Below are 462,916 nucleotides of genomic sequence, written 5' to 3' on the forward strand. Positions count from 1 at the left end.
ATAGGAACCCAAACAATTTAAATTAAATTTTTTGTTTTCTAAAACACAAAATCCATTATACTATTGTTATCGTTATCAAATATAAGTTTCTGTCAAAATTGGAAACTGTTAAGTCGTCTGGCACAGGGGTTCAATATACTAAAATATTGTTACGAATATTAGCAAAACTAAGGGGTGCTGCTATCTCTAAGCAGTGATATCATGCACATCCATAGATCAATTATTATGTATCTACATAACGAAACAATAATTGCGTCTACACATATGTACCATGTACGTATACGAGCAGCGGAGAATCAATGCACAAACACATGCATATATCTGAGATACTCCTGAAAGTATGCAATGAGAGAAGCTATAAAATCGTGCAATTGTAGTTACAGCTGAGAAGTTTGAGAGCTGATGGCAACTAGTAGATTCTGGAAGCGCCTAGAAGATGCGAACGTTGAAATCAGAGAGTATAAAAGGCAGCAAATGTAGATGCGCTGGAATTCAGTTTAATTTGAGCTATCAAGCAGTTTCGATTAAGACGCTATCTAGCGAGCCATAGCATTATTATTTTGAAATTCAGTTTCATTTAAGCTATCAGTTTGGTTATTAGGCCAGCTAGTTGCAAAGTATAAGTGTTATTGTGAAGTACTTTAATAAAGGCCATTTTTCCATTATTCAATATTGGAGTTATTTATTCAACATTTTAGTGATTCGAACTTAGCAGAAGTGCAAATAAGAGGATTTGCAAGCAAATTCGTTACAATAGATGTCAGAAAAGGAATTGTTGAATAAATTCCGAAGATTGAGAATACAACTTGGGCATGGCAAAGTTGAGTGAATTGACGATCCAGCAGCTGAAGGAGGAGTTGGAAGTCCGTGGATTGGCTACTTCTGGCGATAAATCCCAGCTACAAAAACGACTAAGTGTAGCTACGGTATTTGAAGGAATCTACAATGCTGAGGAGTATGTCTTTCATTATGATAGCGACAAAACAACAACAAAAATGGAAGAAAAAAACGAAACACCGCAGACAGTGACGAGCACAATATCTGTACAAACATCGACAATGGCATCTCAGCTGGAGTCACAGAAGGCACGCATTTCAGAAATGGCGTCGCAAATGTCATCTCAATTGGAAGAACAGAAGACATATATGTCATCTCAACTGGAAGCGCAAGAGGCACGTATATCTGGAATGTCGACAAAAATTTCGGAACAGGTATCATCGCAGCTCTTTGCGAAACTGGAAGAGCAGGATGCAAAAATTTTACAACTCAAAATTGATGCCGAGATAGAAGCGTTGAAAGGTTTTATGCAACAGTTACAAGTAATCGCCCAGCTGTTCCAGCGAGCAATCCGGAGGAAAAACTCCATCTTTTGACGGCTCTGTTCCTTTCGAGGTATTCAAGCTTCAATTTGAGAAGACGTCAGCAGTGAACAACTGGAATGCTGAAGATAAAGTTGCTGCTCTATTCGTAGCATTGAAGGGGCCAGCAGCCGAAATCCTACAGACGATTCCCGAGGGAGAGCGGAACAACTATGAAGCATTGATGGCCGCTGTCGAGAGACATTATGGAAGCGAAGCGTTACCAAAAAGCAAATGAGACATTACAGGAGTTTGCTTCGGATGTTAAAAGATTGGCTCATTTGGCAAATGCGGACGCACCCGTGGAGTACACCGAGAGGGTAAAAATCCAGAGTTTTATAAATGGCATACGGGACGTAGAAACGAAGCGAGCGACATATGCAAACCCAAAACCCACATTTGCAGAAACGGTATCCCATGCACTGACTCAGGAAACAGCGTCACTTTTGAGTAAGCCCGCATACAAAGCTCATCGCGTGGAAGTGGAAAGGCCAGATTGGGTACACACAATTTTGGAAGCACTGAAGGGGTTAGAACAGAAAAATGCAGGAGTTATGAAGTGTTTCAAGTGCGGTAACCCAAGTCACATTGCACGTCATTGCAGCACCGGTTCTGGTAGTACCAACTTGGGTGGCCGTAGACGCAAAACGGGAGGAGATGAGCGACAGCGTGCCAGATGTAAAAATCGAGAGCTAGCTCCAACTGCTGAATGTCCTGTGATATCTGTCTCGCAAATTGGAAGAAAATCGAGTAGTCTTAACGTCAGAGGAAATGTGGATGGCAAAGAACGTGTACTGACTGTCGATACGGGCGCATCTCATTCCGTGATCCGATCTGATTTGGTCAACAGGAGAGTAAAGCCATTACCTGGAGCAATATTGCGTACGATTACTGGCGAAGTGGTATGTGAAGTATTAATTGGAAAGGTCATAGTTCAACACAAATTCATTGTGGCGGAGATTGTTGATGAAGTCATATTGGGAATAGACTTCTTAGTTTACCATGACATCAGGATCGATATGTGGAGGAAAATTATGCGTTATAAGAACCAGGATATACCACTTAACTTTAGTTTGGAGAAAGGGTTCAGCAGTAATCGGGTACTGGTGGAGAAGACTCGACAAAGACCACGAAATTCAAAGGTAAAGGTTGATGGAACAAATGGGCCAAACAAACCAAAACCGAAGGTACCTGCGAGAAAAACACTGGCATTGACAAACCCTAATGGACGCACTAAAACGACTGAAAGAATTTTTCAGAAAGAATGCAAGGGTAGTTTCAAGCCAGCGCGCACTACTGTTGTGAAACGTCAAGACGATACTGATGATGCAAAGTCAATCCGTCAAGATCAAGCTCTGCGAAGTAGTTCTTCATTGGCCAAGCAACAGAGTGTGAGGGAACGGCCCAGGGTAATGAGAAGTAAGATGAAACACATGTATGACAAGAACTTTAATTCGGAAGGTTTCTTGGAGGGAGATTTGGTACTGCTATACAACCCTCACCGGCGGAAAGGTGTTCTATCCAAATATCCGTGCAGCTGGGAAGGCCCGTACAAGGTTGTGAAGAAGATCGGTGATACCATCTACCGCATACAAACCATTGGGAAACCACGGAGTAGAAGAGTGGTACAATTGGAGATACTAGCGGCGTTTAGATCGGGAGATTTGTCTGATCGGGACGATCAGACTTAGGTGGAGGGCAGTGTTACGAATATTAGCAAAACTAAGGGGTGCTGCTATCTCTAAGCCGATGCTAAACAGTGATATCATGCACATCCATAGAACAATCATTATGTATCTATATAAACAAAACAATAATTGCGTCTACACATATGTATCATGTACGAATACGAGCAGCGGAGAATCAATGCACAAACACATGCATATATCTGAGATACTCCTGAAAGTATTCAATGAGAGAAGCTATAAAATCGTGCAATTGTAGTTACAGCTGAGAAGTTTGAGAGCTGATGGCAACTAGTAGATTCTGGAAGCGCCTAGAAGATGCGAACGTTGAAATCAGAGAGTATAAAAGGCAGCAAATATAGAGGCGCTGGAATTCAGTTTAATTTGAGCTATCAAGCAGTTTCGATTAAGACGCTATCTAGCGAGCCATAGCAGTATTATTTTGAAATTCAGTTTCATTTAAGCTATCAGTTTGGTTATTAAGCCAGCTAGTTGCAAAGTATAAGTGTTATTGTGAAGTAATTTAATAAAGGCCATTTTTACATTATTCAATATTGGAGTTATTTATTCAACATTTTAGTGATTCGAACTTAGCAGAAGGGCAAGTAAGAGGATTTGCAAGCAAATTCGTTACAATATGAATTTTAACAGGACCCAAATTTATAAATTATATCTTGCCTACCGGCAGCTGTGGTGTGGTGGTAGCGTACTTTGTCTACCACACCCATGCCGTTCGGAGCCATAAAACATGTAGGTCCCATCCCGACAATTTGTAGGGAAAATTAAAAGAAGCACGACGAAAATTGGAAGAAAAGCTCTGCCTAAATTTCTTCGGAGGTAAATAGCGCCAAGTATTAATTTTTTTATGTTACCTACTATAATAGTATCGATTTTAGGTACCAGAAAGGTGTCAATAGAGACATCTTAATCTTGACTTCTGTGCGACACCACTCAACCTTATCCAGCACTCTAACTTATAGGGGCCAAAACTTGTATGTAAAATTTTTGATCTTTGTATTACCGTTTGAGCGGTGAGACTGGAAAAAAACGGTAATATGATTTATATGGATCACCCTACTGCACATACGGAATAATTTACTAAAATCGTGTGGCCCTAAAAAAACACTGCTATAAACCAATACAAAAATCGATGTTGATCGGTTCGGTTGTTCGAATCTCTTAGATCTTAAAAGTAGTTTCGACAGTAATTTTTGTTTTTTGAGTCGAAAAATGCTTTGCGAAAAATTTTCCTAGGCAAAATTCTTTGAGAATCCTGTTTAAGTTGCTAGTTCTAAAAACGCAAAAGATAAAACGAAGTTACCAGTTCTAAAAAGTAAACGGCCACAAAAAAATGGAAAAACAAATAAATAAATAAATACAAGGCGCGCTATCCGGGAAAATTTAGGCCGAGCTTCTCATCGAATTTGCGTAGTGCTCATTTCTAATTTTCCTACAAATTGCCGGGACATGGCCGATATGTTTTATGCCGATTCCAAACGGCAGCTGCAAGGCAGATGAATTTTTAATGAGGTTTCCATGGCAGAAATACATTTGGAATGTTTGCCAAACCACTGCCAAGGGGCGCCCTCTTAGAAAAACTTTTCTAAATTCTAATGTTGCTTTGCTCGGGACTTGAGTATGGGACCTTCGATGTGGTTGACGGAGGACGCTACGAACGCACCACGGCGGATGCCATGAAATACATTTGCTGTGGATAAATTCGAAACTTCATAAAAAACATTTGATGGGTTAAAGCGGGTGGCAAACTCTGTCGTTTTATGAAAAATTTCAGTCATCAGTTATTTCTGATATTTTTACTACGTCCAAAAGTATTCGGTTCCAAAAAAGTAACCGATTAAAATTATACGTTTACAAAAAGTTACCAGTTCTAAAAAACAAATGAAAAAAATTCAACGACTCTAAGAGAGTAACCGGTTCTAAAAAAGTAAAGGGCTTCAAAACAGGGGACGGTTCATGACGCAATAAAACCAGACAGGTGATATCAGTAGTACAACAACAAAAATTTGATGGCCCCCATAATCCGGTCCTGACTTTTAAAGTAGTAGGAAGGGAAAATATTTGGTACTACTTTTTTTAACACTTTAGCAATGTAACGTGCGGAAAAGAGTGAAACTCGATATATCTCCACATTGGAAACGGGAACATGAAAGAAAAGTGAAGAGACAACAAAGAAAATGGGAAGAAAAAGTAGAGGAAGTTGGAGGGAAGTCGGAACGTAAAAAGAACAAGAGAAAGATGGAGAGTGAGAGTAAAAGTAAGAAAAAGTTTAAGGGTTGGAGACAAAGTACTAAAAAGAGGTTAACAGGAAGGTTAAGAATAAAGATAAGACTAAGGGTAATGGTAAAGAATAGACTTGGATAGGAGCAAGAGTGGGAAGAACAAGAGGAAAAGCGGGAAGATTTACGTAAGAATGAAAGGGGTATGGAAATTGAATGAGCCGAATAAGGTAAGCAAGAAAATGCAGAGGGGAGAGGAAATAGGAGAAGAAGAGGGTAAGGCAGAGATGCAGGTAGATATATGGAGAAATTCAGAACAATATCCGTCGGGTTTGATCATACGGCTGGGAGTATTTCATGTTTGTCTAAATATTTCCAGGGATATCCCGAGCTGTTTAAAACAAAATTCTGATAAGTCGATTTTTTAGCCCATTAGTTAAATCTATAAGCTCTGATTTATTGAAGCATCTTTACTGTAAAGCCTCTGCAGCTTTATATTTTTACACCAGCCACCTCTTTCTGCTCAATGGGCCTACTTCAATGCTTGGATTATATAGATAAATGTTGTGTATTGGAACCGTATACCGTCAATCCCGAGTTTTTGTATTACAAACCTCCCAGATACTTATCCGCAACTTCATGATATTGTTTCAGATCGTCAGTCATCTCATTGACGTCAGTAGTATCTATCCATGTTCCTTAGTTGAGGAAAATGTGATACTCTGAAGATTCAGCAATTCAGCCAGTTGACTAGAAGTTTTTCTTTTCCTCTCAGGAAAAGGAATTTAACCCTGCCACAAAAGGAAATACAGGCCGTAGACGTTATTTTCCTGCACGTTAGTTACTCCATATTTCAGAAAGGCATTAACGTAGTATATTTTATGATACTGGAAAAATCAGTGTTGCAGATAAGTCAAGAAGCAACACTTAAGTTCCAGGGTAAGGAGGGTGGCGGGATGTGGGTGACCAAGAGCTGCCAACCCCCTAATCCAGGGTGTTATGCGGACCGTGCCTATTGGACAATGCGTGGGGAGGAGCAGATACGAACGAGAGAGGCGAATCTCTATTTTGTTACATCCTGCAAACCAATTTGCAGATAGCCAACAGGGGAAATGTCCCTACATACATTGGTCCAACATCCAGCAATGTTCTTGATAATAAATAAATAAATAAATAAATAAATACATTCAGCTCCGAACGTGATAAATCAAGGTATGATTGTATGGTTCTTGATAGACCATCCTTCTCCGACCATGCGTATATCAGCTTCAGCATCCCCTAAAAGAGGGTAGAGAAGGGAGAGACCTTAAGAAACCCTAGGTCAACGAACTGGACTAAATTCCAGAAACAGGTAGAAACAAAACTGAGACAACACAAAGAGGTTGCCAATGTGAAGGAACTGGAGGAGTCTAATGAATTCCTAACAAGGACGGTTATGACTTCGTATAACAAGGCTTGGTCTCTAAGAAGATTCAGAGGAAAAGCAAAGCCGCCTTGGTGGAGCAATGAGCTGAGCCTTCTAAGAAGACAGGTAAAATAAATGTTTAAGCTAGCAAAGACCGCGGAAAGCGAAGCGTGTCGGGATGAGTACAGGGATCTACTGAGGATCTACAAGCCTGAAATATCCAGGGCGAAGAGAATCTCATGGAAAACTTTATGTGCGGACATGGAGTGCTCCAGCTAAACAGCACGATCGAAAAAACTCCTAGCAAGGGGAAAAATAGTCGAGGGACTAATGAAGAAAGAGACCGGGGAATGGTCACGTAATAGTGAGGAATCCCTTGAGGAGCTTTTCGACGCACATTTCCCATGAAGAGACGGTTTAGAAGAGCCAGCAGACATCACTCACACTTCGATGACGGAGCGGGCAGTGCCGGGCTTGGTGACCGATACCAAGATCGAATGGGCAGTGAAGACTTTTTCTAAGTTTAAATCGCCCGGCCCAGATGGTACATTCCCGGCCATGCTACAAGTTTCAAGTAGGGCGGTCGTGGAATGGCTTAAAATAATATTCGATGGGTGCATAAGACTGAATAGTGTACCACACTCTGGGAGAACTGCTCGTGTAGCTTTCCTACCAAAGGCGGTGATTTCTGCTCAAAACCTTTGAGAGGCTGATAGATGTGTACATAAAGTCCAACGTGGATGAAAAGCTGCTCTCCACAACACAACATGCGTACACCAAAGGCAAGTCGGTTGACACCGCATTACATAGGGTGGTAATAAGCATAGAGAAAGCCCTGGAATATAAGGAATGCGCTCTAGGAGTCTTCTTAGACATTGCCGGGGCTTTCAATAATGTTTCTAAATGGGCGATTATGGATGGTCTTAATTACATTGACGTACATCCAGCCTTAACCAGATGGATAGGCTGCATGTTAAATTGAAGGAAGATTACATCTCAATGGGGGTTGTGCGAGGCCACGAAATCAGTGGACAGGGGCACGCCGCAGGGAGGGGTGCTATCACCTCTGCTGTGGACGCTGGTCATCAACCAACTGCTCAGGCGATTCGACCCGTAAAACTTACAGCTTACGCAGATGACGTTGCAATTGTCACAGTGGAAAGTGCCTTCCATCGATTAGCTCTATGATGGATCGGGCGCTTCGGGATATTCATACCTGTGCATCTAATGTCGGGTTGAGAGCCAACGCGGAAAAGACTGATATGGTCTTGTTTACAAAGAGGTACAAGGTCCCAAATTGGACCGGGCCTAAGTTAGGTGGGGTGACCCTACAGGAGAAACCTTGCACAAAATATCTAGGAATCATCCTAGACAGTAAGCTGTCATGGAAGCTCAACGTGGAGGATAGGGTGAAGAAGACTTCAACGGCACTTTATGCATGTAAAAGAATGCTGGCGTGTACGTGGGGCTTATCGCCCTTCCTTCTCATTGGGTTTTTACAGCGATTGTAAGCCCTATTCTATACTATAGAGTTCTTGTTGGAAAGCCACACAAAAAACCACATACCTCAAAAAATTAGACGGGGTATGCAGAATATCGATGCTTAGCATTACGGGAGCCCTGAAAACAACCCCGACGGCTGCATTGTATGCCATTCTGCACATTCCACCTCTAGACCTGGTAGCAAAGAACATAGCGCTAACAACTGCAACTAGGCTCGGTGCCTCGAGGTACCTTGAGTACCGACCATATGGCCATAGTATAGCGTCATCAAACACAAGACGAACAGACTACCTAATTCCCTATCTGCGCTTCGAGGGAGATCTTGAGGCCACAATAGAGGTGGACGGTTGGCGCAAGGATGCTCAAATGACGGACGAAGCGATACATGTATATACAGTTGGTTCCAAAGTAGTGGAAGGAGTAGGGTCTGCGGTATACAGTGCTGATCCGGAAATAAACAGATCCTACAGGCTGCCGGATTACTGTAGCGTTTTCCAAGCGGAAATATTAGCCGTAACCAAAGCAGTAGAAACACTGGAAGAAAATAGCTTAAGCTGCAACCGTGTTAACTTTTATATTGACAGTGAAGCAGCAATTAAGGCAATAATCTCACATAGCACAGCATCTAAATTCGTGTTACGAGTGTAAGCAGTCTCTGGAGAGAATCGGGACAGCGAGAAACATACATCTATATTGGGTCCCAGGGCATATGGGAATAGATGGGAATGAAAAAGCGGACGAACTAGCTAAAAAGGGTGCATCCCTTGAAGCTTGCTCCGTAGACGTCCCAATCAGATTGGGCGAGATTTAGAGAAGGCGAGAGGTGCACATGATGGACGAAGCGGAAAAGGCGTGGGTCCAAGATCGGGGCTGTAAAGTGTCAAAAATTGTGTGTATGTCTTACAATCTTAGACTAACAAATTTGCTTTTTCACTAAAAAGAGTGGACTGTAGACTTATGATTTAAATTAGGCTTGACTAGTGATAGAAGATGTAGGAAGTGCGGGTTGGAGGAGGAAACGATCGAGCACGTTTTGTGCTCGTGCCCTGCGCTTACCAGGCTGAGACTCCAGCTATTAGGAGTGATACAGCTGTCAGATCTAGAAGCAGCAAGTGGCTTAAGTCCTAGTAAAATGTATCGAAGTAGGCACCTTTGAACTATAATGAGCTTGATTTTAAATGTAGTGGTTGACCTCAAAAGCGGTTTGCAGCCCAGCTAACTACCTACTTCTTAAACGTGCATTTTATGCTTTCTTTGTGTTTCACCAGTTTGCAGTTTTTCTGTTTTTATACCCAGCTGTGCATGTGCGTACAGTATTAAAAATCTGTTTTGTTTTGGCAGCAGGGTCATAACACCAAGTAGCATAATTCCAAATGTATATTTTGGAACTATGTCACTCTTTGTATGTGACTTAATCCCTTTGTAGTGGAAATGAGTTAATCTTAAAAATAAAAATTGTAAACAATTTTGTAACTATTCAAGTAAATACGCAATGCAAACTCAGTTTAAGTTAATGCAGAAATAAAATTTTGCTTTGATATGAGTGTAAGTAATTATAATATTAATATTGTAACGAATTTGCTGCAAATTCCTCTTATTTGCCCTTTTGCTAGGTTCGTATCGCTAAACTGTTGAATAAATAACTCCAATATTGAATAATGGAAAAATGGCCTTTATTAAAATACTTCACAATAACACTCAAACTGTGCAACGAATAGCTTAATAACCAAACTGATAGCTCAAATGAAACTCCACTATTCAAAATAATACTGCTATTGCTCGCTAGATATCGTCTTAGTCGTAACTGCTTGACAACTCAAATCAAAAGCAAACTCCTCGCCTTTACTGTCGCGCCTCTTATACTTTTTGGTTTCTAATTGCATACTTCTAGGCTTTTCCATTCCAGAACTTACTAGTTAGTTTCGGCTACAAAATCGCCAGCCACAACTACGTGCACAAATTATTGCCCTCTCTTGTGACAACTCAGATAAGATATATGCATGTGTTTGTGCATTGCCGCTCCGATGCTCGTATACGTACATATGTGTAGACGCAATTATTTATTCGTTTAGGTAGATACATAATGATTGAATTATTGATGTGAATGTTTGTAGTTTACAGTTTCTCGAGTACACATAGGCGTATAAATAAATGCATCTGTGTGTGACATCTCTTTCGGCTGCCTTATATATGTGTATACATGATTTGATTATTGACGTAAATACTGCTTGGCATGGCCTTAGCATCGCCTTAGTGATGGTATAGCTTAGTGATGCTAATATCCGTGACAATATTATTATTAATATTAATAAAGCATGAATTTTTCGATGTGCATATGTATATTATTGGCATTCATACAGAGCCAAATATCGCTTGTAGCCTACCAAGAAAAAAAAGAACAATTTCTTAAACCCCCAGCTGGCTGTATAATGTTCAGTTTTAACTTACCTTGGATTGCCTTATTTACATTTTTTTTATATTCTCTACATAAAGAAGTCTGTGCTGCTATCAACTGTTTTCTCCATGGAGTGTAATCTCTCAAATGGTTAGAAGGTTCGCAGCAGCAACCAGCGCATATTTTGGATATTGTTGGTCTTCGCGATTGGCCTAGCCAGCTATGTATATGGATATGTACAATATGTAATTTTGTTTACAATCGAGCATATTGAAAAACAGTAGCAGCAATACTTAGATGGTTTTAAAGTCATTAGCATAAATTGTTAATGCTCCAGCTACCGATTTTCGTGTTTAAATTAGGGAGGTTGCAAAACAATCAAAATTCCTGGTTCGAAAATGTCGTTTAAATATTTGATATTTACACTTACTGTGATTATGTTAATGACGATAGTTTTTACGGGATAGCTCTATTATACGTGATAAAAACACTTACAAGGTATAACCGTTCTCTCTTCTGGTCGGCCATAATTTTTTTTTTAATTTTTGCGCAATATAATATTTAAAAATCACTCTCAGAAGAAAGGGAAATCAAAAAATGCACAAAGTAAAATATTCAAATTGGTTTTTGTTTGAGAAAAAAAATATTGTTGCGAGTTTTAGTTCTTAATTATTCTGTACTCTCTTTTATAATTCGAATCGCTGAACTGTCACATAAATGATACATATATTAAATGATTTTCTTGATTTGAGTCATTTGCTTTTCTTTTCCAGGTGCTTTTTGCCCTTCTAAGGCGTTTTCGGAAAGCATTTCTTCCGCCTGTCGCAACATGGTCGGACGACAGGACAATCCCAAACTTGGAAAACTTGGATTGAACCAATCGTTCTTGAGGCTATACTTTCATTGAGGCCAGGTACACTTTTATTAACCCTCGAGTTACAGACGCCAAGCACCCAGGGCCGGATTAACCCACAACGGGGCCCTGGGCAACCATCAATTTGGGGGCCCTTTTTCACGTCCGTTTCCTTCTTTTTTCGATTAAAAAATACAAACTTATATCTTTCATAAAAATTTTATTGTCACAATGTAATAATATCAATAAAATTACTATCTACATTTTAAACATGTCGTTTTCTACATTTGTTTACGGCAAATTCATCAATTATATCATCAATATCGATTTTGTTCCATAAATCTGACTCAATTCAAAGTATACCTAACATCTCGAGTCGCTCTTGTCGCGTTGTAGCTCTTTCAGCAGCTTTGATTCTTTCTAATTGAGAGAAGGATCGTTCGGCAGAACAATTTGTGATCATTAATGTTAAAAAAATCCGAAGAACTATTTCTGTGTTAGGAAATACATCGGTTAATTGATCTTCCATTAGAATCTTATACAAATGACTATGAGTTTTTTGTGCATCAGTCTATCTGGAGTTCACGTAACTTTGGAATTGTCTCATTTCAATGAAAAATCCTTCAAACCTCTAGAATAAAAACGAACTAAGTTATTTATAGCTTCGTAGTGGTCTCCATCACTTAGAGAAAAGTTGATGAGAAATGCAAATCTCGCTGTAACTTCCATATACACTTTCGCAACGTCGTTTGATTTCACTGTGAAGGTTGTCGATGATTTCGAGGAAACCCTTTGTCCAAAGATATCTTTGATAATGAATTTTGTGGTAAAAATTTATAAAATGTTTTTCGCAAAGATCGCGATAGTGTAAGTACGGGACTCTCCCGAGGAGGAGGAGTACTGATTGCTGTGAGAAAAGAGCTACAATCCTCCATGGTTGCTCTTGATATTGCTGAAATATCTCTTGATCAGGTCATATAGTCTGTGTAAGAGGCAAAGAGAGTTTAATTGTTAGTGCACCTAATAGTCCAGATAGGGTATACGAAGCTCATGTCGATAATATATTGCATGTTTCTAGGACAAACTTGAGAGTCCAAACTCTGTATATTAGGAGACTATAATCTAAATAAAATTATCTGGAGTCATCTTCCGGGTGAGAATACTCTCATACCTACGAATATAAATCAAGCTAATGAAATGTATGTAGTTGATGGTTTTTATAGCTTACAATTAGTACAAATCAATAATTTTGTGAATTCATTTGATAGAATCCTAGATCTCATATTTGTTAGTAATGATCTTAATTATAATTTGATTTGTGCTTGTTGCCCGTTATCTAATACTGATAAACATCATGTACCATTGATCTTGGAACTTAAATTTTATGAGTTTGGACGTATGGAAAACAATAATGATGTTGGTTTCAATTATAGTCGCTGTGATTTTGGTTTGATTTTTTAAGTTACATATTACTTAATCTTAAATATAGATTGGCAGTATCTTTTCCGTGACTGTGATCTCGCTAGCTGCTTTGATTTATTTAAAAGTGTTATTTTGGAAATAGTTATCAACAATATCCCTCGTTTTCCAGCTAGGGTTTACAAATTGCCATGGTATAATAAAAATCTAAAGAGACTAAAAAATCTCCGCAATAAATATTATAAATTTTTTAAAAATTCGGGATCCCTTCAGTTCAAGCAAGAATACTTGAAGTATGTGAAATAATTTAATTGCCTTGATAAATTTCTATATAATCATACATTCTTAACTTTGAGAATAATATTAAATCGAATCCTAAATCGTTTTGGAACTTTATTCGTTCCAAGCAGTCCGTTTCAGTAATTCCATTGTCTGTGACCTATCAAGATAAGATTTCGTCATCGCCTAGTGAATCTGCTAATTTATTTGCGGAATTTTTTAAAGCAAACTTTGCCACTGATAATTCGTGGACTGACGATGGAGCCATGTTGAATGGGATAATCTCTTCCTTTAACTTGTCTTCGTTAGTTCTTAATATTAACGACATTACGCTAAGTATTCAGACTATCAAAAATTCAAAGGAATGGGATTTTCAACAATTCTCATCGTTCTTTCTAAAGCAATGTGTTGGTTCCATTGCTGAGCCGTTGTTGCATTTATTCAACTTATCGTTAAGGTCGGGAATTTTCTTAGATGAATGGAAAACTACTTTTATCCAACCTATTCATAAGAGTGGTAGTAAAAATGATGTTACCAACTATCATCCAATATCGAAGATTCCGATTATTTCTAAACTTTTTGAGAAAACGGTGATGAGTAAATTATTATTATTGGTTAAGCATTATATCTGCCCATATCAGCATGGTTTCATTCCAGGACGTTCGACAGTTACCAATCTTGTTATTTTTTCAAATTATTGTATCTCGGCTTTCACAGATGGCTGTCAAGTTGACTGCATCTATACAGACATATCTAAAGCTTTAGATAGAGTATCTGTTGTTGTTTTTGTTGTTGTTGTAGCAATAATGTTGCTCCCCGAAGGCTTTGGGGAGTGTTATCGATGTGATGGTCCTTTACCGGATACAGATCCGGTACGCTCCGGTACCACAGCACCATTAAGGTGCTAACCCGACCATCTCGGGAACGATTTATGTGGCCACATTAAACCTTCAGGCCATCCCCTCCCTCCCCACCCCCAAGTTCCATGAGGAGCTTGGGGTCGCCAGAGCCTCGTCTGTTAGTGAAACAGGATTCGCCACGGATAGGTGAGGTTGACAATTAGGTTTGGAGAAGCTATATATTGCGCTGGCAACCTGAAGGGTTGCGCTACACACCCCTTGAATCTGGTATTTTAGTCGCCTCTTACGACAGGCATACCTACCGCGGGTATATTCTTACCCCCTTACCCGCTGTGGGTAGATTGATACAGTATCTCACAGAGCTCTATTGGCAAAATTACAAAAATTGGGTTTTCATTCCGCATTTTTGCAGTGGATATATTCCTATTTATCTAACAGAGTAAATTTTGTTGTCGTTGATAATGTAAGATCATCACCATACGTAGCAACCTCAGTTGTGCCTCAGGGAAGTATCCTAGGTCCTCTTCTTTTTATTCTTTTTATAAATGGCGTGAGTGTTTGTTTCAAGCAATGCAGTTATCTCCTCTACGCTGATGACTTAAAAATCCTTTTCAAAATTAAGAATGAGTCCGATGCTCTCACTCTTCAATCAGAGTTAAATAATTCTAATGGCTAGTGTTGTAAAAATATGCTTGCACTTAATGCCAACAAGTGTTACTGCGTAACGTACTCAAAATTATATAATAAGTTGATTTCAACTTATTACGTCAGTGATACGCCTTTAGTTGGTGAATAAAATCCGAGATCTGGGTATTGTATTCGACTGATCGTTTACATTTACTGAGCATCTAAATTTGATAATCCCCAAGGCATATTACCTATTGGCCTTTATTAAGAGAAATGGATCTGAGTTTAAGGACCCATATACTACAAAGCTATTGTACAATGCCTTTGTACAATCTAGACTTGAATATGGTTCCATAATATGGAGTCCCTATTATGAGGTACATAAGAAAAGGATTGAACGTGTACAAAAGATATTTATGAAATACTGTTTATCTGATATAAGATTTGATTTGCCCCTCCCCTCATATATCTCAAGGTGTAGGCTAATAAATCTGCATACGTTAGAGAGTAGAAGGTTATCTCATCGATAATATTTATCTACGACATTATTAATGGCAATATCGATTGTCCCAGCTTTTGGAGTCTTTGAACTTTTACGTTCCATCACGGAATTTGCGGCAACATAACATGTTTTCTATTGATCAGTTTAAGTCTAATTATGCTCTAAATGGGCCGATCACACGCGCTCTAATTGCCATCAATTCATTAAACAATGATCATTGTATTGATTTTTCCGTATCACGCTTTTGTTTTAAAAATGTGTTATTCTCTATATTATGCTAATTTTTTAACACTTTCTACTTATATATAAGAAATTTTTGTTAATCTAGTCTGTAAGATTATTGTAAATCATGGACTGAATAAATAAATATGAAATGTGAAAATCATCGCGAGGAGAAAATTTTACTTCTGGACTTGTGGAGCATTTCCGTCATTAGGTTGGTTTTTTCTACGACGAGTACGTTTTACGATTTCTCTATAACCCACACCAGCTAATCATTTATTTATTTATTTATTTTGTTTTTCCTCGAAATCGTTGCACTTTTCACGGAATGAAACTAAACTCCCTTCTAACGATCCGTACAAAAAACCACACGTTTGCAAATCTGCTTTTTCACTTTGCAATGACTTACTTCCTGAACGCATATCAGTCAAAATAGAGTTCCATAAAATCAACAAGAAACCAAATTCGAATTTTTGCATTTTATTCGCGATACACGTCGCCTCATAACGAGTATTTTGTGAATCATCATCAGCATGATTTCTAGAGGCTCTAATATGATATCAAATGAATCGCAAACTGGATTCGTCGCATTCGAATGTGCTTCCCAGCGTGTAGTTGACAATGTCTTCAAAGTTTTCTAATTGTTTATTTTATTTTTTAATACTCCCCAACGATAGGTGGAAGCGGAAAAAAATTATATAATGTCTGCATAATAGCGAAAAAATCTACTGCATAAAAACAGCACTTGCACAGCATGCTCTCCAACCAAATTAAGGGAATACGCGAAACAGGGAACATACATAGATCGCATTCTCATTCAAACTCAATATTCTTGCTTGCACACCTTTATACTTTCCGGACATGTTAAATGCGTTGTCATATTATTGTCCTCTATATGTTTATTTATATATAAATTATATATATATATATATTTTTTGAATATCTAAACCACAATCTTCAGTAAGAAACTTTAAAGTTTGATTCGTTAGACTTTCACCAATATGACCTACCAACTGAAGAAAAGTTATAAACCTTTTTTTTATTCAATATACTCTCCTTTCACTTCGATGCACTTCTTTGCACGCTCATACAATTTGTCAAATGAGTGGGAAATGTTCTTTTTAGGAACCTTGTCTAGTTTGTCGGTCGTCGCCTTTTGAATGTGGTCAATTGAGTTTTATTTATTTGAATAAAATTTATTTTCAGTTCTGATTATATTTTTTTCACTCTCTAGAATTTTATGTTTGTAAGAAAATTTTAGAAGTCTTTTTCATTTTTCGGGGACCTCCTAAAATCGGGGGCCCCAGGCAACTGCCTGTTCTGCCTACTTGATCCGGCCCTGCAAGCACCACTTTTATATAATGGCAGAGGTAGCTCTCCTATGTGCATTAAAGTTTTTTTCTTTATTTTTGCACAACATATCCGATACTGGAGCGCGAAAAGGGAAAGGTAATAGTGGATGCAGCAAAATACAATGCATCCAGCCCTAAGGAAAAGAAAATCGGCCGCCACATGTAGTTCCAACAACTAATTTAGTTGGAATTCGGTACTTTCAGCCGATATTTTCTGTTGCTGATTGGAATCACTTGCATTCCGACAGCATTACTACAACAATAAAAGTATATAATGTGTAACGAAAATAAAACCAAACAAACGTTGGAGGGGGTATTGCAAACACGTCCTTTTCAACCACCTATTATATTTTGAGCTGTGCTGATCTGATTCTTCATGCATTCCGACAGAGTCATTACTAAACAAAGTCGTGGGGTGATTGCAAACACGTTATTTTCAACATCCCAATACTTGCTTAGCTGTGTTGATCGCAGACTAATACATTCCGGCAGCCTCCCATAAAACAGTGGCTCCCAGACTCGTCCGTTTGTCACGATAGTAAACATGCTGATCAGAATCACTTGGCATTCCGACAGCATATTGAATACAACTAAGCAATTAATTGTAATAATAAATTGTATTGAGTAGTTTAAGTTTTAGGCCTACATAGCCGTAATAATATATAAGTTAAATTAAGTTAAATTACAAGCGCCTGTACAGTGCAATATTTTTCGTCGGTGTTGTGTAGATTAATGTTATATTAAAGAACTAACCAGATCCCACCCCAAATTTAAGCTTATCTTCAACTGACCATATTTCTATTGTATGGCTTGGTGGTTGTTTCATTTTCATGTATATGTTGTTTTATGTGGCAGGTGTCAGTTCCAGCGCACATCTCGGTCTGCGAGCAATAATGATAGATTACACATAGTAAAGCGGTCCGTCAGAAAGCTTCAAACAGCTTATAATTGAGTAACCTCGCCTGGTTTTAGCCTTAAGCCTGGAACCTTCATTCCTCACTGCATCCACAATCACACGTCATCTTGAAAAGGAGCTCTCGCTGCTCGTCCGAGATAGCGAAAGTGATTTCGGCATAGTAGCTGCCTATTCCACGACTAGCTTACTCTACTATTTAAAATAGTCTACAGCATTAGGGCAGGAGTGTAGTCTTCATTAAGTTGCCTCATACCATCTTCTTGTAATTGATTTTGTCCTTCGGAGCACAAACTAAACGAAACAGGTCTGGTTCTGCTATAAAAAGTATCTGCGAGAGAATTCAGCAGCCTAGCAGATTCAGTTCAGACTTTGCGTAAAACAACATGGTCACTTAAAGATAGATCACCATTCTTCTTTTCTTCCCCTTTCTCTCATCCTTTGTTTAGTATGGCAGTTTTCAAAAGGAGATGTCACTACATAGAACAACTGGCTTTATTACATCCATGGTGGAATAACCAGGTGAAGTAAGCCGTCAATTGTCTCGCTCTAAATTCTTCTTTGTTCTGTCATCCGACTATCTGAAAAATTTTCACCAATGTTGTCCCCGAAAAAGTGTTGCTTTTTGCAATTTCAGGAGTAAAATATTCCACTTTTAGTACTTTTTTCACATAAACTCTATTAGGTGAATATCGATGGACCTTTACCGGATTTAATTACAGAAATTCATCATTTAGGGTATCTTTGGTGTTTGCTTCCATAAGTAATGCCGTACTAAACTAATACTTCCATATTTTTAATATTATCATTATATACATATGTGACCCGGCCTATGAAAAGGTGGCTTATGACTCAAAAAATAAATTACGAGAAACAGCTGTTAACAGCTCTTTTTTTTTTTTTGAGTCATAAGCCACCTTTTCATAGGCCGGGTCACATATGTTTAATTTGTTCTCAAAAAATTGAAACAAACTATTTGCATTCGCGTCGTATTCAACCAACGATCTTCCCCTGTACAGTACTACTGAAGGCTTTCGAAGAATGTTTTTCTCATTCCTTAAGAACCCCAACCTTATTTTGAAAAAACTTCGCCTAAACAAAAAATTGTAACTCACTGTTGCTGTTTGGCCCTAAAAATCAGAACATTAAAATGAGACGAATGTTACACTTAAGGATTGTAATTTAGAATATATTTATTTATTACGACTCTTAGAGCCTAGATCAGCACTTAAAAATATTATTGCATTAATTAACAATATGTACTATGTGTACTATGAATCCATCTCGCTTCGGATTAGCATATTATGGTTCTAGGCCGAATGCCGCTAGGCTAGTCTATCCCCTGATATATTTTGGTAAATAATAACTTGGTAACATTAGAAATGCATCATGATATTCAACTGTCAAGAATTTTTGGGGGATCTTCTGATTAAGTTTGCTATTATATATTAGAAGAGCATATGTTTTAATCCCGACCCTCAATGACAAATCAATAAAGCAGATGAACATGTCAATGCATTTTAAGGGACGGAAGCACATTTAAGACTATCACGATCACTTCCAAGTGTGACTGTAAAACTTTTCATCGAGCCCGAAACCCATTTAAGTTCCGCCAAAGGCAGAATAGTTCAACTAAATAACTGACGTACATATGTACTTTATATTAATAACACATGTTTCTTTTATGTCCGGTTTTTCAATAAAAGTTTCAACTGCAGTTGAAATTGAGGTCAGTTAAAGTGGCCAAATTGATTTTTTTATTTTTATTCGATCCTAAAAGTAATGTTAACTCGCACTGGTCCTTTGTATTCAATTTTGCATTGGCGTTAGGTGGCACTGATACGCTGAAAAAAGCAATTTCTGTAATGGCTTTCGTAGCAAGGTATTTATTTTTCTACTCCTAATTTTTCAAAGCGGTTAAAAATTGTACCCTCTTCTGACCGTCGAAAATACGTCACTACCGTTTCAGATAGCGCACATCTTCTGTCCTGTATTACATCGTGGTATGTGCGTAGTTGGGAAATTTGAAATTTTTCATTAAGGAAATCGTCAATAATGTCAGAAACGGTCTTACCTGGTATGGAGATAAATATATATAAATTTTATTTTTATTTAATAAAATTTAAAATTCACTTAACGATCAGAAAAATAAGAATATCAGTAATATATATAAAAAAAAATTTCATTTCAAATAAAGTATTAAAGTAAACCCCTACGCCTGGTATGTGTTTTTATGATGCTATTATATTTGGATGGTTGAATAAATAGTGAAATAATTAGTCAAGTTTTCTACATTAAAGCCCTAATTGAACCCAATCCTCCATACAAAATACAAATTCTCAATTATCTCATTATTGCTTTATTGAATCCCTAATGGAGTGAAAAATCCAGTCGGTTTTGCTTGGTGCTTCAAATTTCATTGTCAATGTAACAATCAAACATAAATTATTTTCAAAAATTTACGAAAAATAGAAAAACACGAAAAAATTCAAAATTTAATTTTTGCTGCATTTGCTGCAAAAGGTAATATGGATTTTTCGAAAATAGGCACATATTTGGTTAGGTGCAACATCTATGGGTAGTTGCGCCTACATTTTATTTTGATTGTATTTATAGTTAAGAAGGAAACGGCTGCTTTCCATTTTAACTATTTTTTTTGTAAAAACGGTATATTTTTTTGGGGCTGCTGACAGATGTTCGCTTAATGAAGCAAAGGGCCCTGTATGAAAAGGGAAACTTAATTATTTCATTAAACAGAACTGTGATTCGATGTGTGAAAAAGGTATATCTTGGCTGCCCGAACTCAGGATATTTTTCAAAAACACTCAATCCCTGTTTCAAAATCTATCTAAAAAATCGGTTGACAGATAGAGCTAAAAAAAACAAACTCTGAGTAAGGACGTTTCTCAAAACTTTTCTATAATTGGGCGGTTTCGAAACAGTAGACATCAGCCGAAAGAGGGTGATATTCCACTCAACAGTCCATTTATATTTCGTTTTACTTTCGGTGACCATCCGATTAATATTTTATGTGCTGCTCTCATGAACGTGAAATACTTAGTATACTTAGTTTGAGCCGCTGATCGAAAATTGTATGTACTAAAGGGGAAGCAAATAGATAACAGTCCACTAGGCCACATCCGTCTGATAGTTTGTCTGTCTGACCGTGTGAACGTATGTTATCTCTATTTTTCAGATATGTATCTCACTGAATCTTGATACAAGTGAGTAATTTCAAATTCCATTGATCATTTGTCGAAAACAGCCGGATCGTTCATAAAACAAATTTTTAAGATAGCTTTCGCTATTTCTCCTCCACTTTAACACAAGAAACGTGAAATATGTCCTGCAGGGCTTTGTGTAAGTATATAGTAGGAAGGAAGGGCATGGCCATACCTCCATTAAGAAAAATATAAATTCGCTTCCTCCCCGCCATTATTTGAAATAGGAATTTAATATTTGGTATAGAGCTTCCTTATATGGGAGAATGGTAATGGGAGTGGGAAAGGGAATTAGAGCGGGAGTGGAATTGGGAGTGGAGGTGGGAGGAGAGGTGGTAGAGGAAGTGGTGGTGGGAGTGGATGGAGAAAGGGGTTAAGAGTGGGAGGGAGATAAATGGTATAAGGTATGGATTTGGGAGTGGGAGTGGGAGGGAGATAAAAGGAATGAAAAATGAAAAATGAAAGATAAAGTATAAGACAATGGGATAGAGAGTGGTGACTGGAGAGGGAGTAAGAGTTGGAGTTGGATTTGGGAGTGGGAGTGTGAGGGGGTATGGATAAATATAAGAAGAAAACTGAAAGATAAAGGAGAAGAGTATGGGTTAAAGAGTGAATGCTGGAAACGAGGATCCCTTTTTAAATATATTTAAATCAGTTTTCTAGCACAACAAAGTCCGCTGGATACGCTTGTATATAACATTTATCTCATACAGAGGAAAATTCTCATTTCCACCTCATTCTAACAGTTACAAACAAGAAATCACATGAGGTGTGCTCTAACAATGTGTGTTTTAATTTCCAAAAAATACCAAAGATCGGCTATAAATATACGTTATAACAGCCTTTAAAGATATTTATGCATGAACTACTTTATTATCTGAGCAAAAAGAAAAAAATGGAAAAAAAAAACCTAAAAAACTGGAAGCTCCAATATATGTACATATGTAGTCTAGCCATGATTTAAAATTAAAAAGATAAGAAATTTTCAATTTTGACAATAAAAATATGTTTGTTATAATACATGATGTAATAACGACAAGGTGGTCTATGTAGTGACAGCTCATTTTGAAAACTCCCATACAATACGAATGATAAGAGAAAGGGGAAGAATAGAAGAGGCCGTTTTATGAAATAGTATTAAATAAAGTACTTTTTTGTATCAACGTCTAAGTACGTTTTTTACACTTTTCATAATTCTTATATTAAAATACGTTTATGTCAGGCTCTCCTAATATACTTCTGGTTCTGCTATTAAAAGTTTCTGCCGTTCGAAGTTTGCATAAAACAAGCAGGGCCGCCACTTAAAGATAGATTACTATCCTTTCTTCAAAGCCTTTGTGAACCTAATGTTCGTGAATTTTGTTGTAGCATGGCAAACCTGAGATATTTCGCTTATTTTGTGTTCCGAAAGGCAAAATTAATTACAAGAAGAATAAACTGTGAAGGATTGTGGCAACTTAATGAAGACCAAACTCCTCCACTAATGCTTGCGGCTATTCTACATAGTAGTTATTACTATACATACATAAACTTAAACATAAGATGACGCAGTGAGGGAAGGAGGTTCGATGACGTTGCGCTGACGATGGAAATACCAGTGGCCTGCTTTAGTTTGCAATACGCCTGGCGAGAGGTAGGTGATCATTTTACTTGAATCATTTTACTTTGGGTACTCATTTGGAGGGATCCAAAGGTAAATAATTCGGTGCCTTCGGATTACCCATTTAGACTGTGTCCGCCGAATTCAGTGTCAGTCCCTAGTATTTGCGCGGAGGATGTTTTATGGCATCTAGAAAAACTGAAGGTTGCCTATTCTGCCGGACCTGACCAAATTCCATAAATTGTGCTTAAAACATGTGCTCTATATCTTTATCAACCTCTAACTTCTCTGTTTAACGCTTCCCTGAAACAAGGGATGTTTCCCAGGCAGTGGAAGGAGTATTTTAAACTCCTCTCTATAAAAGTGGTAGCAGATCCTGTGTCACAAATTATAGGGGAATTGCCAAAATGAGTGTTGGTTCAAAGCTTTTCGAGTCAATAATCATTAAGCAACTAGAGCATAGTGCATCTTCAGTGATTGACTTGCCGCAACATGGCCTTTATAAGGGGAGATCGACTGTGTCTAATCTGCTCGAGTTCACAACCCTTGTATCCAACAGCTTCAAGTTTAATTGTGAATATGATGTAATTTACACTGATTTTAGCAATGCTTTTGATAAAGTCTCTCATAGCTTACTCTTGTACAAACGTGATCAACTGAGCTTTCCACCTTTGTTTCTTTTTTGGATCTCTTCTTATTTATATGGAAGAAAGCAAACCGTTATACTTAAAAATAGTTGTTCCCATTTTGTTAATGTTACTTCTGTTGTTCCACAAGGTTGGTTCAGTGCTATTACTACATTTCATTAACGACCTACCAAGTGTTTTGAAGCACTGCAAGCCGTTGATGTATGCGGATGACGTCAAACTTATTATGCCTCTCAGGTCACCAGATTGTAGAGCACTTCTTCAGTAAGATCTTAATAACCTAGTAGAATGGTGTAAACATCATGTCACTAAACCTATCTAAATACAACTTCATGTGTTTTACACGTAAGTCCATTCATCCCCATGCTTACGTGCTTGGTGATTACATTATTGACCAAGTCACCAGCTTCTCTGATCTAGGCGTATTAATGGACCCCAGGCTTGATTTTAAATCACACTTTGAATCTTGTGTAAATAGAGCTAAAGGTACCTCGGCGTTTGTTAAACGATGGTCCATACGTTACTAAAATTCTCTTTACATCATTGGTGAGGCCCATATTGGAGTACGCTTCGCGTTATCAGGTTCATTGTGATAAACTGGAATGGGTCCAAAAACAATTTTTGATTTTCGCTTTGAAACATTTACCTTGGAATACGTCACGGAATCTTCCGCCCTAGAGCCGCCGATTGAAACTTTTACATTTGCCTACGCTACAGAGCCGTAGAGAGATGCTTGGTGTCATATTTATAGTAAAACTTATAAGAGGGGTGATTTCTAGCCCTCTATTTGGAGGGTGGGGCCTTGTGTAGAAGTCCACGAAAGTGGGGAAAGCTTCTGAACGCCATTCACCTGGGAATGGCCAGAGCGATTCTTTTGCATGCGGTTCAAGCAGCTCACTACTGCCGGTCGCTTGCGGTCAAGTATCCTCTGGGTAGCCGCTAAACACCCGTTTAGCGGTGAGCTAATGTGAGAAGGCGACAACCTGGCTAGGCCACTCTGACATAATCGGTTTAAGGGCTAGCCAGGGGAGATTTCATCGGCAGCGTCTGTACACCTCTAGGTGCGGCTGCAAGCGGGCGTCTGTCTTGGAGCAAGCGGCTCGCTATATAAACGTGCCAAGTAATATTTTCACCCCCGCTGAGCGGGTTGTGCGCTGGGCTTGGGACCCGCCACGTAAAACCATACTCCAATGAAATATAACAACAAGCCTCGGATAAATACACTCTCTATTGATGACGACCATGGCAAACGTTTGAAGGACAATGAATTGAGGGCATGCACCTGGAACGTCCGCTCCCTGAATGGGATTGGTGCAGATGCCCGGCTGGTTGATGTCCTCGTCAAAGCAAAATCTGACATCACCGCCATCCAAGAAATGCGTTGGACGAAGCAAGGAAGAAAGAAGATCAAAAATTGTGACATATATTGGAGTGGCCATGCGAATAAGCGCAGTTTCGGCGTCGGATTCGTGGTGGGAGAGAGACTTTGTCGCCAAGTGCTGGCGTTCACGCCTGTGGACGAGCGTCTCGCCGCTATTCGAATAAAAGCAAAATTTTTTAATATATCATTCATCTGCGCCCATGCGCCGACAGAGGAGAAAGACGATGAGGTGAAAGACACTTTTTATGAACAATTAGAACGCACATACGAGCGCTGCCCCCGTCATGATATAAAAGTCGTGCTTGGCGACTTTAACGCCAGGGTGGGCAAAGAAGGTGTTTTTGGCCCTACAGTCGGAAAGTTCAGCCTACACAATGAAACTTCTCCTAACGGACTGAGGCTGATTGACTTTGCCGGTGCTCGAAACATGGTCATATCAAGCACGAGGTTCATGCATAAAAAGTTACATCAAGCTACATGGCTGTCTCCTGATCGAAATACTCGCAATCAGATCGATCACGTTGTGATAGACGGACGGCATGCCTCCAGTGTTTTAGATGTGCGAACGATCCGAGGACCTAACATCGATTCGGACCATTATCTCGTTGCAGCCAAAATACGCACCCGCCTCAACGCGGCTAAAAACAAGGAACAAAAAACACAAGGAAAGCTAGACGTCGAAAAGCTTCAATCACAACAGACTGCCAATGATTTCGCAACTCGACTCTCACACCTGCTCTCTGAGGGCGCAATTCATCCTGAAGGAATACACGGGCAGTGGGAGCATATCTCCAAAGCACTTCATACTGCCGCCGAGGAAAAATTGGTTACCGGCGGCCACGAAAAAACAACTGGTATGATGAAGAATGCCGCGTTGCAACCGAAAGAAAAGAAGCTGCCTACAGGGCTACGTTAAAAGCGAGCGCGACAAGAGGAGTGTGTGAACGCTATCGTGAGTTGAAAAGGGAAGCGAGACGCCTTTTCAGGAAGAAAAAAGCTGAAGCAGAAAGGCGTGAGTGCGAGGAGCTTGAGCTGCTAGCCACCAGGAATAACGCCCGAAAATTCTACCAAAAAATACGGCGACAGACGGAAGGTTTTAAGACCGGGGCAAACTCCTGTAGGAATGAAAACGGCGACCTTGTAACTGATGTCCAGAGAGTGCTTAGATTATGGAGGGAACACTTCTCTGCTCTCCTAAATGGAGGCAGCAATTCACCGCGCAGAGATGAAGAACCCGATCCCGCAATCGATGATGATGGAATATATGTCCCCCCGCCCGATTATGACGAAGTTAGAATAGCAATAACCAGATTGAAAAACAACAATGCCGTGGGCGCTGATGGATTGCCTGCGGAGCTATTCAAGTTCGGCGGCGAGGAGTTGGTAAGACGCATGCAGCAGCTTCTTAGCAAAATATGGGCGGACGAAAGCATGCCCGACGGTTGGAATCTAAGTGTTCTTTGCCCAGTCCACAAGAAGGGGGATACTGCAAAATGCACCAACTATCGTGGAATCAGCCTTCTTAATATCGCATATAAGGTCCTTTCAAGTGTATTGTGCGAAAGATTGAAGCCCACCGTGAACCGCCTGATTGGACCTTATCACGGCGGCTTCAGACCTGGTAAATCTACCATCGACCAGATTTTCACAATGCGCCAAATCTTGGAAAAAAACCCGTGAAAAAAGAATCGACACACATCACCTCTTCGTCGACTCTAAAGCCGCCTTCGACAGCACGAAAAGGAGCTGCCTATATGCCGCTATGTCTGAATTTGGTTTCCCCGCAAAACTTATACGGCTGTGCAAAATGACGTTGAGCAACACCATCAGCTCAGTCAGAATTGGGAAGGACCTCTCCGAGCCGTTCGAAACTAAACGAGGTTTCAGACAGGGTGACCCCCTATCGTGCGATTTCTTTAATTTGATGCTGGAGAAAATTATACTAGCTGCAGAACTTAACCGCACTGGAACAATATACTATAAAAGCGTGCAATTACTGGCATATGCTGATGACATTGATATCATCGGCCTAAACACCCGCGCTGTTAGTTCTGCTTACTCCAAGCTGGAAAAAGAAGCGGTAAAGATGGGTTTGATGGTGAATGAGGACAAAACGAAGTACCTGCTGTCATCGAGCAAAGAGTCAGCGCATATGCGCCTTGGCAACCACGCTACTGTTGGCAGCCATAATTTCGAAATAGTAAAAGACTTCGTTTATTTGGGAACCAGCATCAACACTAGCAACAACATCAGCACTGAAATCCAGCGAAGAATCAATCTTGCCAATAAATGCTACTTTGGACTAGGTAGGCAATTGAAAAGTAAAGTCCTCTCTCGGCGAACGAAAATCATACTCTGCAAGTCACTTATCGTACCCGTCCTGCTATATGGGGCAGAAGCATGGACCATGACAACAGCAGATGAAGCGGCTTTGGGAGTGTTCGAGAGAAAAGTTCTTCGAAAGATCTATGGACCTCTACGCGTTGGCGATGACGAGTACCGAAGAAGATTTAATGATGAGCTGTACGAGCTATACGCAGACATCAACATAGTCCAGCGAATTAAAACGCAGCGGCTGCGCTGGCTAGGCCATGTTTTGCGAATGAAAGATGATGCTCCGGCCAAGAAAGTGTTTCTATCGGAACCCGCCTATGGAAGCAGAGGTAGAGGGCGGCCCCCACTCCGTTGGAAGGACCAGGTGGAAAACGATTTAAACTCCCTTGGTGTGACCAATTGGCGCCGGTTGGCGGAGCGAAGGAGCGACTGGCGCGCCTTGTTGGACGGCCATAACCGTTTAGACGGTTAAGCGCCAATTAAGTAAGTAAGTAAGTGATTTCTAGCCCATTCTTCTTCGGCGAAATTCAGTTCAATGTTCCAGTCGAGAGAAAATGGCTCTTGAGAGTGTTGAGAGAAGTTTTCCGGAAGATTTATGGTCGGGCGAGTATCGAAGGATAATCCAGCGCGTTAGGGGGTTAGAATATATCCTCATGGATGTGGGAGGGCAGAATGGCCTAGAACGTCTCATCTGGTCACAACAAATCGTTCCCGAGATGGTCGGGCTTGGTACCGGAACGTACCGGATCTGCATCCGACAAAGGACCATCAACTCGATAACACTCCCCAAGGCCTTCGGGGAGTGTCCTTATCGCTACAACAACATCGAAAGAGGTATAGTGTGTTACGGTCTGCTGTTATGGTCTACGGTTACGTTCCACTTGGGAGCGTGTTCGTGCGAACACACCTAGTGACTGGTGATGGGGCGAAAGTTGCGATACAAAAGTATCGAAAACAAGAAAAAAACAGACCGGCGATCACTAGCGAAAATTGCCATGAGTTTCCGGCATGACAAAGCAAGAAGTCTGAAAAATTGAGAAACCACAACGAGCGAAAATTGCCATGAGTTTCCGGCATTTGTGATTTGCTTGAGCCTAATTTTTGGCGGCCCGGCGATTATACAAAGGATCGTGTAACATCTATTGGCAACTTCAAAGGCGTCAAGCACCTATACTGATTCATTAACATTATTGCTACATCAACTGCACATCCCCACTTATATTCAACTAATCGCAAAACACCCTAGCCGGCTGTGCACGTATTCAAGCGAGTATTGTTGAAGAACCAAACGACTTAAACGAGGAATTGCAGGCCGATTCCTTAACCCAACTACTAGAAGAACAAACAGTTTCTACTCGTCTATTTTGGGTGGTAATAAACTTTACAACGGGTGTGTTGTGTTGAAGTTGAAGTAGGTCGGCGTTTCACGGTCACACCTAGTGAGGAAAGTTCTAGTGATTCCGATTCAGATTCGGGCGGCACTAAACTAATTGTTAATGAGAAACCCTTGGTATCCGAAGATAAATTCCTTTCTCTACGTTTACGAAGTACACTACCACCTTCGGAAAAGCGTCCGACACCAATTCCGCCTCCAGGGCCAGCAATACGCTGCCGCGCAATACAACTAACGCCAAACTTACCAAGTCATCCAGATCGTAAAGGTCAGCACGAAGCTTTATCGCCACCAGGTTCATTCGATTACCTCGGACCAGAGCGCAACAACCACCAACAGTATCAACACAGCGCGCAAAGACCGCGCGCCATAACCGACGACAGCGACACCTTCACCAGCAACAACAACATTACCGGTAACCATGCCGGCAGAGACCCATGGTACGTACTCTGACGGCCATGTAAGTATCAGCAAAGTATAACTTTAGATATAATTACCCTACAAAAATTTGGTCATAAAACTTACCCACGCTCATGCAAATGTGACTATGAATATAACCTATGACTGTAGAGTATCTGGTAAAATGACGTGGAATGACGAGAGCGTTTTTGCAGGGTAGTTAAAGAAACTTCTAAGTGGTACTTAGAGGGTTCTATACAGTCCGGTTGAACTATTTAACAGGGGTCGATTTTTTTTGTCAAATTGTATTATTGAATACTCGAAATTGTTGGCTATACAACAAGGAGCATACATCTCCTTTTCTTCATTTTAATGATATTTTTTCTTGCTTCAAAATGATTGAAGTTAGCTCGATAAGTTTTTAGTCATAAGAAAAGCGGTCTGTAGCATTTGAAAAGTTTTAGCGTTCCATTTTTGGAGCTCAACCATAAATTTAAAGAATTTTTTTTGCGACAGCAGCCATTCGTTGATTATGCACGAATTGGAAAAAGGATTTCAATTTAATTTTTTTCTTATATCATACAAATGCAAGGCAGGGGCGAGCCCCTGGAGACTGCCCCTGCGTTGCGGCTGGGCGTGTTGAGACCAACCCGTGTGTGCCTGGTGTGAACCTAGTGGCCCCAACCAGTCTCGGAGGGGGGCCTTAAGACCCCCTCGCATTGCGGTTGGGAGCACTAGGGACAAGTATGAATGAATTTATGTGATTTTTTTTTTGTAGCCCGAGTGCCTTCGGGAAGGGGATGTCAGCATTCCCATTGATTACACTATATATTTAACTTAACTAACCACTTTTCTTTTTCCAGCTTTTGGAATTTTTTTTTTCCTATTTGCATATAAATATATATATACAAACCTTTTTTTTTGACCCCTAACTGCGTTACGCGGCTAAAGTTTTTTTTCCAAAACTACCACGTAACAAATTACATTTTTTTTTTGTTAATCTCTTTACCTAATGTCACGCGAGCAGTCGTACGGCCAACCGGGCCGAAATACTCCGTTCGGCAGTGCGGGAAGCTTTCGGGGGAGCCAGAACCGGGGCGGTAATAATTGGGGGGCTTTCCCCAAGGCCAGGCGCCCCTTGGTGGTGCACACCCCAGTAGGGGGCAATACGGGAATCCCGCGGGGACACATACCGGCTTGGACCTGAACGACCACCGCGAAAAAATGGACAGACCTGTAAGCACCAGTAATCTTAATGCGCCCCTATTAAACGCGCATGATATCTCGGGGCTAATGACCAATGTGTCGACTTATGCCCCGGTTGGAGCTGGTGCCTTACCATTACACCAAGGAGTTGGAAACCTTAGAGAAGCTGCAGGGTACCAGGCGAATACCCCAGGAATGCAGAACGAAGCTACTCTTTGAGACTCGTGGGTGGAAGTGCTGCACCGACTGTTCCAGGCTTCGCAGGAGGAAATGCGGAGAGAGATGGGGTCAATCAGAAACAATATGGACCAGCTCAACGCCGCTCTCGAATCCGCGCAGCAATCAATTCATCAAAACCGGAACGCAAATAGTATGGACCGTAACCCACTTCCAACAGTAGTACCACCAATGTACCCGGCTCCGAGCAGCATAGTAGTGAAACCGCAGGAGTGGAAAATCTCGTTCGACGACACTGGGAGCGTAGCCGATTTCCTTTTTAAGCTGAACACCTTGTGTGAGCGCACGCAATGCACGGACGAACAAATAATGGCTAGTTTCCACCTGTTTCTTTCCGGGCGGGCCTAACAATGGTACTGGCTGTTCACGAAACAAAACCCAAACGCGACATATGCCTTATTGTGCTACTCATTAAAAAGAGAGTTCGGTACTTTGAAAACTGACCACGAGATCATGATGGAGATCTCCATGCGAAAGCAAAATGCAAGTGAGTGCTATGACGTGTTCCACACGGACATAATCTCCTTGAACGCGCGCTTAAGAGAGCCAATGTCGGAGGTTTTACTGATTGACATTATAAAAAGGAACGTCAACAGTAGCCTTAAGCTGTTGCTTTTCAACGCAGATGTAAGGACCCTTCATGATCTACGCGATGTAGCACGCAGAGATGAACAAGTGCTGAAAGAAAGCAAGCTGTTGGGAGCCACTTACCCAGGACGGCATGTAAACGAAGCACGCGTGACAACCCCGGACATGAGGATGGAAGGCGAGGACGGCGAAATGGATCCGCAGATAGAGGCGCTGGACTATCGACGCAACAGGAGACCGGACTATTCGGGAATCCAATGCTGGAATTGCCAGGCAATGGGCCACTCCTATATATATTGTGAGGAACCCATTAAAAATCCTTTTTGTTTTAAATGTGGGTATAAGGGTGTATTTACTCCTAAATGCCCTAGGGACCATCGCAGGCAGGGAAACCAGTACCCGAGCGAGAAGGCGGGGGAACCTCGTTCGGCTTCATAGCTCCCACACCAGACGGTGCTCGAGGTGTCGTCCCGTGCACCGAACCAGAGGGTGAATCTCTGCATGGAGGTAATGAGCTTCCGAGGTGCAGTAGTACCCTGGCAAAGGAACACCCAAACGTGATAATAACTTACCCTGACAGTACGGACAGTTCTAATAGTTCTGAATCCGAGAGTCAAACGTCCTCATCCGCGATGGGCGAGCCGATCAAGATTCTGCAACGCCAGCATAGGGATGTCGCTTGCCAAACGCAATTTCCACCAAACCTTGAAGAAAGGGAACATAGATATGAACAAATAAGACCTACCATTTTTGAACAATACCCGGTATCGGACGATATTTTGAAGTGCAGGAAGAGATACCACAGGAGGGTACAGGAGCGTAGACTGCTACAAGCCACCACGTTGACGCTTACAGAGGATGAAAGGCCTCTCGTAAAGGTAAGATTAAGGATAGTTTTCTCGTAGGGTTGTTGGACTCGGGAGCTAACGTCTCCATCTTAGGGAAAAATGGATTAGAATTCCTAGAGGATAGCGGCTTCGATTATCAGCCCTTACATGCGTTCGTATATACCCCGGGCGGCAACAAGCAAAAAATTTTAGGCTCAGTATCCCTACCAGTGACCTTCAAAAACATCACAAAGGTTATTCGTTTTTACCTTGTTCCCTCATTGCTCCAAGAAGCGTACTTCGGGGTAGATTTTTGGAGAGCATTTGCGTTAGCTCCCGAAATATTCCCAAGCGTAGAGTGCATAGAGATTAGACCTGAAAAGGAAGAGGAACTTAACCTCAATGAATTGTCACCAGACCGGAAATTAGAATTGCAAAAGGTCATCGAGACGTTTCCTTTGTACGAGAAATTAGGCCTAGGGCAAACTAAATTAGTGGAGCATCACATCGACACCGGTGATGTCGTTCCCATAAAAAGCAAACATTTCCCTCTTTCGCCACCGTGGCAAGCCGAAGCTTTTAGCGAACTAGACAGGTTACTCGAATTAGGAGTTATAGAAGAATCAAACTCCCCGTGGTGTAGTCCCGTAGTACTGGTCCGGAAACCAGGTAAAGTTAGGCTGTGCATAGATTCGAGGAAGGTCAACGCGGTGCATAAGAAGAACTCAAACCGCGTTCTTCCAGATCAAATTGACAGAGTCCTCCAAGGAAAAAACAGCATTCGCAGTTCCGTGGAGGCCTCTGTACCACTTCAAAGTAATGCCATTTGGTATGTGCATTGGACCGCAGACTATGGGTAGGCTGATGGACAAGGCAATCCCTTCGCGTCTGCGAGAGAACGTCTTTGTGTACCTGGACGACCTAATGGTATGCTGCACTAATTTTGAAGACCACCTGAAATTGCTAGCGGACGTGGCCCAATGTTTGAGAGACGCAGGACTGTCAATAAACGTGAAAAAAAGTAAATTTTGTCAGAAGGAAATACGCTACTTAGGGTACTTGATAGGCAGCGGGTGTTTGAAAGTAGATCCGGAAAAAATAGAAGCAATGCAAAACTTCCCGATCCCTAAATCCCCTCGGCAAGTGCGTAGGTTTGTAGGCATGGCGAATTGGTACAGAGCGTTTATTACCAATTTTGCTGACTTGGCAGGTCCCTTGACCGACTGTCTCCGTAAGTCATCAGGCCCGTTCAAGCTTACCCCTGAAGCTATAGAGGCCTTCGAAAAACTAAAAGTAGCCTTGAATTCCGCTCCTGTCTTGGCACAATCCGACTTTTCCAAGGAATTCGTAATACAATGCGACGCTTCCAAAATAGGTGTTGGCGGAGTGTTATTCTTAGTCGATGATGAGGGCGCTGAGCATCCAATCGCGTTCGTGTCGAAAAAGCTGAATAATGCTCAGCGCAATTATACGGTAACAGAGCTGGAATGTCTCGCCGCCATAATCAGCGTGAAGCGCTTCCGACCCTATGTTGAGGGATTACCGTTTCGGATTATCACGGACCACTCCAGTCTCAAGTGGTTAATGACTCAAAAGGACTTGAGCGGGAGGTTGGCGAGGTGGTCGCTCTTACTACAAAGATACGACTTTAAAATGGAACATCGTAAGGGCACCCTGAATGTAGTACCAGATGCGCTGTCGCGGTTTGATGTGGATGAGTTAACTTTCACTACCACACCCGGGGAAATAGATTTAGTCTCTCCCGAATTCAGCAGTAACGAATATTTAGACTTGATTCGGACCGTCACCGAAAATGAGGAATCGCTTCCTCGCTGAGACTAGCACATGACGCTAACCGGAGTTACCATGGCGGGTGGCAGAAAACCTTAGAACGTGTTAGGCAGAAGTACTTCTGGCCGCAGCAGGCTAAGGACGTCAGGGACTACGTCCAGCGTTGTGATACCTGCAAATCAGTAAAACCTACTAATCAGCAGTCGATACCGCCTATAAAAAATACCTTTGCATCCGAGAGGCCATTTCAGCGATTATATTGCGATTTCCTAGGGCCGTATCCGATATCTAAGCGGCGAAATCAATTTCTTTTCATAGTACTAGACCATTTTTCAAAATACGTTTGGCTAAAGCCCATGCAGAGAGCCACCACTGTTAACGTCATAAATTACTTCGCTTCAGAAATTTTTCCGGCTGTAGGGGTCCCTGAGTTTATTCACAGTGACAATGGGTAATCAGTTTATCTCGAAGGAAATGAACCAATTTTTTTCAAATTACGGGGTGACGCACGTGAGGACGGGGTTATATTCTCCCCAAGCAAACACATCCGAGCGCGTTAATAGAGAAATTGTTTCGAAGATTAGGATTTTCCTGACCATACCGATTGGGATAAGCATATACCCGAGATTTTATCTGTTTTGAGAAGTGATTTCCATACGGCGATTCAGTGCTCTCCATACTTTGCATTATATGGCCAAAATATGGTTCAACATGCCTCAACGTACAAAATTTTAGAGAAACTCCTCAGCCTTCGGGAAGACCTGGTTACGATAGTAAGCAGAACTGACAAGTTGACTAATATTCGTGAGCAGATCCGTAGAAATTTAGATCAGGCCAAGGCTCTGGGCAAGTCAACTATAAGGAAGGTCAGGAAGTTTTTCGGAAAAACTTTGCCTTAAGTAACTTCAAACAGGGCATTAACGCCAAATACCTGCCAAAATACCTGAAGTGTCGCGTGCTTCGAAAAATATGCAATGCACTGTATGATCTCGAAGACCTAAACGGAAATTGATAGGTCGCTTTCACGCTTCGGATATTCGTCCGCAATGAACCAGAAAGAACGTTTCTTTGCCAAATTACAATTTGTTTTTTTTATATCTACCTACCAATCGGACCTTTTTTGTCTGGGCGTTTTGGCGGTCGGGGACATCTCGCCCAGTATTCTCCCCGAGCACTGACCTCATAGGATGTTCACACGCGGACTCACCGAGGACCGTGAACACCCTGGCAGTCCACGCTTAGGTCGGACTAGCCTTTCGGAGTTTGGACGAGTTCTCCATATCAAAATGCCTACACTTTTTTGTTTTGCCTTTCTGTGGGGGCGATAACCACTAGAAATCATTTTTCGGAGTTTTGAAGAGTTCTCCATAACAAATGTCTAATTGCCGCATAGCCCTTTTAAACTAGGAAAGAGAATTAATTCCCTACTTGACTTAACCTTTTTTTGATCGACCTATGTTGCCCGGCTAGCTCAGTCGGTAGAGCAAGAGACTCTTATCTCAGGGGTGAGTCGTGCCCCACGTTGATTGGCATCGGAGGCCCCTGGCAGTACCTTCCCACAGAGGATCCGGTTTCCTGTTCGCTTCATCGTCAGGTCTTCAAAGCGAAGCAGGTTTGTTACGGTCTGCTGTTATGGTCTACGGTTACGGTCCACTTGGGAGCATGTTCGTGCGAACACACCTAGTGAATCGTGATGGGGCGAAAGTTGCGATACAAAAGTATCAAAAACAAGAAAAAAACAGACCGGCGATCACTAGCGAAAATTGCCATGAGTTTCCGGCATGACAAAGCAAGAAGAAGTCTGAAAAATTGAGAAACCACAACGAGCGAAAATTGCCATGAGTTTCCGGCATTTGTGATTTGCTTGAGCCTAATTTTTGGCGGCCCGGCGATTATACAAAGAATCGTGTAACATCTATTGGCACAACTTCAACAGCAAAGGGGTCAAGCACCTATACTGCTTCATTAACATTATTGCTACATCAACTGCACATCCCCACTTATATTCAACTAATCGCAAAACACCCTAGCCGGCTGTGCACGTATTCAAGCGAGTATTGTTGAAGAACCAAAAGACTGCAACGAGGAATTGCAGGCCGATTCCTTAACCCAACACTAGAAGAACAAACAGTTTCTACTCGTCTATTTTGGGTGGTAATAAACTTTACAACGGGTGTGTTGTGTTGACACAAGCTCAACGTATAGAATATTAGAATATCCAGTTGAAGTAGGTCGCGTTTCACGGTCACACCTGGTGGGGAAAGTTCTAGTGATTCCGATTCAGATTCGGGCGGCACTAAACTAATTGTTGATGAGAAACCCTTGGTATCCGAAGATAAATTCCTTTCTCTACGTTTACGAAGTACACTACCACCTTCGGAAAAGCGTCCGACACCAATTCCGCCTCCAGGGCCAGCAGTACGCTGCCGCGCAATACAACTAACGCCAAAATTATCAAGTCATCCAGATCGTAAAGGTCAGCACGAAGCTTTATCGCCACCAGGTTCATTCGATTACCTCGGACCAGAGCGCAACAACCACCAACAGTACCAACACAGCGCGCCAAAGACCCCGCGCCATAACCGACGACAGCGACACCTTCACCAGCAACAACAACATCACCGGTAACCACACCGGCAGAGACCCATGGTACGTACTCTGACGGCCATATAAGTATCAGCAAAGTATAACTTTAGATATAATTACCCTACAAAAAATTTGGTCATAAAACTTACCCACGCTCATGCAAATGTGACTATGAATATAACCTATGACTGTAGAGTATCTGGTAAAATGACGTGGAATGACGAGAGCGTTTTTGCAGGTTAGTTATAGAAACTTCTAAGTGGTACTTAGAGGGTTCTATACAGTCCGGTTGAACTATTTAACAGGGGTCGATTTTTTTTTGTCAAATTGTATTATTGAATACTCGAAATTGTTGGCTATACAACAAGGAGCATACATCTCCTTTTCTTCATTTTAATGATATTTTTTCTTGCTTCAAAATGATTGAAGTTAGCTCGATAAGTTTTTAATCATAAGAAAAGCGGTCTGTAGCATTTGAAAAGTTTTAGCGTTCCATTTTTGGAGCTCAACCATAAATTTAAAGAATTTTTTTTTGCGACAGCAGCCATTCGTCGATTATGCACGAATTGGAAAAAGGATTTCAATTAAATTTTTTTCTTATATCATACAAATGCAATATATATATATATATATATATATATATATATATATATATATATATATATACATATGAATCCCTATTGCGGGTAATATCTGTCGAACAACAAGACGAAAGTAATATACGTGCACGTAATACCTATTGCTATCGCAATGTCTTCTTTATTGCTTTTGTAACAAATTTTCTTAGTACATATTACATATTATTATCATTACACTATGCGCATTAGCATTATACCAATTTGATATTTTGTTACACTCAAAAATAAGTTCTACTATAACAACATAATAATTTTTGTAAGAAAAAAAAAAGCAAATAATAGGTGATTATTGTTACAATGTACTTTAAGGCCAAAATGAATAAGGGGCTAAACTATATAACACTAAAATAGTATGTGTATAGAACAAGTATGTATGGATGTAACTTATATACACTCGCAACCAACAACACCAACACCCAACACACCCACCAACCCCTAATGATAGTAACCAAAACAGAACTTTATATATATTTTTGGTTAACAAAATATAAGCAAATTAATTTGAATACCTTTGTTGTTAGAGAGTATAGTTTATATTAGAAATTTAGCTAATAATCCAATGATTGTTCAAAGAAAAGGTTTAACAACCACATATTAATAATGAATTTTGAATAAATTTGTAATTTTAAATGGGAATGCTGACTTCCTTGTTTATTTAGAAGGCACTTAGGGTTACCAGGTAAGGGGCCACCGGAATTTTAGGTGCGACGGTGGCTATGGATTTTGAGGGTGGGAAATGCACCGGGCGTCGCAACAACACCCGCGGCGCCCCCAAGATATATTCGGCCTTGTTTTATTTTAATTTTCAGCATTTTTTTCTTTGACTTTCAGCAGTTAGTAACCGGTCATGTCCGGTTCGGTAAATTTTTTTTTGCGGTTATCTTTTTGGTATTTAAATTTTTTGAATGTTAACGGTCTGTCCGAGGCATCCGGTTCTACCGGATGTCGTTTCGTTTTGAAGTTATAAGCGTTTTGAGTCGGTCTCTGCGCTTCTGTCAGTTTTTTTTTCAATTTGACAGCTTTTAGTTTTGATAGACATGATATGACCATTTTTTCTGTTTATGGCGCAGGAACAGTAAGGTTGGCAAGAACCCGCCCCAGCCGACAATGACTAGCCACTGTGCACCACCACATCATGCCGACCGCCTTCCTTACTGCTCCCATAGAAAATGCGAATCCATAACAAGTGATGACCTGTATGAGCATTAACACTTTTTCATGCAGATCGAGTTTTGAGCAGCATAGGCAACTGCTACATAAAAACACATTTGTATTGAATTAAAGAATTATTAAAAGATGCGATGGAAACAGCATCACGCGATATTTATTGCAGTGTGCATGAAAGAAGTTATTCTGGTAGAGATATTGTGATTCATGGCTCTGTTTGAATATTTCGCAATAATGAGGTGAAATGTGTACATTGTTCTTCAATGTTGTGTTCATCTGTGCCCCCAAACATCAGACATATAAAACAACGCAGCCAGATCGACCAACTCGCGACACGCGGAAGGCACATGCTTTAATTTTTTTTGATATGCGCAGGATTCGAGAATCAATATCAAAACGGTTCACTATCGCGTCATAGCCAGTCAGCCCTTGATATTGAGCTGCGAAACGTGCATCCTGCAACAGCGGTTAAACAGAAACATAAAATAGTTAAAACATGTATTAGAATTATTATTAAAAAACATCTTACCATTATTTTCGATGGGAAATATTAAAATTCAAACAATTTCGTTTAATATAAAATATTTTATATAAAAAATTTTACGCATTTGAGTTATAGAAAAGTCAGCTCAAAATAGAATTGGAGAAAAGTGATGTCTTTGCATACTTTTCAAGGAAAATTGATTTGTGTGGCCTGAATGGGACGCGAGACGCACAAAAGGTCTCCTTCTTGGTAGGGGGACATATCTCTGGTGGTTGGACTTATAACCGGCCACATAGCAATCGGGAGGCATGTAGAACGGCTGGGTGCTCCCTATAATGATTACTGCAGGAGATGCAAAGACGAAGAGGAGATAGAAATAGTCAAACATTTTCTGTGCGATTGTCCCGCGCTTTGGCACTATCTTTGGGATCTGGCTAAGTTGGAACCTAAGAACTCCTGACGTTTGCTGTATCGAGCGGTTTGAGTAGGGGAGAGATCCACGTGATATCACAATGGGACCTTTATGGGCCTAAGTGCACTGAACATTTTTTTTTTTCGAAAAAGTGGATTGTCATTAAAGAAAATTTATTCAAGTTCTTTAACTTTCTGTGCGATCATTGGCTGCTGAGATATTGATAATCAAAGACAATAGAATCGGCGAGAAGTAGCCGTAGAAACAAAATTAAAAAAATGTTACATATTTCTTTTGCTGATTTGGTTTAATCATTAAACTAGACACTTGGAGCTGCAATTTCCATTTTTCTCGATATTACTTAGACCTAGTAACATATACCTGGTTATTTTCATTTCCGTACTTATCTCCTAATCGTTAACTAAATAACTAGATTTCCCATATAAATGTTTCCTTTCTATAACCGTAATTATGAACAAATTTTGGAGATCCCGAATTTTTTCATAGCGTGTTTTCTCCAACTGGAATCAAGCAAGGCGAATCTATACTAGGTGGTGGCAAAGCGAATTCAACCAATTCGCCGTGCTGAAGAATGTCAAGTCAAAAGAAAAATTTCATTGATTTCAATTAACTGACATGTTGTAGTACAAGGCGCTGTATCGAAAATTATCAAGAAGAAGCAATCAGCTGATGGGATAACACCACCTGTAATGAATTCGCCTTGGAATCAAGAAATAAAAGATAAACGTGAAAATTTGGCAAATAATCAAGGCGAATTCAATACCAGGTATTCAAGGCGAATCCATACCAGGTGGTGGCAAAGCGAATTCAACCAATTCGCCGTGCAGAAGAATGTCAAGTCAAAGGAAAATTTTCATAGATTTCGATTAACTGACATTTTGTTGTACAAGGCTTTGTATGGAAAATTATCAAGAAGAAGCAATCAGCTGTTGGGATAACACCACCTCTACTGAATCCGCCTTGCAGGTTGTTATCCAAAAAGCTGATTGCTTCTTCTTGATAATTTTCCATGCAACGCCTTGTACAATAATATGTCAGTTATTCGAAATCAATAAAAATTTGCTTTTGACTTGACCAAGGCGAATCCATACCAGGTGGTATCAAAGCGAATTCAACCAATTCGCCATGCAGAAGAATGTCAAGTCAAAAGAAAATTTTAATTGATTTCGATTAACTGACATATTGTTGTACAAGGCTTTGTATGGAAAATTATCAAGAAGAAGCAATCAGCTGTTGGGATAACACCACTTCTACTGAATTCGCCTTGGACTTGGCATTCTTCTGCACGGCCAATTGGTTGAATTCGCTTTGCCATCACCTTGTATAAATTCGCTTTGGCAGATAATAATCTAGTTCCTAGGGATGGAACAATGTAAACGCGTAGGTTATCTATTGAGGATTTATAGAAGATAATGCTTAATTGACGCTTAACCGTTGAAACGGCGTAACTGCTGTGTTTTAAATCGCTGTACAATGTTGATGTCTGCGTTAAGCTCGTACAATTCATCATATTATATCTTCGTTAGTACTCCCGTTGCCGAAGCGTAGAGTCCATGATTCTCAACCTATAGCAGAGCGGGTACGATAAGTGACTTGTAGGCTTGATTTTCGTTTGCCGAGAGAAGAATTTTACTTTTCAATTACCTACCTAGTCCAAAGCAGCATTTATAGGCAAAAGCGATTCTTCGCTGGATTTCAGAGCTGATGTTGTTTGTGTTGAAGCTCCATATATTCCTTTTGAAAATTGCTGGAACTTTTTTGGATCATTAATCCGCTAGTGTAAGTTATTTCGAGCGAAATAGGTTAAGCAATTTACAGGGTCTCTCATTGTCTTATGGAGTATTTTTTTTTAAATGCGGACTTGGTGAAAACTACAATGAGATGTATGTCGTATTCAAATACATCCCACCTTCTCACCCGAAGCTGAATGGCAAATTATGCTGGACTTTTTTCCATGAGCAGCGATAAAGACACTCCCCGAAGGTTTTGGGGAGTGTTATCGATGTTGATGGTCCGTTATTGGATATAGATCACTCACGTTCCAGTAACAAGCACCATTAAGGTACAATCCCGACCGACTTGCGAACTATTTAATATGACCCCATTGAAGCTTTAGGCCATTCCGCCCCTACCCCCCAGTTCCAGGAGGAACTTGGTGTCGCCAGAGCCTGGGATGCATAAGAAACAGAATTCACCATGGGTAAGTGAGGTTGACAATTGGGTTTGGACAAGCTATAAATTTCGCAGGCAATCCCTTGAAGGTTGCGCTACCCAACCCATTTGGGCATTTTTGTCGCCTCTTACGACAATCATACCTGCGGCGGATATATTCTAAGCCCCCTCTGAATTGCTTCTAATGAAAAAACACGTTTCGGGCGTATCTGGTAGTTTATTTAATAAATTATCCGTTTCTTCTTACATTTACTGACGGAGGGTGTGTTGAAATTATTCAGTACATGCGTTCTTTGGCTTGCAATACAAGTAGGTGGAAAGCTAAGTAGCTTTTTGTCGTGACACAGAATGATAACCGGGTTAACATGAAAATGTCTTGAAAAAGAAAAGTATTTTTTTCAATACTACCCTAATATACATAAGTATATCTATCGTATTATTTCCGTCTTAAGTCATCGCTTGCTTCTACTTAACGTCTCGGGTTAAACACTAATCTCTATTCCTCCACATTCTTTTTTCTTTTACCCACTCTAAATTCTTTTACATTTTACAAACTTAATTAAAACAAGTAAAGGTGTCTCAGTTCGAGTGTAACCGAACATTATATACTCAGCGTGAGCTTCAATTGTACATTTAATTTCAGATAAATTACTTTTCTACATAACACGTAGCACCGCCCGTTTAAGAAAAAATGTCTCCCCATTTCCTCTTACAATAAAACTTGATAAGTGAAATATCATTGATTCAAAATTATTTTTTGCTAAGTTATAGCTTATTATTCTAGTCTAAGACCCCTTTAAACTTATTTTATGTCTAAGTTTCCGTGGTCTTTAACTGATCTCGTCCATTTTTACTAGAAATATTTTCTGCTATAAGGAAATAATGTGTACACAATTTCACTATGATATGTTAATTTTTCTTCGAGTTATAGCTCCCGAAACATAGAAAATTGCTTAGTCATAGAAGGGGCGGTGCCACACCTATTTTCAAAACTTTTAGTGTTTTCTAATTTAATGTTATAATTCAATTTAGAAGGAAAAATTCTATTTATACAAAGGTTTTTTTCGCTAAGATATAGCTTATTATTTTCGTCTACAACCCTTTTAAAAATCTTTTATATAAAAGTGGGCGTGGTCTTTAACCGATCTCCTCCATTTTTTCTATAAATATTTCCTGCTGTAGGGAAAGTTTGTGTACCAAGTTTTATTACGATTCGTTTTTTTTTTTTTACAGACGGACGGACGTGGCTCAATCAAATTTTTTTTTCGATACTGATGATTTTGATATATGGAAGTCTATATCTATCTCGGTTCCTTTATACCTGTACAACCAACCGTTATCCAATCAAAGTTAATATACTCTGTGTGCAAAGCACTCTGAGTATAACATATAAATTGTGTAAATATTTACGAAAGAGCTAAGCAAAAATCGTGGATACATACATACATATGTATGTAGCTTATAAAAAAAAAACCGATACTGATACTGTCATCTGATATATTCTCATTTGATAATTTCATCAGCCATATGACGATTTATAGGTCAGAGAGTGATAAATTAACGAAAATAGGGTTGAACAAACTGTAAGGTTATTAGCCCAAATTTTAAAATCATTATTGCACTGACGTGGTGTTTACAACAGGTGCTCAATGAATATGAATGAATTGACGTGGTTATCTCAAATCGTTCGCAAAATATTGGGCTAGGACATTAATGGTACTAATTTCCGGAACATATGAATCTATATCCGGTAAAATATATATTATCAAAATCAATAGCACTTCAAAACATTCCGAAAGTATCTATTGGCGTTGTTTCCTTTCAAACAAAGAAATAAAGCCCGCGGGCGTTATTTCATTTTCTCAAATTATTCAAGGTTCGAATCGAGCTACGTAGAAAATTTTTCAGACAACCTGCCATAGCTACGCAGATAGATCCATTTCGAAGGGTGCTAAGCCTTCATCATCAGTACGCTTTAGGCATGCTGCGCTAACCATTTAGCTATACAGCGGTGGTTTGTTTGACTGGCAAATTTGCTACTTCTATTCCTTTTTACCAATTATATTTATTCAGTGTTGCGCCATCGGGTGCAAATCACTGATAATGCTGGATTTTTGTTTATTGTCAATTACTTTGTTTGACATTCCCAAGTGCTCATGGTTTATTAACAATTGTTTTTGTTTTTATCGGCCTATTGATAAATCATTCAAGGTTCGAATCGAGCTCAAGGCCAGAACAATAATTTTTTTCTAAATGATAATTATTGTTATTTTTTTAATTTTTCTAAATTTGAAAAATTGTATTTTGTTTTTGGAATAGTAACAAAAATCCAGCATTATCAGTGATTTGCACCAGACGGCGCAACACTGAATAAATATAGTTGGTAAAAAGGAATAGAAGTAGCAAATTTGCCAGTCAAACAAACCACCGCTGTATAGCTAAATGGTTAGCGCAGCATGCCTCGTTAGTACTATTAACAACATTTGTGTTCGCGGGAAGTAAACAAATAACTTATTAAATTATGCAACAATACCTAAATTAAAACAGTGGTTTGTGGATTTATTTATATATATTAACGTATGTAGATATATAAAACTATATTTTGAAAGTGTAAAAAGTGATGTTATTACTGATGTAAAATTAACCGCAAATTACTTTTAAACTGTTTATAACCTCAGATAACATTTATACAAAATATCAGAGGTCAAACCTCTTTAGTTTTCGAATTAAATGAAATGGTCCGTTAATGTCCAGCCAACCCTTCTATTTTACTATATTTTGTTTTTATTTTATTTTAAATTTAATTGTTTGATAAAGATTTATTTCATTTTATTTTTATTTGTCTTATTTTGTATTATTGTAATTTTCTTTGTTTCCATTTTGTTCCAATGTGAGCATGGAATTGTTTGTAGTAAGTTATAAATGGTAATAGGGACTTAGGCGTTATTTCCTATAAAAAGGCAAGAAAAAACAAGTAAGGAAAGCTAAGTTCGGGTGTAACCTAACATTACATACTCAGCTGAGAGCTTTGGAGACAAAATAACGGAAAATCACCATGTAGGAAAATGAACCTAGAGTAACCCTGGAATGTGTTTGTATGACATGGGTATCAAATGGAAGGTATTAAAGAGTATTTTAAAATGGAGTGGTCCTTAGTTCTATAGGTGGTCGCCTTTTCGAGATATCGCTATAAAGGTGGACTGGGGGTGACTCTAGAATGTGTTTGTACGATATGGGCATCAAATGAAAGGTGTTAATGAGTCTTTTAAAAGGGAGTGGGCCTTAGTTCTATAGGTGGTCGCCTTTTCGAGATATCGCTATAAAGGTGGACCGGGGGTGACTCTAGAATGTGTTTGTACGATATGGGTATCAAATAAAAGGTGTTAATGAGTATTTTAAAAGAGAGTGGGCCTTAGGGTATTATGTGTATCAAATGAAAGGTGTAAATGAGTATTTTAAAAGGAAGTGGGCCCTAGTTCTATAGGTGGACGCCTTTTTGAGATATCGCCATAAAGGTGGACCAGGGGTGACTCTAGAATGCGTTTGTACGATATGGGTATCAAATCAAAGATGTTAATGATTATTTAAAATGGAGTGGGCCTTAGTTCTATAGGTGGACGCCCTTTCGAGATATCGCCATAAAGGTCGACCAGGGGTGCCTCTATAAGGTGTCTGTACGATATGGAGATATCGACCAAAATGTGGACTGGGGTGACCCAGAATATCATCTGTCGGGTGCCGCTAAACATTTTCATTTTCTTCTACTTAATATGATAGGTGTCACACCCATTTTATAAAGTTTTTTCTAAAGTTCTATTTTGCGTCAATAAACCAATCCAATCACCATGTTTCCTCCCTTTTTTCGTATTTGGTATAGAATTATGGCATTTTTTTCATTTTTCGTAATTTTCGATATCGAAAAAGTGGGCGTGGTCATAGTCGGATTTCGGCCATTTTTTATACCAAGATAAAGTGAGTTCAGATAAGTACGTGAACAAAGTTTAGTAAAGATATATCGATTTTTGCTCAAGTTATCGTGTTAATGGCCGAGCGGAAGGGCAGACAGTTGACTGTGTATAAAGACTGGGCGTGGCTTCAACCGATTTCGCCCATTTTCACAGAAAATAGTTATCGTTATAGAATCTATGCCCATACCAAATTTCACAAGGATTGATAAATTTTTGCTCGACATATGGCATTAAAAGTATTCTAGACAAATCAAATGAAATGGGTCATGCCCATTTTGAAATTTTCTTTTTTTTTGTATTTTGTTGCATCATATCATTACTGGACTTGAATGTTGACATAATTTACTTATATACTGTAAAGATATACAATTTTTTGTTAAAATTTGACTTAAAAATTTGTTTTTTTTTAAAGTGGGCGTGTTCGTCGTCCGATTTTGCTAATTTTTATTTAGCACACATATAGTGATAGGGGTAACGTTCCTGCCAAATTTCATCATGATATCTTCAACGACTGCCAAATTACACCTTGAAAAACTTTTGAATTACCTTATTTTAAAAGTGGGCGGTACCACCCAAAATTTTACTAATTTTCTATTCTGCGTCATAAGGTCAACCCACCTACCACTTTTTCGGTTTTTCGAAATATTCGATGTCGCCCACTTTGCGTGGTTATAGTCCGATTTCGTTCATTTTAAAAGCGATCTGAGATGAGTGCCCAGGAACCTGCATACCAAATTTCATCAAGATACCTCAAAATTTACTCAATTTCTCGTGTTAACGGATAGACGGACGGACGGACATGGCTAAATGAATTTCTTTTTTCCCCCAGATCATTTTGATACATAGAAGTCTATATCTATCTCGATTAGTTTTGCCGTTACGGATTACCGTTATGCGAACAAAATTAATATACTCTGTGAGCTCTGCTCAGCTGAGTATAAAAAAATAAAGCCCGTGGGCATAATCTCCTTTTGTTTGCGATCGTTGTTTCCAACTTTTAGGAAATAACGCCCGCGGCGTTATTGCACTGGACCAGAAAATACCCCCAATGTTTCATTCATATTACTTTATATATACGTTCATTAATCTCTCTAGCGTTTTGACTAAAAAAGATGTCAAACTAGTAAGCATGTAGTCTTTCGTGTTCAGATGAATGGTGCTTCCCGCCAAAGTTATTATTTGCATTCAATTTTGGTATTTGTCACCGATTCTGGTAATGCTCGCTCCATATGTAGACGTTGTTATACAAATATCCCGCAGCATCTCCCGTTGGGAAGTGTGTGTTAAGTAGCACCTTAAGAGACTTCACTCTGCGTCAGTTCCTGAGTTACTGGACTGTATCTCCCTTAATTTAAGTACCTAAATTATATGAGCGCCTATCAACATCTGACATCTATAATAAAGAAGATATTAAAATAGCACATAAACCTATGAGCACTTAAAAAAGTATGTTTAACCAAACTGAATCGAAAATACCGCAAATGGAAAAGCAACATTATTTATCGAATCCCGTGTAACGGAAACGATAAAGAATTATGCAGCAAAGTATATGTTTGAACAAATAAATCTAAATTAAAGCCTCGATTAGCACAACATAAATCAGATTTTAAATATTGTAATGATATAAATATAAACACACCAACTAACACAAGAATTAACTACAAAACAGATGTAGCAAACACCGCGCTCTCCTATTACTTACTTACTTAATTGGCGCTTAACCGTCTAAACGGTTATGGCCGTCCAACAAGGCGCGCCAGTCGCTCCTTCGCTCCGCCAACCGGCGCCAATTGGTCACACCAAGGGAGTTTAAATCGTTTTCCACCTGGTCCTTCCAACGGAGTGGGGGCCGCCCTCTACCTCTGCTTCCATAGGCGGGTTCCGATAGAAACACTTTCTTGGCCGGAGCATCATCTTTCATTCGCATAACATGGCCTAGCCAGCGCAGCCGCTGCGTTTTAATTCGCTGGACTATGTTGATGTCTGCGTATAGCTCGTACAGCTCATCATTAAATCTTCTTCGGTACTCGCCATCGCCAACGCGTAGAGGTCCATAAATCTTTCGAAGAACTTTTCTCTCGAACACTCCCAAAGCCGCTTCATCTGCTGTTGTCATGGTCCATGCTTCTGCCCCATATAGCAGGACGGGTACGATAAGTGACTTGTAGAGTATGATTTTCGTTCGCCGAGAGAGGACTTTACTTTTCAATTGCCTACCTAGTCCAAAGTAGCATTTATTGGCAAGATTGATTCTTCGCTGGATTTCAGTGCTGATGTTGTTGCTAATGTTGATGCTGGTTCCCAAATAAACGAAGTCTTTTACTATTTCGAAATTATGGCTGCCAACAGTAGCGTGGTTGCCAAGGCGCATATGCGCTGACTCTTTGCTCGATGACAGCAGGTACTTCGTTTTGTCCTCATTCACCATCAAACCCATCCTTACCGCTTCTTTTTCCAGCTTGGAGTAAGCAGAACTAACAGCGCGGGTGTTTAGGCCGATGATATCAATGTCATCAGCATATGCCAGTAATTGCACGCTTTTATAGTATATTGTTCCAGTGCGGTTAAGTTCTGCAGCTAGTATAATTTTCTCCAGCATCAAATTAAAGAAATCGCACGATAGGGGGTCACCCTGTCTGAAACCTCGTTTAGTTTCGAACGGCTCGGAGAGGTCCTTCCCAATTCTGACTGAGCTGATGGTGTTGCTCAACGTCATTTTGCACAGCCGTATAAGTTTTGCGGGGAACCAAATTCAGACATAGCGGCATATAGGCAGCTCCTTTTCGTGCTGTCGAAGGCGGCTTTAAAGTCGACGAAGAGGTGATGTGTGTCGATTCTCTTTTCACGGGTTTTTTCCAAGATTTGGCGCATTGTGAAAATCTGGTCGATGGTAGATTTACCAGGTCTGAAGCCGCACTGATAAGGTCCAATCAGCCGGTTCACGGTGGGCTTCAATATTTCGCACAATACACTTGAAAGGACCTTATATGCGATATTAAGAAGGCTGATTCCACGATAGTTGGTGCATTTTGCAGTATCCCCCTTCTTGTGGACTGGGCAAAGAAGACTTAGATTCCAACCGTCGGGCATGCTTTCGTCCGCCCATATTTTGCTAAGAAGCTGCTGCATGCGCCTTACCAACTCCTCGCCGCCGAACTTGAATAGCTCCGCAGGCAATCCATCAGCGCCCACGGCCTTGTTGTTTTTCAATCTGGTTATTGCTATTCTAACTTCGTCATAATCGGGCGTGGGGACATATATTCCATCATCATCGATTGCGGGATCGGGTTCTTCATCTCTGCGCGGTGAATTGCTGCCTCCATTTAGGAGAGCAGAGAAGTGTTCCCTCCATAATCTAAGCACTCTCTGGACATCAGTTACAAGGTCGCCGTTTTCATTCCTACAGGAGTTTGCCCCGGTCTTAAAACCTTCCGTCTGTCGCCGTATTTTTTGGTAGAATTTTCGGGCGTTATTCCTGGTGGCTAGCAGCTCAAGCTCCTCGCACTCACGCCTTTCTGCTTCAGCTTTTTTCTTCCTGAAAAGGCGTCTCGCTTCCCTTTTCAACTCACGATAGCGTTCACACACTCCTCTTGTCGCGCTCGCTTTTAACGTAGCCCTGTAGGCAGCGTCTTTTCTTTCGGTTGCAACGCGGCATTCTTCATCATACCAGTTGTTTTTTCGTGGCCGCCGGTAACCAATTTTTTCCTCGGCGGCAGTATGAAGTGCTTTGGAGATATGCTCCCACTGCTCCTGTATTCCTTCAGGATGAGTTGTGCCCTCAGAGAGCAGGTGTGAGAGTCGAGTTGCGAAATCATTGGCAGTCTGTTGTGATTGAAGCTTTTCGACGTCTAGCTTTCCTTGTGTTTTTTGTTCATTGTTTTTAGCCGCGTTGAGGAGGGTGCGTATTTTGGCTGCAACGAGATAATGGTCCGAATCGATGTTAGGTCCTCGGATCGTTCGCACATCTAAAACACTGGAGGCATGCCGTCCGTCTATCACAACGTGATCGATCTGATTGCGAGTATTTCGATCAGGAGACATCCATGTAGCTTGATGTATCTTTTTATGCATGAACCTCGTGCTTGATATGACCATGTTTCGAGCACCGGCAAAGTCAATCAGCCTCAGTCCGTTAGGAGAAGTTTCATTGTGTAGGCTGAACTTTCCGACTGTAGGGCCAAAAACACCTTCTTTGCCCACCCTGGCGTTAAAGTCGCCAAGCACGACTTTTATATCATGACGGGGGCAGCGCTCGTATGTGCGTTCTAATCGTTCATAAAAAGTGTCTTTCACCTCATCGTCTTTCTCCTCTGTCGGCGCATGGGCGCAGATGAATGATATATTAAAAAATTTTGCTTTTATTCGAATAGCGGCGAGACGCTCGTCCACAGGCGTGAACGCCAGCACTTGGCGACAAAGTCTCTCTCCCACCACGAATCCGACGCCGAAACTGCGCTTATTCGCATGGCCACTCCAATATATGTCACAATTTTTGATCTTCTTTCTTCCTTGCTTCGTCCAACGCATTTCTTGAATGGCGGTGATGTCAGATTTTGCTTTGACGAGGACATCAACCAGCCGGGCATCTGCACCAATCCCATTCAGGGAGCGGACGTTCCAGGTGCATGCCCTCAATTCATTGTCCTTCAAACGTTTGCCATGGTCGTCATCAATAGAGAGTGTATTTATCCGAGGCTTGTTGTTATATTTCATTGGAGTATGGTTTTACGTGACGGGTCCCAAGCCCAGCGCACAACCCGCTCAGCGGGGGTGAAAATATTAATTGGCACGTTTATATAGCGAGCCGCTTGCTCCAAGACAGACGCCCGCTTGCAGCCGCACCTAGAGGTGTACAGACGCTGCCGATGAAATCTCCCCCGGCTAGCCCTTAAACCGATTATGTCAGAGTGGCCTAGCCAGGTTGTCGCCTTCTCACATTAGCTCACCGCTAAACGGGTGTTTAGCGGCTACCCAGAGGATACTTGGCCGCAAGCGACCGGCAGTAGTGAGCTGCTTGAACCGCATGCAAAAGAATCGCTCTGGCCATTCCCAGGTGAATGGCGGTCAGAAGCTTTCCCCACTTTCGTGGACTTCTACACACGGCCCCACCCTCCCTCGCGCTCTCCTATAGGCATCTAAAAGCAAACAAAAATAGTTAACAACTCCACGTAGAAAGGGAAAGACGTGTCAAAAATGTATGTTTTTAATGTTTAACCCTCCGATGAGTGACAGTTCTGAACTTCACGGCCGTGTGAAAAGGTCCCTACGGACCTTTTTTTGTAAATCATGTTTTTTTCATATAAAGATTTTTTTTTGATTTTTGTTTTTTTGTTTATATAGTTTATAACTAAATTCTACATACAAAAATAATTTTTTAAATTTAAAAAAACGTTTTTTTTTGCTTGTATTTTCTTAAGACTATTATAAAAAAGTTTAAAAATTATTGTTGTTGAGCGTGTACTTCTTATCCCCCGCCCTGTGCGGAAGTGTTGCAGCGATGTAAAAGTATGCTGTGTTCTCCGCAAACAGCGTTGCCGCAGCCGAAGCAGTTTTCGCGTTTTCCGCTGCCGCCCGTACTCAGAACGGCAAAGGCGACATGACGGTCTACTTGACCTAGCCGCAAACGACGGTGCATTGCTTTCCATCGGTCTTGGTAATACCTGAAATGAAAAGAAAAATAAAAAAAAAAATAAATATTTATTCTATTCTTGAATTTGAAGATGTTTTTCTTACCCTGACATCGAATGCTTCCATCGCATTGCGTATAGACGAAAGAACGTGTATTACGGGAGTCCCTGTCGTGAAGACTTACCTCCGGTGTAAAACACAGATCAATGTCCGTTGATCTTCGGCCCAACAAGTTGGTACCAATTCGGTGAGCTGGGGTGTTCAAGTCAACCAGCCTTGGTTTGGCCGAGGAGGACTATCCATCCTCCTCTTCCATTTTCGGGTAATGGCACCCGGTTGCACGGCAACTCCACCGCGAGTTCCGTGCTTGCCTCAGAATCCCTCTTTCATTGATTTCGATATCTCGATATCTGATTAACAAGTTAACCAGATTGAGATATTGTGTTTTTGTCGCAATTTAGGAATGTGACCAACCTTTTCTGTCCTGCAGTGTTACAACAATGTATAAATACATTGTTAACGACGGAGCTTGGTTTTGCTTAGATATTGCTTAAAGGGCCGCACTAGAAAGTGAGCTTGGCATCCAATTATGCTCCGTCTTCAAACACCATCACAATTTAAATCAAGGGATGTGACCAACCTTTTCCGCACACAGACCTGTGAGTGCCGAGTGCCCGCCTCAACAATGCCCCTCGACATCGCTTGAGGCCACACTCGTTGACCTAGCATTGTGTGCCATATTGTCTACTATTGGCTTCCATTTTCGCTACTAATTTCGCACCAATTTCCACTCAATTGCGCAACAATTATGCACCGATTTGCCTCCAAATACACTCCTACCACAATTAAGGGATGTGGCCAACCTTTTCCGCTCACAGACCTGTAAGTACCGAGTACCTGCCCCAGCAACATCTTTGCATTGCAGTCCGCCACACTGCAGTGATTTGACAACGTCAAATCTTGCCACATATAGGATGTGGCCATCCACACAGCGAACGCCTCCTATTCGCTTACGCAGTCTAAAGCAGCCTCAAACATCTCAAAAGACGAGATGAGCACCGGCCCACTCGTACAATTATCGATTGTTTTTCGGCTGACGATAGGCATGCGTTCTTACACCATCTTTCGACAACTTATTTACAGCATTTGTCACAAATTAAGGGATGTGACCAACCTATCATCTGCTCCTCAGGGTCAGCTTCTCAATGAAATTGGGACTGCCGTGGAAAGCATGAGAACGAGTTCCCTTGGGTCTAGGGTCCCCAAGGGAAAACAAGTCTACTCAGAGCGTGTGTCATAAGTGAACTCTATTTGAAACCACAGCCACCGCGATGCTCCCACAAGGGGGCCATCCCAGGACAGGAGGTGAGACCTGAGTATAAAGCATCGTTCGATGCAGTGCACCAGATCACACTGGCTTCTCCTGCTCCCGCGGTAGCAGTTTTTATAAAGACCTTGCCTAGGGTCCCACAGGGTGATACACCGCCTCCACCCTGCTACCTTTCGAGTAAAACACCTTACTCATGGATTGGGTACCCATGGTATTATGGTCGCCTTTTACGACCGGTATACCTACCGTGGGCATATTCTAACCCCTAACCCACAGGGGGACGCATTGCGTATACTTGGATGAGGTTATAGTTGTTCAGGGCATGTTCTTCGATATTTGGTGTGGCCAATTGTTTCGTTAGCAGTAACAAGAACGACCGCCGTCTGTCACTCCTTTTTATAGGCTTCATTTCGTTGTAAATTGTAAAAGCAGCCAATACAGCGACGTCCAGTATATTATAAAACATGGCCAACGGCCATCGTTGTGTTACTCTTTTGCAGCTGTAAGTGCCTAGCATTTGATCCATGGTAATCTAATATGGCATAGGACTTCCGATTCTCGGTTTGCTCGTCAACGCGGCAGGTGTAGTGCATTGTGGAGAGCACGCTCACCACTTTATTTTTTTTCGGCACGAATGAGCATAACGCTATATCCCCTTAGTTGAACCCAAATAATGTACTATTGATGGTGCGCTTCGGGTTCTTCTTGAACTCCTGTGGAATGAATGTTTTGTTGTAGCGCACTGTACCAATATATGCGGTCTTCCTCCTCATCAAAATACACGCCAAGTCAAGAGTGGTAAAGAAATTATCCGCGGCCAGCATCTAAATACTTTTCCACAAGATCCTGCACTACGTTCTGCCCTTGGTTTATCTCTCGTTGTTGGTTTGGCAGTTTTCCAGAATATATCATTCCCTTCACAGGATAATAACTCTGTGAGTCTCATAACTACCATACTTTCAAACCAAACTTAGCTGGCTTTGGCGGAATATATTGTGTGAAGCGGGTGCAGCCTCTGTAAGGGAACAACTGCTCATAAACTGTTAGTGCTTCATGAGGAGTGTAAGCTGCTGCCAAGTTATGTTGCAACATTTGCCAAATATCGTCAATCGCCGCAGTTTCGCTGTTGTCGAGTATTTCCATTGTCGAATCGAATAAATTGCTTTATACACATGAAGCGATCGTACGACAACGCAGCTTTGTATATTGGGCAACGCGTCGCGCCCATAATTCCATAGCTGGTTCATGGTTTGTTCTTGTGAGTCCAGCATACAAAAGAATAGCTACAAAGGCGTCAAACTCTATCACTGTCACTGGCTTCCACTCCTTTTTCTTCGTGGGATTCCATGCAGCTATAACCTCCCTGCTTTACGATTTGCTTCACGTAGCACTAAGTGTATTATTTCCTGTGTCATGATTGAACGCATTATTGTGTAGGGGTCGTGTATATTTCCTGTTGGTCCTGGTTTCTTTCTTGTGAAATCGACCACGTTATGATTACGAGTGCGTGATGTTGGTGTGCTTTTTGCCATTGGGTGCCATCTTTACCAATATAGTAACTTTCATTCGTTTCCTGTCCATCATTTTCTTCCTCTTCATCATCGTCGTCATCAGTATCTTCATTTTGCTCAACGTATGCTTCAGTTTCGGCATCTGACTCTTCAGCAGGTTGGTATGTGCGATCTTCATCATCCTCAACTTCATAATTATCAATTGCAGCAATATCAATTTCTTCATCCATGTCTTCGTCCATAAAATCAGCAAATCTACTATCAACTGCACGCCTTTCATACGCAATCATTTGCTGGTAACGTCTACTACGGCGTACACCATTTCAGCAACTTCCAAATTACTTGCATCTGTCATATTTATATTTTTGTTTCTATCACACACGATTTTACTCTTCGCTGTCTAAACTTTGACTGATTTGGTTTACGAAACTACAACTTCTTTTATACTCTTTCGTACGTCTACCTGAATTCAAAGATATTAGCGATGATGATAAAAACAAAAAATTCTAAGAACTGGTTTATTGCTAGTAGTATAAAATTAGAATATTGTGCCTTCCCTTGAAAGCAATAAAGTTCATGTCTTCGAATTTTTCTTAGAATTTTGTAGTGGCCGAAGTAGGAGTAATTTCAGTTTGAAAAGGCAAAAAGGTCCCTAGGGACCTTCTCACTCATCGGAGGGTTAAGAAGTTTTGTTAATAATTGTAATTTGTTGTTTGATGTAAATTTTATGTTATTTTGTGTTCTGTTTGTTTATAGTTCACCCTGAGGACGGTTATCGTGCATAACCGAAATATTGGTAAAAATTTAAAACATCTGTTTTTTATTTTCCAAATCATCAGGCCTCAAGCCGGCAAATAAATAAAAACTTATTAAATAGAAAGGTCGCCAAACTAATATTAGATATTTTTATACAGTTACTATGCATATATTACTCGAAATGTTCCTTAATTAGTTGCTATAAGGCAGACGAACTTCCCTGTTTGGAACTTTTTATCCATGTTATGAATATTGCCACGAACTTATAGGAACGAGGCTAGAAAATATAGCCGAATCGCATCCCACTGCTTCTCAATGCGTGAGCCAACCGGGTAACAGAGGTGCTAAGCAAGGCCGAAAGCTTGGATAACATTTTGAGATTCTCGGGCCCTCCAAAGCCCGGGCCGGGGATAATGACCTTCTCAGTCCCCCTCCCCCTCTCGTCGGGCCTGGTGCTAAGTATTAGAATGGCTCAACACCACCATAGTCGTGAAATTCCTTGAACTCTTTTTTTAAAACGAGATCGTATACAACAAATTTTAAAAGTGTTACTTTTCGTATGACACTTCTATATACTATTCCTAAACAAACTCTCAATATCGTCGGTATGCTTGAATGCACAGCTTGAACATAAATTCTGTGAGTTACACGTAATGTAAAATCCTTGTTTTCAATTAATTTTTTCGCCGGCCATAGTATTGGGTCCATCAATGGCAATGTTTATAAAACTATCAAATAAATTTTAAATTCAGTGTTGTATCACTTTTATTTAGCTCAACTAGTGACAAAAATCTATGACGAAATTTGTTTGGTAATCGATCGAAATATCTAATCACCAAAACATCTTTCGTTCTGACGTCCGTTGTATTAACGAAAATTGTTTTTTTTTTTTTTTTTGTAAAATCCGTCATTACTCTTTTATGTGTGTCTTTGCCTAAATTATCTGCTCCTGTTGCCTTTGGCCTGCTAAAATTTAATGTTTAAACGATTTTTGAATATGTGCAACACATATGTATGTAGCTAGAAATTGTGGGAAGAAGTCCAGTAAATGGAAGATTGTATGCGGGTTGATGGAAATCGATTGCAATTAACGCCTCGATTCTGAGCGTTACCGGTAAAATAGTTCCCAGAACATTATGTAACCGAATATCGTTACCAGTTCTTTTATCCGCGATTCTGGCCCAAGTGGTAACGCTGTCATCACCGAAAAACTCACCAGTGTCTGTGGAGAAATTTGAAAGGTAGTTTTCTTCGCTTTCACTGTTGCCACTTTGGTCCATTTGGACCAAAAATGGTCCCTTCCATCCCCATTTGGTCCGCTGGTCTCTTTTCTTCAATTTTTTATCCTTTTTAGACAGTAGCCACGATTGGTACTTTTCTTTCTTTTTCACTCAGGTAAAAATTAACCATGTTGCCCAAAAATTCGCCACACTTTCGTTAGCTCCCATATAATTTTGAATTTACTTCAATGGAACTCTCACCATAAAAAATTGCTCAGTCAATAAAATGTACCAGAACAATAACATTTCACCCAGGATATAATTTATGCCAGGCATTAAAAAGAAAAGTGTTGGCAAACACATTGCCGTTAATTTTTGATAAAATAACCGACTAATCAAAAAAACTCTTGTTTCATAATAATATTAATAACGGCTAGATATTTCGATCTTTTATCAAGCACTATGTAAATATATGAAAATAAAAATTGCTTCTCGCCTAGCATAGCCTTTAGCGAGCACTCTGCCGTGAGCCTAACACTTTCAAAACGTATACAAGGAAATTCTATGCATTACTTCTGATTTGGCACGTTGATATTTAAATCTTTCTCACCCAGCTCAATGAGTTCAAGGAATTCCAGGACTATTGTGGTGTTTAGCCACGCAAGGTAATTGAAAACTAAGTATCTTGGCACAAGAAATATTTTAATTCGAAGACAGAAGGAAGCAAATGCAAAGGAGATTTGATTTCGGAAGAAATGTTTTGTATAAAATTATTCCCGTAGGTGCTATCAGAACCCCTGAGACCTGGGATCAAAACTCACACTTACTGAATCTAGGCTCTGATATGAAGTTTAAACGTTAAGGGAAAAAGAAAGCATCTATAAAAATAGCACTAACTAGTTTCATTTATGATTTACTGAGTTTTCCAAATACATAGTTCGGCAATACCAGAACGCAAATTTTGAACCATTTCTTACTAAAACCTAACTGCACTATACATTTTATTGCATTGCAATCAAACATAATGCTAGAACCAAGAGCTTTGTGACCAAAACTTGACAACGTTTGGTTGGTAAAGACATAGACTTATCCTATGTCAAAATATAGTACCATTTTTGGTTGCATCCACATATATTCGTTTGCTCAGCTTGAATTAAAGTAAAGTCTTCACTATGTTCAGTAAAATTTTATATGGAAACATCCTAAAATTTTGTATTTTTATTAATAAAATAAAACAAAAATTTGGTCCTTTTTTCGATGAATTTTGGTCCCAAATGAAAACATAGTGTGGCAACCGTGTTCGTTTTACCGAAAATGTCTCACTTGTGGATACGAGGTTAACGAATAAACGGGACGATGTGTATATGCATATTATGCATGATAAGTTTCTACATAGGTATATTGTAATTTATTCTGTGAAAGTACATAATGTAAACAAATATGTATAGCAAGAGGCAACACTTTTTTACTATTATCTTTACTTATTTGCGCTTACAATTCTTTATTTTTCAGTTCTGCCTTTTTCTAAACAACAGCTGTTGTGTGGTTATTTCGATGTAACCGCCTGCTTTTGTGGGTAAAAAATTATCCGGCTACTTTAGCGGGTAGAATACCAAAAGGGTGTAAAGTTACTATATGGTTTCGTTACCGTGGTGAAGAATGTTGTTACCACACTAGAATCGGGGCTTAAGAAGCTGATTAATCAGGCAAGTTTTGGAACGCATTCTGCATTTTTACCTCTGTGAAACGAAAAAAGATCAAAAGCGACTTGCCTAAAAAGCAAAGGACCATTTTGGGTCCAAATGAACCAAAGTGGCAACCGTTGTTGTGCAGCTCACTATGAGCGCTTAAGGCCGCGGTACAATGACAATTTTCATATAGATGCGTTTAACACAAGCTTATGCATCAATCAAAGTCGAAAAAATGTCAAAAAAAATGATATTTCGCAGGCTCGAAAATTATTTTTTTGGGTATGCGTAGTGGACATTTTTTTCCTGAGCCCAAATACTATCGAAAAACCAATGGCGCGATATCGGTTAACTTTCGTCCATACAAATCGATCCACCCTAAGGTACATAATGTTGTGTTTCTCAATAGGTGAAAATCTTAATAATAATGTTTTGTGAATAATAATCTCTCTCCAAGTAAATTTGTTACAAGCGAACCTAATATAAACGCACGCAAGTCATTTTCTGTCAAAAATGTCTCATGCACATACAACTTGTATGAGAGCAACGCAAATTGAATTTGCTGCGTGAAACCCTAACTCGATTTCCAATTTTTGTTCTGCGTGACATTTAGATTTTACGTTTGCTAGAGTTGTGCTTTTTCGTTCATTTCAGAGATTCGATTCTTTAGTTCTTTTTCTGATGAACGAACAAGTTTTTCTTTTTGTTCATCTGTTCTTTTTTGTTTTCAAGCAAATTTGTTCACTGCTGCTTGCACTCGCGAAAAAAGCCAACAAGTATAGATGAGGGTGTGTATGAGGCAATGCTTTGTGTAGGTATATTTAAATCTGTTATGAATAAATAAGTTAATATATACATATATGTTTAACTAGCCTTTACCCGCGGCCCTGTCCGCAAGGAGACATTTAAATATATGGGCTATTCGCGTTAGCCTGCTTATCAAGTTATCTGTTTAAAATTTTGTTTTCTGTCTAATGCATTTTATTTTTGTAATTGAGTAAAAAAAAGAACTAAATGAGCTGATAACCTGATAGGATCCCATTTGATCCCGAAATTATCCAGAAAAAGCTACGAAATGACCCCCACGCTATCGCGGATGGATCCCGAAAACCATCCAGAAATGCCCCGAAAGGGTCTCCAAAAGTTCCCGGAATAGTCCCAAAAAAAACCCGAAATGACAACGACACGAATCCAGACGTATCCAGAGAACAACACAGAAATGATCCCTGAAGGTGTTCCAAAATGATCCCGAAAAGGTTCCGAAATGACCCTGACGGGCTCCCGGGCGGATATCAAAAACCATCCAGAAAATATTCAGGACGGGTCCCTAAATTATCCCGACATACTCCAGAAAAAGTTCCGAAATGGCTCCGAGGGGATCCACGACGGATCGCGAAAACCATACAGAAATGATTCCGGAAGGGTCCCAAAATGATCCCGAAATAGTCCGGAAATGACCCAGATGGGATCCCGCACAGATCCAGAAATGATCCCGGAAGGGTCCAAAAACTATCCCGGAAAAGTAACAAAAAATCCCGAAATGGCTCCTACGGCATCCCGGACGGATCCAGAAATGATCTCGGAAGGGTCCCGAAATGATCCCAAAATGGTCCCGAAATGACCCTGATGGATCCGGCAAACCATCAAGAAATTATGCCGGAAGGGTCCCCAAATGATCCCGAAATAAAACAGAAAAAGTCACGAAACGACCCCTAGAGGATCCCCAAATGATCCCGTATTAGCCCCGAAAAGGTCCCGAAATAACCCCGACGGGATCCCGAACAAATCCCGAAACAATCAAGAAATCATGCCGGAAGGGATCCCAAATGATTCCGAAAAAGTCCCGCAATGATTCCTACGGGATCCTGAACGGATACCGAACACCATCCAGAAGTGATGCCGGAAAGGTCCTCAAATGATCACCTAATAGTACCGAAATGACCCTTAAGGGATCCTGGACGGATCCCGTAAACCATCCAGAAATGATCCGGATATAGTCCCGAAATGACCCTGACGGGATCTCGAACTCATCCCTAAATGACCCTGACGGGATCCCGGACGAATCCCAAAAACAATCCAGAAATGATACCGGAGGGGACCCCAAATGATCCTGAAAAAGTCCCGCAATTATTCTGACGGGATCCTGAACGGATACCGAAAACCATGCAGAAGTGATGCCGGAAAGGTCCTCAAATGATCACCAATAGTCCCAAAATGACCCTGACGGCATCCCGGACAGATCCCGAAATCCATCCAGAAATGATCTTGGGAGGGTCCCAAAATGATCCCGAAATAGTCTCGGAAAAGTCCAGAAATTACCCTGACGGGATCCCGGACGAATCCTGAAGACCAATCTTAAATGTTGCCGAAAAAGTCCCGAAATGACCCTGATGGGACCCCGAAAGGATCCCGAAAAATATCCAGAAATGATGCCGGAAAGGTCCTCAAATGATCTCCTAATAGTTCCGAAAAGACCCTGACGGGATCCCGAACGGATCCCGACAACTATCCAGAAATGATGCCGGAAGGGTCCGCAAATGATCCCGTATTAGTCGAGAAAAAGTCACGAAAAGACCCCGACGGGATGCCGGACGAATCCCAAAAACCATCCAGAAATGATGCCGGAAGGGACCCCAAATGATCCCGAAAAATATCCAGAAATGATGCCGGAAAGGTCCTCAAATGATCTCCTAATAGTCCCAAAATGACCCTGACGGGATACCGAACGGATCCCGACAACTACCTAGAAATGATGCCGAAAGGGCCCGCAAATGATCGCGTATTAGTCGAGAAAAAGTCCCGAAATGACCCCGACGGGATGCCGGACGAATCCCAAAAACCATCCAGAAATGATGCCGGAAGGTCCCAAAATGATCCCGAAATAGTCTCGGAAAAGTCCAAAAATTACCCTGACGGGTTCCCGGACGAATCCTGAAAGCCATCCTTAAATGACCCCGAAAGCCATCCAGAAATGATACCGGAAGGGATCCCAAATTATTCCGAAAAAGTCTCGCAACGATTCCGACGGGATCCTGAACGGATACCGAAAACCATTCAGAAGTGATGCCGGAAAGGTCCTCAAATGATCACCTAATAGTCCCAAAATGACCCTGACGGCATCCCGGACAGATCCCGAAATCCATCCAGAAATGATCTTGGGAAGGTCCCAAAATTATCCCGAAATAGTCTCGGAAAAGTCCAAAAATTACCCTGACGGATTCCCGGACGAATCCTGAAAGCCATCCTTAAATGATCCCGAAAAAGTCCAGAAATGACCCTGACGGGATCCCGAAAGGATTCCGAAAACTATCCAGAAATGATGCCGGAAAGGTCCTCAAATGATCCCCTAATAGTCCCGAAATGACCGTGACGGGATCCCGAACGGATCCCGACAACTATCCAGAAATGATGCCGAAAGGGTCCGCAAATGATCCCGTATTAGTCGAGAAAAAGTCCCGAAAAGACCCCGACGGGATCCCGGACGAATCCCAAAAACTATCCAGAGACGATGCCGGTAGGTATCCCAAATGATCCCGAAATAGTCCCGAAATTACCTCGTCGGCATCCCGGACGGATCCCGAAAATTATTCAGAAATGATGCCGGAAAGGTCCCCAAATGATCCCCTAATAGTCCCGAAAACCATCCAGAAATTATGCCGAAAGGGTTCCCAAACGATCCCGTATTAGTCGCGAAAAAGTTCTGAAATGACCCCGACGGGATCGCAGACGGATCACGAAAACCAACCATAAATGATGCCGGAAGAGCCCACAAATGATCCCGAAAAGGTTCCCAAATTACCCCGACGAGATCCCGGACGGATCCCGAAAAACATCCAGAAATGATGCCGGAAGAGCCCCCAAATGATTCCGAAAAAGTCCCCAAATGACCCCGATGAGATCCCGGACGGATCCCGAAAACCATCCAGAAATGATGCCGAAAGGGTTCCCAAATGATCAAGTATTAGTCGCGAAAAAGTCCCGAAATGACCCCGACGGGATCCCAGACGGATCCCGAAAACCATCCAGAAATGATCCCGAAAAAGTACCCAAATGACCCCGACGAGATCCCGGACGGATCCCGAAAACCATCCAGAAATGATGCCGAAAGGGTTCCCAAATGATCCCGTATTAGTCGCGAAAAAGTCCCGAAATGACCCCGACGGGATCCCAGACGGATCCCGAAAACCAACCAGAAATGATGCCGGAAGAGCCCCCAAATGATCCCGAAAAAGTCCCCAAATGACCCCGACGAGATCCCGGATGGATCCCGAAAACCATCCAGAAATGATGCCGAAAGGGTTCCCAAATGATCAAGTATTAGCCGCGAAAAAGTCCCGAAATGACCCCGATGGGATCCCGGACGGATCCCGAAGACCATCCAGAAATGATGCCTAAAGGGACCAAAATAACCACGAAAAAGTCCCGTAATGATCGCGGAAACCATCAAGAATTTATCTCTCGAAGGTACGCAAATGATCCCGAAAGTACCCCGACGGGATCCCGGACGGATCGCGAAAACTATACAGAAATGATCGCGGAAGGGTCCCAAAATGATCCCGAAATAGTCCCGAAAAAGTCCCGAAATTACCCCGACGGGATCCCGTACCGATCCCGAAAACCAACCAGAAATGATCCCTGAAGGGTCTCGATATGACCCTTACGGGATTACAAATAAGGTGAAGCTAATTATAAAACCAAGTTAATAAGGCAGCAGGCGCATTGGAGCGAATGAAAAGTTACATTGAAACATACAGGTAAAGCTAATAAAAGCGTGCTAATAAAAACAATTGAAGGAGGGCGGATGGCGGGAGTAGAAGGAGAGGACCACTGATCGTTCCTCCAAAATTGTCTAGATCTCGATCTTTATGTGCCAGATACCAAAAACTATTGATTTAGGAGAAAATTTATATTGATTTATAACAATTTATAGATTTTACACCAGAGGGGTGATAAAGGGGGGGGGGGGGGGGTGGCAGAGGGTGTAATTGCTTACTTTGTAAGCCCTCGACTTATTTGACCCCTTGAGTCTGTGATATTGGTGAAGGCCAGTATACGTAAAGTTATAATGTGTAAAAATTATTAAAAAGTAATTGCTCGAAGGGGTCGTGGGACCCCACCCCTCTTTCCATGTTCGGAAAAAATTTCGCTAGTAGGCTATTGTCTGTGTCCCAAATTTCATCAAAATCCGTGTAGCCATTCTGGCGTGATTCAGTCGCAAAGACGAAAAAATATAATAATTAAATTATAACTGTTCCTAGGGGGCGGCGACCACGCCCCTTTTGAAAAATATATAGCTAGTAGATCCTTCTAGACTATTGGCTATATGTGTGCAAAATTTCATCCAAATCGGTCCAGCCGTTCTTGCGTGATTGAGTCACAAAGACAAACGTCTGGACAAACATCCAAACATCCAAACATCCAAACATCCAAACATCCAAACATCCAAACATCTTAACATCCAAACTTTGCCATTTATAATATATATTAGATTAACTTCAAAAGTTACAAATTTCGGAAGATCCAGGAAATTGAAAGAGTACAGACACAAACTGTAAATATGATCTTTTTAAGTTTAATAAATGTAATTAGTTTCTTACAAAAGATGTTTTTCATAATTAGTCCATACATATATTGTTGTAGCAGTGCCACACACAAAATGACCACACATATCTTTAGTGTAAGTGGCATCATCGACATTCGTGCTCAGAATTTCTGCGTATGTATGTATGAATTTACAGTGTTCGCGAACGAGAAGTGAGAAAGAATAACATTAGATAAAACGAACTAAAGGAACAATTGAACTAAAAGAAGAAATAGAACCGAAATCGAAGATCTAGTTCAGTTGAGAGACCCGGTCAATTGAACAAGTTCAGAACGAAACGACCCAACTCTAACGTTTGCACACATGATTTACCTTGTCGCAACGCATGCTTATTTGGGTTTGGGCAAACACGCCGGTTGTTTGCGTGCGCTATTATGTTGGCTTGTTACATTGTCGCAACGCACGCTTATTTCGGTTAGGGCAAAAAACGCCGGTTGTTTGCGTGCGCTAAAAAAACGCAGTATGGTTTTATTAGGTTGGCTTGTTAAGCATATAAAAGCTGTTGTATAACGCGCTACATACTAGAGCTGCAAAAGTATCAATATAAATATCGATACCAGGTTCGTTGTTGCGATTATCGATGTTTTTTCTAAATATCGAGAACTTTATTCCCATTTCTTACTCCTTTTTCTAGCGGCGGAATTACCAGCGTCTAAAACTTCGGTAAGACAAATAAAACATGAATAAATAAAATTACATACATTATGTCAGATTTGTGTTTATTTTAGATGAATACCTAACAAGTTGGTGGCTCTAAATATTGAAAAATTCTTACAAAAGTTCAATGTGAATGTTACGTTATTATACCTTTCATTACCATGAAATGGTATATTAACTTTGGTCCGATATTTGTAACGTTGAGAAATATAGAAGATAGACTCACCATTAAGTATACCGAATTGATCAGGGCGACGAACTGAGTTGATATAGCCATGTCCGTCTGTCTGTTTGAACGCAAACTAGTCCCTCAAATTTTGAGATATCTCAGTGAAATTTCGCACAAGGATGTATTTTTGTATTATATTAGACATTTGTCGGATCCGGTAGGATCGGACCACTATAACATATACCTCCCATACAACCGATCGTTCAGATAAGACGATTTTGGCCATTCCTGCCGCAATTTAGAAAGTATAAACGTGAAACTCGGTGATATATATTCTAATATATCATAGGAGATATCCTGAAAAAATCACCTTGATCGGAGCTATATATAGTATACATACAACCGATCGTTCAGAAAGAATGATTTTTAACAATTTCTCCCTTAATTTCCAATATAAAAACGTTAAACTTGGTGATATTTATTCTAATATATCATAGAAGATTTCATGAAAAAAATCATTTCGATCGGAGCTATATATAATATATATCCCATACAACCGATCGTTCAGATATAAAGATTTTTAGCCATTTCTCCCTTAATTTCCAATATAAAAACGTTAAATTTGGTGATATTTATTCTAATATATCATAGAAGATTTCCTGAAAAAATCACTTTGATCGGGGCTATGTGTATATAGTATATACCTATCTCATACAACCGATCGTTCAGGTAGAAAGATTTTTGGCCATTTCTCCCTTAGTTTCCAATATAAAAACGTGAAACTTGGTGATATATATTCTAATATATCATAGAAGATTTCCTGTAAAAATTATTTCTATCGGAGCTATATATAATATATATCCCATACAACCGACCGTTCAGATAAGAGGGTTTTTTGCCATTCTTTATTTTATATTTATCTTAAAAATCGTTTAGGTATGTACATCTGTTCACTATATATTTCTTATTTTATACATCCGATTATTTGGAGATTACGAACGGGTTAAGATTATTGTTCAGCCCCATTCATGAAAGGTAGGAAGTATTCGGCACAGCCATTTTGACAAAATCAGTAATACTATTGCAAAACATGTTATACAACTAGTGGTAATACGTCCAATTTGTTTCACCATCTAGAATGATCGCATACAACTGCAAATTTAGATTCACATAGCTCGCCAAATAAGATTAATTTTTATATGAAGATCCATCATCACGTAAAAGGCTTTTGCCAGCACCCTACTGGGGTTTAGCCACCGCAGACGTTCGACCTTTCCCCATAGTGGATGACAAAGGGTGTCGTAACTTTGTATATACCCTCGCTTCGCTGTATAAGCTACCATCGCGGACAACTTTGCAGAATGTGTTTTATGATCGTTTCGAAGATATTAAGACAATATTACATATATATATATTAGGCCGGGTCGATTTGTGGGGAGGCAAAAAAAAGGGAAACTTTGCCGAAGGAACCATACCTCTAAAACGAATTCTATGTATATGTATGTTACACATTCTAATTGAAGCGTATACCCCTACTCGCAAGCACTGCACAAATATACTAAAAAGTGATTTCAATATAAAATATATAGTGCATTTCAAATACGTTTGAATCCTGAAGCTGATAATAATCTACGTCAGGAAACGATAGTATAGACGACAGACGTTGAAAAAACATACACATATGTATGTACCCTTCAAAATGTTTTTTTTTTTTAGTTTTTATTCTTTCGAGAATTGAAAGCACTACGAGGGGAAAGAATTATAACTAGTATCGTCTAAAAATCCGCTAGTCTGGAACTAGTGCGATTTGCTGCAAGTTTGATAAAGGCGGTAAGCCCGTCTTTCTTGATCGGTGGTAGCGCCTAGCGAGTTTTTTTAAATCCTACTTAAGTTAACAGAAAAAATCGGTAGTCTCAACCGAAAAAAAAAGAAGTCAGCATTGCTCATTGATCGGTCTATCATATTGTAATAAAATTACACCGCGACTAAACTCCTGTAAAAAATAAATATTATTTCAAAATGAAATATAATTCTGTGATAATCCAATACTTAACGGGATTTTTCCGTCATTTATAAAGCTACAATGCTAAAATTTTATATGGTCAACTTCGCAAGGTTGTCTTAAAAACTGTATTCAACTATTTTGAAAAAACGGGCGTGGCCTACTAAAGCCGCTCGAAAATATTTGCATCGACATCAAAAAATGAAAAATACAAATACGCATACAAATTCGAGATCGAGATCTGTAGCATCCTCCGCTTTTTCACATGTATTTGGCGATGAAAAAAGTGCACACATTGTTCATAAAAATACATTTACACAGCAATTTCAGATATTCATTAACGGATGTTTTCATATCAAGCTCAAAGTGTAAACATTAAAAGATCCATAAAGCTACATCACTGTCACCCGATCGAAAAATACGGCGCAGAGTAGAGGAAAAATCTAAAATGTAACCCGAAATTCGGCGAAAGACGGAAGGCTTCAAGCCCGGGTCAAATGTCTGTCCGAACCAAATGGGCGACCTGGTAACCAATGTTCAGAGAGAGCTTATATTTTAGTTCACGTCATCTTAAACGGATGCAGCTTAAAAGCACCCAGCGAGGGTGATAATGTTCCACCCGCTCTTTTCAATAACTGCTAAAGGAGCATTCCGCGGTTGGTACGGGGCAATCGTGTATATTTTTTTTTTATTTTTAGACCTTAACTCCCGTTTACTTACATTCACATGCGTATTCCAGGTACCTACAGGCTTCGTCTGTTTTCAGAAATGAACATGCATTTTTTCAGCTAATGAATGTGAAGGAATAAAAAAACAAGGTAGCTAAGGAATTTTTGTGAACTCTTTGATTTTTAAATTGTTTTTTCCGGGTGCCTGAAACAAAGTGGTGTAGCGATGGAGGCGACAATAGCAAAACGTTAGTAAACTTTACATATTGCTTTTTAGGAATTTTGATGCCAATCAATTTCTGCGATTATAATTTGCTCATTAAGTAACAAGCTAAAAACCAAATTCAACGGTAAAACAATGTGAAATTTGTTGGATACTTGAACCATGTATCTAAAATTTCCCCACCGAAATTTTATTTGTAAACATAATTTCCAAAAAAAATGAAAAAAGTTTGCAGATACATTTTCTTTTTAGTTATTTTTTCGCGCTAAATACAATTTTAATAAGATTACCCGTTCACATGCACACGAACGTACCGATATATACATATTTTAAACATTTAACCTTAATAATTACTTTCATTACACAATTTTTATATATCGCACGTTTATTGTAAACAGATGCAAATTAAAATTTTCATATTTCGAGAGTTTATGATTTATGATATCCCTAATTAGCTGGCTGGTGATCACATATTACTTACTTAATTGGCGCTTAGCAGTTTTTTTGTCTTTATTGATTGTGTATACCCACAAAGCTTAACATATACATACATTGGGAGTTTCCATCGTCACGGGTGGGACAATTGTACGCATTATTTCATCCTTGTTGAACCAATAGTTAACTTTTTAGAGCGCTACGTGGACGCTCAAGGTCGGTCAACTTAGCCGAGTAATTAACTTTCTCGAGAGTTAACTTTTTCGCGATTCTACTGTATTATAAAAGCTCTGCGAATGTATGAAAGTAGCTTGTTTTGTTTGAATACTTAAGATATACGAATATTTGGGGAATCAAATGCTGTAAAAAATGTATTTTTCTTGAATGATTTTATTGCTATAATCAAAAATATTTGTATCACGGCTGGGACGTATTCGAAATAAATGCAGTTAGTAACATTGTTTATTGTAAATAAAGTTGTCCACGGCGGCCACCATGGTGTGATGGTAGCGTGCTCCGCCTACCATACCGTATGCCCTGGGTTCACACCCCGAGCAAAGCAACACCAAAATTTTAGAAATAAGGTTTTTCAATTAGAAGAAAATTTTTCTTAGCGGGGTCGCCCCTCGGCAGTGTTTGGCAAGCGCTCCGGGTGTATTTCTGCCATGAAAAGCTAAATCCTTAGATCTCTTCGGAGGTTATCGGGCTAAATAAATTTGATTTTCGGAAAATTCAGATTCAAACGCCATGAAAAAATCTACTTCATAGATTTCGTAATTTGATAAAATTATCTACAGGACGTAATTAGTCCATATCCCTATTAGGATTATAAGACGTATTAGCAATTCCTACTCATTTCTAACAACTGTTTCTGCCTAGTTGTCACGGGTGGGACATACTTCATTGTTGAATAATTCCCTTACAACATCGAAGAAGTCAAAACTGAATTGTTGGATATATTTGAAACGAGTTTCTAACATTGTATAGCAAGTATGAAATAAAAGAGCGACTTGCAAAATTTAGAATAACAACTTCCGATTTTTTTGTCATGGATAATGCCCTATAAATCGAATTTTAAGAGTACTGGGTTTATATAATTTGGTTTATGAATCAGATTCATTAATTAAAGATGAGCTACGGTAGTAATTTTTCTTATTCATCACTCGTGTGGTAAATCAGAAATCGCTTGACAGCTTTGTCAAAATAAGCCATTTCAACCTAATTAAAATAGTTCAATCAGCACTTTACTTCAAGAGTAATAAAATGTATTGCAAATTTATTTAAAGATTAACTTCTTCATAAATTTGGTTTGACTGGTATCCACACTGCCTCCAGCTTTACAAGAAAATTTTTCTCCTCATCAAGGTTCACTTTCTCATGGAACCTCTCATTTGTTTATTCCCAAGAAAAAAGAAAATTTTTGTGGGAGAATGTATCTTGTTGAACTTAAAAATTTTATGCATATAATTGAGTGATTTCAGTGGTGATATTGTTTTAATGAAAAAAAACAGAAAATAAAGTTTAAATAATTGAATGTAAATAAGTCTATTTAAGTTGTTTGTTGTGCATATGAAAAATAATAATAAATAAATATTAATAAAAGTAATAATAAGAATAAAGTGTTCATTACAAAGCTTTTGTGTAAAATAAACTAAAGAAAAAGAAAGAAATAAACCTGTGAATAGCATTTGTCAGAGCAATTTCTTTTTGAACTTAATGTTAAAATCATAGCTTGGAAGTATGTCACAGTATTCCTACAAATTTTTTAAAAGTATCTCATTACGAGACGTTTTGACACTTAGAGGAAGTTTATTGAATAATTTCACACCAAAGTTGCGATAAAATTCGCACTTTTCCCTGAATAATGTAGTTCTACTATTTGCTGTATTTCGTAGTTTATATGCTGAATTATTTATTATATAATTTTATTATATTTTGTGTGCTCGGTCCAGTTAAGGCTGGAGTCAAACCATATTCCTAGGTTAGGTTAGGCTCTCTTTTTAATGATAGAAGCAACTTTGTTAGTCTAAGGTTGTAAGACCTACACATAATCTTCGACACTTTACAGCCCCGCGCTTGAATCCACGCCTTTCCTGCTTGGTCGATCATGTGCACCTCTCGCCTTCGCTTAATTTCGCCCAGTCTAATTGGGCCGTCTACAAAGCAAGCTTCAAGGGATGCGCCCTTTTTAGCTAGTTCATCCGCTTTTTCATTCCCATCTATTCCCATATGCCCTGGGACCCAATATAGATGTATGCTTCTCCCTGTCCCGATTCTCTCCAGGGACTGCTTACACTCTAACACGAATTTAGATGCTGTGCTATGCGAGATTATTGCCTTAATTGCTGCTTGACTTACAATATAAAAGTTAAAAGATTGCAGCTTGGACTATTTTCTTCCAGGGTTTCTACTGCTGTGTTTACGGCTACTATTTCCGCTATGAAAAAAAAACCATATTCCTCTGCTGCGGAAAACTCATTGTTGTCCGGAAGCGGACATAATAGCTCTCTTTGAATCTCATTTTTTTATAATGAAACTGTGTGAAAAAATAAAACTTCGTTTGCGTTTACCCAAAAAAATTATAATTTTAGATTACTTCTGTTTACAATAGAACGTACGATACGGTGTAAATATTTTTCGTTTATCGCAACTTTTTTAAAATTCTAGTTTGGTGTCTATATGAAAGTATCTTAAATATTATGGGTTTTCCTAAAATTGCATTTCTAAAACTATAGCTGTAGTTATAATATTTATATAGTCATAATAATATTTATATTATTCATAATATTTATATGTATGTATGTATATGTGCTTGTTAGACTTCATCAAAGAAAAACTCCGTGGACCGAAAGAAAGCTTGGAACAAAAACGGAAACGAATCTTTTATAACAGTTATTCTAAATCTTAGACATCTCTATGATTAGCATGTTTTACTTTATATACGTACATTGTTCTTACGACGAGAAAGCTTTGATTTGAAAGCCTGAGCACTCCTTCAAGAAGATTTATTGAAAATCTAAAAACCAATTTCTGCCCTTCAAAACACTTCATATTCCGGTGTATACGGCGAAATTTTATTTTGATACGGTCTAACGTATATGCTACAATCGGAATTGCAAAGATTACATATCTTCCGAATCGGACACTTCCAAATCTGAGTCATAAAAGTCAATAATCTGAAAAAAAAAATTTAAAAAGAAGAATACGTTAATCTTGTTGTTCAGTGTCTAACAGAGCTTAAACGTTAAATTACATTTACTTCCGTAGATATAAGAGAATTATGCCCGGTTTTACAGTGCGAGTTTTAACTCAAGTTGAATTGACCAGAGTTTAACCCTGCCACTTCAGCCGCTTAACTGGAGTTAAAGATCGCACTGAAACCCCGGCATTAGGGGCGTTTCCGACTTAATTTTTCAAAAACAGTCTTAAATTTACCGTCGAGATATAGTGAGAAAAATGTACGTGTGCTGTCAATGGAGTAGACTGGATTTTGAGATTTCTATAATTATTTTGCAACAAGTCTAGTGCTAGGAAGTAAGTTTTTCCGACTTGGGTTATTGATTAATTTTCTAAATTTATCGTATTTTTTAAATTTTATGAAAAATTATGATTATTTATAAAACAGGAGTATTTTCTCTTTCTACAAAGTTTTTCATGTTACTGTCAAAATAGAACAGAAAATTTATAAATGTGACAAGAATGTTGAAACTGAATTTAATTTAACAAATATACATACAAGTGAAGCTAATATAAGCGTGTTAACAACAATTTTTTAAACCTTAAAAATACATATGATATTGTGGCGAATGTTAGCAAATTCGATGCGTCACTGTGCTGCTAGTAAATAAATGCAAAACAACAGCAAAGTAAGCAACCACACATGCATACAGACAGTGAATCTAACAGCAAAGAGATCACATTCACATACACACATGTAGTCACCACCTAAGAGCAGAAGTTATTACTCACACATACCCACGCATATAATAAGAGAAATGTAAATATCAGATACGAGTACATAAAAGAGAAAATAAGCAGCTGTTCGTGAAAAATCTAGACCCTAGGACAAGTAGGCGAACAAAGCAACAGAGATTATAAAAAGAGCGCAAGCTGTGGCAGAGTCAATTAGTTCGATTTAAACACGCTTTTAGTGAAGTACGCCATAATTGTAATTGTGAAGTACTACTGCCAAAATAGAGTTGTAAATAAACACCATTTTGCCATACTGAATATTGAAGTTATTTATTCAATAGTCATGCGAAGGTGCATGATAATCAGAAATTCCCAAAATCCGATGTGACAGTTGGGGAATTGTGAAATAAGACTTTAAGAGATCAACAAGGCCATGGCTAAGATGAGTGATTTGAAGATCCAGCAACTAAAAAAGGAATTGGAGAACCGTGGATTGAATACAACCGGCAATAAATCCGAGCTACAGTCAAGACTACGGGAAGCTATGGAATCGGAAAGAATCGCCGTTGATGAACACACTTGTCATCCCGAGGTGGACGAGTAAGGGACTAAAATGGAGGAGAAGATAGAGACTCCGAATCCATGGGCAAGTGTGGACACTAACGCAATACTAGCAAGTCACAAATATCAACCGACATGACATCTCAACTGGAGTTCCAGGAGACACGCATAATACCCAAGATTGAAGTTACTTACTTACTTACTTAATTGGCGCTTAACCATCTAAACGGTTATGGCCGTCCAACAAGGCGCGCCGGTCGCTCCTTCGCTCCGCCAACCGGCGCCAATTGGTCACACCAAGGGAGTTTAAATCGTTTTCCACCTGGTCCTTCCAACGGAGTGGGGGCCGCCCTCTACCTCTGCTTCCATAGGCGGGTTCCGATAGAAACACTTTCTTGGCCGGAGCATCATCTTTCATCCGCATAACATGGCCTAGCCAGCGCAGCCGCTGCGTTTTAATTCGCTGGACTATGTTGATGTCTGCGTATAGCTTGTACAGCTCATCATTAAATCTTCTTCGGTACTCGCCATCGCCAACGCGTAGAGGTCCATAAATCTTTCGAAGAACTTTTCTCTAGAACACTCCCAAAGCCGCTTCATCTGCTGTTGTCATGGTCCATGCTTCTGCCCCATATAGCAGGACGGGTACGATAAGTGACTTGTAGAGTATGATTTTCGTTCGCCGAGAGAGGACTTTACTTTTCAGTGCTGATGTTGTTGCTAGTGTTGATGCTGGTTCCCAAATAAACGAAGTCTTTTACTATTTCGAAATTATGGCTGCCAACAGTAGCGTGGTTGCCAAGACGGGTATGCGCTGACTCTTTGCTGGATGCCAGCAGGTACTTCGTTTTATCCTCATACACCATCAAACCCATCTTTACCGCTTCTTTTTCCAGTTTGGAGTAAGCAGAACTAACAGCGCGGGTGTTTAGGCCGATGATATCAATGTCATCAGCATATGCCAGTAATTGCACGCTTTTATAGTATATTGTTCCAGTGCGGTTAAGTTCTGCAGCTGGTATAATTTTCTCCAGCATAAAATTAAAGAAATCGCACGATAGGGGGTCACCCTGTCTGAAACCTCGTTTAGACCTCGGAGAGGTCCTTCCCAAATCTGACTGAGCTGATGGTGTTGCTCATTTTGCACAGGTGTTGCTGTCATTTTGCACAGCTGTATAATTTGCGGGGAAACCAAATTCAGACATAGCGGCATATAGGCAGCCCCTTTTCGTGCTGTCGAAGGCGGCTTTAAAGTCGACGAAGAGATGATGTGTGTCGATTCTCTTTTCACGGGTTTTTTCCAAGATTTGGCGCATTCTGAAAATCTGGTCGATGGTAGATTAACCAGGCCTGAAGCCGCACTGATAAGGTCCAAGCATCCGGTTCACGGTGGGCCTTATATGCGATATTAAGAAGGCTGATTCCACGATAGTTGGTGAATTTTGCAGTATCCCCCTTCTTGTGGACTGGGCAAAGAACACTTAGATTCCAACCGTTGGGCATGCACTCGTTCGCCCATATTTTGCTAAGAAGCTGCTGCATGCGCCTTACCAACTCCTCGCCGCCGTACTTGAATAGCTCGGCAGGAAATCCATCAGCGCCCACGGGCTTGTTGTTTTTCAATCTGGTTATTGCTATCCTAATTCGTCTTAATCGGGCAGGGGGACATATATTCCATCATCATCGATTGCGGGATCGGGTTCTTCATCTCTGCGCGGTGAATTGATGCCTCCATTTAGGAGAGCAGAGAAGTATACCCTCCATAATCTAAGCACTCTCTGGACATCAGTTACAAGGTCGCTGTTTTCATTCCTACAGGAGTTTGCCCCGGTCTTAAAACCTTCCGTCTGTCGCCGTATTTTTTGGTAGAGTTTTCGGTCGTTATTCCTGGTGGCTAGCAGCTCAAGCTCACGCCTTTCTGCTTCTGCTTTTTTCTGCCTGAAAAGGTGTCTCGCTTCCCTTTTCAACTCACGATAGCGTTCACACACTCCTCTTGTCGCGATCGCTTTTAGCGTAGCCCTGTAGGCAGCGTCTTTTCTTTCGGCTGCAACGCGGCATTCTTCATCGTACCAGTTGTTTTTTCGTGTCCGCCAGTAACCAATTTTTTCCTCGGCGGCAGTACGAAGTGCTTTGGAGATATGCTCCCACTGCTCCTGTATTCCTTCAGGATGAGTTGTGCTCTCAGAGAGCAGGTGTGAGAGTCGAGTTGCGAAATAATTGGCAGTCTGTTGTGATTGAAGCTTTTCGACGTCTAGCTTTCCTTGTGTTTTTTGTTCCTTGGTTTTAGCCGCGTTGAGGCGGGTGCGTATTTTGGCTGCAACGAGATAATGGTCCGATTCGATGTTAGGTCCTCGAATCGTGCGCACATCTAAAACACTGGAGGCATGCCGTCTGTCTATCACAACGTGATGGACCCGATTGCGAGTATTTCGATCAGGAGACAGCCATGTAGCTTGATGTATCTTTTCATGCATGAACCTCGTGCGGGATATGACGATGTTTCGAGCACCGGCAAAGTCAATCAGCCTCAGTCCGTTAGGAGAAGTTTCATTGTGTAGGCTGAACTTTCCGACTGTAGGGCCAAAAACACCTTCTTTGCCCACCCTGGCGTTAAAGTCGCCAAGCACGACTTTTATATCATGACGGGGGCAGCGCTCGTATGTGCGTTCTAATTGTTCATAAAAAGTGTCTTTCTCCTCTGTCGATGCATGGGCGCAGATGAAAGATATATTAAAAAATTTTGCTTTTATTCGGATAGCGGCGAGACGCTCGTCCACAGGCGTGAACGCCAGCACTTGGCGACAAAGTCTCTCTCCCACCACGAATCCGACGGCGAAACTGCGCTTATTCGTATGGCCACTCCAATAGATGTCACAATTTTTAATCTTCTTTCTTCCTTGCTTCGTCCGACGCATTTCTTGGATGGCGGTGATGTCAGATTTTGCTTTGACGAGGACATCAAGCAGCCGGGCATCTGCACCAATCCCATTCAGGGAGCGGACGTTCCAGGTGCATGCCCTCAATTCATTGTCCTTCAAACGTTTGCCAATGTCGTCATCAACAGAGAGTGTATTTATCCGAGGCTTGTTATTATATTTCATTGGAGTATGGTTTTACGTGGCGGGTCCCAAGCCCAGCGCACAACCCGCTCAGCGGGGGTGTAAATAATACTTGCACGTTTATATAGCGAGCCGCTTGTCCAAGGCAGACGCCCGCTTGCAGGCGCACCTAGATGTGTACAGACGCTGCCGATGAGATCTCCCCCGGCTAGCCCTTAGACCGATTATGTCAGAGTCGCCTAGCCAGGATGTCGCCTTCTCACATTAGCTCACCGCTAAACGGATGTTTAGCGGCTACCCAGAGGATACTTGGCCGCAAGCGACCGGTAGTAGTGAGCTGCTTGAACCGCATGCAAAAGAATCGCTCTGGCCATTCCCAGGTGAATGGCGGTCAGTAGCTTTCCCCACTTTCGTGGACTTCCACACACGGCTCCACCCTCCTATTGAAGTTCAGGAAACACAAATTTCATCACAGCTGGAAGAACAAAAACATATATGGCTTTTCAACTGAAGGAACAAGAGACGCGTATAACATTACTACTAAAAGCACAAGAGGCGCGTATATCAATGCAGTATGTCGGAAAAAATCTAGGCCGAGGTGAATGCTTTGAGAGGTCGTATACAGGTTACGCTTAAACTTTATATGGACTGCTAAGCGTCAAATTTTATCTACTCCTCTGAAATTGCTGCGCATTAAATTAGTACTACTAAATTTCAATACGCATTATACTCAGATGCAACTGAAATATGTGTCTACGTTTCACCTCTACACTAATTCTATGTATCACCTCTACAAATGGTGTGTGTCCACTATTCATCGCAACCGATTCAGCTATATGTTATACACTATGGCCACCAGAGGTTTGTGTATGCGCTTTTCGGTACAACATGTGCTGTAGCTGGTTGCCGCTACATGGGTCTCCTAAGCATTATCTAAGTGGGGATAAGCGTTTTTTACGCGGAAGCGTAAAAGTAAATAAGTGTAAGAAAAACACGGCTATTGTTTGTGGTTATTGGAGCTTTTCGGCCGATAATTTCAAGACAAAACACAAGTTTTTTCTTTTTCTCCTACGCGTTTCGATGGGTATTTTCCATCTTCCTCAGGGAGGCTGTATATTTTAACATAAAAATAGAAACATTGTTTATTAAACCATAATTGGAGTGGACTTCTTAATCGACCATAGCATCAAGATCGACATGCAATGCAACACGATGAGATGTAAGAACATGGATGTGCCACTTTTAATTTCGGCTACTAGAAAGGAATTGTGGGTTGTCGAAGCAGCAAACAAATCAACACTGAATTTACTTGTAAGAAAAACCCTGGCTATGGCAAAACAAGATGGACGTATTCCGGTAAGAGTACTCAATGAGTTCAAGTCACCATTCAAACTGACCAAAGTTACTATATTGAGAAGATGCCAAGCGGCTGAAGTAGTAATTAATTGTGAACAGCTCTAGGAAAACATTTCCACTAGCAAGATTGCTCTCAGATGAAATCACTGCATGGACGGAAGGGCTAGATAAAGGCTATCGGAGTAAGGAAAACAACTTCTCCCGAAGTACGCAACAATATTTGACCAGGGTGGTTCCAACCAGGCCGCACCAACGTTGTGAAACATCAAATTGACACTTTTGTGCGAGGTTAATCCGTCAAGCTCCTCGTAGTGTTCCATTAGCCAAGCGGGAACTTGTGAGTCAAATCATACAAGAAATGAGCACCAGCGGCGTAATCGAATCATCAGCTAGTCCATGGAGCTCACCGGTAGTACTAGTGAAAAAGAAGGATGGATGAATGAGGTTTGGCGTGGACCGGAAGTTAAACGCCGTCACCAAAAATGATAGTTACGCATTGCCAAGAATTGACGACACTCTGGACTCGCTATCTGATACGAAATTGTTTTCCACTCTCGACTTGAAAAGTGGCTCCTGGCAATGAGCTTTATTCCAACGCTTTTACTTAATTGTCCGATCAACGCCCTAGATTGATGAGAAGTGTGATGACTAGTACCTAGGACCTACCCTACCTAATTATTTTCTAGCTTTTAGTATTATTATTACTTCATGTAAGTATTGTTTCAATTAATCCGTTTAACTTAGTTTTTTTGTTCAATTATTTTATTTTCAAGTTTTTAGTCTTTATTTAATTGGCTATTATTTCTCATTCTATTTAGTTCATTTAGTGACTCATTATTACAAGGACTCTGTCCTGACAATTTGTTACAATTAAAGTCCTCAATACATAATCCTTCCAAAGACTTTACTCGACTCGGCGCCAAGTATGCTTGCCCCTCCTCGAACTTCAAAATATTTTGATGTCACTTCTACCGAACTGTATGTAATATTTGTTCCAAATATGAGCCAAATCGGACATCATAGGCCGCTTTCTATTCAAATATGGACCAAATCGGACCACAAATACGATTTTTTGAATATCTCGATCCTTGCGTCACCCAGCGGCGATTTTTTTCTTGGGTTGCTTTTTATTCATGTATGTATTATGTGTTCCAAATATGGACCAGATCGGGCCACAAATACGATTTTTTGAAATATTTCGATCCATGCGCTACCTATCGGCGATTTTTTTTATGGGTCGCGCTGTATTCCAAGAAATGTGTAAGGTATTGGGCATTCGAAAAACATGGACAACTGCATTGCATCCTCAGTCCCCTGGTATGGTGGAACGATTCAATAGAACCTTGGAGGAGCACTTAAGGAAAGTAGTGGACAAGTTCCGTAAAGAGTGAAATACACACATATCCCTATTCTTGACGGCTTACCGATCGGCAGTGCATGAACCACGGGCCAAACTCCCGCAAAGGTAATTTTTGGCAATAACCTTCGACTGCCAGCTGATTTTAAGTTTGGGATAAATGCCGATGCGGAAAGAATTACCAGGAAATTCTCTGGTGTCTTGGAGGAAGAAATGAGAGAAATACACAATCAACGAACCAGGATTATAAGTGACAAGATGAAAGCCAGGTAAAGCAATTAATTCGGAAGGTTTCTGGAAGGAGATTGGGTGCTGTTATACAACCCACAACGAAAGAAAAATTTGTCCCCGAACTTTCAGTGTAACTGGGAAGGCCCATACAAGGTTGTGAAACGGATAAACGATGTTGTTTCCCGCATACAAACCATTAACAAACCACGAAATAAATGTCCCTATTACCGTTTACAACTCAATTCTGGTTGGGTTGAAATTTCGCAATTTGGTATTACAGATTACAACTCAACCTGTCAAAAAAAATGTCGGTTGAGTTGTCTAGTTTATCCTCTTTGGTCTAGTCTAACAAATTTTTGTGGCATTACCGTTTACAACCTTGTGTTAGTGTAGTTGTCAAAGACGTCAAAATCTTACAACTGATTACTAGCAGTTGTCTCATACAATTTTGCAGTTGTTTTGAAAAAAATGTAACCTTTTATAAGACGGTTCATCACCTAATTTTTAACAAAAATTTTCAAAGTTGGTATCAAAAGACACGTTTCGACCTGCGATTTAAGAATCCGAAAACAAAAATGTTGAATTTAATTTCTAATAAAATCTAATTTCATTTGGTTGTTGTATTTTGCCAGATTTTTTGTACACACTAATGCAGAAAGGCATTGGACCCACCCAGGGTTATTTTTACAAATCGCGGCCAAAGGCCGCCAACGCAGAGAAATGTTCTGTCCAAAAAAAAAAAACTGTGGAAAAGGCCTCATATTCGGACCCTCTCGGGCCCTTTTGTGGGTTTTTGTGAATATTTTTCGACAGAAATAAAATTTTTTAATTGTTTTTGTTTTTATCGGCCTATTGATAAATCATTCAAGGTTCGAATCGAGCTCAAGGCCAGAACAATAATTTTTTTCTAATGATAATTATTGTTATTTTTTAATTTTTCTAAATTTGAAAAATTGTATTTTGTTTTTGGAATAGTAAGTAGAAAATTTTTCAGACAACCTGCCATAGCTGCGCAGATAGATCCATTTCGAAGGGTGCTAAGCCTTCATCATCAGTACGCTTTAGGCATGCTGCGCTAACCATTTAGCTATACAGCGGTGGTTTGTTTGACTGGCAAATTTGCTACTTCTATTCCTTTTTACCAATTATATTTATTCAGTGTTGCGCCATCGGGTGCAAATCACTGATAATGCTGGATTTTTGTTTATTGTCAATTACTTTGTTTGACATTACCAAGTGCTCATGGTTTATTAACAATTGTTTTTGTTTTTATCGGCCTATTGATAAATCATTCAAGGTTCGAATCGAGCTCAAGGCCAGAACAATAATTTTTTTCTAATGATAATTATTGTTATTTTTTAATTTTTCTAAATTTGAAAAATTGTATTTTGTTTTTGGAATAGTAAGTAGAAAATTATTGTTCTGGCCTTGAGCTCGATTCGAACCTTGGATAAAATTTTTTATTTCCGCTTTCGAATCTTTTGATACCACCTTTGATAAGAGTTAGATGGTGCATGGTCTCATAAACGTTACCGAAAAAAAAAAAACATTGAAAGCCGGTAGTTAAACCTATTTTAATCAAACAATAATCAACAATTTTGTACACATTTATAGAAAAAACAAAAACAACGTTTAAAAGAAGGATTACATTGAATAACTTTTTGACTTTATGGAGCGACATTCCGAAGTTGGACGAGGCTGGCCGCAGTTCGGATGCAGCCAAAATAGGTGAAATTATGCGAACGTGATTCCCATTGATACTAATCACTACTCCTGGGAATCCCGTTTTAGAGTAAAATCAATTTTTGCTGTTTGGGTTTTAGTCCACTTCGAACGCGTTTGCGGAGATGGTCCTTAATTGTGTTTAGTAATGAGCAAAATGCTTCCTTTCAAATCTGCAAAATAACTTCATTTGAAGCTCATCATTTGTCACTTAAACATTTCCTTACTTGGTGCTTGGTAGTTCCAAGGGATAGGAATGATCACGCGAATGTTTTCCGTATTCGCGACATGTCCATCACCAACATTTTCACCATTGTAAAATAGATTTCATATCATATAAGATTTTGAAATAACAAAATCACTTTTGCAAATGTTTAAATTTCCGCCACAAATTGATCAGCTGTTCATTTACCTGTCAAATCATCACTTTCCTAGGTTGGCAACACCAATTCAACTTCAACTGAAATAAGCTGCAATTCGTAATACCAAACAGGAGTTGAGTTGTCTTAAAGTTGAGTTGTTTTAATTACAACCCAACTAAGTTGAGTTGTAAACGGTAAGAGGGGCAAAAATTAAAGCTGTTCATTTGGAAAAGCTGGCAACGTTTAAATCGGGACGATTAGACTTAGGTGAAGAGCAATTTGGCGAATGTTGGCAATTTCGATGCATCACTGTGTTGCTAGTAAATAAATGCACAACAGCAAAGTAAGCAACCACACATATGTGCATGTAAACATCAAAGCAAGCAGCCACACATACATGCAAACAGCAAAGCTAACAGCGAAGAGATTATTTGACACACACACATGTAGTCATCACCTCAGAGCAGAAGTTATTACTCACACATCCACACGCATATAATTAGAAGAGAAATGTAAATACCAGATACATAAAAGAGAAATAAATAAGCAGCTCTTCTAGAAGGCTGTCGTAAAAATTCTAGACCCTAGGAGAAGTAGGGGAACAGGCAACAGAGAGTATAAAAGCAGCGCAAGCTGAGGAAGAGTTAATCAGTTTGATTTAAACACGCTATTAGTATAGTACGCGATAATTGTAATTGTGAAGTACTACTGCCACAGTAGAGTTTTAAATAAAGACCATTTTGCCATACTTCTTTATTTAGACTACTTTCGGAGTAGTCCTTCACAGTTACAATTATCGCGTACTTCACTAAAGCGTGTTAAAATCAGCCTGATTCCTGATACCTCAACTTGCGGTGCTTTTATACTCTCGGTTACCTCGTTCGCCCATTTCTCCTAAGGTCTAGACGTTTCACGAACATGCCTTCTAGAACAGTTGTATCACATGCTTGGTTATTTATCTATATACATGTATATCTGTAGCTTATGTATATGCTTTATTGCCGTCTATGTGTGTGAAATATTCTCTCCACTGTTTGCTGCTGGTTATGTGTGTGAAGTATTCTTCATTGCCTTCTATGTATGTGTGTATATGGCTTATTTATTTACTAACCGCGAAGTGACGCATCGAAATTGCTTACATTCGCCACAATATATTTATTAACTAAGTTTTGTCGCTTAATGCATGATCTGATCGAAAGGACGTTTCTTGTTCTTGGTGCGTTCTATGAGTTGTATATTTGGTCTAGAAAACGTAGAATATTTTCTGAGTTTACTACGCTTCCTAGACAGGGAGAATTGTCCTAATGTTTTCTATATTAAACTGAAAAAAGAAAAAAACGTGAAATTTCAGATTGTTTAAACCTTAGATTTTTGGAATGGGGTGCTCTTTCATAAAATTTGGTGACAACCGTTAGTCCTCTCACAAGAGACTGGGATATCAATTTGCTTCCGCAAGTAGCATTTTCAGAATTTTTATACAAAGTCAAATGAGTGGTAGTACATATTTTGACAACGGAATTCATTTAGCGGCAACACATTCACGTTTCTATCGATTATGGCAAATTTGGGAAAATATGTAAGTTGAGTTCCAATGAGCTATCCAGCTCTGGATTACGATCAAGTCACAATGGAACGATCCAGATCAGTTCCATGAGAGTTGACAGCACTCAACTCATGTGTATACATAATAGGGTACCTTTGGCTTACAAACGTTTCTCCCGAATAGCTCGAAAAAATTTCAGTTTAAAATTCAAAACAAAATATCAAACTACTTTGTAATTAGTATTATTAGTTCTTTAAACTGCGCCATTTTCTGTATAGAATATAAGAAAAAACTAGAATACTATCACTTAACAACCGTATTCGGCATTTAAACACGTCCAAAGATGTGTAAAAGACACGTTTTGAACCCAATAACAACCAGTCGAAGGCTGGTACTAAGTTTACTTCTGTCAGGGGCTATGGGAAAAAGCAATTCGACATTTTTTTTTTGTTGACATACGCATCCATACGAAGAAAAGAATTTTGTACAGAAAACTATAGATCGGGCGCCGATTTTGGATCGGCTCGGAGTTCTTTTCTGGTTTTTATGAAAGTATTTTAACAAATTCAAAATTTTTAATTTTCGCTGCGGATTACTGATACCGAAGTGCGGGGTGTGTAATTTCTCATAAGATTGTACACCGCACTGATGTAAACAGACATTGCCTACCAAAAAATTGGTAGTTCCATATATTTGACATCTTGCTCCCAAATCGAATTGACATCCATTAACTGTGTTGTTTCTTCGGAAATGTAAGAAAAATCTTAGTAGTAGAAATAGGAGGGAAACAATTTACAATTTGCTCGACACGTGCTGAACTGCGTAATTCTTTAGTAATATTTTTTTCGTTCCTAGGGTAAATTAATTAAATAAACCTGGACCTATTCGTGGTTCTGAACAAAGGAAATTTGTAAGAAAACGAAACTTACGAACATACGAAACCTAAATTGAAATTTAAATCCATGGTTAAACCTCAAAAACTGGAAAAGAAAATCGACTCATTTAAAAATAGCATTAGATATATTAGAAATGCCATAACGAAACTCTAGTCAACTTTAACTGGAGTTAAAACTCGCACTGAAAAACCCGGCCAAAGTGTATAAACTTATTCATTACGTATGTTCGGTACATTCGTATTTATTTAGGTTAGGTTGGTGGTAGTTGCCCTGGTAGGGGAAGCTCACTTGGACAGCATGCAGGTCCGTTGTGATACCACATAAAATAAGGGTGAGCTATAGCTGCTTCGGGAATCGTTGCGTACCAACCATATAACTTCCGCTGCCGGTTCGAAATCACTTTATCTCAAAATATTTTCCAACAATTCCCCATTTCAGGATTTGTCTCAAAAGCGCCCCATATCTTTAGGTTGAAGAACGTCAGAATGTTTTTTTCATAAACGACCTATCTTATATCAAAATTTATTGAATTTATAGTCAGTTAGGGAGTTTTTGAAAAAAATTTTGAGATAGTGTATTTCTGAATAAAATCGTGAAGTTTGGCGTTCTTTAAACAAATTCTGAAATGATACTTATTTACTACTAACGATAGTTTTATACTACAATTTGAAATATTCCCCATTTTCAGTACTTCGTAAAAGCAACTTGTCCTGATTTATAAATTTTGGAGTGTCCGATCTCTGCCATTGTTTGAGAATAAACATTCGGTAATTGAATCATGCATTGGTACATAGTTGGAAAATTTTTAGTAATTTCATGGTTTTTTTAATTTTTATGCTGTTATTCTCCGTTAAGTTTTTTGATGCTCAAAAACACATTTTAAAACTACTTATTTTTTATTCAAGGATGGTCAAACTTCCTCAATAATCATTAAACACTTTGGATGTAAGTATTGGAAAAAGTTGCATCCGCCTTGTAGGAAAAAAATCGATCTTACCCTGCTATCCAATTCTTTAAAATCAGATATTCCAGTCAAATCTTCCAAATATTTGGCAGTTTCAAAAGCTTTGAACAAAAATGCGTTACCCTTTTCGCGATATTCTGCAATGATTTTCTGAAAAGAAAACAACAAAGTTTAAATAACTTTTTGTAAAGACATATATTAATGTAAAAATATATACCAAAACACTCACCTCCGAACATGCAATACATTGTGAAAATTTTTGTGTTGCTGGCAAAATATTTTCATAATTGCAAAGTTGTCCACGTATCGAGTGCGGAATTATGCCTAGCAGACCTTCTGGTACTTTGGTGTTCGGTTGGCCGGTGATACAGTAATAGGCTGGCGCTTGTGTCCGCAATGGATGTTGCAGCAGCGAAACAAGCAATTCGACTGCATAACTTGCTGCAATACATGATGCTCCTGGTCGTGTAACGGTGCATTGTTGGTCCAGAGTACGATCTTTGAGGGACTGAAATAATGAATAAACGTAAACGTAAAGTATTAAAATATATATATATTTTTTTTTCGTAAGAAGAAAGTTTTAAACAAAATCAAAATACGTGGAGACATTTACAGCACCGCTTTTGGCGAAAGTAAAAATACAATTTTGATATTAAATTTTTCCTGTTGGGTCACTATTACATATATATTGCATATGTATAAACAACGACGTTTAAAGCTACAAATTGAGCTTAACTAATTATCTTCCAATTGATACGAAAAAGCTGTAGAGAGCTTTTCCCGTGCAAATGCACTCACATTATATATTTAACAACCTAAAATAAATAAAGACAACAGATGATGAACTTCATTATAATTCACATTTATAAATGCGTACGACTGTCGCTCGAAATAAATTTGGAATATTTTCCAATTCAGCTGGGTTAACATGGGTGACATTTACATATGTATGTACATATGTATATCAATAATCATCACCTTGTTTTGAATAAATTGAGAGGCGTGTTTAGATATTGTTTAATTGTGAGAGGTAAATAGCAAATTCACTAAGCGTAGGAAGAGCACATGCGATTTTGTTAGATGTGACGTAATAAAACAAGTTTAAATCAAATAAATGACGTGAACACAAAAGTAAAGTACTTATGTATGCACATACAAGCCAGTAGATAATGTCGGCTAACTTGCGACGCACGCACTTAAAGCCTTAAAGAAATCAAAACAAACTAAGCAAGAAAGTTTATTAAAATAATTTAGTCTAAGCGCCTGTTAAAACTTTATTCATCATGAATTTGATAGCAATCAGAAATCAATGTGGGCAAGTCGTTATAAATAAAAAGTAAAAATAATCTGAACACTGTGAAAAATTACAAAAAAACAAACTTGTGTTTAAACATCTGTTTTGTGAAAACGCATTAAAAACAATAATAATTAACAAACAAACCGAGTAAGCGAGTCTAACTTGGGGCGTAATCGAATATTATATACCCAGCTGTGAGCTTCTATCAAGATCATAATCGATCGATACTATTCACAAAATTTTTATATAGTATGAAATTATTATAGATGCTGGCGGAATGGACGTGATTTCGAGCATCAGAGTACAACTTTCAATTATTTGCGCTGCATGGGAGGTGAGAAAGAACGCGTTTGTAAGGCACCCACCCTAAAAATTGTTTTTAATTATTCAAGGCAGTAAATATATGGTTTTAAATTAGGAAGAGAAAAGCAGAGGTATTAAAATGATTATTATTATTAAAATCTTCGCACTAACAACGGAAAGGTTTATGCAACTCAAATTTTGATCTGCATGTGGTTATGAAGAGGCTGAAGATTTCTCGACGGGCTCAAGAGGACGTTAAACATAATCTTCCCAAGCAAAAATGTGCTATTTACCAACCCTCTAGTAAGTTTTACTACTATACACCAATCTACGACTCTGTAATGACTGCACAATAATGACCACAGGCCCAGGCCCACAGATCGATGGGCTATGCAACAAAATAAACGGCTAACTCACTGATCTCTCCAGTTTCTTCACCTCGCGAAACCTGACATTATCACCGACTAAATCATCGGCGACCTTATTTACAACATGGACGTCCCAAATGTTGACCATTTTGAACGTCCACGTCAATGGTACTACGCTACCGACTGGCTTACACCCCAAAATCTTGGGTGTGACGTTCGATCAGGATCTACATTTTGGTGAGCATGCAGCCGCAATTGTACCGAAAATGCAGAGCCGTAATAAAATCCTCAAATCTCTTACTGGTAGTACTTGGGGAAAAGATAAAGAAACGCTCATTACCACTTACAAAGCAATTGGTCAGCCGATTGCATACTACGCGTCTCCGATATGGTCGCCAAGCCTAAAGATTACCCACTGGAAGAAGCTACAGGCCTGCCAAAATACTGCCCTCAAAACCGCCACGGGTCGTCTCCTTATGTCCCCAGAATACTCCCAATAAGGAAAAGAAATGAAATGCTAACCAAACAGTTTCTGTTGAATACCCAGAAACCTGGGCATCCCAACAGACATCTGATTGATGAGCCAACACCGCCCAGGGGCTTAAGGAGTCACCTCCGTAAGCACTATGAGGAAATACGGCACCTAAAACACAGACGTATGAAGCCAAAAAACATAAACATGTTCTTGGTGAACTCCATAAACAGGCGTCGGACCTCTCTTATGTCAGGAATTGCTAAACTTGCAGAAGAGGAACGCACACTCCCTAGGAAACGCGAGTCACTCTAGCCCAACTTCGATCTGGATACTGTAACAGGTGAAACTCTTACCTATCCAGAATCAACCCCGACATACAAAATGTATGCCCTACTTGCAATGTGTCCCCACATGACACCAACCATCTCTTCAATTGTAATGTGGAACCAACGCCTCTAACACCCCTCTCATTATGGTCCATCCCTGTTGAAACACCATGTTTCCTTGGACTCGCGTTAGAGGATATTGATGACAATTTGTGATCGGTCAGACCTATTGGATGGGACGAAGCACTGCTACAACAACAACAACAACTCTGTAACTAGAGTAATTATATAAGTATTGAGCGGCTGTTGTAGGCAGGAAGATTTTTGTAGCTCTCTCAAGCAAAAGTTGTTTTTGAACAAATTAAAATTTATCGCAATGCATCTTTTACCAACGTTTAACATATGCTAAAAGTCCTTTAGCGCGGTCTACGTAACTTTCAATATGGGACTTAAAATCTATTTTAGGGTCCATTGTAACACCCAAATCAATGAAGCTTATAGTCTGTTCAATTAGGTAGACACCAATGGTGTAGCTATGCACTGGCAAAGCTCGCCTCATGCAGCACATGGGCTTAAATTATTGTATGTTATGTTCCAGGTTGTTCCCATCGCACCACATAACAAAGTTATTCAAATCAGATTTAAGACGCAATCTGTCTTCTTTGGGGCGGATAGGCATATAAGGTTTGACGTAATCGGCAAACATTAAGGAGCTGTAATACGTCAGAACGGTAGGAAGGTCTATACTTATTTACTCCCTACTTAATTAGCGCCTAACCGTATACACGGTTATGACCGTCCAAAAGGCGCGCCAGTCGGTTTTTCGCTCTGCTCTGCGCGAATTGGTCACACCAAGGGAATTTAAATCGCTTTCCACCTGGTCCTTCCAGCTGAGTGGGGCCGCCCTCTTTCTTTGCCACCATAGGCGGGTTCCGATAAAAATACTTTCTTAGCCGGGATTCATCTTTTGTTCGTATAACATGGCATAGCCAGCGTAGCCAATGCGTTTTAATTCGCTGGACTATGTTGGCGTCTGCGTAAAGCTCGTGCAACTCATTATTAAATCTTCTTCGGTACTCGCTATCGCCAACGCGTAGAGGACCGTAAATCTTTCGAAGAACTCGAAACTCCCAAAGCCGCTTCATCCGATGTTGTCATGGTCCATGATTAGCACCATATATCAGCAGAGGTACGATAAGGGACTTGTGAGCAAGATTTTCGTTTGACGAGGGAGGTCTTTACTTTTCAATTGCCTACCTAGTCCAAAGTAGCACTTATTGGCAACAGTGATTTTACGCTGGATTTCAGGGTTGATGTTGTTGTTTGTGTTAATGCTGGTTCCCAAATAAACGAAGTTTTTTTGCTATTTCGAAATTATGGCTGCTAACAGTAGCGCGGTTGCCAAGGCGCAACGGAAGTTTATCAATAAACAATAAAAATCAAATAGGACCAAGATAATTACCTTGCGTCACACCAGACGTAACATTGATAGAACGTAATAAACAATCCTATTGTTCTATCTTTCAGGTAGGAGGATATCCAGCACATAAAAAAAAGTGGAAACCCTATGCGGTCAATTTTAGATAGTAGGATCGAGTGGCAAGCTTTATCAAAAGTCGGTGTTATTGACATCAATAGACAGGCTATTCTTGATTCAGCTAGAGATGCACATAAATAAGCAGTGAATTCTAACAAGTGGATTTCTCACTGAAAACCCATATTGATATGGGTTAATATATGGGGAAATCGAATAAGCCAATTCATTTGTAACAATGGATTGAATATGTATATATTCCTGCGTGTTCCGTTAACAATTTAATGAAAACATGTGTATTAGTGCAGATGGGTATATAAAAGAAAATTGGTTAAAAGATCTTTAGCAACCAATATCACTAAAAAAAGTTAACTGCGCGAGAGAAAGAGAGTGAAAAGTACATAAAACAACAACTAAATTGAATAAATATGTAAAAAGTACGTAGAACGATTAACGATTAGATAAAGCATATTTGCAACAACAGTAATACCAAAGTTTGAGTAATAGTACCGTTCTCAATGTCTTCACTACTCATTCAATGTGATATCAATAATGAAACTGTAACGAAATTGTTAACTTACTTAAATGGATGAACATTTCAAGATTTTCTACTATAATAGAAAAAGTATACACAGATAACAAGTCGCAGTATTCTTTTGTCATTTGCTTTAAGCGGTCTTAGTTTTGATTTAAATCGAAATTATTTTAATAGGCCTCTTTTTTGTTTTTCCAAATTGCATAATTAGCATAAAATTTTTAATTTGTGTAAAACTATGCTAACAGAATATGCTGGCAATTTGGCACACCATTTGGAATTTGGACAAGCTTTGGAAATCGTGGCGAAAACCATTGATAGCGCTGCTCGGTAAGTAATGCTTTAGAATATATTTGCCACATTTTAACCAGTCATTGTGTCTATTTGAGATTGATGACGTATAAAAATAGTAAGTATCAACACGTATACAATAAATAGTACGTAAGCAATGTTTATATTACTAAGTTATTCTTTTTTTTTTTTGATTTGGGAACAAATTTATTTATTTCCATAAACCGGCTATTTTCAATAACATTTTCTTATATTTTATTATTGCTTCAAACACAAACACGTGAAATACAAATTACGTTGGTGGTAGCTCATTACGGTTGCGTACTTGTACGCAAACCATACGCAATGTTTAGTGTACTCGGCTATGTGCGAAAAGCTCAGTACCAATCAACAGTTCACAAACCTTTGGAGGCCGCCTATCTTCAGCGGGTGAAGGAAAGAGACACAGGATGTGACGTCTATGGTTCAGATATGTTGTTGTTGTTGTTGTAGCGATAAGGTTGCTCCCCGAAGGCTTTGGGGAGTGTTATCGATGTGATGGTCCTTTGCCGGATACAGATCCGGTACGCTCCGATACCACAGCACCATTAAGGTGCTAGCCCGACCATCTCGGGAACGATTTATGGGGCCACATTAAACCTTCAGGCCATCCCCTCCCTGCCCACCCCCAAGTTCCATGAGGAGCTTGGGGTCGCCAGAGCCTCGTCTGTTAGTGAAACAGGATTCGCCGCGGATAGGTGAGGTTGACAATTGGGTTTGGAGAAACTATATATTGCGCTGGCAACCTGAAGGGTTGCGCTACACACCCCTTGAATCTGGTATTTTAGTCGCCTCTTACGACAGGCATACCTACCGCGGGTATATTCTGACCCCCTTACCCGCTGGGGTATGATTCAGATATCACACTTATCTACAACGAGTACAGATATGTAAAAAAAATTTGGTCTGGTTCAACGGTTCTAACCGCTTTTGTACTATTGGATTGCTTCTTGGACTTTGAATACGATTTTCCTCCAGCTTAATGGCTGGCGAATATGAAAAGGGCCTCTAGGGTTGAAAAAATTCCAATTCGGGTTAATAGATTCGGACCCAGAAGTAAAGGCGCGATAGCTCCGCTTTTATTTCTTGTGGTCTTTTGTATAATTTATTCAAAGATTTTGTCTAGGAGCACCCCTAGTGCATACAAAGATCTAAAGGAAGCTTAATAAATAAAATATAAAAGTTTTTAAGCAGTCCCATTCTTAAAGCATTATTACTACTTTCGGATATACATATATATATAATAGACAGGTATGTGCTACCACTGGATCAGCTAGAGGTATACCTCTTTTGAAAATGTGGGAAATTTGACTTTAGATCCCACATATGTTGTTGTTGTTGTTGTAGCAGTGCTTCCCCCATCCAATAGGTGCGGCCGAGCACAAGTTGTCATCAATATCCTCTAACGGGAGTCCAAAGAAACTTGCTGTTCCAACAGGGGTGGCCCATAATGAGAGGGGTGTTAGAGGCGAGGGATCCACATTACAATTAATGAGATGTGGGGACACATTGCAAACGGGGCATACATTTTGTATGTCGGGGTTGATTCTGGATAGGTAAGAGTTTAATCTGTTACAGTATCCAGATTGAAGTTGAGCTAGAGTGACTCGCGCTTCCCTGGGGAGTAAGCGTTCCTCTTCCGCAAGTTTTTGGTACTGTTCTTTGCGTACTGGATTCACCGGGCAATTCCCGGCATAAAGGACCGACGCCTGTTTGCCTGTGCTTTTTGGCTTCATACGACTGAGTTCTCAGTTGACGTATTTCCTCATAATGCTTACGGAGATGACTCCTTAAGCCCCTGGGGGGTGTTGGCTCATCAATCAGATGTCTGTTGGGATGCCCAGGTTGCTGACTATTCAACAGGAACTGTTTGGTTAGCATCTCATTTCTCTCCCTGTTTGGGAGTAGTATCGCCTCATTGTGTAGACCCCAGACCCCACATATCACACACGGCTGCTTTAGAAGCGCAGAGGGCGGTTAAAGCCTTCCTGGTTCTGTCCTCGATATGTATGTTCCGGTCGCAGTTCCAGTTCAAGTTTGCTGTCTAAGACAACGCCAATGTATATTACCTCAGGCGAATGCTTAAGCCTCACTCCATTCAAGAGCGGCGGCCTGAAAGGTGGTATCTTTAAGCGTCTGGTGAATTGAGCCCTTTAAGTGTTCGCATAATTGACTTTGAGACCACTTTCACGAGACCAGTATATAACGAGCTTTAATATGTGATGTAGTATCTCGCTTAGAGTTTGAAGATCTTTTTCAGCTGCTGGTGCAGCTATGCAATCATTTTATTACTGAACAACTTGCGCATTGCAAACTAAGTACGGGGTTAACGCAGAAACAGAACGATATGGTTTTTATGGATAATAGGCTTTGTAGTCACTTCAATTCATTGCTGAAATTTCTGCTGAAAGTTATAACCATTACGGTCACTGGTTTATTGGTATGTGCTATATGTTAGAGTATTTTTAAACCCCATTAAGTCCCATTCATTCCTATACTTTGTTCAAATTAGACTCAACGAAAATAAATAAACATTTTAAACTCATCTTATATAACTAATATTCATAAAATAAAAAAGTATGATATAATAGTTCTAATCTTTCATTTTTTTTAGTTTCCACATCAGTCTATCCACCTCAAAATCGGTAATAGACCCAAATGCTGACATCGGCCTTCGTTTTGCCTGTTTCTTTCGCAAGGACATCATTGTGCGTAATGCTCGTATCAATGGCGTATGGGGCGAGGAAGAGATACATGACATTGAAGGTCATTCACTGCAAAATCCAATTGAGTCGGGGGAATTTTTTGTAATTTATATACTCGCATGTGAAGACAAATTTCACATAGCGATCAATAATCGTCCCTTTTGTACATTCAAATATCGATTGCCACTCACAACCTTACGCTCGATAGAAATATGTGAACAAATACAAGTAATCAAGCAAGTTGATCATCGTACCATTTTTCCATATCCTTGGCCCGCCATACAAGCATCAGATTTTGGTAAAGCATTTAGCAATGATTCACCAATAATGTTTAGTCCAGGACATTTAATAGTGATAACAGCACGTTGCTTTGACAATAAAAAAGGACAATTCATAATTAAGTTTTTGGAGAGTGATACAAAAAAGGAGGAGCTGCATTTCAGCATTCGTTTCGATCAGAAAGTTGTTGTGCGCAATTCGATGAATAAAACTTTCGAGTAAGTGGAACTGGAAATATAAATATTTTTATTTATTTTTTCTTACTGTAACAAATTTTATTAAAAAACGATTTTGCTTTTTCAGATTTGGGCAAGAGGAGCGTCATGGCGGTTTTCCATTCGTTTTTAATCAGCAATTTAAGCTGGCTATCGCTTTTACAGAACGTGAATTTCTCACTGCTGTTGATGGTTACAATTTTTGTAGTTACGCCTACCGTACAACGAATGTTTTCGAAAATCTAGTTGGTTTCAAAATAACTTGCATAAATGGTTTAAATATGCATGTGACTGGTGTAGATCATTTGCAAATGGGTGACCCGTCGTGTACTGGTTTTGAAAAATATTCCAAGCACGACTACGAATGCGCCTAGCACGAACATTCCATTAACTTTTTTATTCTATTCTTAGCCATTAGTTTTAGGGAAACATGTTACAATAAAATGAACTGTATTTGTGTAGATGTAAGAACTTTTAAAACTTTTGAAGACAAGAGAGTATGGGGGATATTCGATACAAACAAAATCGGCTGTTCAGTGGAAAATACCCTATGTCAGATGTCGCCTCAAAAACGGCCTATTTCAGCAAACTTTTGAAAAACTCCCAACTCAAAATTAATTTCAAAAACACCCTGTCTCAGAATTGGTTTCAAAATCTCCTTTTCCGAGCATAAATTGAATACATTTTGCCGTTATATAGGGCGTTTATGAAAAAACTCTGAGATAGGGCGTTCTTCGACCGAATTCCGAAACAAACCCTTAAATAGGGTGATTTTGAAAAATGTTTTGAGATAGGATGTTTACGAAGTGAAATTACGACAGGATGAGGGTGAGAGCCGTAAAAGTCGTAATATTAATGTAATAAATTTTAGGTTGGGATATTCACAACTTTCTGTAGTATTAAAGAATTAAGTTTTTAAATTTTTTACCCTGCGCTCAGCATTGCTAAGATCGAAAGCAAATTCAGTACTGCACCGGCCGCCGTAGTGTGTCGCATATGTATGTATGGTCGAACTCGCCTTGGTTAAATTCAACTGTGAGTTCAAATGAATTAGGCTTAGTACTTATTTCCCGTGTTTTTTCGCGCATATATATTTCTCTTAAATGTTGCACGAAGAGATAAATACTATAGTGTTGTGCGCATACCCCTTTATACAAAATGTGAGCGCGAACAAAACCAAGGCCATCCTCAAATATAAAAACTTTGTGCTTATTCTTACATGAAAATGAGTGGAACCACAAAGGTATCTACACGTGTCTTTATCGCTACAACAAAAACAACAGAAAAGTTGTTTGATATATTATGCTCAAAATGTGGTGAGCAATAGCCGATTCTCCCTTTCCCGTTTTACAATTGGTTTTGTAATTAAACAAGTGTAATTAAATAAATGTAATGTCAAATTTTAATAAATTGCTAGATGTTTGTTTTGCTGTGTGTTCAGCACGATATTTGATATTTTTGATTTGCAATTGTTTTTGTTTTTATCGGCCTCTTGATAACTGATTCAAGGTTCGATTCGAGCTCAAAAGGATAGAGCAACAATTTTTTTCTAATGATAATTATTGTTATTTTTTAATTTTTCTATAATTGAAAAATTGTATTTAGAAATTTTTTCAGACAACCTGCCATAGCTGCGCAGATAGTTCCATTTCGAAGGGTGCTAAGCCTTCATCATCAGTACGCTTTAGGCACGCTGCGCTAACCATTTAGCTGTTGTTGTTGTAGCGATAAGGTTGCTCCCCGAAGGCTTTGGGGAGTGCCATCGATGTGATGGTCCTTTACCGGATACAGATCCGGTACGCTCCGGTAACACAGCATCATTAAAGTGCTAGCCCGACCATCTTGGGAACGATTTATGTGGCCACGTTAAACCTTCAGGCCATCCCTCCCTCCCCACCCAAAGTTCCCTGAGGAGCCTGGGGTCGCCAGAGCCTCGTCTGTTAGTGAAACAGGATTCGCCGCGGATAGGTGAGGTTGACAATTGGGTTTGGAGAAGCTATATATTGCGCTGGCAACCTGAAGGGTTGCGCTACACAGCCCCTTGAATCTGGTATTTTAGTCGCCTCTTACGACAGGCATACCTACCGCGGGTATATTCTGACCCCCTAACCCGCTGGGCTAAGCCATTTAGCTATACAGTGGTGGTTTGTTTGACTGATAAATTGCTACTTCTATTCCTTCTTACCAACTATATTTAATCAGCGTTGTGGGATTTGTTTTCGCGGATTCTTTTCGTGACCGTTTCGCGAATATCTCCGCGTTATTTCGTTGTTGTTGTTGTTGTAGCAATGCATTATTTCGATACTGTTTTCAGGCTTATTTCGAGGGATTATATTTAGAATATTTCGATATAATTTTGGAATTATTTCCGGATAATTTCAGGGTATTCTTTGGTGCTTTAGATGCCTTCGGGACCACTTCAAGGATAATGTCGACATTATTCGGTGTGGTAGGCAAGCGCGCTACCACCACACTAAGGTGGCTGCCGTTTTAAGGGATATATCTGGACTACTTCGTTATTATATTTTTACATTTTTCTCAACAAATACTCTCTGTTATTCAATCTTTTCCTTAAAATATGATAATACGAACTTTATAAGAAATAATAATTACTTGTACACTCACATTTCCAGGAGCAGTAACATCGTTACAAAAATAGCAGCCCAAATTGCTTCCATTTATACATTTAAGATCACCAATATCTATGGGTTGCTTAGCATCGCCTCCTGCCATGTCATCGCATTCTGAAGCAGCGCCATGACGCATAACTAAGTAGCTATCAAATCCTAAAGCGGCATTAATCATTATCTGTATGTAAAAAAAAGGAATGTATTAGATTATAAACAAACACATTGTTTCGCTAATTATGCACCTTTTGAAAGGCAGCACCCAATATTGTCGGTAACCATCGACTTTCACGTGAATCGGTTAGTAAAAAAATTACGTCATGCTCCTCTACTAAACTTTTAATTGTATTTAAGTCTGCATCCGTTTGTTGCTCCAACGATGTGCCGATGGTATGTCCAGGCATGGGTATTTGCATAACGTAACCATTAGAAATCTATGTAATTTAAGTAATATGGTTTGAGTATATTATGAAATATATTGTATATTTATGAAAGCTCATACTTACCGCAGTTGGATTAATTTCCTTGACACGCTTTGCAGCAATTTCTGCTTTCATTGCATTCCCCGCAATTGCATCAGCATGAGTATAGAGTGTTTGTCGTAATGGATTGGAATAGCTAACACGACCACTATCTAAAAATGTTATATGTTTAAAACCCCATGCAAGTAAATTTCGGGCGACATTGCATCCAAGTGTGCCGGCACCAAAGAGTAAGCATTTTGTTTTTGATATAACATCCAAATCTAATTCAGGGACCAGACGCCACTTCATCAGTTTCAAATTCAAGTTTATGGCACTTTCAACTAAACTAAAATATAAAAACGATTACTGATTACAAAACATAGCGAAGAACCGACGACTGAGTGATATATAAGCCTATTCTAGAATTTGTTTGAAGTAAGCCCTTTCTCAGATTTGCCAATAGCAAAAAAAAAAAAATAAACAAAAAAAAATACGCGTTGAACTGAAAAGAGGTGTTTATGAAAGAATTCTAAGCTAGCATTCTTCAAACAAAACCTGATCCGGAGAATTTTTGAAAAGTTTTGTAGATAGGGTGATATTCCACTCAGTCAGCTTTCGAAACCTTTTTCTTTTTGTATGCTTACATAGTAGGGTCCATGCTATCACGCATCGAAACCATTCGTGGGCCCATTTTATGATTTCTATTCGGTTCCCAGCCAACGAATTGTGTTTGGTCATCGTAATTGACTTTATCCGTTTGTTGTACAGTATAAACGAGACTGTTGCCATATTCATTTTTGTTATTGAAACGTATACATAAAAATTTTACTGGTTTACCTATCAATAAAGGACTAAATACAATACAATTTGTAATTATTCATCTTTTCTAAATGATTGATAAACTAACATTTTGTAAAATATATATGCTGCATATGTACGCATCAACCATGAAGGATGTTCATATTCACTAGGATCGGCAAAAGCGAAGTAAATATCATCAAGTTGCTCTGCTATTATTGTGCTATCTTTTAAAATATCTTTCAACTCATAAAGTTTGCCTTGTTTGATAACAAAAAAGTTTAGTCGTTTTTCACAGTTTTTAAGTAGATTATTAAAATGCTCCAATTCTGGAATGTTTGATAATTGTTGAGCAGCTGTGTGAATGGTCAGTGTTGGGGTAAGCGGACAAGGAAAAGCAAACCAATAATAGTAATTGTAAGTGGAAAGATCCTGCAAAAAATTGGTAAAAGAAATAAACAATTTATAATTAATTGAGAAATTATTGATCGTTTTTTTTAAGAAAGACTGATTAGTTTAGATGTTAAGGCGGATTCATTAACACTTTGCTCATTTCGAAGCAACGGAACTGAAGCGTTTACGTAAATCCACCTTTACGGCTTTCACATGTAGGACATTTTAGTAGTGTGGATAAGTAAGATTTAAGTCTGTTGTTGTATAAAAAATTATCACCATAAATCTCTAAAGTCCAGGGAACTAACAGTTTCAAAAGTGTTGAATAAATAATATTGTCATTCCACATTACAGATAAAAAGTTGGCTTTCTCCAATTGCATCAAATATGCCAGGGGTTATTCTGGATAAGTCTCGATGGGAGCTCTGAATTTTTGAGGCAGTCTTGCGATAAGTACAGCTTCAATTCAAATTCTGCTGTCACTGAACTTTTTAAAAGGCGCATAGCACTAATCCTCTGCATTTTGAAATTTTGTGGTCAGCTGCCGTCCTGCCTGTTCTATAGGCATGTTGACCTGGACGTTAAGATATATCTCAGTGCAATATCTACATATGTATGTATGTATAACAAATTGTAACAAGACGATGTCTGTGCATTGAACATTTTAAAGGCAATTTTATGGGAGGGGCAATTGTTATACATTTTGAGCTCAAATCAACAGTCTGTCTATATGTTTGTACTCGCATCACTCAGAAACCAATGCATAGAATTTAGTGCAACTTTCACTGCACTAGATCTATTTTACAAATTATGGACCCTTTTAAATACCTATTACGTTGGGGTCTTGAGACCCACTATATTAGATGATGAGGGATTTATCAATAAAGTAAACTATGTGGGGATACCTTTGAACGTCTTTTTACGACTCAGAATAGAATGGTATTTACATATGTATAAACAAAGATTGATCTTTTGGAGATATTGCGCTAAATGTGGACCAGATTGTGTTTCACGAATCAAATGAAAGGTCGTAACAATGCCTTCTTCGTAGGGTTGTTTTTGCTAGATCATTTCGCGTTATATTTCATACCAAAACCTTCGGGGAGTGTCCTTATCGCTACAACAACAACAACATAAATGAGACTATTTTGAAAAAGAAGGTAGGTTTCGTGATGGAACACATCTTAAATTAATATATATTTTTATATGAGTCATAATCATACTACCATATTATTATCCTATTAAACGTAATCTCAAATTCTACGCATAAATAAAAGTTAGGTTACTTTTTTTCAAAATCTACGCATAGTAAGAAGCGGGTAAAAGCAAGTCTTTAATAAATTATTATGAAAAAAATTTTTACAGAATAGATTCGTAAACGAATTAACAGCATAAACTATGCAATAGAAAATATGTATAACATATACTATACTGCAGTTTACAAAATTAAGTGGTTTGTGAATTGTGAAAAAATTAATTGCAGGTAAATTCATATCTTTTCAGCTAAAAAATTTACTTTTTCAGTAACAACCTTTTTAGCCGGCTTCCTGGGATACAGATTTTTACTTTTTGTTTCATGTTTTTAATGATTCCCTGAGATACAACCGTTTTAACAGAATGTGTGAGCTATGCCCTTGTTAGCAAAACTTTTAAGTTACGACTTTCCTATTAGCATAATCTATATATACATGTTTTATCTAAATCGCACGTGCAAATATCAAGATAAGAATTCATATAATACATATGTATATGAATATATAAAGGTGACGTAAGAAAGTTAGTGGGAAATTACCGAAAAGGAAAGTACAAAGAACCGTGCCAGTAGTTTTGGATCATCGAGTATTCGATCATTACGAAAGTCTTCAATTAATTTACAACCCTCTGAACGCAGCAATTTATTTTTGTCAATCGCTTTGAACTCCTCAATAGTATTTTTGTTGTAAAGTGTGCCAGCGGCAGGTTGAAAATGTCGTGGCGCAACAAAATCGCTGAAAATATTAAAATTGTTTATTAGACAATTGGCCTAAAGCTGACATTTTTTTAATAAATATGATTCCGCGGCTTCGTAGATGTTCCTCTATGCTTACCCATTGAATGAAGAGTAATCTGTTTCGAGCAAGCATCCCTTCGCATTGTAATTAGTATAGTAGCCATGTATGGGTTTCGGTGCATCGGATAGTCGATCATGATTCAATTTGATATCAGATAATTTATGCCAAAATGTTGGATTGACAAAAGATTGTAGGGGCGAATATTGTAATACATTATCGTTAGACATATTTATTTTAGTGACTTCCTTAATCTCTTCTGTTGATTTGAATAAGTATTGTATTGCTGAGTTTAAGCTCTTTCGTCTAACCGTCGCCTTTTATGATTTTTTCTCAATAAAGGAACCCTGAACATCTGAAAAGTTCTTTGTTTAGGGAGTTAACTCACGCACACGTATTTTCATTTGTTTACTTCATTCATTAGTTCCATGCAGCTTTTGTTTATCTCTAATCAAAAACTGAAGCCCCACTTTTCAAAGAACAAATTTTAAATATATACAACAGCAATTGCCGCAAAAATAACAATAAAAATATTCCTGCGTAGTAAAAATTTATGTAGTTTGATTTGGTTTGATTTTGTAAATCGATAGACTAATGTCAAAATCGTACAAGCGTCATATCATATTAAAAAAAGTACCAATCAGCTGATCTATAGCGGTCACGGTAAGAATAATATACCTCGACAAGGTGTAAATGTGTTAAAGCCCCGACCCAGAAGCAGTTTTTCATATACATGAGTTTAACACAAGCTTAAGGGCCAGTTAAACTTCCTTAACCCTAACGCCATAGTCGTAACCATACCCATATCCATAACCATCTCAATGTGATCGATTAATGATGCCTTAACCTAAAAATCGTGAAAATTTCATAAAAATGATGAAAACGCCAAAAATTTCAAAGATATTCCACAAAAAATAAGTATCTTAGACATAACGTATCCAAAACAACGAAGAAAATCTAAAACAACTTATTAAATTCACCAACTCAAATATTTTTAGGTTATGGATATGGCGAGAAACCAAAAACCAATTGATTGGATATGGCGTTAGCGTTACGGTATGGCACCATTAATCGATTACATTAATTTCCATAAGGTATGTTCGATCAGCTGCTTTATCTTGTTATGGCTTTATGGTTATAAGTCACCATTAATTCGGCCTTTTAACACAAGCTAAGGGCCAGTTAAACTTCCTTAAACCTAACACCATAGTCGTAACCATATCCATATCCATAACCATCTCCAATGTGATCGATTAATGGTGCCTTAATCTAAAAATCGTGAAAATTTCATAAAAATGAAGAAAACGCTAAAAGTTACAATCATATTCCACAAAAAAGAAGTCTCTTAGTCATAACTTATCCAAAACAATGAATAAAATCTACAAAAACTTATTTAATTCATCAACTGAAATATTTTTATGTTATGGTTATGGCGAGAAACCAAACACCAATTGGTTGGATTTGGCATAGTTATGGCGTTAGCGTTATGGTATGGCACCATTAAGGCCTAATTAAAATTCCCTAACCCTAACGCCATAACCATACGTCATAACCATCTCCAATGAGATCGATTAATGGTGCCTTAACCCAAATATCGTGAAAATTTCATAAAAATGAAGAAAACGCAAAAAATTACAAACATATATTTTTAGGTTATGGATATGGCGAAAAACCAAAAAACAATTGGTTGACTATGGTATGGTTATGGCACTATTAATCGATTACATTGATTTCCATAAGGTTAGTTTCGACCAGTTGTTTTTTGTAAGGCCACATTAGGCTGCACTACGCAGCACTGCAATACACTACAAAATATTCTTTGCATGTATTCTTATGAGGCACCCTAGCGTCAGAAGCACTGCGCGACCCGGCACAGCGCGGCAAATTTGATCAACTAGGCAAAAAAGCCGCTGTTGCCGCTAGGTGTGAATTGCCTCATAGGAATACATGCAAAGAATGTTGCACCATCTTTTTTCAATCTGGGCAAAAGAGTGTGGAACTCTCCTTCCTCATATCTTGAAGATGAGATGTCTTGGACCCATAGCCACATCTTTTTTCTTTTCCTTTCCTCTTCTTCGCACAAAAATGAAATAATTACAGCTTCAGAAACTGTGTCGTCCATTTTGCAAACAAAAATAAACACAAACTTTTGCCGCAATGTGTCGCTCGATTGCCGCTTAATGTGAATTGCCAAAATATGTCGCTCTGTGAGGCGCTGCTGCCGCTACGTGTCGCGCAGCGTAATATGCGCGTATCTTTATGGAGAACGACAGATCGAGCGACACTGGCGCCATCTGATGTTGAAAAGTAGCCAACTCCAAAATTGTGTTGCAAGCAAATCATAAGAAGAATTTCCTCGTGTTCCAAAGGTACACGAACCAGATACGGTTAGAGATTTAATATGCAAATCCAAAAACATTGTGACCATATGGTTCACATTTTTGCATTTGCATGTTAAAGCTGCAGACATTGGTGCGTTATTTGCAACCGTATCGGTGACCTTATAACAGCTGATTCGACACACCTTATGGCGCTTCCCAAGGCAGTCGGTTCTATGTACCGGAGCGACTCGGGATTTTTCCCGACCAAGGACTGTCATTTCAGTGTACCCCCATTTAATTAGTTGCGTCCCTCCCATAAATTGTCATCCTCCCAGCAGCTCCTTGCAGCGGGATTGCTCCATATTCTCTTGCTCCGGGAAGGTATCGAACCCAATCCGGGTCCGTCTCCTGACCCCGGTCCTGAGAAATGGTTTTGCTGCAACTGCCGGAAAAGAATATTTTTAGGACGGTCATACTCTGTTCAGTGTGTCTCGTGTAAGGGATGGTTGCATCGGACAGGTTGTTCTGAGCTTGATCCCAAAACCCGACGTCCACGTAACTTTTATAAATCTTTTGTGGCTCCTTGCTGTTCACGCCCAAGGGCGTCCCGTAGTCAACGCCTTAGCGCCCCCACTACCTTCCAGCAGCTCCGCTGCTCAGCAACAAGTACCCGCTGCTGCTCGCGCCCCACGGCGCCAACAACTCAAACAGCTGCTACCACTCATAACTACTATCTCCGTAGTAGAGTCGGTAGCAGTGCCGAGCATCAGCCCCTGCCCCGTCTTCTTCCCACCTCTTTTCCGGCAGCAATCGTGTAGGTCAGTGAAACAGACTCTTAGTCCCTACCCCCGTTTGCATCTTTTGCCTTGGGCGGTGCCACTTTCCTAGATGTTCTGGTCTCCGCGACGGCAACCCGCCGACGGGTTTCATTGCGCCATGTTGCCAGGTCGCTAACCCAATTACACCGGGTACCCCAATGCTTACCCAAGGACGTCCAGTCCCAGGGCCACAAGAGCAGTTGCGTCCTAGCCTTTCACAACCCAGGCGTAGTCACCCATCTCTTACTCCTAGAGTGACGACGTCTCCCCCGCTGCACTTCAGAGTTCTGCAGTTAAACTATAATGGATTAACTGGGAAGATCACGGTGATAGTCGATTTCATGAAGCGGCACAACATCCGCATCGCCGCGATTCAAGAGACTAAACTCACAGCAAGATCTGCTCTGCAGACCTGTTCTGTGTATAATGTCCACAGAAAAGATCGTGAGAGCGGAAATGGAGGCGGCCTCGCGTTTATCTTACACCACTCAGTGCAATATCATTTATTTGATCCCGACATCGGCCGCAGGGACAGTGTCTTAGAACGTCAAGGCTTATCTGTCCGGCCAGGCGATGCAAACCTAGAAATCATCAAAATCTACATTACTCACTGGCAATAATCGCATTATTTTAGGCGACTTCAATGCCCATCACGATCTATAGCATTCAAACTTGCAGTCAGACAGTAGAGGTGAGATGTTGGCGGATCAAATAGAAGAAACGACGTTCTGCACAATAAACGGAGATGCCCCCACACGTATGATAGGAAGCTGCCACAGTTCGCCGGATATATCTATCGTGAGCGCAGAACTCGTAAACTGCGTCAACTGGCAGCCGATGGAAACATTGGCATCTGACCACCTGCCTATACTTTTTTCGCTCGAGCGTACCGCCGACTTCATTGTCACAGAAATACGCACTTTCATAAACTTTAAAAAAGGAAAATGGGACGAATACAAATCCTTTACAGACAACCGCTTTGCTGACCGCCCAATCCCAACTGATGCTCGCCAAGGGGAGCGTGCTTTCCGCAAGGTCATTGTATTCACTTCGGCTCGCTTCATTCTCGCCGGTAGAATTCCCCAAATTCGGCCTCACTTTCTGGCGGAGGCCGCAAATTTAGCGAGAGAACGTGACCTTATAAGACAGCTGGATCCCGGCGACCCCCAAATAAGGGGTAAAAACCAACGCATCAGAAGGCTTGTGGATGAACACAAGCGGGCGAAATGGAAGGAGCACCTAAGTGGTTGTAACCTCTCTGCCGGTGTAGGTTGACTTTGGTCCCTATCGAATCCGTCTAAGCACAATGACAAAATTTCCATCGCCTTTGGCGATGAAGTGCTGTCGGATGCGAAAAAATGCGCGAGCGCTTTCTGCTGCCAATATATAATGCATTCTAAGGTCGACAAAGATAGACGGATGGCCAAAAGATACGCACATAAGCATGAATTCAGCACGTCTCCGATTACCATCACCGCCAAAGAGGTTGAGGATGCCATCGGTCATGCTAAACCATATAAGCAGTGGGCCCAGACGGCATAGCCATGCCGATGCTTTAAAGCCTAGAGGAAGAGGGTTTCAAATATTTAGCGCATGTCTTCAACCTGTCTCTTTCCACCTTTGTCATTCCCGAAAAATGGAAAATGGCCAAGATGGTCCCGCTAATAAAGCCTGGGAAACCAGCTAACATAGGAGAGTCATATCGCCCGATATCTCTCGTATCGCCAGTAGCCAAGATGCTTGAAGCCATTTTGCTCCCTACTTCAAAGTAAATTTGCAACTAGCCTGTCATCAGCATGGCTTTAGAAAACTCCATAGCACCACCACCGCGCTAAATGCCATTAGCACCTAGATAAATTGTGGTTTAAATCAGAAGCCCCACCATAGAACAGAACTCGTTGCGCTAGACCTATCAAAAGCTTTTGATACGGTCAACCATGGCACGTTACGGCAAGATTTGGAAGGGTCTACCCGTTCCCCATGTCTTAAAAGGTGGACCGGAAATTATCTGGGTGGTCGGCAGGCATCGGTGCAATTCAGAAACGAAACATCAAAGCCAACAAAAATTAAACAAGGGGTGCCACAGGGTGGTGTGCTGTCCCCAATTTTTTTAATTTCTACATATCAAAACTACCTTCGCCACCGGAAGGAGTTACTATCGTTTCTTACGCTGATGACTGCACAATAATGGCCACAAGCCCGGGCCCACAGATCGATGAGCTTTGCAACAGAATAAACGGCTACCTCCCTGATATCTCCAGTTTTTTCGCCTCGCGAAACCTGGCATTATCACCGACTAAATCATCCGCGACCTTGTTTACAACTTGGACGTCCCAAATGTCGACCATTTTGAACATCCACGTCGATGGCACTACGCTACCGACTGTCCTACACCCCAAAATCTTGGGTGTGACGTTTGATCAGGATCTACATTTTGGTGAGCATGCAGGCGCAATTGTACCGAAAATCCAGAGCCGTAATAAAATCCTCAAATCTTTTGCTGGCAGTACTTGGGGAAAAGATAAAGAAACGCTCATTACTACTTACAAAGCAATTGGCCAGCCGATTGCATGCTACGCGTCCCCTATATGGTCGCCAAGCCTTAAAACTACTCACTGGAAGAAGCTACAGGCCTGCCAAAATACTGCTCTCAGAATCGCAACGGGATGTCTTCTTATGTCCCCAGAGCACCATCTACATAATGAGGCGCGAATACTCCCCATCAGGGAGAGAAATGAGATGCTAACCAAACAGTTCCTGTTGAATACCCTGAACCCTGAGCATCCCAACAGACATCTGATTGATGCGCCAACACCGCCTAGGGGCTTAAGGAGTCGTCTCCGCAAGCATTATGAGGAAATACGGCACCTGAGAACTCAGCCGTATGAAGCCAAAAAACACAAGCAGGTCCTCAGTGAAATCCACAAACAGGCGTCGAACCTTTATGCCGGGAATTGCCCGGTGAACCCAGTACTCAAAGAACAGTACCCAAAACTTGCGGAGGAGGAACGCACACTACCCAGGGAAACACGAGTCACTCTAGCTCAACTTCGATCTGGATACTGTAACAGGTTAAACTCTTACCTATCCAGAATCAACCCCGACATACAAAATATATGCCCCGCTTGCAATGTTTCCCCACATAACACCAACCATCTCTTTAATTGTAATGTGGAACCAACGCCTCTAAAACCCCTCTCATTATGGTCCACCCCTGTTGAAACAGCAAAGTTTCCTTGGACTCCCGTTAGAGGATATTGATGACAATTTGTGATCGGCCGCACCTATTGGATGGGGTGAAGCACTGCTATAGCAACAACAACAACCAACCTTATGTGAATCAATGTAATCGATTATTGGTGCCACATCGTAACGCTAAGGTCGTAACCGTATCGTAGCCAACAAATCGGTTTTTGGTTTTCCGCCGTAACGATAAACAGCTGATTACGTTAGGGATACGTCTACAGCGATACGACAAACGGCACCAATGACTCCGCTTTAAAGGCGAATTATGGTGACTTATAACCATAAAGCCATAACCTGCTGCGAGTTAGAGATATGTTATGGCACCATTAATCGATTACATCGATTTCCATAAGGTTGGTTCGATCAGCTGTTTTAACTGGTTATGGCTTTTTTTTTTTTTTTTTTTTGTTTGTGATACTCCTTATTCGGAGTGAAATGGCCAATCGTTTAAGCCTTCTTAAACAGCTAGGTTCTCTTGCAGTTTTAATGTGTGTTGCCAGATTATGTCATGTTTTGTGTTTTGACATTTTAATAAAAAAAAAAAAACAACGTAGAGAATTCAGTACATCAATTTATGTATAAAATACCTCAAAAAATAGGTTTAATATTAAAATTAAATTTTGAAACTGGATATTTTTGCCTTTACCTACATACTATTTTGTCTACATATTATGTACTTACATCCATGTATATATTTGATTTTTTATTTATTTATTTATTTTTATTTTTCTCAATTATTTAAACTACAACATCAGAGGTTTTCGATGAGGAGCGTCTTATCTAAAAAATTGATAAGTTCCTCGTATTCCGTCCAACATTTTGACTTTAACATGTCTTTTAAACATACGTATTTGCTAAAGATATTGTAGTTGACCCTCTCTTGGCTAAACCTTTGGCAGTGGAATATAGCATGTTCAGCGGTGTCAGTGGCATCACAAACCGAACAAACACCTGACATACCTCTGTTAAACTTACTTAGATAGTTTTTACAGTACGTATGATCTAACAGTAATCGATTAATTATTTTAATCTCCTTACAGTCAAATCTGCATTTTTTGTTTTTAAACCATGGAACCTTTTCTAATGTATGCCTAACTTCTGACAAGTGTTTACCCTTTGTTTGACTTATTTCTTTAAATTCCATTGCCCACTTTTCCCATATCGAGTTTTGAATTCTAATTTGCGCCTCAAACGGCGTTAGCTCCATAGAAATATTTTGACCTATCGTCCCAGCAGTGCGAGCCGCCAAATCTGCTTTTTCGTTGAAAGATATTCCAATGTGACTTGGAACCCATATTATCCGTACTCTCTCGATAAAGCCCTTCTCTCTATGTAAAGTGTTAGGTATGTTGGCAACAATGTAATTATTTGTTGCTTCTTTTTCAAGTACATTAAGTGCTGATAAACTGTCAGAAAAGATGGCAATTTTCCTCTTTTTGCATTTTATTGCATATTTAACTGCTTTTTGTATCGCCATCAGCTCCCCTGTAATTGACGTAAACTTTTCTTGTATTTTGAATAAAAGGGAAACATTTTTTTGTATATCATAAACTGCACAGCCTACACTATTATTACTACAAGAGGCATCAGTTGCTAATAGGAAAAAATCTTCATTTGTCAATGTATCTTTTATGGCACTGTAAGTGGCTATTAATTGAATATTTGTGTAATTTTGCTTCGATCTGGTAAGCTTTGATTTCTCAATTGTCAAATTTGGATGTTTACAAAACTTTACCTTCATGTTTATTTGATCAAAAATTGTTTTGTGTTTGTTGTAAGTTACATTGTAACTTGTGTTTATCTTTGGTCCATACTGAATCCTTGACTTTAACGGCCTGTTAATGAACCATTGCTTTTGCATTTGACCATGTTGTGCAACCATACTCAGCCTTGGATCTTACAAACGATTTATATGTATTTAAATACTTTAAAGCTTTAAAGCTATTTTTGGTGTAATACCTCTTTTTACAGTGGTGAGTCTTTTGATTAGGTTTGAAGCTGGTAAAATTTCTTTTTTAATTTTCAGAACTTGATTTTTTAAAATACCACCTGCAGTTATGATTCTTCCAAGAAACTGTAATTGACCAACTTGTCTAATCCTGTCAACGCCTATATTAATATTAAACGAATTTTTGCTACCCCTAGCCATATACATAAACCTGGTTTTTTCAATATTTACGTCAAGATACAATTGTGTGCATTTTGATCTAAAATGTGTTACTTTATTCCTAAGGATATTTAATGCACCTGCAGCAGATTTGTCTCTTGAAACAATTAAAAAATCATCCGCAAATTGGAAAATGTTAGTTTTACTGTCTTCTAAAACGTGCCTGGCTGTATATAAATTGAATAGAACTGGTGATAATACACTTCCCTGTGGTAAGCCATTTTCTATCAGCACTCTGCTGTCTCCTAACATTAAAATTCGTCTGTGTAGAAAGTTATATATCCACACATACATACTAGGTTGAACCTCCAGTTCACGTAGCATCTCAGTCAGTTTTACAATGTCAACGCAGTGTATACATTGGAAAGATCTAGAATACATACAAATACCTTGTCTTTGTTGCTTTTGCTGTTTCAATTGCATGCAAACATTCATTCAGACACATCGGTGCTGACTTATTTTTTCTATATGCAAAACTGTTGGCAGGTATCATTGCCCTGGATTCTAAGTGTTCTGTCAATGTTTCTTTAACGCACATATTGATCGTTTTAACCATAACTGAAATAAGCGAGATAGGTCTAAAGCTTTCAATGTTCTCCAGACTTCCATTCCTTTTGGGAATCGGCACCACTCTAATTTTACGCCATTCATCCAAAAATTGATTTGTTTTAATATGTTGTTCCAAAATTTTTTCAAGATCCGTCCATGTGTCCGAAGGCAACATTTTCAACATTTTGTACGTAATCTAGTCATCACCACCCGCTGTGTCTTGTTTTTTACGTATAAGCTTTTGTAGTTTTTTTCCACTATTTCGTAAGAAGTTTGTTGGGTTTCCTGACATAAATCAAACCTTGTGTACAACTCTTCAACCGTAGGTGAATTCGGTATTGTCACCTGCTGTTTTAGGAAGTCTAAAAAGCCGGAATTGTTTTCAGCATACCATTTTGACTCGGAGCTCTTTTGACAGTTTTTCATATTATTAATGAAGCACCATGCTTTTTTTGTATTTGGAGATTTATTCAAATTTTCGATAGCTTCATTGAAATTATCCCTCTTTGCGTCTTTGACAGATTTTTTCCAATCCTCTTGCAGTGAACATACATATTCCATATCCTCCACCATGTTTGTTCTCTTTGCCTTTCCTCTAGCAGCATTAACAAGTCTATACTTTTTTTCCAGTTCCTTACTCCACCAAGGTTTAGGTGTGTGTTTGAACTCATCCAAATTCATTGAAGCCTTCTTTTTTTCATCTTTAAACGCATAAACCAGGTCATGAATACTGCTTATGTCCTGAATCTCTCCAATTTTTTTACATAAAATATTTTTGGAAACAAATTTAAATGGCTTTTGCATAATGTCTTTAACATCTATCACAATGGGACAGTGATGACTTCCCCCTACAAAAGAATTTTTACACTGCCATGTGATCTGACCCTGAAAGCTGAGAAAGGATAAGTCCAACACACTGGACAGTCCCTCAGTGGCTAGGTTTGTTGTCCTAAAGAAGGTTTTTGAACCATCATTAATACAACTTAAATTGGAATTGTTGATGAGAGAAAAGAGAAATTTCCCTTTAGGTGTGTTTATAGAATCGCCCCAAATCCTCAATCTGGCATTGAAATCACCCAGTAATATGGCATTTGTTTGTCCATTTAAGAAAGATATAAGCCTTGACATTTCATTGCTAAATGTTTCCAGTTTAATGGTTGGTGGAAGATATACTGAACATATTGTAAAGTTTTTGTTTAGATTTATGGTTTTTGCTATAATGATGTCAAACAAGGTCCTGTACTTAATCCTGTTAAACAGGATGTTTTTCTTGAAACCTATGGCAACACCTCCATACCCATCTGATCTGGTTTTTTTAATCATTTTGAAATTTAATAATTTATGTTCTTTTTTTTCCTCATCATGGGAAAAAATTTCCTGTAAGCATATTATATCTATGGAATTTTGATTGTTAAAAAAATCAATGTTTACTTTGTTTGCCTTTGAACTTTGGCAGTTATACTGTAAAATCCTTACCATAAGGCTTGCGAAATCTCTCCACCCTCTCTTTCAAGGGCTCCCCGTGTACATTTTCTTCACACAAGCTGTATAATACTGAAACTAGTGGATCATCTGTTTTAATAGAATATTTTTTTTGAAGTAGCTCTAATATTTTTTCTAGTTCTGATACTCTTGTCCACCCTTGCCTATCATAGCATGGTATGTTCTCCGGCTTCGTCCTTATTTCCCTGATCGGGGACTTCCTTCTCTCTCTTATTGGGCTATTCCTAGCTACCACATTGTACGCTCTAGAAACCAATCTCTTATTTACTTCTGTGTTTGCGTTTATCGTTTTAGGCCCATCGTTACTTAGCGGTGGAAAATCACCTTCATAATTTGCTAATAATTCAAATTTATTTTGTCTGTCAGGACAGTAAAATTGCGTGTATGTATCATATGCCTCCTTTTTGCTAATCTTTTTTATGGTCATCTCTTCAATTATTTTTTTTTCTTTTTGCCACGTTGGGCATATTTTTTTGTTTAACGACACATGATTTAGATCACCGCACAATATGCACTTTTTATTAGTGCAACCCTGATCGCAGTTATCCTCTTTTCCACACAAAATACATCTTGTCTTTCCATACAACTAGCTTTGGTGTGTCCCAATCTTCCACAATTATGGCATTGTTTAGTAGGAGGGAAATAATGTTAAACTTTGCAGTTTGTAAACCATAACTGAACACTTTTCGGTAGCTCATCTCCAGCAAACCCAATTTTAACCGTTTGGGTTGGCCAAAACTTTTCTTTATCATCTCTGTCCCTTCGCTTGATTCTATATACTCCCGTAATCTTTACCTCAGATATTAAGTTGTTGCATATTTCTTCTTCTGTAAATTCTTCTGGAATAAACCTTATGACTCCATAGGTTTCTACAAAGGATCTTGGTATAAAGGACCGAATACCCATTTCTATTAATTTTACATTTTTTACACATTCGTTTGCCGCTATTGCTGATTCAAAAAAATTTTGTATAATGTTTTACCCAACGCTGTTACCTTTTTTATTCCGTCAATGTTTAAATGTCTGATTTTCGACCATAAAACCAGGCCATTAGTCATCCTTTCGTTTTCAAAGTGTTTAGACTTTGACGTGTCTACTAGAACAGCATAAACCCCTTTATATTCCGCATCAAAGAAAATCTGTTCTTCCCCCTTTTCCCTAGTCTCAGCGTCTTTTTTTGATTCTGCATTTTTTTCATTTTCTTCAACTTTATTTTCAGTTTGAGTACTGCTACCTTTCTTTTCAGTTTGTGGAATGCTAACTTCCTCATTTAAACTGAAATCTTCCTCCATAGCAACATTGCCTACCTTTTTAGCTTCTGCAAGAGCCTCAGCATTTGCGTCTTTTTCCTGTACCCCGAACTTTCTGTTATTTGTATTTGTTGTATTTCTACGAATCAAAAGACCTTGCATTGGCGGCATTTCTTTTGGTATTTTACTTGGTGGAGCTTTGAAATTCATATTTGCATCTTTTAATCTACTAGCTTTGGGTCTACGCATCTTAGGTTCCCATTCTTCCCTAGGACCCGGATCTAACAGAGATTTTTTCTTTGAATTGTCCTCTATAACCTTCATGGCGTCTCCTGCCATGCCCGACGCTGAAGCGTCATCCATTTTTTACAAAATGGCCGCGAGTACCACTGCTTTCCACGAAACTCACACACAGGTTAAGTACAAAAAACCACAAAGAGTTAACTACTATATTAGCAAATACTTACCAATATGTAGCAGTTTAAATCAAACAATTTTTTAATTAAAACAAACACCTTCAATCAATGGAACAAAAAAAGTTTTTTTTTTTTCAGTGATTGGCGATTTTCCTTCAATCGATTCTTTTGAATGGCAATCACCTCTGGCAGAATATCGCCAATAGCGATTATAGCGATTGGCGATTTTCCTTCAGCATGAAATTCTAATACTAATATTGATAGCGGGGATGCAATCATCGATATTGAAATATCGTTCATCACTACTCATCTGTGTGCTTTGCTTTCAGACTGAGTAAAAAAGTTTATTGGCGACAAAAAGAAATAATTTTCTCGAAAATTGGAAAAAATATACTTTTACAAAAGTTTGCCAAAAATGGGGATAGTTGTCTTAAGAACTGCACAACGAAAAAAATTTCTCGTCAACAGATAGTGGTAAATAAGGGCGAAAAAAGTATGCCTTTTGTGCAGAGAAATTGTGGAAACGGCGAACGGAACAAAGCAAACTTGTGCAACAACAATTTCGACGACGAAGTGATGTGCAATAATTGCAAAAAATGGTTTTGCAATGGACCTGGAAGCACATCTGGATCCCAAATTGTTAAACTTTCGGTGAGGGCTAAACATAGGGAAGTCACCCTACATTCTGAAGGTCCACTTCGAGAAACAGTACTAAAACTTTACTCGTGTGGCGTACGTAATGTATATGAATTGGGATCAAGAGCAATGTTGTTGTTGTTATTGTTGTAGCGATAAGGTTGCTCCCCGAAGGCTTTGGGGAGTGTTATCGATGTGATGGTCCTTTGCCGGATACAAATCCGGTACGCTCCGGTACCATAGCACCATTAAGGTGCTAGCCCGACCATTTCGGGAACGATTTATGTGGCCACATTAAACCTTCAGGCCATTCCCTCCCTCCCTACCCCCAAGTTCCATAACGAGCTTGGGGTCGCCAGAGCCTCGTCTGTTAATGAAACAGGATTCGCCGCGGATAGGTGAGGTTGACAATTGGGTTTGGAGAAGCTATATATTGCGCTGGCAACCTGAAAGGTTGCGCTACACAGCCCCTTGAATCTGGTATTTTAGTCGCCTCTTACGACAGGCATACCTACCGCGGGTATATTCTGATCCCCTAACCCGCTGGGGTATCAAGAACAATGGAAACCACTTATAACTGATCGTTCGTTTTTGCTGTGGTTGGTTAAGGTGCCTACCGAGCAAGAGCAATAGCGTGCACGACAAATATCAGCAGCACAAATAAACAAATTAGAGGAATTTTGGAAGGAAAATATCGATGCAACATTTCGGGATTTAGAGAAGCCAGGTATAGACACTGAACCATCACAAGTGCTATTGCGTTATGAAGATGGTTATCAATACGACATAGTTTTTGGTCCACTTGTGCGCCTAGAAACAGAATGCGATAAAAATTTAATGCATGTGTTATTCATGAGTTAATACTTCTAGGCTGTAGCCGTTAACAGTTTCATAAAATTTGTGTGTTTTGATGGAAAAATAAAAGAATTATAGAAACATATATCACTCGTCTTATTGTAAACAGATTAACTCAAAATTTAAGTTTTTTGGGAGAATGCAATTCAAGCTTTGTCATATGGTTTGTATATGGTTGAATTCTCCGGCTAATTTCTAGGGCACTGAAGTGGGTGGCTAATTTTCTGCTAAAGATTATTTTTATAATAGTTTGATGAATTTGCTATATTTTTCCTCTATATTTTTCATTAAAAACTGATCCACTTTACTATACAAATATTATGCAGCCAAATACAACTTTCAGAATAAATTCATACGGAGTATTTCTGAATACATCGGTGTTGTTGTTTTTGTAGCGATTAGGTTACTCCCCGAAGGCTTTGGGGAGTGTTATCGATGTGATGGTCCTTTGTCGGATACAGATCTGATACGCTCCGGTAACAGCACCATTAAGGTGCTGGCCCGACCATCTCGGGAACGATTTATATGGCCACATTAAACCTTCAGGCCATCCCTCCCTCCCCACCCCCAAGTTCCCTGAGGAGCTTGGGGTCGCCAGAGCCCCGTCTGTTAGTGAAACGGAATTCGCCGCTCGAAGGTGAGGTTGACAATTGGGTTGGAGAAGCTATATATTGCGCTACACAACCCCTTGAATCCCAATACATCGGTGTAGTATAATATAGTAAATAAATCATGTTTTTATGGTGTTACATATACAGATTTATTTCGGGTTGATTCATCTTACATTTAAAAATCAAAGCATTTTGAATTAGCAAAATTTATAAAACAAAAATGCATAGACATCAATTTCAGCTAGTTTCATCTCATTGAGTGTAATACGAGACTGAACATATTAGAATTTCACATTACATCAGTTTACTATAAAAGGTACATATTTTCGTCTTTTTATTCCAATTTTGGTTCATATATTCTGTACACTAAATTAAATTAATGTATAACATTCAATCTACTCCGGTAAACAAACTTAAACATTCAATATTTATATCCAAGTATACAAATAATTGCAGATTCGCTTATCAAAGATAAATGAAAGCGATCGCCATAGCTTTAAAAAATAGCCATATCTATATTCACTGATAGCTCAAAATCGCTGTACTGCCCATCATATCGTCTGTATAGAATCGCTTCTTAAAATAAAGCGATCGCTATAAAAAATAGCCGTGATTTAAAAATAGCCATATCTATTTTCACTGATAACTCAAAATAGCCATATCGTCCATCACTAGAATGAGGTTATGGCTTTATAGTTATGTTACCATTAATTCTAGGGTTGTGCTTTTTCGTTCATTTCAGAGATTCGATTCTTTAGTTCTTTTTCTGATGAACGAACAAGTTGTTCTTTTTGTTCATCTGTTCTTTTTTGTTTTCAAGCAAATTTGTCCACTGCTGCTTGCACCCGCGAAAAAAGCCAACAAGTACAGATGAGGGTGTGTATGCAGCAATGTTTTGTGTATGTATATTTAAATGTGTTATGAATAAATAAGTTAATATATACATATATGTTTAATTAACTTCAAAAAAGTTACAAATTTCGGAAAATCCAGCAAATTGAAAGAGTAAAGACACAAATTGTAAATATGATATTTTCAAGTTTAATAAATGTAATTAGTTTCTTACAAAAGATGTTTTTCATAATAGTCCATACATATATTGTTGTAGGAGTGCCACACACAAAGATGACCACACATATCTTTAGTGTAAGTGGCATCATCGACATTCGTGCTCAGAATTTCTGCGTATGTATGTATGAATTTACAATGTTCGCGAAAGAGAAGTGAGAATGAATAACATTAGATAAAACGATCTAAAGGAACAAATGAACTAAAAGAACAAATAGAACCGAAATCGAATATCTAGCTCACTTCCCTGCAAAAACGCTCTCGTCATTCCACGTCATTTGACTAGTCATTTTACGGTCATAGGTTATATTCATAGTCACATTTGCATGGGCGTGATTAGGTTTTGTGACCAAATTTTTTGTAGGGTTGTTCAGTTGGGAGACCCGGTCAATTGAACGAGTTCAGAACGAAACGACCCAACTATAATTAATTCGCCCTTTAAAGCCGGAGTCATTGGTGCCGTATGTCGTATCGCTGTATCCGTATCCCTAACGTAATCAGCTGTTTATCGTTACGACGGCAAACCAAAACCCAATTGGTTGGCTACGATACGGTTACGACCTTAGCGGCACCAATAATCGATTGCATTAAATCTCATAAGTTTGGTCGAATCAGCTGTTATAAGGTTACCGATACGGTTACCGATAAAGCACCAATGTCTTCAGCTTTAATCTCTATCCGTATCTGGTTCATGTACCATTGGAACACGTGGTTTGATATTTGTTTTGGCTAAGGGTGCACTTTACAAGTGAAATTATTTTTCCCGCTCGGTAACTTTTCCAAAATTTTTTGCAATTAAAAACTGCAATATAACACTCTAATACGACACAAAATATGTTAGCAAGTATTTTTGTTGTATATATATGCATCGCAAAATTTTGTATGTGAATGGAAAGTCGTAATATACTTCAATTGCTTGATGTGTTAAAATCTGTTAATTCTATAAACTCTTGTGTTGTTCAACACAGTCGACATCTAGAATATATAGGTAAGATTTGATCAATATATAAATGAATAAATAATTAAATGAGGGCAGATTGTTGTAGCAGTTTCGTAGCAGAATCTTCCAGATTCACTGATTCCTCTACTTGAAATATTATTGGAAAACTGCCTCAGGTGGAAACCCACTTTAGTTGATGACATGTAAATAGAAGAGCGTATTGTGTTTGAAACATTTTCCTCAAAATTTCCACCCTACCAAGGCCTGGCTTATGACTGATCTCAAATATATTATAGCTTAGGTGCATTACAGAGTAAAAAAGCACAATCCAGTATATTTCATAATTCTTGAATTAAGCAAGCATCATATATGTAATACTCCATTATATATTACATATATGGCAAGCATTAATGGTTAAAATAACTTAATTTAAAATGTGTAAAATAATTCCAAAGATGGCCCTTAACAATAGACATGTGTGGATTGATAACATATTCATGCTTAAAATAATTACGCATTTATAAGTTACATTGATATAAACTTATTTTTAATTACGACATCCTTGCCATCAAATGTGATTTCGTCCACGAATTGTTTCCTATTGACACGGCATTGAACACCGCAACGCGTAGACCCACAATTTTTGCATTCATACCAGCAACCCGGGCATTTCTCATCCAAGCAGTCACATATATCCATGCCATTATGCCGCATATGTCCATACTCATCGTATACCGTAGAACGCGAATTGGTTAGCTTTCGTTTCAGTTTACGTTTTTCACGATTGGATTTTTCAGGATCGAAATCTTCTAGGAACTTAAGATCCTCGGATCGTTCTCTCAATCGCCGGTCTGACTGTTGTTTGCGTGGTCGTTCTCGAAGTGACATCCGCAGTCCAACGCCTTCGGTAAGATCATTATCTGCATCCATTAAATGATGAATTTTTAAGGTGAATAATATAATAACAATTTGGTTTTCTACGATAACTACTAATAGATATTTTGCACAAACAAATTAACACCAAGCACAGTATATTTTTGGAGAACAAACTTATTGAACAGCTGATAAATGATTTCAGTGCTGCCAAAGTGTTGTTTAATTCAGTGATGGCAAGATTGACATGGTAGATGTTAATACGCGTCCAAATATATCGGAAGATGTGTCAAAAGACGCATTTTGACCCCAGTTTCATTAAGGTTCATCCACATTATACGACGCGACATGTAGCGGCAAAATATTCTTTGCATGGATTGTTATGGAGTCATGCACACCTAGCGACCGTCGTACGACACGACACGACCAAGTTGACCAACTAACTAGGCAAAAATGCCGCGAATATTTTGTCGGGACGTGTCGCTACATGTCGGGTCGAATAATGCGCATGAACCTTTAATCCGAATATGGAAGTTACAAATTCTGCTTCTGTTTAAAGAAATTTCCGAAATTCTGAAATATTACCCGTACCGCTCCGGAACTGGAAAATAAAATCTGTGCAAAACCCCTTTCGACAACAACCCTCCCTCCTCCCTCCTCCCTCAGCGGGTTTGGTGATCAGAATATACCCGCGGTAGGTATGCCTGTCGTAAGAGGCGACTAAAATACCAGATTCAAGGAGCTGTGTAGCGCAACCCTTCAGGTTACCAGCGCAATATATAGTTTCTCCAAACCCAATTGTCAACCTCACCTATCCGCGGCGAATCCTGTTTCACTAACAGACGAGGTTCTGGCGACCCCAAGCTCCTCATGGAACTTGGGGGTGGGGAGGGCGGGAATGGCCTGAAGGTTTAATGTGGCCACATAAATCGTTCCCGAGATGGTCGGGCTAGCGCCTTAATGGTGTTATGGTACCGGATCTGTATCCGGCAAAGGTCCATCACATCGATAACACTCCGCAAAGCATTCGGAGAGCAACCCTATCGCTACAACAACAACAACAAACCCAAGAAAAGTTTAAAATTCTCCTGCTGTTGTTATTAGCAGTGTTTTTTTACACGCGTTTACGTTTACGTTTGCGCGTAAAAACAAACGCTTATCCTTGCTTAGATAATGCTTAGGAGACCCATCTAGCGGCAAATATCTACTTAGGAGACTCATATAGCGGCCAATAGCTACGCAACATGTTGTACCGAAAAGCGGAGACACAAACCTCTGTTGTATGGCTGCGTATAACCTATAGCTGAATCGTTTGCGATGAATAGGGGGCACACACAATTTTTAGAAGTGATACATAGAATTTGTGTAGAGGTGAAACCTAGACACATATTTCAGTTGCATCTGAGTATAATGGGTATTGAAATTTAGTAGTACACATTTTATGTGCAGCAATTTCAGAGGTGTATCTAAAGTTTGACGTTAGCAGTCCATATAAAGTTTAAACGTAAACATCTATAGATTTAAAAAAAAAAACACAGGTATTGTTCCAGCGATAAGAACACTCGCCGGAGGCCTTGGGGAGTGTTATCGATGTTTATGGCCCTTTGCCGGATGCTGATCTGGTACGTTCCGGTAACAAGCACCATAAGTGTTGCCACTTTAGCTTTTTTCAAGCTAGAATTAGCTTCTTTTTTAATTCTCCGTTTAGCTTGAAATGTTGAGATTTAGCTTTATGCTTTTTTTCAGAAATTTTTTAGCTCTTTTAGCTTTTTAACGATTAGCTCTTTGATGGATCGGGCGCTTCGGGATATTCATACCTGGGCATCTAATGTCGGGTTGAAAGTCAATGCGGAGAAAACGGATATGGTCTTGTTTACAAAGAGGTAAATGGTCTCAAATGGGACCAGGCTTAAGTTAGAAGGGGTGAACTTACTGGAGAAACCTTGCACAAAATATCTAGGAATCATCCTAGACAGTAAGCTGTCATGGAAGCTCAACGTGGCGGAGAGGGTTAAGAAGGCCTCAACGGCACTCTATGCATGTAAAAGAATGCTGGGGTGTACGTGGGGCCTATCGCCCTCTCTTTCTCATTGGGTTTTTACATCGATTGTAAGCCTTATTCTATACTATGGAGTTCTTGTTTGGTGGAAAGCCACACAAAAAACAACATACCTCAAAAAATTAGAGGGGGTATGCAGACTATCGATGCTTAGCATTACGGGAGCCCTGAAAACAACCCCGACGGCTGCACTGTATGCAATTCTGCACATTCCACCTGTAGACCTGGTAGCAAAGAACATAGCATTAACAACCGAAACCAGGCTCGGTGCCTCGGGGCAGCTTGAGCGCCAACCATATGGCCATGGTAGTATAGCGTCATCAATCACAAGACGAACAGACTACCTGATTCCCTATCTGCGCTTCGAGGGAGATCTTAAGGCCACAATAGAGGTGGACGGTTGGCGCAAGGGTGCGCAAATTGCGGACGAGGCGATACATGTGTACACCTATGGTTCCAAAGTAGTGGAAGGAGTAAGGTCTGCGGTATACTGCGCTGATCCGGAAATAAGCAGATCCTACAGGCTGCCGGATTACTATAGCGTGTTCCAAGCGAAAATATTAGCCGTAATCAAAGCAGTAGAAACCCTGGAAGAGAATAGCTTAGCTGCAACTGTGTTGACTTTTATATTGACAATCAAGCAGCAATTAAGGCAATAATCTCGCATAGCACAGCATCTAAATGCGTGTTAGAGTGTAAGCAGTCTCTGGAAAGAATCGGGACAGTGAGAAGCATACATCTATATTGGGTCCCAGGGCATATGGGAATAGATGGGAATGAAAAAACGGACGAACTAGCTAAAACGGGCGCATCACTTGAAGCTTGCTCCGTAGACGTATCAATTAGACTGGGCGAGATTAAGCGAAGGCGAGAGGTTCACATGATCGACCAAGCGGGAAAGGCGTGGGTTCTATCGCGGGGCTGTAAAGTGTCGAAGATTATGTGTAGGTCCTACAACCTTAGACTAACAAAGTTGCTTCTATCATTAAAAAGAGAGGACTGTAGACTCATGACGGGTATTCTGACTAGACACTGCCTTCTGGCGTCACATGCCTTGAAAGGCTTGTCACAGATGTAGGAAGTGCTGGTAGGAGGAGGAAACGATCGAGCACGTTCTGTGCTCGTGCCCTGCACTTGCCAGGCTAAGACTCCAGCTATTAGGAGTGATACAGCTGTCAGATCTAGAAGCAGCAAGTGGCTTAAGCTGCTAGTATTTGCCAAGAGGACGGAGTTATTTTATAACATAGGTCCTGTTTTTTGATAGGGTTTTTCAGTTTGGTCGTTAAAACAAACTTCTGGTACCACTACGGACTCAATCAGGCTATGTGAGGTCCTCATGGACCGGCCAGTTCAACCTAACCTACCTAACCTAGCTTTTTTAAAAATTTTAGAAAATATAATATTGGTAGATTCAATTTTAAGAACATTGAATGAAGTAAAAGATATGGTAGGCATAAATCGAGGCGTAGTAAGTTTATTAAAGCAACATCAACATAATATCATTTTCGTTCCGTGTGTTTGCCACTCGATTCGATTGGCTGTTTTATCTGCTTCGAAGCTGCTTTCGAGCGATATTCAATTTGTGATTCAAGAAACATTTAACTGGTTTTCTAAGTCCACATGTAGACAAAAGAGATATGCTGCACTAAAGGACGGACTCCACCCTTTGCAAATCGCATCCACCCGAATGGGAAAACTCCTTATTTTTCTGTACTAATGTCAACAGGCATAAGATTTATTTCAAAGATACCGTTGTGTGTAACGCCCACACAAAATAAAACTAACGTAATTACTATAACGGCCACTGTGGTGTGTTGGTAGCGTGCTCCGCCTACCACACCGTATGCTCTGGGTTCACACCCCGGGCAAAGCAACATAAAATTTTAGAAATAAGGTTTTTCAATTAGAAGAAAATTTTTGTAAGCGGGGTCGCCCCTCGGCAGTGCTACGGGTGTATTTCTGTCATGAAAAGTTCTCAGTGAAAACTCATCTGCCTTGCAGATGCCGTTCGGAGTCGGCATAAAACATGTAGGTCCCGTCCGGCCAGCTTGTAGGGAAAATCAAGAGGAGCACGACGCAAATTGGAAGAGAATCTCGGCCTAAGATCTCTTCGGAGGTTATCGCGCCTTACATTTATTTTTTTATTTTATAATTACTATAAGCCATAAGGTAGAATATAACAACTTTATTATAAGGCTTATGGACCAACAAAAACAAGGCTTACTTACATAAGGCTTATATATAGCCACCCAAAATCAGACTTACATAAGTCGTTATAATAACGAGGTGGAATAAGGATTAGTACATCATAGTATTACCTCATTATAAGTTTTATTGCACACATTAAATTTCTTGGGCTTATAATAAGACAGCATCTGACTTCAAATTCCTTTATTCATATTCTTAATAACCTATTTCAAAACTTTATTTAACCGGAGGTCATACATTGGCAGTGGTTCGGCCAGCCCAGAAAGTGTCATGAAAATATTCCCTCCACAAATATGCCAGATGTCATTTCCCAGATATCGTTTGGAGTCGGTGTAAAACACATACCAAAAACTTGAACAAGAGGTTCTTAGACAGCATGGAATATAGAATTTACATCGTTCATTATTGCTGTTGAATCTAACCTATCGTCTGAGTTGATTTCGCTGGACAATATCTCTCATATCGAATTCATAGCAGTTAGGCTTTCATTCGGTAGCTATAGCGTAATTGTTTGCTGTTCGTATATACCACCTCGTTCGGATATGGATGTTTATGCTAGTCATAGCTCGGCCATCTGTGATTTGCATTCGCAGTTGGGAGATAACGATCGACTTGTTGTTGTTGGTGACTTTAACTTGTCAACAGTTAGTTGGGTTAATATAAGTGATTCAAACTTTTTAACTCCCACTGCTCAACATGAGTTTCTCAATTGCTTGTTAGACTCATCTCTTTTACAGATTAACAATGTTCCAAATAGTGGAAATAAAATGCTGGATTTAGTATTTGTGGATGGCTCGGTGGGTACTGCCCTTACGCAAATAACACCTTTATCCCTTCCAGAAGACCCTCTTCGCCCTACGCTAGAGATATCACTTGATATCAGCCTACCCCGTAGGATTCAAGTACAGTCTCGTCCCCGATCTAGATGCTTCTACAAAGCGAATTTCATTATGCTCAATGATCTGTTGGCTTCCCATGATTGGTCGGATTTATCTCTATGCTTGCACTGATGTCGATTCGGCTATCTCTATATTTTACAGTACGCTTGATAGCTTCTTTGATACCTGCATTCCTACTCGCTATATCCTATGTTCGAATAAGCCCCCTTGGTTTTCAAGGCAACTTATCAGACTTAATAACATCAAATCTAGGCTTTATAAGAGGTTCAAGAAATCTGGAGCATCTGCAGACCTCTCTAAATATCTAATAGCTCGTTCTAAATTTCACCGTCTTAATCAGCTTTGTTATAAAAATTACTTGAGTTGTTGTAAAGCCCAATTTTTTAGAAATCCAAAAAAGTTTTACAGTTTCGTAAATTCAAAGCGGAAAACTTCTGGGTATCCTTCCTCATTAACCTTTGGAGGTAAAAAAGCTTGCACTGATGACGACGTTGCTGAACTATTTTCTGAGTTCTTTAAGTCCACGTATTCATCCAGTGGTTTTCATTCTGGTCAATATCCCTATCGCTTAGATAGCTCGAATTACATTAGGAATCCTGCTATTGATGGTAATATTGTTCTTCAGAGTCTTCAATCTTTGAAGCCCACCTTTTCTCCGGGACCGGACGGTGTTTCTAGTTGCGTGCTTAGGTACTGCGCCGAAAACATGTATGAGCCTATTTTAAAATTATTTGAGCTATCTCTGGGATCTGCGTCATTCCCGGCACTTTGGAAACAGTCTTTTATTATACCCCTGCATAAAAAAGGTAGTAGGTCAAAAGTTGAAAACTACAGGGGTATTGCTAAACTTTCAGTCATTCCTAAAGTCTTTGAACAGATTGTCACCAATCAACTGCAATATCAGTGTTCTAGTCTTTTATCTCCATGTCAACACGGTTTTATTCGTCAAAGGTCTACCACTACAAATTTGCTTGTATTCACCTCTATAGTTATGGAAGGATTTTTAGCGAACAAGCAAACGGATGTCATCTACACGGACTTCAGCAAAGCATTTGATACCGTCAACCACGAGTTGCTTATTCATAAGCTTGATTTACTGGGCTTTCCGTTTCACCTATTAATGTGGCTGAAAAGCTATCTTTCTAACCGGACCCAAAAAGTCCTGTTCAAGTGCAATCTGTCGGAATCGTTCGGAGTTTCCTCCGGCGTACCCCAGGGAAGTCATCTAGGCCCTTTGCTCTTTGCCCTTTTCATTAATGACTTGCCACAGACAATATTATATTCCCATACTATAATGTATGCGGATGATGTAAAACTTTGCTACACTTACTGTCCTACCGATTTGAGTTCCTTGGATCTTCTTCAGGCCGACTTGGACTCGTTCCAATGTTGGTGCACAACAAATTTACTAGCTTTAAATTGCTCTAAATGTAAGCATATGACATTTCACCGAGTGAAGCCAGCATTGAAATCTTATGTAATAGATGGTACGCCTTTGGAGCGTATATCTATTGCAAATGATCTAGGTGTCCTTTTTGATCCGAAATTGAATTTTAACATGCATATTTCATCTATAGCCAACAAAGTGTTGGGTTTACTTGGATTTGTTAAAAGATGGGCTAAAGAGTTCGATGATCCGTACCTCACTAAGGTTCTTTACACATCGCTGGTTCGTCCAATACTCGAGTATTGCTCATGCGTTTGGTCCCCTGTTTCTCAAAAGCATATAAAGCGTCTTGAGTCAGTTCAAAAGCAATTTTTGATATTTGCATTGCTCGGCCTTAATTGGGACTCAAGTCTCCACCTTCCTCCATACAGAAGTAGACTTCTTCTTATTAACTTACCCACTCTGGAAAATCGGAGAATATTACTGGGGGTATTGTTCATCCATAAGCTCATTATTGGAGAAATTGATTCCGCGGACCTCCTCAGCCGCTTGTTTTTTGCGGTTCCCCCTAGAGTATCCAGACACTACGTTCCTTTCTATTTACCCCTTTGCCGACGAAACTTTGCTAAAAATAATCCTCTTCTTATCTGGTGCGCGCACTACAATGACTTGTATAGCTGCATCAGTCTTGAATGTACTTTTGCCACTATACGTAATGCAATACTTTTGCCTATCTAATTTAAGAGATACAAGTTAATTTAATTTGCCGGCATTTTATTCCTTCGATAAAAAACAGGAACTATCTCGCTTAAGGATGGAGGAACATTTATCAACATGTATCATTAAGAAGGAACAAGACAGTACTGTGTTGATTGGAATCTGGTGCATTCCAACAACGTAAAAAACATGCTTTTTCATGAGTCACTGACCGGAATCGTATGCATTCCGGCAGTATAATCTTATGGGTCAGGCATCGAGCTGATTGGAATCCGGTGCATTCCAACAACACAGGTCATGTTACTTTTTTATGCCTTGTGATGGCGTATCCTCATTACACTACTCTTAGCACTGCCGGATTCCCATGACATGCTGATTGGAATCTTGTTGCATTCCAACAGGGAGATTGGAATCCACTGCATTCCGAAATCATGCTGAGCGGAATCTGATGCATTCCGCCAGTATAAGATTTCGGCATAAGATCTTATTTCTGCTCATATTTCTTATTATTATTATATTCTGAAATTAAATAGTAATGTTCATTAATATTTCTTTGTTTGTAATATAACATTGTTGAAAGCTCGATATATCTTAAATTTTATCTTTTGAGTTGTATATTTATATATCTTTTATATTATGCAGTCGACCATAGTTTGTCGTCGACTTTAAATAATAAATAAATAAATAAATAAATAAATAAATAGGTCCTTTGAAAGGAGAGAAAGTGGACTTATTAAAAATAGTTTTATCGGCATTCTTATTTTGCAAATAAAAAAATCAGTTACCTCAAACATATTACGAAAACTTATAGACTATAATGGAGTTTTATTTAGCATGTATCCCTTTTAAGTTAAAACACAAATGGCATATGTAAATTTTGTTTTAATTTTTATGAAATTGGAGTGAAAATTAACTTAAATTTTATATTCTGTTTTGTCTTTTATGAAAAAAATTAATAAAGCGCATAGAAAGTTGCTTTAAACTTTTAGCTTTTTTTCTTAGCCCTAAAAATGTTTATTAAGCATTTTAAGCTTTTTATTTTTTTAAATTTAGCCTGGTTGCGATGCACAGAATAACATAATTCTGGCAAAACTGATGACCACGTGAAACCTTCTAGGCCATACCGCCCTGCCACTCCCTACATCCATCAGGAATCAGGGGCAGTTCCCTTATAAGAAATATAAATAAAATAGTCGATGTTCCATGTGAAACATTTTTCGTACAGGATAAGCATGTCATTCAAGGTGTTGTTCGACTGGATTTACATAGGACACTTTGCCCACTGCTTTACTTTGGCATCTGAGTTCCATGTTCAATAAATATGTTTATTTGTAAAACCCTATAAAGAAAAGAAAACACGAGAACACCCAGGAAAAACACCCCAAATCCCGCAACCTCAATCAAAACACCAGTCTTCTGTCTCTGCTCATTCCAAAAACTGAACTGGGTTGCCAGCTCTCCTTTGTTTATCATTCTCGCAACTCGCAGGTTGCCTCATGTTCAAATACTTAACAGTCCCCCCGAAAACCTATGGTTTTCCAATCCGAGGGGATATTTACATACATAACTCATGTGTTTAGACTTCCATAGGCAGGATGCAAATTTTTTGCACTGGCCTGCGGAGACGGTTCGTCGCAGTCTGAATTGTCACCGACCGCACTAGGTTGTCTGTACTTGGGTGAAGTTCGATGATGCACCCCAAAGCCCACTAGGCAGGAGGAAAATTCTCGCTTTTAATGAGTACCAATTGTCCTAGTTGCACCCGCTCCGAGCTTCTCTTCCATTTTTTGCTCTCTTGAAGTTATGTCAAATACTCATTATGCCATCTTTCCCAGAAGGTCTTCACCATGCGTTCTCTTTCTCTCAATAGAACAACCCCCTTACTTGAAGGTGTATCTGATATATCAAAAGGCGACGGTAGCACTAACGGCTCTCCAATTATAAAATGACCAGGTGTTAGCGCCTGTAGATCTTCTGGGTCGTCATTCAAAGGGTGCAGGGGCCGTGAGTTGAGTATTGCTTCGATTTGTGCAAGCAGCGTCCTTAGTTGTTCGAAAGGTAGCACACGCAGCCCTATGACACGAATAAGGTGATGCTTCATTGACTTGACTGCAGCTTCATATATACCACCTTGGTGTGGATCGGCCGGTGTCATAAATTTCCACTCCGTACCCTTCGTTGACAAATGCTGGAACATGTCGCTTTTATACCAACTCTCTACAGCTCGCTTCATCTCTTTAGCTGCTCCAACAAATGCTGTGCCGTTATCACTATAGATTCTTTCACATCGCCCTCGACTCCCGACAAATCTTTCGTAGCAAGCAATAAATGCCACCGTTGTAAGGTCGCTCACTACGTCCAAGTGTACAGCTCTTGTTTTTAAGCATACAAAAACAGCAATCCATACCTTCTGCCGTATAATTTGGTTACCTTCTCTATCGATCATCTTTATGTCAATAGGCCCTGCATAAACCACTCCGACATGTAGGAATGGTTTCCCTGCTTGCACTCGATCGGCAGGTAAATCTGCCATCAATTGCGACTCGACTCTTTGACTGTGTCTCACGCAAACCATGCATCTATGCAAATATTGCCTCAATAAGCTACGCAGACGAGGAATCCAATAGTTCTGTCTAATGAACTGCATCATTACCTGTACGCCGCCATGTTTGGTTTCCCTATGAGCGTGATCCATGATCAACCATCCCAATCTCGACCCAACTGGAACAATTACCGGGTGACGCATATTCTCATCTAGGTTTGAATTTTTCAAACGACCATGTACTCTGAGAAGACCTTCCTTCAATATTGGCTTCAAAGGCTCAATTTTGCTGTGGTCTGGAATCGGTTTTCCAACCTTCAAGCACGCAATCTCTTTGTCATAAAACTTCTTTTGCTCTTGTCTTAGTAAAAGGTTCAAAGCCTTCGCCCGGTACTCATTGCTCAGTGCTGTGTGAACTATCTCACCTCTCTTCCTTCTGCCAGATATGGCGTGCTTTTTGGCGTTCGAGATGAACTTATACAGGTATGCAACCGTGTTTACCGCTCTGTTCAAGGTGTCGACATATTCTATCAAGGCTACCGTCTCTTTCGTCGTACGTGTTGGTATTTGCAACGTCTCTTTTATACTTAACACCGAAAATACTTTGCACTCCTCCTCAGCCTCCGCCGCCGTGTTTGGCACAAACACACAACTTGGCCAGCACGACGGGTTTTGCCGTAACCACTCCGGGCCATGCATCCACAAACTACTGTTCACAAACTCTGATGGCTTCATGCCGCGACTTAACATATCAGCGGGATTATCTTTCGTGTTCACGTATCTCCACTTCTTTATGTCGGTATTTGTTTGTATTGAAGACACTCGATTTGCTACGAAAGTTTTCAGATTTCTTGGTATCTTACCAATCCAGTGCAGCACCACCTGGGAATCTGTCCACAAGTGGTAGTCAATATTGGAAAACTCCATTGCGCGCGTGACGTCAATCAGCAAGCGTGATAGGACCTCAGCAGCTGCTAGCTCCAACCGTGGCACCGAAATCGTTTTCATAGGGGCCACCCGCGATTTGGAGATGAGAAGTGTAGTTTTTGCCAGTCCACTCATGCTTTCGGCGCGCACGTAAATTACGGCACCATATGCCTCTGTTGACGCATCGGAAAAACCGTGCATTTCAATTTTTTTACCCTCGCTAATGCCGATCCATCTATCCAAGGAGAACTGTTCAAGGTGTATCATGCCTTCCCAATACTCTCTGAAACGATCTTCCATATCATTGCTGGCAGGAGCATCCCATTCTAAGCCAAGCCGCCATAAGTCTTGTATTAAAATTTTTCCCATTATTGTGATTGGTGAAATGTATCCATTTGGATCATACAGCTGGGAAACTGCACTCAATATTTTTCTCTTCGTAATCGCGCCTTCGACCTTTGGAGTTTTCACAACAAAGGAAAAGTGATCTTGTGCAATATTCCATTTTAATCCTAAGACTGTGGCCCTTTCTTCGTCAACAAACATTTTCGCTCCTTCTTCATCCATAGCATATTTCCCATCAGTTTCTTGGAGTTGGACTTCCATTTCCTCATCTCAAACCCTCCACCTAGCAGAATCTTCTGAACCAACTTAGCCATGTGTACGGCTCCAGTAATGCAGTCATCCATATAAACATCATTTTCAATAATTTTTGCAGCTTCAGGATGCTCTTTAGCTGCATCTCGCGCACACTGTATAACCGCGCGGACTGCATTGAAAGCTGAAGATGTCATTCCATAGGTGACTACTTTTAAGTAATAATCTTTAAGAGGCTCACTGCTGCTTTCTCTCCAAAAATACGTTCCACTGTTTTTTATTGATGAACACCTGTCTGAACATCATTTTGATATCGCCTATGAATCCGAATTTATGCCTACGGAAACGCATAACGATTTCGGCTAAATCCCGCTGTAACTTTTCACCCAACATCTGTACATCGTTAAGCGAAATCCCTTTATCCGAAAACCACTCTAAATTTTTTCGTTACGCAGTGGTGGGGTATGTAGTATACTATCTCATCTGTGGCAGCAGGCTCTAGTGCTTGCTCCATATGCCCTAAACTTTCGTATTCCCTCATAAAGTCAACGTATTGTCTTTTCACCTCGGGATCGCGCAGAAATTTTCTTTCTAATGCTATAAACCGCTGGAGTGCAAAACCCCTTGAACACCCTATACTGATGACATCTTCTTTTATGGGAATCGTCACTGTGAACCTTCCGTTTCCGTCTCGCGCATATGTTTCTAAGAACAACCTCTCGACTTTCTTTTCCTCTTCCGTGCGCTTGGAAAATGTGGTAATTTCATCTAATTGCCAGAACCGCTTAACCAGTTCACCAATCTCTTCAACACATGTGCAGTTAAAAATGGAAGTCTATGGATGTGCTTATTCCTCAGTAAGATTTTATTGAGTACCACAGACTACAAGCCCTAAACGCGTTTCGATCAGTAGCGTACCGACTGCCTCCGATACTTGCACTGCTATTAAAACTTTTGCAAATACTCTGACATTGAGGATCACCAGCACTTTCTGTGGTTTCCAATACTCCAGATCAGCTAATGGCATTGACAGTGGCGTATTAACGGTGTGCGCTTTACCTATGACATTTGGGAGCACTGGTTCCCAGTTACTCTCAGTCGGCAATATCCAAAACTCTTCCTCTATATAGCTGCGCCCATCAAACCACGGCCGGACCTTTAAAAACGTCCGACGGCTTACACCGATACTCTTTGCCTCAATCCCAATCATCTTCCGCGTAGCTGGCAAACAGCCGAATTTGTACTCATTATGTAGCGAGGATGAAATCTAGTTCGGTTGCGCTCCACTGTCAAGCAATGCTCGAACAGGACCGAAGCACTGACCTTCAGATTCTAGCCTAACCATCACTGTCGGTATCAGGGCTGGATCTAAATCAAATTCAAAAGGCATGCTGTATTTTTGATTTTCTTTTATTTCAATTGCAGAAGCATTACAATTCCTTTCCTGCTCCAAGACTTCCTTGCGCTTCTTCATTAATTGCTCCTGCTTTTCCAGTAAATTCAACTGTATTGATCTAAACGTAACTGGTATAAATATAGACTATTAAGTTAACTCCAATAGTTTTCTCTCCCATAATATCGAATTATGTCTCCAAATTCACCACAGCTTTACAAATAGTATTCCACCCACAAACCACACAGATTGCGCATTCATGAGTTCAAATTGCTTCGTTCTGCGCATCTACGGCACACTTGACTGCTTCAGCGAATGAAAGAAAGAGAGAGAAAAAAACAAGAGCTAAAGGAAAATGACGTAAAAATTGCCCATAAAAAACAGCTGATCTTTTGTTTACATGCGCAAGGCGCAATCTTATGTGTGATTTGTGTATTCCACCAGTGAAGTTTCAAATCTTAAGTGTTAAAACATGACTGGGGTATTCACAGTCTGCTGCTAAGGTTGCAAACTTTAATTTGGTGTACTTATTGGGTACTCTCTCGCAAATAACTATTTCTGTCGTATCTGTCCATATTTTCTATCGTTTTCTCAAGTGTTCATTGATTTCTGCACTCTATCGACTCTGTTCAGCGATGTACTGAACTCTATCGCATCTCTCGATCATTCCATTCTAGCTTTCTCTAGCTTCGTATGTATGCTCAGCTCTTTCTTGAACTCTTTCGCATCTTTCGACCGCCTGTCCCCGCTGATTTCTATCGAATCTGTACAGCCATTCCCGAAATTGCTCAACCATTTTCTGAGCTCTATCGTAACTCTTCAACCAATAGTTGAAACTCTTTCGAAATATCCGAATTTCGATGGCAAATAAAACTAAACTCTGAAGTTTTTATTAACAGCCATTTATGTTTGGGCTATTCACGCAGGCGTGCTCATCAAGCCATCTGCGTATACACTGAACCGAAATTATTTTCAAACCGATAAGTTGATAATAACGGTGACGTGAATAGACCATTTGATTGTTGCAAGTACATTCGTCTCATGCAATTTAAATTGAGCAATGTCAAAACCTGTTATAAAAACAACAATAAAATGCCTATGTTTAATTGCCTAAAAAGGCTGCAATAATTTTATTTCGCGTTTAAGGTGCAAAGGCAAATGGTAACTTGTGTACTTTAACTATTTTCTAAATTGATATGTGATAAGAGATACCTTATATATACGTGCACTTGCTGAATACGGTAAAGCGGACTGTAAGAACAAACTAAGCGTTTTCTTGACAAAAATAGTCGCTTACTAAAGTATATGTACAAACGGATGCACCGACACATTGTACAGTGTTCAAAGCAATGTCGGCCGATATATTGAATACCTTACCTGTTAGATTTGACAGCTAACATATTCCCCTTTCCCGTGCACTACAATCTCTACACCAAGCTTGTTTTTCGTTATATAAATATTTAATTTCCACTTTCCCTTCTCTTTCTTCGTTAACTTATGTATGTGCACATTCCACTTGTCTAATATAACCACACATACATACATATGTGCATTTCAATGCAGGTGACAACTTGTTGCAAAATAAATCATACCCAGCTCACTCCACCCTTCCCTTCCGGGAATGTCGGATCCGGCTCTACTAGGACCAATGTTTATTTGTAAAACCCTGTAAAGAAAAGAAAACACGAGAACACCCAGGAAAAACAGCCCAAATCCCGAAACCTCAATCAAAACACCAGTCTTCTGTCTCTGCTCATTCCAAAAACTGAACTGGGTTGCCAGCTCTACTTTATTTATCATTCTTGCAACTCGCAGGTTGCCACATGTTCAAATACTTAACAAAATAGCTTCAGAGCTACTCTAACCCAATTGGCTAATACTGGCGGCGAAATGAACTCTTTCTGGGATGAAGTGCTTTAATGATTCTCCACTTGGTTTAAACTGTTTGTGAAAAGAGGAATGCTCAGTTATAAAAGTTGAGTCCGTTATTTATGAGGAGATTTCGAGCTGGTACTCTATAGTAAAAGAGCAGGGCTGTAAAGTGAATGCATAATATGGATGTGATATCGCATTTTGCCGAAGGGAAGAGAAATGACAACGGGTGGTATAAGTTCACTGTAGCTTTTGCATTATAAGTTCGATCACCGTGTGTTAGCTAATGTTTTTGCTCTGGCAGTGTGTGTCATCAGAAAGCTCATAGATGTGAGATCTGGATGATTACGACGCTAATATCCCAGCGAGAACTGTTTGCTTCGGTACTGTTATCACACTTCAATAAGATTAAGTTGAACTGGTTCGTAAAAATCTCCCATAGATTGAATTTTTATTTATACTGCTCCCAGAAGTTTTTCGACAAAAACTTGGAAACCTTATGCAGAACAGGACCTATGTTACATAAAAACTATGTCCGCTTCGAAAATTCTCGAGGATTTTAGGACCCACCATAATGGCTGTTGTAGAGTGGAAAAATGTGTCACTCCTAGTATCCTTAGCCTGGTGAACGCAGGATACGAACACAATATAAGCTTAACCGTCTCACGGTATAGCCCGGCAGAAGTTTGACATCGTAAATGTTAAACAGCACGCCTTTGGAGCGTATATCTGTTGTAAGTGATCTAGGCGTTCTTTTTGATGCAAAACTGACTTTTAATATAAATACATATTTCATCAATTGTGAGCAAAGCAACCGGTATACTCGAATTCTTGAAGCGATGCGCTAAGGAGTTTAATGATCCGTATCTGACTAAGACCCTCTACCCATCGTTGGTACGACCAATCTTATAGTATTGTTCGCTTGTCTGGTGCCCAGGGTATAAAAGCTTTATAAAGCTTATTGAGTCGGTATAGAAGTAATTCATTATATTTTCACTACGTGGTCTTAACTGGGATTCAAGTGTGCATTGGCCACCATATAGAAACAGGCTTATCCTTATTAATCTGCCAACTTTAGCAAATCGAAGAACTTTACTCGGGGTAATGTCCATCCATAAGCTCATTATGGGCGAGATTGACTCCTCTGATCTTGTTAGTCGACTAAATTTTGCTGTTCCTGGTAGAACGTCCAGGCACTTTGTGCCATTTCATTTACCACTTTGTCGGCAAAATTTTGCCAAAAATAATCCATTGCGTAACTGGTGTTCGCACTACAACAACTTATATAACTGCATAAGCTTTGAATGTCCATTTACCGCGTTACGTAATTCAATACTCTCACGTTTAATATATACATTTATATTTAATTATTTGTAATTGTAACATTAATTTATGTGTCGACTTTAATCCAAATAAATAAAATAAAATGCCTTAGGATTATAATAACCCCCCTATGAACGGCTTTTGAACATATGGATTTCAAACAATCGTCGCTTTGGTCATTTTGGACCACCCGCGGCAGCCGATTCTATGCGCTGGAGTGACTCAGGCTGTTTTCCGACCAAGGGCTGGTATATTAGGTATTGACCTCGGTAACAATAATCTGAAGGCGGAAAATAAAAATTTTAACTCGTTCAAAAGAAATTAACGAAAAACCGAAAAATAACCCCGGGTCCCTCCGAAACCGGGGGTGGGGTCCATAGTATTTTTGCGCAGAACGCGTCTCTGCGTTGGCGGCTTTCGGCCGCGCTTATAAAACATTACCCTGGCTACAACCACATGAAAATTGCCAATTTCAACTGCAAATATGTCCGGACAGAGATACAATTTTTCTTTTCTGCGTTCGGATTATTGTTGTCGAGGTCAATACGCGTCTTTTGACAACTCTCTCGATATTTTTGAATGCGCATTAGCAGTCGACCCTTGTTCTAGACGTGTACCGTATATTATTGTAGCGCCGCTTAATTTGTTACTAATTCAAAATATGGTCATCCAGAAGCTCCTTGCCAGGACGTGTCCTTCATTCATTTACTCCACGGAGGTCACAAACCCAATACCGGGGCAAGAGACTGGTACTGCCGCGGCTGCCGGAGAAAAATACATGTATATATGTGCCTAAAACGGCCACTCTATTGCCAGTATGTGTTGTGTAAAGCGTGGTTTCACTGAACAATTGCTTTGGGATAACCCCTTATACTTGTCATCGATGTGAGTTCTTCAACATTTTTGTGGATCCATGCTGTTCACTCCCAAGAATGATGCGTTTAAGCGTACCTTGTTTTTATTAATAGCCGTGACTCTCGTGGCACGGTTGGAACAGGAGCAACCTCCGCACCTCTCCCCTTCTTTTCATGCACACTCATTCGTGTGAGACAAGATCATAAGCTTCTGGTTTCTCACACTGTGGGTCCCCCGAAGAAGAGTTTGAGCAGTTCGATTACTTTAATATCAGAAAACACTTTTTAGCAGTCTTGATCATTGCATTTGTTTAGCTTTGAAACTACCTCCTGCGTTCTATCATCTCCTCTGTTTTGCAGATCCACGCTTAAAGACTTAAAAAATGTTTTTTTTTTGTAAAATATAATATTTGGACTTAAAAAACAGTCGCATTGTCATGTCCGCGCACCTTCATTGTGTATTGCTTCGGTATATGCACTTATGTTGACTGATCCATTGAAATAATTGACTAGATGCAGCATAGCCGCTTTCAAATTGAATGGCGGTAAAGCCAAATTTCAGCTATGCCGACATCTTGCCAACTAATCAACAGGCTCGGAATATTGTCATTTAAACGGGCGGAAAGGAAACCGTTATCCAGTTTGTTGATATTTTTAATATCACAGCTATTTTCTTTTTTAATTTACATAATAATTACATAATAAAAAAGGAATAAAATAAAATATTTTAATTTCAAATTTACAGCTTAAAAAGTTAATCCGTCGTTAGTGGACACTGTTTGGCAACTGATTTGAAAAGACCTACACGACCTCAACACCACACCTTCTTTCCGGCTCCAGAAATCCACTGAAAATATAAAATAAAAAACACACAAATTTATTTATTGAAGAAGTTAAAAATGCTATTGGTGTAGTAAATCGTTTAGTTGCATGTGTGCTTTACATGTGCACATACACATACATACATATATATGACAGTGGTGGGTAACTTCAGCTCTGGTATTTCCTCTTGACTGTCCCTGCCATCATTGTGCAGCTTAACGATTGCGGTTAATGGATTGTAAACTTTGGTAAATGTTACCAGCAATTTACAGTTATCATAAGATAGGGTGGTTGCGCTCAAGAAGGAAAAATGGCACTGAAGATGGCTCAACGGCGAAAGGGGGTTGTCTACCAATTAAATTTTCAAGAGATGATGGAAAACCCTTTCAAAATACATTCAAAATACAGAAATCATGTGCTTGTATCCACGTTCATTCGCACTGTACTCACATTGGATAGCATCCCTGTAGCTCTGCAGGTCAGTCCCTAGACATGAGAATTCTTATAGCGGGCGACTCCCGACGGTACATATTCTATGCGCGCACACTGCAGACATTAAGGTACATTTTTTCTCAACATACCCAACATTGTAAGCTAAAGGCCTCCAGAAATATCCACCGAAGAGGATTTTCTTAAATATATCAGATGATTCTTTGAGATTTGCTTTCCAATGCTTCCAGCGAAAGTGATTCGTTTAGTGACTGCCTACATCTGAACTTTTGTTAAGCAAGACTGTATGTTATTCTGTGCATCGCACCCACAGACCTGCAACGAAACTTAATACCTTGGTGGAGATTCAGCGTAGACCGTATGGTAGATGTAGAAGGAAATCAGCGGAAATTGACGACGCGGTACAAGTGAACATCAATGGTTCCAAACTAATGGATATTGTAGGGTGTGGTAACTATGCTCAACCGAATATAAGTACATCCTGCAAACTGCCAATCACTGTAGTGTCTTTCAGACGAACTTTCAAGCGGAAATGCTTGCTGTGACCGAAGCTGTAGAAATACTTAATGAAACACACATTAAAGCCAGGTTGCAAAGATGCATACAAATTAGAAGAAAGTTTCATCTTTATTGAGCTGGCAGCACTTGAAGCATATTTGGTAGATGTACCAATCAAATTAGTTCAGATAATAAGGAAACAAGAGTTACACATGGCCAACAAAGTAGAAAGGCGTATAATCACGTGCGAGGCTGCGAACTGTCCATGATACGTGCAAGTCTTATGAAATTAGAGTAACAAAGTTGGCCTAATCACTAACAAGAGGGTTCTGCTGGTGCATGGCGGGCTTCCTTATATGACATGTTATTAAATAAGGCCTCGTCTGTGATGGCAGATGAAATGATATGATTGAGCATATTCTGTGTCCACATTTTGAGACTACTTTCTCTTGATCGGGACTCCGAGTGGTTGGAAGCGGTCTGTAGTAGCTCACCTAGACCTTAAATCAGCTTTGTTGAATGCCATTGTCTTATACAACATAACAGTTTTTTGCAGTCTTTAAAACGTTAGATGGTTAACCATAGAGCCACACAAGTTTGCCCACCACTGATCTACGTTCATGTCAGGTATGTGTTAGTATATGCGTGCTTGTGGTTTAGTGTTCGTATGTATGTATGCAAAGTGTGTTTACAATTGTAAATGACGTTCATGTGACAATTACAACTGAATAAGTTTTGAAAGAAAGTGGTAAGAAATAATTTAGTAAAAAGGTTAAAAAATGTTAAATTCCAAGTTAAGAATAACTAAGAGCTACGTTAAAGTATTACGTGGACTTACATGCAAATATGTTTGTATGTTTTACCATAGGGAGCCAAACAAACATTAAAGGCGAATTCAGATAACCGCTTTGGTCGCGTTGCTTCGCTTTGATGGCTTGACAGCGCCATAAAATAACAATGAAACGCTTTGTCGTTTTTTCGCTTTGAAGCTACCAAAGCGTTTTCTGTAAATCTACTTTAAGTTCTACTTATAGGCAGTGGTGATCATAACAATAGCACCATTACATTTTTACTGTGTTCCCACCTGATCTGTGTTACTGATTTGCTAAGAGAATTTTACAGTTGAAATGGCACAAATCGTATAACTCTTTACACTTTTCGTCTGTAATAAAAGGCAAATCATAAGTTTATGAAAATAAAACCGAAGTATGTGAATGACAGTAACATCGCCAAAATCAATTTTGCAACAATTTTGAACAAGCAGAGTAGGCGAAGAAGAAGGCGTTTGTTTATTTGCGCATTTGCGAAAAGATATTTTGCAAACAAACGCTCGTGCGTAGAATGTTTTCATGGTTTAATGTTAACAATTATTTTGTTTAAATTTTTTCGTTAGACTAAAGCAGTAAAATGGTATTTTTACGGCATAATTACGAATTATTTTTTGAGACAATTCAAAAATGTCCCTCCTAGAAAACATTCGGCATCAATTTTTTGATTTCCATCGATGTACTTGCCACCGTAGCAGACTGGGGGCTAGTATAATATTTATCCTCTTTGGACATACCATAACGCCCTAGCGAAAACCATATTATAACCAACCTATAAATATTTGAGTTGGTGAATTTATTAAATTTTTTTGCTTTTTTTACTTCGTGACTTATTATTTGTTTAATTTGATAGTAATTTTTAACATTTTCTTCTTTTTAAACGGTTTTATTTAATTGTAATTGAAATTTAAGTAACTTCCCGATAAGCTACAAGCTTGAAATTGAAAAAAAAACTCCAATAGGTGGTGCATGGATCGAAATATTTCAAAAAATCGTATTTGTGGTCCGATTTGGCTCATATTTGGAACAAATATTACATATAGGCCGGTAGAATGGAATGTGACAAATAGTTAGATACTAAAAACATAAAGGTGGTTATGTAATTTTTCAAATTTTGTTTTGTATTCAATATTTAAACCGAATAAAATTAAAAAAACGCAGAAGGAAATTGAGAGATTTCCAATTTAGTTCAAGAAAGTTCCAAAAAGTGCTTAAGCCGATGAACGGTTTTAAATTTAGGCTTAAACTTCTAACCGTGTATAAAAACTTTCTGGGATGTGCCAGTAAATCTACTTTATGCATTCAAACAAATTTAAAATTGGTTTAAAAGAAGGCGCTAGTGAATTTTAACAAATCGTTTCTCTATAAAAAAAGGAGCCTGGCAAAGTTAATAAATTTTTACAAATTATGAATCGGGGTCATATCAATGCAAGGCGGAAACCATACAATGGTATACGTCGGCTGTGCGCCGGGCCTGAGACCCTCCACGTAAATATACCTACCAATGGAAAAACTAGCTGATGTGCCTCGGATAGGATCACTTTTTTTATTATGACGACCAGGCTGATTGGTGTACGAGGGCAGATATCACGAGTAGGTGCAGCCAGGCTGATTGATGTTCTCGTGAAGGAAAGGGTTGACATCACCACCACGGGGAAAGCACGATGGAAGGGCAAATTAAAACGACGACAGGGATTTGCCCTACTGGAGTGGCCATTTGAAGGGAAGCGAAGACAGAGCCGAGGTCAGGTTTGATGTATGCAGTAGAGTTCATCACCTAGTAATGCCTCAGCATCAAGGTCACAATAAATGTCATAATGGGCTTTCACTCTCCGGGCAACGCAACATCAAAATTTTATAACCGTGTATATTTGTGCCATAAAAAGCTTCTCAATGAAAACTCATCTGCCTTGCTTGCAGATGCCGTTCAGAATCGGCATAAAACATGTGGGTCCCTTCCCGGAAATTTCTAGGAAAAATTAAAAGAAGCACGACGCAAATTGGAAGAGAAGCCCAGCCTAAAATCTCTTCGGAGGTTATCGCGCCTTACATTCATTTCTTTTATATCGCAGTGTGTAAATTTTGTAATTTTTCTCTAATATCAATAACAAAAACAATTGTATAAAGCAATATGTGCCTGTTTCGCTAATTAAATACACACTAGTTATGTATATCAAAGATATTGATACTGAAAATTAATCAGGAAAGCAATTAAAAAACGGGCTGAAATTCATAATTTTCCATGAAATGCTCGAAGAACGAAGTAAAAGCGTGTTATTTTATTGCTCGCCACTGTACAAACAAATGTAAAGCAGGGGTGCTGCTGCAAGAAATACCAATACTCATGCACCATTCAGTTAAACGGAGAGCTCAAACAAATAGCAGAAATCAGGTAATATCACACTTTTGCATAAGTATGCTTGCTGTTGTTCGTGTTTAAGTACGCTTACTTGCGAGTATGTATGCATGTATGTATGTGTCATACGCTGCGATTCAACAATATAGCACCTGAGCTGAATATTAATTAAATTCATTTCAATCCGTGTTTTGAGCGCAAAATTATATAAATTTATGTACATACATACATATCTACATTAAAATGAGTATAGCAAGTGTGGTTCTTGTAATTAAAATAACAACTCATCTACCAACAAAATGTGTAGTGTAAATATAAAAAAAAGTTCAATTGCGGGTGGAAACGAACATTAGCCGTATTTTTTTTACATTTATATACACCTACATTTGCGACTAAAAAAAATGCACTGCGCCAATTACACATAGTATTAGTGTATGGAGAGATAGTGAATACACAAACCATTTAGGCCATAGTGTATAAAGCATATTTTATTTATTTATTTGGACTTATTTGTACAAGAAATACTATGGCCCATAATCATAGTCGCTGACTAAAATACACTTTAGTTAAAATTTTGCCTAAATTAAAAATGGGATTTAAAATTTTAGTCTGTCATAGACATATTAAATACAGTTTTCAGCTAAAATAAGCATGGACACGGTATCCGCATGAAAAAAACGCATTGATTGGAGCTATGAAGAAATTTTTTAGAACTTTTAACTTCACCCTGTTTCTTACAACCGTGGTTTTTTGACTCCACGTATAAAAAATTGTAATTTTTTACTTGACAAAAACTCTTACAATACCACAAAAATTGTCAAAGGAGTACCTGAAAACGCGCTTTGATCATAATCCGGTGGGGGATAATTATCATTCAATTCTATTTAAAAGTTATTAGCAAACGATTTGTAAATATTCGCTGTTTTTATCAGCCGTCAATTTAAAATTGAGTGCACAATCTATTAATTGAACATGAACATACTTATTTAAAGAAAATTTACTTAATTGCATTCTTAAACATAAAATTTATTTAAATCTCGCAACATAAACGAATAGGTAGTTAAAGCGGATTTGGCCTCCTTAAAGCAAAGGAAGCAACAAGGCTATTCACTCATACACTCGTATTCATGTTGAATATCTTATATAGTTTGTGAGAATGTTGTAGAGAAAAGTTGTTTTCATTGAGACAGATGTGACGGCCAAAATGATCCAAACCTTAAATGTTAGGTGGCACTAACCGTTAAAGCCGTTAAATTTAATAGACCCGAAACTGATTAGGAATATCTTTAACCTCGATACTAATAAGTAATAAGTATGCAGGACATTCAATGATAATCAGGTTAAATCAAATTTAGGTTTGTCTTCGCAAAGTCAGCATAAATAAAAGGAGTTTAGTATACTTTTCCATAGGAAAGAAGTGACCTAGAATGTTGAGCCATTATACATGGAACTGCAAAGTGTAAGTCCCTTTTACATTAGAAAATCATTGAACTCAAGTCGATCATGACATAGACTAAGAGGGTGATAAAGGAGGGGAATAGTACAATAGCGCCCGTACCAAGCAGTTCTTAAAATTTTTGTTGCTAATTCTTTTTGTATTCCGTGTTTTATTTCACGCTTTCTTTTAAGAGGAATTGGCAAATATAAAGGGGAATAGAAGACACAAAAGGAAATGCCAGCAGAATTTAATTCAATAATTATGTAATGTAATTCAATAAGTAGAAGTCGAAAATAAGAAATTATTCTTTTATTAATAGATATTCACAAATAACCGAATAATTACCCTCAAACGGCTGCGAAACTTGCTTGTCGGGGAAGCCTTTTTTCACTTCCATTTAAGTTCATCGCGTTTAAAGCAATTTGTTTATAATATATACTTTTTTTACACGGTTTTATTTAGCTTGAGTTAACAGGCCGCATGGCCGCATGCACGGCTGCACGGCCGTTGTGAACGAATCTTGTAATTGAAATTTAAGTAACTTCCCGATAAGCTACAAGCATGAAACTTGGAATATAGTTCAGAACCCGATGACAATGCAATAATAAGAAAAAAATCGTCGCTAGGTGGCGCATGGATCGAGATATTCGCAAAAATCGTATTTGTGACCGATTTGGCTCATATTTGGAACAAATATTGCATACAGTCCGGTAGAAGTGACATCAAAATATTTTGGAGTTGGAGGAGGGACAAGCATACGTGGCGCAGAGTCGAGTAAAGTCTTTGGAAGGATTATGTATTGAGGACTTAGGTTGTAACAAATTGTCAGGAAAGAGTCCTTGTAATAATGAGTCACTAAATGAACAAAATAGAATGAGAAATAATAGGCAATTAAATAAAGACTAAAAACTTGAAAATAAAATAATTAAAAAAAATTTTGTAAGTTAAACGGTTTTATTGAAAACAATACTTACATGAAGTAATAATAATACGAAAAGCTAGAAAATAATCAGGTAGGTCCTAGGGACTAGTCATCATACTCCTTATCAATCTATGTCGTTGATCAGACAATTAAATAAAAGCGTTGGGCGCGTGAAATTTCTAAAAATGTGACTGATTAAGGTTCAGTTAGTTTTACTTATGACCATCAGTAGAAATATGACGCGTCCAACGCTTTTATTTAATTGTCTGATCAACGACATAGATTGATAAGGAGTGTGATGACTAGTACCTAGGACCTACCTAATTATTTTCTAGCTTTTCGTATTATTATTACTTCATGTAAGTATTGTTTTCAATAAAACCGTTTAACTTAAAAAAATTTTTTTTAATTATTTTATTTAGAGATAAAATAGTGTTTAAGTGGACTATAATAGACTTAAAATGATATTTAATTTAGAACCATGTTGAAACCAATAAAACTCTATTTCATTTCGACTATAACTACGGGCCTATGTATTTTAGATAACACATGTAACTACACGTTACATATAAAAAGGAATTTACAAAATTAAAAAGAGGATATAAAAATTAGAAAGAAAATAAGTATCTTAAACTTTTACTTATACATGTTTCGATCATAAGTTGAATAGTCAATGATAGATTTATATACATAATTAAAAGTAAGTTATGAGTTGAGAAAGGATAATACTGCTAGTTTAAAACATATTGCTTTTCGAAAGGCGGAGACGGATTGTGCTGACAAAGAACCTTTTTGGAGGATGTCACGTTTTTAAAGTTAGCGATCAGTAGATTCAGAGGCTTAGTAGACTGACACAAAGTTAGTGTATTAAGTAAGTAAGGCTGATATTGAAAATGTAAAGGTATGTGTAAGAAACTTAGATTTTTCATTTTTAAGAAACTACAAATGTCGCTGCCGGGAAAAAGTTGTATCAAAATCCAATTTCTCTGTACCAGTTTATGCTAGAGCTTGATATGCCGATTCTTTGCTTTTCTTTGATATGAGAAAAGTCGGATATTGATAAAAATTTCAAACTTAAATATTAAAAAAAAATTAAAAAAAAATCATTTTGCCTTTTGCTATCGTTTTTTTTTTTTTTTTATATTAAAAGCAAACCAAAGACTTGTGTTTCTTTAAAATCAATCCAACAATAGATTGTGAATTGCTGAACTAGAATTTGCAAACAAAATGGAATAAACCACATTACAAATTAACCAGAAAATCAAAAGCATTTTTGCTCATATAATTTGCACCTCGACCGATGGCATACACTCCATTGATACTTTTCGTGAAAATTATTGTTTGAACATTCAAATATTTTTTTTTTATATGTTCGAGCTTAGCATCTCAAAATCTGTAGAATATGTAATTTGGAATAAAAAAATGTTTTTTATTTTTATTTTACAATTAAAAAGAACTAAAACTACGCTTTCAAACATAAAATAATTATAATTTTTTGAAACTTTAATTAGCTTTTGCCTGAAAACTATGTGAATTTTAAGAAAATATTTGAAAATTCTTTAGATATAATAGGTAATTTATAAAGATATAAAAATTCGGTCGTATAAATTGTACCACAGACCAATATCGTAAACTTCATGGGTACTTTCATCGAAAATTTTTGTGAGAAGCGATACACCATTTTTACATACTCGAGTTAATCATCTCAAAATCAACAACAACACGCCTTAGCCGTTTTCAATTGGAACCAAATTTATATGTGATAATTTTGATCTAGTAATTACCGTCGGCGGCCGCCGTGGTGTGATGGTAGCGTACCCTGCCTACCACACCGAAGATCCTGGGTTCACGTCCCGGAAAAAGCAACATCAAAAAGTTTATAAACAATTAGAAGACAATTTTTCTAAGCGAGGTCGACCCCCGGCACTGTTTGGCAAGCACTCCGAGTGTATTTCTGCCATGAAAAGCTCTCAGTGAAAACTCATCTGCCTTGCAGACGCCGTTCGGAGTCGCCACAAAACAAGTAGGCCCCGTCCCGCCAATTTGTTAGAAAAAAATAGGAGCACGACGCAAATTGGAAGAGAAGCTCGGCCTTAAATCTCTTCGGTGCCCCCATAAATTCGGAAAGCTAAAACTCAGAAAGACATTTTTTCAGAAAACATTAGTTAGAACCTTTTTTTAGAAAGACACAATTCAGAGGTCAAAACTCAGAAGTCTATATTCAGAAGTCAAATTAAATAAAAAAAAAAAAAAATTGCATAAGTAAAATTTCAGAAGTGAAAATTCAGAAGTCAAATTTCAAAAGGCAAAATTCAGAAAGTAATCAGACGACAGAAAAAACCTTTATTTATTTGGAAGGGATTATGTATAAAGAAAAAGTAGTACAATCTCAAATTTTGAATTGTGTGCAATAGCAAGCATGTAATTAATTAATTTTTTTCGCGTTTATCTTTTTCAAATGAATTTACAATTTTTGTTGTTATATCGGCCTACTGATTTGTAAGATAGCGGGTTCGAATCGGGCTCAACGCCTACCAATAATTATTTTATCATTATTATTGTTAGGATATGTACATTTTTTCTTAATTGAAAAAATTTTAAATTAGAATAGAAGAAGGAAAAAAATTTAGACAACTGCCAAAGCTCGTGGTATAGATCCATTTCGGGAGCTTCTAAATTCCTTCATCGGCAACGTTTAGGCGCCGCTGCTATAACCATTCAGCTATCACAGCGGTTGTTTGTTTGTCTTCATTATTTTTTTATTTCTACCTTTTTTATTGCCAACAGCACTGCGACATCTGTTGCAGAATGGATGTGAAAATTGGACTTGTTTCATGGCAATGATGCCATAGTGTCATATTTATTGACACTTTTTCCCCGTGCTCTGAGATGTATTAACAATTTTTGTTGTTTCAATTAAGAAAAAATGTATCATAACAATAATAATGATAAAATAATTTTGTTAGGCCTTGAGCTCTATTCGAACACGCGATCTTTTGAATTTACAGTATCAAGGAAAACGAAGTCTTTATATTTTTTCTTGCGTTTCTGATATGGCTAGCCTCCAGTTGAAATTGCTGCAGTTTTTTTTCTATTATTGTCTGTTCGTTTTTTATTTTATTTGTGCAATTAAATATGTTAGGCTGTGTCCCAAACGCACTTCGAATGACGTTGTGCCACCTTTCGATGGAATTATTTGTGCGAACTTCACCCAATTTGGTGATATTATACATATTCCATAATTCGATTGAATATAACGCCTTCTTTCGACGTTGCTGTGTTCCAGGCTGAAAAAAATTCAGAAGTAAAATTTCAGAAGTCAAAATTCAGAAAGTAATCAGACAACAAAAAGCATTAAGTTTTGCGCAAAATGTGAGTTCTGAATTTTGACTTCTGAAATTTGATTTCTGAATTTTTGTTTCTGAGTTTTGGCTTCTGAATTTTGGCTTTCTAAAAAAGGGTTATGACTAATGTTTTCTGAAAAAATGTGTTTCTGAATTTTTGTTTTCTGAATTTATGGGGGAACCGATCTCTTCGGAGGTTATCGCGCCTTACTTTTTTTTAATTTTAATTACCGCATGAATGCGTCAGATCGAAAAATATCGTTTATTTGATTTATTAGGCCCACCCTTATTTCAATACGTGTTGAACGTTTTGTCACAAATATTGCTCTGTTATAGGTCTTTCAGCTACACCTAAAATATCAAATAGCTCACCCGAAGTTAACAAAACATCGATCACAAGATTCTCCCTGTACTGTATGAACTTTCTAAATATCCTCAATTATCACTCTATTGTGGCCTTATGCCCATCTAGCAGAATTTTTAATTTCAAAAAATCCCATTCTCATTGGGCTCTAAAGTATGTTCAACGCTGCAGGTCGCTACCTTATCGGGAAGTGACTAAAAACTCGGCCGAAAAATTCCCAAGTTCGAACGATTGTGCTAAATATTGCGATTCAAATGAATCGTTTTCCGTCATATTGCATTGCCATCGATTTGTGAAGTATGCCTCGTCGAGGAAGAAATCGAGAGATACTTTAAAGTGGTTTAATACAAAGGATGTTAAAACAAAATGTAGGTCACATATTCGTGAATATAAATTCTAAATTGGATCTTCAGTTTTACGAAAAAGATCTGTTTTCGGTAGTCTATCGATTTTTTTCTATAGCCGATTAAAGTAAACCGAAAAAAATTGGCACTGCTGATACATTCGCCAGACTATCCGTCCGAGGAGTCATCTTCAAATGTTTTTCGCTATTACTTCCATTCAATGAAATATATCGTGATGAAATTCAACATACTACTTCTTCTAGACGCGACGATAATTCCTGCTTAAAACGGGCACAATAGGTATAAAATCTCTCCCACTTTTTATATTCCAAATATTATTTCAAAATTAAATATATGTATGTGATTATTGAATACCTTTAAGCATATATGACACTACTTTATTTTTGCTTGGATTCCAAGCTAAAAAACTGACGAAACTTTATCGGAACTTGATCAAAACACAAAAACAATTTCTATCATGAAAAAGCGAGACCACTATTCCCCCATAATTAGTGAGTTTGACATGTTTTTGTTTATGTATTACATTTCATTTTTACATTAACATTTTTAACAATAAAAACAATGCAAATAACACGCGAAAATTATTTCGGTCTTTAATGGTTCACTTTTTTCACAAGAAAGTTGATTTTAATTATGTTTTTATGCACCAAATTTTCAAACTAAAAACAAAATTTTCATTTGTCAGAAAAAAATAAAGAAAAAACGGCCGAATGTCAAAAAAACCTATCGAAAAACAAACTGGCTCGTTTGTTTTTAATGAACTAGGTTGTATTTTTCTTGTATTTCGTTAGTTTTTTGAAATATAGTTTGCACACTTACACCAGTACTGAAGCCGCATTAGGAGGGAGTGCGACAAAAAATTGAAGATAAAATACAAGAAAAAATACACGAAAATATAGTAGTGTCATATAGGTATTATGTATTTTTTTAGTAGTCTACATCTGTAGCATATTTAAAAAAAGTCAAATAAAGCAAAAAGTTCCAGAAAAACCAGGCTCCCAGGAGCTTCCTTATTATTTGTTTTAAGTCGATTAATGCATTAAATTATTCGAACTGTCGTTTTTCTGACCCCAAGGCCATACTTGAAAAAAAAAAAAAACCCACCATCTCTCAGCCGGTAGTCTAGACAACTATATAAAATATATAGAAAATGTTGCCATAATGTTGACTTCATTTTGTCGAAACATGATTTTTTCATTTGTTGTTACAAGCTTCCTCGAGGCGTGCACTAAGGTAGGCATTTAGGCGCCTGACTATGTGCCTGAGAGGCTATTGGATGACTTGCAGCCAGAGGAAATATCCGGATTCATTTCAACACAATCTTTCCGATACCTTGTACTGATAACAAGGAGTAGAGAGGGAGAATAGAATCATAAGCGAGAGCAGACAACAACAAGGGATTGATTAGACTCTGGGAGAAAAATTAGTAGAAAATCAATGAGTTCCGTTATGGAACGGCTGGTGAATCCAATAAGGGAAGAAAAGTGGAAAAGGGTATGGATAAGAGGAATTAAGAGAGTCTTCCACAGTACCGTGCAGCATTAAAAATTGTCGCAGTGGTCGAGGAAACAGACCTGTGGAGTGAGCGCTTGGCATGTGCTCGAGAGGCGGTAAAAGTTAACCGAACGCTGTTCAAGGGTTTTGCAGCGAATAACCTTCGGTGCAGCCACAAGTATGAGGAGTGAGTTTCTTCACACCGCAGAATAAAACAAGCACGTGTAACTATCGAAGAGGCACTAAAACGATCCTTTTCTGCGACTTCTGATGTTTGCAACTCGATAACTCGAGGTTATCCCGATCTTTGGGTGATTTTACGAAGATGAAAAGTAAAATTAAAGCTAAATAGACAAAGTGGCAAATTAATCTCACTTCTACCTGTAGTTATTATTATTAGGCCTGGAAGAACTGCGACCTTTGCGCAGATATTTTTAGCATGACCTTTCAGCCTAATTTTGTATGTGAAGGCTTTTGATGTATCTAAGTACCTACCCAGGCTTTTTACTACATATCACATAGGAATTAAGAGTCACACCACCTATATGGGCGAGTGCCTTGCCAGAGCGACGCATTCGCAGAGAATGTGAATCCTATAGTACTCAGTGAGAGCTCTTAAGTCCTCCCTGATTAGATTAATGAGTTAGGCTGTTACTTTCGTTGCCGGAAGTTTGGCCTATCTTTGCCTTGGGCAGTCAATCCAGTGATGTCTGAATTGTTTTGTTTCCCAGTTACTTATGGTTTCCTTGGTGTGTGTTTTGTGAGTCCACAAAAGGGCTCTGGACCCTAGAATGCTGCTATAGTACCCTGTTTTGCTACGTAATACCTGTAGTTTAAACTCACACTGAAAAAACTGGAATTAAATTACCTGCACCCTTGTAGTCTTCCGACAGCCTACGTAAGTTTTATTAAAACTTTGTGACACAAATTTTAACATTTTTTAAGTCACTTGGTTTTTTAATTTCAAACAGCTGGCAGCCTCGTAAAAATAGACTAATTAGTAACGCTTAAGAAAGATGGTTGCCCTTTTAGAGCAAGTAGAGTATACACAACCAGTTTTTCACTATTCGCCTATTCGAAAAAAAATTACACACATCACCTCTTCGTCGATTTTAAAGCCGCTTTCGAAAGCAGAACTTAAACGGCTGCGCAAAATGACGTTGGGCAACACCATTACCACCGAGCCGTTCGAAAATAAACAAGGTTTCAGGCAGAGTGACTCCCTATCGTGGGATTTCATTAGTTTGTTGCTGGAGAAATAAAACAGGCTGCAGAACGATGCTGACGACATTGATATCATCGGCCTGAACACCCCCGTCGTTAATTCTGCTTACCAGAAATTATTTCTCAATACTTAGTAAAATAATTCGTTTATTTGGGAACCAGCCTTAAAACAAACAACAACACTAGCTTTGAAAATTTCTTGGAAAGATGTACGGACCTCTACGGGTTGGCGACGGCGAGCGCCGAAGAAGACTTTAAGATGAACTGTATGAGCCTTACACAAACATCAACATAGTCCACCGAACTTAAACGCAGCAGGCACTGGCTTGCCATGCCCTGTTATGTAGGTGAATGAAGGATGATGCTCCGTTCCCAAGTAAGTAGGTAAGTATGAGTGTACGCAAAGGAATTTATATGAAAAGTTTAGGTGGCAATACTATTTACAAATAATTCTCCAGATACGTCGTAAAATGCCTTCCGAATGATATTCAATTTGACGTAGATGTCCCACTTAATTTTTATTGCGAATCGGAAAAAACATACTTAGCTTCAACTTTTAAGTTAATGTAGCATATTAGATAAATACAAAGGTTAGGTGGTAACCCTGCTGAAAAATATTTTTTTTGGAAATAATTTGCTAAGTCACATTACTATATCTCGTTAAAGAGTAAAAAAAATTTAAATGACTGGTAACCTTGTAAAATGTATACTTAGTGACAGCACCACTACCTATGTGCTGAATTTCGTGCAAATCGGAGGAGCCGTTTCCGATTTAACTGTGTATCAACAAGGGAATATGTACAAACAGGTTAGGTGGCAGCACTGGAGGAAGGTCTACTTAAAAATTTGAATGTTTATATACGGCATAGAATATTTTTGGTTTGGTTTTTTCACATTACCATATCCCATTTAATTACAAAAGGCTAATAGGTGGCAACCTTGTAAAGTGTAACGACGTCCTCAGTGGCAATACCCAGATATTAAGTCGTGGAATATTATACCCAATGTATGCATCTAATTTCAGATAGATGGATAGGAGCGGATATATAACGAAATGAATATTATAGGATAAGGCGGTAATCTTAGTTGGATACTTTAAGGGCGTAATTAATTAGCTATAGTCTGTTATTATAGCACAGGTATGCAAAACTTCATTATTAGTTACAAAAAAAAAAATAATAATAAAGGCCAACTGTGTACTGATGTTTACTTCAACATAAATTGAAAACCAAGACATTTACTGCTGATATATTTTTAGATCATACTTTCGAGTTCCCGTCTCAGTCTATAATCCAACGCTTTGCCTAAAATAAATTGATATTTTTAATAAAATATTTCTTTTGACAATTTCTGCTCTCTTTCGTGGCGGCCGCCGTGGTGTGATGGTAGCGTGCTTCGTCTACCACACCGAAGATCCTGCGTTCGGCCCCGGGCAAAGCAACATTAAAATCTTAGAAACAAGTTTTTTCAAATAGAAGAAAATTTTTCTAAGCGGGGTCGCCCCTCGGCAGTGTTTAAGAAGCACTCGGAGTGTATTTCTGCCATGGAAAGCTCTCGGTGAAAACTCGTCTGCCTTGCAGATGCCGTTCGGAGGCGGCATAAAACAAGTAGGTCTCGTCCCGCCAATTTGTAGGAAACATTAAAAGGATTACGAAGCAAACTGGAGGAGAAGCTCGGCCTAAAATCTCTTCGGAGGTTATCGCGCCTTACATTTATTTTTTATTCGTGGTATTCGCTTCGACAATTGTTGTCTGCTGAAATTTGTCGACAACGAGTTTATTACCATACCCGCATGTCAGCTGATTAACACCCAACTCACGTACCATGAAGTCACGCGTCCCCCTGAAAATATTGCTGAGCATACATACGCTTTGGTGGTAGACCAGCGACAGCAACGTTGCTGACCATTCCTAAGAGTCGCTTAGTCGCGACTTGGTTGAATCGTCAGCAAGTATGTCGAAGGTAGACTTGTGCATGCGTAGCATGGGCTGTGTATTATGGTTGCGACCTGTATTGATACCGTTTCACCACTGACACTCAGCTTGATATCATTCGTTACCTGAGCAGTCGATAATACACGTTGAGTATTTAACAGGGTTCTGGCTGCAACAGTTTTCGTATACCTGCCTTACTCATTTCAAGTCCAATGCTACTCAATATGAAGGCATACGTCTGTCAATATACAAATGCTTTTAACTCCGCAGGTGTATGAATGCTAACAACAACAGTAAACATTAAACGAAGACAGCCCTCCAAAATCCACAATTACATGAAATCAATGCCAAAGCGGGTACAATGAAATTTTGAATTATTTTTATTAATAATTTTTAACTTCATAGTTCTGTGTAGAAATCAATAGCTTCAGATAGAAGTCAGATAATTGAACATATACCAGCTTGCAGTCCAAGCAGCTAAATTTGAATGCCATCCACCACTTCAATGAGCCATATGCTAACCAGTATATTAAAACGTACCACATGAACTACCGTTGGAAAGTGACCCATAGAATCCCTCAATATTTTCGACAAAATGGCTATTATTCATTTTCTGCAAGAAAGATCTAGCTTTACCAAGCTGACTCAAGTCACATCTAGGCAGGAGCAAACCATAGGTGGGCACCGGAACTGCGAGGTTTGTACAGTCATCTAAATCCGGTTCAGCTGTACACCTAGGAAAGCCCGAAAGAAGTTATCTCTTCGTAAAAAGAACTCGTTCACCATATCCCTGCATATCATCTCACAGGGTGTCAAGAAATTTATCCCTGACAAGAATTTACGGTTATCTGTGTGGGAAAACACTCAACAGGTATTGAATTGAGCTCCACCAGAAGCTCTCTACTACCAAAACATTTGTTTTAAGGATTTTAAGATCCTGTTCAACTTCTAACGTATTAGGATTGTTATTCTTGGGACTTCATTTCCCGAGTCGCATGCAAATTTTGCCTGTGTCCCAGGACTTTTGCCAAGCTACTTGTACAATATATCTTTAGCCTGGATTCCCAATGGTCTCAATATCTTCAGCGTACTTGTTTATTCGGAAGATGTATTGCTGAATCCGCGGTGGCTGAAATACAGTAAGTATTTTGCAATCCTACATAGGTAAAATAAATAGATTGAACTTTAAATTGAATGCCATCAATTCACCCCGAGGAATCAAAGGTTGAAACGGGCTTAGTTGGTTTTTCACGCATTGTCTTGAGCCCTTGAGTCCCTTTCTACAGATCTCCAACTTTCAGTAGCCATCTGTGTGAAAGGATTGCTCTGATAAACGAAGTCAATGACTGTTTTGCCACATCACTCATTCCCTCGCGAACAGTCAGAGTCTTAGTGTTACCTCAATTTGACACCTCCGAGAAAGCCGAAATTTTAGCGATATTTCCCTTTTATTTTTCTCCTACTCCCACATTCGTCGTTGGTACATCGCAACTTTTAACGTCCGCTCTCTAACTTGCAGCTTTCGAGGTTGTTGCTTTCGTGGTAGTTACCACCTCGCTATTGGGGCACGTTTGTCCTACAGCTTTAGACCCTCTTGTCTTGTTTATGCGGCTGGCCTGCCTCGATGCTATGGAACTGGGTCCTTTTTGCCTCTTGCGAGCAGGCTTGCTGCCTTCAGCTGAGCGCTGCTTCTTCTCTTGGACGCTCAAATATTTTTCCTCCTCGTACCGGTTGCAGTACGGAGGGGTTTTATAATCTACAATAAAAGTAAATAAAGACTCACCTTTCGCTTCAGTATCCGAGGTACCTAGATGCTTTTTCAATCAGCTAACATGATCGTGACCTACCTACCTCCCTGTACACCAACAGATTATAACCTGCCGTCCTCAACCTAGAAATTTTGTTGCCGCTAACGCTCAGCCACGGCTACGGGATGAGAACCTTATTCACTACATTTCATTTGAGGCACAGTTATTCTTCGCCTACACTCCTACTTGGAGGAAAAAATGCCGTTAAAATATTTTGTATGCTTGTGAAATGAATTTAAATCGTCTTTTTAGCTGCAAAACATATCGAGTTAGGTGCTTCTTGGCGATAGACGATAAAACTATCTGGGAGGCACTTGCCACTTTCGGAAGGAACAACCCGATACCAAATAGGATTATGTATGAAACATTTATTTTGTGACTTGTTATAAAAAAATTTAAATGGACCACAATTTTCAATTATATTTTCGTTTTATTTTATTTCCGTTCGAGTGTGCTTATTTAATTTTATTATTTGTATGCTATTTATGTATCCATTGCCACATTTAGATATCATTGTCGTGATGGCATTGCGTATAGCACCAACCAATAACAAAATAAAGTAAAAATACTAAAATTAAAGAAAATATTTGAAAACAAATATTTTATTTGGGCAAATGACCAAAAATGTTTAATTGTATGGATCGGACAACGATCAAATGTAAGCCTATTGAGCTGAGTAAAATATGCACATTTATATCAGTGGAGGCCATACTGCACTTCAACAATTTTCTTTTGTTAGTCTCGCAAAGAGTTCGAGTGGCAAATTATGTATAACGCAGGAATTAATTTCTTCTCGTGGCAACCAAAATTCGCGTACTTAATATATATTTACTTCAGTGAAAGCAAGTGAACATAAAATCGTATAAAAAATGGGTGAATGTGAAAGTATAACGGCGTCATTAAAAGTCTAGTCCTAATTAGTTCCAATTAATGTCGTTGACAATCTTAAAATTGGGTCATAAGCATGAGAATAGTAAAGTCCATTTTTGATAGTAATCACTCAAAAATTATCTTAGGCCCAGATTGTGACACTTTGCGTCGTAGTCACTGGCATTCACATTTACCACAATATAATACCAAAAATTTCACAAAGCCAATCAGATTTACTGTCACTCACTGAGGAGAATGAATGCTCTTATATGATACGAACTCTGGTTCACACGAGAAAGTATGACTCGTGGCGTTATACATAATATGCCCCTAAAATTTCAAGTGATTGCATCGGAAAAAGCGTTCACTAGTTTTATGCATATGACCCATTATCTCCTATGATTTAGCTACAATAGCTGATCAATGTATAACGAATATCAATGGAAATTGGTTGCTAAAGAACAAAATCGTTAAAGTTATCTATTCGCCAATATATCGATCATGAAAATCATTAAAAAAGTTAGTGAATTCCATTACTGGCGTAGTTAAAATTGCACCTACAAGCATTGTATACAACTTTTCCGATTTTTTCTGAATGCTAGCTATATGGTGTATACCAAACCAGGGACGGAAAATAATTATTATAAAAAAGTTCTGGTCATAAAATTGTCCTAGGTGAAAATGTTTGCGTTCCCAGGTATCCCTATAGCAATATCATGTCGAATCATGCATCCTTTTTATTTTTTGAGTCCGATAGAACTGGTTAACCTCGGACTTTTAAAGTTAAATCCGGACTTTTATTTTTTAAGGCCAAAATAAAAGTCCGGCTTGATAACAAAGAAACGGCTCATCTGAATTAAAAAAAAAAAAAATCGGAATTTTATTTTTAAAATTCCGAGTTTAACTAGTTCTATCGCACTCAGGTAATAAAAATCGGAAACAAATTTTTATCTTGATCCAAATATATTAAAAGTCCAAAATTAATAGATTTGCAAGGAATTTTATATTATAAAAGAAATAACAGTTTCCGCCCCTGTAAAACTGTTCAATCGGAATACCTTTCGCGAAACACCCTTTCAATTAGCTAATCAGTACAAATACAGTTTTGACTTATGTCTATAATTTTTCCGCTTCTTAGACACTGTGCGGCGTTGAGTAATAACACAATCGAATATTTTTTTAAAATAATATATTTGTATGACAATCACACATTGACGACTTGTTTTTTTTTCATTTAGCGGTTTATTGAAATTCAGACTCAAAAGGAAATTTGTCGTTTTGTTTGTAGGTTGCAAGAACCCTAACGTAGTAAGTACGTATGTATGTATGTATGGTGGCACCTATACATACAATTTATGTTCTTTTTTTTTTTTAAAGAAGAGGAAGTACTCACCTTATGCATTGCAGTTATAATTTAATAGATACAATCTAAACACAAACTTTAATCCAACAATAAATATTCAAAATAAATATTTCGTTATGGAAATGTGAATACTTTGCTGGTAATGGAACCGCTATTCATGCCGGAAAAAGCACGCAGAGTTTCTTGATAATTATAATATGTTCACAAGCAAAATAGTTTAAGTTGGCTTAATCAAAATGTGATATGTACAAAACCAAATCCACTAGCTACATCGTCCTGATTGCGTGCACTATTCTAGGTCTCAAAAATGAGTAGAGCCACCCTCTTCTAGTAGCCACGTTGGGCAAGAGGTGTAATAAGTTAAGCTTCCGTGCTCAGGCCCCACCGATACGTGCTAATATTCTAGTCAAAGCAAAGGCTTAGGTGGGTGTCCTCAAAGAGATGGGAACCATGTGTGAAAGCATGAAAAAGGGACTACAGCAAAACTGTTGGATATGCGGTAGAGGAATAAAGACTGTGTTTATCAGAGCTTAGAAAACATACATATATGGTCGATGACTTTACAGCTATAATTACTACATTGGATTGAGGGGCAACTGAAAATTAAAGTCCTCTCGCGACACACAAAAATTCGCGCTATAATAGACTCCGTAGACGGTCAAAGATATAGATTTAAATTTGCGTGCGTTAGTGCAGTCTGGCGACTTCGAGACAACTTATTTGTTATCGACTACACGTATACGTTGATCGATGGAAATCAAAATTTTAAAATTTTTTCATTTGACACTTATTGGATCGTCTACGGATCTTATTGAAACGTTAGATTGTGCTGATATTCAATATGGACTGAAACTGCAAGTATCCTTGGATTCCCATTACAGGGTATTGGTGACAATTCGTGAGTTATCGCACCTATTGGATGGAGCGAAGCACAGCTACAATAACAACACGGACAAGTGCGCGGAAGAAAGCACTTATTTCACAATGTATACCAGAATATAAGAAATAATAAATAAATAAATTACAACTAAAAAGCTTTTCCTTATCACTCATTTTGTTTTTATGTAGTTGCAAGTAACAAAAATGTTTCATTCCAAGACAGTCGGTATTTTAATGCAACTTTTGATTGGTTGGTTTTTATATGAATGACAAGCACCCCGACACGGCCACAACTGCTGAGCAGCATGCTTGCACGTCTACAGAGCCCGCAAGTCTCTTATCATGTCTTGATATATGGCTCGAAATCATGAACCATTTCGAGCGAGTATGGAATGGCTCTGGGGGTATTTAAGAGGAAAGTTCTCGGGAAGATGTATCGTTCTGATAAGATTTGCAGGCATAAGCATAGTATTGCAAATACAAGGCTAAAGCCTTGAATGGCCAGGTCATGTTATGTGAGTCTATAAAAAATACTCCGGCCCAGAACGTAGTCCTATCGACATCCGCATCTGAAAGCACATAGAGAGACAGGTGAAAGACTTGATTGCCTTCGATGCCCTTAATTGACGTAAATTATTGGCAACAGGGATAACTGGCGTGGATTGTTCCCTATCTCGCCTGCCGTTTCAACAACTTCCTATCTCATGAAACGTTCGAATAACGCCCTTTTTCAGAATTTGTTTCAAAAAAGTACTTTCTCAGAATTCCGTTGAAGGATGCCATATCGGAGACTAAATTCAATACATTTTGACATTGGAGGGAACGTTTATGAGAAAATTCTGAGTTATTCAATCGGATTCTGAGACACAGTGTTTTTGAAACAAATTCTTGAAAATATTCTCAGATAGGGCGTTTTCGTGGTGCCATCTGAGATAGGGTGATATTCCACTTAGCCGTCGAAAATATGTTATTATTCTTCAATAACGATACATCAAGCGCTGTTTGTGCCATGGCTACGACATTTGAGCAACATTCGAAAATTTGCCACAGGGTACAAAGGAAAAGAACTGATATATGTTATATATATATAGTTAAGCGTGCAGACACTCAATGTTTCCCAATAAGTTTGTATGGATGTCGATACTCATTTTGGTGTGAAGAAAGCGTTTGGAATGGCCTGCTGTGCATCAATTCATGGTCATTATGTTGAATCTGATTATTTGCTTTAAAGTCGTTTTGCACGAGCCTTTTGTCAGTAGAAAATAAATACAAAATGCGCTGATGTCCTGCAACACCTGCAGTGCCAGTTTGTTTACAACAATTGCACTTGAACAATAATTAACAAATTTGATTTTCCGCAAGCCAAGTAGAAGCATACATACATATGCACATCAATAAAAACTCCCCAGCATCGTATATCCTAGCCCTTATTTTAGGCTTATTGCGCTATAAATAAGCCTTATCCCTAAGGTTAATAAAACTTAAAAATAAACAGATGAGTTTTCGCTGAGAGTTTTTCATGGCAGAAATACACTCGGAGTTCTCGCCAAACACTGCCGAGGGGCGACCCCGCTTAGAAAAATTCTCTTCTAATTGAAAAACTTATTTCTAAAATTTTGATATAGCTTTGCCCGGGGTGCGAACCCAGGGCATACGGTGTGGTAGGCGGAGCACGCTACCATCACACCACGGTGGCCGCCAAACACAGCATAGTGATCAGTGTTGTCACTACTAAAATCTATTTAGTGGTAGATTTTAAAAAAAAGGGTGGTAGATCTCCTAAAAATAGTGGTAGAATTTTCAAAAACATTAAAACCAATTTTTTTCAAATTATTATTATTCAACCATTAAAACGAACATAACAACTTCAAGTGCATTAACAACATACATATAAACATCTGTGTGAAGTGTATGTGTATACTGTATAGGCTTTATACCTTATCAAATAAAAAAATATAATTAAATAATAGTGGTACTCTCACCTAGTTTTTAATTCTGAAGTTAGTAGTCGACAGTTTTTAAGCGTTTTTTTTTTTAATAAACTTTTGAATAAGTATCAAAGAACTAGTCTTAAAAGTTTGAAATTTTTTTTACTACAAAAACCTTAAAAACTGAAATTGATAATCAAATGCGATCTACCGACCAAGAACTTTAACAAACCATGTGTGGATACGATTAAAGTTCATTTACAGTCTCCAAATATTCCATTTTTCATAACACATAGTTCAAACATATAATAATACTACTAAGAAACCTTAAAATAACAAATTACTTCAATGGTATCCAACGAATGCCAATAGCCCGAATCTAATGAAATAGACTTGTGCATTAAAACAATTTATTTTTTAAATCTTACAACTTACATCCGTGACATCGAAGGCATCCATCGGATACTGCAATCGACGGCTGAGTGGAATATCGATCGTATCCCGGCTGCCAGTTCGAGAACGCCCTATCTGTGAATGTTTTCAAAAACACCATATTTCAGTTTTTCTTTTGAAAACGACCTATCTCAGAACTCGATTGAAGAACGCCCAAAATGTTTTTCATAAACGTCCCAGCTTATGTCACAAATTTATTAAATTTAAGCTGAGATAGAGCGTTTTTGAAACAGGTTCTGAAATAGGGCGTTATTCCAAAATTTTCTGGGATAGGGCGTTTTCGAAACGGCGGCAGAGATACGGCGATATTCCACTCAGCAGTCGAAAAATCAGATTATTACAAAGTTTTTGGCACGAATTTCCCATAAATAAAGTTAAATTTTACATAAAATTGTATAAGTACTTTCGAAGGTACGTACATAAAGTATTATAAAAATCACACATTTCTTTGGTGAAAATTTGAAAAACTTATACAGCGTGCTGGGCACCGTGGTGTGATGGTAGCGTGCTCCGCCTACCACACCGTATGCCCTGGATTCGCACCCCGGACAAAGCAACATCAAAAATTTTAGAAATAAGGTTTTTAAATTAGAAGAAAATTTTTCTAAGCGGGGTCGCCCCTCGGCCGTGTTTGGCAAGCGCTCCGGGTGTATTTCTGCCATGAAAAGCTCTCAGTGAAAATGCATCTGCCTTGCAGATACCGTTCGGAGTCGGCATAAAACATGTAGGTCCCGTCCGGCCAATTTGTAGGGAAAATCAAGAGGATCACGACGCAAATTGGAAGAGAAGCTCGGCCTTAGATCTCTTCGGAGGTTATCGCGCCTTACATTTATTTTATTTTATTTTTATACAGCGTGTTTTACGTTTAATTTTCAACATACTTAAAACCCTTAATTTTAGGTCATTGTGAGCAACTTAAAGAATATAGTCAAATGCAGGCAAATAAAAAAGTGGTAGATTTAAAAAAAAAGTGGTAGGAGTGGTAGATCCGGATTTTAGCCTAAATAGTGGTAGATGTACCACTATAGTGGTAGAGTGACAACACTGATAGTGATGCTAATATTCACCACAATATTTTCATGGCTGATATACGGTTCCTGGGCCGGCCGAACTACTGCTGAGGAGTGACCCCGCTTGGAAAAACTTTACAAAAAGTATTTTTATTCTTACTTTTCACGCAACTTGAACGTAGGAACTGAAAATGAATTTTTGATGATAGATTATCAATCTATACTTAAATAATGTTCTGAAATAGGTTATTAATAAAAATATGGCATACTATTTCTTATTCTTCTTGGTCCAATCAGGTTATTGTACTCGAAGTATTATTCAACGCCTGATTCTAAGTGGATTATAAGCCATATATAAAGGATCCTAATAAAGCAGAAGTATCTTATAATATGGCCTTATAAAAGCCTCATTTTATTTGTTCCTTGAGACTCATAATAATGTTGTTTTACCCCACCCAATGGCTTATAATAATTCTTTATGTACGGCAAATTTAAAATGGGCTACAAGCCGTATGCCTTACGTAGTCTTTCAGACAATCTATAAGCTTGATGGCATAAGGACAGAAAAATGAGGAAAATTACATAGAATACGCCATTCAATAATATTCCTTGTAGTATTAAGGTCTAATGCCATAAACTTCCTAAAAGAAGACTTATGTAAGGGTCAAATGTTTTGTTGGCCACAAACAGCATAGAACGACAATGGGTCACACAATTACCGCATACGGTGACAGTATTGTGTCGTAAGGGGATGTATGACATACATTCATATTCGCACGGAAAATAGTAATTTAGATCTGCACAAACCTTATATTGAAAACAAAAGAAATTGGGATGCTTTAGAAATTGGCATAAATTGAAGAAAATTTAATTTAAACCACTTCATGATCGGAAGCAAAGACAAACAACATTTTTAGCCAAAAGTACAATACCAATACACATACTTAAAAAGAAATAATATATGCAACAACAACTGCCCAACCTTTATCCGTTGCAACTACAATGTCTACAGAAGGGATTAAGATGAAAAACCACATAATCCAGTTTCAATGCAAATAATTATGTATGTATGTGCGTCGGTAGTGTGGGCCTCATACAACATTTGACAGGTGGGTTATAAATGCATATGCGTGTTTGTTTTGCTTATATGCATGTATGTGTGGCTGCTATATGCATTTTTGCTGAATTTGCATAGCAATTTTTCCACAAAGTTGCGCGTTTACTCATCCGCGCTGCATCAAAACAACAATGATGTTAAGTCATTTCGTGTTATTGAAATTTGTATGCTCCACTCCGTCACTCTGTCGCAGAAAATTACAGCAACAACTGCTTGGTATATAAACAATTACAACAATGCCACACAATTTATATGCAAAATATTCAAAAACAAGCTTCCACTCTTGGTCGTGGCTTTTTGTTGTTGAATACAATCGCGCATTTATTTATTTACTATATTGAAAAATATTATGTGTGTTTCAAAGAACTTTTTTCAGTTTGATTTTATGCTCATTTCAGTGTTAGAGGGGGGAAGTGGCAAGAAACAATTATGAAGTGTTAATACTCTGCGTTGACAAATAAGTGTTGTAGATAAAAAATTTGAAATTTAGTATTTATGTACAAGAGTGAGGCGATTAGAATAAGAAATTTGAAGCACTCATGATCGATTAGCTATCTACTCGATAAGGACCAAATTTTTTACTGTCGAAATACAAAGATTTTCTATGAGTGACGAAATAGTTTTCAAATCAGCCAGTTTGTGCTTAAAGCTTTTTACTTCCTTTATATTAGCTTCGTTTGGTGTTTTTCCGCCATTTTCCAACCTTAAACATAGCTTCGGGTTTTATTTCGTTGTTAAACTTAGGATAAAAGCGTTTTCTATATGGAACAGAGATCGAAATATATAGAGATATTTAGAAAGTCCATTTACAACATGTGCCATCTTGCGACCGCTATTTGATTAACATCCCGTGGAGCTTTGTTGAAAGAGGTGATATAAGGTTAACGGCCAAACCATCAATTGATCTTATGGCCACTTTAAATGAGCAAAAAGTCGATTGAAGTTATAATCACATGAAATGGTCACAACGTTTAATTTCAAATGGTCACAATTGCAAGGATACTGAAAGTATGACCATCCTCCCTTCGCGATGTGGTCTTTGATTCAATTATTTTGTTTCGTACCTCCATGTAATAAATTGTTAACAACCGTTGAATTACATTAACATACGTTTTATTGTTTTATTTTTTTCTTTTCGTTGCAAATTTTCCGATGCGACGCTCCTTTTCCTATATTTCGGTCGTATCTTAGTGAAAAATCGGAAAAATCTGGCCTCACGGTCCTCTCTGTGATAAGACAAACTTATTCCAAGTAAAAATTAGAGACAATTTTGAATAAAAAATATTTATTTCACTTTTTCCCTGCGGCGCTAGTTCCCTTTTTCTGGTCTCGTCTTTATTATCTTTAAAATAAAGATAATTTATTTAAATTAAGATTAGTTTGCGATACAAAATTACGCGACCTTTTATTCGAAAATATACCCAATGAGGCGGAACTTTTTTGCTTTTGTGCTGATCTTAAATTGGTGTACATAAATTGTCGTTGTCAAACGGAACATTTCTTCGTGACCATATGAAGTGGTTATGAGGTCAATTGATCTTATAGCCATTTGAAGTGGCCTTTGGCCGTTGACCTTATGCCACCCAACCACAACCACTTTTCAATACGGTTCAGTGGTTCATTCAATAAAATTTCGATAGACAAAGTTTTGAATTTTGTTTGCTTACTTAATTGGCCCTGATTACAATGGGCCCATTGGTGGCCTAAGTAGTTAGCTGTTACTATAGTGTCCAGCTCAGCCCTTGCAACCTACTTAATTGGTGCTTAACCGTTTAAACCAGAAACCCAAAATAATAATTTTTTGATTTTCGAGTTTAAAAAAGATAAAAGAAATTTCAATAAATATGGAAACAAATTTTTAAAAATAATTTTGTCCAATAAATATTTTTTTAAGACATCCGAAATTGATTTTAAAATTTTGACTTTGTTTGAGTCTTCAAAAAAAAAAAAACAACTATTTGGGTCTTTTATAAAGTTCTAACGATCGCATTTGGCTTTGGCTATATACATTTCAAATCGGCAGCCCTAACAATTTTTTTGGTAGCATCTTCCGGTTTTCTCGGGGTTCCCAACCGATTTTTCCATCGCTCCATCCACTGATTAAAATCAAACAAAGAAATCGATAGCCTCGACCGAAAGAATTTGAAGGTTAACAATGCTCATCCATTAATTCGCCCATCCGTCCGAAGGTTCATCCTCACATGTATTTTTGCAAAAACTTTAGTGTAAGTGAAGGTATTGTAACAAAATTTGAAATACTACTTCTTCTGACCACAAGTAAGATGTATACTAAAAAAGACATAATCAGTGTGTAACCACGCCCACTTTTTATATATCAAATATTTCCTATTAATTGATTTAATCCATATTCCGATGTCTAATTGAGCTTATGTCTTCAAACTTGGCATGTAGGTTGGCTACAGACAGCTAGCTGAACAAATATAAATATTAAAAAAAAAAAAATGGGCGTGGCAGCTCCTTATTCAAATGGACTTTCATCGGCTTTCACTAGCGATATCTTTAGAAAAGTTAAAGGTAAAATTGCGAAAGTAGGTGTGCCGATTCCTTATTTAAGGTTAATATGTACCAGCGATTTGAAAAGGTATGCATAACATAAGTAAGCGATGCAACAACCATTTTTCAATTTAATATTTATTTTTGGTCTATTAGGAGCTGGGCGCTCTAAAATTATAGCATTGTATCTTTACAAGCTGCAGAAAAACAATCCCGAACACATTTCGATGATATTGTATTAATAACTCTTACTTTTTTGTGATGAACGCTAATCCTAAACAGGTATCTTTATTTGCCTCAGAAATGGCTGCCTAGGGTTCTATCCACCTCTACCCAGAGATTTGCTCACATTCGCCAATTTGAACTTCCCAAATTATTATATCGAAATAGTTACTTTTATATACAAATATATCATCTTCCTTGACACTTTTTGTTTTATCGCTTTAGTAACTTCCATTCCTATAGAAATAGTTTCTAAATACTGAGTTGCTTTCGTATCTAAATGTCGCTTCATTTTGGGAGCACAGTTCTTCCCGAAGGCTGATACAACGGCGATATCTCCGGCAATCATTTCTTCAGATATATTGTAACGAATAAGTGACTTGCGCAATAGGAAATGCTAGCGGGGAATTGTTTCCAATGTGGACCAAAATTTATGAGTGATGTTTTTGACCTTGGTATTACCGTTTGAGAGGGGGAGACTGAGAAAAAATTAACATTTTAATATATAGAGACGTTTTGTATGCAAGTACGTTTCGAACCACTGAACCGAACCGATTACATTATTAATCCGGCGCTCGTCCCTGATAAATAGTACAATAACTGAATAAAAATTGTTATAAACCGCCAAAAAATTTCACTTATATTTTAAAAATTAACGGCATATTTATTTATTTGACTCATCAAATCTTACAGAATAGATCAGTAATCAATCATATGCAAAGATATGCAGTTAACAGCAATTTACAAATGCAAATACATTCTGAACTTATTCCCTAGTTCAATGAAAAAATCAACTGAAACGAAAACATAAAGTAATCCAAAGCAGTCAAGACAAATTTACAAAAATTAATGATGAATGTTGCGGACACATTTTTACGTAATTGGTACTTTTTACAGTTTGGTTAAGTTTGTTTTTTACATATCTATGCGCTATGTGACAGTTGCTCAAAAATAATTAAACATTTTCAAGAGTTAACACAGTTTAACTGTGGCCGAGAAAAGAGTTTCCTTTGTAGTTGCTTCCTGAGTTGTCAATTTCCAATATCACACAAGTTTATTGAAAAATGAAAAGTGAGCGCGAAAATTGTGCCACTTGCAATTTTTTGCCACAATTGGCATAACACCAAAGAGCTGTCATTGGTTCGAACATTTGACATGCTGCGTATGCAAATCCAAAGCCGATGTATGTATATAGAGCAGAGGACAAAGGATCATACTATTTCCAAAAATATAAAAATGAAATAAAATAAAAAGTCAAGGTTTCATTTGTGCAAAATGTTTTAGGGTTGTCTTTAAAAAAGCAAATTATTATGTTTTTTAGTATCACCCTCTTAAGCCGGAATATTACCATTAGAGATATAGCATATAAAGGGTCCAAAATATATAGAAGTAAACAGGCCCGTCGAGAGGGGAGGGGAATGGGAGGATTCCCCCGGTTTCTCAGGGGGCCCGCGATTTAGAGGTACTAAGACATTTTTTTTAATTCAGGAGAGTCTTTAGTTGTTCCATGTGCAAATTTTAAGCCGAATTTCAAAAGCAACGAATATTGATAATAATTTTTTGCCTGGGCTTGAGGAGACAATAAAAACATCAAACAAACGCATAACAAGATTGAGAATTACCTGTGCATATGTGTATGGAACTCAACGAAAAATAAGAGTTAAAAAATAGGATATAAAAAAATTGTTTTAAAAAACTCCAAAGTTTGACGGTGATCGAACCCGCGTCACACGATCGCAACCGCAACATCATAGCCGCTGGGCCATTACAACTGCTTGATAAGTTTAGCCAAATGTTGTATCTAACATTGTAGTACACACGAATTATACCGTTTCTTTTTTCTTGAACTTAATTTAAAAACGTTGTTCTCATTAATAGAACATTTGTTCATATTTTAAGACCAGCCGTTCTCTTTTCAAGAAAATGGTTGTCAGTTCAAGAACAAGGTTGTTGTTTTGAGAACAGGTCGTTCGTTTTTCAAGAACAAAAAAGTAAGAACATGGAAAGCTTGAATTGAGTTCGGTGGTGCTGGATTTTAGAACGGCGTTTTTCTCTGAGTATATCATCAAAAAAATGTAACGAGCTCTCTTCATAGTCTTTCAGCCAAAAGCCAAATTTGACTGCGTAAGCATACGGAGAAGTTACCGGCATTCTCAAGTACATCAACAAGTTCGAATATATCTTGCTGTCCTCAATTTGGTTCAAATTGCTGACTACCATTAATGAAAGAAACGTCTCCTCCAAACTAGATACGCCACCATAGATGTTGAGGTCCGACATCTAGATGCCTTATTAGCTGATTTGAAGTCGATCAGAAACCAATGGGAAACAGTTTTAAACGAATGCAAAACAGTAGCTATTCAATTGAACATCTCGCCAAAGTTTCCGGACATTCGAAAGAGAAAACCCAAAAAACGTTCTGAAGGTAATTTAAATGAGATGATTGCGGATGATTCGGAGGCTGATTTTAAAAACAATACATTCCTGGTGATCGTTAATTCCGTAATCACTGGCATTACAGAACGATTTGCAGCTATGAGAAATTTGAGTGAGACGTTTTCCTTTTTGTGGCAATTTGAAGACATGGATGAATCTACGGTTCGGGCGAGCGCAGCAAAATTTGTCGAAAAATACAAGTTCAACATTTCTCAAAGCTTAGAATGCGAAATAATTCATTTGAAACACATTTACGAAGCAAATTTTGATAAAGGTCTGTCACCATTGGAATTGCTAAATGCCATCTACATATGTTCAAAATCTGTATACGATTTTCCCCAACATTTGTTGCTTTACGTATCTTTTGCACTATAACTGTCACTGTAGCTAGTGCAGAACGCTCCTTCAGCGTCCTTTCAAGAATAAAAAACTTTCACAGACCGTGTTCATCTCAAGAGCGAGTTTCAGGACTTTCCCCGCTTTGTGTTGAGTCCGTTTTGGCAAGACAGTTAAATTTTAATAGTATTATAAAAAACTTTGCAGCGAAAAAAGCAAGAAAAGCCACTCTTTGATATCCGAACTTTCTATATTGAATAATTAAAATTTATAATCATTAAATTTATCAGAAATGTATTAAAATATTACCAAATAACTAGAAAAGATTATTTGAAACAATATATGGCTGTTAAAAGAGAATATTATTTCTACGTTACAATAAAATAGTGTAAATAGTAAATATTCTGTGTTAATTTTATTTTCAGCTCTAAGTCCAAAAATCATAATAGTTGATGTGGCAAACATTTTTTTTTTTTTTGATGTAATCCATCAATAATGATTCATGAATGAGACGTCATTAATTCAAATTAATCAAATGTATTAGTGGATTTTTTATAGGGGCCCGTAAATTGTTTAGTCTCGGGCCCGGATTTTCTCTCTACGACCCTTGAAGTAAACGTTTAAGGCGTTACGGCGTTACGCATAGGGAACGAAACTTACCATACATCTATAGAGGACCAAATTTTACATGTGATAATTTCGACATTAGTTTCACCGATTTTGGGCAAGGCCGGCCTCAGCTGAACTACACAGTCTTTCTGGGACTCCATTGCGCGCAGTGACACAAATAAAGTTTCAGGCCGACCTAATAAAAATGCTTTGCTTCTGCCTAACGCACGAACATAAACGACTTTTTTTTTCCCTGACCGAAATAACCATGCGGTGCGACATTGTAAAACAGGGCCATTCATTTCATAGCACAATTGTGCCCTCTCAATTCACACGCATGTGATTCGCTCTGTCGTCGTTAATTGAGTTAGTCGTCGCTTGGCACCAATGATGACTTGGCACCAATGATGACATGATATGAAACTTCTCGCTCTTGAGAGCGCGTTTCGAGATATCGCCATAAAGGTGGACCGGGGGTGACCCTAGAATTTGTTTGTACAATATGGGCATCAAACGAAAGGTGTTAATGAGTATTTTAAAAGGGAGTGGGCCTTAGTTCTATAGGTGGACGCCTTTTCGAGGTATCGCAATAAAGGTGGACCAGGGGTGACTCTAGACTTTGTTTGTATAATATGGGTATCAAATGAAAGGTGCTAATGAGTATTTTTAAAAGGGAGTGGGCCTTCGTTCTATAGGTGTTCGCCTTTTCGAGATATCGCCATAAAGGTGGCCCAGGGGTGACCCTAGAATTTGTTTGTATAATATGGGTATCAAATGAAAGGTGCTAATGAGTATTTTTAAAAGGGAGTGGGCCTTCGTTCTATAGGTGTTCGCCTTTTCAAGATATCGCCATAAAGGTGGACCAGGGGTGACTTTAGAATATGATTGTACGATATGGGTATCAAATGAAAGGTGTTAATGAGTATTTTAAAAGGGCGTGGGGCTTAGTTCTAGAGGTGGCCGCCTTTTCGAGATATCGCCATAAAGGTGGACCAGGGGTGACTCTAGAATTAATTTGTACGATATGGGTATCAAATTAAAGGTATTAATGAGAGTTTTAAAAGGGAGTGGTGTGAAGGCGTTTTCCAGAAATCGACCAAAATGAGGACCAGGGTGACCCAGAACATCATCTGCTGGATACCGCTAATTTATTTATATATGTAATACCTGCCAAGATTTTAAGGGTTTTTTATTTCGCCCTGCAGAACTTCTTCATTTTCTTCTACTTAATATGGTAGGTGTTACAACCATTTTATAAAGTTTTTTCTAAAGTTATATTTCGCGTCAATAAAACAATCCAGTTACCTTACCATGTTTCATCCCTTTTTTTGTATTTGGTATAGAATTATGGCATTTTTTCATTTTTCGTAATTTTCGATATCGAAAAAGTGGGCGTGGTCATAGTCGGATTTCCTTCGTTTTTCATTCGTTTTTCATACCAAGATAAAGTGAGTTCAAGTAAGCACGTGAACTAAGTTCATTAAAGATATGTCGATTTTTGCTCAAGTTATCGTGTTAACGGCCATGCGGAAGGACAGACGGACGACTTTGTATAAAAACTGGGCGTGGCATCAACCGATTTCGCCCATTTTCACAGAAAACAGTTAACGTCATAAAATCTATGCCCCTACCAAATTTCAAAAGGATTGGTTAATTTTTGTTCGACTTATGGCGTTAAAAGTATCCTAGACAAATTAAATGAAAAAGGGCGGAGCCACGCCCATTTTGAAAATGTCTTTTATTTTTGTATTTTGTTGCACCATATCATTACTGGAGTTGAATGTTGACATAATTTACTTATATACTGTAAAGATTTTAAATTTTTTGTTAAAATTTGACTTTCAAAAAAATTTTTTTTAAAAGTGGGCGTGGTCTTTCTCCGATTTTGCTAATTTTTATTAAGCGTACATATAGTAATAGGTGTAACGTTCCTGCCAAATTTCATCATGATATCTTCAACGACTGCCAAATTACAGCTTGAAGAACTTCTAAATTACCTTCTTGTAAAATTGGGCGGTGCCACGCCCATTGTCCAAAATTTTACTAATTTTCTATTCTGCGTCATAAGTTCAATTCATTTACCAAGTTTCGTCGCTTTAGCTGCCTTTTGTAATGAGTTATCGCACTTTTTCGGTTTTTCGAAATTTTCGATATCGAAAAAGTGGGCGTGGTTATAGTCCGATATCGTTCATTTTAAATATCGATCTGAGATGAGTGCTCAGGAACCTACATACCAAATTTCATCAAGATACCTCAAAATTTACTCAAGTTATCGTGTTAACGGGCGGACGGACGGACATGGCTTAATCAAATTTTTTTTCGATCCTGATTATTTTGATATATGGAAGTCTATATCTATCTCGATTCCTTTATATATGTAAAACCAACCGTTATCCAATCAAACTTAATATACTCTGTGAGCTCTGCTCAACTAAATATAAAAACTAAAAAATACGTAAATATGGTGCCATTTTAGCAAAAAGGATAAATATAATAAGAGACGTCACTCATTACTTTGCGTAATGTTATTCGTTAGGCTACTCGCACGTTTTTTTTTGGACGAGATGTGCATAAATGGCGTCTATACATTTCGTGGGGTATTTGTGTTTATTTTTCCAACTTTATTTAATTAATTAATTAATTCTCTTTCCAAAAATAACATTTGCATAAGGTGCCTACACAGCATGGATAAAGGCGAGACAATTAAAAATGTCCCTCACAGAAAACATTATACTGTTTTCACACAGACGGCTTATTGAATAATAAAGGCAGTTATCTACATTAAGACGCTTATTGAGCTCAATCTTCCCTACAAAATTCGAATCTATTATTATTTCATTAGTAGCTAATCGAATGCCTAATGAAGTCAAAAGCACAATTCAACTCTGTTGGCAGCGTTCCGCTTCCGTTTCCGCTTCTTAGTTTTCAAAGCAAATGTCATTGTCTGCATGGCGGAACGATACAAGGTGGCCGCATCGAACAGCTGATTATAACCTTTTTTATTTGATTTGATACATCAACTACCGGCGCAGTACGATTTTAACATTTGTCCATCGAATTTACAAGTACATGGAATTTTGTTTGTTTGTAGGTATGTCACCATGCTCCCACCTTGTATCGTTCCGCCATGATTGTCTGTCTCATCCTTCATACAAATCGAGCAGTTACTTCTGTGTGAAAGCAAAAAATTTACGATTTCATTAGCAGGTGAAATGAGATCATTAAGTTTCTGTGTGAAAACAGTATTAGACATCAATTTTTTTGATTTCCAGCGAGTTACTCGCCACTCGTAGTAGACTGGTGGCTCTTATTTATTTATCCTCTTTGGTTTTAGTATCTACAATCCATTTGATGGTGAAAGCACCTTGTCTCTGCTATTAAGCACAACTCGTTTTGTAGCGAGTTATTTAACTACTGCCGCGAATCATCAATAATTGCCGCTAGATGGGCCTAACTCTCCTTTGCGCGCCTTGTCGCATGGATAAATAGGAGGCAATTCAAGAATGTCCCTCATAGAAAACTGTCGACATAAATTTTTTGATTTCCAGCGAGTTACAGATGAGTTTAACACATGCTTATGCATTATGAGTAGATTGCATGTATTTTTTATGGAGAGTGGTAGAATGAGCGACACTAGCGCCATCTGATATTGGAAAGTAGCCAACTCCCCAATTTTGTTCCAAGCAAATCATAGGAAGAAGAATTTTACATTTGCTTTGGCTAAGGGTGTTGGCATACTTTGCAAGTGAAATTATTTTTCCTATTGGTTGGTAAATTTGCTAACATTTTTCACAATTAAAAACTGCAATATAACAATCGAATACGACACAAAATATGTTAGCAAGTATTTTTGTTGTATAGGGAGAATGTTTACAACAGTGCTTCGCGAAATTTTGTATGTGAACGGACAAGGCGTAATAAACTTCCATTGCCAAGTCTGAAGTTCCTTCATATTTACAAACGCAACATCTTGGTTGATTGTGGCGATGTTATTGGAATGCACAAGCTTGTGTTAAACGCATCTATATGAAAAATGTCATTGTGTCACCGCCTTTAAAAAAATGGTGAAGTTAATATATGCGTGTTAAAAAGCACGCTGCCTTAGAGCCACACAGCGTACGGGCTCCAAAGCAGCTTGTTTCAGGGCGAAAAGGAGTTGGTTGTAAGCTGCAACGTCTGAATTTAACTTCCCTAGAAGGCTTATAGGGTTTTGCCAAATGACGTTGATCAACACCTACAGCTCCGTAGGGGTTGGAAAGGACGCCTCCGATGAAAAGAGGCTTCATACGAAGCGAACCCCTTTCGTATTATTTGTCTAGCCTAATTCTGGTGAAGATTATTCAAGCAGTAGATCTTAACCGCGATGGTACAACCTATTAAAAAAGCGTACAATTGCTAGCTCATGATGATGCCATTGATATAATTGGCTTTAAAAAACGTGCCGTAAGTTCTGCCCTCTTTGGATTGGATAAAGAGGCACACAAAGTGAGTGTTGCGCTGAATGAGGATATCACGGCCTTGGCAGACAAGTCATTTTTATATGATATATAATCCAGACTGTGGAGAACTTTGCCTGGGAACCAGCATTAACAGCGAAAAAAATGTCAGCACAAAAATCAAACGGAGAGTAACTTTCCAGCAAGTGCAAAAATAAGTTAAAACGTGTGAATTATGATTGTAAAGCGAAGCGAAGGAGTTATCCGGTACTACCTACTAAAAAAATCAATACAACAACAAATTTTAATTCTTGTCCCTGCGCCCGTATCGTGTTATACGATCACGTATGTATCGAAAACCAATTTCACTCAAGCTTTTCGTAAAAATTATAACACATTATGAATCTAGTAAGTACTTGTATTCACTTTTTCAAGTATATCCTCATTCCCAAGTACAATTTCAGTGCTATTGCGATTTAAAATAAAAAGATGATAAAAAATTTTAAGGACTATCTTTATATAAATGGACCAAAAAATAGAAGGCAATTTTTCCTTTAATACAGACATAGTCTTGTTGAATTTTGACTAAAAAACTTTAACAATAGCTCTTGTAAAAGAATTTTTGGATTTAAAATTATAAAGGTGGAACGCAATCTTTCAATTTAAGGCAAACCATGTACTTGGCATTAATATATTGCCATTTTATAATTTTAAACCCCAAAATTCTTTTACAAGAGCTATTGTTGAAGTTTTTTAGTCAAAATTCAACAAGACTATGTCTGTATTAAAGGAAAAATTGCCTTCTATTTTTTGGTCCATTTATATAAAGATAGTCCTTAAAATTTTTTTATCATATTTTTATTTTCAATTTTTTAGTACTGCCTACAAAACGGCAATTGCAACTTTGATTAGTAATTTAAGTAATTCGTAAGTGAAAATTCATATCTTTATTTATTTGTTCAAAATAGCAAGATTTAATAGAATTAGTGGAATTTTCGCTGACAACACTGGCGAAAACAACAGAATTCCACCACGTTTTTCAGCTACTTAATTTTCACAGCTGAAAATCGTGAAATTCGCATACGCCTGAATGTCTAAAAGAATCGTGGTGAAAGTCGCGTACGCGGGCCTTCAACGAGGTGGAATTCTACAACGCCTGCAACACTCAGGAGGCTAGCCATGAAGGTATGGCCTAATCTTCTAAATAGCTCGACTTGTGCGTTACGTAGCTCAAGTTTCATATCTCCAGCTCACCGGGAAGTTACTCAAAAATCGATTGCAAGATTCCCTGCATTTTTCAGGAATTTTCAGTGATTTTCGTTTATCTCGATTCGTCTGCCACCTGGCGGCATTTTGTTTTCCACGAATTTTAGTGCCATCGACTCGTAAACTATGAGCTAAGTTTCAAGTCTCTGCATCACCGACAAGTTAGTTAAAAGTCGATCGCAAAATTTCCATTTTAAAAGTAATTTTCTGTATGTCCCAATCCGTGCGCCACCTACCGAATTTTTTTCACTTGCATTGTAATGTCTCTCAGATCTGAAGTATGTTCTAAGTATCAAGTGTCTAGCTCAACGGAAAGTTACCGAAAAAGAATTTTCCGTGGGTCAAAAATTCGTATGGAAATGAGGAGACAAACATCAAAGCAACTTAATATAAAGGTATACAATTGAGTTCGATCACGGATCGCATAACACGATTCGGGCCCTGGGCAGGAATTAAAATTTAAATTTTTAAGTTCATGTTAAGTAGAGTGTAACCCTTTCACTAAAAGAGAAGAAGCACGCAGGAAGCTCAATCAGGTAATGATACTCACGAAAGATACCCTTAATACGAGTACCAACCAAAGCACTCCTTTGTGAGTATCATGGCATGATTGAGCTTTCGCTCCACATGTGACTGGCACGGCATCCAAATAGGTATCGCTGCTAAACAGGTTGATGACAAACATAGGAGGACCAAAGGCTAAAGTAGCTGATGGGGACGAAGGGTCGAAGAATCGACACATGCCCAATCAAAGTATCGATGAAATCACTGACACACGCTTTAAAAACAAAAAACATGAACCAGACGCAAGAACAAAAAATCCTTTTAAAAATATAACAGTCATTCAGAAGAAATGCAAAATTAAAAGAAAGACAAAGTCGTAACTGCCGACATCTTGCTTTCAATTATGAATTACTTTCTTACAAGTCGCTTCTTCGTTGAAATCGTTGCTGTAATTAAGGGAGTTTGAATCCTGCTTGTCCGTTCAGCGGAGTGCGGGACTTCTTCTTATGCTTCCGTAGGTAAGTGCCGATAACAATTCCCTCTTGGATCTCCTTTTTTCCAGGCATGCTTAACCAACGAAACGATATCATTTCGTTACGATAATCAACGATAATAATCAATGACTTCGTTTCGTTTATTAACGTTGATTATCGTAACGAAATGATATCGTTTCGTTGGTTAAGCATGCCTGCTTTTTTCATTCGCACAACACGGCCTAGCGAAAGTAATTAAAGAAGTGAGGAAATAATGTATCCTTTCCAGGTACATCTCAAGAAATTACACGGGCAATTTAAGTCTTTAAACACCGCATACCAAGTGAGAGAAAACAAAAAATTTCCTTAATAAATGTGACAGAGGATCAGCAGTTTATTGGATTAGCAGCTCATTCATTAAACCCACGTATGACATGGAATGCCCCGTTACCTTATATGTAAAATACCACGCACACTTTTGTACGGCACAAAAAAAAAAAACATTACCCCTTAATCACTTAAACCACAAACGTTGCATAACTCACTGGCTGGTGTCATATTCTGACATTCGCCATGGCCCGAAAGAAATTTTACATTTCAAATTATTTATTTTTAAATTTTTATTAAATATAAGCTGCCGCCATTGCAATTTGCAATGCGTTTGTATGTTGCAACAATATTTTAATACAGGTTTTTGCTTACATTTTTGTTTTTTTTTTACCCTTCATGGCTGCCACTTGCAACTGCCTCGACTTCAGACGACTTGTAATAATTCTGCCTTTGCGTTGTTGTTTTTTTTATACTCAGCGAGCTTTGCACACAGATTATATTAACTCTGATTGGATAACGGTTGCTTGTACAGGTATAAAGGAATCGAGATAGATATAGACTTCCATATGTATATCAAAATCATCAGTATCGAAAAAAAATTTGATTGAGACATGTCCTTCCGTCCGTTAACACGATAACTTGAGTAAATATGGAGATATCTTCACCAAATTTAGTACACGAGCTTATCTGGACCCAGAATAGATTGGTATTGAAAATGAGCGAAATCGGATGATAACCACGCCCACTTTTTATATATATAACATTTTGGAAAACACAAAAAACCTAATTATTTTGTAAATAATATACCTAGAATGCAGAAATTTGGCATGTGGACTGATATTGAGACTCTTGATAAAAATTTGAAAAAAATTTTTAAAATGGGCGTGGCACCGCCCACTTGCGATAAAATCAATTTTCAAAGTTTGGATGAAATTAAAGATCTTGGTGTAATTTTTATACCCTTTTAAAATACTAATTAACACCTTTCGTTTGATAACCATATTATACAAACGTATTCTAGAGTCACCACTGGTCCACCTTTATGGCGATATTTCGAGACGGCGTCCACCTATAGAACTAAGGGCCACTCCCTTTTAAAATACTCATTAACACCTTTCGTTTGATACCCATATCGTACAAACGAATTCTAGAGTCACCCCTGGTCCACCTTTATGGCGATATCTCGAAAAGGCGTCCACCTATAGAACTAAGGCCCACTCCCTTTTAAAATACTCATTAACACCTTTCGTTTGATACCCATATTGTACAACAAATTCTAGGGTCAGCCCTGGTCCACCTTTATGGAGATATCTCGAAACGGCGTCCACCTATAGAACTAAGGATTACTCCCTTTTAGAATACTCATTAACATCTTTCATTTGATACCCATATCGTGCAAACAAATTCTAGAGTCAACCCTGATCCACCTTTATGGCGATATCCCTAAATGGCGTCCACCTATAGGACTATGGCCCACTCCCTCCTAAAATACTCTTTAATACCTTTCATTTGATACACATGTCATACAAACACATTCCAGGGTTTCCCTCGTTTCATTTTCCTAAATGGTTATTTTCCTTATGTTGTCACCATAGCTCTCAACTGAGTATGTAATGTTCGGTTACACCCGAACTTAACCTTCCTTACTTGTTTCTAGTAACTTCTCTTTCAATAGACATATTAGTCACATTATTTCGAAAGTTTATTCGGTATTTGGATTTGTTAGGCGCAATAGTTCAAATTTTTGTGACCCTTATACTCTCAAGTTGTTATACACGGCGTTTGTTCGTTCTAATTTGGAATACGCTGCTTTTAAATGGAGGCCAAGTCACAAAAACTGCGTTAACAGGATTGAACGGGTTCAAAAAGTTTTTCTCAAATATGCTTTACATTCTTTGAATTTTGATGAACCAATTCCATCTTATGAATCTCGCTTGCTTTTGATAAATTTAATAAATTTGGAAGCCAGACGAACGGTTCTCTCGCTTTCTTTTGTTCATAATATTATCAGTGGCGACATTGGCTGCTCTTTTCTTTTGGAGAAAATTAATTTTAACATACCTCAGCGTAATCTTCTTAGCTTTCTACATTTTTATGCCGTTAATTGTAGAACTGATTATTCGCGTAATGCTCCTCTTGTGCGAGCCCTGATTGAATTTAATTTAATCTCGAGTTCTATCCAATTTGATTTTTCATTTTCGAAAAGTCTTTTTTCTAAGATTCTAAATACTATATTCTAGGTTTTTAGTCTTAGTTTTTATTTTTCATTGTTAATTGTTATTAGTCTGTAAGAAACTTTTGTTCATAGACTAACTAAAATAAATAAATAAAAAACTTCAAATTTAAAAAAATTGGTGTTCACCGCCTCTTTTATGACTGAGCAATTTTCTGTTTCGTGAGCCATAACTCGAAGAAAAATTAACATATCATAGTGAAATTGTGTACACATATTTTCCTTATAGCAGGAAATATTTCTAGAAAAAATGGACGAGATAGGTTAAAGACCACGCCCACTTTTATAAAAAAGATTTTTAAAAGTGTTGTAGACGAAAATAATAACCTATATCTTAGCAAACAAGGGCTTTGTATCAATAGAATTTTACTTTCTAAATTGAACTATAAAATTAAATTGGAAAACACTAAAATTTTTGAAAATGGGCGTGGCACCGCCCCTTTTATGACTAAGCAATTTTCTATGTTTCGGGAGCCATAACTCGAAGAAAAATTAACATATCATAGTGAAATTGTGTACACATATTTTCCTTATAGCAGAAAATATTTCTAGTAAAAATGGACGGTATCGGGTAAAGACCACGGCAACTTTGATATAAAACAAGTTTAAAAGGGTCGTAGACTAGAATAATAAGCTATAACTTAGCAAAAAATAGTTTTGAATCAATGATATTTCACTTATCAAGTTTTACTGTAAGAGGAAATGGGGAGACATGTTGCTTTTAAAAGGGCGGTGCCACGTGTTATGTAGAAAAGTAATTTATTTCAGATATAATGTACAATTGAAGCTCACGCTGAGTATATAATGTTCGGTTACAGCCGAACTTAGACACATTTACTTGTTTTTTTTTGTTTTTTTTTTTGGTAAAGGCTGCAGGGATTTGATTTATACGTTCGTACGGAAAACAAGAAAAATTAAAAAGGCTCAACTGTAGTTAGTACATAAAATAATGGTACACACAAGATACATATATAGCCATATAAAAATGTTTTTAACGCAATGCGACTGGCGTGTGGTGCTGCCTGACACTAAATAAAGAACAAACAAATTAACATATATACAACAATATTTGCTGTTTATTAAGTTTGGGTCAACTGAATTATTATTATATTATTTATTTATTAATGCACGTGTTGGTAGTGAGCAGCTATGTTTGTCTGTAGTAGTGCTATCAATAGGAAATCATCATAAATCATGTGCTGTGCCTTTATTTATAAATAAAGCCTAATTGTATGCAGCTAATTTTAATTGTAAGCAAATCTGGATATCGTAGTCTACTTCTAGGAAAACTTGAACATCGGTAAATTGGAAATTGCAGACGTTTTAGTGAGAGCGCGATAATCGCGCACAGCACTTGATGCATCGGTTTGCGTAGTTCATTCGCTTATTAGCAAGCAACAAGACAAAATCGTTTGTTATTATATTTTTAATGCGCACAATGCAAGCAAAAGGTTTATACAATTAACCCTCAAACCGGCAAACTTTAAATAATGATCGGAAACGGTTGGGCATTTTTTTCTAGCTTAATTAGGACATAACAAACTTAATTCCGTCAACAAAAAGTCAATATGTCGTTTCGTTTGTCTGCCAGGTGAGAAATAAGAAACAGTGCCTCCAGGCACTCTTGTCGGTTAGAGCAAACAAATTAACACTTACAATGTTTAGTAACGAACAATGTTTTTATTGAAATAAGTTTTAATAAACAATGAATAATAACACAAATAGATTATTTCTTTGTATGATATTCCCCGAAACAATTTTTCGTGACGGAGCAGCATAAATGTAAATTACGTACTTCGCAGACACATTGAGTTTGGGAGTTTTTACAAAGTTTACACCATTTTTTACCACCTTTTTTCTCAAGCCATTTCGGAAGATGTGTATTACCGTTGAAGCGAACATCACAAACAGGATATGCAGCTTTTCTGCCTACACTCAGAGAATCAGGTAAAGTAGTTGGTTGGCTTGTTGAAGATGGACGACCCGCCGAACGCTTTTGATTGTAGCTCACAAGAGCAGCAGCGATTTGTTCTCTGAATTCAGGCAGCTGTAAAATCTTTTCTCCTTCGTCAGAAATATTACTGGAGTCATTTATCTTCTCTTTATTTATTCGCTTATAAAGAAGGTAAGCGTTCGTTGCAGCCATATCAATAAAATGATAAAAATGGCAAGCCATTACATCACGTGTCTTGGCTCTCACATGATATCGTCCCATCAAACTATCCATTAAGTCGACGCCTCCCACATGGCTGTTGTATTCCCTAATAATTTTGGGCAATCGACTTCAATGTTTTGCTTCTTCTTCCTGTCATATCGTTTGCTCATTCGGATTGCTTCGATCGAATGGCTCAACTCCTACATAAGTCGAAGCCAGCCTGACCGCTTTATTGTCCTTCCACAGAACAGTACTAATATCGATTCCATATGCAGAGCCCACGTACTCTGTTGAAAACCCACGCTCTTCCTTTGCTATAGCACTGTCCGGTGGCAATTTGCAATTTGGGATGCGATTCACTCGAATTGTGCCAAGACCAAATATGCCACGAGCTCGCAAAGAAACCAACAGAGGTAACGACGTATAGAAATTGTCGAAGTAAATTATATGGTACATGAAGTCATTCACAGTTTGGGATAACCGAACTACAACATTTGCTGAGCTGCCTAGATCGGGACAATTTTGTGGAATAATATTGTCTCCTGCGCTATTGTAGACTTCAAACCTATATGCGTAACCATACGAATGGCATACTACGAACAATTTGACACCCCACTTGTGGGGCTTGTTTGGAATATATTGTCTTAGATGGTGTTTCATTTTCGTTGAGCACATTTGCTCATCGACATTAATCAAGAAAAGAAATAAAACCTGATAATTTCTGCGAGTTGACAAATAGCAGCAGCTTACCAAAGTCGACCATGTTTTGGGATTGAGTCGAAGCGTTCGTTGAGAAGATCCGAGAAATTACGTATCCGAAATAACGGGTCATAACTTGGTTGCCCTTTTTTTACCCTTTCTTCCTCATCTCGGAATGATAAGAATCTTTTTATAGCTTCAAATCATTTCAATGGCATTGTTTTGCGAATGGGTTCGAAAGGGTTCTTTCCCCAATAGCTTTCTAAATTCGGGTATCGATATATTGACATATATAAATGAATTCCGATGTATTGACATATTTCATCGGCATTCACATTGAATTTTGAGTTAATGTCCCCACTAAGAGGACACCGGTTAGTCTCCTGAACAATTATATCAATTATTTCTTTAGAAAAAAATAGAGAAATAATTGGCAGGGAGTTGAAAACTCTTTTATGGTGTCAGGTAAACATGTGCATCCACGGAATGCGACCTCATTTACATGAAGTTTAAGAGCTGTATTGCGCCACATCAACTTGCTAAACTCAGCGGAATCTTTGGAAATTGATTTAATGTCTGATAAAATAAATATAAAGCAAGATCGCCACGAGCAAAGATGGGGGAGATATACTTACTTCCAACAAAACCACCATTGGTTGGCACTACGGCTGGACCGGTGCCTTCGGGTCTTGGTAACGGCGAACGAGCTCTCTTTCCTTGAATTGGAATTGACGTCAATGCCGTGTAGGTTGCTGTAATCGCATCTGTTGATGGAATGTCACCTTCATCGGTAGTAGCAGTATCTCTGACTGTAGATGTTGTAAGTGAGTAATTGGCTACCTCGTTGAAAAAATTTGCACTCGTATCATACCTCGAAGGCATTGGATATCAAGTGTTCGTCCTCTGGACTTATTTCCTCTGGCTCGTGGTTCAGAGAACCAGAGTCTATTCCACTGTTTGAATCTTCTTCATGACTTGTCACTACCCATTCCATGATTTCATGGATTTCTTCGTCCGATAACTTCGAAAATTGTACACGCGACATCGTACAGCGGTTTAAAAAGAGTATATTTGTATTCACTTTATGAAAACAAGTTATGAAATAAAAGTAAAACCGACTATATAGAGAACTTTTTAATAAAATCAATGTGTAGAAAAGTTCGCGCTGAACGACAACAGTGCCCTGAGGCACCCTTTAGTTTTTGCACTGCCGGGCAGAAAATTCCACTTATTTTAAAACTTTAGATATTAAATCAGCAAGTTAATGAGCACAGCTTAACGAAAAAAAATTATCAAGCTCCGCGCACTTCTCAAAAATAAAAAGTTTTGATATTGAAAATAATAAATTTCTTTATCCAAAAAAACGATAGTTTTCTCCAACTGTTCGCACAAAACTGAGTATAGAAGACAAACCGTCAACCCGATTTTATTTTAATTTGAGAAAGAAATTTCACTAGAAATATGGGGGGAGAGTTAAGTTCATTTTCTTAAGAAAAAATATTTTTTTCACGCGGAAATCTTGATATTTGTGATGCATGCCCTGAGGCACTCTTACTGGTTAGAGGGTTAAATACATTAGGGGGACTCATTAAAGCATATAAATTTATAAGGTGTAAAATTATATCCATTCACATACGCTGTTATATGAACACACCAAGTAATATTTTTGATAAACTTAATTGTCGATCAGCTGTATTATTGCCAAAAAAAATTTTTTTTCATTGTTGTACAATATAAAAAATGCCAAGATTAAGTGAAAAATCAAAACTAAAACGCCTTTACAAAGATATTCTTGGAAATAACTTGCGGATGTTGGAGATTTCTGATGAAAATGACGGCTGTTGTTTGCAAGGTTGCATTCCTTTGAGTTTACCGCGTTTACACCATGAAATATGCGCGTAAATTTATACAAATTGTGTAAATGATTTTTCATACAAAATTTGACAGTTCACTTAAGGCCGCGGTACAATGACATTTTTCATATAGATGCGTTTAACACAAGTTTTGCATTCCAATAACATCGCCACAATCAACCAAGGTGTTGTGTTTGTAAATATGAATGGACTTCAGACTTGGCAATTGAAATTTATTACGCCTTGCCCATTCACATACAAAATATCGCGAAGCACTGTTATAAACATTCTCCCTATACAACAAAAATACTTGCTAACATATTTTGTGTCGTAATCGATTGTTATATTGCAGTTTTTAATTGCGAAAAATGTTAGAAAATTTACCAACCAGTGGGAAAAATAATTTCACTTGCAAAGTGTGCCAACACCCTTAGCCAAAGCAAATGTCAAATTCTTCTTCTTATGATTTGCTTGGAACAAAAGTGGGGAGTTGCCTACTTTTCAATATCAGATGGCGCCAATGTCGCTCATTCTACCATTCCCCATAAGAATGCGTGCAATCTACTCATAATGCATAAGCATGTGTTAAACTCATCTATATGAAAAACTACTTATGTGGCGGAGCTATTACGCACTAGATAAATTTATACGTTTACACAATTTATAAGGTATTTATAAGATTAAATGAGTGCCCCTATTGTATTTGCGCAAAAGGGCTCGTCAACATTAAATTTTTTCGCTTGTGCGCATAGAAAAAACTAACAAACGATCTTTGCTTGTTGCCTGCTAATAACATTCGTCTACATTGCGAGCGAGGAACACAATCCATGTTACTAGTGATGGAACAATATTTTGCTATTGGTGATTGCATCGCCGCTATTTATAAATCGCTAATAGCTATAGCTATTGCAATCAAAATATATCAGTGATTGGCGATTTTCCTTCATTCGATTCTTTTGAATGGCAATCACCTCTGGCAGAATTTCGCCAATAGCTATTATAGCGATTGGCGATTTTCCTTCGGCATGAAATTCTAATACTAATAGTGATAGCGGCGATGCAATCATCGATAGTGAAATATCGTTTATCAATACTAGAGTTGTGCTTTTTCGTTCATTTCAGAGATTCGGCTCTTTCGTTCTTTTTCTGATGAACGAACAAGTTGTTCTTTTTGTTCATCTGTTCTTTTTTTTCAAGAAAATTTGCAGCAGTGAAGCTCGCACCCGCGAAAAAAGCCAACAAGTATAGATGGGGATGTGTATGCAGCAATGATTTGTGTAGGTATATTTAAATGTGTTATGAATAAATAAGTTAATATATATATGTATAATTAACTTCAAAAAAAGTTACAAATTTCGGAAGATCCAGGAAATTGAAAGAGTACATACACAAATTGTAAATATGAACTTTTCAAATTTAATAAATGTAATAATTAGTTTCTTACAGTACATGTTTTTCATAAATAGTCCATATATATATTGTTGTAGCAGTGCCACACACAAAGATGACCACACATATCTTTAGTGTAAGTGGCATCATCGACATTAGTGCTCACTGTGAATTTCTGCGTATGTATGTATGAATTTACAATGTTCGCGAACGAGAAGAGAGAAAGAATAACATTAGATAAAACGAACTAAAAGAACAAATAGAACCGAAATCGAAGATCTAGTTCACTTGTTCAGTTGAGAGACCCGGTCAATTGAACAAGTTCAGAATGAAACGACCCCACTCTAATCAATACTCATCTGTGTGCTTTACTTTCCGACTGAGTAAAAAAGTTTATTGGATACAAAATGGGATAATTTTCTCGAAAATTGGAAAAAAATATACTTCTACAAAAGTTTTCCAGTTATTATCGAAAAATCGGGATAGTTGTCTTAAGAACTGCACAACGAAAAAAATTTCTCGTCAACAGAGTGGTAAATAAGGGCTGCTTTTTGTGCAGAGAAATTAAGGAATCGGCGAACGGAACAAATCAAACTTGTGCAACAACAATTTCGACGACGAAGTGATGAGCAATAATTGCAAAAAATTGTTTTGCAATGGGCGTGGAAGCACATCTGGATCCCAAATTGTTAATCATTCGGAGAGGGCTAAACATAGGGAAGTCACCCTACATTCTGAAGGTCCACTTGGAGAAACAGTACTAAAATGTTACTCGTGTGGAGTACGTAATGTATTTGTATTAGGATTCATTCCAGCACATGCTTATTCTGTTGTTATGCCGGTAACGAATAAATTGAAATTTTAGTCAACCATGTGCAGCGCAGAACTATTTGAAAGATATGAATTGGGATCAAGAACAATGGAAGCCACTTATAACTGATCGTTCGTTTTTGCCGTGGTTCGTTAAGGTGCCTACCGAGCAAGAGCAGTTGCGTGCATGACAAATAAACAAATTGGAGGAATTATGGAAGGAAAATATTGATGCAACATTTCAGGATTTAGAGAAGCCGGGTATAGATACTGAACCATCACAAGTGCTATTGCGTTATGAAGATGGTTATCAATACGAGAAAGTTTTTGGTCCACTTGTGCGCCTAGAAACAGAATACGATAAAAATTTAAAAGAATCGCAAACACAGGAGGGTATACAAAATAAGAAGGGAGGTTGGCTCAAACAAAAAAACAATAGCATACTTTACGCTTGCTAAAACTGATTCGGATATGAAACTAAGGTAACGTTTTACAAGACGGTGCAGTACCTAATTTTTATCTAAATTTCTCATAGGTGGTATCAAAAGACGCGTCTGAAACTCCGTTTTAAGAATCCGAAAGCGAAAATCAAAAATTTTACTCAGTCAAAAGATATTTACAAAAAACCATAAAACGACCCCGGGAGGGTCCGAAATATGGGGCCCGATCAACAATTTTTTTGCATAGAACACCTTTCTGGCTTATAAAAAATTACCCTAGGTGGATCCGACACCGGTTTGGGGATCAAAAAAAAAAAAAAAAAAATGCGCGCAGAACTCCTTTCTGCATTACTGTGTGTGTGAATACATCAAATGTGTCAAAAAACAACAACCACAAGGAAATTTGAACCGATTTTTTGCTTATATCTTTTGACAGAAACAAAAATTTAATGTTCGCTTTCGGATTCTTAAAACGGAGGTCGAGACGCGTCTTTTGATACGACCTTTGATAAATTTCGATAAAAATTAGGTGGTGCACCGTCTGGTAAAACGTTACCGAAACTAATGCATGTGTTATTCATAAGTTAATACTTCTAGGCTGTAGCCGTTAACAGTTTTATAAAATTTGTGTTTTTGGTGGAAAAATAAAAGAATTATAGAAACATATATCACTCGTCTTATTGAAACAGATTAACTCAAAATTTAAGTTTTTTGGGAGAATGCAATTCAAACTTGGTCATATGGTTGAATTCTCCGGCTAATTTCTAGGGCACTGAAGTGGGTGGCTAATTTTCTGCTAAAGAATATTTTTATAATAGTTTGAAGAATTTGCTATATTTTTCCTCTGTATTTTTCATTAAAAATTGATTCACTTTACTATACAAATATTATGCAGCCAAATACAACTTTCAGAATAAATTCATGCGGAGTATTTCCGAAAACATCGGTGTAGTATAATATAGTAAATAAATCATGTTTTTATTGTGTTACATATACAGATTTTTTTCGGGTTGATACATCTTACATTTAAAAATCAAAGCATTTTCAATTAGCAAAATTTATAAAACATAGACATCTATTTCCGCTAGTTTCATCTCATTGAGTGTAATACGAGTCTGAACATATTGTCGTCAGCCAGTTAATAATATTGTATCATAACATCTCAGAAAATTAGAATTTCACATTACATCAATTTACAATAAAAGGTACATTTTTTTTCTTATTATTCCAATTTTGGTTCATATATTCTGTATACTAAATTAAATTAATGTATAGCATTCAATCTACTCCGGTAAACAAACTTAAACATCATTTTTTATATCCAAGTATACAAATAATAGCAGATTCGCTTATTAAAGATAAATTAAAGCTATCGCCATAGCTGTAAAAAATAGCCATATCCATATTCACTGATAGCTCAAAATCGCTGTATCGCCCATCATATCTTCTGTATAGAATCGGCTTGTTAAAATAAAAAATAGCCGCGATTCAAAAATAGCCATATCTATTTTCACTGATAGCTCAAAATCGCCATATCGTCTATCACTAGATGTTACTGCGCCAAATGCACTGATCAAAGATGACTTGATACGCAACTCTCTCATTTTTTGCGCTCTCACGAGGGATTTATCTCAAATTTGAGCTGGCAACAATCACAGATAAATCCCTCGCGCCAGCTGAAGCGGCTGTCAGAACAAAAAATGTGCCAGCTAAAATGAAACACGGGCCAAAAATTTCGGTAAACTTTAGTTTGACCTACAACTGTAGAAATGCGTTCAAAAATGATGGGAAAAAGGATAAACATATTTGTTTTAGTGTAAGTATTATTAGTTCGAAGGCGGAGGGTAAATATTATTTCCCATTCAAAACTTATCACTAAGAGCAGGTTTTGTAAATATTAAGTCCCGATGCAACCAGTCCATTTTGATCACATAACCTGGAACGTGAGACATGTAGGATAAGCCCTATTCATTAAATGATGTTAACTATTATATTATAGGACCGATTTACTGAAATTTCAAAAGAATATATGGTTTTCACTGCGCGTTAAATGCGTTACAATAATTGACTACTTAATTAATTTGATCAAAATGCAAATTTTACTTAGATTTGTTTATATTTAACTCTAACTAGTCGTATTATTGTAAAACAGGTTTAAAGGAATGAATATTTTACGACTATCATTTTATTAAATGATTGAAACTATAATCGCTGAAATGTATGTCAAAAATCCCCATATTTAGACCTATTCATTTTTGTTTGGAGTGGCATCATTGACAAATGTTATAAAAAATGTGCATTTTGACAGCGCTCTCTCGAAACAAAGAGTTGCAAATCCATTCATCTATGGCACTGATGACCTGATACGAAACTTTTATTCTCTCTCAATTCGTTTCCAGGAATGGGGCTCGAAATCAGCTGTCTGTTCATTCAATTGTGAACAAAAGTTCATTCGTTTCCAAGAATGGGGTCTGAAGTCAGATGGCTATAGAGTTGCCTAAAATACGCAAAAAAAATTCTCCAAGAAATCCGTTCGGTTTCATTATTCTCAAATAAATCAGCAAGTAAGCTGATAAAAACTTATTAAAATTTTTAAAAAAGGTAAATTTTTGTAGAAATATTTTGTGGTAGATAAGTGAAAAAATATGAAATAATATATTTCAATTGCGTTGCTTTGCTTTGTTGCTCTGGCACCGCCATAAGATAACAATAAGCGGCTAGTCCCTTTTTTCACTTTGATGCGACCAAAACGTTTATGTACATACATATGTATATCCACATACAATAAAAAACACAAAAAATGTATAAGAAATTACGAAATTATATCACTTGGTGTCTGCGTTGTCGTCCGCAAAAAGCTATTAATTAAACATGTTGCGTTAACCTATACGTATACCTACAATTTATCTCAGCTGTCAAAAATGGAATGTCGCAACGCTCCACAAAAACATGGCCTTTATGCATCCATTTACATCAATGCGTAGACTAAGAAGCTGACTTTTATATCAATCGGAAGTTGCTACCAAAACCCGTTTCGTGTGCAGCCCTTCAATGAAAGGTGTTGTCACTGATAAATTTTCCACAGGTGAATAAGAGTTATTTTTTTCTTCGGATTTGTAATCCTGACAGAAATTGGAGTTTTTTGATATCCCATTTGACAATCTTGACTAAATTTTCGATGAAAATCATAAATTAAACCTTTACCATGGAAAATACCCCAAAGTTATTCTGAAATGCCCAAATTTGATTTTGAGTATAATGGCATCTATGGCCAATGTTATAAAAAATGCACATTTTCACGCGCTTTCAGAGAGCGAGAAATTTCATATCAGGTCATCAGTGGCCAAATGCTCAGCGACAACTAAACTAAAGAGAATATGAATAAGTGTACATTGAGTGTGCGAAATTGTGCCACTATTTGCTGATATCTGTTTTACACGATTGTTACTAACCCATACTGTACCATTGTTATATAAAATCTACAGTAATTAGTGCTGCTTGGCAATTGTTTAAACTTTTCTTTCGAATTTGAAGGTGAATGTTAGATATTTAAAATTGGTGCCAAGTATTTTTTCCATTCTTGCGTACACATGCCGACATATATTTAGTCCAGAAATGAGTTTATAGGTTTTTAGAAGCCTTCCGTACGTTGAATCTTAATCCGTTGTCACAATTTTTAATTTGGTTCTAGTTTTCTAGACATTTGTACCTAAATGTTCTAAGAGCAGCTTTTTAACGTGCTAGTATCTATATATTAATACGCTAACAAAATTTCCATACAATCAATTGACAGGCTGTTTCGCATAGTCAGCATACGTAAATCATATAAAAGTTATATGAATCGGTTCGTATCGATCAGCCGCAGTGCATAGGCCTATTTTTGTTAACAAATATTACTCTATTTGTTTATAATAATAGAAAAAGTTTTTTGTAAATTCGAACAATCTCTGCAAATATCGAAATTTACTTACGTGCCCAAAGTGTGCCATCTGTAGGACCAGTTATATTAGTGCTCTAAGCCACAAACCTACATATTATGTTGAATTCGAAATTCGAAAAGCTGCGTAGTCGTGTGTCGTGTTGCTCAAATGTTTCACCTACATATATGTATACATATACGCACGCGCCAGACGGTGAAAGAATAGAACATGGTTTCGCATTGTTGCCACTTACCTATATTGGTCTGTAACAAAATCCTAAAATAATTGTTCCAAAATAATTGTTAGCGGGTGGCGTGAAATAGGCTAAATTCCTTTAGCACATTTCTTCGTTTTTAACCAAAAGTTCGTGTTTTCTGAATTATGACACTATTGAAGTAAATGGGCGATATGGGTGATATAGGCCTACTGGGGAACCGAGCCCCCAAATCTAACTTCGGTAGGGCGCCAACGGGGACCTCCCGGGTGGTGTGGAAAAAGAAATTTTTCAATTCAATTTCAAGTAATTTCACTATAATTCTATGTCAATTTCATTTGATTTCACATATTTTTTATATTTTTGTTTAAGGAGCCCCATACCAAAACGTTATAATTACATTTGAAAAGGTTGTTCAGAATTTAGGAAAATACAATCAAAAAGTACAACGTCTTAGATCAAATTCACAATTTTAATTAAAAATTTAAGTAAGTTAGACCAGTTTGCTATATTTCCACTCACTGCTTAACTATTAACGCATTATTGCACTACCCCCAACACTGGATGCATAGACTGAGTTGAAAAAAATACAAGCTGGTCGAATTTCGACCACAGGCGATACTAGTTTTCATTAATACAGCGGGGATCGCCGTAATTTCTTTTAAATGTATGAAAACATTTTGAATAACGTTACATCAGGACAGACAAGGAGACAGGTATTTACATTATACCCTGTAAGTCTCTTCAAAGCCTTTCTCGTGGAAGTGGGACTCGAACCCGCAATCCTGCGGTGGTTGAACAGTTGTAAACATATTCAACCATGCCATGCCTTAGTTGTTGTACAACTTATCCCAGTTGGCCTCTTTGCATAGTTTATTCTTTGCATATTACATAATTTGTATGTTATCATGTGTCAAAGCTAGGCGTTTCGTTGATGGCTGTTTCAAACGATTGGTATTTGCTCTGTTCTATTTAGAGAAATACAAAGAATTAAACACTACTTCTTTCCTTGAAAATGCAATTTTTTCTTTGAAAGCCCCCTTCGCGAATTGAGAAATTGTGCGATATTTTCTCCCTAAACATTTTTTCACAAATTCCAAGTCTGCCTTTAGGCACGTTAGTCACTTAATAACTGCATGTAGGCGTGTTCGGCAAATCAAGCATGTCCGAAATAAAATTTTATTAAACTAATGATTCAAAACATTTAAGCTAAAAGGAATTATATCGACACTACTCCATCTGCTACACAACGCCAAACCCAATAGAGAAAGTCTGCCTGAAAGTACGTTACACATATTGCTTTTGTTCGCAGTGGTGAAGGACGTGGAGTATAAAAACTTATTTATCAGTATAACACAATTATATATTGTTACGAATATTAGCAACACTAAGGGGTACTGTCATCTCTAAGCCGATGCTAAGTAGCGACTTGTATGCACATAACCAAATTAATCATTATGTACGTACACGCAGCGGAGAAGCAACGCACAAACACACGCGCATGAGCTGTGAGAGAAGCTATAAAAATTGTGCATCTGTAGTTATAGCTGAGAAACTTATAGCAGATAATCAGCTAGTAGATTCTAGAGCAGAACGGCCTAGAAATGTCAAAGAGGAAACCAAACACTATAAAAGGCAGCAACAGTAGAGGCGCGAGAATCAGTTTTGTTTAAGCAAGCTATTGGCTGCAAAGTATAAGTGTTATTGTGGAGTACTTTAATAAAGGCCATTTTTGCATTATTCAATATTGGAGTTATTTATTCAACAGTTTAGCGATTCGAAAGTTAGCAGAGAATTTGGAATAAGCGGAATTTCAGTAAATTCGTTACAATATTGAATACAGCCGAAAACATGGTACGAATATTTATGTAAGATAATCTCAAAACAAGAACCCAAATGAAAAATCTGATTCCAAATTCAGGTTTATCGAACGGAAGAGGAAAGTATTAGCTCATATTTGGGTCGGGGTTTTTTTTGCCAAATTTCAAAATTTTCAGCCCATGTTGTTTTTACTCACGTTCTTCCGCTCATTTTGCGGGACAGGAAAAAAATCATCTAACTTTTTATAAATTAAAGTTCTATAGGTTAGTTAGGTTAGGTTATTAAAACATTTTCGGCACCTATGCTTCTTGCTGCTTTTAGATCTGCAACTCCTAACAGCTGAAGTCTTAGCCTGAGGAGAGCAGGGAACGAACACAAACGCGCTTGATCCTGGAAGACGTGCACATGATCTTCGACACTTTCCTGCTTGGTTGAACATGTGCAACTCTCGCTTTCTTTTAATCTCACCCAATCTGTTGGGACGCCGATGGTACAAGTTTCTTTTTTCAACATATATGAATGTCGTAGAAATTGTTCGCAATTGTTTGGAATCCTAGAAGCATTGGTGCTGGAATATTTAAAAATTTTGCAAGGCCTAGAATACTTGAGTGATGAGAGATTTTGAGGAAAGGAATTTGCAAGGCATCACCTCTTCCGCGAGAGAGGATTGCAGGCATTAAATGATATGACCTTTAATTACGCATCTATTCAGTCCGAAAATCTCGCTTATATACATTATATTATGTATGAATGAAGATCGTTTCTAATAGATTTGCAGGTTATTAATGGCCTCGTTGAGCCAGTGCTGAGTTAAAAGCATTGATAAGGGTTAATGGCGCTGGAACTTTCTCCGATCCTTCGACATCATGTGCAGTCTAGCGTCAAACAAGCTACTGACAATCTTGTATATCGTGCTTAATTTTCCTTGAATTAAAGATATGTTCTGTTGACTAGCCCGGTTCATAAGGCACTATCTTAAATGTTTAACCAATCTCAATGCTATCGTTGCTTAACCCAAGAGGTGAAAGAGCCGCCTGCTGCGTATATAGCGAATACTTTGGTTTGAAATCTGCTTAAGTAGCCGAGAGTCGTATGTGAGTGAATTAGTTAGATGCAAACCGTTAATATTTGGAAAAAGGAGTCACTGATGTTGAGAATTACACGCCGTTTATATTGCCATGTCCGCTATGAAGTCTTAACTTTGTTGCCCAGAATAAAAAAAGATCGATTTGTGGAATAGATCCCTTGTACGGCGCAACCTAACGCATTTTTGCATATTATTCTTTTGATTTTGAAATTTTCTTTAAAACCACGAAAAAAATGAATACAAATGTTACGCCATCTTCACCCAAATCAGTTGGATGTGATCCATCGCAGATCGGACATGCTTTATAGTTCCATATAACAGTTGGCAATAACCTTACTTATCTATAGACTCTAACAGTCGATTTAGTGAGTCAATAAGACTCATATGGGTTGAATTGGAAATATTAGCATGGTAGAGGAAGATTCAGTTTCGATAGTTACAGAAAAACCTGCTTTGTGAGCGCGACTTATTTAATCGTAGAAATCCACTCTAAAGCTTAGTATTATTCTATGCATTTGATGGTAACCCTAATAGCGATACTGCATTATCCTGCAAAAATTGTTGGATTACGTGTTCCATTTTCTTCATGTTGGAGTACTCTAACAATACTCCTTTGCAATGCGTTTGCGGACCACCATCAGCCGATCATCAGAGTTGCTAAAAGTAAAATATTGCATACAAATAAGTGATGATAAAATTTTACTATGGCAACTCTGATAAAATGCAACAGCGCACTGGTTTTATGTATACATACCATAGTATAGAGAAATATTAGTTTCTTTATTCACATAAATGCTAAATAACATAAGAATATTCGTAGTATAAAATATAAAAGTTGTATTGCCCCTCTTCATTTACTTTCATTTTAAATTAAATTCACTCCGATAATTCTTTCCGACAACACAATTCCTCTTTAGTACTTTGGCATATGATCCTCTGTGGGTGCTCCATTGAGTGCTAGAGTGAACGTACTTTGGAAAGTACTCTCACGTATGTACTCTATGGAATACTCACAAACAAAGCGAGAGTGGGATCACCTACTCCTCTCCTAGGACATCACAATGTTAATTGGAGCACATTTTTGTATGAATATAGATTAGTTTTGGAACACTTCTATACTCCCAAAGGAGTATTCCTTACACTATTTATGGAGTACTCGCGTTTTTTGAAGGGTAATTGTGAATTTTGTCAGCTCGACAGTGTAGAGATGTCAAACCACCTGCAGGAAAAACAGCAACCTCACATTTCCGCTGGCGAGAGTTATTTTTTTTGGAAGTTGGCGTGATGCAAATCAGTGGTAAAAAAATATCGCGAGTTTGCAAATGTAATAAAGCGGTGATGTAAATATAAAAAGTAATTATTTTAATAGTAAATATAAATTAATACTGTTTTCACTCAGACGGCCTATTGAATAATAAAGGCAGTTTTCTACATTAAGACGCTTATTGAGCTCGATCTTCCCTACAAAATTCGAATCTATAATTATTTCATTAGTAGCTAATCGAATGCCTAATGAAGTCAAAAGCACAATGCAACTCTGTTGGCAGCCTTCCGCTTCTTAGTTTTTGGTGTGTTCAGTGCTTAAAAATGTCATTTGTCAAAGTAAATGTCATTGTCTGCATGGCAGAACGATACAAGGTGGCCGCATCGAACAGCTGATTATAACCTTTTTTATTTGATTTGATACATCAACTAATGACAGCGAATTCAAAATGGATACCATTACCGAATGCTCCGAATGATTGAAAAATTGAAAAAGTCGAGACGATTGGTAGACAAAAATGTTGTCGTTGAGACCAAAAATGCGACTCTAGACCTGAGATTTCCATCAGGTGAGCGAGGCTGTTTGTAGTTTTGACGTTTATCGCTTAGTGAACACACTTGGTATAGGTACACTATGCGAGCAGTTACTTCTGTGTGAAAGCAAAAAATTTACGATTTCATTAAAAGGTGAAATGAGATCATTAAGTTTCTGTGTGAAAACAGTATAAGACTGTATAAACGTGCTAGCGTGCGGCAACAAAAACGCACAGCCGGGTTAGAGCGCCGGTCAACAATTGCAACATCAAGAACTATTTGCATAGAATTGCACATACATTTTCTATAATTTCAACTAAGAATCGTAAAGTTTCTGGGCCTGGCTTCTTTTGGCACCATAATTTTGAGATTTTCCTTTACACGGTACAAATGCCAAAATATCGCACGCAATTTTACTAGTGCAACCTGCTGCGCGTCCTGAGACACACATTTACAGTGACTATGAAAGCGTGAACAAATGCCTGCAGGGCGTATGCAAAATATATGAAGAAACATCTAAAGCGGCGTAATCCTAATACACCAACAATCAGATATGATATTAGTCAACTATTCGATTTCGTGGATCAATTGGCAGATATCCGTTGCTTGGTTTAGCAGAAACCGACAAACACCTACATATGCAACATACAATAAGGAATGGATCAAGGAGGAATTTTAGGTGCTGCTTAGACAGGCAGCAGGTAATTAGAACTAAACTTCTTGTAGAGAAAAAAAAAATCCTTAGAAGGCATATCGTTAGCTTAATGTGAAAATGTGTGTCACTTTTTATAAATTTTTCAGGAGACGAAAAAAAAATGAACAATTTTTGAAATAACCTTTTTTTTCAAAACTGTGAATGAGGGATACCTTAGTTGCAATACTTTTGAATGTAGAAGCTTTGAAAAAGATAAATAAAAATCATGTATGCGAACCCAGCTGGTATTTTATGACTTAGCACAATTTCCGCACTCAAAATAAATTTTTTCTCCCGACTTAGCACTTTTTACTCAATATGTTTCCCCATTACTCTTCCCCTTTAATGATTGAAATATTACACTAAAACTATATACATATTTCACAAAAACTACTATTTATTTGTCAAAATATTTCTAACGGTTCTGATCTGGACTCTTTTGCCGGATGGTGCGCAGACAATAATTTATTTTTAAATTCAAATAAATGCTGTGTTGTGTCTTATTCCAAAAAGACGACTGCCACATACTTTATATACAAACCAAATGCTAAATCTGTTAATCGTTGTCAAGAGAGTAAAGGCTTGGGTGTAATTTTTGACTCCAAACTCTCTTTTTCTAGTCACATTGACTTCGTTGTTTCAAAATTTGTTGCAATGGTTGGGTTCGGTAGACATACCATCAGTGAATTTAAGGACCCTATGACGTTGAAGGCACTTTATATATGCTTGGTGAGAAGTGGTCTTGAATATTGCTCAATAATATGGAATCCTTTCTATGAATCTAAATCCTATAAAATTGAGAAAGTTCAAAAAATATTTACAAAAATTGATTTACGTATGCTTCACTGGCCAGACGGCCTCCCATCATATACCAGCAGGCACAAATTGCTTGGTCTTCAGGATTTGCATGACAGAAGAACTTTTATCTCACTCATGCTTGCCTATAATGTAATAAACGTTAGCACGAATTGCTCTGATTTATCTAATTTGTTCATTCCATATATTCCACTGCGTGATCTTCGGCATAGTAGATTATTTATCGAAATAACTCATAAAACGAATTATGCTATGAATGAACCTATAACTAGGACTATACATCTAACGATTCGATTCAGTAATGTTATTAATTTTAATAACAGCTTATATAAGTTTAACGACATGTAAAAATTGAAGTAGATTGTGGTCAGCGCAAAGCATTTATCAAACACCAAAAGCATGCCTCAACTAGGTGAATCCAATTTCGCAACCCTCTCAAGGGGTTGCCAGCGTATTTATAGCTTGTCCAATCCAATTGTCAACTTCACCTAACCGTAACGAATCCTGTTTCATTAACAGCCGAGGCTCTGGCGACCCCAAGTTCTTCATGGAACTAGGGGGTGGAGAGGGCGGAATGGCCTAGAAGGTTTAATGTGGTCATATAAATCTTTCCCGAGATGGTCGGGCTAGTACCTTAATAGTGCTTTGTTACCGGAACGTACCAGATCTATATCCGGCAAAGGACCATCAACATCGGTAACACTCTCCACAGCCTTCGGGGAGTGTCTCTATCGTTAATACAACAACAAAGGATGTACTTCTAGACTGAATGGATTAAATAAAATGCGCGCACAAAGAAATGACTAGCAATTCAGATTGATATTATTGACAGGTTGCTTTAGCACATTTTTTTTAACAGCTGATGACTTAGCACATTTACACATCATTGCCCACAGCACGTAAAAATTAAAAATTAAAATTTTTTTTTTCTCATCGATGTATTTTGAATTCAGTTTAAAAACCGCATTAAAATAAAATTTTTCAAAAAAAGTGACTTAGCACATTTTCACATTAAGCTAACGATATATATAATACTTCTATATTAATACCTTCCTATCTTCCTAATGTGCAAATTTTCTGTCAATCATTATTTGCTGAAACTGTGCAAATGTATGTTATGCGCATGCGCGGGTTTTGTTAGTGTTAGTGAATTGTAGTAGCGTGTGTAAAAAAAGTATTAAAGGGATAACAACGGGTCACTATACCCTTTACCCAACTTCTGCACACTAATTGTTATAAAATCTGAGTTTAGTCGATTAAACAATGAAAAGGCCAACAAGTACAATACAAGGCTTGATGTATTTATTATCTAAACATGGGCTGCAGCCATACAAAGTACATTATTTACATAAATAGTAAAAAAAAAAAACAAGGCGAAGAATTCGTACTTTTGAAATGAAAAAAAATTCAAACATACGTGCATAAAAATATACTTATACATGCATTTCTTTAAACGTCTTTAAAAATAAAGACGGCTTGTTGCAATATACATATATTTAAGCCCCTTTTTTACAAAAATTTAACGACAGCCTTGAGATTTTGTCTCCTTCTCTCGTTACATATCTGTACTGTAATGTTTGACAGGGTCAGTAGTAGTGATATAGAAGTATTACATATATGTTAGAAGGTGAAAACAGACATTAACCAAATATTCATTGAAACAGGATTTAGTTTGATATCATAAAAACCATTTAAACAATATTTAATTTCATGGTAAGACAAAACCAGATTTTAATGCTGGTAAATTTATCTTAATTGTAATAAAAAAATTTTCAGGCAATTGACACCTAAACTTTAGGCATTAGTGACTTTACAGCTAAGATATGCATTTAATATTGATATTTTTTCCCTATGTAAGCCCTATTCTATACTATGGAGTTCTTCAAAACAACATACCTCAAAAACTTAGAGGGGGTATGCAGACTATCGATGCTTAGCATTACGGGATCCCTGAAAACAACGCCGACGGCTGCACTGTATGCCATTATGCACATTTCTCCTGTAGACCTGGTAGCAAAGAACATAGCATTAACAACCGCAACCAGGCTCGGTGCCTCGGGGCAGCTAGAGCGCCGATCATACGCCCATATTAGTATAGCGTCATCAATCACAAGACGAACAGACTACCTGATTCCCTATCTGCGCTTCGAGGGAGATCTTGAGGCCACAATAGAGGTGGACGGTTGGCGCAAGGGTGCGCAAATGGCGGACGAGGTGATACATGTGTACACAGATGGTTCCAAAGTAGTGGAAGGAGTAGGGTCTGCGGTATACTGTGCTGATCCGGAAATAAACAGATCCTGCAGGCTGCCGGATTACTGGAGCGTTTTCCAAACGGAAATATTAACCGTAACCAAAGCAGTAGAAACCTTGGAAGAGAATAGCTTAAGCTGCAACCGTGTTAACTTTTATATTGACAGTCAAGCAGCAATTAAGGCAATAATCTCGCATAGCACAGCATCTACATATATGCGTCTTAGAGTGTAAGCAGTCTCTGGAGAGAATCGGGACAGGGAGAAGCATACATCTATATTGGGTCCCAGGGCATATGGGAATAGATGGGAATGAAAAAGCGGACGAACTAGCTAAAAAGGGCGCATCCCTTGAAGCTTGCTCCGTAGATGTCCCAATTAGACTGGGCGAGATTAAGCGAAGGCGAGAGGTGTACATGATCGACCAAGCGGGAAAGGTGTGGGTTCAAGCGCGGGGCTGTAAAGTGTCGAAGATTATGTGTAGGTCTTACAACCTTAGACTATCAAAGTTGCTTCTATCATTAAAAAGAGAGGACTGTAGACTCATGACGGGTATTCTGTTGGACACTGCCTTCTGCCGTCCCATGCCTTTAAATTAGGCTTGGTCAGTGATAGCAGATGTAGGAAGTGCGGGTTGGAGGAGGAAACGATCGAGCACGTTCTGTGCTCGTGCCCTGCACTTGCCAGGCTAAGACTCCAGCTATTAGGAGTGATACAGCTGTCAGATCTAGAAGCAGCAAGTGGCTTAAGTCCTAGGAAGCTTCTAGTATTTGCCAAGAGGACGGAGTTATTGTGTAACATAGGTCCTGGTTTTTGATAGGGTATTTTAGTTTGGTCGTTAAAACAAACTTCTGGTAACACTACGGACTCAATCACTCTATGTGAGGTCCTCATGGACCGGCCAGTTCAACCTAACCTAACCTATGTAAAACAGATAAATTATGTATTGCATGTATTTAGTCCTATGCAAGAACCATTAAGGTGCCCTTGTTAAACGTAGGGGACTTTGGGCTGTTGTAGCCATCTACAGTAAATATTAGTCGAAACCCTTTTTCTATTTTGTTGTACCTAACGAGGTCTATTATTTAAATAATTGCTGAGTTTATCCGGAGGTGGTGAACACGCCCTATACAGGTTAGTTCTTTGGACTGCAAACATATTGATGACTGAGTAACCACTCGCCAAATGTTGATTTCGCTATCAATGTAGCGTAAACATAAAAGCTTTAGATATTTGTACATCTTTCCTTTTTACAAATATCCCATTCTTCCCTTTATATATAATTTTCACTACACCAGTGGCGGCGTAAAACCAAACCGGTTTACTGAGTAACATCTAATTGGAATAACGTAAAAATAGTATATGCAAATGTACATCGTATGAGTGGGTTAGAGTGTTTGTTTAGTGAGCCAAACCAAACACAAAAAAATGTACTAATTATTTCACAGCTTAAGATATATATACAATCCTTCGTCTACGACGCTCTCACCAGGCGCCTGCTGATGTCATCGCTCGAGACCAAAAAAAACATGTAAGTTCTTTAATTATTTTGCGCACCATTTTTTTGTTAGTATACATGTTAACATGGCATATGTTAACAATTGCTGCAACAATAAATAATTAGTAAGCAATAATAAATGCAGGTAAAGCGGATATGCAACTCTTGTTGCACAATATTTCATACAAAAGCTCAAGACACAATGTCAGCAAAATGAGCTTAAATTTATGTAGAGCGGAAGTTCAATACTTTCCCACAAAATTGCCAGACGCGATGGCAGCAAATTAAAGCTCCAATTCATTTAGATAGGAAGCCCAACACGCGCAACTAAAGTTGGCTAATTCGGAGAATAGCAAAAGCAGCAGTGACGCCAGCGGAGTCGGCCATTTAATTAAGTTTAGTTATAAGTTAATAATTTTTGTAAAGTTAGTTCTACTTTTGATGTGACTCAATAAAGGTCGTAAAGACCCTAAAAAAATATATTTTTTTGGAACTCTTAATAAAATAATCCTTAACTGGCACCCAACGTGGGGCCTACGGTTGTTCACGGGTTGCAAAAAGTAGTAGTTAATATTCTTTAGATTCTGTTCCGAAAAACACTGAAAAGAAACGTGTAAAATAGCGCGATTAAAAAAGCGTACAATATTCAAGTAGAATACTTTAAGAAAAGGAAAAACGAAAGAAGCAACGAAAGCAGCAACCGAGGCCAGAGAATAGGAGCAGCGTATATCGGCCCCCCAGTAGACCGACCCAGGACAAAAAGGAGACACCCAGTCGTCAGCGGGTACGCGAAGGACCTTCCCCAAAAAAATGGAGAAGCTAGCAATGTAAGTTAAGTTTAGAAATAAGAAAGTGAGAGAAATTTGTGAAATAAAAAGTTTTAAATCTTAAAAGTAAATAAAGAGTAGATCACTAAGGAACTTGTTTGAAAATTGAAGTTGAAAAAAAAATATTTTGAAGTTAAAATAGAAGGAAAAATTAATTTGAGAAATTTTATTAGAGAAACGAAAAAATTGCAAAGCGAAATAAAATATAAATCTGCGAAAAAAGGATTCGCCTTAGAATTAAAATTTTAGGAATAGTAACAAGCCTCCATTGAGAGCTACATTGATAAAAAGTAAAATAAGAGAGTGATGAATTAACCCTTTGTGAATAATTAGTGACAACACTGAGAAAATTTTTAAGATAAAAGTGAATAAATTACCAAAATTTTGAATAACTAAATTTATCACTTCTTGTGAAAAACTTAAATAAAGGTTTTTATACTTTAGACTTTCAATTGGTTCGGTTCATTGAATTTTACTATTAATAGAAGAAATTAATTATAACAAATAATTTTAACAGTCGAAATGAATCCAAACAATCTCATTCGTCCACCAATACTAAACGCACCCCAAGCACTAGCTGCACCTTCTGGTCAGCAAGCTCCTCGTAACTCCAATGCGTTTTCGATGGAAGAACTTACAAACATTGGCTCAGGACTAGTAAGAAATATCCCGAAAACTGAATTTTTCGAACTTTACGGACATTAAAATCGATACAAATTTAACCGGCAATGTTTCCGAACTTGACAAAATTCCGGATGTCGTAAGATGTCTTCGGGAATTCTCTGGAAACCCATCCTGGAGGAAAAGTGTGGACAGAATCATCCAGATAAACGAGCCCCAAAGAGGAACTCCCAAGTACTATGGGATACTTAATGTCATACGGAATAAAATTGTGGGCAACGCCGACGTCGCTCTGGAGTCGTACAACACTCCATTAGACTGCCAGGCCATATCAAAATGCCTGACACTCCATTACGCGGACAAGCGCGACCTTGGTACCCTCGAGTACCAAATGACTTCACTCGTACAGGGTAACCTTACGATCCAAGAGTTTTACCAACGGGTATACTCTCATTTGTCCTTAATATTAAACAAACTAGGCTAAATGGAAGTCGGTACAGAAGCCATGCACCTACTAACCCGCACTTATAGGGATAAAGCACTAGACACTTGTCCGCGGCCTAAAAGGAGACCTACCCACACTCCTAGGAATGAGAGAACCGGCGGACCTCCCTCAGGCACTCCACCTGTGCCTTAAACTAGAAAATCAGAATTTCAGGTCACATTATGCTCTAAGCAATAATGGCCAAGGTAGAAAGCCGCAGGAATTTCGACCACCTTTGCCTCTTAGAAGGCTAAATAATGAATTCTACCCAGAATTGGCATACATGCCCCAACCCAGGTTGTATGCAACCAACCCATACAAACCACCACAGATAAGTGGTCAAGGTCAACGTCCACAACCAGCTAATGATTATGGTCAGCAACCGAACTATCCACCACCGAGGCCCTATGAGAAGCCTCAGCCACGTCCAGAACCCATGGATATAGACCAGTCACTAAGAACACGCAACATAAATTATATGAATAGGCCTCGTCCTAGTGACCCACCTAACAAAAGACCCCCTACCGGAAACCCTCCAGCACCAGTTCCCCCAAACAAAATCCAAAGGAACTTCCAAATAGATGCCGACCAACCTGAGGAATATTCCCCTAACATGACAAATGACGATCACATAAATGCAGATTATTACAACGACGAAACTTATACCACTCCTGACAACTGCGAGGAACAACACAAGGACAATTACTTAGACACAACAGACCTACATTTTTTAGGATGAACCACTCTTCGCTGCCTTACTTCCAGTGCAAATTGAAAAATGGAGAAACTGTAAAATTTTTAATAGATACAGGATCTACAAAATCTATATACAGCCCTCCATTGTTCCCAATCCAATCAGAAACGACAAAATTTGTTTGCAAAATCAATAGCGGGAAACATCAAAATCAAAAAACACACCTATCTCAATCTTTTTAACGCCGATAACAAATTGAAGTTTTACCTTCTCCCCATATTTAGATCCTTCCATGGTATTCTTGGAAACGACAGCCTCAAGAAACTCGAATCTGTCATCCACGTCAAGGATGACTTTATGGAAATAAAAGGAAACACAAGAATTAGGACAAAACAGTTAGTTTCGGGATCAATTAACAAAATTAATCTTAACGAAGACAACATGTCACCAAATCAGCAAAGTAAAATCAATAATTTATTTGAAAACTTTTCTAGTCTCTTCGCGGTGCCCAACGATAAACTTACATACACCACTAAAGTCGTAGGCGAAATCAGAACCAATAGAGATACTCCTGTTTATACGCGATACTATCCCTACCACGTGTCGCTTAAAAGCGAAGTTGAAACCCAAATAAACAAAATGCTAGACGACGGCACTCACCCGTTTGGGTGGTAGCCAAAAAACCTGACTCCAAAGGCAACAAACAGTACCGAGTCGTTATTGACTATCGCAAGCTTAACGCGATTACTGTAGCAGACCGATACCCAATACCTCAGATAAATGAAGTATTGTCTCAGCTCGGGAAAAATAAATTTTTTCCGTGTTAGACCTAAAAAGCAGATTTCATAAAATCCCGCTCAAGGAGTCCGATATTGAGAAAACGGCTTTCTCAATCAATAATGGCAAATACGAGTTCACGAGATTGCCATTCGGACTCAAAAATGCCCCGTCAATATTCCAGCGAGCCCTAGATGACATTCTTCGTCATCACATCGGCAAACTAAGCTACCTCTATATCGAGCACGCTCTTCATTTACAGCAAATTTTAAATACTCTACAAGACTCTAACATGAAGATCCAACAGGGGCCCTATTCAGTAACTGTGAGTTTTAAAATGTACACTTTTTCTTCATATAATTTGTATGAAAAAAAAATGTACATTTCAAAACTCATGTGACTGAATAGGGCCCCTGGACAAATGCCATTTTTTCAAGGACTCTGTAGAGTTCCTAGGATTCATTATTTCCTCAAGAGGAATTACAAAAAACCTCGCAAAGGTTGAAGCAATATCAAAAATATCTTACCCAAAAACCGTTAAGCAACTTCGCTCATTCTTAGGCCTTTCCTACTACTACCGCTTCATTAAAGATTACGCCATGTTGGCTAAGCCGCTAACGATACTCTTAAGAGGGGAAGAAGGGCGTATATCCAAAAGCAAATCAGCTAACATAAATATCAAACTAAATTAAGAAGGAAAAGATGCTTTCAATAAAATAAAAAAATCCCTTATGTCTGACGATGTTATACTCGCATGCCCCGACTTCAGCAAAGATTTCCATTTAACAACCGATGTCTCAAATTATGCGAATGGTGCAATCATTTCTCAGGATAAAATACCCATCGCATTCACTTCAAGAACACTCAAAAAAACAGAAGAAGCCTATGCTACAAACGAGAAAGAGTTTTTAGCTATAATATGGACCCTAAACAATTTCAGGAACTATCTTTATGGCTCAGCAAAAGTAAAAATATTTACAGATCATCAACCCCTTACTCAGGCTCTTAGCAATAAAAACAACAACTCTAAAATGAAACGCTGGAAATCCACTTTAGAGGAATATAATCATGAACTCCACTTCAAACCTGGCACAACTAACGTTGTAGCTGACGCCCTCTCAAGAATGCCACCTGAACCAATTAATTCCTTATCCTTAACTCAACATAGTGACGAGAGTTCATCGGATAATTTAATTCCTCACGTCGACATCCCAATAAATGTTTTCAAAAATCAACTATTTCTGAAAGTCGCTGAAACTTCAACGTACCAATTTAAAATAGTATTTCCCACATACCACAGGCATATTTTAGAGGAACCCGACTATAGCCCAGAAATTTTGATAGACCGCCTTAAAAGATACCTCAACCCCTCCGTAGTTAACTGTATTAAGACAGAAGAACGAATTATTGGAAAAATTCAGGAAATATACCCAATCCACTTTAGCAACTATAAGATCAGGTTTACACAACTTCAAGTCCAGGACGTGACAGACGAACAAGAACAGGAAGAAATCATAATCAAAACACACAAAAGAGCTCACAGAAATTGTCGAGAAAATAAAATTCAAATCCGCGAAAATTTCTACTTCCCATTTATGACTACAAAAATTAAAAGAATAATTCAACAATGTTCAATCTGTAAAGAAAATAAATATGATAGACACCCCAGTAAACCAAAATTAGGAGAAACTCCCATACCTCAATTTCCGGGACAAATTTTGCACATCGACATTTACATGACCGACCGAAACATAGTCCTGACAGCAATAGACAAATTTTCGAAATACGCTCAAACCAAAATACTCAAATCCAGAGCAATAGAACACGTTAAGGAACCTCTCCGTGAAATACTTTTTCAATTTGGCGTACCCGAATATGTCATAATAGATAACGAAACATCCCTGAACGCAGCTTCCATAAGATTTTTAATGGAGGACACTTTAAACCAAAGCCGGCCAAAAGTTGCACATTGTGCAATTTGAGTTCGTATTTTCACACCGACACTAACGATGTGTGATCACGATCGTTTGCTTTCGCTCGTCACTCACTAAAATCAACAGTGAATGCAAAAGGAAAAGTCCATGCTACTTTTTGGGCACATATTAAAAACAATATGCTGCAATGTTAAAGTGACTTTTAATGCGTTTTAGTAAGTATTATTAAGTTCCTTTGAACATACATATTTTTTAAAACTTAATAATGCGAAAATATTTTTTACATTTACATTGTTTTATAGTTCTTTGTATTTTGCTTTCGCTTGCCATCATTCGCTGCATAACGCTTCAGCAAGCAAGACGGCTGCTCAAGCTAAACAAAACCAGAATGAATGCAAAGGAAAACGTCCATGCTACTTTTTGCGCATTAAATCTGTGGCAACAAATCATAACAACTTAAGCCGAGTTAAGAAATTATACCAGTTGAAATTTCCTCCAGCGATTTTTTAAAAGAAAACTGCTTCATAACTTAGCCAAACGTATTAGATTTAATGGTCTAGAAACCAAATAATATAAAACCAATAAATACAAAACTAAGCTTCTTTGTTACTAAAAACCGGCAGAAGAAATTCTGATTGGTCGACTTAAGTTGTTATGATTTGTTGCCACAGAAATAAAAACAATATGCTGCAATTTTTGCTGTGCCAACGAATTTTCACATCAAATAAACTTTTTTCCTTCAAAAGGCATTTTAATAACTGCCCATAAAGACAAGCAGAAAAGCTCAGTCTATTTGATAAAGCCAAAAGGAAACTATTTTCGGATATCGAATCAGATACAGCAAATAGGAACTATGAAATAAAGAAGGCTTCTTTTGTCGTCGCTTTATTTTTAGCAAAGCAATGCCGCCCTTATGAATTTTGCATTGAAGAAACAACACACATACCTCCTTTTATAAAAAAGTTGTATCTGGTTAGCCCGACCTCCGCGTTCTTAGTTATACGTATACATATAAGTAAATATAGTCAGGATTAGCTTGAAATTAAATAACCAAAGTGCTTTTTAATTTCAAACTTCACTGCCCATATTTTCATTTAGCACACTGTGGGGAGTTGTCACCCAATTTTTACACACACTTATTCAATTGTTTAAGTATTTGTGTGGCCGGCTCTGCTTTAAACATACAAGTTTTCAAAACACCGTTCCGTTAACGGTCAAGTGGAACGATTCCACTCGACCGCCACAGAAATAATGCGTTGCTTAAAATCAGAACGCACCTTCACGTCATTCGCCGAACTTCTTGACAACTTTGTCTACGAATATAATTATACAATTCACTCAACAACAAAATAGAAACCAATAGAGGTGTTTTTCGGGAGAAGAGTCTCCACTGACCCAAGCCAATTTGAAAGAGCGGGAGAAGAAAACATCTCTGAACTAAGAAATAAACAGCTTAAAGATCTTTCTTATCATAATAAAACCCGGCATCCCATAAAGATTTATCACCAAGGAGAAACCGTATTTGTGAAAATCAATAAAAGGTTAGGTACGAAAATTTGCCGAAGGAACCATACCTCTAAAACGAATTCTGATGTCCCCCCTTTGGGTCGAACTTTTGGGTAGGGGCAATTTCAATTCTACCTGCTGTGTCTTGTGGTAGCTTAAAAAAAACAACACAAGCAATTCAAAATTCAAGAAAAATTCATTTTTTCATTTACATATGTTTTCACTAAATAAATTTCTAAAGAGAAAAATAAACTCCAAAAAGAAAAAACATAGGCATTTCAAAGTGGGATTTTTCAAAATTTGCCCCTACGACCCAAAGGGGGGGGGGGGGGACATCAGAATTCGTTTTAGAGGTATGGTTCCTTCGGCAAAGTTTCTTATTTTGATCCCTCCCCACAAATCGACCCGGCCTAATATACATTCTTATATCTATAACTAGCATGCAAGTTTGGAAATGCCTATGTAAACCTCCACCATTGTAGATAGGTAAATTTTTTTGATTTAATTCCTACATGCTATACGTGAATTGTTAAAAACAAAAAACAAAACAAGATTTGGTATTGAACTGAAAAAAAAGAAAAAAAAAGAGAAATAATCTATGTGAGCTCAAATTTATTATAATTAAAGTAGATTAACCTGTGTAGCGGGTTTAAGAAAGGCAGGTTTTCACCTTTGATGTACTTAGCGTTAAAAAAATTTTGATTTATTGAATTTACTACGGAATGGTAAAAGTTTACGTTATTTTCCTGAGGTAATGTGGTAAGTCGGGTCAAAGAGTTACGCTAGGGATTTTTTGGATAAAAAAATGGTGCCCCAAAAATCAATGGTAGGGAGGGTTAAGATTTCCCGCCTTGTATCTCCCCAACATCCGGAGATACTCTTCTTTTCAGACTTTTAGATGACAATGCTGTACATTTTGCTTGTTCTTGCCTTAAATTTTGTAGTTACTCGTTTTCTTCGTTCTTGGTTTTATCCCCAACAAAAAGGGTAATTAAGGGACCCTCATAATAAATATTTGTAATGGTTATTGGTAGAAAGAATGTCAAGAATCCCCCCAAGCCGACTGATTGCTAGTTTTGTAAAAGGGTCCCGCCCGACATAAACTTTCCCAAACCAACTTTGAAAACCTTGCTCGGTAAGAGTGAGGAAAAATCATTACAAGACATAAAATTACTTAGATAGTAGTTACTTGATAAGTACTGCAGAAATAACTACCTCTGTCTCGCAGTCGTAGGTGGTTCTTATAGCTCAGACTTATACTCTGTCGGCAGAAGTGTGGCTACCAATTGTCCCACTCTGTATAAGATTAGCACCAGCTCAGAGGAAGTCATTAAACCTGAAAAGGGTGCTTTTCGCTGTAGGGAAGCATATTTCAAAGAAACTAAAGAGATAAAAGTGCGTACTGGTTTATTGAAAGCCAACTTGTAGTTAGGTTCTTTTCCTGCTGAATGGCGATGACCCAAAAAAATCAAAGCTGATTTTCTCTGCATGATTATGAAAGTTTAATGTGTAACCAGTTTAAAGCTGAGTTTTTTTGTAGTTAACCAAGAGTGAGCAATTTTCGGGATTCCCGTAATATAGCCAACCACAAGTTAGCATTTTTTTGGTTTTTTTTTCAGTAAAATTTAATTTTGCATTTTATTTATCGACTTCAGGATTAATGTTTAAGGTTGTGCCAATAAATATTGCGTATCCGCCCTGCAGTTCCGCGGAAAATTTTTTTCCTACTCAAAATCTTTGTGTCAAATGTGTAATTAAATAGTTATTATCTGATTTATCCTGTACAACCCGATTTTCATAGGAAACAATTTCACCTTGAATTTCATTATCAATGAAAGGGAATTGTTTCCCAGTCATTGCATAGGAATATATCCCACGACTAACATCTATTGAATTCTTAAGCTATGAGAACACCGGAAATCTACGTCAAGTGATTATTTTAACGCTGTTTTGGAAACTGTACAGCTTGAATGGCGAAATATTTTGGTTTCCTACAGTGACCTTTCTTTTGCGCATAAGCCCGTATAAATTGTTTTTGTATTTGCAGAGATATGCTTAAGTATGAAACAATGGCTATTGCTTGTTTGACCATTGCATCTTATTATCGAATTTATAAATTTCGGCGAAAAAATGCGTAGTAACCATTGAGGAATCATTGGAGTCAAGCTTAACTTTAGCAGTCTTGGCGGTTTTATATTCATTAAACAGCTGATTCATGCAGACGGTAACAAATGAATGATAGATTAGAGCAAAAGTAAATAAAAAAGCAAAATAAAAAATAAAAATAAGTATCTTAATTAGATGTAAAGGCTTTCGAAAATAAAAAAAAGGAAAAAAAACTACACACATATGTAATTAATTTAAGCAAATTAGTCAAAGCAGAAAAGAAAAATATAAGTTCTAAACTGTCTGCAGTTCTGCCATAGGTTTTATGCCATTCATGAAATTCGGAATGTTCACATACCTAATTTTAGGGTAAGTTGTAATAATGGGACATATTTATAAATTTATAAAAAATTATTACCTTTCTGAATAAGTATTGGACTCAGTATACTTTCTTTCTTTCTATCGAAACAAAATCAATCCTTTTATTGAAACAAAGCCTAAAGAAAATGTTAAGACCATAAAAACGCTGACTGAGGTGGGAAAAAAGAAAAATTAACTTCCTCAGATGACAAACAAGAACAAAAGAGAATAGTTCAGGCCTTATAAATCGACGAATAGTGTCATTACTCGCGTGGTCTTCTGCGACTAGTCCCGGACGTATCCGGATTAATAAAATTTATTACTGTTCGAGCCTAACTTTGGTAACTTTGTACACCCCTACTTTTCTCTAATGTCATCAGCCAGCCTTGACTGCACTGTGCTATCAGCTGTCAGACGTTGTTTACTTCCGCTTTATTAAATCTATTCAATCCTTTTAAATTACTTGACGTGTTTTTATAATCCGCATTAATCGGCAAGTATAAGCATAATTTCAACCCACAACTACTATCCACCGCTCACAAACTGGTCCTTCGTTCCGGATACCGCGTTATCTTCAACAAATAAAAAATAACCCGCTATATTTCGCAAATTAATTAAATAATAACACTGGATCACAAATTCCAATTTTTTTTCTCTACCAGAGACGCCATTATGAAATTCCTACGTAAAATCACCCCCTGATTCCGAAAATCAAAGTTATTTTTAATTCTGTGGTAAAGTTTTTGAGATATTTACGAATTACCCTTTTTTCAAAAAAAAAAAAAAAAAATTTGGTGCACTTAATCATATATATCTAATGAATGATTTCAAGCTTTTAAAAGGTAATAAAATTTGCTATAAACTGCACATACAACACTTTTTGCTAGGCCCTGCAGATTCAAAGATAACGAACAGTCATTACGGATTTTTTCAATATTTCTGTAAAAATATAAAAAAATTAGTATTTTGCGAGGAAGGATCTCGAAAACTTTTTATTTTTTTGGAGATTTTTTTTCTCTCTAAGCTCTGTTTTATTATATTAGTATTCGTATATCAGTTAGTTAGCAGGTAGATTTTCGAAGGGTTATTAGATACAAAAAACTGGTAGTTTCGTTTTCTCAAACCCAGGTACATTTCAAGCTAGAGCATTAAGGCAGGTAGTGCCTTCTTTGTAGAACTAGGGAACCTTTTTGTCTAGGTAGGCTTGAATTTTTACTTGATCTATGTATAAATAATAGTACATGCGCCTTGTTCCTTCATAAATCTGCAAGGCTCGCAGGATACTGTTCAGTTTATAATTGCAGTTTATAACCCGTCATTTACTTAAAAATATAATATGAATAGAAGGGCGCGAGAGTTTAAGTGTACAAATGATCCAGATATGTTCTGTTTCATCTGCGGTCAATTTATCGTTAAAATTTTCAAATCCTTTGAAAGTTACATACTATAAGTATTTTGGAATTGAGCTTAAAAACAATGGTATATTGTGTGCACCACATGTAGAGTCGAATTGATTTTTTCGGAAACCGGAACAAAAAGGTGCGTTGTAAAAATTAGGAATTTGCTCCCTTTTAATATATAGCTAATTTCTGAAACTATCTATTTAGGCGACATACGTAATTTATTACACCAATGAAGTGGAGGGAACCAACTTGCCATTCAAAGGACTGCTATATTTGTACTACAAAAGCACTTGGGGTTGGAAAGTCAAGAAAAGTAACATATGCGAGCGTATCTGCAGTGTCATTACCAGAACTAAATTCAACGGAAGCTACATTGGCAGAATCAAATTTAACTTTAGTTCCGGCTCCACTTTCATTGTGAGCAGCAGTATCTGATTTCGCGGCATCATGTTGTACTGGATTTCAAACGGAAAACGAAAGAAACTCTTTGTCACAAGCACAAATCAATGATTGGATAAGGAATTTGGAATTGTCAAAGGAAAAGGCCGAACTACATACCCCTCGTATGCAACAATTTAAATTAGTTTCATCCGAACAATTTCGTCACGAACAATTTTCCAAGTACTATACGAAGAGGACAGTGTTTGTTACTGCAAAGACATTGCTGGTCTATTCAAACACTTTGGTGAACCATATGATTCAAAAGAGTGGCGATTTTCCATAGACGACAATAAATTAAGTTTAAAGGCCGTATTATTGCATATTGGGAACCAAAAGCCATCTATCCCGATCGCGCATGCAGTAAATACGAAGGAAACTTATGAGATAATGCAAAAATTGCTCAAATTAATCAAATATGAAGAACATGATTGGAAAATATGTGCCGATCTTAAAGTCGTTGGAATGCTATGTGGTCTACAAAGTGGATACACAAAATACTGTTGCTTTCTATGCAAATGGGATAGCCGAGCTCGTCAAGACCACTACATCATAAAGGATTGGCCAGAACGAATCGAGTTTCAAGTTGGGGTGGATAACATAAAATACTCCCCAACTATAAAGCAGGAAAAAATAATTCTACTAATTCTTCTAATAATTCCGCCCCACATCAAGCTCGGCCTTATCAAAAACTTTGTTATGGCTTTGGACAATGAAGGCGAAGCTTTTCATCATTTGAAGACAATCTTTCCAGAGATTTCAGAAACAAAAATAAAGGAAGGGATTTTTGTGGGACCGCAAATAAGGAAAATGATGACCAATAACTATTTCAAAGAACTATTGTCACCAGTGGAGGCAGCAGCGTGGGATTCTTTTGAAAAGGCCGTTACTTCTTTTTTACGCAAACACAAAAGACCTAACTACGAGATGATAGCGAACGACTTAATCAAAAGCTATGCGGAAATGGGTAAATAAAAAAACATATTTAAGACAGTTTTCTTATTTAACTTTAAAACCTGTCTGCCCGATAAACAAAAAATTAGTATGAAAATTTTATAATTTACATGAGAATATATAGCCCTAAATCAGAATTCATCGTCCAGATCCGAACAAACAAGAATGAGAAAAATGTAAACAAAAAATTTGTTTTGAATTGAAAGATAAATCCAGCCTAAGAAAATTATATACTAATGTTTCACTTATGTATTTATCTAATATACTTTTTTATTTTCTTTCAGGAGTAAATATGTCTTTAAAAATTCATTTTCTAAACTCACATTTAAATTTTTTTACGCAAAATCTTGACGACGAAAGTGACGAGCATGGCGAAAGGTTTCACCAGCAAATGAAAATGATTGAAAGTCGGTATCAAGGATTCTGGGATGTCGCTATGATGGGTGACTACTGTTGGTTACTCATAAGAGAAACCGATCCTAATCTAAATAAGCGTCAAAACAAGACACATAGTTTTTTCAATTATAAAATAAGATCATAGAGTTAAGACAAAATCATATGTACATATGCTATTATTTGTAGGGTACTTAAGTTTTATTATATGGATATATTTATTTGAATGCTTATAACTTTTGTATTAGTTCATCGATTTTGTTGAATGAAATCTTATATTTTTTTGTAATAAAACAGAGCTTAGAGAGAAAAAAAAGTGCAAACAAACAAAAAGTTTTCGAAATCCTTCCTCGCAAAATACCAATTTTTTTATATTTTTACAAAAAAAAATTGAAAAAATCCGTAATGTGTTGTATGCATAGTTTATAGCAAATTTTATTACCTTTTAAAAGCTTCAAACCGTTTTGGAATTGCTCAATTCGTTCTTGAGATATATATGATTAAGTGGACCCAATTTATTTTTTTTGATAAAACGGGAATTCGTAAATATCTCAAAAATGTTGCCATAGAATTAAAAATAACCTTAATGGCGTCTCTGGTGCATTTTGGCTGTAAACGAGTGTAACCTATACAACATGTCCACACTTATAGTGCGAGATTCCGCGTTAAATGATATTAAGCGATATTTAAAAACAAGCAATGGTCACGCTTTTGCATAGCGCAACAAGAAGTAGAGCTACAGTGTGGTGACGAAAACGTTGAAGTGGAAGAGCAATCGCGTATTCAAGGCGAAGAGTGGTACGCCACCGCTAAGGCCAATTTCAAACGCTTTATTGCTGCTGCAAGGCAAACGCCTTTGCAAAATACCGTTCAACCAGGATGTGCTATGATACATTCTTCCGTACCACTACCAAAACTGCAATTGCCTTCGTTCAACGGCGACCCTACCGAATGGGTACCACTTCACCACGCGTTTTGCTCACTCGTGAACGCAAATGCTTGATTATCTAATGGGCAGAAACTATACTACCTTAGAAATTGTTTAAAGGGTGAAGCATTAGATTTGGTCAGCAGTTTAGCGGTAAGTGACAGCAACTACGCCGAGGCATGGGACTTGCTGATTGCTAGATTCAAAGTGATCAGAGTTATTGTGGATAGCCACATCAAGGCCTTATAAGCGATCGAAAGGGCATCGAAAGATTCCGCAAAATCCATTAAAAACGTTTTGTGCCTCACGCTGCAACACGTTGGTGCGTTACGCGCACTCAAGCGGCCAGTCGATTTTGGGATGATTGGCTCGTTCATTTAATTGTTTCAAAACTAGCATACGGAACACGCAAGCAATGAGAGTTATCTCTAGTCGTCGACGAGCTTTCATTTATTTATTATTTATTTATTTATTATTACGGTCTTTAAGACCTAGTTTAGGTTAAAATAAGAAATTAAACATAAATACTCATGTCACATTTAGTGACGTACAATATAAAAACAATTTTTCTTTGAACTTACTAATATTTTCACAGTCTTTCAAATCAGAAGGTAACTCATTATACATTTTATACCCTAAATATTCAAGAGACCTTTTGGCGAACTCAGTTCTTATTCTAGGCAGTCTTATATTATTGCAATTTCTTGTTCCATAATTGTGGATTTCATGATTATAATGTATTTTACTACTCAGGTAATTCGGTAACATTCCTAACCTAAGTTGGTGTATAAATTTCAATGTGAAATAACTAACTGAATGTTTAATACTAAGCCAGTTTAATCTATTGAGCATTACAATTTTTGGCGTTCTTGGAGGACATTTTAAAATAAATCGCATTGCCTTGTTTTGCTGTATTTGAAGTTTCTTAATATATATATCATTACTTAATAGCAGAATAGTAGGACAATAAATAAAGTGTGGTTCAATAATTGAACGATATACCAATATTTTATGACTTTGACTGATATGTTTACATGTTCTATACATGAAGCCTATTTTCTGTGCAATTTTCTTTTCCAGATAAGTTACATGCTCTCCAAAATTTAGATTATCATCAATCAAAACTCCTAAATACTTAATTTTGTCTACTCTTTGGATTTCCATGTTTTTTACCTTCAGCGTAATATTATTTAAACTATTGTTACTTATGATATTGGTGTTTTTACAAAATATCATGAACTTAGTTTTTTCGACATTTAATTTCAGTTTTCTAAGGCATAACCATTTGTATAGCGAGTCCAGGTCTTCTTGTACTTTCAGCATGGCACATTCTGCATATTTTTCACTTATGATAAGCAATGCATCATCCGCAAATAGACGTATTTTACAGTATTTTAAGCATCTTTTGATATCATTGATATACAATGTAAACAATATTGGCGCCCAGACCGAGCCTTGTGGTAAACCAATGTTAACATCCACCACTGATGAAACCTCCTTTCCAATTATCGTTCTCTGTTTTCTGTCACCCAAATAACTCCGGAACCATTCCAAAGCCTTTCCTCTTATACCAATTTTAAACATAACGTCCAATAGCTCAGATCTATCGACAGTTTCAAAAGCCCGTTTTAAATCCAAGAAGACAGACACCGTAAATTTTTTGTCCGCCATGTCTTCTTTCCAATCTGCAATTACCATATTCAACGCTGTTTCGCAAGAATGGCTCTTCCTGAATCCCGATTGTTCTGGGATAATCACATTGTGCTTCTCTAAGTATGCCACAAGTTGATCCTTCACCACTGTCTCCATAATTTTTTCATCTGTAGGTAACGTGTTAATTGGACGTAGTTCCTCAGGTTTCATTGTATTTTTTACTTTTTCAAGAGTTATTATTGTTGAAATTTTCCAGTAACTAGGTACAATACCGCTGTTTAAGGATTCGTTAATTATGTCTTTGTAGAAATTAGCAGTATATGTCATGGCATCTTTAACGACACCCTCCGATAAAAGCTTGTCGCCGCCATATTTGTTTTTAAGTGATTTTGTGATAATAATAATATCGTCCACTACAATGTCAGTAAATTTAAATGTTTCAAATGGATTACTATGATTTGCGCTTATTTCATCCCCATTTACAATTTCTTCGATGCTATCATTAATTTCCACAATACTTTGTATAAAAAAGTTATTTAGGGCATTAGCTATATCATATTCATTTTCCAGGCATTCACCGTTAATTACAATTTTAGTGATATGTTTTTTAACATCATTAAGCTCGACGAGGTCTTTTAGACACTTCCACATACGTTTCATATCGCCATTGTTATGATTTACTCTATCTTCCATGTATTTCTTTTTTTTATAAATTATGGTTCTTTTATATATTTTCTTAATGCCGTTATATTCGTCCCAAAATCCAGTATTTCGAGCAGTTTTATAAGATTCTATTTTTCTTTTATGCAGGTTTGTTAATTCTCGGTCGTACCACTTATTTCTTATCTGTATTTGGGTCCTCTTTATATAAGTCAGTGCTTGCATAGCCACAGTTACAACTTCGTTTAGGGCTTTAGTTTTAGTTTCTACTCCGGAAATTGACATAAAGCTGAAATCGCATGTTCGTAGCAAAGTTAAAAGATTTTCAGCACTATAGTACTCCCAACATGTAACAGTAGCATACCTTCTCATTTTACAAAGCTTTGTTGTTGGCACTTCGAAGTGGATTGTCTCATGGTCAGAAATGCGATGTTCACCTATATTTACTGCTTTAACTTTATCATTGTTACTGAATAGCAAATCAATTCTTTAGACGAGTACTCTGTTATCCTTGTGTCGAAGTTTATCCTTTGTATCATTGCCATTTGTGCAAATAAACTTGTTAGCTGGTTTGAGCATGTTGACGATACATTTACATTGATATTAAAATCACCAATTATTAAATTATTATCCGCCTCCTTGAGATGTTCAGTGATGATTTCATTTAGATAAGTAATAAAGGTGGAGTCACTGCTACTTGGTGAGTGATATAGTACACCGATTTTCCATTTTAACGCGCATTTGTTTATTTTTACAATAATGCACCACACATTCATGTTGATAGCTTTATTACAAACTATGCTAAATTGTATATTTTCATTCACATACATGACAACACCGCCAGTGTGCCTACTTTGAGAGTCGCAACGAATGCATTTGTATGTCGGAATACTAAGTTCAGAATCCAAGATATGTTCTGTTGTACACGTTTCCGTACATAACACAATACTTGGTCTTCTTATTTCAATAAGACGTTCCAGCTCGATTTTATTCGCTATGATACTACTAATATTAAGATAAATGCATTCCAAGTTGTATATATTGCTATCTCGATTTAAATAATATTTTGACTTTTGCGCTGCTGTAAGGATTTTCTTTGGTTGCTAATAAACAACTTTCCTTTTCCTTGCATCTAGCTTTTGTTGGTATACGGGAGAAGTTCTATCCAGAGTATCATGGTTTTCGTCAAGTCCTAGATTCAGCTCCTTGTTTGCTCGTATGCAGTTAATGCACTTGTTTACTGCATCCTTTATGCATTGTGTATGTTTATGCTCACCCAAGCATTTTGTGCATACTTCCTTTTCCTTGCAGTCAGCCGCTTTGTGATTGAAGCCTTTGCATTTAAAACAACACAATACCTGCACTGCATTATATACTCGGCAACGTTCCCAACCTACATTAAGCCTCTCTCCAGCTAGTACATTTGTGAACGCTTCAACATTCATTTCTATCACAGCATTATAATAGTTTTTCGCGTTCTTTTTCACTTCATATTGCTTAACAATTTTGATGTCCGTTTCACTTAAACAAATGTTTTGTCGTTTAATTCTTTGCACCAGTTCCTCGTCGCTATATTTAAAATTTATACCAGTCACCATGACTGCTGGTTTCACTTTTTTGGGAATCTTAACCTCATAGTTATTTCCCAGATTGTTCTCAATGGCATTTTTTATTTTGTCACGCTCATGGTCATTTTCGCTTTCAACAATAACAACTCCGCTTTGCCTTGCTACTATATTAGTTATTTGCAGCCCTTTAGGATCAACTTTCGAGTTTAGGTCAGTTTTGGTTATTTCTATATTTTGCTTTTTATTCGGCTTGACAATTAGGGGATGATTCTTTCTAATGTCTGGTAACACTTCTTTTTTTTGTCCATCATTTTTTGTTATCGCTGCGTATGACACTTTGGCTTCAACACTATTAACATTTTTCTTTATTTCATTGCACATTTTTTTATTCTCTTTACTTATTTCTTCAATCATTTTCTTATTGTCATCCTTGTTTGTTTTCAACTCATCACAGACCTGCTCGCTGCTTCGCTTGAAGCCTTCAGCAATTTCCCGTATTTTGTTTACTTCTACAACACTCTTTTCGCATTATTCTTGCGCTTTTTGCATTGCCTTAATTCTGTCGCTAAATGCAACTTCCACTGCTTTTAAAACTTGCTTTATTTCTCTTTCATGTTTCTTGAGAGCATTATCAAATTCATTCCTGTACTCAGATAGTTGTTTGCCATTTTTGCTCACTACCATCTGCATATCTTTTAGAATGTCATCTACGTTATGCACATACTGCACACAATCATTACACATAAATCTAAGCATTTCACATTCGTCTAATTTATTAACACTGTATTGGTCTATGCCAGAGAGCATTTTGGTGCTAAATGATAATATCTCCCACATACCCCTTCGCAACGAATTTTTGACACTTCTCCACGTATTGTACTTTTGCACTTGTCGCATTTACTCTCCATTTTTTATACAGAATGAATATATGTATATATATGTATCAAACTTTGTAAGTGTATGCGTTTTGCTTTCTTTATTTAGAGTCACTTTCTCGCAAATATATTAAATTTAAAAAATCAAACTTTATTTGGTATAATATTCTTGAAACCAACTTCTGCTTCCGCTTTTTGAGTCTCTGTCTCACACATTATTTATTCCAGGGATGCACCTTAACGTTAAGCTAATCGTTTATCAAAAAATTTCCACCGTTTCCGTTGAAACACTTCGAAATATTATCGATAAAGAAATTATCAAGGTAAATTGTATCTCGTTTTTAACCGAAACGAAAAGCTTTCGCTAACGTTAAAAACGCTAACAAAAACGTGATACTTTATGTTTGAATTGTGCTGGCAATGCTATATCCATGGTGAAGCCGTAAGGTGCTAACAACGAGCGCACATACACACACAAACTCCATGTAATTTGTTTGTGTAATTCGTTGGTGGTAATGTCAAAAATACTCTGAGAAATGTTCGTACTGTCAAAATTCATGAGAAAAGTTGCAATCAGCTTGGCTAATGCTTTCACCTTTAATGACTCCGCCATCAATCAGCTTTGCCAGCATAGTTTGAAATTAATAATCAACATAAACGATTTGATTTCGTTTTGATATGGCAGAAAACGAAACGAAATCATTTCGTTAATTTGACGTTCTTAACGTTAATAAACGAAACGAAATGACTTTGTTTCGTTTATTAACGTTAATTATCGTAACGAAATGATATCGGTTCGTTGGTTAAGCATGCCTGATTTATTCTTAAAAAGTATTTGAATATAGTTTTACCATTTTAAAATGTAAAATTCAAGGAGCAGAAATAAACACAACCGTACCGTTTTACCGTTTTCATGCACTTAGAGATTTCCTTGAAACTCGCGCCCGATCTCTAGAAATGTTGCCTATTGCCACCACCGCTACAAAATCTACCGCAAAGAATGTTCTGCACACTACTCGCAAGCAATTGAAAACGCAAAATAACTCGCCGCAAAATACTATACAAAATTTCGCTTGCGCATATTGCAACGCTAATAACAAAATTTACAACTGTGTCAAGTTTAGTCAACTACAGCCGAAAGCCAAGTTAACCGCCATAAAACAACAAGGCTCGTGCCTGAATTGTCTCAGCAAAGGACACATATTCGACAAATGGCGCAGCACATCATCGTGTCGCTTATGCCAGCGACGCCATCACACACCACTACACGCTAGCTTCAACTGCAACCAATCTGCCGTACCCGCTACAATACCTACTGATAAAAACATCAACGTTTCTTCGTATTTTGCTGATGCCGATCGCATCACATTGCTAGCAACAGCTGAAGTCCTACTACAAGACAGCACTGGATTTTAGCAATCCGCTCGTGTACTATTAGACAACGGATCTCAAGCGTCATTCAACACCAAGGCTTGCGTCCAACGCTTACGACTCCCCAGATCTTCGTTAATAACTAGCGTCACAGGTATTGGCTCACTGCAAGGAGGTCGTACTAAAGGTGAAGACCAGGTCTGCATATCTCCACGCTCATTAGAAAGGAAGTTTCAATTGAGTACTTTAATTCTGTCAAAAATTACCAATTATCTCCCCAATTGCGAAGCACCTATACAATTTTGGCCGCATATGCATGGCATTAAATTAGCCGATCCTAATTTCTCAAAACCAGGTTCGGTTGACATTCTCATTGGCATGGACGAGATGGAATAAGTTCTTTTAAATGGTCTTAGAAAGTGCGAATTTGGTACGCCTATGGCTCAAAACACTGCGTTTGGTTGGGTATTATTCGGCAACGCTTCTACTCTGCAACGCAAACCCATTTCCGTCTCGACATTCCTCTGTGAAACTCAACTAACCCAACTTGTCAAACAATTTTGGGAGCTCGAAGAGCTTCAAGCTAGAAAGCACTATACACCTGAACAAATTTTATGCGAAAAACTATTTAACGATACTACGATGGGCGCTACATCGTTCGCTTGCCAATAAAGAATGAGGTCTCACTTGGAGAATCAAGAGATGCCGCAGTGCGGGCATTACTACTCATGGAGAAAAGGTTTCTCTATAACATTCAACTCAAAAATGAGTACAGTAAACTCATGCAAGAATTAATCTATTTGAAACATATGGAGCTGGTCGGTCCAGCTGCAACCCACACTTATTATATGCCCCACCATGCAGTCGTGAAGGATACGAGTCCTACAACCAAACTAAGGGTGGTGTTCAACGCTTCGATGAAAAAATCATCCGGAAAATCGTTAAACGACGCTTTAATCGTAGGTCCACAACTGCAACAAGACTTGTTTTCGATTCTAGTGCGTTTCCGAACGCATTGCTACGGTATCATCGCTGACATCGAAAAGATGTATAGGCAAATCTACGTCGCACCACAGGACGCAGATTACCAACGCATGGTGTAGCGCGAACATTCAACATAGCCAATATTAGATTATCGCCTTCTCCGAGTTACTTACGGAGTAGCTTCCGCATCTCATCTTGCTGTAAAGTAGTTACGCCAAGTACCACTTGATGCCGGCGACACTTACAAAGTCGCGGCTAAGGCAATCATGTCAGATTTCTACATGGACGATTTGCCGAGTAGAGCGGACACCTTTCAAAACCTCTCCAATCTGCAAAGGGACGTCTCCTTCGTGCTCTCTCAAAGCGGCTTCGAACCTCGCAAGTGGGCTACAAACAATCAGCAGGTAGAAGAGAAAATGCCACATATATCTAAGCAAGTGTCGCATCTGTTAGCTGAGGGTAACGAAGTTCGCACTCTGGGGTGCATCTGGCACACAAACAACGACATGCTTTCTATAGCTGTCAATCTAAACGAGTTGCCTCAGAAACTTACAAAACGCGCTTTTTTATCTCACATTAGCAAAATATTCGACCCGCTTGGATTAGTCGCTCCATGTATGATACGATCCAAAATTTGGCTTCAATCAATTTGGCGTCTGAACGTTGACTGGGATGAGTTGGTACCTAACGAAATCGCTGACAATTGGGTTAAACATCGCCTTGAGCTGACGGAGCTCTCATCGCTTAGCTTAGATCGTTGGCTGGGCACCAGCCCCACTTCAGCTAACGAGTTCCATGTATTCACTGATGCCTCAGAGGCCGCGTGCGCAACGGCTCTTTACTGTCGAACTAAGGATCCAGATGGGCAGGCAAAGGTTTTACTAGTCGCAGCAAAAACCCGAGTAGCACCACGCAAAACTATGTCGTTGCCGAGGTTAGAGTAATGTGCAGCTCATCTTGGCGCAAAGTTAGTTCGTCAAGTCCAATCAAGTATCGATTGCAGAATAGAAGGGTTGTTTGCATGGACGGATTCTATGGTTGCATTGGCTTGGCCTGCAAGGAATTCCTAATCGCTGGTCTATATTCGTAGCCAATCGTGTAGCCGACATACAAGAGGTATTAGCGCCAACTACTTGCAGGCATGTATCATCAGACAGAAATTCTGCTGATTGTGCTTAAAGAGGCCTCTACCTCACAACTTCCTTCACATTCGCTATGGTGGCACGGGCCCACCTGTCTTTCAGAACGCGACGGTGACTGGGTGCACCAATCCTCCCTACATACTACTGATTTGGAGTTAAAATCAACCAAAAAAATCACTCATCTTACACAAACCGCTGAGGAATGGGATTTACTGACACGTTACTACTCATACAATAAGCTGAAGCGGGTAACTGCATATTTAATCCGCTTTGCTAACAATTCACGTATCATCACTTCTCGCTCTGGTCTCGAAACACGAACTACAGGCAATCTGACTTGCGCTGAACTTCGCACAGCCCAATTAGCTTTGGTAAGATACTCTCAATCTAATGCGTTCGAACAAGAGTTATATAATTGCAGATTAATGCCAGTACCGGTGCGGATTAGCCTCGTATGTTTCCATCCATTCATAGATCACGAAGGTATTTTACGCGCGGGGGGCCGCATTAAAAACTCCAATTGCGCATATAATGGAAAATACTCTATAATACTACCAAGAAATTCACCACTTGCTAACGTCATCGCTGCTGAGATACACATGATGACAATGCATTCAGGACCGCAAGCTATGCAAGCCGCTTTACAACGCCGATTTTGGATACCAGGTATTCGAAATCTCGTAAGAAACATATATCGTCATTGCGTCCGGTGTAAACGACTTAACCGCAAACCGCTCCGGCAGCGTATGTCAGATCTTCCGCCTAGTCGTGTAACATGCGCACGCAGCTTTTTACATAGCGCCGTCGACTTCGCAGGTCCATACAGTGTCAAGTTCTCGCAAGGCAGAGGCGCCAAGTCCATAAAAGCGTACATTTGCTCATTTATTTGTATGAGTACGGGTGCCATCCACTTGGAATTAGCAAGCGATCTCTCATCCATCTGCTTCATCGTGGCTTTCAACCGATTTACCAACCGTCGAGGGTACTGCCAACATATGTACTCTGATAACGGCACGAATTTTGTGGGTGCCGAAAGGGAACTGCGCGCAGCCTACGAAAGATGCATCCGAGATGAAAAACTTACTTCCTACTCCACTAACACGCAGACGACCTGGCACTTCAATGCCCAAGTGCTCCTCACATGGAACACTTTTCCAACGGTGGCAAATAATCACATCTATCCGACAACAATTTTGGAAACGTTGGCGTGATGAGTATCTTGTCAATCTGCAGCAACGAACTAAATGGTTTCGACGAACGCAAAACTTACGAAGAAACGACATTGTAGTCGTCCACGATAATAAGACTCCCTCGAATAAGTGGAAACTGGGGCGTGTACTCGACACCCACCCTGGGAAGCACGATCATGTTCGTGTGGTTAATTTGAGAACATCAGAAGGGGATTTCCTGCGACCTATCGTATTAAAATCCGATTCCTATGTTTTCTTCTTATACTTCCCAGCATCAAACCCACTTTTATAAAGCACCACGTTTCATATTAAAGTAAACAATGCAAATTCGCTGATTAGCTACACCGATTTGAAAAATTAATATTGCAACTAACTGCTGCTGTTCATTGATTACACGGGTCAACACAAAATTTGACTTTGACTTCATAGGCATTAAATTTAAATTTTTTAGGTCGTAATTTAACGAAAAAAAAAAAAAAATATATGGCATGAAAAAGTTTGCTTTCCTATTTAGGAAGCCGCTTGAACGAAATTTTTCAAAATCTGTGATTTTAATTTTTACCCGAAAATGAAACCATTCAAATAAATATTTTTATTAAGTTTTAATATTGAAATAACTTACAAAAAAATTAATAATGATTTAAAAGTGTACACTTTTACTTTTTCTTTTATGTTAATAGGTACTATTCCTCAATAAACCCTTAATATAGTCTCCCATCATGCTTTCATTATATTGGCCTTGATAACGTTGTTCGGAGAAGAGCCTAAAAGCTCTGCTTTACTTTTTGGTAAATTTAAATCTCTAATAAAATCACTAAAATCTTCTGTAGTGATGAAGTGATGTTTTGGTTGTTCTGGTGCCGGAAAAATTTCTTATCGGCATTGCTTTTATAAGAACTAAGAGATGATCCACTCCTCTGCTGTATTTTTTCGGTGGCTCTGGTACTGGTCGTGTCAGATCGTGTGCGACTGGAGCAGAAGAAGATTCAAGATCAGGATATTCGATAGGTCTTGCATTTTTACCTCTACGTCTTTTACTCGGATTCACAATGCAAAAGTAGCAGTTTTTAACGTGGTCTTTTGTACTTGCCATATTCTTGGTGTTGCAAATATCAAAGATCTTTTTTCACCTCGATACCAACCTAAATAATGGAAAGAGAAATTAATATGTCTACTTTATTTAATTTACTATTTAAATAAAATTTTCTTACCGTCCAAACATCTTTTACAGCCCATGTCTTGTCTTGATTCCAAACTTACTTACTTACTTAATTGGCGCTTAACCGTCTAAACGGTTATGGCCGTCCAACAAGGCGCGCCAGTCGCTCCTTCGCTCCGCCAACCGGCGCCAATTGGTCAAACCAAGGCAGTTTAAATCGTTTTCCACCTGGTCCTTCCAACGGAGTGGGGGCCGCCCTCTACCACTGCTTCCATAGGCGGGTGAAAGGCTTGTTGTTATATTTCATTGGAGTATAGTTTTACGTGGCGGGTCCTAAGCCCAGCGCACAACCCGCTCAGCGGGGGTGTAAATATTACTTGCACGTTTATATAGCGAGCCGCTTGCTCCAAGACAGACGCCCGCTTGCAGCCGCACCTAGAGGTGTACAGACGCTGCCGATGAGATCTCCCCCGGCTAGCCCTTAAACCGATTATGTCAGAGTGGCTTAGCCAGGATGTCGCCTTCTCACATTAGCTCACCGCTAAACATCCGTTTAGCGGCTACCCAGAGGATACTTGGCCGCAAGCGACCGGTAGTAGTGAGCTGCTTGAACCGCATGCAAAAGAATCGCTCTGGCCATTCCCAGGTGAATGGCGGTCAGAAGCTTTCCCTACTTTCGTGGACTTCTACGCACGGCCCCACCCTTCCAAACAGGACAATCAAAATATGCTTCGTAGGCTTCACAGAGGATGAGAGATGTGTTTAATTCATATTTTATATCTCGAACTTTAATAAATTGCCCACATATACAACAAAAAGCATCAGCTTCATATTTACACTTTTGCGACGACATTTTAGGTTGTTCTAGATTTGTACAAAACACCTGATCGTTGTTTATTTATCACTCTAGCGCCATGAGTATTGTTACTATAACTATAACGAAAGCAAACTTTATATCGAAAAAAGGTATTTTCTTTTCGTTTTTGTTTATAATAAAACAGAAAAGCATGAAATAAACTTTAGAACAAAGAGTCGTGTTATCACGATGTTGCCGGTATTGCTGTCAATCGGTGGCTTCTACTCTGTCTACCACATTGACGTTTTTATTTCAGTAAGCGATGTAGTCTACAACCAATTTTGCAAATGAGTTGTTTTATTTTATCATTTCAATTTCAACTGTGCGCGTGAATTTTATCTTTTTGTATCGGATTTTGCGGAAATAATTTTACAATTCGTAATTAATGGTTGCATTTGCTTACAATTGCGCTTTTAAATCAAAATATTTGGTAAATTGTGCTAGGAATGACAGAACAAACTCGATATAATAAAAAAATGAGTGTAAAAAATTAAACGTTGAATAGTGAAATAATTAAAAAGTAATAATCATAATAATCATAATAAGGAAATCCAAGTTCGGGTGAAACAGAATACAGTGTGTACATCATCGATTCTTTTTATTAAAAACGGATTTGCGATAAGTGTGCTCCTGCTGCCGTTTAGAAAATGCCCAACCTCAGAAATTTTTTAAAAGCGGCCTACGTTACAAAGGGTTTTTAAGAACACGCTACCTCTGATTTTTTCCAGAACCGCTATCTCTTAGAATTTTATTGAAAATGTCTCAACTTTGTTCACAGTTTGGTTAAAAAACGCCCGATCTCTGTACGAATTCAATAAGTCTAAAATATCTTGTTAAAAAAATCCGAGATTCGGGGATTTCGGCCAGGTGTCACTCCGCTTAGCATATCCAATTTTTCCTTTTTATCACTCAAGTAGACTAGCGGTACGTTCTAAAATAAAAAGATATTTATATTTCAAAGGCTTACGGAAGAAAATTTCTTTCGGTACAAAAATAAGGACAATATCTCTCTTACTTTTTACAGCCAGCTGAACTTGTTCTTTTAAATTTTACTCTGTTTTCTTAACCTTTTGGCAAAAGTTCATAATTCCGATATTGTTGGTTGCCTATAAAGTTAAATTTGAAAATATCGAATCCCCATTTATCATTGAAGTAAAGAAAAATTCTTTATTTATTTTGCTCATTTGTCAACAAATACTTTTTTGGACATAAGACTGTTTACCTCTCAGTTACAGATATATTATGCACATAAATATTGTGTTTTAAATAAAATACCATAGCTGGTTGTATAATCTTCAGTTCCACCTGATCGTTAATTTTTTATACTCAGCTGAGCAGAGCTCACAGAGTATATTAACTTTGTTCGCATAACGGTAATCCGTAACGGCATAAACTAATCGAGATAGATATAGACTTCTATATATCAAAATGATCTGGGTGAAAAAAGAAATTCATTTAGTCATGTCCGTCCGTCCGTCTGTAAACACGATAACTTGAGTAAATTTTGAATTATCTTGATGAAATTTGGTATGTAGATTCCTGGGCGCTCATCTCAGATCGCTATTTTAAATGAACGAAATCGGACTACAACCATGCCCACTTTTCGATATCGAAAATTTCGAAAAACCGAAAAAGTTCGATAGTTCATTACCAAAGACGGATAAAGCGATGAAACTTGGTTGCGTTGACCTTATGGTGCAAAATAGAAAATTAGAACAATTTTGGAAAACGGGCGTGGCACCGCCTACTTTTAAAAGAAGGTAATTTAAAAGTTTTGCAAGCTGTAATTTGGCAGTTGTTGAAGATATCATGATTAAATTTGGTAGGCACGTTACTCCTATTACTATATGTGTGCTAAATAAAAATTAGCGAAATCGGATGACGAACACGCCCACTTTTAAAAAAATTTTTTAAAGTGAAATTTTAACAAAAAATTTAATATCTTTACAGTATATAAGTAAATTATGTCAACATTCGACTCCAGTAATGATATGGTGCAACAAAATACAAAGATAAAAGAAAATTTCAAAATGGGCGTGGCTCCGCCCTTTTTCATTTAATTTGTCTAGAATACTTTTAATGCCATAAGTCGAACAAAAATTTACCAATCCTTGTGAAAGTTGGTAGGGACATAGATTCTATGACGATAACTGTTTTCTGTGAAAATGGGCGAAATCGGTTGAAGCCACGCCCAGTTTTTATACACAGTCGACCGTCTTTTCCGATATCGAAAATTACGAAAAATGAAAAAAATGCCATAATTCTGTACCAAATATGAAAAAAGCGATGAAACATGGTAATTGGATTGGTTTATTGACGCAAAATATAACTTTGGAAAAACTTTGTAAAATGGGTGTGACACCTACCATATTAAGTAGAAGACAATGAAAAAGTTCTGCAGGGCGAAATCAAAAGCCCTTGGAATCTTGGCAGGAATACTGTTCGTGGTATGACATATATAAATAAATTAGCGGTACCCGACAGAAGATGTTCTGGGTCACCCTGGTCCACATTTTGGTCGATATCTCGAAAACGCCTTCACATATACAACTAAGGGCTACTCCCTTTTAAAACCCTCATTAATACTTTTAATTAGATACACATATCGTACAAACACATTCTAGAGTCACACCTGGTCCACCGTTATTGCGATATCTTGAAAAGGCGTCCACCTATAGAACTAAGGCCCACTACGTTTTAAATAATCATTAACACCTTTCATTTGATACACATGTCATACAAATACATTCCAGGGTTACCCTAGGTTCATTTTGCTAAATGGTGATTTTCCCTTATTTTGTCTCCAAAGCTGTCAGCTGAGTATGTAATGTTCGGTTACACCCGAAATTAGCCTTCCTTACTTGTTAGTTGTTCCTCTTTTTCAACGTACGACGGAGTATATTTTATTTATTCAACCAATTTTTTGAACAAATACAAACATGATTTTTAATGTATAATGCATATAAAAATAGCAACAACTCGTAATTTGTAAGAAAGTTATTTGTTTTTTTGTAATTTATTTATTGAGTGGGCGGAAGCTGTGGAAAACGCCAAAAATAATTTTTTGTTTAAAAGCGACTTTTTCTAACTTCAGTAAGCCGAAATTGGTGCAGACGACACTGATCACCAATCAATAATACACAAATTAAACGTTTTCTAGGTCACAAATATAATCGCAGCCGACGCACACACAAGAGAATATCTGTTTAATCATAAAGTATAACAACAAGTTAAACAAAAAACAATGTTAGAGAACAGGTTGGACCGGTGCCGCATTGCGCTTAACAGGTAAATGTTTTGGGGCATTGTTCCTTGTTATTTTTCAAGGTCAATTGATTTTGAGCACGTCACACCTCAAACAAACAATGGAAGACGAATTTAAAATTAATATCAAGTTAGAAAAAAAAAGTGTAAAAAAAATTATAATTTGATGTGAAAAAAAACGCAAAATCACATACAAACCAACCTTAGTTACTTTAACAACCTGAATATTTAATACTAGCATTAAAAAACTTAGAATATTCATTTCAGGGAATAGTCAAGTACTTATTTTTATACTCTGTGTGCAAAGCACAGGTACAGGTATAAAGGAATCGAGATAGATATAGACTTCCATATATCAAAATCATCAGTATCGAAAAAAAATTTGATTGAGCCATGTCCGTCAGTCCGTCCGTCCGTCTGTCCGTCCGCCCGTTAACACGATAACTTGAGTAAATATTGAGATACCCTTACCAAATTTGGTACACGAGCTTATCTGGACCCAGAATAGATTGGTGTTGAAAATGATCGAAATCGGATGATAACCACGCCCACTTTTTATATATATAACATTTTGGAAACCACAAAAAATCTGATTATTTAGTAAATAATACACCTAGAATGTTGAAATTTGACGTGTGGACTGATATTGAGACTCTTGATAAAAATTTGAAACAAATTTTTAAAATGGGCGTGGCACCGCCCACTTGTGATAAAATAAATTTTACAAATATTATTAATCATAAATCAAAAATCGTTAAACCTATCGTAACAAAATTCAGCAGAGAGGTTGCCTTTACTATAAGGAACGCTTCAAAGAAAAATTAACGAAATCGGTTAAGGACCACGCCCACTTTTATATAAAAGATGTTTAAAAGGGTCGTAGACGAAAATAATAAGCTATAAAATAAAATATAATAAATGTAAGGCACGATAACCTCCGAAGAGATCTAAGGCCGAGCTTCTCTTCCAATTTGCGTCGTGCTCCTCTTGCTTTTCCCTTCAAATTGGCCGGACGGGACCTACATGTTTTATGCCGACTCCAAATGGCATCTGCAAGGCAGACGAGTTCTCACTGAAAGCTTTTCATGGCAGAAATACACCCGGAGCGCTTGCTAAACACTGCCGAGGGGCGACCCCGCTTAGAAAAATTTTCTTTTAATAGAAAAACCTTATTTCTAAAATTTTGATGTTGCTTGCCCGGGGTGTGAACCCAGGGCATACGGTGTGGTAGGCGGAGCACGCTACCACCACACCACGGTGCCCGCCAATATAAGCTATATCTTAGCGAAAAAGAGCTTTGTATCAATAGAATTTTACTTTCTAAATTGAATTATAACATTAAATTGGAAAACACTAAACTTTTTGAAAATAGGTGTGGGACCGCCCCTTTTAGGACTAAGCAATTTTCTATGTTTCGGGAGCCATAACTCGAAGAAAAATTAACGGATCGTAATAAAATTGGGCACACAAATTTTCCCTATAGTAAAAAAAAATATTTCTAGTAAAAATGGACGGGATGGGTTAAAGACCACGGCAAGTTAGATATCAAAAAAATTTAAAAGGGTCGTAGATAAAATATTAAGCTATAACTTAGCAAAAAATAGTTTTGGATCAATTATCAATTTTCATTGTAAGAGGAAATGGGGAGACATTTTTGTTTTTAACGGGCGATGCCACGTGTTATGTAGAAAATTAATTTATCCGAAATGAAATGTACAATTGAAGCTCACGCTGAGTATATGATGTTCGGTTACACCCGAACTTAGACACCTTTACATGTTTTATTATTGCTTTCTGCAAAATTTCACCTGAATCGTTGAAACTTTTTTTTGAACTTTTTACAAAAGCACATATCAATTTTGGTTAAACAGTTGCGCTGTTTCTTATTGTGATCAGGGCAGATCAAATATTTTTTTCTGAGAATAAAGCATGCAACATTTCCTTGCACTGACAAAATAAATTTAACGGTTTGCAAAAATAAAATAAAATAAAAAACTTTACTGAATAAAGAGTTATTCAAATTTTTTTGCAAAGATTGCCACATTACAATATTATAAATTGGATTTGTAAAATCACTTAATGTTATGAACATAATCATAAATACTTTATTTGTAAGAAGTTTGATTGTGAAAATATTTGATTGCAGAATTACGATTAAATACTAGGGTAGGCACTTTGTCGTTGGTGTGAGGGCTTAGCCGAACTCCAGAGCGCAGGACTATGAGGCGGAGGTGTTTAGGACTGGCATCTACGCCGTTTCGCCTCATAGGAGGGTGGCGGGATGTTGGTGACCAAGAACTGCCAACCACCTAATCCAGGGTGTTATGCGGACCGTGCGTATCGGACGATTTGCATCCAGGGAATACATTCGGCTGCATTCGAACGGAGCCTTCCCGATAACGGCCCACCTTGGGAAGTATTGATGGCCTTACCACAGGAAGGGACGCTGCTGTGGCGGACGGTTCTTTCCCCGTTTATAATTCTGGACCGCTGAGCCCGCCTTGTCGCACAGGTGGTCGTGCGACCAAGATGAACGACTCATTACCTAATTGTAATAAGGACGATGACAAGAGGAGGACTGAGTCGCCAGCCAAAGACGGCAAATACGCACTAAGCGATGCGTCAGACTCGGGGAGCGAGAGTAGTGCTGATTCAATGAACTCCGTGTTGGAAAAAGTTACAAATAAAAACGGAGTAGTAGAGTGGAGAAGGGTACGGAACAGAGGAAGTAATAGAGCTCGTTCGCCGTACCGTGTAACACTAAGAATTGTCGAACACCTAGGAGCAGTGGTCGACCCAACAGAAGTGGATATCGAGCGCTTGGAATGGGCTCGTGAGGCGGAAGAAGTATGTCGAAGGCAGTTCAAAAGGTTTGCTGCGAGAAACCCTCGGTTCTGCAACCGGTACGAGGAGGATGAAGCATCGAATGGCAGAATGAAGAGGCAAAGTTCGGTGGAAGGCGGCCAGCCTGCCTTCAAGAGGCAGAAAGGACCCAGTCCCAGAGCCGCGAGGCAGGGCAGTCGCATAGATAAGACAAGTAGGCCCAAAGCTGTAAGACAAATGGGCCCCAATAATATATAATGGTGTGAAGATGATAGCGTGCGACAACATCGCGAGCTTGCGGTGGCTGGAGGAAGTGGTTCCAAACCTCAAAAGGCAAGGCACGAACGCGCTGTTTGATGTAGTGGATAAAGCGCAAATCCCCACGGTACCAAAAGTTAAGGTATGGATACCATGCGTGATGAAGTCGGAGTATGCACTGCGACTTCTGAAGAATCAGAATCCAAACATACCGACACAGGATTGGAAGGAGCTAGAGGCTTACGCCGATCACTTTATCGGCGGCGGCGGAGGCGTTGGCGGCGCGCCGGGGTACGCCGGTGTTCTTACTTTAAAAAGCTTGATTTTTCTATTTAAAAAAATTGTATTGAGGAAAGGCTTTGTTTGTATGTTTTAAGGAAATCAACGTGTTGGCCATTTCGAAAATATGCGGGGGTTTTGCCTCAAGATCTTGCAGACCGTTCAAAAATTTTCAGGAGTAGCTCCCTGCGGAGGGATTGTTGCTCGTTCACTTAATCCAGAGAGGCTTCGAACCTAACCCCGGTCTTTGGAATTGGTACTGCTGCGTCTGCTGAAAGGAAATAGAGATACATAAAATAGCCACACTTTTGTCTGCATATCTCGTGCAAAGCGTAGTTTCACCTAGGGTTAACTTCTAATAATCGTCGCGAACACAATTTCTTTAAATCATTTGTGGCTCCTTGGCGGTCACGCACAAAGGCTACTTACGGTTGCTATTAATGGTGTACTAATACTCATGACTCTCGTGGCATAGGGCGCCTCCAGTTTTTTCGGCTGTTTTTAAGAGCTACAATTCCCGATGTGCGAACAGTAGCAATCCCGACCACCAACCGCTACCACGCCTCCTGACCCACCCTCACCATATGCCAGCACAGAAGCTATAGGACTGCGACTTCGAACTCATACCTTCGTCGACGTCACTTTCCTAGAAGCTCTAGGTGTAGCTTCGAAGACTTTCTAACGGATGCTTTTGTTGCGCTATGCTGCCGAGCTACACCAGAGAAACAAATTGAAACGTTAGGGAGTTCGGCCAAGGATGCCGTCATTGCGTAATGGGTGAAAATTAATTAATTAAAATTTTACAAGGACCCTGGATAAAACTTTTAAAATGTAGACCAAATTTTGTAAACGTTTGTTTTCACATCATTGATTTCAATAGTCTTCGTTAAATCAAAACGATATTTTAGAATGAAAGTCGACCGATTTTAAGTTGAAAGATGTTTACTGCTGTTTTCCGGCCTTATGACTAGTTCGATTGTCCACTACATTAGGGTAGTAGCATACACCGTCAATAGTTTGACTGTCTTGGGAAAGCTTTTGCTTCACCACTTTGAGTGGTCTTGCGAAGGACAAAGCCTCACCTGGTAAATACATAAAAGGAGCCGTAACGTGTAGGTGATATTTAAACTTGGTTGATAGGCTATAATCAATGCAATTCACTCCAAGGGACTAGTTTTGGATAGGTCCGCCAACTTTAGGAAATGTCAAACCGGGAGACTTGGGTGTTGAAGAATGAAGTGTCACAATCAAAATTAACATTTCAGACGCTACAGTATAGTTTCGCAAATAAACAACAGATTTTTGAATGTAATCCCAAGTGATTTTTCAAAACCTTCTCATACGTACATATATCCTCAACTAAAGTATGAGTAAGAATCATTTCAAAGGAGTGTTTATGCCCCTAGGACCTACCAAAGAATTTTGCATCACTGATTTCGATTATTCTTTCAGCCAATCGCAATATACAATTTTTTTAAAAATCGGCATCTTTTTTTGGTATTTTGTTTTTTTTTAACAACTTGAGGACAATTTGAAAACATGTTCGCCTTGGGTCATTTTTTTGAATTCATTGTTCATTATTAATTTTTTGGAAGTAATATGCAAAGTGAGCATATAACTTTTTTTATATAACTTTTTATACTCAGCTGAGCAGAGCTCACAGAGTATATTAACTTTGTTCGTATAACGGTACCCCGTAAGGGCATAAACTAATCGAGATAGATATAGACTTCTATATATCAAAATGATCTGGGCGAAAAAAGAAATTCATTTAGCCATGTCCGTCCGTCCGTCTGTCCGTCTGTCTGTCCGTGAACACGATAACTTGAATAAATTTTTAGGTATCTTGATGAAATTTGGTATGTAGGTTCCTGGGCACACATCTCAGATCGCTATTTAAAATGAACGAAATCGGACTATAACCACGCCCACTTTTTCGATATCGAAAATTTCGAAAAACGGTAAAAGTGCGATAATTCATTACCAAAGATGGATAAAGCGATGAAACTTGGTAGGTGGGTTGACCTTATGACGCAGAATATAACACTATTAAAATTTTGTACAATGGGCGTGGCACCGCCCACTTAGTTTTGCAAGCTGTAATTTCGCTGTCGTTGAAGATATCATGATGAAGTCTGGCAGTAACGTTACTCCTGTTACTATATGTGTGCTAAATAAAAATTTGCAAAATCGGATGACGAACACGCCCACTTTTTAAAAAAAATTTTTTTTAAAGTCAAATTTTAACAAAAAATGTAATATCTTTACAGTATATGAGTAAATTATGTCAAAATTCAACTCCAGTAATGATAAGGTGCAACAAAATACAAAAATTAAATTTCAAAATAGGCGTGGCTCCGCCCTTTTTCATTTAATTTGTCTAGAATACTTTTAATGCCATAAGTCGAACAAAAATTTACCAATCCATGTGAAATTTGGTAGGTGCATTTCTTCTTGATGATAACTGTTTTCTGTTAAAATGGGCGAAATCCGTTGAAGCCACGCCCAGTTTTTATACACAGTCGACCGTCTGCCCTTCCGCTGGGCCGTTAACACGATAACTTGAACAAAAATCGATATATCTTTACTAAACTTAGTTCACGTACTTATCTGAAGTCACTTAATCTTGGTATAAAATATGGTCGAAATCCGACTATGACCACGCCCACTTTTTCGATATCAAAAATTTCGAAAAATGAAAAAAATGCCATAATTCTATACCAAATACGAAAAAAAGGATGAACGATGGTGATTGGTTTGGTTTTTTGACGCAAAGTATACATAACTTTGGAAAAAACTTTTTAAAATGGGTGTGGCACCTACCATATTAATTAGAGGAAATTGTAAAAGTTCTGCAGGGCGAAATCAAAAGCCCTTGGAATCATGGCAGGAATACTGTTCGTGGTATTATATATTTAAATAAATTAGCGGTACCGGACAGATGATGTTGTGGGTCACCCTGGTCCACATTTTGGTCGATATCTCGGAAAAGTTTCCACATATACGACTAGGGACCACTCCTTTTTAAAACCCTCATTAATAATTTTAATATGATACCCACATCGTACAAACACATTCTAGAGTCACCCCTGGTGCACCTTTATGGCGATATCCCTAAATGGCGTCCACCTATAGGACTATGGCCCACTCCCTCTTAAAATACTCTTTAATACCTACCATTTAATACCCATGTCATACAAACACATTGCAGGGTTACCCTAGGTTCATTTTCCTAAATGGTGATTTTCCCTTATTTTGTCTGCAAAGCTCTCAGCTGAGTATGTAAAGTTCGTTTACACCCGGACTTAGCCTTCCTTACTTGTTTTTAGCGTTTTGTTTTAATAAATTGGTGAATTTGGTGATGCAAAGTCCGTGTAAGTTGACATCGAAAGCGCCTGTTTTGTTAAATAACTTTTGATTAGTTAGAAAGAGTTCGATTTCGCAATTAGTTTCTTATAAATGGCAGTGATGCGCATCCGTTGATTCCTCTTTCGACCATATCCGACCAATTTTCGACATAAACAATAAATGTCCTAAACAATCTTAAACGAGTAGAAAATATAGTAAAGCGCCGGATGCCGCCGCCGATATTTTTGCAATTCGGCGGCGTCGTGCAAAAAACGACTCTAATCGGCGGCGGCGCGGCGGCGGCGTTTATCGGCGGCGTATATCTCTAGAAGGTACTTACTTTATCTCGGCCTACGGAGGAAGGTCACTTCTACATCTTCAAAATACACAAGCGGGCGGAGGATGTCTTGTACAGATAAAAATAAATAAAAAAACACGCAGCTTGGAAAAATGTCCTCTGATACATGTAAAATTTACATGCGACCCGGGAAAAGAAGTCCCGAAGGTGTTAGAAGAGTACTAACAGTCAAATTGTGCTACGAGTCGCACAGAAGAACACCCGGCACAGCATTTACGAGAGTCTGAAGGAGCCTCGAATACTCTAAACCCAAAGGGCAAGGGGAGGACGACGACATCACGACAAAGGTGCTGGCGGGGGACAAACAGCCCAATGGTGCTGCGAGTCTTACAGATAAACCTCCAACACAGTAAACTGGCGTCGAGCGAACTCCTCCTAACCCTTGAGGAGGGTTCGTATGGCGTTTACTACGCGCATGGGGAAAGACGGGTGCGAGCTTTAGTAATGGTAAGGAAACAGCTGCATTCATATATGCTGCCTAATTACACTACTGTGGACCTCGTAGTGGTGGCCGTTGAGCAAAAAAATAAGCAAGCATTTATCCTGGCATCCCGCTACATGGCTTATGCTGCGGAGGTTCCACAGATGGAGTGGTGGAGGCTAGTACAGGACGAAGGGAGCAAAGGGCGGTTGGTCATAGGGGCGGATGCAAATGCGCACCAGAATGCGCGGAGAGGAGCAAGTACGGACGAGAGGGCGAATCTCTATTTTGTTACATCCTGCAAACCAATTTGCAGATAGCCAACAGGTGAAATGCCCCTACATATATTGGTCCAACATTCAGCAATGTTCTTGATATTACATTGAGCTCCGAACGTGATATATCAAGGTATGATTGGATGGTTCTTTATAGACCGTCCTTCTCCGACAATGCGTATATCAGCTTCAGCATCCCTCTAAAGAGGGGAGAGAAGGGAGGAACCTTTAGAAACCCTAGGTTAAAGAACTGGACTAAATTCCAGAAACAGGTAGAAACAAAACTGGGACAACGAGGTTGCCAATGTGGAAAACTGGAGGAGTCTAATGAAATCCTAACAAGGACGCTTATGACTGCGAATAACAAAGCTTGCCCTCTAAAAAGATGCAGAGGAAAAGCAAAGCCGCCATGGTGGAGCAATGAGCTGAGTCTTCTAAGAAGACAGATAAAAGAAATGTTTATGCTAGCAAAGACCGTGGAAAGCGAAGCGCGACGAGACGAGTACAGGAAACTACTGAGGATCTACAAGCGTGAAATTTCCAGGGCGAAGAGAATCTCATGGAAACGTTTCTGTACGGACATAGAGTGCTCCAGCGAAACAGCACGGTTGAAAAAAGTCCTAGCAAGGGGAAACATAGTCCAGGGACTAATAAAGAAAGAGAACGGGGAATGGTCGCGTAATAGTGCGGAATCCCTTGAAGTGCTTTTCGATACACATTTCCCATCGGGAGATGGTTTAGAAGAGCCAGCAGACAGCAGTCAAACTTGGATCACGGAGCGGTTAGTGCTGGGCTTGGTGACCGATACCAAGATAGAATGGGCGGAGTAGACGTTTTCTAAGTTTAAATCGCCGAGCCCAGATGGTATATTCTCGGCCATGCTACAAGTTTCAAGTAGAGCGGTCGTGGAATGGATTAAAATAATATTCGATGGGTGCATAAGACTGAATCATGTACCGCACTCTTGGAGAAATGCTCGTGTAGCTTTCCTACCAAAGGCAGGGAAGATCGCTCACATGTATCCCAAAGACTATAGACTCATTAGCTTAACATCATTTCTGCTCAAAACCTTCGGGAGGCTGATAGATGTGTACATAAAGTCCAACGTGGATGAAAAGCTGCTCTCCACAAAACAACATACGTACACCAAAGGCAAGTCGGCAGACACCGCACTACATAGGGTGGTAATAAGCATAGAGAAAGCCCTGGAATATAAGGAGTATGCTCTAGGAGTCTTCTTAGACATTGCCGGGGCTTTCAATAATGTTTCTAAATGTGCGATTAGGGATGGTCTTACGTTAAAGCACATCCAGCCTTAACCAGATGGATCGGCTGCATGTTAAATTGCAGGAAGATTACATCACAATGGGGGTTGTGCGAGACCACGAAATGAGTGGACAGGGGCACGTCGCAGGGAGGAGTGCTATCACCTGCGCTGTGGACGCTGTTCATCAACCAACTGCTCAGGTTATTCGTTTAGGGACCCGTAAAACTTACGGCTTACGCAGATGACGTTGCAATTGTCATAAGTGGAAAAAGCCTTCCAACGATTAGCTCTTTGATGGATCGGGCGCTTCGGGATATTCATACCTGGGCATCTAATGTCGGGTTGAAAGCCAACGCGGAGAAGACGGATATGGTCTTGTTTACAAACAGGTACAGGGTCCCAAATTGAACCAGGCCTAAGTTAGGAGGGGTGACCCTACAGGAGAAACCTTGTACAAAATATCTACGAATCATCCTAGACAGTAAGCTGTCATGGAAGCTCAATGTGGAGGAGAGGGTGAAAAAGGCCTAAACGGCACTTTATGCATGTAAGAGAATGCTGGGGTGTTCGTGGGGCTTATCGCACTCTCTTTATCATTGGGTTTTTATAGCGATTGTAAGCCCTTTTCTATACTATGGAGTTCTTGTTTGGTGGAAAGCCACACAAAAAACAACATACCTCAAAAAATTAGAGGGGATATGCAGACTATCGATGCTTAGCATTACGAGAGCCCTGAAAACAACCCCGACGGCTGCACTGTATACAATTCTGCACATTCCACTTCTAGACCTAGTAGCAAAGAACATAGCGCTAACAACTGCAACTAGGCTCGGTGCCTCGGGTCAGCTTGAGCGCCGATCATACGCCCATATTAGTATAGCGTCATCAATCACAAGACGAACAGACTACCTGATTCCCTATCTGCGCTTCGAGGGAGATCTTAAGGCCACAATAGAGGTGTACGTTTGGCGCAAGGGTGCTCAAATGGCGGACGAGGCGATACATGTGTACACAGATGGTTCCAAAGTAGTGGAAGGAGTAGGGTCTGCGGTATACTGTGCTGATCCGGAAATAAACAGATCCTGCAGGCTGCCGGATTACTGTAGCGTATTCCAAGGGGAAATATTAGCCGTAACAAAAGCAGTAGAAACACTGGAAGAGAAGAGCTTGAGCTGCAGCCGTGTTAACTTTTATATTGACAATCAAGCAGCAATTAAGGCAATAATCTCGCATAGCACAGCATCTAAATGCGTGTTAGAGCGTAAGCAGTCTCTGGAGAGAATCGGGATAGGGAGAAGCATACATCTATATTGGGTCCCAGTGCATATCGGAATAGATGGGAATGAATAAGCAGAGTAACTAGCTTAAAAGGACGCATCCCTTGAAGCTTGATTAAGCGAAGGCGAGAGGTGCACATAATCGACCAAGCGGGAAAGGCGTGGGTTCAAGCGCGGGCCTGTAAAGTGTCGAAGATTATGTGTAGGTCTTACAACCTTAGACTAACAAAGGTGCTTCTTTCATTAAAAAGAGAGGACTGTAGACTCATGACGGGTATTCTGACTGGACACTGCTTTCTGGCGTCACATGCCTTTAAATTAGGCTTTCTTAGTGATAGCTGATGTAGGAAGTGCGGGTTGGAGGAGGAAACGATCGAGCACGTTCTGTGCTCGTGCCCTGCGCTTGCCAGGCTAAGACTCCAGCTATTAGGAGAGATACAGCTGTCAGATCTAGAAGCAGCAAGTGGCTTAACTCCTAGAAAGCTTCTAGTATTTGCCAAGAGGACAGAGTTATTTTATAACATTGGTCCTGGTTTTTGATAGGGGTTTTCAATTTGGTCGTTAAAACAAACTTCTGGTAACACTACGGACTCATCCAGTCTATGTGAGGTCCTCATGGACCGGCCAGTTCAACCTTTCCTACGATTATGGCATCGCCCGGGGTGGAAAATTTGACCAATCCAATTTCTTAGATAAATGATATCAAAAATAAAGCTTTTATGGTGATTTCTATAAATTGGACATACAAATTTCTCTTTATTTGAGATATGCCTTAGTCCCTTTCGCCAATTTTCTACTCCTCTATACAGCGCGGAGATTATATGGAGTAGCTTTAAACTAAATTTCACTAACCAAGCCTTTTTCTCGTATTTCAGCTCCAAAAAAAACTGTTCAGCTTACACAATGATGATGCCATCAATGGCGGATTTGAGGGGCGATTGCCCCCCTCCCTAACCCCTAATCTATTTGCGAGACAGAGTTCGTGATTTCAATGATTTTTTCGAGTAGTGTACTTTCTGTTACACGACCACTAAGCTTATTTTTGCAAACACCGTCAATAGATTTTTTTTTTTTTTTTTTTTTAGTCAATAGATTTGAATCAGGCTTCTGAAGCATTGAGTGACACTTTGCGAACATTAAAAAACCATAGACTTGAAGCAGGAAGTTGTTTTTCGGGACTTTACAAACAAATAGTCGCTTTAGCAGATGAGTTGAAGTTTGATATTGTCCTCCCACGAATTGCTAAAAAGCAAATACTACATCGAGCGAATTACACTTCATCAGACACTGAAGAGTATTATCGAAAAGCAATTTATATACCTCCTCTTGATCATATCGCACTGCAAAACAAGAATTTATCTAAAGAGCTTGTCCAAGATCTTGGTAAACGATACGCAGCTCTTATTGGAGGAAACAAAATTAATCTAGACGGAGAGTACGAAGTGTGGTCAGAACGCTGGTCTGATAAGCAACACAAAAAATCAATTCTACCATCAGCTGAAAAAGTTTTAAATGATGGCAAAGAATATGCGTTTCCATCAATAAATGCTCTTATCAAAATTCTGGCCACGCTTCCAGCTAGCAATGCTTATGCAGAAAGGAGTTTTTCGACACTTCGCCGGGTGAAAACGTGGTTACGGTCCGAGAACAGACTCACTGGTCCTGCACTTTTAAATACCCATTTCGATATTGAGATTGATTTTGATCATATAATTGAAAGATATGTAAAACAAGTAAGAAGGGCCAAGTTCGGGTTTAACCGAACAATACATACTCAGCTGAGAGCTTTGGAGACAAAATGAGGGAAAATCATCATATAGGAAAATTAACCTAGGGTAAACCTCGAATGTGTTTGTATGACATGTGTATCAAATGGAAGGTATTAAAGAGTATATTAAAAGGGAGTATGCCATAGTTCTATAGGTGGACGCCATTTCGGGATATCGCTATAAAGGTGGACCAGGGGTGACTCTAGAATGCGTTTGTTCGATATAGGTGTCAAATGAAAGGTGCTAGTGAGTATTTTAAAAGGGAGTGGGCCTTAGTTCCATTGGTGGACGCCTTTTCGAGATATCGCCATAAAGGTGGACCGGGCGTCACTTTATAATGAGTTTGTACGATATGGGTATCAAACTAAAGGTATTAATGAGGGTTTTAAAAGAGAGTGGCCCTTAGTTGTATGTGTGAAGGCGTTTTTGAGATATTGACCAAAATGTGGACCAGGGTGACCCAGAACATCATCTGTCGGGTACAGCTAATTTATTTATATATGTAATACCACGAACAGTATTCCTGCCAAGATTCCAAGGGCTTTTGATTTCGCCCTGCAGAACTTTTTCATTTTCTTCTACTTAATAAGGTAGGTGTGACACCCATTTTACAAAGTTTTTTCCAAAGTTATATTTTGCGTCAATAGACCAATCCAATTACCATGTTTCATTCCTTTTTTCATATTTCGTATAGAATTATGTTATTTTTTTCATTTTTCGTAATTTTCGATATCGAAAAAGTGGGCGTGGTTATAGTCGGATTTCGGCCATTTTTTATACCAAGATAAGGTGAGTTCAGATAAGTACGTGGACTAAGTTTAGTAAAGCTATATCGATTTTTGCTCAAGTTATCGTGTTAAGGGCCGAGCGGATGGCCAGAGGGCCGACTGTGTATAAAAACTGGGGGTGACTTCGACCGATTTCGCCCATTTTCACAAGGAATGGTAAATTTTTGTTCGATTTATGTCCTTAAAAGTATTCTAGATGAATTAAATGAAAAAGGGCGGAGCCACGCCCATTTTGACATTTTCTTTTATTTTTGTATTTTCTTGCACCATATCATTACTGGAGTTGAATGTTGACATAATTTACTTATATACTGTAAAGATATTAAATTTTTTGTTAAAATTTGACTTTAAAAATTTTTTTATTAAAAGTGGGCGTGTTCGTCATCCGATTTCGCTAGTTTTTATTTAGCACACATATAGTAACAGGAGTAACGTTACTGCCAAACTTCATCATGATATCTTCAACGACTGCCAAATTACAGCTTGCAAAACTTTTAAATTACCTTCTTTTAAAAGTGGGCGGTGCCACGCCCATTGTCCAAAATTTTTCTAATTTTCTATTTTGCGTCATAAGGTCAACGCACCTACCAAGGTTCATCGCTTTATCCGTCTTTGGTAATAAATTATCGCACTTTTTCGGTTTTTCGAAATTTTCGATATCGAAAAAGTGGGCGTAATTGTAATCCGATTTCTTTCATTTTAAATAGCGAGGAACCTACATACCAAATTTCATCAAGATACCTCAAAATGTACTCAAGTTATAGTGTTTACAGGCGGACGGACAGACGGACGGACGGACAAGGCTAAATGAATTTCTTTTTTCACCCAGATCATTTTGATATATAGAAGTCTATATTTATCTTGATTAGTTTATGCCGTTACGGATTACCGTTATGCGAACAAAGTTAATATACTCTGTGAGCTCTGCTCAGCTGAGTATAAAAATGGGCGTGGCACCGCCAGTTTTATGACTAAGCAATTTTCTATGTTTCGGGAGCCATAAATCCAAGAAAAATTAACGGATCTTAATAAAATTGGGTACAGAGATTTTCCATGTAGCAGGAAATATTTCTAGCAAAAATGGACGGGATCGGTTAAAGACCACGGCAACTTAGATATAAAACAAGTTTAAAAGGGTCGTAGACTAGAATAATAAGCTATAACTTAGCAAAAAATAGTTTTGAATCAATGACATTTCACTTATCAAGTTTTACTGTAAGAGGAAATGGGGAGACATTTTTTTTTAAACGGGCGATGTCACGTGTTATGTAGAAAATTAATTTACCTGAAATGAAATGTGCAATTGAAGCTCACGCTGACTATATAATGTTCGGTTACACCCGAACTTAGACACCTTTACATGTTTTAGTTTAACATACTTACAAATATTTGTAGTATGTGGGATGTTGTACACCAGATATACAACATCGAAATCAAACTCGAATGGAAGGTTCACACTTTCTTTTCCACTTCCTCCCCTGATACAATATCAATTATTTACATAATATCAATGTTGTACCACTGCTCTGGTAATACTATCCTCAGAGATATAGAATTTTTCATATATTGCTATATGTATATCAGATGACACGTGGCCTTGCACTGAAGAAACCTATCTTCCAAATACTTCCACTTTTTCTCCCCTGATGTAATATCGATGTTGGGCGCCCGCCATGCCAAGTATAATTTGCCTGGTATTAATGGTAGACATATTTGATTTTTTATATGTTGGTATACATATCAGATGCCATGCCCCCTAAAGACCAAAAATATGTCCTATGCACTGAAGAGTTCTATTTCCTACAAATTGGTGCAAACTTCATCCAAATCGTCCAAACGATGCGTTCAAAAAAGGAGTTGAAAAATTTGTGTGTGGTGTATTTATATATAGATAGATTATAAATCGAATATTATTGTGACGAATATTAGTGACACTAAGTGATAAACGCCGCCGCCGTCGCCGATTAGGGTCCATTTTCGCACGCCGCCGCCGAATGTCAAAAATAGAGGCCGAAGTAGTTATTAACTGTGAACAGCTCCAGGAACACGTTTCGTCTAGTAATACTGATCTTTCAAATGACATCACGGCATGGACGCAGTGGCTAGAGGAAGCCTATCAGAGTAAGGCAAAACAACTGCTCCTAAAGTACGCGAACATATTTGACCAGGATGGTTCCAAACCAGGCCGCACCAATGTTGTGAAACATCAAATTGACACTGGAGGTGCGAGGCCGATCCGTCAAGCTCCACGTAGTGTTCCACTGGCGAAGCGGGAAGTTGTGAGTCAAATCATACAAGAAATTAGCAACAGCGGCGTCATCTAACCATCAGCTAGTCCATGGAGCTCACCGGTAGTACTTGTAAAGAAGAAGGATGGAAAAATGAGGTTTTGTGTGGACTACCGGAAGTTGAATGACGTTACGGAAAAGGATAGCTACCCATTGCCAAGAATTGATGACACTCTGGACTCGCTATCTGGTATGAAATGGTTTTCCACACTGAACTTGAAAAGCGGCTACTGGCAAGTTGAGGTGAAGGAGGAAGATAAAGAGAAAACAGCCTTCAGTGTCGGTGATGGTCTTTGGCAATTTACAGTGACGCCTTTTGGACTTTGTAATGCACCAGCTACTTTTGAGAGACTCATGGACCAGGTACTGATTGGACTACATTGGAAAACATGCCTGGTGTACCTGGACAACATCATCGTATTGGGCAAGAATTTTGATGAACATCTTAAGAACTTGGAGGAAGTTTTTCAGAGAATAGCTGGCGCTGGTCTGAAGTTAAGTCTCAAGAAGTGTGCGCTGTTTAAAAAGGAAGTAAATTATTTGGGTCACAAGGTAACCACAGAGGGCATATGCACTGCGACCGAAAAGATAGAGGCTGTAAAGGATTGGCCAAGACCACAGAACCTACATGAATTGAGAAGTTTCCTTGGGCTGTGCACATATTACCGCCGATTTGTACCAAATTTTCCAGCGTAGCCCATAGCCTCCATAAGCTTACAAGAAAAAATAAAGCTTTTGAATGGAAGAAGGAGCAAGAAGTGGCTTTCCAATCATTGAAGGAGCGTTTGTGCACTGCCTCAATGTTAGCATATCCGATTCAAGGAGCAACATTTATTCTAGATACGGATATTGGGCACAGTGGAACAGTTTAGAATTGATATCCGGTTGCCTTCTTCGAGTATGGGAGAGTGAGGATGGTCAATGCAAGAAGAAACTGATAGTTGTTCCCAGAAAGAGGATTCCTGACGTGCTCAGCGAGCTGCATAATGGTCCAAGTCGAGGTCATCTTGGAATCACAAATACGATCGAGAAAATTAAGCAGAGATTCTATTGGGTTGGTTGCCGTCAGTCGGTCACCGAGTGGATTGCCAACTGCGAGGTATGCAACAAGGCGAAAGGGCCCAAAACACGAAGTCATGGCCAGATGCAGCAGTATATTTCAGGTGCACCATTTGAAAGGATCGCCATGGATGTCGCATGTCCATTTCCTACTAGCAACCGCGGAAACAAATACGTACTGGTGGTTATGGATTATTTCAGTAAATGGCCAGAGGTATACCCAATCCCAAACCAAGAAGCAGAAACAGTAGCAGAAATGGTTACAAACGAATGGGTTGCAAGGTATGGTGTACCAATGGAGTTACATTCTGATCAAGGCAGGAATTTTGAATCAACTGTGTTCCAAGAAATGTGCAAGAGGTTGGGCATTCGGAAAACACGGACAACTGCATTGCATCCTCAGTCCGATGGTATGGTGGAACGTTTCAATAGAACGTTGGAGGAGCATTTAAGGAAAGTAGTAGACAAGTACCATAAGGACTGGGATACACACATAACATTATTCTTGATGGCCTACCGATCGGCAGTACATGAGACAACTGGCCAAACTCCCGCAAAAGTAATTTTTGGCAATAACCTTCGACTGCCAGCTGATTTGAAGTATGGGATAGATGCCGATGCGGAGAGGAATGTCAAGAAATCCACTGGTGTCTTGGAAGAAGAGCTGAGAGAGATACACGATCTGGTAAGGAAACGAGCAAAGATTATGAGTGACAAGATGAAGGCGATGTACGATAAAGCAATTAATTCGGAAGGGTTTCAGGAAGGAGATTTGGTGCTGCTATACAACCCACAACGGGAAAAAGGTTTGTCCCCGAAATTGCAGTGTAACTAGGAAGGCCCATACAAAGTTGTAATACGGATCAACGATGTAGTGTATCGCATACAAACCGTTGGCAAACCACGAACCAAAATGAAAGTGGTTCATTTGGAGAGGCTAGCAGCGTTTAGATCGAGAGATTTGTCTGATCGGGACGATCAGACTTAGGTGGAGGGCAGTGTTACGAATATTAGCAACACTAATAGGGTACTGCCATCTCTAGGCCGATGATAAGCAGTAACGTGAATTCACATCAATAATTCAATCATTATGTATCTACATAAACGAATCAACAATTGCGTCTACACATATGTACGTATACGAGCAGCGGAGAAGCAATGCACAAACTCATGCATATATCTTATCTGAGTTGTCACAAGAGAGGGCAATAATTTGTGCAATTATTACTCAAATGAAAAGTTATAAACGTAGTTGTGGCTGGCGATTTTGTAGCTGATAACTAACTAGTAAGTTCTGGAATGTAAAAGCCTAGAAGTATGCAATGAGAAATCAAAAAGTATAAAAGGTGCAACAGTAGAGGCGAGAAATCAGTTTCATTTGAGCTATCAATCAGTTTGGTTGTTAAGCAAGCTAGTTGCAAAGAATAAGTGTTATTGTGAAGTACTTTAATAAAGGCCATTTTTCCATTATTCAATATTGGAGTTATTTATTCACAGTTTATACACAGTTTAGTGATTCGAACTTAGTAGTTACAATACTATGGCCACTAAAAAGAGTTTACTTTATGGCAATTTTGGATTAGCAGTATGGTCATAATGTCAATATCGTTGACATTTTAACGATTTGACATTTGACCTTGTGACCCATTCATATGGTCATAACTTCAATTTGCTGTGTGGCCATTTGAAGTGGTCACAAGGTCACAAGTTGACGTAATGGCCGTTCATGTTTTGTCACCCCTCCCAAAATAGTTTTTAGATTTTTATAATAGGCTCCGCTGATATTTTATCGGGTTTATTTCAATACGAAAACTTACCTTGATAAAGAGGATACGTACCTTCTATTGGAAAAATAAAAGATTTTACTGACTTTGTAAAATTTGTAATAAAGACCTCATTCAGCTTACAATGTGTCAATAATTTTTCGCAGTGTCTGCTTTTATGACTATAAAAGCTCAACTGTTAAAATAGCGGTCTTGCGGTGTATGTTAGTTGTACATAAAGCTCACTATTTGCGGTTGTTACAAGGTATGTATATACAAACAGCGCGAGTGATCAGGTGTGTGGAACAGTGGATTAGTTCGAAAAAAATGAAGTATAAATAAATAACGATTGTACGTTAAGACTATATAGTCGTTTATTTATTTTGCGCATTCATTGTTTTTATTCGTTTATTATTACACGTTTGTTTGTTGTATCTGCGTGCCTGCTACCTTATTTTGCAAACTTGTTTCAAATGGTTCGAATATTTCGTTGAAGACAGCATTTGTTTGTTCGTTTGTTGTTCCTTCTTCAAAGTTTTTTTCATTTGGAGCATTCCTTTTCTAAAATTCGGTTACGATACGATATGAGCTTCTTGGAACAATTTTATTAATTTGGACATCGTCTATGTAAATCTTTTCACTTTTTGCTACCTATTATAGCAAATACTTAAAATGGTCTTATTAAATATAGTATGCTACTGCATAAAAATAAATTAGATATCATTCGGTACATAAGACTCTATCGTATCAATATTCTGATCCGTAAAAATAATAATCTCCATATTCATGCATCCGCATTTAAGTTAAACATCTTTCTGTCGCCTTTTTCATAGCAGGTTTAGCACAAGAAGATTGATATCGATAGCTTAATTGACAAAGACCCTAACCAACAAATTTAATGTTTTACGGGAGAAGCAAAAAAACTATTTTTCACATTCATTACATGCAGAAATAGCTTTTGAAAGGTGCCGTAACTCTCTTGTTGTTGGTTTTAACATATTTTAAATTTTTCCTAGGGATGTATTACAATATATTATACCAAAATCTGCGAAAAACGCAGTTTCGAAAAATTTGTTGATTAGGGACTTTATGAATAAAGCTTCCGATATGCAAGTTATTTTTATACAGATTAGGGTGTCTCATTTTGTAGAGATAATTAATTATTGACTGTGACAGCTTACAATTTATTTTTTATGAAAAAAAAAACAACACCATTTAAAAAAATCAGATTTTTATGAAGTATCTGAAAAATAGTAGTACTCTTTTTAGCAGAAGTAGACCAGGACTGTTCCGAAAAAAGTGTACACATTCATTATGGGTATATCCCTGTAAGACGGTGCGGTTTACTCCATTTACATTATGAAATTTGTTTGCGGTAGAGTTTTCATAGTTTTTGCTGAAGAACAGCAACTAAATTGTATACAATAACTTAGTAAAAAAAAAATGCGCAACCTGATTTAAGAAAAGGTAAATAATAATTAAAATTTATGATATAGGCTTTACTAATCTAAGTTCTGTGTGTAAATAAAACTAGATTATTTCACTATCTTCCCAACGTTTCGCTAATCTTTGTTAGCATCTTCAGGGGTGTATTTATTTTAAAAAATTCCTGCCACAAACACAAAAATTAAAAATTAATAACAAGTTAACACATTGTTAAATGAGTAAAATTAACCCAAAACCACTTACACTATTGCATTTTTTATTTTTTTTGTATAAAAAGCATAAAACCATTAAAACAACAAAACATTGGTCAACTTAAACATACATATATACACATATGAAAATTATCAATACCATCTAACTATTAAAGCCCCGACACATAAACACTTTTTCATATAGATGAGTTTAACACAAGCTTATGCATTATGAGTAGATTCCACGCATTTTTATGGAGAACGGTAGAAAGAGCGACACTGGCGCCATCTGATATTGAAAAGTAGCCATATCCCAAATTTTGTTACAAGAAAAGCATAAGAAGAAGAATGTGACAATTTTTTTGGTTAAGGGTGTTGACACACTTTGCAAGTGAAATTATTTTTCCCACTGGTTGGTAAATTTTCTAACATTTTTCGCAATTGAAAACTGCAATATAACAAATGAATACGACACAAAATATGTTAGCAAGTATCTCTGTTGTATAGGGATAATGTTTATACCAGTGCCAGGCGAAATAAACTTCAATTACCAAGTCTGAAGTTCTTTCATATTTACAAACGCAACATCTTGGTTGATTGTGGCGATGTTATTGGAATGCATAAGCTTGTGTTAAGCGCATCTTTATGAAAAATGTCATTTTGTCACGGCCTTTATGGTAGTCTTGTCAATACTAAATATACTTATTTTTCTAAACATGCTATGTAAGCGGCAGCAATGTTTTCCGTATCTTCGCGTTTGTTCATTCAGCCCTATTCTGCAGTTCGACTTGGATTGAAATTTTTTCGATTTGGCAATTTTGGTATTCTGTGTTCCAATATCTTTCGATCCAACTTCGAATCGTTCGATTTTGTGTATTCTGCATTTTGATCATAGTTCGGAAAAATATTTTCTTTTTTTTTTTTATTAATTTATAACAGAATTTTAACAAAAATGTAAGTAAAACTTGTTAAGAAACGTAAAAGGCTTGATGATGATTGTTTTTTATATGTTTCCACGTCAAAAACAACATGTCGATGTCGATGTCGAAGTCCTTGGACGTATTTGCCCCGCAAAAGTACCTATCACATACTTGAAAGCATCCTTATTAAGACGAAAGTTTCCTTTGAACCTAAATATGAAAATAAGTCATTAAACTTTACCACTTTTAAGTTCAATTTCTTACAATTCGTCACTCATCTCAAATGGATTACACAAATCTCGCAATATTTGCCTTTCCATTCTCGCCTGTCCATTTTCGTATGCGCTGCTTTCCAACTCCACAAATAATGCCGCGGCTATTGATTCCTTTATAATAGACAGCTATAATTTGTATCTGTTCATTGGGTCCAGTTATATGGAAAAGCAAGCTGCCGGAATAGAGGAAGGTGAAGCGAAAACGTAAACAATCCTTGCGGAAAGAATAAATAAATCTTTATAAAGAACTTTAGGCCAGTGCAATGAAATTAGCATCCATAAAATTCAGAAAATGTCAACTATATTGGTGCAGGAATCCGTTTTAACAAAACATGGTGGCCACGGCAGAGAATTGGCCAAAAGAACGACAAAAACACACTTACAATTATGAAAGCACTTCAATCAAAAAAATATAACACTGCGACAATATATTATATTGCTTTTTTTTTTGTACAAAATGGCGTGGATAATAAAATATAAACGTTTTTCAGCGTTTTTTACAAATTTTCTTTAATTTATTTTGTTCCAATGTTCACACATTCCATACAAACAGCTGATTTCGAAAAATCATTCGCTCTTCCTCTTCTCGTTACGATTCCGTCGCAATGCAGAATACCTAACTTCGATTAAAGCGGAGCGTAGAACGGGAACGTAATCGAAATGCAGAACAGGGGTGATTGTCTTTTCTCGTCTTTCCATTATCCTCAGGCTTTCCAATTTGTATCTTGTTGTTTCTCTCTATTCTTTATCTATGATTTCCGCGTTTTCAAAATCAGCTGTATGTCCACTTGTCACCATATGTTGTGATAAAGCTGTGCTGGTCTTTTGCTTTTTGATGTCAGCTTCATGTTCGCCCAGTCCAACAGCTAAGGTTCGCTTAGTTGTGCCAATATATATTTTGTCACATTTTTCATTCTCTCTTCCTTTGCATTTTATCTCGTATATAACGTTGTTGTGTTGTTGAAGCTGTATAGGGTATTTTGTTCTTGTATATATTGTAGAGACAGTGTGGTTTGATTTGTAAGCAAGTGTTGTGTGTTGTGCTGTTGCTATAAATGATGAATATAATCCGTCAAATTTGGAATATAGATATGTGACGCTGTAGAATTTCTTTTATGTTTGTACTTCTGTATTTGTTTTTTTATTATTGAATTGATTGTTCTTTTTCATGATCTCCTGGTATATACATAAGTTCGCGTATTAAATTTATTGGGTAATTGTTTTTGCTTTCTCCCACCATTGCGGACATTGTCATGGGCGACCTATTGGACAGCACGGTTCAAAATCTAAAGCAAGAACACAACATAGAAATAAAATTTATTTGCAAATATGTGGAAGACATTTTCGCTGTAATCAAACGCAACGATGCGAACATAATTCTGGAAATTTTAAATAAATATCATGACAAATTGAAATTCACTATGGAAATGGAAGTTAACTCCAAAATTCCATTTCTTGACGTATGCATTCACAGGGAAAATCAAAATCTCATACTTGACTGGTATACAAAACCTACTTCTTCTGGACGACTAATAAATTATTTATCATCACAACCCACAAAATATAAGATTAACACAGCCAACAATTTAATACACACGATACTGACCAAAAGCTAAGCAGAAACAATTACCCAATAAATTTAATACGCGAACTTATGTATATACCAGGAGATCATGAAAAAGAACAATCAATTCAATAATAAAAAAACAAATACAGAAGTACAAACATAAAAGAAATTCTACAGCGTCACATATCTATATTCCAAATTTGACGGATTATATTCATCATTTATAGCAACAGCACAACACACAACACTTGCTTACAAATCAAACCACACTGTCTCTACAATATATACAAGAACAAAATACCCTATACAGCTTCAACAACACAACAACGTTATATACGAGATAAAATGCAAAGGAAGAGAGAATGAAAAATGTGACAAAATATATATTGGCACAACTAAGCGAACCTTAGCTGTTGGACTGGGCGAACATGAAGCTGACATCAAAAAGCAAAATACCAGCACAGCTTTATCACAACATATGGTGACAGTGTAACCCCATTTAATTTGTTGCGTCCCTTCCACAAATTGTCAGCCTCCCAGCAGTTCCTTGCAGCGGGACTGCTCCATATTCTCTTGCTCCGGGAAGGTATCGAATCCAATCCGGGTCCGTCTCCTGACCCCGGTCCTGAGAAATGGTTTTGCTGCGTCTGCCGGAAATTAATCTTTTTAGGACGTAATTTCTATAAATCTTTTGTGGCTCCTTGCTGTTCACGCCAAAGGGCATTCCGTAGTCTACGCCTTAGTGTGCCCCGACTACCTTCCAGCAGCCCCGCTGCTCAGCAAGCCACAACAAGTACCCGCTGCTGCTCGCGCCCCACGGCGCCACCAACTCATACGGCTGCTCCCACTCATACCTACAATCTCCGTAGTAGAGTTGGAAGCAATGCCGAGCAGCAGCCCCTGCCCCCATCTTCTCCCCCCCCTCTTTTCCGGAAGCAATCGTGTAGGTCAGGGAAACAGACTCTTATTCTCTACCTCTTTTGCACCGTTTGCCAGCACAGAATATATATTTTTGCGACATCCGCTCAATGCAGCTCCTGCCTTGGACGGTGCCACTTTCCTAGATGTTCTGGTCTCCGCGACGGCAACCCCCCGACGGGTTTCATTGCGCCATGTTGACAGGCCGCATACCCAAATACACCGGGTACCCCAATGCTTACCCAAGGACATCCAGTCCCAGGACCACAACAACAGTTGCGTCCTAGCCTTTCACAACCCAGGCGCAGTCACCTGTCACTTACTCCCAGAGTGATGACGTCTCCCCCGTTGCACTTCAGAATTCTGCAGTTAAACTGTAATGGATTGTGGTATTTAATATATAAATCACTATTTAATAATAAGCACTATTTATTTTTATAAAATATATTTATTTAACCGCTCCTAAAAGTATGTTACAAAACGTTTTTAAATATTTCAACCGAATGAAAATTTTTGAAAGACAATATTTTACAATTGAAAAATAAAAATTAACAAGAACAAAAAAATTCAATTTATTTAAAGTAGGTACATTTAAAGTTGAATATAAATATAACCCTACATGGATTAACTGGGAAGATCACGGAGATAGTCGATTTCATGAAGCGGCACAACATCCGCATTGCTGCGATTCAAGAGACTAAACTCACAGCTAGATCTGCTCTCTTCTGGGTATAAAGTCCACAGAAAAGATCGCGAGAGCGGAAGTGGAGGTGGCCTCACGTTTATCATACACCACTCTGTGCAATATCATATATTTGAACCTGACATCGGTCGCAGGGACAGTGTCTTAGAACGTCAAGGCTTATCTGTCCGGTCAGGCGATGCAAACCTAGAAATCATCAACATCGACATCCCTCCTGCCACCTGTTGCCCCAGTGGATACCGCCCTAATATCAACGCCTTACTCACTGGCAATAATCGTAGTATCTTGGGCGATTTCAATGCCCATCACGATCTATGGCATTCAAACTTGCAGGCAGACAGTAGGGGTGAGATGTTGGCGGATCAAATAGAATAAACGACGTTCTGCACAATAAACGGAGACGCCCTCACACGTATGGTAGGAACCTGTCATAGTTCGCTGGATATATCAATCGTGAGCGCAGAACTCGCAAACTGCGTTAACTGGCAGCCGATGGTAACATTGGCATCTGACCACCTGCCTATACTTATTTCGCTCGAGCGTACCACCGACTTCATCGTCACAGAAAAACGCACTTTCATAGACTTCTAAAAAAGAAAGTGGGACGAATAAAAATCCGTTACAGACAACCGCTGTGCTGCCCTCCCTATCCCGACTGATGCTCGCCAAGGGGAGCGTGATTTCCCGCTAGGTCATTGAATCCGCCTCGGCTCGCTTCATTCCCGCCGGTAGAATACCCGAAATTTGGCCTCATTTTCCGGCGGAGGTCGCAAACTTAGCGAGAGAACGTGACCTTATAAGACAGCTCGATCCCGGCGACCCCCAAATAATGGATATAAACCAACGCATTAGAATGCTTGTGGATGAGCAAAAGCGGGCGAAATGGGAGGAGCACCTAAGCGGTTGTAACCTCTCTGCCGGTGTAGGTAAACTTTGGTCCACCGTAAAGTCCCTATCGAATCCGTCTAAGCACAATGACAAAGTTTCCATCGCCTTTGGCGACAAAGTGCTGTCGGATGCGAAAAAATGCGTGAACGCTTTCTGCCGACAATACATAATGCATTCTACGGTCGACAAAAATAGACGGAGGGCCAACTGACGCGCACGTAAATATAAGTTCAGCGCGACACCAATTACCATCACCGCCAAAGAGGTTGAGGACGCCATCGGTCATGCTAAACCATCCAAAGCAGTGGGCCCAGACGGCATAGCCATGCCGATGCTTAAAAGTTTAGGGAAAGAGGGTTTCAAATATTTAGCACATGTCTTCAACCTGTCTCTTTCCACCTTTGTCATACCCGAAAAATGGAAAATGGCCAAGGTGGTCACGCTAATAAAGCCTGGGAAACCAGCTAATATAGGAGAGTCATATCGCCCGATATCTCTCCTATCGCCAGTAGCCAAGACGCTTGAAGCCATTTTGCTCCCCCACTTCAAAGCAAATTTGCAGCTAGCCTGTCATCAGCATGGCTTTAGAAAACTCCATAGCACCACCACCACGCTAAATGCCATTAGCACCCAGATAAATTGTGGTTTAAATCAGAAGCCCCACCATAGAACAGTACTCGTAGCGCTAGACCTATCAAGAGCTTTTGATACGGTCAACCATGGCACGTTACTGCAAGACTTGGAAGGGTCTACCCTTCCCTCATGTCTTAAAAGGTGGACCGCAAATTATCTGAGTGGTCGGCAGGCATCGGTGCAATTCAGAAACGAAATATCAAAGCCAAGAAGAATTAAGCAAGGGGTGCCTCAGGGTGGTGTCCTATCCCCACTTTTGTTTAATTTTTACATATCAAAACTACCTTCGCCACCAGAAGGAGTTACTATCGTCTCTTACGCCGATAACTGCACAATAATGGCTACAGGCCCGGGACCAAAGATCGATGAGCTTTGCAACAGAATAAACGGCTACCTCCCTGATCTCTCCAGTTTTTTCGCCTCGCGAAACCTGACTTATCACCGACTAAATCATCCGCGACCCCGTTTACAACTTGGATGTCCCAAATGTCGACGATTTTGAACATCCACGTCGATGGCACTACGCTACCGACTGTCCTACACCCCAAAATCTTGGGTGTGACGTTTGATCATGATCTACATTTTGGTGAGCACGCAACCGCAATTGTTCCGAAAATCCAGAGCCGTATTAAAATCCTGGCAGTACTTGGGGAAAAGACAAAGAAACGCTCATTACCACTTACAAAGCAATTGGCCAGCCGTTTGCGTGCTACGCGTCCCCTATATGGTCGCCAAGCCTTAAAACTACCCACTGGAAGAAGCTATAGGCCTGCCAGACCACCATCTACATAATGAGGCGAGAATACTCCCCATCAGGGAGAGAAATCAGATGCTAACCAAACAGTTCCTGTTGAATACCCATAAACCTGGGCATCCCAACAGATATCTGATTGATGAGCCAGCACCGCCTAGGGACTTAAGGAGTCATCTCCGTAAGCATTTTGAGGAAATACGGTACCTGAGAACTCAGCCGTATGAGGCAAAAAAACACAAGCAGGTCCTTGGTGAACTCCACAAACAGGCGTCGGACCTTTATGTCGGGAATTGCCCGGTGAATCCAGTACTCGGGGAACAGTACCCAAAACTTGCGGAAGAGGAACGCATACTCCCCAGGGAAACGCGAGTCACTCTAGCTCAACTTCGATCTGGATACTGTAACAGGTTAAACTCTTACCTATCCGGAATCAACCCCGACATAGAAAATGTATGCCCCGCTTGCAATGTGTCCCCACATTACACCAACCATCTCTTTAACTGTAATGTGGAACCAACGCCTCTAACACCCCTCTCATTATGGTCCACCCCTGTAGAAACTGCAAGTTTCCTTGGACTCCCGTTAGAGGACATTGATGACAATTTGTGATTGGTCGCACCTATTGGATGTGACGAAGCACTGCTACAACAACAACAACAAAAAGTGAACATACAACTGATTTTGAAAACGCGGAAATCATAGATAAAGAAAAGAGAGAAACAACAAGATACACATTAGAAAGACTGAGGATAATGGAAAGAAGAGAAAAGACAATGAACAAACGCGAAGATACGGAAAACATTGCTGCCGCTTACATAGCATGTTTAGAAAAATAAGAATATTTAGTATTGACAAGACTACCATAATAGTTAGATGGTATTGATAATTTTCATATGTGTATATATGTATGTTTAGATTGACCAATATTTTGTTGTTTTAATGGTTTTATGCTTTTTATACAAAAAAAAAAAAAAATGCAATAGTGTAAGTGTTTTTGGGTTAATTGGACTCATTTAACAATGTGTTAATTTGTTGTTAATTTTTAATTTTTCTGTTTGTGGCAGGGATTTTTTTAAAATAAATACTCCCCTGAAGATGCTAACAAATTTTAGCGAAACGTTGGGAAGATAGTGAATAATCTAGTTTTATTTACACACACAATTTAAATTAGTGAATCCTATTATCATAAATTTTAATTATAATGAACTGATCGGAATATACAATTAAGGTAAATAATAATCTATTTTATATAGAAATATTTGCAAGCGTAAGGTTTTTCCAAAAAAAGGAAAGAACAGCTGTTTTGAGGGTTAAGCAATACTGACGTAGTCAGAATTTTAGTTAAAGTTTAATATCCACATCAAAAGAAAAATGAGAAATGTATACCAAAAACGCTCAAGAAAAATTTCATATGTCAAGTTGTATCCAAGTTTTAACAAAACTAGAACGCTTTCTTCTACCTTTTTCTAAAGATTTTTTTTTTAGCAAACATGTAAAGAGGAGCCCTGGTTTCCCTAAGGAATATATGTGTGTTGTTGTTATATTAACGATAAAGACACTCCCCGAAGGCTTTGGGGAGTGTTATCGAATGTTGATGATCCTTTGCCAGATATAGATCCGGTACCTTCCGGTAACAAAGCACCATTAAGGTACTTACCCGACCATCTCGGGAACGATTTATATGGCCACATTAAACCTTCAAGGCAATCCCTCTCTCCCCACCCCCTAGTTCCATGTGTGTCTCATTATTGCTTGGGCAACGATTCTGTAAGAAAACAGTCGGTCAAACACCAGGGATAACAGTGTCTGTATTTATGAGTTTTTTTTAATGAAACTGCAATTGAGCACAAATGTGTCTTTCTTCTTGTTTTGGGTATTCTCTTTTACTTAAGTGCATTTTCAATTCCCATATTTTAGTTTTAATAAATTTTCTTCTGACGGATTGCTGACTCTGATTTTTGTGCCTTGCAGAGAAGTGACGAGAGAGATAAAGGAAGTGTCAAAACTACTTGCTACCGGTAACCTTATAACAGCTGATTCGACCAACGTTATGGGTATCAATGTAATCGATAATTGATGCCGTATCGTAACGCTAAGGTCGTAACCGTATCGTAGCCAACCAATTGGTTTTTGGTTTTTCGCCGAATCCATAACCTATAAATATTTGAGTTGGTGAGTTTAATAACTTTTTGTAGATTTTATTCATTGTTTTGGATACGTTATGACTAGAAGACTTATTTTTTGCAAAATATGTTTGTAATTTTTTGCGTTTTATTCATTTTTATAAAATTTTCACGATTTTTAGGTTAAGGCACCATTAATTGATAACAATGTATCGTATAGAGTTACGTTAGGGATACGACTACAGAGATACGACAAACGGCACCAATGACTCCGCTTTTATGCTGCTACAATCACAAAAATTTTATAGGCTGTCTTGTTTTGCTTTCGAATTCAAAACACATTGCGCGCATTTTCTATTAGCAATAAAGGAGTATTACATATGAAGGGCTTAGAACCAAAAGGATCTAAGTAACATCGACGTTGAATTGAGAAAATTGGGTTAATGTAAATTACTTATTGTAAATTCTGGGTAAATGCGTTTGAAATGATTCCTGTCTAAATGAATGCAGGTTAGTCAACTAATTCAAAAGATGTTTACTGCAGATGGAAAATAACTGTAAATTTCCAAAAAATTATTGCAAATATTTCCAAAAATTATTGCAATAAAATTTCGAACGTTGATTGCTCGGCCAAAAGAACATGTAGAATTTTTTCGAGTATGCAATCTTGTAGCCCGTTTAGTTTTAGTGTAATAAAGTGCTTAAGTTCGTAGGAAGTCTCGCTGATTTTTGGCAATTTTTTTTTTCTTACGAGGATAAGGACTTTTTCCATATAAAAAAAATTACGTTAGAAATTTCCTGTGGGGTATAACTCAAGAAAAAAATTGCCAAAAATTAGGGAAATTTTTTACAAAACTAAGATTAACTCACTCGCTTCAAAACTGCCTACTCAAAGGAGTTCTAAAAATCTTGAGAAAAAAGTTGAAAATTCGGAAAATTTTCGCGAATTTGGCATACATTAGGCATAGTGACATTATATTAAGTATTTACAGAAAATATACAACGGACAGTTGCAGTTCAGCAAAAATTTCGCTATTTTTAACAGTTTTATTTTATTTTATTTTGTCACTGCTATACGATGATGTACTTTCATGTAAGCCTGCTTTTACATTAGTCAAGTATTGAACCCAAGTCTGCGGCACAGACGTGAGAGGGGAGAGGCTTCTTCACCTCTTTCAAATCAGCGAGACTTCCTACGAACTTAAGTTTAGCACTTTATTATACTAAAATTAAACGGGCTACAAGACTGCATACTCGAAAAAATTCTGCATGTTCTTTTGGCCGAGCAATTAAATTTTATTGCTTGGAGGAGCGCACTTAGATCCTTTTGGCTCCAATCATTAGTGCAATAAAATTTAGTACGTTTTTGGCCTGGCAAACATATGGCACTAAAATGTCCAAAATGGCTTGGATCGCATTGTTAACAAATATACACTATATTAATATACAAATATGGATATAAATCAATTTTAGAAAAAATGTCACTTAGATCCTTTTGGTTCTGAGCCCTTCATATATGCTCATAGCAAACACAATAAGCATTTTTTTGTATCAGCTTGATGATGTGAAGTCAATGAGTGTTGGATCTAAAACACTCAATGAAGCGAAGTATTTTTCAAAGCAGAATCAATAGGACGTTAGTAAACAAATGACATTCAAAGATCGAGCTTAAGGTGACTACGGTTTGATCAATGACAGATATTCAGTAAGATCGTTGCCACAACAAAAGCTAGTTCGTTTAGCGGATTGTGCTAGATAATCACTAAATACTGCTAGTTATTTGCTATAATCGCCGGCTGCTCTAATTATGTTGAGATAAGAAAAATATTCGTTGAGTGCCTAAAGATAAAGCACCATAAAGAATATAAATAAATGTGTCAGTCAAAATAAATATAAAATTATAATATTTTTTTATTTGCACCTATCACAAAAAGTGTTGAAGGTAGTGCAGCAATTTGTTACGGCACCAGCTCGTCGATTGAGTAGCGTGTCGATTGTGCATTCGCGCAGACAATAAATCAGTGGGAATTTGCGCGCCAAACTGATTTGAAATTTTAATTTCATTGTCAATTAACGCAGTTAATGCAAACATAAAAAAGTCGTGAAGGGGCATTAAAGTGCGTTGCAGAAAGTGAAAGTATTTAAGATAATATTACTTGCAGAACATTGAGAACTAGTTTTGGTGAGTAGAAAAGTAGTCTGCCGGAAAAGAAAACATTTGTATGATATTTTACTTATACACACAAAAATATTTAGTGCAGTGTTGACACTTTTTCGAGTGCTATGAAAATTAATTTTGGAGTCAACGCTGTTGTATTGAGTAATTGCAGATGTGAACAGCAAGCCGGTGTAGTGTGGTGGTAGCGTGTTCCGTCCTTCACAAAAAACGTTCCAGGTTCAAGTCCCCACTGAAAGAAATTTTTTTTTTATAATAACAAAATCCACAAAGTGCGGTTTTAGCACCGTTTTGTTTTTAGTTTATCCAAGTTAAAATATATAAAATAAATTACGATGGGTCCGTGACTATGTGTTAGTTATGGCTCGCTCCATTCAAAATAGGTTTGATTCCATAGCCAACCGGGTTGCAGCGTTATTCTTATTTTCCAGTTTTACCAAATTCATTTAAATAAACGGTTTATATAAAAATAACGTACTTTATATTATTATTCAATGAGTTCCAATTTTTGCACTCAAAAATATCTACAATTGTAATTTAATCAAACATGAAAATGGACTTTGATCTCATCCAACCAACCAATCACGGGAACCTGTTTAGGATTATTTTTAAATTTGTTTGAATAATGAGTTATTATCAGTTCATATCAAAAATAAATAATAAGCAGAGATCTAAAATAATTATTATCTGTTGCTTGAGCTTGAGTTTTTTTATAAATTAATTTAGGTTTTATAAAAATACATTAAAGCAACACAATCAAACTTCCAACTGCTTCGCAAACCTCGCAAACTTATAAGAACGTTTATGTTCTTTACAATATTTCCATATTTAAGAGAAATTTACGGGTTTGAGTGAAATGCCTAATTATAAAAATCACGGCGCATTGCAAATTCTAATCGTAGTTTAGGATATCAAAGCAATAGAAATATGCGTTTCTCGATTTTTTAGTTGCTACAAAATTTAGGAAGTAATATATTAGTGGATTTTACACATTATTCTACCATTGAATTGATCATGCTACAAGTCCCACTACGCAGTTCGTGTCTACCCTGCAATAAACCGCGCTAGTTGCGGGCTAGCGCAGATCTATCGTAATAAGAGATAGTACTGGTTCTAATTCTGTCCCCCCACAATGTAAGAAAATGCTTATTCAGAAATTTGTGATATCACGCCCACTTTCACACATTTATTTATTTATAATTTTTCTTTTTGTGAATACATTTTAGAAGTAAAAAAAGCACTGATACAAAAATCTTTTTTCGCAATGATACTGCCTCTTATATTTATCTTTTATATAAGAGTGGGCGTGTCTCTATAAAAAAATTCGTTCATCTTTTCAAGACTCTTTACTTGTGACAAGGTTAACTTATTTACCAAGTTTAGGGATGATAATTTAAACCGTTTTTGATTTAAGACTAATAATATTTGAAAATAAGAGTTTGCACTCTTCAGGCAATGCCACGCCCCTTTTCGAAAGTGTAAAAAAAACTGAAATTAGGGGTAAGTACTTTAACTTACACATGAAACTCGACTATTATAGCTGCTTCATGTCTTTATGTTCTAAAGCTTTATATATGTATATACAAAATTGCGCGTGGTTATCGTCCGAACTCGCTGATATAAAACAGCAATTTGGGATAAGTACCAAGGAACCTATCAAATTTTAGAAAGATATCTCGAAATTTATTCAAGATATGGTGTTCACAGAGTGCGGAACTAATGGATAAGGGTAAATGAGTTATTGTTTCACCCCGATCAATTTGTCCATATTTATTTCGATTAGTTTTCTCCGTTAGAATCTTCCGTCACGTCAACAAAGTAAATATACTCTGTGAGCTTTCCTCAGCTGAGTATAAAAATCGCGTATTTTTAGCCCCAAATTTTATTCTACTCAATATGGAGAAAAAAATAGACCTAAACTTCACCCGAAATAGCAGTATTTGATGATGCAGAGCACAGAAAACGAAACAAGGTATCAATTCCGGTGATAACGTCCAAAATTTGATCCTAGTTGGGCTTTAAACCGGTTTTTACGATACTGAAATCTAACGATTAAGTGTAGAAAAGCCTTCACCTTGATACATCAGACATAGTTTGTATATACCCCCCCATTTGTAGGTTAGGTAAGGCTGAACCCGCCGTTCCGTGAGGACCACACAAAGACTGAATAAGTCCATAGTGTTACTGGAAACTGAAAACCCCTATCAAACACCAGGACCTATGTTAACGATTCTTTCCAGGGATTGCTTGCCAGCTAATACAATTTTAGATGTTATGCTATGCGAGATAATTACTACTTGGCTGTTAATATAAAAGTTGATTCGGCTGCAGTTTAGGCTATTTTCTTTTAGTGCTTCTATATGAGTACTAAATCACTTCGATATATAAACCAGTTTGTAGAACATGTGCTAAAATGTAGATCGATATTGGTCCGAAAAAAAAAAAAAAAAAAAACATAGTTGGTCCCACACGGCATTTAGATGATTAAATTTTGAATTTTCCTACATATTAATACAATTTCATTCTTCTTTCTGACTAAATAATGAGTTATCATACAATTGAACAAAAGAAATAATCAAATATGAATACCTTTGATGTTAAAAACTGAAAATCATTTTTCGATCACGTTTTGGAATCATTTTTGAAGTCCTTTGATGATTAAATTTTAATATTTCATAAAAGTCAGCAAAAAGAATAATCAAATATGCTTACCTTTCGATGAACAAAAACTGAATATAGTTTTTCAATCACATTTTGGAATCATATTTGAATCAAATGTGTTTACTTTAGGTGATCAAACATTTATAATCATTTTTAATTCAGCTTTCTGAATCTTTTCTGACTATATTTGTTAACTGAATAATGAGTTTTATACTTGTTAAAGTTTTACTTTTCATTGAAAATCTTATTTTTTTCACATACACACATTTTTTCAATCATGAAGTTCAGAAAAATATGTATATACAATTTTTATTATTAAGACATTCTTCAAGACAATTTAATGCAAATGCTGCTCATGCCCCAAGATTTCCCCAACCATTTCTCCACCTTCGGCTTCCCAGATAATAGATAATAGTTGGACAATACAAAAGGTGTGAGCTATTTGACCAGGTAAGTGAAACTCTCTTGACATATGTACCTGGATATGTCTTCAACATCCCGTACCGTATCGTATTTTAAGATATTGACCATCATAGCTGATGTTGGATGTTGTAGTCGCAGGTGAATATCGGTCAAGTTTGTTTGCGAGTGACCTGTGGTTCAAATAGCTCACTTCCGCATGCTTTCTTCCCCTGATGAAATAAGATTATTATGTAGTATCTTATTTTGAAAGAGATACGAAGAATGAATGCATCATAATCGCATTCAAAAATGAGCCAAAAATCTAAACCAAAACGATTGAAATATATTCACGTATATGATCAGAAAATGACTGTGAAAAGCAGTCAAATATTACTCTAAAACAATTAAAGCTCAATTTTACAATGATATCAAATATGAATAAAAAGCGTTTCGAAATATGAATCATAAATGATTATTCAAGAATAATCACATTTATGGTACATTTTTCTCCCGACGATACGCTAATATTCGAACAGAAAATGCTTTTAAATTTGAACGTTTTTAATCATCTTAGGGTATGATATTTGAATATTTTTTGATCAAAATTTTCAAAAAATGCTGGCTGGGGTACGATCTCCGAAATTTTTAAATGGCTTTTATTTTTAAACAACACATCAACAAAAATCGATGCTAGTTTTTGATCCAAATCGGTCGTAACCCAGCTAAAAGTACCCGTTTGACAAATAACAGGAACCAACGCTGCGTATGAGCAACATTTTTTTAAAGTTCATGAAGGCATAATCGACTGCTGAGTGGATATCACCCTATCTCGGTTGCCGTTTCGAAAACGCCCTATTTCAAAAAACGTTTGAATATCCTATTTCAGAATTTGTTTCAAAAACGCCCGATTTCAGAATTCGGTTGAAGAACGCCCCATCTGAAAATATTTTTCATAAACACTCCAGCTAGTGTGAAAATGTATTGAATTTAAGCTCAGATAGGGATTTCAACGTTTTCAGCAGTCGATTTGTATTACATTTGTTCATTTGAAACTAAATTGCTTATTTTATAGCTCTGTAACGACATAGCACAGGGATTAAAATTATCTAAGATTAGGTGGTCGCAATATGCTCTAACGATTTGGCTAACAAGAGAAAAATTGTTCCTTTGACTTACGTCCATTGACTTACGTCAATGTCACCGTTATTTCCCTAATCTGCTCATATTAATTTTTCTTAGCTATGCTAACATTCATTATGATAAATATTTGATGACAATATAGTCTAATTAACCATTTGACAGCCGATTTCTTAATTATGCTGATTATAATTTCATAAAAACGAACACTTTTGAAATGCCGCAACAGTGCGTTTGACTCATATAGCTTTAAGTAGAAATACTCGTACGAGCGTCATACAAGCATTATACATATGTATGTACATGGTATAAAAAAGAAGGTAGTCCCACTCAAAATTTTTTGACGTATTTGGGGATTTTTGAAGTTTCATAATGTTTGTTGTTTCGCTAGAAGAGTTGCCATACTGTTACTGTTTAAGGCGTGGAAATTTCCCTCAGGATGAAAACGAAATGGCTAATTGAGTAATATGCTTTAGCATGATTTATGTTCATACATGTCTATTCAGAATACAGTAAAACATGCAATTTTATTGAAAAATATTGGATAATGGCTCATACCCTGGTTAATGACTCATATCTTTATGGCAGCTTGAACCCTAGACAGAAAAAAATACACGAAAAATCCTGTTGTTCTAGCATGGCCCTATTATCATGCCTCTACAGTGGATATTTCTCAAGGCATGTTGAGAAAAAGTGTACCTCCAAACTGTGCAGTAAGTTGTAGGTTTTTAATTTGTTACGTTTGTGGGACGCTACATCCACGTCAATGCTAAAAATGCACAGAATGTGTATAGACGGGCTTGCCCCAAGGTGATCCCTGGTACAACGGGAAAAAACCTCTCATAACTAGTGGCTACAAAGAAATGTTCTCCCTAAAATGGTTTAACAATTCCCTCCTCAAGCACTACGCTTGAATTATACAATAAATAAAAAATATGGACTTATAGCCAATTTACCATTCAATTTCATAAAAAATGCGTTTAAGTAACCTAAACTCTTTAGAAATTGCGGTGTCGGTTTATAAGGACCTCCTTTGGGCAATCAATAGACAAACGCGTATGTTTTGTCAACATGTTCTGGGCAAATGTACGGACACTTAGAAGGTTATATTCCCTTGCTTTGTATATTTCAAACCGGGTACCTTCCACCAAAACATATTTCCGGAACTCGAAAAACTTATTAAAAAAATTCTTTTCTAGGCTGAATACGAAATATATTAAAATATTTTCAACGCATGCAGCTCATTTTTCTTTTTTGTTTAAAATAACTATGAAAGTAATTTAGTCGTTTCCGTTAAATGAAGTCCATCAAAATTAGAAAAATTCGTAACACTTTTCAATATGTTAGCTTGTTTTTGGTGAAATTGTCATTGTCCCGGCAAAAGTCAAGTGGCTAACGTCACACTAAATGCAACTACCTCCATGTTTTGTATCATGCATATGTATGATTATACGACGTGTAGGTGATACAAGTGTGACATGTATTGACTTTTTAAAAACAGCACTATAACCAAGAGAGAATACCTAGAATTATTTTGATTAAGTTTTTTATTTGTTTTGCCTACATTTTGCTCCTTCTTTTACCGCAAATTTATTGTGTTTTTGGTACTCACTCAACGCCCTGTGTTGTTGGTGTTGCTGTTGGTTATCATGAGAGTGTACATGCGAACGTTTTTTTTAAGCGTTTAAGTGTGCCGAGAGCAAAAATACAAGACAAAATAATAAAATTCAAACACACTCACACCCATTTTTATGTTGAAATCAGGGATCGTGACAGCTAACAGTTTTTTTTACAAAAATCGTTTTTTATGTACTTCTTTCGGAAACATGTAATGCTTTCAAATATTACTTTAAAGCGAGATAAAAATAAAAAAAATTAAATTTTAAGTGAAATAAAAATCTTAAAAAATAATTATTTTTCTATGAGGGAAATTAATATAATAATAATTGTAAATTTTGGGAATTAGTCTTAGTTTCTGAGCGAAATAAAAAACTAAAAAAATTATTACTTTCTGAGCAAAATAAAACAATCAAAAAACAAAAAAAAAACGAAGTTAAAAGTTATTATTTTTTGTGCAAAAAAAAAAAAATATTTTCTAAGCGAAAAAAACTAAAAAAAAATATATATATATATATATCTGAGAGAAAGGAGAAACTAAAAAAAATATCATTTTCTAAATAAATAAAAAAAAAATGATTACTCTCTGAGCGAAAAAAATATCAAAAAAGAAAAAAAAAAATTCAATTTCTGAAATAAAAACTCAGAAAAAACTATTACTTAATAAGTGTAATTATAATTTCAAAAAAATTTTATTATTATCTGAGCTTAACAAAAAACTTAAAAAATTTATTAATTTATGAGCGAAATTAAAAAACTCAAAGAGTTTGATTAATTTTGAGCAAAAAATAAAAAAATTGAATTAAAATCAATTTTGTGTATTTCTCATGTAGGTGGTATTAGCCCTACGATTTTTTTGATATAAATTTCGACTAACATTTATTTACAGTCCCTGGTTGAAATGTATTCTCTTTTGGTAAGCAGGGGCTGGCGATTTTTTTATTTTTACTTCTGTTGTGTTTTAAATAGACTCGCACACAAACACTTTAGCCGCTTGCGTATTTTGTTTTTCTTTTGTATTTAAGGCTGCTGCTTTTTTTTTTTTTTAAATGCTAATCAAAATTGTTTTCTTAATATTGGTAACAGTATCGGTTTGATTCGAAATCGATTCAGTACGTTTCTGTCTAGCGCGTGAGTTTTGTGCCGGTTTCGAAGCGGTGAGTCTCATATCAAACTTTCCTTTTGTTTTATGATTGAAGGTTGATATGCCAGTGTTTGACAGCTGGCGCTTTTGGCGCTTCATCAGCCGACATATTGCTGTTATGTCATAAAATTCCAAAATAGAATTCTGCCCCAATTATGTATGGCATACAAACATACTCACATATTTTGCCACGAATTTTCTTGTGCCGCATAAATTTTTTATTTGATACAAATAAATTTGTGAGATGAAATGAAAACGAAAATGGGGTCAAAGTATGATGAAAAGCTATTTGTTAATAATCGAATAATAAAGAAAACACTCCTTGCCAATGTTGTTGCCATAAAAAAATTTAAGTAAAAGTGTGAGTACGTACGTTTCTTCGGTAATTTAAAAATTATGTTCCGTTTTTGTATGGGGCGCCATTGACATACTACTGTGGGAGGGCGCTGTTAAAAAAGCTTCAGAAAAGTAAAAAAAAGTTTTCGATATCACTTAGAGATGCGTTTGCCATTAAAAATGCAACAAGTGGCGGGCATCATAATATAATTACATTTTATAGCAGGGGTCGCCAAAATTCAAACTTGCCGTGTGAGTAAAACTAATATCATCTTATTGGTAGTGGTTTAGTTGGTGATGAAAAATCAATGAGGTAGGAAGTATGCACGCATGTTTGTTAACACACAAAAAGTAATTCATAAATATGCCATATAAATACTACTTTATTGCTTCAGTCTAACAAAATAAATTGTTAACATGAAACCATGAAAACATTCTGCGCATGAGCGTTTGTTTGCAAAATATCTTTTCTCAAAAGCGCAAATAAACAATAGCCTCACCCGATGTTGCTACTCTGCTTGTTCCATTGTAAATTTTACCAAGTAGCGCAACTAACAGCTGATCGGTGAACATTCGCACATTCACACGCACAGTTCTCGACTCAGTTTCAAACAAAAATTTTAGATAATCCTTACGAATTTATGTATATAGAATATATAAGGCGTTTTTGTTGTTATTAAAACAATAGTTTTATTTATATTAAAGCTTTATCATTTTTTTTTTTTAACTTTGAAAAAACTCCGCACACCATTCCTTCATTATATGACATTCGACTGCCTAGTCCACTGCCTTCCACTCTATTCGTAACATAATCTCTATTTAAGCTGCCAAACTATATAGTAAACAATGGCTTGTTCAGCGACAACTAAACGCTCCATTACTGACACTTAGCATAGACTTGACTTGACTTGGCGTAAACTTGGCAACTTAGTCACGATTATACTCCACTTAGTGCATACAATCTGGCATCATAATCAATAAATGTCAATTTCTATGACAAAATATCAAAATGAAATGGAAACAAACAAATGGCATCTCAAAATATAAACGTCACTTAGAACTTACATAGAAAATCAAAATTCAACAGACTTCTAAGTCAAGTTAAGTGTTGCTAAATTTTGAGTAATCAGTAACATGCAATGTTCATTTAACAGAACTGTAAGTGACAGTTCTCAAGTCAAGTCAAGTCTATGATAAGTATCAGTAATGGAGCCTTAAATACTGTAACGAATTTGCTGCAAATCCTCTTATTTGCAATCCTCTGCTAAGTTCGAATCACTAAACTGTTGAATAAATAACTCCAATTTGTAATAATGCAAAATGGCCTTTATTAAAGTACTTCACAATAACACTAAAACTGCGCAACGAATAGCTTGCTTAATAACCACACTGATTGATAGCTCAATGAAACTCTACTATTCAAAATAATACTGCTATTGCTCGCTAGATATCGTCTTAATCGCGACTGCTTGACAACTCAAATGAAACTGAATTCTTTTTACTCGCTTGTGCCGCTTTTATAGTTTACGCTGCATACATCTAGGCTCTTCTATTTCCAGAACTTACCAACTATTTCGAGTGTTTATATTTCTCATATAGTTTCTACTTGTTTACAATTTTCTACTTTTCAGCGTCTCTCAGATGTATGTGAGTTTGTAGTTTACAGTCTCTCGCACACACATAGGCGTATAAGTAAATGCATCTGTGTGTGACATCTCTTTCGGCTGCCTTATATATGTGCATACATGATTTGATTATTGACGTAAATACTGCTTGGCATGGCCTTAGCATCGCCTTAGTGATGATGTAGCTTAGTGATGCTAATATCCGTGACAATACGAATAAAGACGAAAGAGAATAATAATACTTGTGAAGGCCCGCAAATAATTATTCAACATAATGGTGACCATTGTTTTATAGATATGTTTGTGTGACAGTGTTTTTGGTCGACACAACGCAACATTGTGTTTACATTATAGCGCCAACTAAAGCTGCCGGGCAACGCACAAAATTTGCTTGATGGTTACGTGTAGTTGTGTGTGTTTCGGGTGAAAACCGAATGAAAATATTACCGAATGAAAATATATTTTTTTGCCAAGGTCTTTTGCGGTAAAAGTAAATTTTCAAGTTCATATTAATAGCCAGCAGAAGCACTTCGATAACGAGGATAACCGGAAATAATTACATAAGTACCTTCCAGTGGCTTAAAAAATCCTAGAATTTTAAGCAATTTTCTTTGTCGCTTTTTCGCCAAATAATTGTAGCAATATAACCTAAGTATAATAGATTAGTGTGCACCAAAAGGTTAATATATATATATATATATATATATATATATGGTGCACACTTATCTATTATACTTATATATATATATATATATATATATACACATATCTAAAGTAAATAAGGAAGCGTAATCCGTCAGTTTAAGTTTCTTATTAGGGGGACTCATGTAACCGTATAAATGCCTTATAAAGTGTGTAAACGTATAAATTTATCTAGTGCGTAAACGAGCTACCAAATTTTGTATGAAAAATCATTTACACAATTTGTATAAATTTAGGCGCACATTTCAATGTGTAAACGCGGTAAACTCAAAGGAATGCAACCTTGCAGACATTACTGCAGGCATTTTCATCAGAAATCTCCAACATCAGCAAGTAAAGGCGTTTTAGTTTTGATTTTTCACTTAATCTTGGCATTTTTTAATTTGTATAACAATCAAAAAAATTTTGTTTGGCAATAATACAGCTGATAAACAATCAAGTTTATCAAGAGTATTACTAGGTGCGTTCATATAACGGCGTGTGTAAATGGATATAATTTTACACCTTATAAATTTATATGCTTTCATGAGTCCCCCTATTTATTATCCCATATCTTTTATTCGCGTCGCTGGAGTGGTGTATTCGTTTTAACACATAGTATACATAGTTGAAAGATATATTTCATCTCTTTCTTCAAATTTTTGTATGTACATACGCTATACGAACTTCTAAAAATGATGGTGCAATAAAAGGCAGCCGTTAGTTAGAATCATAGAAGCCTAGAAGCTCGGTCGTTTAATGTGACAGACTACACAATGCTTTCGAAAAAATATAGCTTAAATCCGAAACGATTTTTGAGCGGCCAAATACCTTCATTTTGTGTGACTAAAATTCTTCGAAGTTATTCTGATTTCCTTAAATACATTATAGAAGTTACAGCAGCGAAAAAAAATCGCAATGGCAATTTTTATCAAATTTCGTCAAATGAATTTTGTTTTTATATTTTCGAAACTGTGAACCAGTATAAAAAACGTTTTCGAAAAAATTCGAAAAGCAAACGAAATTTTCGAACTTTTTATTTAGAATTTGTAGCCCAGTCAATTTTAGTTAAATAAAGTAAGTGCTCTAGGTCTCCCAATATTGCATTAATTTTAATATAATTTTTTTTTCCACATTATGGAGGAAAAAATGTCAATGAATCAATGCGAATGTTGAGAGACTTATAACTTGCTTTATTGAGGGCTGAGTTTAAGATTGCTATATCTTGTTTTGGGGTGGCAAACCGACTTATGTAAACCAATAGTAGCCGTAACCAAAGCAGTAGAAACACTGGAAGAAAATAGCTTAAATTGCAGCCGTGTTTACTTTTATATTGACAGCCAAGCAGCAATTAAGGCAATAATCTTGCATAGCACAGCATCTAAAAGTGTGTTAGAATGTAAGCAATTCCTGGAAAGAAACGGGACGGGGAAAAGCATACATCTATATTAAGTCCAGCGCATATGGGAATAGATGGGAACGAAAAAGCGGATGAACTAGCTAAACAGGGCGCATCCGTAGACGTCCCAATTAGATAAGGCGAGATTAAGAGAGGGCGAGAGGTGCACATGATCGACCAAACGGGAAAGGCGTGGGTCCAAGCGCGGGGCTGTAAAGTGTCGAAGACTTAGACTAGAAAAGTTGCTTCTATAATTAAAAAGAGAGGACTGTAGACTCATGACGCGTCTTCTGACTGGACACTGCCTTCTGACGTAATATGCCTTCAAAATAGGCTTGGTCAGTGATAGCATATGTAGGAAGTGCGGGTTGAAGGAGGAAACGATCGGGCACGTTTTGTGTTCGTGTCCTGCACTGGTCGGGCTAAGACTCCAACTATTAGGATTGATACAGCTGTCAGATCTAGAAACAGCAAGTGGTATAGGTGCTAGAAAGCTTCTAGCATTTGCCAAGAGGACGGAGTTATTTTATAACAAAGGTCCTGGTTTTTGAAAAGGTTTTTCAGTTTGATCGTTAAATAAACTTCTGGTAACACAACGGACACATTCAGTCTGTGTAACCTAACTACTTAAATCAGAGTTCCGTTGAAGAACACCCAGTATCACAGTTTGTCTTAGAAAACCATAAAATAATGGTAACAATGACTGAGGTTTTATTCCGACTTGTGAGCTAAAAGTGATAGAATCTGAAATAAAAACGTTTTCCAAATTAAAGTAATGACACAACATAAATTTGAAAAAAAAATTACTTCAAAGTTAAGAGAAGAATTTAAAATGTTCTTTTTAGTATGGTGAAACGTCATACTCTAATGTGTATATTCAAATATTTTATTTACATATTTAAAATATGATTAAATGCAAGTTTTTTTTTAACAATAAATCATTTGCGTGAACTCATTAGTGTTTTTTTAGTGCTCCCTCTTTTGATTATATTGAGGTTAAAATATTTAGCCCTGATGTCATAAAAATATATACATTTGATGTGCTACGATGACTCAAATATTAGTGAGTTATTAATAAATTTTTTTGAAAACATATGAAAATATCACAATCATCCCAAATATCATTTTTTATACTCAGTGTGCTTTGCACACAGAGTATCTTAACTTTGATTGGATAACGGTTGGTTGTACAGGTATAAAGGAATCGAGACAGATATAGACTTCCATATATCAAAATCATCAGTATAGAAAAAAAGTTTGATTGAGCCATGTCCGTCCGTCCGTCTGCCCGTTAACAGGATAACTTGACTAAATATTGAGATATCTTCACCAAATTTGGTACACGAGCTTATCTGGACCCAGAATAGATTGGTATTGAAAATGAGTGAAATCGGATGATAACCACGCCCACTTTTTATATATATAACATTTTGAAAAACACAAAAAACCTGATTATTTAGTAAATAATACACCTAGAAAATTTTTAAAATGGGCGTGGTACCGCCCACTTGTGATAAAATCAATTTTACAAATATTATTAATCATAAATCAAAAATCGTTAAACCTATCGTAACAAAATTCGGCAAAGAGGTTGCCTTTCCTATAAGGAATGTTTTTAAAAGAAAAATTTACGAAATCGGTTAAGGACCACGCCCACTATTATATGAAAGATTTTTAAAATGGTCGTGGACGAATAAAATAAGCTATATCTTTGCAAAAAAGAGCTTTATATCAATGGTATTTCATTTCCCATGTGGATTTATAACAGTAAATAAGAAAAACTTCAAATTTTAAGAAAAAGGCGTGGCACCGCCCCTTTTATCACTAAACGATTTTCTATGTTTCGGGAGCCATAACTCGAAGAAAAATTAACGGATCATAATAAAATTGGGTTCACAAATTTTCCCTATAGCAGGACATATTTCTAAAATGGACGAGATCGGTTAAAGACCGCGACAACTTAGATATAAAACAAGTTTAAAAAGGTCGTAAACTAGAATAATAAGCTATAACTTAGCAAAAAATGTTTTGAATCTATGATATTTCACTTATCAAGTTTTATTTTAAGCGAAAATGCAGAGACATTTTTTTTAAACGGGCGGTGCCACGTGTTATGTAGAAAATTAATTTATCTGAAATGAAATGTACAATTGAAGCTCACGCTGAGTATATAATGTTCGGTTACACCCGAACTTAGACACCTTTACTTGTTTTTATTGTGATGGTTGGCTCACCTCATCAGCTGATTTAAGTTTTTTCATTTCACTGTAGTAGGAATTGTCAAAGGACTTAATAGGGAACCAGCACATTGGCAATATTTTCTTACGACACATAAAAATTGTAAAGTTTTATGTTTTCATTCCATTCCATTTGCCTAACACCACCATGCAGATTTTGACAATCTGAACAAAGGTATGTTGTTGCTGTAGAGATGAGCTTACCATACAATTGAGCCATGGTTGATTGATTACTTTGCAGCTCGGATATCACTGATCCGAACCAAAGTAGGGCATGGGGCGCCATTTTTATGCAAATTCCCCCTGGAAACAATTGCTGTTAATTTCGTATGGCTAGTCGGTACTTCGTTCGAACCATTTGGAGCGGACGATAAACCTTATCTTTTGCAGTGCACTTAGCTACTTCCTTAAGGTCCGGTAGTATATAACTACTCACAGTTAGCAACCTAGTCTGTGCTAGAGCTCGGCTTTCACACAAGTAGTTTGCGACTGTTTTTTTGTTGCCCTCATCACCGCACCTCCTGAAAATGCTATTAAAAAAGGATCCCAATTCTTTCAGCAAGAAGGCCAAGTGGCCAATGGCCCGTTATTGTGGCAGTGATGTATTTCCTTTACCTATTTAGTAGGTCTTCTTGCCTCATACTGTCGTAATTCGTCCAGGTTTGCTTGGTTTTCTTGCAGGTGTCCGAGGAGTACCTTTTAGATCGAGTAGTTATGCGCCAAATGCACACCTCGCGCCACGCCATCGAGTCCTTTGGTAGTCTCTATGCCCAGAACTTCCAATTGGAAGATACTAGTAAAATTGGTTTGACGGAAAGACGGCGGCATCTTAAGGTGTTCGCAGAAGACACACGCACAACGCACTCCATTTTGGAATCGCCGGTGTAGACTGAAATTGCGTTCTTGCTTTGCACCGTCGCCCCTTCAGCCAGTTGTTGTTGTTGTTGTTGTTGTTGTGTTAACAGTGCTTCGCCCCATTCAATGGGCACGACAACTCACAAACTATCATCTAAGTACTCTAACGGGAGTCCAAGGAAACTGGCAGTTTCAACAGGGGCGGATCATAGCTCCCTATGGTGTTAGAGGCGTAGGTTCCACATTACAATTGAAAAGATGGTTGGTGTCATGTGGGGACCCATCGCATGCAGGACATGCATTATGTATATCGTGGTTGACTCTGGACAACTAATGCGGCAGTTACTCACGAACGTACGTACCAAAAACGTGTCAGCTGACACGACCTATCTTATGAGTGTGCAATGTAAACGAAAACTCACCAACGTGCAACGCCCGTACGTACGTAGCCCGGAACGTAGAAATCAAAACAATTTTGATTTTTTCCGTAAGAACGTGTCAGCTGATCGCTCTCTCACTAGACAGAGTTGCCTAGTAAACTTTTGTGCGCTAATTTTTGACCGTTTGCAATTTTATGCAAAAACACCTAATTAAAGTTTGAAAAATTGTGAAAATAATTCGAAATAATTATGTAAAAGTGCGGATTATAAATATGTAATCTATTTATACTTATTTAATATGTATTCCGGCCTTTTACAATATCAAAAATTAAATTGGAAAAAGTTGATGTTTCCATAAGCATTCATGCAAAATGGTCAATGGCAACAGTGCTTATCTGTAAACAATACACACACACATATGTTATGTACATGTACACAGACGCACACATTGATTCCTACGGGCTTGAGAGTTCGGTCAAACGTGCTTCGTACGACAAACGTCCGTACGTACGGCACACGTCGGTGGGTAACTGCCGCATAAGAGTTTAACCTGTTACAAGAGTAGGATATTGTATATTAGTAACAGGCTTCGCCGGGCGCGTCCTGTCAAACCGTTTACCGATTCCTTGTGGATTTGGCTTAGATCCTGATTATGCTTGTCTGTCTTAAACGGCTGTGTTGGCAGGTGCCGGATCTCCTCATAGTGCTTATGTAGACCCCCCGCCACCTCCTGAGAGAAATTAACTTTATGACGCCTTTCAAAACTTAGTGAGGGCGTAAGATAATCAGATGACGGATTTACACGGGGAAGCATCCTCAGTATACTGCTGTGGCCATAGTGTCCAGTATTATTCACCAATCAAATATATGAACAATGAACATTTTTGTTCTAAAATGAAATAAGTTCTAAATAAGTGTTTAGCTCCTTTTCAAACAGGCAACCGTTGATACCATGGAGTCATGACGTAGGAGCTTATTTAATATTAAATGTGGAATTATTATTTCTACCGGCTCATTTGCTAATCTTTATTCTCCACAAAAAAAGGTCGTGATATTTGTATATTCATAGCTAAGTAAATATATAAATAGGTATGTATGTTAACTATGATATCAGTATGTATAGCCTTGCTTTTTCTTACTTCAAAAAGTCTTAAGAACACCGACAAAGTTGACTTAGTCATAATGCGTAAGTCATAACTATATTTTTACTTAAACATATTATTGGCATCGGTTATTCGTGCATCCATCTAAAAAATGTGATAATTTCATAAAAAGGATGAAAATGTAAATAATTAATAACAAATTGCACAATTAATAAGTCACTAAGTCAATACGTATCCAAAACAAATATATAAGATATTAAAAAATTTACAAATTCACCAACTCAAATATTTACTGGTTAAGGATATGGGATAAACATAAACCAATTGGTTGGCTATGGTATGGTTATAGCTACGGCATTATGGCATGGCTCCATTAACCAATTAAATTGATTTCCATAAGGTTGGTTGAGATAGCTTTTATATTGATATGGCAAGTTTGCCAGGTCATTAAAGCCATACTTAACAGCTTCCGAATGACATTCAATAAAAAAGAAAGAAGAGAAATTGTATCGCATGGTTCAAATATCTACTTTAAACACGTTTGTTATTGCGTCATCGTATCTCGCACTTGTGGAATGCTAGTCAATCAATTTACTAAATATTTCACCATAACTTAAATAATTTCTTGCTTCGCTTGCCGATATGCAACAGTATTCGAATATATATGTTAATAACATTTTTAGCTTAAAGGGCCAATTAATGCTGACTTATAACCATAAAACCATAACCAGATAAAACAGCTGATCGAACCTACGTTATGGAAATCAATGTAATCGATTAATGGTGTCATACCTTAACGCTAACGCCATAACCATACCATAGTTTTTGGTTTCTCGCCATATCCATAACCTAAAAATATTTGAGTTGGAGAATTTATTAACTTTTTGTGTATTTTATTTATTGTTTTGGATGCGATTTGACTAAAAGACTTATTTTTTTTGGAATATGTTTTTAATTTTTTGCGTTTTCTTCATAACGACATATTGAGTTACTATAACGCGTTGAATGGAAAATTTGAAGTTTTCAGCTTAGGCGATAATCAGAAGCATGCAGAATACAAGATTTGGATTTCAACTGAGCGACAATGACGTCACATCATCAAATTTTGAAGAAATATACGAGGCATGCGTTTGATTAGTTCGGATTTTCTTCAGTTTGGATAGGAATCTTGTTTTCATGTGTCGTTAAATACTATTGATGTTGTGACGTAGATGAAAAGATTGATTTTTTGACAGATGCAGTAAAGAATGCATAAAAACTTTATCAAAGAGGATAAATATAATAAGAGCCGTCACTCGTTATTTTTTAGGTAGTGGTAGTGTGAGATAGTCGCTACTTTTTTTTGGGCGAGATGTTTATAAATGTCTTCTATACATTTTCATGGGGTATGTTTATTTTTCCGACTGTATTTAATTAATTATTTAGTTCTCTTTCCAAAAAACACGTTTGCATAAAGTGACAACACCGCATGGATAAATGGAAAACAATTCAAAAATGTCCCTCATAAAACAAAAGTAGCGACTACCTCACAGTTTACATCGAGTAAATGTCTTAAAAATAACGAGTGACGGCTCTTATTATATTTATCCTCTTTGACTTTATGACCCACCAATTTATAGGAACAGCTTAAGTGGACACCACAAATTTTTTGAGTATACATACATATGCCAGTATTTATTGTACATATAAGTTTATTATACTCAGCGTGCTTTGCACACAGAGTATATTAACTTTGATTGGATAACGGTTGGTTGTACAGGTATAAAGGAATCGAGATAGATATAGACTTCCATATATCAAAATCATCAGTAGCGAAAGAAAAGTTTGATTGAGCCATGTCCGTCCGTCCGTCCGTCTGTCCGTTAACACGATAACTTGAGTAAATTTTGAGGTACCTTAATGAAATTTCGTATGTAGGTTTCTGGGCACTCATCTCAGATCGGTATTTAAAATGAACGATATCGGACTATAACCACGCCCACTTTTTCCATATCGAAAATTTCGTAAAACCGAAAAAATGCGATAATTCATTACCAAAGACGGATAAAGCGATGAAACTTGGTAGATGGGTTGGCGTTATGACGCAGAATAGAAAATTAGTAAAATTGTGGACAATGGGCGGGGCACCGCCCACTTTTAAAAGAAGGTAATTTAAAAGTTTTGCAAGTTGTAATTTGGCAGTCGTTGAAGATATCATGATGAAATTTGGCAGGAACGTTATTACCATTATTATATATGTGCCAAATAAAAATTAGCAAATCGGATGAAGAACACGCCCACTTTTAAAATTTTTTTTTCTTAAAGTAAAAAATAAAATAAAATTTCAAAATGGGCGTGGCTCCGCCATTTTTCATGTAATTTGTCTAGAATGCTTTTAATGCCTTAAGTCGAACAAAAATTTACCAATCCTTGTGAAATTTGGTAGGGGCATAGATTCTATGACGATAACTGTTTTCTGCGAAAATGGGCGAAATCAGTTGAAGCCACGCCCAGTTTTTATACACAGTCGGCCGTCTGTCCTTCCGCTCGGCCGTTAACAAGATAACTAGAGCAAAAATCGATATATCTTTACTAAATTTAGTTCACGTACTTATCTGAACTCACTTTATCTTGCTATAAAAAATGGCTGAAATCCGACTATGACCTCGCCCACTTTTTCGATATCGAAAATTACGAAAAATGCCATAATTCTATACCAAATACGAAAAAAGGGAGGAAACATGCTAATTGGATTGGTTAATTGACGCAAAATATAACTTTAGAAAACACTTTGTAAAATGGGTGTGACACCTACCATATTAAGTAGAAGAAAATGGAAAACTTCTGCAGGGCGAAATCAAAAGCCCTTGGAATCTTGGCAGAATACTGTTCGTGGTATTACATATATATATATAAATTAGCGGTATCCGACAGATGATGTTCTGGGTCGCCCTGGTCCACATTTTGGTCGATATCTCGCAGACGCCTTCACATATAAAACTAAGGGCCACTACCTTTTAAAACCCTCATTAATACCTTTAATTTGATGCCCATATCTTACAAACACATTATAGAGTCACCTGTGGTCCACCTTTATGGCGTTATCTCGAAAAGGCGCCAACCTATAGAACTAAGGCCCACTCCCTTTTAAAATACTCACTAACACCTTTCATTTGATTCCCATATCGTACAAACACATTCTAGAATCACCCCTGGTCCACCTGTATGGCGATACCTCGAAAAGGCGTCCAGCTATAGAACCAAGGCCCACTCCCTTTTAAAATACTCACTAACACCTTTCATTTGATTCCCGTATCGTACAAACACATTCTAGAGTGACCCCTGGTGCACCTTTATGACGATGTCCCGAAATGGCGTCCACCTATAGAACTATGGCCCACTCCCTTTTAAAATACTCTTTAATACCTTCCATTTGATACCCATGTCATGTTCATTTTCCACATTTCCCTTATTTTTTCTACAAAGCTCTCAGCTGAGTATGTAATGTTCGGTTACACCAGAACTTAGCCTTCCTTACTTGTTTTTATTTATTTTTGTTTGTTTTGAAATTATAAATATGTGTTGATAGAGTTTAATATCTATATTTATGTACATGAATCTGCTTAACTGAGAAATGTATATAATTTGCCAACAATTTGAACAGGGAGCAAAAATAGGTATTTTAAGTAAGAAGTTTGTTTGGAAAAAGTTTCATAATTGACCGGCCTCATCAAAGTAAAAATTTATGGAATTCGAATAGTCAATGTCGAAATAATTGGGAGGATGTCGCCAAAGGGACCCGGAAAACAATTTCCGAAATTATCCTGAAAACAAACCTGAAGGGATCCGATTTTACTCCAAAAACCATCGGAATAAAACAGCCCCGAATCGACCTTGAAAATAAAGCTTAAACAATCCTGTCCAGAAATAATTTCGAGATGTTCCTAAATTTTACAGAAATTACTTCAAAAATTATTCTCGAAATTAACACAAGAGAGTACCAAAATTAACCCGAAATAATTACGAAATTAATAAAAAAATTATCTAAAAATATGCTCCATTTGTTAATCAACATAATACCGAATTTATCTCGGGTGGATAGAGAAGGACAATGATATCGAAACAGTCACTCATCGATTTTAAAATGGTTCTGGAAATTGAACCTGCATGGCCTCAAAATTACGCGATCTGCGCTCGAAATAGAACTTGACGGTGTTTCAATGGAAGGCGCGTGACACTGTGATTTTTTCCAAAACTTCTTAGATTTCTATCTTCATGTCCTATATACCAAATACTATTGGTCTAAGCCTATATCTATATATGAAAAAAAAAAATTGCGATGACTATAAAGGTCTTTATAATAGTCGGTCGAAGTCAGTTAGTGATTTATACTACCTAAAGAACACTAATGCCTTTTACATATCAAAGTCATAAATAACTAATATAGAAACTTAAATGTGTCTATTGTTTATGGTTTTTTTGTTATAAAAACTTTTAATATTTCTTTTCTGAGGATGTATAATACAAAATGCAATTTTTGCGTTCCCTGAATTTGTTTAAGCCAGAAATTTTCAACGTAAATTATACGTATGTATCTTATTTTTCAAAGTATTCCGATTCTCGATATAACCCCTCAGAAATATTATAATAACCGTAAAATGTGTTTGTGTAAAATTTGAGGCCAACCAAAAAGGTTTGGAGATTGCGCAAGGAGCCTGAAATCGTAAAAAGAGCGAATTTTTACATTACTTTAGTCACTCTAACTCATTTATTGTAAGCGTAATAACCTCTCACCAGTTATAAATAGCATCTACCCAAAAAAAAAAAAAAAAAAATCGGCAAATAATATTAAAGTTGTAAAATGGAAAAGGTGCCAAAATTTCAATCACCTACAAAGTTTTCAACTTTTTATTATGCATTTTTCGAGTAGGTACGCAGTTTTGTAGCTCACTTGCAAGTTCCAAAACGCTATCGACTTTCGTTTAATTTTGAGATTTTGTTTTTTGACGAGGTTGATCTGCTATTAACGAATCGATTTCTAAGATTGTAGTCACTTTAGAAAAGCAAGGAAGTAAAGATATAAAAATTACTTTGAAAAGGAGTAAACGTTTCAAGGATACAGGAATATGGAGACGTGAACTCGTTAAAATTCGTACTTTTTCAGGACTTCAAGTTCCTTGCGCAACCTCTAAATCTTTTTAGATTGCCATAATATTTTGTATATATTCGTTTTTCCGTTATACGATTATTTCGAGGGTTTGAGATTGAAAATTCAAACACTTTTTTCCCCTCTCCATACAACTAAGGTCCACCCTAATGTACATACATCTACAAGCAATTCAAAACCTAATTAGAATTCAACTTTAGATACGGTACATAACTTGAATGTATTTGAATTTAAATTTTATATTAAAAAGCGTGGATAAAATTTACATTTTTGGCATGAAAAGGTTCACATTTATGACCGCACTCTAACATACTGTAACGAATTTACTGAAATTCCGCTTATTCCAAATCTTCTACTAACGTTCGAATCACTAAACTTTTGAATAAATAACTCCACTATTCAATAGTGCAAAATGGCCTTTATTCAAGTACTTCACAATACTACTACTTCTCGACAGATAGCGTGCTTAAAGCAAACTCATTGCTGATTGCTCAGATTGCGCTCTTTTATACTCTCCGATTTCCTCGTTCCATATTTCCAAGCGCTTCTATTTCTAGAATTTACTAGTTAGTTATCAGCTATAAAATTACCAGCTATAACTACGTTTATAACATACATGTTAAATTCCAATTAGAATTAGCAATTGATGCAATTGGTTTATATTCTCTAATTCATTAAACAATTAGAAATAGTTCAGATAATTCCCATTAGATAATTGAAATTTTTTTCTAATGGTAAATCTAATTGCAATTAGTTTCCATTAGCAAAAAAAATTGGTTTACCTTTACAATTAGAAATCTAATTGACTTCTGCTAATGCCATTAGATATTCAATTAGCTCGAATTAGAATCAGGCACGTGCCTGATATTTGTTGCTATGCAATTGAGCAAGTCATGACAGTCATCCCTGTTTCGCAATTGCTGGCGCCATTCAGAGTAATACTTTCTGAGCTGGGGGGTTTTTCATCCATATGCATAACATGAGCTAGCAAGTGAAGCATTCGGATTTTCATTCGCTGCCGGAGGCTCTGCCTACCGGACCGAAGGTCCTGGGTTCAAGTCCCGGGAAAACTAACATCTAAAAAGTTCTTTCAACCAGAAAGAAGTTTTTTAGGCGAGGTCTCTCCTCGGCACTGGTTTGGCAAACACTCAGAGTGTATTGCAGCCAAGAAAAGCATCTCCTTTTGTATGAAAAAAAGGAGCCCCACGCAAATGGGAGGAGAATCTCGTTCTAAATCTCCCCGGAGATAAATCGCGTCAAATATTTATTCACTTTTAATTTTATGTTAATATGTGCGTAAAGCTCATACATCTGGAACTGGAATTTGGAACCACTTATCATACTTAATCAATAATTTCCACACCATGGAAATTATTTCAGTACACTTAGCTTAACTGTGACATAATACAATTGTAACCAAGTGATGGAATAAAGATAGCACTTTTACTTTCAACTTGCAGCTGTTCCACTCTCTAATTTGGGCTAAATATAATTCAATCCTAGCCAGATAAATTGCTGTTAATAAAACAATAATAATTTAGTCGTTCGCACTTTTAGCTTCCATTCACTTCTGTAAAAAACAAAGAAAAATGGTATTAGCTCTAGATAATGTCAGATTTTTTTTATATTTACTTTACACGCTTCAAATTTACTCACTTGACACGTCTGCTGATTATTATCGCATACATTTTTTTTATCTACATGCGGTTTATTGAGTTTTAATTGAGCATTAATTGCATACCTTCTGCTGTTGTCATTCCATTGTTTCCATGTGAAATCGCTTGCGGCAATAAATAATAAATAGTTTTAGGAGTGGCAAAAAATGAATGTCGCAGTATGGTACACAAATTTGATAATGGCTCGTAGTTTTAAGCAAAAAATCATTTCCAGATTTGAATTATTTTTTTGTCTGTAAGAAAGTAGGGATAGTAATGCTTCAAAATTGTCTAGTTTTTCCTCAATTTTCAGTTATGCAGATGTGTCATGTGAGATAATAAAATCAAATCATAAATGACTGAATCGTTGAATTAAATGTCAGCTAACGCACATGTTATGGCATTAAGGCATATTCTTTATGATAATTAATTGAGTTATGGTTTTTACGAATCAGAAGAATTTCCAAATAAATTTAGATCTGTGTTTGTTAATGGACATATTATTTCGGTTTTTTTAACCGGCCTTCTGAGATACGACTTAATTTATGACTTCGCTGATATAAGTCCTTATTAATAGGATATATGATATATGTCGAGGTGTGGCAGGTATCTACTGCTCTAAAAAGTCGCCATTGTGGTGCAATTAGCTTGAAGTTTAGTACATACATACATAGGTAACTTACACACACATTTTTTCGGGAATAGTGTCAGGGACCGACCTCTTCAAAGAGTTCAAAAGTGGAAAGAGCGGAAAATAGTGAGGGAAAAGTGAACAAAAAGCAAGTTGGAAAGGAGAGGGAAAGGGCAGAGACAATCGAAGAAAAGATGGAGAAGAGGAGTTAGCTATGAAACTTCTTGGAATTATTTTACAGTTTTTTTTTTAGAGAGTGTAAACAAGATTTCTCAGGATAATGCAACAGTAAATGCTGCTGCTAACACTCAAGTTGAAATTACTGATGTTAATGATATAATAACCATTAATGACAATGCTGCTTCCATTTCCACCAACACAGGTGGTGATTCTACCTCCGCCGCTGCACGTTTGCCTAATGTTGATAATGCGCAACCGAGGCAGGTGACTTACCGTGCCGCCTCGCAGGACATTTTTTGTATCACGTCTTCATGCTTCGCTTATGGAAAATAATATTATTAAGTATATAGAAGATAAGCTAGACCTTTCACAACCTATTAAAATAGGCGTGTATAAATTTAATTTGAGTTATGATAGGGATATTTCATGATTTAAAATATCAGTTCGAGACGCTTATTTTGATAGAGTTCTTGAATATTCATTCTGGCGAAACATTCAGTTGTGCATTTGTTTATAAAAAAACCCAACGCCGCAAGAACTTCAAAAAACTCAAAAATCTCTGCGGAAACAGTGAAAAAATAACCATCACCTACCAAAATGTTCGCGTCCTAAGATCGAAATTAAGTACCTTTTTATACTCAGCAAGCAGAGCTCACAGAGTATATTAGCTTTGTTCGCATAACGGTAATCCGTAACGGCATAAACTAATCGAGATAGATATAGACTTCTATATATCAAAATGATCTGGGTGAAAAAAGAAATTCATTTAGTCATGTCCGTCCGTCTGTAAACACGATAACTTGAGTAAATTTTGAGGTATCTTGATGAAATTTGGTACGTAGGTTCCTGGGCGCTCATCTCAGATCGCTATTTAAAATGAACGAAATCGGAATATAACCACACCCACTTTTTCGATATCGAAAATTTCGAAAAACCGAAAAAGTGCGATAATTCATTACCAAAGACGGATAAAGCGATGAAACTTGGTAGGTGCGTTGACCTTATGACGCAAAATAGAAAACTAGAAAAATTTTGGACAATGGGCGTGGCACCACCCACTTTTAAAAGAAGGTAATTTAAAAGTTTTGCATGCTGTAATTTGGCAGTCGTTGAAGATATCATGATGAAATTTGGCAGGCACGTTACTCCTATTACTATATGTGTGCTAAATAAAAATTAGCGAAATCGGATGACGAACACGTTCACTTTTAAAACAATTTTTTTTAAGACAAATTTTAACAAAAAATGTAATATATTTACAGTATAAAAGTAAATTATGTCAACATTCGACTCCAGTAATGATGTGGTGCAACAAAATACAAGGATAAAAGAAAATTTCAAAATGGGCGAAACTCCGCCCTTTTTCATTTAATTCGTCTAGAATACTTTTAATGCCATAAGTCGAACAAAAATTTACCAATCCTTGTGAAATTTGGTATATTCCAGGACGATAACTGTTTTCTGTGAAAATGGGCGAAATCGGTTGAAGCCACGCCCAGTTTTTATACACAGTCGACCGTTTGTCCTTCCGCTCGGCCGTTCACACGATAACTTGCGCAAAAAACGATATATCTTAACTAAACTTAGTTCACGTACTTATCTGAAGTCACTTTATCTTGGTATAAAATATGGCCAAAATCCGACTATGACCACGCCCACTTTTCCGATATCGAAAATTACGAAAAATGAAAAAAATGCCATAATTCTGTACCAAATATGAAAAAAGAGATGAAACATGGTAATTGGATTGGTTTATTGAAGCAAAATATAGCTTTAGAAAAAACTTTGTAAAATGAGTGTGACATCTACCATATTAAGTAGAAGAAAATGAAAAAGTTCTGCAGGGCGAAATCAAAAGCCCTTGGAATTTTGGCAGGAATACTGTTCGTGGTATTACATATATAAATAAATTAGCGGTACCCGACAGAAGATGTTCTGGGTCACCCTGGTCGATATCTCGAAAACGCCTTCACATATAAAACTAAGGGCTACTCCATTTTAAAACCCTCATTAATACTTTTAATTTGATACTCATATCGTACAAACACATTCTAGAGTCACCCCTGGTCCACCCTTATTACGATATCTCGAAAAGGCGTCCACCTATAGAACTAAGGCCCACTACGTTTTAAATAATCATTAACACCTTTCATTTGATACACATGTCATACAAACACATTCCAGGGTTACCATAGGTTCATTTTGCTAAATGGTGATTTTCCCTTATTTTGTCTCCAAAGTTCTCAGCTGAGTATGTAATGTTCGGTTACACCCGAACTTAGCCTTCCTTACTTGTTTCTGAATAGTCTTATTTTTACTTCTCAAGTTATAGCTTTTACTGAAACCTGGTTAAAAGCTGATAATTTGAACTCTGAACTCTTCTCACGTAAATATGTAGTTTATCGGCGTGATCGTGAAGCTAGAGCATGTGGTCCTGGACATGCATCCGGCGCTTCCATCTGGGTTGCTGCTATTTGACATCACAACTGACATTGAATTCATAGCTGTAAAGCTTGCATTGCACAATTTTAGTTTATCTGCTGCTCATATATACCGCCACGATCGGATATACATGTTTATACATGTCATAGCACTGCTATTTGTAGTTTGCACTCACAATTGCGAGACAAAGACCGCCTAGTAGTTCTTGGTGATTTCAATTTATCATCAGTAAATTGGATCAATACCATCGACTCAAATTTTATGACACCCACTACTCAGCACGAGGTTTTAAATAGCCTGCTAGATACATACATCTCTTCTCCAAATGAATAATATTTTAAATTCTAAAATTAAAGTCTTAGACTTAGTGTTTAAAGATGACTCTGCGGATATTACTCTAACCCGAACTCCCCCATTCCCTCTACATCCTACGCTTGAGATAGTACTGGATGCTCGATGTTCCATGATGTTTATCCATATTGCTTGGAAAGTTCTAATAATATTTTAAACCCATTTATTGATAAAGATACTGTTCTTCATAGTCTTATTGCACTGAAACCGATATCATCATCGGGTCCAGTGGTGTTCCTAGTTGTGTACTTAAGTACTGTGCTGTCAGCTTATCTGAGCCTATCTTTAAATTATTTAGACTATCTCTGGAATCCGCATAATTCCCATCTATTTGGAAACAATCGTTTATTATACCTTTGCATAAAAAAGGTAGTAGGTCTAATATTGAGAACTCCAGAGGCAGAGCTAAGCTCTCAGCTATCCCCAAAACTTTTGAGCAGATAATTACATACCAGCTTCAATATCTGTGTAGTTCTTTAATATCACCTTGTCAACATGGTTTTGTGCATCGGAGATCAACAACTACCAACTTGCTTAAATTTACGTCTTTTGTTATGGATGGTTTTTTAGATTGCAAATAAACAGATGTAATTTATACCGACTTTAGTAAAGCATTTGACTCTGTTAATCATGAGCTCTTAGTTCACAAACTAGATCTTCTGGGCTTTCCAGCGCCTTTATTAAGTTGGATTTCAAGTTATCTTGAAAATAGGACTCAACGAGTTTTCTTCAACAACAATCTTTCAAAGTCGTTTGATGTAACGTCTGGCGTGCCCCAGGGTAGCCATTTGCGCCCATTACTTTTTACCCTGTTCATTAATGACATACCACAGGTTATCTTACATTTTAGAGTTTTCATGTATGCAGATGATGTAAAACTTTGTTACACATATCTGCCTTCAAACTTTTCTGTTTTGATCAGCTTCAGGCCGATCTTGACTCATTTCAAAGCTGGTGTACTGCAAATTTACTTTTTTTGAATTATTCTAAATGTCATTTACTTTTAACCGGGTGAAGCCGGTCCTGACATCTTATATACTTAACGGCAACCCTTTGGATCGGATATCTGTTGTAACTGATCTAGGTGTTATTTTTGATCCGAAATTAAGTTTTACCATACATATTTCAACCACTATAAACAACGCATCTGGTGTACTAGGATTTATCAAACGTTGGGCTAAAGAGTTTGATGACCCTTATTTCACCAAGATTCTTTATACCTCGCTAGTACTATCGAGCGTAATCGCATCGCGCGTTGCGACGAGAATCGCTGTTATCGATAAATTATATTAGTGCATGTGGAGATGTTTATGACAAAGCGATTTAGCGTAAAGCGAATTGAACGATTACAAGCGACAAAAGCGACGAAAATTTGCAACCAAATTTTTTTGATTCAGTTGAGCGAAATTAGCGAAACAATATGGATGTTTTTATTGAAAAGGTACGTGACAAGCAGTGTTTGTGGAATTTGCGTCATGCATATTACCACAGTCGCGATTGGATGCAGGTGATATATTTTTTTTCTTATGTATATTTTTTAAATATTTTTTTCGTAACAAATAGCTATTTTCTAATAATAATATTTTACTGCCACAACGTGAATAAAGAGATGATGATTTATATTGCTGAGCATTCCATCGCTTGCGATTTCGCTCTACTATGAACACTTAATCGCCAGCGATAACGCTAGCGAAAATGTAACAAGCGATGGAGCGTTTCTCGTCGCATCGCGCGATACGATTACGCTCGATCATAAACTTAGCCTTACTCGGCGTTATGTTCATTCACAAGCTCATCATCGGCGTGATTGACTCCCCTGACCTAATCAGTCAACTAAATTTTGCTATGCCTGCTAGGGCCTCCAGACATTTTGTGCCTTTTCATTTACCTCTATACCGGCAAAATTTTGTCAGAAATAGTCCCTTGCGTCATTGGTGCTCGCGTTACAATGATTTGTATAACTGCATTCGCTGTTCTATTACAATAATTAGTCGACCGCTTTGTGTTTGCGCCGACTTTAAATAAATAAATGAAATAAATAAATAAATAAAAAAAAAGATCAAAGTTCGGCAGTACAACGTTTAGACTGACTTTGTATAGAGAAATAATTGTTTTTCTTAAAATGGACCAAGAGTATATTATTTAAGATTTATTTTCTTTTTTGGCCGTTATTATATACTATTTTTGTTATTTTTGAGCTCAAGCCCAGATTAAATAAAACACTTTATTTTGTTTTTATTTAGTTTAATGTCAATATTTTGACCTCAGCCTGAAGTCATCCTCAGGACTGAAAAAAACAATACGTAACATATCAACATAACTTACATCTTAAGCTGCACTTGCAAGACTAACATTTAACAAAACAATTATAAAATGAAACAACGATTGATAATCTAAATAGAGAGTATAAACAAATGAAAAAACCGTGATTGTAAACAAAAAACTTTCAAAACAACAAAGTATTAGACGGCGAATACATAAATGCGTGGCCAACCCAGCCTTACAGTGTTATTGTAAAACGATGACGAAGCCTTTATATTTGTGTGGGTGGGTAAAAAATGTGTCAGGCATGTTTGTTGTTCCTAATTAGGTTGCGGTAGACATGTGAACAATTTGCGATGTCCATTTTAAAAATCATCCGCTTATCATTAGGGGTGTCCACTATGTGTAGCATTTCCAACATAAAGCGTTTATTGTAATTTCTCTCCTCTTCTAGAATAGTGACATTGTCAAAGTCCGGGTAATGTCCTGTAACTTGGCAGTGTGAAATTAAAGCTGTTTTGTTGTCCGCAAAGTTGTTTCTTAATTTTATGTTTCATTTGTGTGCGGATATCATTGTCTTGAGTTTTGTTTTTGTACTACCTATGTATATATACTTTCTCGCATATGTGGGACCCGCCAGCATTGCAAGGAATATTGTATACAATATCCGATTTGTCCTGTGTTGAAATTTTATCTTTTAGGTTACTGAAAATTTTCCGTAGTATGTTGTCACACGAAGTAAAGGACCAGCCAAATATAACTGACATTATTTTCTTGGCCCCCCGCAATTATGCAATTATTGAATATGTAAATAAACGGGGCATTTTTTACCTGATTTATTTCTACAATAATACAAAATTATTTATTCAAAATACGTTAAAGAAAAACGTCTTAGAACAAAATACATTGGGGTGTTGCAAAAGAGAAAAATGGGCGTTTTGAATAAAAAATTTAAAGTTTTGAAATCAAAAACAAGTAAGAGTGTCGTATGTTCGGATGTACATAAATATTATATACTCAGCTAAGAGTTTCTACAGAAAAGTGATTTTACAGAGTTTTTTTTGGCTATATCAACGCTTACCTTACTAAACTATTATACATATTATTTTTAATTCTAATTTTTGTAATGCGCAATAACAGACTTAGTTTTAATGCACTAATATATCTGTGATCATTAATAATAAATTGAAATAGAAATTGAAAGGAAACTGGTGGTATCAATTTAGCAACATTCTGTTAAAAAGACAGACTCTCAGTTAGTATAACTGATTTTTCTTCCAGTGAATAGCTATCAATATTATGCGAATTCCTTCGCTTATTTTGTTTACTTTGTTCTTGCGACCATGGTGCCACAGTAATCTCTGTCATAACAACAGCCATCACTCTTGTTGTAATATTGAAGCTAATGTGTTGGATTAACAGTTTTCATTGGTATTGTTAGGGTTACTGTAATATATGTTAAGTTAACAGAGCTTTGGCCTACATACATACAAATTTGATCACACAATTTAATATTGTTGATTTGACTGTTGAAAAGGTTCAAAATTCACAATTTGTTCGAAGTTCATTCAACGGCTATTTAGGATGGATGAAAATTGACAGAAATTTTGTCAAAACGTCGAGCCGAAATAGTGGAGTTTAATTTAACTTTGCACTAAGCAAATATTGGTCAAAAAGCCAATTAATACTGCTGTAAGACAGAAATTTTGGTTGAATCGATATGTAGTTCGTTTGGTTTTACCAGCTTTTGCTTTTTGTGTATTATCAAATATGACCGTGTTTGTTAAATGATTTTGCCAACTTTTATGAGAAACATTTTTCTTTACATATAACAAAATAAGTGACATGGCTTACTGAATTTCTTTATTCAATCTGATAATTTTAAAATATGGTCTGTATTTCTCTCGATTAGTTAACGCCGTTACAAGCTACTATTATGCGGATAAAAATACCTGGGATTTTTGCTCAACAGAGTATAAAAATTTTACGATGATAAAGTTATATACGTAAGATATAGGGAAACAGCTTGCGTATTCAGTTTAGAACGTAAAGTAAATAACTCAGATTTGACTTTCGGTTAAATGAAGAGAATGAGGCATTCTAATAGTATCCATTTTTTGACGGTGGCGGTCTAAATGCGTTAGCGCCATAAAATGTTCCATCTAACGTTGATGCCGTTCCGTTCGCCATTGCAAATTTTTTATTTTAACATACTTACAAATATTTGTAGTACGTGGGATGTTGTCAAGTTTCGTTGATTGTTAATTTGTAATTGTTTATTTAGTTTGCGTCAAAAGGCGCGCCGTTACGTGCAACGAATTCATTTTATTTGCATTAATTGTTTAGTGAGTAAGATAGGCTAAGATAATACAACAAACACACAAGATTAGTCGTTTACCAACAAAGGCTAGGTTAGCATAGCACTAACATTACTTATTTGTTAATGGAAACTAGACTGAATGCACATTTTTGTCTGTTGAGAACCACTCGACGGAGTATATGCCCAACAAACAACAACAAAAAAATCTTAATGGTTTGAAAAATCTCAATTCTCACTTTGTTGCCTCCTTCCTCATTTTAATTTTAATGATTATTTTAGATGAAACATATAGATTTGCGAGCAAGGTTGGTACTCAAATGCTTCTTTAATCCAGACACTGCATAGTATGCAGTGGGAGGCAAAAAAATCGCCCATTGCGCTGTGAAAATCATATTCTAGGGATCAAAATAAGAAACTTTGCCGAAGGAACCATACCTCTAAAACGAATTCTGATGTCCCCCCCCCCCCCCCCTTTGGGTCGAACTTGCAAATTTTGAAAAATCCCACTTTGAAATGCCTATGTTTTTTCTGTTTGGAGTTTATTTTTCTCTTTAGAAATTTATTTAGTCAGAACATATGTAAACGAAAAAATGAATTTAACTTAGTAATAGAAAAGAAATTTAAAAAAATTATTAGAAATTAGCGTTTTTACAACCCCCTTTAAAACCAAGGCATCACTGTGATGCATTTGCATGTCGTTAACATAGTTGTGTGGGTTTTTTATTCAACCGTTTTAAAAAATGAAGGAATCACTGTGACACAATTGCAGATCGTAAAATTGCTTGTGTTGTTTTTTTTAAGCCACCACAAGACACAGCAGGTAGAATTGAAATTGCCCCTACCTTTTTAAATCGACCCGCCCTACTGCATACTCATTCAGTCTATGTGAGGTTTTCACGGTTCGTCAAGTATAACCAGATTTAACGAAAATGTTTATTGGATTTATTTTATTTGTTTTATTTATTTAAATATTTTTTCATAAATATACAACTCGCAAAATATATTTTCATTAATATATTTTTTTGAACTAATAGTCAGAAAGAAATATATTTTAAATAACCTACAAAGAGATTTTAGGCCGAGCTTCTCTTCCAACTTGCGTCGTGCTTTTTTTTAAGTTTTCCTACAAATTGACGGGACGGGACCTAATTGTTTTGTAGCGACTCCGAACGGCGTCTGCATGGCAGATGGGTTTTTCACTGAGAGCTTTTCATGGCATAAATACACTCGGAGTACTTGCCAATCATTACCGAGGGGCGACACGGCTTGGAAAAATTTTCTTCTAATTGAAAACAATGTGGATGTTGCTTTGCCCGGGGCATGAACGCAGGATCTTCGGTGTGGTAAGCGGAGCACGCTACCATTCCAATTCTCGTCGTGCTAACCTTTATTTTTGGAGGAGGGATCTAATCAAAAGACCGATGGCTACAAACCGCAGGGTGTCGGGATACATGTAGAGATGTAAATTTTCTTCTAGCACGAGCTCTTAGTGGATGCTGCCTTATTGGTAAACATGTATACATGTAGGAGTGCCTTATAGTAGATGTTGTAAAGATGCCGCAGAGGAGGAAACGGTGGATCACCTGTTGTGCAACTGCTCGACGAAAAGTGGTATCAGATAGCGCTGCTTAGGAACTCCCTTCCTATATAATCTACGCCAGGTCGTGGAGTACGTATATAATAGAGTTCGTACTTTCTGTAACATGAATTCCAATTAAGATCCCTCTGGAGGCATTTTAACAAAATAAATTCCGCTTCACAATTATTAAATTTTTTTTGGGCTTTTCCAAAACGTTTAGAACACAGATTCATACAGGTTTTTAACGAAAATTCTTTTAGTAAAATAAATTATATACATAAGCTCTACAAATTATAAGCACATTTCATCATTATTTTTCTTCTTTTATTTAGTGTCATCCGAAATCTTTGTAAAACGGTTATTAGAAAATTGTTTTTCATGAGTTGAGAAACGAGCTGGAGTGATTTAGATTTCTAATACTACAGCCTAGCGCTTCATATCTTTGTATGCTGCGAAGTTTAGTTTTCGTTAGGTTAGGTTGGACTGGCTGGTTCGTGAGGACCTCACATAGACTGAATGAGTTCAAAGTGTTACCAGAAGTAAATTTTCGTTAGTTTTATGCGTAATTAAATCATTTTCCCATACTGAGATGTTGTTTAAATAAAATTTATAGTCAAGTCATGCCGTATGATCGCATACACACAAATAACAAAACATTTGATCTCACTGTTGTCTACTTAAGCGATTGTATTAGAGTACTTGGCTGCTTGACCTTATTGACAAGCGGCACTTCTATTATGTGGTTTATTTCTTAGTTAATTGAACATAATTACATACAAACATACACCACTTAGGCATAGGTAGCTATAGTATGTAAGTACGTATGTACATAATTTATATTGATAAGCTATACTTAAACGTTAGTTTACATATACTATAGAACATAAATTAAAAATTATACAAATAACATTAGTGCGCTATAACTAAGAGAAATTTTGGGCCAAGCTTCTTCTGCTATGTGCGGCCTGCTAGTTTTTAATTTTTTCTTTTAGTTGGCTGCTCATTTCCAGCTGCAAGTGCTAGAGCACATTAATTTTAGTTGAGAGTATACAAACGCATAATATGCTGTTTACTGCTTTGGTAAAACACCGTTTTGACTTATTTATACTGACTCATTTTCTATTGTTATGTTACCGGCACCTGCACTTGAACCTGATACTATCGGTGTTATAGGCAATTACACTAAGCACTATACGAATGTGACCGCCGTAAGTGCGATTAAAAGTTCAAAAGTGTTACGATGAGCTATTGATGTAAAAGTCATTCTCCAATCAAGCGGTACAAATGTACGTCTGGGCACTTACGTATTTCTACTAAGTTTAGGGATGATAATTAAGATGTATGAAACCATTATACAAAACCAGATGCAAATATAGCATATTTTCATTAAAAAAAAAAAAATAAATAAATTCAAGTCGCCATAAACCTAAAGGGATTTAAGGCCGAGCTGCTCTTACGATTTGCGACGTGATCCTTTTAATTTTTCCTACAAATTGGCGAAACGGGACCTACATGTTTTATGCCGATTCCGACCGGCATCTGTAAGGCAGATGAGTTTTCACTTAGAAGTTTTTCATTGCAGAAATATACTCGGAATGTTTGCCAAATCACTGCTGAGGACAACCCCGCTTAAGAATTTTTTTTCTAATTGAAAAAACTCGTTTCTAAATTTTTTATGTTGCTTTGTTGAACACAGGATCACGTGACATCCACACCACTGCGGTCGTTTTCATTTTTGTAAAACTAAAAAAGAACTCGAGGTTACTGGAGCTTTCCACCGTTGGTACGGGACAAATCCTACGCATTTTGAAATTTTTTCATTTAATCTAAAGCAAACCGTTAAGTATACAAAAAAGTTAGTGCATTTGCATTGTCTAGTACCTGCCCAAACAAAAATAAAAACCCTCTTTTGAAATATTTATGTATGTGGTGAAAAAAAAAAATCTAAATTATCATCTGATTCTTATTCACAGTGAATAAGGTAAAATTTCGGGGAAACTAATAACATTTGAAAATACAAAAAATACATTTGAGAGTATTTATATTAAAGTTTGTTAAAATAAGAAAAAATTTCAAATGAATATGTACAAAAAAAAAAAATTTAAATATAAAAATAAAATAATAAAAAAAACTGTTTAAGTTAAACGGTTTTATTGAAAACAATACCTACATTAAGTAGTAATAATACTAAAAGATAGAAAATAATTAGTTAGGTCCTAGGTACTAGTCATCACACTCCTCATCAATCTAGGGCGTTGATCAGACAAATAAAAGCGTTGGACGCGTCAAATTTCTATTGATAGTCATAAGTAAGACCAACTGAACCTTAATCAGGTTATGCTACGCCTCACATTTTTAGGAATTTTTCTCGCGCCCAACGCTTTTATTTAACTGTCTGATCAACGCCCTAGATTGATGAGGAGTGTGATGACTAGTACATAGGCCCTACCTAATTATTTTCTATCTTTTAGTATTATTACTACTTAATGTAAGTATTATTTTCAATAAAACCGTTTAACTTAAACATTTTATTTTTTTAGTATTATAATGAAATTTCACTAACAAAATTTGAACTTATGTGCTCCAAAGTATTTTGACGGCACTTCTAACGGGACTTGAATTTTAATACTGAAATTTCATTAGCAAAATTTGAATTTATGTGCTCCAAAGTATTCTGACGTCACTTCTTCTTTTACTAAAGCGGTTTCTATTTCTGTATGCCAAATATGATTTCCAAATATGAGCCAAATCGGACCGCAAATACGATTTTTGTGAATATCTTGATCCTTGCGCCACCTAGCGGCGATTTTTTTCTTATTATTGCATTGTCATCGGGTTCTGAACTATATTCCAAGTTACAAGCTTGTAGCTTATCAGGAAGTTACTTAAATTTTAATTACAAAATTCGCGCTGTCAAGTCAACCTAAATAAAACCGTTTAATTAAATTGATTGTACGGGACCTTCGTGTATATACGGGGCACGTAAGGAATTCAGTTTTTGAAATTTTGATTTATTCATTTACTATAACAAAAAAATGGATGCTGTGGTTACCGAATGCGTTGCAAAGTCATGTAACTTTATTCTCCCTTGCTTTTATAACATGAAATTTGCATATTCTAGACTCTGGCTTATTCTTTTCTCAGAAATGAACACTCTGAATTATCTCAGCTATATAATATTCAGCAATTAAGAGAATAGTTTTTGGCGAACCTAAAGTTGGTTGGTACGAGGTTTTCACATTTTTTTCTATCCTATTTTTTTAACACATTTTTTTTTACAGTTTTTTTTATTAAATTTTCTCCTTCCTCTAAAAATTTAGATGTGTTATATTAAAAATACATTGGCATTGAATTTTAATAAGGAGAGCAATTCGAAAATCGGCCAAAATCTATTTCTTTACGATTTTTCATGGAATGCCTGTACTACAGATAATTTGGCCTGAACGGTTTGTTGTGCTATTTTCTTTAGGTTTTAAGCCTAAAGGAAAACTACACGACTATATAAAACCCTTCTAATAAAACCTTCTTCGTTAAAGTTTCTTCTGCAGTCCTCAGATTTTTTTTACAAAATTGTATAAATAATCTAATAAACTACATTTGTGGCATCGTTATCATAACCTAGCCACATATTTAACTACTTCGAATACTCGTAATTGACACTTGATTGCTATTAGATCTTACGATTTCTCGCACTTGTTCGAGAAGATACTTCTCGCGAGTCTCGCCTTCTCCCGAGATTCTCGAATCTCGAATGACTCGTAAGGCTAGTAAGGCTCGCGAGCTTCTCGACATTCGATTAAATCGATTAATCGGCTGTTTTATATAGAGCTTATGATTTTTCTGGAGCATATAAAAAAAAATCTTAAGTATAAGCTTGTATAACACCATGTTCGTAGTAGCGGTATTCCGGTGTGTTTTATTTGTGGTCCAGAAGATCTCGTATTCTATTACAACTGCCAGTGCATCGATTAAATGTCGAGAAGCTCGCGAGCTTACGACTGCTTCGAGATTCGAGAATCTCCCGAGAAGCCGAGGCTGGCGAGAAATTTTTCCTTGAACAAGTCGTAAGCATTAAAGTTAAAAAGAATATGTGCTTTTGAATGCCCAATAAACTGCGATTGTCTCTTTGTGACTCGAGTATGATCTTGCGTTGTTCGAAATGCCGTCCGCTCTGACAACATATTCAACAATCAGTTATAATTAAATTTGAACTAAGAATATGTTGAAACTTAATATGCTAATTTGGTTAACTCGTTGCTGATACATACAGATCTACATGAACATCTGTGTTTCGATCAACTTCACATAATATTGAGCAATGAATCTGTAAGATTTTATCAATCTCTAGGCTAAGTAATAGTTAACTTACTCAATATTTGTTAACCACTGCATAAATTGTTAAGAAAACGAATCTGTGATCACATGGGAGAGGTGATGAGTATGAGTTACTGGCCAAGAAACAGCAAAATAAACACTTTGCACACCAGTACTAGTCAACACGCTGAATATTAAATGGTCTATGTTTGGTATTTTTTGGACTAGTTCTTGGTTAATTGTAGGGTACATACATACATATATTTATAGAAATGCGTAAGTACAATTCAAAATGCATGATATTGTTGATTGATTCAATCAGTGACATAAATAGAAATTTTAACGCAATAAGCACCCCCTGATCTGCTGTCGATCAAGTGATCTCTTTTCGCTGACTAGTTACTAAATTGCGATTGATTTGTTTGCGAAAGAGGATGCATTTTCTAAAGGTTATGATGACTTTGTGAGGTTATTGCCTTCATCCGGACATAAAATTTTATTTACATACATAAAAACGTACAAAGTTTGCTCAATTGAGCTTAGATGGAGTATTTAACTTCATTGTTCTTGCCGGACCAAAGTACAAGTTATTATACTCAGTTGAGAGCTGTGGAGACAAAGTAAGGGAAAATCACCATGTTGTAAACAGAACCTAGGGTAACCCTGGAATGTGTTTGTATGACATGTGTATCAAATGGAAGGTATTAAAGAGTATTTTAAGAGGAAGTGGACCATAGTTCTATAGATGGACGCCATTTAGGGATATCGCCATAAAGGTGGACCAGGCCTGACTCTGGAATTTGTTTGTACGATATGGGTATCAAATGAAATGTGTTAATGATAATTTTAAAAGGGAGTGGGCCTAAGTTCTATAGGTGGACGCCTTTTCGAGATATCGCCATAAAGGTGGACCAGGGGTGACTCTAGAATTTATTTTGTACGATATGGGTATCAAATGAAAGGTATTAATGAGTATTTTAAAAGGGCGTGGGCCAAAGTTCTATAGATGGACGCCGTTTCGAGATATCGCCATAAAGATGGATCAGGGGTGACTCTAGAATTTGTTTGTACGATATGGGTATCAAATGAAAGGTGTTAATGAGTATTTTAAGAGGGCGTGGGCCTTAGTTCTATATGTGGACGCCTTTTCGAGATATCGCCATAAAGGTGGACCTGGGGTGAGTCTAGAATTTGTTTGTACAATATGGGTATCAAACGAAAGGTGTTAATAAGTGTTTTAAAACGGAGTGGGCCTTAGTTCTATAGGTGGACGCCTTTTCAGAATATCGTTATAAAAGTGGACCAGGGGTGACTCTAGAATGCGTTTGTACAATATGGGTATCAAATGAAAGGTGTTAATGTGTATTTTAAAAGGGCGTGGGCCTTAGTTCTATAGGTGGACGCCTTTTCGAGATATCGCCATAAAGGTGGACCAGGGGTGACCTTAGAATTTGTTTGTACGATATGGGTGTCAAATGAAAGATGTTAATGAGTTTTTTAAAAGGGCGTGGTCCTTAGTTCTATAGGTGGACGCCTTTTCGAAATATCGCCATAAAGGTGGACCAGGGGTGACTCTAGAATTTGTTTGTACTATATGGGTATCAAATGAAAGGTGCTAATGAGTATTTTGAAAGGGAGTGGGCCTTAGTTCTATAGGTGGACGCCTTTTCGGAATATCGTTATAAAAGTGGACCAGGGTTGACTTTAGAATGCGTTTGTACAATATGGGTATCAAACGAAAGGTGTTAATAAGTGTTTTAAAACGGAGTGGGCCTTAGTTCTATAGGTGGACGCCTTTTCGGAATATCGTTATAAAAGTGGACCAGGGGTGACTCTAGAATGCGTTTGTACAATATGGGTATCAAACGAAAGGTGTTAATAAGTGTTTTAAAAGGGAGTGGGCCTTAGTTCTATAGGTGGACGCCTTTTCGGAATATCGTTATAAAAGTGGACCAGGGGTGACTCTAGAATGCGTTTGTACAATATGGGTATCAAATGAAAGGTGTTAATGAGTATTTTAAGAGGGCGTGGGCCTTAGTTCTATATGTGGACGCCTTTTCGAGATATCGCCATAAAGGTGGACCAGGGGTGAGTCTAGAATTTGTTTGTACTATATGGGTATCAAATGAAAGGTGTTAATGAGTATTTTGAAAGGGAGTGGGCCTTAGTTCTATAGGTGGACGCCTTTTCGGAATATCGTTATAAAAGTGGACCAGGGTTGACTTTAGAATGCGTTTGTACAATATGGGTATCAAACGAAAGGTGTTAATAAGTGTTTTAAAACGGAGTGGGCCTTAGTTCTATAGGTGGACGCCTTTTCGGAATATCGTTATAAAAGTGGACCAGGGGTGACTCTAGAATGCGTTTGTACAATATGGGTATCAAATGAAAGGTGCTAATGTGTATTTTAAAAGGGCGTGGGCCTTAGTTCTATAGGTGGACGCCTTTTCGAGATATCGCCATAAAGGTGGACCAGGGGTGACTCTAGAATTTGTTTGTACTATATGGGTATCAAATGAAAGGTGTTAATGAGTATTTTGAAAGGGAGTGGGCCTTAGTTCTATAGGTGGACGCCTTTTCGGAATATCGTTATAAAAGTGGACCAGGGGTGACTCTAGAATGCGTTTGTACTATATGGGTATCAAATGAAAGGTGCTAATGAGTATTTTGAAAGGGAGTGGGCCTTAGTTCTATAGGTGGACGCCTTTTCGGAATATCGTTATAAAAGTGGACCAGGGTTGACTTTAGAATGCGTTTGTACAATATGGGTATCAAACGAAAGGTGTTAATAAGTGTTTTAAAACGGAGTGGGCCTTAGTTCTATAGGTGGACGCCTTTTCGGAATATCGTTATAAAAGTGGACCAGGGGTGACTCTAGAATGCGTTTGTACAATATGGGTATCAAATGAAAGGTGCTAATGTGTATTTTAAAAGGGCGTGGGCCTTAGTTCTATAGGTGGACGCCTTTTCGAGATATCGCCATAAAGGTGGACCAGGGGTGACTCTAGAATTTGTTTGTACTATATGGGTATCAAATGAAAGGTGTTAATGAGTATTTTGAAAGGGAGTGGGCCTTAGTTCTATAGGTGGACGCCTTTTCGGAATATCGTTATAAAAGTGGACCAGGGTTGACTTTAGAATGCGTTTGTACAATATGGGTATCAAACGAAAGGTGTTAATAAGTGTTTTAAAAGGGAGTGGGCCTTAGTTCTATAGGTGGACGCCTTTTCGGAATATCGTTATAAAAGTGGACCAGGGGTGACTCTAGAATGCGTTTGTACAATATGGGTATCAAATGAAAGGTGTTAATGAGTATTTTAAGAGGGCGTGGGCCTTAGTTCTATATGTGGACGCCTTTTCGAGATATCGCCATAAAGGTGGACCAGGGGTGAGTCTAGAATTTGTTTGTACTATATGGGTATCAAATGAAAGGTGTTAATGAGTATTTTGAAAGGGGGTGGGCCTTAGTTCTATAGGTGGACGCCTTTTCGGAATATCGTTATAAAAGTGGACCAGGGTTGACTTTAGAATGCGTTTGTACAATATGGGTATCAAACGAAAGGTGTTAGTAAGTGTTTTAAAACGGAGTGGGCCTTAGTTCTATAGGTGGACGCCTTTTCGGAATATCGTTATAAAAGTGGACCAGGGGTGACTCTAGAATGCGTTTGTACAATATGGGTATCAAATGAAAGGTGTTAATGAGTATTTTGAAAGGGAGTGGGCCTTAGTTCCATAGGTGGACGCCTTTTCGGAATATCGTTATAAAGGTGGACCAGGGGTGACTCTAGAATTTGTTTGTACGATATGGGTATCAAATGAAAGGCGTTAATAAGTATTTTAAAAAGGAGTGGGCCTTAGTTCTATATGTGGACACCTTTTCCAGATATCGCCATAAACGTGGACCAGGGGTGACTCTAGAATTTGTTTGTACAATATGGGTATCAAATGAAAGGTGTTAATGAGTATTTTGAAAGGGAGTGGACGCCTTTTCGGAATATCGTTATAAAAGTGGACCAGGATTGACTCTAGAATGCATTTGTACAATATGGGTACCAAATGAAAGGTGTTAATGAGTATTTTAAAAGCTCGTGCGCCTTAGTTCTATAGGTGGACGCCTTTTCGAAATATTGCCATAAAGGTGGACCAGGGGTGACTCTAGAATTTGTTTGTACGATATGGGTATCAAATGAAAGGTGTTAATGAGTATTTTAAAAGGGCGTGTGCCTTAGTTCTATAGGTGGATGCCTTTTCGAGATATCGTCATAAACGTGGACCAGGGGTGACTCTAGAATTTGTTTGTACGATATGGGTATCAAATAAAAGGTGTTAATGAGTATTTTAGAAGGGCGTGGGCCTTAGTTCTTAAGGTGGACACCTTTTCGAAATATCGCCATAAAGGTGGACCAGGGGCGACTCTAGAATTTGTTTGTACGATATGGGTATCAAATGAAAGGTGTTAATGAGTATTTTAAAATGGAGTGGGCCTTAGTTGTATATGTGAAGGCGTTTTCGAGATATCGACCAAAATGTGGACCAGGGTGATCCAGAACATCATCTGTCGGGTACCGCTAATTTATTTATATATGTAATACCACGAACAGTATTCCTTCCAAGATTCCAAGGGCTTTTGATATCGCCCTTCAAAACTTTTTCATTTTCTTCTACTTAATATGGTAGGTGTCACACCCATTTTAGCAAGTTTTTGTCTAAAGTTATATTTTGCGTCAATAGACCAATACAATTACCATGTTTCATCCCTTTTTTCGTTTTTGGTATATAATTATGGCATTTTTTTCATTTTTCGTAATTTTCGATATCGAAAAAGTGGGCGTGGTCATAGTCGGATTTCGGCCATTTTTTACACCAATACAAAGTGAGTTCAGATAAGTACGTCAACTGAGTTTAGTAAAGATATATCGATTTTTGCTCAAGTTATCGTGTTAACGGCCGAGCGGAATTACAGACGGTCGACTGTGTATAAAAACTGGGCGTGGCTTCAACCGATTTCGCCCTTTTTCACAGAAAACAGTTATCGTCCAAGAGTCTAAGCCTCTACCAAATTTCACAAGGATTGGTAAATTTTTGTTCGACTTATGGCATTAAAAGTATCCTAGACAAATTAATTGAAAAAGGGCGGAGCCACGCCCATTTTGAAATTTTCTTTTATTTTTGTATTTTGTTGCACCACATCATTACTGGATTTGAATGTTGACATAATTTACTTATATACTGTAAAGATATTAACTTTTCTTTTAAAATTTGAATTTACAAAAAAATTTTTTAAAAAGTGGGCGTGGTCGTTCTCCGATTTTGCTAATTTTTATTAAACAGGCATATAGTGATAAGTGTAACGTTCCTGCCAAATTTCATCATAATATCTTCAACGACTGCCAAATTACAGCTTGCAAAACTTCTAAATTACCTTCTTTTAAAAGTGGGCGGTGCCACGCCCGTTGTCCAAAATTTTACTAGTTTTATATTCTGCGTCATAAGTTCAACTCACCTACCAAGTTTCATCGCTTTATCCGTATTTGGTAAGAAATTATCGCACTTTTTCGATTTTTCGAAATTTTCGATATCGAAAAAGTGGGCGTGGTTATTGTCCGATATCGTTAATTTTAAATAGCGATCTGAGATGAGTGCCCAGGAACCTACATACCAAATTTCATCAAGATACCTCAAAATTTACTCAAGTTACGTGTTAACGGACAGACGGACGGACGGACGGATGGACGGACGGACATGGCTCAATCGAATTTTTTTTCGATACTGATGATTTTGATATATGGAAGTCTATATCTATCTCGATTCCTTTATACCTGTACAACAAACCGTTATCCAATCAAAGTTAATATACTCTGTGAGCTCTGCTCAACTGAGTATAATAAGAATTGAAAACTTAACAAGAACCACAGGTCAATAAGCCTTTTTTCTTTATCCGGCAGCATATCATACCTGCACGCTGGTTGCCTAAGAATATCATATGCAGTGTGAAGCGCACCCCAAGGAGGTACCTCTCTGAACAATTTTACCTGGGACTAAGCTGTGCCTGAAGCAATTGTGGTTTTATTAGTTGCAATCACTTCCCAACTCTGGCATTGTCATTGTCATTCACACCGAGATTTACGCCATAGATAGCTCATCTAGAATAATCCAGGAATACAGTCTCAGAGGCCAATGAAATTATTATCGTTGACAGCCATGATGCCTTTAGGGCATGAGAATGTGACTTATGAATTGTTGAATCGCCTCAATTCCCTCAGCTATGTGTGAACTTTCCAGTTTGTAGCTCAATGGCTTCTTTTTATTAAACGATTTTATTTAGCTTGACTTGACAAGCCGGCCCCACGCCCGTTCTGAACGAATTTCGTAATTGAAATTTAAGTAACTTCCCGATAAGATACAAGCTCGAAACTTGGAATATAGTTCAGAACTCGATGAAAATGCAATAATAAGAAAGAAAAAACTCCGATAGGTGGCGCATAGATCGAAATATTTCAAAAAATCGTATCCGATTTGGTTCATATTTGGAACACATAATACATACATGAATAGAAAACTAGGTATGGAAAAAATCGCCACTAGGTGAATCAAGGATCGAGATATAAAAAAAATCGTATTTGTGGTCCGATTGGGCTCATATTTGGAACACATAATACATACAAGAAAAGAAAGAGACATATGAAAAAAATCGCCCCTAGGTGGCGCAAGGATCGAGATATTAAAAACGATCCTATTTGTGGTCCGAAAGCGATCTATGATGTCCGATTTGGCTCATATTTGGAACAAATATTACATACAGTCCGGTAGAAGTAACATCAAAATATTTTGGAGTTGGAGGAGGGACAAGTATATGTGGCGCAGAGTCGAGTAAAGTCTTTGGAAGGATTATGTATTGAGGACTGCGATTGCAACAAATTGTCAGGAAAGAGTCCTTGTAATAATGAGTCACTAAATGAATTAAATAGAATGAGAAATAATAGGCAATTAAATGAAGACTAAAAACTTAAACTAGGGCGTTGATCAGACAAATTAAATAAAAGCGTTGGACGCGTCAAATTTCTATTGATAGTCATAAGTAAGACCAACTGAACCTTAATCACGTTATGCTACACCTCACATTTTTAGAAATTTCACGCGCCCAACGCTTTTATTTAATTGTCTGATGAATGCTCTAGATTGATTAGGAGTGTGATGACTAGTACCTAGGACCTACCTAATTATTTTCTATCTTTTAGTATTATTATTACTTCATGTAAGTATTATTTTCAATAAAATCGTTTAACTTCAAATTTTTTTAAATTTTTTATTTAATGATTGATTACAACATGTCTCCCCTTTCGTAAGAGTTTTCTAAATATATCGATCAACATTTTTGATATTTATTCGCCTCTAAAATGTATGTTTTAAAATTTCAAGTATCTAGCTTATGGGGTAGCTACCATGGTTCAATTATATGGTTGGCTCATCTCATCAGCTGATTTTATTTATTTCATTGCATGTTCGATGGGATTGTCAAGAGGAGATGGCAAACTCAAAATGAAACCAACACATTGGCAACATTTTCTTACACATACAAAAACTACTAAGTTTTGTGTTTCAATTCCATACCATTCGCACCAACACCAATACACAGATTTTGACAATTTGAACAGACATATTTTGTTATTGTACAGATGAGCCAACCATATAGTTGAACCATTGTAGCTACCTAAAAAAGATTGTGGGATTTAAAGTCTCGTTTGAATTTTGTAATTCTTTCGACCCGTGCGCAATCTAGCGGGCCTTTTGCTTCGGTTGTTGCATTGCCACGGTGCTCTCAATTAAATGCGAAAGTTTCAATTTCTCAGTGGCAAAATTCTTCGATCCGTGCCCCACATATGCTTTTTTATAGGTATTACAATCCATTTGCCTTTTGCATCTTTTTTAGATTTCCATCCTCCTATTTTCCTGGAAGTTACATAAAAATCTAACGAAATATATCAAACCTAGTATGATTTCTATCTTGGCATGTGCGCAACTTTTCGGATTTCATTTTCCTTTTTTTGCATTATCTTGGTCTTCAGAATTACGTGTGCGAGGTTTAAATTTTGTAGTTCAACGGGAAGTTTCTTAATACTTGGTTACGAAATTTCCTTTTTTTGGTACGAACTTTCTAAATATCTCTCCCCAGGCGCCACTTATCGGAATATTTCACCATACTTAATGCATTGACATTTGGTTTTAAACGAATCATCAGGTATTAAGTTTGTAGCTCAATGGGAAGGGTCTCAAACATGGATGGCATGATTCCATCCGATCCTTACGTTTTTCCGAAATATCTAGATATGCGTGTTAAACTCTGAACCATGTTTTATACGGGAAGCTACTTAAAAATCAATCGCGAAATTCTAAATATACTATGAATTTTCTAATTATATCGACTAGGTCATCGGAAAGTAACTTCAAACTCGAAAACAAAATTTTCAAATTCGGACAATGTTGTTTTAAATAACACGTTCTCAGAGCCACCTGGCAGAGTTTAAGACCGTAGTTCCACGGGAATTGACTCATAAATCGACTGCAAGATTCCTCAATTTGTACTGAAATTTGAGTGGCGTGTGATAGTGTAAATGGAACCAACGTCAATTGACATTAATTTGCTTCTGAAAGAGAACTAATGTCAATGGCATTGATTCCAAATCCGAGAGAATGTTAATGTCAGAATTATGCTGGAAATTCGAATTAATGTCAGAAAAACTTTAGTAAATGTGTCACAAGTTCGGGTGTAACCGATCATTATATACTCAGCGTGACCTTCAATTGTACATTTCATTTCAGATAAATTACTTTTCTACATAGCACGTGGCACCGCCCGTTTAAAAGAAAAATTTCTCCCCATTTCCTCTAACAGTGAAACTTGGTAAGTGAAATATCGTTGATTCAAAACTATTTTTTGCTAAGATATAGCTTATTATTTTCGTCTAGGGCCCCTTTGAAAATCCTTTATATAAAAGTTGGCGTGGTCTTTAACCGATCTCGTCCATTTTTTCTAGAAATATTTCTTGCTATAGGGAAAATTTTGTGTACCAAATTTTATTACGATCCGTTAATTTTTCTTCGAGTTATGGCTCCCGAAACATAGAAAATTGCTTAGTCAAAAAAGGGGCGGTGCCACGCCCATTTTTTAAAATTTGAAGTCGTTTCTATTTATTGTTATAAACACACTTGGGAAATGAAATACCATTGATATAAAGCTCGTTTTTGCAAAGATATAACTTATTTTATTCGTCCACGACCCGTTTAAAACTCTTTTATATAAAAGTGGGCGTGGTCCTTAACCGATTTTGTTAATTTTTGTTCATAGTATTCCCTATAGTAAGGGCAACCTCTCTGCCGAATTTTGTTACGATAGGTCTAACGATTTTTGATTTATGATTAATAATATTTGTAAAATTGATTTTATCACAAGTGGGCGGTGTCACGCCCATTTAAAAATTATTTTTTCAAATTTTTATCAAGAGTCTCAATATCAGTCCACGTGTCAAATTTCTGCATTCTAGGTGTATTATTTACTAAATAATCAGGTTTTTTGTGTTTTCCAAAATGTTATATATATAAAAAGTGGGCGTGGTTATCATCCCATTTCACTCAATACCAATCTATTCTGTGTCCAGATAAGCTCGTGTACCAGATTTGGTGAAGATATCTCAATATTTACTCAAGTTATCGTGTTAACGGACAGACGGACGGACGTACGGACATGGCTCAATCAAATTTCTTTTTCGATACTGATGATTTTGATATATGGAAGTCTATATCTATCTCGATTCCTTTATACTTGTACAACCAACCGTTATCCAATCAAAGTTAATATACTCTGTGTGCAAAGCACGCTGAGTATAAAAATAAAATAAAATAATAATGGCAGATTAGGACAATTGTCCTAGCTCTTTTTGCGTGGGCGGCGTTAAATAAGCCCAAAGCGAACTTAAGTCAATTGAGATTAATTTTCTTTCGGATTCGGAATTAGTAACATTAACAATTGTTCTCTTTCAAAAGCTACTTAATGTCAATTTGGCATTAGTTCCATTGACACTATAACACGTCATCGAAATTTGTGGATAAATATGAAACCGATCTCACATACAGGCAATAAAGGTGGGATTCGTAGAAATATCATTAGATGGCACAATAACCACGTAGATTTGATGTAGGGGAAAGAGTCTAAAATAACAGCTGTTGAATGGAACAGAACTACTCAAAAGTGTGTTCAGAAAGTGATTACTTAACGGTTGCTCAACAGTTGGGTTTTTTTTAAAGGTTCATGTATTGATTTTCAAATAAGCAAATACGTCAGTACATGGTGCTATATATTAGGACCCGCCGCCTCCGGAGTGGTAGTGTGGTATTGTGCTTCGCCTATCACGCGCAGACCGTGGGTTCAAGACCCGGACAAAGCAGCAATAAAAATTTAGAAACAAGTTTTTTTCAAATAGAAAAAACTATTTTCTAAGCAAGGTCGCCTTTCGGCAGTGACTTGGCCTCCGAGTGTATTTCTGGCGTGAAAAGCTTCTCAGGGAAAACTCATCTGCCTTGCAGATGCCGTTCGGAGTCGGTGTAAAACATTTAGGTTGCGTCGCGCCAATTTGTTGGACAAATTGAAAGGAGTACGACGTACATAAATCTCTCTTCGGAGGTGATCGCGACTTGCAGTTTTCTTTATACTAGGATCTAATACAGATGTGACTAAGTGTTTGTATGCTCTGTCGATTACCAATCTATGCTAATCTCCTCGAGACATTTCGTGCTAGTGCTTAGATTATTTCACATAGGGCACTAACCAAAACTGTGAACCAACCGATCTTTTGCGACTGGTTGATAGATGATCTGCTTTTATATATAGATGAATACCTGGCTAAACTCAGAGACCAGCCTTCCTAGATTTTTTCCCGGTTGGGCATTGACGCTGCTGGATACACAATTTTGCACATAAGCTTTGTTCGTTTACTTATTAAAATTATAAATCAAAGGCTTAAACAAAATTTATTGGAGGAATTAAAAATGAAAAATGTGAATAAAATATTCAAATATAATTATACGAAAACTTATTAGATAACTTATCTGAAGAATGTTGCTTATAAAGAACCTGTAATCTGTAACGCGTGGATGCTGTGACTACTTCAATATAGGCACTTTGTCATGTGAATGAGGCGCTGTCGAATTTCAGTTAATCTGATTAGTCAAAGTTGATGAGACGTTTATTTCGAAAGGAAGATTTTGTGCATTGTCGGGTTAATAAAAAATCTGCAGAACCGTGCAGATCAAAGTAGTGAAATTTACACACACCAGCGCACAAGAAGTCGAAAAACTTACAAACTTTGCTTTTTTTTATCTGCTTAATTAGTAAATGTGCAAAGAGTTTCAATAAATAGATAAAATATTAAAGAGTTCATTCTTAATTAAATTCCATTAATGGAATATCTGAATACCTTCTTTATCGTTAGACACTCATGCGAACTTGATTTATTCTTAATTAAAAGCAGGCAATGAAATTCCAAAAATGTCTGTTAAATATGGGCCTCGTATGAAATTGACTAGGCTTTGTATCATTTAAATATTTCATATCTATTACCAATCAGCAATTCGCAGTCCTCACGTTCCTATATAATCTAAGCAAATGGACATCCATACATGGAAGCCAAAAAACTTCTTCAACACGATTAGTTTACTACTCTAATCTCAAAAAGTTTGTTTTGATTGTAGCGTAAATATTTTTTTTTTCGTAATGGTATAAACATTTTTTGTAAAAAGACAAGTCTTAGAGCGCGTATAATAAGATCTGTGCGAGTATAAAAATTGTTTGGTACTTGAGGTTGAAGTGCATTCATTGAAACGTAAAACATTAAACGTGTAGTACGAATAATAAATTACAAAAAAATAAAAATAAAAAATAAAAAAACCCTCAACAAACAACGATGGTTGATAACGATCCAGTAGAAAAATCGAAAGGGTGTGTATTTACATACATATTTACATATTTTAGATAATACGTAAATAATTAAGGCAACGAATACATCTTTTTATAAATTTTAAGTTAGTGTAAAAATAACAGTTAACACGGAAGCTTATATTAAAAAAAGTATTTATAACGAGCGGGCTTCGAATAGCCGCAGTGACAATATAAGGCACCGTTGGAAAATTTACTTTGTAAAAGAAAAGGTAGCATTCTTGCCGTCCACACCGAAGGTACCGGTCCAAGGCTCGGGAGTAACAATATTAAAATTATTTTGACACAATTTTTCTAAGCGGGGTTGCCTCTCGGCAGTAGTGCGATAAAAAACTTCTCTACGATGTCGTTCGGAGTTCACATAAAAAAGGATCTACAAGCCCGCCAATTTTTAGGGTAAAAAAAGGAGAAAAGTTCTATACAAATTTTAGCCAACAATTTATATTAAAAGAAGATTACTCGTGCGAAGTGGCCGCCGTGGTGTGATGGTAGCGTGCTCCGCCATCCACACCGAAGATCCTGGGTTCACGCCCGGGTAAATAATTTTATAAACAAGTATTTTCAATTAGAAGAAATTTTTTCTAAGCGGGGTCGCCCCTCGGCAGTGTTTGGCAAGCACACCGAACGTTTTTCTGCCATGAAAAGCTCTGAGTGAAAACTCATCTGCCTTGCAGATGCCGTTCGGAGTCGGCATAAAACATGTAGGTCCCGTCCCGCCAATTTGTAGGAAAAATCAAGAGGAGCACGACGCAAATTGGAAGAGAAGCTCGGCCTAAGATCTCTTCGGAGGTTATCGCGCCTTACATTTATTTGTTATTTATTTACTTGTGCGAAGTTGGTTGGCTGGTTGTAATGCAGGTTTGTCACAGGAATATTCTTAATTTTCGGAGAAAGCTATTTTATAACAGTTTACCACAATGTCGAAATAAAAGCCAAGGCAACAAATGTCAAAGCATTAAAAGCCCAAGTACTGCTATATTATTACAAGTGTGGATAAAAGAAATTTATAGTAAAATTGTATGAGAAATATAGAATATTTTAATTAACTATTCGTATAAAATGTAATTTACAAATTAGAGCTCACGATTTCTTCTCGAACACAAGCGAGATTTTCGAGGCCCGAGAAATCGTCTTCTCACGGCATTCTCGTATCTCGAAATACTCGTAAATGTCGTGAGATTCTCGACATTGAATTTAGTTGGTGTATCGCTGTATTGACATTATTTATACACTCTGTTTTTTTTTACTTGTGGTTTTTTTGTTAATTATATTGCGTTTCCAATGATACTTCACTCAAAACAAATTTACATAATTTTGTTCATAATATTCGAATTTTTTATCGAGAACTTCTCACGAGCTTCTCGAATCTCGAATGCTCTCGAGCTTTGCGACATTCAGTTAAGTTCCTGCATTGGCAGTATTCTTTGAATTTCGGTTTTTTAAATAGTGGGGTTATGGAAACTTTTGGTTTTGCTCCAAAAGAAATCGTAAGTTTTTTGTGAAATAGCCAGTGTATCGATTAAATTGAATGCAGAGAAGCCTTTAGAGTGTTTCAAGATTCGAGAAGCACGCGATAAGCCAAAGAAATCTCTTCTCGAACAAGTTCGACAAATTGTAAGCACAGTTCCCTCATTTTCATTTGAGACCAAAAGTCGATGAAAGAAAGGACCAAATCTCAAAATACTAGAGTGTCGTATTCGTTGTAAAATGTTAAATTTTAGGATGTTTCCTTAATTTCCTATATACAATTTTAATAAACATAATATGTGTTTTTTGCTGGCTCAAGGTCCAAATTAAAACACAAACGTTTGGTCTTTTTTGTCAATATATTTCGGTTACACTTCGGTAACCATCCAGTGTAACCGAAATATATTGACAAAAAAGACGAAACGTTTGTGTTTTAATTTGGACCTTGAGCCAGCAAAAAACATATATTAGAATATAAAGGTCGCTAAATCATCAATTATTTAATAAACATAGCGAAAAGAAATCATTTGATTTTAATTCAAATTGCACAAAGGCAAATAAAGTGTTCCTTTTTTTCTATGGACGTTGTGACAGCGCAGTGGCCCAATTGAACCAGGCTAATTCTGTGAATTTTTTTTTTGAAATTGTGAAATATTTACATATATTTATAATTGTTAGATTATATATACTATAATGCAACCCGGGTTCACTACTCTCTTCAATTGTTAATTTGCTTTACATGTTCATTCTTTGATCATACGATTCATGGTATGTATAACTATATGGATTATTACATACTTTTAATAAATTGTGAACCGTTCATCTGCAACAACGTGTTTTTTACTTCTACTGCTTAAAAAGGCTAACAGCGTTATGGGCCCAGGCTTTGTCAATTAGAAACTGTAAAATTTTTTTATAAAAAATAAAAAGTTCTTAAACGTTTGTTGCAAAAAAGATTAATAGTGAATTATTTGTGAATCAAAAATGAACGGCATAAATATCGAAAAACTTGACGGAGAAAACTATTCATCCTGGTGTGTCCAGATGAAAAGCTTATTAATAACGCTTGATTGCTGGTATCCTGTTGAGACTACGTGTCTAGAAGAATGGAGTGCCGCTGAAAAGGCTGTTTTCAGTAAGGCTGATAAAAAGGCATTGGCCTTGATTACGTTAAATGTGAAAAGCTCAGAACTCTTGCATATTAAGGGATGTGCATTGTCCAAAACGGCTTGGGAGAAGTTGGACGAAATATATAACGCGCGCGGCCCTGCAAGAAAAGTGTCTTTATTCAAGAGCTTGGTTCGTTTTCAAATTCAACGCAGCGAGAAATTTTCCACGCAAATTAATAAATTTTGTATGATAGTTGAAAGCCTTCGTGAGCTTCAATTATCTATACCTGATGATCTTTTGTCCATATTGTTGCTTTGTGCTTTGCCGGATGAAATGGAAAATTTCGTAGTCGCCATTGAGTCGAGAGATGTTCTTCCGTCTTTAGTGCAGCTGAAATGTAAATTGCTAGAAGAAGAGCATCGCCGAATGTCAAATATCGCTTCTGGAAATAACTTAGAAGCTGAACGTGTGCTGTCTGTAAATTCAACCAGGAGTAAGTCGAATAAAGGTCATGAGAGACGCAGGTGTTACACATGCGGTGTAAAAGGGCATATAAGTACCCAATGCAAAAGCAAGAGGAAGCGAAATGAGCAAGTAAGTAATGCGGTTTTGGGAATAAGCAGTGCGAGCAACAACAAAACAGGTCAATTCATACTGGACAGTGGTGCATCTAGTCACATGTGTTGTGAGAAACATTTATTTACTGAACTAAGTGAATGCGATGATGAGGTTATGTTAGCCACCGGCGACAAAGTAAAAGTTCATGCTATTGGTAATGTAAAATTAAAATCACAATTTTCTGACATTACGTTAATAGATGTATTTTATGTTCCACAATTAAACTCTAATTTTTTGTCTGTTGCAAAAATAGTTGAGAGGGGTAACAAAGTGTTGTTTTTGAATGACAAAGCCATTGTTAAGAATAAAACTAATTATATTTTATTTAATGCACATTTGAAAAATAATATTTATGTAGCATCAGTGTATAAGAAAAATGAAAATGTCGCAATGAATGTAAATAGTGAGAAGTCATGCGAAAAAATTAAGCTATGGCATCAACTCTTTGGTCACTTAAATTGTGGAGACTTAGTTAAACTTTTTAATGAAAATATGCTGAAGAGCGAAGAGAAGCTAGGCAAAGTAGAATGTTTTGATTGTAGTGTTTGTGCCCTGTGTAAAATTAAGAAAAACAGCTTCTCTAGCTACAAGAGAATTTTGTCAAATCAGCCATTAGAAATTGTTCACTCGGACTTATGTGGTCCGATGAGAGTTAGGTCAGAAAGTGGCTCCCTTTATTTTATGTCTTTCATAGACGACTACACTAGATATGCGCATATTTATTTTCTAAAGCAGAAATCTGAATCACTTGAATGTTTGAAAGATTTCGTGGCTAGAGCTGAAAATCAAACCGGTAAACACTTAAAAATTCTAAGAAGTGATAACGGCAGGGAATATGTTAATAAAGAAGTAAAAGCATATTTGAGTATGAAGGGCATTACTCACCAAACAACTATACCGTATACGCCGGAGCAAAACGGCGTAGCAGAACGCTTCAACAGAACTGTCGTTGAGATGGCGCGTTGTCTGTTGGAACAATCACAATTACCGCACAGTTTGTGGTCTGAGGCAATCAATACGGCCACTTATATTCGTAACCGATCGCCGTCTAAGAGTTTAAAGAGTAATACTCCATTTGAGCGATGGGTGGGGCGAAAGCCATATGTTGGTGAAATGAAGGTATTCGGCTGTGACGCCGTTATATTAGACAAAAAGCTTGGGAAATCTAAATTTTAGCGAAGAGGTGACATGGTGAAGTTCGTTGGGTATGCGAGAGAGTCCAAGGCATACAGATTTTATAATTGTCACACTAAGTCTATTAGCGTAGCAAGAGATGCTATATTTTTTGAAAATACAAAAACAAGTGGTAGCGCTCAATCAGACGAAAGTAGCGGGCAAGGGCAAAATGACATTTTACCTTTACTTTGTGAGCAAGATGTAGGTATCTCAGGTGAGAACGATAATATAAGTACTGAAGAAAGTAGGTCGAAAAATCAAAGAAAAGACGTTGGTGAGAATATTGGTAGCGATTCTGAAGCAGAAAAAATCGTGAATGATCAAGGGAGAATCAAAAGGGGAAGGCCAAAAATTCTCAGAAATGATACTGTAGGTAGACCACGTAAAATTTATGCTCTTGATCCGGCTACCAATGTTCTGAATGCAATCGAATGTGTGAAGTGCGACCCAATCACCGTTAAAGAAGCTTTGAGCTGCGAAGAAGCTGTGCATTCGAAAAATGCTATGGAAACAGAAATGTTGACATTAGCTGATAATGGTACATGGGATCTAGTAGATCCACCACAGCAAAATATTATAGGTTGTAAATGGGTGTTTTCTACAAAGAGACGAACTGATGGAAGTGTTGAAAAATACAAGGCTCGACTCGTCGCGCAAGGTTGTTCTCAAAGAGAGAACATCGACTATTTCGATACTTACTCACCCGTTGTAAGACATGCAACTATTCGTCTAATATTGGCACTCTCAGTTAAACATAGGCTTCTGGTACATCATTTCGACGTAGCCGCAGCTTATCTTAACGGAGAGTTGAAGGAAGAAATCTTTATGCGACAACCAGAAATGTTTGAAAATCCCGAAAGACCACAAAGCGTTTGTCGCTTGAAGAAGTCAATATATGGCTTGAAGCAAGCTGGTAGGGATTGGTCCGACAAGATTGATTAAATATTATTGAAAATGGGTTTTAACCGTTCTAAATCCGATTGTTGCGTTTTTTATAAAATAGAATCTAATGAAATCAGCATAATTGGCGTTTATGTTGACGACTTTATAGTCGCATGTAACTCAAAGGATTTAATTGCTGATTTTCTAAATAAGTTGAACGAAAGTATACAAGTAGTTGACAAAGGTCCCATACAGCATTATCTTGGAATGCAGATCGAAAGAGATGGCAGTTTTGGTAACATAAGAGTTCACCAGAAGTCATACATCACAAAGTTACTTGATGAGTGGGGGATGGCTGAGTATAAGCCCGCCTATACACCTATTCCAAGTGGATATTATCCGCAAAAATGTCACGACCCTGAGTGTGTGGGTGAAGCAGCGAAGAAGTTTCAATCCCTAATGGGTGCATTAACATATTTAGCGACGATTTCAAGGCCTGACATATCATTTGCTATTTCTAAGCTCTCGCAATTTTGCAGTCACGCTCATCAAGAACACTTTGCTATGGCCAAGCACATTTTGCGATATTTAAAAGGCATGAGTGATGAATGTTTAATTTACTCTAACGGCAACCAATTTGTATGCTACACAGATTCTGACTGGGCATCTGATGCGTCTGATAGAAAGTCGTATACTGGATTCGTGCTTATGTTTGGCCATGGGCCAATACAATGGGAGTCCAAGAAACAAAATGTAATAGCTCTAAGCTCTACCGAAGCTGAGTACATTTCCATGTCTCAAGCAGCAAAGGAAGTAATGTTTCTTAGAAACTTACTTAATGAAATTGGATTCAAATCATATACCAAATCGCCAACAAATATCTATTGTGATAATCAAGGGGCTGATTTTCTGGCCAAAAATGAGACCACTAAGAAGAGGAGCAAACACATAGATATCAAGTATCACTTTATAAGAGACAAATGTAACTTAAATGAAATAAATATTGAATATGTCTCCACAACAGATAATGTAGCTGATGGCTTTACTAAATTTTTAAGTAAAGTCAAACATAATATGTTTTGTACAAATTTATTTACAAGAAATCATGTACGTTAAATTTAAGAATTATGTGAATCATGGTTGAGGTGGAGTTTGTTAGATTATATACACTATAATGCAACCCTGGTTCACTACTCTCTTCAATTGTTAATTTGCTTTACATGTTCATTCTTTCATCATACGATTCATGGTATGTATAACTATATGGATTATTACATACTTTTAACAAATTGTGAACCGTTCATCTGCAACAACGTGTTTTTTACTTCTACTGCTTAAAAAGGCTAACAATAATTTTTATCTAAACAACTTTTTTTGTATGAGTTATTGCTTTAAATGTATGAAAATATTTATTTTGTCCGTCCTGTTGTTGTTTGTGTTGTAGCAGTGCTTGTCCGTCCTGATGTCACGTTGTTTAAATTTTTCCCAAACTATTAGGTAAATAAAAAATAAATATTAGACACGTACAAATAGATACTACACTAATTATTGAGGTATAACATTTTCACATTTCTAGGATAAATCAAAGCTTTCACGAACCAAACGTTGTGAACCTAGTTTTGCTTGATTGCAATGAAATAAAATGCTTAGCGCAGTTAGGTTTTTGTAAGGAGCGGTTAAGAAAATTGCGTTGAGGCATTTTTCCCTAAGCGTTTAAACTTCATACCGGAGCCTAGAATCAGTAAGTGTGAGTTTTGATTCCAGATTTACTGAATTTTTCAATCGCCATTCGTTGTAGATTTATAAAGTTAACGCTTTCGAAAAGTATTCCTGTCTTACTTCTAGTTAAAGTATTTCTTGTGCTAAGTAACTTAGGGGCATATTCATAGTCAAGTTAAAGTATGCGCTAAAAAGTTAGAGCATATTTCAATAAAAAGTACACTTTATCTTTATCATAGTCGCGAAAAAGCCGGATTCATCGGTTAGAGCCATCGCTAAATTAGAGAGGCGAAAAGCTGCCACTAAAGCTATTACTAAAATCTGTCAAATGAAATGAAATTTCAATTTACCTGTGTATTCGGTAATTTAAGCTGGATTTTTGATTCAAGAAGAGTGAAAATGTCTTACTTTGAGGAAATCGAAAAAGATTTTGAAATTATTGACGATGCGCGATTAATGAGAAAGCCAAAAATATATAAAGAACGATTTGATCCATTTGTTTTAGGGTACAAGGTTTCTTTAAATACTAAAAAACATAATTCGTTTTGCGAGCAAAGCTCATTATTTAATACAATTTGTATTCTTTTTGGTATTAGACAAAAAAATGCACACGGCGATGGTTACTAGAGCATGTTTCTGAATTTCACTTCTTCATAGGATGGCGAGCTTCGAACCCAAGTACCTGCATTTGAAAAACAAGCTGATACTGAAGTGAAATTCAGAATCAAGTCCTTGTAACCATCTCTCTAATATGAATAACAAACGTAATTCAATTTAAATATTTCAAATATACTACATGTTAACACCGTTCTATCATTTGGTGCTAACCACTTCTTATTGTATTTGTATCTGGATTTGTGTATAAAATGAATAATAAAACTAATTACTACAAAATACTTAAATGGAATCATTCTTCCAAGCAGATATGGGTATATATACATATAAAGCAGCGAACAGAAAAATAGCAGTGCAATTTTTTATTAAATTTCGTAAATTTTCTATAACATCTATGTGGCAGTTTATTAGTTCCCGCAAGCAGTCTTTCTCGCGGTTACTCCAGTTTTGTTCTCTTTTATTATTCTATAGTAATAAATACAAATTTTAATTAATTAACGAAGTTAAAATAATTTTTTATTAACAAATTGCTTACTTTTTGCATTTTTAGCAATCAGGCGCAAGAAATGAATAACAACAAGCAAACGTCCAGATGACTGATTTGACAACATTGCGTAATAGATTTTTTTTATGTAATAGAATTTTGCCTAAAGTAGGCTCTCGTTTCAGCATGCCACTAAACTGACTATGATATACTTAGAAATAAGTACCAAGTGAAGCATACTCTAATTCAGGACTATGAGTTTTAGTTTTCAAGTATCTTGCGTGGCTTTACACCTCAATTGTCCTGGAATTCTTTGAATTCATTGAGCTGCATGAGAAAGACTTAAATATCGACGTTACAAACGAAAACTTAGGCTTTCAAAAGTTTTGCATAGAATTTTTTTGTCAAAAATTTGAAAGGTGTTACTTTTTGTTTGGCACGTTGTCTTTTACAAACTCTCAATACCTCTCGTTATGCCTGAACACAAATTAAGTGAGTGGCAAGTACACTTAATATAAAATAACTTAGTTTCATTCTTTTACTTAGTTTTCAGTTCATTTTCATATTTCTTATAGACATACATACGTCTATTTGAGATATATTCTTTTAGCTCGACTAGGGATAAAAATCTATCACAAAAAGCGTTTGTGGCATGTCCACACCAAAATGAGATATTTACATCATAAGCAGTTCCGAGAAAATTGGCAAAGTTTTTTTTTTACCATTGATATTAAACGAAAGTTGATTTTTTTTAAAGTGTTTCTTTAATTAGCATACAATGGAGTGGAGTTGTTTTAAAATTAATATGTCCCATTAGCCATTATAAGCTTTTAGAAAATGTAAATGTTACGTTTTGGTGCGAGCAGCATGTAAATGTGTCATTTTGATATGAATCTTCATCGAAATAGAAAAAACTAAAATTGTTGCAAAAATTATGTATCCTCCAAGTAATCGACTTTGGTAGTTGGGTGATTACTTTAGGTGGACAATAGCGAGATATAGTCCTGCATGCTGGTTCCAAGGCAACGTGACTTGGTGCATTTTTTAAATTCTTCATTCGAAATTTCGATAGAAATCTGAAAGTGGAAGGAATTTGCATTAAACTATCAATTTTTTTTTTTATTTATGTAAATGTTGCATTTTGGTGTGGATTTCCACAACTGAAATGACGGAAAAATGTTTTTTATCTGGCATTTTGTTTTGTGCTTGTTTTTTTGCTACCCAACACTAATGAGGCAAATTTTGTTTGAATAGGTCATGCAGCATAGAGGTTTACGCCGATCACTATATCGGCGGCGGCGGCGTGGGCGGCGCGCCGGTGTACGCCGGTGTTCTTGCTTTAAAACGCTTTTTTATATCTAAAAAATAATATCTAGGAAAGGTTTTGTTTGTATGTATTTAAGGGAATCAACGTATTGGCGATTTCGGAAAGATCCGGGGGTTTTTGCCTCAAAGTCTCGCGGATCGTTCAAAAAATTTCAAGAGCAGCTTCTTGCGGAGGAACTGTCCTTCATTCACTTACTCCAGGGAGGCTTCGAACCTAGCCCCGGTCTAAGGAACTGGTAATGCTGCGTCTGCCGAAAAAAATTGAGGTACTTACAGTCTAGTTTTTTCGGCTCTTTTAAGTGCTATAATTCCCGAAGTGCGAACAGTAGCAATCTTGTCCACCACCAGTCGCTACCACGCATCTTGGCCCTCATACAACATGTCAGTACAAAAGCTATAGAACTGTGACTTCGAACTCATACCTTCGTGAACGTCACTAGAAGCACTATGTATGGCTCCGAAGACTTTCTAACGGATGTTTTTTTTTTCGCGCTATACTGCCGAGCACTACCAGAGAAACACCTTGAAACGTTGGGGAGTGACTATTCGGCCAAGGCTGCCGCCCTCGAAATCGTAAGCAGTCCAAGTGGATATTATTGCATAACTCAAGGGTGAAAATAGTATAATCCTACATAATTTATATTTTACAAGGACCCTGGATACCTTTTTTTTTTAAATGTAGACCAAAATTTGCAGATGTTTGTGTTCGAGATATTGATTTCAATAGTCTTCGCTAAACCAAAACGATATTTTAGAATGAAAGTCGACCGATTTTAAGATGAAAGATGTTAAGGTTATACGCTCAGTTCGAACTGTTGTTTCCGGACTTTTGATACAAGAATTCATTATGAATAACCGCGTAGCTTCAGTTTTCAAACTAGCTCGACTGTCCACTATGTTAGAGTAGTAGCACACCCGGTCATTTGTTCGACTGTATGGGGAAAACTTTTGCTTCACCACTTTGAGTGTTTTTGCCTCACCTTGCAAATATATGTGCCTACGTATTCACATATGTAACAGGAGCCGAAACGTGTAGGTGATATTTAAACTTGGTTGACAGGCTATATTCAATGTGATTCACTCCAAAGGACTAGTTGGGATAGGGCCGCAAACTTTAGGAAATGTCAGAACGGGAGACTGGTGTGTTGAATGATTAAGTTTGAAAATCAAAATTAACACATCGGACGCTATTTTAAAGTTTCGCAAATAAAAAACAGATGTTTGAATATAAGGCCAAGTGAACCCTTCTATCTTCAACTTAAGTATGAGGTGAGAATCACTTCAAAGGGGAGTTTAAACCCCTGGGACCTACTAAAGGATTTTGCATAACTGATTTCGCTTACTATTCCCAATCGGAATATAGAATTTTTAAAAAATCAGCATTTTTTTCGGGTAACTTGCTTTTTTAACAACAGAAGGACAATTTGAAAACATGTTCGACTTGGGTCATTTTATTTGAATTCATTTTTCTTTCTTAATTTTTTTTTAAAAATTATGCAAAGTGTGCATTTTTTCTTTTAGTGTTTTGTTTTAATAACTTGGTGAATTGTGTGATGCAAAATCCGTGTGAAGCTGGCATTGAAAGCGCTTGTTTTTTTTTTAAATTACTTTTGAACGGGTGGAAAGAGTTACACTACGCAATTGGATTCTTATAACTGGCAGTCATGCGCATCCGTTGATACAACTTTCGACCATATCCGTCCAATTTTCGACATGAACAATAAATAGCCTAGACAGTCTTAAATGAGTAGAAAATATTGTACCGCGCCGGACGCCGCCGCCGCGCCGATATTTTTGACATACGGCGGCGGCGTGCAAAAAAGGACGAAAATCGGCGGCGGCTTGCATGCAGCGACACATGTGTTCTGCGTAGTGTAACCCAGTGTGTATAAAATCCCACTGTGCACGAATTCTGCACTTATATTTTGGGCTTCAAAATTTAAATATACAAAGTTTAATTTTCTTAAAAATTTTAAGTGCTTCTAGACTGGGTACAAAAAAATATTTCAAAATACCGCCTAAACATTTCAAACTTGTTTTGAGAGGGTCACCGCAACTTTTTTCTTTTCCCTTGCAAATGCAATCGAAATTGTTTTTTTATAACTTGGGTATTTGACATCCGATAATCATTTAAAGCTCCTTTTAACCCGGAAGTTGTTTTCTTAGGCCCACTTGAAGAACGGCAAGTTATTTTTTACGCTCAAGAAATATGTCAAAGTGTCAAAAACATGTGAAATTAACTCTGAGTTAAAAAGATAACTTGCCATTCTGCCAGTGGGCCTTATAGTTTTCCTGCTAAACGAGTTGAAGCTTCCTGAATTATGCATCTCGTTTCACCAAAATATGAAAAAATTATTGCGTTCAAAAGGACTGCGCGGTTCATATGGATTTTAAAAGGAATTATAAGTAGAGGTCTCTTAAAATATTATCACAACAACTTTAAGAATCAGATGTGAAATAACAATGTTATATTAAAAAAACTAGTATCGCCTGTGGTGTATTTTTTTCAGCTCAGTCTATGCATCAAGTATTGGAAATATAGGAAACTGCCCTGCAGTCAAACCAACTAGTTGTATACTAGAAGAATACTAGTTTGCCAAAAATCTCAACTAGTATGAGTTCTGTCTTTTTTCCATATTACCAACTGGTATTTTTAACACGGCGATGTCCTACGAAATATCAATTGCCAGCCTCTGTATCAGCATCATATCAATTGACAAACTAGTCATTATATACACCAACATCATACCAGATGACATACTAGTCAGCATACCCATCAGACTCATACCAATTAACATACTAGTCAGCCTTTGCGCCAGCATTATACCAGATGGCATACTAGTTCTTATATACACCAATATCATACCAATTGACATACTAGTCAGTAGACTGGGTTGGTCCCCATACAAAAAAAATAAAAGTTGCTAATGTCCGCCCCTAAATTTGAAGATTATGTTGAGAGGGTTTCGGGAAATTTTTTTAATTTTTTTTTTGATCCTTCGAAATACAGCCAAAAAGGTTTTTTCGTTGTAACTTGGTTATTTGACGACCGATTTTTAATATTGATATGTCATTATTTGGCCTTGAGAAGCTCCACATTTCCGTTTAATGCCCTTTTAAGCTATGAAGTCGTTTTCACATGATTAGGTCAGCTAACGAAATTATATAAAAGGTATGTATATATATACATATGTATATAACTTTAAAATTTATCACTTCAATACATTATACTTTGGAATAAATTTTAATAAAAATACGTACATATATATGAAAACAAAAAGTATCGGAATAACACACGAATGTGACGCAATCTCAAGACGCAGGGCTAAGTTTATGGGTTCACCATGGCCAGAACATTCCCAATTTAAATCTCTCAAGCCAAGAGAACTGCTAAGGTTCATCATGGAAGTCGGATGGGATGATGAGGTGCTGACCAAAGGTCGCAGTGCAATCCTCAATAAATTATCTATCTATCTAACGGAGAAGGAACGAACCAGTAGTGGTTGACTGTGTAAAAACAGGCCATGCTGCACTAGCGCCGTCCTGTTATGAGTGTTAATGGAGTTCAGAATGGTGGTAGTGATATGCACTTTACGGAAGTCATGCTTATGTCTGGATAACCGAACAATTTCATTTAATTGAGGGAATCATAACGGCTTTAAACGTTTTCGTTACTGACTAAAGGGATAATATCGGTAGATACTGGCTGGGTTCTGGTCTGGTGTTTGGCATCGGTATATGTCTTCCGTCTGGGACTATTGATATGGAAGGCTTGGCCTTTTCAATAACTTATTTAACCTCTGTTAAGGTAACGGTGAGGGTTGACTCGTCATGCTTGTGTTTATGTGCCCGTTGATTTGGACGATATCTAGCATTGTCAACTGAAGTATGCATTGAAAATTGGCTACAGAAAGCACTCGCGCATTTCCGCGAGCCGACTGACGAAATTCTAGTCAAACGAATTATTTAAATACTACTAGTATTAATAACACCACAAAATTATAGTCAATGAACTAGAATGTTTGCTGACTACTTTGGCTTTTGACTGCAGGGTGGTCTAGCTTACTCAACTTTTTCTTTAAAATTTTGTATTTGATCTAAGACTTTGTACTTTTTGATTGTATTTTCTTAACTTTTCTACAAACTTTTCACATGTAATTATAACGTTTTGGTATGGGGCTCCTTAATCAAAAATATAAAAATTATGTAAAATCAAATGAAATTGACATAGAATTATGGTGAAGTTACTTGAAATTGAATTGAAAAATATGTTTTTCCACACCACCCGTGAGGTCCCCGTTGGCGCGCTACCGAAGTTAGTTTTGGGAGCTCGGTTCCCCAGTAGGCCTATATCACCCATATACATATATCGCCCATTAACTTCAATAGTGTCATAATTCAAAAAACAGGAACTTTTAGTTAAAAACGAAGAAATGTGCTAAAGGAACTTAGCCTATTTCACGCCACCCGTTTAATTTTGTATAAATACATATCTAATATGTAAGTGCGACACAAAACAAAAATTTCGAGTAGAATAGAGGATACCTTCATAAAAAATAAAATAAAAATATAAAAAAATTATGCAATGAGAAAGAAGGTAGAGTTTACTAAAATAATGTTTAATTAAAGAAAAAAAATAAAGTACTTAAATTGCCAAAAAATTAAGTGAAGTGAACAAACAGTTCCATATAAAAACGCAATAAGACTTTTTTCCGGGTTTTAATGTGATCGTTGTGGAGATATGAAGATTCTAATATTCGGATATTTAGTGTTGGGATTCCCATTGTACCCATACGTAATTAATTTGTATTAAATTTGTAAACACTCCATTTCGTGAATATATATGACTATATCTACCATAAAATATCGTCTGTGAACAATATAATACTAAGATATAAGAAAGAAGAATAAAATAGAAAGAAAAGAAAAACCAACAAAAACATTGAAGTTATTCACGCAAACATATTTACTAAAATAAAATTGATTTCATAACTTTAAGCGACATAAACAAATTAGGGTTATGGGATCTAAGCATCCGATTAATGGATACATAATCCAACAAAGTTAGCCGAATAATAAATATAGTGGGTAATATACTGCCTATGCAATACGGCCATATTAAGGCCGGTTGACGCTTTGACCTAAAATCAAAAACGTGTTTGGGACGTTTTTTTTTTTGTTTCGTTTAATATACAACGTGAAACTTTCCGATTCAGTCAAGTTGCATTTAAATAATAATAAACCAATTTGAAATAAGAGAATATATAATAAAATAAAATGAGAAATAAAATAAGAAATAAAATAAATTAGCATAAAAGGCAATATAAAAAATTTAATGTTATATTTTTGTAACTTTTTTTTTTGTTCAGTATAAGACGTATTTTATCTAAAATGAGGATTAAATCTGCAAATGCAAAAACATTTTCGGGCAAATTTGCCATTAATTGTTATAAAAAAATTTAGCTAGTTTCAACAAAAGTTAACTCATAATTTGTGATTTCATGTTTTTTTGAAAACAACTAAAATAAAAAACAAAGAATCTGTTAAATAAAGAGCTATGTATTTACGTGTAAGTGAAATTTGCCACAAAAAATGGGCCGGTCAAAAATTAATTCTATTTAAGATTTTTGGGTACGCTACAAATTATTTTGGAACAATTTTTTAGAATTTTGGTAGAGGCTGTTATAGGTAAGTGGCAACAATGGGAAACCACGTTTTATTCTTTCACCGTGTAGCGCATACGCATATATTGGTTTGTGTCTTAGAGCACTTACATAATTGGTCCAAAGATGGCGCGCTTTTGTGCAAGAAAGTAAATATCGATATTTGGAGAGATTGTTGGATTTACAAAAAACTTTTCTATTAATTATAAACAAATAGAGTAATATTTGTTAACAAAAATACGCCTATGCACTGCGGCTGGTCCATATGAATCGATTCATATCACTTTTATATCATTTTACGTATGCTAACTATGCGAAACCGCCTGTCAATTGCTTGTATGGTAATTTTGTTAGCGTATTAATATATAGATAAATAAATAAATAAACTGATAACCTTTCAAAAGGCAATCTTTACAGCGTTTCATCCGACTCAGCCTAGTGCCAAATATGTTGAATACTTTAATTGGAATACTTTAATTGCTCAAAACCACACAGTATTCGAAAAGTTTTTTTCGTTTAAATAAAACAACATTTTTCGTACGAATAGCCGCTAACCGTTATCATTTCTAATTGTTATCCACAACAGGTGACAATACTTTAGTGATTTGTGCAAATATTTGTATCAGAATCACCCTATTCAAACGAGACAGGTATAGAACTTAGTTTTGTTACGACGCTTTATACTGACACTTTCCGGAAGTGACTTCCGCCATATCTGATAAATGTTAATGAAGGTGTGGCCTGAAGCCTGTTCAGGCCAACGTCTGCCCTGATTGCCGATTGGTGCCCGAAACAACTTTTGGTCTCAGAACAACTCTAACCCTCTCTCTGAAGCTTTATTTGTCGGCAACTGCTTGGTAGACCTTGTGAAGCACACGACCACTTCTACGTCTTAGCTGCTAAACACATTGGCCCGTAATCATAGTCAAGTTAGAATAGAGTTTTATCGATTTAAACATGATTCTAAATTAAATATGATTTCAAGTCTGTTATAGTCCACTTAAACAGTATTTTATCTCTAAAAAGGTATTTTCAATTTAAAATGACATGAGCGCGATTTAAATTTTTTTAAATCGTTTTTCAGTTGGTGGTCTGCTGTCAAAAGTTGCAAGAAATTAAATAGTTTGCTAATTAAACGCGATGAACTTAAATGGAAGTGAAAAAAGGCTTCCCCGACAAGCAAATATACGTCAGGAACTAATTTATTATACCTAGAATGCGTATTAAAATATGTTTGTGACGACAATTACACAATTTTAAAATGTGCCATGGGCTCCACATATGCGAAATCTTTAATTAAGACTATTCCACATTCATAGATACATATTTGTAAGTTTTATTATTTTAGTATCTTTTGAGGAAAAAGTAGCATCCTATACTGATTTTTGCATTAAATTTAGAAATAAATATTCAATGGAACGAATGATTTACCACAGGTGTCAATTTTTAATACATGTCAAAAAAATTCGGGAGAGGTGTCAAATGACGCGTTTTAATTTCTGAAGCAATAATCCGAAGGCGGCAAAGTAATACTTTTACTCTGTCAAGATATTGTGCAACAAAAAAGTTTAAGACTTTCATGTGGTTGATGTCATTTTGGTGATATTGTTGTACACAGAAAAGAATTAACTAAAAAGGCGTTTTGCGCTGATACAATTTTCACCAGTTTCGCAGCCGTTTGAGGGTAATTATTCGGTTTTTTCTATTAATAAAAGAACAATTTCTTATTTCGGACTTTCTTATTTCCGACTTCAGTTACATTACAGAATTCTTGAATTCAATTCTGCTGGCACTTCCTTTTGTGTCTTCTATTCCCCTTTACATTTGCCAATTCCTCTTAAAAGAAAGCGTGAAATAAAACGCGGAATACAACAAGAATTATCAACAAAAATTTTAAGAACTGCTTGGTACGGGCGCTATTGTACTATTCCCCTCCTTTATCACCTTCTTAGTCTATGTCATGATCGACTTGAGTTCAACGATTTTCTAATGTAAAAGGGATTTACACTTTGCAAGTCCATGTACAATGGCTCAACATTCTAGGTCACTTCTTTCCTATGGAAAAGTATACTAAACTCCTTTTATTTATGCTGACTTTGCGAAGACAAACCTAAATTTGATTTAACCTGATTATCATTGAATGTCCTGCATACTTATTACTTATTAGTATCGAGGTTAAAGATATTCCTAATCAGTTTCGGGTCTATTAAATTTAACGGCTTTAACGGTTAGTGCCACCTAACATTTAAGGTTTGGATCATTTTGGCCGTCACATCTGTCTCAATGAAAACAACTTTTCTTTACAACATTCTCACAAACTATATAAACTATTCAACATGAATATGAGTGTATGAGTAATAGCCTTGTTGTTTCCTTTGCTTTAAGGAGCCCAAATCAGCTTTCACTACCTATTCGTTTATGTTGCGAGATTTAGATTATTTTTTAAGAACGAAATTAAGCAAATTTTCTTTAAATATGTACGTTCATGTTCAATTAATAGATTATGCACTCAATTTTAAATTGACGGCTGATAAAAAACAGCGAATTTTATAAAACGTTTGGTAATAACTTTTAAATAGAATTGAATGATAATTATCCGCCACCGGATTATGATCAAAGCGCGTTTTCAGGTACTCCTTTGACAATTTTTGTGGTATTGTAAGAATTTTTGTCAAGAAAAAAATTACCGTTTTTTATACGTGGAGTCAAGTAACCACGGTTGTAAGGAACAGGGTGAACTTTTAAAACTTCTAAAAAATGTCTTCATAGCGTCAATCAATGCCTTTTTTTCATGCGGATACTCTGTCCATGCTTATTTTAGGTGAAAACTGTGTTTAATATGTCTATGACAGACCAAAATTTTAAATCCCATTTTTAATTTAGATAAGATTTTAACTAAAGAGCATTTCAGTCAGCAACTATGATTAGGGGCCATTGTGCTTAATAAATATTCAATTTTTGTCAGTCTCAGTAAATGATCACTTTTAGTGCATAAGAACCATAATTTGCTACTCCTTTTACATTTCTTCTTCAAAATATAAGTCTCATTTCTTTCTCTTTTCAGCTGCGTAGATAAACTAAAAATGAAATCCAGTTCATTGGATAAACTATGCGCCTTTCTTGGCGAACTTATTGGTACTGCTCTGCTGGTCTTTCTTGGTTGCATGGGTTGCGTGAAAAATGCCGCATACGAAAACAATCACCTTCAGATGACATTCAACTTTGGTTTGGTCGTCATGGTCATTATTCAATGTTTCGGTTGTGTCTCTGGTGCACATTTAAATCCGGCCGTCACTTTAGCTGCCTACATCTATAATATGGTATCACTTACACAGGTTGCGCTCTATATAGTGGGACAACTACTGGGCGGTTTTATTGGTTATGGCCTATTGAAGGCTTTGATTCCGAATAATGCGGTTATTTTGGATGGACCGCATAATCTTTGTGTCACCACAGTGCATGCAGATATTTCGCCATGGCAAGGTTGTGCAATTGAATTTATCATCTCTGGTGTTTTGATATTCACCTGCTGTGGTGTATGGGATCCACGTAATGCTAAATTCCATGATTCGGTGCCAATACGTTTTGGTTTGGCCATTTCGTGTTTAGCTATCACAGCGGTAAATAAATGAAAATTAATATTTATAAAGTGAAGACATTAATTCTACTATTTTTTTCAGGGTCAATTCACTGGCGCTAGCATGAATCCAGCCAGATCTTTTGCTCCTGCTTTATGGAATTTTGATTTCCAGGATAATTGGATCTACTGGATTGGTCCAATGGGTGGCTCGGCGGTGTGCGCTGTTGTCTATAAAGCAATTTTCCGACGTGAGGTTGCCGAGGAAAAGGTCAATAATAAACTGCGCGCCATGGAGGAAGTGCCACTGTCATAAGCCAAATATTTGACTCGGATATTCCCAAAAACTCGTTAAACAACCAATCAACACAACAAATCGATCTACTTAAGTTAACAATTTTTAATGACTGTTAAAAAATTTAATTTAATTGAAGCATTTATGTACGTAATTAAGTAGAAAGTCTACAAAGAAGACAAATTGAATTTTGTATGCCGATTTGCATATTTCCATAAGTAGAAGGAGCCTTTTGAGATTTAGGTTATTTTGTTACTCAATTGAAATTGTGTAAATTTTATGAAAATGGTGTATAGAATGTGTGTGAAATTTTTAAAATAGTTAATAAAATTTAATACGATTCTAATATTTTATTACCAATTCATTCCAAAGTGCCATATTTTGAATATCATTAACTGAATGGTTGGCCTACATTCAGGCGCTGTTTTTCAGTGCAAATCTAAACTGGTTTTAAAGCTGGCGTCACTCTAAACCTGCCACTATGGTCGGTTTCATAGGCCAAAAGCGCAGGTTTTAAATCTAACGCACACTGAAGTGAAATAGCAAAGCAACATCAAAATTTTAGAAACAAGTTTTATCAATTAGAAGAAAATTTTTCTACGCGGGGTCCCTCTCTGCAGTGTTTGGCAAGCACTCCGAGTGTATTTCTGCCATGAAAAGATGTCGTTCGGAGTCGGCATTAAACAAGTAGGTCCCGTCCCGCAAATTTGTAGGAAAAAACATACGGAGCACGACGCAAACTGGAAGAGAAGTTCGGCCTAGAATCTCTTCGGAGTTTATCGCTTTATTTATCTTTTTTAAGCTGTAAATTTTTTTCTGTGCCTTTTTGAGCTTTGAATTAGTTTTGATATAGTTTATAGAAATTCAGCCTCTTAAAGTATGCAACGCTTTTCACTAAACTATCAAAAAAGTATTTTGCGAAAACGATTGCAGAGATAAAACGCTTCTCAAGCGCAAAATATTGGTGTTTGAATTCTCAAAATGGAATACCAAACAAATAACCCATTCTTTAATTGACATTTAACCGCCTGGGCTATTTTCGCGTTTCGGTTTGCTGAAAGTCACAACCCTTATCCCTGTTTCTAGATAACTGACGTCAACTGAGATAAAGTCTTCATCCGCCTGCCTCTCACATCTCAGTGCAGGTCTCCCTCTTCCTCTGCGGATAAAATACTTTCTTAGCGGGAGCGTCTTCTTCCGAAAACCTATAATGCCTTTATTTATTGCACTCTCTTCACATCTATCATACACCGTTTTCCTCAACCTTTGCTAGCTGAAATGCGTCCCTACCTTAGTTTCTACACATTTTGGGGGTTTGCTAAAGATTATACATACAAGCATGGTTTGAGAAGGACAGCTTATCACAGAACCTCCAATCATACCTCGACATCAAGTACATTAGTTGAAGTAAGCCCGATATTTGTGGGAGCGCCACCCCAGTCAGATATTTTTAGACTAAAAGCTGTTTGTATCCTCTTCGGTTAGCTTTTCATTTGCCATAAATCCTTCGGGGATCTGCCAAGCACAGTGCCAGTCAGTATTAATTTGAGATGGTGAAAATGGCCCTGAATTGTTAATAACAATATTGTTTTTTCTTCTGATTATTATAAAAGTATTTTTCGACGTGTGAGAAACGGCGGCCGTGGTCTGGTGGTAGCGTGGTTGGCCTACCACACCGAGGTTCCTGGGTTCAACTCACGAGCAAAGTAGCATCGAAAAATTTAGAAAACAGTTTTTTTTAATTAGATGAAAGTTTTTCTAATCAAATCGAATTTTTCATGTGTACTTAACATTTTTTTCCGTTTTTAGTTGGAAGCACGAAATAAGAAATTTGCAAACAAGATGGTCGACCAACAGGTTTGACAGATCTAGTTCTTAGCGATGTGACATACATACATGTGAATGTGTTGATTAACTTTTGTGTATTAACTGGTGTGTAATGATGGTTTGTGCAAAATGTATTTTCGAAACAACTAGAGATGGTAGATCTCGCGAGTTTTGCAGAACAACGGGATTTTTATTTCCTCCCCCTTTGTCGTATCCGTCACTATGACCACGTTTGCTTTGGCTATCCTTGTTGTTGTTGTTGTTGTAGCGATAAGGTTGCTCCCCGAAGGCTTTGGGGAGTGTTATCGATGTGATGGTCCTTTGCCGGATGCATATCCGGTACGCTCCGGTACCACAGCACCAATAAGGTGCTAGCCCGACCATCTCGGGAACGATTTATGTGGACACATTAAACCTTCAGGCCACCCCTCCCTCCCCACCCCAAGATCCATGAGGAGCTTGGGGTCGCCAGAGCCTCGTCTGTTAGTGAAACAGGATTCGCCGCGGATAGGTGAGGTTGACAATTGGATTTGGAGAAGCTATATATTGCGCTGGCAACCTGAAGGGTTGCGCTACACACCCCTTGAATCTGGTATTTTAGTCGCCTCTTACGACAGGCATACCTACCGCGGGTATATTCTGACCCCCTTACCCGCTGGGGTATCCTTCTTCGTGGTTTCTGATTAGTTGCAATTAAATAAAATATAGGTCTGTACTCCTTTACCAATTGTTAATATTTTTCACGATAAATAATAAAGTAATATAGTTAGGAATGCATGTGGTCACGTATGTATATTACGGCGGTTCCTTAAAAAAAAAGAATACCCTATGATTTCCAATCGGGAATAAAATTAACTGTCCATTATAGTATTATCGATTTAAGGTATAAGAAGAGGAATAACATTTGTGTATATTAGGGTCAGGGCCGGCTCTACCATATACGCGAACTACGCGACCGCCTAGGGCACCAAGTTCTAGGGGGCACCAAATTCGATAAACACTTTTGTACTAAAAATCCTTTTTGCAAAAAAAAAAAAGAAGAAAGTTTGTAGGGGCACTATATTTAGTTTCATTAAAAAAAATTTAATTTTCACCTTAGTTATATTTTACAACACAACTTGTCTGATCTCATGCCCAATTTAGTATTTTGTTGACGATACCAATGTCGGTTGCGAGTAGCGAGCGTAGCTTTTCGAATCTGAAATTAATCAAAACGTACTTGCGTTCGTCCGTGACTCAAGAAAGGCTTGTCGGTTTAGCATTGCTATCAATAGAGCAGGAAATTGCGCAAAAATTAGATTTAAGTTAAATTATATCAACTTTGTCTGAGTTGAAGGCGCGGAAAATGAAGTTTTAGTAAACTCTAAGATAATTAAAAATACTTTTTTGTGTTATATTTTCGTTCTTTTGTTGAAAAAAACAAAAATATATTTAATATGCAAAAGAAATATTTTTTTGTTTTATTGACACTAAGTTTGAATTTAATATTTCTGATCTCCAATTTCTTTCTATAAATACGGGAGAAAGGGCCCGCAAATTTTCTTGAGCCGGCCCTGATTAGGGTGTTCCTTAGTACAGTATTACTTGGTCAAGGATGTATCATATAAATTTATGCTTCGATTGGTGACGACTGCGTTTGAAAAATATTTTATATTCTTTATATAGTTTAAAGTTTGGTTGTGTGATTAATGACAGAAAACCTTTTTTGGTATGAATTGACGACGCTAAATAGCGTCCGAATTCAGACTACCCTATGAAGACAAACTTAACATTTTTGATCCATATTAATGCTGTTCGAGGTGGTGAGACTGAAAAGTATCGTTTATTTGATATTTTAGGACTACCCTAACTTATATATATCTTTATCAATAGCTTCCTATTGAAGTATTTTTTTTTACACGTCTGTATCAAATTAAATTACGGTGTAGAGATGGCTGCAAATCCAATTTTCATTGTCGGTTATGTACATTTTTAAATCCTGATCGCGCCTATCTCTATTTCATTTAAGTTTCTCAAAGGGTGAGTAGCAATATCGCGGTTTAAAACAACAAAGCATCTGTAAGTGCCAAATATCCCAGCATGCTTGTGACGAGAGTGCATCATCTCCCTCGCGGTAGCTTCGCAAATAAAAGTCGAGATACTTCACTGGTAGCAGTAAAGGAAAGCGACTGACCCGCAAAGGTGGTGGAGGATGACTGGGGTGTTTTCAATTGGCGCCATTTATCGCGAAGAAAATTGATGCAATAATTTTAATTAATTGCCATGAACGATGTTTCAAGATGCCTATAAGGTATAAGACCGTGTGAGTAACTACTTCGGCTGATGACTACATGTGTGTGCGTGAGATGAGATATTTCACTTCTCGTCGCTTTCCATGTATGTTTGTGTGTAAATAATGATTGAAGTGTGCATACAAGTGTGGTTTTTGTTGTTGTGTGATTATTTACTAACAGCTTAGTGATGTCAACATTCGCTACAATATTAAGGAACTTCAGACTTTGCAAATGAAATTTATTTCACAAAATGTAGCGAATCAGTGTTATAAACACAAGTGTGGTTTTTGTTGTTGCGTGATTATTTATCAACAGCCTAGTGATGACAACATTCGCCACAATATTAAGGAACTTCAGACTTGGCAAATGAAGTTTATTTCACAAAATGTTGCGAATCACTGTTATAAACATTCTCACTGTACAATAAATATATTTGCCAACATATTTTGTGTCCTGTTGATTTGATATATTGCACTGTTTTTAACTGTGAAAAATGTTAGAAAAGTTACCAACGACCATTAGCCAAAGCAAATGTCAAATTCTTCTTATTATGCTTTGCTTGCAACAAAAGTTGGGCGTTGGCTAATTTTTCATGTCAGATGGCGCCAGTGTCGCTGAATCTGCCGTTCTCCATAAAAATACGTGCAACCAACTCATAATGCATAATTAAGAATACGTGTGAATTGACTGTTTTCTCACCATTGGGTTAAGTATTGTAACGAATTCTGGGGAATTCCGATAATTATGCGCCTTCTGCTTACGTTCGAATCACTAAACTGTTGAATAAATCACTCCAATATTAAGTATTGCAAACTGGTCTTTATTTAGTTTACTTTGGGAGTAGTAGTTCGCAATTATACTTCACAACCAATAGCGTGCTTAAATAAAAATTGATTAGTTATTACTCAGCTTGCGCTGCTTTTATACTCTCGGTTTCCTCGTTCACCCATTTTTCCTAAGGTATAGTACGAGTGGTTACCAGCTATATACATGTATATTTGTAGTTTGTAGCCATATGCTTGTGTATGTGTGAGTAACTACTTCGGCTAATGACTACATATTTGTATGGGTGGCTGCTTTATTGTTGTTGCGCATTTAGCAGCTTAGTGATGCTAGAATTCGTCGCAGTATTTAAGTTTATCTGGCGCTATGGTCATAAAACCCTGCCATTAATCCCAAATCTCAAAAAAAAAATAAAATTTAGGTTTATGTATTTAGATTTTGGTTGGTTGTATCATTATTGGGGTGTTTTAGATGAATACATTATTTAAAAAAAATTGTATAAAATAAAATGAAATTAAAAAAATATGTATTTAATTAGCGAGACATGCTCATACTGCTATATACAATTGTTTTTGCTATTGATATTAGAGAAAAATTGCAAAGTTTACAAATGGCGAAACGAAAATCCAATGTTACTAAGCTCTTAAGCGCGCCTAAAAATTTTTTCACACAATTAGGATTAGAAAGCATATAGAACTAGTATATACCTAAATGGTGAATAAAGGAACAGCAACAAAGGAAATACTTAGAGAGCAATTGCAAATGGAGCAGCGGGGCATTCATATGGCTGAGTGGTTAAAGGCATCTGCCTTTTGACTAGTACAAAGTATGAATGTTGGAGATTTTGAGTTCAATACTCAGCTCCCGCAAAGCTAGCTGATGAAGAAGTGAAATTCAGAAACATGTCCTAGTAACCATTGCCCTTTCTAAACCTTGCAATTTTTCTCTAATATTAATAATAAAAAATATAATAAAATAGAAAACAATGAAACAAAAATAGTAAAGTCATAAGGCGAAACGAGAGAAAAGGAAAGGGAAGGTAAAGAAGAGGAAGGGAGAGGGAAGGAAGCGAAATGGTTGGAAAGGAAAGGATAGGCAAGGAAAGGAAAGAAAAGAAAAAGAAAGGAAATAAGAGAAAAAAGAAAATAAAAAGAAAAGCAAGAAAAGAAAAGAAAAGAAAAGTAAGGAAAAGAAAATACAATAAAAGAAAAGAGAAGAAAAGAAAAGAAAAGGAAAGAAATATAATAAAATAAAATAAGATAAAAGAAAAGCAAAGGAAAGAAAATGAAAAAAAGGAAGGGAAAGGGAAGGAAGCGAAATGGAAGGAAAAGAAGGTATTAGCGAGGAAAGGAAATAAAAGAAAAAGAAGGGAAATAAGAGAAAAAAAAAGAAAATAAAAGGAAAAGCAAGGAAATGTAAGGAAAGAAAGGAACAGAAAAGAAAAGAAAAGGAATGGAGAGGAGAGGAAAGAGGGATATAGAAGACGAGCATTTGTTTGTATTATCGATAGTAGTGCTTACGATTTCTTCTCGAACACAAGCGAGATTTTCGAGACCCGAGAAATCGAGAACTCGACTTCTCGCGAGATTCTCGTGTATCGAAGTACTCGTAAATCTCGCGAGCTTCTCGACATTCTTACTTAATCGCTGTATGGACAGTATTTATACACTTGGTTTTTTTTACTTGTGACTTTTGCAGCATTTGCTTCAATGACATTTAGCTCAAAACATATTTATTATACATATAATTTTGTTCACAATATTTAATTTTTCAACACGGCTTCTCGCGAGACTCCCGAATCTCGGATTACTCGTAAGGCTAGCGAGATTATCGAATTTCGAATTACTCGTAAGGCTCGCGATCTTCTCGACTTTCAATTCAGTCGCTGCATTGGCAATATTCTATACATTTGGGGGTTTTTTACTTTTGGTTTTGAGGACATTTTGGCTTGTGCTCCCGAAGAAATCGAAAGCTCTATATAAAACAGCCAATGAATCGGTTAAGTTGAATGTCGAGAAGCTCGCGAGCCTTACGAGTAATTCGAGATTCGAGAATATCGCGAGAAAGCGAGACTCGCGAGAAATCTCTTCTCGAACATGTTCGGGAAATCGTAAGCTCTAAATAAATAATATCTTTGTTGCTCAAAAATAAATTATGACGTTTTTCGGTAATTACTTTCAGAAATTTTCACTCTGTGTCTTTAAACATAACATTTATTTACATTGTTATTATTACATTGTTTTATTAAAATTATATAAGTATGAAATGTAGGCATCCAATGATGATAAAAGTACCAAGTAAAAAATACAAAAAGTATTTAGAAATATACTACATACATACTTTCGAAAATATTTTGAAATCGAAAGCTTACATTTTGGTATTATTAAGCGCTGTACGCAGATCAAAAGCAAACATTCCGGAAAAATTTTGCATGAAAATAGCAGTAGGCACAACATTTTGGCATTTCACGATGCATGGCAATTTATACATGAATACCGCTTTTTTAAAAATAAAACAAAATTTATGAAACTTTTCGATACCATTTCCCATCTCAGTTGGCTGAGCAGTTAAAAGCACAGGAGACCCGCATATCCTCGCAGCTGCAGGCACAGGAGATAAGGGTATCATCAAAGCTGGAGGCCCAGTATACAAACATTTTATTGCTTCAGGAAAAAATGGAGGTAGAGATAGATGCTTTAAAAGGTCGTATACAGGAGCTGCAACTAAATTCGCTAGTTGTTTCAGCAAGCAATACGAAGGTAAAAACTCCATCTTTTGACGACTCTGTTCCTTTCCAGGTATTTAAGCTTCAATTTGAGAAGACGTCAGAAGTGAACAACTGGAATGCGGAAGATAAAGTTCCTGCACTGTTCATGGCATTGAAAGGGCCTGCAGCTGAGATTTTACAAACCATTACATAGGGCGAACGGAACTGTTATGAAGCATTGATGGGCGCTCTAGAGAGACGATACGGAACTGAGCATAGGAGACAGATATACCAAATGGAGTTTCTGAACCGCTTCCAGAGGCCTGGTGAAACATTGTAAGAGTTTGCGTCGGATGTTGAAAGGCTGGCACATTTAGCGAATGCGGACGCACCCGTGGAATACTCCGAAAGGGTAAAAATCCAGAGCTTTGTAAATGGTATAAAGGACGTAAACGAAGCGAGCCACATACGCAAACCCAAAACCTACAGAAACGGTATCACATGCTCTGATTCAGGAAACAGCTTCGCTTCTGTGTAGGCCAGTTTTCAAAGCACGCCGTGTTGAAGCAGAAAGGCCAGAGTGGGTAGACGCAATATTGGAGGCGCTGAAAGGATCGCAAACGCGGAGTGAAAGAGTTATCAAATGGTTCAAATGCGGGAAGCCCGGTCACATTGTACGCCATTGCGATCTTGGTTCTGGTAGTTCCAACTTGTCTGGTCGTAAACGTAAAGCTGGAGGAGGTAAGCATGAACGAGTCAGATGTAAAGAACAAAAACTTGCCACAGCTATTGAATGTCCTGTGATATCCATCTCGCAAACTGGAGGAAACTCGAGCAGTTGTACCGACGAAAGAAATGTGGATGGCAAAGAGCGTGTACTGACTGTAGATACGGGCGCCTCTCATTCCTTAATCCGATCTGATTTGGTTAATAGGAGAGTAAAGCCATTACCTGAGCAAGGTTGCGTACGGTCACTGGCGAGTATAACCAAGTCCAAGGAGAAGTGGTATGTGAAGTCTTAATTGGGAATGTCATGGTTCTACACAAATTCGTTGTGGCGGAGATCGTTGATGAATTCATATTGGGAGTGGACTTCTTAATTGACCATGACATCAGGATTGCTATGCGGAGAAAGATTATGCGCTATAAAAACAAGGATGTGCCACTTAACTTCAGTTTGGAGAAAGGGTTCAGCAGTAAGCGAGTGCTGGTGGAGGAGATTCGACAGAGACCACAAAAGTCAAGGAAAGTAGATCGGGCAAAGGTTGATGGAACGAATGGGCCAAACAAATCAAAACCGAAGGTACCTGCGAGAGAAACACTGTCATTGAAAAACCCTAATGGACGCACTAAAACGAACGAAAGAATTTCACAGAAAGAATGCAAGGGTGGTTTCAAGCCAGGGCGCACTACTCTTGGGAAACGTCAGAACGATACTGAGTATGTGAAGCCAATCCGTCAAGAGCAAGCTCTACAAAGTAGTTCATTGGCCAAACAACAGAGTACGAGGGAATGATCCAGGATAATAAGTAGTAAGATGAAACGCAGGTACGATGAGAACAATAATTCGGAAGGTTCTTGGAGGGAGATTTGGTACTGTTATACAACCCACACTGGCGGAAAGGTGTTCTATCCAAATTTTGGTGCGGTTGGGAAGGCCCGTGCAGAGCTGTGAAGAGGATCAGTGATGTCATCTACCGCATACAAACAATTGGGAAACCACGAAATAGATGAGTGGTTCATTTGGAGATGCTGGCAGCGTTTAGATCGGGAAATTTGTCTGATCGGGACTTTTTACTTTTATGAAAGTTTATGCAACGAATGTGTGTGCATTTCAAAAATAACTTAAAATAATTAAAATCAGTTAGTTTTTACGAATTGAAAAATGCCGAAAATGCGAACGAGAATATCCCGGAAAACACCGCACAATAAGTTAACGGCTACTTTATATCGTGCAGAAGACCGGACTTATTTGTTTTACAATAGATGCGCGTTTAATTACCATGCAAATATAGATTATCCTAATTCAAAAGACCTTCAAATAGGAAGAATGAATGTAGTTTGTGTACATTGCGGTGCGAAAAAATGGAGTAGCGAGGCGCCAGGTCTTTGTTGTGCGGGAGGTAAAGTTATTGTTTCTAATCTTCAGGAGCCACCGGATCCGCTAAAATCCCTAATTCTTGGGAATCATCCATTATAAAAGCATTTTATAAATAATGCAAGAAAGTACAATAGCTTATTTCAAATGACGTCTTTTGGTATACATGAGATAAGAGAAGGCAATTCATGCTGACATACAAACCTTAAGGGCAGGTATGCCACCTCATTGGATCATTATTGCCAGAACCGGATATAAATACTTGCTAAATACTTACAAATTTATTTTATTTCTGAAGGTGACCAAAGATCTATTCGCTCAAACATAAGTCCTTCGTTAAATGTGGAAGTTATTGAAATGCTTCAAAATTTAGTGCACATGTATAATTCATTAATTTAAAGCTTTAAGTACAATATAGAACGTATGTCCACGTCCGAGTCTGTGAATGATTTTCGGTTAGTTATATAAAATAAATAAAAATAAAAAAAAATATATACGTGGACAAATTACCGGCTAATGATCACAGAGGACGATATAATGTCCCTTTAGTAAATGAAGTAGCCGTCCTTTTGATAGACAAGGGCCTAGAGATATTGTATTGCACTGTCGCACAGGGCAACTCCAACGAGCCTCTGAGCTACATCGAACGTATGATTCTCTTTAATATCCGACCATGTTTGTAAGAGGAGAAGACGGATACTGTTTGAACATACCAAATTGTGATCAAACAAAATATATATCTTGCCTGTAGTCCTATGCTCACCGGTTCATGATCTGAGATAATTGCTTAAATCACCTTCACTATTTTAATAATTTATTGAATCAATACTCCGTAAACATGATGGCAAAGATGATTTCCGAAAGATTAAATTTCATACGCAGAAATCAGCAATAACTACGTGCTTAAGAATATAGTACCTGGGCGACCGAGCTTTGCTCGGCAATCTTCGAGTATGCCGCATAACATACTTTGTTCTACATGTCATCATTAATCAAACTCTACTTCTTTTATATGCACATATATTATATATTTTTACTTACCAATATTTGATTTCCTTAAATATAGATATAAAAAACATATCAAACACTAACCGCAAAATGAACTGGAATGAAAAATTTGAAATGGGTAATTCCAGCCTATAGTATAAGGGATTATTATGACTATTAGTGAAATCGAAAACTAAGTTATTTAGGTCGAGTATCTTCATGCGCCGAATTATTAATTTCAAACATTTTTTTAGTTATACACTATGAAAGTCTCACAATTTTATTACATTACAAAAACTTGTAAATTTCACGAATAACAACTATCAGTTAGTTTAATTAAATGTCAACTTACTTCCCTAAGCACCATCTGTTGGTAAGTAGTTAAATGGTAGTGTTCAACGGTAGCAAATTACCATGGTGAGATATCTTTTTGCTATGATGAGGAATCTTTGTAATAGTAATCTCTGAGAAATTGCAACTATTCATTTCATATTTGCCAAAATATGCATTTATATATATTTTGTTAGAATTTGCCACGGTGCCTTGATATTGCGGTGCCTTATTAGCGTGTGTCAAATTAAAAAAATTATGTCGGAGCATGTGTAAGATTTTTTTAAGAGAATTTTTAACTTTAATTTTCTCCTTTAAAGCTTTAATAGAATATGAGTAGGTAGAGTACTTTTTCGTCTAACTACCCCAACCCTAAATAGCAACCCTACTCAAAAGTGTCCCTATTGTAATGCGGAGTGAAATACCTTTCGTTCGATACCCATATCGGCATATCTCATGCAATTTTTTTTTAATTTCGGATAGGTGGCAACCCTAAATGGAAACCCTACTCAAAAATGTCCCTATTGTAATGCGGAGTGAAATACATTTCGTTTGATACCCATGTCGGCATATCTCATGCAATTTTTTTGTTTTCGAATAGGTGGCAACCCTACTCAAAAATTCCCCTATTGTAATGCGGGGTGAAATACCGTTCGTTTGATACCCATATCGGCATATTTCATGCAATTTTTTTTTCATTTCGAATAGGTGGCAACCTTGTGAAACATTCTGAGTGGCAACACCTAGGTAGAAAATATTAGAAGGTGATACATTACCTTTGTGCCAAATTTCATTGAAATCAGTTGAGCCGTTCCCGAGATCATTCGGCTATACAAACATACAAAAGTAATATACAAGAATTGCTCGTTTAAAGTTATAAGATACACTTACGTGATGCTATCAATGAAGATTCTAATATTAATGTTTCTACTATAGGCCAAAAAGTTATACTTCCATCGTCATTTACGGGTTCAGCGCGTTATATGCAGGAAAATACACAAGACGCGATGACATATGTACGTCATTATGGACGCCCTTATTTATTTATAACATTCAAATGTAATCCTGAATGGCCAGAAATAACTCAAGAGCTTTTTGATTCACTAAAGTCATATGATAGACATGATATTGTAGCTAGAATTTTTAATTTAAAAATTAAAAAGCTAATGTTTATTTTAACCAAAAAATGCATATTTTGAGAAGTTAGGTGCCACATGGTCTCAGTATAATGGCAAAAACGTGGGATACCGCATTGTCATATGTGACCCGGCCTATGAAAAGGTGGCTTATGACTCAAAAAAGAAACTAATACTACTAAGAAACTGAAGAAATGCATTGTTTATCTTTAACAGCTGTTTCTCGCAATTTCTTTTTGAGTCATAAGCCACCTTTTATTAGGCCGGGTCACATATATTGCTTTGGCATCAGACGAAAATTCAACCACACGCAATAGCATTATTTGTGCTGAAATACCCAGCCAACGCGATGACCCACTCCTGTACGAAATTGTGTGCAAAAATATGATGCATGTACCATGTGGCCAAAAAAATATAAGTGTGTGAGGAGATTTCCCCGCAATTAAAGCGCTGAGACGCAGTCTGGCGAAGATGGCTACCCAACATACCGTAGCCGGTGTCCTGAAAACGGAGTTAATACTAGCGACCTTAATGTACGTGGAACTATGACCAGGATAGACAAGTTGTTCCTTATTGCCCTGTACTCCTGCGATGTTTTTCGGCACATATTAACGTTGAATACTGTCATTCCGATAAAGCTATTAACCCAGATATGCCCATTCGTTGTACAGGAACTTTTCCATCGTGATTTTGTATTATTCCCCATTGAAATGACAATAAAAAGACGGTTTGATAATGATTTTAAAAATATTAATTTTGAAAGTTGGATTTTAGAGCCGTCCTATATATAGGACATTGGGCATATCTGGGTTAAATACATTTGCAAATATGTTAATAAGGGCACTGATCAAGCTATATTTTCTTTTCAAAAATATCAACGGTTGGTATATAAGCACTTCAGAGCCTTTCTGGCGTTTTTTTGATTTTCCCATCCATGGGCGATATCCAACTTAGCAGTGCATTTAGAAGATGGGCAACGAGTATACTTCTCGGAAGATAATGTACACCGAGTTCTGGAAAACCCCAGTAAAACTACGTTGATGGAATTTTTTGAACTGTGCGCTACCGATTCTTTTGCGAAAACATTTTGCCGTCTTATTATACGTGGAGCAATAATAAATTTTCCAGAAGGAAGAGCGGAATATCTTTTGAAGGTAACCCAGGGATTAAAAAGAATTCGGTAAAGTTTACAATGTACCCCCCCTCAAACGGAATGTTTTTATATACGTTTACTGCTTCACAATATTCGAGGTCCTACCTCTTTTGAAAGCTTGAGGACTATTAATGGTGTGGTTCTCCCAAATTTGCAAGCCGCTTGCAGAAAACTAGAACTTTTGGAAAACGACGATCGTTGGAAAAATGACATATCTGAGGCAGCTCTAAGAGAGTTATTTTCTACTTTAATAGTTTTTTTTTCAGATGTTAAATGCTGAGTTATTATGGAACACGTTCAAGAATGATTTCTGTGAAGACTTCCTTTTCAATGAACGCAGAAGGCGTACGATCCCGATTGTTTAAGTGACTTAAACTATGAACATTTTTCGTTCGTTTGTTTCATTAGCCATTGAGTGTGCTTGTAATTCTCAACTGGTTAGTGAAATATTCTAAAGACATAGTTTAAATTTTTTATCCCAAAGCGGGGTTTTTCAAAGCAAAACAAGGTGGCTCATCCCGCAGCCAATACCTTGGAGCCTCCAGTGCTCGCCCCAATGAATAAATATAAGGTGTAATAGGGGTTTTTCAAAGCAAAACAAGGTGGCTCAACCCGCAGCCAATACCTTGGAGCCCCCCAGTGCTCGCCCCCAATGAATAAATACAAGGTGTAACAGGTGCATAGCAACCTCCCTCTCTAAAATAACACACAGTCCACTTAAATAATATAATAGCAAAAAAACTATTCGCCCACCGAATAGCCAAAGCTTAGATTTTTGAAGATTTAGTAAATCAAGGTTAGAAAAAAATGTATGACTATAATAATACTGATTGAATAAGTAGTTAACATTTCTTTTAAGGTTTGATTGACATCGAGGATAAAGTAATAGGCCTTTGCGAAAAAAATGTATCCGGTTTTGGGTTGCCTTCCCCAAATCGTGATATTCAATGAACGGTGTGCCCTTTTGAGACGCCCATGCGGCGCCCATTTGACTTAACTTATTTAAATGACTATCTTCAAGCTAATATATCGAAAATGGTTTCGGATCAGCAGCTGACATATGACAAAGTCGTTGATAGCATTGAAAACAAAAGAGGTCAAGCATCTTAACGGAACTATAAGTACATTTCCCCAGGATTTATTAGATATTGGAGGTGGTAAATTGTTCACTGAGAACGGCTACTTTGTAGTAGATTAAAAGCTTGGGAATGTGGTACATAACGTGAGCGAATTGATATCAGAAGTTTGCCCAAATATTGAAGAGCTATCCAGCAAGCCATATACTTGGCTATGCGAACGGGCTATCATTTCACCAAGGAATAAGACTATATACGAAAAAAATAACATAATTTTAGATAGAGTTCCTTGCGAAGGTAAAGAGTATATATCAAATTACACTGTTCTTAATAATGAAGATGCCGTACACTATCTAACTGAATTTTTAAATTAGCTTAATCCCTCTGGCATACCGCCCCATAATTTGAAAAAACGATATTCCAATTATTTTGCTGCGTAACCTCAAACCACCAACTCTACGCAATGGAACGAGATTACAAATAAAGCGAATGCATAACAAAATCCTGAAGGCAATGATCCTCACGGGTCCTGCGGCCGGAGAGCAATCTTTCATATGATTCCAACGGATATGCATTTCCAATATAAACGGTTACCATTTCTTGTGAAGGTTTCCTTTGCAGTCATAATCAACAAATCACAAGGCCAAACTTTCCACAATGTTGGTATTGAATTGCGTGCAGAATGTTTTACCCATGGACAGTTGTATGTTGCAAAATCGAGAACTGGGAACCCGCAGAATCAAACTATACTGCTACCTTCAGTTAATAAATTAAAAATGTAGTTTATTCGGAAGTACTTTAAGTTATAGAATTAAATACATACTTCATATGTATATTTTGAGTAATTTTCTCTTTTAATATCAATAACATACATATGTATCTCACATATAATTTGTTATTATTTTGTACAACAATAAACATCCGTTTTGCGAGCAACGTCGCACACGGGCTGCTAGTTTGTCCATATGTCTAAGTTGATCAATTGAGCATTAAATTTAGTTATTCATTTCTGCGCTTGGCGTTAGCAATCTTATATTTTAGAGCGGAAAATTCTAAGATATGAATTAATTTAGTGGGAATGGGTTTGGCAAGTACTTCAACCATACAACCGATTCCGGTGACACGAAGGTGTGTATTGATGTTTTGTGTTAAAATGATGTGAACATCAAGCTTGTTGGTGTAACACTTATTGTAAAGTGATAGAAGGTTTAAAAAATGCACGGAGGTGGTGAGACTTACAGACCGCGAGACATTTTTTCGCATATCAAAAGTGTAAAATTTTTTAGAGTTTCATCAGTGGTGCGCTATAATAATAAAAACATTACAATTTCATCATAACATTTCGAGACATCATCTTTTAAAAAGTTTTTTCCCAAAAAAAAAAAAAACACTTATAATTAAAGCAGGAGAAATCATGCGGGCCAAAGTGTAAAAACGCAGTGTTTGGCTTTTCATAAGAACCAATATCAGCTTTGGCGTGAAAGTACAAACCCTTCGAAATTTTTTATGTGTGGTCTATAGGAACTTTGTGCCCTAATTGTCTTTAAATGCAAATAAAAAAGGCCTCCGAAAACGTGACTGCAAGTTTGTTCCCCAACAATAGTACGCAGAAAATCTCATTTGTAAAAATACTTTACAATATTACTATATTGGAAGAAAGATAGATAAATTCGTGGCAATGTGCAATAAAAAAAATTCAAATAAAATGAGGTTTGAAAAAGAGCAACTTGAAACTCTAGAGCATTCAAAATATTTCCTCTGTGCAGCGCAGAAAGAGCGCGCTATGACATAAGGAAAGTTAACCTTCTCTTGATACTAGATGGCTGCTTATTTTTCCACTCAGATGTAAAACATTTGCTCACCGAGAACAATCTTTAACCTAACGCTGTAGCCGAATAGTGTAACACATTTCTCACTCACCGCGCAGCACTGCTTCCGACGTCCCAGGGCGCCTGTCTGGAAAAACAACTGGTATGATGAGCTTCAAATACTGGCCGATGCGCAAAATTATTTTCAAAAAATCCGGCTTTGGACCGAACATTTTAAGACCGGAGAAAACTCTCTCAGTAACGTTAATGATGATCTGGTAACCGATGTACAGCATGTATTTATGATGTGGACAAAGTATTTCTTCTCTTAGCTTATGTCAGATGATGAACAAAAAAATACGGCATCGGAAAATTCTAGGGTAGGCACCTTGTTGATGGTATTAGGTTTTAGCAGATTTCTTTAGCACCCTACTATGAGGTTGAGTTTAGGGGCTTGCATCTAGGTAATTCTGTTTATTAGGAGGCCGGGTATATTTCGGTGACCGAGAACTGCCAACCCCCTTAATCCAGTTTAATCCAGTGTCATATGCGGACCGGAGCATTTGCAGCCAGATTGTACATTCCGCTGTGATCCTACCACAGTATAAGGCGCTGGTGTGCGAATGAATTTTACTCCCCATATTTTTTATAAGGCCGCTGAGCCCGCGTACAAAACGATTCAGTCTGAACCTTATGTAGATAACGTAGAAGAGAGAAAGGGAATAAAGTCTTATAATAATTCGTCTGAATTGGAGAGATAAGTTAGTGGACACGCAATGAGCTTCGCGAAGGACCGCTAGATGAATCCAAACCGAGAATTGAAAAATACGACGACACAAACCAGATAGAGTAAAAGAGCCACATCAACGTAACATGCAGCGTTAGGAATTGTCCATCGTTAGGGAGCCACCGTCGAACTAAATGATCGCGAGAGCGAGGGCTTGGCATAGACCAATCAGACCGTAGAAGCTGGAAGGTTGTTTGACTACAAAAACATTGAGGAGGAAGAAGCTTCATGCGCAATGTAAAAGCAGGGATCGGGTGAAGGGAGTAAGCCTTATTTCAAGTGGAGCGAAAGAGGAGTAGAAAGAGGACTTATAATCTCCATGCTCAAGATGCAGGGAGAACCGAGTGAGACGCTTGTCATCTTTGATTTGGCGGGGTGGCACATTGATGTCAAGTTGTTGGCGTGAAACAACATCGCGTGCTCCACGTAAACTCCAAAAGCAAAACAAGAGCGCACCAATTGAGGTGGTGGATAGAGCGTTGATAGCCACAGTGTCAAATGTCAGGATATGAACTCAATGTATGATGAAGTTAGAGGAAGGGCCTCTCCTTGATGTCTTTTTTCCTGTTTGGTTGTGTTCAATGAAGTTAGAGGAAGGGCCTCTCCTTCTGCAGTATGATAACCCGAATATACCGGTACAAGATGAGAAGGCACTTCTTATATCTCGCCCTACCGAGCAGGTTTAACACTATATCCTCCTATTAACAAGAGGACATTGAACTTGGGAAAACGTTCTAAGTACAGACTGTTTTTATCTATGCCTCAGGCAAAGAAGTCCTTAGGAAAACAATCATAACACGCTAGAAGCGGGCGTGGTAGAAAGGGCATCCCCTAAGAGCCTTAAGTCAAGGGGCAATGGGAGGCTTTAGATGTAAATTCGAAAATGTTGGGGGATCTAAATTAATGCCGGCCCTAAAATAAACTTTCAAGACACTAAACGCTCCTAACTCTAGTGATGGGTTTGTTTGACATGGCGCTTTTCATTTGATCATTTACAGTAAACGAATTGCCTGAGCGTGACAATCAGAGCAGGAATGTAAGGAACCGGTAGCGATAGTGTTTTTCTTAAAGAAATTTCTTAAGAGTAAAAATTATATTAAGAATATATTTAAATACTAGCAATTTGTATTTTTCAGATTTCTAAGGAAAATCAACGTGGAACACAGCACAATGGATCGAATATGTGAATTCCTTGGCGAAACTATTGGCACGGCTTTGTTGGTATTTCTTGGTTGCACCGGATGCGCTCACGATAAAAACATTGAGAATAGTCCAATTCTATCGCAAATCAATATTGCCCTGGTGGTCATCGCAATGGTGCAATGTTTTGGCTGCGTTTCTGGGGCTCATTTAAATCCGGCAATTACTTTGGCTGTTTACGTTTACGATATGATCTCATTTAAAATGACTATTGCCTATTTCATCGCGCAAATTCTTGGTGCTTATTTGGGTTATGGTCTCATGTTGATGTTGATACCACCTAGTGCTATATCATGGGAGGGTGCTGCTCATAGTGTCTGCATACCGTCACGAAATCCTGATATAACGGTAAATCAGGCGTTTTGTATTGAATTTATTATTACAGCTTTGGTAATATTCACAACATGCAGTGCCGCTGATGCCCGAAATGCTGCATTACAGGACTCAATGCCCATTCGATTTGGTATTGTCATAGTTTGTGCCGGCTTGACAGCGGTAAGTTACAGTAAAGTGTTGGCTAAAAATTTAGTTAATAGTCAAAAATATGGTTGATACATTTCTGTTATGTCTCTTTTAATTTTGTTTAGGGCCCATTGACTGGCGCTAATATAAATCCAGCTAAAGCTCTGGCGGCCGCCACGTGGATGTCGGATTATGAAAATCTCTGGTTATATTGTTCTGCGCCAATGAGTGGTGCGGCAGTTAGCTCTATTTTTTACAAACTAGTTTTCAAACGCGAATTTGTTGACACGAATCAAATGGAAAAAGTTGAGCAAATGAGCAAAAGATGATCCTAATTGAATAACACGAGCGCATTTTACTAATAATCTTGAGATTTATGCCTTATTATTATTGTTGTGAAAATTATTTATTAATTTGTTGTGACATTTGTGCTAATCAAATATGACGTCATTTTACTCGTAATGAGTATAGTAATTTAAGTTAATTAAGCCTTTTATTTTTGTATAATAGTACATAATTAAAAGCATTTATACCGAAATAAGCAAAAACTAGTGATAAATAAATAAAAATCATTGATTAATGAGTCCCATTTTTTCTTTGTCATGTCATCACGCGTGAACGGATGGACCAATTTCGCTAACTCCATTCAATGTGTAAACATGTTTGCTCACGGTATGGGAGAATCCAATTGTACGCGTTGACGTGCAGTGTAATCTGCTAATAATCTGCCTGGAAGTGTTGATATGACCAAAATCAGATATGAAATCAGTTGATGAAGGGGGAATTGGAAACGACAAGGAAAAGTAAATATGAAGAAGATGAATGAGAAGGGATATCGCCATAAAGGTGGATCAAGGTTGACTCTAGAATTTGTTTGTACGATATGGGTATCAAACGAAAGGTGTTAATGAGTATTTTAAAAGGGAGTGATCCTTAGTTCCATAGGTAGGCGCCGTTTCGAGATATCGCCATAAAGGTGGACGAGGGGTGACCCTATAATTTTTTTGTACAATATGGGTATCAAATGTAAGGGCTTAATGAGTATTTTAAAAGGGAGTGGGCCTTAGTTCTATAGCTGGACGCCTTTTCGAGATATCGCCATAAAGGTGGACCAGGGGTGACTCTAGAATGTGTTTGTATGATATGGGTATCAAATTAAAGGTTTTAATGAGGGTTTTAAAAGGGAGTGGTGGTAGTTGTATATGTGAAGGCGTTTTCCAGATATCGACCAAAATGTGGACCAGTGTGACCCAGAACATCATCTGTTGGAAACCGCTAATTTATTTATATATGTAATACCACAAACAGTATTCCTGCCAAGATTTCAAGGGTTTTTTTTTCGCCCTACAGAACTTTTTCATTTTCTTGTACTTAATATGGTAGGTGTCACACCCATTTTACAAAGTTTTTTTCTAAAGTTATATTTTGCGTCAATAAACCAATCCAATTACCATGTTTCATCCCTTTTTCGTATTTGGTATAGAATTATGGCATTTTTTTCATTTTTCGTAATTTTTGATATCGAAAAAGTGGGCTTGGTCATGGTCGGATTTCGGCCATTTTTTATACCAATACAAAGTGAGTTCAGATAAGTACCTGAACTGAGTTTAGTAAAGATATATCGATTTTTGCTTAAGTTATCGTGTTAACGGCCGAGCCGAAGGACAGACGGTCGACTGTGTATAAAAACTGGGCGTGGCTTCAACCGATTTCGCCCTTTTTCACAAAAATAAATTATCATCCTAGAATCTAAAACTCTACCAAATTGGTAAATTTTTGTTCGACTTATGGCATTAAAAGTATCTTAGACAAATTTAATGAAAAAGGGCGCAGCCACGCCCATTTTGAAATTTTCTTTTATTTTTGCAGTTTGTTGCACCATATCATTACTGGAGTTGAATGTTGACATAATTTACTTATATACTGTAAATATATTAAATTTTTTGTTAAAATTTGACTTAAAAAAATTTTTTTTTTTTAAAGTGGACGTGGTCGTTCTCCGATTTTGCTAATTTTAATTAGCATACATATAGTAATAGGAGTAACGTTCCTGCCAAATTCCATCATGATATCTTCAACGACTGCCAAATTACAGCTTGCAAAATTTCAAATTACCTTTTTTTAAAAGTGGGCGGTGCCATGCCCATTGTCCAAAATTTTACTAATTTTCTATTCTGCACCATAAGTTCAACTAACCTACCAAGTTTCATCGCTTCATCCGTCTTTGGTAAGGAATTATCGCCCTTTTTCTGTTTTTCGAAATTTTCGATATCGAAAAAGTGGGCGTGGTTATATTCCGATATCGTCCATTTTAAATAGCGATCTGAAATGAGTGCTCAGGAATCTACGTACCAAATTTCATCAAGATACCTCAACATTTTCTCAAGTTATCGTGTTAACGGACGGACGGACAGACATGGCTCAATCAAATTTTTTTTCGATCCTGATGATTTTGATATATGGAAGTCTACATCTATCTCGATTCCTTTATACCTGTACAACCGACCGTTATCCAATCAAAGTTAATATACTCTGTGAGCTCTGCTCAACTGAGTATAAAAATGGCAAAAAACCCCCTTATCTGAACGATCGGTTATATGGGATATATATTATATATAGCTCCGATCGAAATGATTTTTACTGGAAATCTGCTATGATATATTAGAATATATATCACCAAGTTTCACGTTTTTTATTGGAAACTAAGGTAGAAATGGCCAAAAGTCTTTCTATCTGAACGATCGGTTGTATGGGATATATATTTTATATTGGTCCGATCCAACCGGATCCGATATAATACAAAAATACATCCTTGTGCCAAATTTCATTGAGATATCTCAAAATTTGAGGGACTAGTTTGCGTTTAAACTGACAGACGGATGGACGGACAGACGGACATGGCTATATCGCTCAGTTCGCCGCCCTGATCAATTCGGTATACTTAATGTTGAGTCTATCTTCTATATTTCTCAACGTTACAAACATCGGACCAAAGTTAATATACTATTTCATGTTCATGAAAGGTATAAAAAGTTATTCGAAGCGTGGTCGCTCCTTGGTAGTAGTTTGGCAAACTCTCCGAATGCATTTTTACCATGAAAGGCTTCTCAGGTAAAACTCATTTACCTTTCAGCTGTTGTTCGGCATAGGCATTAATATTTAGTAAAAATTAAATAGGACCAGTTCGTTGAAAAAAATTTTGGTAGCACTATGGACTCAGTCAGTCTATGTGGGATCCTTACGGACCGACTCGTTCAACCTTACCTAACTTAAAGTTCTTATGATAGAACATATTAAGAAAATTGCGGGAAAATCTAGAAAACCTAACAATATATAACCACCATTTGAAATTTTCTAATGGTACCCTAGTACTTATAGGAAACTTATTATCCGACTTTATTAAAAGTTGACAAGCAGGCCTCCATTAGATCTTTTTATGGGGTAATCTTTTCTTTCAAAGAAGTAGGCTAGGGACCAGCATACCCTAAAAAATCGCATTTAAGGCGCAATTGATTTGAAGCTTGTATTTGGAATAGTTTTAATTCGGGTTGTGGAACAGGAACGAAAGAATTTTATTCATGGTTCCATAAGAAGGGAAGGAGAAGCAGATACGAAGAGGAGGAAGGAATAAAAGGAGGACCTGTGAGAGAGAAAAAAAGGTAAAATGAGCACAAAGGAGACAAACACATGTAGAGTTAAAGGGAAAGGGAGCTGAACTGGGATTAGTATACACTGTATACTACTCAGACTGAAAAAGGGTAGAAAGGTAGAGATGGGACCCAATGTACGGATTGAGAGAGAGATGCAGAAGGAGAGAATGAAGGATGAAAGGGAAAGGTTATGGAGGGGCAAGGGAAAGGCTGATGAAGGGCTAGAGGAATATAGAGAGATGTGAATACAGTTAGAAAATGGTAAAAAGAAGATTAAGACAGTATTAAGGATGAGCTACAGCTAAAGAACATCGATTATTCATATAAGTACTGATTTATGAAATAAGTTTTTATTCAATATTCGGCAATGAATACAATAGTTTAGATATGATTACCTCAAATAGTTATACATTTCATATTATTATTTGATAAGAAAAATATATTAAATCTCCGTCGCGTTTCTGAATAAAAGATTGAATATCCAGAATTTTCTGTAAGTTTTATTTAATTACGGTTTACGAATAAAAAAATATACTTACATAAACGTTTTTCTCCCCAAGTAAGACTTTCAAGAAATTATTTAATTAGGGAAACTATTCTTAGTGCCTATAATTGAATTTTTAATTAGAGGACTTAGTATATACATTATGCCTAAAATAGATGTGCAAGTTCTGCGCTTAGATATTTTAAAAATACTGACTGACACTACGCAAAACAAATGTAGCGCTGCATGGCAATGAGGTCTCAGCTTGATCTATTCATTTCTGTGCAAAAATAGCGTAAAACTAAATGAAAAATGGTAAGTATTATTCCATCATTTTGTTGCTGCTTTGTGTGTTGAAAATAGAAAATTTAAATTCAATAAAAATTTTGTATATTTAAAAATTGGTCATCATTAATAACCATTGTGAATTCATAAAAATGAAAAATCTTTCTATTCCTCCATTGCCATACCTACATGTAAAATAATTGCTAATAGGGGAACGGCTGTCGAGAATGGCCAGAGAATGGAAGAAAGGTTTGTTTTTTGATCGCGGTTATTAAATTGAAGTGCCACGAATTGCCCATTTGTGTTTCAAATCAGATTTTCTTTTAAATGTGTATTCAGAATATCAGACTACATATTAATATTCTTTTCTAAAATTTAGTTAATAGATTAAATATGAGCAGCCAGTTAAACAAACATTTCAAAATATGTAAATAATACAATATATCAGTCGTCTACAAAAATGTTTGATAAACACTATTGAGCAAATGTTTTAAGTGATCGAACAACGACTGAAACAGTGATCTAGGCTGTTTACTATTGACAGAGATGGGTAAATTAAATTCAATTACATTACCCATTACATTCCTCAGTAATTGGAAAAAGTAATCAATTCCTTTCCTCTACAGCAAAGGAATTTATTACATTTCAATTCCTCAAAAAACAAAAAAAAAAAACCCCAAAAGTAGTTTCGCCTTTTTTTGAGGCTCGAGTACAAAAAATGTTTTGTTTGGAATTGAAAAAAAAAAAATACTTTGCGCAATTATAATTTCTTTCCCAGTATTTTCGAAAGGAATTGCAAATGTAATTGAAAATTTTCCATTTACATTACAAGGAATGGAAATAGTACTGTCGAATTTCCCATTCCATTCCTCAAAGGAATTGCGAAAATAATTGAAAAACTACAAGTTAGTTTGTGTATAGGAACTTACTCCGGTTGATGTGGGTGACTTTTCGGGTCACACTTTTCATTATTTCATCAGATTTTTCTTGCGAGTGAGTGGTAACTGAAAGCATTTGGAAACACCAGTGAATATAAAACCATTATCCTCTTAAAGTTCCCAGCTAAGTAAGGGGATCTCCTTTCCTTCCTCCGCTATCAAAGGGTGGCTATAGGAAAGCAGCATACTTTTTAATTTTCTTTGATACATTCAGCTGGCATAACGTAAACACCGTCAATGTTCCGGAAAACGTTTTTCTCATATTCTTGATATTTTGATCCATCCATAGTTGTCTGTTCTGAACTATATTGTAATAAATAATATTAGAGCACACAATGACAAGTCGTCCGTATAAAACCTCAGAAGCGTTTGAAGTGAAGTGTAACTAAGGTATAGCGGCACCAGGTGCTACCACATTTGTCAATGCCTAATGCTTTTTTATACTCAGCTGAGCAGAACTCACAGAGTATATTAACTTTGTTCTCATAACGGTAATCCGTAACGGCATAAACTAATCGAGATAGATATAGACTTCTATATATCAAAATGATCTGGATGAAAAAAGAAATTCATTTAGCCATGTCCGTCCGTCCGTCTCTCCGTCCGTCTGTAAACACGATAACTTGAGTAAATTTTGAGGTATCTGGAAGAAATTTGTTAGGAGGTTCCTGGGCGCTCATCTCAGATCGCTATTTAAAATGAACGAAATCGGACTACAACCACGCCCACTTTTTCGATATCAAAGATTTCGAAAAAACGAAAAAGTGTGATAATTCATTACCAAAGAAGGATAAAGCGATGAAACTTGGTAGGTGCGTTGACCTTATGACGCAAAATAGAAAATTAGAAAAATGTTGGACAATGGGCGTGGCACCGCCCACTTTTAAAAGAAGGTAATTTAAAAGTTTTGCAAGCTGTAATTTGGCAGTCGTTGAAGATATCATGATGAAATTTGGCAGGCACGTTACTCCTATTACTATATGTGTGCTAAATAAAAATTAGCGAAATCGGATGACGAACACGCCCACTTTAAAAAAAAAAAATTTAAAGTCAAATTTTAACAAAAAATGTAATATATTTACAGTATAAAAGTAAATTATGTCAACATTCGACTCCAGTAATGATATGGTGCAGCAAAATACAAAGATAAAAGAAAATTTCAAAATGGGCGTAACTCCGCCCTTTTTCATTTAATTCGTCTAGAATACTTTTAATGCCATAAGTCGAACAAAAATTTACCAATCCTTGTGAAATTTGGTAGGGACATAGATTCTGTTTTCTGTGAAAATGGGCGAAATCGGTTGAAGCCACGCCCAGTTTTTATACACAGTCGACCGTCTGTCCTTCCTTAAACTTAGTTCACGTACTTATCTGAAGTCACTTTATCTGGGTATAAAATATGCCCACTTTTACGATATCGGAAATTACGAAAAATGAAAAAAATGCCATAATTCTGTACCAAATATGAAAAAAGAGATGAAACATGGCAATTGGATTGGTTTATTGACGCAAAATATAGCTTTAGAAAAAACTTTGTAAAATGGGTGTGACACCTACCATATTAAGTAGAAGAAAATGAAAAAGTTCTGCAGGGCGAAATCAAAAGCCCTTGGAATCTTGGCAGGAATACCTTTCGTGGAATGACATATAAAAATAAATTAGCGGTACCCGACAGAAGATGTTCTGGGTCACCCTGGTCCACATTTTGGTCGATATCTCGAAAACGCCTTCACATATACAACTAAGGGCTCTCCCTTTTAAAACCCTCATTAATAATTTTAATTTGATACCCACATCGTACAAACACATTCTAGAGTCACCCCTGGTCCACCTTTATGGCGATATCTCGAAAAGGCGTCCACCTATAGAACTAAGGCCCACTACGTTTTAAGTAATCATTAACACCTTTCATTTGATACACATGTCATACAAACACATTCCAGGGTTACCATAGGTTCATTTTGCTAAATGGTGATTTTCCCTTATTTTGTCTCCAAAGCTCTCAGCTGAGTATGTAATGTTCAGTTACACCGAACTTCGTTTCGCTTCCTTGTTTAAAAAGTTTAGTGGTCAGATGTTCTTCTGTGCCTCATTGATTTTAAGTCGAGATATTTGTACGTCCACCTCCTCACAGTACGTTGTTTGTCCTGGTACCAGGTCCAAGGACTATGTTAGGCAGTTTATCACCTCTCTCGCTTTGGCAATGAGGCGTTACGCAAAATTTCCTATCAGACCTACGTTAAAATATATATGTATATCAAACGCACGTGTGTTTATGACTAAACTCCTCCTAAAAACTGGATCCATTTTAATGAATATTTTTTTATATGTTCAAGGAGAATTGTGGATGCTTTAGATTCACAGCTGGGTCCGTTTTCTTTCTTATTTTCCCGGGAAATTAACCAAGGGCCGACATATTTTAAACAAAATTAATTTATGGAGCGATTTCCTTGTTATTTCTTTCCGGCGTTTTCGACGATTTGTGCAGACAGCAATGCTTGCCACATTGTTTAAACAAGTAACAATTGGCGGAAATCCTTTTTCTGAAAAATTTGTTGTATGGGGCACCAAAATATACTCGCTCTCTTAATTTCAAGATATGTCAAAAATTGAGGCAATTGTTTGCGTTCAAACAGACAGACGGATAGCAACAGTTCCTTATCCTGATCATTTCGGTATGCTTATTTGTTTGTTTTTCCCTTCTCCTTTAAGGACTTACAATTTCCTAGAACCAAATCGAACTTAATATACTATTTAATTTTCATGAAAGGTACAAAAAGGAAAAACAAATATTTGGATAGATTTTGCAATATTTCAAAAGGTTTGCTGCGAGAAACTCTCGGCACTGCAACCGGTTCGAGTAGGAAGAAGCGTCGAATGGTAGAATAAAGAGACAACGTTCGGCGGAAGGCGAAAAGTTTGCTTTCAAGAGTCTGAAAGGCCCTAGTCCCAGAGCCATGAGGCAGGGCAGCCGCATAGACAAGATAAGTAGGCCTAAAGCTGTAGAACCGGTGGCCCTAATAGCGAGAGAGCAACTACCTCGAAAGCTGCAAGTCAGAGGAAGGACATCAAAAGTGGTGAGGTGCCAACTAGGGTAGTAGGAGATAAGCCAAAGCGAGATAAAGCTAAGACTCCGGCTTTTTCCGAGAAGATGAATGATGTGGCAAGGCAGTCACTGACTTTGGCGCTGGTTGATAGTAGAAATCCTTCCGGACAGATGACTACTGCTTAAGAGGATACGGGAAGGACCACGTAAGGCCTGGTGTGAAGATGATAGCGTCCGCGAGCTTGCTGTGGCTGGAGCAAGTGGTTCCAAACCTCCAAAGCCAAGACACGAACGCGAAGTTCGAGGTGGTGGATAAAGCGCAAATCCTCACGGTATCAAAAGTTAAAGTATGGATACCATGCGTGATGAAGTCGAGGGATACACTGCGACTTCTACAGAATCAGAATCCTAATATACCGACACAGGATTGGACATTGGGATCTATACATTGATTTCCATTTTGCTGCAATATCACCAGGCTCAGCTCTATGATTCTAAATCACCTGATATATGTTTAAAAATTAATTAAATAATTCTGTAAAGTCCTTATCTAACCCGAAAAACACAATGATAATTTATCCGTCGTCTTTGCAATACAACTCTGGTGACTCTGGAGGACATGCGTGAGAGGCTTTTGCCGGCAATTTTGAATGCTCGGAACTTTTAATTCCCCGGATGAGGCGAACATATACACAAACGCGACGTGTGACCCGTTATCCACCCACAGAGGTTGAAGAAGCCATAAAAAAGCCAAACCTTCTAAATCAATAGGTCCAAATGGAGTAGTCATGCCAATGCTAAAAACCTTGGTTATAACGACCGGAATCGCTCCGTTCGCCAGTAGCGAAGACATTGGAAACCTTCCTGCTCCTTCAGTTTAGTGCGAATCTTCGCCTAGCCACTCATCAGCATGGCTTCCGCAAAATACATAGCACTACGAGCACTCTCAAAAGCTTTTGACACAGTCAACCACGGTACTATACTCCAAGATATAGAAGATTCACCCTTTCCCCTTTGTATAAAAAGATAAACTGCAAATTATCTGAACCTACCCGCGGTAGGTATGCCTGTCGTAAGAGTCGATTAAAATACCAGATTCAAGGGGCTGTGTAGCGCAACCCATTCAGGTTGACAGCGCAATATATAGCTTCTCCAAACCCAATTGTCAACCTCACCTATCCGCGGCGAATCCTGTTTCACTAACAGACGGGGCTCTGACGACCCCAAGCTCCTCTTGGAACTTGGAGGTGGGGAGCGAGAGATGGTCTGATGGTTTAATGTGGTCATATTAATCGTTCCCGAGATGGTCGGGCTAGCACCTTAATGGTGCTGTGTTACCGGAGCGTACCGGACCTGTAACCTTCAAAGGACCATCACATCGATAACACTCCCCAAAGCCTTCGGGGAGAAACCTTATCGCTACAACAACAACAGTAACATTCGGTCACAGTCTCACCTTCAAGACGTATGCCATCGAAGTTGTATCTAAAGTACAAAGCCGCAACAAAATGCTCAAGTCGCTTGCCAGTAGCACTTGGGGAAAAGATGAAGAAACGTTGCTAGCCGTGTACCAAGCAATTGTCCGGCCACTCAACAGCAAATCTAAACTACGATGATACAATCTTACCATAACCTTCCTCAAATATGGCGAGAATTGCAAGTCATTGAAGGCAGTGCTTGTGTTTTAAAAACATTTTCTTATGGTTACTATGGCCTCAAAAGATCACCGATTGAATCGCAAATATATTTTTTACACTAAGAATTTTTCAATTACTTTTGCAATTCCTTTGAGGAATGGGAAATTATCAATTACTTTTATCATTCCTTGCAGTGTAATTGGAAAATTTCAATTACATTTCCAATTCCTTAGGAAAGTACTGGGGTAGAAATTACATTTGAGCAAAGTATTTTTTTTTTCATTTACAAGCAAACAATTTTTTGTACTTGAGCCTCAAAAAAACGAAATTACTTTTAGTATTTTTTTTTTGAGGAATTGAAATGTAATCAATTCCTTTGCTGTGGAGGAAAGGAATTGATTACTTTGATTAGCTAAAGTAATCATTACTACCCAGCTCTGACTATTGTGAACGTTTTTATCAAACATTCGCCACTTGTATGAATTCACAATGTTAATAACCATCACATTGAGTTTAGAACAGAACGTTCAAGATTTGACTTAAGTCGTTACGTTGAGCTGGAAGTAAATATAGCTGTACATCTGCAGCGCTGCATGCAGAACTTAATAATAATACTAACTTCGCGCGATACATTTGCGAGCATGATAAAAATATTACCAGATAAAACCATTTATTCTTCTTGGCGGCCATAATGGTTTTTTGATTTTTAAAAAAATTTTAAAATCACACTCTTAAACTTTGTAGAAAAGAAAACACAAAAAAAATTGTTGCTTTGACATTTTTCACTTTTTTTAAATGCCAAACAAATAAAATGCTTATGAAATAAGTGAAAAAATATTTCGAAAAATTTTGAAATCGGTTTTTATTAGAGCGTACGATTTCTCGAATCTCGAATTAATCGTAAGGCTCGTAAGGCTCGCGAGCTTCTCGACATTCAATTAAATCGATTCATTGGCTGTTTTATATAGAGCTTACGATTTCTTCCGGAGACAAGCGAAAATTTCCACAAAATCACAACTAAAAAACACCGCAATGGAATACTGCCAATGCAGCGACTCAATTGAAAGTCGAGAAGCTCACGAGTATTACTAGTATTTCGAGATTCGAGAATCTCGCGAGAAGTCGAGTTATCGATTTCTCGGGTCTCGAAAATCTCGCTTGTGTTCGAGAAGGAATCGTAAGCTCTAGTTTTTATGTATATGACAAAAAAATGAGTTACCAATATAATGGATGCCTCAACACGTCCTATTTTTGTAAAGGGACAAAAGAAAAGGCCTTACTTCTTAACCTCTTCCAATTAAGAGGCGAATGTTAGAGACCACACCTATTGATTTTTCACTCATCCTTCTTTACTTGGTTGATACGTTTTTAACCCTTAAATATGCTGAAACTTCACTTTATAAGTGACCAGCAGTCCCAAGTGTCCTCGCTACTGCGGAAAAAACGATCTTGGAGGTATTCTTTGGTTTGTTTTGGTCCTTCTCCTCGCGGTTGGAAGATACATTTTTTAAATGGCATTTAACCGTTTAGGAGATGCTGGCCGTTGCGTAACAAGCCACTCCAGCTAACCCTGTTTCGCCATAACTGACGCCAACAGGGGGCACCAAGAAAGATCAAAGTCTTCCCCCACCTGCTTCTCCGAACCCAGTGGATATCTTTGTAGCTCTTCGCAGCTTAGCTAAACATCATCGTCCAGTTGGAGTATGACCGCTTGAACGGTTAAAGTCTGCCGCCGTGGTGCAGAGCTAGTGTGTTGGCCTATCCATCAAAAATATTTAAGAACATTTGTATAAATGGTATTGTATGTCCCTCGGCATTACCTTGGCACCAAAAGTTCGTCCGCCTTAGCAGATAAATTTTTGGGTCGGCACAAGACATGTATTTAGGTGAGCCAGTTCGTAGAAAAACGAATACACGATACGTAGCCCTCGAATTGGATGGAAAGCTAGACCTTAATCTTCTCAGATATATATCACACCAAATTGTTATTATGAGTATATATGTATCTCTTACGTACATTTCTAAACAATTTGTTGAAGAAAATTCCTCAGAAGAGGATCGTGGCCTGATTCTTCCTTTTGCGGGGAACCACAATACAATTCTTGAATTTAAAATCCTGGAATGCGGTTCACCGTTGATATTTCTTTCCCACCAAAAAAACTTATTTCCCCCAATAAAAAATTCGGTTTTGGATAAAATATCATAATATTAATGTTAGAACGCAAAAATATATGGAAATTCTATACGACAGCATGACACTGGTAATACGCGTCCAAAAATACCGAGAGAGTTGTCAAAAGGCTCATATTGACTTCGACAAGGAAGGCGGAAAATAAAAATTTTAGATCGTGCAAAAGATATTAACGAAAAACCGAAAAATGACCCCGGAGTGCTCCGAAACCGAGTATTTTTGCGCAGAGCACCTTTCTGCATTGGTGACCTTTGGCCGCGCTTATAAAAAATTACCTTGGGTGGGTCCAATACCGGCTTGGAAACCAAAACTATATTCGCGCAAAACACTTATATTCACAATTTTTTTTGTGGGTACCACAAAATCATCAAAATTACAACAACCACATGAAAATCTTCAATTTCTTTTGCAAATATCTCTTGAGAGACCCACAATTTTTTACCTCCGCTTTTCGATCCTGGATCCAAAACGCGTCATTTGATACCCCTCTTGATATTTTTGGACGTGTATTAAGAGTGTCATGCTATCGTATAGAATTACCAAATATATTAGAATTTGTTATATTTTTGTTATGAAAACAACACCAAAATAAAAAAATAATAATGTGAGAGCAGTGAGAATTTTAAAATTTTTTTAAACGTCATTTCGGCTCTCACCGGTTTTACCTTGTAATATTTGTATCATGCTTGCGAGGAAATTAAGGCTGTATTCTCTTTCAATTTGTTTGGATAACCTTTAAAGTTTTCCTTAAAATTTGTGGGGACGGTTCCTACAAGCTAAATGATAATAAAGATAAAAGGGCCGTTTCCTGTGGAGGGCCAGAAAGCTACCTCCACACTTGTGCATGCAGAACTACGCTACATAGATTTTCGCCTTGATGAGCTCATGATGCTCCGATTTAAGGCTCCTTTTATATTGCTTTATGACTTCTAATGTTTGCTGGGAATAAACAAAACTAATTCTCAATGCTGTAATTGAGTTCAACGTCATTGTGAAAAAACATTTTTGTTTAATTTTTGTTGTTTTTAAAACGTTTGTTGTACACATTTTTCTTCACAAACTCATCAATCAATTTCTTCCAATTCAATAAAACTGCATTCGTGTTGTAGAGTGTGACCGAAAATCATAAACAATTGTATTTTTTTAAGTTTCACCTCTCCAATCTAATTCTTTTACATCAACATATTCATCATTCACCATTAACCGGCAATTGGCATGAAATTCAATAAATTATTTTTTGTGCAAATTTTTGGTGAATTTTGTTGTTCTTCGATGTGGATGCAGTTGCATTGTTATGGCATGGATCCTCAAATTAACGAATTGGGCGTACTTGGCTTTGGTCTGTGCGATGGTTTGGCCCTCATGATTGTTATGCAAACATTTGGCTGTGTATCTGGTGCATTTATGAATCCTTGTATAACAGTAGCTGGTGTTATCATGGGAAAAATTAAATGGGACATGGCCATAATTTATATTGGTCTACAATTTATTGGGCATATTTTTGGTTTGGTGCTTGCCTATTATACAACACCATGGTCGGGAAGAGATAATCGCTATTGCGTTAGTGATCTACCAGAACAAACAACAGTGATGGGTGGCTGTCTTTGGGAATTTCTAATGACATCGACATGGGTTCTAGCTCAATGTTCGGCTTGGGATAAACGCACTCAACATTTACAAGAATCGATTTATTTACGCATGGGACTCGTATTAGTATCGATAATGACGTGTGGGGTAAGTATGTTGCCTGAGTAATATTGTCTACTATTAAGTTAGTCTTTTCTCAGTACATTAAAAGAAATGGACTAGAAATAGAAATAGGCTCCTCTTCAATCTCATTTTAAAGTAAAGAAAAGATATAGAAAAAGGAAATTAATTTAATATGACAAAAAAAGTGTTTCTGAATTTAAGTTAACAAAATCAGAACAACAAAAGATTTAGAAATATGGGACAGTTAAGATGAACCGCTTAACGTTAATTCCATATATCCATTATTTTGGATAAAACATAACTTGAGTGAAAGCAGACAGCGAATTAAGGCAAGACAAGTAAAGGAAAGGCATGGAAACAAGGTATAGACGGGCTATCGATTTTTTATCAAAGTGCTTAGAAATGATAACGAATTGTTTTCAGAGTCTTACCAATTTGTGATCAGCTTGCTATTGAGATCTTGTTGAAAATTTAACGATATTTTACTGAAAGTTATCGATGTTTTACTAAATATCTCTCAATTTTTTATCGGAAAGCGCTGATTTGTTATCACAATAATCGATTTGTTAACGATTATTTATCGAAACGTAGCGGTAACAATGAATAGAGACGATGCGCTTTCGTAGAGTTACCTATTTGTTATCAATTTGTTAACGGAATTCTGTCGAATTATTATCGATTTATTATCGAAAATGTATCGATTATTTTTCGAAAATCTGTCGATTATTATCGAAAAGTTATCGATATGTTATAAAAAATTATCGTTTTGTTATCAAAAAGTAATAACGATATTTTATCGGAGTGCTACCAATTTGTCGGCGTATTATCGATTTGTTCATAACGTCTCATCGACCTCTTCATTAGTATTTAGTACCATGGCATAAATATTACAAGGTAAAACCGGTGAGAGCCGAAATGACGTTTAAAAAAAATTTAAAATTCTCACTGCTCTCACATTTTAATTTTTATACTCAGTTGAGCAGAGCTCACAGAATATATTAGCTTTGATTGAATAACGGTTGGTTGTACAGGTATAAAGGAATCGAGATAGATATAGACTTCCATATATCAAAATCATCAGGATCGAAAAAAAATTTGATTGAGCCATGTCCGTCCGTCCGTCCGTCCGTTAACACGATAACTTGAGTAAATTTTGAGCTATCTTGATGAAATTTGGTACGTAGATTCCTGAGCACTCATCTCAGATCGCTACTTAAAATGAACAATATCGGACTATAACCACGCCCACTTTTTCGATATCGAAAATTTCGAAAAACAGAAAAAGTGCGATAATTCATTACCAAAGACGGATAAAGCGATGAAACTTAGTAGGTGAGTTGAACTTATGACGCAGAATAGAAAATTTGTAAAATTTTGGACAATGGGCGTTGTTACGGGCAAAGAAGGAGAAATATTTTATGTTTAATAGCAGCTATAACTTTATTTATCAATTCAACACATTAATAAAGTATTTAATAAAAATAGCGGGAGCTCTTTAAAAAATTTTAGTTTCTTCCTTCTTTCTTTTTGTTCCGAATTGAATTGTCAAGTTGCCGGATATGTATGTATGTATGCACAAGCAAGTGCAAAAAATGTACGAACGAACGGATTGTAGCAACAGAAGAAATATTATTGTGCGCGCGGGGGGGCCATCGTGATCGAACGATAAGGCCTGGTTTTGACGGCAACATCCCCCCTTCGTAAATTACCTACGGATTATTTACCACCATATTCAGTGCCGACATCCAGTTTAGCCACCTTCGTCGCTGGTCTTTCCATCACTCCTAGGCTCGTCTTTATGCTTACTCTTCTTACTTGACCGTCTTTCGCCACCACTGTCTTCACTATTCTACCTTTGGGCCACATATTTCTCGGCAGGTTTTCATCTACCGCAATTACGATGTCGTCCACCGCCAACGGCGTGCATTTCTTAAACCATTTAACACGTCTCGTAAGTACAGGTGTATATTCCTTCACCCACCGTTGCCAAAAACGATCTCCGAATAGTTGCACTTGACGCCACCGCTGCCTTATGTTCATGCCATCCATACAAGCAGGCTTGTACCCGTCGGCTGCCCCAATAAGCAAATGATTTGGGGTCAGGGCAATGTCATCAGTCGAATCGAGGCTTACAAAGGTGAGCGGCCGAGAATTAATGATGAACTCAGCTTCCATCAAAGCACAACGAAGACTTTCGTCGTTGAATGAGTAAGATGGACAGATGCTTCGTAACGTGGTTTTCGCTGATCGAACGAGGCGTTCCCATGCACCTCCCATATGTGGGGCGCTTGGCGGGTTAAAGTGCCACTTGATGCGATCATATTTAATAGTAATTTCGTTGAAATTAATTTTGATAATTTGGTCACGAATAAGCCTTTCCGTTGCTCTAAAGTTCGTGCCATTGTCGGAATATATTTCCAACGGAGTGCCGCGCCTTGCCATAAAATTACGTATACTCATGATGCATGAGCTAGTATCCAAACTGTATGCTATCTCAAAATGTACCGCACGAAGTGTCAAGCACGTAAAAAGTACGACCCACCTCTTCTCCTTGTGTCTGCCAACGTTCACGAAAATTGGCCCGAAATAATCTACGCCGGTATAAGTGAATGGCTTGGCGAAGCTGGCCAGTCTCGCAGTGGGTATAGGCGCCATTTGTGGTGGTATAGGTACTGATGCATGAATATTGCATTTTTGACATGATTGGCGTACCGCTTTGTACAACACGCGCAAACGGGGTATATAGTATGAAGATTTGAGGTTATTAATAACCGTTTCGTGAGACATATGGTGACAATTTTCGTGATAAGCTCGTACGATTAGGAATGTTGTATGACTCTCTCGCGGCATTACTATAGCATCCATAAGGCAATCGATGGAATTGGCTCTTCCTTGTATGCGCATTACTTCATTATTGTCCAGGTAAGCGTTTAGCCCAGACAATTGACTTCGTTTGCTTAGTGGTTGCTTAGCACATAATGCACTGATCTCAGGTGAGAATGATTCAAGCTGCAATTGCTTAATGAGAAAATTTTCTGCGCTATGGATCATCTCTGGCGTAGTTGTGTTCGGCTTGACGTAGTTGTGTACAGCAGCTCTTAGCTTGGCAATGTATAAGATAAATGTGCCGACGGCCCTATAAAGCCTGCGCCAGTCGGAAAAATATTTAACGTTTATCGGTATAGATGGAACTTTGCTCACTGCATATACATGTTTCCGCAACTCGCTCATATCGATGTCATCAGTGATGGTGCGCTCGAATTCGGGCCATTCAAAGCTCGCCTTCCGTAGAAAATCGGGACCGTGCAACCACTGTGTAATTGGCACTGGACTGCTGACCTTGGTTGTTGGGTCTGCCACATTAAATTTCGTTGGGACCCATCGCCACTGCCTGACGTCTGAGTTTTCAAGTATCTCGCCAATACGATGCATAACGAATTGTTGAAATTTGCGTGGGTCCATCTTCAACCATTGTAAAACCGTCCTCGAATCTGACCAATATGTGACGTTTTGTATGTTGAGTTTGCGCACATTGAGAATACGTTGAGACAAGCGTAGGCCGATTAACGCAGCTTGCAATTCCATACGAGGAATGGAAAGAGGTTTTAGAGGGGCGAACTTGCTTTTCGCAGCCACTAACGAAAGATCGACAATATCTTCTTGCGCTACTCTTAAGTAGCAAGCCGCTGCGTAAGCGTACTCACTTGCATCAACGAACGTATGCAATTCTACACGCGCCCCATCATGAAATTGTTGTGAGTAGCACCTCGGAATTTCGACTGCTTGTATTAAAGGCAGCGTACGCTTCCAATTTCGCCAACCTTCGGCAAGCTCCTCAGAGAGCTCTTCGTCCCAGCCAATATTAACTCGCCACACGCGCTGTAAAAGTATTTTCAGACCTACTGTGTAACAAGCGACCAGCCCCAACGGGTCGAAGATGGACATGAGGACCTGCAAAACCTCACGTTTTGTTGGAACGGACTGCTCCGCTAAGACATCTCTACGAAGCCGTGCGAACCTGAAAATATACTTAAAAATGTCGTTATACGAGTCCCAATACATACCCAGAACCTTTTCGGCCTCTCCGAATTGTACTGGGACTTGTTCTGCTGGGTCAATATTTGAAAGCTGTCGAAGGACTTTAGACGAGTTCGAAGCCCAGTGTCTAAGATCAAATCCACCAGCGCGATGAACAGTGCGAACTTCGTCTGCCACCGCAAATGCGGCTTCTTCGTTTTCGGTGCTATCTATGTAATCATCAACGTAGTGTGCGTTTCGGATTGCCTCGTACGCTCTGGGATACCTCCGACGTTTCTCTTCGGCATTTTTGTTTCGGACGTAGTGAGCAATGCATGGACCGCAGTTTATGCCGAATGTCATAGCTCTCATGACATATGCGCTTGTTTGACCGCTGATTTGGTCGAACCACAAAAAGCGTTGTGCGTGCATGTCCTCTTCGCGAATATTTATCCTATGGAACATTTCAGCGATGTCAGCGGATATTGCCACCTTCCCCACTCTGAACCTCAGTAGAATTTCGATAAGAGGTTGTAGCAGATCTGGTCCCGTGAGTAAATGATCATTCAATGACGTACCATGCGACTTCGCTGCCGCTTCCCACACTAGTCTGATTTTATTAGGCTTGTTCGGATTTGTTGCTATGAAAATCGGTAGGTACCAGACATGCTTATTGTTGATAGCCATGTCGGCCTCCGAGAGTTGAAACGCGTAATTCTTTTGTATTAAATTGCGGATTTGATTATCGATTTTTTCGTACAGTGACGGCTCGCGTTTAATTTTAGCCTTTAAACAGTTGAGACGCTGAAGTGCGTTGTTGTAGCTCTCGGGCAGGCTGTAGTCCTCGTAGCGCCATAGCAGGCCGACTTCGAAGTGCCCATTTACTTTAGCGCACGTTTGGTCCAGCATCTCAATAGCTCGTTTGTCGTCGCTTGACATTATATTTTGTTGTTTCACGGCGTCCAAGCTGAAGCTTTCTTTAACGACGTCGTGTAATTCTTGCCATTTTCATTCACAATGATGCATGGTTACATATGTTGCTGCGGTCGAAGCGCCTTAGATGCTCCACCCTAACCAACACTTAGATGCGATTGGCTCGTGACGACGACCTTCGCGTATTTTTCGAGGTACAGCGATTTTCCAATTGTCGGCTCATATAAGCAACATTGGTTGAACATCATCGTAAGATGGTAAAGGTATGTCCCTTAAATAAGGGTATGCGCGACGCAGCTCGCTTGCGTTCATCGATTGTTCCGGTAGAGCTAGATTTTTATTGTATGTACGTTATTTAACCAAAGCAGTCTGTTGTTATCTGTTGTGGATATTTGTATTGACGCTCGCACCGATGTGCTTTCGCTGCGCGTAGTTTCACTCGTCCACTGTAGACATATTGGTGCTGGTACGCCGTTCATGCCGAGCCTTTTGAATGTTGACTCATCGATGAGTGTCACAGACGATCCTTCGTCCAGGAACGCGAACACTTCGATTGTCTTACCTGCCGCATGCAGCTTTACTGGCATTATACGAAAGAACTGTCTGCTGTTGCTATCGGCACGATGTGTGCTTACAATGGCCTGGTCGTTTTCTGCCTTAATTGCATTTTCATTGCCGCCACTATGCAGAAGCGGATGATCTTTTTGTGTGCAACCGTTCGTACCGCAACCCTTCTTCGAGAAACAGCCTTTGCGGTGAGTCTTCAAGCAACGATAACATGCCTTTACCCTTCTTACCATAGACCACCTTTCATTTACTGGCAAGTCTTTGAATGTTGAGCAAAGCGCAGCGTAGTTATCAGTAGCATTGCACGCGAAACATTCCGACATATACTGCTTTGACCGACCCTGAGCATGGTTATGGCGTGCGTCGGTTTTTGGTTGTATGTCGTTGTTGCTGCTGTGTGTATTAACTGAGCTTGTTTTGTAAACGACGGCAGGTGATACTACAGTTGATGCTGCTTCGGCAATACGATAAAGCCATTCGCTAAATTGTTGTATGTGTGGTGCACCGTCACGCGGGTGCATTGCGCAAGCCAGCTTGTGATGATTAGGTAATTTGTCAACGAGTTCTTTCACCAGCATCGGATTGTTGAGGTATTCGTCCAGCTTACAAGTTTGCATTGTCGCACATATATTACGGACAGCTAGTGCAAACTCTATGAGTGTCTCAAGTTTGTCTTTTGGAGGAGCTATTTTCCTTGCTTTAGCGATGATTCGTTCCAAAATGTATTCTGGTCTACCGAAAAACTTATTTAGTGTGCTGAGAACATCGGGTACCATAGTTGGAAGGAGCAACTTGTCCTTCACCAACTCGCGTGCTTTACCTTTTAGGCAACGCTGCAAACGCAGCATATTTTCTACGTTTGAAAACCCTGCTATGGACGTACTGTACTCATAGGTGCTGATGAACATCGGCCACTCTTCTGGGTCGCCGCTAAAGGTAGGCAACTCTTTCGGTATGGTCTGCCTGGCTGCTGCTTGCGAGGGTGATGGGGTATTGGTGGCAACAAATGGTAAAGTTGTAACCATGTTTGAAACCATTCTTCACATTCGTCACACTGCACCCAGTTTTCCCCTGCAGATTTGTCCTCCTTTTTTCCGCATACCTTACAAATGCACATTTTTGCACGAGGTAATACTGTGAACTAGGAAAAAACTCGAGTACAATTTGTTGATTTCGGAATTGATGCCGCTGATTTCGCTGGATAAATTCTTGCGAACGCTTTAGCCACTGTCGCCGGTTTTTGCAAGAGCCCTTATTGGCACGTGCAAGTGCTGAACAATGATCGCGATTCCAAGTAATTAATCAAAGCAAAAACTAAAATTTTTTAAAGATTTGTTACGGGCAAAGAAGGAGAAATATTTTATGTTTAATAGCAGCTATAACTTTATTTATCAATTCAACACATTAATAAAGTATTTAATAAAAATAGCAGGAGCGCTTTAAAAAATTTTAGTTTCTTCCTTCTTTCTTTTTGTTCCGAATTGAATTGTCAAGTTGCCGGATATGTATGTATGTATGCACAAGCAAGTGCAAAAAATGTACGAACGAACGGATTGTAGCAACAGAAGAAATATTATTGTGCGCGCGGGAGTGGCCATCGTGATCGAACGATAAGGCCTGGTTTTGACGGCACAGGCGTGGCACCGCCCACTTTTAAAAGAAGGTAATTTAAAAGTTTTCCAAGCTGTAATTTGGCATTCGTTGAAGATATCATGATGAAATTTGGCAGGAACGTTACTCATATTACTATATGTATGCTTAATAAAAATTAATCGGAGAACGATCACGCCCACTTTTAAAAAAAATTTTTTTCTAAAGTCAAATTTTAACAAAAAATTTAATATCTTTACAGTATATAAGTAAATTATGTCAACATTCATCTCCAGTAATGATATGGTGCAACAAAATGCAAAAATAAAAGAAAATTTCAAAATGGGCGTGGCTCCGCCCTTTTTCATTTAATTTGTCTCGGATACTTTTAATGCCATAAGTCGAATAAAAATTTACCAATCCTTGTGAAATTTGGTGGGGGCTTAGATTCTGGGACGGTAACTTATTTCTGTGAAAAAGGGCGAAATCGGTTGAAGCCACGCCTAGTTTTTATACACAGTCGACCATCTGTCATTCCGCTCGACCGTTAACACGATAACTTGAGCAAAAATCGATATATCTTTACTAAACTCAGTTCACGTACTTATCTGAACTCACTTTGTATTGGTATAAAAAACGGCCGAAATCCGACTATGACCACGCCCACTTTTTCGAAATCGAAAATTACCAAAAACGAAAAAAATTCCATAATTCTATACCAAATACGAAAAAAAGGGATGAAATATGTTATTTGGATTAGTTTATTGGCGCAAAATATAACTTTAGAAAAAAACTTTGTAAAATGGGTGGTGACACCTACCATATTAAGTAGAATGAAATGAAAAAGTTCTGCAGGGCGAAATAAAAACCCCTTGAAATCTTGACAGTAATACTGTTCGTGGTATTATATACATATATAAATAAATTAGCGGTATCCAACAGATGATGTTCTGGGTCACCCTGGTCCACATTTTGGTCGATATTTGGAAAACGCCTTCACATATACAACGAATATCGATACAAAATAGTTACTGAATAACGAAATCGTTATAGTTATCGATTCGCAAATAAAGCGATGGCAAATGTCGTTAAAAAAGTTAGTGAATTCCACTACTGGTCCACCTTTATGCCGATATTTCGAAATGCGACCACCTATACAACTACCACCACTCCCTTTTAAAACCCTCATTAATACCTTTAATTTTATACCCATATCGTACAAACACATTATAGAGTCAATCCTGATCCACCTTTATGGCGATATCCCTAAATGGCGTCCACCTACAGAACTATGGCCCACTCCCTCATAAAATACTCTTTCATACCTCTCATTTGATACGCATGTCATACAAACACATTCCAGGGTTACCCTCGGTTGATTTTCCTACATGGTTATTTTCTCTTATGTTGTCACCATAGCTCTCAACTGAGTATTTAATCTTCGGTTACACACGAACTTAACCTTCCTTACTTGTTATACCTTTCATGAAAATGAAATGGTATATTAATTTCGTCACGAAACCCAAAATTGTAAGTCCTTAAAGGAAAATAGATAGACCCAACATTAAGTATACCGAAATAATCAGGTTGAAGAGCTGAGTTGATTTAGCCATGTCCGTCTGTCCGTATCTCAATTTTTGAGATATCTTGATAAAATTTGGTGAGCGGGTGTATTTGGGTGTCCGATTAGACATTTGTCGGAAGCGGCCGGATCGGACCACTATAGCATATATCCTCCATACAACCGATTTTTCAGAAAAAGAGGATTTTTGTCATATCTTACTCAATTTAACAGATTGAAGCTTCAAACTTCACCATATAATTTCGTATATTACACATACTGTTGCCTGAAAAAATTGATGAGATCGGTCGTACATATAGTATATATCCCACACAACCGATTGTTCAGATAAGAAACTTTTCGTAATTACTGCCCTATTTTAAGAGCTAGAGGCTTCAAATTTCAACGAATGCTTACGTATATAGCATATATTGTTGTCTGAAAAAATCATAAAGATCGGTGGTATATATAGTATATATATGGTGGTATATATAGTATATATATGGTGGTATATATAGTATATATATATAGTATATATATATATTTTCGCAATTTTAGCCCCATTTTAACAGCTAGAAGCTTCAAATTTCACCGAATGCTTACGTATATAGTATATATTGCTGTGTCAAAAAATCATAGAGATCGGTGATATATATAATATATATATGATGGTATATATAGTATATATATAGTATATATATTTTTTTTTTGCGATTTCTGCCCCATTTTAACAGCTAGAAGCTTCAAATTTCACCAAATGCTTACGTGTATAGCATATATTGATGTCTGGAAAAATCATAGATATCGGTTGTATATATAGTATATATCTCATTCAACCGATTGTTCAGATAAGAAACTTTTCGCAATTTCTACCCCATTTTAACAGCTATAAGCTTCAAATTTCACCGATTGCTTAGGTATATAGTATATATTGCTGTGTCAAAAAATCATAGAGATCGGCTGTATATATATTATATACCCCATATAAACTGTATTTTTTGGCCCTTTTTTACGGTTAGAAGCTTCAAAAATCATCAAATTTCATCAAATAGTTACGTTTACGTCATATATTGTTGAAATACGTGATTCGTAGTCATAGTTTTTACACACAGACCACAAAAAACCTGAAACTTTGCATCCTCACACAAAGTACCTACCTAATTTTATACTCAGTTGAGCAGAGCTCACAGAGTATATTAACTTTGATTGCATAACGGTTGGTTGTACAGGTATAAAGGAATCGAGATAGATATAGACTTCCATATATCAAAATCATCAGTATCGAAAAAAAATTCGATTGAGCCATGTCCGTCCGTCCGTCCGTTAACACGATAACTTGAGTAAATTTTGAGGTATCTTGATGAAATTTGGTATGTGGATTCCTGGGCACTCATCTCAGATCGCTATTTAAAATGAACGATATCGGACAATAACCACGCCCACTTTTTCGATATCGAAAATTTCGAAAAATCGAAAAAGTGCGATAATTCATTACCAAATACGCATTAAGCGATGAAACTTGGTGGGTGAGTTGAGCTTATGACGCAGAATAGAAAACTAGTAAAATTTTGGGCAATGGGCGTGGCACCGCCCACTTTTAAATGAAGGTAATTTAGAAGTTTTGCAAGCTGTAATTTGGCAGTCGTTGAAGATATCGTGATGAAATTTGGCAGGAACGTTACTCTTATTACTTTATGTCTGTTTAATAAAATCGGAAAACGACCACGCCCACTTTTTAAAAAAAATTTTTTTTAAATTCAAATTTTAAAAGAAAAGTTAATATCTTTACAGCATATAAGTAAATTATGCCAACATTCAACTCCAGTAATGATATGGTGCAACAAAATACAAAAATAAAAGAAAATTTCAAAATGGGCGTGGCTCCGCCCTTTTTCATTTAATTTGTCTAGGATGCTTTTAATGCCATAAGTCGAACAAAAATTAACCAATCCTTGTGAAATTTGGTAGAGGCTTAGCTTATAGAACGATAACTGTTTTCTGTGAAAAAGGGTGAAATCGGTTGAAGCCACGCCCAGTTTTTATACATAGTCGACGGTCTGTCCTTCCGCTCGGCCGTTAACGCGATAACTTGAGCAAGAATCGATATATCTTTACTAAACTCAGTTCAGGTACTTATCTGAACTCACTTTGTATTGGTGTAAAAAATGGCCGAAATCCGACTATGACCACGCCCACTTTTTCGATATCGAAAATTACGAAAAATGAAACAAATGCCATAATTATGTACCAAATACGAAAAAAGGGATGAAACATGGTAATTGTATTGGTCTATTGACGCAAAATATAACTTTAGAAAAAAACTTGGGAAAATGGGTGTGACACCTACCATATTAAGTAGAAGAAAATGAAAAAGTTTTGCAGGGCGATATCAAAAGCCCTTGGAATCTTGGAAGGAATACTGTACGTGGTATTACATATATAAATAAATTAGCGGTACCCGACAGATGATGTTCTGGATCACCCTGGTCCACATTTTGGTAGATATCTCGAAAACGCCTTCACATATACAATTAAGGGCCACTCCCTTTTAAAACCCTCATTAATACCTTTAATTTGATACCCATATCGAACAAACACATTCTAGAGTCACCCCTGGTCCACGTTTATGGCGATATCTCGAAAAGGCATCCACATATAGAACTATGGCCCACTGCTTTTTAAAATACTCATTAACACCTTTCATTTGATACCCATATCGTACAAATAAATTCTAGAGTCACCCCTGGTCCACCTTTATGTCGATATCTCGAAAAGGCGTCCACCTATAGAACTAAGGCCCACGCCTTTTTAAAATACTCATTAACACCTTTCATTTGATACCCATATCGTACAAAAAAATTCTAGAGTCACCCCTGGCCCACCTTTATGGCGATATCTCGAAAAGGTATCCACCTATAGAACTAAGGCCCACACCCTTTCAAAATACTCATTAACACCTTTCATTTGATACCCATATCGTACACAAAAACTCTAGAGTCACCGCTGGCCCACCTTTATGGCGATATTTCGAAAAGGCATCCACCTATAGAACTAAGGCCCACACCCTTTTAAAATACTCATTAACACCTTTCATTTGATACCCATATCGTACAAACAAATTCTAGAGTCACCCCTAGTCTACCTTTATGGAGATATCTCGAAAAGGCGTCCACCTATAGAACTTAGGCTCACTCCCTTTTAAAATACTCATTAATACCTTTCATTTGATACCCATGTCGTACAAAATAAATTCTAGAGTCACCCCTGGTCCACTTTATGGCGATATCTCGAAAAGGCGTCTACCTATAGAACTAAGACCCACGCCCTTTTAAAATACTTATTAACACCTTTCATTTGATACCCATATCGTACAAACAAATTCTTGAGTCAGGCCTGGTCCACCTTTATGACGATATCCCTAAATGGCGTCCATCTATAGATGTATGGCCCATTTCCTCTTAAAATACTCTTTAATACCTTCCATTTGATACACATGTCATACAAACAAATTCCAGGGTTACCCTAGGTTCCTTTTACAACATGGTGATTTCCCTTACTTTGTCTCCACAGCTCTCAACTGAGTATGTAATGTTCGGTTACACCCGAACTTAGCCTTCCTTACTTGTTTATTTTATATTTATCTTAAAAATCGTTTAGGTATGTAGATCTGTTCATTATATATTTCTTATCTTATACATCCGATTAATCGGAGATTACGAACGGCATAAGATTATTGTTCAGCCCCATTCATGAAAGGTATGAAGTCTTCGGCACAGCCGAAGACAGTCCCGTCCTTACTTGTTTTATTTTGGAGTTGTTTTCATAACAATATATGCTATATACGTAAGCATTCGGTGAAATTTGAAGCTTCTAGCTGTTAAAATGGGGCTAAAATTGCGAAAATATATATATAGGTCTAGCTTTCCATCCAAATCGACGGCTATGTATCGTGTATTCGTTTTTCTACGACCTGGCTCACCTAAATACATGTTTTGTGCCGACCCAAAAATTTATCTGCTAAGGCGGACGAACTTTTGGTGCCAAAGTAATGCCGAGGGACATACAATACCATTTATACAAATGTTCTTAAATATTTTTGGTGGATAGGCCAACACACTAGCTCTACACCACGGCGGCAGACTTTGACGATTCTGCCGGTAAATTCAGCCTCCACGAACTATCATACTTCAACTAGACTATGATGTTTAGCTAAGCTGCGAAGAGCTACAGCGTTTTTGCTGACGTGGGCAGGTTATGGGAAGATCTCCACTAGGTTCGGAGAAGCAGGTGGGGGAAGACTTTGATCTCTCTTGGTGCCCCCTGTTGGCGCAGTTATCGAAAAACGAGGTTAGCTGGAGTGACTTGTTACGCAACGACCAGCATCTCCTAAACGTTTAAGCGCCAATTAAAAAATGTATCTTCCAACCGCGAGCAAAAGGACCAAAACAAACCAAATAATACCTCCAAGATCATTTTTCTGCAGTAGCGAGGACCTTGAGACTGGTGATCTCTTATAAAGTGAAGTTTCAGCATATTTAAGGGTTAAAGACGTATCAATCAATTGAAGAAGGATGAACTAAAAATCAATAGGGGTGGTCTCCAACATTCGCTTCTTAATTAGAAGAGGTTAAGAAGTAAGGTCTTTTCTATTGTACCTTTGCAAAAATAGGATGTGTTGAGGCATCCATACATAAAAACCGATATCAAAACTTTTCGAAATATCTTTTCACTTATTTCATAAGCATTTTACTTTTTTTGGCATTTAAAAAAAGTGAAAAATGTCAAACCAACAATTTTTTTTGTGTTTACTTTGGTTTGGCATTTCCACAAAGTTTAAGAGAGTGATTTTAAAAATTTTTTAAAAATCAAAAAACTATTATGGCCGCCAAGGAGAGTAAATGGTTTTACCTTTTTATCATGACTTATACAAGATGCCGTTATAAAATTCACAAATGTATGGTAACGCTGTGGAATAAGAATATCCTCAGCTTCGTGCCGTGATCGTAATTGCTGCTGCATGCACCAGTGCAGGTTTTTTGCCTTATTTTTTGCTGCTGAATTCAAACCATATGACCGAAGAACCATTGTGGCATGTCAGGAATTATGGGTATGTCACTTTCTATAGCTTCATGTTGATAAAGATAACTCTTATTTAAAGGATTCTTCCCTTAATATCTTTGCTTCGGATCTGCATCCAAAATACGCCCTGAACGAGTAAACCCTAATCTTTAATTTAAAGCAAATAAATGTAACTCTAAAGAGTGTTATGAGACAAATTCGGAGCTTTTTATGAGCGTATTAGGAGTCCTATTAGACTTCTATTTAGACTAGCATAATGTAAGGAATAAGGCTCATATCGGAACCATTTAGTGGTAGGTTGAATTAAAAATTTAGCGCACAATGGCCAACTATGCTCTGAGTATTGTCAATTTGGGTTAGGAAAGGTGCAATTTTTCAATATTTTCCACAGTCCTATAAAGGAACACATAGTATTACAACTATTAGCCATAAACACAAACTTGAAATTTAATTAAAGAGTCGGCGCTGTAGTAGCATTTGAATGTGTTGTGAGCGATGTCGAAAAAAGCAGTTCCATATAAATTGGCATAGCCCAATTAACATATATACAGTTTTAGCTAAAAAAAACTCTCTTTCTTCCATTAACAGGCCTACATGAGTGACTTGAGCATGAATCCGGCCAAAAGCTTAGCCGGTGCGCTATTCAATTGGTATTGGAAACATAATTGGATTTATCATGTAAGTCCATTACTAGCAGCCATCTCAATGCCATTCGTTCACAAATATCTACTTAATGAAGGCGAAACGTCATCGGAAGAATAAAACAATAACTACTGTAGAAATCTAATACAATTCTCATGTGTGTAAATTTAGAGAAACTTTATTGATTTTTGATAGAATTTTTTTAATGGAAATTCTTAAGTCAATTTTTTTTTTGATATTTTTTTGTATTGTGATCAACAATTTATGTATATTTATTATCATCACTTTAGTATAAAACTAAACATATCTTTATTTGTGTATTAAACTTTCGTCACAAATTTCGTGTAGAGTTTTTCAAAAATGAAATTTGATAGACATTTATTAATGGTTTGCACGAGTGAGTTTATTGGGACAGCGATTTTGATGTGTCGGTTGTTCGTCGGTCGTTGGCCATGGGTTACCATTTTGGGATCGTAGCTTACCACAAATTGGCATAGCATTTGGTCTGTCCATACACATTTCGATACATACACTCGGTACAATATCCGGCTCACATATCAATCCAAGTGTTACGATTGCTGCCATGATGCTCGGTAATATGAAATGGGATATGGGTTGCTTTTATATGTTGAGTCAAGTGCTGGGAGGAATGGTTGGCTATTCGCTATTATTTGTCTCATTGACAAAAAATGTGCGTGGCGATGCGTTATGCGCTGTTATGCCAAGCGCAACTATTGAACTATGGCAAGGTGTTTTGATCGAATTCTTCATGACTGCCATTCTTCTGTACTTTTGTATGGGGGTTTGGGACAAACGCAATACAAAACTACATGACTCAGCTCCGGTGCGCTTTGGGTTAATGATTTGTGGTTTAGTTTTAACAACGGTAATTTACTTGTTTTTATTTTGCTTCTGTGTATCATTTGAAGCTAATTTTATTTGTTTTTCTTTGATAAAATAGTTACCATATACGGGCACCAGCATGAATTTGGCACGCTCTCTACCGCCGGCCATTCTTAATAGTGCTTGGAGAGGATTTTGGATATATCCCGTCGGGCAAATACCTGCATCAGTTCTAGTACCATTGGCTTGGAAATACTTGCATACAGCCGAGTCGTCTGATGGAGCTGGAGATGGTGCAGAAGCGTAAATCAGAAAACAATATAAATTAACGGAAAATAAAATAAATTAGATTAGATTTAACACTTTAAAATTGAGTAAATGTTTACTTCTTCTAGGTATTATATTAAAATAAAAACAATAAAATTCTTCATCGCGGAAATAAAAAGCGTTTATTTTATACAAGTTCTCGCTAGATAAAAATTAATTAATTTTCAATGGAATGAATCACAATTTTTACTAAACCTATTTCTGATTTGATTCGCTGCTCCAAGCAGCGATAATTTGTTTTATGATTTGGTGTGTCATTCAGATAAGATATACAATTTATTCTAATTCTAGCCATCCTCACCTCAGCAGGGGGTTTCACTTTGTTGTTTATATTTACCTATGGTTCTTTTAAAATACCCATATTAATAGAAACAAAACCAACTCAAAAACTTAACTTTTTATCTTTCGCTCAATTTGCCTGAGTTTAAGATATATTTTATTTCAGGACCTTCCAAAATTTCATTGTAAAGCTGTAGTGTTAGCTTTGTTATCACATATTCTGATTGCCGATAAATGTGAATTAAAATATATGTATAAACCTCTACATACCAATGTCATCTAAAATCGCAACAAAGGGTAAAAGTCTAGAACAGGGGTCGATTGCCAATTCGCGTCCAAGGGAGAGGTGTCAAACGAGGCGTCTTGACATCAGTATTAATAATCCGAAGGCGGAAAATAAAAATTGTAACTCTTTCAAAATACTTATTTTGTTTTATGGATTTTCCAACAGGGTGGATAAATGATGTATATTGGAATGATTTTCAGTCACCACTTGTCAAATTTGGTTTCGAGACACCAGTTTCGGCGTTGTGCCATGAGCAGGTATTGTCAAAATGGATGTTTGTGTATATTTACGTGTATGTGCTGTATGTTCATTCAGATCCGAGGGATTGTTTTTACTTCTCGATTTTCAGTAATTCTAGTCGTTTGACCTTTTTTGTGGGATTGTTGCTTTCATGCGTTTATTGTTTTGTTTTTATTTGTTGTTGTGCGTTTGTCTGTTGTAACTGATTACATCATGATTTCTTGTAAACAAGTTTCAAAGGTTCAAATATTGTGTCGTTTATTACTAACGAAAAAAAAGAAAAATGAACCCGGTCCCTTCCTTCCAACTTCAACTGCAAATATCTCTGGACAGAGATACAACTTTTCTTTTCCGCCTTCAGATTATTGTTTTTGAGGTTAATACACTTATTAGCAGTCCACCCCTGTTCTAGACTTTTACCCAAAAATGTGCCATTCACCTATTCAAGTAAAATACATAAACTGTCGTGGAATGGTGAAATCTACTCCGATCGTAGTAGAACTCAAAGGCAGTTCTGTATGATCATCTACCCTCTAAAATATCGAAAGATTTATGGACCTCTACGCGTTGGCGATGGCGAGTACCGAAGAAGATTTAACGATGAGCTGTACGGGCTCTATGCAGATATCAACATAGTCCAGCGAATTAAAACGCAACGGCTGCGCTGGCTAGGCCATGTTATGCAAAAGATGACGCTCCGGCCAAGAAAGTGTTTCTATCGGAAACCGCCTATGGAAGCAGAGGTAGAGGGCGGCCCCCAATCCGCGGGAAAGACCAAGTGGAAAACGACTTAAACTCCCTTGGTGTGACCAATTGGCGCCGGTTGGCAGAGAGAAGAAGCGACTGGCGCTTTGTTGGACGGCCATAACCATTTAAGCGGTTAAGCGGTAATTAAGTAAGTAAGCAAAAACAAAATAATTTATTAGTCACTCAAATTAAATTTCTTTAAATAAAATAAATTGTCTTTATTTGTGAGAAACCGACTAAGGTCTGTCTTTAATTCGTTATTCGAATAAATTTTACCAAACTCTGGCTTTGTAGTCCGATGATTTCTTACTATTCTCTGAACAATCTATAATTTAATTTTTTTTATAAGACGAATTTCAAAAACACACATCGAAAAAAAAATTGTCAAAAACTACGCACTTTAAAACGTTATCGAAATTCGGAACTTTTAATGAACAAAGCCTTTCGAAATTGGTTTACATAGTTTTCGTGATACAATTCGACAATTTTTCATGATGAAATGAATATTCAGGTGTTCTCATCCCCTTGACGTTTTCCATTATTCTGACAAGTTCGGCATGCATAATTTAGAGGGTTGTCTATCATACAGAACTGCCGTTGAGTTCTACTACGTTCGTATTAGATTTTACTATACGTATAGAAATATTATAACTATATAAGCTGTTATTAGAATTGTATAGCCAAAAAGATTAACTTAACTTTGTATTCCATAACAGAATATAGACAAAATCTTGAAGAAAACTAATTTATTTGAAGAATTTGTACGAAAAATTAAGCAATCCAAATTTATTACTTTTGAAATACACGCAATTACTGGCATTTAGAACTGCCGAAAAAGTGAGGTTATGTTGTTGACATCACCTTTATTATTACATCATGCAATTTTTTAACTACCGAAAAAATTAAAGACATTATTAATTTTTGTTACAATTTTTTTACTCACCATATGCACATATACGTAAAAGTACAGTAGGGAAAAGAAAAACAGCAGTAGTAATTTTTATCAAATTTTGTCAATTAAATTTTTTTTTCGATATTTTAGGAAAAAACTTCTATAAATTTTGTAACTAAAATTATGGAAGCTTAAGCCAGAATTTTGAGACTCGAGAAATCGAAAGCTTAGCTTCTCGCGAGTTGCTCGTAAGCCTAGCGGCTAACTAATCAGTTGTATTCCGGTGTCTTTTATTTATGCTTTTGTCGAAACTTTTACTTGTGCTCCAAAAGAAATCGTAAGCTCTATATAAAACTGCCAGCGCAGCGATTAAATTGAATGTCGAGAAGCTCGCGATCTTTACGAATGTTTCGAGATTCGAGAATCTCGCGAGAAGCCGAGACCCGGGATCTCGAATAAACTCGAGAATTCGTAAGCTCTAATGGAAGCCAATCTCAAAAAAAAAAAAAAAAAAAATCCAAAAAAAATCCAACAAAATTGTACGAAAATTTCCAACTTTTTATTTGGAGCTATTTGAATTTTTTGAAGTATGGTGATTTGTTGCCAAACTAATTTTAATCAGCCAAATTCTCATTGGTTCTTGACAATTTTCTTTCCTTTATACAAAGTGTGAAGCATTTTCTTAATAAGGAGGAAAATTTGGAAATATGGAAACACACTTCGGAAACAAAATATCAAAATTCAATGCGAGTTTGTCGGACTAAAATTGATTGGGTTACAAAACTGCATGCTCAAAAAAGTTCAGAGTTTTTCAAATATAAAATGCGAACTTTTCTGGCGTTATCGAATTTTTCCGAAAATTTATTTGAGATTGGTTTGCTACTTTCAGTTACAAAATAGTGCAGATAGTGCCCTTATTCAATAAATTTTTGAAAATATCTTTAAGGATATAAAAAAGAATATCGCAAAAGTTTTTTAGAACAACTTTTTTTAGAAACTTTGGTAAAATCCTCTAGGACTTATTTCAAATAAATCACACCATAAAAATTGGCCCGCCCTAATATACATACATATATATTTTTAATATGCACAACTTTCTTTTGTTTCTGTTACTAATTGGCAACTTGGCATTTCAAGAGTTGTTAGCTTCAAACTACCTCCGCCTCTCCGCCTCTCCGCATTTTCACAAAAGCCATGTTGTTGTTGTTGCATTGCAGTCAAAGTTGAAAAATACATTTTGGCACAAATTGTGAAAAGTCAAAAAATTAGCAATTTGTAAGAAAAGTTGTAAATGTTTTAGTAACTAAGCGATATAAATTAGGATGACAACAAATTGGAGTATTTAGTGAAACGAAAATATATGGAACCTAAAAATGAATTCATATAAATCATGGATTGCTGATTTGAAGGTTAATTTATAGGTGGAAAACTAAATTAATGATTCAAATCGATTCAATTTTCAAATAACGACCACCATTATTTCGCTTATTTGAAATGAGAATTCGTGTTGAGTTGAATTAGAAAAAACTGAGACAGAAATAAAAAACTTTGACCAAGATCCGCTAGCCATTTTCATTAAAACTAAGCCACCCTAAATCCAGTTTCTTCTTCTTCCTTTCATTTTCAAATGCAACATCCTTTTCGTTAAAAATATGAAAATAATAAATATGTAATAAAATAAACCGTTATGCTAGTTTTCTTCAGTGGTTTTCAATTCAAACCGTCCACACGCTTGACTGATTTCCATGAAATTTTACAATTTCGTGTTTCTTAATTGCTATTTAGACAATAAATTTGGTAAATTTATTTGTAGAAATTATTTTCCATAACGATGCGGTGCATTTGGTATTAATGGTTGGCTTTTACTATGTCTGCGGTACACCGGATGGATGAGTGACATTTAATTAGCCTTTCATTAAAAGTATGAGCTATCATACATACACATACGTATATATCTAATATGTGTATGTATTTTCACAATATACAGACACGTAATGAATTCCGGTTAATGAAAATGCGAATGATTGTACGCTATGTTAAACGTAACTCAGCCAATTCAGAGTCGAATAGAGGTCCAACTTCAAGTACTTATGTAATAGCACTGAAGAAATCGTTTGATTAATAATCTAAAGTGATTGGCCGTATAAAACCTAATTGATCCAAACTAGCCCCTTATACGAATATTTGGCAGTGGCTCGTCTTAAACAAAAAAGATCTAACCGACAGTACCCCTTTAGTCAATAACAGTCTCTCCTTATAGGACAGGCTCAAACCAAATAGGGATAAAATCAGCCAGTATCAAATTTTAGTCGTACGCTCCTTCATGACTCATACGGGATTCGTCCTAGACAAGTTAAGTTAAGCGACGGAATTTAAGTGCATTAGAATCCAGCTGGGAATAGGTTTCACCTATATTGCCATCTGCTATATCCCCCCCCATCTTCTGATCCCTCGCTGTACATGAATCATATTTCGTTGCTGAAAGCTATCAATTCAATGATGAAGCCCATTGATTCTATAATTATCTGGGTGACTTTAATCTTCCGCATGTTTCATGGACCACATCTGACCATGATATTGTACCAGTTTCCACCAAACTGTCCAGGAACGACTTTTTAGCCCAAATAACTGACCTTTGCTTTAGACAGATTAATATAGTTCCATACATGTCCGGGAGGGTTTTTGATTTGGTATTTGTTGATGATACAACAAAACTCACTCTTAGGAGGAGTGAACCTCTTACTGTACCTGAAGACGCTCCTCCCTGCAAATATTCTACGAATTGAAAAAAAGTTCTCGGAGTTGCATTACCTCTGTATACGACTCTAGTTTTAGATATGAATTCGCGAAGGCTAATTTTAATAAACTTAACCAAATTTATTGACAAAAACATTTCGGACTTCAATACCATCATTCACGCTTTTCTGGAAAGACACGTACCTAAGTGCAATCGTGTTTCCACTGAACTAGTCCAAATATGGTTTACCAAAGAGCTGAAATCTTTAAAAAATAAAAAATCCCGTTCCTTCAAGCTGTACAAGAAGACGGGTTCATACTCTGACTGCTTGAAGTACTCTATATTGCGTCATAAATATTTTGAATTAAACAAAAAGTGTTATAATACCTATCTCTGTACGATGAAAAAGAAAATAACTTGCAATCCGAAAACTTTCTATGATTTCGTAAACTCTAAACGTAGGGTTAAAGGGTTTCCTTCTGGTATGAAATACCGTGATGATTTCTCTAGCGACGATCAAGATATTGCCAACTTCTTTGCCAAATTTTTCAATTCCAACTATTCCCCTGAATTAATTTACTTGTCTAATAGATACCCTTATCAACTTAAATCAGTTAACTCAATTAATATTCCAGCAATATCTCCTGAGAAGGCTTTTCACATTTAACGTCTTTGAAGGAATCTTACAAATACGGTCCTGACCTTATTCCCACATGTTTTCTTAATAAATGCACTGAACATATTTATCAGCCCCTAGCTGACTTATTCAAAATGTCCCTAAAACATGGAGTTTTTCCTGCTGCTTGGATGGAAGCTTTTCTTATACCCCTTCATAAAAACGGCAGTAGGTCATGTGTAGAAAATTATAGAGGAATTGCAAAATTTTCTGCCACACCAAAGGTATTTGAAGCTATCGTTACCAATGAGCTAACATTTTCCATTTCTACTATGATTGCAGAACCGCAACACGGATCCTGTAAAGGTAAATCTAACATTACAAATCTACTTGAATTCACAACTCAAGTTTCTAATAGATTTAGAGAAAATCTTCACACCGATGTTATTTATACTGATTTCAGTAAAGCATTTGATAAAGTTTCCCACTCCTTGCTTATCCACAAGCTTGATCGACTTGGCTTCCAACCTGGTCTCACCCAGTGGCTCTCTTCGTATCTCTGCGGTAGAACGCCAAAATATAAAATGTTCACTTATTTAACAATGTAGTATATGTATTATTTCCAACTGTTATGTATAATACTCAGCTGATGATATTTATTTTGTAGCTGAGCAGTTTTAGATATCAACGCTTAACAACCTCCGCCTATTAACAACTCGGCAAAAACAAAATCCGTGCGTCATGCGGATGCGCCCCTCGTGTCGGTTGGGTGGGCTTTGGAGGGTATTTATCCGTTGGGTTTATTATTATTATTAAAAAAGCAAAGTCGATTATGACGTGGATGATAATAACGATGCTTGTGGTTGTTGTCTCGTTTGCTAAGCCAAGGCAAGGCCAGGAAAGGAAAGAAAAAAAGGAAAGAAGGGGACAGGCAAAGAAAGCTAAGAAGTTGGGGTTAAACTTCAACTCATGGCCGTGCTCTAGTTAACTTAAAAACCTTCGTTTTCTTTACGTACATCTCTATGTTTGCATGTGGAACTCTACGAGTACTTGTTAATCAAGTCTTTTTTCTGGGATAAATCGCAGGGCCCAGAAAGAAAAGCCCTATCATGCTACAAATGGCGTATAGAACGATTATCAGAATGACTCAAAATAAAATTTGATAGGTGGGTAGGGCTGAATTATTTTTCGAACTGTTGGGGAACGGCTCGCATTGTGTTCCTTCTATGCTTCGCTTGTGCTCGATATTCTACCAGCCAATTAGACTATCAACTTTCCCATCAAAAACTCTTTTGAGGTGAATATATGTGTTAATAAAGTCAAATATGGGCGGAAAACCATTATCTCTAACATAAAATGCGTACATTTAAGGCAACTAAGTAGACACGATTATATTATGGAGAAAGCCGTGTAACACAAAGAGTATGCCTTGGGCGTATTCCCTGAACGTGCCGGGTATTTGAACAATGTCTCGAAACGAGCAGATGGTTTTAACATCCCGCCTTGGCTAAGTATATTTGGATCTCAGATTGGCTTCGGCAAAAAGTTACCAAAAGTTTCACTTAACGAAACAGGCTGGAAAGGCGTAGACTAACAATGTTGGTCTCATCCCAAAAAGGGAATAATGAAAGCCCTTGTTGAACGTTCTTGCAGGGAAATGCCTCCTATTATGACACGCATATTAATAAGTTCTGGTCTTTGCAACAAATATAGAAAATTCAGGCTGCAGGAAGAAACGCTTGAGTATAAGTTGTGCTCGCCGGATTCTCCAACAAACTTCTAGTAACTCTATGGTCACATGCAGTCTATATTAGACCTTACGGAACATTGCATAGCCTTTATATGCAATATTACATTTTTAAAGTGTACAGACAAGTTCTCGGAGCTTGAATTGTAATGAAACGAATTGCAAGTTTCTGAAATTAAGCTGGAAAGGTTTCGGAGCGAAAACACTCTTACAAAGCAAGTTCAACCACGTTTTAAAAACTATTCAAGAGCTAAGCTGTTTTATGAAAAGAAAACGTAGCGCCTGAAATGTGTTTAGCATATTAACATATTTCTTTTGGAAGTCCGCTTTATCATTTCCTTATATCTGCGTATGTTAATTGCATATTTTAGCCCAATTCAAGAGCATACATATTTTTTCGACGCAATAACTCAAATGCACACCCGACGTTGACAGCTTGACATAACGGTCATAATTACGAGGCACATAGTGATTGGGTTTGTTGCGAATTTTATAATTTTAGATGTTCGCAGAGGCTGATACGAATGCGGATGTTGAGTATCTTAAAGCAACAAATTATGCGGATCAAAAAATATGTATGTACCTGCGATACGATTTGCCCCATGTTCGGCAATAAAGTCGGAATTATATGTCATTATATGGATAAGGATGGTCAAAAATTGGTAATTGAGAAAAGAAAAAACTAAGGTTAAATTTTCTAATGCCTCTTGTTTTTTTTTCTATTATAGCATACTTGCGTAGATTAGTTAGCCTACATTTAAAAAGTGGCCTGACCTCTACTACCCTTTACCCCATCCTCGCCTCCTCTACCTTACATTTCTCCTTCTTATTTTTGTCCTTACCTTCTGCTATCTATCTCCATAAACTTCTTATTCTTTTCTTCCTCTTACTGATTCCCACTCCCTTTCATTCCATTTCTCTCTACCACGCCCACCGCAATTCTCTTTTATTTGGAACCTTGATACAGAATATTGGATACCTGCTTAAAATAATTGGGGAGATATAGCGAATTTTAATTTCTCCTCATAAAGGGCGTGGCACAGACCACTTTTCCAAAATTCTACACAGATGAATATATTGAATACATATTAGGGTGAGCCGATTTGTATGGACGAAAGTTAACCGATATCGCGCCATCGATTTTTCGATAGGATTTGTGCTCAGGAAAAAAAGTTCCACTACTCATCCCCAAAAAAAATAATTTTTTAGCCTGCGAAATTTAATTTTTTTGGCTTTTTTCGACTCTGATTTTTAAGGTTTTTTCATGACCTACAAAAAATATTGATTTGATTGTAAAAATTTCATATATACCCTGTTTTTTTTCAAAAAACTGTTATCGACAACGTTTTTAGCGGAAATTTTTGGGTCGGACAGGGTATACATGAACATTTTACAATCAAATGAAAATTTTTTAGTAGGTCATGAAAAAAATCTTAAAAATCAAAGTCGAAAAAAAAGTAAAAAAAAAAATTAAATTTCGCAGGCTCGAAAATTATTTTTTTGGGTATGCGTAGTGGAACTTTTTTCCTGAGCTCAAATCCTATCGAAAAATCGATGACGCGATATCGGTTAATAACCAGAAAAATATTGAACGAAAATTTCGTCAAGCTGGATTGAGAACTTCGTAAGCCCATAGGATACACACACACACATCAATTTCTATTTATTAAATAATAAATATGAATACGTTGCCATCGTTTTATTTTATTTATTTACATTATGGTGTTTTAATTACGTATCAACAATTTTAGGCACATATTTAATTTTTAAGGTTTTCATTTTAACCTTTGAGCTTTGACTCCCGACTATGAATTGTGAGCATTCATCTTTGATTTTTGAGCTCGAGTGATAAGCATTGGGTTTTGATCTTTGAACTTAAAGCTTTGAACTTTTACCTTTGACTTTGAATGATGACGCTTAAACTTTGAGCTTTGCGATTTGAGCTTTGACCTTTACCGTTTTATTTTGAGCTTTGACTTTTAAGTTTTAGTTAGAAACTTAAAGCGAATTATATAGCAAAAAGGGTATACATTTTTTCACTGTCGCAATCCCTCACGTTCTCCCTTATACCTTATACGGAATTGTCAGATTTTATGAAAACCACTTACTTAAATCCCTAACTTATATATTTCCCTTTTTAAAAAAATGGGGGAAAACGAAATATGTATTTGCGTATAACAGCAGTTTATTGGCGGCCGCCGTGGTGTGATGGTAGCGTGCTCCGCCATCCACGCCGAAGATCCTACGTTCACGCCCCGGGTAAAGCAACATCAAAATTTTAGAAACACATTTTTTTAATTAGAAGAAAATTTTTCTAAGCGCGGTCGCCCCTTGGCTGTGTTTAGCAAGCACTCCGTGTGTGTTTCTGCCATAAAAAGCTTTCAGTGAAAATCCATCTGCCTTGCAGATGCCGTTCGGAGTCGGCATAAAACAAGTAGGTCCCATAGTGACATTTTGTAGAAAAATAGAGAGAAGCACGACACAAATTGGACGAGAAGCTCGGCCTAAAATCTCTTCGGAGGGTATCGCGCCTTACATTAATTTATTTTTTTTTAATGGTGATATTTACAATTCTCATTATAAGAATATTACATTTTCGAAATAACTCGCGTTCAAAATCTCACCTAATACTGGGTTGAAATCTATAATTCGTTGCACTTTCGATTGAATTAATCATTCCAATAAAAAGGAGTGCAACTCCAAAAAAATATCAGGGCATGCGCACAAAATATTTCCCCAGTTCGAAAAGGAAAGTTAATTTTCTCTTGCTTATCTCAGCTGTGCAGCTGAACAGCAAATAAATGTTTAGGTTAATATGTAAGACCATGCCCACACAGTGAAAGAGACGTTGTTTGATGGTATTGTAAACAAGTGTTATTGTTATATGCAACATGTTGTGTTTTGAGTTTGAATTTGGTCTATTGGTACTATAGGACCAATTGGCAAAGCGGATAGGGGATTACCTACGAACCGACGAACAAGTTTGATTACACGAGCGATGCGTTTAATTGTTAGACCGTCGTCGTAGGAAGATCCGAAAATCCTGTTCATCTATTTCAGTTTAATAAAAAACTAGAGGACGCATTCGTATTGCAGCCAGTTTTATATTGAGCGGCAATGTGTTCGCTTGACGGAAAACGGAAATTTGAAAACGGATTGCTTTACAACTAAAACGTGAATACAAAAGTTAAATTTTTTTTTTTTCAAATGAATCGCAATGTGAAATGAAGTAGATTTAGAAAAAAGTGTCTTTGTTTGGTTGGTTATGATTGATGGTCTAAAAAAAGATTAAATTTTTTTTTTTGCAAAAAAGTTACAAGATAAAAAATTGTGACAATAAAAGAGGTGACAACAAAAAAAAAGAAAATTAAGTCATCCGAACATGAATAAAGCCGGAAATCAGTGAATCGTAAAAATTTCATACGTGGCAATAAATACTTCGAAAGCTTTGCTCCGTTTCAATGGACAAGTGTTGACCTAGTCAGCCCTTAGTCGACAGACAAACTGACTGTCTAGTCGACATTAAGTTATTGTCACCCTATTCAAGTTGTATTGATGCTGCGTTGAAACATTCATTTGGCGGTAGGAAAACGGTCAGCCTAGTCGGCCTAATATAATCAAGGAGACACTCGAGTGTCGCATTCAAACGAATTGAACTTTATGCCTATAAATTACAACGTTTGTTAGTAGGCTATCGAGCGTAAGTGTGTGTGTGTGTGCGTGTGTGTTTATGTATGTGTATGCGTATGTGAATGCTGTTAAGTGAAGCCAAACGACCCACTTGGCCAGCTTTTTGCTATATCCGATGGTTGGCGTGCCATATTGTATTACATAAAGCCATACATACATTCATACATGTTAATATATATGAAATTATTTGTATGTTGGTTTGTGGGTAAGGATGTGATGTGTGTTAATAGACGTTGAAGATGCCCTCAAGCAGTTGTGGTGTCAGCGTTTGGCATTGTTTTCACCCTTTTCTTCTTTGGTGTTTGTTACTCAGTTTACTGACTTTTTTGTTGTCTATCTTTAGGCGCAACACTTGTTTATTAAAAGGCCCCACGTTCACATCATATAACATATAACCTGTAAAAGCTCACCAACAAACAGCAACATCTAAAATAATAATTTACATGTAACTATGTGAGCATATTTATGTACAGTTAAATCTAGGTTTATTGAGCACCTTACCGTACGCTTCAAATAAATCCGTTTGACCTAAAAACCTTTTTATTACGCGTAATCGCTTGTAAGCGAATTTTTTGGACATCAAGTTTGAATTATAATTTATGCATACCTAAGATACGGACGAACGTGGGGTGACAAAGTCTCAAGGGCTGAAACGTCCGTTTGAAATGGCCAAAAGATAAATTGGCCCTATGACTACTTCAAATAGCGATATGGTCAATTCACTTTTTGACTTCTCTTACATTGACTTTGTGACCATAACCATATACTGCAATTTAAGACCAGCACAAAAGCAAAAACATTCCGCAGGATTGGTTGGCTGTTTATTTTAATCCTCACCGGCCCAGTTTTTAATCCGATTTGGCACTGTAATGGAACCAGAATTAGGAAAAATAACGCACCAGGCAAAATGTGGGAAATATGGCGGTTGTTTTTATTAAAATTTTTCTTTAAAGTTTTATTGGAACAAGTTTTTCGGAGAGGGTTTTATACTTATAGGGCCAGTCTTTTAAACAAATTTCTTTTCATTCGACTGAACAAAAATGTTGTGAAAACAATAAAATGTTTCTGTAGTTTAATAGTTGTTAATATTTTAATTCGTGTAGGTGTGAAGGGTGGAGCCGTGTGTAGAAGTCCACGAAAGTGGGGAAAGCTTCTGACAGCCATTCACCTGGGAGTGGCTAGATCGATTCTGTTGCATGCGGTTCAAGCAGCTCACTACTTCCGATCGCTTGCGGCCAAGTATCCTCTGGGTAGCCGCTAAACGAATGTTTAGCGGTGAGCTAATGTGAGAAGGCGACAACCTGGCTAGGTCACTCTGACATAATCTGTTTAAGGGCTAGCAGGGGAGATCTCATCGGCAGCGTCTGTACACGTCTAGGTCCGGCTGCAAGCGGGCGTCTCTCTTGGAGCAATCGGCTCGCTATATAAACGTGTAAGTAATATTTTCACCCCCGCTGAGCGGGTTGTGCGCTGGGCTTGGGCCCGCCACGTAAAACCATACTCCAATGAAATATACCAACAAGCCTCGGATAAATACACCCTCTATTGATGACGACCATGGCAAACGTTTGAAGGACAATGAATTGAGGGCATACACCTGGAACGTCCGCGCCCTGAATGGGATTGGTGCAGATGCCCGGCTGGTTGATGTCCTCGTCAAAGCAAAATCTGACATCACCGCCATCCAAGAAATGCATTGGACGAAGCAAGGAAGAAAGAAGATCAAAATTTGTGGCATCTATTGGAGTGGCCATACGAATAAGAGCAGTTTCAGCGTCGGATTCGTGGTGGGAGAGATACTTGTCGCCAAGTTCTGGCGTGCACACATGTGGACGAGCGTCTCGCCGCTATCCGAATAAAAGCAAAATTTTTTAATATATCATTCATCTACGCCCATGCGCCGACAGAGGAGAAAGACGATGAGGTGAAAGACACTTCTTATGAACAATTAGAACGCACATACGAGTGCTTCCCCCATCATGATATAAAAGTCGTGCTTGGCGACTTTAACGCCAGGGTGGGCAAAGGAGGTGTTTTTAGCCCTACAGTCGGAAAGTTCAGCCTACACATGCCTCCAGTGTTTTAGATGTGAGCACGATCCGAGGACCTAACATCGACTCGGACCATTATCTCGTTGCTGCCAAAATAGGCACCCGCCTCAGTGCGGCTAAAACCAAGGAAAAAAAAACACAAGGAAAGCTAGACGTCGAAAAGCTTCAATCATAACAGACTGCCAATGATTTTGCAACTCGACTCTCACACCTGCTCTCTGAGAGCACAACTCAGCCTGAAGGAATACAGGAGCAGTGGGAGCATATCTCCAAAGCACTTCGTACTACCGCCGAGGAAAAAATTGGTTACCGGCGGCCACGAAAAAACAACTGGTACGATGAAGAATGCCGCGTTGCAACCGAAAGAAAAGACGCTGCCTACAGGGCTACGTTAAAAGCGAGCGCAACAAGAGGAGTGTGTGAACGCTATCGTGAGTTGAAAAGGGAAGCGAGACGCCTTTTCAGGAAGAAAAAAGCAGAAGCAGAAAGGCGTGGGTGCGAGGAGCTTGAGCTGCTAGCCACCAGGAATAACGCCCGAAAATTTTAACAAAAAATACGGCGACAGACGGAAGGTTTTAAGACCGGGGCCAACTGCTGTAGGAACGAAAACGCTGACCTTGTAACTGATGTCCAGAGAGTGCTTAGATTATGGAGGGAATACTTCTCTGCTCTTCTAAATGGAGGTAAAAATTCACCGTGCAGAGATGGCGAACCCGATCCCGCAATCGCTGATGACGGAATATATGTCCCCCGCCCGATTATTACGAAGTTAGAATAACAATAACCAGATTGAAAAACAAGAAGGCCGTGGGCGCTGATGGTTTGCCTGCGGAGCTATTTAAGTGCGGTGGCGAGGAGTTGGTAAGGCGCATGCAGCAGCTTCTTCGCAAAATATGGGCGGACGAGTGCATATCCGACGATTGGAATCTAAGTGTTCTTTGCCCAGTCCACAAGAAGGGGGATACTGCAAAATGCACCAACTATCGTGGAATCTGCCTTCTTAATATCGCATATAAGGCCCACCGTGAACCGGCTGCTTGGACCTTATCAGTGCGGCTTCAGGCCTGGTAAATCTACCATCGACCAGATGCGCCAAATATTGGAAAAACCCATGAAAAAAGAATCGACACACATCACCTCTTCGTCGATTTTAAAGCCGCCTTCGACAGCATGAAAAGGAGCTGCTTATATGCCGCTATGTCTGAATTTGGTTTCCCCGCAAAACTTATACGGCCGTACAAAATTACGTTGAGCAACACCACCAGCTCAGTCAAAATTGGGAGGGACCTCTCCGAGCCGTTCGAAAATAAACGAGGTTTCAGACAGGGTGACCCGCTATCGTGCGATTTCTTTAATTTGATGCTGGAAAAAATTATACTAGCTGCAGAACTTAACCGCACTGGTACAATATTCTATAAAAGCGTGCAATTACTGGCGGATGGGTTTGATGGTGAGTGAGGACAAAACGAAGTACCTGCTGTCATCGAGCAAAGAGTCAGCGCATACGGGCCTTGGCAACCACGCTACTGTTGGCAGCCATAATTTCGAAATAGTAAAAGACTTCGTTTATTTGGGAACCAGCACCAACACTAGCAACAACATCAGCACTGAAATCCAGCGAAGAATCAATCTTGCCAATAAATGCTACTTTGGGCTAGGTAGGCAATTGAAATGTAAAGTCCTCTCTCGGTGAACGAAAATCATACTTATCTTACCCGTCCTGCTATATGGGGCAGAAGCATGGACCATGACAACAGCAGATGGACCTCTACGCGTTGGCGATGGCGAGTACCGAAGAAGATTTAATGATGGGCTGTACGAGCTATACGCATACATCCACAAAGTCGAGCGGCGCTGACTAGGCCATGTTATGCGAATGAAAGATTGTTTAGGCCCGAAGCCTAAATTCTTATTAACTTGCGCCACCCTAATAGCACCATATTATCGACAACTAATTCGCCCACATGCATGTATATGTGTACATAGGTAGGGTTATGTTGTCCGTACACATATACATACATGGCGGTACAACTGTGTGGGGAAGCTTCCCCTTAAAACCGAAGACTTTTCGCGCGGTTCCACGGTTGTCCTCGACATGGCAACCGTCTACTTTTCGAGCGATTGTCGAGCGAACCACAGCTACAGCAGCCACCGAGGAGCCCCGCCATCTTTCATTTTTTAAACAAGGTAAATTATTGTGTTCCAATTACTCTTTTCACTTAAATATTTATAACGAGAAATATCTAGCCATTCTTTCTTTTAATTTATTTCACGTTGTCCTAAACACAATTGTGGTGCCTCTACTCCCTTGCCGAGTTGCAACACACCACAATTGTACAAAGATGATGCTCCGGCCAAGAAAGTTTTTCTATCGGAACCCGCCTATGAAAGCAGAGATAGAGGGTGGCCCCCACTCCGTTGGAAAGATCAGGTGGAAAACGATTTAAACTCCCTTGGTGTGACCAATTGCCACCAGTTGGAGGAGCGAAGGAGCGACGGCGCGCCATGTTGGACGGCCATAACCGTTTAGACGGTTAAGCGCCAATTAAGTAAGTGAGTAAGTAGGTATGAAACAAAATAATCGACCTTGAAAAGAAATATGAGGTCATTATTGACATTGAAACCATTTCATACACCAATATCTTCAATACGCTCTGTAGATATATAAAATGGTCATTAGTTCAGTTCATATAATGGACGTTTGACCCTATTCCACCCTTCTAAAGCTGACATATTGTAATCAGTCTGCTACAATGAAAGACTCACACATTTATTTTGTTTGCGCGGAAATTAGCATAGTTCAGTTCAAAGCAAATAATTTGATCCCTTTCTTTCGAGACATGGAAGAGGCGTAGAATAATATCCTACTTGAGACTATCAGGAACGTTCTGGGTAGCTTAGGAAATTAGAGGGCTCTGATTGAATTCAGTAAAAAACTGCTGTGTGGGAGCAAGTGTAGATAAAAGTTGTTTGCAGAGCCATGCCACAGGGGCAGTGAGGTCTCTTCTGCTTAAAGTTGTGATAGTAAACGAGCTTTAGGCGTAAATTTGTTGGCACGGGTAAAACATCGCTCACAGTTAAATCTGAATGGAAAAACGGAACTCGTTTTTTTAAAGAGGCGATACAAGATTTTCGCTTTCATGATTTTCTTGGTTGAAGGAGAACCGCTGATATTTTCTGATAGGGTTGAATAATTGATGTTTATTTTAGACAGTACTGCATGTGTTCGACAGGGCTATGAAGGTAGCGGTTGTTTTTTACTGCTGCAGGTGGTTCATAGGATAGCAGAGGGGATTTGTACCTCAGGGGCGTAGATAGAAGTCAAGCGATTGTGATTAAAGCTGCTTAGGTGGTATTAAAATCAGTGCTGTTAGGGTTAAATATTTAAAATCTTCTACAAAAGCCAAGTGGCTGAATAGTGATTTGGCATGGCTTAACATCAGTTGTGATTGTACCGAACATTTCTAAATTAAGATCACCCTTATCTTAGATAACAATATCCCAGGTAACTGTCACACACATCACTTAGCCCATATGGGCACAATTGAACAGGACGTACATACAGGGCTCTATGCTGGCCAGTTTGATCTGCACCTCCGATTGGATGAGAAAACGTTGGACAATCACTACATCTCACAAGTAACAAGACCTTGTATGAAAAATTAAAAAAGAGCACGAGGCATATTGGAGAAAAGCTCGGCCTAAATTTCCTCTGAGGTTAATCGTTCCAAACATTTTTTTTTTTTTAAGTACCAGCCCGACCATATGGAGACCGATTTGATATCCAACCCCTTCCGCCCGATATGAACTTGGGCCTCTAGAGCTTCGTCTGTTATTATTATTATTATTATTAGCTTCTTTATTTAGCCGTAGCTATTTAAAACTTTCAGGTACAGTTTAGTAATACAAAATCGGTAATCTTAGCAATAGCTAATTGGCTCATTGTGAGCTATAATGTTCTCTAATATGATATATTATCAGTTTTTTAAATACATTAATATTTCTTTCGTTTTTTATATTGCTTGACAATTAATTAAAAAGTTTCAGGCCTTTATACCTTAAACATTTTGTGCCTTATTGGATTTATAAAATTTAATTCTAAAATCATTTTGTTCCTTAAGCCATAGGGTTGCACATCTCCTACATATGCTATTTGGCTCGTTAAGTACTTTGGTAGTAGGTGATATTTCATTTTAAACACAAAAAGAAGTACGTTCAAAATTGTTCTTTGATCGATATTTAACCATTTCAGAGTTTCTGACATATATGTGATTGGTGTCAGCTTATTACATAATAGTATGCACCGCATCGCTTTGTTTTGTAGTTTTTGCAGCCTGTTTTTCATCTGTGTGGATCCCAGGAATAAAATGGTCGAACAGTATTCAAAATGCGGCTTGATCATTACACTAAATATCTATACTGCGCTGTTGATAGCTAAATTTTTTCGAATTCTTCGGAAAAATCCAATTTTTTTCGAGATTTTACTGCAGATATAATCTATATGCTTATCGAAATTAAATTTTTTGTCGATGACAATGCCTAGATATTTAATTTCGTCAACTTTATCTATTATTTCATCATTAACTATAATATTATCTTCCAATTCGCCGTTGATTACAATTGCTTTCGTTTTTTTAACGTTAAGTTTTAGCTTGTTCATACTAATATAGTTATAGATAAATTTTAAGTTATAGTTCAACCTAGCAATACACTCCTGACATGAATTTCCGGTAGTATATAGTAGTGTATCATCTGCAAATTGACAGATTTCAACTCCTTGTAGTATATTTTCCATATCATTAATATATATTAGGAACAGAAGAGTACCAAGCACAGCCTTGTGGTACGCCTAGTGTTATTTGTGCAGGCTCCGAGATGCCTTCTGCGACTTTCGTGCGTTGCCATCTGTTACTCAAGTAGTTTTCGAACCACTGATTTTCGACTCCATCAATTCCATACCTTCTCATTTTCTCTACCAAAATATACCTGTCAATTGTTTCGAATGCTCGCTTGAAGTCCAGAAATACAGCAGCTATGCATTTTCCCTCATTCATTTCTGATTTCCAGTGAGAAATTACTAAATTTAACGCTGTCTCACAGCTCTGTCGCTGCCGGAATCATGATTGGTTTTCGGATATCAGTTGATTCTTCTCCATATAGGCTTCCAATTGCTTGTGTACCACTTTCTCAAGTATTTTACTCTCGGTCATTAACATATTAATTGGCCGAAACTCTTCTGGATTCACCGCGTTTTTTACTTTTTCCACTGGTACCACCATGGACATTTTCCAGTTGCTGGGAAATTCACCACTCTTTAGAGAATTATTAATAATTTTCAGGAGGGTTGGTCCTATTATTTCGAGGGCGCACAGTATAATTTTTGTCGAGACGCGGTTGTAATCTTTTTTATTGTTCATGACTTTAATAACGCTAAAGAGATCGTTTAAGTCCAATGTTTTAAATTTAAATTGCTTTCCATATGGCTTAACATAGTTAGTATATGACACTTGGGGAATATCTCTGTTGAGCTCTTCAACATTTTCAATAAAAAATGTATTAAGCTCCTTAGCTATTTCCACTTTATTTTTTAGTTCATGGCCTTTCACAATTAATTTGCCTATTTCAGTTCTTTCTTCGTTTAATACATTGCTTTTTGGTCTTTTGAAGTATCAATTTTATTAGATATATATTTGTTTCGCGCACTTTGGAGCTCCTTGGTATAGTAGTTTCTATAATCTTTATAATTTTGCCAATCCGCAAACGAATTGTTCCACCTGGCTAACTTGTATAATTGTATTTTAGTACGCTTCATTTTGCGTAGATTGTTCCCAAACCACCCATCAAACTTTTCTTTTTTGTAACCATTTTAGTAGTGATCATTTTATCAATGGACTCTTTTAGTTTATTACTTAAAATACTAGCCATATTGCTTAGACCGCTATTGCTCCTCATAATATATTCAAAATTTGTATCTTGCAGTTGTCTTATCAAAAGATCCTTATCAAATTTGAATTTTTGAACAGTAATTTTTATTTTATCACGGTTAATTTCCGGTTTTTTAGATTTATCTCAATTGATTCGTGATCACTTATTTTATAGTTCATGTTCACCTTAGCTTCAACATCAAGCATATTAGTCACTATATAATCAATCAATGTAGCGCTAGTATTCGTAACTCTTGTTGGTTCTGAAACAACTTGCGTAAACGCATTGCCTGAGATTGCTTGAAAAATTTGCTCCTTGTATGCGCTGTTTACTAGCCAATCTATATTAAAATCACCCATTATTAGCGTTTCACTAGCAACATCACTCAATTGATCTATTTTTTCGTTGAAAAAGTCACAAAATACCCTTTCTGGACAGTTTTGCCTGTCTGGCGATCTATACAGTCCAACCAAAGTCAAATTTGCATTTTTACGTATTACTTTTATAGTCAGACACCATATACTTTTTCCGATTGCAATTTCTTCTATCATTTCAAATTGCCACTGCGTGCTTACATAAAAAAGTACGCCTCCTGTATGATTCGATATACTATCACATCTCACTAATTTATAGTCACTGAGTTCTATTTCATTGTTTTGTACGTTATTTGTAAGATGGGATTCAGTTACGCAAATAAAATCAAATTGCTCTTCAACTGAGATGGCTGCGAGTAGATTGAAATGCGCCCTGATACCGCCAATGTTCAAATACAAACATTTTATATTAGACGTTAATTGCTAATACTGAATCCTTTCAGATTCAATTTTTAATTTTTTTTTTAACGATTGACAACAAGTATCTCTGCAGTCATGATTTATGCACAATCTACTTAGATTAAACCTTTGTTTTGCCTTCACACAATTAACACATCTCAACATATTATTTGTACACTGACGATGCGTATGGCCCTTTTCACCACACTTGGCACATATTTGGTCCTTTTTTTTACACACTGCAGCTTTGTGATTAAAACCCCAGCACTTAAAACATCTTAAAACATGATTACTCTCATACACTTTGCATCTATCCCATTCAAAGTTTATTTTTTTTAAACTCATGACCTTCTCGAACCCCTGTCCATCTATTTCCAGTAATGCATTGTGAACCGCTGGATTTTTGTGGGATTTATATATCTTTAAACACTTCATATAGCTATCCTATTCGCCACGGTTAGATTACGTCAGCAATTGGGTTGGAGATGTTTTAAGTTGAGTATATTTTCAATTAACGGCCTATCGGTAGATCCTTTTATACTAGAAAACCTTTAATTCTGCATTTGCATGGCGTTGAAAGTATTTCGGTTTTTGCTCATTTCGAACTCCCAATGATCTAACTATCTAGTATCGTTGCTACCCAACATTTTCAACTTTATCATTATCTGACGCGGTTTCACAACGGACCTTCATGGCCTGTCTAACAGTGGAGGCGGAAATCACATTGTCCATTAACATCCTGAATACCTTCACACGGAAGCTTTAAAAACCTCTTCTTTGCTCAACTATTTGCTCGCTTTGGCCTACTTTCGCATTCGCTTTATCGATGAGTGGTCAATTTAAGTTTTTTGTGCGTGCCAGCTAGTTAAGGTAAGCCCTCTTAATAGCAATGGGCATTTAAATAGCGACATCACGAAAATAAAAAAGAAACAAACAAATAGACCCATTTATTGTACACCCCTGTAAAAGTGTCTGTGCATTTTTATTTACTGTTATTGAAAGCTCTTTATTGCTGAACTACCTTCGTAGGACCAATGTGTGTATGTGTGTGTTTATCAGAATGTTTTGTAATAAATTTCCTTTATCTTCGGCAAGCATTCAATTTGTAATCACAGCTGGAGTGGTTGGGTTGTATGTTAAAGTAGGGCGTACTGGTTCAATTTTATAGCTAAATTTTTCTTCGTTGTTTCACTTAATTTTTGCAAGCCGAAAACATATTTTAACGAATTTTGGGAATTTTTTTGATTATTGTGCACCTTCTGTTAACATTCGAATCACTGAATTGTCGAACAAACAATTTACTCTGTCTGCATTGATGTGGGAGGGGTTTTCAACAACATGAAAGCTGACGGGTAGCTCTCTGTAAGGCAGGGTTGAAAAAATCAACAAGGAAGTGGCTTTCGTTCTTCCTTCTTAACCGCGAGATATCAGCTGAGCTAGAAGCAGCGAAAATTGGTAAGTAGGTACAGCACACGGTGGGTTGCTCTCACCTCTGTTATGGTTATTATAAAATATAGCGTGAAGATTGTGGCGTACACGGACAATCAGAAACTCCTCGCGGCCTGGCAAGCCTGCAAGTCAATCAAGGTCTTGAACATAACTGGCAAGGTCGCTTTATTTTCTGGTTCAAAGCTGGTAGAGGTATGCTAGCAGCTTACATTCTGCAAGTATCCAATATCAGTGTTGCGGGTTATAGGCGAATCGAAGGAAGTTAGATGGCTGATGAGCTGACACCGACTCCTCTTAGAAGCTTTAGATGTCAATTTGTGAGAAGCAGCAACAAATTCACGTCTAGCTATAGCCTTCCCAGCAATTTTTTTTTTTTTTGTTAATTTTATCTCCTTTCGATAGAATGTAATTATTTATATTCGTTTTGTATTTACTAAGGCGATATAATCTCATTTTACAAATCAAAAAAAGACTTTAACAGAATTTTTTCCGCCAGACGGATATTAAGGCTATAATTAACCTGTTCAGAAATCTTTTTTTTTCTGTTAAATATTTTTTAACTCCTGAACAAAAGTTGAACAAATCCAACATTTGTCTCTAATTTTACTTAATGGGCACAAATTAATCGGATTATTTGGATTACTTGGCTTCCCAAAGGCACTTCCTGTTGATCCAGCTTTGGCAAGGCATTGGCGTACATATCTCTCTTTGCCTTACAAATCGCTTCCGAAATTTCCAATGGAAATAGTTACTTTCCCGATACAAAAGTACTATCTTTCTCGATACTTTTCGTCTTATTGTTTAGAAATAGTTTCTTAATGCTGTGTCGCTTTCGTATCTGAAAACCATTTCGCTTAAAGGCTTTCCGAAAGCTGATAAGAATTCAAAACAATGGCGATATCTCCGGCGATCATTTCTTCAGAAATGTCGTATTAAATAAGTGACTTGCGCCCTGCCAGCGAGTGTTGGCGTACTGGCTAAAATATTTCTAGTATGCTTTTGTAGTACAGAAACCAGAGATCCCTTTTAACATCTTAAAATTTCCTTCTATTCCTGCCTTTTACTGTTCATAAAATCAACCTCCAACTGATTTTTATATTTTTTGTATGACATCGCATCGACAACGGCTTATAAATATTAGCCTTAAGCACAGGCACTTCGTCGATATCTGCTCTCTTCTTTCTACCAGTTAATGGACGTTTTGCCCTCCACGTTTGTTAGCATCTTCGCTGCAAGGAGTTAACTGCTGGTAAAAGTTTAAGTCACTTTTCACTCTTTGATGGCTCAGGGTATTCTTTCAGATGCCATCGGGAATTATTTATGTCTTCGAAGTCTGGTTCCTCAGGGTGATGGATGAGCCTTGGTTTATGACAGTTAGTCCCAGGAAGCACCCATGCCAAGTATCCGCCCGTCATTAGCACTCTCCACGCAATGGCTCTCAAATTAGACTCGCATATTATGAATGGTGAAAAAGAAAACCAATCAAAAAAAAGAGTCCATCAAATCGGTCTTTGCAATTTCAGTGACATGCTTTGAAAAGCTCTTGAGACGTCTTAAATTGATTTTTCGAAAAGGGAAAATAGCAATCAAATGCAAGCATGCTACTAAAATTAGCCTATTTACCAATTCGCCTTACTGTTACGGCACAAAATCCATTTTAACGAGGCACTTCAAATCAATTTGTGGGACATACATACTTCAGAGATTACTAAGTACTGATATACTGCCTTTAAGTTTATATGCAAGTACATTAAAACCAAGCTATGTAAGTGTGTTTATTTGTTAGAATAAACAAAAGACACGAAATAGCTCTGAGTATAAAAAGATTCATGGAAAAAATAACATAAACGAACTAAACTCATCAAAGTCATTTCAAGTAAATAGCAATCAACGCAAATTCATTAGCTAAGTCATGGACTTTATGTCATTTGCCAAAAGGTTTGTAAGCACCGGGGGTGTCGATGGCCACTTTGGTTGACAGATTGTTAACATATCGAAACAAAAAGAGCGCTTTTTCTTGATTGCTGTCCATCTTTCTTCTTTCTGTTTTGTATTCTCTGTAGTAATACGACGCAAAATTTGCCAAAGCGAAAGCGTTCACACTAATAAACCAGCTAAACGAACGCAAGTTGCTATGTATGTATGTACAACACTTTGCTCAAGGCGGGCGCTTAATGGATGCTGTTGCATAATGCTTGGATTTTAATTTACATTGAATAGCCGATTACACCGACAGCTGATGGGTGGAGGAGGCGTCTCCTCAGTCAAACAGCGCGATTAATTTAGAAATAGGTAAACGTGTATATAGTAAATGTATGTGCATATGAGCCGTTTATTTTGAAAGTGGCATAAGTCATTTCATGTCGTTTAGGTTCAGTGATAATTTGTTTGTATCTCTCCTCGCCTCCAGTTTGTTAGAGTCCAATATCCAAAAGATACAATTCTTATTATTATTTTATAATTGTAGAACCATCTATATATACATTCGTTCAAAAATAACAATGCATTTAAGACCATGAGTTGGAAATGACTTATGCCACTTTCAAAATAAACGGCTCATATATAGATGTGTGATGCTATCATCCGCCTACTCGCACGCACATACATACACAACGTGCAAACATTCCAGTACTCCCCACATTTGAGTTTTCGTATGCTTAAATGGCACTGCAACGGCGTATACGTAACCAAAATGTTTTTCAGAGCAAACAAAAGGTGCTTGTAATACAAAACAAGTTTGAATGTAATTGTGAGTGTGTCTGTAAACACCCTGATTTTGTACTTAAAGCTTTTTGTTAGTGTCGAGTGTGGCTTTTTTTGTGTTGTTTGAGTTTTAAGTTGTGCTTGCCTCAAAGCCAACCTACAAGCCTGTGCTTCGGCAATTATTTGGAGATATAATTTCATCCCGAATATGATCTTCTGTTTTTCGAAAACTGTGTGCTGGCAATGTAGGCAATTACACATGTGTAAATGATGCTATGAAAAGTAGAAGATGAATCTCTCGTAATATAAAAACACGTAGTATTACTAGTTTAAGGCTTTTACAAGGAGGTATGGAAGAACAAAGAAGAATGCAGTTAAAAGTCGCAACAAATATTGAACGATTTTAATGTTAATAATTTTGTTCATAGTTTTTGTTGGTATTGTAAATTGAAAAAGTTTAACTTTATCGTTTTGGTTCTGTCAAGCTGTTGCATGTCAAACAGATTATTGTATTTTCTTCAATGAAACTTTGCACTCAATTAAGCCCGCACATATCAAGTGATTTAAACAAAAAAAAAGAAGAAAATATTTAAAATGAGTAACTAAATTACGACACATAATAAGCAGACAGCTAAGAATCAGGACTCTTTTGATGTAGGATAGAAATACTGTATAACCAAGGAAAATTATTATCTTTTCTGGGAAAAATTTTACCCTCATGTTGCTCAAAAAGGCTGAATTTGTAGCTGATGTTGTATCTTTTGCAATTCAGTGGGAAATATCTTGTTAAAGGAACACACAAACTTACGAGAGAGCAGAAAAGAGCCAACAGGGTGACATTATTTACAGAAAGGACAACGCCAATAGGTAGTCACTTTGCATTGAATATAGTCCCTCGTGTAGATTTATTTCATTCACTGCTTTCGTTTTACTATTCAGTCCAATGGCTCGCGCTTAATTAAATTCTCTCCTATAGTTATGAAATATGACTGACGTAGGCAAATTTTTCAAAGCACGACTTTCTAGTATTTATACAAAAAAAAAAAGCCTAACCCTATTTTCAAGTGAAATGCTTGTTAACTACCAATTTCAGTTCAGCGCAACCCTTTCTTGTAATTTTGTACATTGTTCCAATTCAATTAGCAGCAATTTGCTGGATGCACTGCCGTTCTACCAGCGGCGCATTATGTTGGTGTCACTGCTCATTAATTGTGCATACATACACACATACATATATAAATAAGTATGTATATAATACACAAATATGTGTTGCAATAAGTTTTAACGAAAATAAAGGTCAACTGCTTTTTCCTTTTTCTATTGATTGGTTAAGAAAGCAGATTCAGCGAGGCAAACCTTAAAGTTACCTTAATTCGTATGCCTGTCGTCGCCTTTTTTTCATTTATTTAATTTTTTGTTGCTTTTATTTGTTCACCAGGACACGTGCAGCCTTTCGTATAGTAAATTCAATTTTCCACTCAACCAAGTATAAAATGCAACAAACCTGTCAAGAAAAGCTGGAAAATATTATTTATATGTAGGCTTTGTATGTGTGCTAGAGGTTTACGCTGATCACTTTTTCGGCGGCGGCGGCGTAGGCTCTATTATATACCGGCGGCGGCGGCGTAGGCGGCGCTCGGGTGTACGCTGGTGTTCTTACTTTTAAAATCTTGATTTTTCGTTTTAAAAATAATATTTAGGAAAAGTTTTATTTGTATATATTTGATTCAAAAACTCGCACATCATTCAAAAATTTTCAGGAGTAGCTCCTTTCTGAAGGATTGTCCTCATCTCGTTCACTTACTCCAGGGATGCTTCGAAGCTAACCCCGATCTTTGGAATTGGTACTGCTGCGTCTGCTGAAAAGAAATAGGAATACATAAAATGGTCACAATTTTGTCTGTGTATCTCGTCCAAAACATACTTTCACCTGGGGTTAAACCTAATAATCGTCACGAACACAATTTCTTTAAATCATTTGTGACTCCTTGCCGGTCACGCACAAAGTCGACTTAAGGTTGCTACTAATGGTCTATTAATACTCATGACTCTCGTGGGACAGGGCACATCCAGTTTTTTCGAGCTACAATTCCCGCTGATTAAGAGCTACAATTCCGGATGTGCGAACAGTAGCAATCCCGACCACCAGTCGTTACCACGCCTCCTGACCCTCACACCATACGCCAGCACAGACGCTATAGGACTGCGACTTCGAACTCATATGTACCTTCGTCTACGTCACTTTCCTAGAAGCTCTAGGTGTAGTTCTGGAGACCTTCTGACGGATGTTTTTGTCGCGCTATGCTGCCGAGCTACACCAGAGAAACACCTTGAAACGTTAGGGAGTGACTATTCGGCCAAGGATGCCGCCCTCGAAATCATAGGCAGTCCAAGTGGATGTCATTGCGTAATGGGTGAAAATCATATAATCCTCTGCGCATCTACATAATTAAAATTATGGATAAAATTTGTAAAATGTAGACCAAAGTTTGCAGACGTTTGTGTTCACAATAGTGATTTCAATAGCCTTCGTTAAATCAAAACGATATTTTAAAATGGACGACCGCGTAGCTTCAGTTTTCAAACTAGTTCCACTGTCCACTACGTTAGGGTGGTAGCACACATGGCCATTAGTTCGGCTGTCTTGGGAAAGCTTTGGCTTCACCACTTTGAGTGTTCTTGCGAAGGACAAAGCCTCACCTGGTAAATATATGTATGTATGTGCCTACGTATTCAGATTTGTAAAAGGAGCAGTAACGCGTAGGTTATATTTAAACTTGGTTGGTAGGCTATAATCAATGTGATTCACTCCAAGGGACTAGTTTCGGATAGGGCCGCCAACTTTAAGAAATGTCAAACCGAAAGGCTTGGGTGTTGAAGGATGAAGTGTGAAAATCAAAATTAACATTTGAGACGCTATTGTATAGTTTCGCAAATAAACAACAGATGTTTGAATGTAAGCCCAAGTGATTTTGCATACCCTTCTCATACGTACATATATATATCCTCAACTTAAGTATGAGGCAAGAATCATTTCAAAGGATTGTTTATGCCTCTAGATGCCTCTGTTTTTTTACTAACTTATGAACAGTTAGAAAGAGTTAAATTTCGCTATTAGTTTCTTATAATTGGCAGTGATGCGCATCCATCTGTTGATACCACTTTCGTCCATATCCGACCAATTTTCGTCATGAACAATAAATGGCCTAAACAGTCATAAACGAGTAAAAAATATAGTAATGCGCCGGACGCAGCCGCCGCCGCGCCGATATTTTTGACATTCGGTGGCGGCATGCGAAAAACGACTAAAATCGGCGTCGGCGGCGGCGTTTATCGGCGGCGTATATCTCTAATATGTGCATGTTTGAATTTATGTTAATGCGCATATGTGTATGTATGTCAAAGGTCAGTGAAAGTTTGCAAGTTAGTAGGTATTCGACTTTTGTTTTTGCTTTATTGGTTACATGTTATGGTAATATGCATAAATGTAGATATATATGCATGTATGTACATATGTATGTATGCTTGTCGGCATTTATTTTTCTTCATACTTAATTTGCGAATACCCCGTAAGTTTTTTGAGCATGGCGCACTAACCAACACCGCTAATCGCAACCCAACTTAACCGTATCCATAACCCCTTAATTTAATCACTGACAGATGTCTTAATAAAAGTAACTACTATAATTAAGGTTTCCTGGAAGGCTATGGAAGCACTCATCGAATCCAGGGTTATCGTTGTTAAAGCCCGTCCACACGACGCTTAGTTGGGGCTTGAAATAATTCACTACATTTTCGCGAATTGCTTTGTCCATACGCTTTACTTCATTCGTCAGTTGTTTGAGAACAGCACATTACAAATGGACCCAAAAACTTCATTAGTTCATAATCGTTATAACAATGCAACCTCTTGCTTTATTTTGTTTCTTTCCGTTTATTTATTTAGACGACTTTTGCGATTTCGATTAGAGAAGTTATCCGATTAACATAAAAGAAACTTTCTATTTTGGCGGTCGCTGTGGTGTGGTGGTAGCTTGCTCCGTAAGCAGTTCGTTAAATAAAAAGTTTGCTTTGCCGGGCAAAATACAATAATTTATAATTGGAAATTGAATGTTTTTAAAACCATATGCATTCAAGTTGCAACAATTTCAATGAAATAATTGATAAACGTTAATCACTTATTACGTGAAAAAACTCAGAGAAATACATAATGCAGGTAAAAATAAGTAAAGATGTAGTGGGTATAAGATTTGGCGAAATTTTAGACTTTCGAAAAACAAGAAACGTCATTTTCGTAATATTCTAAAAATCTTCAGCTTTTTGCATGGAAGTTCGAAAACTATTTTGACCCTAGTAAAGACCTTCTTCCGCCCTAAAATGCCACCATATAAGGTTTTTCCATGAGAGAAATAGGTACGTTTATGCCGGAAATAGTGCAGAATTTAGATGCGTAAAGTAGTATATTGCAAACCTTTCAACAAAAAGCAAATAGCTAACTTAAGTTTTGATTTAATATTAAAGGTTTATCAATTCCAGCTAATATTTGTTCAAACAATCAAAAAATCGCTTCGAAAATGGCAAAGTTACATCGAATTGGTTAAATGGCATAGCTACTTTATGCATATCGTTTTGGTACAAAACATTAATCGAAAATTTGATACATAAAACCCACACAGCTGTACAATATCGATATACCAAATGAAGCTTTATAACACTACTAAATTCGCTATAAATTTGCTATATCCGACCCAATTTGAAAATGGTTTACGTCAGCGTGATACGAAAGTGATTGAGATTTGCTACTTTACCAAAATCAATACCAATTTATTGTTTTCTATTCATGCATTTTGCAACTTATCAGGATGCGATTCTGAATTGTTCTCTATTTCTCGTATAAGTCAAGAAATAGCTCACTTACTGTTTGTCTGATTGAAACCCCTTCAGAACCGCTACAGACTGTCTTCTTATGTACACAGAACACTACCTACATAATGAGGCGAGAATACTCCCCATTAGGGAGATAAATGAAATGCTAACCAAACAGTTTCTGTTGAATACCCCGAAACCTGGGCTTCCCAACAGCCATCTGATCTATGAGGCTACAACGCCAAGGGGCTTTAGGGATCATCTCCGTAAGCATTATGAGGAAATACGGCACCTGAGAACCCACCGTATAAAGCTAAAAAGCACAAGCAGGTCCTCAGTGAAATCCACAAACAGGCGTCAGACCTCTATGCCGGGAATTGCCCGGTGCATCCAGTACTTAAAGAACAATACCCAAAACTAGCAGAGGAGGAACGCACCCGCCCTAGGCAAACACGCGTCACTCTAGGTGAACTTCGATCTGGATACTGTAACAGGTTAAACTCTTACCTATCCAGAATCAAACCCGACATACAAAATTTATATAAGAAAAAGTTTTCTAAGCGGGGTAGATAAACTCCAAGTGTATCACTACCTTAAAAAACTTAAAAAGCTTCTCAGTGAATTCATCTGCCTTAAAAATTCGGAGTCGACAGTAAGTCGATTGGAATCCAGTGCATTCCGACTTCATACTGAGCGGAATCTGATGCATTCCACCAGTATAAGATCTTATTTTTACTCATATTTCTTATTATTATATTCTGAAATTAAATTGTCATTTTCAATAATATACATCTTTTTTTGTAATATAACATTGTTGAAATTTCAATATATTTAAATTTTAACCTTTGATTTGTATCATATATATTATTTCTAATTGATATTTTTATGTACGGGTCCCTTTTTCGCTCTTATTTGGAATCCAAATCTATAAATAAAGTTTTGGTTGTAAAGATGGAGATTCGGACTATTAGCGAGGTTTGGGCAATTTTGGTCGTAGTGCTTTTGTTTAGCTATATTTTATTAAAATAATTTGTTAAAAATAAACGATTTTGAGCAGACAAAGAAATCTATTTGTACTATGGCACTATTGTGAATATTTGCACTGCATTACCGGCAGTTGCTCCCATACGCCGGATGGCACCGCAAGCAGTGAGGTTTAATTGATTGATAGAACAGCTGATTTCTTTTGATATTTTATAAGAGATTTTAGATTGGTTGCGCAAGATGCGCACGGGTCGGGCTCATATATATATATATATATACATATATATATATATATATATATATATATATATGTCTTTTATATTATGTAGTCGACCAGTTTACGTTTTTTGTCGACCTTAAATATTTAAATATGTAGAATAAGATGGTTCGCTTTCGACGTACTGGATTAAAATTTTGGTTCCGTTACAGCTAAAGGTCGAAAGTTCGTTACAGGAGTTTAGAAATTTATACAAAACCGACCTCAGATCCAAATTTCTCACGTGGAAGTACATATACTGTTAGCGTTGGTCAACCTTGGTGCGAGAAGTGATTTGATTTTGAGTACTCTATAGCCAAAATGTACTTAGCACCCAAACATTTATTATGGGGAGTGGCTATTCGTCAAAAAGTTATGGATGAATAATTTTTTTTTTTGCAATAGAAACGCCAGAAACAATAATATAGAAAAGCGAGCAATAAAAAATTAAAAAAACAGCCAGATAAATAATATTTAAACAAATTTTCGGGAGTGTTCGTCCGAAATTTTTATGCAATGAAATTTTCCGGCTGAATAGATGCTTAGTACTCGTAAGGTACTCAGTATGGAAAAAGTACTTAGCTTTTAAAATTACTCAATGCACAAAGAAGTGAGTAATGAAAGTTATGTTCTTATATTAACTTAAGATCGATACTTAGCACTAAGTTCGGAATATATATATATATGTACATAGCCAAAGGGACTGAGTCTTATAAACGAAATCGCTACAAATACCTTGAATGAATTTAAAGAATTTACTTAATGCGGTTTACAGAATGCAAGCGTAAAATTAGTCACTAAATTGTAATGCAATGTGGTAACAATGTACATGGTAGAGTTCATATGAGCGGAATCAGACAGAAAATCAGTTAATGGATATTAAAAAGCAGAAAAGCAAATTGATAATATATAAAGGAGAAATTGAAACTACAAAGGAAACATCAATAATGATGTGGATGATAATAATATTAATATCACGGTTGCCACAGAAAAACTAGAAAATAGTTGCATTAAAGTCATGAAAAAATGAACAAAAAATTTAAGAAGGTTAAAATTACCAAATCAAGTACAAATTGGTTCATTAATTTTTCTGATGAGGTGATGAATCCTTAAAACCGAAATCAAACAGGAAACAAGCGAGTAGAAAAGGACAATTGAAATATTTATCTTGGAAATAGCAAACGACAAAAACGAAGAGAACATCGACGTGAGATGGACACCAATTGGGGGAATTCAAACAATTATTTTAGCAGTGCTCAGAATAATTGAACTTTGTTCTTGCAGATATTTGGCTAAATACCAAAATGATGATGAGTGTTTACTGAGCTGCAATAAAATTGAATGAATCATAAATAAATAAAAAATAATTTTGTTTATTTTATTGAAATTTTGTCAGCCAAACTTAGTCCAAAATTTCGCGCAATTCAGCTAGACTAAATAAATTTTCAATAATAGCAATATTTTGACCTACTTTTACTTCATTTACATTTTTTTTAAGACAATTTTAATTCTGTTATCAGAGTGTGCTGGATATTTTTGGGCAAAATTACAAGTGAAGCAAATGTTCATGCAACTGACGCATTGCTCATTGATGAAAAGTGATGACAAACTTTTTTCCGTTTTATCTTTACTTCGCCTTCCTTCAACATTAGAACGCAATACGATTGAGTCAAAGTGAAAGAAGCAATGGAAAATAAATGGCATGGGAAAGTTACATAAACAAATTGGAAAACAAATTCATTTCAAATGTGAAACCAAAGCTTAGAGTTGAAGAATTTCAAGTGAAAAAAGATTGCGGGGTGCAGGGGTTCATAAGTAAACAGCCTTAGATTAAGTTTTCCTTTTTCTTAAAATTTCTTTATAAATAAGTTAACTCTTCAGGGAAATTTTATGAAGATAGTTGTGTTTTTGAAAACTATTTATTTAAAAGACCTATACTGAACAACAACCCCTGTGAGAATGAGCTCTTAATGGGGTTTTAGCGCAGGGATTGGGGATTTAAAAATTAAGATGGACAGTAATACAAACTCTTTGTTATTGCAATGGGAACAAATTACACTATAAATAAAAATAATTTTTTGTGCTACTTTTTAGTTTTTCCTCCAAATTGGCTGGACGGGACCTACATGTTCTATGCCGGTTCTGACCGGCAGCTGCAAGACAAATGAATTTTCACTCAGAAGGTCTTATAGAAGAAAAATACTAGGAGTGTTTGCCAAACCACTGCTGATGGGCGACTTTGCTTAGAAAACTTCTTTCTAATTTGAAAATCTAGGATCTTCGGTGCAGTATGGGGGTACACGCTAGCGTCATACCTCGGCGGCCGCCATAATGACGGATAAAGAACGGAGTTCGAAAAATGGCAATACGTGTACCCCAACAATACCAAAACGAAATGGGTTTTCGTTAGTTAGATGGGATCAAATTTAATATTTCTTAACGGTTTTATAGAAAAGGAACGTGAGCTCTCCTCACGCATATCACTTACCTTCCTTACTATTATACCAACATTAGAAGGGCATATTTATCGATGAGATAGGATTATAAATTTTTATTTTATGTAGAATCCATTGATTTCGATGATCTAGCCATAGATTTCGCTCCATGTTAGCATGTCATTTATCAATGATGTTCATTAAAGTGCAGAAAAAATGGCGAAATAAACAAATTCGTTGGTTGGTTAGTTGTATTGCTGCGCACTTTCTTCGGGAACGAATTGTTGTTTCCTATGCCAATAACTGCATGATAATGGCAGCAGTGCTTGGTCGTTCCGTTAATGAGCTATGAGTAAAATTCACAATTATTTCAGTAGCCTTTCCAGCTTTCTCGCCTTGCGAAAATTGCTACTATCACCAACCAATACTTCATCGTCACGACAACGACACAAATTTTAGGAATATTGGACATCCACGTCGATGAAATTCCGGCATCGATCGTCCTACAGGGTGTGACGTTCAATAATGACTAGCAATTGACTAGGCGCTTGTATGTTGAGCGTCTCGGATGTGGTCGCCAAACTTAAAAGAAGAAAACTGCAGGCCTGTCAAAACCGCGCACTGAGGGTTGCCACGAGATGTCTTCTTATGTCACCATAATATTATCTGCACAGTGGGCGAAAATACTACCCATAAGGAAAGAAACGATATGATAAACAAATAGTTCTTGTCAAATAGTCGGAAACTTGGACATCCAAACAGACAGCTGGTCGGCCTCCAAGGCACATATGGGGACATCTCCGTAAGTGCTACTATGTTATCAGGCAAACTGAAATATATAAAGCTCGGCGAACACCGTTATAGATGTTAAATAACCGGAACTCGCCTTTAAGGCAGACTTCTCATCGAGATGTACGTCACTCTGGCACAAATTTGATCCGGATATATGTAGGTTAAACCCTTGCTTACACAAAATCAACCCCACATACAAAATATATGCCCTGCATGTAATGCCTCCACATGACAGCAACCATCTTTTCAATTGCTCAACGTTCAATGTTTACCCAACGCCTCTTACATTCTTGTCTCTTTGACTCAACGCTATTGTGACTGCAAGTTTCTTTGGTTTTCCGTTAGTGGATATCGTTCACAATTTGAGAGTGACTGCACCTATTGGATGGGACGAGGCAGTGTTACAAGAAGAAGGATAATATCCTTCATTGTAAGGGTTCGTCTCCCCACAGTGTGGGTAGTTTCAGCATTAATTGGAGGAATTTGGTAGTTGCGCCAATTTCTTTTCTGCCTCTATATCCAGGAATGCAGCTTGGATGATTTCTTTTTTTTTCAGTGGAACTCTCTTTCTACGAAAATAATGAGCACATGGAGTTTATTTTGATCCGTCCCTCATAACTATATTAGGAATATTAACAAATGTTATGTCCAGTTATTTCTGAGCTTTTTAGCATTAAGGATAAGAGGAACGCCCTCTATAATATAATAAAACACTTCTTATAATTTAATCTGTGGTGTTTATGAAGCTTTAAGAAAGCTTAAATAAAATTAAATAAAATTGTCATCCTCATTCACCGAACATTTTTCAAACGTTAGAGATTTATTTCATGACATTTCGTGAACACCTACAAATTGATGTGATTTTTTATTTGCTGCCCATTTCCATTTTTTTATTTTATTTTCTTAAAAACGCATTTGTTTTGAGAACGTAATGATTCACATCACCCACACCCAAATCATGTGCTTGTTTTTATTGGTCTTAAATTTGATGTTGTTTTGGTCAAATTTCTGTTTAAGCAACATTAATTTAATTTTATTTTCCGCTTTATTTATGTGACAGCTCTTGGTTGTTGGCTGTTATGGTTCAATAAAATTTGATAAATTCGAAATGTCTGCGGTAATGCGAATGATTTTGTTTACCAAACCAATGGCATATGTGCCCACCATCTTTTGGGGTGAATGAATGATAAATGGACAAGCATAACGATGACTAACCATTTTGGGGTCAAAAGATAGTTGAGCGATTTGTTATTGACTGGTGCTTATGATGTACTATGCTGTGTTGTGCTGTGCTGTGAGTGGCAGTGCTATGTGACAACTGAAATGATAGCAGAGTGCTTAAGCATCTTTTATGGCGGTGGTTACTTTTGTGTGAACGACATACAATAAAGTGGAATGATGAAATGTTTTTTGAGTATATTAGAGCTTAAGCTAATATGAGTTTATATTATGACGAATAGACATAGGCTTGAAAGAACACCTCTTAAACAAGAGGAATATAAGAGAGAACTTGAGGTCATATATAATATCTCTGCAAACAACGGATATAAAAAAGCACTAGTAGATAAGCTCAGAAGGACAAATGGAGAACCAAAAATATATAATGAAAAGGAAAATAATACACTCAGAAAAAAATTTCTCCCGATTGAAGAAAAATGGGAATCAAATAGCACTCAAGAAATTTTTTCCTTATTCGCATGGCCAAATTTCTTCAAAATGAGGAAAGATTCTTTAAATTAAAGAATTGTTCCTCATTTTGAGGAAATTTTGGCCATGCGAAGAGGAAAAATTTTCTTAAGTGCCATTTCATTCAAGTTTTTTCTGAGTGCAGCTGGACGACTACGACATATACTGGAAAAACAACATATAAATTGGCAAACTTCTTTAAAAAATACAACATTAACACAGCATTCAAAACATCGAACAATCTAGGGCGAAAACTAAGAACTAACACTAACTCAGAGGACCCGTTTAGCAGCCACGGCGTATACAAGCTTACCTGCGGATGCCAACATAGTTAAATAGGACAAACAGGACGGCAAATAAGAACGAGGTTCAGAGAACATATTAGAGATTATACCCGAGTCTAACTTCGCGAATCACATGGTCGAGAATGAATGTTCCCCAGCAAACATCCATAAAACAATTAGGGTTCTTCACATACAAGCAAAAGGCCGACGTATCAAAGTACTCGAAAACATGGAAATCTACAAACAGAAAATATTCAACAGTAGAATAATAAACGAAGAGATAAACACAATTGCTGACACAATATTCGAGCCTTTAAAACTTGTTAACAAGAAAAAAAGTAATCACACAAGTACAACAGACAAACACATAACAACAAATAAACACAAAACAATTAACACACCAAAACAACAAACCCATAAAGAAGGTCAAACGACTAAAATTACGGATTTTTACCTGCCCCAGTCAGCCACACAAATTGAACAGTAAAAACCACCCTCGGTTCTGAATGAACATACAGCACTTACACATAACTAAATATACACAAGCATCAATTTTGACAATACCTGCTCATGTACCGACGAACTATAAATACAGGACAAACGACGAAAACAGATCAAAACGAAAATCGACACTTATGATGGCATAGCGCCGAAACCTGTTTGTCTCGAAACCAATTTGACAAGCGATGACGTAAAATCGTTCCAATATACGTCATTTATCCACCCTGTCGGAAACTCACCAAAACAAAATAAGTCAATATTAGCATCACTAAGCTGTTACTGAATAAATGCACAAGAACAATAAGCCAACCACTTGTGTACATGAACACTTCAACTATAATTTACACACATACATACATGGAAGCGACGAGAAATGAGATATCTCACCTCACACACACATGTAGTCATCAGCCGAAGTAGTTATTCACACATACACACGCATATAGCTCAATTACCAAGCATGAGGTACAACTGTTCGCGAAATTACTAGAACTTAGTAGAAATGGGTGAACGAGGAACCGAGAATATAAAAGCAGAGTAAGCTGAGTAATAATGAATCAGTTTTGATTTAAACATGCTATTGGTTGAGAAGTACTACACCCAAAGTAATCTAAACAAAGATCAGTTTGCAATAATGAATATTGGAGTGATTTATTCAACAATTTAGAGATTCGAACGTTAGAAGAAGGTTTCAAATAAGCGGAATTCCCAAAAATTTTTTACAATTTGTTCAAGATAGTAAATAAAGCAAAGTCGGGTTATTTACGCAATTTTTAAATCGAAAACTTGTATACCGCGTCTGAGTTTTTAGATATTATATAAGATCGCATATATTTTTCTTATTAAAATTTGAATTTAGCTTAAAGACTAGGCTTTACCCATTTCTTAAGAACTAAGTCACCAGTCCTAGTCGAATAAGCAAGGACGTGTATCGATTTTAAAGAAACCTCTTCCCAAAAGAGAGAGGTGTATTGCCCATATGAGCCTTAAGTTTTCTTTCTTTATGGATATAACTCACTTTGTAAGTGTAATGTCGTAGGATTTTCACATGATCTTAGAAATTATGCAACCCTGCGCATCTGTACACGTCTTTCCTACTTGGTGGATCATATGCAATTCCTGTCTCCTTTTAATTTCTACCAAACGCATTGGGACGTCTACCGCCGTTTTGTTGAGTGCTACACTCTCCTTTGCGATTGCAGCTTAAGCACACTTCTTTTAGAACCTATGCAATCCGACTTAAAAACACTGCAGTGATCTGGAAGCCTGTGGGATCTAGCTATTACTGGATCTACACAGTAAACACCAGACACGACCCCTTCCGTTAATTTAGAACCATCGCTATACACGTGTACAAAATTGTCTGCTATTTCCGCACACTTGCGCCAACCCTCCGGCTTCTTTGTGGTCCCAAGAGCTATGTCGAAGCTGAAGGATCATGTAGTCCCTCCGCCCTATATTAACCGACGCTGTACTGCCATGGACATACAGAGTGTGCTTAAGCTGCCCCGAGGCTTTAAGCCTTAGTGTAGTTTCTAGCGCTATTTATCTGACCATTAGTTCTGCAGATGGGATGTGCAGAATGGTATTGTAGGTCGCAGTTTTCAGAGCTCGCATTAGGTTAATCATTGATAATGTGCATAAGCTCCCTCATCCCAAGTTTTTTGGTATACGTCGCGAATGTTTTTGCTCTCTCCTCCACATGGAGTTTCCACGACAATTTAATATCCAGTTTTATCTTTAGATATTTTGTGCTATACTTTTCTTGTAAAGTTACTACTCTAAGCTTAGGCTTTGTCCCATTAGGGATCTTATAAATAATACTAGATCGGTTTTATTTTCATTGGTTGTTAGCCCGACTCCAGATGTCCAGGCTGATTGTTGGTAGAAATCCACCACGTTTGATGGCCGAAAAATTATATGCATATGCCGTGTGTTTGATTGGTCCTCTGTAGAACTCCTGAGGAATTGGTTGATGACCAGCGTTCACAATATGGGTGATTACACCCCATCCAGCAGCGCTGCCGTGTTCACAGATTTTGTGGCCGCGCATAGACCCTACTGCGATGTGATAATTTTGCCACTTAAAAAGGGGCGGTCGGTGATTGCTCCTGCGTCTTGAGACATTGTTGAAATCCACGGCAATATCCAGAAAAACACCTACGGAATGTTGCTGCTGTTCCAGGGCTTTCTCTGTACATTGGGTGGCCTATGCGATGCAGCACCGACTGGCTTGCCTTTGGTGTAAGTAAATGAGTTTGGAAATAATCTCATATTATATTAAAAAATTGGTCCATTATTCATTGAACCGTGATTATCAGTTTAGTGAGGCCCATTTCTTAAAAACTTTTAGACGTGGAAGAATGACAGGATCGTCTTCCCGCGAGAAAAGTCAAGGACAATAGTGTTTAGAATTTAATCTTAGCGGTGTATTTCCATTTAAAGATTTCCTAAGTTGAATTAAAATTCATAGTTCATTTGCACGTTCAAATTGTCCGTATAAGACAATAGCATCCGTATAAGACAATAGCAAATGCATAAGCACAGCGAAATAAATATAAATATAATAAAATTCCTGGCAATGAAATTTTCATTCGTTGACTCCTTAGACATCCCAAGTTGCTAAGTAAAAATAAAGGGCAATACCAATGATCACTACATTATCAGCCTCTTGGGAATATAACCTGCAGAAAACAAGAGAGACCGTCACGCAGAGTAGGAAATTAACACTATACGAACTGGTACTAATTGGATGCAAATCGGGGCAGTTCCATCAACACCTCCACTTAAGAAAGCGAAAGAAAACAATTGTTATTTCGGACATGATAAGTAAGGAAGGCTAGCTTGGAGTGTAACCGAACATTACATACTCAGCTGAGAGCTTGGGAGACAAAATAAGGGAAAATCACCATGTAGGAAAATGAATCTAGGGTAATCCTGGAATGTGTTTGTATGACATGGGTATCAAATGGAAGGCATTAAAGAGTATTTTAGAAGGGAGTGGGCCATAGTTCTATTCGAGATATCGCCATAAAGGTGGACCAGGGTGACCCAGAATATCATTTGTCGGGCACCGCTAATTTATTTATGTATGTAATACCACAAACAGTATTCCTGCCATGATTCCAAGGGCTTTTGATTTCGCCCTGCAGAACTTTTTCATTTTCTTCTACTTAATATGAAATATGGGTAGCCAAGCGAGATGCATGGCGAAGCTTCTGCGAAAACGTAGAAGGCTGCAATGAATCCGCGAGGCTTAAAAAAATACTCTCTAGGAATCCCGCTACTCTGGGGTATCTGAGAGATGATGGTGGGGACTGGTCGATGAGTAGCGAGGAGTCCCTAAAGCTTTTACTGGACAATCATTTTCCTGATGTCCCAGATGCGCAGGGATCTTCGCGTGCATGGTCGGCGGTCGTTGGTCATGCAGAAGTGCCTGTCGTTCCAATATGGGACAGTCAAATAACCTGGGCTATAGGGTCGTTCAAGCCCTATAAGTCCCCGGGCCCGGATGGAATCATTCCTGCGCAACTTCAAGAGTCTTTGGGGATTTCCTGCCGCTGGTTGGCCATCATCTACACTAACTGCCTCAGGCTTAACTATATCTCGAAGTCTTGGCACACGGTTAGGGTTATTTTCATTCCGAATGCCGGCAGAAGCTCTCATGTATCACCTAAGTTTTCAGGCCAATCAGTCTCTCGTCGTTTCTTCTTAAAACGTTTGAGCGGTTGGTTAACCTGTACCTACGGGAAAGGATACCTCGGGGGTTACTGTCGGCTTCACAGCATACGTACTGCAAGAGCAGATCAACGGAAACGGCTCTCCATTCAATTGTAAAGCAAATAGAGGGGTCCCTAGAACACAAAGAGTATGCTCTGGGCGCCTTTCTAGATATCGAGGGGCTTTTAACAATGCCTTACCGGGGGCAATCGAAGGAGCTCTGGTGGGTTTAGGAGTCGATGTGGCTCTGGTTGAATTTATTAGCAGACTTCTATGCGGCAAAATTGTCGCAGCGGAGTGGGGAGGGGCCATAATTAAGAGGAAGGTGTGCAAGGGCACGCCACAGGGGGTGTCCTATCTCCTCTGCTCTGGGTTGTGGTAGTCAACGAGCTTCTTGTAGAACTGGAAGCCAATGGTTGTCGGGTGGTTGCCTATGCAGATGAACTCGCTATCCTAGTCAGAGGCAAATTTCTGGGCACCCTGCGCGATGTTCTGCAGGGCTACCTTGATACTGTGGCTAGGTGGGCTGAATCATGTGGATTGGCAGTCAACCCGGGAAAAACGGAATTGGTTCCTTTTAAAAGGAGATATAAGATGCCCGATTTCAGAACTCCCTCGATTGGAAGGGTACCGTTGGTACTTTCTAATAGGGTTAAATATTTGGGGATTGTTTTGGACAAGAAACTGTCCTGGAGACCCAATGTGTGAGATCGGGCCAGGAAGGCCGCCATTGCCTTGTACTGCTGCAGAGGGGCTATCGGAAAGAGATGGGGGCTCTCGGCAGGAGTAGTACACTGACTTTATGAGATGGTGGTCAAACTGATTCTGCTATATGGGGTGCTGATCTGGTGGAAAGCACTGGACACGGCGAGCACCTCCAAAATGTTAATGTACGTGCAACGGACGGCGCTGATCGGTATCAGTGGCGCTCTCAGAACAACACCTACCTTGGCACGGAACGTCATGCTGAACATATACCCAGTAGATATTGCGGAAAGGGCGGCCGCGGTAAGGTCGTTGGTCAGGCTTCGTGATATGGGATATCGGCTTTCTGGCTGCGGACACTCTAGCCTTCTTACCAGTTTCGACTTTATCCCGGAAAGAACGGACTATTGTATGCCGATAACTGCTCCCTATACAAACTTCACCCCAGTAATTCCACCGAGAGAGGAGTGGGAAAGAGGAATTTTCTGGGGCATGGGACCGGTTAACTTGTTCACGGATGGGTCGAAGCTGGACGGAAAGGTTGGTGGGGGGTCTTTTGTCAAGAGCTAATTGTAAGCCGCAAGTTTAAGTTGGCTGATCACAGTAGTGTATCCCAAGCGGAAGTTGCTGCGATTAAGGATGCGGTGGATGGAATACTATCCAGTGCTACTACGCTTAGGGACTTTAACATCTACTCTGATAGCCAAGCGGCTATCAAGGCCTTGAGCTCAACTACAGTGCGATCGAGGGTGGTCTGGGAGTGCCTGACCTCACTTGCGATTGCATCGAATTATTTTACAATTGAGATTATCTGGGCCCCGGCCATAGTGATATCCCGGGTAACTGTCAAGCGGATCTCTTAGCCCGCATCAGTACAACTGAACCGGATGAAGATGGCTGTAGGGATTTCGGGATCCCGCTGGCCACCTGTGGATTTCTCCTCAATAGCTGGGCCTCGAGTCAGCTCAGCAAACGTTGGGCGGATACCACGTCTTGCAGGGTAGCAAGATCTTTCTGGCCGAAAGTGGATGGCAGGAGGTCTGCTGAAATAATTGGGTTCATAAGGCTCACCTATCAGTCGTCATTGGGTTTTTGACAGGGCACTGTCCCATGTGTATCCATGCGGTACGTCCTAATATACTGGAAACTTCGTCCTGCTACAGCTGTATGGAGGATGATGAGGTGGAATCACCAAATCACTTTATGCTTGATTGCCCAGCTTTTGCCAGAACTAGGCGAAAGTACTTCAGTCGCGACTCACTTGGATCTGCCGAGGATTTATCCAAAGTTGAGATCGGTATCATTCGGAGCTTTATCGTTGCTACCCAACGATTATCTAAGTAGCTAGATCTAAGTCACCGTTATTTTTGGTGTATGTGGTATCACAACGGACCTTCGTGTTGTCCAAGTGAGCTATCCTTATCAGGGCAGCTACCACCTAATCTAACCTAACTTAATATGGTAGGTGCCACAACCATTTTACAAAGTTTTTCCAAAGTTATATTTTGCGTCAAAAGACCAATCCAATCACCATGTTTCATCCCTTTTTTCGTATTTGGTATAGAATTATGGTATTTTTTTAATTTTTCGAAATTTTCGATATCGAAAAAGTGGGCGTGTCGGATTTCGCCCATTTTTAATACCAAGATAAAGTGAGTTCAGATAAGTACGTGACCTACGTGTAGTAAAGATATATCGATTTTTGCTCAAGTTATCGTGTTAAGGGCCAAGAGGAAGGACAGACGGTCGACTGTGTATAAAAACTGGACGTGGCTTTAGCCGATTTCGTCCGTTTTCACAGGAAACAGTTATCGGCATTGAAGCTATGCCCTTACCAAATTTCCCAAGGATTGGTAAACTTTTGGTCGACTTTTGGCATTAAAAGTATTCTAGACTAATTAAATGAAAAAGGGCGGAGCCACGCCCATTTTGAAATTTTCTTTTATTTTTGTATTTTGTGCAGCCACATCATTACTGGAGTTGAATGTTGACATAATATACTTATATGCTATAAAGATATTCAATTTTTTGTTAAAATTTGACTGAAAAAACAATATTTTTTTGCAAAACCTTTAAATTACGTTCTTTTAAAAGTGGGCGGTGCCACGCCCATTGTCCAAAATTTTACTAATTTTCCACTCTGCGTCATGAGGTCAACCCACCTACCAAGTTTCATTTACATACTAAATTTCACCAAGATATCTCAAAATTTACTCAAGTTATCGTGTTAACGGACAGACGGACGGACGGACGGACGGACATGTCTAAATGAATTTCTTTTTTTTGGATTTCGTGTTTTTTTTTGTTGTAATCTCTAATATGTTTTTTGAACCTCGTTGTTAATTGCCTTCCTGTTTGTCCTATGTAACTATGTCGGCATTCGCAGGTAAGCTTGTATACGTAGTAAAAACCACCCTCGATTCTGAATGAACACACAGCACATACACATAATTATACACAAGCATCAATTTTGACAATACCTGCTCATGTACCTACGAAATATAAATAGACGACAAACGACAACAACAGATCAGAACGAAAATCGACACTAATGATAGCACAACGCCGAAACCGGTTTGTCTCGAAACCAAATTTGACAAGGGATGACGGAAAATCGTTCCAATATACAACATATAAACAAATTTAAATTGCTAAGTCAAGCAAAGTCAAATCAAGTCAATGCTAAATATGAGTAATGGAGTTGTAAGATACTAATGGCAACTCTGCCAAGAATGCAACACTAGGATAAAACCAACGCAGTCAGATCGAAGACAATTAAGGCCGCCGGAGGGTCGGACTCACACTGAAATACTGAAATGTTTATTTTACTAAACTATTTAAAATGTTATAACCTGAATTCTTGAATTAAATAACTATATTTTAAGTTTAAATAACGACGGACGGATTTTATTTACTGCCTACAGTGGCCGCTCGGAACCATTCCTTTCAGAAGCTTTCGTGTAAAAAACAAGCGTCATTAAAAATGTTATCCTTTTTTATTACCTAAGCGTGTAAGGATTTTTGCAAAATTATCATTTTTGGTCAAGTTCGATCAGCTCGTCTGAGTCATATTGTGTTTTATTTAACTGTTCGACAGGTGAACACATATTTTTTGTAGAAAAAAATTATATATTGGAATGACATTATTGTTAATGCTTATTTTTGCATTAAAAGGGCGCAATTTCACAGACTGAAACGTACGACAAGCCTAAAAAGCTTGTGTAATTATTTCGAAAAACGGTTTTAACTATCTTACCTAAAGCCTATTATTTTTTGTGTCTGGTGAAAAATTTACAAATGTGGACACGTGCTCTTTTAATAATAAACGATTCAATTGGTCTCATCATAGGATATGCTCAAGCAAAAGGGATCCCTCCAACTCACATAAGAAGATTAAAACTTTCTAAAGTCGTATACTTCTTTGCGATTCATCCCGGATTCATTTATTGCAGGGCACATACACACGCACATTAAATATTGAGTGATTTATGGAAACCTCAGCAAGTTCTCTTTTTTTTTTTTAAATCTCAAAGAAATCATGAAAACAAGAGATGAGTAATTACTTGTGTATGTTAGCTGAACTCATAGCTAATTATTAACTTTTTAGTTGACAAGTTCGAATCCAAACATCATAAAAATTATCGAAAAATGTACAGTTGGCAGAAGTGGTCCTTTTTAGCTGGCCAAGTGATGAAAAACTGCAGGTTAAATGGTTTTTGTAAAGTACCAGTGCCAAGTCCATAAAACTAGTGAATACAGTAGCCTAGTACTAATTCTATCCACTGCAGATAAAAATTTGACACGAGTATAATAACTCAGAAGAGGTGCGAATATTAAAAAAATTTTGAGATTCGACTTCGCTACTCACAAGGGGTTATTAATAAAAGTATGCAATAAACAGCAATTATAACCTACTTACTATTTGGTGCCTAAGCGTTTAAACGGTTTCAGCCGTCTAACAAGAAACGCCAAACACTTCAAAATATTGCCACGTGGGGATGTTGTCCTACCAACGATTGCTTAGAGAGGAAAACATTCCGCTGTATTTCTATTGTTGTTTGTGTTAATGTGGGTTTCCGTCAACAGCCATAAAGTAAATCAAAATTAAAATGATTTCGCTTTTTCGTACTTTAGTTGCGGCAAACAGATTTTTCTTAAAGCGCCCGTCGATAACAAGAAGAGACCTTTGTTGTATCTTCTAGTTTGTGTTGCTAGGTATGTATTTACTTTAAAATCGCCACTTTTGTACTGAGGTCACCAAAAATATGCCAAAATGTATGCAATGAATGACGATGCGCCCGTCGTGCTTTCATTTTATTAAATAAACATAGCTGCTGTGTTTTTACCTCCCATGGCTCTTTGGTATTAGATATTCGTACAAAAATACACAAATACTGGATATGTCTTTTAAAATTTAATTCCGTGTCTTTTGTTATTCGCTGTTTGTGCTGCTCGGCAACAAAAGCTGAAGCTCATTGTATGTACATATGTATATACATAAATTAAACAATGGCTGTGAGAATCATGCCTAAAATCATGCTTCCGTATACAATACATCGACCGATTGAGCTACGTACTATAATTGCCACACGTAGTTCAAAGGTCAGACGCAATGAAACAAAAAGGGGAAAGTAAAAAGAAAATAGAAAAATTTAAATACTTCCTTTATAAATAAATAAATAAATGTAAGGCGCAATAACCTCCGAAGAGATTTAAGGTCGAGCTTCTCTTCCAGTTTGCGTCATGGTCCTTTTAATTTTTCCCACAAATTGGCGGGACGGGATCTACTTGTTTTATGCCGACTCCGAATGGCATCTGCAAGACAGATGAGTTTTCACTGCTTCCCAAACACTGCCGAGTGGCGACCCCGCTTAGAAAAATTTGCTGCTAATTGAAAAAGCTTGTTTCTAAGATTTTGATGTTGCTTTCCCCGAAGCGTGAACCCAGGATCGTCGGTGAGCACGCTACCATCATGCCACGTCGACCGCGTTCCTTTATATAAACGGATTAAAACGCAGAGGAAATTGTGGCATCCAACACAAACAAAACTTTGATGTATTTTGATTTTTACATTTTACCAACAGCTATTATAAATAATCTAAGGCGTTTCATATGTTAATTTAACAATTTAAAATTATTTTACATTTTGTTTACGATGAAGCTTCTAATCTCTATGGACAAAAAACGCCTATCCTTGCTTAGATAATGCTTAGGAGAGCCATCTAGCGGCAGTGGTTAAATAACTAGCTACAGAACAGGGGGTACCGAAAATCGAAGACACAAACCTCTGGTGGCTAAAATGTATAACATATAGCTGAATCGGTTGCGACGAATAGTGGATACACACAATTTTTAGAGGTGAAACATAGAATTAGTGTTGAGGTGAAATATAGACACATATTTCAGTTACATCTGAGTATAATGGGTATTGAAATTTAGTAGTACTAATTTAATGCGCAGCAATTTCAGAGGTGTATTTAACGTTTTAGGCTTAGCAGTCCATATAAAGTTTAAGCGTAAACATCTATAGATGTAAAAAAAAACACAGCTATTATCAAAGGTGAGAGCCCAACATTGGCTTTATGAGACAGTCTACTGTTCTGATGAAAAATGCTTGTCTGTCATTTTACTTCAATGGTATTTAAACACTTACTTTCCTTTTGTGAAACATGACATTTTGATTTTAGTTATGTTTAGCCTTTTGTGGTCTAACATGTTTACATTTCATGTGCTCAACACGCCCTCTAATAATCTCGATGTGATTGAAAATAATTTTGTGGCATTTTATTCGTAACAAAAAAGTTGCTCATATTAAAGTTGCTATGGAATGGTGTTTTCATGATTGCATATTTGTTTCCTTTTATCATCTTGTATCTGCTATGATCACCAAATTTAAATCATCATCATTTTATGTACTGAATGATCCTCTTTTTGGTTGAATTTGGGGGCCGCCGTGCTGTGGTGGTAGCGTACCCCGCCTACCAAACCGAAGACCCTGAAAATTCTTCTAAGCGGAGTCGCCCCTCGGCAGTTATTTGGCAAACACTCCCATTGTATTTCTGCCATGCAAAGCTTCTCAGTGAACACTCATCTGCCTTGCTGTTTGAAGTCGGCGCAGAACACGTGGGCCTCTTGCAGTCAATTTGTATTTGTTATCGACTGGTAATAAATGTATCGGTAGATGTTTCTTAACAAAAGCAATGAGTAGTCGATAACAAATTGATAATACACGGATACTAAAAGGCAATACTCCGATAATAAGTTGATAACTTTTCTATACCAAATAGATAACTTTTTGAAAAGAAACGGATAACAAAATAATAAATTTTTTAAGGATAAGCTGATAAAAAAGAGATATCACGATAAATTCCCTATAAATAGTCAAAAACTTTTCGATAAAAGATCGAAAGCTTTTAGAAACAAATTGATATTATTTCGTTATGACCGTTATGGCCTAGAAGGTTCAATGTGTTCATTTCAAATCGTTACCGAGTTGGTCGGGCTAGTACCTTAATGGTGCTTGTTATCGGAACGTACCAGATCTATATCTGATAAAGGACCATCAACATCGATAACACTCCCCAAAAACCTTCGGTTACCTTAGATATCGATAGCACTTCGATAACCAATCAATAGCTCGTATATAACTCGCCGATAAAAAATCGATACTAGTCCTTTTCTTTTACTTTCCTCTCCTTGCCGTGGCTTCCGCAACCGTGACGATAATTAAGACCATTAAAAATATTGTAATGGCCGTTGCTGAGATGGCATTTGGAGATAAGAATCGGCCGATATCTCAGCAATATTGCTAAAAGATTAACCTAAATAGTTCACGTCATCACCTAAAATGTTTTTTTCTATACACGGCTTGTGTGAAGCATTTTTGTTTAATATAGTATCACATAAACCACTTTATTCCTTCACAAATTACAGCAAATAACTGCTTTTCGCATAGCTTTTTGTAAATTTTGTTAATAAACCAATAAATTAAGACAAAACGAAGTGATGTTGCAGGTAACTAAAGCAAAAAGTGTATTCATATAAGTGACAATATGAATTAAAATGAACGAACAAGTTGTTGTATTTGATTAAGTGTTAGAGCTTTACAAATGCCTTTTACTATATCTCCGTCTTATGCCATTTATCTGGTAATAGCATAAATTTCTTAGTCATAGCATATCATATTAAGTGTGAAAAATTCCATGAATAAACGCAAGTGCTAACAGCAAGAAATATGAAATACTTCACATAAGCAACACATAACATAGCAGCAAATAACACTTTTACTTACCCAATATATGATTATAACCTAAACAGAGTGGAAGTTAATTCGGATTTTTGCTGCGGTTTCAAGATGTAATAGGGTTTTTGCAAAATCATCGATCCTTACCTATTTCAAATTGGTATTACTTAAACTCGTTATGCCCTGATAAAAAGTACATTTTACTTGCATTAACGATAACCGAAAATAATTTTTGGGATCCCCCAGCGGGTTAGAGGATTAGAATATACTCGCGGTAGGTATGCCTGTCGTAAGAGGCGACTAAAATACCAAATTCAAGGGGCTGTGTTGCGCAACCCTTCAGTTTGCCAGCGCAATATATAGCTTCTCCAAACCCAATTGTCAATCTCACCCATCCGCGGCGAATCCTGTTTCACTAACAGACGAGGCTCTGGCGACCCCAAGCTCCGCATGTAAATTGGGGGTGGGGAGGGAGGGAATGGCCTGAAGGTTTAATGTGGCCACATAAATCGTTCCCGAGATGGTCGGGCTAGCACCTTAATGGTGCTGTAGTACCGGAGCGTACCGGATCTGTATCCGGCAATGGACCATCACATCGATAACACTCCCCAAAGCCTTCGGGGAGCAACCTTATCGTTAAAACGACAACAACAACATACTTTTTAGGAGGCAAGTAATATATTTTAACGTTTTTTATTTCTCCCGACCATTTTGCTAAGTATCATTCTGAATCAAATTTGATTTGTTAATCAGCATTAGTATTACATGTGTGTGTGTGTGTGTGCTCAACTGCATTGCCATGCTGCAATCCTCTGCTTAGTCTGCCACATCGTTGCTCAGTCTTTGCGTCCACATACAACTATTGCAGCTGTACATATTTTTGAGCGTGGTTTTGCTTATTTCTATCTTCACTTAATTTGGCATGCAGCACACCTGCCATCGATTATGTTGTGCAAAAAATAAAAAAAATGTGTGTTACATTTGTGATCGGAAAATTAGCGCAGCAGTTCAAGATTTAATTGTTTCAAGGGGTGATACACATCCGAAGGAATTTTGGCCGAGATTCTCTTCCAATTTGCGTCATCCCCTCATTAATTTTTTCTACAAATTGGCGGGACAGGACCTACCTATTTTACGCCGACTCCGATTAGCATCTGCAAGACAGATGAGTTTTCACTGAGAAGCCGAAATACACTCAGAATGTTTGCCAAATTACTACGACCCCGTGTAGGAAAATTTTTTCTCTAATTGAAAAACTTGTTTCTAAGTTTTGATGCTGTCCGGAAATCGTACTCGGGTTGTTCGGTGTGTAGGCAGAGCACGGAACCACCACAGCGACCGCGAAATTAAATTGTTTATAAACAATTAATCAATTGTATCAAATTTTTCCAGAATATTCAACAAACTAAAACTAAAAATTATTTTCAAAATTGTTTCATACATTGAAAGCAATCGAGTTTCTACCGTTTAAAATAATAACTGACTCATTTTTGTTTAACTAAATATCGAGTTTTATTAATTATCTATTATTATTCCCTTAACTGATTAATTGCATACCCCATTTTATACCCGCTGTACTTGTACACAGGGTATTATAACTATAAGGACAGATATAGACTTCTATATATTAAAATCATCAGTATCGAAAAAAATTTGATTTTGCCATGTCCGTCCGCCCGTCTGTTCGTCTGTCCGTTAACACGATAACTTGAGTAAATATTGAGATATCTTCACCAAATCACCAAAGCTTATCTAGACCCAAAGTAGATTGGTATTGAAAATGAGCGAAAGCGGATGATAACCACGCCCATTTTTTATATATCTAACATTTTGGAAAACACAAAAAACCTGATTATTTAGTAAATAATACACTTAGAATGTTGAAGTTTGACGTGTGGACTGATATTTAAATGGGCGTGGCACCGCCCTCTTGTGATAAAATCAATCTTGCAAATATTATTAATCATAAATCAAAAATCGTTAAACCTTTTCGGCAGAGAGGTTGCCTTTGCTATAAGGAATGCTTTGAACAATAATTAACGAAATCGGTTAAGGACCATGCCCACTTTTATATAAAAGATTCTTAAAAGGGTCGTAGACGAAAATAATAAGCTATATCTTAGCGAAAAAGAGCTTTGTATCAACAGAATTTTACTTTCTAAATTGAATTATAACATTAAATAGGAAAACACTAAAATTTTCAAAATGGGTGCGGCACCGCCACTTTTTTGTCTAAGCAATTTTCTATGTTTCGGGAGCCATAACTCTAAGAAAAATTTGTTCAGAATAGAACCATATGTATTATTGCGCAGCCTTGTAACACTTTTAAATACACCAAACAAACAACAACAGCATTTCAAGTGTACAGCTGGGTATGTAATGTTCGGTTTCACCCGAACTTAGACTTGCTTACTTGTTAGAATAATATTTTGTTTGAAGTTTTGTGTTTTATTCTTAAAATGTTGAGGTTTTGTTTGTTTTCTTAAGCGCTACGCAAGCTTTTGATTTTGTTTGCAGTTTATATTAAAGGTCGAACGACTTTTAAATGAAAATAATTATGAAACGAATAAAAAGTCATAATTTGCTGTGCCATTTTTTAAAAGCCTCTGTATAAACAAAAGGATGTGCTAATTTTGTATAGAAAGCCCTCACGTGATCCCCCACCTAATGTATCACTTGAAATGTTTATTATTATACTTAGTTGAGCAGAGTATATTAAGTTTGATTGGATAACGGTTGGTTGTACATATATAAAGGAATCGAGATATCAAAATAATCAGGATCGAAAAAAAATTTGATTGAGCCATGTCCGTCCGTCCGTCCGTCCATCCGTTAACACGATAACTTGAGTAACTTTTGAGGTATCTTGATGAAATTTGGTACGTAGGTTCCTGGGCACTCATCTCAGATCGCTATTTAAAATGAACGATATCGGACTATAACCACGCCGACTTTTTCGATATCGAAAATTTCGAAAAATCGAAAAAGTCCGATAATTCATTACCAAAGACGGATAAAGCGATGAAACTTGGTAGATGCGTTGAACTTATGACGCAGAATAGAAAATTAGTAAAATTTTGGACAATGGGCGTGGTACCGCCGACTTTTAAAAGAAGGTAATTTAAAAGTTTTGCAAGCTGTAATTTGGCAGTCGTTGAAGATATTATGATGAAATTTGGCGGAACGTTACTCCTATTACTATATGTACGTAAAAAAAAATTTTTTTAAAGTAAAATTTTAACAAAAAATTTAATAACTTTACAGTATATAAGTAAATTATGTCAACATTCAACTGCAGTAATGATATAGTGCAACAAAATACAAAAATTAAAGAAAATTTCAAAATGGGCGTGGCTCCGCCCTTTTTCATTTAATTTGTCTAGGATACTTTTAACGCCAAAGTCGAAATTTGGTAGGGGCATAGATTTTATGACGATAACTCTTTTCTGTGATAATGGGCGAAATCGGTTGATGCCACGCCCAGTTTTTATACACAGTCGTCCGTCTGTCCTTCCGCATGGCCACTAACACGATAACTTGAGCAAAAATCGACATATCTTTAATGAACTTAGTTCACGTGCTTACTTGAACTCACTTCATCTTGGTATGAAAAATGAACGAAATCCGATTATGACCACGCCCACGTTTTCGATATCGAAAATTACGAAAAATGAAAAATATGCCATAATTCTATACCAAATACGTAAAAAGGGATGAAACATGGTAAGGTAATTGGATTGTTTTATTGAAGCGAAATATAACTTTAGAAAAAACTTTATAAAATGGTTGTGACATCTACCATATTAAGTAGAAGAAAATGAAAAAGTTCTGCAGGGCGAAATAAAAAACCCTTAAAATCTTGGCAGGTATTACATATATAAATAAATTAGCGGTATCCAGCAGATGATGTTCTGGGTCAGCCTGGTCCTCATTTTGGTCGATTTCTGGAAAACGCCTTCACACCACTCCCTTTTAAAACTCTCATTAATACCTTTAATTTGATACCCATATCGTACAAACTCATTCTAGAGTCACCCCTGGTCCACCTTTATGGCGATATCTCGAAAAGGCGTCCACCTATAGAACTAAGGCCCACTCTCTTTTAAAATACTCATTAACTCCTTTCGTTTGATACCCATATTGCACAAACGAATTCTAGAGTCACCCCTGGCCCACCTTTATGGCGATATCTCGAAACGGCGTCCACCTATGGAACTAAGGATTACTTCCTTTTAAAATACTCATTAACACCTTTCTTTTGATACCCATATTGTACAAACAAACTCTAGGGTCACCCCTGGTCCACCTTTATGGCGATATCTCGAAAAGGCGTCCTCCTAAAGAACTTAGGCCCACTCCCTTTTAAAGTACTCATTAACACCTTTCATTTGATACCCATATCGTACAAACAAATTCTAGGGTCACCCCTGTTCCACCTTTGTGGCGATATCTCGAAACGGCGTCCACCTATGGAACTAAGGATTACTCCCTTTTAAAATACTCATTAACACCTTTAATTTGATACTCATATCGTACAAACGCATTCTAGAGTCAACCCTGATCCACCTTTATGGATATGTCCCTAAATGGCGTCCACCTATAGAAATATGACCCACTCCCTCATAAAATACTCTTTAATGCCTTTCATTTGATACACATGTCATACAAACACATTCCAGGATTTCCCTCGGTTCATTTTCCTACATGGTTATTTTCCCTTATGTTGTCACCATAGCTCTCAACTGAGTATGTAATGTTCGGTTACACCCGAACTTAACCTTCCTTACTTGTTTTTATTTATTTTTAATATGGTTATAAGAGGCGTCGGAATTAGTATTCCCTTTTCATCCAAGTACTTCAGTTTCAGTGAACTGGAAAATCTGTCTAAAATACAAGTAAATATGTAGGTGTATAGGTGACTAACAAAATACAATATATCGTGTCCATTTAGCGAGTGTATCGTAAAAGCCAAGTTATAGAAGCTTTTTGTGTGTAAACATCTTTGCTCACGGTACGTTGTAGAGTTGATATAAGTGAAATCAGACAGCAAACCAAGGCAGGGAATGGATGGGAAAGAAAAGGAAAGGAAGGGAAATGAAAGGAAAGGAAGGGAAAGGAAAGGAAAGGAAAGGAAAGGAAAGGAAAGGAAAGGAAAGGAAAGGAAAGGAAAGGAAAGGAAAGGAAAGGAAAAAAAGAAAGGAAAGGAAAGAAAAGAAATGAAAGGAACATAAGTGAAAGGAAAGGCAAAAAAAAGGAGGAAAGATGTGAATAGAGTTGACGGTTTTTTATTGACGTATTATTGGGTTTTTAGGTTTTAATATTATTATCGAAAAGTTATTGATTTGTTTTCAAATATGTGTCAACTTGCTATAGAAAAATATATGTTCTCGAAAAGTAATCCATTTGTTATCGATGTGTCATTGGCTTATTATCAGTTTTATGTCAGAAACTTGTTCCTTGTCGATTTGTTATCGACATCTCATCCCTTTGTTAACAAACAGATAGCCATAACACTTCAACACTAAATCGATCACACATACATATGTACATATGTAGCCTGTCAATAACTAACCGAAAAAAAACAATAAGAACGAGATGACTTGGCGATAGTAAGACGATGGATATAATAGATATATAATAGAGCAAATATTGTAGCAGATTCCAAAATATTTTTGTATAAAATTATCTAAAAAAACTTTAACTATCGTGAAATGAAAAGACTACTAAAATAAAAATTCATTTTCCAAGCAAATCGAACGTTTGAACAACGCACTTTTTCAGAATCTTTTCAAAAACGCCATACCTGAGAATGAGATTAGACAGGTCATTTTAATTTGTTTGTCAACACAGGGGATCCACTGTCGCAAAGTATACATTATAATTGCCTTTTATTGTTAAATAGAATGAAAGCATGTCTTGAACAGAGGGTCTTTTCTTACATTATATTAGAGCATATTTGCAAAAACTTACCCAAGAGAGCTTCGAACCCTGTTAACTAAGTAAGGCACACTTTCGAGTATTCCACAGTAGCCATATAAGAATTCTTTCGCTATTAATTCGAAGAAGTAATATTCAAAACTAAAGCCAATTAAGCTTTGGGCACTGTATTATTTTAAAAACAGTTTCTCCCAAATAATTTCCCATTGTGCTTCTCAGTAAATCTTGTTATTATTGAATTTCTGCGCATGTGCGCATTACAAGTTGTACCAAGTTTACAAAGCCACACATACATACATAGTTGGTTGAATGAATGCTTGTTCTTCAGAACTTCCTCCAGCAATAACAAGCACCTGGTGCGCGCCAATGCGACTCAACTACAACTTACACAACATAATCAGTTGCAGATTGGCATACTTAAACTTTTTTTTACTTTGCCTTATGACTGTCTTTTTCTGGATGAAATGCAAATAAGAACGGTCGTCAGCGTTTCTTGAATAGTTTTGCAATGGTCGTCATGCTGCGTCATAAGTTGAAGCTCATCTTTTAAGTTATGCATAGAGTCTCCCCAACTTTGACTTCGCTTCTCTGCTCCTGTCACCGCATATTACTATGTAAATGCCACTGATGTTGATAAATAACTTCATTTGTGGCAACGACACGGTTTTCTTTTGCCAAAGCTGTGATCTCTGTTATATACACTGCCCAAGTAAATCCCTTTCAACGCTGAGCACCTTTTTTCAGTGTTTTTTTTTTTTTTTTTGTATTTTTTTATGAATGTTTTCCTTCTGGTAACTTAAAAATCTGCTTGTGATATTTACCTTTATTCAGATATCCGCTCTCTATACTAGAACCATATGCAGCTCGTTCTTGAAAAGTTCATTCAACAATTTTCTACGCATTAAGGATGTTGCGAATTCGGAGTTGTAGAAATATTTGGTAGGAGATGTCACGTATTTCGTTCGATAATTTTTGTAAGGAACTACTGGTATTGTGCTTATTTATCTTTAGGTTTGGCTACAGTCGTGCTAGGTCTAAATAAATGGACCTAAGCCGTATTACATATTCTGATGACTTTTCATAGTCTCGATTATTCTTTGCCCTCTGTTATCGGTTAGAATAACTGAGCTATCAAATAAATAAACACAAATATTCCGTATATCGAAATGCTCTCTATTCCGCACTACTTTCGTTGTAGATCTTCTTAAATTTATGAATTCGCGTACTTCTCTTATAACGAGTTAAAATCAAACTGATCAATCATTCCTCAGATGGCGATTTTATACGACCATTGTTTTCCCCCAGGCCCTTTGGCGGACAGCTTTCCCGAAGTTGTTTATTTACTTCTCTCTCTTCTGTGTCTCATTCTCGGTAACTACACAAATGTTTGTATGTAATATACCAAACGGCGGCTTAAGCGGGCTGCGCTAGTAGTTGCTGTGTACATAACCGATATTATATATATCTGTACTGTGTGCGGCTGTTGTTCTATCAGCTTAAATTGGGGTTGAGCAGCATTTACTTACTAGTCGCATATTTTTTATGTAGAACTTGCCAATATTCGCCACAATTTGTAGGGCGATAACAGGGCTTTATCTTCATTTTGCATACTCACTTTATTCGAGCTTAAGTCTCCTGTAAAGACCGTTGTAAGAACCGAGCTTACAATTTACATCATGCTACCACTCGAAGATTTTATTTATACTACCCATTAGGCAATGTTATGATAAGCTGCTGCATACTTTTGTCTTACCGCGTATCCCTACTCATGATAAGGAGGCAGAAGGCACCTCCACGTCATTAATTTTTTGGTGTTAGATGAAATGGTTTTCCAGCCGAGCATCGAGCTGCCGGTTTCCGACCTATATGTTTTATGCCGACTCTCTAATTTTGGATAGGATAAGAAGCTATCCTTGAGGTAAAACGTTCAGGAGCATGTGGAAAAGCAACGTTTGCCCTGTACAGATATAGGGGAGCTGTTGCACAAAGAAGGGTACTATCTATGGATATTATGTGTGGCTCTACACTGATGTGATTAGACTAATCCTTTTATATGGGGCATTGGTCTGGTGGACGAGCTTAGATACTAACACAATTAGATACAAACCTACGGATATTCCAGGAAGTACAAAGAAGTGCTATAATCTGTGTTGGGGGCTCTCTGGGCACCACCCCTGTGGAGGTGCTGGACACTCTTCTCGGATAGGGATTATTAGTTGAAGGCTGCAGATATATACTGACGCCTGTAAACTGGATAATTAGGTGGGTAGCTGTGTTTTTACACGTCAATTAGGGTGGAATCTATCCTTTGAACATTGCAGCGTCTTTCGGACGGAGGTGGCTGCTATTAACGAGGCCGTTGATCACCTGAGAAAGGCTGTTCACGCCTATAACCAAATTTGTATTTACTCTGACAGCCAGCCAGGCTGCACTGAAAGCGCTTGGATCGGTCACATGTAAGTCCAGTACAGTAGAGAAGTGCCGCAAACCTGTTAACGATATTGCAGAGCAAATTTCCCTTAGTCTGGTATGGGAGCCTGGACACTCGGATATACCGGGCAATGGAATGGCTGACGAACTTGCCAGAGGGGTCACATCCGTTCCCCTTTCGTCATCCTGGAAGTGATTGAGCATGCCGCTAACTATCTGTAAACTCACTTTGAAAGGGACTTTTATTAGGGAAGCGGGTGTGACATGGAGCAACCTTGAATCCTGCTACCACACCAAGCTCGCGCTGCCTGAGCGAGATGCATGAGAGGTCTGCTTCTTCTTAGAGGAGGGGGCATATCTCTGGTGGTTGGACTTGTTGGAACTGCAAAGACGAAGAGGAGATAGAAACAGTCACACATTTTTGTGGGATTGTGCTGCGCTCTGAGATCTCCCTTCTTTGACGATCTTTGTGATCTGGCAAAGTTGGAACCTAAGAAATTCCTGACGTTTGCTGAATCGACCTGTTGGTTTGAGTAGGGGAGAGATCCACGTGGTATCGCAACGGGACCTTTATGGGCCTAAGTGCACTGGTGCTCGCACCGGTGGCAACTCTAACCTAACCTAACCTACCTGCCTTAACTTACCGCACAAGCTACTGGTCGGTTAAAACTATCCCGTTCTCAAATGTATACGAAAACACTCCTGTAATGCAGGAACCTTCAAAAACGACTGTCAGAAAGGAAACTAAACAAAATAAATCTCAAAGTTCCTCCATCAGCACTAACGGGTGCCATAACAGCATCCCTAATATGTTTTCTTGTAAGTATTTATTTTTGAAGCTTTATTCAGTTCGTTATTGTTTTTGAGTTGCAGAATTTTTGGCAGCAGTGACATTCTAATTAGAAATCTTAATGATCAGGGTTTTCAAATTTCTGCGCAATGAGTGATTATAATTTCAAAGAAGTAAAGTTGGAAGCTCAAGAATACATAAATGCTTTTATGACATTTGCACATTTTTATGAATGTGAAGAATATGGTAGGGAGTTTAGCTCAAAAAATGCCAGTACTACCGCCGATGTCCTTCTGCGTAGTATACCCTTCTGCGTAGGCGGCCTTCGGCCGCACTTTAAAAAAATAACCCTTAGCCGATCCAACACCGGCTACGCCATGCCATGATTGCGGAATTTTGACTTCCAGAATTAAACATGCAGAATTTTGTTCAAGCAGAATTTTTTTGCAATTTACAGAATTTTGTAATACAGAATAATGACACGCTCCCCATTAAATCGTCACACCAAAATATCGATGAGAAAAAAGGGGCCCTGAAGTGATTTGATGACATAAGCATTTGCTGTTTTTTGGGCTTTCAACCTGTAGCATGATAGAACCCGAGCGCTTCAAGCATGTACAGGAATAATTGAGCTTTATTTTGAGCAAGACTAAAAAAACGAAACCGGGCCGTATATAATTCATGCATTTACAAAATTTGCAAAGGTTGCATAAAACTATCGTAATAATTTATCGCGCGTCAACTAGCATACAACACGTTTACGTATATTTCAGCTATATGCCAAATTAATACCTATGCTCTTTATTGAATATGTCCTTGCGTATATCTTCTAGCAAAAACAAATGAATTTTCATGCATTGGGATATACATATTGTGACGAATATTAGTGACACTAAGTGATACTCACATCACTAGTGTGATGCTAAGTAAATGAAGCCACAACAACAATAAATCAAGCAATCACTTGTATCTACATAAACGAATCAATCATTATGTCTACACATATGTACGTACACGCAGCGGAGATAGACGCACAAACACATTCATATATCTGAGATACTCCCGAAAGTATGCCATCATTTGTGGAAGTATCACTCACAAACACATGCGCATATGAGAAGCTATAAACGTAGTTATAGCTGGTAATTTTATAGCTGAAACTAACTAGTAAATTCTAGAAATAGAACCGCCTAGAAATATGTCAACGAACCCAAACAGTATAAAAGCAGCAACAGTTGAGGCACGAAAATGAGTTTGATTTAAGCACGCTATCTGTCGAAAAGTAGTAGTATTGTGAAGTACTTGAATAAAAGCCATTTTGCATTATTGAATAGTGGAGTTATTTATTCAACAGTTTAGTGATTCGAACGTTAGTAGAAGGCTGCAAATAAGAGGAATTGCAGTAAATTTGTTACAATATATATAACGGATAAAAATGTAATAAAATAAACAAATTTTAGCTTTATTTGTAATGTAAATTCATTTACTTTTTGTGTTTCACATCAAGCGAAAATATTAAAATTTTATATCTACATTAGGGCGTTTCAAAAACAAAAAAACTTCTGGGAGACACACTCAAAAGTTTTGTTTAGATGCCGAAAAAGTCCTTAAAGTATGTCACTTCTAAAGATGAAATGTGTTTTTGACGAATACATTTGCAACAATATTTCACTTATTGATATCAAGGATGAAATAGGAAGAGAACAACATATTTCAAACAAATTCGTGTGCCAATTTTAAAATATTCAAAATGTTTGAATTCGAACACGGAGAAAATAAATTTTTTTTTTCATACTTATAAATACGACCAAAATGGTATTTTTCATAGCACTTTTTTATTTGACATCGGATTAGAAAATTTGATATGTCCTCTTTACTTCTGAGATCATTTTCACATAGTTTTCTCTGCAAAACAATTCTCGTTTCACCAAAATATGAACAAAATACAAAAAATACAAAATACACTTCGGCTGTACAATTTTATGAGAAAAAAGCTTTCAAATTTTGAGCGAGCTTTTGCTGGTTTTTATTTTGAATGATTACCAATACAGTCTAATGTAAGTACTTTTTCATAACTCTTTGTTAATATTACGCATATATGATTTAAGTTGTGAAAATCAACTAATAAATTTATATTAAGTTTGACAAAAACATTCTGCACAAAATATTTGCACACATTAACCAAAGTTCGCATTGCAACATTGGACATTTGTTGTTATTGTTTTTAATATAGCCAGCACATTTTATTTTAACCACGAATTCCAATTAATATCATACTTTGTATGAAATTCAAGTGGGGAGTTTACATTGATGTGTAAATTATTTTTGTTAATAATAAATATATCTTTCATTTTGATTGGATGGTTATAAAATCATATGAGTGAGCATATTTTGATGATTTCACTTGCAAAAACAAACACACACACACACCCACAAACCCACTTGCACAGTGCGAAACCGTATGCTGTCATACTGCGAAAGTTGTAAACATTTTGCCTCATTCAGTTTCACAATTTCTTTACGCAATAAGCTCGAATTTCCCACATTACAAGATCCAACTTTTTTTATGGTTAGCCGCAGGTTGTTTTCGAACTATAATGAAAATTAAAATAATAAACTCAGTACACTGAGTATATGTACATCGATATGTATGTATTTACGAGTAAATTTTGTTTCATATAAATATTTTTGTTGTTGTAGCAGTGCTTTTCTCTCCTTATATTATAGGCTTGTATTGTTTTCGATTTACGATTTAAGCAGTGCATATTAGCTTTAATATTTTAATTCGCACTGAAATATATTTACGTACATTAGGATGGATCAAATGATGTTTTGATACCAAACCGATAACGTTTTGAAAGCGTATCGCTAACTCTTCAGTAAATAATTAATAACCTTTGGATAGTAGTAATCATGAATTTTGTATAACATACCGCTAATCGTAGCTAGAAAATAGGTAACTCATTTTCAATAGCAAATTTATAACACTTCAATAGATGGCCTACACCTCATCAATAACATACCTATATAAAACCGTTTAAGTCGGCCTGTAGGCTCCTTGCGATTCGAATTGCATCTTCTAATCCTTTCGTCTTAATTTCATCCTTGGTGGAACAAATAATATTCTTATTTAATTTGTCCCTTAGGTCAGGTCATTTTTTGAACGAATGGAAAGTTAGATCAGTAACTCCAGTTTTTAAATCTGGAAGTAATTTCTAAAATAACTAATACTGCCAAACTGTTAGAAAAGATAATTAGCTCATAGCTGTCGTTTGCTACCAAAACAGAAATATCGCTGTCCCAACGTGGTTTCATACCAGATCGATATACAGTTACCAATTTAGCTTTTTTTTCCAATTACTGCATCTCAGCCTTTGCAGAGGGCTTGCAAGTCGATTCCATCTATCGGATCTATCTAAAGCATTTGATAAAGTATGTCACACCTAATTAATTCACAAACTCCAGTTATATGGGTTTCACTCATCATTTTTAGCCTGGGTGAAATCATATCAAACACACAGAGTTAACTTTGTTGTTGTTTATGGTGTAAAATCTTTTTCATACAGAGCAATTTCCGGTTTAGTAGTCCTACATGATGTCTGAAATGGTGCTATCGACTGTCCATAATTATTACATTGCATAATGATCCAACAAGAAGTCTGCGTCATAATGATTTGTTTGCAGTTGACCTTTGCAAACAAAGTACGCTCAGAACGAACCTAGTATCAGACCATTAAATGAATTCAACTTGTTCTGTAGAGAAATAAATTTAGATATATTTGCTAATCGTTTTGAATTAAAACAAATATTATGCATGTACTATTCATAAATTTTTAAATATTACTTCTTAGTCTGAGAGGTTTTTAAATTATTGACTTAAATAAATAAATAAATTACTATTTGCTTTTCTCAGATATATAGAAAAAGCATTAATTTTTGACGTACGAGAAAATAGTTTTCTGAGAAACTCTTTTTTTTTTCTACTTTTCCATTTAACTTTACTTTTTATATATAAAAGCTTGATATGATTTTGTGATTTTAGAAATCCCTTGCGGAATTATAAATTTTCTGCAATTTATTTTGCTATTAACTACACTTTTGATTTACGATAGTTTTGACATTGCTGCGTGCATTGATGAATCTCAGTCGCTGTGATCAAACGACATTAAAGTGAGGACCGAATATTTTCCTGAATATTTACGAAGCCCTATACGTCCCACTAATGTATTTTTATTTTGAAATTAACCAACTCTGTTATGCGTGAAAATGCCGCGAACCAATGCGAAGAGCCAAGTAAAAACCGACTTCCTGTTGCTGAACTGAAATTTTGAGCACTTAGTATTAATTTCAATCATTAACAAAGGTACATGGGGAAAGCCAACTCAGGTAAAAGAGTGCTGTTGTCTAAAGGGTTTTGCACCCTTTGAGCTATACATAAGGCTAGATGGGGGAGAGTTTAACTCAAGGCTAAGAGACGAGACACGGTTGCCAAGTTAAATTAAAAATTTGATTTAATTACACCACATTTTTTATGGTCGTACATAGATTTTAATAAAAGTTTGTAATTTTCACATTCAGATACCTGAAATGCATGAAGAAGTAAAAGTAAAAAAAGTAGAAGTAAAAAAACCATTCTTGTAAAAGTTTTATTACGCAAGCATAGATGAGGAACGCTGATTCACAACCATGGCTTCAAGAAACTACCAGCGAAATAGGCCTGGTTAATGACCTCGTGAATGTAAATGTTTCCGTCGCCCGCCAAAAAGTGTCAACGCAATAAATCAAACAGGCCTAGTGAAATCTACGAGGGTGTCCAAGGGAAAGCTATGACGTCGATTTCATTTTAAGAGAGTAACCAAGCGCTGATCTGCTCTGCTTTGCTGCTAACTAAAATTTGATCTATGAATACAGTATCACATCAAGTGGTTAACCAAATAACATTTGTCCTAAATGCAGACAATACATCCTTTAATATATAGCATAACTCATGACATATTATTGGTAAAGTATGCCACAGCTCAAGCAGTCTACTCGTCAGCACCAAATATTCACCACGCCTTTGTGCACCGAAAATTACTTTTGCTTATCTAAAACCAAACAAAAGAGAATATGTAATCAAAAGAGCATTCATGGCAGTTTTCGAACAAATGATCGAACGAAATATTCGAGTCTTTAAAACTTGTTTACAGGAAATAACTTAATCACACAGGTACAACAGACAAACACACAACAACAAATAAACACAAAACAATTAACCCACCAAAACAAAAAACCGACAAAGAAGGTCAAACGACTAAAATCACAGATTTCTACCTACCCCAGTCAGCCACACAAATCGATTAGTAAACCACCCTCGGTTCTGAACGAACACACAGCACATACACATAACTAAATATACACAAGCATCAATTTGACAATACCTGCTCATATACCTACGAACGATACGGACAAATGACAACAACAGATCAGAACGAAAATCGACACTGATGATGGCACAACGCCGAAACCGGTTTGTCTCAAAACCAAATTTGACAAGGGATGACGGAAAATCGTTCCAATATACATCATTTATACACCCTGTCGGAAAATCAACCAAACAAGATAAGTCAAACCATAATAATTAACATGAGTCATTCACAACATGTTTGCTCGGCTGACAAATTTTTTGACAATTGGAGCCATTTTGCTCCCAAATCGAATTGAAATTACGAAAAATATTATTCGTAGAAATAGGAAGCAATCAGTTTATAAAATACCCGATAAGTACTGAACTGCATAATTCCTTAGAACATATCTTTAAATTTTATAATGAATTTATTAACTCTGCAATGATCTATTAGTGTGACTGAACATAGGTAATTTTATGAAAAGTACGGACACCAAGGATCGTACCCTTTCGTAAACCTATGAACATACGAAACCAAAACCAATTCAAAATTATTACTTAAATGTCCAAAACTCGACTAGTAAATCGATTCACGTAAAAATGTTATTAGTAAATAATGGAGATGCCATAACGAAATGTACTCAATGAACTTGTTATCTTATTCATTCCGTATGTTCGGGACATTCACCTCCATTTAAGAATTTGTTTGAATCGGTTTAAATTTCGAATATTATTTATATATTTATTTGATATACTCGGACATCCTGAGGTAGTATCAAACGAGCGCGTCCCGAATATTCTAAATTAATGGTTTATCCTGAACACTTTCATGAATACTTAACGTAAAAGAGCTTTCCGAAATTTCAGAATAAAGCGTTGAATACTCCCAGTGTAAGAGGGCAGCACAAAAGCTTCACTCTTCTGTCAAAGTCAAGGGCGGAATATACAGTTGTAAGAAAATAAGCAATTTTCTTTTATTTATTTTTTTGTCAGCTCATTGCGGCTGCTGAGTAGAGTATCACCCCATGTCGGCTGCGGGTTCAAAATCATCCTAACTCAAATTATTTTTCAAAAATTTCCCTATACAGAATTTGTCAAAAAAACTCCCTATATTAGAAGAAGATTGAAGAACGCCTTATCTCAGAATGCTTTTCATTAACTCTTTTGTCAAAATGCATTAACTTATGCTCAGGTAGGGAGTTTTCGAAACAAATTTTCGGAAAGTATATTTTCGAATATAATTCTAACGCGCCTTACATTTATTTTTTTTAATTCTAACGTACGGCATTCTTCAAAGAAATTCTGAAACCAATCTTCATTAATTCATGAAATATTTAGTAGGAAATGAATTATTTCCCCCATAATATGTTGGCATTTACAAATTTATTACCACTACTAATATACTACAAATTTCGTTGAAGGGAATTGATTTATTCCCCGTTTTCCCTAATTTTCCTACTTTTTTTGCTGCTTTTCTATTTTATTTTCCTATATCCTTTCCCGTTCACTTTCTTTTCGTCTTGCTTTCGGTATGTCTCTTTCCCTCCTCTTCTCCTCTCCACTTCCTCTTTTACACCCTTTTTAGTACCTCACTCGCTTTCCCTTCGATTCCTCCTTAACTCGTTCATCTTTCTATTCCTTTGATTTCCCGAAGCACACTATATTGATTTCCTCTAGCCTTCTCCTTTTCACTCCTCCCCGTTTACTATCCCTTCATCCTCCTCTTTCAGTTCCTCTTCTTCTTCCTCTCTGTCTTTCCGCCCCAATCTCTCCCCTTCTGAATACGCAATATTCTTTCCCTATCCATTCTTTCTCTTCTATCGCTTTCCCCCAACCTTTTATTTCCCTTGTCTACTACTAAGTAATATGGATAAAGAGGCTTGCAATACGAAAGTTAACGATCGGCGGTACACAGTCCAGAGATCCTTCATTAAATTATTTAAACGAAGCGTTAAGGCGTAGGTTCATTGTGCAGAAAATGGTGGCTGGCGTAAAAATATATATCGGCAGAGGTTTTACAGCAACAATGCTTCAAAAAATCATAATTTATAGAAATTTATTGATGGATAAAAAAATGTGTGGCTTATCAAAACTTTATTTTGAACAGATCTGGCTGACCTTGGAAACGTTTAGACAAACATGAAATAACCGTATGATCAAACCCGAGAGACATGTTTCACACTTTCTATCTATCCACCTGCCTCTCCTGTGAATTACCCTTTTCATCCTCTCTTGTTTCCTCTACACTATGCATTTTATTCACCTTATTCGGTCCATTCAACTTTGCTGTCCTTTTAATTCTTTCGTAAATCTTTCCGTTTTTCCTTTTTCTCTGCTTATATCCAAGTCCAACTATCACGATTACTATTAGTCTTATTCTTGTATTATTCTTATTTCTTTAAACCTCTTCCTTTTAACTTTATTCACATTTTCTCTTACTCTTCCTCTTCCTCTCGGCCCCTTTACTCCAAATTTTCAGCTGGAGACGAGCCATTTCGAAAGCACAAGAAAAAATATAAAGACTTCGACCTGTTTCGTTTAATATATACAATATTGAAAAAGATAATGATAAAGATAAACGCGAAAACGATTTAATTAATTACATGCTCGCCATTGTACATTCATGAAAATTGTACATAGTACTATTTTTCGTTATACATGATACCTTCCATATAAATAAAGGTTTCTGAATTTTGAAAAAAATTTTATGTTTTTTCTGTCGTCTTATTACTTTCTGGAGTTTGCATTCTAAAATTTTACTTCTGAAATTTTACTTCTGAATATTGACCTCTGAAATCTACCTTTCTAAAAAAAGGGTTCTGCCTAATGTTTTCTGAAAAAAAAAAACAAAAAAATGTGTTTCTGAACTTTTTGTTTTCTGAGTTTATGGGGGGCACCCCTGAGATCGCCTTCCTGGTTTTATGCCGCCATAGTTTTTCTCAAAAAAAAAATAATAATAATAATTGAGAAGAATTATTATTTACCTGTGGTTAGCTCATTAATTTTTAAACAATTTTTTTTTTTATCTTAGGCAAAATTGAACCACATTAAACATACAAACAAATAGGATTAAAGTTTAAATATTTTGGAAATTAAATTTTTCTGAAGGGAGCCTTGCATTAACAAATTCCCTTAAATTTGCAAACTTAAAGATCTGCGTATCAATCCTGCAAAGGCACTGTCTTTCTAATTTATGAAAAAAATTTAAAAATAAATATATCGGAAGCTTTACTTGGTAGCAGGAGAAATTTAGGGACGCTCTGTATTTCGGATATCTGGTCGCCGTTACTATTCCTGCAGGAATCTGGAGATAACTCCTATCAGCCTATATCTTAAGCTCCTCGCACACAGATCTTTGGGTCGCACGTTTCTTTCCTTTTTTGAACTTATATCCAAACCTATATTTATTTTTATAGTTTCATATTCCATCCTACCTAAAACATACATTTACCGATATAGACTCAGATATGGTTTTTAAAATTTGTTGCATTAAAATTTTGGTGCATACAACAAATTTTTAGAAATCGTTTGATTTTAAAATTGAATTTTGATGGAAAATATTTTGGACCTTAATTGATTTCGAGTAAATCCAGCGCAAGTTTTATGTAAGCAAAGCAAGCAATAATATCAAATTTTACCAACACATATTCTAACTTTTAGAACTAGAGAAAGTACGTAAGATAAATCTAAAGATGAATGAGCGAGTGAAAGTGAAAAAGCGAAGAAAAGTTTTAAAAAATTGTAAGCAACCAGATACGTTTGTCACGAAAAGCTTTTAGTTTGGAATCATACATACATACATACTTAGTTAGAAGCGGAAAACAAAAACAACTGCAAAAGAAGCCATCCCCACATTACGCCTAACTAGAGCTGAAATATCAGCAAAGCATAGCAATTAATGAGCAACCGAAAATATCGAAGAAAGAAAATGTCGTCAAGCATATAAATCACATACACTTAAGCACTTAATTATTATTTCCAACATCAATAAAGTGCTCAAGTACTGCTATGACTGTATATGTATGTGTGTCCAACACATGATTATACGGCATTAAATTAAAAGGGATAAGTGGGTTAGTGAGCGAGTTAGTAAGTTAGCTCGTCATTTACTATACTTAAATTGTTGCGTTGCTTAAGTGACCCATTTCCAGCGCATCATTTCGACCAACGTACAATTACAACAACTATTAACAGCAAAACAATTATCTTGCAGACTTAGCAGCAAACATTCTCGACGTCACCGCCCCTTTGTCACTGCTAATCCATCGGCTATCAAAATGATGTGCTACGAATGTTGATGAGTCTGAGGGAACAAAGTTAATGCGCAACCACATTTTAATGCATCAAACAACGTTTAGCTAAATACCGTTAGGATACGCATACACACACAAGCCCAAAACATGTCATAGTTTGTAATTTTTGTTGTCGTTGTGTGGATTGTATTTCGTCATTGTGATTAGCGTCGTATATCCTTCTTTTTGCTTGTCGAGCACGAAATTTTCATAGCGACTGCAGCCAAACGGAATCGTTAGAAACGTCATCATTTTCAATTGTACACACAAAAGCTACCACAAAAATAGCAACAAATATAACAGTAATACGTCCTAAGTAGCGGGACGTGTTTTTATATTATATTTTTTTATGTTTAATTTCATGACATGTCGCGCCAACACATTCGCTTAGTGACATACTAAATTTTAAGTTTAGCACATTCGTATGTATGACGCATACATATGGCGTCTGTGTGTGTGTGGACAAGCGCTTTAAAAAGCGACGGCTGTGGCGTGGCGTATGAGCAACTCAAAGGCACTTAAAAACCCAACCGACTGTGGCTTCATTGTTTGAAATTACTGTGCATTAGGCTGATTCAAGGGTAATTCGCATTAGAGTTCCGACTAAAAACATTTGGATTTGTAGGAAAAAAGGGAGTATAAGGTTCGATAAGAGGCCGCTCATTGTTTTTATCCTGGAAACTTCTGAATTAAGGGGACCTTAGTAAAGAAAGTGTGCTTCCAAAGATTTTCTCACGGTGTATAGAATGGAAATAGATAATGTAAGGTAAGGGAAGGGAAGGGAAGGGAAAGGAAAGGAAAGGAAAGGAAAGGAAAGGAAAGGAAAGGAAAGGAAAGTAAAGGAAAGGAAAAGAAGGGAAAGGAAAGAAAGGAAAGGAAAGGAAAGGATGGGAAAGGAAAGAATAGAATAGAAAAGAAAAGAAAAGAAAAGAAAAGAAAAGAAAAGAAAAGAAAAGAAAAGAAAAGAAAAGAAAAGAAAAGAAAAGAAAAGAAAGAGAAGAAAAGAAAAGAAAAGGAAAGGAAAAGAAAGTAAAGGAAAGGAAAAGAAAAAAAGGAAAGGAAAGGAAGGGAAAGAAAGGGGAAGGAAAGGAAAGGAAAGGAAAGGAAAGGAAAGGAAAGGAAAGGAAAGGAAAGGAAAGAAAGCAAAGGAAAGGAAGGGAGAGGAAATGAAAGGAAAGGAAAAGAAAGGAAAGGAAAGGAAAGGAAAGGAAGGCAAAGGAAAGGAAAAGAAAGGAAAGGAAAGGAATGGAACGGAAAGGAAGGGAAAGGAAAAGAAAGGAAAGGAAAGGAAAGGAAAAGAAAGGAAAGGAAAGGAAAGGAAAGGAAAAGAACGGGGAGGAAAGGGAAGGATATGAAAGGAAAAGAAAGGAAAGGAAAGGAAAGGAAAAGAAAGGAAAAATAACAACAAAGCCAAAGCCAAAACCGGAATTTGTGTTATCAATTTATTTTTGAACTTTCAACGGTTTGTTATCGATCAAATTGTATAAGGTGTGTTATCGGCGAGTTATCTATTTGCTGTCGAAGCTCTATTAATTTGCTTTCGATAACAAATAATTTATTGATTTTTTATCGACGAATTTTGTTTTCGAAAAGCGATTGACTTTTATGTATCGAATTGTATCGATTGATTTTCGAAAGTTTTCGATATTTTATAAAAAGCTTATCGATTTGCAATCGATAAAATGTTGCTCTATTATCGAAAAGTAACGGATTTATTTTCAAAAATTTATCGATTACGCATCGAAAAACTATCGATAGGTCATCAAAAAGTTATGGTCATAAAAAAGTTATCGATTTGGAGCTTATGCGCCTCAAGATCAGATCGTATCAAATACGAAAAATTAGATCAGTGAGTAAAGTCTACACTCGACGAACAATATCCATGACTCCGAGTGATACACTAGGCCATCGTTACTCTTAGGGTAGACTTTGAAAGGTGTAAGAAAAAAGTGTACATTTCAAAACTCACACTTACAGAATCCAAGGCCAGTACAGGGAGTGTCTTATCACACTTTTTCTGATATACCGTTCGGAATCAAGAACGTTGTCAGGAGACGGATGATGACGCTTGGAGTGTTCGAAAGAAAAGACGAAGATCCGAAGAAGTCTACGCAGATATGAACATAATGCAACGATCAAAAGCTCAATGACTTCACTGCCTAAATCATGTTATGCGAATGGACGAAAACGACTCACGGCAGAGAGTGTTACTGAGTTGGTAGGACTTAAGATCTCTTTATACTGATAAGTGGCACCTGACATGATTTGTTACGCATGAAACTTTGCGATAAACGCCAATTATTATGATGATATCCATTGATCTATTTATCCAGTATTTGCTTAGATGAGTCAATTTTTTCTTATTGGTAACACGTTGGTTACTCTTACACGTTGGTTACTCTTACACGTTGAATACTCTTACACATTGATTACTCAACCTTTTTTATATACAGAGGTACGTCGTAAAAATATATAGAGTTCGGCTTCAAAAGAACATTGTTCTTTTTGATGTTTATTGGTGTGAGTGTGCTATACACATTGCCTGGCTATCCTCATTAAAAGTTGATTTAAAACAAAAATCACTTTCATGTCAGACTATTTGTGGGTTTTGTTTTTGTATCCGGCTCAAGTACTTACGACACTTTGGCATAAAAAAATATGTGGTAATTCCCATACTTATTATAACTGTTTTCACATGAACACGTGTGTATTTATGTCTGATGTGTGTAAGCCAGTACAGTCCGTTTATTCAACTCGATGGCCTGCACGTCGGATTTTATTGGCCTCGGTGTTAACAAAGTAAAATTTCATAGTTCATTTTTGCAAAATTGTTTGTGTTAGCTAAGACATATGTAAAAATAATTTTGCGTTAAATTTTTTGGTCAGATTTAGTGCTCAGACACTAACGGTATGTGATAATTTAATTGTCTGCCAGTTTTATTTCGCATTTTCGTTCCTTTATGCTTGAATGAATATTAAATTTATATACAAAGATTTCTTGTGCATTTGTGTATTTTTATTGTATTAGTATTCAAGTGAAAAGTGAGTTTATTTGAATAGAAATCGGAATCGAATTTGTTTTGTCCGAATTAAAATCCTAACTCGAAGTGTAAGAAATCAATCTCTAAAAAAATGTTATCACGAGGTGGCGTTTTAATCAAAATATTTACAAAACGCATTTATGACCTAAAGTAGAAAACGAATAACGGTATCTTATAATAGAATATGGTATTAAATTACCATTTTATTTGTTTGACAATATCCACTGTAGCAATTTATGATCATATAAAAAAAATTTAAAAACTAGCTGCAAATATCGCATTAAAAAGTTTCACTCTTCCTTGTGTCAATATTATTTACGATTTCTCTCCGCTCCTGTCTACATGATGAGCATAACTAAACTGATTTGTTGTCTGTTTAATGTCCATCTGAATTCGCTTTACGCTTGTCTAAATAAGTGGATTCATGACGTATGACTTTAAAAAAACTTACGAATCAGAACTTCTTGAGTGATCGACTGACTGCTTTAATTAATGAATAATTCTGCGTAGTGTTTATATCAATACATACAATATGCACGTCATAAATACATACAAGATTTTATAAAAACTTACATTCAGCTCAGTTTTGCCTTACTAGCGGGACTTTTTAGCACGAACACACGTGAGGATAACAGGACAGAAATGTCAATGCCCTGGCTCCTAACAGATGCACACACAAAAGTTTAGAGGCTCACGTTTGCGTTCGTTTAAATCCTTCTGGCTTGCACACATATTTATTTATTTGGGATGCAACACATCTTCGATTCCCATATGTGAAAGTTTCGGTTCGATTTGGACTGCCAATCCCGATTTCCATTTAATTCAGAAAGCCGAACAATAGAAAGGTTTAGAGGAACAACATAAAGAGCCCCCAAGAGTTTGCATCTGAGTGTCCACTGATGTTATTTTCTTTTTTTTTCAATATGTTTTTTCAGAGATTGAGATCTTACCGATTTTGAGTGTCGTAAATGTAATATAAAACTCATCACATTTATATTGTATTTGCAATTACTTATATATACTTTATATATTAATTTCAGTTCCGATTCGTTTAACTAAATTTGTAAGTTCAGATTCCGGTTTCACTAAAGTCACTTCCGTTACATCCCTAATATATATGCGTGTGTATACAGCCATTATGAAATCGGCGACACGTCGCATTAAAATAATTTTTAAGTTGATATTTCCGTTACTTGGCGTTATCTTTTGTAAGAAGGCGTTGTTTAGCTTGTCCCGCTGTGTGGCGCAAACATTTTAAATCAACACCTCAGATATTTTGAGGTTAATCGCCCCTTTGGAAAAGTAAAAGTAAAAGTAATGCGGGAGTAAATTATAATGCAAGCTTACCCTCAACCACAAATGTAAGTATGCAAGTATTTTTTGTAAGTTTCACAAAGTATTTTTTACAAAAATACTAGCCCTGTACGAGATTTGGTTATAGTTTCAAGAATTTAAAAAAAAATTTGCATTTTTATCATATCCCCAACCTTATCTCTTTTCATTACCTATTTATATCTATCTCTGTATCCTTTGTTAGCTATATATATATATAGCTTGATACCGATATCAGTTTCTATCTACATTTACGTATATCTACGTCTTTATCTTTATGATCATCTCCAGCTCTATCTCCATTTCTATTTTCAATGTCTATCTCCATCTTAATCTCTGTCTATATTACTACATTCACCTCCATCTCCAACTCTATCTCCAACTCCATATTCATCCATATTTCCATTTATATCTGCTTACTCTATCTATATTACTATCTCTACTTCCATCTCTATCTTCATTTCTATATCTATTTCCATCTTCATTCTTATTTCTAGCTTTACCTCTGTCTCTAAGTCTATCATAATCTCCATCTCCAACTCTATCTTTAACGCTACCTCTATTTCCATTTTTATTTATTCCAACTCCATCCCTACTTCTATATCTGCCTCTATATCTATATACATATACCTACACTGAAAGAAATAGACTGGTTAAATCAACCGAAATTTCTGTCAATTTTTATCCATCGCAACAAGATGTTGAATCAACTGCGGAAAAAATCGTTGATTCATAATTGACCGTCTTAGTAGTCAAACGACAAAAAAAAATTGTTGCGACAGCTTTACAGGAAAGTACCTATGTTGCGGCATTTGCAAGGCAGATGAGTTTTCACTGAGATCTTTTTCATGGCAGAAATACACATGGAGTGCTTGCCGAACAGTGTCGAGGGGCAACCCCGCTTAGGAAAATTTTCTTCAAATTGAAAAACCTTATTTCTAAAATTTTTATGTTGCTTTGCCCGGGGTGTGAACCCAGGGTCTTCGGTGTGGTAGGCGGAGCACGTTACCATTACACCACGGCTGCCACCATATACATACGTATATATGTGTATACATATAGTACACAGCAAACATAAGTACAATGTAGAGAGCGCAGTGAGCGTAAATTCTCTTTGAAGTTTGCTCATGTATTGATTGTTGATCGCTGTTGAAATGACTAGTGAGATCAGTTGTGTTAGCAAAAAAGTCAGTTAGATTGATTAGGAATCCGTCAATTTTACAGAATGTTGTTAACTTAAGGGCGACAATTTCTCTTCTGTTGAAATGACTAAACTGATTTGTTCGCTTGACAAAGAACTCGGCCGAATGATCCATAATTCGATCAATTTCGCCGAATCTCCGTTAAGTCCAGAACAACAGAAACGATTTGCTGATTTTACTAGCACCATTTCTTTCAGTGTATATCTTCGCTTATTGTTATCTTTAAAGTAATCTCTATCTTCATTTCTATCTCTTTCCCCATCTAGGAATCAATTCCTATCTCTATCCTATCTTTATCTCCATCTCCAGCACTAACCCTTCCCTAGCTTTCTCTGTATCCTAAGCACAATCCACATCTCTATCTAATCTATATCTCTAGCTCAAGTTCCAGCTGCCCATCTTAAGTTACATTTTCATTTTAAAGGTATTTCATTAAAAGCTATCTATATAAATTTGAGGTTAAATAAGCGCCAAACGAGTAAGCCCATTACAAATATTATGATAATTACACTCAGTTTCAGTAATTACAGGTATTTACTATCTTCCGAGTTATAAATCCAGACAAATGTTGAAACTTAAATCCCAATTGGCCAGCAACGGGCGAGTATGTAAACTTTAATTGATTCGTCCACACTACGCATGCAGCTCGAGGCTGCCACCCGCAGTGAAGATAATTGCAAACGTATAAGAATCGCAGTGGCTTCTGGTGTTTACATGTTGAGTTGTAAGGCGAATGGCGACAAAAGGAACAAAAAGCGGAACAAATTGCATTTGCTTCTTGCCGACGGCATTACTGGCATATCAAAAACTGCTGCAACTTCTGTAGTCGTTATTCTTAATGCTTGCCATTCTCAGTTTTCATGTTATTGTTGGTGTTGGTTTACTCACTTGCATTTGTGGAATAAGATTTGAGCTGCTTGAACTGAAGATTTTTCTTTCTACTGACTTCTTATGTAAAGCACTTCGTTTCAAACTATTTTAATGACTGGACGATTCGTTGACTCGATGCAGCAAAAAAAACAAAGACACATTTTATTTGGCTCTTAATTGTCACCATCATTTAGCTCTGTTTTTTTTTTTTTATAAAATAAAGGCTGGTGATGAGGATGACTTTTCCACCCGAATTTGTGATGCCCTAAAGAATTCACAACTTTTGCTTGTCGATAAATTTTTCTATGGCTCTTTTTCAAACCGAGATTAGCCAACGGCCTTTTTCTTCTCAATAAAATACAGTAGCGACAGTGACGAATCCTATGCTCAGTGAGAACCTTTACTAAGGACGATACCGGCAACATATTTATGTTGAAAGGTTTCTTTGTTTGTTGTTAATGGACGCCATTGTTACAAAAATTCCAAACAAGCCTAGATTTTACTGACTTAATTGCCTGCTAAACGTTTTAGCGGTTTTGGCCGTCCAACAAGGCGCGCCAGTCGCTTCTTCGATCTGCCAACTGTCGCCAATTGGTCACATCAAGAGAGTTTAAACCGTTTTCCACCTAATCCTTCCAACAGAATAAGAGCCGCCCCCTTCCTCTGCTTCCAAAGGCGGGTCCCGATAAGAATACCTTCATAGCCGAAGCGTCATCTTTCATCCGCATAACATGGCCTAACCAGCGTTCCCGCTGCGTTTTAATTCGCTGGACTATGTTGATGTCCGCGTAAATTTTTTCGATGCCCGCCATCTTCTTTTTTTTGAAGAACTTTCCTTTCGAACACTCCGAGAACCGCTTCATATCAAGCATTGTCATGGTCCATGCTTTTGCACCGTATAGCAGGACGGGTACTTGTAGAGCATGATTATCATTTGCCGATTGCATTGATCTTGCATGTGAAAAATGCTGATCAGAACATATTTGACCGTTTATAGTTTTTCTACATGGCCGGAATTTAAAACAGGTCATCAAATTACGTGTGGTACTACTTTCTCCATCACTCCACTGCCCATTTCATCAGCTATATAGTTATATACAATATACCTGTGTTCAAGTACCGTTATAAGATCGATACTGTAATGCTGGTAATCAAATTTGTATTATATGAGGTCTTTAGTGTGGCCTGAAAAAGTAAATACACGTTTCCCATTATTGGGCAGACGCGCCAGCTAATTGACTGCTAATTGATTGCACTGCCGATTGCCGACATTTATACATGATATGCGCTGCCACAATCGGGAAGACGGAAAGAGAGCAATAGTCTTAAGTCTGGTGAAAACATACCTTCCACTTTCCCATTGACCTTAGAGCTATCGGTGAATACACGTATGATACCCTGAACATACCTTTCATCTGTAATACACAACGATTGTGTGGTCAGAACTGTATGGAGACGGGAGCGCGGAGTTTCGAACTCGTTTGAACTTTTTGAATTTCGCAGATTAACGATATAGTACAATCAGGTGTTCCAGGCCTTTATAGACCACTACTATAGACTAATACCCACAAGACACCAAGTTTTTATTGGACAAGTAAGTGCGGGCGGGATGGACTAATAATTTCAAAATGGTCATATTAAACCGTTCACGAGAGGTCGGGCCCTAATAATGGTTATTACTGAAACGTAACGGACCTATAAAAGTAAAGGATCATCAACGCCGATAACACTTCCTAAAGCCTTCGGGTAGTATATTTATCCTTACAAGAAGAAGAGGAAGGAACTCCAGAAGGCATGCTTGGATTAGCAGGCCTGTTAAGGTCGAAGTGAGTGTTCGGAAGAACATTATTAAGGGTTCCATACTTTTTTAGAACATGTCACTTGTCAGTCGGCTGTTATGAAGGAGTGCACTTCCGGTTGAACTGCCTTTACTACGTCTACTTATATTGAGCTTGGGAAAGAAACAATGTGTTAATCGATCTTCGGATATAATCTTCGAGAAGTGTTCTTAGAGTTATAAGAACAGAGATACCTAGGGTAATGGGCAGGATAACTTTCAGTCCAACTTTATCTGATCAGTGTAGCTTCCTTCACCAGCTGGACGGAAAGTGGCACCACCTGTTCGAAGGAAAGCGCGTCAGTGCATGCCAAAAAGAATCGCTCGTGTTAGCGTCTGAGCTCTGCATTAGACAGATGTGGGAGGCATAGAAAGCTTCAGTCTCTAGGGGAAGGCAGTAGATGAAAAGTCACTCTAAAAAAGGTGTTAAACCTTTTTTTTCTGTTTATATACTACTAAAAAATGTAATACGTGTTCAGATAGCTTAATAGTGTCCACTCAGAAAAATAGCAATGTTTCGAGATAAGGATTTGTTTTAATTTATTTACTCTAAACTTAGCTCTTGGCGGCCACCGTGGTGTGATGGTAGCGTGCTCCGCCTATCACACCGTATGCCCTGGGTTCAACTCCCGGGCAAAGCAACATCAAAATTTTAGAAATAAGATTTTTCAATTAGAAGAAAATTTTTCTAAGCGGGGTCGCCCCTCGGCAGTGTTTGGCAAGCACTCCGGGTGTATTTCTGCCATGAAAAGCTCTCAGTGAAAACTCATCTGCTTTGCAGATGCCGTTCGGAATCGGCATAAAGCATGTAGGTCCCGTCCGGCCAATTTGTAGGGAAAATCAAGAGGAGCACGACGCAAATTGGAAGAGAAGCTCGGCCTTAGATCTCTTCGGAGGTTATCGCGCCTTACATTTATTTTTTTTTATAAACTTAGCTTTAATTTAAACTGAATTTAGCTTATTATCTAAAAAATCACTAAAAATGTATTCAAGCAAATATTTTCATAGCCGTTCCAGAATTTGCTAAATCATGTCAAGCTCGGTAAAGCACGTGGCGGTCAAGCATAAAAAAAAGTTGGCAAAAAACTGACTTTGTTCAATTACATAGGAAAAACATGAATGTAATTTCAGACTAACACCACCGAAGAACTTTAACGAATTGCAATCCTTTACATACTATCGATGCTATTATCTTTTTGGAATAAAAATGTTTTTTTTTTTTCGATTTTTGTTCCCATCACATACATAGCTTCTATTCCTGAAACATAACATATGTACATAGCAGATACACACACAAGCATATATATCCACTTAAGCCCCCGATGTTGCATTAAAGCACTTTTTGCCACTTCACTCTTTTCATACTCACTGGTCCCACTCGCCTAATTGTCTTCATATCTAAGTGCGTTTTGCTACGTTTATCTAATTTTTGTTGTTGTTGTTGTTGTTTAACAGCTCTGTTACGTATACGCAGTGTAGCCTTCAAATTTGTATCGCTTGCTTTGCTTTCAAATAACGATTTAGACAATTTTTAGAAGAATTAAGCCATAGCAGGCTGGACATTAGAAAAATGATCTAAACTTCAAGTGCACTTGCAGTTGAAGCAAATTAGCAGAGTAAATGATAAAACCATTTGTTACTGAAGTTGTTGTTTTGTTTGCTTATAACGTATATTCATATGTATGTGTGAATACGAGAATACCTCACACTATGTATCGTTCTTTTTGAATAAAATAATAAAATTAAATAAATAAATAAAGCCATTATCGGCGGCCACCGTGGTGTGATGGTAGCGTGCTCCGCCTATCACACCGTATGCCCTGGGTTCAACTCCCGGGCAAAGCAACATCAAAATTTTAGAAATAAGATTTTTCAATTAGAAGAAAATTTTTCTAAGCGGGGTCGCCCCTCGGCAGTGTCTGGCAAACGCTCCGATTGTATTTTTGCCATGAAAAGCTCACAGTGAAAACTCATCTGCCTTGCAGATGCCGTTCGGAGTCGGCATAAAACATGTAGGTCCCGTCCGGCCAATTTGTAGGAAAAAAATCAAGAGGAGCACGACGCAAATTGGAAGAGAAGCTCGGCCTTAGATCTCTTCGGAGGTTATCGCGCCTTACATTTATTTTTTTTTTTTTTCATTATCGCAGCAAGACACGTATCCCGTACCCTAATTTGTACCACAATGACTCCCATTGGGAACTTTGGGACCCGACAGAGCTCCAGTCAGTTGTTTATGATGTCTTCATGCGATCCAACAGTGGGTTGTCACAATTTACCGGGATATAACTATGTTCCAAGTCTCCGACAATCCATAATCCATATCTTAAAAATATTCGAGGCAATCACAAATGAGTTGAGGCACTCCCAGACCACATAAATCACCACCCAATTGAGCTCAGAGCTTTAACATACACATGACCATTGGAGAAAATTGGAGAAATTCTCACACCCTTGTAGTACTAAATAGCCCTCGTCAACCCGGCTACTTGTGATTGGGATATGCTTACGTGATCAGGAAGCTTGACCGTACGGCCTAAATCGAGATCTTGGTAAAGTAGAAGCGGTAGAACGCTTCTTTTACTTAATACAGGGCCCTCCCCAATCAGCTCCTTTATAAAGTTTGTTAATGAATTCAACAAGAGCCCCAACTTTTCTAAATCAAATAGGGCTCTTTCAATCACCTCAGGCAGGCAATTTTTAAATAAGCCTTCAATTACTAAATTGAAACTTAGATCACATTTTTTGTACTTTGTGAATCCAACCATAGACATGCTTCTCTATAGAAAATAGCCGCCGAGTCTTTTGTCCCATATGTAAAGATCAATCATGCATTACAGCATTTTTGGGGGAGCCCACAATATGCCTAATTAGTCAGAATTTTTGAAAAGATACGTACGGGATCCTTACGGCCTTTAATCTGAAGATAACTTTAATTTAAAGTCCAAAAAACTACTCACCTCAAAACGTGCATTTAGTCTGTGGCAAAAAATACTGTTTTTAGTTCTAAAACCGTGCAATTTTAATGAGGCCACGATTTAAAAAGAGAAACGCAGTCTGTTACCTGTTTTGCTTGTTGTACGCCTTTACTGGATATGAATCATCATGCATGATCCATCATTAATGGTTTTTGGTGCTAATCTAAAACTGCGCCGGACATCGTTTAGCAAGTAGTTAGCTTTGTTGTTGTTATTTTAAAAGCAAACTAATCATTATATCTTGCTTAACAGCCTCTAGCATAGTGTGTGGCTTGAGCTCTTTTGCTTTTATTCATCTGAATTATTTGCATATCACATTCTCTAACACCACCCTCTGTTGTATCGGACTTTCCGCTTTACCTAAATATTCGCCGTCATTTGTTCGAATGTTATCAAAGTCAGAAAAACAAAACTGATTTTCCCTCGTAATTCCAATTACAACAGATAAATACTAGTTCACACTTTATGAGCCCTATTTTTACACCCAAGCCAAGCTTTTAGCTTGTGATGGAAATTTTTTTTTTCTCGTTCAGCAATTTGTATACCCTTTTACTTGATTTCATGTTTCATTGCTCACTGATGCATTCTTTGCTTATCTGCTGTTGCGCCTTTCCATTATTGCTGTTAAGTATTTATGTGTTTGTTGTTGTTGGGATGTAATGTAGATCTTTCGTTTTTTTCTTCTGATGTAAGCACATTTCGGCTTTTGGAATTTTGCCAGTTCAAATGAGCACTGCATCAGAAAGTAGTCTACAATTCGCATTCTTAGTTGAACTTCAAAGGCAGAGGTAAAAGCAAGTGGAATATGTCGGCACTGTCTATGTTACGGTGCTCAAAACTATTTGTGTTAATGTTGTTTATCGGTGTTAAACGATTATTGTTGTGGAATTTTCATTATGAAATTTGTGGAAATGGAAACTAAGTTTAGCAATGACCTGATAAATATAGCTAAGCACATTTTAATGACTTTTTTATAATAATTAAATAAAGGTGATTTGACTTTATTCGACTAATTTATAACAAAATTAATACACCTTGGCACATCTACCCTTCCAAGTAATATACCTGGTGAGTGAGTACCAAGTACCCGTGAAGTGAAAACAAACAAGCGTACCTCCAGAAAATATTATTTTTAAATTAACTAGAGTTCGCCCGGGAGCTGAAGTTAAACCCCAACGGCTGTTGAGAAGAGCTTCGTCGGCTTCTTTTCGGTAGCACAGCAAAAACACAACTTATTGTTATATTATCGGCTTATTATCGAAAGCGAATCGAGTTATCGGTTTGTTATCGCTGAGTAATCGGTTTTTTTGTTTTGTTTCTTATCTGCTTGTTATCGACGGGCTACAAATGTGTCATCGCCTTTATTTTGAAGTTTTATCGGTATCTGTTTCACAATAAATAACAAATTGGTAACAATACGATAACTGTTTGAACACAAATCGATAACATGCTATTAATCTATAACTTTGCTACAAGAAATCGATAGCAAATTTGTAACACTCCGATATTTAATCGATAACTTCTTGATGATATATCGATATATTTTGATAAATAATAGATAACCAATCGATAATAAATCAAAAACTTTTCGATAACGAACCGATAGCACACCGATAATATATTAGTAAAACTCAGTTAAGAAATGGATAGTTTCTCGATTTCAAACCGTCGATAAAAGATCGATAACTCTAGATAAAATTTGTTAACAGTAGCAAGTTTATAGCACTTTGATATAAAATCGAGAACTCGTCTAAAAGAAATGTATAATACGCACATATTTCGAACAAAGCGATAACTCATATTTCCTTTCCTATCCCTTCCTTTCCTCCATTTTCTTTTCCACTAAATGAATTGTTGACAGATTCGCTCATATCATCTCTACCACGTACATTGTCCCCACATTAGGCTACAGTGTAGTGATTATACTTACCCTTCAATTTTATAGTCACTACTTTCACCTTACACTTACATTATGGATTCTCCCTTATCATACACATCAAACATTTTTCTGAATGCCGAGCCAATATAGAATTTTCGTAATTTCAAAAGGAAGATAGTAGAATGATAAGTAAACAAACAAACAGTGTCTCTAAGGAAATATGTACAACAACCCTTAAAACATTTTACAAAAAAGCAAAGTAATCACCATTTTAAACAATACCTGCAAGTGTATCTACGTGCTATTTAATTAAAATCGATAGAAGACGGAATTAAATGAACTATGGCGCTTATTCCCCTCACTCTACGCAGGTGGTGCGAAATTTAAGAATTTTTTTTCATTCACTAGCTACGACGTTATGCATTCCTTTTAGGTGAACATGGAAGGCAGTATGTCCAATTCCTTTTTAGTTCGTTATGAACTTTCCTTAAATTAAAAACCTTTGAACTATGCTGACTAAATTGGAATAATTTTTTTTTCACAACTCTGCTGGTAGTTGATTAATACTGTCACGGAAATTAGCATCGCTAAGTTATACCATCACTAAGGCGATGCTAAGGCCACGATAAGCAGAATTTACGTCAATAATCAAATCATGTATACACATATATAAGGCAGCCGAAAGATGTCACACACAGATGCATTTACATATACGCCTATATATGCGCGAGAGACTGTAAACTACAAACATTCACATCAATAATTCAATCATTATGTATCTACATAAACGAATAAATAATTGCGTCTACACATATGTACGTATACGAGCAGGGGAGCGGCAATGCACAAACACATCCATATATCTTATCTGAGTTGTCACAAGAGAGAGTAACCTACGATACGGTTACGACCTTAGCGGCACCAATAATCGATTGCATTGATTCTCATAAGGTTGGTCGAATCAGCTGTTATAAGGTTACCGATACGGTTACCGATAAAGCACCAATGTCTCCAGCTTTAACTAGTACGTTCTGGAAATCGAAGAGCCTAGAAGTGTGCAGCGTAAACTATAAAAGCGGGGCAGGCGAGTAAGAAGTAATTCAGTTTGATTTGAGTTGTCAAGCAGTTTGATTAAGACGATATCTAGCGAGCAATAGCAGTATTATTTTGAATAGTAGAGTTTCATTGAGCTATCAATCAGTGTGGTTATTAAGCAAGCTATTCGTTGCACAGTTTGTTATTGTGAAGTACTTTAATAAAGGCCATTTTGCATTATTACAAATTGGAGTTATTTATTCAACAGTTTAGTGATTCGAACTTAGCAGAGGATTGCAAATAAGAGGATTTGCAAGCAAATTCGTTACAATACGATGTTTTTTTTTGGTATTACAACACAAGCAATCAAATGAGCTTATGAAGTTAATGCTTCTACAATAACAGAAAAATAAACACTGAAAAAAAACAATTTTGATATTTAAGAATGAAAAGATCGAATATGAAGAGGAAAATAAGCAAATTTAAGACAACACTTTTTGTCCTTAGATAGACAGCCGGGCAAATAAAGAATATTGTTTTCGTATTAGATTAAATTGTAATCAGCATGTCCACTGATATATCAAAGTTAGAAAGTTTATTATTTAACCAAGATATATTAAGAAAGCAATTACAACATTATTTTAAGATAACAAAAAAATTATCTCAACATGCTTTCTTAATAAAATCTGATTAAAATCTTTACTATGAAACTGAAATCGGTTCAAAACAATTTTTAGCTTTTGCTTTGAAACACTCAAGGAATCTTCCGCCCTACCGCAGCCGATTAAAACTATAACAGTTGCCTACGTTACAGAGCCGCAGAGAGATGATTGGTGTCTTATTTATAGTGATGATAGGAATTTGCTCGGCGAAATTAAGTTCAACGTGCTAGTCACACGGCCAGTACTATAAATCATTTCACAGAATGTAATGTCAAATATTCGAAAAATATTTTGGACTTCTAAATATGAAGTGAAATCTACCTAATTGAAGATGCCTCTAAATAATGACTCAACCTTTCCCACGGTTTGTTCTTTTCCAAAAAAATGCAGCTTGATTATGTCAACATTGAGCAAATCATGTTCGTGTAAAATTTTATTTTAATAAATTTTATTAAGCAAAATTAAATCGATTTGCATTATTTATTTGGTTAAATGCTTAAAGGGTGTTCATACGTAGGAAATTGGCGTCTAAAGCACATTAAATTGAATGCACACGCAAATGCTATCAAATGCTTATTTATTAAGTTAGAGCATTTGTAAGTTCAAATGTATGCATTGGCAAGGAAAGGTCCCCATCTCTTACATACACATCTACACACACAATCAAGGGAAACTTCATTTACACACATACTTTCACCAACATATTTTGCGATTGTGGTAAAAATAATAGTAAGTGATTGCTGCCACATTCTTGCTTCCCTCGCTCCCAGTCCTTATTATTTATTCACCGCTGTTGCCGACACTCGATACGATATGCAACAGTTACCAACAGATGAAAGCAACAACAATAAAGGAAGCTCAATGAATATGGTGAGAATGACACAAACAGCTGCAGCAATTCCAATTTCCATCCATGTAGCTTTGTTACTAGTAGATATGTATATATGTGTGTATTTATGAATGTGTGTTTAGGCGTGCTGTAGAATGGAGAAATATTGAAGCTTGCTTCAGCAGCATAAAGGAGCCAAAGATAAAAATAGACCTAAAATCGACAGACGTTCATGTTCATTTTTTTATTGTTGTTGTTTCAGTGTTGCATGCACAATAAATTTATGCCTAATATGTTGCCAGCAATCAATTGCAGGTCGTAATATTGCATCTCGTATTTCTATGACTGAAGGCAACTAATTTATGCGGTTTTTGTTGGTCGTTACTTCTCTGCACCTTTTATATTTAGGGTTAAGCAATTTCAGGGTAATTTTATGGCGATCGAATTATTCCAATGCAGCATGGAACACAGACTAATGTAGCGAAATGCAAAATAGTGTTGGCAAACTTTTGAAAGTGCTATAGATAGTATAGCCTGAAACTATCAACTTATCGATATTTGTGTGGGGCTATCGAGTTGATATGAGCGCAATCAGAGACTAAAATAAGGCAAGGCAAAGGAAAGTAAGGAAAAAGAAAGGAAAAAAGGAGGGGAGGGGAAAGATTTTCTTGAGTTATCGACGATTTACCGGTTTGATATAGGTGTGCTATCGACGAGGAATACACCAGCTTTATTTTTGTTATCAAAGTGTTATAAATTTTCTATCGATAACAAATATGAGTTATCGAATTTTAATCGACGAGTTATCGGTTTTTTATCTATTTTTTATCGACTATTTATCGAAGAGTTAACGATGAGCTATCGGAAATATTACAAGTAAGGAAGGCTAAGTTCGCGTGTAACCGAACATTACATACTCAGTTGAGAGCTATGAAGACAAAATAAGGGAAAATAACCATGTAGGAAAATGAACCGAGGGAAATCCTGGAATGTGTTTGTATGACATGTGTATCAAATGAAAGGCATTAAAGAGTGTTTTAAGAGGGAGTAGGCCATAGTTCTATGGGTGGACGCCATTTAAGGATATCGCCATAAAGGTGGACCAGTGCTGAATCTAGAATTTGTTTGTACGATATGGGTATCAAATGAAAGGTGTTAATGAGTACTTTAAAAGAGAGTGGGCCTTAGTTCTATAGGTGGACGCTTTTTCGAGATATAGCCATAAAGGTGGACCAGCGTGACACTAAAATTTGTTTGTAAGATATGGTTATCAAAACGGATTTAAATAGCTACTTGGGCGACCAGGGTCGCAGCCATTTCACCTACCTACTACTATGGGTATCAAATGAAAGATGTTAATGAGTATTTTAAAAGGGAGTGACCCTTAGTTTTATATGTAAAGGTGTTTTCTAGATATCGACCAAAATGTGGACCAGGGTGACCCAGAACATCATCTGTCGGGTACCGCTAATTTATATATATATATATATATGTAATACCACGAACAGTATTCCTGCCAAGATTCCAAGGGCTTTTGATTTCGCCCTGGGGAACTTTTTCATTTTCTTCTACTTAATATGGTAGGTGTCACACCCATTTTACAAAGTTTTTTCTAAAGTTATATTTTGCGTCAATAAACCAATCCAATTACCATGTTTCATCCCTTTTTTTTGTATTTGATATAGAATTATGTAATTTTTTTATTTTTCGTAACTTTCCATATCGAAAAAGTGGACGTGGTCATAGTCGGATTTCGGCAATTTTTTACACCAATATAAAGTGAGTTCAGATAAATACGTGAACTGTTTAGTAAAAATATATCGATTTTTGCTCAAGTTATCGTGTTAACGGCCGAGCGGGAGGGCGGATGGTCGACTGTGTATAAAAACTGATTTGCCCTTTTTCACAGAAAACAGTTACCGTCCTAGAATCTGAGAACATACCAAATATCACAAAGATTTATTTATTAAAAGTATCCTAGACAATTTAAATGAAAAAGGGCGGAGCCACGCCTATTTTGAAATTTTCTTGTATTTTTGTATTTTATTGTACCATATCATTACTGGAGTTGAATGTTGACATAATTTACTTATATACTATAAAGATATTAAATTTTTTTGTTAAAATTTGACTTAAAAAAATTTTTTTTAAGTGAGCGTGGTCCTTCTCCGATTTTGCTAATTTTTATTAAGCATACATATAGTAATAGGAGTAACGTTCCTGCCAAATGTCATCATGATGTCTTCAACGACTGCCAAATTACAGCTTGCAAAAATTTTAAATTACCTTCTTTTAAAAGTGGACGGTGCCACGCCCCTTGTCCAAAATTTTACTAATTTTCTATTTTGCGTCAGAATTTCAATTCACCTACCAAGTTTCATCGCTTTATCCGTCTTTGGTAATTAATTATCGCACTTTTTCGGTTTTTCGAAATTTTCGGTCTCGAAAAAGTGGACGTGGTTATAGTCTGATATCATTCATTTTAAATAGCGATCTGAGATGAGTGCCCAGAAAACCACATACCAAATTTAATCAAGATACCTCAATATTTACTCAAGTTATCGTGTTTACGGACGGATGGACGGACGGACATGGCTCAATCAAATTTTTTTTCGATACTGATGATTTTGATATATGAATGTCTATATCTGTCTCGATTCCTTTATACCTGTACAACCAACCGTTATCCAATCAAAGTTAATATACTATGTGAGCTCTACTCAACTGAGTATAAAAAAGGTATATAAAAAAGGTATCGATTTGTTATCAAAAGGTTAACGATATGTTATCGAAATGTTATTGATATATTATAGGAAAGTCATCAATTTGCAATTGTTTTTGTTTTATCGGCCTATTGATAAAGGATTCAAGGTTCGATTCGAGCTCAAGTCCAGAACAATATTTTTTTTTAAATTTTTTACTTACTATTCCAAAAACAAAATAAAATTTTTCAATTATAGAAAAATTATAAAAACAATTATAATCATAAAAAAAATATTGTTCTGGCCTTGAGCTCCAATCGAACCTTGAGTCATCAATTTGTTAATGAAGTGTTACCAATTTGTTATCGGAGTTATAAAAAGGTATCGATTAAATTTCAATATGAAACCGATAACTCATTTGTAGCCCGCCGATTACTCGGCGACAACACGCAAATTAAAACCCAATTACTCACCGATAATTTCGAAATAGATAATAAGACGAAAATAAATTAATAAATTTGGTGGGAACGCTGGTCACCGAAACTTTTTTTTGTCTCTGGTAAAGTTATCTCAGTTATTGTTTAACCCCTGAACGAGCTCTACTTACTTCCGTTTTCACCTATTCTAACGACAAAACCAACGCTTAAGCAGCAGTTCGGCGATATCATCCAGATGTCTGAGAATGTTTTTAATATGCGCGGATGACTGCTGCTTCAAAAGATCTATACTTGCTGGCTTGGAGAACCATCCTTGTAATGTATGAGAATAGTTTTCGGACAGGTTTTTAACTTTGTCCCTTAGTTCTACTAGACCCCAGTAACCCTTTTTGTTTGTTTTGTATTTGCTGAAGTACCCCTCCTCTACTCAGAAAATATTACCTAAAACAGCTATAGAAAACTATCGATAGTAAACTCCAACCTCTTAAACATAGTAATTTCAACACCACCCCTTGATCTTTTTGGACTTTTTGCAATCTTAAAGGGAGAATATTCTCTTTTTACTACCACTTCATTTGGTTAAGTTATGAGATATCCGCTTATTTACCCAATAGAAGTAAGTATTCCATCAATCCATATCTGAGTAACTCTCACCTCAGCTTGACACTTGAAACTTAAATAAAAGGAAACAACTTTGGATAGTATACGCCCAGCTCGAGATACCGAGAAAAACCTTGCAAAATCTACAAATTTGTGCTTGAGTTTTAAGAAACTTTTATGAGAGAATATTTAAAGGTTTACACTGAATAAAGTAGGATAAACAAAAAATGTTGTGTACTTTATTTTAAAGCAACCCACCGTCAACAGTCACAGTCCAATCCAGAGTGTGTCGATGCCAGACTCGAAATCCAAACTACGTGAAACGCTGTTTATGTATCTCAGAACATATCTTTGCTCATTATATTTCAAACACTTGACTTCACAAATGAAAACATTCCAATTCAGCGTTTCATCCGCTACAAAAGGCATGATACTTCGACTTCGACACTTGGCTTACATTCACCTATACATACATACGAACGTAACTACATATGCGTGTTTATATTTGATATTGCATTACCTATGAGCTCATTTACGCTTTCTTTTACGCATCAAATCATAAGCGTAGCAAATTATTTACCAACTTAATAAGTTTTAATAGACAAGTTCATGCATACCCCACCCATTCTCCTCCTACTTATTCTCATCTCTATTAACTTATGTGAATACTGAGAGATAAGGTGCATCGGCAATAAGCAGAAAAATGAAGTCATTTTTAATTTTGAAATTAGCATAAAATTGCTATTTGACGCGCATCAATATTTGTAAATTGAGAAAGGCGACAAGGCCACATCTCGTTGGTTGTAAAGTTCTTTACTGGATTATTATACTTGCGAATAGACTTTATGTTGAATACAGAGTAGTAGATAATGAGAACATTTATGAGTAAATGAATAAAAAATTTTATTTTTGTCTATTATAGATTGGGCCCTAAAATCTGGAGTAAATAACATTAATAGTAATAACTTGGCGCGAAGGCCGATGACTTTTCACTAGGAAGGACAAAAACTCCGCCAGATCGCGGGCACGTTGAAATATTTACGAAAATTTTACGGATCTGATGAAATCTTGAGGTCAATTTTAGAGATACTTCCCATTATACCTTGCACCTCACACCCAGTTCAGAAGATCATGACAATGCATCAAATAAAAGGAAAAAAGACCCAAGGAAATGAATCTTATCATTGAGCCATAAACCTGAAACCTCACACATAGTTCTGCAAGGGTAAAAAAGTCCGCTGGGTAGCGTACGGGTTGAAGTTATTAGAACATTTATGCGAGACTTGGAAAAATTATTTTAAGCGGGTTCACCCCTCGGCAATGATTTGGCCAACGTTCCGAGTATATTTCTGCCATCAAAAGATTCTCAGTAAAAATTCATCAGCCTTGCAGGTGCCGTTCTGAGCCGGCATAAAACATGTAGGTCCGGTCGCGCCAATTCGTAGGACAATTTAAAGAAGCGCCACGCAAATTGCACGGCTTGTATTTATTTATTTATTTGGAATATTGAGATCCATTTTAAAGTAAATTCTCTGTAGCCTAGACTTAAAATTTTTAACTTATTTTAGAGACCAAAGGAAGTAATTCATGGAACAATTTAAATGTTTTAATTTTCATGACAAAAAGTTGAGTTTATAAAATTTTTAAAATCGAATTTATGAAATTGTCAGCATACTAATATAATTTAAAAGGAAGTTTTTAAAATTTGTTTATCTTAATTTTATTTCTCGAATCGAATCGTATATTTAGAGTAAATATCTGCAAACCAAATTCTGTGTGTGTCATAATTCTGTGCAAATTATAAAAATTCTAAGTCAAGTTTAGCTACTGTTAAAACAGTTAAATTGTGTTGGACAGTGTAACAAAATAAATAACATTTCGATCTTCTTTAAAATAATGCTAATCCTCATATTTTATTGCTACACACACAACTATAATTTATTATTAAAAAAACCGAAATTTATAAGCACCAAGTCGAACTTTAGATTTGAGGTTTGTTGAGTGCGCTGTAGTTTGGCAAAATACATTGAAAATATTCGATTAGTCTAGAATGAATCCGTGATGAGTCGAAAAGGAGTATGCGACTTTAGCCACTTTCATTCTCTTTATATAGGTACCTGTTTATGACTGAACGGGTAATGAGAGGCTGGTCCTCCTAACCCTTACGAGTACTATTTTCAACTCTCATTTATAACCTTACGGGCATTATTCGACGGCTACTCTCTACAGATACTGCAGACATATCATTTTTCTGAAAAATATATTTAGGCTCACTTGCAAGACGGCAAGTTAACTTTTTAACTCGGAGTTAACCTGACATGAAGGGTTAAACTCATATATTTATGACACAATTTTAAAATATACTATGAGCTGAAAAAGGAACTTGCTGTTCTGCAAATGGGTCTTACAAGTACTGTCCGATATGTCCCCTTCGTACCCCAACGGGTAGTATCGGATATGTCCTCTTCGTACCCCAACGATTTTATAACTAAGTTAAACTCTTATAAAATATTTTAAATATTTTTTCGTATTGAACCTTGCGTTCAAATGAACAGTGAACCAGATACCGAAAAGATTCAACATGAAAATGCAACAACAAAGTGATCCATATGGTTCACATTGTTGTTACGTTTGCGTGTATCTGGATCACGCTTCATTGGGACGTCACAGATATTGTAGAAAAATAAATATAAAATAAATACGACGATAATCGAAGACGTGGTTTTGGTGTTTAGACTCGATAAAGGGCTCCATATTTTTCTTAAATAATTGGTTCAAATTCCATTTAATTTTTTATTTACTCAATTCGTTGCCGTTTTTTGTTTTTTTGAAAATGGCTGCATAAATTTGAAACTGACATATCCCAAAAGGGCTAGAGAGGATCAATTCTACCCCAGTTTAGACAATAGAAATACATTGCAAACAACTTCCTTTGGGGATTAATCTCATGTTTTCTTTGTAGTGTAGTTCATGTAAGTTTTTCACCGAACTCATTGCCCTCTTTCAAACAATTTATTAGCTCGTTTATTAAATATATATGTATGTATGTAATCTAAGTATGCACTAACATACTTTGTTCTTAATCGACCATACAACCTTATGCTATAGAATATTTTATGTTTAGTAAGCCATAAAGTTATAGAAAGCAGAGACTTTTACATGCATACATAAAAATGCTATTAAATTAAGTGAAAGCTTTTAAAAAATCTTTTTTCTTAAAAAATAATTTTATTTTATATTCTACTGAATTGTACACAAGTACTTACAAATATTTATATATGCATATTGTAAATCTAAATTTATTTGCATATTAACATCAAATTCATATTTACCATCTAGAGAGCATATTAGGATGGGTAAATAGTTATAGAGTAACTTTTTTCGACACCATGCCAAGCAGTTTCGAATTCTAGATAAAATTGTAAAAATAAATGGGTGCGTTTACTTCTGAGCGCGAATGAGAACTTTTACCTCTTTGGCATTAAAAATAGTTTTTTTATTTTTGCAAATAATTAATAACAGTACATAATAATAATAAAAGGACTGGAAAAAGATAGTCAACAAAGTCAACAAATAGATTACAACAACTAAGGCATGACGTACCTGAATGCGTTTGTAACCATTTCAACTATCGTAGGAGTGCGGGTTCGACTCCCACACCCGGGAAAAAAGGCTATGAAGAGATTTACAAGGTATAATCGAAACAGCTGTCGCCTTGTCCGTCCTGATGTCACGTTGTTAAAATTTATTTCAAATTATTAAATAAATTATAAAATTAAAAATTGCTTGAAATAAATGTTCATACATTTAAAGAAATGCGGTCAATCCCCGATTAATTCATATAAATAGATCGGTATATGGTCTACTTCCCGGAAAGAAACTTCACAGGAGCACTCTCCGGGGTCGCACAATAAATACGATTTATTACAATAGCTCAGACCCTGGTCGACTTTCAGATAAGAAACGAAGTACCCCTGAAGCAAATTGCATCATACACTATTTTATTTAGAATAGGTCCCCTTCCCGGAAAGAAAAGTTTCTCAAATAATGGCTAGTAAGGGAAGTAGCCCTATACTAAATTTCAATCGTGTTTCATAATAAATAAGATTATTTGCAATAGGTCAGCCTCAGTCCCTTTCCAATTGTGAATCTATCCTCCTAATCCTCCCCAAACCACCTTGAACACACACACAGGAGGAGTTCAGTGACAAACACTTGGATGTCATAGTTTTTAAAATTTCACTCTCATTAATTTTTCATAACGCGTCCAAAGAAGTATAACTTCAATAAAATTGTATTAAATTTTAAAGAAGCCAACTAGCTGGGCCCTTATTTTGGTTGATGTAGACGAAATTTGCATCGGAAATTTGTTTTAGCCTTAGCTCCCATTTTAGGACCAATATCACCTTAAAATTAGCCCATTTTAATAAGTGTGTACTGAAATGTTCAAATATTTACATATATTTATATATACATATATACTTTCATATATTATTTTCTTATTGATTGTAGTATATCTAAGAGCAACAAGCTTTACATAAAAAAAAAATTACTCCACTTGGCCGAGTGGTTAGTTGGCTATATCGCCTGTATTTAGTACTCGCATAACACTTATCTCGTTTATTTCTTACACTTTTGTGTGTGTAATTGTTTACTTACTATTCAACTTAGAACGTAATTGCTTAAGTACACATACAAACATACATACATACATTCATCTACTCATCCACATGCCATGCCCTTTGTCCCTTTGGTAACCGTTATGCATATGGGAATATTTTGGAATTATAAATTCGTATGTCTAGCAATACACACAAACACACACACAAGTAAAAGCTACTACATTTCGAAATCTATGGCTTTATACAAACATTTTAAGCAATATTTCCCTTTACTTAATTTTAAATTTCCATTTGAAAGTGGATGGAAATTGTGTATGCTGCATACATATTGTACCTCATACACACTTTTCCAAATATTAACAACATACATTTATACAAAAATACATACATATATACCCTGCGGCGAAAGTGTGAGACAGTAACGCAAAGTGACAGCTTCGCACTACAAGTTTAATTACTACCTCCGAACTGGTGCAAATCGAATGCAGAGGTACTCAGACTTGTACCAACTACGCTTAAGTCTGAACTATATGAATTTAAATTAATTACTCAAAGGTAGCGACATTGAAGCGCGTATAAAAGGCCAGCAAAGGATGGCAATTGCCATTTCGTATGACATGTTAAAAGTTTCTGTTGAAAGCACTGTCAGGGGAAAGAATTAGAACTAGTACAGTCTCTTAATGAGATAGTTCTGCGCTAGTTTAGAACTAGAGCGAATCGTTCCACGGAAGATACGCCACAGCTGTTAGCTCTTACTCTATATATATACACATATGTTCAATTATAACCGTAAACTCAGTAGTTACATATTGTAAACAAGAAGTATACGTTAAAATCAGTAAAGCAAGCAAATATTGATTCGGGTATCATTGCCCTTATACCAAAAGCAATTCTTAGTTAATAAGCCTATTTGTGTTGCAAAGACGAGGAAAGTGAAACTCGAATGCTTATCTACCGATATGAAGTCTTTCTTTCACTTCTCACTGGTGTTACATTGCTAGCTTCAAGCACGATTTTGGAGTACGGTTAGGTGGATTAACTTAAAAGTTTGGATTAAGAATAATAGAGGTACAACAGAAATGTTTCCGCTTGGACTAAACACGTACTTTGAAAGAAAACATGAAAAAAACAAGTTTCTCCGGCTTGTAGAAATAGCGAAATGTGTTTTCCTATAAATCCAATAGCACTGATGTTGAGCAACTTGTCGATCGATGCCGAACGAACAAATGAGGCGGTACGGCGGCTTACATAAGTGTGAGTCATAATAAACTGTTTAGGCAGGTAACCCACTAGCGGTAGGCAACATGTGGGGGTTTAAGAAGCGGTAAACATATATATTCTTACTAGTGAAGCAGTGTAGTGGGTAGAGTGAATAATTATGATGCTTCTAAAAGCAGAGTAACAGTTATAACCAGAATTTCATAATTTACTACAGACAGGGTTTCCTTCTAATTAATGAAGAAATGGATGTTTATTTAAACTTCTTTCATATTTTTGCATTCGCTAATGGTTCTCATACCTGAATTACATACCAACTTACGTATATGTTGTACATATTAAGCACATCAATTCAAACAAAATCCGCTTGTATTATAGGTAATTTGGCATATGAATCGCTGCAGTCATACATATTGTAACGAATATTACCATCTCTAAGCTGTTACTAAGTAAATGCACAACAACAAAAACATTGAAGCAAGCTACATAAACACATTAATCATCACTTACCCACATACATACAAGGCAACGAAGAGAGAACTCACACAAAGTTATCAGTCGAAGCAGTAATCACATATACACACGCATATGGCTATGCGAGAGGCTATAAACTACACACGCGACGCGTATAGCTGGTAACCAAGTAGAAAATTCTAGCAGAAGAAACGTCTAGACATTTGGGCAGAGAGCATAAAAACAGCACAAGCTGAGTAATCAGTAATCAGTTGGATTTAAGCACGCTATTGGTTGCGAAGTATAAGTGTTATTGTGAAGTAGTTTCAAAGTAGTCTAATAAAGACCATTTTTCTATACAGAATATTGGAGTGATTTATTCAACAGTTTAGCGATTCGAACATTAGCAGAAGATGTAAAATAAGCAGAATTCCCCGAAATTCGTTACAATATGTATATGAATATCTAAATGCATATAAACCTATCATAAGAGTAAACAATTAAAAATCAACGCAAAGTCATTTGAGTCATAACACTTAACATCGTTAGGACTCAAGCCAATTCATTAAACTAATTAAAGATAAATATTCAGACCCAAAATCTAGGGTATGAAAGAGGCATTAGCATTGCATTGAGGCCGTTGAGGTCATTGGCTAAAATATGTTTCTTTAAATAAATTTAAATTTCAAATAAAATTTATTTAAATATTTAAAATATTTTATTTATTAAACCGATATTTTTGACGTGAGATGAAAAATTAAAAAAAAAATATATCATGAAATTTATAATAGCTAGGTATATGTGAATGATGGATTACTCAAAATTCAGATTATTCACATCCTAAAATCATTAGTCGAATAATTCCAATTTCTGATTAATGAAAATGGGTACACTTTGAACAAAAAACTTTTTGAATGACGATTATCTGGGAAAATGATAAATTTTTGGTTTACCACTTTCAATATTAATAAAGTTATTGTCGGCTTTGATTGATCAGAGTTTTAAAAGTTAAGCAACCGATTAACCGTATAAGCCATTACTCAACTAATATAAAGCAGACTTTATTATATTAGACCTGAAAAATAATGGTTAAAACCTAAATGACTACCGAGAGAATTTTAATGTTTCGTCAACGCTGGAACATAAGATCTTAGTTTGCTGTATATCTTTCGCATATTGAGCACATTGGCACAGATCACACTCTTCTTTTTGCAAATTAACTTCTAAACGCTGTGTCAAACAGGCGATTGTCTGCAACACTGCCTACGAAATAATGATCGAATGAAAATGATTCGATGAAAATCGAACTGTTCAATCGGATGTACATCATTTATCTAACTTTAAGCGTGGGCATTTCTTGAAAGGCTGAATCTATGAATCTCAAGGAATCGTGGAAAATGTTGGGTGAGGGCAGGTGTTCAACCAACGCATTTTTGTTAAGCTACCTATTTTGAAAGCAACCTATGAAAACAAATCGCCGCTAGGTGGCGCAAGGATCGATATATTCGCAAAAATCTTATTTGTGGTCCGATTTGGCTCATATTTGGAACACATATGTAATACATAGATGAATAGGAAACGGCCTGTGAAAAAATCGCCGCTAGGTGGCGCAAGGATCGATATATTCGCAAAAAATCTTATTTGTGGTCCGATTTGGCTCATATTTGGAACACATAATACATACAAGAATAGAAAGCGACCTATAAAAAAGCCACCGCTAGGTGGCGCAAGGATCGATATATTCATAAAAATCGTATTTGTGGTCCGATTTGGCTCATATTTGGAACACATATTACATACAGTCCGGTAGAAGTGACATCAAAATATTTTGGAGTTCGAGGAGAGACAAGCATACGTGGCGCAGAGTCGAATAAAGTCTTTGGAAGGATTATGTATTGAGGACTTAGATTGTAACAAATTGTCAGGAAAGAGTTCTTGTAATAATGAGTCACTAAATGAACTAAATAGAATGAGAAATAATGGACAATTAAAAAAAACTTGAAAACAACACTTACATGAAGTAATAATAATACTAAAATTAGAAAATAATTAGGTAGGTCCTAGGTAATAGTCATCACACTACTTGTAAATCTAGGGCGTTGATAATCATATATAAGACCAACTTAACCATAATAAGGTTATGCTATGCCTCACATTTTTAGAAATTTCACGCGCCCAACGCTTTTATTTAATTGTCTGATCAACGCCTAGATTGACTTATTATTATTATTTGAAAATAAAGTAAAAAGCTAGGATAAAACTGCACACTCTTCGATGTAACGGAGTCAGTTTAAGGGATATAAAATTAATATTTAGTGTGAACCGAACCTAATCTTTCTTTTACGTTCTATTTATTTTCGTAGTATAATATTTTTGTAAAAATGTCTCGTGACAACACTTAAGATACGTTAAAATTAAAATGTTTGACAGATTCGGTTATATCGCAGGGAGGAGAGCTACCGTCCGTATCCACCCCTGCTCTCTTGAAAAGTACTTATTTGGCCCTTTCCTTACCTTACCTAAAGACGAGGTTGTACGATTTTGTTATCGAAAACTTAATAAGACAATAAGGAGTAAGAAAGTAATATAAAGTTTAATTCATTGCAATCCTTAATATTATTTTCTTATAAGACTAACTTTTCCAGTAGTTTACTTTATACATCTATGCATGTATATATACATATTGTCATACATACTTAAATGACGCATGTCTCTCATTATGTTGCTAATAATTTCTAATAAAGCATATAATTTCTTTACTCTTTACAGCTTTCCTCTACTAACACTTTTAGTTCTGATCCTAATCTCCATCAGATGAAATCGTAGGATGTATTCGTCAAAGGCAAACATAAATATGTTAACATACATAAGTTTACGTATATATTCGCCACTAAACTACAAAAATACTAAACCCTAGATGAAATAAAACTCTTAATTAATAATTTCATAAACTTATGCCTCATAATAAATCAAATACAAAAACAAAAATGTTCAATGCTGTGAAGAAATATTTAACCCAAAACATATTC

General features: G+C 37.3%; 6 protein-coding genes and 2 pseudogenes across 21 annotated transcripts; 6 read left to right on the top strand and 2 right to left on the bottom strand.

Moving 5' to 3' along the window:
- Positions 1-66,279: 66,279 nt before the first annotated feature.
- On the bottom strand, positions 66,280-109,678 carry Atg7 (Autophagy-related 7). Of its 4 annotated transcripts, XM_067776833.1 has the most exons (12): positions 109,553-109,665; positions 104,298-104,396; positions 97,271-97,586; positions 96,976-97,171; positions 94,900-95,222; positions 94,637-94,843; positions 94,035-94,338; positions 93,774-93,962; positions 93,527-93,709; positions 82,764-83,042; positions 82,568-82,684; positions 66,280-69,747 (listed from the first exon to the last, which is right to left on the bottom strand). In XM_067776833.1, exons 3-12 carry the CDS (start codon positions 97,459-97,461, stop codon positions 69,694-69,696), a joined length of 2,043 nt encoding a protein of 680 aa, XP_067632934.1. In that variant the 5' UTR covers positions 97,462-97,586; positions 104,298-104,396; positions 109,553-109,665; the 3' UTR covers positions 66,280-69,693. The 4 variants fall into 4 exon arrangements, 3 of the variants coding, with proteins under 3 accessions (XP_067632934.1, XP_067632935.1, XP_067632933.1); XR_010951392.1 differs by lacking the exons at positions 104,298-104,396; positions 109,553-109,665 and having other exon boundaries at positions 66,280-69,427; positions 69,519-69,747; positions 97,271-97,836; XM_067776834.1 differs by lacking the exon at positions 104,298-104,396 and having other exon boundaries at positions 109,553-109,678.
- On the top strand, positions 83,442-91,362 carry LOC137245725 (32 kDa beta-galactoside-binding lectin). Of its 5 annotated transcripts, XM_067776840.1 has the most exons (5): positions 83,673-84,025; positions 84,098-84,165; positions 87,621-87,702; positions 90,317-90,904; positions 90,990-91,362. In XM_067776840.1, exons 2-5 carry the CDS (start codon positions 84,159-84,161, stop codon positions 91,273-91,275), a joined length of 963 nt encoding a protein of 320 aa, XP_067632941.1. In that variant the 5' UTR covers positions 83,673-84,025; positions 84,098-84,158; the 3' UTR covers positions 91,276-91,362. The 5 variants fall into 5 exon arrangements, with proteins under 5 accessions (XP_067632936.1, XP_067632941.1, XP_067632940.1 ...); XM_067776835.1 differs by lacking the exons at positions 83,673-84,025; positions 84,098-84,165 and adding an exon at positions 83,442-83,564; XM_067776839.1 differs by having other exon boundaries at positions 83,673-84,165.
- Positions 109,679-113,456: 3,778 nt separating the features above from the next.
- Positions 113,457-319,972, top strand: LOC137245726 (aquaporin AQPAn.G-like). Of its 8 annotated transcripts, none has more exons than XM_067776848.1 (3): positions 113,457-113,659; positions 318,817-319,372; positions 319,433-319,972. In XM_067776848.1, the coding sequence occupies exons 2-3, from the start codon at positions 318,836-318,838 to the stop codon at positions 319,643-319,645; spliced, it is 750 nt and encodes a 249-aa protein (XP_067632949.1). In that variant the 5' UTR covers positions 113,457-113,659; positions 318,817-318,835; the 3' UTR covers positions 319,646-319,972. The 8 variants fall into 8 exon arrangements, with proteins under 8 accessions (XP_067632949.1, XP_067632943.1, XP_067632945.1 ...); XM_067776842.1 differs by lacking the exon at positions 113,457-113,659 and adding an exon at positions 221,576-221,703; XM_067776844.1 differs by lacking the exon at positions 113,457-113,659 and adding an exon at positions 251,739-252,252.
- On the bottom strand, positions 113,900-114,699 carry LOC137245731 (ARL14 effector protein). The gene has a single exon (XM_067776852.1). The coding sequence runs from the start codon at positions 114,539-114,541 to the stop codon at positions 114,137-114,139; it is 405 nt and encodes a 134-aa protein (XP_067632953.1). The 5' UTR covers positions 114,542-114,699; the 3' UTR covers positions 113,900-114,136.
- Positions 186,709-188,981, top strand: LOC137246163 (enhancer of rudimentary homolog; annotated as a pseudogene).
- Positions 319,973-335,016: 15,044 nt separating the features above from the next.
- Positions 335,017-338,797, top strand: LOC137247223 (aquaporin AQPcic-like). 2 transcript variants are annotated; one of them, XM_067778332.1, is made up of 3 exons: positions 335,017-335,122; positions 337,726-338,284; positions 338,377-338,797. In XM_067778332.1, the coding sequence occupies exons 1-3, from the start codon at positions 335,073-335,075 to the stop codon at positions 338,578-338,580; spliced, it is 813 nt and encodes a 270-aa protein (XP_067634433.1). In that variant the 5' UTR covers positions 335,017-335,072; the 3' UTR covers positions 338,581-338,797. The 2 variants fall into 2 exon arrangements, with proteins under 2 accessions (XP_067634433.1, XP_067634434.1); XM_067778333.1 differs by lacking the exon at positions 335,017-335,122 and adding an exon at positions 335,432-336,182.
- Positions 338,798-351,629: 12,832 nt separating this feature from the next.
- Positions 351,630-366,714, top strand: LOC137245730 (lens fiber major intrinsic protein-like). The gene is made up of 2 exons (XM_067776851.1): positions 351,630-352,216; positions 366,528-366,714. Exons 1-2 carry the CDS (start codon positions 351,698-351,700, stop codon positions 366,699-366,701), a joined length of 693 nt encoding a protein of 230 aa, XP_067632952.1. The 5' UTR covers positions 351,630-351,697; the 3' UTR covers positions 366,702-366,714.
- Positions 366,715-366,842: 128 nt separating this feature from the next.
- Positions 366,843-367,853, top strand: LOC137245729 (aquaporin-like; annotated as a pseudogene).
- Positions 367,854-462,916: the final 95,063 nt, after the last annotated feature.

Source organism: Eurosta solidaginis, chromosome 3, assembly GCF_040869045.1.
Source record: "Eurosta solidaginis isolate ZX-2024a chromosome 3, ASM4086904v1, whole genome shotgun sequence".
NCBI classification, from domain to species: Eukaryota; Metazoa; Arthropoda; class Insecta; order Diptera; family Tephritidae; genus Eurosta; species Eurosta solidaginis.

What these genes read in the sequence shown, in the direction of transcription:
- LOC137245730 (XM_067776851.1), top strand. Translation starts at nt 351,698, where the DNA reads ATGAAATTCAATAAATTATTTTTTGTGCAAATTTTTGGTGAATTTTGT. An exon ending in TATCGATAATGACGTGTGGG is followed by an intron (nt 352,217 to 366,527) that starts GTAAGTATGTTG and finishes TTCCATTAACAG; the next exon opens with GCCTACATGAGTGACTTGAG.
- LOC137247223 (XM_067778332.1), top strand. Translation starts at nt 335,073, where the DNA reads ATGGGTTTGGCAAGTACTTCAACCATACAACCGATTCCGGTGACACGA. An exon ending in CCGATTCCGGTGACACGAAG is followed by an intron (nt 335,123 to 337,725) that starts GTGTGTATTGAT and finishes TGTATTTTTCAG; the next exon opens with ATTTCTAAGGAAAATCAACG. An exon ending in TTTGTGCCGGCTTGACAGCG is followed by an intron (nt 338,285 to 338,376) that starts GTAAGTTACAGT and finishes AATTTTGTTTAG; the next exon opens with GGCCCATTGACTGGCGCTAA.
- Atg7 (XM_067776834.1), bottom strand. Translation starts at nt 97,461, where the DNA reads ATGTCTAACGATAATGTATTACAATATTCGCCCCTACAATCTTTTGTC. An exon ending in GATTACTCTTCATTCAATGG is followed by an intron (nt 97,172 to 97,270) that starts GTAAGCATAGAG and finishes TAATATTTTCAG; the next exon opens with CGATTTTGTTGCGCCACGAC. An exon ending in AGGAAATTAATCCAACTGCG is followed by an intron (nt 93,963 to 94,034) that starts GTAAGTATGAGC and finishes TAAATTACATAG; the next exon opens with ATTTCTAATGGTTACGTTAT.
- LOC137245725 (XM_067776835.1), top strand. Translation starts at nt 83,480, where the DNA reads ATGTATGTACATATGTATATCAATAATCATCACCTTGTTTTGAATAAA. An exon ending in ACCATTGATAGCGCTGCTCG is followed by an intron (nt 87,703 to 90,316) that starts GTAAGTAATGCT and finishes CATTTTTTTTAG; the next exon opens with TTTCCACATCAGTCTATCCA. An exon ending in TCGATGAATAAAACTTTCGA is followed by an intron (nt 90,905 to 90,989) that starts GTAAGTGGAACT and finishes TTGCTTTTTCAG; the next exon opens with ATTTGGGCAAGAGGAGCGTC.
- LOC137245731 (XM_067776852.1), bottom strand. Translation starts at nt 114,541, where the DNA reads ATGGATGCAGATAATGATCTTACCGAAGGCGTTGGACTGCGGATGTCA.
- LOC137245726 (XM_067776841.1), top strand. Translation starts at nt 301,036, where the DNA reads ATGTCGTTCGGAGTTCACATAAAAAAGGATCTACAAGCCCGCCAATTT. An exon ending in CAAGCCCGCCAATTTTTAGG is followed by an intron (nt 301,089 to 318,816) that starts GTAAAAAAAGGA and finishes TTCTCTTTTCAG; the next exon opens with CTGCGTAGATAAACTAAAAA. An exon ending in CGTGTTTAGCTATCACAGCG is followed by an intron (nt 319,373 to 319,432) that starts GTAAATAAATGA and finishes TATTTTTTTCAG; the next exon opens with GGTCAATTCACTGGCGCTAG.